Genomic DNA, 530293 nt, shown 5'->3' on the forward strand with positions numbered 1-530293 from the left:
CCCGCATGAATAAGTTTGATTGCCTGCTCAAAATTCTCCATTTTGAAATGTTTGTATGGGATGTGTAGGTTTAACTCTTTCAAATTAAGCACAAGTCTGTATTCACCATTTGGCTTCTTCCTTAAGAATATGGGGGAAATAATTTGATCGTCAGTCCTTTGAGTAACCTGAATGACCTTGAGTTGCAAGAGCTTGCTAATTTCCTTAGAAATGCATTGTTGCTGTTCCTTATTAAATGGGTATTCAACCTCTTTAAAGTAAAGATGTTCTATGTCCTCTACACTGATATTAAGGTGGCAATGCTGAACAATGTCCAAAACAAATGGGTCTTGTGTAAATTTCTGCCACTCAGAAACAAAATAGTGCAGTCTACCTGCTTCAAAGTCCTTACTTGCCTCAATTACTGACGAGCCTTGTGCCCCCGGCCTTTCGCGTTTTTTGGATCCGCGTCCTGCCTCGCCTGTGCAGGTCGTTGATTGCCCCTGTAGCCTGTCCTCGGCAAACCATAAGGCTGGAACCTGGATGAGAAGCTCCTGTTTGGTGCTTTACTCCAAGAACTCCTCGTCCTCCCCCCAGGGAATCGCCAGGCCAAAGAAGACTTCTTGGTGGTAATCTTGTGCTTAAGCTTCTCCGCGTCTTCAATATTCTTGGCCGACTGTGACACGTCATCTCCAAAGAGGAAGCGGGTCATAGGCACCCTGTCTGAGCAAAGGTGCGAGTACTTACGGTTTATCTCCCGTTTCATGACCAGCCGCCTTGCTAGGTTGTTCCTGTGGTTTGCATGGCCCAACAAAGCCAGTGCGCCATTAATCATTCCGACCTCGCGAGCCACCACAGCGTTCCCCTCATCAGTAGCTACCTTGTCAAGCACCAAGAGGGATTTTGTAATAATGGTCGCCGCTCTCAGGATGTCCTTGTTGACTTCTTTTAGGCGACAGTCTGCCTTCCTAGCATCTACTCTGAGGGCTTCAAACACCTGCGTGTTACATTCCACAGGTGCGAGTGCGTGACAGTTGGCCGGCCTCGTCACAATGTCGTCCTCACAGATGTCCTTGTAGTCCTCCTCCCTCATGCCGTTGTCGAACACGTAATTCACCATGTCCGCAACCTGTGTGTCAATATCCTCTGATACCAACTCCTGTGGACCAAAAGATTTGGCCCCCAGCATGAGAGCACTACTGCCTGGGGCAAACACTCTAATCTCACCATCCTCACTGCCTGAATCCATAAACCCTGAGAAAGAGCCAGGAGGAGGAGACAGAGGACGGCACGCATCACGTGATGTACCCGCACCCTCGTTCACCACAGGAGCCACACGAGGGGCAGGCTGCCTGTCCTCCTTTAGCTTGTTCACCTCACCTCGTAGCTCCGAAATGGCCTCCAAAACCATGTTCCAGGGGGCAGGTGGGGACGGGGGCGCAGCTGGCCGAGCACGCCTGTGGGGCCGAAGTGGTTTATGGGCACCTATCAGCTGATACGAGCGCCCGCTACCACCATGACTGTTACCAGGAGCATGTGGCCTCATCTCGTCCTGCGACGATCCCGAGCCCCCTGAGGCAAGGTATGGTTCACCTCGCCTCGACTCCGAACGTGGCCGTGGGGACACCTGTTGAGGGCCCCCAGCTACCCGGGACTGATCAGACATGGCCGGCGGCCGGCGCAGCCTGCCGAGACAACACAACACAAATAAGTCGCCTTGCAGCCCACACAATATTGTAGAAACAGCCACTTGCAAGGCCCTGCCCGCTCCTAACATAGGATGACGGGCAGGAGGCTCTGTACCTGCGTAACAAGCACGTGGCCTATTGGTTGAGTTGAAAACCAGGACGGAGCCCTGCTGACGTCCTTCCGGCGTGGCAACTGTGAAGCAACTGATCTGGCGGCGGCGCGTGAAGCTTTCTCATGTGGAGGATTCCTCCAGCCGAACGGCGATTTGATGAAGTAAAATTACCAGTGAGGGGGCGAGTCTCTCAAACTTGTCGCCCACGATCCAGTGATTGTACCTGGCGAACAGCATCATGAGGGCCAGGACCAGGTTGGCAAACTGCTTCACACGCTCTGAAAGACACAGAAACTGCTCAGCAAGGACCGTAAGCGGGCATCCTCAACACTTCCCCTCACATCAACTCTTTCCAAAGGTCAAGAAAAGGTATCAATTGCATTCTAATGACGTGAGGTAATCCAGCTTTCCAGACAGAGCAACAGATCAAAAATAGACAAACTATGTAGAGGAAGCATTAGTTTGAGAAGGCTATAAGAAAATCCAGCTTTCCAGACAGACAACAGATCAAAAATAGACAAACTATGTAGAGGAAGGATTAGTTTGAGAAGGCTATAAGAAAATCCAGCTTTCCAGACAGACAACAGATCAAAAATAGACAAACTATGTAGAGGAAGCATTAGTTTGAGAAGGCTATAAGAAAATCCAGCTTTCCAGACAGACAACAGATCAAAAATAGACAAACTATGTAGAGGAAGCATTAGTTTGAGAAGGCTATAAGAAAATCCAGCTTTCCAGACAGACAACAGATCAAAAATAGACAAACTATGTAGACATCTTTTCCCAAATTTCAAAATGGCGCACCTTCACCCTGCCTCGGAGTCCCCGCCTGGGGGGGGGGAACACTCTATATACTATGATCAATAGTTTTAAGCCTGTAAAGAATAACCATTGTATAAAATGGAAATAAAGTTTCTGATTCTGATTCCTCTCCCTTCCCTTCCCTTCCGCTCCTTTATCTTTCTCTCCCTTCCTTCCTTTCATTCCTTTCCCTTCCCTTCCTTCCTTGACCTTCCTTCCCTTCCTTGACCTTCCCTTCTCTTCCCTTCCCTTTCTCAACCTTCCCTTCCTTTCCTCTCCCTTCCCTTCCTTTCCTTCCTTTCCTCTCCCTTCCCTTCTGTTCCCTTCCCTCACTCACCTCATCACTGGTTGGTCAAGTTATACACAAGCTCGGAGGAGTGGAAGATGCACTGGTGAGGAGGCTGGAAGACCACGAGGGGCGGCGCCAGGCTCACCATTAGACTGGGGAGGTACACGTGGGTTGCTCTGCGGAGAAAGTGCGCACCAGGTTACCTATTCAATTTGTTTTTCCAGAAGAGAGAGAGAGAGAGAGAGAGAGAGAGAGAGAGAGAGAGAGAGAGAGAGAGAGAGAGAGAGAGAGAGAGAGAGAACTATCACTACAAGCTACAGAAACCCAGAGACAGAGACAGACAGAGACCAAATGAGAAGTAGACATAAAACAGCCATTATCAAGACACCTCTCCACCACAAATTGACCTCTCTCTTGGCCACTCTTTACTTTCGTCTATTATGGCAGCGGTGAGTAGCGGGCCTTTTTTTTCTATGCACTTTTTGTTGCCCTTGAGCCGTCTCCTTTGTTGTAAAAATAAATAAATAAATAAAAGCTACAGAAATCCAGAGAGCCAGACACAGAGAAAATGAGACAGCAAAAGGAAGAAGAAGAAATGAAAAGGGAAAACTAAGACAAGGAGAGGAAGAGAGAAATGAAAAAGGAAAAGAATGAAAGGAAAACGGTGAAAAAATAAGACATAAGAACAGAAAGAGAACAAAAAATGAGAACGGAGGAAAATGAAACAGGGATAAGTAGAGAAAGAGAAGGAAAGCAATACTACCAAAGAGACAGACACAGAGAAAATGAGAAGTAGATAAAACAACCATTAGCACTAAAAGCTACAGAAATCCAGAGAGAGACAGACACAAACAGACAGACAAAGACATAGACAGACACAGAGACACAGACAGACACAGAGACACAGACAGACACAGAGACACAGAAAAACAGAGACAGACAAAGACATAGACAGACACAGAGAAAATAAAAACAGAAAAAAACAACCATCACGAAAAGCTACAGAAATCCAGAGAGAGACAGAGACAGACAAAGACACAGAGAGACAGACAGACAGACAGACAGAGAAAATGAGAAGCAAATAAAACATCCAGAGAGACAGAGACACACAGGGAGAGAAAATGAGAGAAAAACAGAGACAGACAAAGACAAAGAGAGACCCAGACAGAGAGAGAGAAAATGAGAAGCAAATAAAACATCCAGAGACACAGACATAGACAGACCCATCAATTAAAAGCCACAACCAGAGATAGAGACAGAAAGACATGCGAACAAAGAAAAAACAGGGTCGCCAACTCACCAATCAGCTCCAGGGACGAGGAGTTCAGGAGACCGTACTCAAGCCTCATAATGATGTCACCGTCTGGGTCCTGCTTGTCCTTCTGCAAACACCACCAACAGCGAGGTAAAAAGTCGCCGAGTCAAATCCTGCCACACCACACCACACCATACCCAGCCACACCACACCACACCATACCCAGCCACACCACACCACACCACACCACACACCACACCACACCACACCACACCACACCACACACCACACCACACACCACACACCACACCACACACCACACCACACACCACACCACACACCACACCACACACCACACACCACACCACACACACCACATACCCAGCCACCACACCATCCCACACCACACCACACCACACCACACCACACCATACCCAGCCAAACCACACACCACACCACACCACACCATACCCAGCCACACCACACACCACACCACACCATACCCAGCCACACCACACCATACCACACCACACCACACACCACACCACACCACACCATACCCAGCCACACCACACCATACCACACCACACCACACACCACACCACACACCACACACCACACCCAGCCGCACCACACACCATACCACACCCAGCCACACCACACACCACACCATACCCAGCCACACCACAAACCACACCCAGTCACACCACACACCATACACCATACCCAGCCACACCACATTACTCTCCCTTTTCCTTCCTTGGGATTTCCTTCCCTTGCTCTGCCTTCCCTTTCCTTCCCTTCCCGTTCTTGGGCTAGCCTTCCCTTCCCTACTGCAGCCTTCCCTTCCTCTTCCTCCCCTTCCTCTCCCTCCCATCCTCTTCCCTACCTTGGTCACTATAACTACTGTAGGCAGACACACTTCAGAAGTGGATCTTCATGTGCTTGGTTATGTCATCCCTTGTCTTAAAGAGCTTTCCACAAACATCACACTTGAACTCTCTAAGGCCATAGTGCCTGAAGACATGTCGATTGAGTGCCTGCTTCACACTGAACCTCTTCCCGCACTCTTCACACTCATGACTTTTTACACCAGTGTGTGTAAGGGTGTGTGTATCAAGGGTACTCTTCTGGATGAATTTTTTCCCACATTCCTTACATTCATAGTTCTTCACAGCAGTGTGTGTATGGGTGTGTCTATCAAGGTCACTCTTCTGGATGAATTTTTTCCCACATTCCTTACATTCATAGTTCTTCACACCAGTGTGTGTAAGGGTGTGTCTATCAAGGTCACTCTTCTGGATGAATTTTTTCCCACATTCCTTACATTCATAGTTCTTCACACCAGTGTGTGTAAGGGTGTGTGTATCAAGGTTACCCTTGTGGATGAATTGTTTCCCACATTCCTTACATTCATAGTTCTTCACACCAGTGTGTGTAAGGGTGTGATATCTGAGGCCATGCCTTGTGGTTAATTCTTTTCCACACTCCAGACACACAAACTTCCTCTCTCCTTTGTTGCTGGAGTTGCCAGCAGCCAGTTGCTTCATCTGGTGACCACTGACCCTCCTGCCCCCTGCAGCAGTCTGCTCTTGCTTGTCCTGGCCACTCATGCTGCTGTCCAGCCCTGCAGGTGAGGCGGCCCCAATCTTTGCGGAAGCTGAGTGTGTTGTTGTTGTCCTCGTTCTTTCCTTGTTCTCTTTTCCTCCACACACCGGAGGCCTAGGGTCCGTGGTCGTGGTCGAGGGTGGACGTGCCCGTGAGAGCTCTGTAAAAGTGAAGGAATTCTCCAATAGTAATATTGCCAGAAGAATGAATCGTTCGAAGAATAATCCGTCTAGTAAGCAGGCGGGTACAAAAACCAAGGATACTGTTGGATCTGGCAAAACAAGCCTTGCGGCTGGGGGCGGGGATGATCAGCTGACAGGGGCAGACGATAGCGACGCAGATAAACAAACAGACACATGCCCAGTCTGTAAGGTTAAGGTTGGTGAGGAAGACAAGGCTCTAGGCTGTGAACTATGTGAAATGTGGCACCACATAAAGTGTGAGGAGGTCACTGAGGCAGTGTATAATTTCCTGAGCAGCAATCAAGTAAGTAAGATTCACTGGTATTGTACCAAATGCGATATTGTTGCGGGGAAATTGTTCAAACAAGTAACCAACACATCCAAGAGACAGGATAAAGTAGAAAGACGTATGGATGCCCTGGAAACTAAAACCACTGAGGCCTTAGAGGAGATCAAGAGTGATGTCAAGAATCTGAAGGAGGAAATTAGAGATGATATCAGGTCTCAAGTGAACAGTGAGTTCAAATCTAGGATTGATGAAGTCAAGCAGAAAGTTGGGGAGGAAGTCAAGAGTGTGATTAATGAAGCAGTGGAAAGCAAAACAGTTGATATAACAGTCGACACGAGGAACAAAGTGAGTGCAGAGGTGAAGGAAGATTTGGCAAAATCCTACAGGGATGTCTTGAAGACAGAGGCATCAAAGGTTTGCAGTGGGTCTAGTACTGAAGGAGCTACTGCTTTTGGGCTCCTCAATGCTCATAATGGTAAAGAACTGTTGGATAAAACTACCAATCAAGTAAAAAATAGATTAGACAGGAAAAACAACATTGTCTTGTATGGTATCCCAGAGAAGGTGAAAGAGGGCATGAACTTGGCAATTAGGTCTGAAAAAATTGAGCATGACAAGCTAATTTTCATAGAATTATGCAGTGAGATGGGCTTGACATGTTTGGACAGTGATATTGAGGAGATAAGACGAATTGGAAGATACAAGGGAGAAACAGAACAGAGTAGCCTACCAAGGCTCATAGTGGTGACTCTGAGAGGATCCTTGAAAAAAAGGATTACGAGAAACTTGTTCAGGCTGAAAGATGCCATAGGTGAAATATTTAGGAAGGTTGGTGTGTCTCATATGACCATTGAGGAAAGGAAAAGAGAGAAGGAACTCAGAGCAAATGCCGGAAAGAAAAACGCCGAGGAGAAAGATTCGGGAAACTACTATGTAGTAAGAGGAAGTCCCTGGAACCGGCATATACTGAAGGTAAAAAGGTGGAGGAAGGAGATAGAGGAACCACAAGCATAATCCAAAATAAAATATGTACATCTGGGTCAAGTAAAAAAGACTTTCATGTGTTACTTTGTAATGTCGATGTATTAACTAATGATAAGATAGTGGAGCTGGGAGCAAAAGTTGAAGAGTTACAGACACCCCCTCATGTGATAGCGTTACAGGAAGTCAAACCAAAAAATCATCGTTTTGATAGAGACATTGCGGAGTATAATAACTTTGAAGGGTATGAGAGCATTGGAAAAAATCTAGCACTTGAGGATAAGGGAAGAGGACTGTTAGTATATATAAATAAGGATATAGCCTATGACATTATCCAGATGAAAGAGGAAGCTTGCAAGTATATAGCAGTTAAGATCAAATGTAAAAATGAGGAACTATTGTTCACGTCTATTTATAGGAGCCCAAGCAGTGATAATGAAAATAACGAGAAAATACTGAAGTTACTACAAGAAACCAGCGAATACAGTGCAAGGCACAAAATTATTGTTGGAGATTTCAACTTGCCTAATACAGAATGGGGACACTTAACATGCAAATCTGGGGAGGACAGCCTTAGCCTGAGTCTCCTAGAAAAGGTCCGGGATTGTTTTTACACTCAGCACATACAGGAGATCACCAGATTCAGAGGGACCTGTGCTGGGAACATATTAGCTCTGGTATTCACTGATGATGACACAACGTTGAGGGACTTAGAGATAACAAGCCCACTTGGGAAGAGTGACCACGGATGTGTTGGTTGTAAATGTGATATAGAATCACAGGACAGGAAGAGCAAAAGTAAAATTTATCTTTATGAAAAAGCGGATTTTGATCAATTAAAAGGACTGTTATCAATTGATTGGGACGTATACCTTGATACTCACGACATACATGAAATGTGGAGGAGATTTAAGCCGAAGTTACTAGAGGCTGTCAAAGTGTGTATTCCTCAAAGGGAATTCAGAGGTAAAGATACACTCAGGAAGAGGACAAATAAAGGCTTGGAAATAAACAGAAGACTGTGGCCAAAGATCAAGAAGAAAAAACGATATTGGAATAGATTGAGAAGAATGCAGGATGGTGGCATACATGGGTCAAGTGAATATATACAAATGCAAGAGGATTACCGGAGATTAAGTAATCAAGTTACAAAGGAGACTATAAATGCTATTAAGGACACCGAGAAGACCATTGCTCAGAATGTCCAAACAAACCCTAAGATATTCTGGAAGTGCGTACAGTCAAAGACTAAGTCATCAGTGGGCGAATGTGACCTTTATACGAATACTGAAAAAACAGCCAAAACACAAAGCGACGAACAAAAAAGTGAGGGTGCTGGCGAACTTCTATAGTGCTGTTTTTACCGAGGAACCTGATGGGATGACACCCAACGTTGATATTAAGAATGTTCCTCCCTTACCAGTCATAGAATTTACATGTGATGCTATAGAAAGAGTGATCGATAAAATGCAACGTCATAAGTCTCCAGGCCCAGAGGGGTTGCACCCACGGGTGATAAAAGAGGTGAAGGGAATAATTTCCCCGCCACTCAGGAAGATATTCATGTTGTCGCTGCAGAGCAATGAGTTACCTGAAGACTGGAAAATCGCGAACATCACACTGATCTATAAGAAGGGCGACAGAAATGAACCAGGTAATTACAGACCTGTGAGTTTGACCTGTGTCATATGAAAAATAATGGAAACCATAATAACAGAAATTTTTTTAAAGCATTTGAAGAATTATCAACTACTCAGCAGAAAACAATACGGATTCATGACGGGCAGATCAACGGTGCTGCAGCTTATTACCGTGCTAGACAAATGGACGCAGTATCTGGATGAAGGTAGCGCTGTGGATGTTGCATATTGTGATTTTGTTAAAGCATTTGATAAAGTTCCACATTGGAGATTAATTGAGAAAATAAAAAGTTATAACATCAGGGGCAACATTTTAAACTGGATAGCAGCATTCTTGACAGAGAGAAAACACAGAGTTATAGTAAATGGAGAAGAATCAGACTGGCAAATGGTTACTAGTGGAGTGCCCCAAGGCTCAGTGCTTGGACCACTGTTGTTCATTATGTACATAAATGATCTACCAGATGTAGTACTCAACAGCGAATTATTTTTGTACGCTGACGATACAAAGGTCTTCAGACAAACTGGTAAGAGAGAGGACTGTGTTAGACTGCAGGAAGATCTCTACAGGAAGCAACATTGGTCGGAGAAGTGGTTGTTGGAGTTCCACCCTGAAAAGTGCAGTGCTATGAGGCTAGGAACATCAAATGGCTGTTCGTCGACAATTGGGACCTCTTCTTTGGCAACGACGCCCTCTACGCCCGTGATGGGATACACTTGATGATCAAGGGTGTTAAGGCTCTCTCAGACTCCCTTGAGCGAGCACTTGGTACCCTGAGGGATTTTTTAGTATAGGCGAGGGGGGAAGGAGTAATGGGAGCAATGGGAGGAGTAATGGAAGAGGAAATCTAGCTCATAATATAACCAGGCAGCTTAGAAGTAATTATAGGGGAGTAACAGAGGGCGGGCTAAGAATCTTCTATACTAACAGCAGGAGCCTCAGAAACAAGATAGACTTACTAAGGGGTGAAGCTTGTTCAGAAAATTTTGACATAATAGCAATTACTGAGACATGAATAGACACTGCCAATAGAAATTTTAGATCAGAATTTGAAATAACGGGTTATCAGATGTTTCACAAAGACAGAAGGGGCAGAATGGGAGGCAGAGTTGCGCTATATGTTAAAGACTCACTTAAATGTTTAGTTGACAATTCAGTCAAAACTAACATGGATTCAGAATCAGTTCGGGTGGACGTTTACAAAGGGAAAGAAAAACTAACTCTAGGAGGCCACCCAACCTTAACAGGCAGGACACGAGTATATTACTACAGGAGATTGGCAGGGCGAGTAGGAGTAGAAATGTCTGCATAATGGGGGACTTTAATTATAGGAATATAGACTAGGAAGACCTAGTGGGTGACCTGGAAGCCGAGGACTTTCTTGAAGTTATACAAGATAATTTCCTTAAGCAGGTAGTTACTGAGCCTACCAGAGGAGATAACATATTAGACTTAGTCCTAACCAATAATGGGAACTTGCTACGTGAGTTGGAAGTGGGCGGAGAGTTAGGAAATAGTGACCACAGAACGATTCGTTTTAGCTTAGACTGGGCGGTAACCCGCGAACCAAACCCAGTGTTAGTGCCAGATTTCAGAAGAGCAAATTACGAGGGGCTTCGAAGACATCTTGAAGGGGTAAACTGGGATAATTTAGGGATTCATGAGGGCCAGAACTGCGGATTGGAGAGCCAGGAGAACCAGGTAGAAATGTCTTACAATAATTTAGTTAGAGTAATAGTAGAGGGGCAAGGACAGCATATACCACAGCGAATACTTAGAAAAGAAAACATTGACATGATCGAGGTTTATAAATGGATGAAGGGCTTTAATAAGGGAGACATTCAAAAGGTTTTGTTGGTAAAAGAACCGGGTAGGACACGAAGTAATGGGTTTAAACTGGATAAATTCAGATTCAACAGGGACACAGGCAAAAATTGGTTTACAAACAGGGTGCTGGATGAGTGGAATAGGCTTAGCAGTCACGTGGTGAGTGCCAATACAATTGTCACATTCAAAAATAGACTAGATAAATTCATGGACAGCGATATTAGGTGGGGTTAGATACACGGGACCTTAGGGTCAAAGGAGCTGCCTCTACAGAATGGACATCAACTTGCTAGAATCAGTTCAGAGGAGGATGACCAAGATGATTCAGGGGCTGAGGAACCTCCCATATCAAAATAGGCTGAAACATCTAAACTTACATTCACTAGAGAGCTGAAGAGTGTGGGGAGATCTGATAGAAGTATTCAAATGGGTCAAGGGTTACAACAAAGGCGATATAAGTAAAGTACTGAGAATTAGCCAGCAGGATAGAACTCGCAGTAATGGATTTAAATTAGAAAAGTATAGATTTAGGAGATATAGGCAAGCATTGGTTTAGTAATAGGGTGGTGGGGGAATGGAATAGACTCAGCAATCACATAGTCAGTGCAGGGACGATAGCTTGTTTTATGAGTAGACTGGATAGGGTAAAGATTTGTATTAGGTCCGTGCCAGTATCTCATAATCTACTTTAAGAAACCTCAGTATCTCTTCATATATCTTTTCTACAAACCTTCAACAGTCATGGAAACGCTTTGAAAATCCAATTCAAGGACTTTTTTTTTACTCTTGAAAATAGGGGATAATGTTTACGGAAGCGCGTCGCCTCCTGGTGCTGGCCGCGGCGACGCTCCAGCCGCCGCAGCCGTAAAATAGCTCGCAGAGGGTTTAGGGTCGGGGAGCATATTTAAACTACTCCAACCAAACTTTACGACCTACTAACGTAACTAATGTGACTTATTTCAGCGAGGAGGTATTTATCGCAACACCGGCTGCACCGTCGCCAGAGGAGGTGACGCGCTTCCGTAAACATTATCCCCTATTTTCAAGAGAAAAAAAAAGTCCTTGAAATGGATTTTCAAAGCGTTTCCATGACTGTTGAAGGTTTGTAGACAAGATATATGAAGAGATACTGATGTTTCATAAGGTAGGTAATGAGATACTGGCACGGACCTAAAACGAATCTTAACCCTGGATAGCTACATGGACGAGGACGACAGGTGGCAGTGAGGTGTGGGTGCAGTAGGGTGACGGGGTACTGGATGCGTGCCTAGTACCGCCGGTATAACGAGGATCAAGCCTCTACCTGTAACCCCTGTAACTACACCTCACCCATCGTGAGTAGTGGGGGGGATTCTGGAGCTGCCCTGTGTAGGCCACCCGGCCTCTTGCAGTTTCCCTATGTTCTTATGTTCTTATGAGTGGAGGGCGGCCTGTCTTGTGCAGGACAGCTTACCTACTTCTGCTGCATGAGAAGGTTAAGACTTCCCGGCGGCGGTGGTGGAGGTGTTGTCCTGGCAGTGTTGGGGCTGAGGGTGTCGCTGGCCAGCAGGTCCCCAGCGCTGGCCCGTGGGTGTGGAGCCTTCGTCGTCTTCTTCTTCTGGGGTGTTTTAGGGGGCTGGTTGTTGTTGTTGTTGTTTAGGGCCGCGGCGATCTAGTCGCTCACATGAGCCCTGGTGTCGTCCTGTGAGGGCTTCACAGGCGCGTCAGCTGCCCCGTCTTCCTAAGGAAGGCGCAGGTGAGGCGGGCGTCATCAACAGGAACATTGTGGTTCTCAGCAGAAAGATCCTCCTCCCACTCTACCTAGCCCTGGTCCGCCCGATCCTTGATTACGGCGCCCAAGTGTGGTCCCCACACCAGATAGGAGACATTCAGACCCTAGAAAAGGTGCAGAGGAGGGCGACAAAGCTGGTCCCGGAACTGTCCCACCTTCCATATGAAGAAAGGTGCAGCCAACTCGGTATCCAGACACTCAAGGACAGAAGAACGCGGGGGGACATGATAGAGACCTATAAGCTCCTGCACGGCTTTGAAGATGTCCCCTACACCAAATTCTTCCACCTTAACACCAATAACCTCAGGGGACACAGCCTTAAATTAGTGAGACCCGACCACTGGACAACCACCACCAAGGGAAATTGGTTTGCGATTAGAACCATCGACCACTGGAACGCCCTCCCTGAGAGCGTAGTAACAGCCCCCACGATAGCCACTTTTAAAGCACGATATGACAGACACATAAACAGACCCTAACACTGGCTGACTTGACATAGAGGTGGGGATCACTACAAGAAGTTCTCTTCTTATTTCCCCACTACCATTTCATAGGTAAGCATTCATAGGTAAGCGATGGGTGGACGCCTGCCGCCGCCAGCAGCGTGGGCAGGTCAAAGGTGGGCACGTTCAGGGCGCGGAGTTGGTGCCGGAGCAACACTCGCTGGGAGTGGTGGCGCGGGCAGTGCAGCAGCAGGTGCTCAATGGTGTCCTCGACGGTCCTGCACCAGGGGCAGTGAGGGTCGGGGACGAGGCGCAGGCGGTGGAGGTGAGCGCCGAGGCGTGTGTGGCCCAGCCGCCCAGGCGGAGGCGCGTCAAGGCCACGTCTAGGACGCGGGACTTTTTTCTCACCCACGGCTGTGGGGAGGAGTTGGTGCGGTATTGGCCCATGGTTGTGGTGCGGAGGGTGTTGGCGAGCGTGTCATCCCAGGAGGCGCGGCAGGTGCGGGAGATAAGGCATTTGGCCGTGGAGAGTGGTAGTGGGAGCGGCGTGATGTTTACCTCCGCAAGGGCCATCTTGGCGGCGGCGTCTGCTATAGTGTTGCCTCGTATGCCGGAGTGCGAGGGCACCCACTGCAGGGTGACCTCCCACCCCTCGGATGTCAGGAGGAGGAGGGCTCGCTGGATGGTGTGGGCTAGGGCCGTCGATGATGTTGGGTGGCGGGAGCGGAGGAGGTGGAGTGAGGAGAGGGAGTCAGTGTAAATGACAGCCTTGCCCTTGGTATGGGTAGTGTGAAGGTATGCGATGGCCTGGTGCAGGGCGTAGAGCTCAGCCGTCAGGACGTCTGTCTCTGGGGGTAGTCTCCACGTCCTGCAGGTGCTGGTGCTGGGGTCATATATGGCTGAGGCAGTGGAGGGTGGAGATGGGGAGTGGGAGCCATCGGTGAAGATTTTCAAGTGGTGGTGGTAGAGGGACCTGTCCATCTTGAGGAAGTGTGTGGCCACCACGTTGCTGGAGGTTGGTTTGTGTGGGAGGTCGTGGATGTACAGGGACATCGTGTGGGAGATATCTAGCCAGGGTGGGATAGGGGAGTGTGGGCTGATGGGTTGTGGTGGTGGTGGAGTGAGATGGAGTAGTAGGTGGACCAGTAATGCCCTCACAATCAGGGGTTGGTGGGCCGCGGGGAGCCAGACTGGAGCGTGCTGGTCGACTCCTGAGGTGCTGTAGAGCTCTGAGAGTGGGTGGGAAGGTGGCAGGCTCAAGATGCGGTGGTAGTGGTGGCACAGCACTTCTCTTCTGTGGGTGGCGAGCGGGGCGATGCCGCTTTCTGCATGGAGGGAGACAACTGGGGAGGACCTCATGGCCCCCATTGCGATCCTCAGTGCAGCGTTTTGGGTGGTGTCTAGCTTAGCTAGGTTGGAGGGGGCCGCTGCCCCATAGATGCTGCTGCCATATGATAGGCGCGCTCTGATGGTGGTGCAGTAGTATTGAAGGAGCATGTCTCGGCCTGCCCCCCAGCGAACACCTGCAAGCCTCTTCATGATGTCCAGGTGCTTGTTGCAGGAGGTGTGTAGGTATTCAATGTGGCTGGCCCAGGTGAGGCGAGGCCCATCCAGCCGCAGCCCCAGGAGGTTGTGTGTCCTGACATAGGGGACGGGTGTTCCATTTAGGGACACTGTAGGTGGTATTGGCAGTCTTTTGAGGGTGAAACACATAAGGGCGCTTTTGTGTGGACTGATGGTGAGGCCCCAGGTGGTCACCCAGGCTGCGATGGCTGTGGCAGCCTCCTGGAGGTGTTGTTGTGACTCCACCAGTGTCGGTGCCCTGCTTAGGATGGTTATGTCATCTGCAAACATGAGGAGGTGTGAGTGGGGAGGTACCTGGATGTCAGACATGAGTATGTTGAATAGCAAGGGGCTGAGGGCAGAACCCTGTGGCACTCCTCTTCGGATGGGGTGTGGTGATGACTTGGAGGCTCCCACCGCCACCTGGAAGGAGCGGCCAGAGAGGAAGTCTCTAACCCAGGCAAGGGTAGTGCCAGTGATCCCCATGCCGGCCAGCTTGTACACGACTCCCTCGTGTGGCGATGTGTCGAAGGCCCCCTCCAGGTCCACAAAGAGGGCCGACATGACTTGTCGCTGGCGGTAAGTGTCACAGATGTGGAAGTCCATCTGCGCCAAGACATCCAGGGTGCTCCTGTGTGGTCGGAAGCCGCACTGCTCCCTCCTCAGCAGTCGCTTCTCCTCCACCCACCAGGATAAACGGGTCGCCACCAGGCGCTCCAACAGCTTTCCAATGCATGAGAGGAGGGCAATTGGCCTATAAGCTGATGGCAGCGATGGGTCCTTGCCTGGTTTGAGTATGGGAATGATGGTGGACATCTTCCAGCAGGAAGGGAACTCTCCTGTCTGCCAGCTGATGTTGAGGATCTGCAGGAGGTGGTCATGGATGTCGGGGGTGAGGTGAGTGAGGAAGTCATACGGGATGATATCATGGCCTGCAGCTTTCCCCGGCCTTAGGGAGGCCATTGCTTGGGTTGCTTCAGTTGGGGTGAAGAGCTGGATGAGCTCTGGGATGCCCGGGGAGTTGACAGCGTTGACTATGGCGTTGTGGGTGTTCTGGGACGGATGGATGGTGGGTGTGGTGCCTATCCTTGTGTGGTAAAAATTGGCCAGGACTTCCGCCTTCTGCTGGTCATCTAGCTGGGCATGGGTGTTATTGGTGATGGGAGGGGACTGGCGCACCTTCCTGCCTTCCATGGCATGCAGGAAGTCCCATGTCCTTTTGGTGGAAGTGGAGAATGAGAGGGAGGAGCAGTGGGTTCCCCATGCCTTCCTCTTGGCCTGGAGGATGGTCCTCCCACAGATGGCGTCGAGTCGTCGGTATTCCTGGCCTGCCAGAACGGTCGGTGTCTTGCGCCACTGGTTCCAGGCCCGGCGACGGGCTCTTACTGCCTGCTGACATGTGTCGTCCCACCATGCCTTCCCCGGACGGCGGGGGGTGCGGCGGGTAATGAGGTGGAATGCCGCTCGCCCAGCTCCTCCAGTGTTTGGTGTAGGCCACTTGTTGCCTCCCCCAGTGGGCGGGTGGAGAGGTCAGGGGAGCAGTGTAGGGCCTGCTGGAATTTTGGCCACCCAGTCGCTGTTATTTTCCACCGTGGCAGGCATCCCGGGTGAGGCCTGGGGGTGACCTGGGGGAGAGAGGCTAAGATGGGAAGGTGGTCGCTCCCCATGTAAGGGCCCGTGGAAAACTCTAAAGTGTTGAGCGCCGGGTCACCGAGGAACAGGTCCAACACTGATGCTGCCCCTGTGTGGGGGTGGTACCTAGTTGCCAATCCTGGAGGGCTGAGGAGGCTCAGGTGCGGCGAACCCTGGAGGACCCGGAATAAGTTGTTGCCTGGGGTGTGCCTGTGGAGTGGAGGCAGGTTAGGGTCCCAGCAGTGGTGGTGGGCATTAAAGTTCCCCATGACTAGCAATGGGAGTGGGAGGGTAGAAAGGTAGTGTTCTAGCTCTTGATAGGTTGCTGCTCCACCTGGATTGTAGCACACTGCCACTGTGAGCCAGCCCCCATGGAGCCCTATCCTGGCGGCAGCTATCTCCAGGCAACCATCCGGCCACCTAGGAAGCCTGAGCTCTGAGTGTACCAGTTCCTCCCGGAGAGCAAGGAGGACTCCACCGCCTCGTCCCTGCTGGCGATCTTTCCTGATGATGGTGTACCCGGGTAAGGTGAGATGGAGATGGGGGGGGAGCCAGGTCTCACATAACCCAGCTACCGAGGGCAGTGTGTCCTTGAGGAAGATGTGGAGCTCCTGTGATTTCCGAAGGAGAGACCGGGCATTCCAGAGCATGAAGGAAAGAGCCATCACTGGAGGAGGGTAGACATTAACATGGAGACAGTGGGCCACAGGGACTTGAGTATGTCTATGAAAGACAGGCCCTGCTGGAAAAGATGGTAGCCCCTCGTGAGGAGGGTAAATAAACCTGGGATAAAATCGTCCCTGTTGGGAGGGGAGGAGGAGTAGTAGGTAGGTTGAGGCGGATCCTGCAGTGGGTGTACAGGCCTGGGGGGTCTGGCAGAGTGTGAGGGTGGATGGGTTGTATTGTGAGGGGGGCTTGTGATTGCTTGTGGGCTCAGAGTGTGAGCACTGGCGTCTGCCGAAGCCTCAGGCGATGAGTGTGGGGGCTCCGTGTGGTGGTGGGGGGTGGAAGGAGGGTGGTGAACTTCTACTTCGGCGGTGGTGTGGGTGATTCCGGTGTGGTGGCGTGGGGTGACTGTGGGGTGTCGATGTTGGTGCCGTCGTTGGTTGGGGCGCAGTGGGGTGAATGGTGCTGGGTTGTGGATGCTGGGCCAGGGCCCCTCCAGGTGCTCATCCTCCAAAGTCTCCAGGGAGGCATACCTGTTGCCGGTGATGCAGGCGAAGGAGACCCCCTCCTGGACTGGTCTCGCTGGGAGTCGTGGGGGCTGCGTTGTTGGCCTAGGGGTAGGCCGGGGCCAGACCGGCCTAAGGTCCCGGAGTTGGTTGTTGGGCAATGTTGGCCTCATGGAGCGACTTTCCTTCGTCCATCAGTCTGGTGTAGAGCTGCTGGGCCTCTGATGTAAAGGGGCATTTAATGGACCTGGGTCCATGTGGGCCCCCACACTGAAAACAGTGGTAAGGCCGGGAGCAGGTGGAGTCCCCCTGCTTGGAGGGGTGGGGTCCGCTGCACCTAGCACAGCGCACTGGTAGCCGGCAGGTAATGGCGCTGTGTCCGATCTTTAGGCACACCGGACAGCGTAAGAGTGGGAGGAGGAAGGGCCTCGGCCAGAACGTGAGCCCAGAAATGGCGACCCTCTTAGGGATTATCCCTCTCACCTTGAGGCGTAGCCATTTCCCTGTGGTGGTCCTTGGGAGAAGGTGTGGTGGAATCCAGGCGAGTTCCAGACACTCACCTCCATCTAGGGTCTTGAATCCGGCCTGGATTTCTTCCATCGTGGTGTCGTCAGCCAGCGGCCCTACCCTGGCGTAGTTGTATTTGTCATCTTCCTTCTCCGCTCTCCTGCAGGTAACCTCCCATTCTCCCAGGAGGAAGGAGGGCTTGGAGAGATCCGGAACCTTGAGTAGGTTGTGGGCAAAGACGACGATGACGAGGGCCGTACCGTTACCCAGGGCACGGGTTTCCCCTTCCAGGATATACTTCCCCACTGGAGAGGAGGTGAGGGCTTGCGACACCTTCCTGGGGTTGTTGAATACCTGCGCGCCATTCTTGGTCCGCAGGAGGAAGGATGCTCTGGTGTATGACGGCAAGGTTGGTGTAGCGGAAGGAGTAGGGGGCTGCAGGCCCGGCTGGGCCTCCGCCGGTGACTGGGACGTCTTCTGACGTTTGGCCTGCTGGTGGGGGTCCTCGCCAAGAGACGGGTCTGTCATGTTGACGTCCTCTAGGGTCTCGGCCTCGGTGTGGATGAGTTCTAGGGGCGGCCCACCTGACTGGCTGGCCATGGTGGAGGCCGTGTCGCCTCGCACAGCCGTGGAACTGAGCAGCTGGTAGCCGGCAGACAAGGAGAGATATCCAGCACGTCTACCTTGTGCGGCTGTCACGACCGCACTCAGGGGGCTGGTTGGGCAGGGCCAGAAGGGATGCGGCGTGTGCTCTCTTGCTCTTGCTGTACAGGTGACCCGTTGGAGAGTCAGGCCTTCGCATCGACACAACCTGTAAAAATAAAACAAAACAAGCAGTATCCATTACACATCTTCCAATTCCCTATTCCTTGCACACCACATCTTTTCCAGAAAACTCTTCATGGCTTCTATAATTCTATCATTTGCTTCATCACTCAGTCCCAGCAGCAGCAGCATCCATTCCCTCTCTGTTCCTGCAATCCTCCCATTCACATCCCAGCCCATCTCACTCAGTGCCACCCTCATCATCTCCGTCCTTTCTCTCCGGTACCTCCCACACACCAGTATCACATGCACGACAGTTTCATCCACACCCCTGTCACACATCTGACACACTTTGCTGCGGGACTCAGACCACCTGTAATTTCTTGCATTCACATTCATACACTGCGCGCGAGCTTGGAAGAGAAGATCACCACCCAGGCAGCGTTGCCATATACCCAGAAAAGTCTGGATTTCTCCAGAATTTTGTAGCTAATGCCAGAATTAAAGAATTTTGACGAATATATCCAGATTTTTTCACGCTTAGCCAGAAAAAAATCCCTTAAAACTTCTAAATTTCCAGAATTTACTCTTAAGTGATTAACTGATTACGTTCAGTAAATAATCAGATTACCATATACATCATTGAGTTTCAACTACTTCGTGTATTTATACGGACAGTAGCTGGTGAGTTGAAACTTGAAGTCTTGAACAGAAACAGTACCCGTACGCTTCTCGTCAAGACGGCAGTCACCAGTGTCATAGCCTACCACTTTGTGGGTCTGTAGTAGACTCTGTACCCACAAATTTGTGGGTATACATAGCAGGCCCTTTATGGGTGCCTTTGGGGAAAACTGTGAGTAAATTTGTGGGTATTCCATCCAAATGTGTGGATAAAATGTACGATATTGTGGGTGGCATCCAAGACAGAAGTGGCAACACTGGGACATTCACAAGTCACGGCAGTGCCTACCCCATTCAAGTGCTGCGGCAGAGAGTTTTCTCACCCATCAATAGAATGAAGACGAAGACAGGAATCGTCTAAATGCTGCCACAATATCAGGACTGCTTCACACCAGACGCTCGATGATTGAGAGGAACTGCTACGATTTTGAAGTCACCCGTTCAATGACCAGTAAAATGAACCTTAATACGTACAAGTCAAATGATCCAGAAGATATGTGAAGTAAGAAAAAATATACCTTTATAATACTAACTGTACTGTGTATTCCAAATCTCTCTCTCTCTCTCTCTCTCTCTCTCTCTCTCTCTCTCTCTCTCTCTCTCTCTCTCTCTCTCTCTGTGTGTGTGTGTGTGTGTGTGTGTATATATATATATATATATATATATATATATATATATATATATATATATATATATATATATATATATATCAGAATTTCCAGGAAATATCCAGAATTTTTTGCCTTTGTTTCCCAGAAAAGTGGTGTGAGTCATCTGGCAACGCTGCACCCAGGCTTCCATCATACCAGCTGACACACTGCGGGGCTTCCTTTTCCCTGTACCACTCCAAAGTAGTCTTTCGCTCCATCGCATGCTTCCACCTCCTCAGACCGTCACCTTTCACTGCACTGTCTATCTCTCTCTTCCACTTTCTCGCATCCCATTCTAGATCCTCACTATTTCTGTCAGTCACCTTCCATTCAAAGAAACGCCTCCCTTCCTCTCTGCTCACCCACCTGACTCGCATACCACTGTCACCAACCATTCTCATGCAGTTCTTAATCCATTTGCTCTCATGCACACTCCACAAGTAAACCTTCCGTGCCAGCCTCGCGTCATCCATTCGTTCCAGTCTGACTTTGTATCTAAGGGTAGCCTTCCTAAATCTTTCCCTAAGGTGCTCCACCCCATATATCACCCCTCAAAGCTTCCACCGCCGCATACCTTGGTGCATTCAAAGCTAACCTGTCACCTGGCAGCGTTGCCAACTGGAACTTTATAATTCCGCTACACACACGAGCCTCAAACGCGCTACATTGGACCACAAACGATACAACTTGTAAATATATTTCCACATCAGACGAAATAATGTTATCTGCTGGTTACTGTATAGCCAGGTACCCAAGGCAACACGAATCTGGCAGTGCAGTGCATTATACGGGTATAAGGGTACGTAAGGTTGGGGGGGTCGTCATTTCCTGCGTACAATACACACACATGTTTTGGCAGCACAATGCCTTACACGGGTGTGTGTCATAGGTAAGGTTGGGGCGGAATTATGGGCAAGACAGACGGCCCCTGACCACAGGAAGGCCCCATGACGGCAACACACCTGCCCTGACGGCCCCATGCACACGCCTGCCCTGGCAGCCCCACACCTGCCCTGATGGCCCCACACCTGCCCTGACGATCACACCTGCCCTGATGGCCCCACACTTGCCCTGATGGCCCCACACCTGCCCTGACGATCACACACCTGCCCTGATGGCCCCACACTTCCCCTGATGGCCCCACACTTCCCCTGATGTCCCCACACCTGCCCTGACGGCCCCACACCTGCCCTGACGATTGCACACTTGCCCTGACGATCGTATACTTGCCCTGACGATTGTATACTTGCCCTGATGGCCCCACACCTGCCCTGACGATCTCACACCTGCCGTGATGGCCCCACACCTAGCTGCCCTGACGATCGCACACTTGCCCTGATGGCCCAACACCTGCCCTGACAGTCCCACACCTGCCATGACGGCCCCACACCTGCCCTGATGCCCCCACACCTGCGCTGACGATCGCACACCTGCCCCGATGGCCCCACACCTGCCATGACCGCCCAACACGTACCTGCCCTGACAGTCACACACCTGCCATGACGGCCCCACACCTGCCTGGACAGTCCCACACCTGCCATGACGGCCCTACACGGCCACACCTGCCCTCACGATCGCACACTTGCCCTGACGGCCCAACACCTGCCCTGACAGTTCCACACCTGCCGTGACGGCCCAACACCTGCCCTGACAGTCCCACACCTGCCGTGACGGCCCAACACCTGCCCTGACAGTCCCACACCTGCCATGACGGCCCCACACCTGCCCTGACTGTCCCACACCTGCCATGACGGCCCAACACCTGCCCTGACAGTCCCACACCTGCCATGATGGCCCCACACCTGCCCTGACTGTCCCACACCTGCCATGACGGCCCAATACCTGCCCTGACAGTCCCACACCTGCCATGACGGCCCCACACCTGCCATGACAGTCCCACACCTGCCGTGACGGCCCAACACCTGCCCTGGCAGTCCCACACCTGCCGTGACGGCCCAACACCTGGCCTGACAGTCCCACGCCTCCCCTGACAGTCCCACACCTGCCATGATGGCCCAACACCTGCCCTGACAGTCCCACACCTGCCATGATGGCCCCACACCTGCCATGACAGTCCCACACCTGCCATGATCGCTCACCACCTGCCATGATGGCCCAACACCTGCTCTAACAGTCCCACACCAGCAATGATGGCCCCACACCTGCCATGACAATCGCGCGCACCTGCCCTGACAACCTCGATCACACCTGCCCTGACAGTCCCACACCTGCCATGACGGCCCATACCTGCCCTGACGATCCCACACTTGCCCTGACCGACAGCCCCACACCTGCCTTGACAGTCCCACACCTGCCCTGACAGTCCCACACCTGCCTTGACAGCCCCACACCTGCCGTGATGTACGGCCCCACACCTGCCTTGACAACCCCACACCTGCATTGACGTATGGCCCCACATCTGCCCTCACAGTCCCACACCTGCCATGACGGCCCCACACCTGCCGTGACGATCCAACACCTCCCATGATGGGCCCACACCTTGACGACCCCAAACCTGCACTGATGACACAACACCAGCCCTGACACGCCCACACTTGCCTTGATGAGACCACACCTGCCCTGACAGCCCCAAACCTGCTCTGACAATCCCACACCTGCCCTGACATCGTCACACCTGCTTTGAAAGCCCCACACCTGCCCTGACGATCCAACACCTTCCATGATGGCCCCACACCTACCCTGACGACCCCAAACCTGCACTGATGACACCACACCTGCCCTGACAGCCCCACACCTGGCCTGACAATCCCACACCTGCCCTGACATCCTCACACCTGCCCTGAAAGCCCCACACCTGCCATGACAGCCCCACACCTGTCCTGACAATAATCCTTGATGGGCCCACACCTGCCCTGCCAACCCTACACCTGCTCTGATGACCCCACACCTGTACTGATGACCCCACATATCATTGCCCTATTTCGTGACAATCTATCGTCTGGTGCAGTGGTTCCCAATCTGGGGGGCATGCCTCCTTGGGGGGCATGAGCTAGGTAAAGAGAGGGCGCGATTCCATCTGCCAAAAATTGCAGTTTTGCAAGAAATAAACACACACACACACACACGAAGGAGTAACAAATGATGTGGGGCGTGAGGATTTCTTATAAATCAATAGGGGGCATCATGTGAAAAGTTTGGGAGCCACTGGTCTAGTGTCTTTATTTCCTTGGCATTGGCTTATGTGTGTCTATTCAGGGGAAGGGACAGTTAGTTCACGTATTATTTCCCCATTTCGTAACATAATCTATCACCTTGCGTCCATTTCTTTCCCAGTAGTTCTTTGTATTTTTCCAGCAGTTTGTCATTTTCTTTTCTGTTCCTGTCCAAGAGATTTTGCCATAATTCAGAGGAAGGAGGAAGCACGCTGGTCTGTTGTGTTTCATCTCGTAATGTCCTTTTCGTAATTTCCAGCAGCAGCTTCCAATTATGTTTTCACTTTGTGCCACTTTGTATCTTCCAGAGGTTTGCGATTATGCTGTTACTTACTGCCTGGAAATGCTGCCTTCGTTGTGAGGATGGAAGAAGTAGCTACATATTATCCTCTGTATTAGTATAGCTACACACTATTATTCCATGATGTAATCTATTGCAATGTATCTTTTTGTACTTTCCAGCAGCCTGCAATCATGCCTTTCCTTCCTGTATTAATTGTGAGGATGGAAGAAGTAGCTACATATCATCCTCTGTATATACTATATTAGAAGTAGCTACACTATTATCCCATATTGTAATCTATTGCAATGTATCTTTTTGTACTTTCCAGCAGCCTGCAATCATGCCCTTCCTTCCTGTCTTGATCTTCCAACACTCAGTTCTAAGCACACAAGCACATGTTATCTTATTCCACCCCTTTGTTCTTCCTCCCTTCCTCAGTATCTAACCTTTCCTTGTTGGTTTCCATGAATAAGTTTTTTCCTTATTGAGTATGTCTTCCTAATGTAACTGTTGGTCTATGTTTTTTGTGGTGGTGGCTGAGTGGTCAGCGTGCCAGCCTCGCATTCGGTGCGTTGTCCATGATGTGGGTTCGAATCCGCCGCTAACCACCTGGGATTTTTCAGTCACTGCAAAGTGGCCTAAGACTACCCACATGCTGTCCTGAAGACCACCTATCAACCCAGACTCTAAAAGAAGCTCTGCAGCACAAGTGGAATCAAGAATGAGCTCCGGGGGGCAGCATGAGCCAATAATAATAATGGCGCCACTATAAACAATTGCCTGCGCCATGACGGGCTAGGGCCAACCATCAGGCTCATATGGATTAGCCTACCGGCGCTGTAGACCACATGTAAAAAAAAATAAAAAAAAAAAAATAAAATAAAAATGCTATGTATATATATTTCTTAACCCGTCCGCTGCAATTGGCACGGATTTTGCCTTCACTGGTAGCCTGGTAACATAATTATACTCCCAGGCCTTTCTCTGCCTCTGTGGTGGATAGTGGAGTGTTTCCCATGTGGTACTGGTGTGCTGGATATCCCTTCATTGGTAGCTTCTCTGCCTCTGTGGTGGATAGTGGAGTGTTTCCCATGTGGTACTGGTGTGCTGGATATCCCTTCACTGGTAGCCTGGTAACATACACTCCCAGGTCTTTCTCTGCCTCTGTGGTGGATAGTGGAGTGTTTCCCATGTGGTATTGGTGTGCTGGATATCCCTTCACTGGTAGCCTGGTAACATACACTCTCAGGTCTTTCCCTGCCTCTGTGGTGGATAGTGGAGTGTTTCCCATGTGGTATTGGTGTGCTGGATATCCTTCACTGGTAGCCTGGTAACATACACTCCCAGGCCTTTCTCTGCCTCTGTGGTGGATAGTGGAGTGTTTCCCATGTGGTATTGGTGTGCTGGATATCCCTTCACTGGTAGCCTGGTAACATACACTCCCAGGTCTTTCCCTGCCTCTGTGGTGGATAGTGGAGTGTTTCCCATGTGGTATTGGTGTGCTGGATATCCCTTCACTGGTAGCCTGGTAACATACACTCCCAGGCCTTTCTCTGCCTCTGTGGTGGATAGTGGAGTGTTTCCCATGTGGTATTGGTGTGCTGGATATCCCTTCACTGGTAGCCTGGTAACATACACTCCAAGGTCTTTCTCTGCCTTTGTGGTGGATAGTGAAGTGTTTCCCATGTGGTATCGGTGTGCTGGATATCCCTTCACTGGTAGCCTGGTAACATATACTCCCAGGCCTTTCTCTGCCTCTGTGGTGGATAGTTGAGTGTTTCCCATGTGGTATTAGTGTGCTGGATATCCCTTCACTGGTAGCCTGGTAACATACACTCCAAGGTCTTTCTCTGCCTCTGTGGTGGATAGTGGAGTGTTTCCCATGTGGTATTGGTGTGCTGGATATCCCTTCACTGGTACCTTGGTAACATACACTCCCAGGTGTTTATCTGCCTCTGTGGTGGATAGTGGAGTGTTTCCCATGTGGTATTGGTGTGCTGGATATCCCTTCACTGGTAGCCTGGTAACATACACTCCCAGGTCTTTCTCTGCCTCTGTGGTGGATATTGGTGTGTTTCCCATGTGGTATTGGTGTGCTGGATATCCCTTCAGTGGTAGCCTGGTAACATACACTCCCAGGTCTTTCTCTGCCTCTGTGGTGGATAGTGGAGTGTTTCCCATGTGGTATTGGTGTGCTGGATATCCCTTCAGTGGTAGCCTGGTAACATACACTCCCAGGTCTTTCTCTGCCTCTGTGGTGGATAGTGGAGTGTTTCCCATGTGGTATTGGTGTGCTGGATATCCCTTCAGTGGTAGCCTGGTAACATACACTCCCAGGTGTTTCTCTGCCTCTGTGGTGGATAGTGGAGTGTTTCCCATGTGGTATTGGTGTGCTGGATATCCCTTCACTGGTAGCCTGGTAAAATACACTTCCAGGTCTTTCTCTGCCTCTGTGGTGGATATTGGCGTGTTTCCCATGTGGTATTGGTGTGCTGGATATCCCTTCAGTGGTAGTCTGGTAACATACACTCCCAGGTCTTTCCCTGCCTCTGTGGTGGATAGTGGAGTGTTTCCCATATGGTATTGGTGTGCTGGATATCCCTTCAGTGGTAGCCTGGTAACATACACTCCCAGGTCTTTCTCTGCCTCAGTGGTGGATAGTGAAGTGTTTCCCATGTGGTATTGGTGTGCTGGATATCCCTTCACTGGTAGCCTGGTAACATACACTCCCAGGTCTTTCTCTGCCTCTGTGGTGGACAGTGGAGTGTTTCCCATGTGGTATTGGTGTGCTGGATATTCCTTCACTGGTTGCCTGGTAACATACACTCCCAGGTCTTTCTCTGCCTCTGTGGTGGATAGTGGAGTGTTTCCCATGTGGTATTGGTGTGCTGGATATCCCTTCACTGGTAGCCTGGTAACATACACTCCCAGGTCTTTCTCTGCCTCTGTGGTGGATAGTGGAGTGTTACCCATGTGGTATTGGTGTGCTGGATATCCCTTCACTGGTAGCCTGGTAACATACACTCCCAGGTCTTTCTCTGCCTCTGTGGTGGATAGTGGAATGTTTCCCATGTGGTATTGATGTGTTGGATATCCCTTCACTGGTAGCCTGGTAACATACACTCCCAGGTCTTTCTCTGCCTCTGTGGTGGATAGTGGAGTGTTTCCCATGTGGTATTGGTGTGCTGGATATCCCCTCCCAAGGTGCAGGACTTTACATTTTTCATCATTGCATTGTAGCAGCCACTTTTTGTTCCACTCCTATATCTTTTTGATGTCTTCTTGTAGGAAATCCACAGTCAAGAGGTTAAAAATAGGCCTTTCTGACAAACTGTTGCAATTTTTATAACACTCTTACTTCCCTTATAAGATTATATTACGTTGTTTGTCTGTCCACAACACAAGTCCTACAGCAATACTTCCTCTCTGCAACACAAGTCCTACAGCAATACTTCCTCTCCACAACACAAGTCCTACAGCAATACTTCCTCTCCACAACACAAGTCCTACAGCAATACTTCCTCTGTACAACACAAGTCCTACAGCAATACTTCCTCTCTGCAACACAAGTCCTACAGCAATACTTCCTCTCCACTACACAAGTCCTATAGCAATACTTCCTCTCCACAACACAAGTCCTACAGCAATACTTCCTCTCCACAACACAAGGCCTACAGCAATACTTCCTCTCCACAACACAAGTCCTACAGCAATACTTCCTCTCTGCAACACAAGTCCTACAGCAATATTTCCTCTCCACAACACAAGTCCTACAGCAATACTTCCTCTCCACAACACAAGTCCTACAGCAATACTTCCTCTCCACAACACAAGTCCTACAGCAATACTTCCTCTCCACAACACAAGTCCTACAGCAATACTTCCTCTCCACAACACAAGTCCTACAACAATACAAGGATCGTAATGTTACGTCTACGTAAAGACGAGAAATAAGCAAACAGTGAGTGCTGGGCTGACGTAACCTTGCCTCGACGTACAGAGATCAAAGTGTGAATTGAAGTTACTTATACAAACATCTCGTAAGTAAGGTTGACAAATTATATTCCATCAGTTTAAATGACATAATCTTCCCTATACACACAGATCAAGGTAACATATGAAATGAAATGAGGTTACTTATACAAACATCTCGTAGGTAAGGTTGGCGTAACTTATATTTTGCTAGTTTAAATGACATAATCTTCTCTATACGTACAGGTCAAAGTAACATACGACATACGAGTTAATTGAGGTTACTCATACAAACATCTCAAAGGTAAGGTTGGTGTACCTTATATTTTGCTAGTTTAAAGGATGTAATCTTCGCTATACATAGAGATCACAGTAACATACAACATATGAAATGAATTGAGGTTACTTATACAAACATACCAGTGAATTGAGGTTACTTATACAAACATACCAGTGAATTGAGGTTACTTATACAAACATCTCACAGGTTAAGGTTGACATAACTTATATATCGTTAGTTTAAGAGACGTAATCTTGCCTATACGTACAGAGATCATTATAACATATCTCGAGGGTAGGGTTCACGTAACTTGTATTTCATTAGTTTAAGGTTACGTATACTTACAATAACGTTGTAAAGAGGGAAAGAATAAAGGAAAGAAAGAAGGTGTGTTGAAAGGTCATCTTATCGCCTACAAACACCTAGAGACAAACATTGGGGTGAGGGAGGGAGGGAAGGGTAGCGCACACACACACACACACACACACACACACACACACACACACACACACACACACAAATGAAATTAATTCAAATTATAAACACCAACCCACATACCCCAATCAAACACCTCCACACTAAACATCCTTTTTCGACCGTCCATGTTGAGAGAGGAGGAGGAGGAGACGAGAGTAGACGTGGAGCCGCCAGCGATGGAGTTGGCGGCTGTTCCTCCGTCCTTCCCTTCGGCGGCTGCGGCGGGTGACTTCTTGGCTAGGGTAAGGGATGATAGGTTAAGTTAGGAGATGTTAGGTAAGGCTAGGTGAGGTTAAGTTAGGGGAGGTCATGTAGTTTTATCTTTTAGAGTTCAAGGGCAATAAAACAAAAAAGGCATAAAAAACACTAGGTCATGCCCCTGACCAGAGAGAAGGAAAAATGACAACGGAGCATAATTACCAGTGAGGGGGCGAGTCTCTCAAACTTGTCGCCCACCATCCAGTGATTGTACCTGGCGAACAGCATCATGAGGGCCAGGACCAGGTTGGCAAACTGCTTCACACACTCTGAAAGACACAGAAACTGCTCAGCAAGGACTGTAGGCGGGCATCCTCAACACTTCCCCTCACATCAACTCTTTCCAAAGGCCAAGAAAAGGTATCAATTGCATTCTAATGATGTGAAGTAATCCAGCTTTCCAGACAGACAACAGATCAAAAATAGACAAACTATGTAGAGGAAGCATTAGTTTGAGAAGGCTATAAGAAAATCCAGCTTTCCAGACAGACAACAGATCAAAAATAGACAAACTATGTAGAGGAAGCATTAGTTTGAGAAGGCTATAAGAAAATCCAGCTTTCCAGACAGACAACAGATCAAAAATAGACAAACTATGTAGAGGAAGCATTAGTTTGAGAAGGCTACAAGAAAATCCAGCTTTCCAGACAGACAACAGATCAAAAATAGACAAACTATGTAGACATCTTTTCCCAAATTTCAAAATGGCGCACCTTCACCCTGCCTCGGAGTCCCCGCCTGGGGGGGGGGGGGGAACCACTCTATATACTATGATCAATAGTTTTAAGCCTGTAAAGAATAACCATTGAATAAAATGGATATAAAGTTTCTGATTCTGATTCCTCTCCCTTCCCTATCCTTTCCCCTTTCCATCCCTTCCATTCCCTTTCCTTCCTTGACCTTTCCTTCCCTTTCCTTTCCTCTCTCTTCCCTTCCCTTCCTTGACCTTCCCTTCCCTTCCTTGACCTTCCCTTCCCTTCTCTTCCCCTCCCTTTCTCAGCCTTCCCTTCCTTTCCTCTCCCTTCCCTTCCCTCACTCACCTCAGCACTGCTCTTCAGAGGGTTGGTCAAGTTATACACAAGCTCGGAGGAGTGGAAGATGCACTGGTGAGGAGGCTGGAAGACCACGAGGGGCGGCGCCAGGCTCACCATTAGGCTGGGGAGGTACACGTGTTCCCCCTTGTTGCTTGCTGTCACCTCAAGCCGGTTGATCTTGCCTATGATGACCGAACTGTTATTGTTGGAAAGTGAGGTTAAGATAAGATTACAAGTGAAGTTTGAGGACTTGAAAAGAACTTGAAAACTTTGACGCAGCTTAACTAATCGCATCTTAACACACATTCGCATCCCATCCCCCTCAGAGCGAACTGTTATTGCTGGAAAGTGAGGTTAAGACAAGATTACAAGTGAAGTTTGAGGACTTGAAAAGAACTTGAGAACTTTGACGCAGCTTAACTAATCGCATCTTAACACACATTCGCATCCCATCCCCCTCACAGCGAACTGTTATTGCTGGAAAGTGAGGTTAAGACAAGAGTTACAAGTGAAGTTTGAGGACTTGAACAGAGCTTGAGAACTTTGCGCAGCTTAACTGATCACACATTAGCATTCCATCCCCCTCAGAGCGAACTGTTATTGCTGGAAAGTGAGGTTAAGACAAGATTACAAGTGAAGTTTGAGGACTTGAACAGAGCTTGAGAACTTTGACGCAGCTGAACCAATCGCATCTTAACGCACATTCTCCTCCCATCCCCCTCGGACTCACCCATCCAGGAACGCCACCTCGGTCTGCATGTCCACTTTGCACACCTCCTCCTCGCACCCCTTGGCTATGCTCACCACCATCTCCGCGCTGTTGAGAGCGTACGGGTTGAGAGAGAGAGAGAGAGAGAGAGAGAGAGAGAGAGAGAGAGAGAGAGAGAGAGAGAGAGAGAGAGAGAGAGAGAGAGAGAGAGAGAGAGAGAGAGAGAGAGAGAGAGAGACAGACAGACAGACAGACAGACAGAGAGAGAGAGAGAGAGAGAGAGAGAGAGAGAGAGAGAGAGAGAGAGAGAGAGAGAGAGAGAGAGAGAGAGAGAGAGAACTATCACTACAAGCTACAGAAACCCAGAGACAGAGACAGACAGAGACCAAATGAGAAGTAGACATAAAACAGCCATTATCAAGACACCTCTCCACCACAAATTGACCTCTCTCTTGGCCACTCTTTACTTTCGTCTATTATGGCAGCGGTGAGTAGCGGGCCTTTTTTTTCTATGCACTTTTTGTTGCCCTTGAGCCGTCTCCTTTGTTGTAAAAATAAATAAATAAATAAAAGCTACAGAAATCCAGAGAGCCAGACACAGAGAAAATGAGACAGCAAAAGGAAGAAGAAGAAATGAAAAGGGAAAACTAAGACAAGGAGAGGAAGAGAGAAATGAAAAAGGAAAAGAATGAAAGGAAAACGGTGAAAAAATAAGACATAAGAACAGAAAGAGAACAAAAAATGAGAACGGAGGAAAATGAAACAGGGATAAGTAGAGAAAGAGAAGGAAAGCAATACTACCAAAGAGACAGACACAGAGAAAATGAGAAGTAGATAAAACAACCATTAGCACTAAAAGCTACAGAAATCCAGAGAGAGACAGAGACAAACAGAGACAGACAAAGACATAGACAGACACAGAGACACAGACAGACACAGAAAATAAGAGAAGCAGAAAAAAACATTACAATAAGCTACAGAAATCCAGAGACAGAGAAAAACAGAGACAGACAAAGACATAGAGAGACCCAGACAGACAGACAGAGAGACAGAGAGAAAAACAGAGAGAGACAAAGACATAGAGAGACCCAGACAGACAGACTGAGAGAAAATGAGAAGCGAATAAAACATGAGAGAAAAACAGAGACAGACAAAGACATAGAGAGACCCAGACAGACAGACAGAGAGAAAATGAGAAGCAAATAAAACAACCAGAGTGACAGAGAGAGAAAATGAGAGACAGACATAGACAGACCCATCAATTAAAAGCCACAACCAGAGATAGAGACAGAGAGACATGCGAACAAAGAAAAATGGGTCGCCAACTCACCAATCAGCTCCAGGGACGAGGAGTTCAGGAGACCGTACTCAAGCCTCATAATGATGTCACCGTCCGGGTCCTGCTTGTCCTTCTGCAAACACCACCAACAGCGAGGTAAAAAGTCGCCGAGTCAAATCCTGCCACACCACACCACACTATACCCAGCCACACCACACACCACACCACACCATACCCAACCACACCACACACCACACCACACCATACCCAGCCACACCACATCCAGCCACACCACACCCAGCCACATCACACACCATACCCAGCCACACCACACCACACCGTACCCAGCTGCACCACACACCATACCCAGCCACACCATACCATACCCAGCTGCACCACACACCACACCATACCCAGCCGTACCACACACCACACCATACCCAGCCGCACCACACACCACACCACACCATACCATACCCATCCGCACCACACACCACACTATACCATACCCATCCGCATAACACCACACCATACCCAGCCACACCACATTACCCTCCCTCTCCTTCCCTTCCCTTTCTCAGACTAGCTTTCCCTTCCCTTCCCTTTTCCTTCCTTGCTCTGCCTTCCCTTCCCTTTTCCTTCGATTCCCTTCCTTGCCTTTTCTTCCCTTCCCTACTGCAGCCTTGCCTTCCTCTCCCTCCCATCCCCTTCCCTACCCTGGTCACTATAACTACTGTAGGCAGACACACTTCAGAAGTGGATCTTCATGTGCCTGGCAATGTCTCTCTTTGTCTTAAAGAGCTTTCCACAAACATCACACTTGAACTCTCTAAGGCCATAGTGCCTGAAGACGTGTTCATTGAGTGCCTGCTTCACACTGAACCTCTTCCCGCACTCTTCACACTCATGACTTTTTACACCAGTGTGTGTAAGGGTGTGTGTATCAAGGGTACTCTTCAGGCTGAATTTTTTCCCACATTCCTTACATTCATAGTTCTTCACACCAGTGTGTGTAAGGGTGTGTCTATCAAGGGTACTCTTCCGGATGAATTTTTCCCCACATTCCTTACATTCATAGTTCTTCACACCAGTGTGTGTAAGGGTGTGTGTATCAAGGTGACTCTTCTGGATGAATAGTTTCCCACATTCCTTACATTCATAGTTCTTCACACCAGTGTGTGTAAGGGTGTGTGTATCAAGGTGACCCTTCAGGGTGAATAGTTTCCCACATTCCTTACATTCATAGTTCTTCACACCAGTGTGTGTAAGGGTGTGTCTATCAAGGGTACTCTTCTGGATGAATAGTTTCCCACATTCCTTACATTCATAGTTCTTCACACCAGTGTGTGTAAAGGTGTGATATCTGAGGCCTCCCTTGTGGTGAATTCTTTCCACACTCCAGACACACAAACTTCCTCTCTCCTTTGTTGATGGAGTTGCCAGCAGCAAGTTGCTTCATCTGGTGACCACTGACCCTCCTGCCCCTGCAGCAGTCTGCTCCTGCTTGTCCTGGCCACTCATGCTGCTGTCCAGCCCTGCAGATGAGGCGGCCCCAACCTTTGCGGAAGCTGAGTGTGTTGTTGTTGTCCTCGTTCTTTCCTTGTTCTTTTCCTCCACACACCGGAGGCCTAGGGTCCGTGGTCGTGGTCGAGGTGGACGTGCCCGTGAGAGCTCTGTAAAAGTGAAGGAATTCTCCAATAGTAATATTGCCAGAAGAATGAATCGTTCGAAGAATAATCCGTCTAGTAAGCAGGCAGGTACAAAAACCAAGGATACTGTTGGATCTGGCAAAACAAGCCTTGCGGCTGGGGGCGGGATGATCAGCTGACAGGGCAGACGATAGCGACGCAGATAAACAAACAGACACATGCCCAGTCTGTAAGGTTAAGGTTGGTGAGGAAGACAAGGCTCTAGGCTGTGAACTATGTGAAATGTGGCACCACATAAAGTGTGAGGAGGTCACTGAGGCAGTGTATAATTTCCTGAGCAGCAATCAAGTAAGTAAGATTCACTGGTATTGTACCAAATGCGATATTGTTGCGGGGAAATTGTTCAAACAAGTAACCAACACATCCAAGAGACAGGATAAAGTAGAAAGACGTATGGATGCCCTGGAAACTAAAACCACTGAGGCCTTAGAGGAGATCAAGAGTGATGTCAAGAATCTGAAGGAGGAAATTAGAGATGATATCAGGTCTCAAGTGAACAGTGAGTTCAAATCTAGGATTGATGAAGTCAAGCAGAAAGTTGGGGAGGAAGTCAAGAGTGTGATTAATGAAGCAGTGGAAAGCAAAATAGTTGATATAACAGTCGACACGAGGAACAAAGCAAGGCGGATCCAGAAAATCAATTTTGGGGAGCCCGCTGGTAAAATTTCATAAGTTAGCGACAGCCTCAAACAGTGAAGACCAATGGATAGTGATGGCGGTTCTTTGCTTAAAATCCGCAGCTCCCGAGCAATCAACGTATATGTGACAAATGAATTTTCTTGTATCTATATATGAAGTGCAATCAATATTAAGCTGGCAAGCAATAACAAGAAACAATTCAAATTGCACATCCGACCCGTAAAAAGGCAGATCTGAACAGGTAGAAATCATCACCATACGATCACTCGAAGAAAACTAAATGTTTATTTCGCTATGTAAGCAGCAAGGGTGATCATAATACAGGTCATATATAAATTACAAACCTGACCTTTACAAAAAAGAGCTAATATGTGAAATTAGACGCAGCTGAAGATAAAAAGGAATTCTTATAGGGCTTCTTTTACATGGGATTGAGGTAACACATTTGCAAAGATTGGCTGATCTAAAGAAATATATTTACAAATTCCCAAGTATTCAACAAGTGCCTCACCAAGCAAAGAGTAGTCGGGGGCTTTTTTCGCCGAATTTGCTTCTCACTCTCTCGACTGAAATGGGGATATCATGGTGGACACAGAGGAGGGCAAGCCTGTTCAGGCGCTCTTGGCCGACAGTACTCCTCAGATAGGTTTTCAGCCTTTTCAATGCTGAGAAAGACCTCTCGGCCTCCACGTTGGAGACTGGAAGCGTCAACAGAGTTTTCAAGAGAATGGCGAGATTGGGGAACATGCTGATGCTGGCGTGTGCCTGGGCTTCTTTGATAGTTTGGAAGACGGGAACAGATAATCCCCAGCGCTCCGCTTCCACCTTCACGAGTGTCAGGGATTCAATGTCGAGCTCGTAGAGCTTTGCCACTTGAAGCACAACCGCATGCAACATCCGTTTCAGGGCCTTTGAGGAGTTGCTTGAGCTGAAGTGCGACAGGAACTGTGTCATCACCGAACTTGGCTGAGGCCAAGACGTGGTCCACGAACGGAACGTACACCGCCCGGCGGTAGTACTCCTCAGCATTCTTGCACGGAACATTTGATCACTGGGTTTGTCGTCCACAGAGTCGTGGCACAGGGATGGTGTCATGCGATGACCCCACCTCGACCAAAAGCTCTTCCGCTTTCATGAACACGTCGTGAAAATGATTCTCCGCATCTGCTCTGAACTTGGCAAAAATGGTCTCGATGCCACGGCATCGGCTGACACCAGGTCGCCATCTTTTCTCTGAAGTTTGGCTCGGCTCGAGAGTATGTGCCAATATACACTCCACTACAACCAGTCCAACAAGAAAGCAGGAAACATGTATGGCGATGAGAAGGAGCCCAGCGGTGGCGTCAAGTTCCTCCTCAAGAAAAACAGCGATGACAGGCAGAAATTCAACGAAAACCATCATTCTGTCATGCCTCTCAATCCACCTGGTGGGGCACAGGGGAACAAGCTTTTCGCGCTTGGCCGAGGTAAGCTTGACAACCTCTGTGAAGCGGAGAGAGCGCACACTCAAAGAATGAACGAATTTGTACATCTGGGTCAGTGTTGTACACCTGGGTCAGTGTTGTACACCTGGGTCAGTGTTGTACACCTGGGTCAGGTTGTACACCTGGGTCAGTGTTGTACACCTGGGTCAGTGTTGTACACCTGGGTCAGGTTGTACACCTGGGTCAGTGTTGTACACCTGGGTCAGTGTTGTACACCTGGGTCAGTGTTGTACACCTGGGTCAGGTTGTACACCTGGGTCAGTGTTGTACACCTGGGTCAGTGTTGTACACCTGGGTCAGGTTGTACACCTGGGTCAGTGTTGTACACCTGGGTCAGTGTTGTACACCTGGGTCAGTGTTGTACACCTGGGTCAGTGTTGTACACCTGGGTCAGTGTTGTACACCTGGATCAGGTTGTACACCTGGGTCAGTGTTGTACACCTGGGTCAGTGTTGTACACCTGGGTCAGTGTTGTACACCTGGGTCAGTGTTGTACACCTGGGTCAGGTTGTACACCTGGGTCAGGTTGTACACCTGGGTCAGTGTTGTACACCTGGGTCAGTGTTGTACACCTGGGTCAGGTTGTACACCTGGGTCAGGTTGTACACCTGGGTCAGTGTTGTACACCTGGGTCAGTGTTGTACACCTGGGTCAGGTTGTACACCTGGGTCAGTGTTTGAAGAGCGATCTTCACTTCCTTGACGTCACACGCCTTCGTCAGTACAAGATTCTGCCGGTGGCTAAAGCAGTGGATTGGCTTGGCCAGGGTGTACTTCTTCATGAGTACTGCGGCACACCCTTTGAATGTTCCCACCATGGCACTTGCTCCATCGAAACCAAGTCCCCTGCACTTGGCCATGTTCAATCCGAGGTCTTCAACGGTGCACAAAGGAGCCAGGCTAAACCTTTACCGGTGAGGTCATGAGCACGCACAAAGGCAAGGAAGTCTTCCCTTATTTCCTCTTCCAAGTGCTGAATGATGATAGTGGCCTGCACTAAAATTCACTTTCTGCTTGCATGTGAGGAATGAGGTCACAAAGATTTTTTCCTAGGCCTTTAAATCTTACTCTATAATATTCAATATATGATTCCGGAACTTAAATACTGAAAATAAATAAAGAAAATCCTGAGTTCTCCAGAAATGCAACAGAAAGGTACCAGTTTTCGTTTTGACTCTCTCAGAAAGTGGACATTTTAGCAGATGGGGGGTCGTCCGACACCCCCGGCCCCTCTCCCCCCTGGGTACGGCGTACTATGGCTCTGTACGAGTATATAGATTGTTAGATGAGTGCGGGGCCCATAAAAGCACATTGCCCATTGTGCCCTGGCCCTGCAGGAGTGAAAAATTACATCAGACACCGAAAAAATGTAAATCTTGCCTGAGCATCCTGTCCACCTCCGCATAGTAAAGCCCAAGGAACCATAGAGGAGGAATTTTTTAAAGTTTGGAGGACAGCGTCCAGAGCTATCTAGCGGCGGCCGGCTTCGCTCCCCAGCTCTCTAGCTTTTTAGGGGTATCTTAGATATATTTTATGTTTTCTCAATTCATGGGTATTTCAAATATTTTAGTTATCCTAATATTTTTTTTGGGGGGCCCGGGTCATCTGGCTCCCCACCCCCATATCCGTGCCTGCATATGCCTACAGCCGACGACACATTCTGTATTATACAGTAGAGCCCCATTTAGCACGAGAATTAGGTGGATGAACGCGGTCGCGCTAACTGAATTTGCGCTAATTGAATAAAGTAACCAATATGAAAAAAGTTATTTAGTGCAGACGTGGGTCTGACTTTTAGGTTTGATAATTACTCAAAATACGCAGTCATCAGTTATCGAGACAAACTGGTAAAAGAGAGGACTGTGTTAGACTGCAGGAAGATCTCTACAGGATGCAACATTGGTCGGGGAAGTGGTTGTTGGAGTTCCACCCTGAAAAGTGCAGTGCTATGAGGCTAGGAACATCAAATGAAGAAAAGGTCACATGCAACATGAGGGAGGAGCTAAGGGACATCACAGTGGAAGAGGACCTGGGAGTTTGGACTGATTGCGAGCTGAAGTTTAAAGAACACCGTGCAAGGAAAATCAATAAGGCTAACGGATTGGTCGGACTGATCCGACGTACATTTGTGACACTGGATGAGTCAGAACTCAAGTTATTGTTTATTGCCTTAGTTCGACCACACCTAGAGTATGCAAACCAAGCCTGGTCCCCGAGCAAGAAGATGGACATTGAGGCAGTGGAGGCAGTTCAAAGAAGAGCCACCAAATTCGTACCAACCTTGAAGAACTTGTCATATCCAGAACCACTACAGAAATTAGGCCTCCCAACCCTGTCATACAGACGATCAAGAGGTGATATGATAGAATTGTTCAAGATCATGAATGGAGTGTACGACAGTGACATATGCAGCGGCCTCTTCATGGATCAAAATTATCAAGCTACACGGGGACATAGTAAGAAGATATATAAACAACGTGCCAGGTTAGATAATTTTTATAAGAAAATATTCATTCTGTAATAGAGTGGTGGATATCTGGAACGGCCTCCCTGAAGCAGTAGTGAGTGCACCATCAGTTAAAACCTTTGAAAATAGGTTGGATAAGGCATGGAGATCACAGAGACAAAAACTTGAGAACATGGTAGCCATTGATATTGGGCACGGGTCCAGACAACTCGACCACGGAGACCACCCGAACGGAGACACAGAGACCGGAGACACAGGCTTTGTTAGCCTCTTCCGGAATTCTTCTGTGAGTTTCTGTGACCGTCGGGTTCTTGTTGTTGGTGATAGTCAGGTTCGTTATGTTGACAGGTATTTTTGCTCCAAGGATAAGAACAGGACGAGGGTGTGTTTCCCAGGGGCAGGGGTGGGCCATATATCAGACAGGATTGAGGCGTGTATGGCAAGCGAGGGATCGAACCCCATTGTCTTTCTCAGCTGTGGCAGAAACGGTTTCTCGTGTGCCAAGCGAGGACCTTCTCAGGTGTTTTAGAGAATTGTTAGGCAGGATACGTGACGCTGGTGGGTCGCCAGTAGTGTGTGGCGTCCTGCCATGGCGATGGATGGCTGTCCAGGGCGATAGCAGTGAACAGCAGACTTGCTGAGCACTGCGAGCGCAATGGGTGGCTGTTTGTCGACAATTCGGACCTCTTCTTTGGCAACGACGCCCTCTACGCCCGTGACAGGATACACTTGACGTTCAAGGGTGTTGAGGCTCTCTCAGACTCCCTTGAGCGAGCACTTGGAACCCTGAGGGATTTTTTAGTATAGGCGAGGGGGGAAGGAGTAATGGGAGCAATGGGAGGAGTAATGGAAGAGGACATCTAGCTCATAATATAACCAGGCAGCTTAGAAGTAATTATAGGGGAGTAACAGAAGGCGGGCTAAGAATCTTCTATACTAACAGCAGGAGCCTCAGAAACAAGATAGACTTACTAAGGGGTGAAGCTTGTTCAGAAAATTTTGACATAATAGCGATCACTGAGACATGGATAGACACTGCCAATAGAAATTTTAGATCAGAATTTGAAATAACAGGTTATCAGATGTTTCACAAAGACAGAAGGGGCAGAAAGGGGGCGGAGTTGCGCTATATGTTAAAGACTCACTTAAATGTTTAGTTGACAATTCAGTCAAAGCTAACATGGATTCAGAATCAGTTTGGGTGGACGTTTACAAAGGGAAAGAAAAACTAACTCTAGGAGTTATGTACAGGCCACTCAGCCTTAACAGGCAGGACACGAGTATATTTCTACAGGAGATTGGCAGGGCGAGTAGGAGTAGAAATGTCTGCGTAATGGGGGACTTTATTTATAGGAATATAGACTGGGAAGACCTAGTGGGTGACCTGGAAGCCGAGGACTTTCTTGAAGTTATACAAGATAATTTCCTTAAGCAGGTAGTTACTGAGCCTACCAGAGGAGATAACATATTAGACTTAGTCCTAACTAATAATGGGAACTTGCTACGTGAGTTGGAGGTGGGCGGAGAGTTAGGAAATAGTGACCACAGAACGGTTCGTTTTAGCTTAGACTGGGCGGTAACCATAGCTGGGCGTTATCGCGATACTTTATCGCAGATAACAAAATCGGATTATCGACCATCCGCTACTTATTTAAATATATATCGGTATCTTCGTTACTTTTGTAACCAAACTAGCTATAATCGCTACTTTTTTTCAGCCTCTCAGAAAAAAACGTTGTCTCCTCCCTACTGCGCATGCGTGGCCCGGTGTTGTATGAAAAAACTTCGGGGTATGAAATATCTTCGGTGATGAGAGTTCATACTTAGATCATGAAAATTAAAACACTAGGTTATTTTTTTATGCTACTCAAAAATCAATATATCATAGAGAAAAATCATTTAACTTTGCCCCCAAAATGATTATTCACTGCCTCAAATTTGATATTCCAAATTCGTTTGTGACCATGCCATGGTATTGAAGGCACCCGGTGTTGTGTTATTTGGTGTCCCATCGTCAAAAGCTGGCGCTTTTGTTTACAAACACTGGTGGAGATCTCGTGAACTGCGCATGCTCAGACCATTAAGTTTAGACCTGTACAGTCTCACAATGTTTTTTTAACCCATTAAGAGTTGTTGGAAAGCTGAATCAAACATACAGTACCACCATCCTCGCTGTTTCTAGAACGACGTACACTCTGTACATATAAATACAACTCGTACAGAGTGCCGTTCTAGTAACAGCGAGGACGGTGGTAGTGGTACTATATGTCTGATTCAGCCTTCCAGCAACTCTTTATTACGGTTTAAAAGCTTTGTGAGACTGTACAGGTCTACGCTTGCTGGTCTGAGCATGGACCGTTCATGAGAGACCAGTGTTTGTAAACAATTTTTGACGGTGGGGACGCCAAATAACACAACACCGGTTCAGGCATTTCTAGTATTACCGTCCATATGTACGTGTCAACGTGTGGTTTTAAGGTTCTGTAAGTTTCCTAAAATACAGATAACGAAAATTTGAATTCATCAATGTTCTATCTGAAATATCAATATAGTATCGTTTTTGCCTATCGGACTTATCGCTAGCTAGTATCGGAATTGTGGATTTATATCGGGTATCGGTTATCGCCTATATTTGTGTCTCTAGTTAACGAATATCGGTTATCGCCGTTAAGGTTTTTCATTATCAGTTATCGGGAATAAGGTTTTCTGTTATCGTGCCCAGCTATGGCGGTAACCAGCGAACCAAACCCAGTGTTAGTGCCAGATTTCAGAAGAGCAAATTACAAGGGGCTTCGAAGACATCTTGAAAGGGTAAACTGGGATAATTTAGGAATTCATGAGGGCCAGAACTGCAGATTGGAGAGCCAGGAGAACCAGGTAGAAATGTCTTACAATAATTTAGTTAGAGTAATAGTAGAGGGGCAATGACAGCATATACCACAGTGAACACTTAGAAAAGAAAACAATGATCCTAAGTGGATGACTCGTGGACTAAAACACGAGATCCATTTATCGAATATCGGTTATCACCGTTAAGGTTTTTCATTATCAGTTATCGGTTATCGGGAATAAGGTTTTCTGTTATCGTGCCCAGCTATGGTAGTGATGTTAGTAAGTTTGCAGATGATACCAAGATTGGTAGAGTAATTGAGTCGGATCAGGACGCTAGTATTCTCCAGGGTGAACTCAACAGATTGTATGACTGGGTGGATAAATGGCATATGGAGTTCAATGTAGGGAAGTGAAGTATTCTGAGTGTAGGTTGAGCAACCTCACATAACTATTGCTTAAATGACACTCTCAAAAGCAGGTCTGGGTGCGAGAGGGATTTAGGGTCTTAGTGATCTATGATCTCCGTCCAAGGGCACAATGCATTCAAGCTAGAAATCGAGCAAATAGGGTACTGGGATTTATTTCAAGGAGCGAAGGCAACAAAAGCCCCGAAGTCTTCCTCAAACTATATTTAGCATTAGTTAGACCTCATCTTGACTATGCGGTTCAGTTCTGGCCACCTTACTATAGAATGGATATCAAAATGTTAGAATCGGTGCAGAGGAGGATGACTAAGATGATTCAGGGGTTGAGAAACTTGCCATACGAGGGAAGACTCAAACAGTTAAACTTGCATTCTCTAGAAAGGCGAAGGGTGCATGGAGACATGATCGAGGTTTATAAATGGATGAAGGGCTTTAATAAAGGAGACATTCATAAGGTTTTGTTGGTAAGAGAACCGGGTAGGACACGAAGTAATGGGTTTAAACTGGTTAAATTCAGATTCAACAGGGACACAGGCAAAAATTGGTTTACAAACAGGGTGCTGGATGAGTGGAATAGGCTTAGCAGTCACGTGGTGAGTGCCAATACAATTGTCACATTCAAAAATAGACTAGATAAATTCATGGACAGCGATATTAGGTGGGGTTAGATACACGGGACCTTAGGGTCAAAGGAGCTGCCTCTACAGAATGGACATCAACTTGCTAGAATCAGTTCAGAGGAGGATGACCAAGATGATTCAGGGGCTGAGGAACCTCCCATATCAAAATAGGCTGAAACATCTAAACTTACATTCACTAGAGAGCCGAAGAGTGCGGGGAGATCTGATAGAAGTATTCAAATGGGTCAAGGGTTACAACAAAGGCGATATAAGTAAAGTACTTAGAATTAGCCAGCAGGATAGAACTCTCAGTAATGGATTTAAATTAGAAAAGTATAGATTTAGGAGATATAGGCAAGCATTGGTTTAGTAATAGGGTGGTGGGGGAATGGAATAGACTCAGCAATCACATAGTTAGTGCAGGGACGATAGCTTGTTTTATGAGTAGACTGGATAGGGTAAAGATTTGTATTAGGCCCGTGCCAGTATCTCATAATCTACTTTAAGAAACCTCAGTATCTCTTCATATATCTTCTCTACAAACCTTCAACAGTCATGGAAACGCTTTGAAAATCCAATTCAATTACTTTTTTTTTACTCTTGAAAATAGGGGATAATGTTTACGGAAGCGCGTCGCCTCCTGGTGCTGGCCGCGGCGACGCTCCAGCCGCCGCAGCCGTAAAATAGCTCGCAGAGGGTTTAGGGTCGGGGAGCATATTTAAACTACTCCAACCAAACTTTACGACCTACTAACGTAACTAATGTGACTTATTTCAGCGAGGAGGTATTTATCGCAACACCGGCTGCACCGCCGCCAGAGGAGGCGACGCGTTTCCGTAAACATTATCCCCTATTTTCAGGAGTAAAAAAAAAAGTCCTTGAATTGGATTTTCAAAGCGTTTCCATGACTGTTGAATGTTTGTAGAAAAGATATATGAAGAGATACTGATGTTTCATAAGGTAGGTAATGAGATACTGGCACGGACCTAAAACGAATCTTAACCCTGGATAGCTACATGGACGAGGACGACAGGTGGCAGTGAGGTGTGGGTGCAGTAGGGTGACGGGGTACTGGATGCGTGCCTAGTACCGCCGGTATAACGAGGATCAAGCCTCTACCTGTAACCCCTGTAACTACACCTCACCCATCGTGAGTAGTGGGGGGGATTCTGGAGCTGCCCTGTGTAGGCCACCCGGCCTCTTGCAGTTTCCCTATGTTCTTATGTTCTTATGAGTGGAGGGCGGCCTGTCTTGTGCAGGACAGCTTACCTACTTCTGCTGCATGAGAAGGTTAAGACTTCCCGGCGGCGGTGGTGGAGGTGTTGTCCTGGCAGTGTTGGGGCTGAGGGTGTCGCTGGCCAGCAGGTCCCCAGCGCTGGCCCGTGGGTGTGGAGCCTTCGTCGTCTTCTTCTTCTGGGGTGTTTTAGGGGGCTGGTTGGGCAGGGCCAGAAGGGATGCGGCGTGTGCTCTCTTGCTCTTGCTGTACAGGTGACCCGTTGGAGAGTCAGGCCTTCGCATCGACACAACCTGTAAAAATTAAACAAAACAAGCAGTATCCATTACACATCTTCCAATTCCCTATTTCTTGCATACCACACCTTTTCCAGAAAACTCTTCATGGCTTCTATAATTCTATCATTTGCTTCATCACTCAGTCCCAGCAGCAGCAGCATCCATTCCCTCTCTGTTCCTGCAATCCTCCCATTCACATCCCAGCCCATCTCACTCAGTGCCTCACTCAGACCGTCACCTTTCACTGCACTGTCTATCTCTCTCTTCCACTTTCTCGCATCCCATTCTAGATCCTCACTGTTGCTGTCAGTCATTTTCCATTCAAAGAAACGCCTCCCTTCCTCTCTGCTCACCCACCTGACTCGCATACCACTGTCACCAACCATTCTCATGCAGTTCTTAATCCATTTGCTCTCATGCACACTCCACAAGTAAACCTTCCGTGCCAGCCTCGCGTCATCCATTCGTTCCAGTCTGACTTTGTATCTAAGGGTAGCCTTCCTAAATCTTTCCCTAAGGTGCTCCACCCCATATATCACCCCTCAAAGCTTCCACCGCCGCATACCTTGGTGCATTCAAAGCTAACGTGTCACCTGGCAGCGTTGCCAACTGGAACTTTATAATTCCGCTACACACACGAGCCTCAAACACGCTACATTGGACCACAAACGATACAACTTGTAAATATATTTCCACATCAGACGAAATAATGTTATCTGCTGGTTACTGTATAGCCAGGTACCCAAGGCAACACGAATCTGGCAGTGCAGTGCATTATACGGGTATAAGGGTACGTAAGGTTGGGGGGGTCGTCATTTCCTGCGTACAATACACACACATGTTTTGGCAGCACAATGCCTTACACGGGTGTGGGTCATAGGTAAGGTTGGGGCGGAATTATGGGCAAGACAGACGGCCCCTGACCACAGGAAGGCACCATGACGGCAACACACCTGCCCTGACGGCCCCATGCACACGCCTGCCCTGGCAGCCCCACAGCTGCCCTGATGGCCCCACACCTGCCCTGATGGCCCCACACCTGCCCTGACGGCCCCAATCCTGCCCTGATGGCCCCACACCTGCCCTGACGATCACACACCTGCCCTGATGGCCCCACACCTGCCCTGATGGCCCCACACTTCCCCTGATGGCCCCACACCTGCCCTGACAGTCACACACCTGCCATGACCGCCCAACACCTGCCCTGACAGTCACACACCTGCCCTGACGATCACACCTGCCCTGATGGCCTAACACTTGCCCTGATGGCCCCACACCTGCCCTGACGATCACACACCTGCCCTGATGGCCCCACACTTGCCCTGATGGCCCCACACCTGCCCTGATGGCCCCACACCTGCCCTGACGATCTCACCTGCCGTGATGTCCCCACACCTAGCTGCCCTGACGATCGCACACTTGCCCTGACGGCCCAACACCTGCCCTGACAGTCCCACACCTGCCATGACGGCCCCACACTTGCCCTGATGCCCCCACACCTGCCCTGACGATCACACACCTGCCCTGATGGCCCCACACTTCCCCTGATGGCCCCACACCTGCCCTGACGGCCCCACACCTGCCCTGACGATTGCACACTTGCCCTGACGATCGTATACTTGCCCTGACGATTGTATACTTGCCCTGATGGCCCCACACCTGCCCTGACGATCTCACACCTGCCGTGATGTCCCCACACCTAGCTGCCCTGACGATCGCACACCTGCCCCGATGGCCCCACACCTGCCCTGACAGTCACACACCTGCCATGACCGCCCAACACGTACCTGCCCTGACAGTCACACACCTGCCATGACGGCCCCACACCTGCCTGGACAGTCCCACACCTGCCATGACGGCCCTACACGGCCACACCTGCCCTCACGATCGCACACTTGCCCTGACGGCCGAACACCTGCCCTGACAATCCCACACCTGCCGTGACGGCCCAACACCTGCCCTGACAGTCCCACACCTGCCATGACGGCCCCACACCTGCCCTGACTGTCCCACACCTGCCATGATGGCCCAACACCTGCCATGATGGCCCCACACCTGCCCTGACTGTCCCACACCTGCCATGACGGCCCAATACCTGCCCTGACAGTCCCACACCTGCCATGACGGCCCCACACCTGCCATGACAGTCCCACACCTGCCGTGACGGCCCAACACCTGCCCTGACAGTCCCACACCTGCCGTGATGGCCCAACACCTGGCCTGACAGTCCCACGCCTGCCCTGACAGTCCCACACCTGCCATGATGGCCCAACACCTGCCCTGATAGTCCCACACCTGCCATGATGGCCCCACACCTGCCATGACAGTCCCACACCTGCCATGATCGCTCACCACCTGCCATGATGGCCCAACACCTGCTCTAACAGTCCCACACCAGCAATGATGGCCCCACACCTGCCATGACAATCGCGCGCACCTGCCCTGACAACCTCGATCACACCTGCCCTGACAGTCCCACACCTGCCATGACGGCCCATACCTGCCCTGACGATCCCACACTTGCCCTGACCGACAGCCCCACACCTGCCTTGACAGTCCCACACCTGCCCTGACAGTCCCACACCTGCCTTGACAGCCCCACACCTGCCGTGATGTACGGCCCCACACCTGCATTGACGTATGGCCCCACATCTGCCCTCACAGTCCCACACCTGCCATGACGGCCCCACACCTGCCGTGACGATCCAACACCTCCCATGATGGGCCCACACCAACCGTGACAACCCCAAACCTGCACTGACGACACAACACCAGCCCTGACACACCCACACTTGCCTTGACGAGACCACACCTGCCCTGACAGCCCCAAACCTGCTCTGACAATCCCACACCTGCCCTGACATTGTCACACCTGCTTTGAAAGCCCCACACCTGCCCTGACGATCCAACACCTTCCATGATGGCCCCACACCTACCCTGACGACCCCAAACCTGCACTGATGACACCACACCTGCCCTGACAGCCCCACACCTGGCCTGACAAGCCCACACCAGCCCTGACATCCTCACACCTGCCCTGAAAGCCCCACACCTGCCATGACAGCCCCACACCTGTCCTGACAATAATCCTTGATGGGCCCACGCCTGCCCTGCCAACCCTATACCTGCTCTGATGACCCCACACCTGTACTGATGACCCCACATATCATTGCCCTATTTCGTGACAATCTATCGTCTGGTGCAGTGGTTCCCAATCTGGGGGGCATGCCTCCTTGGGGGGCGTGAGCTAGGTAAAGAGAGGGCGTGATTCCATCTGCCAAAAATTGCAGTTTTGCAAGAAATAAACACACACACACACATGAAGGAGTAACAAATGATGGGTGGAGTTAGGATTTCTTATAAATCAATAGGGGGCATCATGTGAAAAGTTTGGGAGCCACTGGTCTAGTGTCTTTATTTCCTTGGCATTGGCTTATGTGTGTCTATTCAGGGGAAGGGACAGTTAGTTCACGTATTATTTCCCCATTTCGTAACATAATCTATCACCTTGCGTCCATTTCTTTCCCAGTAGTTCTTTGTATTTTTCCAGCAGTTTGTCATTTTCTTTTCTGTTCCTGTCCAAGAGATTTTGCCATAATTCAGAGGAAGGAGGAAGCACGCTGGTCTGTTGTGTTTCATCTCGTAATGTCCTTTTCGTAATTTCCAGCAGCAGCTTCCAATTATGTTTTCACTTTGTGTCACTTTGTATCTTCCAGAGGTTTGCGATTATGCTGTTACTTACTGTCTGGAAATGCTGCCTTCGTTGTGAGGATGGAAGAAGTAGCTACATATTATCCTCTGTATTAGTATAGCTACACACTATTATTCCATGATGTAATCTATTGCAATGTATCTTTGTGTACTTTCCAGCAGCCTGCAATCATGCCTTTCCTTCCTGTATTAATTGTGAGGATGGAAGAAGTAGCTACATAATCCTCTGTATATACTATTAGAAGTAACTACACTATTATCCCATATTGTAATCTATTGCAATGTATCTTTTTGTACTTTCCAGCAGCCTGCAATCATGCCCTTCCTTCCTGTATTAATTGTGAGGATGGAAGAAGTAGCTACATATCATCCTCAGTATGTACTATTAGAGGTAGGTACATACTTTCCATACTGTAATCTATCGTAATGTATTGTATTGTATTTTCCAGCAGCCTGCAATCATGCCCTTCCTTCCTGTCTTGATCTTCCAACACTCAGTTCTAAGCACACAAGCACATGTTATCTTATTCCACCCCTTTGTTCTTCCTCCCTTCCTCAGTATCTAACCTTTCCTTGTTGGTTTCCATGAATAAGTTTTTTCCTTATTGAGTATGTCTTCCTAATGTAACTATTGGTCTATGTTTTTTGTTTGTTTGTTCTAGTCCACACACACACACACACACACACACACATGCATACAGACACACACCAGAATTGGTTTGGGAATTCTATTTTCTCATCAGCTTCCTGTCTACCCCTGTCTGCCTGTAGAACCAGAAGGCCCTCTTGGACGGCCCCAGCCCATTAGCGGAACGGGCGAATTTTATTTATAGTGGCTGCCGTGATGTGACTCCTGCTTCATTTACTGCCCTCAGCTGTTTATTTTACCATAGAAAAAAATGTAGGCATACATTCAGGGGAGGCAGTGGCTGAGTGGTTAGCGTGCCAGCCTCGCATTCGGTGCGTTGTCCAGGATGGTTCGAATCCGCCGCTAACCACCTGGGATTTTTCAGTCACCGCCAAGTGGCCTAAGACTACCCACATGCTGTCCTGAAGACCACCTATCAACCCAGACTCTAGAAGAAGCTCTGCAGCACAAGTGGAATCAAGAATGAGCTCCGGGGGGCAGCATGAGCCAATAATAATAATGGCACCACTATAAACAATTGCCTGCGCCATGACGGGCTAGGGCCGACCATCAGGCTCACATGGATTAGCCTACCGGCGCTGTAGGCCACATGTAAGAAAAAAAAAAAAAAAAAAAAAATGTCGTATGTATATATATTTCTTAACCCGTCCGCTGCAATTGGCACGGCTTTTGCCTTCACTGGTAACCTGGTAACATAATTATACTCCCAGGCCTTTCTCTGCCTCTGTGGTTGATAGTGGAGTGTTTCCCATGTGGTACTGGTGTGGTGGATATCCCTTCACTGGTAGCCTGGTAACATACACTCCCAGGCCTTTCTCTGCCTCTGTGGTGGATAGTGGAGTGTTTCCCATGTGGTATTGGTGTGCTGGATATCCCTTCGCTGGTAGCCTGGTAACATACACTCCTAGGCCTTTCTCTGCCTCTATGGTGGATAGTGGAGTGTTTCCTATGTGGTATTGGTGTGCTGGATATCCCTTCACCGGTAGCTTGGTAACATACACTCCTAGGTCTTTCTCTCCCTCTATGGTGGATAGTGGAGTGTTTCCCATGTGGTACTGGTGTGCTGGATATCCCTTCACTGGTAGCCTGGTAACATACACTCCCAGGCCATTCTCTGCCTCTGTGGTGGATAGTGGAGTGTTTCCCATGTGGTATTGGTGTGCTGGATATCCCTTCACTGGTAGCCTGGTACCATAATTATACTCCCAGGCCTTTCTCTGCCTCTGTGGTGGATAGTGGAGTGTTACCCATGTGGTATTGGTGTGCTGGATATCCCTTCACTGGTAGCCTGGTAACATATAATCCCAGGTCTTTCTCTGCCTCTGTGGTGGATAGTGGAGTGTTTCCCATGTGGTATTGGTATGTTGGATATCCATTCACTGGTAGCCTGGTAACATACACTTCCAGGTCTTTCTCTGCCTCTGTGGTGGATAGTCGAGTGTTACCCATGTGGTATTGGTGTGCTGGATATCCATTCACTGGTAGCCTGGTAACATACACTCCCAGGTCTTTCTCTGCCTCTGTGGTGGATAGTGGAGTGTTTCCTATGTGGTATTTGTGTGCTGGATATCCCCTCACTGGTAGCCTAGTAAAATACACTCCCAGGTCTTTATCTGCCTCTGTGGTGGATATTGGCGTGTTTCCCATGTGGTATTGGTGTGCTGGATATCCCTTCACTGGTAGCCTGGTAACATACACTCCCAGGTCTTTCTCTGCCTCTGTGGTGGATATTGGCGTGTTTCCCATGTGGTATTGGTGTGCTGGATATCCCTTCACTGGTAGCCTGGTAACATACACTCCCAGGTCTTTCTCTGCCTCTGTGGTGGATAGTGGAGTGTTACCCATGTGGTATTGGTGTGCTGGATATCCCTTCACTGGTAGCCTGGTAACATACACTCCCAGGTCTTTCTCTGCCTCTGTGGTGGATAGTGGAGTGTTACCAATGTGGTATTGGTGTGCTGGATATCCATTCACTGGTAGCCTGGTAACATACACTCCCAGGTCTTTCTCTGCCTCTGTGGTGGATAGTGGAGTGTTTCTCATGTGGTATTGGTGTGCTGGATATCCCTTCACTGGTAGACTGGTAACATACACTCCCAGGCCTTTCTCTGCCTCTGTGGTGGATAGTGGAGTGTTTCCCATGTGGTATTGGTGTGCTGGATATTCCTTTAGTGGTAGCTTGGTAACATACACTCCCAGGTCTTTCTCTGCCTCTGTGGTGGATATTGGAGTGTTTCCCATGTGGTATTGGTGTGCTAGATATCCCTTCACTGGTAGTCTGGTAGCATACACTCCCAGGTCTTTCTCTGCCTCTGTGGTGGATAGTGGAGTGTTACCCATGTGGTATTGGTGTGCTGGATATCCATTCACTGGTAGCCTGGTAACATACACCCAGGTCTTTCTCTGCCTCTGTGGTGGATATTGGCGTGTTTCCCATGTGGTATTGGTGTGCTGGATATTCTTTCAGTGGTAGCCTGGTAACATACACTCCCAGGTCTTTCTCTGCCTCTGTGGTGGATAGTGGAGTGTTTCCCATGTGGATTTGGTGTGCTGGATATCCCTTCACTGGTAGCCTGGTAACATACACTCCAAGGTCTTTCTCTGCCTCTGTGGTGGATAGTGGAGTGTTTCCCATGTGGATTTGGTGTGCTGGATATCCCTTCACTGGTAGCCTGGTAACATACACACACCGGTCTTTGTCTGCCTCTGTGGTGGATAGTGAAGTGTTTCCCATGTGGTATTGGTGAGCTGGATATCCCTTCACTGGTAGCCTGGTAACATACACTCCCAGGTCTTTCTCTACTTCTGTGGTGGATATTGGAGTGTTTCCCATGTGGTATTGGTGTGCTGGATATCCCTTCACTGGTAGCCTGGTAACATACACTCCCAGGTCTTTCTCTGCCTCTGTGGTGGATAGTGGAGTGTTTCCCATGTAGTATTGGTGAGCTGGATATCCCTTCACAGGTAGCCTGGTAACATATAATCCCAGGTCTTTCTCTGCCTCTGTGGTGGATAGTGGAGTGTTTCCCATGTGGTATTGGTATGTTGGATATCCCTTCACTGGTAGCCTGGTAACATACACTCCCAGGTCTTTCTCTGCCTCTGTGGTGGATATTGGAGTGTTTCCCATGTGGTATTGGTGTGCTGGATATCCCTTCAGTGGCAGCCTGGTAACATACACTCCCAGGTCTTTCTCTGCCTCTGTGGTGGATAGTGGAGTGTTTCCCATGTGGTATTGGTGTGCTGGATATCCCTTCACTGGTAGCCTGGTAACATACACTCCCAGGTCTTTCTCTGCCTCTGTGGTGGATAGTGGAGTGTTTCCCATGTGGTATTGGTGTGCTGGATATCCCTTCAGTGGTAGCCTGGTAACATACACTCCCAGGTCTTTCTCTGCCTCTGTGGTGGATAGTGGAGTGTTTCCCATGTGGTATTGGTGTGCTGGATATCCCTTCAGTGGTAGCCTGGTAACATACACTCCCAGGTCTTTCTCTGCCTCTGTGGATAGTGGAGTGTTCCCATGCTATTGGTGTGCTGGATATCCCTTCACTGGTAGCCTGGTAACATACACTCCAGGTTCTTTCTCTGCCTCTGTGGATGGAGAGTGTTTCCATGGTGGTGTAGTGGTGGCTGGATATCCCTTCACTGGTAGCCTGGTAACATACACTCCCAGGTCTTTCTCTCCCTCTGTGGTGGATAGTGGAGTGTTTCCCATGTGGTATTGGTGTGCTGGATATCCCCTCCCAAGGTTCAGAACTTTACATTTTTCCTCATTGCATTGTAGCAGCCACTTTTTGTTCCACTCCTATATCTTTTTGATGTCTTCTTGTAGGAAATCCACAGTCAAGGGGTTAAAAATAGGCCTTTCTGACAAACTGTTGCAATTTTTATAACACTCTTACTTCCCTTATAAGATTATATTACGTTGTTTGTCTGTCCACAACACAAGTCCTATAGCAATACTTCCTCTCCACAACACAAGTCCTACAGCAATACTTCCTCTCCACAACACAAGTCCTACAGCAATACTTCCTCTCCACAACACAAGTCCTACAGCAATACTTCCTCTCCACAACACAAGTCCTACAGCAATACTTCCTCTCCACAACACAAGTCCTACAGCAATACTTCCTCTCCACAACACAAGTCCTATAGCAATACTTCCTCTCCATAACACAAGTCCTACAGCAATACTTCCTCTCCACAACACAAGTCTTACAGCAATACAAGGATCGTAGTGTTACGTCTACGTAAAGACGAGAAATAAGCAAACAGTGAGTGCTGGGCTGACGTAACCTTGCCTCGACGTACAGAGATCAAAGTGTGAATTGAAGTTACTTAAACAAACATCTCGTAAGTAAGGTTGACAAGTTATATTCCATCAGTTTAAATGATGTAATCTTCCCTATACATACAGATCAAGGCAACATATGAAATGAAATGAGGTTACTTATACAAACATCTCGTAGGTAAGGTTGGCGTAACTTATATTTTGGTAGTTTAAATGACATAATCTTCTCTATACGTACAGGTCAAAGTAACATACGACATACGAGTTAATTGAGGTTACTCATACAAACATCTCAAAGGTAAGGTTGGTGTACCTTATATTTTGCTAGTTTAAAGGATGTAATCTTCACTATACATAGAGATCACAGTAACATACAACATATGAAATGAATTGAGGTTACTTATACAAACATACCAGTGAATTGAGGTTACTTATACAAACATACCAGTGAATTGAGGTGACTTATACAAACATACCAGTGAATTGAAGTTACTTATACAAACATACCAGTGAATTGAAGTTACTTATACAAACATACCAGTGAATTGAGGTTACTTATACAAACACCTCGCAGGTTAAGGTTGACATAACTTATATATCGTTAGTTTAAGAGATGTAATCTTGCCTATACGTACAGAGATCAAAATAAATTATCTCGAGGGTAGGGTTCACGTAACTTGTATTTCGTTAGTTTAAGGTTACGTATACTTACAATAACGTTGTAAAGAGGGAAAGAATAAAGGAAAGAAAGAAGGTGTGTCGAAATGTCATCTTATCGCCTACAAACACCTAGAGACAAACATTGGGGTGAGGGAGGGAGGGAAGGGTAGCACACACACACACACACACACACACACACAAATGAAATTATAAACACCAACCCACATACCCCAATCAAACACCTCCACACTAAACATCCTTTTTCGACCGTCCATGTTGAGAGAGGAGGAGGAGGAGGAGGAGGAGGAGGAGGAGGAGGAGACGAGAGTAGATGTGGAGCCGCCAGCGATGGAGTTGGCGGCTGTTCCTCTGTCCTTCCCTTCGGCGGCTGCGGCGGGTGACTTCTTGGCTAGGGTAAGGGAGGATAGGTTAAGTTAGGAGATGTTAGGTAAGGCTAGGTGAGGTTAAGTTAGGGGAGGTCATGTAGTTTTATCTTTTAGGGTTCAAGGGCAATAAAACAAAAAAGGCATAAAAAACACTAGGTCCTGCCCCTGAACAGAGAGAAGGAAAAATGACAACGGGGCATAATTACCAGTGAGGGGGCGAGTCTCTCAAACTTGTCGCCCACCATCCAGTGATTGTACCTGGCGAACAGCATCATGAGGGCCAGGACCAGGTTGGCAAACTGCTTCACACGCTCTGAAAGACACAGAAACTGCTCAGCAAGGACTGTAGGCGGGCATCCTCAACACTTCCCCTCACATCAACTCTTTCCAAAGGCCAAGAAAAGGTATCAATTGCATTCTAATAACATGAGGTAATCCAGCTTTCCAGACAGACAACAGATCAAAAATAGACAAACTATGTAGAGGAAGCATTAGTTTGAGAAGGCTATAAGAAAATCCAGCTTTCCAGACAGAGCAACAGATCAAAAATAGACAAACTATGTAGACATCTTTTCCCAAATTTCAAAATGGCGCACCTTCACCCTGCCTCGGAGTCCCCGCCTGGGGGGGGGGAACACTCTATATACTATGATCAATAGTTTTAAGCCTGTAAAGAGTAACCATTGTATAAAATGGAAATAAAGTTTCTGATTCTGATTCCTCTCCCTTCCCTTCCCTTCCGCTCCTTTATCTTTCTCTCCCTTCCCTTCCCTTTCATTCCATTCCCTTCCCTTTCCTTCCTTGACCTTCCATTCCCTTCTCCTCTCTTCCCTTTCCTTTCCTCTCTCTTCCCTTCCCTTTCTTTCTCTTCTCTTCTTCTAATCAAAAATAGATTAGATAAATTCATGGACAGCGATATTAGGTGGGGTTAGATACACGGGAGCTTAGGTTCATAGGAGCTGCCTTGTACAGGCCTACCGGCCTCTTGCAGACTCCTACGTTCTTATGTTCTTCCCTTCCTTGACCTTCCCTTCTCTTCCCTTCCCTTCCTTGACCTTCCCTTCCCTTCCTTGACCTTCCCTTCCCTTCCTTGACCTTCCCTTCTCTTCCCTTCCTTAACCTTCCTTCCTTTCCTCTCCTTCCCTTCCTTCCTTTCCTCTCCCTTCCCTTCTGTTCACTTCCCTCACTCACCTCATCACTGGTTGGTCAAGTTATACACAAGCTCGGAGGAGTGGAAGATGCACTGGTGAGGAGGCTGGAAGACCACGAGGGGCGGCGCCAGGCTCACCATTAGACTGGGGAGGTACACGTGGGTTGCTCTGCGGAGAAAGTGCGCACCAGGTTACCTATTCAATTTGTTTTTCCAGAAGAGAGAGAGAGAGAGAGAGAACTATCACTACAAGCTACAGAAACCCAGAGACAGAGACAGACAGAGACCAAATGAGAAGTAGACATAAAACAGCCATTATCAAGACACCTCTCCACCACAAATTGACCTCTCTCTTGGCCACTCTTTACTTTCGTCTATTATGGCAGCGGTGAGTAGCGGGCCTTTTTTTTCTATGCACTTTTTGTTGCCCTTGAGCCGTCTCCTTTGTTGTAAAAATAAATAAATAAATAAAAGCTACAGAAATCCAGAGAGCCAGACACAGAGAAAATGAGACAGCAAAAGGAAGAAGAAGAAATGAAAAGGGAAAACTAAGACAAGGAGAGGAAGAGAGAAATGAAAAGGAAAAGAATGAAAGGAAAACGGTGAAAAATAAGACATAAGAACAGAAAGAGAACAAAAATGAGAACGGAGGAAACTGAAACAGGGATAAGTAGAGAAAGAGAAGGAAAGCAATACTACCAAAGAGACAGACACAGAGAAAATGAGAAGTAGATAAAACAACCATTAGCACTAAAAGCTACAGAAATCCAGAGAGAGACAGAGACAGACAAAGACATAGACAGACACAGAGACACAGAAAAACAGAGACAGACAAAGACATAGACAGACACAGAGAAAATAAAAACAGAAAAAAACAACCATCACGAAAAGCTACAGAAATCCAGAGAGAGACAGACAGACAAAGACACAGAGACAGACAGACAGACAGAGAAAATGAGAAGCAAATAAAACATCCAGAGAGGCAGAGACACACAGGGAGAGAAAATGAGAGAAAAAAAAGAGACAGACAAAGACATACAGACCCAGACAGACAGACAGAGAGAAAATGAGAAGCAAATAAAACAACCAGACACACAGACATAGACAGACCCATCAATAAAAATCCACAACCAGAGATACAAACAGATACATTCGAAAAAAGTAAAAACAGGGACGCACACTCACCAATCAGCTCCAGGGACGAGGAGTTCAGGAGACCGTACTCAAGCCTCATAATGATGTCACCGTCTGGGTCCTGCTTGTCCTTCTGCAAACACCACCAACAGCGAGGTAAAAAGTCGCCGAGTCAAATCCTGCCACACCACACCCAGCCGCACCACACACCACACCACACCATACCCAGCCACACCACACACCACACCAAACCCAGCTGCACCACACACCACACCCAGCCGCACGACACACCACACCATACCCAGCCGCACCACACACCACACCACACCATACCCAGCCGCACCACACACCACACCATACCCAGCCCCAACACACACCACACACCATACCCAGCCACACCATACACCATACCCAGCCACACCACACCACACCCAGCCACACCACATTACTCTCCCTTTTCCTTCCTTGGGATTTCCTTCCCTTCCTCTTCCTCCCCTTCCTCTCCCTCCCATCCCCTTCCCTACCTTGGTCACTATAACTACTGTAGGCAGACACACTTCAGAAGTGGATCTTCATGTGCCTGGCAATGTCTCTCTTTGTCTTAAAGAGCTTTCCACAAACATCACACTTGAACTCTCTAAGGCCATAGTGCCTGAAGACATGTCGATTGAGTGCCTGCTTCACACTGAACCTCTTACCGCACTCTTCACACTCATGACTTTTTACACCAGTGTGTGTTAGGGTGTGTGTATCAAGGTGACTCTTCCGGATGAATTTTTTCCCACATTCCTTACATTCATAGTTCTTCACACCAGTGTGTGTAAGGGTGTGTCTATCAAGGGTACTCTTCAGGATGAATTTTTTCCCACATTCCTTACATTCATAGTTCTTCACACCAGTGTGTGTACGGGTGTGTGTATCAAGGTTACCCTTCAGGATGAATTTTTTCCCACATTCCTTACATTCATAGTTCTTCACACCAGTGTGTGTAAGGGTGTGTCTATCAAGGTTACCCTTCAGGATGAATTTTTTCCCACATTCCTTACATTCAAAGTTCTTCACACCAGTGTGTGTAAGGGTGTGTCTATCAAGGTTACCCTTCAGGGTGAATTTTTTCCCACATTCCTTACATTCATAGTTCTTCACACCAGTGTGTGTAAGGGTGTGTCTATCAAGGTGACTCTTCAGGATGAATTTTTTCCCACATTCCTTACATTCATAGTTCTTCACACCAGTGTGTGTAAGGGTGTGTGTATCAAGGCTACCCTTCCGGTTGAATTTTTTTCCACATTCCTTACATTCATAGTTCTTCACACCAGTGTGTGTAAGGGTGTGATATCTGAGGCCTTGCCTTGTGGTTAATTCTTTTCCACACTCCAGACACACAAACTTCCTCTCTCCTTTGTTGCTGGAGTTGCCAGCAGCAAGTTGCTTCATCTGGTGACCACTGACCCTCCTGCCCCCTGCAGCAGTCTGCTCCTGCTTGTCCTGGCCACTCATGCTGCTGTCCAGCCCTGCAGGTGAGGCGGCCCCAACCTTTGCGGCGGCTGAGTGTGTTGTTGTTGTCCTCGTTCTTTCCTTGTTCTCTTTTCCTCCACACTGTCACACACCCGCGGCCTAGGGTCCGTGGTCGTGGTCGAGGGTGGACGTGCCCGTGAGAGCTCTGTAAAAGTGAAGGAATTCTCCAATAGTAATATTGCCAGAAGAATGAATCGTTCGAAGAATAATCCGTCTAGTAAGAAGGCGGGCACAAAAACCAAGGATACTGTTGGATCTGGCAAAACAAGCCTTGCGGCTGGGGGCGGGGATGATCAGCTGACAGGGGCAGACGATAGCGACGCAGATAAACAAACAGACACATGCCCAGTCTGTAAGGTTAAGGTTGGTGAGGAAGACAAGGCTCTAGGCTGTGAACTATGTGAAATGTGGCACCACATAAAGTGTGAGGAGGTCACTGAGGCAGTGTATAATTTCCTGAGCAGCAATCAAGTAAGTAAGATTCACTGGTATTGTACCAAATGCGATATTGTTGCGGGGAAATTGTTCAAACAAGTAACCAACACATCCAAGAGACAGGATAAAGTAGAAAGACGTATGGATGCCCTGGAAACTAAAACCACTGAGGCCTTAGAGGAGATCAAGAGTGATGTCAAGAATCTGAAGGAGGAAATTAGAGATGATATCAGGTCTCAAGTGAAGGAATGAAGGAAGATTGTTCCAGAGTTTACCAGCGTGAGGGATGAAAGAGTGAAGATGCTGGTTAACTCTTGCATAATGGGTTTGGACAGTATAGGGATGAGCATGAGTAGAAAGTCTTGTGCAGCGGGGCCGCGGGAGGAGGGGAGGCATGCAGTTAGCAAGTTCAGAAGAGCAGTCAGCATGAAAATATCGATAGAAGATAGAAAGAGAGCCAACATGGCGGCGGAATTTGAGAGGTAGAAGACTATCAGTATGAGGAGGAGAGCTGATGAGACGAAGAGCCTTTGATTCCACTCTGTCAAGGAGAAGCTTACCTACTTCTGCTGCATGAGAAGGTTAAGACTTCCCGGCGGCGGTGGTGGAGGTGTTGTCCTGCCAGTGTTGGGGCTGAGGGTGTCGCTGGCCAGCAGGTCCCCAGCGCTGGCCCGTGGGTGTGGAGCCTTCGTCGTCTTCTTCTTCTGGGGTGTTTTAGGGGGCTGGTTGGGCAGGGCCAGAAGGGATGCTGCTCGGGCCTCGGCGTGTGCTGTTGCTTTCACCTGGCAGACAGTTTAGGGGTGGGCAGGTACCGGTACCAGTACCGGTACTAACGGTACCAGCTAAACGGTACGGTACCGGTACCAGATTGCTCGGTACCGGTACCAGATTGTTCGGATTTATTTATTGGATTTACTGATAATTCTTCATGTCCGATTTTTTTTTAGGTTGCAACTAAATATTGTTATTGTTATTAGACTATGATCGAGTACATCCATAATAACTATACATGCTATTTTTTTATCGAAAAAATAAATATTCACTTCATTCAGAGAGAGAGAGAGAGAGAGAGAGAGAGAGAGAGAGAGAGAGAGATCACTACTCAGTGAGTGGATATCTCGGTGATGTGGGTACTTGATCATAGTCTAATAACAATAACAATATTTATTAGCAACCTAAAAAAGAAAACGAATCGGATATGAAGAATTATCCAGTAACCCCAATAAATAAATCAAATGATAAAATAATGGAAACGGGAGCTGTGATGGAAACGGAAAGCATGACAAAATGGTGGGAACTTGGGGGGACGGTCAGCGAGGCAGTGACTCAGCGTTCAGAAGCTGTGCAAAGTGTTTACATATCTCCCTCCCACGGAGTCTCCTGACGGCGACACGGAACCCAAGTAACACGTCCGGCATAACCAGGAGTCGGCATGACGTCACGAACGTGAAGCCAACGCGCTATTGGTCCGCTGTCTCCCCTCCCCCCTTAGACCCAAAACATCAGTCAGCTGATCTTGTGGACGTGCATACAATGCCTCCGTCTGGGCCACACCAGACTCACCGCACACCTGCACCGCCTGCACCTGGCCCCTACCCTCACTGCCCTTGGTGCAGTACAGTCCCCGAGACCATCGAACACCTGCTGCAGTGTCCACGCTTCCACACCGAGTACTGCTGTGAAGCCAACTGGCCTTCCTAGACGTGACCACCTTTGACCTGCCAACGCTGCTGGCCGCCCTCACGGCAGGAAGCTGTGATTCGCCTCACCTGCGCCTTCCTCAAGAAGACGGGGCAGCTGTCACGCCTGTGAAACCCTCATGCACAGGACGTCACCAGGGCTCATAAGATCAACTAGATCATCGCGGCCCTTAACAGCAACATACAATGCCTGCCTGTTCAGCTTATGGCTGTACCAAAAGGGATCGTAGTGGATCTACATCATTTCACAGGTGAGCTGAGAACTGTATAACCAGATACATATGATAAAAATACTGTAGCAGCTTTAAACAAAGATATGTGTCTGTTTGTAGATAGCCAGGCAGCCTTGCAGGAGCTCTTGTCCTCCTCACCTACTGACTGTGATCTCACTGCCTTACTGCCATCCATGCCCTAGAGCAGTGGTTCTCAACCTTTTTGGCCCGCGACCCCCCAGACAATATTGGTAGAGACTCGTGACCCCCGCCTTCCCCCGAAGTGCTTCTGACACACACACACACACACACACACACACACAGTACATGCCTATGCCCCGGATCATAACAACATAATAGCAACAAATAAGATAAAAAAAATATTTAAAATACACATTTATTACTTTTTTGGTTTTACATTAACTGAAATGAGAATAAGGTTTTGGAATATGCGAGCTACAGCTAGACATCATGAAATGTTACTATAGAATCACTATAAAAAGAATAAGATTATGAAATTGCATGTTTAATTTTTCTATATTACATATATATATGAATAAGAAAAATACAATCTTTTGAGACAAAATATGCAAAGCAATACGGTATATTTTATAGAATTAATGTTAAAATCGTACAGCCACTAACAACTTTACTAACTGCTTCAAGAGACAAAAATAAGTATGAAATTATAATAATACTTTTGTTGAAAAAAGCTACTGCAGTTAGTATGAATTATGTCTGTGTTTGTAAACCACAATCAAATAAAATTACTGATAACTTTATACCAAAATTTAAATATTCAGCCTTAAAATAATTACAAAATAATTACAGTATTTCCTTAATCTGCTGATATTACAAATCTGCTGAAACCTAAAATCAGCTGATGATGTATAATTCTCATATGAGACAATACACCCACACAAAAATCTGGTAGACTCAGAGATATTTCATACCTCTTTGGTTTGGAAATTAATATATTGGAAATATTTAAGACATTCTGTCTGAGATAATTATTTTCTGGATTTGAAAGAATTGTATGAATTTCTTGCGAAATAATTACTAACGTGGTGTTACAATTAAAGTACAATATTCATGAAAGTTTAAAGACAATGGTCAATATTTAGGCCCTACTATGGGGCTCCACTAGTAGTGATTAGCTAATAATATCCATATTCCACAGTGAAAAATAGTATTTACACAGGCCTAAGTTTATCATGATAACTAACCCCAGTTAGTGAGATACTTGGGCCTGCTTTTTTGAACACAGTAACTCCATCCTGGGTTTGATGCCAGAGATGGCAACTCGGAGATCATCCTCCACCCAGAGTCGTGATCGGTATTTGTTTTTAATATATGTCAGTGCCGAAAAAGTCTTTTCACATAAATAGGTTGATCCAAAAGGAATTAGTACATCCATTGCAGCCTTGGATAATACTGGATATTCATTTGCAACTGAAATCCAGAACTCATCCAGTGTGGTTGAGCCAAACGATGTCTGTAAGGTGCGATCACTGGACAGCTCCAGCAGTTCATCCTCCATGTCGGATGATAAGTGATCCCCTGTAGCAGTGAATGGTTGTCGTATCCAGTCATATCGTTGTGGGGCTGTCTCCTTTGGGAAGTACTTCTTGAAGTGGGCCACAAGACCTCGGAGGTGAGTCGTGATCATTACCTTCACGTTATCGACACTTAGTTCATTCTCCTCCATAAATTCCTCAAGCTCAGGAAACATTTCAACACTGCCCCCATCAACTCGCACAGCCCATCGTTCCAGTTTCCTTGTGAATGCATCAATTTTGTCAGAAAGAACCAAGATGTTTGTGTTTGGGCCTTGTAGTGATAAATTCAGCAGATTAAGTCTTTCGAATATACAAGACAAATATGCTAGATTTGCTAACCAGTCAGGGTCAGTCAGATGGTCAGCAAGTTGGGACTCAGACTCAATCAGGAACAGGCGCACCTCATCTCGCAGCTCGTACAAGCGGTTGAGAACTTTGCCCCGGGACAGCCACCTGACTTCTGTGTGGAACAACAGTGCTTCATGCTCCGAGCCCATCTCATTGCAGAGTGTGGAGAACAGCCTGGCGTTTATGGGACGTGTTTTGATGTAGTTTACTATTTTAATCGCAGTCTGAAGAACACTACTTAACTCTGGATTGAGTGCTTTGCTCGCAAGAGCTTCCCTGTGAATAATACAATGTGTAAAATTTATGTGAGGTGCCACTTGTAAAACTCTTGCCTTAAGTCCTTTCCTTTACCCAACATTGCCCGGCACCGTCTGTGCACACACCAACACACTGGTCCCAACACAAGCCCTCCTCTCGTATTTTGGTGTCCAGCTTTGTGAATATGTCACTACCTGTGCAGGTTCCGTCCAGTACAGTGCAAAAGCATGTCTTCTTGAAGTTTTCCAGCAAAACTGTATCTGATGAATACCAGTAGTTGTGCAGAATTTGATATGTCTGTCGACTCATCTAGCTGCAGAGCATACTTGCTTTCCTTAACCCTGTCAATCAGCTGACACTTAATGTCATTTGCAATGTCATTAATACGTCGAGTAATAGTGTCGTTAGACAGCGGGACTGTTTCAAGCTCACGGGCTATTTTATCACCATGCATAATCCGACTCATAGTCACTGCGCCAGGCTTCATGAGGGTTTCCCCAATGGTATGTGGCTGTTTGGACTGTGCAATTAGGTATGCTACCTCATATGATGCCATCTGAGCTTTGGTAGAGATTGTGGTTTGCCGAGTTAACACTTGCTTTTGATCCTGCAGCTCTCCCTCCTTTCGGCGGAAAAATTCTATTGGTTTATCAGCATGAGACAGACACACACAGACATTAACACATCGCCGCGTCGCCCAGCTGAGTGTTGTTGACAGTGTGGCGGCGCAGCGCATCATATCACGTCTTCAAACTGCGCTGCGCATTATTATAATATCTATATTTCTAAGCTTTCATTAAGCTTTCATTGACAATAAGTAAGTAAATAAATCAATAAAATAAACAAATAACTGAAATGATATCTAAGTCACGTAACTGAGAAGACAAGGAAGGTTCTAAGCCTGAAATTTAAACATTCAGATTATTATTTGTTTGAAATTTATGAGCAGAATTATTTTGACAGCCTTAAAACAAAAGTCGACCATAATACTATTTTTTTTTTTTTAACATCATCTCGCGACCCCCCAAAAGCATCTCGCGACCCCCCGAGGGGTCGCGACCCCTAGGTTGAGAACCACTGCCCTAGAGGACACTGGTGCTACTATCCACTTCACCTGGGTGCCCTCCCATGTGGGCATCCAGCACAATGAGAAGGCAGATGCCTTGCTAGACGAGCCCTTCAGACACACAGTGGACCCTGGCATTGAATAGGCAACACGCTTAGTTATGTTAAGAGTAGAATTAAACAATCCATCCACAATACCATTGCTGCCCAACTGACACACTGCTGTGACCATGGGCGTCGATTCCTTTAATTAATTAATTAATTAAATTAGGGGAGGGGACAGAAGGGAGGGGCGAGTAGCTAGCCAAACAGCTGAGGATCCGGGGGGCGCTGAGCCCCTCCCCCGGAATATTTTTTAAAAATTTGCTTATTTCCGAGACATTTTGAGGCCACATGCAGTACATTTTATAATTAAGTAATAGCTTTAGTCTGGTGATAAACATGCTCCAAGACCCTTAAAAAAAACATTAAATGTTGACTTCATTATTACACCTTTTTATTTTATCAATATCCTGGTAGGTATTATTATCGCAGAGGTCAGAATAGGATTTGGGGGTTAAAACTAATTTTTTCTGATAGATTTTGATGTGCTGGTTATAAATGTGGCAATTTTTTCTGTTGCAAAAAAAAATAATTTCTTGCCCCCCACCCCCCCATACTTTAGGTTACGTAGGTGGGTTAGGTTAGGATAGGTTAGGTTAGGTTAGGTCACTTTAGGTTATTTTAGGTTATTTTTGGTTAGGTTAGGGGGGTGGGGGCATTTTTTCATCGAAAAAAATTTTTTTTTTGCCTCCCCTCTGTAATATAGGTTAGCTTAGGTTACATTAGGTTAGGTTAAGTTAGGTTAGGTTAGATTAGGTTATTTTAGATTGTTTTAAGTTAGCTGTGGTTAGTTTGGGTTAGGTTAAGAGGGGGGTGGGGGCAAAAAAAAAAAACATGTCCCCCACGTCTCCCCCCCCCCCACAATCGACGCCCATGGCTGTGACGGTGGTAGTACCAGCAGAGTCCACTATGTTAGTGTCTCCCAAAACTGTGACTACATTTATGGGAGACACAGTGAAACTCAGGGTGTGGTAGCAGTGCGCCTTAGACTAGGATATAGGTACTACTGGAAGGTTAGTAACTCTCCTGGTCTCTGTTGCACATGCAGTGTTCCAGGCCAGGGGGCCACACACTGCAACACAACTGTCATGGAGTGCCCTCTCATCAAAAAAAAAAAAAAAAACATGAATGCTTTGATGCCTTGATGTAAGGACTTCAGAAGAGAATTAACAGCGGGTGACTGATTTCTTAATTGACTTCTTTAAGGATTCGGGGTGAAATTTTGTCGGGACCAGGAGTTTTGTTTACGTTAATTTTAGTAACTGCTTGAAGTATGTCACGCTCTGTGATATGTATGTTATTTAGATACGTATCATCGTTATGCCTTGCAGTAAATGGTTTTATATCTCCTAGGTCTTCATCAGTAAATACTGAAGCAAAAAAGTCATTTAGAATGTTTGCCAATTTAGAATGTTCGCCATTTCTGTGTCTTCATTAACAATGTTTCTGTCTGTTGTTGCTAGAGGACCAATAGTGGAACCGAGCACTTTTTTGTTTCTGACATATGAATAGTTTAGTGACCAGTGTATGGTGGTCATGTCCTGTACTGCATCCCTGTGCTGTATTGTGATCGTCGTTCATTAGTGTTTCATGTTATTACCAAAATTGCTTATCCAAGTGGTTGTTTTTGCGTTTATTTCCGTCAGGTTCCCTAGAGATGAAGTGTTGCGGAGGAAGTGGATACTGGCCACACGTAGGCTAAATTTTAATCCCTCTAGATCGGCAGTGCTTTGCTCTAGACATTTTGTGGAAGAAGATTTTGACAGGACCACACCAAATTATGTAATGTTGAAGAAAGGAGTAATACCAACTGTCTTTCAAGGTTTTCCATCTCATTTACAAAAAGGTACGAAGACTAGGAAAGCACCTGCCAAACGTGAGGTACTAGTAGAAACAGTAGTTAGACCTGCTGTTGAAGCTAGAGTGGATGCTACTGTAAACACTGATGCTGCAAATAACTGTAGTAATGATGCCACATCCATGGAGGAGGATGAAAACTCCACAAATTCAAAGGAGATTAGTCATCACACTTCAAAGGATACTGCTGCTACTGTACAGGAAAGTATTTATAATCCCCCTCTGGATACTAAACCTCATAGACTTTCAAAATTACCCATGGTGTCTTCAGTCTCCTGAGAAAGCTAAATTGAAAAGAAAATTAGCATTAAGCCAAACAAACCTTGTATCAGCTAGAAAAAAAATCAAAACTTTACAGCAGTCGAAAAGACGTTTATTAAAAAGAAATGCTAAACTACAAAATATTATCAGTGACCTAAAAGACAAAGATTTGCTTAGTACTAATAGTTTGGATATTTTGGAGGATTGTGCTGGGGGAGTAGGAGACCTTCTACAAAGACAAGTGTCAAAAAAATTGAACAAACCTGTACCAGTATCATATTCACCTGAGCTTAGGAGCTTTGCATTAACTCTACACTTTTATTCACCACATGCATACAACTATGTCAGGAAAACATTTGACACTTGTTTACCACATCCAAGGACAATAGAGAAATGGTACCAGACTATACCAGGAGACCCCGGTTTTACTTCAACAGCCTTTAATGTATTACAGTCTAAATCAGTTGCTGCATCTGCAAATGGCAAACAATTACTTTGTTCCTTGGTGATAGATGAAGTAGCAATACGCCAGCATGTAGAAAGGGATGGAAAAAAATATCATGGGTACATAGATATGTGGACTCAGCTGGACAGTGACACATTACCTATAGCAAATAATGCCCTTACATTTATGTTGGTAGCTGTTAATTATCACTGAAACTCACTGTTGGATACTTCCTTTTAGATGGAATAAATGGAACTGAAAGAAGTAATCTAGTATTAAAGTGCTTAGAGAAGCTTGCTGCTGTGGGTATTGATTTTATTTCTTTGACTTTTGATGGTGCGGATGTAATGTAGCAATGGTAAAGAATCTTGGGTGCAAACTTGACCATAATGACTTGAAAACTTTCTTTCTTCACCCTGTAACTGGTGAGACTATCTATGTGTTCCTGGACCCTTGTCATATGCTGAAGTTAGTGAGAAATACTTTATTGAAAAATGCTGTTTGGTTGACAGTGAAAATAAGTATGTAAAATGAATATATTGATAAACTGCACAGTTTGCAACAACAAGAGGGACTTCATTTAGGTAATAAACTAAAAATAAACACATAGAATGGATGAAACAGAAAATGAATGTAAGTTAGCAGCCCAACTTTTAAGTGAATCTGTGGCTTGTTCTCTTAATTTTGTTTGCATGAAAATTTAAAGAATTTGAAGGTTGTGAGGCAACAATAAAATTCGTTAGATTTTTTAACAGACTTTTTGACATTCTAAACTCAAGGAATCTTAAAGCATGTGAATGGAAATGCCCAATGAATAACAAAAATCATAAGAAGTATGTTGATTTTCTGAAGGAAGCTAAGACCTATATAATGTCACTGAAGCAGCCAAACACTTACACTTGTCTTCTGGAAAGCAACAGGAAAACAGGATTTCTCGGATTTATTGTTTGTATAGATAGCTTAATAGGTTTGTATGACACCATAGTTTCCTCTCAACAGTATGGAATTACTTTTTATTAACATATAAATTTAGTCAAGATCATCTTGAGTTTTTTGCAAATTATGAACTTGGAGGATGTAATAATAACCCAACGGCGAGGCAGTTCAAGTCTGCTTACAAAAAATTACTTGTTCACAATGATGTACAAGATGTACTAGGTGGAAACACTCTGCCACTGCAATCAGTTCCCATTTTAACAGTTTCTAGTAACTGCTCCAGGGATGATAATGTAGATTCAGAACCACCATCTGCTCACTCAATAAATGTATCTATTGCTAGAAGCAAAATACTTGAAGAAAATGCCCAAGATTCTGCTCATTGTGATCATGATGTATATGTACCCCACCCAACACATATGTCATTATGCTCACAGAAAATTGTTGCATATATAGCTGGATTTGTAGTATTTAAACTAAAGCAATGTTTAAAGTGTGAAGCCTGTCTAGACGCATTAGAAAGTACCACTTATAATGATATAAATTCTCTAGTTATGCTGAAGAGTAGAGGAGCTCTGATTTTCCATCAGACGATGTTATTGATGTATGCATGACCTGTGAAAAGGTTTTCAGAATGCATGCAGCATATTTTGTGTCATCAGAGGAAAATCTTTCTAGAGTAACTTATAATGAACTAAAGAGATCTGTTTTAGAAACCTACTTGTACAAGCCTGTATTTGCAACTCTGGTTCATCATATGAAAGACTTTGGGCCACTGGAAAATCACCTGGTATTTTTAATAAAGGCTATTACAGAGAAATACATCCAGGTTAGATGCCATTATGCTGGAAAACATTATACTGATAATCTAATAAAGAGCAAACAGAGTAAAAGTCGTCAAGAATACACAAAACTTATACTGTTCAAAGGAATGTAGAATTTAGATTATACAGTGCTACTCAACTTGGGTGGACGAGACTTAACTGAGAGGTGGGCAGCTGTCTTTGGGGTGTATATATGGGTGGACGAGATCATGTCCACATGTACGTATATATATAAAGGAGAAGTAATAAACTGTATATAACAGGTTGGTATCTCAGGTGAAAGATGCCCTGAAGTTAGATTTTTTTTTTTTTTTTTTGTGTGTGTGTGTGTGTGTGTGTACTCTCACAACCCAGATTACTGCCAAATAAAATAATTATAAATTTGCATGGTACTGCCTGACTTCTTATGAAATTTCATCTCTCTCTGTCTGTCTCTCTTGCAAAAGTCAATTTAAAATATATTCTGTCACTTACAGGCTCTCCGGGCAATCACTTGATGGCGATCTTTGGAAATGTACAGCGTTGCCTTAAGGCAGTCACTTATCAACAGCGACTCACTGATACTAGGAGACTTTAACCTCCCCTATATCGATCAAGGCGACACTGTCGTAAGTACAGGTACAGAGTCCCATAGAATGATCGAATTTCAGAGGAAAAATTATCTAAGCCAAATGGTTTCTCTGAACCAACTTCGACAAAATAACATACTGGGACCTTGTTATAGAAGGGGACCCAAGATAACCTAGTGGGTAATGTCAATGGGTAGGAGAACACCTCGGTTCCCAAGCGATCATAAACTAGTGCTGCTGGACATTAGAGCTCAAACATCGGTGACTGAAAATAAAGTTAAGGTGCCCAATTTCAAAAGAGCCAACTTCAGAAATCCGACGAAAAACCAATAGATATGCAACTATCAGATGACGGTAATGCAGAGGACGCCTGGCTAAACTTCTTTAAAATCACTTACTTCCACTCAGCAGGACACATTTGTACCTTTAAAGTAGAAGCAAATTAACACTCATTGAAAGTCCACCGTGGTTTAATAGCGAAATTAAACACTCAGTCAAGGAGAGAAAATTGTCTTACAGGTTAAAGAAAGACCCTCAAAGACTACCCAAAACATTAGACTTTACAATGATGCATATAAAAGATTAGTGCATCAGGCAAAGCGTAGATATGAAGAAAATATTGCAGCCAACTGTAAAAATAATCCGAAATCCTTCTTCAGTTACATAAACAACAGAAAGGCGATCAGAAGTGAATTGGACCTTAACAACAGCTTACGGTGCACTAGTGACTTCGACAGCCAACACGTTGCAAACCTATTAAATAATTACTTTTCCTCGGTAGTTATTAATAACAGTCCTCCCACCACCACCAACACCAGTACTAATGTAAATCCCTGAGCATGCATTGTCTAACTTGAAATAAAACCCGATGAAGTCCTTAAAGCCCTCAAATCACTTAAACAAATAAAAGTCCTGACCTGATAAAGTATATCCAACTCTGGCTGAAAGAAACAAAGAGCCGGAAATACTCTCCTCCCTCACAACCAGATATCAATATGTCCTTGCGACAAGGCATTGTCCCTTCAGATTGGAAAAAGGCTAACGTGACACCGATTTTTAAGAAAGGAGACAAAAAGCACCAGGTAATTACAGGCCCATTAGTCTAACTTCGGTTGTAGGTAAGCTACTTGAGGGCATAATTAGAGACAAAATTGTGAGTTACCTGAAAGCCACTCATTAATTGGGGACTCACAACATGGTTTCCAAAACAAAAAGATCCTGCTCATCAAATCTATTAACCTTTTATAACGACCCTTCACTGTTTATGACGGTGAATCCAAATCACTGGACGTAGTCTATCTTGATTTCCAGAAAGGCGTTTGATAAAGTCCTGCATCATAAATTACTTTACAAATTAAAGCTAAATAGGTATTGACGGTCAGGTAAACCAATGGATCGTATGAATTGGTTGAGCAACAGACAACAAAGAGTAGGATTGACGGATTTAACTCAGAGTGGGCGCCGGTCACTAGTGGCGTCCCTCAGGGCTCGGTTCTGGCCCAGTGCTTCTTCATTATTTACATCAACGACGTGGGGATGTTACAGACTTAATAACCGCATTAGTAAATTTGCAGACGACATAATACAAAGATTGGTAACCGGTTCTCACTGATCGAAGACAGGCAAAGCCCAAGAAGATTTGCACAAAATTTCAGCTTGGTCGATAGATGGGAGATGCCCTTAACGTAGACAAGTGCCAGGTCCTTCAAGTTGAAACGAGGAATAAGAAGTTTGATTACGAAATGCGCGGCGCGTTAAACTCAAAAAGCGTTCAATGCGCCAAGGACTTGGGGGTCAAAATCACAGGCTAAACCTCAAATTCTCACAGCAATGCATCGATGCAGCAAATAAAGCGTAACAGAATGTTGGCTTCATTAAAAGAAACTTTTATTTAAGAATAAAGATGTAATACTCCTGCTCGGCTACAACAGTTTAGTCAGACCCCACTTCAAAGGAATATGCGGTACAGTTTTGGTCTCCCCACCATGCAAAGGATATTGCTAAATTAGAAGGTGTTCAGCGTCGGGGCAACGAAAATTATCCCTTCCCTTGCGCAACAAACTCCTACGAAGAAAGGCTTTCTTACCCTTAACATGTTCTCTCTCTTTGAGAAACGTCAGCCTCCGAGGAAAACTGATCGAATGTTTTAAAATACTTAATGGTTTCACGAATGTAGACAGATCAACATTGTTTATGATCGATGACACTTTATAAGACGAGGAACAATGTAATGGCGTAAAACTCAGATGTAGACAAGTAAATTCAGACTGCACCAAATTTTCTTTCACCAACGTTGTGAAAGAGAAATGGAATAAGCTCCCATCATCAGTGGTCCAGTAAAACACGATTGACTCCTTCAAAAATAAGCTCGACTGGCTACTTCCTTCAACTTAATATCAACTAGAGTAGAAATGCAACGTTTTGGAGTCTTCTGATAATGTAAAATCACTTGAGTTTATGATGACCACCAAGTCTGGACCATGGGGTCTGTGTGGTCTGATTTTCTATGTAAATCTATGTAAAATGTAAACTCTCTCATAGCTAGCTTGTTACTGTCCCCTATGGTATAAGAGACGTGCCTTCCTTGTCGCCTGTCTATTAATCATGACATTGTAGCTGCCATTGTTAAAGACCACCCAAAGTTTGCTGCAAGGTGGTGATCTGGGTAACTGTTATCAGGCATTTGGTCTTTATTTTCATTCCATTTATTTTTTGTTAACTGAACACAACTTTGTATTTGTGTACAATGGCTTTTTATATTTTTGTACTACATAGTCAGGGCTTGTCTGCAAAAACCAGCCATCCCCCTTTGTTGTACTTACAACAATAAATCTTCAAATAAAATAAAATCTCTCTCTCATGTGATATTATACAAAAATCTACATGTGTTATTGATATGAATAATATATATACTGTAAACTGTAATTCCTAATGGGAGTGAAATTGCTTTGTCTTACTTATATATTTGTGACATGGGTATATAAATCATATGTATATTTTAAAATGTCAGAACCGTGCAAGACTAGTGAGAGAAAATAATCTTGAGGTGAACCACTTTACTAGATCACGACTACAGGTGGACATCAATAAAGGTTGAAGCACTTATCAAGAATATGTGTACCGCCATGTCACTGTACACTTAAAAGGTATCTAATTATTAAATTTTTGTTTTACTATTTGTGCCTTGTCACACAATACACTATAAAAACAATCTACTATCATTTCTCCCGGAAAAGTTTGTTGTATAATACATTATTTCTTTTGGATATTGTGATTATTTGACATAATTACTGTTGATAATAGATCTACATTAAATATATAGGAAAATATTATGTACTTTTCGTAACTCAAACCATCAATTTTTTTTTTATCTGTCTAGTATGCAAAACAAATGTTAATTCCCTTAGCTCAGCCCAGGAGATCATGGATCCATGCAGGAGATAGCAATGTTTTGGGTCTATCTGCCGATCGTAAGCTCCGCCCGCAGACTCGGTAAGCTCCGCCCACTGGCTTCACTCGTCTGTATGGAGACGGCGCGGGAGGGCGACTCCTTTAAATAATACCTCCATGGGCCATGCAGGACCGTCGAGGAGACCATTGGGCACCTCCTGCTGCAGCTGCTGCAGGACCGTCGAGGAGACTATTGGGCACCACCTGGTGCTGCTGCAGGACCGCTGGGAGACGATAACATTGGGCACCTCCTGCTGCTGGTGCTGCAGGACCAGCTTTGAGAGACACGAGGGAGACCATTGGGCACCTCCTGCTGCTGCTGCTGCAGGGACTGTCGGAGGAGACCATTACACCTCCTTGCTGCCAAGTGAGGACCGTCGAGGAGACCATTGGCACCTCCTGTTGCTGCTGCAGGACCGTCGAGGAGACCATTGGGCACCTCCTGCTGCTGCTGCAGGACCGTCGAGGAGACCATTGGGCACCTCCTGCTGCTGCTGCAGGACCGTCGAGGAGACCATTGGGCACCTCCTGCTGCTGCTGCAGGACCGTCGAGGAGACCATTGGGCACTCCTGCTGCTGCTGCAGGACCGTCGAGGAGACTATTGGGCACCTCCTGCTGCTGCAGGACCGTCGAGGAGACCATTGTGCACATCCTGCTGCTGCTGCAGGACCGTCGAGGAGACTATTGGGCACCTCCTGCTGCTGCAGGACTGTCGAGGAGACCATTGGGCACCTCCTGCTGCTGCAGGACCGTCGAGGAGACCATTGGCACCTCCTGCTGCTGCTGCAGGACAGTCGAGGAGACCATTGGGCACTTCCTGCTGCTGCAGGACTGTCGAGGAGACCATTGGCACCTCCTGCTGCTGCTGCGTAGGACCGTCGAGGAGACCATTGGGCACCTGCTGCTGCTGCAGGACCGTCGAGGAGACCATTGAGCACCCTCCTGCTGCTGCTGCAGGACCGCTGAGGAGACCATTCGCACCTGCTGCTGCTGCTGCAGGACTGTCGAGGAGACCATTGCGCACCTCCTGCTGCTGCTGCAGGACCGTCGAGGAGACCATTGAGCACCTCCTGCTGCTGCTGCTGCAGGACCGTCGAGGAGACCAGTGGGCACCTGCTGCTGCTGCTGCTGCAGGACTGTCGAGAGACCATTGAGCACCTGCTGCTGCTGCTGCAGGACCGTCGAGGGAGACCATTGAGCACCTCCTGCTGCTGCTGCTGCAGGACTGTCGAGTAGACCATTGAGCACCTCCTGCTGCTGCTGCTGCAGGACCATTGAGGAGACCATTGAACACCTGCTGCTGCAGGACCGTTGAGGAGACCATTGAGCACCTCCTGCTGCTGCTGCTGCAGGACCGTCGAGGAGATCATTGGGCACCTGCTGCTGCTGCTGCTGCAGGACCGTCGAGGAGACCATTGAGCACCTCCTGCTGCTGCTGCTGCAGGACCATCGAGGAGACTATTGCGCACCTCCTGCTGCTGCTGCTGCAGGACCGTCGAGGAGACCATTGAGCACCTCCTGCTGCTGCTGCTGCAGGACCGTCGAGGAGACCATTGAACACCTCCTGCTGCTGCTGCTGCAGGACCGTCGAGGAGACCATTGAGCACCTCCTGCTGCTGCTGCTGCAGGACTGTCGAGGAGACCATTGAACACCTGCTGCTGCTGCTGATGCAGGACCGTCGAGGAGACCATTGAACACCTGCTGCTGCTGCTGCTGCAGGACTGTCGAGGAGACCATTGAGCACCTCCTGCTGCTGCTGCTGCACTGCCCTGCCTCCACTCCCAGCCACGACACCAACTCCCTCCCTCCCTGGCCATGGCGCCACCTTGACCAGGCGGGCAGGCGTCCACCCCTCACGGCAGGAAGCAGCAGCCACCACCCCACCTGTGCCTTCCGAAGACGGGGCAGCCAGTGAGGCCTCACAGGATGACACCAGGGCTCATGTGAGCGACTACTGGCTGCTGCCCATAACAACAGCAACACCAACAACACTGCCTAACAGCCCCCTAGAACACCCCAGAAGAAGAAGAAGAGGCATGAGTACTCCAGACAAGCAGGAGCAGACTGCTGCAGGGGGCATGAGGTTCAGAGGTAAGCAGATGAAGCAACTTGCTGCTAGCAACCCAGCAACAAAGGAGAGAGGAAGTTTGTGTGTCTGGAGGTGGAAAAGAATTCACCTCAAGGGAAGGCCTAAGATATCACACCTTACACACACTGGTGTGAAGAACTATGAATGTAAGGAATGGGGAAAAATTCATCCAGAAGAGTCACCTTGATACACACACCCTTACACACACTGGTGTGAAGAACTATGAATGTAAGGAATGTGGGAAAAATTCATCCAGAAGAGTACCTTTGATACACCTTACACACACTGGTGTGAAGAACTATGAATGTAAGGAATGTGGGAAAAAATTCATCCTGAAGGGTAACCTTGATAGACACACCCTTACACACACTGGTGTGAAGAACTATGAATGTAAGGAATGTGGGAAAAAATTCAGCCTGAAGGGTAACCTTGATAGACACCCTTACACACTGGTGTGAAGAACTATGAATGTAAGGAATGTGGGAAAAAATTCAGCCTGAAGGGTAACCTTGATAGACACACCCTTACACACACTGGTGTGAAGAACTATGAATGTAAGGAATGTACGAAGAAATTCAGGCATAAGTGTCATCTTGATGAACACACCCTTACACACTCAGGTATGAAGAACTATGAATGTAAGGTATGTGGGAAAAAGTTCAGCCAGAAGGGTACCCTTAATACACACACCCTTACACACACTGGTGTTAAGAACTATGAATGTAAGGAATGTGGGAAAAAATCATCCGGAAGGGTTACTTTGATGAACACACACACTGGTGTAAAGAGTCATGAGGTGAAGAGTGCGGGAAGAGGTTCAGCAGAAGCAGGCACTCAATCAACATGTCTTCAGGCACTATGGCCTTAGAGAGTTCAAGGTGATGTTTGTGAAAGCTCTTAAGACAAAGGCAGACATTGCTACACATGAAGATCCACTCTGAAGTGTGTCTGCCTACAGTAGTGATAGTGACTAGGGTGTTAGCAGCAGCTGAGCCTGATAGGAAAGGGAAGTGAAGGAGAGGTAAAGGATCTTGTAAGACAAGGAAGAAAGAAGGCTTGCCTGTGAAGTGATAAAAGGAGAGGAGCCACAGCAAGAAGAGGAAGGGAAATACTGATGGCTGACTTTCCACAGCTGTGGCAGCTGCACCTGCCTGGAGCCTGGTTGAGTCTCACAGCTACAGTGAATTACTTACTCTCTGTGAGGTGAGGGGCAAGAGAATGTCACCCAACACTAAAATAGCTGGAACATGTATTTATAAACCATTGCTGCAGCAAAGAATCAATGCCTTTCAGTGGTGTGCTTCACCCAAGAGTACCACTGATGCAAGTGATAATTATGACCATGTTCTCACGTTTACTCAATGTAATCCAAAGGCTTGGATTATGTCGCTGTCATGTCATGTCTGGGTAAAGGTTTCATTAATCTCCTCCTCATCTCATTCCTCCACTACTCATCTCATTCTTCCACAACTCATCTCATTCTTTCACTATTCATCTCATTCTACAATTCTGATGCTCATCTCATTCTTCCACTTCTCATCTCATTTCTCCACTACTCATCACATTCTTTCACTTCTCATCTCATTCTTCCACTACTCATTTCACTCTTCCACTACTCGTCTCATTCTTCCACTTCTCATCTCATTCTTTCACTACTCATCTCATTCTTCCAATACTCATCTCATTCTTCCAATACTCATTCTTCCACTATTCATTTTATTCTTTCACTATTCATTTCATTCTTCCACTATTCATCTCATTCTTCCACTATTCATCTCATTATTCAACTATTAATCTAATTCTTCAACTACTCATTTCATTCTTCCACTACTCATCTCATTCTTCTACTTCTCATCTCATTCTTCCACTACTCATTTCATTCTTCCACTACTCATTTCATTCTTCCACTACTCATCTCATTCTTCTACTTCTCATCTCATTCTTCCACTACTCATTTAATTCTTCCACTATTTATTCTTCCACTATTGATTTCATTCTTCCACTACTCATTTCATTCTTCCACTACTCATCTCATTCTTCTACTTCTCATCTCATTCTTCCACTACTCATTTAATTCTTCCATTTTTCATCTCATTCTGTATCTCATTCTCATCTCGTTCTGTATCGTCTCCATCAGTTCTTCTCCCCCGCACAGTTGCTAGCCATATACAGGGGCCTTGTCCACCCTCGTATGGAGTATGCATCTCATGTGTGGGGGGCTCCACTCTAACAGCTCTTCTGGACAGAGTGGAGTCTACCAGCCGTACCATTAACCCTTTCAATATGATGACGCCTACGTAGGCACATGAAGCCCCAGTAGAGATTGATGACGCCCACGTAGGCGCCATATTTCTATTCTGTTTCTTCTTCTATTGAGTTGTCCCGTACTTTGTGTTGGGGATGGGGAGTGACGTCAGCACCCCTTGGTTTCCTCCTCTCTCCACGCACACAGCCAGGGGGTCCACATCCACCCGACGTTAACGCTTCTCTGCCCATCGCTACCATCCCGTCAAGCAAGGTGCCGTTAGAACAGTGCTAGAGCCCCATCGGAGCTATAGGAAATGACTACCCAGCTCTTGAGTTGATCAAGGAGGCGTGTTGACACGGCAACACGGCAAGGGTTAAAAATCATGATACAACCCTAAAGTCTTAAACAAAACTTTAAATCATTTATTTAAAAACTTTGCAGATTCATATTAGATCAAATACATTTTATTATAATTCCTGGATCATTTATTATATTAATGAGAGAAATGCATAATTGATGAATAAACTATTCGAAGGTGCTCAAGAGTATTTACCTATCTTGAACCCTTTCCAGATTCCAACAATTTCTCGAGTCAACACCTTTACTTCGCTTAAGGTGAGGGCAACTATAAGATTATGTTATGAGAAATTGGCTGAAGAGCTTTATAGTCGAGGAGGCTGCCTTCTGGTACGGCTGTAAGGCTCTTTTGTCTCATCAGCTCTCCTCCTCTTACTGATAGTCTTCTGCCTCTTAAATTCCATCGCCATGTTGCCTCTCTTTTATCTTCTATCGATATTTTCACACTGACTGCTCTTCTGAACTTGCTAACTGCATGCCTCCTCCTGCGGTCTCGCCTCACACGACTATCTGATCAAGCTCATCCCTATACTGTCCAAACTCCTTATAGAAGAGTTAACCAGCATCTTCACTCTTTCATCCCTCACGCTGGTAAACGCTGAACAATCTTCCTTCATCTGTATTTCCTCCTGCCTTCGACTTGAACTCTTTCAAGAGGAGTGGTATCTGACACCTCTCCTTCCAAAATTGATTTCTATTTGGCTAATCCTATGTACTTTATTCAGGAGCAGAGAAGCGTTTTTATTTTTTTTTTATTGTTTTTTTTATTTATGCCCTGAACGGTCTCCTCTGCTGTAAAAAAAAAAAAACATTCTTCCACTACTTTTTTTCATTCTTCCACTACTCATCTCATTCTTCAACTACTCATCTCATTCTTCCACTTCTCATCTCTGTTCTTCCACTACCATCTCATTCTTCCACTACTCATCTCATCTTCCACATCTTATCTCATTCTTCCACTACTCATCCCATTCTTCCACTTCTAATCTCATTCTTCCACTCCTCATCTCATTCTTCCACTGCTCATCTCATTCTTCCACTTCTCATCTCATTCTTCCATTCCACTCTTCTCATCTCTTCCACTTCTCATCTCATTCTTCCACTTCTATCTCATTCTTCCACTTCATCCTCATTCTTCCACCACTCATCTCATTCTTCCACCACTCATCTCAATCTTCCACTACTCATCCCATTCTTCCACTTCTAATCTCATTCCTCCACTATCATCTCATTCTTCCACTACTCATCTCATTCTTCCACTACTCATCTCATTATTCCACTTCTCATCTCAATCTTCCACTTCTCATCTCATTCTTCCACTACCCATCTCATTCTTCCACTTCATCTTATTCTTCCACTTCTCATCTCATTCTTCCACCACTCATCTCATTCTTCCACTTCTCATCTCATTCTTCCACTTCTCATCCTCATTTTTTCACTCACTCATCTCATTCTTCCACTACTCATCCTTATCTCTTCTACTCATCTCATTCTTCCACTTCATCCTCATTCTTCCACTTCCCATCCATTCTTCCACCACTCATCCCATTCCTTCCACCTCTCATCCTCATTCTTCCACTTCATCTCATTCTTCCACTACTCATCCCATTCTTCCACTCTCATCTCATTCTTCCACTTCTCATCTCATTCTTCCATTACTCATCTCATTCTTCCACTACTCATCTCATTCTTCCACTACTCATCTCATTCTTCCACTACTCATCTCATTCTTCCACTCCATCTCATTCTTCCACTTCTCATCTCATTCTTCCACCACTCATCCTATTCTTCCACTTCTCATCCCATTCTTCCAATTTCATCCCATCTCCACCACTCATCCCATTCTTCCACCACTCATCTCATTCTTCCACTTCTCATCTTCCACCTTTCATTCCTTCCAGCTACTCTTCTCCATTCTTCCACCTCTCATCTCATTCTTCCAATCTTCTCATCCTTTCATCTCTTCCACCACTCATCCTTATATTCTTCCACTACTCATCCTCATTCTTCCACTTCTCATCTCATTCATTCTTCCACTACTCCATCCTATTCTTCCACTCTCTCATCCCTTTATTCTTCCACTTCATCTCATTTTTTCACATCACCACTCATCTCATTCTTCCACTAATTACTCATCCTTATCTCTTCCACTATTCATCTCATTCTTCCACTACTCATCATTTATTCCTTTTCTTCCTTCCTTCCTTCCTTTCCTTCTTCAGCTCCCTTGCCTCCTTCCTCCCTGTCCTCCTCTTCCATAGGATCTGTAACGTCTGGAAGATCTATGTAAGTCTGCTAATGATGATGATGATAATACATATCACGTTAATATGGCAGGTGGTTTTGCTCTTGACGTCACTTTGGGTCATTGGGGATTTGCATATGCTCTTGTTGCTAGTCACTAATAATGGCTCAAGGACACACTACTACCCTCCATGTAATATATAATAGTAAGTTTAGGCCAAAGTCCCTGTGTCCCAGTCCTCCTTTGTGAATTAATCCTGCTTGTTAATTATACCTTCCTGTGAGTTAATGTGTGCTTGTTAACCTGTATTTGTTACCTGTTGCCTTTCTTTCACTGGTTACATGGTTACTTTGTTCTGTCCTCCCTCTCATTAGTAAGGTAATTCCCTATAGTTGTTGTATTCCTGGGTCCTCTTGCTAATGATATCTTTCAGGCAGTTTTAAGTCTTAAATTTTAATTTTGTCTTTGCATCATTAACCCGTAGAGCGACGGGCCAAATTTGTGGCTTTTACCGTAGGTAGCGAGCTGGGCTCAATAAATTTGTGCCCTAAAATAAATGATACATAATCTGATCACGAATGCTTTGATATGTTATTAAATGGTTTGTGAGAGGGGTGATTTTTTCATTTTCTTGCTTGAGGGGACCATTAAGAAACATGATCCCTCAAGGTTTCCCAGGTTAAGTCATACCCAGTGTTCCATCTTTGAAACTTTTCTCAGATTTTTTTTTCTTTAAAGCAGAGTGTTTTTGGCATACAGGTCTTGTAGCATATTCCATAGATCTGTTGTCTGTCTGAAAGATGGATTTTCTTTTTAGTAGCCTCTCTCAAACTAATGCTTCCTTTCTCTACATAGTTTGTCTTTATTTTTTGATCTGTTGTCTGTCTGGAAAGCTGATTTTCTTATAGCCTTTCTCAAACTAATGCTTCCTGTACATAGTTTGTCTATTTTTTGATCTGTTGTCTGTCTGAAAGATGGATTTTCTTATAGCCTTCTTCTCAAACTAATGCCTTTCCTCTACATAGCTTTGTCTATTTTCAATCTGTTGCTCTGTCTGGAAAGCTGATTATCTCACGTCATTAGAATGCAATTGATATTCCCTTTCTTGGCCTTTGGAAAGAGTTGATGTGAGGGAAGTGTTGAGGATGCCCGCCACAGTCCTTGCTGAGCAGTTTCTGTGTCTTTCAGAGTGCAGTGGGAAGCAGTTTGCCAACCTGGTCCTGGCCTCATGATGCTGTTCGGGCCAGGTACAATCACTGGCTTTGGTGGGCGACAAGTTTGAGATCACCCCTCACTGGTAATATATGCCCTGTTGTCATTTTCCTTCTCTCTCTGTTCAGGAGCAGGACCTAGTGTTTTTTATGCCCTTTTTGTTTATTGTCTTTGAACTCTAAAAAGATAAAACTTCACAACCTCCCTAATCTAACTTAATCTCCTGAATCTTCGTCAACCTTGCCTCAACTTTCACCTTACCCTTAACCTAACTCTAACCTAACCCAACAACTCCCCTAACCTTATCTAAGTTCCCCAACCAAACCCTTTTACCTCTAACCTCCCTATCCCAACCTTAAATAACCTCGCATTTCAACCCAACCTCCCAAACTTAACCTTACTCAACCTAACCACCCCTAACTTAAACTACCTAACCTCCCTAACTTAACCTTAACTGGACCTAACCTCCCCCTTAATTCTAACCTTTTACCTAACCTACCTTTAACTTAATCCTTACCCTCCACCTAACTCTCCCCTAATCTTGAACTCTAATCTTTTACCTCCCTATCCTCCCCTCTCCCCCCCAGGTGTTCTTCATGTTAACTCTGTCGGGCTCATCGCTGAGTGACCAAATCCACCGAAGGAGAAGATGGACAAGGTGGCAGTGGCCAAGAAGTCACCTCACCAACAGGCCGTCAAGGAGCAAGGATCGAGGAACAGCTTAACTCCATCGCCATGGCGGCTCCAATGCCATCTCTCGCCTCCTCCTCCTCAGTTGGCTGCTCCTCCTCCTCAGTTGCCCTCCTCCCCTCACCTCCTCCTGCTCCTCTCAACATGGACGGTCGAAGAAGGACGTTTAGTGTGGAGGTGTTTGATTTGGGTATGTGGTTCAGTGTTTTTATTTAATTATTTATTTATTTATTTATTATTTTTTTTTTTGTGTGTGTGTGTGTGTGTATTTGTTACCCCTGCCCTCCCTCCTCGCCCCCAATATTTGTCTCTTGGCGTTTACAGGCACAGATGACCTTTCCACACACCTTATTCTTTCCCTCTTTACGACTTTATTGTAAGTATATGTAACCTTAAACTAACGAAATATAAGTTACTTGAACCCTACTCTCCTAGAGATGTTACTTGATCTCTTGTACGTATAGCAAGATTACATTCTTAAAGTAACGCTTATATAAGTTACTGGCCAACCTTTAACTCATAGATGTTTGTATAAGTAACTCAATTCACTCAGTATGTTTGTATAAGTAACCTCATTTCATCAGAAGGTTTGTATAAGTAATATCAGCCCCATTTCATATGTCGACAAGTTACTTTTGATCTGTATGTAAAGGGAAGATTACATCATTTAAACTAGCAAAAATAAGTTATGCGTAACCTTACTGAGATATGTAGAAGTAATCAATCAGCTTCGATGTTTATAAGTTCATTTATCTCTGTATGTCAAGGAGAGATTGTCATTCAAACTAATGAATATAACTTGTCAACCTTACCTAATGGGCGCTTGTATAACCACTCTAAAGAAGCGTTAATTTGATTCTGCACGTTGAGGCAAGATTACGCAACCCGGCACTCACTGTTATGCTCATTTCTCGCTCTTATGTAGATGTAACATTTATCCATGTTATACTGAAGTTACTGTGTCACTCCCTAACATTACATATATATGTCACTTATTACTAAGTCTTGTTAACATTACTAACCATTATATTTAAGTTACTGTGTCATCCCTAACATTACGATATTGTCACTTGGGTTTACTTGCCTGTTAACATTACTAACCATTATATTTAAGTTACTGTGTGATCCCTAACATTACGTGAGGTCACTTGGTTACTAAGTCTTGTTAACATTACTAACCATTATATTTAAGCTACTGTGTCATCCCCTAACATTATATTATATGTCACTTTGGTTACTAAGTCTGTTGGATTACCAACCATTATATTTAAGTTATCAGTCATCCCACGACACGATATGTCACTTTGGTTACTAAGTCTTTAACATTAGCTAACCATTATATTTAGTTACTGTGTCATCCCTGTCATTACGTATATGTCGCTTTGGTTAATAAGTCTGTTATTATGTATCCATTATTTGTTACTATGCCATTTGTTACTTATTTATACATGTCAATACTCTTTGGTTACTGCTTTTTTAGCTTAATATATCCATTTAATTCTAAGTTACTATGTCATTTAACATTACGTATACATATCGTGGTGTGGGTACCATGTATCTTGTAACACACGATCCGTGTCGCTTTAATATATCGATATATTTGTAACATTTCGATCCATGCCAATTAAAATTAATATGCCGTTTGTAACATGACAATTCTGACACTTAAATTATTGTTAGTCTATCTGCAACATTACGATCCTCATCATACGAAGTTACTATGTCCTCAGTAACATTATTACGTATCTATGTCACTGCTGAGTTAATGTATCTTTTTTATACAATCATTCTGCCAATCTTCTACAATCCCTATCATGTTGTTACCACGCTGTCTGTAACGCTGGGTCCTCATTACCACGCCACCATATCTCCGTAACATTACAATCCCTATCACACCAGTTACTGTGTCATCTGTAGCAATGCTGCACTCCTGTCCTTCCGGTTGCTAAATCTTTTGTAATGCTTATTTCTGTCACTATTAATTTGCTCTGCTCCTTTAGGAACATCATTGAGACCAGGTTATGCTATTTGTTTGGTCACTTCTGTCCATCGAGAGAAGTTGCTGGTGGAAGCTAGTCAAATGAATGTAATGAATGACTGGCTTAACATAACCTCTGTCTCAAACTAAGAAAACATTTGTAAATGTAGAATGATCACAACATAACCTTGTCTCAAACTAAAGAAAACATGTAATGAATGATCACAATATAACCTTGTCTCAAAACTAAAGAAAACACATGTACGAATGACTGGCTAACATAACCTTGTCTCAACTAAAGAAAAACATGTAATGAATGATCAATAATATAACCTTGTGTCAAACTGAAGAAAACATGTGTAACGAATATCACAATATAACCTTGTCTCAAACTAAAGAAAATATGTAATGTAAATGACTGCTGATAACCCAAAGTTGATTTAAGTCAGATAAATTTCAGCCTATTGAAACAAATACTACATCAATCACGTGTCTTCAGGATGCAACCAATTCTGACTGCTAGAAATACAACTCATTTTGACAATTTATAAGAGCAGAAATTTTTTCATTGATATTGAATTTAACCTTTAATTAGGGCAGTGAGATATATAGATACATAGAATACACTATGTAGCATATAGCAGTTGTAGCTTTTTACACATGCTAATAATTTCTAACAATCACAGACAAAGGAAATCTCCATTACTGCCTATTAAGAGCTTTCACATTTTCAAAACTTAACAACCTCACTCATCCTGCTGAACAGTAACCTATCTCTAACACAAACACTAGAATACATTCATTTAGGTTAGTAATACAGTCTCCTGTTTTTCAATTCCACTCTTTTTTCAGTGCCTACCCTGCAAGTGCTTGGGAATGGGGTAACCTGTTAGTTTAGGTTGATTTCTTCAAATATTCAATCAAATAGTTAGTTTAGGTTTGATTTTCAAATATTCAATCAAATAGTATATGTTAGTTTAGGTTTGATTCTTTTCAAATATTCAATCAAATAGTATGTTAGTTTAGGTTTGACTTTTCTCAAATATTCAATCAAACAGCATAATATGTTAGCTATAATTCAATCTGCCCCAAACATATTAATGTGGTACTAAAACAACTGTTTGATTGCAGCCTGAAGCAGGAAGACAGAAGCTATCGAAGAAGACTCACAGGCCCTCACACGCCTGAAGAACATGGTGCTGCACAAATGACTTGTTATCTGTGGAGAGCTTCACATGGCACCCTCCATCACTTGCCCGGCCATCACTGGAAGAACACATGGTGCCAAGTCACCACTGTTATTCTGGAGAGCTTCTACATGGCACCCTCCATCACTGCCTGCCATCACTGGAAGAAGAACATGATGCTGTCACCACTGTTATCTCTGAGAGCTTCACATGGCACCCCTCCATCACTGCCCGCCGCCATCACTGAAGAACACATGGTGCTGTTCGTCACCACTGTTATCTCTGGAGAGCTTCAGCGGGCGAGGGTGCTTTTGACACACTCCTTAGAAGGCTGGGTGAGCACCAAGTCTCCCCAGGCACCTGCTTCTCACTGACCATCCTGAAAGAAAGGGATGAACAGCTGGGTGGGTTGTGATGCTGACTGCCTGGGCCGGGATTTGGACCAAGGCCTGGCAGATTTGTAGTCAGGATGCTAACCTCTGCTTTTCCATCAAACTGGAAGTTCAGGTTATTATTAACATAATTTGTATTAGCATTTCTAGTGTTATTTATAATATTTCCATTGATACAAGTTAATGTTTACATAATCAGTGTTAGTTTCAAGAAATGGGCACATGAAAAGGCTGTGTAAATTTTAATGAAAAAATATAAATAATATCTTAGTTATTTGATTTCCTGAATTCTATACAACATATGATTTTAATTATATTCTACAATAAAAGCTGTGTTCATTTCTGGGGCTGTGATGCATGAACGCCTCTCCGAGTACAAAGGATCTGCACGGTCTTCAATGTACAGGTCTGCCTCTGGCGGCCAACTCTCTCCTCTCTCCCAGTGAGTCGCTCTGTGAAAGGTGTCTAAGGCTGCCATCGTTGCACTCTGCAATAAAGATGGTGTTCAAACCATGTGTCATCCACTCACCGCCATTACTAGTCCACTGCAGGACAAAGGCCTGTCCAGCATTCTCAGCCTCTACACGTCTGATGTTGATGTCTATAGTATTCCATCCTGTGATCTTTACCTGGTCTTCTGTCTGGCCAAATTCATAATGTGCTGTGGATATAAATAATATTACTAAATGAAAATACACACACACACACACACACACACAAATATTCAAATCAGTTACATATGTATGACTACCTGACATTAGGGGGGAACTGCCCCCATCATCCTACCCTTCAAGTATTGCTTTTTTTTGTGTGTGTGTGTGTGCGCTTAAGTTGGTTAAGATTAATGTAATAAATGTGCTCTGCAAACCGGTTTTCTAAACTGTTTTCACAAGTCTTTCCTAACTTTCAGTTGTCTTGGACTGGCTATAAAGTTTCTAAGTGAAATTTCACATAGAAGTACGGGTGGACGGCTGCCTGCGGCTCTGCAGACACTGAGCCCATCAAATTCTCACTCTAGTTAAACACACAATCCCTATCAGATAAACAGAAAAAAACTAAAATAAAGTAATGCATGTTAATGTAGCAACTCTTTTACTAGTGAGGGAAACAATCGGGAAAAAATCAAATAAAAGGCACACTATTGTTCTTAACATATACCATAAACTGCCAAGTGTTAGGTGTACACATTATATAAGAGAGAGAAAGCAAAAATGTTCCTGAAAGCCAAAATTCATTATGTCGCTGTCTCCTAAAAGCGTGGGTTTGCTGTAACAAATAGGAATTTGATCATAAATTCAGCCGTCGTAAAGCACGGGGACACACGCACACACACACACATATATACACACACACACACACACACACACACACACACACACACACACACACATACAGTTACCTATCTCAATATGCACTACCATTTTTTTCTATTCCTAATTTGAGGGAAAAAATAAATATCTTTGACACCAGGAAATCCAGCACATATTATAAGGCTTTAAGGAAACTATGAGGAACATAACAAGGAGAATTATGACATGGAGGGGCAGTGGCTGAGTGGTTCACCGCGTTCAGGAGGTCCCAGGTTCGCGCCCCACCCACCACCACAAGGTGGGATATTTCAGTCAGCGCCGAGTGGCCACAGACTACCCCCATGCTGCCCTCAAGACCTCCTGCCAACCCAGACTCTGGAGTCTCGCTCTGAATGGGATCACAGGTGAGCTCCGGGGCACAGCAAGCAAGACGGCACCACTATAAACACTTGCCTGCACCATGATGGGCTGGGACCGACCATCAGGACCCATCAAGAAAGCCTACCGGCATAGCTGGGCGTTATCGCGATAAGTTATCGCGATACTTTATCGCTGATAACAAAATCGGATTATCGACCATCCGCTACTTACTTAACCCGGTAGCAGCGGGGATCATGTTTCTTAATGGTCACTCTAAGTGAGAAAAATGAGAAAAAATCATCACTCACGCAAACCATTTCATTATGTATATCAAAGCATTTGTGATCAGTTTATGTATCATCTATTTTGGGGGGGGGTTTATCATGGCACAAATTTGGCCCGTCACTGCTACACAGTTATATATATATCGGTATCTTCGTTACTTTTGTAACCAAACTAGCGATAATCGCTACTTTTTTTTTCCGCCTCTCAGAAAAAAACGTCGTCTCCCTACTGCGCATGCGTGGCCCGGTGTTGTATGAAAAAACTTCGGGGTATGAAATATCTTCGGTGATGAGATTTCATACTTAGATCATGAAAATTAAAACACTAGGGTGTTTTTTCATGCTATTCAAAAATCAATATATCATAGAGAAAAATCATTTAACTTTGCCCACAAAATTATTATTCACTGCCTCAAATTTGATATTCCATATTTGTTTGTGACCATGCCATGATACTGAAGGCACCTGGTGTTGTGTTATTTGGTGTCCCATTGTCAAAAGCTGGCGCTTTTGTTTACAAACACTGGTCTCTCGTGAACTGCGCATGCTCAGACCATTAAGTTTAGACCTGTACAGTCTCACAATGTTTTTTTAACACATTAAGAGTTGCTGGAAAGCTGAATCAAACATACAGTACCACCATCCTCGCTGTTTCAAGAATGACGTACACTCTGTACATATAAATACAACTCGTACACAGTGTAGTTCTAGAAACAGCGAGGATAATGTGGTACTATATGTCTGATTCAGACTTCAACCAACTCTTAATTACTGATTAAAAGCTTTGTGAGACTGTACAAATCGCTGCTGGTCTGAGCATGCACCACGAAGACCAGTGTTTGTAAATAATTTTGACAGTGGAGACGCAAATAACACAACACCGTTCAGGCATTTCTAGTATTACCGTCCATATGTACGTGTCAACGTGTGGTTTTAAGGCTTTGTAAGTTTCCTAAAATACAGATAATGAAAATTTTAATTCATCAATGTTGTTCTATCTGAAATATCAATATAGTATCATTTTCGCCTATCAGACTTATCGCTAGCTAGTATCGGAATTGTGGATTTATATCGGGTATCGGTTATCGCCTATATTTGTGTCTCTAGTTAACGCATATTGGTTATTGCCGTTAAGGTTTTTCATTATCAGTTATCGGTTATCGGGAATAAGGTTTTGTGTTATCGTGCCCAGCTATGCCTACCGGTACCATAGACTAGAAAATAATAATAAAGAAATAAATCGGTCAACACACACACACACTCACCTCAGCAAGTTCCCCTTGCAGCTGGGTTGGGGGAGGCGTGGGTGTGTTCCCAGCACCAGCGGCCGCCCGGTAGGCTGAGGGGAGCTGCATCATCATGAGGGATGGCTGCTGCCTGAGACCTTCATGGGACAGCTGGGAACAAAACCTGCCAAGAGAAGATCAGTTAGCAGACAGCCACCATTCATCTGCCTGTTAGTAATGTGGGTAACACACACACACACACACACACACACACACACGAGGGGGAAAAAAGGGAGAAGGGAAGAAAGGTTTAACCTATTAAATCTCAAGGGTCTTTTCTTTTAGTATTTTTTGGTAGTTTCCATTAAATTACATTCATCTGGTTAAAGAAAGATGCAACATAATGGTCTTAGCTTTTATTTTCCTTTAATAAGCTTGAAATCAGCTGTCCTCAAAAGAGGACACTGGGACAATATCATATCAACTGGGAAAATAAGGAAAGAAAACTATTACTATGTAATATTCTTTTTCATATTGATGCTGAATGTGATTGTTCGGTGATCGCTAGAACTAAAAATTGGACCAACATTTACTTCGTTAACTAGATCAGCTGTCGTTGAAAAGATAAGGTCAAGTTTATTATTTTCCCGAGTCGGTTCTTGAATGTATTGATGCAAATCACTTTCGAGTAAATTTGTGTACAGGTCGAGCCCTGTATGACAGTTCAACGGTTCACCCCATCTTTTCACTGGCAAGTTAAAGTCCCCAACAATTACTGCCTCGCAACTGCTACTTGTTTCTCATAATAATTCACTTAATGCGTGGTCGATATCAAGAGTCTGCCTTGGCGGTCTGTAGATAAGTCCAATTACTATCTTACAAGATTTATTTTTAATTTCAATGAAGACTGTGTCTACATTGGTTATAATATCTGTTTTCACGGATACTGGATGGAGAGAGTTGTGGATATAAAAGATAACGCCTCCACCCTGTCTGTTCTCTCTTTCATGACTAAAGATGGTATAACCCGGTAATCTATATTCCATGAAATCTCTATTTGAAGTGTCTATCCAAGATTCTGTGACTCCGATGATGTGGTGATGATTTGTAGCTGCGAGGACTTCTAAGTCTTCAAATTTGTTACGTAGACTACGAGCGTTTACACAGCAAGCTTTAACGTGATTCGAGTCGGGGGTTTTGTGGGTTGAGTGCTCCCTTACGGTGGAGCTGCTGGTGTTCTCGCCTCCGCGTTTTTTGGCTTTCGAAGAGCCACTTGGTCACAGAGCAGCCTCCCGAAACGGGCTGCTCCAACAGGGTTTAAGTGGATGCCATCAGCAAAGAACAAATCTGAATCGTAGTAAAAACTGTTCCACAAGTTAGCGAACTGGACGTTTTCTTGTGAGCAAAGGGACTGAAGTCTGTTGTTTGTGCTGAAGGCCTTACTGTAAAAGCTAGATTCGGCACTGACCCTCGGGAGGATTCCTGAGATTATGATGTTACTGGCATCCATTTTACGTTTATACTGCTTGCATGCGGCGGTATTTCTCAAGCAGTTCCTCAGAACAGGTTGTATTTACGTCATTTGTCCCCGCGTGAATGACAAAGAGGGTGTTTCGGTCGGCATTTCTCGTGACATAATCACACGCTGCGGTGATGTCGTCCAGTTTGGCACCTGGATAGCAGTAAAGTTTTCTGCAGCCATTTGATGAACGACCACAGAACTCAACCAGCTGGCCATGCACCATGGAGTCCCCAACTAGGCGAGTCTCAAACTCATCCTCCATGGTGTCTGCCAGCACCTGGAACCTATTGAAGGTAGTGGGGTCAGGTTCAACACGCTGTCTTTGTGCGTCCTTGCTCTTCTTCCAGGCGTCCCTCCTCTGCTTGATCTTTTAGACACCCGTCCCATGGCTGACAGCAGGCAAAAGGCAGGATACAGTGGGTAAACAACGTGTGGTGTAGCAGTATCAAGTGTCGGCGAGTGCAAGGCAGGCGGCATCTGTCCCCTTTCAGCTACACAGGCACTGACTTCATTGTGTACAGTGCCCAGCCATCAGCCCACGCTCTCACACTCACCCAGGGTTGCCAGACTTCCCTAGAAATCAATAGATGTATGCTAACTTTGCTGGGTTTCTTATATAAACTTTTTAGTATGACTTTCTACAAATAACAAAACATGTCGAGTGGGTATGGAGGGTGAAACCACTTATAACTATTTTTTTGTCGGCCTGCTACCCGGACGCTCGCCTTAATGCAAACAGATGCCATGTTATGGAAATGGGGAAAAGTAAAAAAAGACAGAGGAAAACACACAGGATGGGAGAAGAAAACTTAAAGGTGGTACATGAAGAAAAAGACTTAGGAGTAACGATGCAAGACACACTATCCCCAGAAAAGCTTATAAACAAGTTATTTGGAGAAACCTACAGGATGATGCAAAATACAAGGGTATCATTCCATTATATGGACAAGGAAATGATGAAGAAAATTATAACAACGCTGAAAAGACCAAAACTTGAATACCTATGCTGCTGTTGTGGTCGCCTCACAAAAAGAAGGATATCAGAAAGTTGGAAAGAATACAGAGAATTGCTACTAAAATGGTCCCAGAACTCTCGAATATGACGTATGAAGACAGATTGAGGGAGATGGACTTGACGACACTGGAACAAAGAAGGGAGAGAGGAGATCTGATCACGCTGTATAAGTTGGTAAATAAGTTTGAATAGGTGGATAGAGATGATCTCTTCTCTATTGTGAGAATGCAGGGGGCTGAGAGGACATGGAAAGAAACTTAATAAAGGAACCTGTTTAAGTGACTTGAAAAAGTATAGTTTTCCACATAGAAGTATTAACACCTGGAACAGCTTGCGGGAAGAAGTGGTGGAGGCGAGCAGTGTCCAGCAAATGAAGGAAAGGCTGGATGAATGTAGATATGGAGACGGGACTATTAGAGCTTAGCTTGGGCCCTGTACACTAGAAATAGGTAAATACAAACGAAAATAAAAACACCAAACCACAAACCCCAATCAAACACCTCCACACTAAACATCCTTCTTCGACCGTCCATGTTGAGAGGAGGAGGAGGAGGAGGCGGAGGCAACTGAGGAGGAGGAGGAAGGCGAGGAGGAGAGGGCGGAGGCAACTGAGGAGGAGGAGACGAGAGTAGACGTGGAGCCGCCAGCGATGGAGTTGGCGGCTGTTCCTCCGTCCTTCCCTTCGGCGGCTGTGGAGGGTGACTTCTTGGCCGCTGCCGCCGCCTTGTCCATCTTCTACTTCCGGTGGATTTGGTACTCAGCGATGAGCCGGCAGGTTAGCATGAAGAACACCTGGGGGAGGGAGGGAGGTTACCGTGGTTAGGTTAAGGTAGGCTAGGGTAGATGATGATAGGTTAATTTAGGAGAGGTTAGGTGAGGTTAAGGGAGGTTATAAAAGGTTAAGGGAGGTCAGGTAAGGTTACGTTAGGGGAGGTCATGTAGTTTTCTCTTTTAGAGTTCAAGGGCAATAAAACAAAAAAAGGCATAAAAAACACTAGGTCCTGCACCTGAACAGAGAGAAGGAAAAATGACATCGGGGCATAATTACCAGTGAGGGGGTGAGTCTCTCAAACTTGTCGCCCACCATCCAGTGATTGTACCTGGCGAACAGCATCATGAGGGCCAGGACCAGGTTGGCAAACTGCTTCACACGCTCTGAAAGACACAGAAACTGCTCAGCAAGGACTGTAGGCGGGCATCCTCAACACTTCCCCTCACATCAACTCTTTCCAAAGGCCAAGAAAAGGTATCAATTGCATTCTAATGACGTGAGGTAATCCAGCTTTCCAGACAGAGCAACAGATCAAAAATAGACAAACTATGTAGAGGAAACATTAGTTTGAGAAGGCTATAAGAAAATCCAGCTTTCCAGACAGACAACAGATCAAAAATAGACAAACTATGTAGAGGAAGCATTAGTTTGAGAAGGCTATAAGAAAATCCAGCTTTCCAGACAGACAACAGATCAAAAATAGACAAACTATGTAGACATCTTTTCCCAAAATTCAAAATGGCGCACCTTCACCCTGCCTCGGAGTCCCCGCCTGGGGGGGGGGGGACCACTCTATATACTATGATCAATAGTTTTAAGCCTGTAAAGAATAACCATTGTATAAAATGGAAATAAAGTTTCTGATTCTGATTCCTCTCCCTTCCATTCCCTTATCTTTTTCTCCCTTCCCTTCCCTTCCCTTCCTTTATCTTTTTCTCCCTTCCCTTCCCTTCCCTTCCTTTATCTTTCTCTCCCTTCCCTTCCCTTTCATTCCATTCCCTTCCGCTCCTTTATCTTTCTCTCCCTTCCCTTCCCTTTCATTCCATTCCCTTCCTTGACCTTCCATTCCCTTCTCCTCTCTTCCCTTTCCTTTCCTCTCTCTTCCCTTCCCTTTCTTTCTCTTCTTCTAATCAAAAATAGATTAGATAAATTCATGGACAGCGATATTAGGTGGGGTTAGATACACGGGAGCTTAGGTTCAAAGGAGCTGCCTTGTACAGGCCTACCGGCCTCTTGCAGACTCCTACGTTCTTATGTTCTTCCCTTCCCTTCTCTTCCATTCCCTTCCTTGACCTTCCCTTCCCTTCCCTTCTCTTCCCTTCCTTAACCTTCCCTTCTCTTCCCTTCCCTTCCTTGACCTTCCCTTCCTTAACCTTCCCTTCTCTTCCCTTCCATTTCTCAACCTTCTCTTCCTTTCCTCTCCCTTCCTTTCTCTTCCCTTCCTTAACCTTCCCTTCTCTTCCCTTCCCTTTCTCAACCTTCTCTTCCTTCCCTTCTCTTCCCTTCCTTAACCTTCCCTTCTCTTCCCTTCCCTTTCTCAACCTTCTCTTCCTTTCCTCTCCCTTCCCTTCTGTTCCCTTCCCTCACTCACCTCATCACTGGTTGGTCAAGTTATACACAAGCTCGGAGGAGTGGAAGATGCACTGGTGAGGAGGCTGGAAGACCACGAGGGGCGGCGCCAGGCTCACCATTAGACTGGGGAGGTACACGTGGGTTGCTCTGCGGAGAAAGTGCGCACCAGGTTACCTATTCAATTTGTTTTTCCAGAAGAGAGAGAGAGAGAGAGAGAGAGAGAGAGAGAACTATCACTACAAGCTACAGAAACCCAGAGACAGAGACAGACAGAGACCAAATGAGAAGTAGACATAAAACAGCCATTATCAAGACACCTCTCCACCACAAATTGACCTCTCTCTTGGCCACTCTTTACTTTCGTCTATTATGGCAGCGGTGAGTAGCGGGCCTTTTTTTCCTATGCACTTTTTGTTGCCCTTGAGCCGTCTCCTTTGTTGTAAAAATAAATAAATAAATAAAAGCTACAGAAATCCAGAGAGCCAGACACACAGAGAAAATGAGACAGCAAAAGGAAGAAGAAGAAATGAAAAGGGAAAACTAAGACAAGGAGAGGAAGAGAGAAATGAAAAAGGAAAAGAATGAAAGGAAAACGGTGAAAAAATAAGACATAAGAACAGAAAGAGAACAAAAAATGAGAACGGAGGAAAATGAAACAGGGATAAGTAGAGAAAGAGAAGGAAAGCAATACTACCAAAGAGACAGACACAGAGAAAATGAGAAGTAGATAAAACAACCATTAGCACTAAAAGCTACAGAAATCCAGAGAGAGACAGACACAAACAGAGACAGACAAAGACAGACACAGAGACACAAACAGAGACAGACACAGAGAAAATGAGAAGTAGATAAAACAACCATTAGCACTAAAAGCTACAGAAATCCAGAGAGAGACAGAGACAGACAGAGACAGACAAAGACATAGACAGACACAGAGACACAGACAGACACAGAGACACAGACAGACACAGAAAAACAGAGACAGACAAAGACATAGACAGACACAGAGAAAATAAAAACAGAAAAAAACAACCATCACGAAAAGCTACAGAAATCCAGAGAGAGACAGAGACAGACAAAGACACAGAGAGACAGACAGAGAAAATGAGAAGCAAATAAAACATCCAGAGAGACAGAGACACACAGGGAGAGAAAATGAGAGAAAAACAGAGACAGACAGAGACAAAGAGAGACCCAGACAGAGAGAGAGAAAATGAGAAGCAAATAAAACATCCAGAGACACAGACATAGACAGACCCATCAATTAAAAGCCACAACCAGAGATAGAGACAGAGAGACATGCGAACAAAGAAAAAACAGGGTCGCCAACTCACCAATCAGCTCCAGGGACGAGGAGTTCAGTAGACCGTACTCAAGCCTCATAATGATGTCACCGTCCGGGTCCTGCTTGTCCTTCTGCAAACACCACCAACAGCGAGGTAAAAAGTCGCTGAGTCAAATCCTGCCACATCACACCACACCCAGCCGCACCACACCACACCATACCCAGCCACACCACACACCACACCACACCATACCCAGCCGCACCACACACCACACCAAACCCAGCTGCACCACACACCACACCCAGCCACACGACACACCACACCACACCATACCCAGCCGCACCACACACCAAACCCAGCCGCACCACACACCACACCACACCACACCATACCCAGCCCCACCACACCACACCACACCCAGCCGCACCACACACCACACCCAGCCTCACCACACACCACACCATACCACACCCAGCCCCACCACACACCACACCATACCCAGCCACACCACACACCACACCATACCCAGCCACACCACACACCATACCCAGTCACACCACACACCATACCCAGCCACACCATACACCATACCCAGCCACACCACACCACACCCAGCCACACCACATTACTCTCCCTTTTCCTTCCTTGGGATTTCCTTCCCTTTCCTTCCCTTCCCGTTCTTGGGCTAGCCTTCCCTTCCCTACTGCAGCCTTCCCTTCCTCTCCCTCCCATCCCCTTCCCTACCTTGGTCACTATAACTACTGTAGGCAGACACACTTCAGAAGTGGATCTTCATGTGCCTGGCAATGTCTCTCTTTGTCTTAAAGAGCTTTCCACAAACATCACACTTGAACTCTCTAAGGCCATAGTGCCTGAAGACATGTCGATTGAGTTCCTGCTTCACACTGAACCTCTTCCCGCACTCTTCACACTCATGACTTTTTACACCAGTGTGTGTAAGGGTGTGTGTATCAAGATGACTCTTCCGGATGAATTTTTTCCCACATTCCTTACATTCATAGTTCTTCACACCAGTGTGTGTAAGGGTGTGTGTATCAAGGTTACCCTTCAGGGTGAATAGTTTCCCACATTCCTTACATTCATAGTTCTTCACACCAGTGTGTGTAAGGGTGTGTCTATCAAGGTTACCCTTCAGGATGAATTTTTTCCCACATTCCTTACATTCATAGTTCTTCACACCAGTGTGTGTAAGGGTGTGTCTATCAAGGGTACCCTTCCGGTTGAATTTTTTTCCACATTCCTTACATTCATAGTTCTTCACACCAGTGTGTGTAAGGGTGTGTATCAAGGTGACTCTTCTGGATGAACTGTTTCCCACATTCCTTACATTCATAGTTCTTCACACCAGTGTGTGTAAGGGTGTGTGTATCAAGGGTACTCTTCTGGATGAATTGTTTCCCACATTCCTTACATTCATAGTTCTTCACACCAGTGTGTGTAAGGGTGTGTATCAAGGTGACTCTTCTGGATGAATTGTTTCCCACATTCCTTACATTCATAGTTCTTCACACCAGTGTGTGTAAGGGTGTGTCTATCAAGGGTACTCTTCTGGATGAATTGTTTCCCACATTCCTTACATTCATAGTTCTTCACACCAGTGTGTGTAAGGGTGTGATATCTGAGGCCATGCCTTGTGGTTAATTCTTTTCCACACTCCAGACACACAAACTTCCTCTCTCCTTTGTTGCTGGAGTTGCCAGCAGCCAGTTGCTTCATCTGGTGACCACTGACCCTCCTGCCTCCTGCAGCAGTCTGCTCCTGCTTGTCCTGGCCACTCATGCTGCTGTCCAGCCCTGCAGATGAGGCGGCCCCAACCTTTGCGGAAGCTGAGTGTGTTGTTGTTGTCCTCGTTCTTTCCTTGTTGTCTTTTCCTCCACACACCAGCGGCCTAGGGTCCGTGGTCGTGGTCGAGGGTGGACGTGCCCGTGAGAGCTCTGTAAAAGTGAAGGAATTCTCCAATAGTAATATTGCCAGAAGAATGAATCGTTCCAAGAATAATCCGTCTAGTAAGCAGGCAGGTACAAAAACCAAGGATACTGTTGGATCTGGCAAAACAAGCCTTGCGGCTGGGGGCGGGGATGATCAGCTGACAGGGGCAGACGATAGCGACGCAGATAAACAAACAGACACATGCCCAGTCTGTAAGGTTAAGGTTGGTGAGGAAGACAAGGCTCTAGGCTGTGAACTATGTGAAATGTGGCACCACATAAAGTGTGAGGAGGTCACTGAGGCAGTGTATAATTTCCTGAGCAGCAATCAAGTAAGTAAGATTCACTGGTATTGTACCAAATGCGATATTGTTGCGGGGAAATTGTTCAAACAAGTAACCAACACATCCAAGAGACAGGATAAAGTAGAAAGACGTATGGATGCCCTGGAAACTAAAACCACTGAGGCCTTAGAGGAGATCAAGAGTGATGTCAAGAATCTGAAGGAGGAAATTAGAGGTGATATCAGGTCTCAAGTGAAGGAATGAAGGAAGATTGTTCCAGAGTTTACCAGCGTGAGGGATGAAAGAGTGAAGATGCTGGTTAACTCTTGCATAATGGGTTTGGACAGTATAGGGATGAGCATGAGTAGAAAGTCTTGTGCAGCGGGGCCGCGGGAGGAGGGGAGGCATGCAGTTAGCAATTTCAGAAGAGCAGTCAGCATGAAAATATCGATAGAAGATAGAAAGAGAGCCAACATGGCGGCGGAATTTGAGAGGTAGAAGACTATCAGTATGAGGAGGAGAGATGATGAAACGAAGAGCCTTTGATTCCACTCTGTCAAGGAGAAGCTTACCTACTTCTGCTGCATGAGAAGGTTAAGACTTCCCGGCGGCGGTGGTGGAGGTGTTGTCCTGGCAGTGTTGGGGCTGAGGGTGTCGCTGGCCAGCAGGTCCCCAGCGCTGGCCCGTGGGTGTGGAGCCTTCGTCGTCTTCTTCTTCTGGGGTGTTTTAGGGGGCTGGTTGGGCAGGGCCAGAAGGGATGCTGCTCGGGCCTCGGCGCGTGTTGTTGTTGTCACCTGGCAGTGTTGCCAACTGGAACTTTCCGCTACACGCACGAGCCTCAAACACGCTACATTGGACCACAAACGATACAAATTGTAAATATATTTCCACATCAGACGAAATAATGTTATCTGCTGGTTACTGTATAGCCAGGTACCCAAGGCATCTTTTCTCGTGAATAATAACTTATTAGATTCTAATCAGTTTGGCTTCCGTACGTAAGGCTCACTCAGTTGATGATCAGCTCCTTCTAACATATTGTTATGCCGGACGTGTTACTTGGGTTCCGTGTCGCCGTCAGGAGACTCCGTGGGAGGGAGATATGTAAACACTTCGCACAGCTTCTGTAGTTTAATATTCTTCCCTAGTAGTAGGGTAGGTTCTGGACGAACCGTAGTTTTTTTTTTTTTATTCATAAAAAATTTTTTTAGTGAATTAACCTAAATTTGAAGTGATCACTATAAAGTACAATCATTGCGCCATATTCTCTCGTAAGCACAGTTTTTTTACCACAATATAAGTTGGTGAAATGAAGCCTTAAAAATAATATCTCGAAGTGTACGGATCGTCCACAGGTATGGACGATCCGTACACGTATGAGGCCTCAAACAAAAAAATTGTAAAAAATAGACAATTAAATAAATTTGTAATTTGCCACCAGATTCCGTTAAAATAGACCCCAATGTTGATTTTAAATGATTTGCAACATAAAAAGATAAATATGTTGAAATAAAGAATGCGATTTAATTTTAATCTTCCTTTATTACACAAAAAGTTGAGAAAAAATATGGTTACATTATCTTCTTTGCCTTAAAAAGCTTACAAGGCTTAAAACAAACAAAAATGCCTACTTGATATTATATGAAAGAAGAGAGTAGGGAAACCTGATGAAACGCTGGAGCCTAGGAGTGGGTGCTGGCACCGGAGGAAAGAGGACACCCTTCACCTGGTCAGGCTTCACCTCACAAGCATACTCATATGCAAGTCGGCGAAATTCCTTGCGAGTCATCCCATAGAACAGTCTTGCCACATGTATGGCATATTTGCACAGCATTTCCTCCTGATTCTTGTTGAAAATCTTGTTAAAATTTTCTTGGGGAATTACAAAGGTGTGCCCATCAGATTTGGCTTTGCTCCTTGTGAAGGCATCCTGCAGAGTCATAACCTTGACACCAAACTCCCGAGCTGCCCTCCGTATGCTGGTGTTGTGCTCAATCCTGTAGTTGAATGCCAGTTCGAGGTTGGTCCGGTCTGTCTCCCGGAGGTTCTTGGGAATGAACTTGCGTGGCATCCTGGCTCAATCTGAAATAAATAACATAAATAAAGGTCACAAGGCATATATCTATACTATACATTATTATATTCAAGTGTGTCCTTCACCATTCTTGAACTGGACACAACAACAAAACAATTACAATGAAAACAATATTTAGATAAGCAACAGAATCTTTAAATTTCATATGAGATACCTTATGCTATCCTAGACTATATTGCTGTAGCCTATCTGTCAATTTTCAAATAAAGTTCAACACACAAACAGCATAAATATCTTTGTTTACATGTGGAGACTCCGTACACTTAAAAGCCAAGCTGTACGAAACATCCACAGGCAGCCATTTAAATGAAAACAAACTTTACCGATACACGTGGTGTACTACATCACTAAAACCTCGTCATATCATCACATATAGTCATATTTAGGTGTACAATACCTAACCTTCACACCAGTGGCGTCACCAGGGAAAAAAATTTGGGGGGGCTTTAGCCCCTAGGTAATGATGGGCGTCGGGCGAGCGCAGCGAGCCCAACCAGCATAGGCTACACACACCAATTACTGACACACACACACACACACACACACACACACACACACACACACAGTACAGACATACAGGCAGACACACACACACACACACACACACACACACACACACACACACACACATAGTACAGACATACAGACATAGGCTACACGCACCTTACTGACACACACACACACACACACACACACACACACACACACACACACATAGTACAGACATACAGACATAGGCTACACGCACCTTACTGACACACACACACACACACACACACACACACACACACACAGTACAGACATACAGACATAGGCTACACGCACCCTACACACACACACACACACACACACACACACACACACACACACAGTACAGACATACAGACATAGGCTACACGCACCTTACTGACACACCCTCCTCCCTCGAATGACATTTGTCCCACGAGAACACAATGAAACTTTCATTGTGTTCTCGTGGGACAAATAATAAGGTTCTTTAAGTGAATAATACACCATGACATAGGGTGGAAATATATCAATAACGATTTAACAAACTCTTTAAGTTTCAATTCACTAGATACACTCACCAGTGACCAGCGAAGCAAAACAAAGGCACTAGCGGAAGGACTAGTCTGTCAATACTGTCTGCCACTGTGGCGGCGTGGCCTGTGTGGGACCGTGGGACGTGTATTGTACTTGTACGCGTCAGCTGGACATCACCTGATCCTCTCTCTCTCTCTCTCTCTCTCATTTTATGCGACTTTTATGTAGTCACTGTAGATTTTTCAAGATTTTAATTTTAACTTTTTTCAAGCTTTCAAGAATAGGGTAAATATTTCAAGATCTTGAAATTTTTTTCAAGCGCTGGTAGCACTGGTGACTGGGTTCCGAATTTCTTTGGGGGGGGCCAAAACATACTCTCAGAGCGTTTGGGGGGGGCCATGGCCCCGTGGCACTGGCCCCCCCCCCCTGGATCCGCCCCTGCCTACAGAATACTGAAAACTTATTCGCTTAACCTAGGATCGAGCTGACAGTGGCATGTCATTGCAAGCCTGCTTGTTTTTTAGCCATATTACAGACAGCGGCAGTTTTTCTCTTGTAGGCCTATTACCTAACGTTAGAAACAAAAAGTTAAATACGTCTTTTACCTTAAAGTTCGAGATGACTGTCCATCTATCCGGGAGACTATCCCCTTCCTGTGATAAACACGTCAACACTGAAGCGAAGCATGGACTCGACTGACGACTGCATGCCATAAAAGAAAACGAGTCTTACTAATAAAAAATGAGAGGTAACTATTTTGTTTATTTAATGCTCTGATGCAGGGATGGTTCAGCAGAGGTACCGATGATTCTATAGAATAATGAATAAAATAGAATATCTGTATAATAGAGCATACAAATATGGAGATCTGTCAGGAAACATATTTCAATATCTAAGTGAAACCAATTTTTTTTAAACCCGAAAATAAGGTTATGCTTTGACATGTAAAGTGGCCCAAGTGGGCTAAAACTAGAGAAATATTAATTTTTGAGGGTAGAAGTATTTTTGGGGGGGCTGAGTCCTTGGTTTGGGGGGGCTTAGCCCCCATAGCCCCCCCCTGGTGACGCCACTGCTTCACACTCCTAGCATATTCATAAGCACCACAAACCATAATTTAGAGGCAAAATATTACATCAGGAATGCGAAAAACCGAAAAACTCACCTCATTCATGCGCTGTTGGTTGCCGCGCTCAAATGGAGGGACGGAGCTGTGACTCCGTTTTCTCTTTCACTCTTTAGACGTTAACTAGCTTAAAATAATATATGTGGTCTTGAGAGCTTTTGTACGGTACATCCATATGTACGGTTCGTCCAGAACCTACCCTACACTTCACTCTGACTCTTCACTTACCACTAGCTTACTATGACTGGGACACTCTCGCCCTCTTCTCCTATATATATCCAGAACAGTACAGTCTAGAATGTTACAGTATATTTTAGATCATACAAGAACATGTAGATGGCCCAACACCTGCCCTGACAGTCCAACACCTGATATGACGGCCCCACACCTGCCATGACAGTCCCACACCTGCCATGACGGCCCAACACCTGCCCTGGCAGTCCCACACCTTCCCTGACAGTCCCACACCTGCCATGACAACCCCACACCTGCCCTGACTGTCCCACACCTGCCATGATGGCCCAACACCTGCCCTGACAGTCCCACACCTGCCATGACGGCCCCACACCTTCCATGACAGTCCCACACCTGCCATGATGGCCCAACACCTGCCCTGACAGTCCCACACCTGCCCTGACAGTCCCACACCTGCCGTGACAGCCCAACACCTGCCCTGACAGTCCCACACCTGCCATGACGGCCCCACACCTGCCATGACAGTCCCACACCTGCCATGATGGCCCAACACCTGCTCTGACAGTCCCACACCAGCCATGATGGCCCAACACCTGCCTTGACAGTCCCACACCTGCCATGACAGCCCCACACCTGCCCTGAGTCCCACACCTGCCATGATGGCCCAGCACCTGTCTTGACAGTCCCACACCTGCTATGACAGCCCCAAACCTGCCCTGACAGTCCCACACCTGCCATGATGGCCCAAAACCTGCCGTGACAGTCCCACACCTGCCATGACGGCCCCACACCTGCCATGACAGTCCCACACCTGCCATGATGGCCAAACACCTGCTCTGACAGTCCCACACCTGCCCTGATGGCCCCACACCTGCCCTGACGATCGCACACCTGCCCTGATGGCCCCACACTTGCCCTGATGCCCTGACGATCACACCTGCCCTGATGGCCCCACTCTTGCTCTGATGCCCCACACCTGCCCTGACGATCACACACTTGCCCTGATGGCCCCACACTTGCTCTGATGCCCCACACCTGCCCTGAAGATCACACCTGCCCTGATGGCCACACACTCGCCCTGATGGCCCCACACCTGCCCTAACGGCCCCACACCTGCCCTGACGATTGCACACCTGCCCTGACTCGTATATTTGCCCTGATGGCCCCACACCTGCCCTGATGGCCCCACACCTGCTCTGATGGCCCCATACCTACCCTGACGTCCCCACACCTGCCCTGACGATCGCACACCTGCCCCGACGATCGCACACCTGCCGTGATGGCCCCACACCTAGCTGCCCTGACGATCGCACACTTGTAGACCCGCAGCCCGGACCATTGAGATGCAACGAACGAGATACCAACTGTAACCCCTACTGGTATTTAGGATTAGACTTGTGAACTGTGAAACTGACCGTCTGCCGAAAATATATGGGTGGCTTACTTAACAAGCACCACTAATTGGTTGTTAGATGTTGGGTCTAGATCCAGTATATGAGATACCAGATGAAACTAATATATAATATATCTGTGGACTCTCCTGATTATAGAATGACCAGTGACAGACATATTGAAGGTGGGTACCCCCTGACAGACACACTGAAAAGGGGGGTTAATTGGATCTAGATCCAACTTAGGAGATACCAAGTAAAATTTACACTACAATAGCACTGCACATCCTAGAGTACTGTGGTGGTAATGACAGACATTTTAGTGGGTGGTTACCCCCTGACAGACGCCCCACAACGAGTGGGGAGGGGGAGACAGGATCTAGATTCAACTTAGGAGATACCAAGTAAAATTTACACTACAATAGCACTGCACATCCTAGAGTACTGTGGTGGTAATGACAGACATTTTAGTGGGTGGTTACCCCCTGACAGACATTTCATTTGATTTATTATACACATAGGCTATACCAGGTTCAGTGACTTCGAACATATTATCTCTGATGTATGTCTCCACCAGGCAAGAAAACTCACAAGATATAATCACTATTAACGAAATATGCCTTACATCCAAGTACTAACTATAGCCCCATGATTGTCTAAAACAAATATCACTAATAAAATTATTTGTACGTTATGTGCGTACTTACAAGTACAGTTGTATTGCCAGAGATTTGAATTGGGAAGAATCATACATCCGTAACATTTAATGAAATTGCTTTTGAAAAAGAAAAGAAAAAAACAAACAAACAAAAACAAAAAACCCAACATATCTTTTTTGAGCATATATCGATACAAGTATTGCTATATACGTTTACTGCAGGTTTAACGTACATGAAGGTATTAATGTCATATGCCTTACCCACTGATATAACTAATAGGACAAATACATTTCCTTAACACTTACTGACCAACTCTGTTTGAAAATAAATACAAATCACTCATGAAAACAGTCTGTTCATATTTACCTGTACGAGTATAATCTCATATTTTAACCATGGTAAAAAATTTATAAAACAAAGTGCCTTAATAAATGTCTGCATTTCAAGTTTGTCTCACTTTAACATAAAAACAGGAAGAATAAACAGTATATAATTATTCATAACAGTATATACCAAATAAATGTCTCCATTTCAGGATTGTTTGTCTCACTTTCACATAAAAATGGGAATAATAAACTGCATTTATTCATAACACTATATACCAACTTAATGGTACATTTCCAATATATTACGAATGAACATATAGGAAAATAAGAAATCCGTAGCATTTAATAAAGAACCCTTTTAGAAAATCAAAACGAACGTTTTACACAAATAAATATGTGCACAATATCATTAAAGGTATGCAACCGGTATGTCCATATATATTTATCACAAAAAATATAGTCATATACTTTTACCTCAGATTAACATATAACAAACAGATTTCATTAACAGTTATTACTGTCCACTGATTTGTAAAATAAAATAAATAAATAAATAAATAAATAAATAAGTGAATAAATACAAATAACGCATTAAAACCAATAATGTTCATGATGTATTTATGCTTCTATTATTACGACATCATAATGATACAAATCTGCAAAAACACATTGCCTTGACAAATATCTGTATTTAATATGTGTCTTCATCACTTGCACTTTCATCATCTGTCCATTGGTCATCACTTTCATCATGATCAATATCATCAGAGCAGGTATCAGTTTCTGCCACATTAGTAGTGTTCTGGATGAGGACCATTGGCACAGAGCTTCCCTCAAACCATTCCGGAATAAAAGCTTTCTCATCTTTCTTCCATCCAAATTGAGTTGGGTCTAATCCGTCACTGGGATTTTGCTTATCAGCTCGGTGCCAAAGAATGCTAAGATACTGAGCACGTTGAATTTTCTTTTTGAGAGTTGCGGTACAAGGTGGCAGGAGTGCACAGTTAATACGCTTCACATTCGCTAGAGGATTTCTTTGGTTAACAGATCCAGTCATTTTATTGAACATGACATACCTGGCTTCAGTAAGGTCACTAAGGTGTGGATGGCCATATAGAGCACATACAAAGGAAGACAAAGTCTCTATGTCTGGATCCTAAGTGGATGAGAGTTCCTGGAAAGCTTTTACAAATTTTCCTGTTTCATCGTTTGCCATGACGTTAAATGGTCTTATTTTTCCTTTCCTGTAAAATGCTGCTGTGACATCTGAGCCAGTGAAGGCGTGGAATGCTGGTAATGCGGCTGATATTCCAGCTCTTTTTAATTCCAGAACATGAAACAGCTCGTTGATGTTGATATATCTGCGATTGTTTCCATATCCGCAGTCCAGCAGAATACTTCGTGTTTCTTGCTCTTCTTCACTCATCTTTCCCAGTAAACCTAACAGAATTACTACAATGTCAGTATCCGAAGCTCTAACAATTATATTCCCATGCACTTTGGATACATGAAGAGCAACCAAAGTATCTGCCTCCTCATGATGACCTTGGAGATTTTCTGGTTGGTCAGTGATCATATACTCTTGTTCACTATTAAAGGAATACTTCAAGCAATAACCACCATGTGACACTACTAGAACCTTACGTCCAATGATTGGACCATAGTGATCCTTACACCATTCCACGAGAAGGAATTTTGCTAGTTCATCTTTGAAATTTCCATTTGTCAAGAGCTGGGAGCCTCTTTGTCGTGGAATTTGTTCTGGTCCGGTGATTGTAAATCTAGTAATATTATCTGCCCCTCTTAATTTCCTTTCATTATCTTTAAGTGACGGGTTGATGTACTTATCAAAGAGAACATGAATTTGGTTTCCTGGAAAAGAGCAGATTTTTATCAAAAGTTCCCTTGCTATTGCTCCATAAGATCCAATTGTCTGCTGCAAGATTGTATGGAATAATAAGCCTCCGTCGATAATGGTTGCTGCCACATTATGGTGACTCGCAGTTGATAATGAGCTGTCTGGATGCTTTTCCACTAATCGTAGTAAGGCTGACTTTTCGGTTTTTAGGGGGGATCCATCGCTGTGTGCCAGTGAAAGGGGAACTTCTGTCACTGGGAATGACAGAATGTGTCTCAGGTCCAAGGTAGTAGTCTGATGAGAAGCAACCTGGATTATACGTGCAAAGTTGCAAACACATCTCTTACTCCTGCAGCTGACTTGAGTGTAGCAACCATCGTATTACTCTTTATTTAACAAACGTTATGTACATAGACATTTTACATCAATTAATCTAATAATGATAAGAACTTACATGCTGCTTTCAGTGCCAGTCTTCCAGCCACCGGTATATCAACGTTCATCTCGTAAACAAAGATCAAGCGAGTACTGTAACTGAAGTCAGTTGCTTGCTTTACAAAATAATAATATAACCGAATTATTATAGACCTACAGATGAATGCTATTTATATGAACTAACCAAATAATAATATTTTTATAGAATAAATACAAAAGATATAGACTGTAAAGAAATTATTTAATAATGTATCACGATAATGTATAATACTGTTCAATAGGCCCTATACTATACGTAGGCTATACAGTAATTATCAGGTCTTGTCCTTCCCTCTCCCCACCTGTTGGGGTGTGTCTGTCAGGGGGTAACCACCCACTAAAATGTCTGTCATTACCACCACAGTACTCTAGGATGTGCGTGCAGTGCTATTGTAGTGTAAATTTTACTTGGTATCTCCTAAGTTGAATCTAGATCCTGTCTCCCCCTCCCCACTCGTTGTGGGGCGTCCGTCAGGGGGTAACCACCCACTAAAATGTCTGTCATTACCACCACAGTACTCTAGGATGTGCAGTGCTATTGTAGTGTAAATTTTACTTGGTATCTCCTAAGTTGGATCTAGATCCAATTAACCCCCCTTTTCAGTGTGTCTGTCAGGGGGTACCCACCTTCAATAGGTCTGTCACTGGTCATTCTATAATCAGGAGAGTCCACAGATATATTATATATTAGTTTCATCTGGTATCTCATATACTGGATCTAGACCCAACATCTAACAACCAATTAGTGGTGCTTGTTAAGTAAGCCACCCATATATTTTCGGCAGACGGTCAGTTTCACAGTTCACAAGTCTAATCCTAAATACCAGTAGGGGTTACAGTTGGTATCTCGTTCGTTGCATCTCAATGGTCCGGGCTGCCGCTCTATTGCCCTGACGGCCCAACACCTGCCCTGACAGTCCCACACCTGCCATGACGACCCCACACTTGCCCTGATGCCCCCACACTTGGCCTGACGATCGCACACCTGCCCTGATGGCCCCACACCTGCCCTGACAGTCCCACACCTGCCATGACGGCTCAACACCTGCCCTGACAGTCCCACACCTGCCATGACGGCTCAACACCTGCCCTGACAGTCCCACACCTGCCATGACGGCTCAACACCTGCCCTGACAGTCCCACACCTGCCATGACGGCTCAACACCTGCCCTGACAGTCACACACCTGCCTTGGCGGCCCAACACCTGCCCTTACAGTCCCACACCTGCCGTGACAGCCCAACACCTGCCCTGACAGTCCCACACCTGCCATGACACCCCAACACCTGCCCTGACAGTCCCACACCTGCCATGATGGCCCAACACCTGCCCTGACAGTCCAACACCTGCCATAACGTCCCCACACCTGCCATGACAGTCCTACACCTGCCATGACGGCCCAACACCTACCCTGACAGTCCCACACCTGCCATAACAGCCCCACACCTGTCGCTGACTGTCCCACACCTGCCATGATGGCCCAACACCTGCCCTGACAGTCCCACACCTGCCATGACGGCCCCACACCTGCCCTGACAGTCCCACACCTGCCATGACAGTCCCACACCTGCCGTGACAGCCCAACAACTGCCCTGACAGTCCCACACCTGCCATGACGGCCCAACACCTGCCATGACAGTCCCACACCTGCCGTGACGGCCCAACACCTGCCCTGACAGTCACACACCTGCCTTGACGGCCCAACACCTGCCCTGACAGTCCCACACCTGCCGTGACAGCCCAACACCTACCCTGACGGTCCCACACCTGCCATGACAGCCCCACACCTGCCCTGACAGTCCCACACCTGCCATGATGGCCCAACACCTGCCCTGACAGTCCAACACCTGCCATGACGGCCCCACACCTGCCATGACAGTCCCACACCTGCCATGACGGCCCAACACCTGCCCTGACAGTCCCACACCTTCCCTGACAGTCCCACACCTGCCATGACAGCCCCACACCTGCCCTGACTGTCCCACACCTGCCATGATGGCCCAACACCTGCCCTGACAGTCCCACACCTGCCATGACGGCCCCACACCTTCCATGACAATCCCACACCTGCCATGATGGCCCAACACCTGCCCTGACAGTCCCACACCTGCCGTGACAGCCCAACACCTGCCCTGACAGTCCCACACCTGCCATGACGGTCCCACACCTGCCATGACAGTCCCACACCTGCCATGATGGCCCAACACCTGCTCTGACAGTCCCACACCAGCCATGATGGCCTATTATAACACCTGCCTTGACAGTCCCACACCTGCCATGACAGCCCCACACCTGCCCTGACAGTCCCACACCTGCCACGATGGCCCAACACCTAACATGACAGTCCACACATGCTATGACAGCCCCACACCTGCCCTGACAGTCCCACACCTGCCATGATGGCCCAACACCTGCCCTGACAGTCCCACACCTGCCATGACACCCCAACACCTGCCTTGACAGTCCCACACCTGCCATGATGGCCCAACACCTGCCCTGACAGTCCAACAACTGCCATATGACGTCCCCACACCTGCCATGACAGTCCCACACCTGCCATGACGGCCCAACACCTACACTGACAGTCCCACACCTGCCATGACAGCCTCACACCTGCCCTGACTGTCCCACACCTGCCATGATGGCCCAACACCTGCCCTGACAGTCCCACACCTGCCATGACGGCCCCACACCTGCCATGACAGTCCCACACCTGCCATGATGGCACAACACCTACCATGACAGTCCCACACCTGCCCTGACAGTCCCACACCTGCCGTGACAGCCCAACACCTGCCCTGACAGTCCCACACCTGCCATGACGGCCCAACATGCACCTGCCATGACAGACCCACACCTGCCGTGACGGCCCAACACCTGCCCTGACAGTCACACACCTGCCTTGACGGCCCAACACCTGCCCTGACAGTCCCACACCTGCCGTGACAGCCCAACACCTACCCTGACGGTCCCACACATGCCATGACAGCCCCACACCTGCCCTGACAGTCCCACACCTGCCATGATGGCCCAACACCTGCCCTGACAGTCCAACACCTGCCATGGCGGCCCCACACCTGCCATGACAGTCCCACACCTGCCATGACGGCCCAACACCTGCCCTGACAGTCCCACACCTTCCCTGACAGTCCCACACCTGCCATGACAGCCCCACACCTGCCCTGACTGTCCCACACCTGCCATGATGGCCCAACACCTGCCCTGACAGTCCCACACCTGCCATGACGGCCCCACACCTTCCATGACAGTCCCACACCTGCCATGATGGCCCAACACCTGCCCTGACAGTCCCACACCTGCCGTGACAGCCCAACACCTGCCCTGACAGTCCCACACCTGCCAAGACGGCCCCACACCTGCCATGAGTCCCACACCTGCCATGATGGCTCAACACCTGCTCTGACAGTCCCACACCAGCCATGATGGCCTAACACCTGCCTTGACAGTCCCACACCTGCCATGACAGCCCCACACCTGCCCTGACAGTCCCACACCTGCCACGATGGCCCAACACCTATCTTGACAGTCCCACACCTGCTATGACAGCCCCACACCTGCCCTGACAGTCCTACACCTGCCATGATGGCCCAACACCTGCCGTGACAGTCCCACACCTGCCATGACGGCCCCACACCTGCCATGACAGTCCCACACCTGCCATGATGGCCAAACACCTGCCCTGACAGTCCCACACCTGCCATGACAGTCCCACACCAGCCATGATGGCCTCACACCCGCCATGACAATAGCGTACCTGCCCTGACATCCTCACACCTGCCCTGACATCCTCACACCTGTCCTGACATCCTCACACCTGCCCTGAGAGCCCCACACCCACCATGACAATAGCATACCTGCCCTGACATCCTCACACCTGCCCTGAGAGCCCCACACCCACCATGACAATAGCATACCTGCCCTGACATCCTCACACCTGCCCTGAGAGCCCCACACCCACCATGACAATAGCATACCTGCCCTGACATCCTCACACCTGCCCTGAGAGCCCCACACCCACCATGACAATCGCGTACCTGCCCTGACATCCTCACACCTGCCCTGACATCCTCACACCTGCCCTGACATCCTCACACCTGCCCTGAGAGCCCCGCACCCGCCATGACAATGTAATGTGTATATTATAATGTACATGTGTATGTATGACTGTACGTGTGGCGACACCCGGTCGGTGTCGCACAACAGGATGTCTAACAACACGTCGTGCTTTTGGCCGTGGGAAGCTGTGATGAACTGACACTAGGATCAGCAAATGATAACTTTCATCAACAGTCATCAACCTGAACCCACACCCTTCCGGACGAACTACAAGCAAATAAAACGGGCGAACAACGCGGAGTCGGAGAAGGGAGAGAAGACGGGTGACGGGCAGGCGAGCGGTGCTCTGCCGCCCCGCGCCCTGCAGGGGTGTGGCTGTCTCTGATTTCGTGCGTCTCGCTCACGTAAACTGTAAACCTTATGTAGTACAACTGTTAATATAGTTAAAATACATTTGGTATTTGTACCAACCAGAGAGAGAGAGAGAGTAAATTAAGTGAACTCAAAGTGAACTTAACGGCTCCGCTCGGCCAACACATAACCCACATCACTTAACTAAAAGGCTATTGTGTTGTCTCACGACTTCTATCAACTGGAGAAAGCAGGCAACGGTACACCGGACCTCACGTGAGATAACAGTTCGCGCCTTAATCAAAAACACAAAAACACAGCTAACAAAAAGGCTAACAAAAATGGTGAACAGCGGTTTACGGACCTCTCCGAAGTGTTCTATCGGTGTTATCTCTAATCTAACATAACATAAAATGCATGGTGGCTGGTGGCCGCCTCGTCGTTAACCACGTTAAAAAAAGTAACGCTCAAAAGTTATTAACTTAAATGATGTGCAGCGTGGTTACGAACTACTCCGAATTGTTATATCTCTCTCTCAAACGTAGCTTCAGTGACAGTGTGTGGGGGCAGTGAACGGTATCGGACACAGCAAGCATACGCTGACATCAGCGCGCGGCTTTTCCTGCCCCAGTGAGTCGAGTCAGCACACAGCCGCACCCGAGAGCACACCCCGCCCCGCCCCGCACCTCCACACAGCCCGCGCGCCCCGCCTCGCACCTCCACACAACCAAGTTTCCTTGGAGGTGTCCAGGCATTTGTTTCTTCCTACGACACAGCTCGTCGTAGGTGCGCACTTATCTTCGCCAGGCAACTCGGACCTTTGAGGGTGACTGGTGGGCGTATATTGTCTGCCCGCCGCCTCTCCCACCACCGCTACCAGACGGGGGACAGCAGACCCTGCCACCCCTGCAGCCCTGCCCTTGCCACCGGCGAGGCGAAGGACGCGAGCGTGCTGAGTAGTGGGGCATCGAGTTGCTGTCTTCAAGGTTTTTAACACATTCTAGCTGACACTACATACGGTTTCAGTAATTACACCACTTGGAACATTATTTCAGGTGAATTACTATTATTATGTTCACGTGTTTAGGCGTGTGGGGGCGTATCTAATCTATTAGATTTTTCAGCTGTTGATTTTTCTGGCGTGTGGATGTTTAATATTTTTCTTGAGTAACATGGTTACGCATTTTATGTATAATCATTCATTTTCTTTTCTCCTTTCTTTTGTGTGTTTTATTGCACAGTGGAGAAGTTATGTCTTGCTAAGCCTCACTCATTATTCTTTTTCCTCTTTTATTATGCATTTTAAAAGCATAGGGGAGGAGTGAGCACATACTTAGCGGTGAATGATTATTACTTTACTTATTTTTGCAGCAATATTTTTTTCTTTTACCATTTTACTCCTCATTTTACTAGTAACTCTTTTTAATGGCAGATAAACCTGACCCGCAGTTACAAGCTCTCACCGAGGAGTATGAGGGGTGGGTAGAGAGAAAGAACAGTGCCGACAAGGATAACGGTATCTGTTCTCATGTAAGGAGTTGTAGCAGTCTTCAAAGGGTGCCTCCTCCTTCTTCTACGCTGCATGAGCAACCAAGAGGTATTTACTTACCTTACTAATCCCACAATGGCTTCTGCCCCTAATCACCCACTAACAGCAACAGCAGTTAGGCCTTTCGCAGGGTAGCAAGGGAGGCAGATTATTCGGCCAGGGACTTCTTGTTTCAAAGTGAGATTGTCATGGACATTTCATTCGTGTCAAATCCGAGAGATAAAATATCTCTCAGCCGCTCGAAGGTCAATCCCGGGAACGGGCGCAGGGCCCTCATAAACAGGAGCGCGTTCACTGAACGGAAGGATTATGATGCGTTTCGGTCACTTTTTCTTGAAACATTTGGGGAAGATGGGCAACACAGCCTCGTAAAGGGTATAAATATTGCTGTGGACACTGTGGAAACCAGGCCTTTTTAATAGGCAAGTGGACGCCTATAAGCTATCTACTGATTTGATCTCGTGTTTTAAACAGGGAAACTAGACAGATGGAGAAACCATTTCTGTAGCTAATGCTAGATTATTACTAGAGTTCCTTGTGTACATGATTGTCCTTAAAGTTCCTCTTCGAAGGAGTGCAGTATTCCTTGACTACAGCCCCACTGGCAACCTACACGGTTTTATCAGCCAACTTTTATGGCATTTAAAATAATTTTGGGTCCTTTTTGAAGCTTCGTTTCCCGTCGACACGTTCGTCGGGGAGGGGGGCCTTCGCGACCCTCTGACCTAAACCTTTTTGGGTGTCACCAGCGGTAATCAAAAATTCCTTGGTGTGTTCTTTTACCCGTGGTTTAGGCAGAAATAGTCAGATAAATTGGTGGTTGGAAATTTGAGCTTTACGATTTTTTTTTTCGCACAGAATGGTGCATAGTGATCGTCTCCAAAGACTAGCGCCGGCTTGAGGTTCAGCCTGACGCTGCTTTGTGTATCTTTCCACCACACGACTATAACCTGCATCCTCGCATCTACTAATTTATGTTTGGTTCCAAAGCTTTTGCCTGCATCTTTTTCATGCGAGAAGGGGAGTGTTTGAGTAATACTTTTCACTCTAACCCACTATTTTCTTTTATTGCTGAGTTGATGCAAGGCAGTCAGTCTTCTTAATTCAATTGGAGCCGTAATAACCGAGGGTGTAAACTAACATAGGGATAGGTACAATTTAACCTTGAACCTCATGTGCTTCTGCTTAAAACAGACTTTTTCTCTGCACTAACAGACTTAACTTGAGCAGATGCTGTCCCTAACTTTTATCGTAACCAGCATGTGAATATCTGTAAGCTTTGAAAGTAAGCAGACAAGTCTTACTTACCCTTACTTGACATACCACTGTAACCCGATACCGTAAATATATTTGGCGTCAAAGATATCAGTAATCCACGTTCGTTACGATCGAGGATAGGTGGAAATTACTCTTTTTCACTTGATGTTTATTAATGCTGGAATTACTTTAATCAATTATGCTGGAATTATATATTTCTGTGAGATTTGTTATAACAGTGACTTCACAACTTAGTGACAGGATTTTCTTTTATAGTACTGTAGACCTGTAAAACGGAGTATTAGGAGTTAGTGGTGCTGACTGCCGATGCTTCTAAGGTTCTCCAGACTTGTCCTTGTTATCACATTGTAATTAATAGGAGACTCTACGGATAACATTACCTCTTTTCACACAACCTTATCTATTGTTGTAAACCCCACCCGTCTCGAAGGCGTGCCGAGGGTAACGACACTGGCAATTAATTGTCACGCAACGGATGAGCGTTTCTCTGCGACAGTTTTGTGACCAGGTGTGACTCGAAGGTTCCGTGTGTAGCAGATCTTCTTCAAGGATTGTTCCTTTTTCTTTTTACTATTCCAAATAGCTCCATTACCATGTATCCTAATGACAGTTTAGTCAATTTAATTTTACTAGGATGTATCATGTAAATAATTTTTCGAGCTATTATTTTGTTTTCTCGGAATAGTACTGAGCTTCCATGTCCACGACTCTAGCCCTGTTTATCTCGCCCTGTATGTACTTTGCCCATTTCTTGTTACTTCCATGATTATTTTTATTATCATTGGCATTTCCCGATGCTGTATCGTTAGGCGGGCTCTGACTTGTATATATATTTTTTTAATGCAATAACAGGACCTCGTTTAATTAGTACACATTGTGCGAATGTAACATGGGTAGGTACACTGCTTTTAAAGGTCGGGTGAGTCGCGAGGTCGCGACTTTTAGAGAACCGAGTGATGTAATGTGTATATTATAATGTACATGTGTATGTATGACTGTACGTGTGGCGACACCCGGTCGGTGTCGCACAACAGGATGTCTAACAACACGTCGTGCTTTTGGCCGTGGGAAGCTGTGATGAACTGACACTAGGATCAGCAAATGATAACTTTCATCAACAGTCATCAACCTGAACCCACACCCTTCCGGACGAACTACAAGCAAATAAAACGGGCGAACAACGCGGAGTCGGAGAAGGGAGAGAAGACGGGTGACGGGCAGGCGAGCGGTGCTCTGCCGCCCCGCGCCCTGCAGGGGTGTGGCTGTCTCTGATTTCGTGCGTCTCGCTCACGTAAGCTGTAAACCTTATGTAGTACAACTGTTAATATAGTTAAAATACATTTGGTATTTGTACCAACCAGAGAGAGAGAGAGAGTAAATTAAGTGAACTCAAAGTGAACTTAACGGCTCCGCTCGGCCAACACATAACCCACATCACTTAACTAAAAGGCTATTGTGTTGTCTCACGACTTCTATCAACTGGAGAAAGCAGGCAACGGTACACCGGACCTCACGTGAGATAACAGTTCGCGCCTTAATCAAAAACACAAAAACACAGCTAACAAAAAGGCTAACAACAATAGCGTACCTGCCCTACATCCTCACACCTGCCCTGACATCCTCACACCTGCCCTGACATCCTCACACCTGCCCTGACATCCTCACACCTGCCCTGAGAGCCCCACACCTGCCATGACAGCCCCACACCTGTCCTGACAATAATCCTTGATGGTCCCATACCTGCCCTACATCCTCACACCTGCCCTGACATCCTCACACCTGCCCTGACATCCTGACACCTGCCCTGACATCCTCACACCTGCCCTGAGAGCCCCACACCTGCCATGACAGCCCCACACCTGTCCTGACAATAATGCTTGATGGTCCCATACCTGCCCTGCCAACCCTACACCTGCTCTGATGACCCCACACCTGTACTGATGACCCCACATATCATTGCCCTATTTCATGACAATCTATCGTCTGGTGCAGTGGTTCCCAATCTGGGGGGCATGCCTCCTTGGGGGGCGTGAGCTAGGTAAAGAGAGGGCGTGATTCCATCTGCCAAAAATTGCAGTTTTGCAAGAAATAAACACACACACACGCGCACACACACACACACACGCACACACACACACACGAAGGAGTAACAAATGATGGGGGGCGTGAGGATTTCTTATAAATCAATAGGGGGCATCATGTGAAAAGTTTGGGAGCCACTGGTCTAGTGTCTTTATTTCCTTGGCATTGGCTTATGTGTGTCTATTCAGGGGAAGGGACAGTTAGTTCACGTATTATTTCCCCATTTCATAACATAATCTATCACCTTGCGTCCATTTCTTTCCCAGTATGGATTAGCCTACCGGCGCTATAGGCCACATGTAAAAAAAAAAAAAAAATAAATAAATAAATCAAAATGCTATATGGATATATATTTCTTAACCCATCCACTGCAATTGGCACGGATTTTGCCTTCATTGGTAGCCTGGCAACATAATTATACTCCCAGGCCTTTCTCTGCCTCTGTGGTGGATAGTGGAGTGTTTCCCATGTGGTATTGGTGTGCTGAATATCCCTTCAGTGGTAGCCTGGTAACATACACTCCAAGGTCTTTCTCTGCCTCTGTGGTGGATAGTGAAGTATTTCTCATGTGGTATCGGTGTGCTGGATATCCCTTCACTGGTAGCCTGGTAACATACACTCCCAGGTCTTTCTCTACTTCTGAGGTGGATATTGGAGTGTTTCCCATGTGGTATTGGTATGCTGGATATCCCTTCACTGGTAGCCTGGTAACATATAATCCCAGGTCTTTCTCTGCTTCTGTGGTGGATAGTGGAGTGTTTCCCATGTGGTATTGGTATGTTGGATATCCCTTCACTGGAAGCCTGGTAACATACACTCCCAGGTCTTTCTCTGCCTCCGTGGTGGATAGTGGAGTGTTACCCATGTGGTATTGGTGTGCTGGATATCCCTTCACTGGTAGCCTGGTAACATACACTCCCAGGTCTTTCTCTGCCTCTGTGGTGGATATTGGCGTGTTTCCCATGTGGTATTGGTGTGCTGGATATCCCTTCAGTGGTAGCCTGGTAACATACACTCCCAGGTCTTTCTCTGCCTCTGTGGTGGATAGTGGAGTGTTTCCCATGTGGTATTGGTGTGCTGGATATCCCTTCACTGGTAGCCTGGTAACATACACTCTCAGGTCTTTCTCTGCCTCTGTGGTGGATAGTGGAGTGTTTCCCATGTGGTATTGGTGTGCTGGATATCCCTTCACTTGTAGCCTGGTAAAATACACTTCCAGGTCTTTCTCTGCCTCTGTGGTGGATATTGGCGTGTTTCCCATGTGGTATTGGTGTGCTGGATATCCCTTCAGTGGTAGTCTGGTAACATACACTCCCAGGTCTTTCCCTGCCTCTGTGGTGGATAGTGGAGTGTTTCCCATGTGGTATTGGTGTGCTGGATATCCCTTCAGTGGTAGCCTGGTAACATACACTCCCAGGTCTTTCTCTGCCTCAGTGGTGGATAGTGTAGTGTTTCCCATGTGGTATTGGTGTGCTGGATATCCCTTCACTGGTAGCCTGGTAACATACACTCCCAGGTCTTTCTCTGCCTCTGTGGTGGGCAGTGGAGTGTTTCCCATGTGGTATTGGTGTGCTGGATATTCCTTCACTGGTTGCCTGGTAACATACACTCCCAGGTCTTTCTCTGCCTCTGTGGTGGATAGTGGAGTGTTTCCCATGTGGTATTGGTGTGCTGGATATCCCTTCACTGGTAGCCTGGTAACATACACTCCCAGGTCTTTGTCTCTGTGGTGGATAGTGGAGTGTTTCCCATGTGGTATTGGTGTGCTGGATATCCCTTCACTGGTAGCCTGGTAACATACACTCCCAGGTCTTTCTCTGCCTCTGTGGTGGATAGTGGAGTGTTTCCCATGTGGTATTGGTGTGCTGGATATCCCTTCAGTGGTAGCCTGGTAACATACACTCCCAGGTCTTTCTCTGCCTCTGTGGTGGATAGTGGAGTGTTTCCCATGTGGTATTGGTGTGCTGGATATCCCTTCAGTGGTAGCCTGGTAAGATACACTCCCAGGTCTTTCTCTGCCTCTGTGGTGGATAGTGGAGTGTTTCCCATGTGGTATTGGTGTGCTGGATATCCCCTTCCAAGGTGCAGGACTTTACATTTTTCATCATTGCATTGTAGCAGCCACTTTTTGTTCCACTCCCATAGCTTTTTGATGTCTTCTTGTAGGAAATCCACAGTCAAGGGGTTAAAAATAGGCCTTTCTGACAAACTGTTGCAATTTTTATAACACTCTTACTTCCCTTATAAGATTATATTACGTTGTTTGTCTGTCCACAACACAAGTCCTACAGCAATACTTCCTCTCTACAACACAAGTCCTACAGCAATACTTCCTCTCTACAACACAAGTCCTACAGCAATACTTCCTCTCTACAACACAAATCCTACAGCAATACTTCCTCTCCACAACACAAGTCCTATAGCAATACTTCCTCTCCACAACACAAGTCCTATAGCAATACTTCCTCTCCACAACACAAGTCCTACAGCAATACTTCCTCTCCACAACACAAGTCCTACAGCAATACTTCCTCTCCACAACACAAGTCCTACAGCAATACTTCCTCTCCACAACACAAGTCCTACAGCAATACTTCCTCTCTACAACACAAGTCCTACAGCAATACTTCCTCTCTGCAACACAAGTCCTACAGCAATAGTTCCTCTCTGCAACACAAGTCCTACAGCAATACTTCCTCTCCACAACACAAGTCCTACAGCAATACTTCCTCTCTACAACACAAGTCCTACAGCAATACTTCCTCTCTGCAACACAAGTCCTACAGCAATACTTCCTCTCCACAACACAAGTCCTATAGCAATACTTCCTCTCCACAACACAAGTCCTATAGCAATACTTCCTCTCCACAACACAAGTCCTACAGCAATACTTCCTCTCCACAACACAAGTCCTATAGCAATACTTCCTCTCCACAACACAAGTCCTATAGCAATACTTCCTCTCCACAACACAAGTCCTATAGCAATACTTCCTCTCCACAACACAAGTCCTACAGCAATACTTCCTCTCCACAACACAAGTCCTATAGCAATACTTCCTCTCCACAACACAAGTCCAACAGCAATACTTCCTCTCCACAACACAAGTCCTACAGCAATACTTCCTCTCCACAACACAAGTCCTACAACAATATAAGGATCGTAATGTTACGTTTACGTAAAGACGAGAAATAAGCAAACAGTGAGTGCTGGGCTGACGTAACCTTGCCTCAACGTACAGAGATCAAAGTGTGAATTGAAGTTACTTATACAATCATCTCGTAAGTAAGGTTGACAAATTATATTCCATCAGTTTAAATGACGTAATCTTCCCTATACATACAGATCAAGGTAACATATGAAATGAAATGAGGTTACTTATACAAACATCTCGTAGGTAAGGTTGGCGTAACTTATATTTTGCTAGTTTAAATGACATAATCTTCTCTATACATACAGGTCAAAGTAACATACGACATACGAGTTAATTGAGGTTACTCATAAAAACATCTCAAAGGTAAGGTTGGTGTACCTTATATTTTGCTAGTTTAAAGGATGTAATCTTCGCTATACATAGAGATCACAGTAACATACAACATATGAAATGAATTGAGGTTACTTATACAAACATACCAGTGAATTGAGGTTACTTATACAAACATACCAGTGAATTGAAGTTACTTATACAAACACCTCGCAGGTTAAGGTTGACATAACTTATATATCGTTAGTTTAAGAGACGTAATCTTGCCTATACGTACAGAGATCAAAATAACATATCTCGAGGGTAGGGTTCACGTAACTTGTATTTCATTAGTTTAAGGTTACGTATACTTACAATAACGTTGTAAAGAGGGAAAGAATAAAGGAAAGAAAGAAGGTGTGTTGAAAGGTCATCTTATCGCCTAAAAACACCTAGAGACAAACATTGGGGCGAGGGAGGGAGGGAAGGGTAGCACACACACACACACACACACACACACACACACACACACACACACACAAATGAAAATAAAAACACTGAACCACAAACCCCAATCAAACATCTCCACACTAAACATCCTCCTTCGACCGTCCATGTTGAGAAAAGGAGGAGGAGGGCGAGGAGGAGGAGGAGGAGGAGGAGGAGGAGGAGGGCGAGGAGGAGGAGGAGGAGACGAGAGTAGATGTGGAGCCGCCAGCGATGGAGTTGGCGGCTGTTCCTCCGTCCTTCCCTTCGGCGACTGCGGCGGGTGACTTCTTGGCCGCTGCCGCCGCCTTGTCCATCTTCTCCTTCCGGTGGATTTGGTACTCAGTGATGAGCCGGCAGGATAGCATGAAGAACACCTGGGGGGGAGGGAGGAGAGGGGAGGTTAAGGTAGGCTAGGGAAGGGGAGGATAGGTTAAATTAGGAGAGGTTAGGTAAGGCTAGGTGAGGTTAAGGGAGGTTATAAAAGGTTAATGGAGGTCAGGAAAGGTTAGGTTTGGGTTTTAAGGGAGGTTAGGTAAGGTTAGGTTAGGGGAGGTCATGTAGTTTTATCTTTTAGAGTTCAAGGGCAATAAAACAAAAAAAGGCATAAAAAACACTAGGTCCTGCCCCTGAACAGAGAGAAGGAAAAATGACAACGGGGCATAATTACCAGTGAGGGGGCGAGTCTCTCAAACTTGTCGCCCACCATCCAGTGATTGTACCTGGCGAACAGCATCATGAGGGCCAGGACCAGGTTGGCAAACTGCTTCACACGCTCTGAAAGACACAGAAACTGCTCAGCAAGGACTGTGGGCGGGCATCCTCAACACTTCCCCTCACATCAACTCTTTCCAAAGGCCAAGAAAAGGTATCAATTGCATTCTAATGATGTGAGGTAATCCAGCTTTCCAGACAGACAACAGATCAAAAATAGACAAACTATGTAGAGGAAGCATTAGTTTGAGAAGGCTATAAGAAAATCCAGCTTTCCAGACAGACAACAGATCAAAAATAGACAAACTATGTAGAGGAAGCATTAGTTTGAGAAGGCTATAAGAAAATCCAGCTTTCCAGACACACAACAGATCAAAAATAGACAAACTATGTAGAGGAAGCATTAGTTTGAGAAGGCTATAAGAAAATCCAGCTTTCCAGACAGAGCAACAGATCAAAAATAGACAAACTATGTAGACATCTTTTCCAAAATTTCAAAATGGCGCACCTTCACCCTGCCTCAGGTCCCCGCCTGGGAGAGGGACCACTCTATATACTATGATCAATAGTTTTAAGCCTGTAAAGAATAACCATTGTATAAAATGGATATAAGGTTTCTGATTCTGATTCCTCTCCCTTCCCTTCCCTATCCTTTCCCTTTCCTTCCCTTCGGTTCCCTTTCCTTCCTTGACCTTCCCTTCCCTTTCCTTTCCTCTCTCTTCCCTTCCCTTCCTTGACCTTTCCTTCCCTTCCCTTCCCTTCCTTGACCTTCCCTTCCCTTCCCTTCCCTTCCCTTCTCTTCCCCTCCCTTTCTCAGCCTTCCCTTCCTTTCCTCTCCCTTCCCTTCCCTCACTCACCTCAGCACTGCTCTTCAGAGGGTTGGTCAAGTTATACACAAGCTCGGAGGTGGAAGATGCACTGGTGAGGAGGCTGGAAGACCACGAGGGCAGCGCCAGGCTCACCATTAGGCTGGGGAGGTACGTGTTCCCCCTTGTTGTTTGCTGTCACCTCAAGCCGGTTGATCTTGCCTATGATGACCGAACTGTTATTGCTGGAAAGTGAGGTTATGATAAGATTACAAGTGAAGTTTGAGGACTTGAAAAGAACTTGATAACTTTGAAGCAGCAACTTATCGCATCTTAACACACATTCGCATCCCATCCCCTCAGAGCGAACTGTTATTGCTGGAAAGTGAGGTTAAGACAAGAGTTACAAGTGAAGTTTGAGGAATTGAACAGAGCTTGAGAACTTTGCGCAACAACTGATCATACATTAGCATTCCATCCCCTCAGAGCGAACTGTTATTCCTGGAAAGTGAGGTTAAGACAAGATTACAAGTGAAGTTTGAGGATGGAAGACTTGAACAGAGCTTGAGAACTTTGACACAGCTGAACCAATCGCATCTTAACGCACATTCTCCTCCCATCCCCCTCGGACTCACCCATCCAGGAACGCCACCTCGGTCTGCATGTCCACTTTGCACACCTCCTCCTCGCACCCCTTGGCTATGGTCACCACCGTCTCCGCGCTGTTGAGAGCGTACGGGTCAGTGATGGGTTGCTCTGCGGAGAAAGTGCACCAGGTTACCTATTCAATTTGTTTTTCCAGAAGAGAGAGAGAGAGAGAGAACTATCACTACAAGCTACAGAAACCCAGAGACAGAGACAGACAGAGACCAAATGAGAAGTAGACATAAAACAGCCATTATCAAGACACCTCTCCACCACAAATTGACCTCTCTCTTGGCCACTCTTTACTTTCGTCTATTATGGCAGCGGTGAGTAGCGGGCCTTTTTTTTCTATGCACTTTTTGTTGCCCTTGAGCCGTCTCCTTTGTTGTAAAAATAAATAAATAAATAAAAGCTACAGAAATCCAGAGAGCCAGACACAGAGAAAATGAGACAGCAAAAGGAAGAAGAAATGAAAAGGGAAAACTAAGACAAGGAGAGGAAGAGAGAAATGAAAAAGGAAAAGAATGAAAGGAAAACGGTGAAAAAATAAGACATAAGAACAGAAAGAGAACAAAAAATGAGAACGGAGGAAAATGAAACAGGGATAAGTAGAAAGAGAAGGAAAGCAATACTACCAAAGAGACAGACACAGAGAAAATGAGAAGTAGATAAAACAACCATTAGCACTAAAAGCTACAGAAATCCAGAGAGAGACAGAGACAGACAAAGACAGACACAGAGACACAAACAGAGACAGACAAAGACATAGACAGACACAGAGAAAATGAGAAGTAGATAAAACAACCATTAGCACTAAAAGCTACAGAAATCCAGAGAGACAGAGACAGACAAAGAAAGACACAGAGACACAAACAGAGACAGACACAGAGAAAATAAAAACAGAAAAAAACAACCATCACGAAAAGCTACAGAAATCCAGAGAGAGACAGAGACAGACAAAGACAGACACAGAGACACAAACAGAAACATAGACAGACACAGAGAAAATAAAAACAAAAAAAACAACCATTACAAAAAGCTACAGAAATCCAGAGAGAGACAGACACAAACAGAGACAGACAAAGACATAGACAGACACAGAGACACAGACAGACACAGAAAATAAGAGAAGCAGAAAAAAAACATTACAATAAGCTACAGAAATCCAGAGAGACAGAGAAAAACAGAGACAGACAAAGACATAGAGAGACCCAGACAGACAGACAGAGAGAAAAAAATGAGAAGCAAATAAAACATGAGAGAAAAACAGAGACAGACAAAGACATAGAGAGACCCAGACAGACAGACAGAGAGAAATTGAGAAGCAAATAAAACAACCAGAGAGACAGAGAGAGAAAATGAGAGACAGACATAGACAGACCCATCAATTAAAAGCCACAACCAGAGATAGAGACAGAGAGACATGCGAACAAAGAAAAATGGGTCGCCAACTCACCAATCAGCTCCAGGGACGAGGAGTTCAGGAGACCGTACTCAAGCCTCATAATGATGTCACCGTCCGGGTCCTGCTTGTCCTTCTGCAAACACCACCAACAGCGAGGTAAAAAAAGTCGCCGAGTCAAATCCTGCCACACCACACCACACCACACCATACCCAGCCATACCCAACCACACCACACACCATACCCAGCCACACCACACACCATACCCAGCCACACCACACACCATACCCAGCCACACCGCACCACACACCACACCCAGCTGCACCACACACCACACCACACCATACCCAGCCACACCACACACCACACCACACCCCCACACACCACCACCCACACCACACCACACCACCCAGCCTCACCACACACCACACCACACCATACCACACACAGACCCACCACACACCACACCATACCCAGCCACACCACACACCACACCCAGTCACACCACACACCATACACCATACCCAGCCACACCACACCACACCCAGCCACACCACATTACTCTCCCTTTCCTTCCCTTTTCCTTCCTTGGGATTTCCTTCCCTTGCTCTGCCTTCCCTTTCCTTCCCTTCCCGTTCTTGGGCTAGCCCCCCATCCCCTACTGCAGCCTTCCCTTCTTCCTCCTCCCCTTCCTCTCCCTCCCATCCCCTTCCCTACCTTGGTCACTATAACTACTGTAGGCAGACACACTTCAGAAGTGGATCTTCATGTGCTTGGCAATGTCCTCTCTTGTCTTAAAGAGCTTTCCACAAACATCACACTTGAACTCTCTAAGGCCATAGTGCCTGAAGACATGTCGATTGAGTGCCTGCTTCACACTGAACCTCTTCCCGCACTCTTCACACTCATGACTTTTTACACCAGTGTGTGTAAGGGTGTGTCTATCAAGGGTACTCTTCTGGATGAATTTTTTCCCACATTCCTTACATTCATAGTTCTTCACACCAGTGTGTGTAAGGGTGTGTCTATCAAGGTGACTCTTACAGATGAATTGTTTCCCACATTCCTTACATTCATAGTTCTTCACACCAGTGTGTGTAAGGGTGTGTGTATCAAGGTGACTTTTCAGGGTGAATTTTTTCCCACATTCCTTACATTCATAGTTCTTCACACCAGTGTGTGTAAGGGTGTGTCTATCAAGGTGACTCTTACAGATGAATTGTTTCCACATTCCTTACATTCATAGTTCTTCACACCAGTGTGTGTAAGGGTGTGTCTATCAAGGGTACTCTTCTGGATGAATAGTTTCCCACATTCCTTACATTCATAGTTCTTCACACCAGTGTGTGTAAGGGTGTGATATCTGAGGCCATGCCTTGTGGTTAATTCTTTTCCACACTCCAGACACACAAACTTCCTCTCTCCTTTGTTGCTGGAGTTGCCAGCAGCAAGTTGCTTCATCTGGTGACCACTGACCCTCCTGCCCCCTGCAGCAGTCTGCTCCTGCTTGTCCTGGCCACTCATGCTGCTGTCCAGCCCTGCAGATGAGGCGGCCCCAACCTTTGCGGCGGCTGAGTGTGTTGTTGTTGTCCTCGTTCTTTCCTTGTTCTCTTTTCCTCCACACACCGGCGGCCTAGGGTCCGTAGTCGTGGTCGAGGGTGGACGTGCCCGTGACAGCTCTGTAAAAGTGAAGGAATTCTCCAATAGTAATATTGCCAGAAGAATGAATCGTTCGAAGAATAATCCGTCTAGTAAGCAGGCAGGTACAAAAACCAAGGATACTGTTGGATCTGGCAAAACAAGCCTTGCGGCTGGGGGCGGGGATGATCAGCTGACAGGGGCAGACGATAGCGACGCAGATAAACAAACAGACACATGCCCAGTCTGTAAGGTTAAGGTTGGTGAGGAAGACAAGGCTCTAGGCTGTGAACTATGTGAAATGTGGCACCACATAAAGTGTGAGGAGGTCACTGAGGCAGTGTATAATTTCCTGAGCAGCAATCAAGTAAGTAAGATTCACTGGAATTGTACCAAATGCGATATTGTTGCGGGGAAATTGTTCAAACAAGTAACCAACACATCCAAGAGACAGGATAAAGTAGAAAGACGTATGGATGCCCTGGAAACTAAAACCACTGAGGCCTTAGAGGAGATCAAGAGTGATGTCAAGAATCTGAAGGAGGAAATTAGAGATGATATCAGGTCTCAAGTGAACAGTGAGTTCAAATCTAGGATTGATGAAGTCAAGCAGAAAGTTGGGGAGGAAGTCAAGAGTGTGATTAATGAAGCAGTGGAAAGCAAAATAGTTGATATAACAGTTGACACGAAGAACAAAGCAGGGCGGATCCAGAAAATCAATTTGGGAGCCCGCTGGTAAAATTTCATAAGTTAGCGACAGCCTCAAACAGTGAAGACCAATGGATAGTGATGGCGGTTCTTTGCTTAAAATCCGCAGCTCCCAAGCGATCAACGTATATGTGACAAATTAATTTTTCTTGTATCTATTTATGAAGTGCAATCAATATTAAGCTGGCAAGCAATAACAAGAAACAATTCAAATTGCACATCCGACCCGTAAGAAGGCAGATCTGAACAGGTAGAAATCATCACCATACGATCACTCGAAGAAAACTAAATGTTTAGTTCGATATGTAAGCAGCAAGGGTGATCATAATACAGGTCATATATAAATTACAAACCTGACCTTTACAAAAAAGAGCTATGATGTGAAATTAGACGCAGCTGAAGATAAAAAGGAATTCTTATAGGGCTTCTTTTACATGGGATTGAGGTAACACATTTGCAAAGATTGGCTGATCTAAAGAAATATATTTACCAATTCCCAAGTAGTCAACAAGTGCATCACCAAGCAACGAGTAGTCGGCGGCTTTTTTCGCCGAATTTGCTTATCAATCTCTCGACTGAAATGGGGATATCGTGGTGGACACAGAGGAGGGCAAGTCCGTTCAGACGCTCTTGGCCGACGGTACTCCTCAGATGCTGGTGCTGGCGTGTGCCTCGGCTTCTTTGATCGTTTGGAAGACCGGAACAGATAATCCCCAGCGCTCCGCTTCTGCCTTCACGAGTGTCAGGGATTCAATGTCGAGCTCGTAGAGCTTCGCCACTTCAAGCACAACCGGTGAGGTCATGAGCACGCACAAAGGCAAGGAAGTCTTCCCTTATTTCCTCTTCCAAGTGCCGAATGATGATAGTGGCCTGCACTAAAATTCACTTTCTGCTTGCATGTGAGGAATGTGGTCACAAAGATTTTTTCCAAGGCCTTTAAATCTTACTCTATAATATTCAATATATGATTCCGGAACTTAAATACTGAAAATAAATAAAGAAAATCCTGAGTTCCCCAGAAATGCAACAGAAAGGTACCAGTTTTCATTTTGACTCTTTCAGAAAGTGGACATTTTAGCAGATGGGGGGGGTGGGTCGTCCAACACCCCCAGCACCCCCCCCCCTAGGAACGGCGTACTACGGCCCTGTACGAGTATATAGATTGTTAGATGAGTGCGGGGCCATAAGAGCGCGGTGCCCTGGGCACATGCCCGTTGTGCCCTGGCCCTGCAGGAGTGAAAAATTACATCAGACACCGAAAAAATTTAAATCTTGCCTGAGCATCCTGTCCACCTCCACATAGTAAAGCCCAAGGAACCATAGAGGAGGAATTTTTTTAAAGTTTGGAGGACAGCGTCCAGAGCTATCTAGCGGCGGCCGGCTTCGCTCCCCAGCTCTCTAGCTTCTTAGGGGTATCTTAAATATATTTTATGTTTTCTCAATTCATGGGTATTTCAAATATTTTAGTTATCCTAATATTTTTTTGGGGGGGCCCGGGTCATCTGGCTCCCCACCCCCATATCCGTGCCTGCATATGCCTACAGCCGACGACACATTCTGTATTATACAGTAGAGCCCCATTTAGCGCGAGAATTAGGTGGATGAACGCGGTCGCGCTAACTGAATTCGCGCTAATTGAATAAAGTAACCAATATGAAAAAAGTTATTTGGTGCACACGTGGGTCTGACTTTTGGGTTTGATAATTACTCAAAATACGCAGTCATCAGTTATCGAGCCGTGATGGTGACTCTTGCGGCCCAAGGTGTTGGCGGCGGCAGCAAGTGGGTGTGACAAGAGTTCGGCCCCAGCAAAGGTTCGGCGGGCAGGGTGTGGGCGTGTGTGGGCGTCGTGCCCGGCCAGGCCGACATCACACTCGTTATTATCGAGCGTGTTACGGTGACGGTGGCCACTCAGTCAATAGTGACGCCTTGCCTCATCTGCCCCGCCATGGCAGGTAATAGTGACGCCCCGCGGGGCCGACGCGGCGACGCCCCGAGGATGGCGGCAGAGGCGGCGGCGTGGTCGGGCCACGGAGTGTGACAGTAGCTGCTGCAGTGCCACACGGGCGGCGATCTGTGCACCGCCCCCAGCAGGAGGCGGCAGGTGATGCGGGCAGCCTCCGAGGGGGACCAGGTGGGGTAGGACGACGTTAGGGAGCATGAGAGACTGGGACCGTGTGGGAAATGGTGGCGGGGGGCTGTGTTGTGGTGTGAGGCAGGCCACCCAGGCCACCGCGCATCATGGCGGCTTGGCGCAATTTTCAAAATTCAGTCGTGGTAGCTGTTCGCGCTAACTGAGGCTTTCGCGCTAATTAATTTTTTTCTTGGTAGATGGTGGCTCGCGGTAATTGATCTCGCGGTAAGTAGGGCTCTACTGTAGTTGCAGCACATTATAAGCGAGTCAGTTATGTACCGAAGATCCGCATACACTTGAGATTTTCTGGGGGGGGGGGGGGGGCGATTTTTTTTTTTGGGGGAACAAGCTTGTCGCGCTTGGCTGAGGTAACCTTGACAACCTCGGAGCGCATATTCGGAGAATGAACGAAGTTGTACACCTGGGTCAGGTTGTACACCTCGGTCAGGTTGTACACCTGGGTCAGGTTGTACACCTGGGTCAGGTTGTACACCTGGGTCAGGTTGTACACCTCGGTCAGGTTGTACACCTGGGTCAGGTTGTACACCTGGGTCAGGTTGTACACCTCGGTCAGGTTGTACACCTGGGTCAGGTTGTACACCTGGGTCAGGTTGTACACCTGGGTCAGGTTGTACACCTCGGTCAGGTTGTACACCTCGCTCAGGTTGTACACCTGGGTCAGTGTTATACACCTGGGTCAGTGTTGTACACCTCGGTCAGTGTTTGAAGAGCGATCTTCACTTCCTTGACGTCACACGCCTTCGTCAGTACAAGATTCTGCCGGTGGCTAAAGCAGTGGATTGGCTTGGCCAGGGTGTACTTCTTCATGAGTACTGCGGCACACCCTTTGAATGTTCCCACCATGGCACTTGCTCCATCGAAACCAAGTCCCCTGCACTTGGCCATGTATTAGTATCTGGATGAAGGTAACGCTGTGGATGTTGCATATTGTGATTTTGCTAAAGCATTTCATAAAAAGTTATAACATCAGGGGCAACATTTTAAACTGGATAGCAGCATTCTTGACAGAGAGAAAACACAGAGTTATAGTAAATGGAGAAGAATCAGACTGGCAAATGGTTACTAGTGGACTGCCCCAAGGCTCAGTGCTTGGACCACTGTTGTTCATTATGTACATAAATGATCTACCAGATGTAGTACTCAACAGCGAATTATTTTTGTACGCTGACGATACAAAGGTCTTCAGACAAACTGGTAAGAGAGAGGACTGTGTTAGCCTGCAGGAAGATCTCTACAGGATGCAACATTGGTCGGGGAAGTGGTTGTTGGAGTTCCACCCTGAAAAGTGCAGTGCTATGAGGCTAGGAACATCAAATGAAGAAAAGATCACATGCAACATGAGGGAGGAGCTAAGGGACATCACAGTGGAAGAGGACCTGGGAGTTTGGACTGATTGCGAGCTGAAGTTTAAAGAACACCGTGCAAGGAAAATCAATAAGGCTAACGGATTGGTCGGACTGATCCGACGTACATTTGTGACACTGGATGAATCAGAACTCAAGTTATTGTTTATTGCCTTAGTTCGACCACACCTAGAGTATGCAAACCAAGCCTGGTCCCCGAGCAAGAAGATGGACATTGAGGCAGTGGAGGCAGTTCAAAGAAGAGCCACCAAATTGGTACCAACCTTGAAGAACTTGTCATATCCAGAACCACTACAGAAATTAGGCCTCCCAACCCTGTCATACAGACGATCAAGAGGTGATATGATAGAATTGTTCAAGATCATGAATGGAGTGTACGACAGTGACATATGCAGCACCTCTTCATGGATCAAAATTATCAAGCTACACGGGGACATAGTAAGAAGATATATAAACAACGTGCCAGGTTAGATATAAGAAAATATTCATTCTGTAATAGAGTGGTGGATATCTGGAACGGCCTCCCTGAAGCAATAGTGAGTGCACCATCAGTTAAAACCTTTGAAAATAGGTTGGATAAGGCATGGAGATCACAGAGACAAAAACTTGACCACATGGTAACCATTGATATTGGGCACGGGTCCAGACAACTCGACCACGGAGACCAACCGAACGGAAACACAGAGACCGGAGACACAGGCTTTGTTAGCCTCTTCCGGAATTCTTCTGTGAGTTTCTGTGACCGTCGGGTTTTTGTTGTTGGTGATAGTCAGGTTCGTTATGTTGACAAGTATTTTTGCTCCAAGGATAAGAACAGGACGAGGGTGTGTTTCCCAGGGGCAGGGGTGGGCCATATATCAGACAGGATTGAGGCGTGTATGGCAAGCGAGGGATCGAACCCCATTGTCTTTCTCAGCTGTGGTGGAAACAGTTTCTCGTGTGCCAAGCGAGGACCTTCTCAGGCGTTTTAGAGAATTGTTAGGCAGGATACGTGACGCTGGTGGGTCGCCAGTAGTGTGTGGCGTCCTGCCAAGGAGGGGCGTTGGCAATGGATGGCTGTCCAGGGTGATAGCAGTGAACAGCAGACTTGCTGAGCACTGCGAGGGCAATGGGTGGCTGTTCGTCGACAATTGGGACCTCTTCTTTGGCAACGACGCCCTCTACGCCCGTGACGGGATACACTTGACGTTCAAGGGTGTTGAGGCTCTCTCAGACTCCCTTGAACGAGCACTTGGTACCCTGAGGGATTTTTTAGTATAGGTGAGGGGGGAAGGAGTAATGGGAGCAATGGGAGGAGTAATGGAAGAGGACATCTAGCTCATAATATAACCAGGCAGCTTAGAAGTAATTATAGGGGAGTAACAGAGGGCGGGCTGAGAATCTTCTATACTAACACCAGGAGCCTCAGAAACAAGATAGACTTACTAAGGGGTGAAGCTTGTTCAGAAAATTTTGACATAATAGCGATCACTGAGACATGGATAGACACTGCCAATAGAAATTTTAGATCAGAATTTGAAATAACAGGTTATCAGATGTTTCACAAAGACAGAAGGGGCAGAAAGGGGGGCGGAGTTGCGCTATATGTTAAAGACTCGCTTAAATGTTTAGTTGACAATTCAGTCAAAACTAACATGGATTCAGAATCAGTTTCGGTGGACGTTTACAAAGGGAAAGAAAAACTAACTCTAGGAGGCCACCCAGCCTTAACAGGCAGGACACGAGTATATTACTACAGGAGATTGGCAGGGCGAGTAGGAGTAGAAATGTCTGCGTAATGAGGGACTATAATTATAGGAATATAGACTGGGAAGACCTAGTGGGTGAACTGGAAGCCGAGGACTTTCTTGAAGTTATACAAGATAATTTCCTTAAGCAGGTAGTTACTGAGCCTACCAGAGGAGATAACATATTAGACTTAGTCCTAACCAAACTGGGATAATTTAGGGATTCATGAGGGCCAGAACTGTGGATTGGAGAGCAAGGAGAACCAGGTAGAAATGTCTTACAATAATTTAGTTAGAGTAATAGTAGAGGGGCAAGGACAACATATACCACAGCGAACACTTAGAAAAGAAAACAATGATCCTAAGTGGATGACTCGTGGACTAAAACACGAGATTGGGTTAAAGAAGGGAATTTATCAGAAAATAAAGAATGGGGAAACACATCTCAGGGGCCGGTACGTCGAACTATCTAGATTGGTTAAGAAAAACACTAGGATAGCAAAAAGGAACTATGAGATCAAAGTAGCAAATGAGGCGAAAAGTAATCCTAAGGCTTCTTTCAGATGAATAGAACAAAAACACGGGAGAAAATTGGACCGCTGAAAACAAACACAGGGGAGCTAGTAGAAAATTACGAAAATATGAGCACATTGTTGAACGACTACTTCCTTTCAGTATTCACACAGGAGGATCGAACGACTATACCGGAAAGGGTTCAGGTGTACGAGGGCGGGGATGGCGATAAGTTGAGGGATATAATCATTACCAGGCAAGTAGTTCAGGATGAAATAGATAAGCTTAAGAAGAACAAGTCGCCAAGTCCTAACGGGATATTTCCGAGGGTATTAAAGGAATTAGGTGATGTACTCAGTGACCCACTAACCGACATCTTTAGCCCCTTCGCGCCGGATGTCCAAAAAGCCCGCCTGGCTGATATACGGCGTGCTCGGCCGGCGCGCGGGAAACCTGAGCCGGCATGTATCTGCTTGTCGCCTCCGTATATTATGCTGCTGAAAGCCCTCATTACATGTATCCCGTATTTGCAAAGCAGCATACACGACGAATCAACATATACCTGCTATGCATAATATAAATTGCGTCAACGTGAAATAAAGAAAGGGGAGAAAGGGGCAAGGGGGAAAGAAATAGAGAAAGAAGATGATTGTGTAGAGGAGGAAGAATGTCGAGAAATTATCAGCGAGAGAGAGAGAGAGAGGTGGGCGAGACGTGATGGTGTCGGCGCCACCGTTGCCAGATTATCATACTCGTAGCCTCGTATTTACCGGTTTCTGACCCATAACTATTGCCAAAACACACCAATAATTAACCATTCTAATGATAACTGTATATGAAGGCAATTATTGGGGTCGAGGAGGCAGATTTTTGGGTCGGAAATTGGCAGAGAGGAGGCCGAGAACGACAATCTGGCAACGTTGATCAACGCCTCGGTGTCTGAGAGAGAGAAAGAGAGAGAGAGAGAGCCAATGAGACTTCCTAATTTTAGAAACAAGGCGGGAAGAAGGCGGTGCATACTGTAGCTCATTTTTTGTGATTGGTGGGAACAAGGATGGTGGAAGGAGCAATAGGATTTCAAGGACAGCATACGGCGTCTTTACTTAGTAACCAACACAAAGTACGGGACAACTCAATAGAAGAAGAAACAGAATAGAAATATGACGCCTACGTAGGCGTCATCGTATATGCTGCTGGGGCTTCATGACGCCTACGTAGGCGTCATCGTATTGAAGGGGTTAAGATGTCGGTAAATACTGGCTGTGCCGAGCCTATGGAAAGTAGCTAATGTGACGCCGATTTTCAAAAAGGGGGACAGGTCAGTTGCTTCAAACTATCGCCCAATTAGCTTAACATCGGTTATAGGCAAGATGCTGGAGTCCATAATAGCCAGGAACATTCGGGAGCATTTAGAGAAACGTAGCTTAATTCACGACTCGCAGCATGGGTTCACAAAAGGTAGGTCATGCCTCACCAATCTCTTGTCCTTCTACAATAAAGTATTTGAGGCAGTTGACAGAGATGAAAATTATGATGTAATCTATCTTGATTTTAGTAAAGTGTTTGACAAAGTTCCTCACCAATGACTTGCTTAAATTACAGGCTCACGGAGTAGAGGGTAAAGTTTTGAACTGGGTCAAGGCGTGGCTTAGCAATAGGAAGCAAAGAGTGCAAATCAATGGTAAAAGATCTGACTGGGGATGTGTTATGAGTGGGGTCCCACAAGGTTTGGTATTAGGTCCACTTTTGTTTATTATTTATATCAATGACTTAGATACAGGAATTAGTAATGATCATAGGTGGGCGTTATCGCGATAAGTTATCTCGATACTTTATCACTGATAACAAAGTCGGGTTATCGGCCATCCGCTACTTATTTAAATATATATCGGTATCTTCGTTACTTTTGTAAGCAAACTAGCAATAATCGCTACTTTTTTCCGCCTCAGAAAAAAAAAACGTTGTCTCCCTACTGTGCATGCGTGGCCCGGTGTTGTATGAAAAAACTTCGGAACATGAAATATCTTCGGTGAAGAGATTTCAGACTTAGATCATGAAAATTAAAACACTAGGTTATTTTTTATGTTACTCAAAAAAGGAATATATTAAAGAGAAAAATCATTTAATTTTGCCCCAAAAATGATTATTCACTGCCTCAAATTTGATATTCCATATTCGTTTGTGAGCATGCCATGGTATTGAAGGCACCCGGTGTTGTGTTATTTGGTGTCCCATCGTCAAAAGCTGGCGCTTTTGTTTACAAACACTGGTCTCTCGTGAACTGCGCATGCTCCGACCAGTAAGTGTAGACCTGTACAGTCTCACAAAGCTTTTTAACACATTAAGAGTTGCTGGAAAGCTGAATTAAACATAGATCACCACCATCCTCGCTGTTTCTAGAACGACACTCTGTACATATAAATACAACTCGTACAGATCGAGTGTCGTTCTAGAAACAGCGAGATAATAATAATACTGTATGTCTGATTCAGCCTTCCAGCAACTCTTAATCTGATTTAAAGCTTTGTGAGACTGTACAAATCTACATTGCTGGTCTGAGCATGCGCAGTTCACGAGCGACCAGTGTTTGTACCTAAAACGCCAGCTTTGACGGTGAGAACATAAATAACACTTCAACGTTCTAGTATTACCGTCCATATGTACGTGTCAACATGTGGTTTTCAGGTTTTGTAAGTTTTCTAAAATACGGATAATGTATGACTGGGTGAATAAATGGCAGATGGAGTTCAATGTAGGGAAGTGCAGTATTCTGAGTGTAGGTAGGAAGAACCCCTCACATAACTATTGCTTAAATGACACTCTCAAAAGCAGGTCTGGGTGCGAGAGGGATTTAGGGGTCTTAGTGAGCTCTGATCTCCGTCCAAGGGCACAATGCATTCAAGCTAGAAATCGAGCAAATAGGGTACTGGGATTTATTTCAAGGAGCGTAAGCAACAAAAGCCCCGAAGTCTTCCTCAAACTATATTTAGCATTAGTTAGACCTCATCTTGACTATGCGGTTCAGTTCTGGTCACCTTACTATAGAATGGATATCAAAATGTTAGAATCGGTGCAGAGGAGGATGACTAAGATGATTCAGGGGTTGAGAAACTTGCCATACAAGGGAAGACTCAAACAGTTAAACTTGCATTCTCTAGAAAGGCGAAGGGTGCATGGAGACATGATCGAGGTTTATAAATGGATGAAGGGCTTTAATAAAGGAGACATTCATAAGGTTTTGTTGGTAAGAGAACCGGGTAGGACACGAAGTAATGGGTTTAAACTGGATAAATTCAGATTCAACAGGGACACAGGCAAAAATTGGTTTACAAACAGGGTGCTGGATGAGTGGAATAGGCTTAGCAGTCACGTGGTGAGTGCCAATACAATTGTCACATTCAAAAATAGACTAGATAAATTCATGAACAGCGATATTAGGTGGGGTTAGATACACGGGACCTTAGGGTCAAAGGAGCTGCCTCTACAGAATGGACATCAACTTGCTAGACTCAGTTCAGAGGAGGATGACCAAGATGATTCAGGGGCTGAGGAACCTCCCATATCAAAATAGGCTGAAACATCTAAACTTACATTCACTAGAGAGCCGAAGAGTGCGGGGAGATCTGATAGAAGTATTCAAATGGGTCAAGGGTTACAACAAAGGCGATATAAGTAAAGTACTGAGAATTACCCAGCAGGATAGAACTCGCAGTAATGGATTTAAATTAGAAAAGTATAGATTTAGGAGATATAGGCAAGCATTGGTTTAGTAATAGGGTGGTGGGGGAATGGAATAGACTCAGCAACCACATAGTTAGTGCAGGGACGATAGCTTGTTTTAAGAGTAGACTGGATAGGGTAAAGATTCGTATTAGGTCCGTGCCAGTATCTCATAATCTACTTTAAGAATCCTCAGTATCTCTTCATATATCTTTTCTACAAACCTTCAACAGTCATGGAAATGCTTTGAAAATCCAATTCAAGGACTTTTTTTTTACTCTTGAAAATAGGGGATAATGTTTACGGAAGCGCGTCGCCTCCTGGTGCTGGCCGCGGCGACGCTCCAGCCGCCGCAGCCGTAAAATAGCTCGCAGAGGGTTTAGGGTCAGGGAGCATATTTAAACTACTCCAACCAAACTTTACGACCTACTAACGGGGGGGCTGCGCCCCCCTCGACCCCCCCCACATGTATATGTGACTTATTTCAGCGAGGAGGTATTTATCGCAACACCGGCTGCACCGTCGCCAGAGGAGGCGACGCGCTTCCGTAAACATTATCCCCTATTTTCAAGAGAAAAAAAAAGTCCTTGAATTGGATTTTCAAGGCGTTTCCATGACTGTTGAATGTTTGTAGAAAAGATATATGAAGAGATACTGATGTTTCATAAGGTAGGTAATGAGATACTGGCACGGACCTAAAACGAATCTTAACCTTGTTTTAAGAGTAGACTGGATAGCTACATGGACGAGGACGACAGGTGGCAGTGAGGTGTGGGTGCAGTAGGGTGACGGGGTACTGGATGCGTGCCTAGTACCGCCGGTATAACGAGGATCAAGCCTCTACCTGTAACCCCTGTAACTACACCTCACCCATCGTGAGTAGTGGGGGGGATTCTGGAGCTGCCCTGTGTAGGCCACCCGGCCTCTTGCAGTTTCCCTATGTTCTTATGTTCTTATGAGTGGAGGGCGGCCTGTCTTGTGCAGGACAGCTTACCTACTTCTGCTGCATGAGAAGGTTAAGACTTCCCGGCGGCGGTGGTGGAGGTGTTGTCCTGGCAGTGTTGGGGCTGAGGGTGTCGCTGGCCAGCAGGTCCCCAGCGCTGGCCCGTGGGTGTGGAGCCTTCGTCGTCTTCTTCTTCTGGGGTGTTTTAGGGGGCTGGTTGGGCAGGGCCAGAAGGGATGCGGCGTGTGCTCTCTTGCTCTTGCTCTTGCTGTACAGGTGACCCGTTGGAGAGTCAGGCCTTCGCATCGACACAACCTGTAAAAATAAAACAACACAAGCAGTATCCATTACAAATCTTCCAATTCCCTATTCCTTGCACACCACATCTTTTCCAGAAAACTCTTCATGGCTTCTATAATTCCATCATTTGCTTCATCACTCAGTCCCAGCAGCAGCATCCATTCCCTCTCTGTTCCTGCAATCCTCCCATTCACATCCCAGCCCATCTCACTCAGTGCCACCCTCATCATCTCCGTCCTTTCTCTCCGGTACCTCCGACACACCAGTATCACATGCACGACAGTTTCATCCACACCCCTGTCACACATCTGACACACTTTGCTGCGGGACTCAGACCACCTGTAGTTTCTTGCATTCACATTCATACACTGCGCTCGAGCTTGGAAGAGAAGATCACCACCCAGGCTTCCATCATACCAGCTGACACACTGCGGGGCTTCCTTTTCACTGTACCACTCCAAAGTAGTCTTTCGCTCCATCGCATGCTTCCACCTCCTCAGACCGTCACCTTTCACTGCACTGTCTATCTCTCTCTTCCACTTTCTCGCATCCCATTCTAGATCCTCACTGTTGCTGTCAGTCATTTTCCATTCAAAGAAACGCCTCCCTTCCTCTCTGCTCACCCACCTGACTCGCATACCACTGTCACCAACCATTCTCATGCAGTTCTTAATCCATTTGCTCTCATGCACACTCCACAAGTAAACCTTCCGTGCCAGCCTCGCGTCATCCATTCATTCAGTCTGACTTTGTATCTAAGGGTAGCCTTCCTAAATCTTTCCCTAAAGGTGCTCCACCCATATATCACCCTCAAAGCTTCCACCGCCGCATACCTTGGTGCATTCAAAGCTAACCTGTCACCTGGCAGCGTTGCCATCTGGAACTTTATAATTCCGCTACACACACGAGCCTCAAACACGCTACATTGGACCACAAACGATACAACTTGTAAATATATTTCCACATCAGACGAAATAATGTTATCTGCTGGTTACTGTATAGCCAGGTACCCAAGGCAACACGAATCTGGCAGTGCAGTGCATTATACGGGTATAAGGGTACGTAAGGTTGGGGGGGTCGTCATTTCCTGCGTACAATACACACACATGTTTTGGCAGCACAATGCCTTACACGGGTGTGTGTCATAGGTAAGGTTGGGGCGGAATTATGGGCAAGACAGACGGCCCCTGACGGTCTGACCACAGGAAGGCACCATGACGGCAACACGCCTGCCCTGACGGCCCCATGCACACGCCTGCCCTGGCAGCCCCACACCTGCCCTGATGGGCCCACACCTGCCCTGATGGCCCCAATCCTGCCCTGATGGCCCCACACCTGCCCTGATGGCCCCACACCTGCTCTGATGGCCCTACACCTGCCCTGATGGCCCCACACCTGCCCTGACGGCCCCAATCCTGCCCTGATGGCCCCACCTGCCCTGATGGCCCAACACCTGCCCTGAAGGACCCACACCTGCCCTGACGGCCCCAAACCTGCCCTGTTGGGCCCACGCCTGCCCTGATGGCCCCACACCTGCCCTGACGATCACACCTGCCCTGATGGCCCCACACTTGCCCTGATGGCCCCACACCTGCCCTGACGATCACACACCTGCCCTGATGGCCCCACACTTCCCCTGATGGCCCCACACTTCCCCTGATGGCCCCACACCTGCCCTGACGGCCCCAATCCTGCCCTGATGGCCCCACACCTGCCCTGACGATCTCACACCTGCCGTGATGGCCCCACACCTAGCTGCCCTGACGATCGCACACTTGCCCTGACGGCCCAACACCTGCCCTGACAGTCCCACACCTGCCATGACGGCCCCACACCTGCCCTGATGCCCCCACACCTGCGCTGACGAGCCCACACCTGCCCCGTTGGCCCCTCACCTGCCATGACCGCCCAACACGTACCTGCCTTGACAGTCACACACCTGCCATGACGGTCCCACACCTGCCTGGACAGTCCCACACCTGCCATGACGGCCCTACACGGCCACACCTGCCCTCACGATCGCACACTTGCCCTGACGGCCCAACACCTGCCCTGACAGTTCCACACCTGCCGTGACGGCCCAACACCTGCCCTGACAGTCCCACACCTGCCGTGACGGCCCAACACCTGCCCTGACAGTCCCACACCTGCCGTGACAGCCCCACACCTGTCCTGACAATAATCCTTGATGGGCCCACACCTGCCCTGCCAACCCTACACCTGCTCTGATGACCCCACACCTGCACTGATGACCCCACATATTATTGCCCTATTTCGTGACAATCTATCGTCTGGTGCAGTGGTTCCCAATCTGGGGGGCATGCCTCCTTGGGGGGCGTGAGCTAGGTAAAGAGAGGGCGTGATTCCATCTGCCAAAAATTGCAGTTTTGCAAGAAATAAACACACACACACACACACACACACACACACACACACACACACACACACACACACACACATGAAGGAGTAACAAATGATGTGGGGCGTGAGGATTTCTTATAAATCAATAGGGGGCATCATGTGAAAAGTTTGGGAGCCACTGGTCTAGTGTCTTTTTATTTCCTTGGCATTTGCTTATGTCTGTCTATTCAGGGGAAGGGACAGTTAGTTCATGCATTATTTCCCCATTTCGTAACATAATCTATCACCTTGCGTCCATTTCTTTCCCAGTAGTTCTTTTTATTTTTCCAGCAGTTTGTCATTTTCTTTTCTGTTCCTGTCCAAGAGATTTTGCCATAATTCAGAGGAAGGAGGAAGCACGCTGGTCTGTTGTGTTTCATCTCGTAATGTCCTTTTCGTAATTTCCAGCAGCAGCTTCCAATTATGTTTTCACTTTGTGTCACTTTGTATCTTCCAGAGGTTTGCGATTATGCTGTTACTTACTGTCTGGAAATGCTGCCTTCGTTGTGAGGATGGAAGAAGTAGCTACATATTATCCTCTGTATTAGTATAGCTACACACTATTATTCCATGATGTAATCTATTGCAATGTATCTTTTTGTACTTTCCAGCAGCCTGCAATCATGCCTTTCCTTCCTGTATTAATTGTGAGGATGGAAGAAGTAGCTACATATCATCCTCAGTATATACTATTAGAAGTAGCTACACTATTATCCCATATTGTAATCTATTGCAATGTATCTTTTTGTACTTTCCAGCAGCCTGCAATCATGCCCTTCCTTCCTGTATTAATTGTGAGGATGGAAGAAGTAGCTACATATCATCCTCAGTATGTACTATTAGAGGTAGGTACATACTTTCCATACTGTAATCTATCGTAATGTATTGTATTGTATTTTCCAGCAGCCTCCAATCATGCCCTTCCTTCCTGTCTTGATCTTCCAACACTCAGTTCTAAGCACACAAGCACATGTTATCTTATTCAACCCCTTTGATCTTCCACCCTTCCTCAGTATCTAACCTTTCCTTGTTGGTTTCCATGAATAAGTTTTTTCCTTATTGAGTATGTCTTCCTAATGTAACTATTGGTCTATGTTTTTTGTTTGTTTGTTCTACTCCACACACACACACACACACACACACACACATGCATAAAGACACACACCAGAATTGGTTTGGGAATTCTATTTTCTCATCAGCTTCCTGTCTACCCCTGTCTGCCTGTAGCACCAGTAGGCCCTCTTGGACGGCCCCAGCCCATTAGCGGAACAGGCGAATTTTATTTATAGTGGCTGCCGTGATGTGACTCCTGCTTCATTTACTGCCCTCAGCAGTTTCCTTTACCATAAAAAAAAATGTAGGCATGCATTCAGGGGAGGCAGTGGCTGAGTGGTTAGCGTGCCGGCCTCGAATTCGGTGCGTTGTTCATGATGTGGGTTCGAATCCGCCGCTAACCACCTTGGATTTTTCAATCACCGCCGAGTGGCCTAAGACTACCCACATGCTGTCCTGAAGACCACCTATCAACCCGGACTCTAGAAGAAGCTCTGCAGCACAAGTGGATTCAAGAATGAGCTCCGGGGGGCAGCATGAGCCAATAATAATAATGGCGCCACCATAAACAATTGCCTTCGCCATGACGGGCTAGGGCCGACCATCAGGCTCATATGGATTAGCCTACCGGCGCTGTAGGCCACATGTAAAAAAAAAAAAAAAAAAAAAAAAAATCTAACTCTTCAAAATGCTATTTGTATATATATTTCTTAACTCGTCCGCTGCAATTGGCACGTATTTTGCCCTCACTGGTAGCCTGGTAACATAATTATACTCCCAGGCCTTTCTCTGCCTCTGTGGTGGATAGTGGAGTGTTTCCCATGTGGTATTGGTGTGCTGGATATCCTTTCACTGGTAGCCTGGTAACATACACTCCCAGGCCTTTCTCTGCCTCTGTGGTGGATAGTGGAGTGTTTCCCATGTGGTATTGGTGTGCTGGATATCCCTTCACTGGTAGCCTGGTAACATACACTCCCAGGCCTTTCTCTGCCTGTGGTGGATAGTGGAGTGTTTCCCATGTGGTACTGGTGTGCTGGATATCCCTTCACTGGTAGCCTGGTAACATACAATCCCAGGTCTTTCTCTGCCTCTGTGGTGGATAGTGGAGTGTTTCCCATGTGGTATTGGTGTGCTGGATATCCCTTCACTGGTAGCCTGGTAACATAAACTCCCAGGTCTTTCTCTGCCTCTGTGGTGGATAGTGGAGTGTTTCCCATGTGGTATTGGTGTGCTGGATATCCCTTCACTGGTAGCCTGGTAATATACACTCCTAGGTCTTTCTCTGCCTCTGTGATGGATAGTGGAGTGTTTCCCATTTGGTATTGGTGTGCTGGATATCCCTTCACTGGGAGCCTGGTAACATAAACTCCCAGGTCTTTCTCTGCCTCTGTGGTGGATAGTGGAATGTTTCGCATGTGGTATTGGTGTGCTGGATATCCCTTCACTGATAGCCTGGTAACATACACTCCCAGGCCTTTCTCTGCCTCTGTGGTGGATAGTGGAGTGTTTCGCATGTGGTATTGGTGTGCTGGATATCCCTTCACTGGTAGCCTGGTAACATACACTCCCAGGTCTTTCTCTGCCTCTGTGGTGGATAGTGGAGTGTTCCCATGTGGTATTGGTGTGCTGGATATCCCTTCACTGGTAGCCTGGTAACATACACTCCCAGGACTTTCTCTGCCTCTGTGGTGGATAGTGGAGTGTTTCCCATGTTGTATTGGTGTGCTGGATATCCTTTCACTGGTAGCCTGGTAACATACACTCTCAGGTCTTTCTCTGCCTCTGTGGCGGATATTGGCGTGTTTCCCATGTGGTATTGGTGTGCTGGATATCCCTTCACTGGTAACCTGGTAACATACACTCCCAGGTCTTTCTCTGCCTCTGTGGTGGATAGTGGAGTGTTTCCCATGTGGTATTGGTGTGCTGGATATCCCCTCCCAAGGTGCAGAACTTTACATTTTTCATCATTGCATTGTAGCAGCCACTATTTATTCCACTCCTACAGCTTGGTGATGTCTTCTTGTAGGAAATCCACGGTCAAGGGGTTAAAAATAGGCCTTTCTGACAAACTGTTGCAATTTTTATAATACTCTTACTTCCGTTATAAGATTATATTATGTTGTTTGTCTGTCCACAACACAAGTCCTACAGCAATACTTCCTCTCCACAACACAAGTCCTATAGCAATACTTCCTCTCCACAACACAAGTCCTACAGCAATACTTCCTCTCCACAACACAAGTCCTATAGCAATACTTCCTCTCCACAACACAAGTCCTACAGCAATACTTCCTCTCCACAACACAAGGCCTACAGCAATACTTCCTCTCCACAACACAAGTCCTACAGCAATACTTCCTCTCCACAACACAAGTCCTATAGCAATACTTCCTCTCCACAACACAAGTCCTACAGCAATACTTCCTCTCCACAACACAAATCCTACAGCAATACAAGGATCGTAATGTTACGTCTACGTAAAGACGAGAAATAAGCAAACAGTGAGTGCTGGGCTGACGTAACCTTGCCTCGACGTACAGAGATCAAAGTGTGAATTGAAGTTACTTATACAATCATCTCATAGGTAAGGTTGACAAATTATATTCCATCAGTTTAAATGACGTAATCTTCCCTATACATACAGATCAAGGTAACATATGAAATGAGGTTACTTATACAAACATCTCGTAGGTAAGGTTGGCGTAACTTATATTTTGCTAGTTTAAATGACATAATCTTCTCTATACGTACAGGTCAAAGTAACATACGACATACGAGTTAATTGAGGTTACTCATAAAAACATCTCAAAGGTAAGGTTGGTGTACCTTATATTTTGCTAGTTTAAAGGATTTAATCTTCGCTATACATAGAGATCACCAGGGACGTGCACAGGTAGGTTGCCCAGGTTGTCTGAGCAACTGCCGTTTTGCCCTTCTCGGCTGATGTTGCCCTTCTGAAAAATAGTGTTACGAATGTGTGTATTTTTTCCTAATATTATTTCCTCCAGGGACGTTATTATAGTCCCCGTTTTCTATTTTTACCCTCCCTCCCCTAGTGCTGTTGCAAAAGTAACCAATGATATTTCCACTTCCAACAAAACATTATTACACTGAAATTACCTATTTAAATATAAGTATTCATCAATCTAAAATTATTTTAACTATTTTCTCACATTTGAAAACTTACAATATTAGCTATCTAGCTAGTTAATTCATTCCCGCCAAAACGTACTTGAAGCGTCCCTCGCGGCGTCACAGTCACTTCCCCCGCGACCGTCGCGACGCCTTCACACGTCCCCTCGCAGGTAAAACTCCCCCATATTCACCGTATTTTGTATAGTTAATAACCTTCGATAACATGTGCTGCTATAACAACTAGTGAGTTAAGGATCCCTAGAAGGCTGTGATAACTATGAATCCCATATTATACAGTTGACCGGGTGAAGTGAGCCTCACTTCACCTCTAAATCTGCTACATTAGATGATGAAGCTCAGACCTTGGAGGAGTACTACAGGGGAAGACTGTACTACACGTTTTTGGACAGACTGAGACAAGAACTTGAAAAACGATTCTATGGAGAAGGGAAGACTCGAGAAATAGTGATGTCATTGCAGAGACTCACTGATCCAGAAAAGTGGGTGGATGTCAGTGGCAGCCAAGGCGAAGACACAGCACGCACACTTTGTGCCTTCTATGGGCTTCAGGGTGAAGAGGCCAATCTGCAAACTGAACTCAGGGTCTTTCATGCAGCTTACAAGTGTCAGAAGACAGTGACAGCCATGCTGGAAGTGTTCAAGGAAAACAACGCAGACATCATTTTCCCCACCCTATTCAAGCTGACCAAAATCTATGCCACTCTGCCAGTCTCCACAGCAACAGTGGAAAGGTCCTTCTCGAAGCTTAAGCTAGTTAAAACCAGGCTCAGAAATCAGTGTGGTCAAGAGCGGCTGTCTGACCTCCTCCTCCTGGCCATAGAGAAGGACATAGAAATAAACAAACACGAGGTCCTGAAGATTTTTGTTGACATGACTCCCAATAGACGCCTCCTCTTTTGAACGTTTGCACTGTCAGCATATCCCTTATGTAAATATGTATATGGAAGTAAGCAAGTTTATTTTTTTCAATTTACCTAGAAATAGTGAGCTCAAGTGCTGAATTTTTGTTTTTGCTTATTTGTAATATTCTAATAAAGACAGTGTGCATAAAGTGCAAAGCCTGTTAGGGTGTTTTGTTGTTGTTGTTGTTGCAGTTTGTGTGTGTGTGTGGGGGGGGGGGGGGGTTTGCCCTTTTTTCAGGTTTGAGCAACTGCCCTCTAAAATTCCTGTGCACGTCCCTGGAGATCACAGTAACATACGACATATGAAATGAATTGAGGTTACTTATACAAACATACCAGTGAATTGAGGTTACTTATACAAATATCTCAAAGGTAAGGTTGGCGTAACTTATATTTTGCTAGTTTAAAGGATATAATCTTCCCTATACATACAGAGATCACTGTAACATACAACATATGAAATGAATTGAGGTTACTTAAACAAACATACCAGTGAATTGAGGTTACTTATACAAATATCTCAAAGGTAAGGTTGGCGTAACTTATATTTTGCTAGTTTAAAGGATGTAATCTTCCCCATACATACAGAGATCACTGTAACATACAACATATGAAATGAATTGAGGTTACTTATACAAACATACCAGTGAATTGAGGTTACTTATACAAACATACCAGTGAATTGAGGTTACTTATACAAACATACCAGTGAATTGAGGTTACTTATACAAACATACCAGTGAATTGAGGTTACTTATACAAACATACCAGTGAATTGAGGTTACTTATACAAACATCTCGCAGGTTAAGGTTGACATAACTTATATATCGTTAGTTTAAGAGACGTAATCTTGCCTATACGTACAGAGATCAAAATAACATATCTCGAGGGTAGGGTTCACGTAACTTGTATTTCATTAGTTTAAGGTTACGTATACTTACAATAACGTTGTAAAGAGGGAAAGAATAAAGGAAAGAAAGAAGGTGTGTTGAAAGGTCATCTTATCGCCTACAAACACCTAGAGAGACAAACATTGGGGTGAGGGAGGGAGGGAAGGGTAGCACACACACACACACACACACACACACACACACACACACACAAATGAAATTATAAACACCAACCCACATACCCCAATCAAACACCACCACACTAAACATACATTTTCGACCCTGCATGTGGTGAGAGGAGGAGGAGGAGGAGGAGGAGACGAGAGTAGACGTGGAGCCGCCAGCGATGGAGTTGGCGGCTGTTCCTCCGTCCTTCCCTTCGGCGGCTGCGGCGGGTGACTTCTTGGCTAGGGTAAGGGAGGATAGGTTAAGTTAGGAGACATTAGGTAAGGCTAGGTGAGGTTAAGTTAGGGGAGGTCATGTAGTTTTATCTTTTAGGGTTCAAGGGCAATAAAACAAAAAAGGCATAAAAAACACTAGGTCCTGCCCCTGAACAGAGAGAAGGAAAAATGACAACGGGGCATAATTACCAGTGAGGGGGCGAGTCTCTCAAACTTGTCGCCCACCATCCAGTGATTGTACCTGGTGAACAGCATCATGAGGGCCAGGACCAGGTTGGCAAACTGCTTCACACGCTCTGAAAGACACAGAAAGTGCTCAGCAAGGACTGTAGGCGGGCATCCTCAACACTTCCCCTCACATCAACTCTTTCCAAAGGCCAAGAAAAGGTATCAATTGCATTCTAATGATGTGAGGTAATCCAGCTTTCCAGACAGAGCAACAGATCAAAAATAGACAAACTATGTAGAGGAAGCATTAGTTTGAGAAGGCTATAAGAAAATCCAGCTTTCCAGACAGAGCAACAGATCAAAAATAGACAAACTATGTAGAGGAAGCATTAGTTTGAGAAGGCTATAAGAAAATCCAGCTTTCCAGACAGAGCAACAGATCAAAAATAGACAAACTATGTAGAGGAAGCATTAGTTTGAGAAGGCTATAAGAAAATCCAGCTTTCCAGACAGACAACAGATCAAAAATAGACAAACTATGTAGAGGAAGCATTAGTTTGAGAAGGCTATAAGAAAATCCAGCTTTCCAGACAGACAACAGATCAAAAATAGACAAACTATGTAGACATCTTTTCCCAAATTTCAAAATGGCGCACATTCACCCTGCCTCGGAGTCCCCGCCTGGGGGGGGGGGAACCACTCTATATACTATGATCAATAGTTTTAAGCCTGTAAAGAATAACCATTGTATAAAATGGAAATAAAGTTTCTGATTCTGATTCCTCTCCCTTCCCTATCCTTTCCCCTTTCCATTCCCTTTCCTTCCTTGACCTTTCCTTCCCTTTCCTTTCCTATCTCTTCCCTTCCCTTCCTTGACCTTTCCTTCCCTTCCCTTCCCTTCCTTGACCTTCCCTTCCCTTCTCTTCCCCTCCCTTTCTCAGCCTTCCCTTCCTTTCCTCTCCCTTCCCTTCCCTCACTCACCTCAGCACTGCTCTTCAGAGGGTTGGTCAAGTTATACACAAACTCGGAGGAGTGGAAGATGCACTGGTGAGGAGGCTGGAAGACCACGAGGGGCGGCGCCAGGCTCACCATTAGGCTGGGGAGGTACACGTGTTCCCCCTTGTTGTTTGCTGTCACCTCAAGCCGGTTGATCTTGCCTATGATGACCGAACTGTTATTGTTGGAAAGTGAGGTTAAGATAAGATTACAAGTGAAGTTTGAGGACTTGAAAAGAACTTGAAAACTTTGACGCGGCTTAACTAATCGCATCTTAACACACATTCGCATCCCATCCCCCTCAGAGCGAACTGTTATTGCTGGAAAGTGAGGTTAAGACAAGAGTTACAAGTGAAGTTTGAGGACTTGAACAGAGCTTGAGAACTTTGACGCAGCTTAACTGATCACACATTAGCATTCCATCCCCCTCAGAGCAAACTGTTATTGCTGGAAAGTGAGGTTAAGACATGATTACAAGTGAAGTTTGAGGACTTGAACAGAGCTTGAGAACTTTGACGCAGCTTAACTGATCACACATTCGCATCCCATCCCCCTCAGAGCGAACTGTTATTGCTGGAAAGTGAGGTTAAGACAAGATTACAAGTGAAGTTTGAGGACTTGAACAGAGCTTGAGAACTTTGACGCAGCTGAACCAATCGCATCTTAACGCACATTCTCCTCCCATCCCCCTCGGACTCACCCATCCAGGAACGCCACCTCGGTCTGCATGTCCACTTTGCACACCTCCTCCTCGCACCCCTTGGCTATGCTCACCACCGTCTCCGCGCTGTTGAGAGCGTACAGGTTGAGAGAGAGAGAGAGAGAGAGAGAGAGAGAGAGAGAGAGAGAGAGAGAGAGAGAGAGAGAGAGAGAGAGAGAGAACTATCACTACAAGCTACAGAAACCCAGAGACAGAGACCAAATGAGAAGTAGACATAAAACAGCCATTATCAAGACACCTCTCCACCACAAATTGACCTCTCTCTTGGCCACTCTTTACTTTCGTCTATTATGGCAGCGGTGAGTAGCGGGCCTTTTTTTTCTATGCACTTTTTGTTGCCCTTGAGCCGCCTCCTTTGTTGTAAAAATAAATAAATAAATAAAAGCTACAGAAATCCAGAGAGCCAGACACACAGAGAAAATGAGACAGCAGAAGGAAGAAGAAGAAATGAAAAGGGAAAACTAAGACAAGGAGAGGAAGAGAGAAATGAAAAAGGAAAAGAATGAAAGGAAAACGGTGAAAAAATAAGACATAAGAACAGAAAGAGAACAAAAAATGAGAACGGAGGAAAATGAAACAGGGATAAGTAGAGAAAGAGAAGGAAAGCAATACTACCAAAGAGACAGACACAGAGAAAATGAGAAGTAGATAAAACAACCATTAGCACTAAAAGCTACAGAAATCCAGAGAGAGACAGAGACAAACAGAGACAGACAAAGACATAGACAGACACAGAGACACAGACAGACACAGAAAATATGAGAAGCAGAAAAAAACATTACAATAAGCTACAGAAATCCAGAGACAGAGAAAAACAGAGACAGACAAAGACATAGAGAGACCCAGACAGACAGACAGAGAGAAAAACAGAGAGACAAAGACATAGAGACCCAGACATACAGACAGAGAGAAAATGAGAAGCGAATAAAACATGAGAGAAAAACAGAGACAGACAAAGACATAGAGAGACCCAGACAGACAGACAGAGAGAAAATGAGAAGCAAATAAAACAACCAGAGTGACAGAGAAAATGAGAGACAGACATAGACAGACCCATCAATTAAAAGCCACAACCAGAGATAGAGACAGAGAGACATGCGAACAAAGAAAAATGGGTCGCCAACTCACCAATCAGCTCCAGGGACGAGGAGTTCAGGAGACCGTACTCAAGCCTCATAATGATGTCACCGTCCGGGTCCTGCTTGTCCTTCTGCAAACACCACCAACAGCGAGGTAAAAAGTCGCCGAGTCAAATCCTGCCACACCACACCACACCATACCCAGCCACACCACACACCACACCATACCCAACCACACCACACACCACACCACACCATACCCAGCCACACCACATCCAGCCACACCACACCCAGCCACATCACACACCATACCCAGCCACACCACACCACACCGTACCCAGCTGCACCACACACCATACCCAGCCACACCATACCATACCCAGCTGCACACACACCACACCATACCCAGCCACACCATACCATACCCAGCTGCACCACACACCACACCACACCATACCATACCCATCTGCACCACACACCACACTATACCATACCCATCCGCATAACACCACACCATACCCAGCCACACCACATTACCCTCCCTCTCCTTCCCTTCCCTTTTCCTTCCTTGCTCTGCCTTCCCTTCCCTTTTCCTTCCTTGCTCTGCCTTCCCTTCCCTTTTCCTTCGATTCCCTTCCTTGCCTTTTCTTCCCTTCCCTACTGCAGCCTTGCCTTCCTCTCTTCCCTTCCTCTCCCTCCCATCCCCTTCCCTACCCTGGTCACTATAACTACTGTAGGCAGACACACTTCAGAAGTGGATCTTCATGTGCCTGGCAATGTCTCTCTTTGTCTTAAAGAGCTTTCCACAAACATCACACTTGAACTCTCTAAGGCCATAGTGCCTGAAGACGTGTTCATTGAGTGCCTGCTTCACACTGAACCTCTTCCCGCACTCTTCACACTCATGACTTTTTACACCAGTGTGTGTAAGGGTGTGTGTATCAAGGGTACTCTTCAGGTTGAATTTTTTCCCACATTCCTTACATTCATAGTTCTTCACACCAGTGTGTGTAAGGGTGTGTGTATCAAGGTGACTCTTCAGGATGAATTTTTCCCCACATTCCTTACATTCATAGTTCTTCACACCAGTGTGTGTAAGGGTGTGTCTATCAAGGTGACTCTTCTGGATGAATAGTTTCCCACATTCCTTACATTCATAGTTCTTCACACCAGTGTGTGTAAGGGTGTGTGTATCAAGGTGACCCTTCAGGGTGAATAGTTTCCCACATTCCTTACATTCATAGTTCTTCACACCAGTGTGTGTAAGGGTGTGTCTATCAAGGGTACTCTTCTGGATGAATAGTTTCCCACATTCCTTACATTCATAGTTCTTCACACCAGTGTGTGTAAAGGTGTGATATCTGAGGCCTCCCCTTGTGGTGAATTCTTTTCCACACTCCAGACACACAAACTTCCTCTCTCCTTTGTTGATGGAGTTGCCAGCAGCAAGTTGCTTCATCTGGTGACCACTGACCCTCCTGCCCCCTGCAGCAGTCTGCTCCTGCTTGTCCTGGCCACTCATGCTGCTGTCCAGCCCTGCAGATGAGGCGGCCCCAACCTTTGCGGAAGCTGAGTGTGTTGTTGTTGTCCTCGTTCTTTCCTTGTTGTCTTTTCCTCCACACACCGGCGGCCTAGGGTCCGTGGTCGTGGTCGAGGGTGGACGTGCCCGTGAGAGCTCTGTAAAAGTGAAGGAATTCTCCAATAGTAATATTGCCAGATGAATGAATCGTTCGAAGAATAATCCGTCTAGTAAGCAGGTGGGCACAAAAACCAAGGATACTGTTGGATCTGGCAAAACAAGCCTTGCGGCTGGGGGCGGGGATGATCAGCTGACAGGGGCAGACGATAGCGACGCAGATAAACAAACAGACACATGCCCAGTCTGTAAGGTTAAGGTTGGTGAGGAAGACAAGGCTCTAGGCTGTGAACTATGTGAAATGTGGCACCACATAAAGTGTGAGGAGGTCACTGAGGCAGTGTATAATTTCCTGAGCAGCAATCAAGTAAGTAAGATTCACTGGTATTGTACCAAATGCGATATTGTTGCGGGTAAATTGTTCAAACAAGTAACCAACACATCCAAGAGACAGGATAAAGTAGAAAGACGTATGGATGCCCTGGAAACTAAAACCACTGAGGCCTTAGAGGAGATCAAGAGTGATGTCAAGAATCTGAAGGAGGAAATTAGAGATGATATCAGGTCTCAAGTGAACAGTGAGTTCAAATCTAGGATTGATGAAGTCAAGCAGAAAGTTGGGGAGGAAGTCAAGAGTGTGATTAATGAAGCAGTGGAAAGCAAAACAGTTGATATAACAGTCGACACGAGGAACAAAGCAGGGCGGATCCAGAAAATCAATTTGGGAGCCCGCTGGTAATATTTCATAAGTTAGCGACAGCCTCAAACAGTGAAGACCAATGGATAGTGATGGCGGTTCTTTGCTTAAAATCCGCAGCTCCCGAGCAATCAACGTATATGTGACAAATGAAATTTTCTTGTATCTATATATGAAGTGCAATCAATATTAAGCTGGCAAGCAATAACATGAAACAATTCAAATTGCACATCCGACCCGTAAAAAGGCAGATCTGAACAGGTAGAAATCATCACCATACGATCACTCGAAGAAAACTAAATGTTTATTTCGCTATGTAAGCAGCAAGGGTGATCATAATACAGGTCATATATAAATTACAAACCTGACCTTTACAAAAAAGAGCTAATATGTGAAATTAGACGCAGCTGAAGATAAAAAGGAATTCTTATAGGGCTTCTTTTACATGGGATTGAGGTAACACATTTGCAAAGATTGGCTGATCTAAAGAAATATATTTACAAATTCCCAAGTATTCAACAAGTGCCTCACCAAGCAAAGAGTAGTCGGGGGCTTTTTTCGCCGAATTTGCTTCTCACTCTCTCGACTGAAATGTGGATATCATGGTGGACACAGAGGAGGGCAAGCCTGTTCAGGCGCTCTTGGCCGACAGTACTCCTCAGATAGGTTTTCAGCCTTTTCAATGCTGAGAAAGACCTCTCGGCCTCCACGTTGGAGACTGGAAGCGTCAACAGAGTTTTCAAGAGAATGGCGAGATTGGGGAACATGCTGATGCTGGCGTGTGCCTGGGGTTCTTTGATAGTTTGGAAGACCGGAACAGATAATCCCCAGCGCTCCGCTTCCACCTTCACGAGTGTCAGGGATTCAATGTCGAGCTCGTAGAGCTTTGCCACTTGAAGCACAACCGCATGCAACATCCGTTTCAGGGCCTTTGAGGAGTTGCTTGAGCTGAAGTGCGACAGGAACTGTGTCATCACCGAACTTGGCTGAGGCCAAGACGTGGTCCACGAACGGAACGTACACCGCCCGGTGGTAGTACTCCTCAGCATTCTCGCACGGAACATTTGATCACTGGGTTTGTCGTCCACAGAGTCGTGGCACAGGGATGGTGTCATGCGATGACCCCACCTCGACCAAAAGCTCTTCCGCTTTCATGAACACGTCGTGAAAATGATTCTCCGCATCTGCTCTGAACTTGGCAAAAATGGTCTCGATGCCACGGCATCGGCTGACACCAGGTCGCCATCTTTTCTCTGAAGTTTGGCTCGGCTCGAGAGTATGTGCCAATATACACTCCACTACAACCAGTCCAACAAGAAAGCAGGAAACATGTATGGCGATGAGAAGGAGCCCAGCGGTGGCGTCAAGTTCCTCCTCAAGAAAAACAGCGATGACAGGCAGAAATTCAACGAAAACCATCATTCTGTCATGCCTCTCAATCCACCTGGTGGGGCACAGGGGAACAAGCTTTTCGCGCTTGGCCGAGGTAAGCTTGACAACCTCTGTGAAGCGGATAGAGCGCACACTCAAAGAATGAACGAATTTGTACATCTGGGTCAGTGTTGTACACCTGGGTCAGTGTTGTACACCTGGGTCAGGTTGTACACCTGGGTCAGTGTTGTACATCTGGGTCAGTGTTGTACACCTGGGTCAGTGTTGTACACCTGGGTCAAGTTGTACACCTGGGTCAGTGTTGTACACCTGGGTCAGTGTTGTACACCTGGGTCAGTGTTGTACACCTGGGTCAGGTTGTACACCTGGGTCAGTGTTGTACACCTGGGTCAGGTTGTACACCTGGGTCAGTGTTGTACACCTGGGTCAGGTTGTACACCTGGGTCAGTGTTGTACACCTGGGTCAGTGTTGTACACCTGGGTCAGGTTGTACACCTGGGTCAGGTTGTACACCTGGGTCAGTGTTGTACACCTGGGTCAGTGTTGTACACCTGGGTCAGTGTTGTACACCTGGGTCAGTGTTGTACACCTGGGTCAGGTTGTACACCTGGGTCAGTGTTGTACACCTGGGTCAGTGTTGTACACCTGGATCAGGTTGTACACCTGGGTCAGTGTTGTACACCTGGGTCAGGTTGTACACCTGGGTCAGTGTTGTACACCTGGGTCAGTGTTGTACACCTGGGTCAGGTTGTACACCTGGGTCAGTGTTTGAAGAGCGATCTTCACTTCCTTGACGTCACACGCCTTCGTCAGTACAAGATTCTGTCGGTGGCTAAAGCAGTGGATTGGCTTGGCCAGGGTGTACTTCTTCATGAGTACTGCGGCACACCCTTTGAATGTTCCCACCATGGCACTTGCTCCATCGAAACCAAGTCCCCTGCACTTGGCCATGTTCAATCCGAGGTCTTCAACGGTGCACAAAAGGAGCCAGGCTAAACCTTTACCGGTGAGGTCATGAGCACGCACAAAGGCAAGGAAGTCTTCCCTTATTTCCTCTTCCAAGTGCCGAATGATGATAGTGGCCTGCACTAAAATTCACTTTCTGCTTGCATGTGAGGAATGAGGTCACAAAGATTTTTTCCTAGGCCTTTAAATCTTTCTCTATAATATTCAATATATGATTCCGGAACTTAAATACTGAAAATAAATAAAGAAAATCCTGAGTTCTCCAGAAATGCAACAGAAAGGTACCAGTTTTCGTTTTGACTCTCTCAGAAAGTGGACATTTTAGCAGATGGGGGGGGGTGTCGTCCAACACCCCCAGCCCCTCCCCCCCCTTGGAACGGCGTACTACGGCCCTGTACGAGTATGTAGATTGTTAGATGAGTGCGGGGCCATAAAAGCACATTGCCCATTGTGCCCTGGCCCTGCAGGAGTGAAAAATTACATCAGACACCGAAAAATGTAAATCTTGCCTGAGCATCCTGTCCACCTCCGCATAGTAAAGCCCAAGGAACCATAGAGGAGGAATTTTTTAAGTTTGGAGGACAGCGTCCAGAGCTATCTAGCGGCGGCCGGCTTCGCCCCAGCTCTCTAGCTTTTAGGGTATCTTAGATATATTTTATGTTTTCTCAATTCATGGATATTTCAAATATTTTAGTTATCCTAATATTTTTTGGGGGCCGGGTCATCTGGCTCCCCACCCCATATCCGTGCCTGCATATGCCTACAGCCGACGACACATTCTGTATTATACAGTAGAGCCCCATTTAGCGCGAGAATTAGGTGGATGAACGCGGTCGCGCTAACTGAATTTGCGCTAATTGAATAAAGTAACCAATATGAAAAAAGTTATTTGGTGCAGACGTGGGTCTGACTTTTGGGTTTGATAATTACTCAAAATACGCAGTCATCAGTTATCGAGACAAACTGGTAAAAGAGAGGACTGTGTTAGACTGCAGGAAGATCTCTACAGGATGCAACATTGGTCGGGGAAGTGGTTGTTGGAGTTCCACCCTGAAAAGTGCAGTGCTATGAGGCTAGGAACATCAAATGAAGAAAAGGTCACATGCAACATGAGGGAGGAGCTAAGGGACATCACAGTGGAAGAGGACCTGGGAGTTTGGACTGATTGCAAGCTGAAGTTTAAAGAACACCGTGCAAGGAAAATCAATAAGGCTAAAGGATTGGTCGGACTGATCCGACGTACATTTGTGACACTGGATGAGTCAGAACTCAAGTTATTGTTTATTGCCTTAGTTCGACCACACCTAGAGTATGCAAACCAAGCCTGGTCCCCGAGCAAGAAGATGGACATTGAGGCAGTGGAGGCAGTTCAAAGAAGAGCCACCAAATTCGTACCAACCTTGAAGAACTTGTCATATCCAGAACAACTACAGAAATTAGGCCTCCCAACCCTGTCATACAGACGATCAAGAGGTGATATGATAGAATTGTTCAAGATCATGAATGGAGTGTACGACAGTGACATATGCAGCGGCCTCTTCATGGATCAAAATTATCAAGCTACACATGGACATAGTAAGAAGATATATAAACAACGTGCCAGGTTAGATATAAGAAAATATTCATTCTGTAATAGAGTGGTGGATATCTGGAACGGCCTCCCTGAAGCAGTAGTGAGTGCACCATCAGTTAAAACCTTTGAAAATAGGTTGGATAAGGCATGGAGATCACAGAGACAAAAACTTGAGCACATGGTAGCCATTGATATTGGGCACGGGTCCAGACAACTCGACCACGGAGACCACCCGAACGGAGACACAGAGACCGGAGACACAGGCTTTGTTAGCCTCTTCCGGAATTCTCCTGTGAGTTTCTGTGACCGTCGGGTTCTTGTTGTTGGTGATAGTCAGGTTCGTTATGTTGACAGGTATTTTTGCTCCAAGGATAAGAACAGGACGAGGGTGTGTTTCCCAGGGGCAGGGGTGGGCCATATATCAGACAGGACTGAGGCGTGTATGGCAAGCGAGGGATCGAACCCCATTGTCTTTCTCAGCTATGGCAGAAACGGTTTCTCGTGTGCCAAGCGAGGACCTTCTCAGGTGTTTTAGAGAATTGTTAGGCAGGATACGTGACGCTGGTGGGTCGCCAGTAGTGTGTGGCGTCCTGCCATGGCGATGGATGGCTGTCCAGGGCGATAGCAGTGAACAGCAGACTTGCTGAGCACTGCGAGCGCAATGGGTGGCTGTTCGTCGACAATTGGGACCTCTTTTTTGGCAACGACGCCCTCTACGCCCGTGACAGGATACACTTGACGTTCAAGGGTGTTGAGGCTCTCTCAGACTCCTTGAGCGAGCACTTGGAACCCTGAGGGATTTTTAGTATAGGCGAGGGGAAGGAGTAATGGGAGCAATGGGAGGAGTAATGGAAGAGGACATCTAGCTCATAATATAACCAGGCAGCTTAGAAGTAATTATAGGGGAGTAACAGAAGGCAGGCTAAGAATCTTCTATACTAACAGCAGGAGCCTCAGAAACAAGATAGACTTACTAAGGGGTGAAGCTTGTTCAGAAAATTTTGACATAATAGCGATCACTGAGACATGGATAGACACTGCCAATAGAAATTTTAGATCAGAATTTGAAATAACAGGTTATCAGATGTTTCACAAAGACAGAAGGGGCAGAAAGGGGGCGGAGTTGCGCTATATGTTAAAGACTCACTTAAATGTTTAGTTGACAATTCAGTCAAAGCTAACATGGATTCAGAATCAGTTTGGGTGGACGTTTACAAAGGGAAAGAAAAACTAACTCTAGGAGTTATGTACAGGCCACTCAGCCTTAACAGGCAGGACACGAGTATATTTCTACAGGAGATTGGCAGGGCGAGTAGGAGTAGAAATGTCTGCGTAATGGGGGACTTTATTTATAGGAATATAGACTGGGAAGACCTAGTGGGTGACCTGGAAGCCGAGGACTTTCTTGAAGTTATACAAGATAATTTCCTTAAGCAGGTAGTTACTGAGCCTACCAGAGGAGATAACATATTAGACTTAGTCCTAACTAATAATGGGAACTTGCTACGTGAGTTGGAGGTGGGCGGAGAGTTAGGAAATAGTGACCACAGAACGGTTCGTTTTAGCTTAGACTGGGCGGTAACCATAGCTGGGCGTTATCGCGATACTTTATCGCAGATAACAAAATCGGATTATCGACCATCCGCTACTTATTTAAATATATATCGGTATCTTCGTTACTTTTGTAACCAAACTAGCTATAATCGCTACTTTTTTTCAGCCTCTCAGAAAAAAACGTTGTCTCCTCCCTACTGCGCATGCGTGGCCCGGTGTTGTATGAAAAAACTTCGGGGTATGAAATATCTTCGGTGATGAGAGTTCATACTTAGATCATGAAAATTAAAACACTAGGTTATTTTTTTATGCTACTCAAAAATCAATATATCATAGAAAAATCATTTAACTTTGCCCCGAAATGATTATTCACTGCCTCAAATTTGATATTCCAAATTCGTTTGTGACCATGCCATGGTATTGAAGGCACCCGGTGTTGTGTTATTTGGTGTCCCATCGTCAAAAGCTGGCGCTTTTGTTTACAAACACTGGTGGAGATCTCGTGAACTGCGCATGCTCAGACCATTAAGTTTAAACCTGTACAGTCTCACAATGTTTTTTTAACCCATTAAGAGTTGCTGGAAAGCTGAATCAAACATACAGTACCACCATCCTCGCTGTTTCTAGAATGACGTACACTCTGTACATATAAATACAACTCGTACAGAGTGCCGTTCTAGTAAAAGCGAGGACGGTGGTAGTGGTACTATATGTCTGATTCAGCCTTCCAGCAACTCTTTATTACGGTTTAAAAGCTTTGTGAGACTGTACAGGTCTACGCTTGCTGGTCTGAGCATGGACCGTTCATGAGAGACCAGTGTTTGTAAACAATTTTTGACGGTGGGGACGCCAAATAACACAACACCGGTTCAGGCATTTCTAGTATATTACCGTCCATATGTACGTGTCAACGTGTGGTTTTAAGGTTCTGTAAGTTTCCTAAAATACAGATAACGAAAATTTGAATTCATCAATGTTCTATCTGAAATATCAATATAGTATCGTTTTTGCCTATCGGACTTATCGCTAGCTAGTATCGGAATTGTGGATTTATATCGGTTATCGCCTATATTTGTGTCTCTAGTTAACAAATATCGGTTATCGCCGTTAAGGTTTTTCATTATCAGTTATCGGGAATAAGGTTTTCTGTTATCATGCCCAGCTATGGCGGTAACCAGCGAACCAAACCCAGTGTTAGTGCCAGATTTCAGAAGAGCAAATTACAAGGGGCTTCGAAGACATCTTGAAAGGGTAAACTGGGATAATTTAGGAATTCATGAGGGCCAGAACTGCAGATTGGAGAGCCAGGAGAACCAGATAGAAATGTCTTACAATAATTTAGTTAGAGTAATAGTAGAGGGGCAATGACAGCATATACCACAGTGAACACTTAGAAAAGAAAACAATGATCTTAAGTGGATGACTCGTGGACTAAAACACGAGATCCATTTATCGAATATCGGTTATCACCGTTAAGGTGATAACCGATCGGTTATCGGGAATAAGGTTTTCTGTTATCGTGCCCAGCTATGGTAGTGATGTTAGTAAATTTGCAGATGATACCAAGATTGGTAGAGTAATTGAGTCGGATCAGGACGCTAGTATTCTCCAGGGTGAACTCAACAGATTGTATGACTGGGTGGATAAATGGCAGATGGAGTTCAATGTAGGGAAGTGCAGTATTCTGAGTGTAGGTTGGAGCAACCCCTCACATAACTATTGCTTAAATGACACTCTCAAAAGCAGGTCTGGGTGCGAGAGGGATTTAGGGGTCTTAGTGAGCTCTGATCTCCGTCCAAGGGCACAATGCATTCAAGCTAGAAATCGAGCAAATAGGGTACTGGGATTTATTTCAAGGAGCGAAGGCAATAAAAGCCCCGAAGTCTTCCTCAAACTATATTTAGCATTAGTTAGACCTCATCTTGACTATGCGGTTCAGTTCTGGTCACCTTACTATAGAATGGATATCAAAATGTTAGAATCGGTGCAGAGGAGGATGACTAAGATGATTCAGGGGTTGAGAAACTTGCCATACGAGGGAAGACTCAAACAGTTAAACTTGCATTCTCTAGAAAGGCGAAGGGTGCATGGAGACATGATCGAGGTTTATAAATGGATGAAGGGCTTTAATAAAGGAGACATTCATAAGGTTTTGTTGGTAAGAGAACCGGGTAGGACACGAAGTAATGGGTTTAAACTGGATAAATTCAGATTCAACAGGGACACAGGCAAAAATTGGTTTACAAACAGGGTGCTGGATGAGTGGAATAGGCTTAGCAGTCACGTGGTGAGTGCCAATACAATTGTCACATTCAAAAATAGAATAGATAAATTCATGGACAGCGATATTAGGTGGGGTTAGATACACGGGACCTTAGGGTCGAAGGAGCTGCCTCTACAGAATGGACATCAACTTGCTAGAATCAGTTCAGAGGAGGATGACCAAGATGATTCAGGGGCTGAGGAGCCTCCCATATCAAAATAGGCTGAAACATCTAAACTTACATTCACTAGAGAGCCGAAGAGTGCGGGGAGATCTGATAGAAGTATTCAAATGGGTCAAGGGTTACAACAAAGGCGATATAAGTAAAGTACTGAGAATTAGCCAGCAGGATAGAACTCGCAGTAATGGATTTAAATTAGAAAAGTATAGATTTAGGAGATATAGGCAAGCATTGGTTTAGTAATAGGGTGGTGGGGGAATGGAATAGACTCAGCAACCACATAGTTAGTGCAGGGACGATAGCTTGTTTTAAGAGTAGACTGGATAGGGTAAAGATTTGTATTAGGTCCGTGCCAGTATCTCATAATCTACTTTAAAAAACCTCAGTATCTCTTCATATATCTTTTCTACAAACCTTCAACAGTCATGGAAACGCTTTGAAAATCCAATTCAAGGACTTTTTTTTTACTCCTGAAAATAGGGGATAATGTTTACGGAAGCGCGTCGCCTCCTGGTGCTGGCCGCGGCGACGCTCCAGCCGCCGCAGCCGTAAAATAGCTCGCAGAGGGTTTAGGGTCGGGGAGCATATTTAAACTACTCCAACCAAACTTTACGACCTACTAACGTAACTAATGTGACTTATTTCAGCGAGGAGGTATTTATCGCAACACCGGCTGCACCGTCGCCAGAGGAGGCGACGCGCTTCCGTAAACATTATCCCCTATTTTCAGGAGTAAAAAAGTCCTGAATTGGATTTTCTTTTCGTTTTCATGACTGTTGAATGTTTGTAGAAAAATATATGAAGAGATACTGAGGTTTCATAAGGTAGGTAATGAGATACTGGCACGGACCTAAAACGAATCTTAACCCCTGATAGCTACATGGACGAGGACGACAGGTGACAGTGAGGTGTGGCAGTGCAGTGGGTGACGGGGTACTGGATGCGTGCCTAGTACCGCCGGTATAACGAGGATCAAGCCTCCTGTAACCTGTAACTACACCTCACCCATCGTGAGTAGTGGGGGATTCTGGAGCTGCCCTGTGTAGCCACCCGGCCTCTTGCAGTTTCCCTATGTTCTTATGTTCTTATGAGTGGAGGGCGGCCTGTCTTGTGCAGGACAGCTACCTACTTCTGCTGCATGAGAAGGTTAAGACTTCCCGGCGCGGTGGTGGAGGTGTTGTCCTGGCAGTGTTGGGGCTGAGGGTGTCGCTGGCCAGCAGGTCCCCAGCGCTGGCCCGTGGGTGTGGAGCCTTCGTCGTCTTCTTCTTCTGGGGGTGTTTAGGGGCTGGTTGGGCAGGGCCAGAAGGGATGCGGCGTGTGCTCTTGCTCTGTTTGCTGTACAGGTGACAGAGAGGAAGGAGGCGTTTTTGAATGGAAGGTGACTGACAGAAATAGTGAGGGCCTAGAATGGAATGTGAGAAAGTGAGAGAGAGATAGACAGTGAAAGTGACAGTGAAAGGTGGGAGGTGGTGATGGAGCGAAAGACTACTTTGGAGTGGTACAGGAAAAGGAAGCCCTGCAGTGTGTCAGCTGGTATGATGGAAGCCTGGGTGGTGATCTTCTTCCAAGCTCGAGCAGTGTGAATGTGAATGCAAGAAACTACAGGTGGTCTGAGTCCCGCAGCAAAGTGTGTCAGATGACAGGGATGAAACTGTCGTGTGTGGATACTGGTGTGCATGTGGAGGTCCGGAGAGAAAGGACTGAGATGATGGCAAGGACAGAGAGGAATGGGCTGGGCCTGACTCTCCAACGGGTAAGAAGAGAGAGGAGAGTCAGGCCTTCTCGACACAACCTGTAAAATTAAACAAAACAAGCAGTATCCATTACACATCTTCCACCCGCTATTTCTTGCATACCACACTTCCAGAAAACTCTTCATCTATCACTCAGTCCCAGCAGCAGCAGCATCCATTCCTCTCTGTTCCTGCAATCCTCCCATTCACATCCCAGCCCATCTCACTCAGTGCCTCACTCAGACCGTCACCTTTCACTGCACTGTCTATCTCTCTCTTCCACTTTCTCGCATCCCATTCTAGATCCTCACTGTTGCTGTCAGTCATTTTCCATTCAAAGAAACGCCTCCCTTCCTCTCTGCTCACCCACCTGACTCGCATACCACTGTCACCAACCATTCTCATGCAGTTCTTAATCCATTTGCTCTCATGCACACTCCACAAGTAAACCTTCCGTGCCAGCCTCGCGTCATCCATTCGTTCCAGTCTGACTTTGTATCTAAGGGTAGCCTTCCTAAATCTTTCCCTAAGGTGCTCCACCCCATATATCACCCCTCAAAGCTTCCACCGCCGCATACCTTGGTGCATTCAAAGCTAACGTGTCACCTGGCAGCGTTGCCATCTGGAACTTTATAATTCCGCTACACACACGAGCCTCAAACACGCTACATTGGACCACAAACGAATCGTTTGTGGTCCAATGTATCGTTTGAAACGATACAACTTGTAAATATATTTCCACATCAGACGAAATAATGTTATCTGCTGGTTACTGTATAGCCAGGTACCCAAGGCAACACGAATCTGGCAGTGCAGTGCATTATACGGGTATAAGGGTACGTAAGGTTGGGGGGGTCGTCATTTCCTGCGTACAATACACACACGTTTTGGCAGCACAATGCCTTACACGGGTGTGTGTCATAGGTAAGGTTGGGGCGGAATTATGGGCAAGACAGACGGCCCCTGACCACAGGAAGGCACCATGACGGCAACACACCTGCCCTGACGGCCCCATGCACACGCCTGCCCTGGCAGCCCCACACCTGCCCTGATGGCCCCACACCTGCCCTGATGGCCCCACACCTGCCCTGACGGCCCCAATCCTGCCCTGATGGCCCCACACCTGCCCTGACGATCACACACCTGCCCTGATGGCCCCACACTTGCCCTGATGGCCCCACACCTGCCCTGATGGCCCCACACTTCCCCTGATGGCCCCACACCTGCCCTGACAGTCACACACCTGCCATGACCGCCCAACACCTGCCCTGACAGTCACACACCTGCCCTGACGATCACACCTGCCCTGATGGCCTAACACTTGCCCTGATGGCCCCACACCTGCCCTGACGATCACACACCTGCCCTGATGGCCCCACACTTCCCCTGATGGCCCCACACCTGCCCTGACGGCCCCACACCTGCCCTGACGATTGCACACTTGCCCTGACGATCGTATACTTGCCCTGACGATTGTATACTTGCCCTGATGGCCCCACACCTAGCTGCCCTGACGATCGCACACTTGCCCTGACGGCCCAACACCTGCCCTGACAGTCCCACACCTGCCATGACGGCCCCACACTTGCCATGATTGCCCCACACCTGCCCTGACGATCACACACCTGCCCTGATGGCCCCACACTTCCCCTGATGGCCCCACACCTGCCCTGACGGCCCCACACCTGCCCTGACGATTGCACACTTGCCCTGACGATCGTATACTTGCCCTGACGATTGTATACTTGCCCTGATGGCCCCACACCTGCCCTGACGATCTCACACCTGCCGTGATGTCCCCACACCTAGCTGCCCTGACGATCGCACACCTGCCCTGATGGCCCCACACCTGCCCTGACAGTCACACACCTGCCATGACCGCCCAACACGTACCTGCCCTGACAGTCACACACCTGCCATGACGGCCCCACACCTGCCTGGACAGTCCCACACCTGCCATGACGGCCCAACACGTCCCCAGCTGCCCTGACGATCGCACACTTGCCCTGACGGCCCAACACCTGCCCTGACAGTCCCACACCTGCCGTGACGGCCCAACACCTGCCCTGACAGTCCCACACCTGCCATGACGGCCCCACACCTGCCCTGACTGTCCCACACCTGCCATGATGGCCCAACACCTGCCATGATGGCCCCACACCTGCCCTGACTGTCCCACACCTGCCATGACGGCCCAATACCTGCCCTGACAGTCCCACACCTGCCATGACGGCCCCACACCTGCCATGACAGTCCCACACCTGCCGTGACGGCCCAACACCTGCCCTGACAGTCCCACACCTGCCGTGATGGCCCAACACCTGGCCTGACAGTCCCACGCCTGCCCTGACAGTCCCACACCTGCCATGATGGCCCAACACCTGCACTGACAGTCCCACACTTGCCATGATGGCGCCACACCTGCCATGACAGTCCCACACCTGCCATGATCGCTCACCACCTGCCATGATGGCCCAACACCTGCTCTAACAGTCCCACACCAGCAATGATGGCCCCACACCTGCCATGACAATCGCGCGCACCTGCCCTGACAACCTCGATCACACCTGCCCTGACAGTCCCACACCTGCCATGACGGCCCATACCTGCCCTGACGATCCCACACTTGCCCTGACCGACAGCCCCACACCTGCCTTGACAGTCCCACACCTGCCCTGACAGTCCCACACCTGCCTTGACAGCCCCACACCTGCCGTGATGTACGGCCCCACACCTGCATTGACGTATGGCCCCACATCTGCCCTCACAGTCCCACACCTGCCATGACGGCCCCACACCTGCCGTGACGATCCAACACCTCCCATGATGGGCCCACACCTACCGTGACAACCCCAAACCTGCACTGACGACACAACACCAGCCCTGACACACCCACACTTGCCTTGACGAGACCACACCTGCCCTGACAGCCCCAAACCTGCTCTGACAATCCCACACCTGCCCTGACATTGTCACACCTGCTTTGAAAGCCCCACACCTGCCCTGACGATCCAACACCTTCCATGATGGCCCCACACCTACCCTGACGACCCTAAACCTGCACTGATGACACCACACCTGCCCTGACAGCCCCACACCTGGCCTGACAAGCCCACACCAGCCCTGACATCCTCACACCTGCCCTGAAAGCCCCACACCTGCCATGACAGCCCCACACCTGTCCTGACAATAATCCTTGATGGGCCCACGCCTGCCCTGCCAACCCTATACCTGCTCTGATGACCCCACACCTGTACTGATGACCCCACATATCATTGCCCTATTTCGTGACAATCTATCGTCTGGTGCAGTGGTTCCCAATCTGGGGGGCATGCCTCCTTGGGGGGCGTGAGCTAGGTAAAGAGAGGGCGTGATTCCATCTGCCAAAAATTGCAGTTTTGCAAGAAATAAACACACACACACATGAAGGAGTAACAAATGATGTGGGGTGTGAGGATTTCTTATAAATCAATAGGGGGCATCATGTGAAAAGTTTGGGAGCCACTGGTCTAGTGTCTTTATTTCCTTGGCATTGGCTTATGTGTGTCTATTCAGGGGAAGGGACAGTTAGTTCACGTATTATTTCCCATTTCATAACATAATCTATCACCTTGCGTCCATTTCTTTCCCAGTAGTTCTTTGTATTTTTCCAGCAGTTTGTCATTTTCTTTTCTGTTCCTGTCCAAGAGATTTTGCCATAATTCAGAGGAAGGAGGAAGCACGCTGGTCTGTTGTGTTTCATCTCGTAATGTCCTTTTCGTAATTTCCAGCAGCAGCTTCCAATTATGTTTTCACTTTGTGTCACTTTGTATCTTCCAGAGGTTTGCGATTATGCTGTTACTTACTGTCTGGAAATGCTGCCTTCGTTGTGAGGATGGAAGAAGTAGCTACATATTATCCTCTGTATTAGTATAGCTACACACTATTATTCCATGATGTAATCTATTGCAATGTATCTTTTTGTACTTTCCAGCAGCCTGCAATCATGCCTTTCCTTCCTGTATTAATTGTGAGGATGGAAGAAGTAGCTACATATCATCCTCTGTATATACTAATAGAAGTAACTACACTATTATCCCATATTGTAATCTATTGCAATGTATCTTTTTGTACTTTCCAGCAGCCTGCAATCATGCCCTTCCTTCCTGTATTAATTGTGAGGATGGAAGAAGTAGCTACATATCATCCTCAGTATGTACTATTAGAGGTAGGTACATACTTTCCATACTGTAATCTATCGTAATGTATTGTATTGTATTTTCCAGCAGCCTGCAATCATGCCCTTCCTTCCTGTCTTGATCTTCCAACACTCAGTTCTAAGCACACAAGCACATGTTATCTTATTCCACCCCTTTGTTCTTCCTCCCTTCCTCAGTATCTAACCTTTCCTTGTTGGTTTCCATGAATAAGTTTTTTCCTTATTGAGTATGTCTTCCTAATGTAACTATTGGTCTATGTTTTTTGTTTGTTTGTTCTAGTCCACACACACACACACACACACACACACACACACACACACACACATGCATACAGACACACACCAGAATTGGTTTGGGAATTTTATTTTCTCATCAGCTTCCTGTCTACCCCTGTCTGCCTGTAGAACCAGAAGGCCCTCTTGGACGGCCCCAGCCCATTAGCGGAACGGGCGAATTTTATTTATAGTGGCTGCCATGATGTGACTCCTGCTTCATTTACTGCCCTCAGCTGTTTATTTTACCATAGAAAAAAGTGTAGGCATACATTCAGGGGAGGCAGTGGCTGAGTGGTTAGCGTGCCAGCCTCGCATTCGGTGCGTTGTCCATGATGGTTCGAATCCGCCGCTAACCACCTGGGATTTTTCAGTCACCGCCAAGTGGCCTAAGACTACCCACATGCTGTCCTGAAGACCACCTATCAACCCAGACTCTAGAAGAAGCTCTGCAGCACAAGTGGAATCAAGAATGAGCTCCGGGGGGGCAGCATGAGCCAATAATAATAATGGCACCACTATAAACAATTGCCTGCGCCATGAGGGGCCGACCATCAGGCTCACATGGATTAGCCTACCACGGCGCTGTAGGAAAAAATAAACAAACTTCAAAATGTCGTATGTATACATACATATTTCTTTCTTCTTAACCCGTCGCTGCAATTGCCTTCACTGGTAACCTGGTAACATAATTATACTCCCAGGCCTTTCTCTGCCTCTGTGGTTGATAGTGGAGTGTTTCCCATGTGGTACTGGCATGGTGGATATCCCTTCACTGGTAGCCTGGTAACATACACCCAGGCCTTTCTCGGCCTCTGTGGTGGATAGTGGAGTGTTTCCCATGTGGTATTGGTGTGCTGGATATCCCTTCGCTGGTAGCCTGGTAACATACACTCCTAGGCCTTTCTCTGCCTCTATGGTGGATAGTGGAGTGTTTCCTATGTGGTATTGGTGTGCTGGATATCCCTTCACCGGTAGCTTGGTAACATACACTCCTAGGTCTTTCTCTCCCTCTATGGTGGATAGTGGAGTGTTTCCCATGTGGTAATGGTGTGATGGATATCCATTCACTGGTAGCCTGGTAACATACACTCCAGGCCATTCTCTGCCTCTGTGGTGGATAGTGGAGTGTTTCCCATGTGGTATTGGTGTGCTGGATATCCCTTCACTGGTAGCCTGGTACCATAATTATACTCCCAGGCCTTTCTCTGCCTCTGTGGTGGATAGTGGAGTGTTACCCATGTGGTATTGGTGTGCTGGATATCCCTTCACTGGTAGCCTGGTAACATATAATCCCAGGTCTTTCTCTGCCTCTGTGGTGGATAGTGGAGTGTTTCCCATGTGGTATTGGTATGTTGGATATCCATTCACTGGTAGCCTGGTAACATACACTTCCAGGTCTTTCTCTGCCTCTGTGGTGGATAGTCGAGTGTTACCCATGTGGTATTGGTGTGCTGGATATCCATTCACTGGTAGCCTGGTAACATACACTCCCAGGTCTTTCTCTGCCTCTGTGGTGGATAGTGGAGTGTTTCCAATGTGGTATTGGTGTGCTGGATATCCATTCACTGGTAGCCTGGTAACATACACTCCCAGGTCTTTATCTGCCTCTGTGGTGGATAGTGGAGTGTTTCCCATGTGGTATTGGTGTGCTGGATATCCATTCACTGGTAGCCTGGTAACATACACTCCCAGGTCTTTCTCTGCCTCTGTGGTGGATAGTGGAGTGTTACCCATGTGGTATTGGTGTGCTGGATATCCAGTCACTGGTAGCCTGGTAACATACACTCCCAGGTCTTTCTCTGCCTCTGTGGTGGATAGTGGAGTGTTTCCCATGTGGTATTGGTGTGCTGGATATCCCTTCACTGGTAGCCTGGTAACATACACTCCCAGGTCTTTCTCTGCCTCTGTGGTGGATAGTGGAGTGTTACCAATGTGGTATTGGTGTGCTGGATATCCATTCACTGGTAGCCTGGTAACATACACTCCCAGGTCTTTCTCTGCCTCTGTGGTGGATAGTGGAGTGTTTCTCATGTGGTATTGGTGTGCTGGATATCCCTTCACTGGTAGCCTGGTAACATACACTCCCAGGCCTTTCTCTGCCTCTGTGGTGGATAGTGGAGTGTTTCCCATGTGGTATTGGTGTGCTGGATATTCCTTTAGTGGTAGCTTGGTAACATACACTCCCAGGTCTTTCTCTGCCTCTGTGGTGGATATTGGAGTGTTTCCCATGTGGTATTGGTGTGCTAGATATCCCTTCACTGGTAGTCTGGTAGCATACACTCCCAGGTCTTTCTCTGCCTCTGTGGTGGATAGTGGAGTGTTACCCATGTGGTATTGGTGTGCTGGATATCCATTCACTGGTAGCCTGGTAACATACACTCCCAGGTCTTTCTCTGCCTCTGTGGTGGATATTGGCGTGTTTCCCATGTGGTATTGGTGTGCTGGATATTCTTTCAGTGGTAGCCTGGTAACATACACTCCCAGGTCTTTCTCTGCCTCTGTGGTGGATAGTGGAGTGTTTCCCATGTGGATTTGGTGTGCTGGATATCCCTTCACTGGTAGCCTGGTAACATACACTCCAAGGTCTTTCTCTGCCTCTGTGGTGGATAGTGGAGTGTTTCCCATGTGGATTTGGTGTGCTGGATATCCCTTCACTGGTAGCCTGGTAACATACACTCCACGGTCTTTTTCTGCCTCTGTGGTGGATAGTGAAGTGTTTCCCATGTGGTATTGGTGAGCTGGATATCCCTTCACTGGTAGCCTGGTAACATACACTCCCAGGTCTTTCTCTACTTCTGTGGTGGATATTGGAGTGTTTCCCATGTGGTATTGGTGTGCTGGATATCCCTTCACTGGTAGCCTGGTAACATACACTCCCAGGTCTTTCTCTGCCTCTGTGGTGGATAGTGGAGTGTTTCCCATGTAGTATTGGTGAGCTGGATATCCCTTCACAGGTAGCCTGGTAACATATAATCCCAGGTCTTTCTCTGCCTCTGTGGTGGATAGTGGAGTGTTTCCCATGTGGTATTGGTATGTTGGATATCCTTTCACTGGTAGCCTGGTAACACACACTCCCAGGTCTTTCTCTGCCTCTGTGGTGGATATTGGAGTGTTTCCCATGTGGTATTGGTGTGCTGGATATCCCTTCAGTGGCAGCCTGGTAACATACACTCCCAGGTCTTTCTCTGCCTCTGTGGTGGATAGTAGAGCGTTTCCCATGTGGTATTGGTGTGCTGGATATCCCTTCACTGGTAGCCTGGCAACATACACTCCCAGGTCTTTCTCTGCCTCTGTGGTGGATATTGGTGTGTTTCCCATGTGGTATTGGTGTGTTGGATATCCCTTCACAGGTAGCCTGGTAACATACAATCCCAGGTCTTTCTCTGCCTCTGTGGTGGATAGTGGAGTGTTTCTCATGTGGTATTGGTGTGCTGGATATCCCTTCAGTGTTAGCCTGGTAACATACACTCCCAGGTCTTTCTCTGCCTCTGTGGTGGATAGTGGAGTGTTTCCCATGCGGTATTGGTGTGCTGGATATCCCTTCACTGGTAGCCTGGTAACATACACTCCCAGGTCTTTCTCTGCCTCTGTGGTGGATAGTGGAGTGTTTCCCATGTGGTATTGGTGTGCTGGATATCCCTTCACTGGTAGCCTGGTAACATACACTCCCAGGTCTTTCTCTCCCTCTGTGGTGGATAGTGGAGTGTTTCCCATGTGGTATTGGTGTGCTGGATATCCCCTCCCAAGGTTCAGAACTTTACATTTTTCCTCATTGCATTGTAGCAGCCACTTTTTGTTCCACTCCTATATCTTTTTGATGTCTTCTTGTAGGAAATCCACAGTCAAGGGGTTAAAAATAGGCCTTTCTGACAAACTGTTGCAATTTTTATAACACTCTTACTTCCCTTATAAGATTATATTACGTTGTTTGTCTGTCCACAACACAAGTCCTATAGCAATACTTCCTCTCCACAACACAAGTCCTACAGCAATACTTCCTCTCCACAACACAAGTCCTACAGCAATACTTCCTCTCCACAACACAAGTCCTACAGCAATACTTCCTCTCCACAACACAAGTCCTACAGCAATACTTCCTCTCCACAACACAAGTCCTACAGCAATACTTCCTCTCCACAACACAAGTCCTACAGCAATACTTCCTCTCCACAACACAAGTCCTACAGCAATACTTCCTCTATACAACACAAGTCCTACAGCAATACTTCCTCCCCACAACACAAGTCCTATAGCAATATTCCTCTCCACAACACAAGTCCTACAGCAATACTTCTTCTCCACAACACAAGTCCTACAACAATACAAGGATCGTAATGTTACGTCTACGTAAAGACGAGAAATAAGCAAACAGTGAGTGCTGGGCTGACGTAACCTTGCCTCGACGTACAGAGATCAAAGTGTGAATTGAAGTTACTTAAACAAACATCTCGTAAGTAAGGTTGACAAATTATATTCCATCAGTTTAAATGACATAATCTTCCCTATACATACAGATCAAGGTAACATATGAAATGAGGTTACTTATACAAACATCTCGTAGGTAAAGTTGGCGTAACTTATATTGTGGTAGTTTAAATGACATAATCTTCTGTATACATACAGGTCAAAGTAACATACGACATACGAGTTAATTGAGGTTACTTATACAAACATACCAGTGAATTGAGGTTACTTATACAAACATACCAGTGAATTGAGGTTACTTATACAAACATACCAGTGAATTGAGGTTACTTATACAAACATACCAGTGAATTGAGGTTACTTATACAAACATACCAGTGAATTGAGGTTACTTATACAAACATACCAGTGAATTGAGGTTACTTATACAAACATACCAGTGAATTGAGGTTACTTAAACAAACATACCAGTGAATTGAGGTTACTTATACAAACATACCAGTGAATTGAGGTTACTTAAACAAACATACCAGTGAATTGAGGTTACTTATACAAACATACCAGTGAATTTAAGTTACTTATACAAACATGCCAGTGAATTGAGGTTACTTATACAAACACCTCGCAGGTTAAGGTTGACATAACTTATATATCGTTAGTTTAAGAGACGTAATCTTGCCTATACGTACAGAGATCAAAATAACATATCTCGAGGGTAGGGTTCACGTAACTTGTATTTCATTAGTTTAAGGTTACGTATACTTACAATAACGTTGTAAAGAGGGAAAGAATAAAGGAAAGAAAGAAGGTGTGTTGAAAGGTCATCTTATCGCCTACAAACACCTAGAGCCAAACATTGGGGCGAGGGAGGGAGGGAAGGGTAGCACACACACACACACACACACACACACACACACACACACACACACACACACACACACACACAAATGAAATTATAAACACCAACCCACATACCCCAATCAAACACCTCCACACTAAACATCCTTTTTCGACCGTCCATGTTGAGAGAGGAGGAGGAGGCGGAGGAGGAGGAGACGAGAGTAGACGTGGAGCCGCCAGCGATGGAGTTGGCGGCTGTTCCTCCGTCCTTCCCTTCGGCGGCTGCGGCGGGTGACTTCTTGGCTAGGGTAAGGGAGGATAGGTTAAGTTAGGAGACATTAGGTAAGGCTAGGTGAGGTTAAGTTAGGGGAGGTCATGTAGTTTTATCTTTTAGGGTTCAAGGGCAATAAAACAAAAAAGGCATAAAAAACACTAGGTCCTGCCCCTGACCAGAGAGAAGGAAAAATGACAACGGGGCATAATTACCAGTGAGGGGGCGAGTCTCTCAAACTTGTCGCCCACCATCCAGTGATTGTACCTGGCGAACAGCATCATGAGAGCCAGGACCAGGTTGGCAAACTGCTTCACACACTCTGAAAGACACAGAAACTGCTCAGCAAGGACTGTATGCGGGCATCCTCAACACTTCCCCTCACATCAACTCTTTCCAAAGGCCAAGAAAAGGTATCAATTGCATTCTAATGACATGAGGTAATCCAGCTTTCCAGACAGAGCAACAGATCAAAAATAGACAAACTATGTAGAGGAAGCATTAGTTTGAGAAGGCTATAAGAAAATCCAGCTTTCCAGACAGACAACAGATCAAAAATAGACAAACTATGTAGAGGAAGCATTAGTTTGAGAAGGCTATAAGAAAATCCAGCTTTCCAGACAGACAACAGATCAAAAATAGACAAACTATGTAGACATCTTTTCCAAAATTTCAAAATGGCGCACCTTCACCCTGCCTCGGAGTCCCCGCCTGGGGGGGGGGGGACCACTCTATATACTATGATCAATAGTTTTAAGCCTGTAAAGAATAACCATTGTATAAAATGGAAATAAAGTTTCTGATTCTGATTCCTCTCCCTTCCCTTCCCTATCCTTTCCTTTCCCTTTCCATCCCTTCCGTTCCCTTCCTTGACCTTCCGTTCCCTTCTCCTCTCTTCAATTTCCTTTCCTCTCTCTTCCCTTTCTTTCCCTTCCCTTTCCTTCCTTGACCTTCCCTTCTGTTCCTTGACCTTCCCTTCTCTTCCCTTCCCTTCCTTGACCTTCCCTTCTCTTCCCTTCCCTTCCTTGACCTTCCCTTCTCTTCCCTTCCCTTTCTCAGCCTTCCCTTCCTTTCCTCTCCCTTCCCTTCCGTTCCCTTCCCTCACTCACCTCAGCACTGCTCTTCAGAGGGTTGGTCAAGTTATACACAAGCTCGGAGGAGTGGAAGATGCACTGGTGAGGAGGCTGGAAGACCACGAGGGGCGGCGCCAGGCTCACCATTAGGCTGGGGAGGTACACGTGTTCCCCCTTGTTGCTTGCTGTCACCTCAAGCCGGTTGATCTTGCCTATGATGACCGAACTGTTATTGCTGGAAAGTGAGGTTAAGATAAGATTACAAGTGAAGTTTGAGGACTTGAACAGAGCTTGAGAACTTTGACACAGCTTAACTGATCGCATCTTAACACACATTCGCATCCCATCCCCCTCGGACCAAACTGTTATTCCTGGAAAGTGAGGTTAAGACAAGAGAAAGTTTGAGGATGGAAGACTTGAACAGAGCTTCAGAACTTTGACGCAGCTTAACTGATGGCATCTTAACACACATTAGCATTCCATCCCCCTCAGACTGAACTGTTATTGCTGGAAAGTGAGGTTAAGACAAGATTACAAGTGAAGTTTGAGGATGGAAGACTTGAACAGAGCTTGAGAACTTTGACACAGCTGAACCAATCGCATCTTAACACACATTCTCCTCCCATCCCCCTCGGACTCACCCATCCAGGAACGCCACCTCGGTCTGCATGTCCACTTTGCACACCTCCTCCTTGCACCCCTTGGCTATGCTCACCACCATCTCCGCGCTGTTGAGAGCGTACGGGTTGAGAGAGAGAGAGAGAGAGAGAGAGAGAGAGAGAGAGAGAGAGAGAACTATCACTACAAGCTACAGAAACCCAGAGACAGAGACAGACAGAGACCAAATGAGAAGTAGACATAAAACAGCCATTATCAAGACACCTCTCCACCACAAATTGACCTCTCTCTTGGCCACTCTTTACTTTCGTCTATTATGGCAGCGGTGAGTAGCGGGCCTTTTTTTTCTATGCACTTTTTGTTGCCCTTGAGCCGTCTCCTTTGTTGTAAAAATAAATAAAAGCTACAGAAATCCAGACAGAGACAGACAAAGACACAGAGAGACAGACACACAGACAGAGAGAGAAAATGAGAAGCAAATAAAACATCAAGAGAGACAGAGACACACAGGGAGGGAAAATGAGAGAAAAACAGAGACAAAGACATAGAGAGACCCAGACAGAGAGAGAGAAATGAGAAGCAAATTAATAAAACAACCACACACACATAAATAGACTTAGACATATATTAAAAGCCACAACCCGAGATTTAGACAGAGAGAATTGCGAATATAGAAAAAACAGGGTAGCCTTCTCTCCAATCAGCTCCAGGGACGAGGAGTTCAGGAGACCGTACTCAAGCCTCATAATGATGTCACCGTCCGGGTCCTGCTTGTCCTTCTGCAAACACCACCAACAGCGAGGTAAAAAAAGTCCCCGAGTCAAATCCTACCACACCACACCACACCACACCACACATCACACCACCCCCAACCCAGCCACACCACACCATACCCCGCCGCACCACACACCACACAACACCATACCCCGCCCCACCCCACCACACCAAACCCAGCTGCACCACACACCAAACCCAGCCGCACGACACACCACACCACACCATACCCAGCCACACCACACACCACACCATACCCAGCCGCACCACACACCACACCACACCAATCCACACCACACACCACACTACACCACACCACACCATACCCAGCCCCACCACACCACACCACACACCACACCACACCACACCATACCCAGCCCCACCACACCACACCACACCCAGCCGCACCACACACCACACCACACCATACCCAGCCCCACCACACCACACCACACCCAGCCGCACCACACACCACACCCAGCCTCACCACACCATACCACACCCAGCCCCACCACACACCACACCATACCCAGCCGCACCACACACCACACCATACCCAGCCACACCACAAACCACACCCAGTCACACCACACACCATACACCATACCCAGCCACACCACACCACACCCAGCCACACCACATTACTCTCCCTTTTCCTTCCTTGGGATTTCCTTCCCTTGCTCTGCCTTCCCTTTCCTTCCCTTCCCGTTCTTGGGCTAGCCTTCCCTTCCCTACTGCAGCCTTGCCTTCCTCTCTCTTCCCTTCCTCTCCCTCCCATCCCCTTCCCTACCTTGGTCACTATAACTACTGTAGGCAGACACACTTCAGAAGTGGATCTTCATGTGCCTGGCAATGTCTCTCTTTGTCTTAAAGAGCTTTCCACAAACATCACACTTGAACTCTCTAAGGCCATAGTGCCTGAAGACGTGTTCATTGAGTGTCTGCTTCACACTGAACCTCTTCCCACACTCTTCACACTCATGACTTTTTACACCAGTGTGTGTAAGGGTGTGTGTATCAAGGTGACTCTTCAGGATGAATAGTTTCCCACATTCCTTACATTCATAGTTCTTCACACCAGTGTGTGTAAGGGTGTGTCTATCAAGGGTACTCTTCGGATGAATTTTTCCCACATTCCTTACATTCATAGTTCTTCACACCAGTGTGTGTAAGGTGTGTGTATCAAGGTGACCCTTCAGGGTGAATAGTTTCCCACATTCCTTACATTCATAGTTCTTCACACCAGTGTGTGTAAGTGTGTCTATCAAGGTGACCCTTCAGGGTGAATAGTTTCCACATTCCTTACATTCATAGTTCTTCACACCAGTGTGTGTAAGTGTGTGTATCAAGGGTACTGTTCTGGATGACTAGTTTCCCACATTCCTTACATTCTTACTTCTTCACACCAGTTTGTTTAAAGGGGTGTTATCTGTGGCCTCCGCTTGTGTTTAAGTCTTTGCCACACTCCAGACACAAACTTCCTCTCTCCTTTGTTGCTGGAGTTGCCAGCAGCAAGTTGCTTCATCTGGTGACCACTGACCCTCCTGCCCCTGCAGCAGTCTGCTCCTGCTTGTCCTGGCCACTCATGCTGCTGTCCAGCCCTGCAGATGAGGCGGCCCCAACCTTTGCAGCGGCTGAGTGTGTTGCTGTTGTCCTCGTTCTTTCCTTGTTCTCTTTTCCTCCACACCGGCAGCCTAGGGTCAGTGGTCGTGGTCGAGGGTGGACGTGCCCGTGAGAGCTCTGTAAAAGTGAAGGAATTCTCCAATAGTAATATTGCCAGAAGAATGAATCGTTCCAAGAATAATCCGTCTAGTAAGCAGGCGGGCACAAAACCAAGGATACTGTTGGATCTGGCAAAACAAGCCTTGCTGCTGGGGCGGGATGATCAGCTGACAGGGGCAGACGATAGCGACGCAGATAAACAAACAGACACATGCCCAGTCTGTAAGGTTAAGGTTGGTGAGGAAGACAAGGCTCTAGGCTGTGAACTATGTGAAATGTGGCACCACATAAAGTGTGAGGAGGTCACTGAGGCAGTGTATAATTTCCTGAGCAGCAATCAAGTAAGTAAGATTCACTGGTATTGTACCAAATGCGATATTGTTGCGGGGAAATTGTTCAAACAAGTAACCAACACATCCAAGAGACAGGATAAAGTAGAAAGACGTATGGATGCCCTGGAAACTAAAACCACTGAGGCATTAGAGGAGATCAAGAGTGATGTCAAGAATCTGAAGGAGGAAATTAGAGATGATATCAGGTCTCAAGTGAACAGTGAGTTCAAATCTAGGATTGATGAAGTCAAGCAGAAAGTTGGGGAGGAAGTCAAGAGTGTGATTAATGAAGCAGTGGAAAGCAAAACAGTTGATATAACAGTCGACACGAGGAACAAAGCAGGGCGGATCCAGAAAATCAATTTTGGGGAGCCGCTGGTAAAATTTCATAAGTTAGCGACAGCCTCAAACAGTGAAGATCAATGGATAGTGATGGCGGTTCTTTGCTTAAAATCCGCAGCTCGAGCAATCAACGTATATGTGACAAATGAATTTTTCTTGTATCTATTTATGAAGTGCAATCAATATTAAGCTGGCAAGCAATAACAAGAAACAATTCAAATTGCACATCCGACCCGTAAAAAGGCAGATCTGAACAGGTAGAAATCATCACCATACGATCACTCGAAGAAAACTAAATGTTTATTTCGCTATGTAAGCAGCAAGGGTGATCATAATACAGGTCATATATAAATTACAAACCTGACCTTTACAAAAAAGAGCTATTATGTGAAATTAGACGCAGCTGAAGATAAAAGGAATTCTTATAGGGCTTCTTTTACATGGGATTGAGGTAACACATTTGCAAAGATTGGCTGAAGTGCGACAGGCACTGTGTCGTCACCGAACCGACTCATCAACTCAGCCAAGATGTGGTCCACGAACGGAATGTACACCGCCCGGCGGTAGTACTCCTCAGCATTCTCGCACGGAACATTTGATCGCTGGGTCTGTCGTCCACAGAGTCGTGGCACAGGGATGGTGTCATGCGATGACCCCACCTCGACCAAAAGTTCTTCCGCTTTCGTGAACACGTCGTGAAAATGATTCTCCGCATCTGCTCTGAACTTGGCAAAAATGGTCTTGATGCCACGGCATCGGCTGACACCAGGTCGCCATCTTTCCTCTGAAGTTTGGCTCGGCTCGAGTATGTGCCAATATACACTCCACTACAACCAGTCCAACGAGAAAGCAGGAAACACGTATGGCGATGAGAAGGAGCCCAGCAGTGGCGTCAAGTTCCTCCTCGAGAAAAACAGCGATGACAGGCAGAAATTCAACGAAAACCATCATTCTGTCATGCCTCTCAATCCACCTGGTGGGGCACAGGGAACAAGCGTTTGGCGCTTGGCGAGGTAACCTTGACAACCTCTGTGAAGCGGAGAGACCGCATATTTGAAGGATGAACGAAGTTGTACACCTGGGTCAGTGTTGTACACCTGGGTCAGTGTTGTACACCTGGGTCAGGTTGTACACCTGGGTCAGTGTTGTACACCTGGGTCAGTGTTGTACACCTGGGTCAGTGTTGTACACCTGGGTCAGGTTGTACACCTGGGTCAGTGTTGTACACCTGGGTCAGTGTTGTACACCTGGGTCAGGTTGTACACCTGGGTCAGTGTTGTACACCTGGGTCAGTGTTGTACACCTGGGTCAGTGTTGTACACCTGGGTCAGGTTGTACACCTGGGTCAGTGTTGTACACCTGGGTCAGGTTGTACACCTGGGTCAGTGTTGTACACCTGGGTCAGGTTGTACACCTGGGTCAGTGTTGTACACCTAGGTCAGGTTGTACACCTGGGTCAGGTTGTACACCTAGGTCAGTGTTGTACACCTGGGTCAGTGTTGTACACCTGGGTCAGTGTTGTACACCTGGGTCAGTGTTGTACACCTGGGTCAGTGTTGTACACCTGGGTCAGGTTGTACACCTGGGTCAGTGTTGTACACCTGGGTCAGTGTTGTACACCTGGGTCAGGTTGTACACCTGGGTCAGTGTTGTACACCTGGGTCAGTGTTGTACACCTGGGTCAGTGTTATACACCTGGGTCAGTGTTGTACACCTGGGTCAGGTTGTACACCTGGGTCAGTGTTTGAAGAGCGATCTTCACTTCCTTGACGTCACACGCCTTCGTCAGTACAAGATTCTGTCAAGCAGTGGATTGGCTTGGCCAGGGTGTACTTCTTCATGAGTACTGCGGCACACCCTTTGAATGTTCCCACCATGGCACTTGCTCCATCGAAACCAAGTCCCCTGCACTTGGCCATGTTCAATCCGAGGTCTTCAACGGTGCGCAAAAGGAGCCAGGCTAAACCTTTACCGGTGAGGTCATGAGCACGCACAAAGGCAAGGAAGTCTTCCCTTATTTCCTCTTCCAAGTGCCGAATGATGATAGTGGCCTGCACTAAAATTCACTTTCTGCTTGCATGTGAGGAATGAGGTCACAAAGATTTTTTCCTAGGCCTTTAAATCTTACTCTATAATATTCAATATATGATTCCGGAACTTAAATACTGAAAATAAATAAAGAAAATCCTGAGTTCTCCAGAAATGCAACAGAAAGGTACCAGTTTTCGTTTTGACTCTCCCAGAAAGTGGACATTTTAGCAGATGGGGGGGGGGGGGCATCCAACACTCCCAGCCCCTCCCCCCCCCTAGGTACGGCGTACTACGGCCCTGTACTAGTATATAGATTGTTAGATGAGTGCGGGGCCATAAGAGCGCGGTGCCCATTGTGCCCTGGCCCTGCAGGAGTGAAAAATTACATCAGACACCGAAAAAATTTAAATCTTGCCTGAGCATCCCGTCCACCTCCGCATAGTAAAGCCCAAGGAACCACAGAGGAGGAATTTTTTAAAGTTTGGAGGACAGCGTCCAGAGCTATCTAGCGGCGGCCGGCTTCGCTCCCCACCTCTCTAGCTTCTTAGTGGTATCTTAAATATATTTTGTTTTCTCAATTCATGGGTATTTCAAATATTTTAGTTATCCTAATATTTTTTTTGGGGGGGCCCGGGTCATCTGGCTCCCCACCCCCATATCCGTGCCTGCATATGCCTACAGCCGACGACACATTCTGTATTATACAGTAGAGCCCCATTTAGCGCGAGAATTAGGTGGATGAACGCGGTCGCGCTAACTGAATTCGCACTAATTGAATAAAGTAACCAATATGAAAAAAGTTATTTGGTGCAGACGTGGGTCTGACTTTTGGGTTTGATAATTACTCAAAATACGCAGTCATCAGTTATCGAGACAAACTGGTAAGAGAGAGGACTGTGTTAGACTGCAGGAAGATCTCTACAGGATGCAACATTGGTCGGGGAAGTGGTTGTTGGAGTTCCACCCTGAAAAGTGCAGTGCTTTGAGGCTAGGAACATCAAATGAAGAAAAGGTCACATGCAACATGAGGGAGGAGCTAAGGGACTACTTAGATCATCAAAATTAAAACACTAGGTTATTTTTTATGTTACTCAAAAAAGGAATATATTAAAGAGAAAAATCATTTAACTTTGCCCCCAGAATGATTATTCACTGCCTCAAATTTGATATTCCATATTCGTTTGTGAGCATGCCATGGTATTGAAGGCACCCGGTGTTGTGTTATTTGGTGTCCCATCGTCAAAAGCTGGCGCTTTTGTTTACAAACACTGGTCTCTCGTGAACTGCGCATGCTCCGACCAGTAAGTGTAGACCTGTACAGTCTCACAAAGCTTTTTAACACATTAAGAGTTGCTGGAAAGCTGAATTAAACATAGATCACCACCATCCTCGCTGTTTCTAGAACGACACTCTGTACATATAAATACAACTCGTACAGATCGAGTGTCGTTCTAGAAACAGCGAGGATGGTGGTAGCGGTACTGTATGTCTGATTCAGCCTTCCAGCAACTCTTAATTACGGTTTAAAGCTTTGTGAGACTGTACAGGTCTACGCTTGCTGGTCTGAGCATGCGCAGTTCACGAGCGACCAGTGTTTGTAAACAAAAGCGCCAGCTTTTGACGGTGGGGACGCCAAATAACACAACACCAGTTCGTTCTAGTATTACCGTCCATATGTACGTGTCAACATGTGGTTTTCAGGTTTTGTAAGTTTTCTAAAATACGGATCATGAAAATTTGAATTCATCTATGTTTTTTATTTGAAATATCAATATAGTATCGTTTTCGCCTATCGGACTTATCACAAGCTAGTATCGGAATTGTGGATTTATATCGGGTATCGGTTATCTCCTATATTTGTGTCTCCATTTAACGAATATCGGTTATCACCGTTAAGGTTTTTCATTATCAGTTATCGGTTATAAGGTTTTCTGTTATCGTGCCCAGCTATGGTAGTGATGTTAGTAAATTTGCAGATGATACCAAGATTGGTAGAGTAATTGAGTCGGATCAGGACGCTAGTATTCTCCAGGGTGAACTCAACAGATTGTATGACTGGGTGGATAAATGGCAGATGGAGTTCAATGTAGGGAAGTGCAGTATTCTGACTGTAGGTAGGAACAACCCCTCACATAACTATTGCTTAAATGACACTCTCAAAAGCAGGTCTGGGTGCGAGAGGATTTAGGGTCTTAGTGAGCTCTGATCTCCGTCCAAGGGCACAATGCATTCAATCTAGATATAGAGCATATAGGGTACTGGGATTTATTTCAAGGAGCGTAAGCAACAAAAGCCCAGTCTTCCTCAAACTATATTTAGCATTAGTTAGACCTCATCTTGACTATGCGGTTCAGTTCTGGTCACCTTACTATAGAATGGATATCAAAATGTTAGAATCGGTGCAGAGGAGGATGACTAAGATGATTCAGGGGTTGAGAAACTTGCCATACAAGGGAAGACTCAAACAGTTAAACTTGCATTCTCTAGAAAGGCGAAGGGTGCATGGAGACATGATCGAGGTTTATAAATGGATGAAGGGCTTTAATAAAGGAGACATTCATAAGGTTTTGTTGGTAAGAGAACCGGGTAGGACACGAAGTAATGGGTTTAAACTGGATAAATTCAGATTCAACAGGGACACAGGCAAAAATTGGTTTACAAACAGGGTGCTGGATGAGTGGAATAGGCTTAGCAGTCACGTGGTGAGTGCCAATACAATTGTCACATTCAAAAATAGACTAGATAAATTCATGGACAGCGATATTAGGTGGGGTTAGATACACGGGACCTTAGGGTCAAAGGAGCTGCCTCTACAGAATGGACATCAACTTGCTAGACTCAGTTCAGAGGAGGATGACCAAGATGATTCAGGGGCTGAGGAACCTCCCATATCAAAATAGGCTGAAACATCTAAACTTACATTCACTAGAGAGCCGAAGAGTGCGGGGAGATCTGATAGAAGTATTCAAATGGGTCAAGGGTTACAACAAAGGCGATATAAGTAAAGTACTGAGAATTAGCCAGCAGGATAGAACTCGCAGTAATGGATTTAAATTAGAAAAGTATAGATTTAGGAAATATAGGCAAGCATTGGTTTAGTAATAGGGTGGTGGGGGAATAGAATAGACTCAGCAATCACATAGTTAGTGCAGGGACGATAGCTTGTTTTAAGAGTAGACTGGATAGGGTAAAGATTCGTATTAGGTCCGTGCCAGTATCTCATAATCTACTTTAAGAAACCTCAGTATCTCTTCATATATCTTTTCTACAAACCTTCAACAGTCATGGAAACGCTTTGAAAATCCAATTTAAGGACTTTTTTTTTACTCTTGAAAATAGGGGATAATGTTTACGGAAGCGCGTCGCCTCCTGGTGCTGGCCGCGAGGCTCCAGCCGCCGCAGCCATAAAATAGCTCGCAGAGGGTTTAGGGTCGGGGAGCATATTTAAACTACTCCAACCAAACGGTAAATCTTGAGAATCACCACTCCACCCCCTCCACCACCCCAGCCCCCCCAATCCCCCAAGACAAGCCTGGGGAACTATGGGGAACCGGGGTATTGGGGGGGGGGAGCCCATATCACTGAAAAATGGCCTTCCAAAATTTCCCTAGAAAAATCCCTAAATCAGGAAAAATTCCCTAGTCTCGAAAGTAAGGAAAATCCCTACCGTATACTGTATACTCACATGCGTGGGCTAATCGCTAACCAATCATACCATCGCTAACCACCCCAAAACAGCCCTGAGCCATGACTCAAGGTCATCCAGGACTCGGGCTGAACAGGCCCAGGCTATACCCGGCCCTCAGCACAGCAGCCGTTGGGCTGCGTGTTCTAAAAAAATAAAATAACCACGCGTGGTGGACCTGGTCTCACATGCATGGGCTAGTCGCTAACCAAGCATACCATCGCTAACCAAGCGTACCATCGCTAACCAAGCGTACCATCGCTAACCAAGCGTACCATCGCTAACCAAGCGCACCGTTGCTAACCAAGCGTACCGTCGCTAACCAAACGTTTGTAGAAAAAAAATATATGAAGACCTAGTGATGCTTCATACGGCAGGTAATGAATGCGAGCTATTTTGCGGCGGCGGCGTTAGCTCGATTAATCCCTTTAGGGAGCTGTGGTTTTGGTGGTCGTTAGCTCGATTAATCCCTGTAGGGAACAGTGGTTTTGGTGGTGGACGGCCAAATCACTGAAAAATGGGCTTTCAAAATGTCCCTACAAAATCCCCAAAATCGGGAAAAATCCCTAGTCTCTACAGAAAGGAAATTCCCTAACGTATACTCTTTTAATCTATTCCTATATAGCTTAGCAGACGCCTCAGAGTGTATGTTGACGAGTGTAGGGAGTGCAATTGTATGGTCAGCGTGGTTGAACCCCCTACCACCCCAATCGTAGTCGAGCAACTCTTGGGAAATGTCATGTTTCATAATTACATATGGTACAATACTGATGGTTAACCCGTCCACTTCTTGTAAGTTGATGCTAGATAATTTTTACCGAGTAGTTTAAGGTACAAAATAAAACAGATTTGTGACAGCTGTCATCCAGATCGAACTGACGCTCCTGCTGTTAATTGACGCGGGAGTGACTTACCGACTGCTACGTATGACCCTGGCCTCCATTTTACTCAACCTCCACTAAAAGTATCTCGCATTGAACAATATCCGTTTGTTTTCTGACACGTGCTTGTCACACCATGTGACACATGACACGCCCGTGTCTTTGTTGGACCCGGTACTGGGATAGTAATCGATCCTTTTGTCAACCTACATGCACACCAATAAAGAGGTTAAATACTCAGTTAACACTTACCGAAAGGTAAAGTAGACGGATATTTTCAGGGAGTGAGTGTCGGGGCTTCCATCCATTATGGCGGCTTGAAAACAACTGACTTCAGGAACCCACCGTTAGGTGCCGCCGCTGATACCCTCGCTTAGTAATATTTTACGAATGGATTAGAAAATACAAATAGCTGCGGCATTAGTTGCTTTAATATAGAAAAAAAAATAACGTAAAACTCTTAAAAGACCGTTTTTTTGTCCGAAATTGTTATAATCCATGCGCATTTTGGATATTACTGACTTAGGAACTAGTTTGTAGGGTGCACTGCAAGGCAGGTATGAGGCTCAGTCTGTGTATAGAGGCGGTTGTGAAACAATAACAATGGACTTAGAAAATCCAAGCCACCTAACTCTATAATTAAAGAGGCTTGCCCCCCTGGCCCCTCCCCAAGGTAAAACGTATACGAAAATGCATTATAATGATAATTCTTTCACGTGCTAAATTACTACGAATATTGGTTTGTAGTGGTTATTCTTAAGTTTTGCCGAAAATATATATGAAGAGATACTGATGTTTCATAAAGTAGGTAATGAGATACTGGCACGGACCTAAAACGAATCTTAACCCTGGATAGCTACATGGACGAGGACGACAGGTGGCAGTGAGGTGTGGGTGCAGTAGGGTGACGGGGTACTGGATGCGTGCCTAGTACCGCCGGTATAACGAGGATCAAGCCTCTACCTGTAACCCCTGTAACTACACCTCACCCATCGTGAGTAGTGGGGGATTCTGGAGCTGCCCTGTGTAGGCCACCCGGCCTCTTGCAGTTTCCTATGTTCTTATGTTCTAGTGGAGGGCGGCCTGTCTTGTGCAGGACAGCTTACCTACTTCTGCTGCATGAGAAGGTTAAGACTTCCCGGCGGCGGTGGTGGAGGTGTTGTCCTGGCAGTGTTGGGGCTGAGGGTGTCGCTGGCCAGCAGGTCCCCAGCGCTGGCCCGTGGGTGTGGAGCCTTCGTCGTCTTCTTCTTCTGGGGTGTTTTAGGGGGCTGGTTGGGCAGGGCCAGAAGGGATGCTGCTCGGGCCTCGGCGCGTGCTGTTGTTGTCACCTGGCAGTGTTGCCAACTGGAACTTTCCGCTACACGCACGAGCCTCAAACACGCTACATTGGACCACAAACGATACAACTTGTAAATATATTTCCACATCAGACGAAATAATGTTATCTGCTGGTTACTGTATAGCCAGGTACCCAAGGCAACACGAATCTGGCAGTGCAGTGCATTATACGGGTATAAGGGTACGTAAGGTTGGGGGGGTCGTCATTTCCTGCGTACAATACACACACATGTTTTGGCAGCACAATGCCTTACACGGGTGTGTGTCATAGGTAAGGTTGGGGCGGAATTATGGGCAAGACAGACGGCCCCTGACCACAGGAAGGCACCATGACGGCAACACACCTGCCCTGACGGCCCCATGCACACGCCTGCCCTGGCAGCCCCACACCTGCCCTGACAGTCCCACACCTGCCATGACGGCCCCACACCTGCCCTGATGCCCCCACACCTGCGCTGACGATCGCACACCTGCCCCGATGGCCCCACACCTGCCCTGACAGTCGCACACCTGCCATGACCGCCCAACACGTACCTGCCCTGACAGTCACACACCTGCCATGACGGCCCCACACCTGCCTGGACAGTCCCACACCTGCCATGACGGCCCTACACGGCCACACCTGCCCTCACGATCGCACACTTGCCCTGACGGCCCAACACCTGCCCTGACAGTTCCACACCTGCCGTGACGGCCCAACACCTGCCCTGACAGTCCCACACCTGCCATGACGGCCCCACACCTGCCCTGACTGTCCCACACCTGCCATGACGGCCCAACACCTGCCCTGACAGTCCCACACCTGCCATGATGCCCCCACACCCGCCCTGACTGTCCCACACCTGCCATGACGGCCCAATACCTGCCCTGACAGTCCCACACCTGCCATGACGGCCCCACACCTGCCATGGCAGTCCCACACCTGCCGTGACGGCCCAACACCTGCCCTGACAGTCCCACACCTGCCGTGACGGCCCAACACCTGCCCTGACAGTCCCACGCCTGCCCTGACAGTCCCACACCTGCCATGATGGCCCAACACCTGCCCTGACAGTCCCACACCTGCCATGATGGCCCCACACCTGCCATGACAGTCCCACACCTGCCATGATCGCTCACCACCTGCCATGATGGCCCAACACCTGCTCTAACAGTCCCACACCAGCAATGATGGCCCCACACCTGCTCTAACAGTCCCACACCAGCAATGATGGCCCCACACCTGCCATGACAATCGCGCGCACCTGCCCTGACAACCTCGATCACACCTGCCCTGACAGTCCCACACCTGCCATGACGATCCCACACTTGCCCTGATCGACAGCCCCACACCTGCCTTGACAGTCCCACACCTGCCCTGACAGTCCCACACCTGCCTTGACAGCCCCACACCTGCCGTGATGTACGGACCCACACCTGCCTTGACAACCCACACCTGCATTGACGTATGGCCCCACATATCTGCCCTCACAGAGCAAGTATTGAAGCTGGCCAGCGCGTCCGGCACCCAGACCAGGATATAGTAAGTTTGGAACTGGAGTCACAGGCCTGAAGGGGCCTCTTCCAGAAGTCATCTGTGAGTATCTATGAGTATGACGGCCCCACACCTGCCGTGACGATCCAACACCTCCCATGATGGGCCCACACCTACCGTGACGACCCCAAACCTGCACTGATGACACAACACCAGCCCTGACACACCCACACTTGCCTTGACGAGACCACACCTGCCCTGACAGCCCCAAACCTGCTCTGACAATCCCACACCTGCCCTGAAATCCTCACACCTGCTTTGAAAGCCCCACACCTGCCCTGACGATCCAACACCTTCCATGATGGCCCCACACCTACCCTGACGACCCCAAACCTGCACTGATGACACCACACCTGCCCTGACAGCCCCACACCTGGCCTGACAATCCCACACCTGCCCTGACATCCTCACACCTGCCCTGAAAATCCCACACCTGCCATGACAGCCCCACACCTGTCCTGACACTAATCCTTGATGGGCCCACACCCGCCCTGCCAACCCTACACCTGCTCTGATGACCCCACACCTGTACTGATGACCCACATATCATTGCCCTATTTCATGACAATCTATCGTCTGGTGCAGTGGTTCCCAATCTGGGGGGCATGCCTCCTTGGGGGGCGTGAGCTAGGTAAAGAGAGGGCGTGATTCCATCTGCCAAAAATTGCAGTTTTGCAAGAAATAAACACACACACACACACACACACACGAAGGAGTAACAAATGATGTGGGGCGTGAGGATTTCTTATAAATCAATAGGGGGCATCATGTGAAAAGTTTGGGAGCCACTGGTCTAGTGTCTTTATTTTTTTGGCATTAGCTTATGTGTCTCTATTCAGGGGAAGGGACAGTTAGTTCATGTATTATTTTCCCATTTCATAACATAATCTATCACCTTGCATCCATTTCTTTCCCAGTAGTTCTTTGTATTTTTCCAACAGTTTGTCATTTTCTTTTCAGTTCCTGTCCAAGAGATTTTGCCATAATTCAGAGGAAGGAGGAAGCACGCTGGTCTGTTGTGTTTCATCTCATAATGTCCTTTTCGTAATTTCCAGCAGCAGCTTCCAATTATGTTTTCACTTTGTGCCACTTTGTATCTTCCAGAGGTTTGCGATTATGCTGTTACTTACTGTCTGGAAATGCTGCCTTCGTTGTGAGGATGGAAGAAGTAGCTACATATTATCCTCTGTATTAGTATAGCTACACACTATTATTCCATATTGTAATCTATTGCAATGTATCTTTTTGTACTTTCCAGCAGCCTGCAATCATGCCCTTCCTTCCTGTATTAATTGTGAGGATGGAAGAAGTAGCTACATATCATCCTCAGTATGTACTATTAGAGGCAGGTACATACTTTCCATACTGTAATCTATCGTAATGTATTGTATTGTATTTTCCAGCAGCCTGCAATCATGCCCTTCCTTCCTGTCTTGATCTTCCAACACTCAGTTCTAAGCACACAAGCACATGTTATCTTATTCCACCCCTTTGTTCTTCCTCCCTTCCTCAGTATCTAACCTTTCCTTGTTGGTTTCCATGAATAAGTTTTTTTCCTTTTTGAGTATGTCTTCCTAATGTAACTATTGGTCTATGTTTTTGTTTGTTTGTTCTAGTCCACACACACACACACACACACACACACACACACACACATGCATACAGACACACACCAGAATTGGTTTGGGAATTCTATTTTCTCATCAGCTTCCTGTCTATCCCCTGTCTGCCTGTAGAACCAGTAGGCCCTCTTGGACGGCCCCAGCCCATTAGCGGAACGGGCGAACTTTATTTATAGTGGCTGCCGTGATGTGACTCCTGCTTCATTTACTGCCCTCAGCTGTTTCCTTTACCATAAAAAAAAATGTAGGCATACATTCAGGGGAGGCAGTGGCTGAGTGGTTAGCGTGCCAGCCTCGCATTCGGTGCGTTGTCCATGATGGTTCGAATCCGCCGCTAACCACATGGGATTTTTCAGTCACCGCCGAGTGGCCTAAGACTACCCACTTGCTGTCCTGAAGACCACCTATCAACCCAGACGGTAGAAGAAACTCTGCAGCACAAGTGGAATCAAGAATGAGCTCCAGGGGGCAGCATGAGCCAATAATAATAATGGCACCACTATAAACAATTGCCTGCGCCATGACGGGCTAGGGCCAACCATCAGGCTCATATGGATTAGCCTACCGGCGCTGTAGGCCATATGTAAAAAAATAAAAAAATAAAAAATAAAATAAAAATTTGATTTTGCCTTCACTGGTAGCCTGGTAACATAATTATACTCCCAGGCCTTTCTCTGCCTCTGTGGTGGATAGTGGAGTGTTTCCCATATGGTACTGGTGTGCTGGATATCCCTTCACTGGTAGCCTGGTAACATACACTCCCAGGCCTTTCTCTGCCTCTGTGGTGGATAGTGGAGTGTTTCCCATGTGGTACTGGTGTGCTGGATATCCCTTCACTGGTAGCCTGGTAACATACACTCCTAGGACTTTCTCTGCCTCTATGGTGGATAGTGGAGTGTTTCCCATGTGGTATTGGTGTGCTGGATATCCCTTCACCAATAGCCTGGTAACATACACTCCAAGGCCTTTCTCTGCCTGTATGGTGGATAGTGGAGTGTTTCCCATGTGGTATTGGTGTGCTGTATATCCCTTCACTGGTAGCCTGGTAACATAATTATACTCCCAGGCCTTTCTCTGCCTCTGTGGTAGATAGTGGAGTGTTTCCTATGTAGTATTGGTATGTTGGGTATCCCTTCACTGGTAGCCTGGTAACATACACTCCCAGGTCTTTCTCTGCCTCTGTGGTGGATAGTCGAGTGTTACCCATGTGGTATTGGTGTGCTGGATATCCCTTCACTGGTAGCCTGGTAACATACACTCCCAGGTCTTTCTCTGCCTCTGTGGTGGATAGTGGAGTGTTTCCTATGTGGTATTTGTGTGCTGGAGATCCCTTCACTGGTAGCCTGGTAACATACACTCCCAGGTCTTTATCTGCCTCTGTGGTGGATATTGGCATGTTTCCCATGTGGTATTGGTGTGCTAGATATTCCTTTAGTGGTAGCTTGGTAACATACTCTCCCAGGTCTTTCTCTGCCTCTGTGGTGGATATTGGAGTGTTTCCCATGTGGTATTGGTGTGCTGGATATCCCTTCACTGGTAGCCTGGTAACATACACTCCAAGGTCTTTCTCTGCCTCTGTGGTGGATAGTGAAGTGTGTCCCATGTGGTATCAGTGTGCTGGATATCCCTTCACTGGTAGCCTGGTAACATACACTCCCAGGTCTTTCTCTACTTCTGTGGTGGATATTGGAGTGTTTCCCATGTGGTATTGGTGTGCTGGATATCCCTTCACTGGTAGCCTGGTAACATATAATCCCAGGTCTTTCTCTGCCTCTGTGGTGGATAGTGGAGTGTTTCCTATGTGGTGTTGGTATGTTGGATATCCCTTCACTGGTAGCCTGGTAACATACACTCGCAGGTCTTTCTCTGCCTCTGTGGTGGATATTGGAGTGTTTCCCATGTGGTATTGGTGTGCTGGATATCCCTTCACTGGTAGCCTCATAACACACACTCCCAGGTCTTTCTCTGCCTCTGTGGTGGATATTGGCGTGTTTCCCATGTGGTATTGGTGTGCTGGATATCCCTTCACTGGTAGCCTGGTAACACACACTCCCAGGTCTTTCTCTGCCTCTGTGGTGGATATTGGCGTGTTTCCCATGTGGTATTGGTGTGCTGGATATCCCTTCACTGGTAGCCTGGTAACATACACTCCAAGGTCTTTCTTTGCCTCTGTGGTGGATAGTGAAGTGTTTCCCATGTGGTATCGGTGTGCTGGATATCCCTTCACTGGTAGCCTGGTAACATACACTCCCAGGTCTTTCTCTGCCTCTGTGGTGGAAAGTGGAGTGTTTCCCATGTGGTACTGGTGTGCTGGATATCCCTTCACTGGTAGCCTGGTAACATAATTATACTCCCAGTCCTTTCTCTGCCTCTGTGGTGGATTGTGGAGTGTTTCCCATGTGGTATTAGTGTGCTGGATATCCCTTCACTGGTAGCCTGGTAACATAATCCCAGGTCTTTCTCTGCCTCTGTGGTGGATAGTGGAGTGTTACCCATGTGGTATTGGTGTGCTGGATATCCATTCACTGGTAGCCTGGTAACATACACTCCCAGGTCTTTCTCTGCCTCTGTGGTGGATAGTGGCGTGTTTCCCATATGGTATTGGTGTGCTGGATATTCCTTCAGTGGTAGCCTGGTAACATACACTCCCATGTCTTTCTCTGCCTCTGTGGTGGATAGTGGAGTGTTTCCCATGTGGTATTGGTGTGCTGGATATCCCTTCACTGGTAGCCTGGTAACATACACTCCAAGGTCTTTCTCTGCCTCTGTGGTGGATAGTGAAGTGTGTCCCATGTGGTATCAGTGTGCTGGATATCCCTTCACTGGTAGCCTGGTAACATACACTCCCAGGTCTTTCTCTACTTCTGTGGTGGATATTGGAGTGTTTCCCATGTGGTATTGGTGTGCTGGATATCCCTTCACTGGTAGCCTGGTAACATATAATCCCAGGTCTTTCTCTGCCTCTGTGGTGGATAGTGGAGTGTTTCCCATGTGGTATTGGTATGTTGGATATCCCTTCACTGGTAGCCTGGTAGCTTACACTCCCAGGTCTTTCTCTGCCTCTGTGGTGGATAGTGGAGTGTTTCCCATGTGGTATTGGTGTGCTGGATATCCCTTCATTGGTAGCCTGGTAACATACACTCCCAGGTCTTTCTCTGCCTCTGTGGTGGATAGTGGTGCGTTTCCCATGTGGTATTGGTATGCTGGATATCCCTTCACTGGTAGCCTAGCAACATACACTCCCAGGTCTTTCTCTGCCTCTGTGGTGGATATTGGTGTGTTTCCCATGTGGTATTGGTGTGCTGGATATCCCTTCAGTGGTAGCCTGGTAACATACACTCCCAGGTCTTTCTCTGCCTCTGTGGTGGATAGTGGAGTGTTTCCCATGTGGTATTGGTGTGCTGAATATCCCTTCACTGGTAGCCTGGTAACATACACTCCCAGGTCTTTCTCTGCCTCTGTGGTGGATAGTGGAGTGTTTCCCATGTGGTATTGGTGTGCTGGATATCCCTTCACTGGTAGCCTGGTAACATACACTCCCAGGTCTTTCTCTCCCTCTGTGGTGGATAGTGGAGTGGTTCCCATGTGGTATTGGTGTGCTGGATATCCCTTCAGTGGTAGCCTGGTAACATACACTCCCAGGTCTTTCTCTGCCTCTGTGGTGGATAGTGGAGTGTTTCCCATGTGGTATTGGTGTGCTGGATATCCCTTCACTGGTAGCCTGGTAACATACACTCCCAGGTCTTTCTCTGCCTCTGTGGTGGATAGTGGAGTGTTTCCCATGTGGTATTGGTGTGCTGGATATCCCCTCCCAAGGTGCAGAACTTTACATTTTTTCCTCATTGCATTGTAGCAGCCACTTTTTGTTCCACTCCTAAAGCTTGGTGATGTCTTCTTGTAGGAAATCCACAGTCAAGGGGTTAAAAATAGGCCTTTCTGACAAACTGTTGCAATTTTTATAACACTCTTACTTCCCTTATAAGATTATATTACGTTGTTTGTCTGTCCACAACACAAGTCCTACAGCAATACTTCCTCTCCACAACACAAGTCCTACAGCAATACTTCCTCTCCACAACACAAGTCCTACAGCAATACTTCCTCTCCACAACACAAGTCCTACAGCAATACTTCCTCTCCACAACACAAGTCCTACAGCAATACTTCCACAACACAAGTCCAGCAGCAATGCTTCCTCTCCACAACACAAGTCCTGCAGCACGACGTCCTCTCCACAACACAAGTCCTATAGCAATACTTCCTCCACAACACAAGTCCTACAGCAATACTTCCTCTCCACAACACAAGTCCTGCAGCAATACTTCCTCTCCATAACACAAGTCCTACAGCAATACTTCCTCTCCACAACACAAGTCCTACAGCAATACTTCCTCTCCACAACACAAGTCCTACAGCAATACTTCCTCTCCACAACACAAGTCCTACAGCAATACTTCCTCTCCACAACACAAGTCCTACAACAATACAAGGATCGTAATGTTACGTCTACGTAAAGACGAGAAATAAGCAAACAGTGAGTGCTGGGCTGACGTAACCTTGCCTCGACGTACAGAGATCAAAGTGTGAATTGAAGTTACTTATACAAACATCTCTTAAGTAAGGTTGACAAGTTATATTCCATCAGTTTAAATGACATAATCTTCCCTATACATACAGATCAAGGTAACATATGAAATGAAATGAGGTTACTTATACAAACATCTCGTAGGTAAGGTTGGCGTAACTTATATTGTGGTAGTTTAAATGACATAATCTTCTGTATACGTACAGGTCAAAGTAACATACGACATACGAGTTAATTGAGGTTACGTATACAAACATCTCGTAGGTAAGGTTGGCGTAACTTATATTGTGGTAGTTTAAAGGATGTAATCTTCACTATACATAGAGATCACAGTAACATACGACATATGAAATGAATTGAGGTTACTTATACAAACATACCAGTGAATTGAGGTTACTTATACAAATATCTCAAAGGTAAGGTTGGCGTAACTTATATTTTGCTAGTTTAAAGGATGTAATCTTCCCTATACATACAGAGATCACTGTAACATACAACATATGAAATGAATTGAGGTTACTTAAACAAACATACCAGTGAATTGAGGTTACTTATACAAACATACCAGTGAATTGAGGTTACTTATACAAACATACCAGTGAATTGAGGTTACTTATACAAACATACCAGTGAATTGAGGTTACTTATACAAACATCTCGCAGGTTAAGGTTGACATAACTTATATATCGTTAGTTTAAGAGACGTAATCTTGCCTATACGTACAGAGATCAAAATAACATATCTCGAGGGTAGGGTTCACGTAACTTGTATTTCATTAGTTTAAGGTTACGTATACTTACAATAACGTTGTAAAGAGGGAAAGAATAAAGGAAAGAAAGGTGTGTTGAAAGGTCATCTTATCGCCTACAAACACCTAGAGACAAACATTGGGGTGAGGGAGGGAGGGAAGGGTAGCACACACACACACACACACACACACACACACACACACACACACACACACACACACACAAATGAAATTATAAACACCAACCCACATACCCCAATCAAACACCTCCACACTAAACATCCTTTTTCGACCGTCCATGTTGAGAGAGGAGGAGGAGGCGGAGGAGGAGGAGGAGACGAGAGTAGACGTGGAGCCGCCAGCAATGGAGTTGGCGGCTGTTCCTTCGTCCTTCCCTTCGGCGGCTGCGGCGGGTGACTTCTTGGCCGCTGCCGCCGCCTTGTCCATCTTCTCCTTCCGGTGGATTTGGTACTCAGCGATGAGCCGGCAGGTTAGCATGAAGAACACCTGGGGGGAGGGAGGGGAGGTTAAGGTAGGCTAGGGAAGGGGAGGATAGGTTAAATTAGGAGAGGTTAGGTAAGGCTAGGTGAGGTTAAGGGAGGTTATAAAAGGTTAATGGAGGTCAGGTAAGGTTAGGTTAAGTTAGGGGAGGTCATGTAGTTTTATCTTTTAGAGTTCAAGGGCAATAAAACAAAAAAGGCATAAAAAACACTAGGTCCTGCCCCTGAACAGAGAGAAGGAAAAATGACAACGGGGCATAATTACCAGTGAGGGGGCGAGTCTCTCAAACTTGTCGCCCACCATCCAGTGATTGTACCTGGCGAACAGCATCATGAGGGCCAGGACCAGGTTGGCAAACTGCTTCACACGCTCTGAAAGACACAGAAACTGCTCAGCAAGGACTGTAGGCGGGCATCCTCAACACTTCCCCTCACATCAACTCTTTCCAAAGGCCAAGAAAAGGTATCAATTGCATTCTAATGACGTGAGGTAATCCAGCTTTCCAGACAGAGCAACAGATCAAAAATAGACAAACTATGTAGAGGAAGCATTAGTTTGAGAAGGCTATAAGAAAATCCAGCTTTCCAGACACACAACAGATCAAAAATAGACAAACTATGTAGAGGAAGCATTAGTTTGAGAAGGCTATAAGAAAATCCAGCTTTCCAGACAGAGCAACAGATCAAAAATAGACAAACTATGTAGACATCTTTTCCCAAATTTCAAAATGGCGCACCTTCACCCTGCCTCGGAGTCCCCGCCTGGGGGGGGACCACTCTATATACTATGATCAATAGTTTTAAGCCTGTAAAGAATAACCATTGTATAAAATGGAAATAAAGTTTCTGATTCTGATTCCTCTCCCTTCCCTTCCCTTCCGCTCCTTTATCTTTCTCTCCCTTCCCTTCCCTTTCATTCCATTCCCTTCCCTTCCCTTCCTTGACCTTCCCTTCCCTTCCTTGACCTTCCCTTCCCTTCCTTGACCTTCCCTTCTCTTCCCTTCCCTTTCTCAACCTTCCCTTCCTTTCCTCTCCCTTCCCTTCTGTTCCCTTCCCTCACTCACCTCATCACTGGTTGGTCAAGTTATACACAAGCTCGGAGGAGTGGAAGATGCACTGGTGAGGAGGCTGGAAGACCACGAGGGGCGGCGCCAGGCTCACCATTAGACTGGGGAGGTACACGTGGGTTGCTCTGCGGAGAAAGTGCGCACCAGGTTACCTATTCAATTTGTTTTTCCAGAAGAGAGAGAGAGAGAGAGAGAGAACTATCACTACAAGCTACAGAAACCCAGAGACAGAGACAGACAGAGACCAAATGAGAAGTAGACATAAAACAGCCATTATCAAGACACCTCTCCACCACAAATTGACCTCTCTCTTGGCCACTCTTTACCTTCGTCTATTATGGCAGCGGTGAGTAGCAGGCCTTTTTTTTCTATGCACTTTTTGTTGCCCTTGAGCCATCTCCTTTGTTGTAAAAATAAATAAATAAATAAAAGCTACAGAAATCCAGAGAGCCAGACACAGAGAAAATGAGACAGCAAAAGGAAGAAGAAGAAATGAAAAGGGAAAACTAAGACAAGGAGAGGAAGAGAGAAATGAAAAAGGAAAAGAATGAAAGGAAAACGGTGAAAAAATAAGACATAAGAACAGAAAGAGAACAAAAAATGAGAACGGAGGAAAATGAAACAGGGATAAGTAGAGAAAGAGAAGGAAAGCAATACTACCAAAGAGACAGACACAGAGAAAATGAGAAGTAGATAAAACAACCATTAGCACTAAAAGCTACAGAAATCCAGAGAGAGACAGAGACAGACAAAGACAGACACAGAGACACAAACAGAGACAGACAAAGACATAGACAGACACAGAGAAAATAAAAACAGAAAAAAACAACCATCACGAAAAGCTACAGAAATCCAGAGAGAGACAGACAGACAAAGACACAGAGAGACAGACAGACAGACAGAGAAAATGAGAAGCAAATAAAACATCCAGAGAGACAGAGACACACAGGGAGAGAAAATGAGAGAAAAACAGAGACAGACAAAGACAAAGAGAGACCCAGACAGAGAGAGAGAAAATGAGAAGCAAATAAAACATCCAGAGACACAGACATAGACAGACCCATCAATTAAAAGCCACAACCAGAGATAGAGACAGAGAGACATGCGAACAAAGAAAAAACAGGGTCGCCAACTCACCAATCAGCTCCAGGGACGAGGAGTTCAGGAGACCGTACTCAAGCCTCATAATGATGTCACCGTCTGGGTCCTGCTTGTCCTTCTGCAAACACCACCAACAGCGAGGTAAAAAAAGTCGCCGAGTCAAATCCTGCCACACCACACCACACCACACACCACACCACACCATACCCAGCCACACCACACCATACCCAGCCGCACCACACACCACACCACACCATACCCAGCCACACCACACCACACACCACACCACACCAAACCCAGCCACCCCACACCACACCACACCATACCCAGCCACACCACACACCACACCAAACCCAGCGCCACCACACACCACACCCACCCACACCACACCCCACACCACACCACACCATACCCAGCCACACCACACACCACACCATACCCAGCCCCACCACACCCCACACCACACACACCACACCACACCATACCCACCACACCACACCACACCACACCACACCCAGCCGCACCACACACCACACCACACCATACCACACCCAGCCACACCACACCATACCCAGCCGCACCACACACCACACCATACCCAGCCACACCACAAACCACACCCAGTCACACCACACACCATACACCATACCCAGCCACACCACACCACACCCAGCCACACCACATTACTCTTCCTTTTCCTTCCTTGGGCTTGCCGTCCCTTGCTCTGCCTTCCCTTCCCTTCCCTTCCCGTTCTTGGGCTAGCCTCCCCTTCCCTACTGAAGACTTGCCTTCCGCTTCCACCTCTTCCTCCCCTTCCTCTCCCTCCCATCCCCTTCCCTACCTTGGTCACTATAACTACTGTAGGCAGACACACTTCAGAAGTGGATCTTCATGTGCTTGGCAATGTCATCCCTTGTCTTAAAGAGCTTTCCACAAACATCACACTTGAACTCTCTAAGGCCATAGTGCCTGAAGACATGTCGATTGAGTGCCTGCTTCACACTGAACCTCTTCCCGCACTCTTCACACTCATGACTTTTTACACCAGTGTGTGTAAGGGTGTGTGTATCAAGGTGACTCTTCCGGATGAATTTTTTCCCACATTCCTTACATTCATAGTTCTTCACACCAGTGTGTGTAAGGGTGTGTGTATCAAGGTGACTCTTCAGGATGAATTTTTTCCCACATTCCTTACATTCATAGTTCTTCACACCAGTGTGTGTAAGGGTGTGTCTATCAAGGTGACTCTTCAGGATGAATTTTTTCCCACATTCCTTACATTCATAGTTCTTCACACCAGTGTGTGTAAGGGTGTGTCTATCAAGGTGACTCTTCTGGATGAATTGTTTCCCACATTCCTTACATTCATAGTTCTTCACACCAGTGTGTGTAAGGGTGTGATATCTGAGGCCATGCCATGTGGTTAATTCTTTTCCACACTCCAGACACACAAACTTCCTCTCTCCTTTGTTGCTGGAGTTGCCAGCAGCCAGTTGCTTCATCTGGTGACCACTGACCCTCCTGCCCCCTGCAGCAGTCTGCTCCTGCTTGTCCTGGCCACTCATGCTGCTGTCCAGCCCTGCAGGTGAGGCGGCCCCAACCTTTGCGGAAGCTGAGTGTGTTGTTGTTGTCCTCGTTCTTTCCTTGTTCTCTTTTCCTCCACACACCGGCAGCCTAGGGTCCGTGGTCGTGGTCGAGGGTGGACGTGCCCGTGAGAGCTCTGTAAAAGTGAAGGAATTCTCCAATAGTAATATTGCCAGAAGAATGAATCGTTCGAAGAATAATCCGTCTAGTAAGCAGGCGGGCACAAAAACCAAGGATACTGTTGGATCTGGCAAAACAAGCCTTGCGGCTGGGGGTGGGGATGATCAGCTGACAGGGGCAGACGATAGCGACGCAGATAAACAAACAGACACATGCCCAGTCTGTAAGGTTAAGGTTGGTGAGGAAGACAAGGCTCTAGGCTGTGAACTATGTGAAATGTGGCACCACATAAAGTGTGAGGAGGTCACTGAGGCAGTGTATAATTTCCTGAGCAGCAATCAAGTAAGTAAGATTCACTGGTATTGTACCAAATGCGATATTGTTGCGGGGAAATTGTTCAAACAAGTAACCAACACATCCAAGAGACAGGATAAAGTAGAAAGACGTATGGATGCCCTGGAAACTAAAACCACTGAGGCCTTAGAGGAGATCAAGAGTGATGTCAAGAATCTGAAGGAGGAAATTAGAGATGATATCAGGTCTCAAGTGAACAGTGAGTTCAAATCTAGGATTGATGAAGTCAAGCAGAAAGTTGGGGAGGAAGTCAAGAGTGTGATTAATGAAGCAGTGGAAAGCAAAACAGTTGATATAACAGTTGACACGAGGAACAAAGCAGGGCGGATCCAGAAAATCAATTTTGGGGAGCCTGCTGGTAAAATTTCATAAGTTAGCGACAGCCTCAAACAGTGAAGACCAATGGATAGTGATGGCGGTTCTTTGCTTAAAATCCACAGCTCCCGAGCAATCAACGTATATGTGACAAATGAATTTTTCTTGTATCTATATATGAAGTGCAATCAATATTAAGCTGGCTAGCAATAACAAGAAACAATTCAAATTGCACATCCGACCCGTAAAAAGGCAGATCTGAACAGGTAGAAATCATCACCATACGATCACTCGAAGAAAACTAAATGTTTATTTCGATATGTAAGCAGCAAGGGTGATCATAATACAGGTCATATATAAATTACAAACCTGACCTTTACAAAAAAAAGAGTTAATATGTGAAATTAGACGCAGCTGAAGATAAAAAGGAATTCTTATAGGGCTTCTTTTACATGGGATTGAGGTAACACATTTGCAAAGATTGGCTGATCTAAAGAAATATATTTACAAATTCCCAAGTATTCAACAAGTGCCTCACCAAGCAAAGAGTAGTCGGCGGTTTTTTTCACCGAATTTGCTTATCAATCTCTCGACTGAAATGGGGATATCGTGGTGGACACAGAGGAGGGCAAGCCTGTTCAGGCGCTCTTGGCCGACGGTACTCCTCAGATGCTGGTGCTGGCGTGTGCCTGGGCTTCTTTGATCGTTTGGAAGACCGGAACAGATAATGCCCAGCGCTCCACTTCTACTTTCACGAGTGTCAGGGATTCAATGTCGAGTTCGTAGAGCTTCGCCACTTGAAGCACAACCGCATGCAACATCCGTTTCTGGGCCTTTGAGGAGTTGCTTGAGCTGAAGTGCGACAGGCACTGTGTCGTCACCGAACCGACTCTTCAACTCAGCCAAGATGTGGTCCACGAACGGAATGTACACCGCCCGGCGGTAGTACTCCTCAGCATTCTCGCACGGAACATTTGATCGCTGGGTCTGTCGTCCACAGAGTCGTGGCACAGGGATGGTGTCATGCGATGACCCCACCTCGACCAAAAGCTCTTCCGCTTTCGTGAACACGTCGTGAAAATGATTCTCCGCATCTGCTCTGAACTTGGCAAAAATGGTCTCGATGCCACGGCATCGGCTGACACCAGGTCGCCATCTTTCCTCTGAAGTTTGGCTCGGCTCGAGAGTATGTGCCAATATACACTCCACTACAACCAGTCCAACGAGAAAGCAGGAAACACGTATGGCGATGAGAAGGAGCCCAGCGGTGGCGTCAAGTTCCTCCTCGAGAAAAACAGCGATGACAGGCAGAAATTCAACGAAAACCATCATTCTGTCATGCCTCTCAATCCACCTGGTGGGGCACAGGGAACAAGCGTTTCGCACTTGGCCGAGGTAACCTTGACAACCTCTGTGAAGCGGAGAGCGCACATTCAAAGAATGAACGAAGCTGTACACATGGGTCATGTTGTACACCTGGGTCAGGTTGAACACCTGGGTCAGTGTTGGTCAAGTTGTACACCTGGGTCAGTGTTTGAAGAGCGATCTTCACTTCCTTGACGTCACACGCCTTTGTCAGTACAAGATTCTGTCAGTGGCTAAAGCAGTGGATAGGCTTGGCCAGGGTGTACTTCTTCATGAGTACTGCGGCACACCCTTTGAATGTTCCCACCATGGCACTTACTCCATCGAAACCAAGTCCCCTGCACTTGGCCATGCTCAATCCGAGGTCTTCAACGGTGCGCAAAAGGAGCCAGGCTAAACCTTTACCGGTGAGGTCATGGGCACGCACAAAGGCAAGGAAGTCTTCCCTTATTTCCTCTTCCAAGTGCCGAATGATGATAGTGGCCTGCACTAAAATTCACTTTCTGCTTGCATGTGAGGAATGAGGTCACACAGATTTTTTCCTAGGCCTTTAAATCTTGCTCTATAATATTCAATATATGATTCCGGAACTTAAATACTGAAAATAAATAAAGAAAATCCTGAGTTCTCCAGAAATGCAACAGAAAGGTACCAGTTTTCGTTTTGACTTTCAGAAAAGTGGACATTTTAGCAGATGGGGGGGGGGGGGTCATCCAACACCCCCAGCCCCTCCCCCCCCTAGGAACGGCGTACTACGGCCCTGTACGAGTATGTAGATTGTTAGATGAGTGCGGGGCCATAAGAGCGCGGTGCCCATTGTGCCCTGGCCCTGCAGGAGTGAAAAATTACATCAGACACCGACAAAAATTAAATCTTGCCTGAGCATCCTGTCCACCTCCGCATAGTAAAGCCCAAGGAACCATAGAGGAGGAATTTTTTAAAGTTTGGAGGACAGCGTCCAGAGCTATCTAGCGGCGGCCGGCTTCGCTCCCCAGCTCTAGCTTTCTAGGGGTATCTTAAATATATTTTATGTTTTCTCAATTCATGGGTATTTCAAATATTTTAGTTATCCTAATATTTTTTTTGGGGGGGCCCGGGTCATCTGGCTCCCCACCCCCATATCCGTGCCTGCATATGCCTACACATTCTGTATTATACAGTAGAGCCCCATTTAGCGCAAGAATTAGGTGGATGAACGCGGTCGCGCTAACTGATTCGCGCTAATTGAATAAAGTAACCAATATGAAAAAAGTTATTTGGTGCACACGTGGGTCTGACTTTTGGGTTTGATAATTACTCAAAATAATCAGTCATCAGTTATCGAGCCGTGATGGTGACTCTTGCGGCCCAAGGTGTTGGCGGCGGCAGCAAGTGGGTGTGACAAGAGTTCGGCCCCAGCAAAGGTTCGGCGGGCAGGGTGTGGGCGTGTGTGGGCGTCGTGCCCGGCCAGGCCGACATCACACTCGTTATTATCGAGCGTGTTACGGTGACGGTGGCCACTCAGTCAATAGTGACGCTTTGCCTCATCTGCCTCGCCATGGCAGGTAATAGTAACGCCCCGCGGGGCCGACGCGGCGACGCCCCGAGGATGGCGGCAGAAGCGGCGGCGTGGTCGGGAGTCGGGACACGGAGTGTGACAGTAGCTGCTGCGGCGCCACACGGGCGGCGATCTGTGCACCGCCCCCAGCAGGAGGCGGCAGGTGAAGCGGGCAGCCTCCGAGGGGGGCCAGGGGGGGTAGGACGACGTTAGGGAGCATGAGAGACTGGGACCGTGTGGGAAGTGGTGGCGGGGGGCTGTGTTGTGGTGTGAGGCAGGCCACCCAGGCCACCGCGCATCATGGCGGCTTGGCGCAATTTTCAAAATTCAGTCGTGGTAGCTGTTCGCGCTAACTGAGGCTTTCGCGCTAATTAATTTTTTTCTTGGTAGATGGTGGCTCGCGGTAATTGATCCCGCGCTAAGTAGGGCTCTACTGTAGTTGCAGCACATTATAAGCGACTCAGTTATGTACCGAAGATCCGCATACACTTGAGATTTTCTGGGGGGGGGCGAATTTTTTTTTTGGGGGGGAACAAGCTTTTCGCGCTTGGCCGAGATAACCTTGACAACCTCGGACCGCATATTCGGAGAATGAACGAAGTTGTACACCTGGGTCAGGTTGTACACCTGAGTCAGGTTGTACACCTCGGTCAGGTTGTACACCTCGGTCAGGTTGTACACCTCGGTCAGTGTTTCAAGAGCGATCTTCACTTCCTTGACGTCACACGCCTTCATCAGTACAAGATTCTGCCGGTGGCTAAAGCAGTGGATTGGCTTGGCCAGGGTGTACTTCTTCATGAGTACTTCGGCACACCCTTTGAATGTTCCCACCATGGCACTTGCTCCATCGAAACCAAGTCCCCTGCACTTGGCCATGTATTAGTATCTGGATGAAGGTAACGCTGTGGATGTTGCATATTGTGATTTTGCTAAAGCATTTGATAAAGTTCCACATTGGAGATCAATTGAGAAAATAAAAAGTTATAACATCAGGGGCAACATTTTAAACTGGATAGCAGCGTTCTTGACAGAGAAAACACAGAGTTATAGTAAATGGAGAAGAATCAGACTGGCAAATGGTTACTAGTGGAGTGCCCCAAGGCTCAGTGCTTGGACCACTGTTGTTCATTATGTACATAAATGATCTACCAGATGTAGTACTCAACAGCGAATTATTTTTGTACGCTGATGATACAAAGGTTTTCAGACAAACTGGTAAGAGAGAGGACTGTGTTAGACTGCAGGAAGATCTCTACAGGATGCAACATTGGTCGGGGAAGTGGTTGTTGGAGTTCCACCCTGAAAAGTGCAGTGCTATGAGGCTAGGAACATCAAATGAAGAAAAGGTCACATGCAACATGAGGGAGGAGCTAAGGGACATCACAGTGGAAAAGGACCTGGGAGTTTGGACTGATTGCGAGCTGAAGTTTAAAGAACACCGTGCAAGGAAAATCAATAAGGCTAACGGATTGCTCGGACTGATCCGACGTACATTTGTGACACTGGATGAGTCAGAACTCAAGTTATTGTTTATTGCCTTAGTTCGACCACACCTAGAGTATGCAAACCAAGCCTGGTCCCCGAGCAAGAAGATGGACATTGAGGCAGTGGAGGCAGTTCAAGAAGAGCCACCAAATTGGTACCAACCTTGAAGAACTTGTCATATCCAGAACGACTACAGAAATTAGGCCTCCCAACCCTGTCATACAGACGATCAAGAGGTGATATGATAGAATTGTTCAAGATCATGAATGGAGTGTACGACAGTGACATATGCAGCGGCCTCTTCATGGATCAAAATTATCAAGCTACACGGGGACATAGTAAGAAGATATATAAACAATGTGCCAGGTTAGATATAAGAAAATATTCATTCTGTAATAGACTGGTGGATATCTGGAACGGCCTCCCTGAAGCAGTAGTGAGTGCACCATCAGTTAAAGCCTTTGAAAATAGGTTGGATAAGGCATGGAGATCACAGAGACAAAAACTTGACCACATGGTAGCCATTGATATTGGGCACGGGTCCAGACAACTCGACCACGGAGACCACCCGAACGGAAACACAGAGACCGGAGACACAGGCTTTGTTAGCCTCTTCCGGAATTCTTCTGTGAGTTTCTGTGACCGTCGGGTTCTTGTTGTTGGTGATAGTCAGGTTCGTTATGTTGACAGGTATTTTTGCTCCAAGGATAAGAACAGGACGAGGGTGTGTTTCCCAGGGGCAGGGGTGGGCCATATATCAGACAGGATTGAGGCGTGTATGGCAAGCGAGGGATCGAACCCCATTGTCTTTCTCAGCTGTGGCGGAAACAGTTTCTCGTGTGCCAAGCGAGGACCTTCTCAGGCGTTTTAGAGAATTGTTAGGCAGGATACGTGACGCTGGTGGGTCGCCAGTAGTGTGTGGCGTCCTGCCAAGGAGGGGCGTTGGCGATGGATGGCTGTCCAGGGCGATAGCAGTGAACAGCAGACTTGCTGAGCACTGCGAGCGAAATGGGTGGCTGTTCGTCGACAACTGGGACCTCTTCTTTGGCAACGACGCCCTCTACGCCCGTGACGGGATACACTTGACGTTCAAGGGTGTTGAGGCTCTCTCAGACTCCCTTGAGCGAGCACTTGGTACCCTGAGGGATTTTTTAGTATAGGTGAGGGGGGAAGGAGTAATGGGAGCAATGGGAGGAGTAATGGAAGAGGACATCTAGCTCATAATATAACCAGGCAGCTTAGAAGTAATTATAGGGGAGTAACAGAGGGCGGGCTAAGAATCTTCTATACTAACAGCAGGAGCCTCAGAAACAAGATAGACTTACTAAGGGGTGAAGCTTGTTCAGAAAATTTTGACATAATAGCGATCACTGAGACATGAATAGACACTGCCAATAGAAATTTTAGATCAGAATTTGAAATAACAGGTTATCAGATGTTTCACAAAGACAGAAGGGGCAGAAAGGGGGGCGGAGTTGCGCTATATGTTAAAGACTCACTTAAATGTTTAGTTGACATTCAGTCAAAACTAACATGGATTCATAATCAGTTTGGGTGGACGTTTACAAAGGGAAAGAAAAACTAACTCTAGGAGGCCACCCAGCCTTAACAGGCAGGACACGAGTATATTACTACAGGAGACTGGCAGGGCGAGTAGGAGTAGAAATGTCTGCATAATGGGGGACTTTAATTATAGGAATATAGACTGGGAAGACCTAGTGGGTGAACTGGAAGCCGAGGACTTTCTTGAAGTTATACAAGATAATTTCCTTAAGCAGGTAGTTACTGAGCCTACCAGAGGAGATAACATATTAGACTTAGTCCTAACCAATAATGGGAACTTGCTACGTGAGTTGGAGTTGGGCGGAGAGTTAGGAAATAGTGACCACAGAACGATTCGTTTTAGCTTAGACTGGGCGGTAACCCGCGAACCAAACCCAGTGTTAGTGCCAGATTTCAGAAGAGCAAATTACGAGGGGCTTCGAAGACATCTTGAAAGGGTAAACTGGGATAATTTAGGGATTCATGAGGGCCAGAACTGCAGATTGGAGAGCCAGGAGAACCAGGTAGAAATGTCTTACAATAATTTAGTTAGAGTAATAGTAGAGGGGCAAGGACAGCATATACCACAGCGAACACTTAGAAAAGAAAACAATGATCCTAAGTGGATGACTCGTGGACTAAAACACGAGATTGGGTTAAAGAAGGGAATTTATCAGAAAATAAAGAATGGTGAAACACATCTCAGGGGCCGGTACGTCGAACTATCTAGATTGGTTAAGAAAAACACCAGGATAGCAAAAAGGAACTATGAGATCAAAATAGCAAATGAGGCGAAAAGTAATCCTAAAGGCTTCTTTCAGATGAATAGAACAAAAACACGGAAGAAAATTGGACCGCTGAAAACAAACACAGGGGAGCTAGTAGAAAATTACGAAAATATGAGCACATTGTTGGACGACTACTTCCTTTCAGTATTCACACAGGAGGATCGAACGACTATACCGGAAAGGGTTCAGGTGTACGAGGGCGGGGATGGCGATAAGTTGAGGGATATAATCATTACCAGGCAAGTAGTTCAGGATGAAATAGATAAGCTTAAGAAGAACAAGTCGCCAGGTCCTAACGGGATATTTCCGAGGGTATTAAAGGAATTAGGTTATGTACTCAGTGACCCACTAACCGACATCTTTAACCCCTTCGCGCCGGATGTTCAAAAAGCCCGCCTGGCTGATATACGGCGTGCTCGGCCGGCGCGCGGGAAACCTGAGCCGGCATGTATCTGCTTGTCGCCTCCGTATATTATGCTGCTGAAAGCCCTCATTACATGTATCCCGTATTTGCAAAGCGGCATACACGACGAGTCAACATATACCTGCTATGCATAATATAAATTGCGTCAACGTGAAATAAAGAAAGGGGAGAAACGGGGAAGGTGGAAAGAAATAGAGAAAGAAGATGATTGTGTAAATGAGGAAGAATGTCGAGAAATTATCAGCGAGAGAGAGAGAGAGAGAGAGAAGTGGGCGAGACGTGATGGTGTCGGCGCCACCGTTGCCAGATTATCATACTCGTAGCCTCGTATTTACCGGTTTCTGACCCATAACTATTGCCAAAACACACCAATCATTAACCATTCTAATGATAACTGTATATGAAGGCAATTATTGGGGTCGAGGAGGCAGATTTTTGGGTCGGAAATTGGCAGACAGGAGGCCGAGTACGACAATCTGGCAACGTTGGTCGGCGCCTCGGTGTCTGAGAGAGAGAGAGAGAGAATGAGACTTCCTAATTTTAGAAACAAGGCGGGAAGAAGGCGGTGCATACTGTAGCTCATTTTTTGTGATTGGTGGGAACAAGGATGGTGGGAGGAGCAATAGGATTTCAAGGACAGCATACGGCGTCTTTACTTAGTAACCAACACAAAGTACGGGACAACTCAATAGAAGAAGAAACAGAATAGAAATATGACGCCTACGTAGGCGTCATCGTATATGCTACTGGGGCTTCACGGCTTCATGACGCCTACGTAGGCGTCATCGTGAAGGGGTTAAGATGTCGGTAAATACTGGCTATGTGCCGAGCCTATGGAAAGTAGCTAATGTGACGCCGATTTTCAAAAAGGGGGACAGGTCAGTTGCTTCAAACTATCGCCCAATTAGCTTAACATCGGTTATAGGCAAGATGCTGGAGTCCATAATAGCCAGGAACATTCGGGAGCATTTAGAGAAACGTAGCTTAATTCACGACTCGCAGCATAGGTTCACAAAAGGTAGGTCATGCCTCACCAATCTCTTGTCCTTCTACAATAAAGTATTTGAGGCAGTTGACAGAGATGAAAATTATGATGTAATCTATCTTGATTTTAGCAAAGCGTTTGACAAAGTTCCTCACCAACGACTGTTGCTTAAATTACAGGCTCACGGAGTAGAGGGTAAAGTTTTGAACTGGGTCAAGGCGTGGCTTAGCAATAGGAAGCAAAGAGCGCAAATCAATGGTAAAAGATCTGACTGGAGATGTGTTACGAGTGGGGTCCCACAAGGTTCGGTATTAGGTCCACTTTTGTTTATTATTCATATCAATGACTTAGATACAGGAATTAGTAGTGATGTTGGTAAATTTACAGATGATACCAAGATCGGTAGAGTAATTGAGTCGGATCAGGACGCTAGTATTCTCCAGGGTGAACTCAACAGATTGTATGACTGGGCGGATAAATGGCAGATGGAGTTCAATGTAGGGAAGTGCAGTATTCTGAGTGTAGGTAGGAACAACCCCTCACATAACTATTGCTTGAATGACACTCTCATAAGCAGGTCTGGGTGCGAGAGGGATTTAGGGGTCTTAGTGAGCTCTGATCTCCGTCCAAGGGCACAATGCATTCAAGCTAGAAATCGAGCTAATAGGGTACTGGGATTTATTTCAAGGAGCGTAAGCAACAGAAGCCCAGAAGTCTTCCTCAAACTATATTTAGCATTAGTTAGACCTCATCTTGACTATGCGGTTCAGTTCTGGTCACCTTACTATAGAATGGATATCAAAATGTTAGAATCGGTGCAGAGGAGGATGACTAAGATGATTCAGGCGTTAAGAAACTTGCCATACCAGGAAAGACTCAAACAGTTAAACTTGCATTCTCTAGAAAGGCGAAGGGTGCATGGAGACATGATCGAGGTTTATAAATGGATGAAGGGCTTTAATAAGGGAGACATTCATAAGGTTTTGTTGGTAAGAGAATCGGATAGGACACGAAGTAATGGGTTTGAACTGGATAAATTCAGATTCAACAGGGACACAGGCAAAAATTGGTTTACAAACAGGGTGCTGGATGAGTGGAATAGGCTTAGCAGTCACGTGGTGAGTGCCAATACAATTGTCACATTCAAAAATAGACTAGATAAATTCATGGACAGCGATATTAGGTGGGGTTAGATACACGGGAGCTTAGGGTCAAAGGAGCTGCCTCTACAGAATGGACGTCAACTTGCTAGAATCAGTTCAGAGGAGGATGACCAAGATGATTCAGGGGCTGAGGAGCCTCCCATATCAAAATAGGCTGAAACATCTAAACTTACATTCACTAGAGAGACGAAGAGTGCGGGGAGATCTGATAGAAGTATTCAAATGGGTCAAGGGTTACAACAAAGGCGATATAAGTAAAGTACTGAGAATTAGCCAGCAGGATAGAACTCGCAGTAAAGGATTTAAATTAGAAAAGTATAGATTTAGGAGATATAGGCAAGCATTGGTTTAGTAATAGGGTGGTGGGGGAATGGAATAGACTCGGCAATCACATAGTTTGTGCAGGGACGATAGCTTGTTTTAAGAGTCGACTGGATAGCTACATGGACGAGGACGACAGGTGGCAGTGAGGTGTGGGTGCAGTCGGGTGACGGGGTACTGGATGCGTGCCTAGTACTGCCGGTGTTGTGCGAAATAACTTGACCGACAAATAATTAGTAACATCGGTATCTGCTCATGCGCGGCTAGAACTCGTGAGTATTTCGCACGTAGACGTGCGAAATACTTATCAACCTGCGAAATTATTATAAATAGCTCAGTTCGTGCTCACACTGTTCTCTTTAGGTTTATAAAGCAACAACAAGTGTGTAGGGTAATAATAAAGTTTGTGAGATATAAATAAAAGCCTCCTCAAGCAAGATACATCATAATGAGCCTCTAAATTATGATCGTCAATGCACTGATAGGTATTTTTTCTTATGTGGCTTCCTGACCTGCCATTGCAGGCCACACATTCATCACAAGATAGCTTTAGGTGATCATGGAATCAGAAAGTTTGTTCATACAATCTTCAGTATTATAATAATTAATCAACTCGTGCGTATTTCGCACGTATAGGACCTGCGAAATTATTATAGCTCAGCTCGTGCTCACAGTCATGCAGTGATAGATATCCTTCTTCTTGTGGCTTCCTGACCTGCCATTACAGGCCACATGCATCACAAGATAGCTGTGACGTACCTGAGTTTGTTCCTACAGTCTTCAGTAATTTAATAACATAATTTTATTATAGGACTTGCGAAATTATTATAGCTCAGCTCGTGCTCGCAGTCATGCACTGGAAGATATTCTTCCTCTTGTGGCTTCGTGACCTGCCATTACAGGCCACATGCATCACAAGATAGCTTTATGTGATCATGGAATCTGAGTTTGTTCATACAATCTTCAGTAATGCAATTAATTGAGCATTTTCACACCATCCCTTGCGACTTTATTTCAAGTTTCCCCCTTTAGCAATGACGTGATACTCTTCCAATCACCTGCTGAAGGACATTGTCAGCATACCAATTCTTTTTATGACTTACCTTTTGCCATAATTTTTTCAGTCCTGTCACCACCACCATTAACCCTGTCTTTACATAGTATGTGTTATGGATCACTGTTCATTCTCTCCATACCTCCCATTTTCTTTGCATCCTTGCCATAACTTCTGACTCATTTCGTGTCTGTATTTTCACTTGACTGAATCAGCTTAGTTTTAACCCTTACTTTTTATTAATTGTTCATACAGATTAGTTGGTTTCTTCATGATGCAGCTTGCTTTTCCTGTTTAGCTTAGCTTTATTTCCTGTTAACTGTCTACTGTAAGAATTGTTAATGTTCATCATTATGAGGTAATTAAGAGAAGCAAGGGTGGGATAAACTATCCTAGTATGTAAAGGAAAATGAGACAAAAAAGTGAAGGTGAAAGTGACATTATGTTTATTGAGGGTGTTTAACAAGGGTATAGGAAATTCCTGATTAAAAGAAAAAAAATCTGAGAAGCAAAGTTAAGAGGAACAGGTTGAGTTGAGCACATATGCTAAGTGCATATTGTGTCATTACTGCAACCCTAGAGACAATGGAGGAGACACAGGGCAAGTGTGCCAGAACTTACCTTCCTCAGGTATCAACCACTCCACAAAGAAAAGTTGGAAAGCTGGGAAGGCTGGTGATGACTGCCTCAGGGCTGGGACCAAGCCTAAAGGCTGGATTCTTAGCTACAAGTTTTTTTCTATGCACAAAGAAGGTTCCAATGGGGAATGTGAGTACATTCATATATTTGAATATGACAGCTGAAAAATACAAGCAAATGAGGAAAGAGTGTGTGGCATTTATGGGCCTGGAAGATCAGGAGGTCCTAGATGTAGGAAACTGCATATAATCTAACATAAATAAATGAAAAAAAGCATCAGATCAGAAAATTAGCATATTGATGTTTTTTTTTTTTTTTAAATATAACATCTGTATCATTATATGCAATGTACAACAATGTCCTGAGTTCCAGGCCAATAAATGACACACACACACACACACACTTTCCTCATTAACTTGTATTTTGCAGGTGGTATCCTTAAATTTCTGAATGTAAACATATTCCAGCAGCACTTATGTGGTGTAAGGATGAACCATATAGCCAAGGATCTATGCCTTGAGTTCATTTTCTAGAACACAGTAAAGAAAAAAAAACAAGATCAGGTAAAAAAGTTGTTCCAATGTAGGTCATGATTATTATGCCTCTATGCTAGAGACGACCTGTAAAGTGCTGGGCACACATATAGGGCTTAACTCGGTAGCTGCAGGGACCATGTTTCTTAAAGGCGCCTTTAAGCAAAAAAAAAGAAAAATTGAGAAATAATCATCACTCGCGCAAACCATTTCATAATATGTATCAACGCATTTGTGATCAGTTTATGCAGCATCTATTTTGGGGGGTTTATATCATGGAAAAAATTTGTCCCATCACTGGTATACAGTAAAACCACAAATTTGGCCCATCACTGCTACAGTTTTTTTATCTTTTTTTTTACAGCATAAAAAAATAAAAATAATGAAAAAAAAAAAGCCCACTACTCACTGCTCCTAAAAAGAGTACAGTGGAGTGGCCAAAAGAGAGGTCAATTTCGGGATAAGAGGGGTCCTGATATCCTCCTCTTGAAAGAGTTCTAGTCGTAGGCAGGAGGGAATACAGATGAAGGACGATTGTTCCAGAGTTTACCAGCGTGAGGGATGAAAGAGTGAAGATGCTGATTTAACTCTTGCATAAGGAGTTTGGACAGTATAGGAATGAGCTTGAGTAGAAAGTCGTGTGTGGCGAGGCCACAGGAGGGGGGGAGGCATGCAGTTTGCAAGTTCAGGAAAGCAGTCAGCATGAAAATATCGATAGAAGATAGAGAGACAGCATGGTTACGGAATTAAAGAGGTAGAAGATTATCAGTAAGAGGAGGAGAGCAGATGAGATGAAGAGCCTTAGACTCCACTCTGTCCAGAAGAGCTGTATGAGTGAGATGCAAGTGAGATGCATACTCCATACGAGGGCAGACAAGGCCCCTGTATACGATAGCAACTGTGCGGGGAAGAAGAACTGGCGGAGACGATACAGAACGCCCAACCTCGAGGAGGCTGATTTAGTGAGAGAGGAGATGTGAAGTTTCCAGTTAAGATTTTGAGTTAAGGATAGACCGAGGATATTTAGTGTTGAAGAAGGTGACAGCTGAGTGTTGTCGAAGAACAGGGGATAAGTGTTTGGAAGATTGTGTCGAGTTGATAGGTGGAGAAATTGAGTTTTTGAGGCATTGAAGGACACAAGGTTCCTCTTACCCCAATATGGAATTGATAGCAAGGTCATCAGTGTATGAGTGGATAGGACAGCTTGTTATGAAAAGATCATTGATGAATAACAGGAAGATAGTGGGTGATAGGACAGAGCCCTGTGGAACACCACTGTTGATAGGTTTAGGGGAAGAACAGTGACTGTCTACCACTGCAGAGAAAGAACGGCCGTAAATGAAACTGGAGATAAAGGAACAGAGAGAAGGACAGCATCCAAGAGAGGGCAGTTTAGAAAGCAAAGACTTGTGGGGGGCATGCTGAATGCTGATTGGTCATTAATCTAGGTAAAATATAAGGTTTGGAGCATATGCTATGAATGTAGAATGTATTATTGCTCATATTTGTCAAGCCAGCCAGTGAGTGTGCTGGGTACAACACTGCTGCCCCAAGACACAGGCTCACAGAGACATCAGAACTACCACACTTGTCTTAGGATGCTGTATTTTTTTATTGATTTTACTTCAGCTAAATACAGAAAGATCTGAACTATTTTCAGCTAACAAAAACCCAGTTAACTAACAGATAGTAACCTTCTGAAAGAGTAAACTATCACCACAAAATATCCATTTATTGTTACTACACTGCTACCAGCATAACCTATAACTCATAATGTCCGTCGGTATTATATTGGCTTTGGTTTGTAAGGTGATAGATACATTCAGTTGATAAAAGCCTGTCATGATGTGCCTCTAAAGTTTGCTTGTCCAGGCATAGATAAGTACTAGTAACAACCTCTTATACATAATAGTTTCTCCTTATTTTTATCACTATTCTGTATACCTCTCTTCTAGCATATGCTACAAAAAAGGAAAATCATTTCAGTAGCAGGCACAAAAAAATACAAGCTAACAAAGTAATATACAAATAATGTACTGTAGTGCGGCAACTGTGCCTGATGAACGAGCCTCCCATAACCCACTTATCCAGTGGGGTACCACTTTTGCCAACTCGGTAGGGAGTGGCTCTCTTGTCACGCTGGTTGCGGGTTCAATCCCAGCCCAGGCAGCCTGCGAATACCCTCTCCTGGTCTTGATTAATTTCTCGTGTGTTGTTTGATACAAGCAGAGGTTGTGCAGGAAAATAGAGGAAATATAAAATACGCTCTCGGGGTATGACAGTACAAACCTGTGTATGCACTCACAGCCCTTCACAGGGATCACTTATTACTCTTATTTGTTGAGGTCTTCAGCTTCAGTACTGACCAACAAATGCCTTGTAAACATGATAAGATACAGTGACTAATAATTCAGTCACCCAACAATGTAAGCTCCATATCAGACCCAATGTGGAGGGCCATCCAAGAACCTTGGCTTTCACTTTTCCTTTATTTTTCCAAATACCAAGAGGCATAATTGCTATTATGACATTTACTATATATAGAGGCAACAATTGAGAGGCCTTCTACTATCAATATACACCTTAAAGTAATAGTAAAAACTTATAACTAGTGCAATATAGTGGTAAGAAATAACACATCTGTATGATCCAGAATAGTTGTGAAATTGCTTTTTTTCCTCTTATCTCACTCAATTTCCTTGTTCATGAATACTGGCGTTCCCTTTCCCTTTATTCACCCTAATTTTCAGCCTTTCTTTTATCATAGAAACAGCCTATAACACCTCAAAAGCCTGTGAAATAGGCCAGTGAAACGAACTTGTGACCGAGCCTCTTCTTTATCTCTTTCTCTTAATATCCAGCATCAGAGTAATCCCATAACACATTAACAATAACTTGATACTCTCTGTTGATATGAAAACCTACAGATGATAATATTCTAGCTAAAATCCATTAACTAAAGCTGTGAAACAAATTACTTACCTTCTGGTTTCGACTTATTTCGCAGATCTGTTGTTGTCAGGCCGCGCATGCGCAGATACCGATGTTACTAATTATTTGTCGGTCAACTTATTTCGCACAACACCGGTATAACGAGGATCAAGCCTCTACCTGTAACCCCTGTAACTACACCTCACCCATCGTGAGTAGTGGGGGGGATTCTGGAGCTGCCCTGTGTAGGCCACCCGGCCTCTTGCAGTTTCCCTATGTTCTTATGTTCTTATGAGTGGAGGGCGGCCTGTCTTGTGCAGGACAGCTTACCTACTTCTGCTGCATGAGAAGGTTAAGACTTCCCGGCGGCGGTGGTGGAGGTGTTGTCCTGGCAGTGTTGGGGCTGAGGGTGTCGCTGGCCAGCAGGTCCCCAGCGCTGGCCCGTGGGTGTGGAGCCTTCGTCGTCTTCTTCTGGGGTGTTTTAGGGGGCTGGTTGGGCAGGGCCAGAAGGGATGCTGCTCGGGCCTCGGCGCGTGCTGTTGTTGTCACCTGGCAGTGTTGCCAACTGGAACTTTCCGCTACACGCACGAGCCTCAAACACGCTACATTGGACCACAAACGATACAAATTGTAAATATATTTCCACATCAGACGAAATAATGTTATCTGCTGGTTACTGTATAGCCAGGTACCCAAGGCATCTTTTCTCGTGAATAATAACTTATTAGATTCTAATCAGTTTGGCTTCCGTACGTAAGGCTCACTCAGTTGATGATCAGCTCCTAACATATGATGACGCCACCTGCTGGCTTGATCAGGGGCATATGGTCGACCTTATACTATTTGACTTTAGTAAATCATAACATTATGATCAGTAAGCTCTCCCACATCGGTATAGGGGATCCCTTACTCTCTTGGATACACGGATTTCTGAACGGTAGAGTATTGAGGTTGTGGTTGGGGGTTCTGAGAGTGATTCTACGCATGTAACTAGTGGAGTTCCCCAAGGGTCTGTCCTTGGACCAACCCTTTTTCTCATTTATATTAACTTTGTGGCTCACGGTCTGACCTGTAAATACAAAATTTTCGCTGATGATCTGAAAATATACCAAAAGATAAATAAGACTAACCTTCTCTTACATTGTTAGATCTTGCTTCTGTGCAGAGAGATGTAGACCTACTGGTGTCACGTGCGGAATCGTGGGGCTCAGGCTCAACTCGGACAAGACCCGTGTTCTTAGGTTCTGCCGAGGATCTGCTCCAAATCTTGGCCCGTACTCCGGCTACTATATTAGAGGAAATCATTTACAGTTTGTGCAGTCTGCATCAGATTTAGGGGTTCAAGTTGATACTTCATTGAAGTTTCATCTCCACATACGCTCTCTTGCAAATAAAGCTGCAGGAATTTCGTCGAATTTACTTAAGAGCACAGTTAACCGTGAGCCTGAGTTTATGAAATCTCTTCTCACCTCTCATATCGATCCGTCCTGTGCAGGAATTTTGTTCAGTTGTATGGCACAGGGTATGTAGGTGATACTGACATGCTTGAGAGGGTCCAGCGACGATGGACCAAGGAGATTGTTGGACTTTCGCATCTTGACTATGCCTCCCGACTGGATGCCTTGGGTCTCTTCTCTGTGCATGGCAGAATGCTTAGAGCTGACATAGTCAAGGTCTGGAAGATTCTCAATGGCCTCTCTCCTGTGCAATCCTCTGAGTTATTTTCCCTCCAGACATCATCTAGGACCCGTTGAAATTCACACAGATTATTTCTACCCCACAGCAACACAGAAATACGTAGGCGATACTTCTCAGTCCGAGTGATTGCTTTGTGGAATAGCCTGCCAGACACAGTTATCCTGTCAACATCCTTAACTGTATTTAACAGAAAACTAGCAGAGTACCTTGGTCAAAGGCTATACGAATTTTAACCCCTACGTACTGTTGTGCTGGAAGCTTCCCCCGGCGTCCATGGGCCTCTAGAAGGCTCCGGGAGGAGCGAGCAGGGGGGCGGGGAGCAAGGCGAGCCGTCCGCGCCAGGCGCGGCCAGACGCCAGGCGGGAAGTGTTGCCAACTCGCATATATTTTTGCTACATGTTCTTGTATGATCTAAAATATACTGTAACATTCTAGACTTTACTGTTCTGGATATATATAGGAGAAGAGGGCGAGAGAGTCCCAGTCCGAGTCATAGTAAGCTAGTGGCCAGTGAAGAGTCAAGAGTGAAGTGTACTACTAAGGAAGAATATTAAACTACAGAAGTTGTGCAGTGTTTACATATCTCCCTTCCACGGAGTCTTGCGACGGCGACACGGAACCCAAGTAATACGTCCGGCATAACAATAGTTTCAGTGTTAAGAGTAATTACACAAATATGTATTCTGCTGGTGTGTAGGCACTTGTGGGGTTCCCTTCTCGTGGAACCCGTCTAGGTAAGATGTCTAGCTAGGTAAGGCAACACGAATCTGGCAGTGCAGTGTATAAGGGTAAGGCTGGGGGGTTGTCATCTCCTACGTACAATACACACACTTGTTTTGGCAGCACAATGCATTACACTCTCTGGACACATGCACTCTACCATCCATATGGAAGAGGTCCTTGATTGTGCCAATCTTTAAGAAGGGGATTAGACATGATCCTTTAAATTATAGACCAGTATCGCTGTCATCAGTCTGTGTGAAATCTCATGAGCGTATATTATGTAAATTTATTTTTGATTATGCCACAAGTAATAACATTTTGTGTAATGAGCAGTTTGGTTTTCGTCCAGGCAGATCCACAGAGGACCAGCTGCTGCGGACATACAATGATGTTACTTGTGCCATGGACCAGGGTAAAAATGTTGATCTCATTCTTTTTGGCTTTTCTAAGGCCTTCGACACTGTATGTCATGACATTTTGTTGGATAAGCTTAGGAAATTGGCTATTACAGGCAAGCTTTTGGGCTGGATAACGGAGTTTTTAAAATCTCGGGTTATGAATGTTGTAGTCGATCGTCAGTTGAGTCGTCCTTACGATGTGGTCAGTGGAGTGCCCCAGGGTTCAGTTCTTGGTCCACTTCTATTTCTTCTATATATTAACTTTCTTACTCATGACATTAGTTCCCATACAAAAATTTTTGCTGATGACCTTAAATTGTATATTTCAATTGAGACTAACTGTGTGCATACTGCTCACCAAAACATGGCTTCTTGTCAAAGAGATATTGATAATCTTTACAAAGTTGCATTGTCTTGGGGTTTATCCATGAACATTAATAAATGTGTAGTTGTCAAATTCCAGAGGCGGACCGTGGACTTGTCGGGTTTACCGGCCTCTGGTATGTATTATCTAAATGGCATTCCTATTCCAGTTAAAGATTCTGCAATGGACCTTGGGGTTAATGTCGATTTTTCCTTGAAATTTCACCAGCACGTACGTCGTCCAGAAAGCAGGTGGCATGGCTCAAAATCTACTTCAATCTACAGTTAACCGCGATGCTACCTTTCTTGTCCCTGTTTATGTGACGCACATTCGGCCTTTACTTGAATATTGTTCAGCTGTGTGGAATCTGGGATATATTACTGATCTCAACTCACTTGAGTCAGTGCAGAGACGTTGGACCAGGAACATTAGAGGTATGAAGCATCTAAGTTATTCCCAGAGACTGAAGGCTTTGGACTTGTACTGTCCATGGTCGGCTGCTACGACATGACATGGTGAAGTATTGGCAAATATTTCACGGTTTCTGTGCTATTGCCCCCGAGGATATGTTTGTCAGTCCACCTCTAGGCACCACAAGAGTCCATCAATATAAGGTTGCACACATAAGAACTGAATTAGAGATCCGCAAGAGGTTCTTCAACGTCAGAGGTATTTCGCTGTGGAACTCTCTTCTCCAGCATGTTGTTGTTGTTGTTGTTGTTGTTTTTGGGCCGCGGCGATCTAGTCGCTCACATGAGCCCTGGTGTCGTCCTGTGAGGGCTTCACAGGCGCGTCAGCTGCCCCGTCTTCCTAAAGAAGGCGCAGGCGAGGCGGATGACAGCTTCCTGCCGTGATGGGTGGACGCCTGCCGCCGCCAGCAGCGTGGGCAGGTCAAAGGTGGGCACGTCCAGGGCGCGGAGTTGGTGTCGGAGCAACACTCGCTGGGAGTGGTGGCGCGGGCAGTGCAGCAGGAGGTGCCCAATGGTGTCCTCGACGGTCCTGCACCAAGGGCAGTGAGGGTCGGGGACGAGGCGCAGGCGGTGGAGGTGAGCGCCGAGGCGTGTGTGGCCCAGGCGGAGGCGCGTCAAGGCCACGTCTAGAACGCGGGACGTTTTCCTCACCCACGGGCCGGCTGTGGGGAGGAGTTGGTGCGGTATTGGCCCATGGAGGTGATGCGGAGGGTGTTGGCGAGCTTGTCGTCCCAGGAGGCGCGGCAGGTGCGGGAGATAAGGCGTTTGGCCGTGGAGAGCGGGAGGGGGACCAGCATGTTGTTTCAGCTAATTCACTATCGGCATTCAAAGCATCCCTTGCTGCTCATCTCGGTGACAGACTTTTTACATGTTAGTTTGTTCATTTACATATTATTAATTGATTATTTACTTTGCTGCACATGATGCACAATTCCTGCTCTGTCTATAGCACATGTATTTGTATGTACGGAGGTTACTGAACTAGTCGGGCTGGCGCATCAGCAGAGTGCGGCTTCATTTTTGGGCCCTGTGTCTACCGGGTTCTGGGAAGCCCACCAGGTGAGAGAACACGGGTGTGTGTCATAGGTAAGATTGGGGTTGAATTATGGGCAAGACAGACGGCCCCTGACCACTGGAAGGCCCCCATGACGGCAACACACCTGCCCTGACGGCCCCATGCACACGACTGCCCTGGCAGCCCCACACCTGCCCTGACGGCCCCAATCCTGCCCTGATGGCCCCACACCTGCCCTGATGGCCCCACACCTGCCCTGATGGCCCCACACCTGCCCTGATGGTCCCACACCTGCCCTGACGATCGCACACCTCCCCTGATGGCCCCATACTTGCCCTGATGGCCCCACACCTGCCCTGACGATCACACACCTGCCCTGATGGCCCCACACTTGCTCTGATGCCCCACACCTGCCCTGATGGCCCCACACCTGCCCTAACGGCCCCACACCTGCCCTGACGATCGCACACATGCCCTGACGATTGCACACCTGCCCTGACGATCGTATATTTGCCCTGATGGCCCCACACCTGCCCTGATGGCCCCACACCTGCTCTGATGGCCCCATACCTGCCCTGACGGCCCCATACCTGCCCTGACGATCGCACACCTACCCTAACGATCGCACACTTACCCTGACGATCGTATACTTGCCCTGATGGCCCCACACCTGCCCTGACGATCGCACACCTGCCCTAACGATCGCACACTTACCCTGACGATCGTATACTTGCCCTGACGGCCCAGCACATGCCCTGACAGTCGGCCCACACCTGCCATGACGGCCCCACACTTGCCCTGATGCCCCCACACTTGCCCTGACGGTCGCACACCTGCCCTGATGGCCCCACACCTGCCATGACAGTCCCACACCTGCCATAACGGCTCAACACCTGCCCTGACAGTCCCACACCTGCCATGACCGCCCCGCACCTGCCCGGACAGTCCCACACCTGCCATGACGGCCCTACGGGCAACACCTGCCCTGACAGTCCCACGCCTGCCGTGACGGCCCAACACCTGCCCTGACAGTCCCACACCTGGCGTGACGGCCCCACACCTGACCTGACAGTCCCACACCTGCCGTGACGGCCCAACACCTGCCCTGACAGTCCCACACCTGCCGTGATGGCCCCACACCTGACCTGACAGTCCCACACCTGCCGTGACGGCCCAACACCTGCCCTGACAGTCCCACACCTGCCGTGACGGCCCAACACCTGCCCTGACAGTCCCACACCTGCCATGACAGCCCCACACCTGCCCTGACAGTCCCACACCTACCATGATGGCCCAACACCTGCCTTGACAGTCCCACACCTGTTATGACAGCCCCACACCTGCCATGACAGTCCTACACCTGCCATGATGGCCCAACACCTGCTCTGACAGTCCCACACCCGCCATGACAATAGCGTACCTGCCCTGAGAGCCCCACACCTGTCCTGACAATAATCCTTGATGGTCCCATACCTGCCCTGCCAACCCTACACCTGCTCTGATGACCCCACACCTGCACTGATGACCCCACATATTATTGCCCTATTTCGTGACAATCTATCGTCTGGTGCAGTGGTTCCCAATCTGGGGGGCATGCCTCCTTGGGGGGCGTGAGCTAGGTAAAGAGAGGGCGTGATTCCATCTGCCAAAAATTGCAGTTTTGCAAGAAATAAACACACACACACACACACACACACACATGAAGGAGTAACAAATGATGTGGGGCGTGAGGATTTCTTATAAATCAATAGGGGGCATCATGTAAAAAGTTTGGGAGCCACTGGTCTAGTGTCTTTATTTCCTTGGCATTGGCTTATGTGTCTCTATTCAGGGGAAGGGACAGTTAGTTCACGTATTATTTCCCCATTTCGTAACATAATCTATCACCTTGCGTCCATTTCTTTCCCAGTAGTTCTTTGTATTTTTCCAGCAGTTTGTCATTTTCTTTTCAGTTCCTGTCCAAGAGATTTTGCCATAATTCAGAGGAAGGAGGAAGCACGCTGGTCTGTTGTGTTTCATCTCGTAATGTCCTTTTCGTAATTTCCAGCAGCAGCTTCCAATTATGTTTTCACTTTGTGTCACTTTGTATCTTCCAGAGGTTTGCGATTATGCTGTTACTTACTGTCTGGAAATGCTGCCTTCGTTGTGAGGATGGAAGAAGTAGCTACATATTATCCTCTGTATTAGTATAGCTACACACTATTATTCCATGATGTAATCTATTGCAATGTATCTTTGTGTACTTTCCAGCAGCCTGCAATCATGCCTTTCCTTCCTGTATTAATTGTGAGGATGGAAGAAGTAGCTACATATCATCCTCTGTATATACTATTAGAAGTAGCTACACTATTATCCCATATTGTAATCTATTGCAATGTATCTTTTTGTACTTTCCAGCAGCCTGCAATCATGCCCTTCCTTCCTGTATTAATTGTGAGGATGGAAGAAGTAGCTACATATCATCCTCAGTATGTACTATTAGAGGCAGGTACATACTTTCCATACTGTAATCTATCGTAATGTATTGTATTGTATTTTCCAGCAGCCTGCAATCATGCCCTTCCTTCCTGTCTTGATCTTCCAACACTCAGTTCTAAGCACACAAGCACATGTTATCTTATTCCACCCCTTTGTTCTTCCTCCCTTCCTCAGTATCTAACCTTTCCTTGTTGGTTTCCATGAATAAGTTTTTTCCTTATTGAGTATGTCTTCCTAATGTAACTATTGGTCTATGTTTTTTGTTTGTTTGTTCTAGTCCACACACACACACACACACACACACACACACACACATGCATACAGACACACCAGAATTGGTTTGGGAATTCTATTTTCTCATCAGCTTCCTGTCTACCCCTGTCTGCCTGTAGCACCAGTAGGCCCTCTTGGACGGCCCCAGCCCATTAGCGGAACAGGCGAATTTTATTTATAGTGGCTGCCGTGATGTGACTCCTGCTTCATTTACTGCCCTCAGCTGTTTATTTTACCATAAAAAAAATGTAGGCATACATTCAGGGGAGGCAGTGGCTGAGTGGTTAGCGTGCCAGCCTCGCATTCGGTGCGTTGTCCATGATGGTTCGAATCCGCCGCTAACCACCTGGGATTTTTCAGTCACCGCCAAGTGCCTTAAGACTACCCACATGCTGTCCTGAAGACCACCTATCAACCCAGACTCTAGAAGAAGCTCTGCAGCACAAGTGGAATCAAGAATGAGCTCCGGGGGGCAGCATGAGCCAATAATAATAATGGCACCACTATAAACAATTGCCTGTGCCATGACGGGCTAGGGCCGACCATCAGGCTCACATGGAATAGCCTACCGGCGCTGTAGGCCACATGTAAGAAAAAAAAAAAAAAAACTTCAAAATGTCGTATGTATATATATTTCTTAACCCGTCCGCTGCAATTGGCACGGCTTTTGCCTTCACTGGTAACCTGGTAACATAATTATACTCCCAGGCCTTTCTCTGCCTCTGTGGTTGATAGTGGAGTGTTTTCCATGTGGTACTGGTGTGGTGGATATCCCTTCACTGGTAGCCTGGTAACATAATTATACTCCCAGGCCTTTCTCTGCCTCTGTGGTGGATAGTGGAGTGTTTCCCATGTGGTATTGGTGTGCTGGATATCCCTTCGCTGGTAGCCTGGTAACATACACTCCTAGGCCTTTCTCTGCCTCTATGGTGGATAGTGGAGTGTTTCCTATGTGGTATTGGTGTGCTGGATATCCCTTCACCGGTAGCTTGGTAACATACACTCCTAGGTCTTTCTCTCCCTCTATGGTGGATAGTGGAGTGTTTCCCATGTGGTACTGGTGTGCTGGATATCCCTTCACTGGTAGCCTGGTAACATACACTCCCAGGCCATTCTCTGCCTCTGTGGTGGATAGTGGAGTGTTTCCCATGTGGTATTGGTGTGCTGGATATCCCTTCAATGGTAGCCTGGTACCATAATTATACTCCCAGGCCTTTCTCTGCCTCTGTGGTGGATAGTGGAGTGTTACCCATGTGGTATTGGTGTGCTGGATATCCCTTCACTGGTAGCCTGGTAACATATAATCCCAGGTCTTTCTCTGCCTCTGTGGTGGATAGTGGAGTGTTTCCTATGTGGTATTTGTGTGCTGGATATCCCTTCACTGGTAGCCTGGTAACATACACTCCCAGGTCTTTATCTGCCTCTGTGGTGGATATTGGCGTGTTTCCCATGTGGTATTGGTGTGCTGGATATCCCTTCACTGGTAGCCTGGTAACATACACTCCCAGGTCTTTCTCTGCCTCTGTGGTGGATAGTGGAGTGTTACCCATGTGGTATTGGTGTGCTGGATATCCAGTCACTGGTAGCCTGGTATCATACACTCCCAGGTCTTTCTCTGCCTCTGTGGTGGATAGTGGAGTGTTACCCATGTGGTATTGGTGTGCTGGATATCCCTTCACTGGTAGCCTGGTAACATACACTCCCAGGTCTTTCTCTGCCTCTGTGGTGGATAGTGGAGTGTTACCCATGTGGTATTGGTGTGCTGGATATCCAGTCACTGGTAGCCTGGTATCATACACTCCCAGGTCTTTCTCTGCCTCTGTGGTGGATAGTGGAGTGTTACCAATGTGGTATTGGTGTGCTGGATATCCATTCACTGGTAGCCTGGTAACATACACTCCCAGGTCTTTCTCTGCCTCTGTGGTGGATAGTGGAGTGTTTCTCATGTGGTATTGGTGTGCTGGATATCCCTTCACTGGTAGCCTGGTAACATACACTCCCAGGTCTTTCTCTGCCTCTGTGGTGGATAGTGGAGTGTTTCCCATGTGGTATTGGTGTGCTGGATATCCCTTCACTGGTAGCCTGGTAACATACACTCCCAGGTCTTTCTCTGCCTCTGTGGTGGATATTGGAGTGTTTCCCATGTGGTATTGGTGTGCTGGATATCCCTTCACTGGTAGCCTGGTAACATACACTCCCAGGTCTTTCTCTGCCTCTGTGGTGGATAGTGGAGTGTTTCCCATGTGGTATTGGTGTGCTGGATATCCATTCACTGGTAGCCTGGTAACATACACTCCCAGGTCTTTCTCTGCCTCTGTGGTGGATATTGGAGTGTTTCCCATGTGGTATTGGTGTGCTGGATATTCTTTCAGTGGTAGCCTGGTAACATACACTCCCAGGTCTTTCTCTGCCTCTGTGGTGGATAGTGGAGTGTTTCCCATGTGGATTTGGTGTGCTGGATATCCCTTCACTGGTAGCCTGGTAACATACACTCCCAGGTCTTTCTCTGCCTCTGTGGTGGATAGTGGAGTGTTTCCCATGTGGATTTGGTGTGCTGGATATCCCTTCACTGGTAGCCTGGTAACATACACTCCCAGGTCTTTTTCTGCCTCTGTGGTGGATAGTGAAGTGTTTCCCATGTGGTATTGGTGAGCTGGATATCCCTTCACTGGTAGCCTGGTAACATACACTCCCAGGTCTTTCTCTGCTTCTGTGGTGGATAGTGGAGTGTTTCCCATGTGGTATTGGTGTGCTGGATATCCCTTCACTGGTAGCCTGGTGTGGTGGATAGTGAAGTGTGTCCCATGTGGTATTGGTGAGCTGGATATCCTTCACTGGTAGCCTGGTAACATACACTCCCAGGTCTTTCTCTACTTCTGTGGTGGATATTGGAGTGTTTCCCATGTGGTATTGGTGTGCTGGATATCCCTTCACTGGTAGCCTGGTAACATACACTCCCAGGTCTTTCTCTGCCTCTGTGGTGGATAGTGGAGTGTTTCCCATGTAGTATTGGTGAGCTGGATATCCCTTCACAGGTAGCCTGGTAACATATAATCCCAGGTCTTTCTCTGCCTCTGTGGTGGATAGTGGAGTGTTTCCATGTGGTATTGGTATGTTGGATATCCCTTCACTGGTAGCCTGGTAACATACACTCCCAGGTCTTTCTCTGCCTCTGTGGTGGATATTGGAGTGTTTCCCATGTGGTATTGGTGTGCTGGATATCCCTTCAGTGGCAGCCTGGTAACATACACTCCCAGGTCTTTCTCTGCCTCTGTGGTGGATAGTGGAGCGTTTCCCATGTGGTATTGGTGTGCTGGATATCCCTTCACTGGTAGCCTGGCAACATACACTCCCAGGTCTTTCTCTGCCTCTGTGGTGGATATTGGTGTGTTTCCCATGTGGTATTGGTGTGTTGGATATCCCTTCAGTGGTAGCCTGGTAACATACACTCCCAGGTCTTTCTCTGCCTCTGTGGTGGATAGTGGAGTGTTTCTCATGTGGTATTGGTGTGCTGGATATCCCTTCAGTGGTAGCCTGGTAACATACACTCCCAGGTCTTTTCTCTGCCTCTGTGGTGGATAGTGGAGTGTTTCCCATGCGGTATTGGTGTGCTGGATATCCCTTCACTGGTAGCCTGGTAACATACACTCCCAGGTCTTTCTCTGCCTCTGTGGTGGATAGTGGAGTGTTTCCCATGTGGTATTGGTGTGCTGGATATCCCTTCACTGGTAGCCTGGTAACATACACTCCCAGGTCTTTCTCTCCCTCTGTGGTGGATAGTGGAGTGTTTCCCATGTGGTATTGGTGTGCTGGATATCCCCTCCCAAGGTTCAGAACTTTACATTTTTCCTCATTGCATTGTAGCAGCCACTTTTTGTTCCACTCCTATATCTTTTTGATGTCTTCTTGTAGGAAATCCACAGTCAAGGGGTTAAAAATAGGCCTTTCTGACAAACTGTTGCAATTTTTATAACACTCTTACTTCCCTTATAAGATTATATTACGTTGTTTGTCTGTCCACAACACAAGTCCTATAGCAATACTTCCTCTCCACAACACAAGTCCTACAGCAATACTTCCTCTCCACAACACAAGTCCTACAGCAATACTTCCTCTCCACAACACAAGTCCTACAGCAATACTTCCTCTCCACAACACAAGTCCTACAGCAATACTTCCTCTCCACAACACAAGTCCTACAGCAATACTTCCTCTCCACAACACAAGTCCTACAGCAATACTTCCTCTCCACAACACAAGTCCTACAGCAATACTTCCTCTATACAACACAAGCCCTACCGCATTACTTCCTGCCCCAAACACAAGTCCTATCGCATTATTCCTCTCCACAACACAAGTCCTACAGCAATACTTCTTCTCCACAACACAAGTCCTACAACAATACAAGGATCGTAATGTTACGTCTACGTAAAGACGAGAAATAAGCAAACAGTGAGTGCTGGGCTGACGTAACCTTGCCTCGACGTACAGAGATCAAAGTGTGAATTGAAGTTACTTATACAAACATCTCGTAAGTAAGGTTGACAAATTATATTCCATCAGTTTAAATGACATAATCTTCCCTATACATACAGATCAAGGTAACATATGAAATGAAATGAGGTTACTTATACAAACATCTCGTAGGTAAGGTTGGCGTAACTTATATTTTGCTAGTTTAAATGACATAATCTTCTCTATACGTACAGGTCAAAGTAACATACGACATACGAGTTAATTGAGGTTACTCATAAAAACATCTCAAAGGTAAGGTTGGTGTACCTTATATTTTGCTAGTTTGAAGGATGTAATCTTCCCTATACATAGAGATCACAGTAACATACAACATATGAAATGAATTGAGGTTACTTATACAAACATCTCAAAGGTAAGGTTGGTGAACCTTATATTTTGCTAGTTTAAAGGATGTAATCTTCACTATACATAGAGATCACAGTAACATACGACATATGAAATGAATTGAGGTTACTTATACAAACATCTCAAAGGTAAGGTTGGTGTACCTTATATTTTGCTAGTTTAAAGGATGTAATCTTCACTATACATAGAGATCACAGTAACATACAACATATGAAATGAATTGAGGTTACTTATACAAACATACAAGTGAATTGAGGTTACTTATACAAACATACCAGTGAATTGAGGTTACTTATACAAACATACCAGTGAATTGAGGTTACTTATACAAACATACCAGTGAATTGAGGTTACTTATACAAACATGCCAGTGAATTGAGGTTACTTATACAAACATACCAGTGAATTGAGGTTACTTATACAAACATACCAGTGAATTGAGGTTACTTATACAAACATACCAGTGAATTGAGGTTACTTATACAAACATACCAGTGAATTGAGGTTACTTATACAAACATACCAGTGAATTGAGGTTACTTATACAAACATGCCAGTGAATTGAGGTTACTTATACAAACACCTCGCAGGTTAAGGTTGACATAACTTATATATCGTTAGTTTAAGAGACGTAATCTTGCCTATACGTACAGAGATCAAAATAACATATCTCGAGGGTAGGGTTCACGTAACTTGTATTTCATTAGTTTAAGGTTACGTATACTTACAATAACGTTGTAAAGAGGGAAAGAATAAAGGAAAGAAAGAAGGTGTGTTGAAAGGTCATCTTATCGCCTACAAACACCTAGAGACAAACATTGGGGTGAGGGAGGGAGGGAAGGGTAGCACACACACACACACACACACACACACACACACACACACACACACACAAATGAAATTATAAACACCAACCCACATACCCCAATCAAACACCTCCACACTAAACATCCTTTTTCGACCGTCCATGTTGAGAGAGGAGGAGGAGGCGGAGGAGGAGGAGACGAGAGTAGACGTGGAGCCGCCAGCGATGGAGTTGGCAGCTGTTCCTCCGTCCTTCCCTTCGGCGGCAAGGGTGACTTCTTGGCTAGGGTAAGGGAGGATAGGTTAAGTTAGGAGACATTAGGTAAGGCTAGGTGAGGTTAAGTTAGGGGAGGTCATGTAGTTTTATCTTTTAGGGTTCAAGGGCAATAAAACAAAAAAGGCATAAAAAACACTAGGTCCTGCCCCTGACCAGAGAGAAGGAAAAATGACAACGGGGCATAATTACCAGTGAGGGGGCGAGTCTCTCAAACTTGTCGCCCACCATCCAGTGATTGTACCTGGCGAACAGCATCATGAGGGCCAGGACCAGGTTGGCAAACTGCTTCACACGCTCTGAAAGACACAGAAACTGCTCAGCAAGGACTGTAGGCGGGCATCCTCAACACTTCCCCTCACATCAACTCTTTCCAAAGGCCAAGAAAAGGTATCAATTGCATTCTAATGACATGAGGTAATCCAGCTTTCCAGACAGACAACAGATTGAAAATAGACAAACTATGTAGAGGAAGCATTAGTTTGAGAAGGCTATAAGAAAATCCAGCAACAGATCAAAAATAGACAAACTATGTAGAGGAAGCATTAGTTTGAGAAGGCTATAAGAAAATCCAGCTTTCCAGACAGACAACAGATCAAAAATAGACAAACTATGTAGAGGAAGCATTAGTTTGAGAAGGCTATAAGAAAATCCAGCTTTCCAGACAGACAACAGATCAAAAATAGACAAACTATGTAGACATCTTTTCCAAAATTTCAAAATGGCGCACCTTCACCCTGCCTCGGAGTCCCCGCCTGGGGGGGGGACCACTCTATATACTATGATCAATAGTTTTAAGCCTGTAAAGAATAACCATTGTATAAAATGGAAATAAAGTTTCTGATTCTGATTCCTCTCCCTTCCCTTCCCTATCCTTTCCTTTCCCTTTCCATCCCTTCCGTTCCCTTCCTTGACCTTCCGTTCCCTTCTCTCTTCAATTTCCTTTCCTCTCTCTTCCCTTTCCTTCCTTGACCTTCCCTTCTGTTCCTTGACCTTCCCTTCTCTTCCCTTCCCTTCCTTGACCTTCCCTTCTCTTCCCTTCCCTTTCTCAGCCTTCCCTTCCTTTCCTCTCCCTTCCCTTCCGTTCCCTTCCCTCACTCACCTCAGCACTGCTCTTCAGAGGGTTGGTCAAGTTATACACAAGCTCGGAGGAGTGGAAGATGCACTGGTGAGGAGGCTGGAAGACCACGAGGGGCGGCGCCAGGCTCACCATTAGGCTGGGGAGGTACACGTGTTCCCCCTTGTTGCTTGCTGTCACCTCAAGCCGGTTGATCTTGCCTATGATGACCGAACTGTTATTGCTGGAAAGTGAGGTTAAGACAAGATTACAAGTGAAGTTTGAGGATGGAAGACTTGAACAGAGCTTGAGAACTTTGACACAGCTGAACCAATCGCATCTTAACACACATTCTCCTCCCATCCCCCTCGGACTCACCCATCCAGGAACGCCACCTCGGTCTGCATGTCCACTTTGCACACCTCCTCCTCGCACCCCTTGGCTATGCTCACCACCGTCTCCGCGCTGTTGAGAGCGTACAGGTTGAGAGAGAGAGAGAGAGAGAGAGAGAGAGAGAGAGAGAGAGAGAGAGAACTATCACTACAAGCTACAGAAACCCAGAGACAGAGACAGACAGAGACCAAATGAGAAGTAGACATAAAACAGCCATTATCAAGACACCTCTCCACCACAAATTGACCTCTCTCTTGGCCACTCTTTACTTTCGTCTATTATGGCAGCGGTGAGTAGCGGGCCTTTTTTTTCTATGCACTTTTTGTTGCCCTTGAGCCGTCTCCTTTGTTGTAAAAATAAATAAAAGCTACAGAAATCCAGAGAGAGACAGAGACAGACAAAGACACAGAGAGACAGACACACAGACAGAGAGAGAAAATGAGAAGCAAATAAAACATCAAGAGAGACAGACACACAGGGAGAGAAAATGAGAGAAAAACAGAGACAAAGACATAGAGAGACCCAGACAGAGAGAGAGAAAATGAGAAGCAAATAAAACATCCAGAGACACAGACATAGACAGACCCATCAATTAAAAGCCACAACCAGAGATAGAGACAGAGAGACATGCGAACAAAGAAAAAACAGGGTCACCAACTCACCAATCAGCTCCAGGGACGAGGAGTTCAGGAGACCGTACTCAAGCCTCATAATGATGTCACCGTCCGGGTCCTGCTTGTCCTTCTGCAAACACCACCAACAGCGAGGTAAAAAAAGTCGCCGAGTCAAATCCTACCACACCACACCACACCACATCCAGCCACACCACACACCACACCACACCATACCCAGCCACACCACCATACCCAGCCGCACCACACACCACACCACACCATACCCAGCCACACCACACACCACACCAAACCCAGCTGCACCACACACCAAACCCAGCCGCACCACACACCACACCACACCACACACCACATACCCAGCCGCACCACACACCACACCATACCCAGCCCCACCACACCACACCACAACCCACACCCAACCCAGCCACACACCACACCACACCATACCCAGCCACACCACACCACACCACACACCACACCATACCCAGCCGCACCACACCAAACCCAGCCGCACCACACACCACACCACACCAAACCCAGCCCCACCACACAACACCACACCCACCCCCACAACACACCATACCCAGCCGCACCACACACCACACCACACCACACCACACCATACCCAGCCGCACCACACACCACACCATACCCAGCCACACCACAAACCACACCCAGTCACACCACACACCATACACCATACCCAGCCACACCACACCACACCCAGCCACACCACATTACTCTCCCTTTTCCTTCCTTGGGATTTCCTTCCCTTGCTCTGCCTTCCCTTTCCTTCCCTTCCCGTTCTTGGGCTAGCCTTCCCTTCCTCTTCCTCCCCTTCCTCTCCCTCCCATCCTCTTCCCTACCTTGGTCACTATAACTACTGTAGGCAGACACACTTCAGAAGTGGATCTTCATGTGCCTGGCAATGTCTCTCTTTGTCTTAAAGAGCTTTCCACAAACATCACACTTGAACTCTCTAAGGCCATAGTGCCTGAAGACATGTCGATTGAGTGCCTGCTTCACACTGAACCTCTTCCCGCACTCTTCACACTCATGACTTTTACACCAGTGTGTGTAAGGGTGTGTGTATCAAGGTGACTCTTCAGGATGAATTTTTTTCCCACATTCCTTACATTCATAGTTCTTCACACCAGTGTGTGTAAGGGTGTGTCTATCAAGGGTACTCTTCTGGATGAATTGTTTCCCACATTCCTTACATTCATAGTTCTTCACACCAGTGTGTGTAAGGGTGTGTCTATCAAGGGTACTCTTCCGGATGAATTTTTTCCCACATTCCTTACATTCATAGTTCTTCACACCAGTGTGTGTAAGGGTGTGTGTATCAAGGTGACTCTTCAGGATGAATTTTTTCCCACATTCCTTACATTCATAGTTCTTCACACCAGTGTGTGTAAGGGTGTGTCTATCAAGGTGACTCTTCAGGATGAATTTTTTCCCACATTCCTTACATTCATAGTTCTTCACACCAGTGTGTGTAAGGGTGTGTCTATCAAGGTGACTCTTCTGGATGAATTGTTTCCCACATTCCTTACATTCATAGTTCTTCACACCAGTGTGTGTAAGGGTGTGATATCTGAGGCCATGCCTTGTGGTTAATTCTTTTCCACACTCCAGACACACAAACTTCCTCTCTCCTTTGTTGCTGGAGTTGCCAGCAGCCAGTTGCTTCATCTGGTGACCACTGACCCTCCTGCCCCCTGCAGCAGTCTGCTCCTGCTTGTCCTGGCCACTCATGCTGCTGTCCAGCCCTGCAGGTGAGGCGGCCCCAACCTTTTGCGGAAGCTGAGTGTGTTGTTGTTGTCCTCGTTCTTTCCTTGTTCTCTTTTCCTCCACACCGGCAGCCTAGGGTCCGTGGTCGTGGTCGAGGTGGACGTGCCCGTGAGAGCTCTGTAAAAGTGAAGGAATTCTCCAATAGTAATATTGCCAGAAGAATGAATCGTTCGAAGAATAATCCGTCTAGTAAGAAGGCGGGCACAAAAACCAAGGATACTGTTGGATCTGGCAAAACAAGCCTTGCGGCTGGGGCGGGATGATCAGCTGACAGGGGCAGACGATAGCGACGCAGATAAACAAACAGACACATGCCCAGTCTGTAAGGTTAAGGTTGGTGAGGAAGACAAGGCTCTAGGCTGTGAACTATGTGAAATGTGGCACCACATAAAGTGTGAGGAGGTCACTGAGGCAGTGTATAATTTCCTGAGCAGCAATCAAGTAAGTAAGATTCACTGGTATTGTACCAAATGCGATATTGTTGCGGGGAAATTGTTCAAACAAGTAACCAACACATCCAAGAGACAGGATAAAGTAGAAAGACGTATGGATGCCCTGGAAACTAAAACCACTGAGGCCTTAGAGGAGATCAAGAGTGATGTCAAGAGTCTGAAGGAGGAAATTAGAGATGATATCAGGTCTCAAGTGAACAGTGAGTTCAAATCTAGGATTGATGAAGTCAAGCAGAAAGTTGGGGAGGAAGTCAAGAGTGTGATTAATGAAGCAGTGGAAAGCAAAACAGTTGATATAACAGTCGACACGAGGAACAAAGCAGGGCGGATCCAGAAAATCAATTTTGGGGAGCCCGCTGGTAAAATTTCATAAGTTAGCGACAGCCTCAAACAGTGAAGACCAATGGATAGTGATGGCGGTTCTTTGCTTAAAATCCGCAGCTCCCGAGCAATCAACGTATATGTGACAAATGAATTTTTCTTGTATCTATATATGAAGTGCAATCAATATTAAGCTGGCAAGCAATAACAAGAAACAATTCAAATTGCACATCCGACCCGTAACAAGGCAGATCTGAACAGGTAGAAATCATCACCATACGATCACTCGAAGAAAACTAAATGTTTATTTCGATATGTAAGCAGCAAGGGTGATCATAATACAGGTCATATATAAATTACAAACCTGACCTTTACAAAAAGAGCTAATATGTGAAATTAGACGCAGCTGAAGATAAAAGGAATTCTTATAGGGCTTCTTTTACATGGGATTGAGGTAACACATTTGCAAAGATTGGCTGATCTAAAGAAATATATTTACAAATTCCCAAGTATTCAACAAGTGCCTCACCAAGCAAAGAGTAGTCGGCGGTTTTTTCGCGAATTTGCTTATCAATCTCTCGACTGAAATGGGGATATCATGGTGGACACAGAGGAGGGCAAGCCTGTTCAGGCGCTCTTGGCCGACGGTACTCCTCAGATGCTGGTGCTGGCGTGTGCCTGGGCTTCTTTGATCGTTTGGAAGACCGGAACAGATAATGCCCAGCGCTCCACTTCTACCTTCACGAGTGTCAGGGATTCAATGTCGAGCTCGTAGAGCTTTGCCACTTGAAGCACAACCGCATGCAACATCCGTTTCAGGGCCTTTGAGGAGTTGCTTGAGCTGAAGTGCGACAGGCACTGTGTCGTCACCGAACCGACTCTTCAACTCAGCCAAGATGTGGTCCACGAACGGAATGTACACCGCCCGGCGGTAGTACTCCTCAGCATTCTCGCACGGAACATTTGATCGCTGGGTCTGTCGTCCACAGAGTCGTGGCACAGGGATGGTGTCATGCGATGACCCCACCTCGACCAAAAGCTCTTCCGCTTTCGTGAACACGTCGTGAAAATGATTCTCCGCATCTGCTCTGAACTTGGCAAAAATGGTCTTGATGCCACGGCATCGGCTGACACCAGGTCGCCATCTTTCCTCTGATGTTTGGCTTGGCTCGAGAGTATGTGCCAATATACACTCCACTACAACCAGTCCAACGAGAAAGCAGGAAACATGTATGGCGATGAGAAGGAGCCCAGCGGTGGCGTCAAGTTCCTCCTCGAGAAAAACAGCGATGACAGGCAGAAATTCAACGAAAACCATCATTCTGTCATGCCTCTCAATCCACCTGGTGGGGCACAGGGGAACAAGCTTTTCGCACTTGGCCGAGGTAAGCTTGACAACCTCTGTGAAGCGGAGAGAGCGCATATTTGAAGAATGAACGAAGTTGTACACCTGGGTCAGTGTTTGAAGAGCGATCTTCACTTCCTGGACGTCACACGCCTTCGTCAGTACAAGATTCTGTCGGTGGCTAAAGCAGTGGATTGGCTTGGCCAGGGTGTACTTCTTCATGAGTACTGCGGCACACCCTTTGAATGTTCCCACCATGGCACTTGCTCCATCGAAACCAAGTCCCCTGCACTTGGCCATGTTCAATCCGAGGTCTTCAACGGTGCACAAAAGGAGCCAGGCTAAACCTTTACCGGTGAGGTCATGAGCACGCACAAAGGCAAGGAAGTCTTCCCTTATTTCCTCTTCCAAGTGCCGAATGATGATAGTGGCCTGCACTAAAATTCACTTTCTGCTTGCATGTGAGGAATGAGGTCACAAAGATTTTTTCCTAGGCCTTTAAATCTTGCTCTATAATATTCAATATATGATTCCGGAACTTAAATACTGAAAATAAATAAAGAAAATCCTGAGTTCTCCAGAAATGCAACAGAAAGGTACCAGTTTTCGTTTTGACTTTCAGAAAGTGGACATTTTAGCAGATGGGGGGGGAGGTCATCCAACACCCCCAGCCCCTCCCCCCCCTAGGAACGGCGTACTACGGCCCTGTACGAGTATGTAGATTGTTAGATGAGTGCGGGCCATAAGAGCGCCGCCCATTGTGCCCTGGCCCTGCAGGAGAGTGAAAAATTACATCAGACACCGACAAAATTTAAATCTTGCCTGCGCATCCCGTCCACCTCCGCATAGTAAAGCCCAAGGAACCATAGAGGAGGAATTTTTTAAAGTTTGGAGGACAGCGTCCAGAGCTATCTAGCGGCGGCCGGCTTCGCTCCCCAGCTCTCTAGCTTTTTAGGGGTATCTTAAATATATTTTATGTTTTCTCAATTCATGGGTATTTCAAATATTTCAGTTTTCCTAATATTTTATGGGGGACGGCCCGGGTCATCTGGCTCCCCATTCCCGTATCCGCGCCTGCATATGCCTACAGCCGACGACACATTCCGTATTATACAGTAGAGCCCCATTTAGCACGAGAATTAGGTGGATGAACGCGGTCGCGCTAACTGAATTCGCGCTAATTGAATAAAGTAACCAATATGAAAAAAGTTATTTGGTGCACACGTGGGTCTGACTTTTGGGTTTGATAATTACTCAAAATACGCAGTCATCAGTTATCGAGCCGTGATGGTGACTCTTGCGGCCCAAGGTGTTGGCGGCGGCAGCAAGTGGGTGTGACAAGAGTTCGGCCCCAGCAAAGGTTCGGCGGGCAGGGTGTGGGCGTGTGCGGGCGTCGTGCCCGGCCAGGCCGACATCAAACTCGTTATTATCGAGCGTGTTACGGTGACGGTGGCCACTCAGTCAATAGTGACGCCTTGCCTCATCTGCCCCGCCATGGCAGGTAATAGTAACGCCCCGCGGGGCCGATGCGGCGACGCCCCGAGGATGGCGGCAGAGGCGGCGGCGTGGTCGGGACACGGAGTGTGACAGTAGCTGCTGCGGCGCCACACGGGCGGCGATCTGCACCGCCCCAGCAGGAGGCGGCAGGTGAAGCGGCAGCCTCCGAGGGGGCCAGGGGGTAGGACGACGTTAGGGAGCATGAGAGACTGGGACCGTGGGTAGTGGTGGCGGGTGGCTGTTTTGTGGTGTGAGGCAGGCCACCCAGGCCACCGCGCATCATGGCGGCTTGGCGCAATTTTCAAAATTCAGTCGTGGTAGCTGTTCGCGCTAACTGAGGCTTTCGCGCTAATTAATTTTTTTCTTGATAGATGGTGGCTCGCGCTAATTGCGGTTCGCGCTAATTGATCTCGCGCTAAGTGGGGCTCTACTGTAGTTGCAGCACATTATAAGTGAGTCAGTTATGTACCGACTATCCACATACACTCAAGATTTTCTGATTTTTGCCCCCCCAGGAACAAATTTAGTGCAGAGGTGAAGGAAGATTTGGCAAAATCCTACAGGGATGTCTTGAAGACAGAGGCATCAAAGGTTTGCAGTGGGTCTAGTACTGAAGGAGCTACTGCTTTTGGGCTCCTCAATGCTCATAATGGTAAAGAACTGTTGGATAAAACTACCAATCAAGTACAAAATAGATTAGACAGGAAAAACAACATTGTCTTGTATGGTATCCCAGAGAAGGTGAAAGAGGGCATGAACTTGGCAATTAGGTCTGAAAAATTGAGCATGACAAGCTAATTTTCATAGAATTATGCAGTGAGATGGGCTTGACATGTTTGGACAGTGATATTGAGGAGATAAGACGAATTGGAAGATACAAGGGAGAAACAGAACAGAGTAGCCTACCAAGGCTCATAGTGGTGACTCTGAGAGGATCCTTGAAAGAAAGGATTATGAGATGCCAAAGGTGAAATATTTAGGAAGGTTGGTGTGTCTCATGATATGACCATTGAGGAAAGGAAAAGAGAGAAGGAACTCAGAGCAAATGCCGGAAAGAAAAACGTCGAGGAGAAAGATTCGAAACTACTATGTAGTTTTGGTCAGTGTTTTTGATAGTGTCTGTAATAGGAGAAAGCTGAAAGTAAATGTCAACAGAAGTAAAGTGACGGTTTGTGAGCGAAGTAGAAGTGAGGTTGTAGATTTTGTATGCCCATATAGAGTGGGAATTGAATGTGAAAAGAATGCAAAATAATTCTGAATGGTGAAGAAATGGAGGAGGTCAATGAGTTTACGTACCTTGGATCAGTTATGCGTAAGCATGGTGGTATGGAGGAGAGATAAGAGAAAGGGCATTGCAAGGAAGAAGGGTGGTAGGGTCTTTGGGATGAATCATGAATGGCAGAAGTGTGAGCATGGAAGTAAAGGGGATTTGAGAAATACAATAATAGTACCAACCTCACATATGCAAGTGAAACATGGGCCTGGAATGAAAGTCAGAGGTCTAGAGTGCAGGCAGTGGAAATGAGTTATTTGAGGAGTGCTTGTGGTGTGAGTAGAATGGATGGAATGAGTAATGAAAGTGTGTACGAGCATTTTGGAATGTGTCACAGGGGTGAAGGGAAGAAGTGTGGAGTGGTGGAAGAAGTGAAGCGACAGACCTTAAAGTGGTTTGGCCACATGGAGTGAATGGAGGAGAGTAAGATGACCAGAAGGGTGTATGTGAGTGAGATAGAGGAGGGAATGCTAGAGGACGACCTCCAGTGAAATGGAGGATAGGGTGCCAGAGGACGTTGGGGAGCGGGGGGAAAGATCTTTGAGAAACTTTGAGCAAGCAAGGAGGGAGTGTCTGGATAGAGAAAGTTGGAAGCTCTTCTGCCGTGGCCATCCCTTGGTGGGAGCTCCTAGGAGCAGGCGTCAATGAAATGATGAACGATGATGAAGAGGAAGTCCCTGGAACCGGCATATACTGAAGGTAAAAAGGTGGAGGAAGGAGATAGAGGAACCACAAGCATAATCCAAAATAAAATATGTACATCTGGGTCAAGTAAAAAAAGACTTTCATGTGTTACTTTGTAATGTCAATGTATTAACTAATGATAAGATAGTGGAGCTGGGAGCAAAAGTTGAAGAGTTACAGACACCCCCTCATGTGATAGCGTTACAGGAAGTCAAACCAAAAAATCATCGTTTTGATAGAGACATTGCGGAGTATAATAACTTTGAAGGGTATGAGAGCATTGGAAAAAATCTAGCACTTGAGGATAAGGGAAGAGGACTGTTAGTATATATAAATAAGGATATAGCCTATGACATTATCCAGATGAAAGAGGAAGCTTGCAAGTATATAGCAGTTAAGATCAAATGTAAAAATGAGGAACTATTGTTCACGTCTATTTATAGGAGCCCAAGCAGTGATAATGAAAATAACGAGAAAATACTGAAGTTACTACAAGAAACCAGCGAATACAGTGCAAGGCACAAAATTATTGTTGGAGATTTCAACTTGCCTAATACAGAATGGGGACACTTAACATGCAAATCTGGGGAGGACAGCCTTAGCCTGAGTCTCCTAGAAAAGGTCCGGGATTGTTTTTACACTCAGCACATACAGGAGATCACCAGATTCAGAGGGACCTGTGCTGGGAAACATATTAGCTCTGGTATTCACTGATGATGACACAACGTTGAGGGACTTAGAGATAACAAGCCCACTTGGGAAGAGTGACCACGGATGTGTTGGTTGTAAATGTGATATAGAATCACAGGACAGGAAGTGCAAAAGTAAAATTTATCTTTATGAAAAAGCGGATTTTGATCAATTAAAAGGACTGTTATCAATTGATTGGGACGTATACCTTGATACTCACGACATACATGAAATGTGGAGGAGATTTAAGCCGAAGTTACTAGAGGCTGTCAAAGTGTGTATTCCTCAAAGGGAATTCAGAGGTAAAGATACACTCAGGAAGAGGACAAATAAAGGCTTGGAAATATACAGAAGACTGTGGCCAAAGATCAAGAAGAAAAACGATATTGGAATAGATTGAGAAGAATGCAGGATGGTGGCATACATGGGTCAAGTGAATATATACAAATGCAAGAGGATTACCGGAGATTAAGTAATCAAGTTACAAAGGAGACTATAAATGCTATTAAGGACACCGAGAAGACCATTGCTCAGAATGTCCAAACAAACCCTAAGATATTCTGGAAGTACGTACAGTCAAAGACTAAGTCATCAGTGGGGGAATGTGACCTTTATACGAATACTGAAAAAACAGCCAAAACACAAAGCGACGAACAAAAAAGTGAGGGTGCTGGCGAACTTCTATAGTACTGTTTTTACCGAGGAACCTGATGGGATGACACCCAACGTTGATATTAAGAATGTTCCTCCCTTACCAATCATAGAATTTACATGTGATGCTATAGAAAGAGTGATCGATAAAATGCAACGTCATAAGTCTCCAGGCCCAGAGGGGTTGCACCCACGGTGATAAAAGAGGTGAAGGAATAATTTCCCGCCACTCAGGAAGATATTCATGTTGTCGCTGCAGAGCAATGAGTTACCTGAAGACTGGAAAATCGCGAACATCACACCGATCTATAAGAAGGGCGACAGAAATGAACCAGGTAATTACAGACCTGTGAGTTTGACCTGTGTCATATGAAAAATAATCGAAACCATAATAAGAGAAAAAAATTTGAGCGTTTGAAGAATTATCAACTACTCAGCAGAAAACAATACGGATTCATGACGGGCAGATCAACGGTGCTGCAGCTTATTACCGTGCTAGACAAATGGACGCAGTATCTGGATGAAGGTAGCGCTGTGGATGTTGCATATTGCCATTTTGCTAAAGCATTTGATAAAGTTCCACATTGGAGATTAATTGAGAAAATAAAAAGTTATAACATCAGGGGCAACATTTTAAACTGGATAGCAGCATTCTTGACAGAGAGAAAACACAGAGTTATAGTAAATGGAGAAGAATCAGACTGGCAAATGGTTACTAGTGGAGTGCCCCAAGGCTCAGTGCTTGGACCACTGTTGTTCATTATGTACATAAATGATCTACCAGATGTAGTACTCAACAGCGAATTATTTTTGTACGCTGCCGATACAAAGGTCTTCAGACAAACTGGTAAGAGAGAGGACTGTGTTAGACTGCAGGAAGATCTCTACAGGATGCAACATTGGTCGGGGAAGTGGTTGTTGGAGTTCCACCCTGAAAAGTGCAGTGCTATGAGGCTAGGAACATCAAATGAAGAAAAGGTCACATGCAACATGAGGGAGGAGCTAAGGGACATCACAGTGGAAGAGGACCTGGGAGTTTGGACTGATTGCGAGCTGAAGTTTAAAGAACACCGTGCAAGGAAAATCAATAAGGCTAACGGATTGGTCGGACTGATCCGACGTACATTTGTGACACTGGATGAGTCAGAACTCAAGTTATTGTTTATTGCCTTAGTTCGACCACACCTAGAGTATGCAAACCAAGCCTGGTCCCCGAGCAAGAAGATGGACATTGAGGCAGTGGAGGCAGTTCAAAGAAGAGCCACCAAATTGGTACCAACCTTGAAGAACTTGTCATATCCAGAACCACTACAGAAATTAGGCCTCCCAACCCTGTCATACAGACGATCAAGAGGTGATATGATAGAATTGTTCAAGATCATGAATGGAGTGTACGACAGTGACATATGCAGCGGCCTCTTCATGGATCAAAATTATCAAGCTACACGGGGACATAGTAAGAAGATATATAAACAACGTGCCAGGTTAGATATAAGAAAATATTCATTCTGTAATAGAGTGGTGGATATCTGGAACGGCCTCCCTGAAGCAGTAGTGAGTGCACCATCAGTTAAAACCTTTGAAAATAGGTTGAATAAAGCATGGAGATCACAGAGACAACTTGAGCACATGGTAGCCATTGATATTGGGCACGGGTCCAGACAACTCGACCACGGAGACCACCCGAACGGAGACACAGAGACCGGAGACACAGGCTTTGTTAGCCTCTTCCGGAATTCTTCTGTGAGTTTCTGTGACCGTCGGGTTCTTGTTGTTGGTGATAGTCAGGTTCGTTATGTTGACAGGTATTTTTGCTCCAAGGATAAGAACAGGACGAGGGTGTGTTTCACAGGGGCAGGGGTGGGCCATATATCAGACAGGACTGAGGCGTGTATGGCAAGCGAGGGATCGAACCCCATTGTCTTTCTCAGCTGTGGCGGAAACGGTTTCTCGTGTGCCAAGCGAGGACCTTCTCAGGAGTTTTAGAGAATTGTTAGGCAGGATACGTGACGCTGGTGGGACGCCAGTGTGTGGCGTCCTGCCAAGGAGGGGCGTTGGCGATGGATGGCTGTCCAGGGCGATAGCAGTGAACAGCAGACTTGCTGAGCACTGCGAGCGCAATGGGTGGCTGTTCGTCGACAATTGGGACCTCTTCTTTGGCAACGACGCCCTCTACGCCCGTGACGGGATACACTTGACGTTCAAGGGTGTTGAGGCTCTCTCAGACTCCCTTGAGCAAGCACTTGGTACCCTGAGGGATTTTTTAGTATAGGCGAGGGGGGAAGGAGTAATGTGAGCAATGGGAGGAGTAGTTGAAGAGGACATCTAGCTCATAATATAACCAGGCAGCTTAGAAGTAATTATAGGGGAGTAACAGAGGGCGGGCTAAGAATCTTCTATACTAACAGCAGGAGCCTCAGAAACAAGATAGACTTACTAAGGGGTGAAGCTTGTTCAGAAATTTTGACATAATAGTGATCACTGAGACATGGATAGACACTGCCAATAGAAATTTTAGATCAGAATTTGAAATAACGGGTTATCAGATGTTTCACAAAGACAGAAGGGGCAGAAAGGGGGGCGGAGTTGCGCTATATGTTAAAGACTCACTTAAATGTTTAGTTGACAATTCAGTCAAAACTAACATGGATTCAGAATCAGTTTGGGTGGACGTTTACAAAGGGAAAGAAAAACTAACTCTAGGAAGCCACCCAGCCTTAACAGGCAGGACATGAGTATATTACTACAGGAGATTGGCAGGGCGAGTAAGAGTAGAAATGTCTGCGTAATGGGGGACTTTAATTATAGGAATATAGACTGGGAAGACCTAGTGGGTGACCTGGAAGGCGAGGACTTTCTTGAAGTTATACAAGATAATTTCCTTAAGCAGGTAGTTACTGAGCCTACCAGAGGAGATAACATATTAGACTTAGTCCTAACCAATAATGGGAACTTGCTACGTGAGTTGGAGTTGAGCGAAGAGTTAGGAAATAGTGACCACAGAACAATTCGTTTTAGCTTAGACTGGGCGGTAACCGGCGAACCAAACCCAGTGTTAGTGCCAGATTTCAGAAGAGCAAATTACGAGGGGCTTCGAAGACATCTTGAAGGGGTAAACTGGGATAATTTAGGGATTCATGAGGGCCACAACGCGGATCGGAGAGCCAGGAGAACCAGGTAGAAATGTCTTACAATAATTTAGTTAGAGTAATAGTAGAGGGGCAAGGACAGCATATACCACAGCGAACACTTAGAAAAGAAAACAATGATCCTAAGTGGATGACTCGTGGACTAAAACACGAGATTGGGTTAAAGAAGGGAATTTATCAGAAAATAAAGAATGGTGAAACACATCTCAGGGGCCGGTACGTCGAACTATCTAGATTAGTTAAGAAAAACACCAGGATAGCAAAAAGGAACTATGAGATCAAAGTAGCAAATGAGGCGAAAAGTAATCCTAAGGGCTTCTTTCAGATGTATAGAACAAAAACATGGGAGAAAATTGGACCGCTGAAAACAAACACAGGGGAGCTAGTAGAAAATTAAGAAAATATGAGCACATTGTTGAACGACTACTTCCTTTCAGTATTCATACAGGAGGATCGAACGACTATACCGGAAAGGGTTCAGGTGTACGAGGGCGGGGATGGCGATAAGTTGAGGGATATAATCATTACCAGGCAAGTAGTTCAGGATGAGATAGATAAGCTTAAGAAGAACAAGTCGCCAGGTCCTAACGGGATATTTCCGAGGGTATTAAAGGAATTAGATGATGTACTCAGTGACCCACTAACCGACATCTTTAAGATGTCGGTAAATACTGCCTATGTGCCGAGCCTATGGAAAGTAGCTAATGTGACGCCGATTTTCAAAAAGGGGGACAAGTCAATTGCTTCAAACTATCACCCAATTAGCTTAACATCGGTTATAGGCAAGATGCTGAAGTCCATGATAGCCAGGAACATTCGGGAGCATTTAGAGAAACGTAGCTTAATTCACGACTCGCAGCATGGGTTCACAAAAGGTAGGTCATGCCTCACCAATCTCTTGTCCTTCTACAATAAAGTATTTGAGGCAGTTGACAGAGATGAAAATTATGATGTAATCTATCTTGATTTTAGTAAAGCGTTTGACAAAGTTCCTCACCAACGACTGTTGCTTAAATTACAGGCTCACGGAGTAGAGGGTAAAGTTTTGAACTGGGTCAAGGCGTGGCTTAGCAAGAGGAAGCAAAGAGTGCAAATCAATGGTAAAAGATCTGACTGGGGATGTGTTACGAGTGGGGTCCCACAAGGTTCGGTATTAGGTCCACTTTTGTTTATTATTTATATCAATGACTTAGATACAGGAATTAGTAGTGATGTTAGTAAATTTGCAGATGATACCAAGATCAGTAGAGTAATTGAGTCAGATCAGGACGCTAGTATTCTCCAGGGTGAACTCAACAGATTGTATGACTGGGCGGATAAATGGCAGATGGAGTTCAATGTAGGGAAGTGCAGTATTCTGAGTGTAGGTAGGAACAACCCCTCACATAACTATTGCTTAAATGACACTCTCATAAGCAGGTCTGTGTGCGAGAGGGATTTCGGGTCTTAGTGAGCACTGATCTCCGTCCAAGGGCACAATGCATTCAAGCTAGAAATCGAGCAAATACGGTACTGCGATTTATTTCAAGGAGCGTAAGCAACAGAAGCGCCGAAGTCTTCCTCAAACTATATTTAGCATTAGTTAGACCTCATCTTGACTATGCGGTTCAGTTCTGGCCACCTTACTATAGAATGGATATCAAAATGTTAGAATCGGTGCAGAGGAGGATGACTAAGATGATTCAGGGGTTGAGAAACTTGCCATACGAGGAAAGACTCAAACAGTTAAACTTGCATTCTCTAGAAAGGCGAAGGGTGCATGGAGACATGATCGAGGTTTATAAATGGATGAAGGGCTTTAATAAGGGAGACATTCAAAAGGTTTTGTTGGTAAAAAACCGGTAGGACACGAAGTAATGGGTTTAAACTGGATAAATTCAGATTCAACAGGGACACAGGCAAAAATTGGTTTACAAACAGGGTGCTGGATGAGTGGAATAGGCTTAGCAGTCACGTGGTGAGTGCCAATACAATTGTCAGATTCAAAAATAGACTAGATAAATTCATGGACAGCGATATTAGGTGGGGTTAGATACACGGGAGCTTAGGGTCAAAGGAGCTGCCTCTACAGAATGGACATCAACTTGCTAGAATCAGTTCAGAGGAGGATGACCAAGATGATTCAGGGGCTGAGGAACCTCCCATATCAAAATAGGCTGAAACATCTAAACTTACATTCACTAGAGAGCCGAAGAGTGCAGGGAGATCTGATAGAAGTATTCAAATGGGTCGAGGGTTACAACGGCAAAACTTAAGAATAACCACTCCAAACCAATATTCGTAGTAATTTAGCACGTGAAAGAATTAGTATTATAATGCATTTTTGTATACGTTTTACCTTGGGGAGGGGCCAGGGGGGCAAGCCTCTTTAATTATAGAGTTAGGTGGCTTGGATTTTCTAAGTCCATTGTTATTGTTTCACAACCGCCTCTATACACAGACTGAGCCTCATACCTGCCTTGCAGTGCACCCTACAAACTAGTTCCTAAGTCAGTAATATCCAAAATGCGCATGGATTATAACGATTTCGGACAAAAAAACGGTCTTTTAAGAGTTTTAAGTTATTTTTTTCTCTATATTAAAGCAACTAATGCCGCAGCAATTTGTATTTTCTAATGAATTCGTAAAATGTTACTACGTGAGGGTATCAGCGGCGGCACCTAACGGTGGGTTCCTGAAGTCAGTTGTTTTCAAGCCGCCATAATGGATGGAAGCCCCGACACTCACTCCTGAAAATATCCGTCTACTTTACCTTTCAGTAAGTGTTAACTGAGTATTTAACCTCTTTATTGGTGTGCATGTAGGTTGACAAAAGGACCGATTACTATCCCAGTACCGGGTCCAACAAAGACACGGGCGTGTCAAGTGTAACATATGGTGTGACAAGCACGTGTCAGAAAACAAACGGATATTGTTCAATGCGCGATACTTATAGTGGAATTTGAGTAAAATGGAGGCCAGGGTCATACGTAGCAGTCGGTAGGTCACTCCCGCGTCAGTTAACATCAGGAGCGTCAGTTCGATCTGGATGACAGCTGTCACAAATCTGTTTTATTTTGTACCTTAAACTACTCGGTAAAAATTATCTAGCATCAACTTACAAGAAGTGGACGGGTTAACCGTCAGTATTGTACCATATGTAATTATGAAACATGACATTTCCCAAGAGTTGCTCGACTACGATTGGGGTGGTGGGGTGGGGGTTCAACTACGCTGACCATCCAATTACACGCCTTACACTCGTCAACAGACCCGCTGCAGCGGCTACTACGTTATATAGGAATAGATTACAAGAGTATACGTCAGGGAATTTCCTTTCTTTAGAGACTAGGGATTTTTCCTGATTTTGGGGATTTTTGTAGGGACATTTTGAAAGCCCATTTTTCAGTGATTTGGCCGTCCACCACCAAAACCACTGTTCCCTACAGGGATTAATCGAGCTAACGACCACCAAAACCACAGCTCCCTAAAGGGATTAATCGAGCTAACGCCGCCGCCGCAAAATAGCTCGCATTCATTACCTACCGTATGAAGCATCACTAGGTCTTCATATATTTTTTTTCTACAAACGTTTGGTTAGCGACGGTACGCTTGGTTAGCAACGGTACGCTTGGTTAGCGTTGGTACGCTTGGTTAGCGATGGTACGCTTGGTTAGCGATGGTACGCTTGGTTAGCGACTAGCCCACGCATGTGAGACCAGGTCCACCACGCGTGGTTATTTTTTTTTTAGAACACGTAGCCCAACGCTGCCGTGCTGAGGGCCGGGTATAGCCCGGGCCTGTTCAGCCCGAGTCCCGGATGACCTTGAGTCATGGCTCAGGGCTGTTTTGGGGTGGTTAGCCATGGTATGCTTGGTTAGCGATTAGCCCACGCATGTGAGTATACGGTAGGGATTTTCCCTACTTTCGAGACTAGGGAATTTTTCCTGATTTAGGGATTTTTCTAGGGAAATTTTGGAAGGCCATTTTTCAGTGATATGGGCCCAATACCCCGGTTCCCCACATTTCCCCAGGCTTGTCTTGGGGGATTGGGGGGGCTGGGGTGGTGGAGGGGGTGGAGTGGTGATTCTTAAGATTTACCCAGCAATCACATAGTTAGTGCAGGGACGATAGCTTGTTTTAAGAGTAGACTGGATAGCTACATGGACGAGGACGACAGGTGGCAGTGAGGTGTGGGTGCAGTAGGGTGACGGGGTACTGGATGCGTGCCTAGTACCGCCGGTATAACGAGGATCAAGCCTCTACCTGTAACCCCTGTAACTACACCTCACCCATCGTGAGTAGTGGGGGGGATTCTGGAGCTGCCCTGTGTAGGCCACCCGGCCTCTTGCAGTTTCCCTATGTTCTTATGTTCTTATGAGTGGAGGGCGGCCTGTCTTGTGCAGGACAGCTTACCTACTTCTGCTGCATGAGAAGGTTAAGACTTCCCGGCGGCGGTGGTGGAGGTGTTGTCCTGGCAGTGTTGGGGCTGAGGGTGTCGCTGGCCAGCAGGTCCCCAGCGCTGGCCCGTGGGTGTGGAGCCTTCGTCGTCTTCTTCTTCTGGGGTGTTTTAGGGGGCTGGTTGGGCAGGGCCAGAAGGGATGCTGCTCGGGCCTCGGCGCGTGCTGTTGTTGTCACCTGGCAGTGTTGCCAACTGGAACTTTCCGCTACACGCACGAGCCTCAAACACGCTACATTGGACCACAAACGATACAAATTGTAAATATATTTCCACATCAGACGAAATAATGTTATCTGCTGGTTACTGTATAGCCAGGTACCCAAGGCATCTTTTCTCGTGAATAATAACTTATTAGATTCTAATCAGTTTGGCTTCCGTACGTAAGGCTCACTCAGTTGATGATCAGCTCCTTCTAACATATTGTTATGCCGGACGTGTTACTTGGGTTCCGTGTCGCCGTCAGGAGACTCCGTGGGAGGGAGATATGTAAACACTTTGCACAGCTTCTGTAGTTTAATATTCTTCCCTAGTAGTACACTTCACTCGGACTCTTCACTTACCACTAGCTTACTATGACTGGGACTCTCTCGCCCTCTTCTCCTATATATATCCAGAACAGTACAGTCTAGAATGTTACAGTATATTTTAGATCATACAAGAACATGTAGCAAAAATATGTGCGAGTTGGCAACACTTCCCGCCTGGCGCCTGGCTCGCCTTGCTCCCCACCCCCTTGCTCGTTTCTCCGGGAGCCTTCTAGAGGCCTATGGTCGCCGGGGGAAGCTTCCAGCGCAACACTATCCCCCCCTCTTAATTGTGATCGTCCCGATCACACACTTAACTATATACAAACGTAAGAGAATTAATCAAAAACATAATAATCGTCGTATCGCTGTGGACGCCTGCGTTGTCTCTGTCTTCTGCTCGGTGCCTCCTGCGCGTCTGTCTCCTGGTGCGCCTCGTCGTCGTCCGCTTCTTGGGGTGTCCCTGGAACATCTGCCGAAGCCGGGAGGTTATCTCCCTCGGCTGAAAGGTCCAGAAGGCTTAGGTCGTCGTCGACCTCCTCTCGGTCCTGGACGTCCCTTGCGTTTTCGTCGGCTGCTGGGTGTCTGTAGTTGTTCCAGGTGTAGTTTCCCGGACCGTGGTACCTCCATAGGCGGTTGACGTGGACAACTTTCGGCTTGGTCTTTTCCGTTCTCCGGAATCGGTAAGTCACGTCGGAGAGGCGTTCTAGCACAGTGTAAGGGCCTTCCCAGGGGCTCTGTAACTTCGGAGACTGTCCTTTCTTCCTCTGCGGGTTGTAAAGCCAGACTTGGTCTCCTTCCTTGAAGTTAACGTGGCTTGCCCTCATATTGTAATCGCGCTACATGGCCTCCCGGAGAACTTCAAGGCACCTCGGACTTGATGGTGCACCTCTTCCAGCCGTTCCTCTAGTTGACGGGCAAAACTGGAGGCGTCCCTTGAAGGTTTTCCAGGAGGCCTTCCTGTCAGTAGGTCCACCGGCAATCGCAGCTCACGTCCAAACATCAGCTTTGCCGGTGAATACCCCGTAGTCTCGTGGGCGGCAGACCTGTAGGCCATGAGGAGCGCAGGCAGCTTCTGATCCCGTGAAGACTGATCATTGTTGCATTGCTTGGCCAACTCCTGGCCCAACGTCCAATTAAACCTCTCCACCATTCCATCTGACTGTGGGTGCAGAGGGGTGGTCCGGGTCTTCTTGATACCCAGAAGCTTGCAGCACTCAGCAAGGACTGTTGACTCAAAATTCCTTCCCTGGTCGGAATGGAGCTCGTTAGGCACACCGAAACGACAGAAGAACTCCTCCACCAAAACCTTGGCGATGGTAGTGGCTTCCTGGTCAGGGATGGCGTAGGCTTCCGGCCACTTGGTGAAGTAATCCATTGTAACGCAGATGTACCTATTTCCGTTCGTCGTCAGAGGCAAGGCTCCTGCTATATCCACTGCCACCCGTTCCATGGGGGCTCCAACCTGGTAGAGTTGCAATGGGGCACGGTGACGCTTCTTGGGGCCCTTCTTTGCACAGCACACCTCACACGCGTGACACCATTCTTCCACGTCCTTCCTCATGCCAACACAATAGAACCTTTGGCGCAGGCGACTCAGTATCTTCTTTACCCCAAGGTGTCCGCTGGTGATGCTGTCGTGCATTTCTTTCAAGACGCCTTCCCGGGACTTCACAGGTAGCACCGTGGACCAGTAGTGGTCAAGACCATCATGAGAGACCCAGCGTCGCTGCAACACCCCGTCGTCTATTCGAAGAGTGTCCCACTGAGTCCAGTAATTCTTGGTGGTAGGGCTTTCTCTCGAGATGACTTCCCACCCAGGTCGCGTTGACGACTGACTCAGCCACTCCATAATTGGTCTCAGATCTCGGTCCTCCCGCTGCAGTTTTCCCAAGTCTTCCCATGGCACCTCCGCTGTCTGTTCCACTGTAGTGCGGCGGCACATATTCTGGACGCTTTCCGTCTGGAGGCAATGTTGACACTCAGGTTGGCAGGGGCGCCGGCTCAAGCTGTCCGCGTTACCGTGTGTTAGCCCAGATCGGTGCACAATAGTGTAGTGATGCTGCTCTAGTTTACCTATCCAGCGAGCAAGCTGGCCCTCAGGGTTTTTCAGTGACTTCAACCACCGCAATGCAGCGTGATCCGTGCGGATGGTGAAAGTTGCACCGTACAGGTAAGCATGGAAAGTCAAGGCTCTTGACTACTGCCAGGAGTTCTTTCCGGGTCACGCAATAGTTTTTCTCGGCTGGGGTGAGCTTCTTGCTGAAGTAGGCCACAACCCGTTCCATGTCGGCACATGCCTGAGATAGCACTCCACCAATCCCCTCATCACTGGCATCACAATCCAGTATAAAAGGCTTAGAGGGGTCTGGGTAGGTGAGTACGGGCGAGCTGATGAGGGCCTCCTTGAGCTTCTCAAAGGCAACCTGAGTTTCCGCTGTCCACTCAAACTTGCGCCCCTTCTTCGTCAGGAGGTGCAGTTGTGCAGCAATCGTAGCGAAGCCTTTCACAAACCTGCGGTAGTATGAGCACAACCCGAGGAAGCTCCGCAGCTCCTTCACGTTGGTGGGTGTCGGCCAGTCCCTTACCGCAGCCACCTTCTCAGGATCAGTGCGTACTCCAGCCTCGCTCAGGATGTGTCTCAAGTATTGGACCTCCTTTTGGAACAGACAGCATTTCTTCGGGCTGAGCTTATGGTGTGCAGCTCTAAACCGGGCGAAAACCTCTGATAGCCTTTCCATCTCCTGCTCGAAGGTCTGGCCAAAGACAATCACGTCGTCGAGGTAGATGAGTGCCGTCTTCCAGTGAAGTCCCTCCAGCACCCTCTCCATCAGCCGCTCAAACGTGGCCGGCGCGTTGCACAGGCCAAAGGGCATGACCTTAAACTGCCACAGGCCTTGACCGTAGGAGAAGGCTGTTTTCTTTGTCCTGTTCCGCCATTTTGACTTGGTGATACCCAGACTTCATATCCAGTGTTGAAAACCACTTGAGCCCACCAAGGCGTCGAGCGTGTCGTCGATCCGTAGGAGTGGGTATGAATCCTTGATGGTGAGATCGTTGAAGGCTCGGTAGTCCACGCAGCACCTGAGGAACCGTCCTTTTCCTGACGAGCACTACAGCACACGCCCACGGGCTGCTGGACCGCTCTATTAACCCCTGTTGCCGGAGATCATCCATTACCTCATCCATCTCCTTGCGACGGGCTGGTGGCATCCTTCGAGGAGCTTGCTTCACTGGGCGGTGGCTACCTGTGTCGATGTGGTGCTCTACCAGGTCCGTACACCCCAAGTCCAGGTGTCCTGTGGAAAACACATCTGCATTCCTCACGAGAAGCTCCCTGAGCTGTTCCACTTGGGGCTCCTCTAGACACTTGGAGCTCCTGTCAAACAGGTCGCGCAGGTAGTCGGGCAGCTCCTCCTGGGGCTTCGTCAGGGTTCTCCTGCAGACACAGGTTCTCGGTTCCTGGTCGATCTCTTGGCACAACCCCACCATGGTCCCTTGTTCTATTTTCTTTGGACTGAAGGAGACATTGGCCACGACGACAGGCACTTCCGCTGCAGCAGGGTCTACCAGAGTACTGCCTACAATCACCCCGTTTTCTACCGGACATCGACTTCCACTCTCTACCACACACAGGCTAGCCGGGGGGGCACCCGTAATTTGACAGGGTAACAGCATCTCCGACCTCGCAGGGATAATGGTGGTGCGCTTGACCGTCACTGGCAGGTCTTCCTTGTTCACAGTCGTCAGTGGCACCCTCCTTCCTCCTATAGTCAGCTGCTTAGCGCGAAAGTCCAGCTCGCACCTGTGGGAGACAAGATAATCCATACCTAGGATACAGGGGTCGTCCATGTTAGCCACGTACACAGAGAGGGACTCTTCCTTTCCTCCGAGCTCCAACTTCACGTCCACTGGGCCTCTGAGCTCTGCATAGTGTCCAGTGACTCCGCACAGTCGATGCGACGTCTTAGGAAGCCGACGATGACTCACCACGTCAGACCGCACCAATGTGCGTTCCGAGCCAGTGTCGACGACCACAGGCCACAACACTCCGTCAACCTTGCCCTCCACTTGGCAGCTCGTCATGGTGGTTCTCCTGCACATTGATATCTTCGGGGCATGTACAGGACAGACTGGTTATTGCCCCCGTGAACCAGTCCTTCTTAGTTTCCCGAGTGGTGGTCCCTCGTTGGGGGCACATTTTTCCGACACTCATTCTTCTAGTGCCCCTTTTCTCCACAGGTCCAGCACTTGGGTCCTTCTCTGGGCTTCTTCTTAGCGCCACCTTCATATTCCTTCTTCCTCTTATAGCATTCGTTCTCCTTGTGCCCAACCTTCTCGCAGTACCAGCACGTTCCTTGAACCTGTCTGTGTCGCTGACAGCGCCCTTTCGTGCCCTAAAGCCAGAAGTCGAGTCGTCCCTGAAGCTTGACAAGCTAGACCTAACAAAGGACTCAAACTCCATGGCACGTGCCAGAGCTTCCTGCATTGATGTTGGCTTAGCTTGGTTCACTTGTATCTTCAGCTGAGGGCTGTCCAGGGCATCGATGAATTGATCACGCAGCAAAACCGTCAGCAGGTCAGGGGTGGCACCTGGGCCTTGTGCGCCATGCTCTCAGGGTCCTGAGCGAGTTCCTGAAGAGACTCGCCGCCTCCTGTTGCGGGTTCTGAACCTAACCCTGAAGAGCTCGTTCTGGTGCTTGGTCCCATATCGTTGCTCCAGCGCCTGTGCCAGCCCGCTGTAGCTGCCCTTTGTCGCATTGTCGAGCTGAGCAAGGACCTCCAGCGCCGCCCCTTTCAGGCTAGTGGCCAGCTGTACCGCGCACTCTTGGTCATCCCATCCGTTCCGAGCTGCCAACAGCTCAAACTGAGCGCGGTAAGCCTCCCAGGAGACCTTCCCATCAAACTCCTGAGGCTTCTTTCTAACAGGCGAACCCAGCAGATTCATGGGGCTGGCGGAACTTCTTGCGGGGATAAACTCAGGCGAAACAGGGCTCAAACTACCCCGGACTTGCGTAGGAGAAGCATCTTGGGTACAACTAGCCCCTGCAGGCACTGGCCGTCCGTTTCCAGCCAAGCAGTCTTCAAGGGCCTTCACTCTGTCACTTACTTATATTTCTTTGTGTGTCGTCTCCCGTACCACCTCCATCTCTTGTTGAAGATTTGTGTGTTCTTTCTCCACTTCTATCAGGCGTTGTCCCAAGTTCGTGGTCACATCAGTCATTTCTCTTCGCACTGACTCACTTCCATCTTGTACTGCTTTTAGCTGTAGCTGTAATCCTGTGAAGTGTTCTTTGAGTTCTTGGAGTGTTCCTTCTTGTTGTTGCTGTGCTCTTTCTTGTTGTTCTTTGAGTTCTTGGAGTGTTCCTTCTTGTTGTTCTTTGAGTTCTTGGAGTGTTCTTTCTTGTTGTTGCTGTGCTCTTTCTTGTTGTTCTTGGTGTGCTTTTTCTTGTTGTTCTTTGAGTTCTTGGAGTGTTCTTTCTTGTTGTTGCTGTGCTCTTTCTTGTTTCTCCCCCTGTAGTCTCAAGGCTTCCAAAAGTTCAGTCAACATGTCGTCCCTCTGGGCAGCTTGGGAACGAGTCTCCATGGCGAAAAAACAAATGGCTACACTCCTGACACCAGTGTTATGCCGGACGTATTACTTGGGTTCCGTGTCGCCGTCAGGAGACTCCGTGGGAGGGAGATATGTAAACACTTTGCACAGCTTCTGTAGTTTAATATTCTTCCCTAGTAGTACACTTCACTCGGACTCTTCACTTACCACTAGCTTACTATGACTGGGACTCTCTCGCCCTCTTCTCCTATATATATCCAGAACAGTACAGTCTAGAATGTTACAGTATATTTTAGATCATACAAGAACATGTAGCAAAAATATATGCGAGTTGGCAACACTTCCCGCCTGGCGCCTGGCTCGCCTTGCTCCCCACCCCCTTGCTCGTGTCTCCGGGAGCCTTCTAGAGGCCTATGGTCGCCGGGGGAAGCTTCCAGCACAACAATATAATAATCTCCATGGCCCCATTCAGTGTCTGTCATCTTTTCAGATTCAGTTATTACTAGTTATGAATTGTGAAATGGTGCCAATAGCTATAGGACCAGAACACTATATGGAAAGATTCCAATTTAATGATATGTAAGAGATAATTATCTTTAGGTACTGCAGTGCATTAGAAAAACTGCATGAAAATTGACTTTAAAAGAATCAAAACCATAATTTTCATATTACTCCATGGCCCCCAAGAAAGTATCCCGGGGCCATGGCCCCCAGGCTGGGAACCATTGATCTGGACCATCCATCAACCTTTTAGATGGCATACCAAAGTAGATTCATGACACGTAGATCGCAATATAAAGTGTAGATCGCATACCAAAGTAGATTCATGACACGTAGATAACAAGCCAAAGTAGCACCTTTAGAGGCTCATTATGATGTATCTTGCTTGAGGAGGCTTTTATTTATATCTCACAAACTTTATTATTACCCTACACACTTATTGTTGCTTTATAAACCTAAAGAGAACAGTGTGAGTACGAACTGGGCTATTTATAATAATTTCGCAGGTTGATAAGTATTTCGCACGTCTACGTGCGAAATACTCACGAGTTCTAGCCGCGCATGAGCAGATACCGATGTTACTAATTATTTGTCGGTCAAGTTATTTCGCACGACACCGGCATAACAATAGTTTCAGTGTTAAGAGTAATTACACAAATATGTATTCTGCTGGCGTGTAGGCACTTGTGGGGTTCCCTTCTCGTGGAACCCGTCTACTAGGTAAGATGTCTAGGTAGGTAAGGCAACACGAATCTGGCAGTGCAGTGTATAAGGGTAAGGTTGGGGGTTGTCATCTCCTACGTACATTACACACACTTGTTTTGGCAGCACAATGCATTACACGGGTGTGTGTCATAGGTAAGGTTGGGGTTGAATTATGGGCAAGACAGACGGCCCCTGACCACAGGAAGGCCCCATGCACACGACTGCCCTGGCAGCCCCACACCTTCCCTGACAGCCCCAATCCTGCCCTGATGGCCCCACACCTGCCCTGATGGCCCCACACCTGCCCTGACGATCGCACACCTGCCCTGATGGCCCCACACTTGCCCTGATGCCCTGACGATCACACCTGCCCTGATGGCCCACACTTGCTCTGATGCCCCACACCTGCCCTGACGATCACACACCTGCCCTGATGGCCCCACACTTGCTCTGATGCCCCACACCTGCCCAGACGCTCACACCTGCCCTGATGGCCCCACACTTGCTCTGATGGCCCACACCTGCCCTGACGGCCACACACCTGCCCTGACGATCACACCTGCCCTGACGAGCCCACCCCTGCCCTGACTCTCAAATCTGCCCTGATGGCCCCACACCTGCCCTGATGGCCCCACACCTGCTCTGATGGCCCCATACCTGCCCTGACGTCCCCACACCTGCCCTGACGATCGCACACTTGCCCTGACGATCGCACACCTGCTGCCCTGACGATCCCACACCTAGCTGCCCTGATGGCCCCACACCTGCCCTGACGGCCCAGCACCTGCCCTGACAGTCCCACACCTGCCATGACGGCTCAACACCTGCCCTGACAGTCCCACACCTGCCATGACGGCTCAACACCTGCCCTGACAGTCCCACACCTGCCATGACGGCTCAACACCTGCCCAGACAGTTCCACACCTGCCATGACGGCCCTACGGGCAACACCTGCCCTGACAGTCCCACACCTGCCGTGACGGCCCAACACCTGCCCTGACAGTCCCACACCTGCCGTGACGGCCCAACACCTGCCCTGACAGTCACACACCTGCCTTAACGGCCCAACACCTGCCCTGACAGTCCCACACCTGCCGTGACAGCCCAACACCTGCCCTGACAGTCCCACACCTGCCATGACACCCCCACACCTGCCCTGACAGTCCCACACCTGCCATGATGGCCCAACACCTGCCCTGACAGTCCAACACCTGCCATGACGGCCCCACACCTGCCATGACAGTCCCACACCTGCCATGACGGCCCAACACCTGCCCTGACAGCCCCACACCTGCCCTGACTGTCCCACACCTGCCATGATGGCCCAACACCTGCCCTGACAGTCCCACACCTGCCATGACGGCCCCACAAATGCCCTGGCAGTCCCACACCTGCCATGATGGCACAACACCTGCCATGACAGTCCCACACCTGCCCTGACAGTCCCACACCTGCCGTGACAGTCCAACACCTGCCCTGACAGTCCCACACCTGCCATGACGGCCCAACACCTGCCATGACAATCCCACACCTGCCGTGACGGCCCAACACCTGCCCTGACAGTCCCACACCTGCCTTGACGGCCCAACACCTGCCCTGACGGTCCCACACCTGCCGTGACAGCCCAACACCTCCGCTGACAGTCCCACACCTGGACAGTCCCACACCTGCCATGACAGCCCCACACCTGCCCTGACAGTCCCACACCTGCCCTGATGGCCCAACACCTGCCCTGACAGTCCAACACCTGATATGACGGCCCCACACCTGCCATGACAGTCCCACACCTGCCATGACGGCCCAACACCTGCCCTGACAGTCCCACACCTTTCCTGACAGTCCCACACCTGCCATGACAACCCCACACCTGCCCTGACTGTCCCACACCTGCCATGATGGCCCAACACCTGCCCTGACAGTCCCACACCTGCCATGACGGCCCAACACCTTCCATGACAGTCCCACACCTGCCATGATGGCCCAACACCTGCCCTGACAGTCCCACACCTGCCCTGACAGTCCCACACCTGCCGTGACAGCCCAACACCTGCCCTGACAGTCCCACACCTGCCATGACGGCCACACACCTGCCATGACAGTCCCACACCTGCCATGATGGCCCAACACCTGCTCTGACAGTCCCACACCAGCCATGATGGCCAAACACCTGCCCTGACAGTCCCACACCTGCCATGACAGCCCAACACCTGCCCTGAGTCCCACACCTGCCATGATGGCCCAGCACCTGTCTTGACAGTCCCACACCTGCTATGACAGCCCCACACCTGCCCTGACAGTCCCACACCTGCCATGATGGCCCAACACCTGCCCTGACAGTCCCACACCTGCCATGACGGCCCCACACCTGCCATGACAGTCCCACACCTGCCATGATGGCCCAACACCTGCTCTTACAGTCCCACACCAGCAATGATGGCCCCACACCCACCATGACAATACACCTGCCCTGACATCCTCACACCTGCCCTGACATCCTGACACCACACCTGCCCTGACATCCCACCTGCCCTGACATCCCACACCTGCCCTGACATCCTCACACCTGCCCTGACAGCCACACACCTGCCATGACATCCACACACCTGCCCTGACAGTCCCACACCTGCCGTGACAGCCCAACACCTGCCCTGACAGTCCCACACCTGCCATGACAGCCCCACACCTGCCCTGACATCCTCACACCTGCCCTGACATCCTGACACCTGCCCTGACATCCTCACACCTGCCCTGAGAGCCCCACACCCACCATGACAATAGCGTACCTGCCCTGACATCCTCACACCTGCCCTGACATCCTGACACCTGCCCTGACATCCTCACACCTGCCCTGACATCCTCACACCTGCCCTGAGAGCCCCACACCCGCCATGACAATAGCGTACCTGCCCTGACATCCTCACACCTGCCCTGACATCCTGACACCTGCCCTGACATCCTCACACCTGCCCTGAGAGCCCCACACCTGCCATGACAGCCCCACACCTGTCCTGACAATAATCCTTGATGGTCCCATACCTGCCCTGCCAACCCCACATATCATTGCCCTATTTCATGACAATCTATCGTCTGGTGCAGTGGTTCCCAATCTGGGGGGCATGCCTCCTTGGGGGGCGTGAGCTAGGTAAAGAGAGGGCGTGATTCCATCTGCCAAAAATTGCAGTTTTGCAAGAAATAAACACACACGCACACGCACACACACACACACACACACACACATGAAGGAGTAACAAATGATGTGGGGCGTGAGGATTTCTTATAAATCAATAGGGGGCATCATGTGAAAAGTTTGGGAGCCACTGGTCTAGTGTCTTTATTTCCTTGGCATTGGCTTATGTGTGTCTATTCAGGGGAAGGGACAGTTAGTTCACGTATTATTTCCCCATTTCGTAACATAATCTATCACCTTGCGTCCATTTCTTTCCCAGTAGTTCTTTGTATTTTTCCAGCAGTTTATCATTTTCTTTTCTGTTCCTGTCCAAGAGATTTTGCCATAATTCAGAGGAAGGAGGAAGCACGCTGGTCTGTTGTGTTTCATCTCGTAATGTCCTTTTCGTAATTTCGAGCAGCAGCTTCCAATTATGTTTTCACTTTGTGTCACTTTGTATCTTCCAGAGGTTTGCGATTATGCTGTTACTTACTGTCTGGAAATGCTGCCTTCGTTGTGTGGATGGAAGAAGTAGCTACATATTATCCTCTGTATTAGTATAGCTACACACTATTATTCCATGATGTAATCTATTGCAATGTATCTTTTTGTACTTTCCAGCAGCCTGCAATCATGCCTTTCCTTCCTGTATTAATTGTGAGGATGGAAGAAGTAGCTACATATCATCCTCTGTATATACTATTAGAAGTAGCTACACTATTATCCCATATTGTAATCTATTGCAATGTATCTTTTTGTACTTTCCAGCAGCCTGCAATCATGCCCTTCCTTCCTGTATTAATTGTGAGGATGGAAGAAGTAGCTACATATCATCCTCAGTATGTACTATTAGAGGCAGGTACATACTTTCCATACTGTAATCTATCGTAATGTATTGTATTGTATTTTCCAGCAGCCTGCAATCATGCCCTTCCTTCCTGTCTTGATCTTCCAACACTCAGTTCTAAGCACACAAGCACATGTTATCTTATTCCACCCCTTTGTTCTTCCTCCCTTCCTCAGTATCTAACCTTTCCTTGTTGGTTTCCATGAATAAGTTTTTTTCCTTTTTGAGTATGTCTTCCTAATGTAACTATTGGTCTATGTTTTTTGTTTGTTTGTTCTAGTCCACACACACACACACACACACACACACACACACACACACATGCATACAGACACACACCAGAATTGGTTTGGGAATTCTATTTTCTCATCAGCTTCCTGTCTATCCCCTGTCTGCCTGTAGCACCAGTAGGCCCTCTTGGACGGCCCCAGCCCATTAGCGGAACAGGCGAATTTTATTTATAGTGGCTGCCGTGATGTGACTCCTGCTTCATTTACTGCCCTCAGCTGTTTCCTTTACCATAAAAAAATGCAGGCATGCATTCAGGGGAGGCGGTGGCTGAGTGGTTAGCGTGCCGGCCTCGCATTCGGTGCGTTGTCCATGATGGTTCGAATCCGCCGCTAACCACCTGGGATTTTTCAGTCACCGCCGAGTGGCCTAAGACTACCCACATGCTGTCCTGAAGACCACCTATCAACCCAGACTCTAGAAGAAGCTCTGCAGCACAAGTGGAATCAAGAATGAGCTCCGGGGGGCAGCATGAGCCAATAATTGATGAAGTACATGAGACTTACCGCAGGTCAGTTGAAATATGCTTCAATTTTGGGAAGCAAATCACTACTGCTAGAAGGGAGCTTTCACATGAGATACGCTTTGCTGCCTCACACCACCAGACTTTAAAGAGTACGATCACCCACATGAAAAGTAAGTTACCATGTCCCGTCACTGAAAGTGCTTCAACCATATGACACTGCAAAGTGTAGGGCGGGAGTGGAGGGCATGTGAAAGCTCCCTTCTAGCAGAAGTGATTTGCTTCCCAAAATTCGAAGCACATTTCAACTGACCTGCGGTAAGTCTCATGTACTTCATCAATTTTACGTCAGCAAATCACTATTCTGCTAGAGGGCGCTTCCCCATGAGATTTTGAAGCCATGTGGGTGTCGTGCTTTGACAGGTAGAAGGTACAGTTAGTTGGGAATGAGGGAAAAAATACAACCAAGACCCAAACTCCAATACATTAAATAGTCTACAAATCATGTACTTTGCCACGAGAATGATGACACCTCCATCTCAACCAAGGCTCAGATTCTACTGCAGAACAGCTTCTTGAAAAACGTCGCGTTCCGGAACAATTTCCTTATCGTAATACTTGGCAAAAGTGGCCTCCTTAGACCAGCCAGCCTTCTCCATGATGTGGGTGATTGGCACAGCCATGGCCTTGGCTTTTGACGCTGCAGCAGGACGAACACTGCCAGCCGAGTACTTTTCAGTGTCTACTCCCGACAAACGAAGCACTTCTCTGAGCCATCTTGCAATTGTGTCTTTCGTCACGGGTTTGTGTGGCTTGATGAAGCTGATAAGCAAGGTTCCCGTTTCCTTATCCAGGCCACTTAATTGTTCAGTTCTTGTAATGTACATTTTCAATGTTTCACACACACACAACCTACAGTCCTTAGCATATGCTTTAAAGGTCACAGCCCGCACATTGAATTTTGGCCTACATTGTTTAATATTTCCCCCCAGCCAGACACAAATATAATCCTGTCTAATGCGGATGTCTCCCAACAGTAACAAATGTAATGTTTGCACTCTGGCAGCTTGTGTGAGGGCCATAAGCATTGCAAGTTTTAGTGTCAGTTCCTTAAGGGAAAGAGAGCCCAATGGTTTCATAGTTCGTAGTTGATGGAGCACCAGCTGGACGTCCCAAGTCTCCGCATATCTAGGTGTTGAAGGCCTTAGGTTGAAAACTCCTCTTAAGAACCTGCTGACAAGAGGGTGATTGCCTGCTCTGTAACCATCGACAACTATCCCCAGCGAAGATAGGGCTCCCCGCGCCGTGTTAACAGAGTCATAGCCCACACCTCTGTGGAAAGTGTCAGACAGAAAGTTTACAATATCAGTTACAGTGGGAGTAAGGGGATTGATGTGCCATCTATTACAAGACTGGAGCCACCTGTTGATATGTGGCCGGTACTGCTTCGCGGTTGAACCTTTCCAGGAGGCCATGAGAATGTCTGTACCTGCCGCAGAAATGCCTCGGTCTCGTAGCTGTTGCCTGACAAGAGACATGCCATTAGCCTGGTATGTTTCAGGATGGGGTGCTCCTCCCCTGTGGATGGCTGACGCAGTGTGTTCATCCCTCTCGGTATGAGGCGCGGTTCCTGAACGAGCATCCTGAGCAGAGTCCCCATCCACCGTTGGGATGGCCACACTGGCGCAATCAACCATCCCCTTGCTGCCTCTGCTCATATTTTGTGGAGGCATCTAGCAATCAGAGCAAAGGGAGGAAAGGCATAGATGAGTTCAAATTGAGACCAACATATTGAAAAAGCATCAAAGTGTTCTGCCTCTGGATCAGGTTTCCATGAGCAAAAACGAGGCACTTGTTTATTTAGTCTGGAAGCAAAGAGATCAATATTTGGGACTCCAAAGATCTGACAAAGGTCTCTAAAAAGATCCTCATTCAATTTCCACTCATGCCTGTCATTGAATGTCCGAGACGCAGCATCAGCCACCAGATTAGCTCTACCAGGCACATGGGAGCATGTAATCCAGACATCATTCAATGCACACCAGTTTCAAATGTCAAGGCAGATGTCATTACACATTGCAGATTTCGTGCCACCCATCTCATTCACATAGTGAACTGCTGTAGTGTTATCACAAAACACCCTAACATGTTTTCCTTGAAGCTGATGTGCAAATGACTTTAGTGTCAGTAATATGGCTTGGAGTTCCTTCACATTGATGTGGAAAACTGCTTCCGTTAAGGACCATCTCCCATTGATTTGTTGATCATTTAAAGAACCACCCCAACCTAAATTTGAGGCATCAGTAAAAAGATCTATTTCAGTACCTCTCCGAAAAATCCTTCTGTATTCCACTGCAACGTTACATAACCACCACTGCAGATCCCTCTTCATATCCTGTGTGATGATCATCCATTTGTCAAAATTTCCGTTAACCTTCTTTAATGCCGAAACCTTTGCGGATTCCAACCTCCGATAGTGCAGTTTCCCCATTTCAACTGCTGGAATGGCTGCAACTAACTGCCCAATTACTTTGGCCACATCCCTGATTTTTGTTTTATCACAATCAAGTAAGTCCTTGCAACTCTGAGCGATTTTCTGTTTCCTCCGTTCAGGCATTGTCACAGTCATCGTCTCTGAATCAATGACGTTCCCCAAATACTCCAAACGTCTAGAAGGCACCAAGACAGATTTCTCAGCATTGATACAGAAACCCATCTTACTAAGAAGTTCTACCGTGGCACGTACACTCTCATGACATCCCTCGAAAGAGCTGTGTGAAATAAGTGTGTCATCAATGAAACTCGTGATAATATGACCCATTTCTCTCAGTTTAGCAAAAATTGGTTTCATTAATTTGGTGAAAAGGCGAGGACCTTCTGCAACGCCATTGGGAAGACAGGTGAACTGATAGATTTTTCCTTGCCATTTAAAGCACAGAAACCTTTGCTGCTCTTCCGCTATAGTGACAGAATAGTATGCGTGTCTAAGATCGACAGAGGCCATATAAGCATCTTTATTAATAAGCCAAATCGCTTGCTCAAAGTTTTCCATCTTGAAGTGTTTGTAAGGAATGTGCTGATTAAGTTTCTCCAGATTAAGGATCAATCTAAACCCTCCATCCTTCTTCTTACGCAAGAAAATGGGGGAAAGGATTTGCCCTTCCTGTCTGTGGGTTTCCTTAATCACCTTGAGCTCTAGCAGTTTCACAATTTCCTGACAAATAATTGACTGTTCTTCTTCACTAAAAACATACTCAATATCCTCAGCAAACAAGGGACCAATGTCAGCTACAGAAATGTCAAGATGGCAATGGGCAACAATGTCCAGAATAATAGCGTCACTTGTTATTGTATGCCACTCATTTACAAAGTATTGAAGTCTGCCAGCTTCAAATGTATGGCCCACCTGATTTATTGCCGGGGATTGCTGCGTCCCCGGCCTCGCGAGTTTTTTGCCTCCGAGCCCTGCCGTGAGTAGGGCTGCCGGTGATCACTCCGGTGTCCATATGTCCGCTGTCCATAAGGGTGGAACCTGGATGCCAATCCTTTGTAGGGAACTTTCCGAAGGAGCCTCTGACCTTCCCCGCACCAAATTTCCAAGTGGGTAGCGGTTTCTTCATAATGATCTTGTTCTTCAGCTTCTCAGAGTCCTCAATGTTCTTGGCAGATTGGGACACGTCATCACCAAACAAAAAACTAGTCATAGGCACCTTGTCGGAGCACAGGTGAGAGGACCTCTGATTAATCTCGCGCTTGATGACAAAGCGACGGGCCAGATTGTTCCTATGGTTGGCATAACCAAGCAATGCCAGAGCACCATTCAGCATGCCTACTTCATGGGCCACATCTGGACGGCCATCCTGGGCAATCCTATCCAGCACTGTGAGGGACTTAGTCAGAATAGTGGCAGCTTTGATGATGTCCTTGCTTACCTCTTTCATGCGAAAATCCCCCTTTTTGGCATCTGCCTTCAGCGCATCCAAAACTTGCGAGTTACAAACTACAGGAGCCAAAGCGTGACAGTTACCGGGCCTCCTGGCAGAGTCATCATCCAAAATCTCCTTGTACTCCTCGTCTCGCAAGCCGTTGTCGAACACATGGTTCACCATGTCTGCGACCTGCTTGTCAATGTCAACAGAAACATCGTCCACAGGTCCGTAAGTCTTGGCGCACTGCAGGAGGACACTACCTGGCACAATGTCATCTTGAGAGTCATCGTCATCACTAGACACACGATGGTCAGGCGACTTAAACCCAGAAAACCCCGCGGCCGAACCAGAACAAGGCACCTCCACGGGCGTGTTTACACTGTCAAGGGTGGCGGCGACATCAGCGCCCCCGCCAGTAGCCCCGCTGCTCTCCTTCAACTTCTCCACATCGCCCCGCAAGGCAAGCAAAGTGTCCATCAGCAGCTTCCAATCCGGAGCATTAGCTTCCTCCCGTGAGGTGGAAGGCAGAGAGAGAGGTTAGGTGGAGGGGCAGATTCGCCTCCACTGCCAGTCACGTGATCCCGGGCATGCTGTCGGCTCTTTCGAGAACAATCCCGGTGGGAAGAGCCGCTCCTGGACGCAGATGAGCCTCCCATATGCGAGGATTCTTTCCTCACATCCTTGCTACGGCCAGGGGTTACCTCCGTGCCCGACAGCCGAGTACCGTGGGCACCGCTCGGGACATCAGACATGGCGGCGTGAGGTGGAGTCCTCGAGGCAGCTCACCAGCAGGCAGGGAGTCGTAAACTCCACATGTGCACCCGGATGGGCACTCACCAGTCCTCGCGGCAGCTCACCAGCAGGCAGGGAGTCGTAAACTCCACGTGTGCACCCGGATGGGCACTCACCAGTCCTCGAGGCAGCTCACCAGCAGACAGGGAGTCGTAAACTCCACGTGTGCACCCGGATGGGCACTCACCAGTCCTCGCGGCAGCTCACCAGCAGACAGGGAGTCGTAAACTCCACGTGTGCACCCGGATGGGCACTCACCAGTCCTCGAGGCAGCTCACCAGCAGGCAGGGAGTCGTAAACTCCACGTGTGCACCAGGATGGGCACTCACCCGCCCCTACACGGGTAACGGGTGGTGTTGCAGCCAGCTCCTAAATGGATAACAGGCTGTGGCGAAGCCTTGCCGCTCCAAAAAGGATAACCTTACCTTACGGAACCTTACGGAAATACTGGACGCAGGCCTACTAGGCCTCTATATCCAGATCCTCTGTGTCGTCACTGTTTAAACTTATACTACGGTGGTGGGCACTGGTGGTTATTAATTTCTCCTCCCAATTGTACTTGATTGGTTGATCCGCCCAAAACTTGTCCAATCGCTTTTCAAAGGATGCTATGCTCACTGCCTCTATGACATCATTAGGAAGACTATTCCAGGCGTCCACAACTCTGGAGCTGAAAAACATTTGCCTCTTCTGAGTCCTAGATCTAGTCTTACTAAGTTTCAAGTTGTTTCCTCGTGTTGGTCCTGTGTGCCTCTCCAAATGTATGGTTACCTCCTCATCATATTTTCCATTGAGGATTTTATATACCTCAATCATATCCCCCCTTGCTCGTCTGTATGCCATTGTTGGTATATCTAGCTGTTTCAGACGATCTGCATATGAAAGATTTTTCATCCCTGGTACCAACTTAGAGGCTCTCCTCAAAACATTTTCAACTGTGCAGATGTCCTTCTTGTAGGGAGGCCAAACAGGTTGTGCATATTCCAGATGAGGTCTTACCATGGACTTGAAGAGACATCTAAAAGTAGTAACATCCAGAGTAGCAAATGTACGTCGTATTAGCCCCATTACCTGATTGGCTCTGTTGACTTTTTCGGACATGTGACCTTCAAATGACAAAAGTTCGTCAGTAGTAATTCCCAGGTCTTTCTCTCTCGCAACCTTCTTAACCTCTTGTCTATCTGGCCCTTCCCCTCCGAGATAGTATGATGTGTCCCTTGTAGCTCGATGCCTGCTGTGTATTTTGAGGTGTATGCACTTCTCCGGATGAAAAGGCAGCAGATTATCTTCCGACCACTTCATGAGGTGTTCTAGGTCTTCCTGCAGTAAGCACTGGTCCTGTAGTGATGCGATCCTCCTGTACACTTTTGTGTCATCCGCAAATAGATAAAGACTTGATTTAACGGTCGTTGGCAGGTCATTAATATATAGGGCAAAAAGGACTGGTCCCAGCACACAGCCTTGTGGAACTCCACTTACTACTTTACTCCATTTAGAATATACTCCCTTTAAGTGAACTCTCTGCTTTCTCTCTTTTAGAAAACCTGATATCCATTGGTATATGCTGCCTGTTATCCCATAGTTTGCTAACTTCTTCAAGAGACGTTGATGAGGCACTTTATCAAAGGCCTTCTGGAAGTCCATATAAATTGCGTCCACCTCACCTCCTTCATCTAAAATTTTTGTCCACTCATCCATCACATGAAGCATTTGTAGAACCATGGATCGTCCTGGGATAAAACCAAACTGTTTGTATGATAGTAACTTTTGCTCCATCAAATGTTTCATTACTTTCTCACAATTGCCTCCATAATCTTACACACCACACAAGTCAGGCTTACTGGTCGATAGTTACTTGGCTCAGTCTTGTCACCTTTCTTAAATATTGCGCTAACATTGGCAGTCTTCCAGTCACTTGGTAATTTACTTTCATGCAGTGACGAGTTAAAAATATCCAATATTACATCTTCCAGCTCATCTTTCAACTCGGTCAGGATTCTTGAGTGGATACAATCGGGACCCGGGGACTTGTCAGTTTTGAGTTTCTGTAGTTGTTTTCTCACCTCATCTATGTGAATTGTGCTGTCAGGTATTTGTCTGATCATTGTTGTGTCCATAAGCTGTAGGTCCTGATTGTCTCCTATGTCAGGCTCCACAGTATAAACTTTATCAAAGAATTCGAGAGCACTCGTGCCTTGTCAATATCTGATCTGGCATACTGTGTTTCCCCGCTTACCTCTTCCCTCAATTCTCCTATTCCCGTCTTCGTTTTTAATTTATCTTTGACATATCTCCAAAATTTCTTAGGATTTGATTTTACTTCCCTGGTGATTCTTTGCTCCTTGATCCTCTGTGATCTTTTAACTAGTTTCTTTACTTTATTCCTTTGGCGAGCAAAAATTTGGTATTTATCCGTTTCCCGTGTCTCCAAATATCTTTGCCAACATCTGTGTTTTTTCCTTATAGCTTCTTGAGTTTCACGGTCTAGAGGGGTATGTCTTTCCTTTCTGTCATTGTCCTCTTTAAACATTTTCACTGGTACAAACTTACTTTCCAGATTTTTAAGCTTGTCTCTGAATAAGCACCATTTCTCTTCAGTTCCTCTCAAAGATAGAATTGAGTTCTTCCAGTCTTGAGTTATTTCCTCTTTCATACCATTGTAATCACCCTTGTCATATAAGAAGATTTTTCGGAGTGTGGTGCTATTAGTTGTGTAGGCATTGTACTGAAATTCTAGGATGCTATGGTCACTTTTTCCTAGCGGGGAAGATACCTTCATGTCTTCTACCATTCCTTCCTCATTGGAAAGGACAAGATCCAATAGTTTTGGACAATCACTCCCTCTCGCTCTTGTAGGTCCTGTAACATGTTGGAACAAATATGTGTCTCTGAGGGTTTCCACGAATCTGAATTCCTCACTATGTTCCTCACCAGTTGTTGTCCAGTTGTCCCAATTTATTTTAGGATAGTTAAAATCCCTGTAATAAGAGTATGAGTTGCCTTATACCCGAGACATTTCTTAAAGTTCGTTTAAATTACCGTTGTTTAATTGGTCACTAATAGGACTTCTGTAGACACATCCTATGAGAAGCACATCTTCTTTTTCAAGCTGTAACTCAACCCATAGTGACTCCCGAAAGTTTGTCCGAAATATCACTTCTCTTGCTGTCATACCCGTTTTAATATAAATTATAATCCCTCTTCCATCATTGCAAGATAAGTTAGTGAATATATTGTACCCTCTTATTTTAAGTTCTGCCTCTGTTACAATATATCTAAAGTTCTTAGGCTTTACTTCATTAATCATTATAAAATCTGGTGTATGCACTTCTTGTCCAACCCTCACCCGTAGTTCTTCCATTTTATTTGTCAATATATCCGCATTAGTGTACCAACATGAGAATTGTTTTCCCCTATTTAACTTCAGTATACCCCTATTTTCCTTTAAGTTTCTATTACCTTTAGCTCTGACAATCGCCTTAATTTCCTTATTTTTTTCACTACCATTTTCTCTGGTGGACCTCTCACTCTGAATATAAAATTTCCTGACTCATCTTCTGATTCCATTTTCTTAGCTTCATCCACGAGCTCTTTGAATCTATTCCTCTGGGTCCATGTAAGATCGTGTTTCAGGTATATGCCCTTGTACTCATCCTTAGCTGAAAGCTTTCTTGTATTCTGGAACACTTCATTTTTGGCTACCAAGGTATCACACTCCACCAGAAGAGGTCTAGGTCTCTCAGCATTTTCATCTAATTTGCCCATCCTAAACATTCTCTTTGGACCAATGCTTCTCATATCTAATTCCATTGTGTCCTGGAACAACGTCACTATGAATCGATGGTCATCATCCCATCTTTTTGATCCTTCCTTCTCCTTACTCTCCGGAGCACCATATATTACAATGTTGTTCCTCCTGGCTTCCTCATCCTTAAGTTCTCTGATTTTTTTATCTTGGTTTGCTTTAACCTCTTCCCTCAACTTTTTCTCCTTTTCCTCCATTTTTTTCTGAAACTGTTGCATTTCTTCATTCATTATATCCCGAAGTGATGGTCCTTGTTCATTTGTCCCAGATTCGTTGTCCCTAGTTTTTTTGTCAAGACACTTGTTTAAGTTGTCTTCCACTATTACCACCTTAGTCTCGAGATTGCCTAGCCTACCCTCCAGGTTACCACAGTCCTTAGTGTTTATTTCCACTTTCTCTACCAAAGTTAGTGCTTGAGCCTCTACAGTACCCAGTCTGGTCTCCATAGTTTTCAGTGTATTCCGTTGCTCATTAACATAATCTACGTCTCCAAACTTACTTTCAAGCACAGTCTGCCGATCAATCACCTCCTTGTTTCTTTTACTTAACTCTTTAAGAGCTTTGTGGAGTTTGGCCCCACCTCTTTTACAATTAATACAGTACCAGGTTACCTGTTGATTCGATTTCATCATGTAGTTGTACATCTCCATGGGATGAAGGCCGCCAACTCTTGACTCGGGGTAGATGAACAGCGGGAGCAGCACGTCTGGTCAGCGTGAAAACAACTCAGCAACTGGTGGTGTGAGGCACCAAAGCGTATCTCATGGGGAAGCGCCCTCTAGCAGAAGAGTGATTTGCTGACGTAAAATAATAATGGCACCACTATAAACAATTCCCTGCGCCATGACGGGCTAGGGCCGACCATCAGGCTCATATGGATTAGCCTGGCGGCGCTGTAGGCCACATGTAAAAAAAATAAAAAAAACAAAAAAAAACTTCAAAATGTTGTATGTATATATATTTCTTAACCCGTCCGCTGCAATTGGCACAGATTTTGCCTTCACTGGTAGCCTGATAACATAATTATACTCCCAGGCCTTTCTCTGCCTCTGTGGTGGATAGTGGAGTGTTTCCCATGTGGTATTGGTGTGCTGGATATCCCTTCACTGGTAGCCTGGTAACATATAATCCCAGGTCTTTTTCTGCCTCTGTGGTGGATAGTGGAGTGTTTCCCATGTGGTATTGGTATGTTGGATATCCATTCACTGGTAGCCTGGTAACATACACTCCCAGGTCTTTCTCTGCCTCTGTGGTGGATAGTGGAGTGTTTCTCATGTGGTATTGGTGTGCTGGATATCCCTTCACTGGTAGCCTGGTAACATACACTCCTAAGGCTTTCTCTGCCTCTGTGGTGGATAGTGGAGTGTTTCCTATGTGGTATTGGTGTGCTGGATATCCATTCACTGGTAGCCTGGTAACATACACTCCCAGGTCTTTCTCTGCCTCTGTGGTGGATAGTGGAGTGTTTCCTATGTGGTATTGGTGTGCTGGATATCCCTTCACTGGTAGCCTGGTAACATACACTCCCAGGTCTTTATCTGCCTCTGTGGTGGATATTGGCGTGTTTCCCATGTGGTATTGGTGTGCTGGATATCCCTTCACTGGTAGCCTGGTAACATACACTCCCAGGTCTTTCTCTGCCTCTGTGGTGGATAGTGGAGTGTTACCCATGTGGTATTGGTGTGCTGGATATCCATTCACTGGTAGCCTGGTAACATACACTCCCAGGTCATTCTCTGCCTCTGTGGTGGATATTGGTGTGTTTCCCATGTGGTATTGGTGTGCTGGATATTCCTTCAGTGGTAGTTTGGTAACATACACTCCCAGGTCTTTCTCTGCCTCTGTGGTGGATATTGGAGTGTTTCCCATGTGGTATTGGTGTGCTGGATATCCCTTCACTGGTAGCCTGGTAACATACACTTCAAGGTCTTTCTCTGCCTCTGTGGTGGATAGTGAACTGTGTCCCATGTGGTATCAGTGTGCTGGATATCCCTTCACTGGTAGCCTGGTAACATACACTCCCAGGTCTTTCTCTACTTCTGTGGTGGATATTGGAGTGTTTCCCATGTGGTATTGGTGTGCTGGATATCCCTTCGCTGGTAGCCTGGTAACATATAATCCCAGGTCTTTCTCTGCCTCTGTTGTGGATAGTGGAGTGTTTCCCATGTGGTATTGGTGTGCTGGATATCCCTTCACTGGTAGCCTGGTAACATACACTCCTAGGCCTTTCTCTGCCTCTATGGTGGATATTGGCGTGTTTCCCATGTGGTATTGGTGTGCTGGATATCCCTTCACTGGTAGCCTAGTAACATACACTCCAAGGTCTTTCTTTGCCTCTGTGGTGGATAGTGAAGTGTTTCCCATGTGGTATCGGTGTGCTGGATATCCCTTCACTGGTAGCCTGGTAACATAATTATACTCCCAGGCCTTTCTCTGCCTCTGTGATGGATAGTGAACTGTGTCCCATGTGGTATCAGTGTGCTGGATATCCCTTCACTGGTAGCCTGGTAACATACACTCCCAGGTCTTTCTCTACTTCTGTGGTGGATATTGGAGTGTTTCCCATGTGGTATTGGTGTGCTGGATATCCCTTCACTGGTAGCCTGGTAACATATAATCCCAGGTCTTTCTCTGCCTCTGTGGTGGATAGTGGAGTGTTTCCCATGTGGTATTGGTGTGCTGGATATCCCTTCACTGGTAGCCTGGTAACATACACTCCTAGGCCTTTCTCTGCCTCTATGGTGGATAGTGGAGTGTTTCCCATGTGGTATTGGTGTGCTGGATATCCCTTCACTGGTAGCCTGGTAACATACCCTCCAAGGTCTTTCTCTGCCTCTGTGGTGGATAGTGAACTGTGTCCCATGTGGTATCAGTGTGCTGGATATCCCTTCACTGGTAACCTGGTAACATACACTCCCAGGTCTTTCTCTACTTCTGTGGTGGATATTGGAGTGTTTCCCATGTGGTATTGGTGTGCTGGATATCCCTTCACTGGTAGCCTGGTAACATATAATCCCAGGTCTTTCTCTGCCTCTGTGGTGGATAGTGGAGTGTTTCCCATGTGGTATTGGTGTGCTGGATATCCCTTCACTGGTAGCCTGGTAACATACACTCCTAGGCCTTTCTCTGCCTCTATGGTGGATAGTGGAGTGTTTCCCATGTGGTATTGGTGTGCTGGATATCCCTTCACCGGTAGCCTGGTGACATACACTCCCAGGTCTTTCTCTGCCTCTGTGGTGGAAAGTGGAGTGTTTCCCATGTGGTACTAGTGTGCTGGATATCCCTTCACTGGTAGCCTGGTATCATAATTATACTCCCAGGCCTTTCTCTGCCTCTGTGGTGGATAGTGGAGTGTTACCCATGTGGTATTGGTGTGCTGGATATCCCTTCACTGGTAGCCTGGTGATATATAATCCCAGGTCTTTTTCTGCCTCTGTGGTGGATAGTGGAGTGTTTCCCATGTGGTATTGGTATGTTGGATATCCATTCACTGGTAGCCTGGTAACATACACTCCCAGGTCTTTTTCTGCCTCTGTGGTGGATAGTCGAGTGTTACCCATGTGGTATTGGTGTGCTGGATATCCCTTCACTGTTAGCCTGGTAAAATACACTCCAAGGTCTTTCTCTGCCTCTGTGGTGGATAGTGGAGTGTTTCCTATGTGGTATTGGTGTGCTGGATATCCTTTCACTGGTAGCCTGGTAACATACACTCCCAGGTCTTTATCTGCCTCTGTGGTAGATATTGGCGTGTTTCCCATGTGGTATTGGTGTGCTGGATATCCCTTCACTGGTAGCCTGGTAACATACACTCCCAGGTCTTTCTCTGCCTCTGTGGTGGATAGTGGAGTGTTACCCATGTGGTATTGGTGTGCTGGATATCCATTCACTGGTAGCCTGGTAACATACACTCCCAGGTCTTTCTCTGCCTCTGTGGTGGATATTGGCGTGTTTCCCATGTTGTATTGGTGTGCTGGATATTCCTTCAGTGGTAGCTTGGTAACATACACTCCCAGGTCTTTCTCTGCCTCTGTGGTGGATAGTGGAGTGTTTCCCATGTGGTATTGGTGTGCTGGATATCCCTTCACTGGTAGCCTGGTAACATACACTCTAAGGTCTTTCTCTGCCTCTGTGGTGGATAGTGAAGTGTGTCCCATGTGGTATCAGTGTGCTGGATATCCCTTCACTGGTAGCCTGGTAAAATACACTCCCAGGTCTTTCTCTACTTCTGTGGTGGATATTGGAGTGTTTCGCATGTGGTATTGGTGTGCTGGATATCCCTTCACTGGTAGCCTGGTAACATATAATCCCAGGTCTTTCTCTGCCTCTGTGGTGGATAGTGGAGTGTTTCCTATGTGGTATTGGTATGTTGGATATCCCTTTACTGGTAGCCTGGTAACATACACTCCCAGGTCTTTCTCTGCCTCTGTGGTGGATAGTGGAGTGTTTCCCATGTGGTATTGGTGTGCTGGATATCCCTTCACTGGTAGCCTGGTAACATACACTCCCAGGTCTTTCTCTGCCTCTGTGGTGGATATTGGCATGTTTCCCATGTGGTATTGGTGTGCTGGATATCCCTTCACTGGTAGCCTGGTAACATACACTCCAAGGTCTTTCTTTGCCTCTGTGGTGGATAGTGAAGTGTTTCCCATGTGGTATCGGTGTGCTGGATATCTCTTCACTGGTAGCCTGGTAACATACACTCCCAGGTCTTTCTCTGCCTCTGTGGTGGAAAGTGGAGTGTTTCCCATGTGGCACTGGTGTGCTGGATATCCCTTCACCTGTAGCCTGGTAACATAATTATACTCCCAGGCCTTTGCCTCTGTGGTGGATAGTGGAGTGTTTCCCATGAGGTATTGGTGTGCTGGATATCCCTTCACTGGTAGCCTGGTGACATATAATCCCAGGTCTTTCTCTGCCTCTGTGGTGGATAATGGAGTGTTTCCCATGTGGTATTGGTATGTTGGATATCCCTTCACTGGTAGCCTGGTAACATATACTCCCAGGTCTTTCTCCGCCTCTGTGGTGGATAGTCGAGTGTTACCCATGTGGTATTGGTGTGCTGGATATCCCTTCACTGGTAGCCTGGTAACATACACTCCCAGGTCTTTATCTGCCTCTGTGGTGGATATTGGCGTGTTTCCCATGTGGTCTTGGTGTGCTGGATATCCCTTCACTGGTAGCCTGGTAACATACATTCCCAGGTCTTTCTCTGCCTCTGTGGTGGATAGTGGAGTGTTTCCCATGTGGTATTGGTGTGCTGGATATCCCTTCACTGGTAGCCTAGTAACATACACTCCAAGGTCTTTCTCTGCCTCTGTGGTGGATAGTGAAGTGTGTCCCATGTGGTATCAGTGTGCTGGATATCCCTTCAATGGTAGCCTGGTTACATACACTCCCAGGTCTTTCTCTACTTTTGTGGTGGATATTGGAGTGTTTCCCATGTGGTATTGGTGTGCTGGATATCTCTTCACTGGTAGCCTGGTGACATATAATCCCAGGTCTTTCTCTGCCTCTGTGGTGGATAATGGAGTGTTTCCCATGTGGTATTGGTATGTTGGATATCCCTTCACTGGTAGCCTGGTAACATACACTCCCAGGTCTTTATCTGCCTCTGTGTTGGATAGTAGAGTGTTTCCCATGTGGTACTGGTGTGCTGGATATCCCTTCAGTGGTAGCCTGGTAACATACACTCCCAGGTCTTTCTCTGCCTCTGTGGTGGATAGTGGAGCGTTTCCCATGTGGTATTGGTGTGCTGGATATCCCTTCACTGGTAGCCTGGCAACATACACTCCCAGGTCTTTCTCTGCCTCTGTGGTGGATAGTGGAGTGTTTCCCATGTGGTATTGGTGTGCTGGATATCCCCTCCCAAGGATCAGGACTTTACATTTTTCCTCATTGCATTGTAGCAGCCACTTTTTGTTCCACTCCTAAAGCTTGGTGATGTCTTCTTGTAGGAAATCCACAGTCAAGGGGTTAAAAATAGGCCTTTCTGATAAACTGTTGCAATTTTTATAACACTCTTACTTCCCTTATAAGATTATATTATGTTGTTTGTCCACAACACAAGTCCTATAGCAATACTTCCTCTCCACAACACAAGTCCTACAGCAATACTTCCTCTCCACAACACAAGTCCTATAGCAATACTTCCTCTCCACAACACAAGTCCTACAGCAATACTTCCTCTCCACAACACAAGTCCTACAGCAATACTTCCTCTCCACAACACAAGTCCTGCAGCAATACTTCCTCTCCACAGCACAAGTCCTACAGCAATACTTCCTCTCCATAACACAAGTCCTACAGCAATACTTCCTCTCCACAACACAAGTCCTACAGCAATACTTCCTCTCCACAACACAAGTCCTACAGCAATACTTCCTCTCCACAACACAAGTCCTACAGCAATACTTCCTCTCCACAACACAAGTCCTGCAGCAATACTTCCTCTCCATAACACAAGTCCTACAGCAATACTTCCTCTCCACAACACAAGTCCTATAGCAATACTTCCTCTCCACAACACAAGTCCTACAGCAATACTTCCTCTCCACAACACAAGTCCTACATCAATACTTCCTCTCCACAACACAAGTCCTATAGCAATACTTCCTCTCCACAACACAAGTCCTACAGCAATACTTCCTCTCCACAACACAAGTCCTACAGCAATACTTCCTCTCCACAACACAAGTCCTACAGCAATACTTCCTCTCCACAACACAAGTCCTACAGCAATACTTCCTCTCCACAACACAAGTCCTACAACAATACAAGGATCGTAATGTTACGTCTACGTAAAGAAGAGAAATAAGCAAACAGTGAGTGCTGGGCTGACGTAACCTTGCCTCGACGTACAGAGATCAAAGTGTGAATTGAAGTTACTTATACAAACATCTCGTAAGTAAGGTTGACAAATTATATTCCATCAGTTTAAATGACATAATCTTCCCTATACACACAGATCAAGGTAACATATGAAATGAAATGAGGTTATTTATACAAACATCTCGTAGGTAAGGTTGGCGTAACTTATATTTTGCTAGTTTAAATGACATAATCTTCTCTATACGTACAGGTCAAAGTAACATACGACATACGAGTTAATTGAGGTTACTCATACAAACATCTCAAAGGTAAGGTTGGTGTACCTTATATTTTGCTAGTTTAAAGGATGTAATCTTCACTATACATAGAGATCACAGTAACATACGACATATGAAATGAATTGAGGTTACTTATACAAACATACCAGTGAATTGAGGTGACTTATACAAATATCTCAAAGGTAAGGTTGGCGTAACTTATATTTTGCTAGTTTAAAGGATGTAATCTTCCCTATACATACAGAGATCACAGTAACATATGACAAATAAAATGAATTGTGGTTACTTATAAAAACATACCAGTGAATTGAGGTTACTTATACAAACATACCAGTGAATTGAGGTTACTTATACAAACATCTCACAGGTTAAGGTTGACATAACTTATATATCGTTAGTTTAAGAGACGTAATCTTGCCTATACGTACAGAGATCAAAATAACATATCTCGAGGGTAGGGTTCACGTAACTTGTATTTCATTAGTTTAAGGTTACGTATACTTACAATAACGTTGTAAAGAGGGAAAGAATAAAGGAAAGAAAGAAGGTGTGTTGAAAGGTCATCTTATCACCTACAAACACCTAGAGACAAACATTGGGGTGAGGGAGGGAGGGAAGGGTAGCACACACACACACACACACACACACACACACACACACACACACACACACACACACACACACAAATGAAATTATAAACACCAACCCACATACCCCAATCAAACACCTCCACACTAAACATCCTTTTTCGACCGTCCATGTTGAGAGAGGAGGAGGAGGAGACGAGAGTAGACGTGGAGCCGCCAGCGATGGAGTTGGCGGCTGTTCCTCCGTCCTTCCCTTCGGCGGCTGCGGCGGGTGACTTCTTGGCTAGGGTAAGGGAGGATAGGTTAAGTTAGGAGATGTTAGGTAAGGCTAGGTGAGGTTAAGTTAGGGGAGGTCATGTAGTTTTATCTTTTAGGGTTCAAGGGCAATAAAGCAAAAAAGGCATAAAAAACACTAGGTCATGCCCCTGACCAGAGAGAAGGAAAAATGACAACGGGGCATAATTACCAGTGAGGGGGCGAGTCTCTCAAACTTGTCGCCCACCATCCAGTGATTGTACCTGGCGAACAGCATCATGAGGGCCAGGACCAGGTTGGCAAACTGCTTCACACGCTCTGAAAGACACAGAAACTGCTCAGCAAGGACTGTAGGCGGGCATCCTCAACACTTCCCCTCACATCAACTCTTTCCAAAGGCCAAGAAAAGGTATCAATTGCATTCTAATGATGTGAAGTAATCCAGCTTTCCAGACAGACAACAGATCAAAAATAGACAAACTATGTAGAGGAAGCATTAGTTTGAGGAAGGCTGAAAATCCAGCTTTCAGACAGAGCAACAGATCAAAAATAGACAAACTATGTAGAGGAAGCATTAGTTTGAGAAGGCTATAAGAAATCCAGCTTTCAGACAGACAACAGATCAAAAATAGACAAACTATGTAGAGGAAGCATTAGTTTGAGAAGGCTATAAGAAAATACAGCTTTCCAGACAGAAAACATATCCAAAATAGACAAACTATGTAGAGGAAGCATTTGATTGAGAAGGATATAAGAAAATCCAGCTTTCCAGACAGACAACAGATCAAAAATAGACAAACTATGTAGACATCTTTTCCCAAATTTCAAAATGGCGCACCTTCACCCTGCCTCAGAGTCCCCGCCTTGGGGGGGGACCACTCTATATACTATGATCAATAGTTTTAAGCCTGTAAAGAATAACCATTGTATAAAATGGAAATAAAGTTTCTGATTCTGATTCCTCTCCTTCCCTATCCTTTCCCTTTCCATCCCTTCCATTCCTTTCCTTCCTTGACCTTTCCTTCCCTTTCCTTCCTCTCTTCCTTCCTTCCTTGACCTTTCCTTCCCTTCCTTCCTTCCTTGACCTTCCCTTCCTTCTCTTCTTCCCTCCTTTCTCAGCCTTCCTTCCTTTCCTCTCCTTCCTTCCTCACTCACCTCAGCACTGCTCTTCAGAGGGTTGGTCAAGTTATACACAAGCTCGGAGGAGTGGAAGATGCACTGGTGAGGAGGCTGGAAGACCACGAGGGGCGGCGCCAGGCTCACCATTAGGCTGGGGAGGTACACGTGTTCCCCCTTGTTGCTTGCTGTCACCTCAAGCTGGTTGATCTTGCCTATGATGACCGAACTGTTATTGTTGGAAAGTGAGGTTAAGATAAGATTACAAGTGAAGTTTGAGGACTTGAAAAGAACTTGAAAACTTTGACGCAGCTTAACTAATTGCATCTTAACACACATTCGCATCCCATCCCCCTCAGAGTGAACTGTTATTGCTGGAAAGTGAGGTTAAGACAAGATTACAAGTGAAGTTTGAGGACTTGAAAAGAACTTGAGAACTTTGACGCAGCTTAACTAATCGCATCTTAACACACATTCGCATCCCATCCCCCTCACAGCGAACTGTTATTGCTGGAAAGTGAGGTTAAGACAAGAGTTACAAGTGAAGTTTGAGGACTTGAACAGAGCTTGAGAACTTTGCGCAGCTTAACTGATCACACATTAGCATTCCATCCCCCTCAGAGCGAACTGTTATTGCTGGAAAGTGAGGTTAAGACAAGATTACAAGTGAAGTTTGAGGACTTGAACAGAGCTTGAGAACTTTGACGCAGCTGAACCAATCGCATCTTAACGCACATTCTCCTCCCATCCCCCTCGGACTCACCCATCCAGGAACGCAACCTCGGTCTGCATGTCCACTTTGCACACCTCCTCCTCGCACCCCTTGGCTATGCTCACCACCGTCTCCACGCTGTTGAGAGCGTACGGGTTGAGAGAGAGAGAGAGAGAGAGAGAGAGAGAGAGAGAGAGAGAGAGAGAGAGAGAGAGAGAGAGAGAGAGAACTATCACTACAAGCTACAGAAACCCAGAGACAGAGACAGACAGAGACCAAATGAGAAGTAGACATAAAACAGCCATTATCAAGACACCTCTCCACCACAAATTGACCTCTCTCTTGGCCACTCTTTACTTTCGTCTATTATGGCAGCGGTGAGTAGCGGCCTTTTTTCTATGCACTTTTTGTTGCCCTTGAGCCGTCTCCTTTGTTGTAAAAATAAATAAATAAATAAAAGCTACAGAAATCCAGAGAGCCAGACACAGAGAAAATGAGACAGCAGAAGGAAGAAGAAAAAATGAAAAGGGAAAACTAAGACAAGGAGAGGAAGAGAGAAATGAAAAAGGAAAAGAATGAAAGGAAAACGGTGAAAAAATAAGACATAAGAACAGAAAGAGAACAAAAAATGAGAACGGAGGAAAATGAAACAGGGATAAGTAGAGAAAGAGAAGGAAAGCAATACTACCAAAGAGACAGACACAGAGAAAATGAGAAGTAGATAAAACAACCATTAGCACTAAAAGCTACAGAAATCCAGAGAGAGACAGACACAAACAGAGACAGACAAAGACATAGACAGACACAGAGACACAGACAGACACAGAAAATAAGAGAAGCAGAAAAAAACATTACAATAAGCTACAGAAATCCAGAGACAGAGAAAAACAGAGACAGACAAAGACATAGAGAGACCCAGACAGACAGACAGAGAGAAAATGAGAGAAAAACAGAGACAAAGACATAGAGAGACCCAGACAGACAGACTGAGAGAAAATGAGAAGCGAATAAAACATGAGAGAAAAACAGAGACAGACAAAGACATAGAGAGACCCAGACAGACAGACAGACAGAGAGAAAATGAGAAGCAAATAAAACAACCAGAGAGACAGAGAGAGAAAATGAGAGACAGACATAGACAGACCCATCAATTAAAACCCACAACCAGAGATAGAGACAGAGAGACATGCGAACAAAGAAAAAACAGGGTCGCCAACTCACCAATCAGCTCCAGGGACGAGGAGTTCAGGAGACCGTACTCAAGCCTCATAATGATGTCACCGTCCGGGTCCTGCTTGTCCTGCAAACACCACCAACAGCGAGGTAAAAAAAGTCCCCGAGTCAAATCCTGCCACACCACACCACACCATACCCAGCCACACCACACACCACACCACACCATACCCAGCCACACCACACACCACACCACACCAAACCCAGCTGCACCACACACCACACCCAGCCGCACGACACACCACACCACACCATACCCAGCCACACCACACACCACACCACACCATACCCAGCCGCACCAAACCCAGCTGCACCACACACCACACCCAGCCGCACGACACACCACACCACACCATACCCAGCCGCACCACACACCACACCACACCAAACCCAGCCGCACACCACACCACACCATACCCAGCCACACCACACACCACACCACACCATACCCAGCCGCACCACACACCACACCACACCATACCCAGCCGCACCAAACCCAGCTGCACCACACACCACACCCAGCCGCACCACACACCACACCACACCCTACCCCCCCCCTCCACACACCACACCACACCATACCCAGCCACACCACACCACACCACACCACACCATACCCAGCCCCACCACACCACACCACACCCAGCCGCACCACACACCACACCACACCACACCATACCCAGCCCCACCACACCACACCACACCCAGCCACACCACACACCACACCCAGCCTCACCACACACCACACCACACCATACCACACCCAGCCCCACCACACACCACACCATACCCAGCCACACCATACCCAGCCACACCACAAACCACACCCAGTCACACCACACACCATACACCATACCCAGCCACACCACACCACACCCAACCACACCACATTAGTCTCCCTTTTCCTTCCTTGGGATTTCCTTCCCTTGCTCTGCCTTCCCTTTCCTTCCCTTCCCGTTCTTGGGCTAGCCTTCCCTTCCCTACTGCAGCCTTCCCTTCCTCTTCCTCCCATCCCCTTCCCTACCTTGGTCACTATAACTACTGTAGGCAGACACACTTCAGAAGTGGATCTTCATGTGCCTGGCAATGTCTCTCTTTGTCTTAAAGAGCTTTCCACAAACATCACACTTGAACTCTCTAAGGCCATAGTGCCTGAAGACATGTCGATTGAGTGCCTGCTTCACACTGAACCTCTTCCCGCACTCTTCACACTCATGACTTTTTACACCAGTGTGTGTAAGGGTGTGTGTATCAAGGTGACTCTTCCGGATGAATTTTTTCCCACATTCCTTACATTCATAGTTCTTCACACCAGTGTGTGTAAGGGTGTGTGTATCAAGGTTACCCTTCAGGGTGAATTTTTTCCCACATTCCTTACATTCATAGTTCTTCACACCAGTGTGTGTAAGGGTGTGTCTATCAAGGGTACTCTTCCGGATGAGTTTTTTCCCACATTCCTTACATTCATAGTTCTTCACACCAGTGTGTGTATGGGTGTGTCTATCAAGGTCACTCTTCCGGATGAATTTTTTCCCACATTCCTTACATTCATAGTTCTTCACACCAGTGTGTGTATGGGTGTGTCTATCAAGGTCACTCTTCAGGATGAATTTTTTCCCACATTCCTTACATTCATAGTTCTTCACACCAGTGTGTGTAAGGGTGTGATATCTGAGGCCATGCCTTGTGGTTAATTCTTTTCCACACTCAAGACACACAAACTTCCTCTCTCCTTTGTTGCTGGAGTTGCCAGCAGCCAGTTGCTTCATCTGGTGACCACTGACCCTCCTGCCCCCTGCAGCAGTCTGCTCCTGCTTGTCCTGGCCACTCATGCTGCTGTCCAGCCCTGCAGGTGAGGTGGCCCCAACCTTTGCGGAAGCTGAGTGTGTTGTTGTTGTCCTCGTTCTTTCCTTGTTCTCTTTTCCTCCACACACCGGCGGCCTAGGGTCCGTGGTCGTGGTCGAGGGTGGACGTGCCCGTGAGAGCTCTGTAAAAGTGAAGGAATTCTCCAATAGTAATATTGCCAGATGAATGAATCGTTCGAAGAATAATCCGTCTAGTAAGAAGGCGGGCAGAAAAACCAAGGATACTGTTGGATCTGGCAAAACAAGCCCTGCGACTGGGGGCGGGGATGATCAGCTGACAGGGGCAGACGATAGCGACGCAGATAAACAAACAGACACATGCCCAGTCTGTAAGGTTAAGGTTGGTGAGGAAGACAAGGCTCTAGGCTGTGAACTATGTGAAATGTGGCACCACATAAAGTGTGAGGAGGTCACTGAGGCAGTGTATAATTTCCTGAGCAGCAATCAAGTAAGTAAGATTCACTGGTATTGTACCAAATGCGATATTGTTGCGGGGAAATTGTTCAAACAAGTAACCAACACATCCAAGAGACAGGATAAAGTAGAAAGACGTATGGATGCCCTGGAAACTAAAACCACTGAGGCCTTAGAGGAGATCAAGAGTGATGTCAAGAGTCTGAAGGAGGAAATTAGAGATGATATCAGGTCTCAAGTGAACAGTGAGTTCAAATCTAGGATTGATGAAGTCAAGCAGAAAGTTGGGGAGGAAGTCAAGAGTGTGATTAATGAAGCAGTGGAAAGCAAAATAGTTGATATAACAGTCGACACGAGGAACAAAGCAGGGCGGATCCAGAAAATCAATTTTGGGGAGCCCGCTGGTAAAATTTCATAAGTTAGCGACAGCCTCAAACAGTGAAGACCAATGGATAGTGATGGCGGTTCCTTGCTTGAAATCCGCAGCTCCCGAGCAATCAACGTATATGTGACAAATGAATTTTTCTTGTATCTATATATGAAGTGCAATCAATATTAAGCTGGCAAGCAATAACAAGAAACAATTCAAATTGCACATCCGACCCGTAAAAAGGCAGATCTGAACAGGGAGAAATCATCACCATACGATCACTCGAAGAAAACTAAATGTTTATTTCGATATGTAAGCAGCAAGGGTGATCATAATACAGGTCATATATAAATTACAAACCTGACCTTTACAAAAAACAGAGTTAATATGTGAAATTAGACGCAGCTGAAGATAAAAAGGAATTCTTATAGGGCTTCTTTTACATGGGATTGAGGTAACACATTTGCAAAGATTGGCTGATCTAAAGAAATATATTTACAAATTCCCAAGTATTCAACAAGTGCCTCACCAAGCAAAGAGTAGTCGGCGGTTTTTTTCGCCGAATTTGCTTATCAATCTCTCGACTGAAATGGGGATATCGTGGTGGACACAGAGGAGGGCAAGCCTGTTCAGGCGCTCTTGGCCGACGGTACTCCTCAGATGCTGGTGCTGGCGTGTGCCTGGGCTTCTTTGATCGTTTGGAAGACCAGAACAGATAATGCCCAGCGCTCCACTTCTACCTTCACGAGTGTCAGGGATTCAATGTCGAGTTCGTAGAGCTTCGCCACTTGAAGCACAACCGCATGCAACATCCGTTTCTGGGCCTTTGAGGAGTTGCTTGAGCTGAAGTGCGACAGGCACTGTGTCGTCACCGAACCGACTCTTCAACTCAGCCAAGATGTGGTCCATGAATGGAATGTACACCGCCCGGCGGTAGTACTCCTCAGCATTCTCGCACGGAACATTTGATCGCTGGGTCTGTCGTCCACAGAGTCGTGGCACAGGGATGGTGTCATGCGATGACCCCACCTCGACCAAAAGCTCTTCCGCTTTCGTGAACACGTCGTGAAAATGATTCTCCGCATCTGCTCTGAACTTGGCAAAAATGGTCTCGATGCCACGGCATCGGCTGACACCAGGTGGCCATCTTTCCTCTGAAGTTTGGCTCGGCTCGAGAGTATGTGCCAATATACACTCCACTACAACCAGTCCAACGAGAAAGCAGGAAACACGTATGGCGATGAGAAGGAGCCCAGCGGTGGCGTCAAGTTCCTCCTCGAGAAAAACAGCGATGACAGGCAGAAATTCAACGAAAACCATCATTCTGTCATGCCTCTCAATCCACCTGGTGGGGCACAGGGGAACAAGCGTTTCGCACTTGGCCGAGGTAAGCTTGACAACCTCTGTGAAGCGGAGAGCGCATATTTGAAGAATGAACGAAGTTGTACACCTGGGTCAGTGTTTGAAGAGCGATCTTCACTTCCTGGACGTCACACGCCTTCGTCAGTACAAGATTCTGTCGGTGGCTAAAGCAGTGGATTGGCTTGGCCAGGGTGTACTTCTTCATGAGTACTGCGGCACACCCTTTGAATGTTCCCACCATGGCACTTGCTCCATCGAAACCAAGTCCCCTGCACTTGGCCATGTTCAATCCGAGGTCTTCAACGGTGCGCAAAAGGAGCCAGGCTAAACCTTTACCGGTGAGGTCATGAGCACGCACAAAGGCAAGGAAGTCTTCCCTTATTTCCTCTTCCAAGTGCCGAATGATGATAGTGGCCTGCACTAAAATTCACTTTCTGCTTGCATGTGAGGAATGAGGTCACAAAGATTTTTTCCTAGGCCTTTAAATCTTGCTCTATAATATTCAATATATGATTACGGAACTTAAATACTGAAAATAAATAAAGAAAATCCTGAGTTCTCCAGAAATGCAACAGAAAGGTACCAGTTTTCGTTTTGACTTTCAGAAAGTGGACATTTTAGCAGATGGGGGGGGAGGTCATCCAACACCCCCAGCCCCTCCCCCCCCTAGGAACGGCGTACTACGGCCCTGTACGAGTATGTAGATTGTTAGATGAGTGCGGGGCCATAAGAGCGCGGTGCCCTGGCCCTGCAGGAGTGAAAAATTACATCAGACACCGAAAAAATTTAAATCTTGCCTGAGCATCCCGTCCACCTCCGCATAGTAAAGCCCAAGGAACCATAGAGGAGGAATTTTTTAAAGTTTGGAGGACAGCGTCCAGAGCTATCTAGCGGCGGCCGGCTTCGCTCCCCAGCTCTCTAGCTTTTTAGGGGTATCTTAAATATATTTTATGTTTTCTCAATTCATGGGTATTTCAAATATTTTAGTTATCCTAATATTTTTTTGGGGGGGCCCGGGTCATCTGGCTCCCCACCCCCATATCCGTGCCTGCATATGCCTACAGCCGACGACACATTCTGTATTATACAGTAGAGCCCCATTTAGCGCAAGAATTAGGTGGATGAACGCGGTCGCGCTAACTGAATTCGCGCTAATTGAATAAAGTAACCAATATGAAAAAAGTTATTTGGTGCAGACGTGGGTCTGACTTTTGGGTTTGATAATTACTCAAAATACGCAGTCATCAGTTATCGAGCCGTGATGGTGACTCTTGCGGCCCAAGGTGTTGGCGGCGGCAGCAAGTGGGTGTGACAAGAGTTCGGCCCCAGCAAAGGTTCGGCGGGCAGGGTGTGGGCGTGTGTGGGCGTCGTGCCCGGCCAGGCCGACATCAAACTCGTTATTATCGAGCGTGTTACGGTGACGGTGGCCACTCAGTCAATAGTGACGCCTTGCCTCATCTGCCCCGCCATGGCAGGTAATAGTAACGCCCCGCGGGGCCGATGCGGCGACGCCCCGAGGATGGCGGCAGAGGCGGCGGCGTGGTCGGGACACGGAGTGTGACAGTAGCTGCTGCGGCGCCACACGGGCGGCGATCTGTGCACCGCCCCCAGCAGGAGGCGGCAGGTGAAGCGGGCAGCCTCCGAGGGGGGCCAGGGGGGGTAGGACGACGTTAGGGAGCATGAGAGACTGGGACCGTGTGGGAAGTGGTGGCGGGGGGCTGTGTTGTGGTGTGAGGCAGGCCACCCAGGCCACCGTGCATCATGGCAGCTTGGCGCAATTTTCAAAATTCAGTCGTGGTAGCTGTTCGCGCTAACTGAGGCTTTCGCGCTAATTAATTTTTTTCTTGATAGATGGTGGCTCGCGCTAATTGCGGTTCGCGCTAATTGATCTCGCGCTAAGTGGGGCTCTACTGTAGTTGCAGCACATTATAAGTGAGTCAGTTATGTACCGACTATCCACATACACTCAAGATTTTCTGAGGGGGAATTTTTGCCCCCCTGGAACAAAGTGAGTGCAGAGGTGAAGGAAGATTTGGCAAAATCCTACAGGGATGTCTTGAAGACAGAGGCATCAAAGGTTTGCAGTGGGTCTAGTACTGAAGGAGCTACTGCTTTTGGGCTCCTCAATGCTCATAATGGTAAAGAACTGTTGGATAAAACTACCAATCAAGTACAAAATAGATTAGACAGGAAAAACAACATTGTCTTGTATGGTATCCTAGAGAAGGTGAAAGAGGGCATGAACTTGGCAATTAGGTCTGAAAAAATTGAGCATGACAAGCTAATTTTCATAGAATTATGCAGTGAGATGGGCTTAACATGTTTGGACAGTGATATTGAGGAGATAAGACGAATTGGAAGATACAAGGGAGAAACAGAACAGAGTAGCCTACCAAGGCTCATAGTGGTGACTCTGAGAGGATCCTTGAAAGAAAGGATTATGAGATGCCAAAGGTGAAATATTTAGGATGGTTGGTGTGTCTCATGATATGACCATTGAGGAAAGGAAAAGAGAGAAGGAACTCAGAGCAAATGCCGGAAAGAAAAACGTCGAGGAGAAAGATTCGGGAAACTACTATGTAGTTTTGGTCAGTGTTTTTGATAGTGTCTGTAATAGGAGAAAGCTGAAAGTAAATGTCAACAGAAGTAAAGTGACGGTTTGTGAGCGAAGTAGAAGTGAGGTTGTAGATTTTGTATGCCCATATAGAGTGGGAATTGAATGTGAAAAAGAATGCAAAATAATTCTGAATGGTGAAGAAATGGAGGAGGTCAATGAGTTTACGTACCTTGGATCAGTTATGCGTAAGCATGGTGGTATGGAGGGAGAGATAAGAGAAAGGGCATTGCAAGGAAGAAGGGTGGTAGGGTCTTTGGGATGAATCATGAATGGCAGAAGTGTGAGCATGGAAGTAAAGGGGGATTTGAGAAATACAATAATAGTACCAACCCTCACATATGCAAGTGAAACATGGGCCTGGAATGAAAGTCAGAGGTCTAGAGTGCAGGCAGTGGAAATGAGTTATTTGAGGAGTGCTTGTGTGAGTAGAATGGATGGAATGAGTAATGAAAGTGTGTACGAGCATTTTGGAATGTGTCACAGGGGTGAAGGGAAGAAGTGTGGAGTGGTGGAAGAAGTGAAGCGACAGGCCTTAAAGTGGTTTGGCCACATGGAGTGAATGGAGGAGAGTAAGATGACCAGAAGGGTGTATGTGAGTGAGATAGAGGAGGGAATGTTAGAGGAATACCTCCAGTGAAATGGAGGGATAGGGTGCAAGAGTACATTAGGGAGAGGGGGGAAAGATCTTTGAGAAACTTTGAGCAAGCAAGGAGGGAGTGTCTGGATAGAGAAAGTTGGAAGCTCTTCTGCCGTGGCCATCCCCTGGTGGGAGCTCCTAGGAGCAGGCGTCGATGAAATGATGAACGATGATGAAGAGGAAGTCCCTGGAACCGGCATATACTGAAGGTAAAAAGGTGGAGGAAGGAGATAGAGGAACCACAAGCATAATCCAAAATAAAATATGTACATCTGGGTCAAGTAAAAAAGACTTTCATGTGTTACTTTGTAATGTCGATGTATTAACTAATGATAAGATAGTGGAGCTGGGAGCAAAAGTTGAAGAGTTACAGACACCCCCTCATGTGATAGCGTTACAGGAAGTCAAACCAAAAAATCATCGTTTTGATAGAGACATTGCGGAGTATAATAACTTTGAAGGGTATGAGAGCATTGGAAAAAATCTAGCACTTGAGGATAAGGGAAGAGGACTGTTAGTATATATAAATAAGGATATAGCCTATGACATTATCCAGATGAAAGAGGAAGCTTGCAAGTATATAGCAGTTAAGATCAAATGTAAAAATGAGGAACTATTGTTCACGTCTATTTATAGGAGCCCAAGCAGTGATAATGAAAATAACGAGAAAATACTGAAGTTACTACAAGAAACCAGCGAATACAGTGCAAGGCACAAAATTATTGTTGGAGATTTCAACTTGCCTAATACAGAATGGGGACACTTAACATGCAAATCTGGGGAGGACAGCCTTAGCCTGAGTCTCCTAGAAAAGGTCCGGGATTGTTTTTACACTCAGCACATACAGGAGATCACCAGATTCAGAGGGACCTGTGCTGGGAACATATTAGCTCTGGTATTCACTGATGATGACACAACGTTGAGGGACTTAGAGATAACAAGCCCACTTGGGAAGAGTGACCACGGATGTGTTGGTTGTAAATGTGATATAGAATCACAGGACAGGAAGTGCAAAAGTAAAATTTATCTTTATGAAAAAGCGGATTTTGATCAATTAAAAGGACTGTTATCAATTGATTGGGCCGTATACCTTGATACTCACGACATACATGAAATGTGGAGGAGATTTAAGCCGAAGTTACTAGAGGCTGTCAAAGTGTGTATTCCTCAAAGGGAATTCAGAGGTAAAGATACACTCAGGAAGAGGACAAATAAAGGCTTGGAAATATACAGAAGACTGTGGCCAAAGATCAAGAAGAAAAAACGATATTGGAATAGATTGAGAAGAATGCAGGATGGTGGCATACATGGGTCAAGTGAATATATACAAATGCAAGAGGATTACCGGAGATTAAGTAATCAAGTTACAAAGGAGACTATAAATGCTATTAAGGACACCGAGAAGACCATTGCTCAGAATGTCCAAACAAACCCTAAGATATTCTGGAAGTACGTACAGTCAAAGACTAAGTCATCAGTGGGCGAATGTGACCTTTATACGAATACTGAAAAAACAGCCAAAACACAAAGCGACGAACAAAAAAGTGAGGGTGCTGGCGAACTTCTATAGTACTGTTTTACCGAGGAACCTGATGGGATGACACCCAACGTTGATATTAAGAATGTTCCTCCCTTACCAATCATAGAATTTACATGTGATGCTATAGAAAGAGTGATCGATAAAATGCAACGTCATAAGTCTCCAGGCCCAGAGGGGTTGCACCCACGGGTGATAAAAGAGGTGAAGGGAATAATTTCCCCGCCACTCAGGAAGATATTCATGTTGTCGCTGCAGAGCAATGAGTTACCTGAAGACTGGAAAATCGCGAACATCACACCGATCTATAAGAAGGGCGACAGAAATGAACCAGGTAATTACAGACCTGTGAGTTTGACCTGTGTCATATGAAAAATAATCGAAACCATAATAAGAGAAAAAAATTTGAGCGTTTGAAGAATTATCAACTACTCAGCAGAAAACAATACGGATTCATGACGGGCAGATCAACGGTGCTGCAGCTTATTACCGTGCTAGACAAATGGACGCAGTATCTGGATGAAGGTAGCGCTGTGGATGTTGCATATTGCCATTTTGCTAAAGCATTTGATAAAGTTCCACATTGGAGATTAATTGAGAAAATAAAAAGTTATAACATCAGGGGCAACATTTTAAACTGGATAGCAGCATTCTTGACAGAGAGAAAACACAGAGTTATAGTAAATGGAGAAGAATCAGACTGGCAAATGGTTACTAGTGGAGTGCCCCAAGGCTCAGTGCTTGGACCACTGTTGTTCATTATGTACATAAATGATCTACCAGATGTAGTACTCAACAGTGAATTATTTTTGTACGCTGCCGATACAAAGGTCTTCAGACAAACTGGTAAGAGAGAGGACTGTGTTAGACTGCAGGAAGATCTCTACAGGATGCAACATTGGTCGGGGAAGTGGTTGTTGGAGTTCCACCCTGAAAAGTGCAGTGCTATGAGGCTAGGAACATCAAATGAAGAAAAGGTCACATGCAACATGAGGGAGGAGCTAAGGGACATCACAGTGGAAGAGGACCTGGGAGTTTGGACTGATTGCGAGCTGAAGTTTAAAGAACACCGTGCAAGGAAAATCAATAAGGCTAACGGATTGGTCGGACTGATCCGACGTACATTTGTGACACTGGATGAGTCAGAACTCAAGTTATTGTTTATTGCCTTAGTTCGACCACACCTAGAGTATGCAAACCAAGCCTGGTCCCCGAGCAAGAAGATGGACATTGAGGCAGTGGAGGCAGTTCAAAGAAGAGCCACCAAATTGGTACCAACCTTGAAGAACTTGTCATATCCAGAACCACTACAGAAATTAGGCCTCCCAACCCTGTCATACAGACGATCAAGAGGTGATATGATAGAATTGTTCAAGATCATGAATGGAGTGTACGACAGTGACATATGCAGCGGCCTCTTCATGGATCAAAATTATCAAGCTACACGGGGACATAGTAAGAAAATATATAAACAACGTGCCAGGTTAGATATAAGAAAATATTCATTCTGTAATAGAGTGGTGGATATCTGGAACGGCCTCCCTGAAGCAGTAGTGAGTGCACCATCAGTTAAAACCTTTGAAAATAGGTTGAATAAAGCATGGAGATCACAGAGACAAAAACTTGAGCACATGGTAGCCATTGATATTGGGCACGGGTCCAGACAACTCGACCACGGAGACCACCCGAACGGAGACACAGAGACCGGAGACACAGGCTTTGTTAGCCTCTTCCGGAATTCTTCTGTGAGTTTCTGTGACCGTCGGGTTCTTGTTGTTGGTGATAGTCAGGTTCGTTATGTTGACAGGTATTTTTGCTCCAAGGATAAGAACAGGACGAGGGTGTGTTTCACAGGGGCAGGGGTGGGCCATATATCAGACAGGACTGAGGCGTGTATGGCAAGCGAGGGATCGAACCCCATTGTCTTTCTCAGCTGTGGCGGAAACGGTTTCTCGTGTGCCAAGCGAGGACCTTCTCAGGAGTTTTAGAGAATTGTTAGGCAGGATACGTGACGCTGGTGGGACGCCAGTGTGTGGCGTCCTGCCAAGGAGGGGCGTTGGCGATGGATGGCTGTCCAGGGCGATAGCAGTGAACAGCAGACTTGCTGAGCACTGCGAGCGCAATGGGTGGCTGTTCGTCGACAATTGGGACCTCTTCTTTGGCAACGACGCCCTCTACGCCCGTGACGGGATACACTTGACGTTCAAGGGTGTTGAGGCTCTCTCAGACTCCCTTGAGCAAGCACTTGGTACCCTGAGGGATTTTTTAGTATAGGCGAGGGGGGAAGGAGTAATGGGAGCAATGGGAGGAGTAGTGGAAGAGGACATCTAGCTCATAATATAACCAGGCAGCTTAGAAGTAATTATAGGGGAGTAACAGAGGGCGGGCTAAGAATCTTCTATACTAACAGCAGGAGCCTCAGAAACAAGATAGACTTACTAAGGGGTGAAGCTTGTTCAGAAATTTTGACATAATAGTGATCACTGAGACATGGATAGACACTGCCAATAGAAATTTTAGATCAGAATTTGAAATAACGGGTTATCAGATGTTTCACAAAGACAGAAGGGGCAGAAAGGGGGGCGGAGTTGCGCTATATTCAGGGTAGGCGGTGGCCGAACTGGTAGCGTACTGGGCTCACATTCACCGCGTGATGGACGACGCGGGTTCGAATCCCCACGCTACCACTCGGATTTTTCAGTCACCGCCGAGTGGCTTAAAACTACCCACATGCTGTCCTGAAGACCACCCATCAACCCGGACTCTAGAGGAAGCCGTCCAAGCGAATCAAGAACGAGTTCCGGGGGGCAGCATGAGCCAATGCAAGATGGCGCCACTATAAACACTCGCCTGCGCCAGAACGGGCTGGGCCGACCATCAGGCCCCACCTGGAAGAAGCCTTGGGCCGACCATCAGGCCCCACCAGGAAGATGCCTACCGGCGCAACAGGCAACGACGTAAAAAAAAAAAAAAAAAAAAAAAAAAAAAAAATATGTTAAAGACTCACTTAAATGTTTAGTTGACAATTCAGTCAAAACTAACATGGATTCAGAATCAGTTTGGGTGGACGTTTACAAAGGGAAAGAAAAACTAACTCTAGGAAGCCACCCAGCCTTAACAGGCAGGACATGAGTATATTACTACAGGAGATTGGCAGGGCGAGTAAGAGTAGAAATGTCTGCGTAATGGGGGACTTTAATTATAGGAATATAGACTGGGAAGACCTAGTGGGTGACCTGGAAGGCGAGGACTTTCTTGAAGTTATACAAGATAATTTCCTTAAGCAGGTAGTTACTGAGCCTACCAGAGGAGATAACATATTAGACTTAGTCCTAACCAATAATGGGAACTTGCTACGTGAGTTGGAGTTGGGCGAAGAGTTAGGAAATAGTGACCACAGAACAATTCGTTTTAGCTTAGACTGGGCGGTAACCGGCGAACCAAACCCAGTGTTAGTGCCAGATTTCAGAAGAGCAAATTACGAGGGGCTTCGAAGACATCTTGAAGGGGTAAACTGGGATAATTTAGGGATTCATGAGGGCCACAACGCGGATCGGAGAGCCAGGAGAACCAGGTAGAAATGTCTTACAATAATTTAGTTAGAGTAATAGTAGAGGGGCAAGGACAGCATATACCACAGCGAACACTTAGAAAAGAAAACAATGATCCTAAGTGGATGACTCGTGGACTAAAACACGAGATTGGGTTAAAGAAGGGAATTTATCAGAAAATAAAGAATGGTGAAACACATCTCAGGGGCCGGTACGTCGAACTATCTAGATTAGTTAAGAAAAACACCAGGATAGCAAAAAGGAACTATGAGATCAAAGTAGCAAATGAGGCGAAAAGTAATCCTAAGGGCTTCTTTCAGATGTATAGAACAAAAACATGGGAGAAAATTGGACCGCTGAAAACAAACACAGGGGAGCTAGTAGAAAATTAAGAAAATATGAGCACATTGTTGAACGACTACTTCCTTTCAGTATTCATACAGGAGGATCGAACGACTATACCGGAAAGGGTTCAGGTGTACGAGGGCGGGGATGGCGATAAGTTGAGGGATATAATCATTACCAGGCAAGTAGTTCAGGATGAGATAGATAAGCTTAAGAAGAACAAGTCGCCAGGTCCTAACGGGATATTTCCGAGGGTATTAAAGGAATTAGATGATGTACTCAGTGACCCACTAACCGACATCTTTAAGATGTCAGTAAATACTGCCTATGTGCCGAGCCTATGGAAAGTAGCTAATGTGACGCCGATTTTCAAAAAGGGGGACAAGTCAATTGCTTCAAACTATCACCCAATTAGCTTAACATCGGTTATAGGCAAGATGCTGAAGTCCATGATAGCCAGGAACATTCGGGAGCATTTAGAGAAACGTAGCTTAATTCACGACTCGCAGCATGGGTTCACAAAAGGTAGGTCATGCCTCACCAATCTCTTGTCCTTCTACAATAAAGTATTTGAGGCAGTTGACAGAGATGAAAATTATGATGTAATCTATCTTGATTTTAGTAAAGCGTTTGACAAAGTTCCTCACCAACGACTGTTGCTTAAATTACAGGCTCACGGAGTAGAGGGTCAAGTTTTGAACTGGGTCAAGGCGTGGCTTAGCAAGAGGAAGCAAAGAGTGCAAATCAATGGTAAAAGATCTGACTGGGGATGTGTTACGAGTGGGGTCCCACAAGGTTCGGTATTAGGTCCACTTTTGTTTATTATTTATATCAATGACTTAGATACAGGAATTAGTAGTGATGTTAGTAAATTTGCAGATGATACCAAGATCAGTAGAGTAATTGAGTCAGATCAGGACGCTAGTATTCTCCAGGGTGAACTCAACAGATTGTATGACTGGGCGGATAAATGGCAGATGGAGTTCAATGTAGGGAAGAGCAGTATTCTGAGTGTAGGTAGGAACAACCCCTCACATAACTATTGCTTAAATGACACTCTCATAAGCAGGTCTGGGTGCGAGAGGGATTTAGGGGTCTTAGTGAGCTCTGATCTCCGTCCAAGGGCACAATGCATTCAAGCTAGAAATCGAGCAAATAGGGTACTGGGATTTATTTCAAGGAGCGTAAGCAACAGAAGCCCCGAAGTCTTCCTCAAACTATATTTAGCATTAGTTAGACCTCATCTTGACAATGCGATTCAGTTCTGGCCACCTTACTATAGAATGGATATCAAAATGTTAGAATCGGTGCAGAGGAGGATGACTAAGATGATTCAGGGGTTGAGAAACTTGCCATACGAGGAAAGACTCAAACAGTTAAACTTGCATTCTCTAGAAAGGCGAAGGGTGCATGGAGACATGATCGAGGTTTATAAATGGATGAAGGGCTTTAATAAGGGAGACATTCAAAAGGTTTTGTTGGTAAAAAAAACCGGGTAGGACACGAAGTAATGGGTTTAAACTGGATAAATTCAGATTCAACAGGGACACAGGCAAAAATTGGTTTACAAACAGGGTGCTGGATGAGTGGAATAGGCTTAGCAGTCACGTGGTGAGTGCCAATACAATTGTCAGATTCAAAAATAGACTAGATAAATTCATGGACAGCGATATTAGGTGGGGTTAGATACACGGGAGCTTAGGGTCAAAGGAGCTGCCTCTACAGAATGGACATCAACTTGCTAGAATCAGTTCAGAGGAGGATGACCAAGATGATTCAGGGGCTGAGGAACCTCCCATATCAAAATAGGCTGAAACATCTAAACTTACATTCACTAGAGAGCCGAAGAGTGCAGGGAGATCTGATAGAAGTATTCAAATGGGTCGAGGGTTACAACGGCAAAACTTAAGAATAACCACTCCAAACCAATATTCGTAGTAATTTAGCACGTGAAAGAATTAGTATTATAATGCATTTTTGTATACGTTTTACCTTGGGGAGGGGCCAGGGGGGCAAGCCTCTTTAATTATAGAGTTAGGTGGCTTGGATTTTCTAAGTCCATTGTTATTGTTTCACAACAAGCGCCTCTATACACAGACTGAGCCTCATACCTGCCTTGCAGTGCACCCTACAAACTAGTTCCTAAGTCAGTAATATCCAAAATGCGCATGGATTATAACGATTTCGGACAAAAAAACGGTCTTTTAAGAGTTTTAAGTTATTTTTTTCTCTATATTAAAGCAACTAATGCCGCAGCAATTTGTATTTTCTAATGAATTCGTAAAATGTTACTACGTGAGGGTATCAGCGGCGGCACCTAACGGTGGGTTCCTGAAGTCAGTTGTTTTCAAGCCGCCATAATGGATGGAAGCCCCGACACTCACTCCTGAAAATATCCGTCTACTTTACCTTTCAGTAAGTGTTAACTGAGTATTTAACCTCTTTATTGGTGTGCATGTAGGTTGACAAAAGGACCGATTACTATCCCAGTACCGGGTCCAACAAAGACACGGGCGTGTCAAGTGTAACATATGGTGTGACAAGCACGTGTCAGAAAACAAACGGATATTGTTCAATGCACGATAATTATAGTGGAGTTTGAGTAAAATGGAGGCCAGGGTCATACGTAGCACTCCCGCGTCAGTTAACATCAGTAGCGTCAGCTCGATCTGGATGACAGCTGTCACAAATCTGTTTTATTTTGTACCTTAAACTACTCGGTAAAAATTATCTAGCATCAACTTACAAGAAGTGGACGGGTTAACCGTCAGTATTGTACCATATGTAATTATGAAACATGACATTTCCCAAGAGTTGCTCGACTACGATTGGGGTGGTGGGGTGGGGGTTCAACTACGCTGACCATCCAATTACACGCCTTACACTCGTCAACAGACCCGCTGCAGCGGCTACTACGTTATATAGGAATAGATTACAAGAGTATACGTCAGGGAATTTCCTTTCTTTAGAGACTAGGGATTTTTCCTGATTTTGGGGATTTTTGTAGGGACATTTTGAAAGCCCATTTTTCAGTGATTTGGCCGTCCACCACCAAAACCACTGTTCCCTACAGGGATTAATCGAGCTAACGACCACCAAAACCACAGCTCCCTAAAGGGATTAATCGAGCTAACGCCGCCGCCGCAAAATAGCTCGCATTCATTACCTGCCGTATGAAGCATCACTAGGTCTTCATATATTTTTTTTCTACAAACGTTTGGTTAGCGACGGTACGCTTGGTTAGCAACGGTACGCTTGGTTAGCGTTGGTACGCTTGGTTAGCGATGGTACGCTTGGTTAGCGATGGTACGCTTGGTTAGCGATGGTACGCTTGGTTAGCGACTAGCCCACGCATGTGAGACCAGGTCCACCACGCGTGGTTATTTTTTTTTTAGAACACGTAGCCCAACGCTGCCGTGCTGAGGGCCGGGTATAGCCCGGGCCTGTTCAGCCCGAGTCCCGGATGACCTTGAGTCATGGCTCAGGGCTGTTTTGGGGTGGTTAGCCATGGTATGCTTGGTTAGCGATTAGCCCACGCATGTGAGTATACGGTAGGGATTTTCCCTACTTTCGAGACTAGGGAATTTTTCCTGATTTAGGGATTTTTCTAGGGAAATTTTGGAAGGCCATTTTTCAGTGATATGGGCTCCCCCCCCCCAATACCCCGGTTCCCCACAGTTCCCCAGGCTTGTCTTGGGGGATTGGGGGGGCTGGGGTGGTGGAGGGGGTGGAGTGGTGATTCTTAAGATTTACCCAGCAATCACATAGTTAGTGCAGGGACGATAGCTTGTTTTAAGAGTAGACTGTGAGGTGTGGGTGCAGTAGGGTGACGGGGTACTGGATGCGTGCCTAGTACCGCCGGTATAACGAGGATCAAGCCTCTACCTGTAACCCCTGTAACTACACCTCACCCATCGTGAGTAGTGGGGGGGATTCTGGAGCTGCCCTGTGTAGGCCACCCGGCCTCTTGCAGTTTCCCTATGTTCTTATGTTCTTATGAGTGGAGGGCGGCCTGTCTTGTGCAGGACAGCTTACCTACTTCTGCTGCATGAGAAGGTTAAGACTTCCCGGCGGCGGTGGTGGAGGTGTTGTCCTGGCAGTGTTGGGGCTGAGGGTGTCGCTGGCCAGCAGGTCCCCAGCGCTGGCCCGTGGGTGTGGAGCCTTCGTCGTCTTCTTCTTCTGGGGTGTTTTAGGGGGCTGGTTGGGCAGGGCCAGAAGGGATGCTGCTCGGGCCTTGGCGCGTGCTGTTATTGTCACCTGGCAGTGTTGCCAACTGGAACTTTCCGCTACACGCACGACCCTCAAACACGCTACATTGGACCACAAACGATACAAATTGTAAATGTATTTCCACATCAGACGAAATAATGTTATCTGCTGGTTACTGTATAGCCAGGTACCCAAGGCATCTTTTCTCGTGAATAATAACTTATTAGATTCTAATCAGTTTGGCTTCCGTACGTAAGGCTCACTCAGTTGTTGATCAGCTCCTTCTAACATATTGTTATGCCGGACGTGTTACTTGGGTTCCGTGTCGCCGTCAGGAGACTCCGTGGGAGGGAGATATGTAAACACTTTGCACAGCTTCTGTAGTTTAATATTCTTCCCTAGTAGTACACTTCACTCGGACTCTTCACTTACCACTAGCTTACTATGACTGGGACTCTCTCGCCCTCTTCTCCTATATATATCCAGAACAGTACAGTCTAGAATGTTACAGTATATTTTAGATCATACAAGAACATGTAGCAAAAATATGTGCGAGTTGGCAACACTTCCCGCCCGGCGCCTGGCTCGCCTTGCTCCCCACCCCCTTGCTCGTGTCTCCGGGAGCCTTCTAGAGGCCTATGGTCGCCGGGGGAAGCTTCCAGCACAACACTATCCCCCCCTCTTAATTGTGATCGTCCCGATCACACACTTAACTATATACAAACGTAAGAGAATTAATCAAAAACATAATAATCGTCGTATCGCTGTGGACGCCTGCGTTGTCTCTGTCTTCTGCTCGGTGCCTCCTGCGCGTCTGTCTCCTGGTGCGCCTCGTCGTCGTCCGCTTCTTGGGGTGTCCCTGGAACATCTGCCGAAGCCGGGAGGTTATCTCCCTCGGCTGAAAGGTCCAGAAGGCTTAGGTCGTCGTCGACCTCCTCTCGGTCCTGGACGTCCCTTGCGTTTTCGTCGGCTGCTGGGTGTCTGTAGTTGTTCCAGGTGTAGTTTCCCGGACCGTGGTACCTCCATAGGCGGTTGACGTGGACAACTTTCGGCTTGGTCTTTTCCGTTCTCCGGAATCGGTAAGTCACGTCGGAGAGGCGTTCTAGCACAGTGTAAGGGCCTTCCCAGGGGCTCTGTAACTTCGGAGACTGTCCTTTCTTCCTCTGCGGGTTGTAAAGCCAGACTTGGTCTCCTTCCTTGAAGTTAACGTGGCTTGCCCTCATATTGTAACCGCGCTTCATGGCCTCCCCGGAGAACTTCAAGGCACCTCGGACTTGATGGTGCACCTCTTCCAGCCGTTCCTCTAGTTGACGGGCAAAACTGGAGGCGTCCCTTGGAAGGTTTTCTCCAGGAGGCCTTCCTGTCAGTAGGTCCACCGGCAATCGCAGCTCACGTCCAAACATCAGCTTTGCCGGTGAATACCCCGTAGTCTCGTGGGCGGCAGACCTGTAGGCCATGAGGAGCGCAGGCAGCTTCTGATCCCGTGAAGACTGATCATTGTTGCATTGCTTGGCCAACTCCTGGCCCAACGTCCAATTAAACCTCTCCACCATTCCATCTGACTGTGGGTGCAGAGGGGTGGTCCGGGTCTTCTTGATACCCAGAAGCTTGCAGCACTCAGCAAGGACTGTTGACTCAAAATTCCTTCCCTGGTCGGAATGGAGCTCGTTAGCCACACCGAAACGACAGAAGAACTCCTCCACCAAAACCTTGGCGATGGTAGTGGCTTCCTGGTCAGGGATGGCGTAGGCTTCCGGCCACTTGGTGAAGTAATCCATTGTAACGCAGATGTACCTATTTCCGTTCGTCGTCAGAGGCAAGGCTCCTGCTATATCCACTGCCACCCGTTGCATGGGGCTCCAACCTGGTAGAGTTGCAATGGGGCACGGTGACGCTTCTTGGGGCCCTTCTTTGCACAGCACACCTCACACGCGTGACACCATTCTTCCACGTCCTTCCTCATGCCAACACAATAGAACCTTTGGCGCAGGCGACTCAGTATCTTCTTTACCCCAAGGTGTCCGCTGGTGATGCTGTCGTGCATTTCTTTCAAGACGCCTTCCCGGGACTTCACAGGTAGCACCGTGGACCAGTAGTGGTCAAGACCATCATGAGAGACCCAGCGTCGCTGCAACACCCCGTCGTCTATTCGAAGAGTGTCCCACTGAGTCCAGTAATTCTTGGTGGTAGGGCTTTCTCTCGAGATGACTTCCCACCCAGGTCGCGTTGACGACTGACTCAGCCACTCCATAATTGGTCTCAGATCTCGGTCCTCCCGCTGCAGTTTTCCCAAGTCTTCCCATGGCACCTCCGCTGTCTGTTCCACTGTAGTGCGGCGGCACATATTCTGGACGCTTTCCGTCTGGAGGCAATGTTGACACTCAGGTTGGCAGGGGCGCCGGCTCAAGCTGTCCGCGTTACCGTGTGTTAGCCCAGATCGGTGCACAATAGTGTAGTGATGCTGCTCTAGTTTACCTATCCAGCGAGCAAGCTGGCCCTCAGGGTTTTTCAGTGACTTCAACCACCGCAATGCAGCGTGATCCGTGCGGATGGTGAAAGTTGCACCGTACAGGTAAGCATGGAAAGTCAAGGCTCTTGACTACTGCCAGGAGTTCTTTCCGGGTCACGCAATAGTTTTTCTCGGCTGGGGTGAGCTTCTTGCTGAAGTAGGCCACAACCCGTTCCATGTCGGCACATGCCTGAGATAGCACTCCACCAATCCCCTCATCACTGGCATCACAATCCAGTATAAAAGGCTTAGAGGGGTCTGGGTAGGTGAGTACGGGCGAGCTGATGAGGGCCTCCTTGAGCTTCTCAAAGGCAACCTGAGTTTCCGCTGTCCACTCAAACTTGCGCCCCTTCTTCGTCAGGAGGTGCAGTTGTGCAGCAATCGTAGCGAAGCCTTTCACAAACCTGCGGTAGTATGAGCACAACCCGAGGAAGCTCCGCAGCTCCTTCACGTTGGTGGGTGTCGGCCAGTCCCTTACCGCAGCCACCTTCTCAGGATCAGTGCGTACTCCAGCCTCGCTCAGGATGTGTCTCAAGTATTGGACCTCCTTTTGGAACAGACAGCATTTCTTCGGGCTGAACTTATGGTGTGCAGCTCTAAACCGGGCGAAAACCTCTGATAGCTTTTCCATCTCCTGCTCGAAGGTCTGGCCAAAGACAATCACGTCGTCGAGGTAGATGAGTGCCGTCTTCCAGTGAAGTCCCTCCAGCACCCTCTCCATCAGCCGCTCAAACGTGGCCGGCGCGTTGCACAGGCCAAAGGGCATGACCTTAAACTGCCACAGGCCTTGACCGTAGGAGAAGGCTGTTTTCTCTTTGTCCTGTTCCGCCATTTTGACTTGGTGATACCCAGACTTCATATCCAGTGTTGAAAACCACTTGGAGCCCACCAAGGCGTCGAGCGTGTCGTCGATCCGTGGGAGTGGGTATGAATCCTTGATGGTGAGATCGTTGAAGGCTCGGTAGTCCACGCAGCACCTGAGGGAACCGTCCTTTTTCCTGCCGAGCACTACAGCACACGCCCACGGGCTGCTGGACCGCTCTATTAACCCTTGTTGCCGGAGATCATCCATTACCTCATCCATCTCCTTGCGACGGGCTGGTGGCATCCTTCGAGGAGCTTGCTTCACTGGGCGGTGGCTACCTGTGTCGATGTGGTGCTCTACCAGGTCCGTACACCCCAAGTCCAGGTGTCCTGTGGAAAACACATCTGCATTCCTCACGAGAAGCTCCCTGAGCTGTTCCACTTGGGGCTCCTCTAGACACTTGGAGCTCCTGTCAAACAGGTCGCGCAGGTAGTCGGGCAGCTCCTCCTGGGGCTTCGTCAGGGTTCTCCTGCAGACACAGGTTCTCGGTTCCTGGTCGATCTCTTGGCACAACCCCACCATGGTCCCTTGTTCTATTTTCTTTGGACTGAAGGAGACATTGGCCACGACGACAGGCACTTCCGCTGCAGCAGGGTCTACCAGAGTACTGCCTACAATCACCCCGTCTTCTACCGGACATCGACTTCCACTCTCTACCACACACAGGCTAGCCGGGGGGGCACCCGTAATTTGACAGGGTAACAGCATCTCCGACCTCGCAGGGATAATGGTGGTGCGCTTGACCGTCACTGGCAGGTCTTCCTTGTTCACAGTCGTCAGTGGCACCCTCCTTCCTCCTACAGTCAGCTGCTTAGCGCGAAAGTCCAGCTCGCACCTGTGGGAGACAAGATAATCCATACCTAGGATACAGGGGTCGTCCATGTTAGCCACGTACACAGAGAGGGACTCTTCCTTTCCTCCGAGCTCAAACTTCACGTCCACTGGGCCTCTGAGCTCTGCATAGTGTCCAGTGACTCCGCACAGTCGATGCGACGTCTTAGGAAGCCGACGATGACTCACCACGTCAGACCGCACCAATGTGCGTTCCGAGCCAGTGTCGACGACCACAGGCCACAACACTCCGTCAACCTTGCCCTCCACTTGGCAGCTCGTCATGGTGGTTCTCCTGCACATTGATATCTTCGGGGCATGTACAGGACAGACTGGTTATTGCCCCCGTGAACCAGTCCTTCTTAGTTTCCCGAGTGGTGGTCCCTCGTTGGGGGCACATTTTTCCGACACTCATTCTTCTAGTGCCCCTTTTCTCCACAGGTCCAGCACTTGGGTCCTTCTCTGGGCTTCTTCTTAGCGCCACCTTCATATTCCTTCTTCCTCTTATAGCATTCGTTCTCCTTGTGCCCAACCTTCTCGCAGTACCAGCACGTTCCTTGGAACCTGTCTGTGTCGCTGACAGCGCCCTTTCGTGCCCTAAAGCCAGAAGTCGAGTCGTCCCTGAAGCTTGACAAGCTAGACCTAACAAAGGACTCAAACTCCATGGCACGTGCCAGAGCTTCCTGCATTGATGTTGGCTTAGCTTGGTTCACTTGTATCTTCAGCTGAGGGCTGTCCAGGGCATCGATGAATTGATCACGCAGCAAAACCGTCAGCAGGTCAGGGGTGGCACCTGGGTATGCCTTGTGCGCCATGCTCTCAAGGTCCTGAGCGAGTTCCTGAAGAGACTCGCCGCGCCTCCTGTTGCGGGTTCTGAACCTAACCCTGAAGAGCTCGTTCTGGTGCTTGGTCCCATATCGTTGCTCCAGCGCCTGTGCCAGCCCGCTGTAGCTGCCCTTTGTCGCATTGTCGAGCTGAGCAAGGACCTCCAGCGCCGCCCCTTTCAGGCTAGTGGCCAGCTGTACCGCGCACTCTTGGTCATCCCATCCGTTCCGAGCTGCCAACAGCTCAAACTGAGCGCGGTAAGCCTCCCAGGAGACCTTCCCATCAAACTCCTGAGGCTTCTTTCTAACAGGCGAACCCAGCAGATTCATGGGGCTGGCGGAACTTCTTGCGGGGATAAACTCAGGCGAAACAGGGCTCAAACTACCCCGGACTTGCGTAGGAGAAGCATCTTGGGTACAACTAGCCCCTGCAGGCACTGGCTGTCCGTTTCCAGCCAAGCAGTCTTCAAGGGCCTTCACTCTGTCACTTACTTCTAATATTTCTTTGTGTGTCGTCTCCCGTACCACCTCCATCTCTTGTTGAAGATTTGTGTGTTCTTTCTCCACTTCTATCAGGCGTTGTCCCAAGTTCGTGGTCACATCAGTCATTTCTCTTCGCACTGACTCACTTCCATCTTGTACTGCTTTTAGCTGTAGCTGTAATCCTGTGAAGCGATCTTCTAGCTGTTCTTTGAGTTCTTGGAGTGTTCCTTCTTGTTGTTGCTGTGCTCTTTCTTGTTGTTCTTTGAGTTCTTGGAGTGTTCCTTCTTGTTGTTCTTTGAGTTCTTGGAGTGTTCTTTCTTGTTGTTGCTGTGCTCTTTCTTGTTGTTCTTGGTGTGCTTTTTCTTGTTGTTCTTTGAGTTCTTGGAGTGTTCTTTCTTGTTGTTGCTGTGCTCTTTCTTGTTTCTCCCCCTGTAGTCTCAAGGCTTCCAAAAGTTCAGTCAACATGTCGTCCCTCTGGGCAGCTTGGGAACGAGTCTCCATGGCGAAAAAACAAATGGCTACACTCCTGACACCAGTGTTATGCCGGACGTATTACTTGGGTTCCGTGTCGCCGTCAGGAGACTCCGTGGGAGGGAGATATGTAAACACTTCGCACAGCTTCTGTAGTTTAATATTCTTCCCTAGTAGTACACTTCACTCGGACTCTTCACTTACCACTAGCTTACTATGACTGGGACTCTCTCGCCCTCTTCTCCTATATATATCCAGAACAGTACAGTCTAGAATGTTACAGTATATTTTAGATCATACAAGAACATGTAGCAAAAATATATGCGAGTTGGCAACACTTCCCGCCTGGCGCCTGGCCGCGCCCCGCGGGGCGCGGACGGCTCGCCTTGCTCCCCACCCCCTTGCTCGTGTCTCCGGGAGCCTTCTAGAGGCCTATGGTCGCCGGGGGAAGCTTCCAGCACAACAATATAATAATCTCCATGGCCCCATTCAGTGTCTGTCATCTTTTCAGATTCAGTTATTACTAGTTATGAATTGTGTAATGGTGCCAATAGCTATAGAGGACCAGAACACTATATGGAAAGATTCCAATTTAATGATATGTAAGAGATAATTATCTTTAGGTACTGCAGTGCATTAGAAAAACTGCATGAAAATTGACTTTAAAAGAATCAAAACCATAATTTTCATATTACTCCATGGCCCCCAAGAAAGTATCCCGGGGCCATGGCCCCCAGGCTGGGAACCATTGATCTGGACCATCCATCAACCTTTTAGATGGCATACCAAAGTAGATTCATGACACGTAGATCGCAATATAAAGTGTAGATCGCATACCAAAGTAGATTCATGACACGTAGATAACAAGCCAAAGTAGCACCTTTAGAGGCTCATTATGATGTATCTTGCTTGAGGAGGCTTTTATTTATATCTCACAAACTTTATTATTACCCTACACACTTATTGTTGCTTTATAAACCTAAAGAGAACAGTGTGAGTACGAACTGGGCTATTTATAATAATTTCGCAGGTTGATAAGTATTTCGCACGTCTACGTGCGAAATACTCACGAGTTCTCGCCGCGCATGAGCAGATACCGATGTTACTAATTATTTGTCGGTCAAGTTATTTCGCACGACACCGGCATAACAATAGTTTCAGTGTTAAGAGTAATTACACAAATATGTATTCTGCTGGCGTGTAGGCACTTGTGGGGTTCCCTTCTCGTGGAACCCGTCTAGGTAAGATGTCTAGGTAGGTAAGGCAACACGAATCTGGCAGTGCAGTGTATAAGGGTAAGGCTGGGGGTTGTCATCTCCTACGTACAATACACACACTTGTTTTGGCAGCACAATGCATTACACGGGTGTGTGTCATAGGTAAAGTTGGGGTTGAATTATGGGCAAGACAGACGGACCCTGACCACAGGAAGGCCCCCATGACGGCAACACACCTGCCCTGACGGCCCCATGCACACGACTGCCCTGGCAGCCCCACACCTTCCCTGACAGCCCCAATCCTGCCCTGATGGCCCCACACCTGCCCTGATGGCCCCACACCTGCCCTGACGATCGCACACCTGCCCTGATGGCCCCACACTTGCCCTGATGCCCTGACGATCACACCTGCCCTGATGGCCCCACACTTGCTCTGATGCCCCACACCTGCCCTGACGATCACACACCTGCCCTGATGGCCCCACACTTGCTCTGATGCCCCACACCTGCCCTGACGATCACACCTGCCCTGATGGCCCCACACTCGCCCTGATGGCCCCACACCTGCCCTAACGGCCCCACACCTGCCCTGACGATCGCACACCTGCCCTGACGATTGCACACCTGCCCTGACGATCGTATATTTGCCCTGATGGCCCCACACCTGCCCTGATGGCCTCACACCTGCTCTGATGGCCCCATACCTGCCCTGACGTCCCCACACCTGCCCTGACGATCGCACACCTGCCCCGACGATCGCACACCTGCCGTGATGGCCCCACACCTAGCTGCCCTGACGATCGCACACTTGCTCTGACGGCCCAGCACCTGCCCTGACAGTCCCACACCTGCCATGACGGCTCAACACCTGCCCTGACAGTCCCACACCTGCCATGACGGCTCAACACCTGCCATGACAGTCCCACACCTGCCCTGACAGTCCCACACCTGCCATGACGGCTCAACACCTGCCCAGACAGTTCCACACCTGCCATGACGGCCCTACGGGCAACACCTGCCCTGACAGTCCCACACCTGCCGTGACGGCCCAACACCTGCCCTGACAGTCCCACACCTGCCGTGACGGCCCAACACCTGCCCTGACAGTCCCACACCTGCCTTGACGGCCTAACACCTGCCCTGACAGTCCCACACCTGCCGTGACAGCCCAACACCTGCCCTGACAGTCCCACACCTGCCATGACAGCCCCACACCTGCCCTGACAGTCCCACACCTGCCATGATGGCCCAACACCTGCCCTGACAGTCCAACACCTGCCATGACGGCCCCACACCTGCCATGACAGTCCCACACCTGCCATGACGGCCCAACACCTGCCCTGACAGTCCCACACCTGCCCTGACAGGCCCACACCTGCCATGAAAGCCCCACACCAGCACTGACTGTCCCACCCCTGCCATGATCGCCGAACACCTGACCTGACAGTCCCAAACCTGACATGAGGGCCCCACACCTGCCCATGACAGTCCCACACCTGCCATGATGGCCCAACACCTGCCCTGACAGTCCCACACCTGCCCTGACAGTCCCACACCTGCCGTGACAGCCCAACACCTGCCCTGACAGTCCCACACCTGCCATGACGGCCCCACACCTGCCATGACAGTCCCACACCTGCCATGATGGCCCAACACCTGCCCTGACAGTCCCACACCTGCCATGATGGCCCAACACCTGCCCTGACAGTCCCACACCTGCCATGACAGCCCAACACCTGCCCTGACAGTCCCACACCTGCCATGATGGCCCAACACCTGCCCTGACAGTCCCACACCTGCCATGACAGCCCCACACCTGCCCTGACAGTCCCACACCTGCCATGATGGCCCAACACCTGCCGTGACAGTCCCACACCTGCCATGACGGCCCCACACCTGCCATGACAGTCCCACACCTGCCATGATGGCCCAACACCTGCCCTGACAGTCCCACACCTGCCATGACGGCCCCACACCTGCCATGACAGTACCACACCTGCCATGATATCCCAACACCTGCCCTGATGGCCCAACACCTGCCCTGACAGTCCCACACCTGCCCTGACATCACACCTGCCCTGACATCCCACACCTGCCCTGACATCCCACACCTGCCCTGACATCCCACACCTGCCCTGACATCCCACACCTGCCCTGACATCCCACACCTGCCCTGACATCCCACACCTGCCCTGACATCCCACACCTGCCCATGACATCCTGACACCTGCCCTGACATCCCACACCTGCCCTGACATCCCCACACCTGCCCTGACACCCACACCTGCCCTGACAGTCCCACACCTGCCCTGACAGCCCCACACCTGCCCTGACAGTCCCACACCTGCCATGATGGCCCAACACTTGCCGTGACAGTCCCACACCTGCCCTGACATCCTGACACCTGCCCTGACATCCTCACACCTGCCCTGACATCCTGACATCTGCCCTGACATCCTCACACCTGCCCTGACATCCTGACACCTGCCCTGACATCCTCACACCTGCCCTGACATCCTGACACCTGCCCTGACATCCTGACACCTGCCCTGACATCCTGACATCTGCCCTGACATCCTCACACCTGCCCTGACATCCTGACATCTGCCCTGACATCCTCACACCTGCCCTGACATCCTCACACCACCCCTGACATGATCACACCTGCCCTGACATCCTGACACCTGCCCTGACATCCCCACACCTGCCGTGACATCCTCACACCTGCAGTTTTGCAAGAAATCCTCACACCTGCCCTGACACACACACACACACACACACACACACACACACACACACACACATGAAGGAGTAACAAATGATGTGGGGCGTGAGGATTTCTTATAAATCAATAGGGGGCATCATGTGAAAAGTTTGGGAGCCACTGGTCTAGTGTCTTTATTTCCTTGGCATTTGCTTATGTGTCTCTATTCAGGGGAAGGGACAGTTAGTTCACGTATTATTTCCCCATTTCGTAACATAATCTATCACCTTGCGTCCATTTCTTTCCCAGTAGTTCTTTGTATTTTTCCAGCAGTTTGTCATTTTCTTTTCTGTTCCTGTCCAAGAGATTTTGCCATAATTCAGAGGAAGGAGGAAGCACGCTGGTCTGTTGTGTTTCATCTCGTAATGTCCTTTTCGTAATTTCCAGCAGCAGCTTCCAATTATGTTTTCACTTTGTGTCACTTTGTATCTTCCAGAGGTTTGCGATTATGCTGTTACTTACTGTCTGGAAATGCTGCCTTCGTTGTGTGGATGGAAGAAGTAGCTACATATTATCCTCTGTATTAGTATAGCTACACACTATTATTCCATGATGTAATCTATTGCAATGTATCTTTTTGTACTTTCCAGCAGCCTGCAATCATGCCTTTCCTTCCTGTATTAATTGTGAGGATGGAAGAAGTAGCTACATATCATCCTCTGTATATACTATTAGAAGTAGCTACACTATTATCCCATATTGTAATCTATTGCAATGTATCTTTTTGTACTTTCCAGCAGCCTGCAATCATGCCTTTCCTTCCTGTATTAATTGTGAGGATGGAAGAAGTAGCTACATATCATCCTCAGTATGTACTATTAGAGGCAGGTACATACTTTCCATACTGTAATCTATCGTAATGTATTGTATTGTATTTTCCAGCAGCCTGCAATCATGCCCTTCCTTCCTGTCTTGATCTTCCAACACTCAGTTCTAAGCACACAAGCACATGTTATCTTATTCCACCCCTTTGTTCTTCCTCCCTTCCTCAGTATCTAACCTTTCCTTGTTGGTTTCCATGAATAAGTTTTTTCCTTTTTGAGTATGTCTTCCTAATGTAACTATTGGTCTATGTTTTTGTTTGTTTGTTCTAGTCCACACACACACACACACACACACACACACACACACACACATGCATACAGACACACACCAGAATTGGTTTGGGAATTCTATTTTCTCATCAGCTTCCTGTCTATCCCCTGTCTGCCTGTAGCACCAGTAGGCCCTCTTGGACGGCCCCAGCCCATTAGCGGAACAGGCGAATTTTATTTATAATGGCTGCCGTGATGTGACTCCTGCTTCATTTACTGCCCTCAGCTGTTTCCTTTACCATAAAAAAAAATGAAGGCATGCATTCAGGGGAGGCGGTGGCTGAGTGGTTAGCGTGCCGGCCTCGCATTCGGTGCGTTGTCCATGATGTGGGTTCGAATCCGCCGCTAACCACCTGGGATTTTTCAGTCACCGCCGAGTGGCCTAAGACTACCCACATGCTGTCCTGAAGACCACCTATCAACCCGGACTCTAGAAGAAGCTCTGCAGCACAAGTGGAATCAAGAATGAGCTCCGGGGGGCAGCATGAGCCAATAATAATAATGGCGCCACTATAAACAATTGCCTGCGCCATGACGGGCTAGGGCCGACCATCAGGCTCATATGGATTAGCCTACCGGCGCTGTAGGCCACATGTAAAAAAAAAAAAAAAAAAAATCTAACTCTTCAAAATGCTATATGGATATATATTTCTTAACCCGTCCGCTGCAATTGGCACGGATTTTGCCTTCACTGGTAGCCTGGTAAAATAATTATACTCCCAGGCCTTCCTCTGCCTCTGTGGTGGATAGTGGAGTGTTTTCCATGTGGTATTGGTGTGCTGGATATCCCCTCACTGGTAGCCTGGAAACATACACTCCCAGGTCTTTCTCTGCCTCTTTGGTGGATAGTGGAGTGTTTCCCATGTTTGGTGTGCTGGATATCCCTTCACTGGTAGCCTGGAAACATACACTCCCAGGTCTTTCTCTGCCTCTGTGGTGGATAGTGGAATGTTTCCCATGTGGTATTGGTGTGCTGGATGTCCCTTCACTAGTAGCCTGGTAACATACACTCCCAGGTCTTTCTCTGCCTCTGTGGTGGATAGTGGAGTGTTTCCCATGTGGTATTGGTGTGCTGGATATCCCTTCACTGGTAGCCTGGTAAAATAATTATACTCCCAGGCCTTTCTCTGCCTCTATGGTAGATAGTGGAGTTTTTCCCATGTGGTATTGGTGTGCTGGATATCCCTTCACTGGTAGCTTGGTAACATACACTCCCAGGTCTTTCTCTGCCTCTGTGGTGGATAGTGGAGTGTTTCCCATGTGGATATCCCTTCACTGGTAGCTTGGTAACATACACTCCCAGGTCTTTCTCTGCCTCTGTGGTGGATAGTGGAGTGTTTCTTATGTGGATATCTCTTCACCGGTAGCATATAATCTCAGGCCTTCCTCTGTCTCTTTGGTGGATAGTTGAGTGTTTCCCATGTGGTATTAGTGTGCTGGATATCCCTTTACTGGTAGCCTGGTAACATACACTCCAAGGTCTTTCTCTGCCTCTGTGGTGGGTAGTGGAGTGTTTCCCATGTGGTATTGGTGTGCTGGATATCCCTTCACTGGTAGCCTGGTAACATACACTCCCAGGTCTTTCTCTGCCTCTGTGGTGGATAGTGGAGTGTTTCCCACGTGGTACTGGTGTGCTGGATATCCCTTCACTGGTAGCCTGGTAACATACACTCCCAGGCCTTTCTCTGCCTCTGTGGTGGATATTGGAGTGTTTCCCATGTGGTATTGGTGTGCTGGATATCCCTTCACTGGTAGCCTGGTAGCATACACTCCCAGGTCTTTCTCTGCCTCTGTGGTGGATATTGGAGTGTTTCCCATGTGGTATTGGTGTGCTGGATATCCCTTCACTGGTAGCCTGGTAACATACACTCCCAGGTCTTTCTCTGCCTCTGTGGTGGATAGTGGAGTGTTTCCCATGTGGTATTGGAGTGCTGGATATCCCTTCACTGGTAGCCTGGTAACATACACTCCCAGGTCTTTCTCTGCCTCTGTGGTGGATAGTGGAGTGTTTCCCATGTGGTATTGGTGTGCTGGATATCCCTTCACTGGTAGCCTGGTAACATACACTCCAAGGTCTTTTTCTGCCTCTGTGGTGGATAGTGGAGTGTTTGCCATGTGGTATTGGTGTGCTGGATATCCCTTCACTGGTAGCCTGGTAACATACACTCCCAGGTCTTTCTCTGCCTCTGTGGTGGATAGTGGAGTGTTTCCCATGTGGTATTGGTGTGCTGGATATCCCTTCACTGGTAGCCTGGTAACATACACTCCCAGGTCTTTCTCTGCCTCTGTGGTGGATAGTGGAGTGTTTCCCATGTGGTATTGGTGTGCTGGATATCCCCTCCCAAGGTGCAGGACTTAACATTTTTCATCATTGCATTGTAGCAGCCACTTTTTGTTCCACTCCCATAGCTTTTTGATGTCTTCTTGTAGGAAATCCACAGTCAAGGGGTTAAAAATAGTCCTTTCTGACAAACTGTTGCAATTTTTATAACACTCTTACTTCCCTTATCAGATTACATTACGTCGTTTGTCTGGCGGAGAACAGTTTTGATTCTTCGCGGAGACAAACAAAGGAAAACAATTCAAAGTGTTTTTATTCCTCTTAATAATGAACAAATACTTGACTTCTGGGCTGCCAACGGAGTAATGGATTGTTTTATCTTTAGGGCGAACAAAGAAATTAGCGCCTGAATGTTCAAACGCTGTATTAGCCTTCGTCAAGAACAATGTGGCTGACTTGTCTTTGCTGGTTCGTCAATGTGTTGACTTCACTCTGAAAATCCATCTCAAAATTAGAAGCAAAGTCACACCAGCCACAGAGCTTGATACTACTACCATGCTTGAAAAACCCGGCGTACATGACTAAACGATATATGTACGTACCTCCTTGAGACGACAAGTAATATATGGAGCCGAAAAGAACCTCCCCATAACTGACTCTATGTAACCGTCTATCCCAAGCCTGTGCTATCATTGGGGGTCGGAAGAATTTAAAATATATTGTCATTATGAACCAAGAGATGTTGAACTGCCTAAATCGTGTCCTCTTTAAGCCCCAAATACACTGCCGTATTTTGGCACATGAATGTGTGCAAATATGCAAGTCATCCTGTGTCATGGACAAGTTCGGCATCTTTCTTGCCTGTTCTTGGCCGTTCGGGGACATGTCTGCGTCCACCACGTTACTTTTGACAGTTGGTCACGACCGCCACAAAAGTTTCATGTTGCATGAAAAATTCGTGGCCGTTTGCCGAATGTGCACGAATGCAAAATAGACGCCGAATTATCGCCGACATGTCGCACGCAATTCGGCGTCCGAAAAGAACCTCCCCGTAACCGACTCTACGTAACTGTTTATCCCGAGCCTGTGTTGTCGTTCCGAGTCGGAAGAACTTAAAATATATTGTCATTACGAACTCTCTCTTTCATAACACAAGTCCTACAGCAATACTTCCTCTCCTCTGTAACACAAGTTCTACGGTAATTCACTTTCTCCTTCGTAACAAAAGTCCTACAGTAATACTCTCTTTTGTAACAAGTCCTACTGCAATACTTCCTCTCCACAACACAAGTCCTACTGCAATACTTCCTCTCCACAACACAAGTCCTACAGCAATACTTCCTCTCCACAACACAAGTCCTACAGCAATACTTCCTCTCCACAACACAAGTCCTACAGCAATACTTCCTCTCCACAACACAAGTCCTACAGCAATACTTCCTCTCCACAACACAAGTCCTACAGCAATACTTCCTCTCCACAACACAAGTCCTACAGCAATACTTCCTCTCTGCAACACAAGTCCTACAGCAATACTTCCTCTCCACAACACAAGTCCTACAGCAATACTTCCTCTCCCCAACACAAGTCCTACAGCAATACTTCCTCTCCACAACACAAGTCCTACAGCAATACTTCCTCTCCACAACACAAGTCCTACAGCAATACTTCCTCTCCACAACACAAGTCCTACAGCAATACTTCCTCTCCACAACACAAGTCCTACAGCAATACTTCCTCTCCACAACACAAGTCCTACAGCAATACTTCCTCTCCAACACACTAGTCCTACAGCAATACTTCCTCCATAACACAAGTCCTACAATACTTCCTCTCCACAACACAAGTCCTACAGCAATACTTCCTCTCCACAACACAAGTCCTACAGCAATACTTCCTCTCCACAACACAAGTCCTACAGCAATACTTCCTCTCCACAACACAAGTCCTACAGCAATACTTCCTCTCCACAACACAAGTCCTACAGCAATACTTCCTCTCCATAACACAGAAGTCCTGCAGCAATACTTTCTCTCCGCAACACAAGTCCTACAGCAATACTTCCTCTCCGCAACACAAGTCCTACAGCAATACTTCCTCTCCGCAACACAAATCCTGCCGTCCCTGAATCGTAGAGCAAAGAGGGTCATGCCGCCTCGCCCCCTAGCACGGCAGCGAGGCGAGCACCGAGCGAGCACTTAATGTCGAACACAGCGAGTATACGTAAAGTCTTACTCTCCTAGTAATACAGATAAACAAATACACGCAATATGTTTGTACGTATGTATGTACACAGACATGCATGACAACCCTAAACGACTCCGGGGAAATGAAAACTGCCGTAACGATGCCTATGTACATGTGACGTAACGAAGGGGCAGCTGACGTAACCTTGTTCTGTCTTGATGCAAAGAAAGTAGAAACCCAAACTACCCACGTAACTTGATAAATAATAATAATATGTTCAAAAAATTACGTAACGAATGACTGGTTAACGTAACCTTGTCTCAAACTGAAGAAAAATATATGTAATGAATGACTGGCTAACGTAACCTTGTCTCTAACTAAAGAAAAACGTATGTAGTGGATGACTGGCTAACGTAACCTTGTCTCTAACTAAAGAAAAATATATGTAATGAATGACTGGCTAACATAACCTTGTCTCAAACTAAAGAAAAATATATGTAATGAATGACTGGCTAACATAACCTTGTCTCAAACTAAAGAAAAATATATGTAATGAATGACTGGCTAACGTAACCTTGTGTTGATTTAAAGAAAAACATATGTAGTGGATGACTGGCAAACGTAACCTTGTTACGAACTAAAGAAAAATATATTTAATGAATGACTGGCTAACGTAACTTTGTGTTGATGTACAGAAGAAGTGACAAAACAAATGACAATAGTGACAGAAATAAATGTTACAAAAGATTTAGCAAGCGAAGGGACAGGAGTACGCATTGCTACAGATGACACAGTAACCCAAAGATATGGTGACGTAAGTGATGAGGACCGAGCGTTACAAACAGCGTAGTGACTTGAGGATGATAGGGATTGTAGAAAGATTTTAGAAAAAAAGATACAGTAACTCAACAGTGACATAGATACGTAATGTTACTGAGGACATGGTAACTTATGTATGTTAAGAATCGCAAAGTTGAAGTTGAACTTACAGTTACTTAAGTGTCAAGATTCATCATGTTACAAATGGCATAGTAACTTAAGTGACAGGGATCAGAGTGTAACAAATATATACGTAACTTAAGTGCAAGGGATTGTACTAAGACAAAATACATAGTAACCGCAGCAATATGTATACGTAATGTTACAGATGGTGCATAACTCAAATAAAATAGATACGTAATGTTAAGACTCAGAAACCGAAGTGACATATACGTAATGTTACAGATAGCATAGTAACTTAAATTAAATGGATACGTTTTGTTTAAAAAGATTTAGTAACTGAAGTGACTTGCATACGTAATATTACAGACAGCATAGAGTAACTTAAATAAAATAGATACGTAATGTTAAAAAGACTTAGGAACCGAAATGACATATATACATATTATTACAGATGGCATAGCAACTGCAGAATAACAAGGATCGTAACGTTACGTCTACGTAAAGACGAGAAATAACCAAATGGTGAGTGCTGGGCTGACGTGACCTTGCCTCGACGTACAGAGATCAAAGAGTGAATTGAGGTTACTTATACAAACATCTCGTAGGTAAGGTTGACAAATTATATTCCATCAGTTTAAATTACATAATCTTCCCTATACATACAGATCAAGGTAACATATGGGTAGGCGGTGGCCAAACTGGTAGCGTACTGGGCCCACATTCACCGCGTGATGGACGACGCGGGTTCGAATCCCCACGCTACCACTCGGATTTTTCAGTCATCGCCGAGTGGCTTAAAACTACCCACATGCTGTCCTGAAGACCACCCATCAACCCGGACTCTAGAGGAAGCCGTCCAAGCGAATCAAGAACAAGTTCCGCGGGGCAGCATGAGCCAATGCAAGATGGCGCCACTATAAACACTCGCCTGCGCCAGAACGGGCTGGACCGACCATCAGGCCCCACCAGGAAGATGCCTACCGGCGCAACAGGCAACGACGTAAAAAAAAAAAATAAATAAATAAAATAAAATAAAATGAAATGAGGTTACTTATAGAAACGTCTCGTAGGTAAGGTTGACAAATTATATTCCATCAGTTTAAATGACATAATCTTCCCTATACACACAGATCAAGGTAACATGTGAAATGAAATGAGGTTACTTATACAAACATCTCGTAGGTAAGGTTGGCGTAACTTACCGTATTTTTCGGCTTACAAGACGCACTTTTTTTCCTAAAAAATACCATGAAAAATACTTGTGCGTCTTCCAAGACGAATGTTGTATTGTGGCAGCAACGTCCAGGCTCAAGTGAGCTTGGACGGTCACCGTATTGGCTCGACCGATAGGGACGTGGATTTGTATGCTGTCATTACATTACGAGGTTAACTTAAGTAACTATTTAATTCAGCCTTTTGTATGATATAACCTCAGTACTTACTTGTTACAAGTATTTCCAATACCATAAACCTTCCTGGAGCCAAGCCACAAGCCCAAACGTCTGTTGTTTATTGTGTGGCTGGTAGCGGCGGGAGCCATTCCGCTCTTGATCTTGAAGGTACAGGTGGCTTATTTCCATAGACCAGCAAGCCTTTGGATCGGCTGCGTTTGGATCTGCTGTGTTGATGTGTTGTCTCCTATGCTCCAACAATACGATAGTTTTAAGAAAAGGTTACATAAATTCATGGATATGGTGAGGCTGTTCTTGTGTGAGAATGACCATTTTTTTTTCTCAAAATTTCTCTCCAATATTAGGGTGCGTCTTGTAAGCCGTAAAATACGGTATATTTTGCTAGTTTAAATGACATAATCTTCTCTATACGTACAGATCAAAGTAACTTACGACATACCAGTGAATTGAGGTTACTTATACAAACATCTTGCAGGTTAAGGTTGACATAACTTATATATCGTTAGTTTAAGAGACGTAATCTTGCCTATACGTACAGAGATCAAAATAACATATCTCGAGGGTAGGGTTCACGTAACTTGTATTTCGTTAGTTTAAGGTTACGTATACTTACAATAACGTCGTAAAGAGGGAAAGAATAAAGGAAAGAAAGAAGGTGTGTTGAAAGGTCATCTTATCACCTACAAACACCTAGAGACAAACATTGGGGCGAGGGAGGGAGGGAAGGGTAGCACACACACACACACACACACACACACACACACACACACACACAAACGAAAATAAAAACACTGAACCACATACCCCAATCAAACACCTCCACACTAAACATCTTTCTTCGACCGTCCATGTTGAGAGGAGGAGGAGGAGGGCGAGGAGGAGGAGGAGGAGGAGACGAGAGTAGATGTGGAGCCGCCAGCGATGGAGTTGGCGGCTGTTCCTCCGTCCTTCAATTCGGCGGCTGCGGCGGGGGACTTCTTGGCTGCTGCCGCCGCCTTGTCCATCTTCTCCTCTCAGTGGATTTGGTACTCAGCGATGAGCCGGCAGGTTAGCATGAAGAACACCTGGGGGGGGAGGGGAGGGGAGGTTAGGTTAAGGTAGGCTAGGGAAGGGGAGGATAGGTTGTTAGGAGAGGTTAGGTAAGGTTAGGTGAGGTTAAGGGAGGTTATAAAAGGTTAATGGAGGTCAGGAAAGGTTAGGTTTGGGTTTTAAGGGAGGTCAGGTAAGGTTAGGTTAGGGGAGATTAAGTTAGGTTAGGGGAGGTCATGTAGTTTTATCTTTTAGAGTTCAAGGGCAATAAAACAAAAAAGGCATAAAAAAACACTAGGTCCTGCCCCTGAACAGAGAGAAGGAAAAATGACAACGGGGCATAATTACCAGTGAGGGGGCGAGTCTCTCAAACTTGTCGCCCACCATCCAGTGATTGTACCTGGCGAACAGCATCATGAGGGCCAGGACCAGGTTGGCAAACTGCTTCACACGCTCTGAAAGACACAGAAACTGCTCAGCAAGGACTGTAGGCGGGCATCCTCAACACTTCCCCTCACATCAACTCTTTCCAAAGGCCAAGAAAAGGTATCAATTGCATTCTAATGACGTGAGGTAATCCAGCTTTCCAGACAGACAACAGATCAAAAATAGACAAACTATGTAGAGGAAGCATTAGTTTGAGAAGGCTATAAGAAAATCCAGCTTTCCAGACAGACAACAGATTAAAAAAAATCAAACTATGTAGAGGAAGCATTAGTTTGAGAAGGCTATAAGAAAATCCATCTTTCCAGACAGAGCAACAGATCAAAAATAGACAATAGAGGAGGCTGGAAGACCACGAGGGGCGGCGCCAGGCTCACCATTAGGCTGGGGAGGTACACGTGTTCCCCCTTGTTGCTTCATCTGGTGACCACTGACCCTCCTGCCCCCTGCAGCAGTCTGCTCCTGCTTGTCCTGGCCACTCATGCTGCTGTCCAGCCCTGCAGGTGAGGCGGCCCCAACCTTTGCGGCGGCTGAGTGTGTTGTTGTTGTCCTCGTTCTTTCCTTGTTCTCTTTTCCTCCACACACCGGCGGCCTAGGGTCCGTGGTCGTGGTCGAGGGTGGACGTGCCCGTGAGAGCTCTGTAAAAGTGAAGGAATTCTCCAATAGTAATATTGCCAGAAGAATGAATCGTTCGAAGAATAATCCGTCTAGTAAGCAGGCGGCCACAAAAACCAAGGATACTGTTGGATCTGGCAAAACAAGCCTTGCGGCTGGGGGCGGGGATGATCAGCTGACAGGGGCAGACGATAGCGACGCAGATAAACAAACAGACACATGCCCAGTCTGTAAGGTTAAGGTTGGTGAGGAAGACAAGGCTCTAGGCTGTGAACTATGTGAAATGTGGCACCACATAAAGTGTGAGGAGGTCACTGAGGCAGTGTATAATTTCCTGAGCAGCAATCAAGTAAGTAAGATTCACTGGTATTGTACCAAATGCGATATTGTTGCGGGGAAATTGTTCAAACAAGTAACCAACACATCCAAGAGACAGGATAAAGTAGAAAGACGTATGGATGCCCTGGAAACTAAAACCACTGAGGCCTTAGAGGAGATCAAGAGTGATGTCAAGAATCTGAAGGAGGAAATTAGAGATGATATCAGGTCTCAAGTGAACAGTGAGTTCAAATCTAGGATTGATGAAGTCAAGCAGAAAGTTGGGGAGGAAGTCAAGAGTGTGATTAATGAAGCAGTGGAAAGCAAAACAGTTGATATAACAGTCGACACGAGGAACAAAGTGAGTGCAGAGGTGAAGGAAGATTTGGCAAAATCCTACAGGGATGTCTTGAAGACAGAGGCATCAAAGGTTTGCAGTGGGTCTAGTACTGAAGAAGCTACTGCTTTTGGGCTCCTCAATGCTCATAATGGTAAAGAACTGTTGGATAAAACTACCAATCAAGTACAAAATAGATTAGACAGGAAAAACAACATTGTCTTGTATGGTATCCCAGAGAAGGTGAAAGAGGGCATGAACTTGGCAATTAGGTCTGAAAAAATTGAGCATGACAAGCTAATTTTCATAGAATTATGCAGTGAGATGGGCTTGACATGTTTGGACAGTGATATTGAGGAGATAAGACGAATTGGAAGATACAAGGGAGAAACAGAACAGAGTAGCCTACCAAGGCTCATAGTGGTGACTCTGAGAGGATCCTTGAAAGAAAGGATTACGAGAAACTTGTTCAGGCTGAAAGATGCCAAAGGTGAAATATTTAGGACGGTTGGTGTGTCTCATGATATGACCATTGAGGAAAGGAAAAGAGAGAAGGAACTCAGAGCAAATGCCGGAAAGAAAAACGTCGAGGAGAAAGATTCGGGAAACTACTATGTAGTAAGAGGAAGTCCCTGGAACCGGCATATACTAAAGGTAAAAAGGTGGAGGAAGGAGATAGAGGAACCACAAGCATAATCCAAAATAAAATATGTACATCTGGGTCAAGTAAAAAAAGACTTTCATGTGTTACTTTGTAATGTCAATGTATTAACTAATGATAAGATAGTGGAGCTGGGAGCAAAAGTTGAAGAGTTACAGACACCCCCTCATGTGATAGCGTTACAGGAAGTCAAACCAAAAAATCATCGTTTTGATAGAGACATTGCGGAGTATAATAACTTTGAAGGGTATGAGAGCATTGGAAAAAATCTAGCACTTGAGGATAAGGGAAGAGGACTGTTAGTATATATAAATAAGGATATAGCCTATGAAATTATCCAGATGAAAGAGGAAGCTTGCAAGTATATAGCAGTTAAGATCAAATGTAAAAATGAGGAACTATTGTTCACGTCTATTTATAGGAGCCCAAGCAGTGATAATGAAAATAACGAGAAAATACTGAAGTTACTACAAGAAACCAGCGAATACAGTGCAAGGCACAAAATTATTGTTGGAGATTTCAACTTGCCTAATACAGAATGGGGACACTTAACATGCAAATCTGGGGAGGACAGCCTTAGCCTGAGTCTCCTAGAAAAGGTCCGGGATTGTTTTTACACTCAGCACATACAGGAGATCACCAGATTCAGAGGGACCAGCAGAACGATCAGAGTAAGAGTTATCTCGAGCCGGAGACAAAGGCTTTGTTAGCCTCTTCCGGAATTCTTCTGAGAGCTTCTGTGAGTGGTGGGCGGCCTGTCTTGTGCAGGTCAGCATTTTTTTTTTTTTTTTACAGCTACGGAGACAGTTCAAGGGCGTAATGAAAAAAATAAAAAAAGGCCCGCTACTTACTGCTCCAGAACAGAGGTTAAAGGAGTGTTCAAAATCAGAGGTCAATTTCGGGAGGAGAGGTGTCCTGATACCCTCCTCTTGAAAGAGTTCAAGTCATAGGCAGGAGGAAATACAGATGAAGGAAGATTGTTCCAGAGTTTACCAGCGTGAGGGATGAAAGAGTGAAGATGCTGGTTAACGAAAAAATAAATATTCACTTCATTCAGAGAGAGAGAGAGAGAGAGAGAGAGAGAGAGAGAGAGAGAGAGATCACCACTCAGTGAGTGGATATCTCGGTGATATGGGTACTCGAGCGTAGTCTAATAACAATAACAATATTTATTAGCAACCTAAAAAAGAAAACGAATCGGACATGAAAAATTATCCAGTAACTCCAATAAATAAATTAAATGATAAAATAATGGAAACGGGAGCTGTGATGGAAACGGAAAGCATGACAAAATGGTGGGAACTTGGGGGGACGGTCAGCGAGGCAGTGACTCAGCGTGTACACACAGGGCCCATACCACATGGAGGCGGGCGAGCGCCGAGCGTCACTAAGATCCAGACGGTACCGGTACTAGCGGCAATGCGCAGTGCCGAGTGATCATGACGCTTCCCGGCACCCAAGTGATCATGAGGCTTCGCGGTACCAGGTACCGGTACCGGGTACCGCGAGGAATCGATTCCTCGCGGTAACCGGTACCGGTACCTGGGCCCGGATAAACAAAGGCTTAGTGCGTAGTTTTGGGCCCTTAGTTCGTAGTTTTGAGAACATCGAGATTCCCAAAGCTCGCGCGACAATAAATACCAACTAATCGATTACGTCACTGGTTAGCGCGCGGATCTACAAACGTTTACCGCGCTCTGTGTGACCCTAAATTTGTTGTTAAATAACTACTGCCTCGAAGCTGACGGTAACGCTAACAATATTATCAGGTCCCGAATTCACGTATAAATGCTTATAAATCTCGTTTTTCAACTTGAAATATAACTTTGCGAGTAGAGGAGGCCCATTTCTTCATAAAATGATGAGATATGCACCCTTTGAGAGGTATATGACAAGTGTGGGCGGTATGGCAACACCCGGCCGGGGGATTGCCAGACCTCGATCCCTCCTCTGCCTGCCGTGGAGGATGGCTTGGCGACGAGGAAAAGTTGCCGAACTTTATGTAATTTCTGATTTACTAGGGAGAATTTTGCGTTTTCCTTCTATATGTAGATACAGAAAGCATTAATTTATCCATACATGTCAACAGAACTACCTTACAGTAATAATAGTGTAACGGTCCGAATGTGAATGAATGAGAGAATGTGAGTAAGTCGGTGACAGAGTGAGTAAGTATGAGCGAGTGGGAGCGTGAATGAGTGAATGAGTGAATGAGTGAAAGAGTGAATGGGTAGCTGAGGAATGTAAGTGCGTAAAAGGTTATGAGAAGATAACACGGCGAGCGAATGAGCGGATATATGAACGAGTTACTGAAATCCCTCATCTCGAAGCCTCGAACCCCTCTAAGAAACCAATAACTAGTTAGTTAAGTAGGGTTTGATTGTAATGCCGAGAGGGAGTCACGTGAAGAAGGGGGAGGAGCTTAGCGAGGAGGAGAGGCGAGAAGGCGAGGGCAAGGAGACCCACGAGTCAGTGAGGAGGAAGGACCAGAAGCTGGGTAGACTTGAGGCGAGCACCACGGCAGCAAGGCAGAAGCTGGGTAGACCGGAGACGAGCACCACGGCAGCAAGCCAGAAGCTTGGAGAACGTACACACCACCCACGGCCTACTGTGTGAGGCGGGCTAGCAGGAGACGAGCAGCAGCCCTAGCAAGGAAAGGCAGCGAGTTGAGTAAGAGCGGTGTCCCCCGCTCCACTCAGCCCCCCGAAAGACCACCCACGGCCTGCGGGGTGAGACGGACTACAGGATGGGAACTTGTATGGCGGGGTAACCTGCCCTCGACTGTCCTGGGGCTCCAATACCACTGCCCCAAGCTGCTCCCTACATCAAAGGGCGCCCGCCTCCACACCACCCGAGCCGCTCCATCTCTACATCAAGCGGCGCCCGTCTGTCCATCACCAGGATCGCCCATTCCCATCGTGGACGTCCTCTGCCGAGCCAGACACTCACGCAGCTCCTCCTCCTCCGCATCCATCAACTACAGAGCTAAGCATTCTGTGTATTCCCCAAATCTCCCCTTGTGCCGGTAGTTAGCTAGTTTAGAGGCCTACAGCCTGTCGGTCATTCATTTTTGTTCATATTTTTTATTAGCACTCCGCTAACCTTTAAAGTAAACCAAATACATATTTATATCTAACCTTACCGAGTGTTATCATTTGGAGCCTGTTTTGCTGCTCATTGGAAATTACTGAACCATACACACATCCCCTCCATAGTACATAATCACCATCCAATTTCTTAATGCTGTCTCAAAAAGTGGTTCCCACGGAAATCCTCCCACCCTCCATAATTAACCACACAAGTAACGCCCTTCTGGTCACAAACTTCGGAACGAGTGTTCACTTGTCCTGAGGCCTTAACATCCGGGACCAGCGCTCGACAACTACCACGCTACCACATACCATTCACTACCCTAGTGGTTGTCATATAATCAAGGGATGTAGTTTTTATTCATTTTATTTATTTATTAAATTTATTATTTTTTTTTTTTCTCTATTTTCCACGCTACATTTCATTTATTTAATTTAATATAATCTCCATTTTCCACGCTACATATGGTGGCTTTTGCGGTGGGATTTCCCTGTGAACCATTCCCCCCCCCCCCTTGTTAAAGCGGAAGTTAGGAGTGAAGTGGCTAGGTCAGTACAAGGTTAAAGAAATAATTAGGGATGGGGAGTGCCTATACATTAGAAAGTGTCTTTAACGGAACTAAGATACAACAAGCGGCAGATAAAGTAACACCATATGGAGGACAAGAACAAATCCTCATAGAACAGGAGGAAGTAATAGTGCCACCGGTGGACAGTAGCGATGAAGATGAAGTCGAACAACGTCCAACCAGAGAGAGAAGTCCTCCATGAAGGCTAAGTGAAGAAGTTTAGGTTGGCTCCTGGAACAGATCTGTGCGGTGCAGGATAGTTGGTAATAGACCCTCCTTTTGTTGCAGTGCAATACGGCACTGGTAAATCTCTCCCGTATCCGGGGGTGGCGAAGCCCGATGAAACGTGGAGACCCAGAAGAGCATCGTCAACCCCACCAGTAATCTCTGGGACGACCTGGGCTCCCCGCGGAAGGTGTGGGAGTGGCTAGGAAGGCCATACCACGCCACCCCGGATGCCAGGGGAGGTGGGGGAGGAACCAACCTGACACCCCGCCAGGATGCCGGGTCCTGATGAGACCCCAGGGCACTCGTGCCCATACCAGTGGATAGCCATGATATTTTTTTTGTTGTTGTTGTTGTTGGCCGCTGTTAAAGACTATTCTGTTGTAAGTTCTTGACTTAATCAAGGAATGGAATGTTTTGCATTTAGAAGTTTTACTGGTTTTTATCTAATGTTTTATATGATATAACAACGTTTTATATGGAGTGAGTAGTAATATGATTGTTTTTTAGACATGTTACCCATGGGTTAGAGACTTTGAGAAAGGGATTTCAGTCTCAGGAAGGAGGGAGCCGTGTAACGGTCCGAATGTGAATGAATGAGAGAATGTGAGTAAGTCGGTGACAGAGTGAGTAAGTATGAGCGAGTGGGAGCGTGAATGAGTGAATGAGGGAAAGAGTGAATGGGTAGCTGAGGAATGTAAGTGCGTAAAAGGTTATGAGAAGATAACACGGCGAGCGAATGAGCGGATATATGAACGAGTTACTGAAATCCCTCATCTCGAAGCCTCGAACCCCTCTAAGAAACCAATAACTAGTTAGTTAAGTAGGGTTTGATTGTAATGCCGAGAGGGAGTCACGTGAAGAAGGGGGAGGAGCTTAGCGAGGAGGAGAGGCGAGAAGGCGAGGGCAAGGAGACCCACGAGTCAGTGAGGAGGAAGGACCAGAAGCTGGGTAGACTTGAGGCGAGCACCACGGCAGCAAGGCAGAAGCTGGGTAGACCGGAGACGAGCACCACGGCAGCAAGCCAGAAGCTTGGAGAACGTACACACCACCCACGGCCTACTGTGTGAGGCGGGCTAGCAGGAGACGAGCAGCAGCCCTAGCAAGGAAAGGCAGCGAGTTGAGTAAGAGCGGTGTCCACCTCTCCACTCAGCCCCCCCCGAAAGACCACCCACGGCCTGCGGGGTGAGACGGACTACAGGATGGGAACTTGTATGGCGGGGTAACCTGCCCCTCGACTGTCCTGGGGGCTCCAATACCACTGCCCCCAAGCTGCTCCCTACATCAAAGGGCGCCCGCCTCTCCACACCACCCGAGCCGCTCCATCTCTACATCAAGCGGCGCCCGTCTGTCCATCACCAGGATCGCCCATTCCCATCGTGGACGTCCTCTGCCGAGCCAGACACTCACGCAGCTCCTCCTCCTCCGCATCCATCAACTACAGAGCTAAGCATTCTGTGTATTCCCCAAATCTCCCATTGTGCCGGTAGTTAGCTAGTTTAGAGGCCTACAGCCTGTCGGTCATTCATTTTTGTTCATATTTTTTATTAGCACTCCGCTAACCTTTAAAGTAAACCAAATACATATTTATATCTAACCTTACCGAGTGTTATCATTTGGAGCCTGTTTTGCTGCTCATTGGAAATTACTGAACCATACACACATCCCCTCCATAGTACATAATCACCATCCAATTTCTTAATGCTGTCTCAAAAAGTGGTTCCCACGGAAATCCTCCCACCCTCCATAATTAACCACACAAGTAACGCCCTTCTGGTCACAAACTTCGGAACGAGTGTTCACTTGTCCTGAGGCCTTAACATCCGGGACCAGCGCTCGACAACTACCACGCTACCACATACCATTCACTACCCTAGTGGTTGTCATATAATCAAGGGATGTAGCTTCATTTTATGTATTTAATTTATTATATCATTATTTTTTCTCAATTTTCCACGCTACAATAGCCAGGCGGGAAGTGTTGCCAACTCGCACATATTCTTGCTACATGTTCTTGTATGATCTAAAATATACTGTAACATTCTAGACTGTACTGTTCTGGATATATATAGGAGAAGAGGGCGAGAGGAGACAGTCCCAGTCATAGTAAGCTAGTGGTAAGTGAAGAGTCAGAGTGAAGTGTACTACCAAGGAAGAATATTAAACTACAGAAGCTGTGCAAAGTGTTTCCATATCTCCCTCCCACGGAGTCTCCTGACGGCGACACGGAACCCAAGTAACACGTCCGGCATAACAATATATTTCGTCCGATGCGGAAATGTACTTTACAAAAAAACTATTGCAACGGTTTTGGGTCCAATTTAGCGCGTTTGAGGAGCAGTTGGCAACACTGCCGGGACAACAACGGTGTGTGAAGGACGTGTGTGTGAGCGGCTCGGAGTTTTTGTGAGGATTTTCCGTCTGTGCAGTATTTTGGTGAGCACTTTACCTAAGAGTTAAGAAGAGATGGGCAAGGACGACTGTGGTGTGTGTGGGAAGGATGTGAATGACAATGGATTGTGTTGTGAAAGGTGTGAGGAGTGGTCCCACCTGACCTGCGTTAACATCAAGACCGCCTCACGGATCCTAGAGCATAGCCTGATCGTGTTCCTGTGCACGGTGTGCCTCGACACAAGCAGGACGGAATGGAAACGGAAGAAAGAGGACAAGGAGGTGCAGACAGAGGCCAACGTGGTGGAGAAGGCTGCCCAAACAAGCAGCGTGCAAGCCGCCCCAGCGAGTGAGCCTGCTGCCCCCAAGATCACCGTGGAGTCCAGGGAAGTGGAGGTGCAGGTCGAGGATGTTGGGGGAGGTAGGGATGGGTGTGGAAGGTGTGAGAAGCAGAAGGACAGGCCACAGGTGAGGAAGGCGATAAAGAGTATGCCCCCCATTCGTGTCGTTGGGGACAGCATGATGAAGAATGTTAAGAGTCAGTTGGGGTGTAAGGCCGAGGGAGTGGTGGAGAGCTTGAGTGGTGCCAGGATTGGAGAAGTGAGGAGGAGGGTTGAGGAGAAGGCAGGAGAGTTTAAGGAAGGCAGCCTCCTGATCATTCAGGGTGGTGGGAATGATTTGGAGAATGTTGGCACGGAAGACACGGTAAGAGAGGTGGTAGAAGCAGTGAAGGCAGTAGAGGGTAAGAATGTGAGAGTGGCAGTGGTTGGGGTTATGAGGCGCCCCAGAGAAGGGGAGAGGTATGAGAGGGTGAGGCAGAGGACGAACATTAGACTCCAAGAGGCACTGCTACAGCTGAAGGTGGAGTGGCTGAGGGGTAAGAAAGGGAATGTTAGCTTTGTAGATTTGGATGGTGTGCTACGGGAAGGGCTGGACTTCACCGTAGATGGGGTCCACCTGAACCAGTCAGGACACGAGAGGATGGGCAGGAGGCTGAGGGAGTGGAGGAATGCTAGGTCCGTCCAGTGTGTGAATGCTTGAGGCGCTAGAGAGCAAGGAAGAGAAACCACCAACCAGGCAGTGAAGCGTATGAACTGTATGAACATTGGGTGTATAAATGTGAGAGGATGGGGCACAGGTAAGCTGGATGACATGAGTAAAGAGCTGGATGAGTGGAAGTTTGATCTAGTTGGTGTGACTGAGACTCAGTTAAGAGATGACGTGCGTGTGGATGGGGAAGTGTTTGCTATGATTGGGAAAGGCAGAAAGAAGCAGAATACACGGGGAGGAGGCGTAGCCCTACTCCACAGGAAAAGTAAGGGTTTCAGAGTAGAAGAAGTAAATGTAGGGACGAGTGCAGACAGTGAATATGTGCTTGCAGTGAAAGTGGAGTGTGTCAATGCCAAGGGTAAGTCTGAAAGGTTGATAGTGATTGTGGTGTACATGACGGTGGAAGGTGAGAGAGCCGTGAGGGAGAACAGAGGGAAGTATGGCGTGGTGAGGAAAGTTATGAGGGAGTATGCCGGAGAGAAAGTTATGGTCATGGGAGATATGAATGCACATGTGGGTGTGCTTGGGGAGAGAATGAACCGGAATGGGGAAATGCTGGATGAGTTTGTGGATGAAATGAATCTGGAAAACTTGAATGTGACGATGGCTGAGGGACGTGTGACGTGGAGTGCGAGGGATCAGGAGTCTGCTATTGATTATGTGTTAGTGAATGGGAGAATGCGTGAGTGTGTGTCTCGTATGTGGATAGATGAGGACGGAATGATTGATGTGGTGTCTGATCACAATATGCTGGTGGTGGAATGTGACCTGTATGCTAGGAATGAAGGTGAAGTGAAGAGAGAAAGAAAGAAATGGAGGTTGAGGGATGTTAGATGGGAAGATTTCCAGGTAGACCTGAGGGAATTAGACTGGATAAATGGAAGTGTGCATGACGTGGATGGAGCCAATAGTGAGTTTGTAGGAAATGTAAGGAGAGCCGCAACTCGACGGATTGGGTATGTGAGTACGAATGGAAGGAAGAGAAAGTACAAGCCATGGTGGAATGGGGAGATCAGGGATGCTAGGAAGGAGCGAAAGAGGCTGAATAAGGTTTGTAGGAGACTGAGGAAAGAGAGACAGGAAAACATTGAGGCAGAGAATGAATATCAGAATACATGGTCAGAGTATGTAAGGCAACAGAGGGTCACTAAATGGAAGATTAGGGAGGCCAAGGTCAGGTGTGAGAGGAGTGTGATTGAGGCTCTGAAAGAAAAAGGCCTAGAAGGTGGGCATGAATGGTATAAATTCTTGAGGGGTGAGAGTGTGACTGATAGTGAAACCGTGGAGTGCCTAAAAGTAAATGGTGAGGATATCAGGAACACAGATAGAATGAAAGAGTGTATAAAAGGTTTCTGGGAAGAGATTGGAGGGGTGGGTGAAGTTTTTGAGGTGAGAGGGATGTGTAACGCTTGAGAGGAAGGATGCGGATGAGCTGAATGAGAGAATTTGCAGAGAGGAAGTCGAGGTATGTTTGAAGAAGCAGAAGAATTGCAAGGCAGCAGGGCTGGATGAGATCCCGTATGAATTGTATAAGAATGGAGGTGAGGTGGTGATAGACAGGATGACTGAGCTATTCAACTGTGTATGGGAGAATGAGAGAGTGCCTCGGGAATGGAACGAATGCAGAGTGACTCTGATACACAAGGGAGGACATAAGAGTAAGAAAGAGCTGAAGAATTATAGGCCGATAGCCCTGGCGAATACGGTGGGAAAGATTTTCTGTGCTGTGTTGAATGAAAGGCTGTGTAAGTGGATTGAAAGAGAGAGAGTGCTGGGTGAGGAGCAGAATGGTTTTCGCACAGACAGGAGAGCAGAGGACAATATGTATGTGGTAAATGAGATGATAGAGAGGAAAAGGAAGAATGGAAGTCCGTTGTATCTTGGGTTTCTTGATATTGAGAAAGCGTATGATAGAGTGAACAGGGAGGTGATGTGCAAGGTACTGGAGAAAGTAGGTTTGAGTGATAAGATAGTGCGAATCATTAGGAGCATGTATGTGGATACAAGAGCCAGGTATAGGTTAGGAGCATTAGAGACAGAGTGGGTGAGGAGTGAAAGAGGTGTTAGGCAGGGCTGCATCCTGTCTCCAACTCTCTTCAGTCTGTACACTGAGGAGTTGGCAGCCAGGATGAGGAGAAAGAATGCAGGAGTAAAAGTGGGAGAAGACAGGGTAAGTGTGCTTCTATATGCAGATGATGTGGTAGTCATGAGTGAGTCAGCGGAGGAACTGCAGGAACTATTAGATGTGGTAAATGAGTATGGGAGAGATTTTGGAGTGAAATATAGTAGTGAGAAAAGTCAGATAATGGTTGTGAATGGGGCAGAAGATGAGAGAAATAGGACCTGGAGGCTAGGAGACACAGAGCTAGGGCAAACAGATGCATATAAGTACCTGGGTGTATGGATGAGTCCGAGAGGATGTGAAAGGACAAAGAATGAGAAGATTAGCCTAGTTAATCAATGGGTGGGCCGTCTGGGAAGTGCGGCAAGAATGAGAGCATGTAAGTATGATGTACTGAGAGAGGTGTGGAAGAGTGTAGCAGTGCCGAGTGTGATGTATGGGATGGAGGTGATTACATGGAGTGAGTTGGAAATGGATAAATTGGAAGTAGGGCAAAATAGGATCGGTAGGTTAGCTTTGAATGCACCAAGATATGCAGCGGTGGAAGCATTGAGGGGTGATATGGGGTGGAGTACCTTTAGGGAAAGATTTAGGAAGGCTACCCTTAGATACAAAGTCAGACTGGAATGAATGGATGACGCGAGGCTGGCACGGAAGGTCTACTTGTGGAGTGTGCATGAGAGCAAATGGATTAAAAACTGCATGAGAATGGTTGGTGACAGTGGTATGCGAGTCAGGTGGGTGAGCAGAGAGGAAGGGAGGCGTTTCTTTGAATGGAAGGTGACTGACAGAAATAGTGAGGGTCTAGAATGGAATGTGAGAAAGTGGAAGAAAGAGATAGACAGTGCAGTGAAAGGTGACGGTCTGAGGAGGTGGAAGCATGTGATGGAGCGAAAGACTACTTTGGAGTGGTACAGGGAAAAGGAAGCCCCGCAGTGTGTCAGCTGGTATGATGGAAGCCTGGGTGGTGATCTTCTCTTCCAAGCTCGAGCGCAGTGTATGAATGTGAATGCAAGAAACTACAGGTGGTCTGAGTCCCGCAGCAAAGTGTGTCAGATGTGTGACAGGGGTGTGGATGAAACTGTCGTGCATGTGATACTGGTGTGTGGGAGGTACCGGAGAGAAAGGACGGAGATGATGAGGGTGGCAATGAGTGAGATGGGCTGGGATGTGAATGGGAGGATTGCAAGGACAGAGAGGGAATGGATGCTGCTGCTGCTGGGACTGAGTGATGAAGCAAATGATAGAATTATAGAAGCCATGAAGAGTTTTCTGGAAAAGATGTGGTGTGCAAGAAATAGGGAATTGGAAGATTTGTAATGGATACTGCTTGTGTTGTTTTTATTTTTACAGGGCGTGCCGATACGAAGGCCTGACTCTCCAACGGGTCACCTGTACAGCAAGAGCAAGAGCAAGAACACCGTGCACCGCCTTGCCTGGAAGGTCCCCGACCCTCACTGCCCCTGCTGCTGCTGCTGCTGCTGCAGGACTGTCGAGGAGACCATTGGGCACCTCCTGCTGCTGCTGCTGCTGCAGGACCGTCGAGGAGACCATTGGGCACCTCCTGCTGCTGCTGCTGCTGCAGGACCGTCGAGGAGACCATTGAGCACCTCCTGCTGCTGCTGCAGGACCGTCGAGGAGACCATTAAGCACCTCCTGCTGCTGCTGCTGCAGGACCGTCGAGGAGACCATTGAGCACCTCCTGCTGCTGCTGCAGGACCGTCGAGGAGACCATTAAGCACCTCCTGCTGCTGCTGCTGCAGGACCGTCGAGGAGACCATTGAGCACCTCCTGCTGCTGCTGCTGCAGGACCGTCGAGGAGACCATTGAGCACTTCCTGCTGCTGCTGCTGCAGGACCGTCGAGGAGACCATTGAGCACCTGCTGCTGCTGCTGCTGCAGGACCGTCGAGGAGACCATTGAGCACTTCCTGCTGCTGCTGCTGCAGGACCGTCGAGGAGACCATTGAGCACCTGCTGCTGCTGCTGCAGGACCGTCGAGGAGACCATTGAGCACCTCCTGCTGCTGCTGCTGCTGCAGGACCGTCGAGGAGACCATTGAGCACCTGCTGCTGCTGCTGCAGGACCGTTGAGGAGACCATTGAGCACCTCCTGCTGCTGCTGCTGCTGCAGGACCGTCGAGGAGACCATTGAGCACCTCCTGCTGCTGCTGCTGCTGCTGCAGGACCGTCGAGGAGACCATTGAGCACCTCCTGCTGCTGCTGCAGGACCGTCGAGGAGACCATTGAGCACCTCCTGCTGCTGCTGCTGCTGCAGGACTGTCGAGGAGACCATTGAACACCTCCTGCTGCTGCTGCTGCAGGACCATCGAGGAGACCATTGAGCACCTCCTGCTGCTGCTGCTGCAGGACCGTCGAGGAGACCATTGAGCACCTCCTGCTGCTGCTGCTGCTGCAGGACCGTCGAGGAGACCATTGAGCACCTCCTGCTGCTGCTGCTGCAGGACCGTCGAGGAGACCATTGAACACCTGCTGCTGCTGCTGCAGGACCATTGAGGAGACCATTGAGCACCTCCTGCTGCTGCTGCTGCTGCTGCAGGACCGTCGAGGAGACCATTGAGCACCTCCTGCTGCTGCTGCTGCAGGACCGTCGAGGAGACCATTGAACACCTGCTGCTGCTGCTGCTGCAGGACCGTCGAGGAGACCATTGAGCACCTCCTGCTGCTGCTGCTGCACTGCCCCGCCTCCACTCCCAGCCACGACACCAACTCCCTCCCTCCCTGGACGTGGCGGCCACCTTGGACCAGGCGGCGGCAGGCGTCCACCCCTCACGGCAGGAAGCAGCAGCCACCCGCCCCACCTGTGCCTTCCTCAGGAAGACGGGGCAGCCAGTGAGGCCCTCACAGAATGACACCAGGGCTCATGTGAGCGACTACTGGCCGCTGCCCATAACAACAACAACAACAACAACACTGCCTAACAGCCCCCTAGAACACCCCTGAAGAAGAAGAAGAGGCATGAGTACTCCAGACAAGCAGGAGCAGACTGCTGCAAGGGGCAGGAGGGTTAGAGGTAAGCAGATGAAGCAACTTGCTGCTAGCAACTCCAGCAACAAAGGAGAGAGGAAGTTTGTGTGTCTGGAGTGTGGAAAAGAATTCACCTCAAGGGAAGGCCTAAGATATCACACCCTTACACACACTGGTGTGAAGAACTATGAATGTAAGGAATGTGGGAAAAAATTCATCCAGAAGAGTCACCTTGATACACACACCCTTACACTGGTGTGAAGAACTATGAATGTATGGAATGTGGGAAAAAATTCATCCAGAAGAGTACCCTTGATACACACACCCTTACACACACTGGTGTGAAGAACTATGAATGTAAGGAATGTGGGAAAAAATTCAGCCTGAAGGGTAACCTTGATAGACACACCCTTACACACACTGGTGTGCAGAACTATGAATGTAAGGAATGTACGAAGAAATTCAGGCATAAGTGTCATCTTGATGAACACACCCTTACACACTCAGGTATGAAGAACTATGAATGTAAGGTATGTGGGAAAAAGTTCAGCCAGAAGGGTACCCTTAATACACACACCCTTACACACACTGGTGTTAAGAACTATGAATGTAAGGAATGTGGGAAAAAAATCATCCGGAAGGGTTACCTTGATGAACACACACACTGGTGTAAAGAGTCATGAGTGTGAAGAGTGCGGGAAGAGGTTCAGCAGGAAGCAGGCACTCAATCAACATGTCTTCAGGCACTATGGCCTTAGAGAGTTCAAGTGTGATGTTTGTGGAAAGCTCTTTAAGACAAAGGCAGACATTGCCAAGCACATGAAGATCCAATTCTGAAGTGTGTCTGGCTACAGTACTTATAGTGACCAGGGTGTTAGCAGCAGCTGAGCCTGATAGGGAAAGGGAAGTGAAGGAGAGGTAAAAGTGATCTTGTAAGACAAGGAAGAAAGAAGGCTTGCCTGTGAAGTGATAAAAGGAGAGGAGCCACAGCAAGAAGAGGAAGGGAAATACTGATGGCTGACTTTCCACAGCTGTGGCAGCTGCACCTGGGCCTGGAGCCTGGTTGAGTCTCACAGCTACAGTGAATTACTTACTCCTCTGTGAGGTGAGGGGCAAGAGAATGTCACCTAACACTAAAATAGCTGGAACATGTATTTATAAACCATTGCTGCAGCAAAAGAATCAATGCCTTTCAGTGGTGTGCTTCACCCAAGAGTACCACTGATGCAAGTGATAATTATGACCATGTTCTCACGTTTACTCAATGTAATCCAAAGGCTTGGATTATGTCGCTGTCATGTCATGTCTGGGTAAAGGTTTCATTAATCTCCTCCTCATCTCATTCCTCCACTACTCATCTCATTCTTCCACCTCTCATCTCATTCTTTCACTATTCATCTCATTCTCCACTTCTGAGGCTCATCTCATTCTTCCACTTCTCATCTCATTTCTCCACTACTCATCACATTCTTTCACTTCTCATCTCATTCTTCCACTACTCATCTCATTCTTCCACTACTCATCTCATTCTTCCATTTCTCATCTCATTCTTCCATTTCTCATCTCATTCTTCCACTACTCATCTCATTCTTCCAATACTCATTCTTCCACTATTCATTTCATTCTTCCACTATTCATTTCATTCTTCCACTATTCATCTCATTCTTCCACTAGTCATCTCATTCTTCCACTTTTCATCTCATTCTTCCACTACTCATCTCTTTCTTCTACTTCTCATCTCATTCTTCCACTACTCATTTCATTCTTCCACTACTCATCTCATTCTTCCATTTCTCATCTCATTCTTCCATTTCTCATCTCATTCTTCCATTTCTCATCTCATTCTTCCATTTCTCATCTCATTCTTCCACTTCTCATCTCATTTCTCCACTACTCATCACATTCTTTCACTTCTCATCTCATTCTTCCACTACTCATCTCATTCTTCCATTTCTCATCTCATTCTTCCATTTCTCATCTCATTCTTCCACTACTCATCTCATTCTTCCAATACTCATTCTTCCACTATTCATTTCATTCTTCCACTATTCATTTCATTCTTCCACTATTCATCTCATTCTTCCACTAGTCATCTCATTCTTCCACTTTTCATCTCATTCTTCCACTACTCATCTCATTCTTCTACTTCTCATCTCATTCTTCCACTACTCATTTCATTCTTCCACTACTCATCTCATTCTTCCATTTCTCATCTCATTCTTCCATTTCTCATCTCATTCTTCCATTTCTCATCTCATTCTTCCACTACTCATCTCATTCTTCCATTTCTCATCTCATTCTTCCACTTCTCATCTCATTTCTCCACTACTCATCACATTCTTTCACTTCTCATCTCATTCTTCCACTACTCATCTCATTCTTCCACTACTCATCTCATTCTTCCATTTCTCATCTCATTCTTCCATTTCTCATCTCATTCTTCCACTACTCATCTCATTCTTCCAATACTCATTCTTCCACTATTCATTTCATTCTTCCACTATTCATTTCATTCTTCCACTATTCATCTCATTCTTCCACTAGTCATCTCATTCTTCCACTTTTCATCTCATTCTTCCACTACTCATCTCATTCTTCTACTTCTCATCTCATTCTTCCACTACTCATTTCATTCTTCCACTACTCATCTCATTCTTCCATTTCTCATCTCATTCTTCCATTTCTCATCTCATTCTTCCATTTCTCATCTCATTCTTCCACTACTCATCTCATTCTTCCATTTCTCATCTCATTCTTCCATTTCTCATCTCATTCTTCCATTTCTCATCTCATTCTTCCATTTCTCATCTCATTCTTCCATTTCTCATCTCATTCTTCCACTACTCATCTCATTCTTCCATTTCTCATCTCATTCTTCCACTTCTCATCTCATTTCTCCACTACTCATCACATTCTTTCACTTCTCATCTCATTCTTCCACTACTCATCTCATTCTTCCACTACTCATCTCATTCTTCCATTTCTCATCTCATTCTTCCATTTCTCATCTCATTCTTCCACTACTCATCTCATTCTTCCAATACTCATTCTTCCACTATTCATTTCATTCTTCCACTATTCATTTCATTCTTCCACTATTCATCTCATTCTTCCACTAGTCATCTCATTCTTCCACTTTTCATCTCATTCTTCCACTACTCATCTCATTCTTCTACTTCTCATCTCATTCTTCCACTACTCATTTCATTCTTCCACTACTCATCTCATTCTTCCATTTCTCATCTCATTCTTCCATTTCTCATCTCATTCTTCCATTTCTCATCTCATTCTTCCACTACTCATCTCATTCTTCCATTTCTCATCTCATTCTTCCATTTCTCATCTCATTCTTCCATTTCTCATCTCATTCTTCCACTACTCATCTCATTCTTCCACTACTCATTTCATTCTTCCACTACTCATTTCATTCTTCCACTACTCATTTCATTCTTCCACTACTCATTTCATTCTTCCACTACTCATCTCATTCTTCCACTACTCATCTCATTCTTCCATTTCTCATCTCATTCTTCCACTACTCATCTCATTCTTCCAATACTCATCTCATTCTTCCAATACTCATTCTTCCACTATTCATTTCATTCTTCCACTATTCATTTCATTCTTCCACTATTCATCTCATTCTTCCACTAGTCATCTCGTTCTTCCACTTTTCATCTCATTCTTCCACTACTCATCTCATTCTTCTACTTCTCAGCTCTTTCTTCCACTACTCATTTCATTCTTCCACTATTTATTCTTCCACTGTTAATTTCATTCTTCCACTACTTATTTTATTCTTCCACTATTCATCTCATTCTTCCACTACTCATCTCATTTTTCCTTTACTCATCTCATTCTTCCATTTCTCATCTCATTCTGTATCTCATTCTCATCTCGTTCTGTATCGTCTCCATCAGTTCTTCTCCCCCGCACAGTTGCTAGCCATATACAGGGGCCTTGTCCACCCTCGTATGGAGTATGCATCTCATGTGTGGGGGGCTCGACTCTAACAGCTCTTCTGGACAGAATAGAGTCTACCAGCTGTACCATTAACCTTTTCAATATGATGACGCCTACGTAGGCGTCATGAAGCCCCAGTGGCATATACGATGACGCCTACGTAGGCGTCATATTTCTATTCTGTTTCTTCTTCTATTGAGTTGTCTCGTACTTTGTGTTGGGGATGGGGAGTGACGTCAGCACCCCTTGGTTTCCTCCTCTCTCCACGCACACAGCCAGGGGGTCCACATCCACCCGACATTATCGCTTCTCTGCCCCTTGCTACCATCCCGTCAAGCAGTTAGAAAAGTGCTCGAGCCCCATCGGAGCTATAGGAAATGACTACCTAGCTCCTTGAGTTGACCAAGGAGGCGTGTTGACACGGCAACTCGGCAAGGGTTAAAAATCATGATACAATCCTAAAGTCTTAAACAAAACTTTAAATCATTTATTTAAAAAAACTTTTGCAGATTCATTTTAGAACAAATACATTTTATTATAATTCCTGGATCATTTATCACTATATTAATGAGAGAAATGCAGAATTGACGCATAAAATATGCGAAGGGGTTCACGAGGATGTACCTATCTCGACCCCTTGCCAGATTCCAACAATTTCGCCCGTCAACACCTTTCCTTCTCTTACGGTGAGGGCCCCTCGAAGATTATGGTATGAGAAATTGGCTGAAGAGCTTCTATAGTCGAGGAGGCTGCCTTCTGGTACGGCCGTAAGGCTCTTTGTCTCATCAGCTCTCCTCCTCTTACTGATAGTCTTCTGCCTCTTAAATTCCATCGCCATGTTGCCTCTCTTTTTATCTTCTATCGATATTTTCACACTGACTGCTCTTCTGAACTTGCTAACTGCATGCCTCCCCCCCTCCCGCGGCCTCGCCTCACACGACTATCTGATCAGTCTCATCCCTATACTGTCCAAACCCCTTATGCAAGAGTTAACCAGCATCTTCACTCTTTCATCCCTCACGCTGGTAAACTCTGGAACAATCTTCCTTCATCTGTATTTCCTCCTGCCTTCGACTTGAACTCTTTCAAGAGGAAGGTATCTGGACACCTCTCCTCCCAAAATTGATTTCTCTATTTGGCTAATCCTATGTACTTTATTCAGGAGCAGTGAGAAGCGTTTTTTTTTTTTTTTTTTTTTTTCCTTTTTTTTCCTCATTGTTTTCTTTTTTTTTATGCCCTGAACGGTCTCCTCTGCTGTAAAAAAAAAAAAAACATTCTTCCACTACTTTTTTTCATTCTTCCACTGCTCATCTCATTCTTCCACTACTTACCTATTTCATTCATCCACCTATGATCTCATTCTTCCATTACTCATCTCATTTTTCCACTACTCATCTCATTCTTCCACATCTCATCTCATTCTTCCACTACTAAACTCATTCTTCCACTTCTCATCTCATTCTTCCACTTCTCATCTCATTCTTCCACTGCTCATCTCATTCTTCCACTTCTCATCTCATTCTTCCACTACTCATCTCATTCTTCCACTTCTCATCTCATTCTTCCACTTCTCATCTCATTCTTCCACTTCTCATCTCATTCTTCCACTTCTCATCTCATTCTTCCACTTCTCATCTCATTCTTCCACTTCTCATCTCATTCTTCCACTACTCATCTCATTCTTCCACTACTCATCTCATTCTTCCACTACTCATCTCATTCTTCCACTTCTAATCTCATTCTTCCACTTCTCATCTCATTCTTCCACTGCTCATCTCATTCTTCCACTTCTCATCTCATTCTTCCACTACTCATCTCATTCTTCCACTTCTCATCTCATTCTTCCACTACTCATCTCATTCTTCCACTTCTCATCTCATTCTTCCACTACTCATCTCATTCTTCCACTACCTATCTCATTCTTCCACTTCTCATCTCATTCTTCCACTTCTCATCTCATTCCTCCACTACTCATCTCATTCTTCCACTTCTCATCTCATTCTTCTACTACTCATCTCATTCTTCCACTTCTCATCTCATTCTTCCACTTCTCATCTCATTCTTCCACTACTCATCTCATTCTTCCACTTCTCATCTCATTCTTCCACTTCTCATCTCATTCTTCTACTACTCATCTCATTCTTCCACTTCTCATCTCATTCTTCCACTTCTCATCTCATTTTTTCACTACTCATCTCATTCTTCCACTACTCATCTCATTCTTCCACTTCTTATCTCATTCTTCCACTACTCATCTCATTCTTCCACTTCTCATCTCATTCTTCCACTACTCATCTCATTCTTCCACTACTCATCTCATTCTTCCACTTCTCATCTCATTCTTCCACTTCTCATCTCATTCTTCCACTTTTCATCTCATTCTTCCACTTTTCATCTCATTCTTCTACTACTCATCTCATTCTTCCACTTCTCATCTCATTCTTCCACTTCTCATCTCATTCTTCCACTACTCATCTCATTCTTCCACTTCTCATCTCATTCTTCCACTTCTCATCTCATTTTTCTACTACTCATCTCATTCTTCCACTTCTCATCTTATTCTTCCACTTCTCATCTCATTTTTTCACTACTCATCTCATTCTTCTACTACTCATCTCATTCTTCCACTATTCATCTCATTCTTCCACTTCTCATCTCATTCTTCCACTACTCATCTCATTCTTCCACTATTCATCTCATTCTTCCACTACTCATCATTTATTCCTTTTCTTCCTTCCTTCCTTCCTTTCCTTCTTCAGCTCCCTCGCCTCCTTCCCTCCCTGTCCTCCTTCCATAGGATCTGCACGGTCTGAAGATCTATGTAAATCTGCTAATGATGATGATGATAATAATATCACGTTAATATGGCAGGTGGTTTTTGTTTCCTTGACGTCACTTTGGGTCATTGGGGACGCATATGCCTTGTTGCTAGTCACTAATAATGGCTCAAGGACACACTACTACCCTCCATGTAATATATAATAGTAAGCCGAGGCCAAGTCCCTGTGTCCGAGTCCCCTCCTTTGTGAACAATCCTGCTTGTTAATTATACCTTCCAGTGAGTTACCTGTGTGCTTGTTAACTTATATTTGTCACCTGTTGCCTTTCTTTTCACTGGTTGATGGTTACTTTGTTTTCCCTGTCCCTCCCTCATTAGTAATTCCCTATAGTTAAGTTGTATTCCTGTCCCTTGCTAATGATATCTTGCAGTTTTAAGTCTTACCTAATTTTGTCTTTGCATCATTAACCCGGTAGCAGCGACGGGCCAAATTTGTGGCTTTACCGTGTAGCAGCGACTGGCCAAATTTGTGGCTTTACCGTGTAGCAGCGACGGGCCAAATTTGTGGCTTTACCGTGTAGCAGCGACTGGCCAAATTTGTGCCAAGATATAAACCCCCTAAAATAGATGATACATAATCTGATCACGAATGCTTTGATATATGTTATTAAATGGTTTGTGAGAGGGGTGATTTTTTTCTCATTTTTCTTGCTTGGAGGGACCATTAAGAAACATGATCCCTGCTGCTTCCAGGTTAAGTCATACTCAGTGTTCCATCTTTTGAAACTTTTCAGATTTTTTCTTTAAAGCAGAGTGTTTTTGGCATACAGGTCTTGTAGCATATTCCATAGATCTGTTGTCTGTCTGGAAAGATGGATTTTCTTATAGCCTTCTCAAACTAATGCTTCCTCTACATAGTTTGTCTATTTTTGATCTGTTGCTCTGTCTGGAAAGCTGGATTACCTCACGTCATTAGAATGCAATTGATACCTTTTCTTGGCCTTTGGAAAGAGTTGATGTGAGGGGAAGTGTTGAGGATGCCCGCCTACAGTCCTTGCTGAGCAGTTTCTGTGTCTTTCAGAGCGTGTGAAGCAATTTGCCAACCTGGTCCTGGCCCTCATGATGCTGTTCGCCAGGTACAATCACTGGATGGTGGGCGACAAGTTTGAGAGACTCGCCCCCTCACTGGTAATTATGCCCCGATGTCATTTTTCCTTCTCTCTGTTCAAGGGCAGGACCTAGTGTTTTTTTATGCCTTTTTTGTTTTATTGCCCTTGAACCCTAAAAGATAAAACTTCATAGTCTCCCCTAATCTAACTTAATCTCCCCTAACCTAACCTTGCCTAACCTCCCTTAACCTTACCTTACTTTACCTTACCTTACCTAACCTAACCTAACCTCCCTTAACCTAACCTAACCTCCCCTAACCTTATCTAACTTCCCCTAACCAAACCTTACCTAACCTCCCCTAACCTAACCTTAACTAACCTCGTCTAACCTAACCTCCCCAAACTTATCCTTACCTAACCTAACCACCCCTAACTTAACCTTACCTAACCTCCCCTAACTTAACCTTAACTGACCTAACCTCCCCTAATTTAACCTTACCTAACCTACCTTAACTTAACCTTACCTTACCTTACCAAACCTCCCCTAACTCAACCTAATCTCACCTCCCCTATCCTCCCCTCCCCTCCCCCCCAGGTGTTCTTCATGCTAACCTGACGGCTCATCGCTGAGTACCAAATCCACCGGAAGGAGAAGATGGACAAGGCGGTGGCAGTGGCCAAGAAGTCACCCGCCACAGCCGCCGAAGGGAAGGACGGAGGAACAGCCGCCAACTCCATCGCTGGCGGCTCCACGTCTACTCTCGTCTCCTCCTCCTCAGTTGCCTCCGCCTCCTCCTCCTTGCCCTCCTCCCCCTCGCCCTCCTCCTGCTCCTCTCAACATGGACGGTCGAAGAAGGATGTTTAGTGTGGAGGTGTTTGATTTGGGTATGTGGTTCAGTGTTTTTATTTAATTATTTATTTATTATTTTTTTTGTGTGTGTGTGTGTGTGCGTGTGTATTTGTTACCCTGCCCTCCCTCCCTCGCCCCAATATTTGTCTCTCTTGGTGTTTGTAGGCAATAAGATGACCTTTTCCACACACCTTTATTCTTTCCCTCTTTACGACTTTATTGTAAGTATATGTAACCTTAAACTAACGAAATATAAGTTACTTGAACCCTACTCTCGAGATGTTACTTCGATCTCTGTACGTATAGGCAAGATTACATCTCTTAAAGTAACGCTATATAAGTTACGTCAACCTTAACCTGCGAGATGTTTGTATAAGTAACCTCAATTCACTGGTATGTTTGTATAAGTAACCTCAATTCACTGGTATGTTTGTATAAGTAACCTCATTTCACTGGTATGTTTGTATAAGTAACATCAATTCATTTCATATGTCGTATGTTACTTTGATCTGTATGTAAAGGGAAGATTACATCATTTAAACTAGCAAAATATAAGTTATGCCAACCTTACCTTTGAGATGTTTGTATAAGTAACTTCAATTCAGTCGTATGTCGTATGTTCATTTGATCTCTGTATGTCAAGGAGAGATTACGTCATTTAAACTAATGGAATATAACTTGTCAACCTTACCTACGAAGTGCTTGTATAAGTAACTGCAATTTGTATGTCGTGTGTTAATTTGATCTCTGTACGTTGAGGCAAGATTACGGCAACCCGGCACTCACTGTTATGCTCATTTTTCGTCTTTATGTAGATGTAACATTACGATCCATGTTATACTGAAGTTACTGTGTCATCCCTAACATTACGTATATGTCACTTTGGTTACTAAGTCTTGTTAACATTACTAACCATTATATTTAAGTTACTGTGTCATCCCTAACATTACGTATATGTCACTTTGGTTACTAAGTCTTGTTAACATTACTAACCATTATATTTAAGTTACTGTGTCATCCCTAACATTACGTATATGTCGCTTTGGTTACTAAGTCTTGTTAACATTACGCATTCATTCACTTTGGTTACTAAGTCTTGTTAACATTACGCATTCATTCACTTTGGTTACTAAGTTTTGTTAACATTACGCATTCATATTCACTTTGGTTACTAAGTCTTGTTAACATTACGCATTCATTCACTGCGGTTACTAAGTCTTGTTAACATTACGTATCCATTTCATTTGTTACTATGCCATTTGTAACATTACGTATACATGTCACTTTGGTTACTAAGCTTTTTTAGCGTAATATATCCATTTAATTTAAGTTACTATGTCATTTAACATTACGTATACATATCGGTGTGGGTACCATGTATCTTGTAACATTACGATCCGTGCCACTTAATATACGTATATATTTTGTAACATTCTGATCCATGCCACTAAAATTAATATGCCATTTGTAACATGATGAATTCTGACACTTAAATTATTGTTAGTTCATCTGCAACATTACGATCCTCATCATACGTAAGTTACCATGTCCTCAGTAACATTACGTATCTATGTCACTGCTGAGTTACTGTATCTTTTTTTATACAATCATTCCACAATCTTTCTACAATCCCTGTCATGCTTAAGTCACTACGCTGTCTGTAACGCTCGGTCCTCGTCACTTACGTCACCATATCTTCCGTAACATTACAATCCCTATCACACTTGGGTTACTGTGTCATCTGTAGCAATGCGTACTCCTGTCCCTTCGGTTGCTAAATCTTTTGTAATGTTTATTTCTGTCACTATTAACTTGCTCTGCCCTTTGTAACACTGAGACCAGGTTATGTTAGTCATTTGTTTTGTCTTTTTCTGTATGTTGAGACAAGGTTATGGAAGCTAGTCATTTGTTACGTCTATTCTTCTTTAGTTCAAGACAAGGTTACGTTGACTAGCGTCCGTTACGTCACGCCTTTACATTGAGACAAGGTTACGTTAGTGTCATTTGTTTTATTCTTTTTTACATCGACACAAGGTTATGTCAGCCAGTCATTCATTACACATGTTTTTCTTTAGTTTGAGACAAGGTTATGTTAGCCAGTCATTCATTACACATGTTTTTCTTTAGTTTGAGACAAGGTTATGTTAGCCAGTCATTCATTACACATGTTTTTCTTTAGTTTGAGACAAGGTTATGTTAGCCAGTCATTCATTACATATTGTTTTTCTTTTGCACAACACTACATTCTTATGATATTGTATCACTATAAGAACACAATTAGTCTCAAAATAGTAATTATGAACGGGAAACAAAAAGGAAATGTGGCATAACAATTGTTTCCTTTTGTACAACACTACATTCTTATGATAGTGTATGACTAGGCTATAAGAACACAATTTGTCTGGCTAGTAATTCTGAACAGGAAACATAAATGTGGCATAACACGTGACCTACAGGATCGGCAGGAAGGTGTCTGTGTGGCTGGAGTGAGACCACGGGCGGGTGGGGGAGTCACTCTTGGACGAGACGCATTGCTTTCATCTTTGGATGATGAACACCGACATCTTGCCATCTTCGTTCTGCCACCACGTGGTGGATATAAACACCTAGAGGTGGAAGGAGGCGGAGAAGATAGTTGAGTAGGTGATGGACCAGAGCATATGTTTGAGGAGTAGTCAGCTGCTGCTGTGTCTGCTGGATAACATTCAGATCCACACTTTCTTGAAAAACATAATCTTCATCTTTATCACTATCATCTATTGTAGATTCACTGTCAGTATCACCCTCCTCTTCATTGAAATGAGGCTGAGTTTGCTCATCAGAGAGAGCGTCGAGTCGACATCTACGTGCCATAAGCATGCTCTGAACCAATAAAACTGCGCTAAAAGTCATCACTTGAGAAAAGATGCCTGACACTTCAATAAACGTAATTATAAACCACTAGAGGCATTTCATTCACGTGGAAAAAAAATAATAATAAAACGTCATATGACGTGGTTGACCAGAGGGAGTAACAACATTAACACGTCAGGTGACGTGGTTGACCACGAACGGGTTAATTAGGGCAAAGGGAAAGATATATAGATACATAGAATATTACTATGTAGTATATAGCAGTTGTAGCTTTTACACATGCTAATAATTTAACCATCACAGACAAAATAGTAACCATGCATTACTGCTTCATTGATTAAGAGCCATTTTCATACTTAACAACCCTACCTCATCCTGTTGAACAGTAAACCTATCTCTAACACAAACACTAGAATAATACATTCATTTAGGTTAGTAATACAGTTCTGTTTTTCAATCTACCTTTTTCAGTGCCTACCCTGCAAGCTTGGGAATGGGGTAACCTGGTTAGTTTAGGTTTGATTCTTTCAAATATTCAATCAAACAGTGTGTTAGTTTAGGTTTGATTCTTTCAAATATTCAATCAAACAGTATGTTAGTTTAGGTTTGATTCTTTCAAATATTCAATCAAACAGTATGTTAGTTTAGGTTTGATTCTTTCAAATATTCAATCAAACAGTATGTTAGTTTAGGTTTGATTCTTTCAAATATTCAATCAAACAGTATGTTAGTTTAGGTTTGATTCTTTCAAATATTCAATCAAACAGTATACTATGTTAGCTATAATTCAATCTGCCCCAAACATATTAATGTGGTACTAAACAACTGTTTGATTGCAGCCTGAAGCAGGAAGACAGAAGCTTAATGAAGAAGACTGGTGAGGGCCCCCGCCATCACTGAAGAACATGGTGCTGTCACCACTGTTATCTGTGGAGAGCTTCAGATTGCTACGTCCTTCGCTGCCTGCCATCACTGAAGAACATGGTGCTGTCACCACTGTTATCTGTGGAGAGCTTCACATGGCACCCTCCATCACTGCCCAACATCACTGAAGAACATGATGCTGTCACCACTGTTATCTCTGGAGAGCTTCACATGGCACCTCCATCACTGCCCAACATCACTGAAGAACATGATGCTGTCCATCACTGCCCAACATCACTGAAGAACATGGTGCTGTCACCACTGTTATCTGTGGAGAGCTTCACATGGCACCCTCCATCACTGCCTGCCATCACTGAAGAACATGGTGCTGTCACCACTGTTATCTGTGGAGAGCTTCACATGGCACCCTCCATCACTGCCGTCCATCACTGAAGAACATGATGCTGTCACCACTGTTATCTGTGGAGAGCTTCACATGGCACCCTCCATCACTGCCCAACATCACTGAAGAACATGATGCTGTCACCACTGTTATCTGTGGAGAGCTTCACATGGCACCCTCCATCACTGCCCAACATCACTGAAGAACATGATGCTGTCACCACTGTTATCTGTGGAGAGCTTCACATGGCACCCTCCATCACTGCCCAACATCACTGAAGAACATGGTGCTGTCACCACTGTTATCTGTGGAGAGCTTCACATGGCACCCTCCATCACTGCCCAACATCACTGAAGAACATGGTGCTGTCACCACTGTTATCTCTGGAGAGCTTCACATGGCACCCTCCATCACTGCCCAACATCACTGAAGAACATGGTGCTGTCACCACTGTTATCTCTGGAGAGCTTCACATGGCACCTTCCATCACTGCCCAACATCACTGAAGAACATGATGCTGTCACCACTGTTATCTCTGGAGACCTTCACATGGCACCCTCCATCACTGCCCAACATCACTGAAGAACATGATGCTGTCACCACTGTTATCTGTGGAGAGCTTCACATGGCACCCTCCATCACTGCCCACCATCACTGAAGAACATGATGCTGTCACCACTGTTATCTCTGGAGAGCTTCACATAGCACCCTCCATCACTGCCTGCCATCACTGAAGAACATGATGCTGTCACCACTGTTATCTCTGGAGAGCTTCACATGGCACCCTCCATCACTGAAGAACATGGTGCTGTCTGTCACCACTATTATCTCTGGAGAGCTTCACATGGGCGAGGGTGTTTTTGACACACTCCTTAGAAGGTGAGCACCAAGTCTCCCCAGGTACCCGTTTACCGACCATCCTGAAAGAAAGGATGAACAGCTGGGTGGGTTGCATGCTGACTGCCTGGGCCGGGATTTGGACCAAGGCCTGCAGATTTGTAGTCAGGGATGCTAACCTCTGCTTTTCCATCAAACTGGTGTTCAGGTTATTATTAACATAATTTGTATTAGCATTTAGTGTTATTTATAATATTTCCATTGATACAAGTTAATGTTTACATAATCAGTGTTGGTTTCAAGAAATGGGCACATGAAAAGGCTGTGTAAATTTTAATGAAAAAATATATAAGTAATATCTTAGTTATTTTGATTTCCTGAATTCTATACAACATAAGATTTTAATTATATTCTACAATAAAAGCTGTGTTCATTTCTGGGGCTGTGATGCATGAACGCCTCTCCGGAGTACAAAGGGATCCCCACGGGTCTTCAATGTACAGGTCTGCCTCCTGGCGGCCACCTCTCTCCTCTCTCCCAGTGAGTCGCTCTGTGAAGGTGTCTAAAGGCTGCCATCGTTGCACTCTGCAATAAAGATGGTGTTCAAACCTTGTGTCACCCACTCACCGCCATTACTAGTCCACTGCAGGACAAAGGCCTGTCCAGCATTCTCAGCCTCTACACGTCTGATGTTGATGTCTATAGTATTCCATCCTGCATGATCTTTACCTGGTCTTCTGTCTGGCCAAATTCATAATGTGCTGTGGATATAAATAATATTACTAAGTGAAAACACACACACACACACACACACAAATATTGAAATCATTTACATATGTATGACTACCTGACATTAGGGGGGAACTGCCCCCATCATCCTACCCTCCAAGATTGCTATTTTATTTTTTTGTGTGTGCTAAAGTTGGTTAAGATTAATGTAATTAATGTGCTCTGCAAACCAGTTTTCTAAACTGTTTTCACAAGTCTTTTCCTAACTTTCAGTTGTCTTGGAATGGATATAAAGTTTCCAAGTAAAATTTCATCTAGAAGTATGGGAGGACGGCTGCCTGCGGCTCTGCAGACACTGAGCCCATCACATTCTCACTCTTGTTAAACACATCAAACCCTATCAGATAAACAGTAAAACCTAAAATAAAGCAATGCATGTTGATGTAGCAACTCTTACTAGTGAGGGAAGTTATTGGGAAAAAAATAAAATAAAAGGCACACTATTGTTCTTAACAGATACCATAAACTGCCAAGTGTTAGGTGTACACATTATATAAGAGAGAGAGAGAGAGAGAGAGAGAGAGAGAAAGAAAGCAAAAATGTTCCTGAAAGCCAAAATTCATTATGTCGCTGTCTCCTAAAAGCGTGGGTTTGCTGTAACAAATAGGAATTTGATCATAAATTCAGCCGTCGTAAAGCACGGGGACACACGCACACACACACACATATATACACACACACACACACACACACACACACACACATACAGTTACCTATCTCAATATGCACTACCATTTTTTTCTATTCCTAATTTGAGGGAAAAAATAAATATCTTTGACACCAGGAAATCCAGCACATATTATAAGGCTTTAAGGAAACTATGAGGAACATAACAAGGAGAATTATGACATGGAGGGGCAGTGGCTGAGTGGTTCACCGCGTTCAGGAGGTCCCAGGTTCGCGCCCCACCCACCACCACAAGGTGGGATATTTCAGTCAGCGCCGAGTGGCCACAGACTACCCCCATGCTGCCCTCAAGACCTCCTGCCAACCCAGACTCTGGAGTCTCGCTCTGAATGGGATCACAGGTGAGCTCCGGGGCACAGCAAGCAAGACGGCACCACTATAAACACTTGCCTGCACCATGATGGGCTGGGACCGACCATCAGGACCCATCAAGAAAGCCTACCGGCATAGCTGGGCGTTATCGCGATAAGTTATCGCGATACTTTATCGCTGATAACAAAATCGGATTATCGACCATCCGCTACTTACTTAACCCGGTAGCAGCGGGGATCATGTTTCTTAATGGTCACTCTAAGTGAGAAAAATGAGAAAAAATCATCACTCACGCAAACCATTTCATTATGTATATCAAAGCATTTGTGATCAGTTTATGTATCATCTATTTTGGGGGGGGGTTATATCATGGCACAAATTTGGCCCGTCACTGCTATACGGTAAAGCCACAGATTTAGCCTGTCGCTGCTACACGGTAAAGCCACAAATTTGGCCCGTCACTGCTACACAGTTATATATATATCGGTATCTTCGTTACTTTTGTAACCAAACTAGCGATAATCGCTACTTTTTTTTTCCGCCTCTCAGAAAAAAACGTCGTCTCCCTACTGCGCATGCGTGGCCCGGTGTTGTATGAAAAAACTTCGGGGTATGAAATATCTTCGGTGATGAGATTTCATACTTAGATCATGAAAATTAAAACACTAGGGTGTTTTTTCATGCTATTCAAAAATCAATATAACATAGAGAAAAATCATTTAACTTTGCCCACAAAATTATTATTCACTGCCTCAAATTTGATATTCCATATTTGTTTGTGACCATGCCATGATACTGAAGGCACCCGGTGTTGTGTTATTTGGTGTCCCATTGTCAAAAGCTGGCGCTTTTGTTTACAAACACTGGTCTCTCGTGAACTGCGCATGCTCAGACCATTAAGTGTAGACCTGTACAGTCTCACAATGTTTTTTTAACACATTAAGAGTTGCTGGAAAGCTGAATCAAACATACAGTACCACCATCCTCGCTGTTTCAAGAATGACGTACACTCTGTACATATAAATACAACTCGTACACAGTGTCGTTCTAGAAACAGCGAGGATGGTGGTAGTGGTACTATATGTCTGATTCAGCCTTCCAGCAACTCTTAATTACGGTTTAAAAGCTTTGTGAGACTGTACAGGTCTACGCTTGCTGGTCTGAGCATGCACCATTCACGAGAGACCAGTGTTTGTAAATAATTTTTGACAGTGGAGACGCCAAATAACACAACACCGGTTCAGGCATTTCTAGTATTACCGTCCATATGTACGTGTCAACGTGTGGTTTTAAGGCTTTGTAAGTTTCCTAAAATACAGATAATGAAAATTTTAATTCATCAATGTTGTTCTATCTGAAATATCAATATAGTATCATTTTCGCCTATCAGACTTATCGCTAGCTAGTATCGGAATTGTGGATTTATATCGGGTATCGGTTATCGGTTATCGCCTATATTTGTGTCTCTAGTTAACGCATATTGGTTATTGCCGTTAAGGTTTTTCATTATCAGTTATCGGTTATCGGGAATAAGGTTTTGTGTTATCGTGCCCAGCTATGCCTACCGGTACCATAGACTAGAAAATAATAATAAAGAAATAAATCGGTCAACACACACACACTCACCTCAGCAAGTTCCCCTTGCAGCTGGGTTGGGGGAGGCGTGGGTGTGTTCCCAGCACCAGCGGCCGCCCGGTAGGCTGAGGGGAGCTGCATCATCATGAGGGATGGCTGCTGCCTGAGACCTTCATGGGACAGCTGGGAACAAAACCTGCCAAGAGAAGATCAGTTAGCAGACAGCCACCATTCATCTGCCTGTTAGTAATGTGGGTAACACACACACACACACACACACGAGGGGGAAAAAAGGGAGAAGGGAAGAAAGGTTTAACCTATTAAATCTCAAGGGTCTTTTCTTTTAGTATTTTTTGGTAGTTTCCATTAAATTACATTCATCTGGTTAAAGAAAGATGCAACATAATGGTCTTAGCTTTTATTTTCCTTTAATAAGCTTGAAATCAGCTGTCCTCAAAAGAGGACACTGGGACAATATCATATCAACTGGGAAAATAAGGAAAGAAAACTATTACTATGTAATATTCTTTTTCATATTGATGCTGAATGTGATTGTTCGGTGATCGCTAGAACTAAAAATTGGACCAACATTTACTTCGTTAACTAGATCAGCTGTCGTTGAAAAGATAAGGTCAAGTTTATTATTTTCCCGAGTCGGTTCTTGAATGTATTGATGCAAATCACTTTCTAGTAAATTTGTGTACAGGTCGAGCCCTGTATGACAGTTCAACGGTTCACCCCATCTTTTCACTGGCAAGTTAAAGTCCCCAACAATTACTGCCTCGCAACTGCTACTTGTTTCTCATAATAATTCACTTAATGCGTGGTCGATATCAAGAGTCTGCCTTGGCGGTCTGTAGATAAGTCCAATTACTATCTTACAAGATTTATTTTTAATTTCAATGAAGACTGTGTCTACATTGGTTATAATATCTGTTTTCACGGATACTGGATGGAGAGAGTTGTGGATATAAAAGATAACGCCTCCACCCTGTCTGTTCTCTCTTTCATGACTAAAGATGGTATAACCCGGTAATCTATATTCCGCAATGAAATCTCTATTTGAAGTGTCTATCCAAGATTCTGTGACTCCGATGATGTGGTGATGATTTGTAGCTGCGAGGACTTCTAAGTCTTCAAATTTGTTACGTAGACTACGAGCGTTTACACAGCAAGCTTTAACGTGATTCGAGTCTGGGGTTTTTTGGGTTGAGTGCTCCCTTACGGTGGAGCTGCTGGTGTTCTCGCCTCCGCGTTTTTTGGCTTTCGAAGAGCCACTTGGTCACAGAGCAGCCTCCCGAAACGGGCTGCTCCAACAGGGTTTAAGTGGATGCCATCAGCAAAGAACAAATCTGAATCGTAGTAAAAACTGTTCCACAAGTTAGCGAACTGGACGTTTTCTTGTGAGCAAAGGGACTGAAGTCTGTTGTTTGTGCTGAAGGCCTTACTGTAAAAGCTAGATTCGGCACTGACCCTCGGGAGGATTCCTGAGATTATGATGTTACTGGCATCCATTTTACGTTTATACTGCTTGATCATGCGGCGGTATTTCTCAAGCAGTTCCTCAGAACGGGTTGTCTATACGTCATTTGTCCCCGCGTGAATGACAAAGAGGGTGTTTCGGTCGGCATTTCTCGTGACATAATCACACGCTGCGGTGATGTCGTCCAGTTTGGCACCTGGATAGCAGTAAAGTTTTCTGCAGCCATTTGATGAACGACCACAGAACTCAACCAGCTGGCCATGCACCATGGAGTCCCCAACTAGGCGAGTCTCAAACTCATCCTCCATGGTGTCTGCCAGCACCTGGAACCTATTGAAGGTAGTGGGGTCAGGTTCAACACGCTGTCTTTGTGCGTCCTTGCTCTTCTTCCAGGCGTCCCTCCTCTGCTTGATCTTTTAGACACCCGTCCCATGGCTGACAGCAGGCAAAAGGCAGGATACAGTGGGTAAACAACGTGTGGTGTAGCAGTATCAAGTGTCGGCGAGTGCAAGGCAGGCGGCATCTGTCCCCTTTCAGCTACACAGGCACTGACTTCATTGTGTACAGTGCCCAGCCATCAGCCCACGCTCTCACACTCACCCAGGGTTGCCAGACTTCCCTAGAAATCAATAGATGTATGCTAACTTTGCTGGGTTTCTTATATAAACTTTTTAGTATGACTTTCTACAAATAACAAAACATGTCGAGTGGGTATGGAGGGTGAAACCACTTATAACTATTTTTTTGTCGGCCTGCTACCCGGACGCTCGCCTTAATGCAAACAGATGCCATGTTATGGAAATGGGGAAAAGTAAAAAAAGACAGAGGAAAACACACAGGATGGGAGAAGAAAACTTAAAGGTGGTACATGAAGAAAAAGACTTAGGAGTAACGATGCAAGACACACTATCCCCAGAAAAGCTTATAAACAAGTTATTTGGAGAAACCTACAGGATGATGCAAAATACAAGGGTATCATTCCATTATATGGACAAGGAAATGATGAAGAAAATTATAACAACGCTGAAAAGACCAAAACTTGAATACCTATGCTGCTGTTGTGTGGTCGCCTCACAAAAAGAAGGATATCAGAAAGTTGGAAAGAATACAGAGAATTGCTACTAAAATGGTCCCAGAACTCTCGAATATGACGTATGAAGACAGATTGAGGGAGATGGACTTGACGACACTGGAACAAAGAAGGGAGAGAGGAGATCTGATCACGCTGTATAAGTTGGTAAATAAGTTTGAATAGGTGGATAGAGATGATCTCTTCTCTATTGTGAGAATGCAGGGGGCTGAGAGGACATGGAAAGAAACTTAATAAAGGAACCTGTTTAAGTGACTTGAAAAAGTATAGTTTTCCACATAGAAGTATTAACACCTGGAACAGCTTGCGGGAAGAAGTGGTGGAGGCGAGCAGTGTCCAGCAAATGAAGGAAAGGCTGGATGAATGTAGATATGGAGACGGGACTATTAGAGCTTAGCTTGGGCCCTGTACACTAGAAATAGGTAAATACAAACGAAAATAAAAACACCAAACCACAAACCCCAATCAAACACCTCCACACTAAGCATCCTTCTTCGACCGTCCATGTTGAGAGGAGGAGGAGGAGGAGGCGGAGGCAACTGGGGAGGAGGAGGAGGGCGAGGAGGAGAGGGCGGAGGCAACTGAGGAGGAGGAGACGAGAGTAGACGTGGAGCCACCAGCGATGGAGTTGGCGGCTGTTCCTCCGTCCTTCCCTTCGGCGGCTGTGGAGGGTGACTTCTTGGCCGCTGCCGCCGCCTTGTCCATCTTCTACTTCCGGTGGATTTGGTACTCAGCGATGAGCCGGCAGGTTAGCATGAAGAACACCTGGGGGGGAGGGGAGGGGAGGTTACAGGGGTTAGGTTAAGGTAGGCTAGGGTAGAGGAGGATAGGTTAATTTAGGAGAGGTTAGGTGAGGTTAAGGGAGGTTATAAAAGGTTAAGGGAGGTCAGGTAAGGTTACGTTAGGGGAGGTCATGTAGTTTTCTCTTTTAGAGTTCAAGGGCAATAAAACAAAAAAAGGCATAAAAAACACTAGGTCCTGCACCTGAACAGAGAGAAGGAAAAATGACATCGGGGCATAATTACCAGTGAGGGGGTGAGTCTCTCAAACTTGTCGCCCACCATCCAGTGATTGTACCTGGCGAACAGCATCATGAGGGCCAGGACCAGGTTGGCAAACTGCTTCACACGCTCTGAAAGACACAGAAACTGCTCAGCAAGGACTGTAGGCGGGCATCCTCAACACTTCCCCTCACATCAACTCTTTCCAAAGGCCAAGAAAAGGTATCAATTGCATTCTAATGACGTGAGGTAATCCAGCTTTCCAGACAGAGCAACAGATCAAAAATAGACAAACTATGTAGAGGAAACATTAGTTTGAGAAGGCTATAAGAAAATCCAGCTTTCCAGACAGACAACAGATCAAAAATAGACAAACTATGTAGAGGAAGCATTAGTTTGAGAAGGCTATAAGAAAATCCAGCTTTCCAGACAGACAACAGATCAAAAATAGACAAACTATGTAGACATCTTTTCCCAAAATTCAAAATGGCGCACCTTCACCCTGCCTCGGAGTCTCCGCCTGGGGGGACCACTATACTATGATCAATAGTTTTAAGCCTGTAAAGAATAACCATTGTATAAAATGGAAATAAAGTTTCTGATTCTGATTCCTCTCCCTTCCATTCCCTTATCTTTTTCTCCCTTCCCTTCCCTTCCCTTCCTTTATCTTTTTCTCCCTTCCCTTCCCTTCCCTTCCTTTATCTTTCTCTCCCTTCCCTTCCCTTTCATTCCATTCCCTTCCGCTCCTTTATCTTTCTCTCCCTTCCCTTCCCTTTCATTCCATTCCCTTCCTTGACCTTCCATTCCCTTCTCCTCTCTTCCCTTTCCTTTCCTCTCTCTTCCCTTCCCTTTCTTTCTAGTCTAATAATCAAAAATAGATTAGATAAATTCATGGACAGCGATATTAGGTGGGGTTAGATACACGGGAGCTTAGGTTCAAAGGAGCTTCCTTGTACAGGCCTACCGGCCTCTTGCAGACTCCTACGTTCTTATGTTCTTCCCTTCCCTTCTCTTCCATTCCCTTCCTTGACCTTCCCTTCCCTTCCCTTCTCTTCCCTTCCTTAACCTTCCCTTCTCTTCCCTTCCCTTCCTTGACCTTCCCTTCCTTAACCTTCCCTTCTCTTCCCTTCCATTTCTCAACCTTCTCTTCCTTTCCTCTCCCTTCCTTTCTCTTCCCTTCCTTAACCTTCCCTTCTCTTCCCTTCCCTTTCTCAACCTTCTCTTCCTTCCCTTCTCTTCCCTTCCTTAACCTTCCCTTCTCTTCCCTTCCCTTTCTCAACCTTCTCTTCCTTTCCTCTCCCTTCCCTTCTGTTCCCTTCCCTCACTCACCTCATCACTGGTTGGTCAAGTTATACACAAGCTCGGAGGAGTGGAAGATGCACTGGTGAGGAGGCTGGAAGACCACGAGGGGCGGCGCCAGGCTCACCATTAGACTGGGGAGGTACACGTGGGTTGCTCTGCGGAGAAAGTGCGCACCAGGTTACCTATTCAATTTGTTTTTCCAGAAGAGAGAGAGAGAGAGAGAGAGAGAGAACTATCACTACAAGCTACAGAAACCCAGAGACAGAGACAGACAGAGACCAAATGAGAAGTAGACATAAAACAGCCATTATCAAGACACCTCTCCACCACAAATTGACCTCTCTCTTGGCCACTCTTTACTTTCGTCTATTATGGCAGCGGTGAGTAGCGGGCCTTTTTTTCCTATGCACTTTTTGTTGCCCTTGAGCCGTCTCCTTTGTTGTAAAAATAAATAAATAAATAAAAGCTACAGAAATCCAGAGAGCCAGACACACAGAGAAAATGAGACAGCAAAAGGAAGAAGAAGAAATGAAAAGGGAAAACTAAGACAAGGAGAGGAAGAGAGAAATGAAAAAGGAAAAGAATGAAAGGAAAACGGTGAAAAAATAAGACATAAGAACAGAAAGAGAACAAAAAATGAGAACGGAGGAAAATGAAACAGGGATAAGTAGAGAAAGAGAAGGAAAGCAATACTACCAAAGAGACAGACACAGAGAAAATGAGAAGTAGATAAAACAACCATTAGCACTAAAAGCTACAGAAATCCAGAGAGAGACAGACACAAACAGAGACAGACAAAGACAGACACAGAGACACAAACAGAGACAGACACAGAGAAAATGAGAAGTAGATAAAACAACCATTAGCACTAAAAGCTACAGAAATCCAGAGAGAGACAGAGACAGACAAAGACACAGACAGACACAGAGACACAGACAGACACAGAGACACAGACAGACACAGAAAAACAGAGACAGACAAAGACATAGACAGACACAGAGAAAATAAAAACAGAAAAAAACAACCATCACGAAAAGCTACAGAAATCCAGAGAGAGACAGAGACAGACAAAGACACAGAGAGACAGACAGAGAAAATGAGAAGCAAATAAAACATCCAGAGAGACAGAGACACACAGGGAGAGAAAATGAGAGAAAAACAGAGACAGACAAAGACAAAGAGAGACCCAGACAGAGAGAGAGAAAATGAGAAGCAAATAAAACATCCAGAGACACAGACATAGACAGACCCATCAATTAAAAGCCACAACCAGAGATAGAGACAGAGAGACATGCGAACAAAGAAAAAACAGGGTCGCCAACTCACCAATCAGCTCCAGGGACGAGGAGTTCAGTAGACCGTACTCAAGCCTCATAATGATGTCACCGTCCGGGTCCTGCTTGTCCTTCTGCAAACACCACCAACAGCGAGGTAAAAAGTCGCTGAGTCAAATCCTGCCACATCACACCACACCCAGCCGCACCACACCACACCATACCCAGCCACACCACACACCACACCACACCATACCCAGCCGCACCACACACCACACCAAACCCAGCTGCACCACACACCACACCCAGCCACACGACACACCACACCACACCATACCCAGCCGCACCACACACCAAACCCAGCCGCACCACACACCACACCACACCACACCATACCCAGCCCCACCACACCACACCACACCCAGCCGCACCACACACCACACCCAGCCTCACCACACACCACACCATACCACACCCAGCCCCACCACACACCACACCATACCCAGCCACACCACACACCACACCATACCCAGCCACACCACACACCATACCCAGTCACACCACACACCATACCCAGCCACACCATACACCATACCCAGCCACACCACACCACACCCAGCCACACCACATTACTCTCCCTTTTCCTTCCTTGGGATTTCCTTCCCTTCCCGTTCTTGGGCTAGCCTTCCCTTCCCTACTGCAGCCTTCCCTTCCTCTCCCTCCCATCCCCTTCCCTACCTTGGTCACTATAACTACTGTAGGCAGACACACTTCAGAAGTGGATCTTCATGTGCCTGGCAATGTCTCTCTTTGTCTTAAAGAGCTTTCCACAAACATCACACTTGAACTCTCTAAGGCCATAGTGCCTGAAGACATGTCGATTGAGTTCCTGCTTCACACTGAACCTCTTCCCGCACTCTTCACACTCATGACTTTTTACACCAGTGTGTGTAAGGGTGTGTGTATCAAGATGACTCTTCCGGATGAATTTTTTCCCACATTCCTTACATTCATAGTTCTTCACACCAGTGTGTGTAAGGGTGTGTATCAAGGTTACCCTTCAGGGTGAATAGTTTCCCACATTCCTTACATTCATAGTTCTTCACACCAGTGTGTGTAAGGGTGTGTCTATCAAGGTTACCCTTCAGGATGAATTTTTTCCCACATTCCTTACATTCATAGTTCTTCACACCAGTGTGTGTAAGGGTGTGTCTATCAAGGGTACCCTTCCGGTTGAATTTTTTTCCACATTCCTTACATTCATAGTTCTTCACACCAGTGTGTGTAAGGGTGTGTGTATCAAGGTGACTCTTCTGGATGAACTGTTTCCCACATTCCTTACATTCATAGTTCTTCACACCAGTGTGTGTAAGGGTGTGTGTATCAAGGGTACTCTTCTGGATGAATTGTTTCCCACATTCCTTACATTCATAGTTCTTCACACCAGTGTGTGTAAGGGTGTGTATCAAGGTGACTCTTCTGGATGAATTGTTTCCCACATTCCTTACATTCATAGTTCTTCACACCAGTGTGTGTAAGGGTGTGTCTATCAAGGGTACTCTTCTGGATGAATTGTTTCCCACATTCCTTACATTCATAGTTCTTCACACCAGTGTGTGTAAGGGTGTGATATCTGAGGCCATGCCTTGTGGTTAATTCTTTTCCACACTCCAGACACACAAACTTCCTCTCTCCTTTGTTGCTGGAGTTGCCAGCAGCCAGTTGCTTCATCTGGTGACCACTGACCCTCCTGCCTCCTGCAGCAGTCTGCTCCTGCTTGTCCTGGCCACTCATGCTGCTGTCCAGCCCTGCAGATGAGGCGGCCCCAACCTTTGCGGAAGCTGAGTGTGTTGTTGTTGTCCTCGTTCTTTCCTTGTTGTCTTTTCCTCCACACACCGGCGGCCTAGGGTCCGTGGTCGTGGTCGAGGTGGACGCCCGTGAGAGCTCTGTAAAGTGAAGGAATTCTCCAATAGTAATATTGCCAGAAGAATGAATCGTTCCAAGAATAATCCGTCTAGTAAGCAGGCAGGTACAAAAACCAAGGATACTGTTGGATCTGGCAAAACAAGCCTTGCGGCTGGGGGCGGGGATGATCAGCTGACAGGGGCAGACGATAGCGACGCAGATAAACAAACAGACACATGCCCAGTCTGTAAGGTTAAGGTTGGTGAGGAAGACAAGGCTCTAGGCTGTGAACTACCGTACAACGGGGTAATTTGGGACATTCGGGGTAATTTGGGACAAATTATGTAATTTAATTACCGAGTTAATATGATGTTCTAAACTCCTTAAAACCTTTACTTTAGGACCTGTAGAGGTAGGATACAAAATTCCCAAAATTTTTTCTTTAATAAAAATTTTGACAAAATTTAAATGTCCTTCCACAGGCTGCCCTTTAAATCAGGACCTTTAATCCCACCCTCTGCATGAAGGAAACACTTCAGTTCTTTTACACTACTTCTAATATAGCTGCACACCTGAAACTTTGAGGCCAGAATCCTTGTCCTATGAGGTAAGTTTGCAGATAATGTTTTATGGATCTGAGCCAATAATTTTTGCTAGAAATACCGCACATTAGACACGGGGTAATTTGGGACGGGATTACGTAAAAGCGTTTTTCTTAGATTTTTAGTATATTTTGAATGTGAACTCTACAGTAACACAACTTTTATGCTTAATCCAATGTTATATGATTCCTACAGCCATAGAACTTTCATTCCAGGCCAAGATGCCTAGGCATTACACACCAGTACCAGGAGCCAACCGCAAGAGGTACTCCACTGAAGCCCGTGATGCAGCTTGTGAGGCCTACCAAATGGGAATGTCACTAAGAGAAGCTGCCAAAAAGTATGGAGTACCTAAGTCAACAATCCTGAACATCTTAAAAGGACACACTCGCAATCCAGGCTCAATAGGCAGACCTACAGCTTTGTCTCCCAGCGAGGAATTAGTCATTGCTCAGAACCTGGCTACACTGGCCGACTCTGGGTATGCATTTGACATAGATGAACTCTGTCTGTTTGTTCAGAGCTATGTGGATAAGACAGGAAGGGCTGTTCCCCAATTCAAAGATGGGAAACCAGGCAGAGACTGGGTCTGTGGCTTTTTGAAAAGACATTCAAACTTGTTGAGAAACAGAATGTGTCAAAATGTGAGTCGGAAAAGAGCAAGTGTTTCAGCAGACACTGTAAAGACCTTCTTTGATAATCTCAAGGTATCAGTTGCTGGTGTGCCACCTAAGAATATCATCAACTTTGATGAAACCAATCTTGCAGATGACCCTAAAGGAAAGAAAATGTTATTTCGGAAAGGCTGTAAACATCCAATAAGGGTCATGAACACGTCCAAATCGAGCATATCTCTCATGTTTGCATGCACTGCAAGTGGTTTTCTCCTACCACCTTATGTTGTCTATAAAGCACAACATCTAATGGACACATGGGTTCATGGTGGACCCTTTGGAACATGCTACAACAGAACTGCTTCTGGATGGTTTGATAGCTTTTGCTTCAATGATTGGTTGAAACGAATCATCATTCCGTACATGAACACTCTACCGGAAGATGAATACAAGGTCATTATAGGTGACAATCTTGCTTCTCATATGTCACTGGAAGCAATACAATTGTGTGCACAGCACAAGATCCGGTATATCTTCCTCCCACCAAACAGCACAGGACTACTGCAGCCCCTTGATGTTGGGGTATATGGACCACTGAAGAGGAAATGGTACAAAGTTCTCACAGAGTGGAAGCTGTACCTAGGGAAGAAGTTTACCACCCTTCCCAAGCAACATTTCCCTCACTTGCTGCACAAGTTACTAGACGAACTGGGAGATGCGACAGATCTTATAAAAAGTGCATTCAGAGGAGCTGGAATTCTTCCAATTGATGAAGAAAAGATCATAAGAAAAATATCCCATGAAGAACCTTCACTCATTGAGACAAGAGAACATGTTTCTGAACTAGTGTTGGAAAGACTTAAAGCATTAAGAGAAACAGACAAGCCAGTGCAAAGAAGAGGAAAAAGGTTAAACGTAGAGCCAGGAAAAAGTGTGGTCCCAGATGAACAAATTGCAAGCACCAGTGGAGTGAATCCACCTAAGACAAAAAAACGGAGGATAAAAGCATCATCATCATCATCATCTTCATTCTCTTCAAGTGATGAAGATGATGTTGATGATCCCGCTATCGTCAAAGCTGAAGAGAGGTCCCAGTCACCAGACTCTGACAACACTGCCGGTACCAGTATTCCTGAAGCTTCAATAGTGCCAGTGACACCAGAGATTGAGCTAAAAACACTAGAAGAGACTGAAATACCAGTAGAAGATGCATTGTCATTTAGTGAGGGAGACTTTGTTGTAGTTCGCTTTGGTAGTCTGAGCTCAAAAAATCCACCCTATTTTGTTTGTAAAATTATCCAGTTTGATGAAGAAAAGAAACAGTTCACAGGTGATTACTTGAGAAAAACTCAGCAACACAAGGTAGTTCAAGGCTTTGTAGCCTTCAAGTATCCAGAAAACAAAGATATATATGAAGCCCATTCTGATGACATTGTGCTTAAATTAGAGAAACCAGTGATTAACAAAGGCATTCATTCATTTAAAAACTGCTTTGGCAAACTGCTGATGCGTTAATTTGTGTTTGGTGTGTGTGTGTGTGTGTGTGTGTGTGTGTGTGTGTGTGGTATGTATTTTTCTCTAAACATGTGATATATATTAATTTGGTCTGTGAAAAGATGATTTGTATTATGTTTTTTCCGTTATACAGGTACCCGTCCCGAATTACCCCAAAGTAAGGGGTAATTCGGGACAGGCATTAAAAAATTGAAAAAAAATATAGAAAATATTCCTTTCATTTTGAAAAGTTTTGCCAGGTTAGCTAGCCCTATAATCTGTAATCCAAAGGAATAAAATGTTTATTTTCACATAATTTGTTCATTCATTTTCTCAAAATTACCAAAAAAATGTCCCAAATAACCCCGTTGTACGGTATGTGAAATGTGGCACCACATAAAGTGTGAGGAGGTCACTGAGGCAGTGTATAATTTCCTGAGCAGCAATCAAGTAAGTAAGATTCACTGGTATTGTACCAAATGCGATATTGTTGCGGGGAAATTGTTCAAACAAGTAACCAACACATCCAAGAGACAGGATAAAGTAGAAAGACGTATGGATGCCCTGGAAACTAAAACCACTGAGGCCTTAGAGGAGATCAAGAGTGATGTCAAGAGTCTGAAGGAGGAAATTAGAGATGATATCAGGTCTCAAGTGAACAGTGAGTTCAAATCTAGGATTGATGAAGTCAAGCAGAAAGTTTGGGAGGTAGTCAAGAGTGATTAATGAAGCAGTGGAAAGCAAAACAGTTGATATAACAGTTGACACGAGGAACAAAGCAAGGCGGATCCAGAAAATCAATTTTGGGGAGCCCGCTGGTAAAATTTCATAAGTTAGCGACAGCCTCAAACAGTGAAGACCAATGGATAGTGATGGCGGTTCTTTGCTTAAAATCCGCAGCTCCCGAGCAATCAACGTATATGTGACAAATGAATTTTTCTTGTATCTATATATGAAGTGCAATCAATATTAAGCTGGCAAGCAATAACAAGAAATAATTCAAACTGCACATCCGACCTGTAAAAAGGCATATCTGAACAGGGAGAAATCATCACCATACGATCACTCGAAGAAAACTAAATGTTTATTTCGCTATGTAAGCAGCAAGGGTGATCATAATACAGGTCATATATAAATTACAAACCTGACCTTTACAAAAAAGAGCTATTATGTGAAATTAGACGCAGCTGAAGATAAAAAGGAATTCTTATAGGGCTTCTTTTACATGGGATTGAGGTAACACATTTGCAAAGATTGGCTGATCTAAAGAAATATATTTACAAATTCCCAAGTATTCAACAAGTGCCTCACCAAGCAAAGAGTAGTCGGCGGTTTTTTTCGCCGAATTTGCTTATCAATCTCTCGACTGAAATGGGGATATCATGGTGGACACAGAGGAGGGCAAGCCCGTTCAGGCGCTCTTGGCCGACGGTACTCCTCAGATGCTGGTGCTGGCGTGTGCCTGAAGCTTCTTTGATCGTTTGGAAGACCGGAACAGATAATCCCAGCGCTCTGCTTCTGCTTTCACGAGTGTCAGGACAATGTCGAGTTCGTAGAGCTTCGCCACTTGAAGCACAACCGCACGCAACATCCGTTTCTGGGCCTTTGAGGAGTTGCTTGAGCTGAAGTGCGACAGGCACTGTGTCGTCACCGAACCGACTCTTCAACTCAGCCAAGATGTGGTCCTCTAGCGGAATGTACACCGCCCGGCAGTACTCTCAGCATTCTCGCACGGAACATTTGATCGCTGGGTCTGTCGTCCACAGAGTCGGTGGCACAGGATGGTGTCATGCGATGACCCCACCTCGACCAAAAGCTCTTCCGCTTTCGTGAACACATCGTGAAAAGGATTCTCCGCATCTGCTCTGAACTTGGCAAAAATGGTCTCGATGCCACGGCATCGGCTGACACCAGGTCGCCATCTTTCCTCTGAAGTTTGGCTCGGCTCGAGAGTATGTGCCAATATACACTCCACTACAACCAGTCCAACAAGAAAGCAGGAAACACGTGTAAGCGATGAGAAGGAGCCCAGCGGTGGCGTCAAGTTCCTCCTTGAGAAAAACAGCGATGACAGGCAGAAATTCAACGAAAACCATCATTCTGTCATGCCTCTCAATCCACCTGGTGGGGCACAGGGGAACAAGCTTTTCGCGCTTGGCCGAGGTAACCTTGACAACCTCTGTGAAGCGGAGAGAGCGCATATTTGAAGGATGAACGAAGTTGTACACCTGGGTCAGTGTTGTACACCTGGGTCAGTGTTGTACACCTGGTCAGTGTTGTACACCTGGGTCAGTGTTGTGCACCTGGGTCAGTGTTGTACACCTGGGTCAGGTTGTACACCTGGGTCAGGTTGTACACCTGGGTCAGGTTGTACACCTGGGTCAGTGTTGTACACCTGGGTCAGGTTGTACACCTGGGTCAGTGTTGTACACCTGGGTCAGGTTGTACACCTGGGTCAGGTTGTACACCTGGGTCAGTGTTGTACACCTGGGTCAGTGTTGTACACCTGGGTCAGTGTTGTACACCTGGGTCAGTGTTGTACACCTGGGTCAGGATGTACACCTGGGTCAGTGTTGTACACCTGGGTCAGGTTGTACACCTGGGTCAGTGTTGTACACCTGGGTCAGTGTTGTACACCTGGGTCAGTGTTGTACGCCTGGGTCAGTGTTGTACACCTGGGTCAGGTTGTACACCTGGGTCAGTGTTGTACACCTGGGTCAGTGTTGTACATCTGAGTCAGGTTGTACACCTGGGTCAGTGTTGTACACCTGGGTCAGTGTTGTACACCTGGGTCAGTGTTGTACACCTGGGTCAGGTTGTACACCTGGGTCAGTGTTGTACACCTGGGTCAGTGTTGTACACCTGGGTCAGTGTTGTACACCTGGGTCAGGTTGTACACCTGGGTCAGTGGAACAGGATAAACAAGAAACAGGTAGGTATCTGTGGACACTACTGTTACTATCAATTGCCAGCCTATGGCAAAATTTGAACCTATGCTATCAAAAACATAAGACCCATATGCTGATCACTCGACTAATCGTAACGGTACTACACCCATAGAAACATAATAAAGAGTTTAAATATATCATTCAAAATGTCAACCTTTTTACATACCTTTTTTTTAAGATATGAAGCCTACTGGTGTAACAGTTAAATATTGAACTCAATTTGTATGCAGAGATGTGAAGTATGTTATTAAGCTGTAATATTTCCAACACATAAGTTGTGATTAAAACAACATGGAATAGTAACTAAAGAGGATAAATTATCACTGAGAACAAGAGGTTCCTTACTATATTGTGGTGAGCTTGATGGCCGAGTCGAGTTTCCTCCAACCCCATCAAGTTCACACCTGTTGAGAGGCAATTTTTTAATCAAAGTGAAAAATGGATGCAAAAGGTCACTAAAACTAATTATTATACTTGGTGTCACAAATTTGGACAAATAATTTAGGGAAGGACTTGGCGTCACTGATGAGGTAAATGATCTTGTGCACTCATTGGGCTATAATATATACATTGTTATAATGTGTATTATTGTCTTGTTACTATATATTACCTACTGATAATGGAAATACATGTCAGGATTAATCATCAAATACAAGGAAAAAAGAATCATGTATGGAAATTGTGAACTTTTAAGTTCATGTAACAAACAAAGTTTATTATACACAAAAAGGTTGGATACTTCTGATGTAAAAGATTTTTGGATATAACATCACCCCTTTCCTCCATATTGGTTCTTTAAAGCAAGGGTTGACTACAGCTCATTATTAATTGCGGCAGGTTACACAACACTTATTTTAGTGCAAACCACCTGGAAATCAATGATCATTATAAGGAATACTTCTCATGAGTAGCTACTAAAACTTGACAACCTAGAGGGATGCACCATCAGACTGTAAAGGAGAGATATATTATAAGACATAGCTACATTGGTGGATCCAAAGGGGGGCCCAGGCCCCCCCAATGTTCCTGAGTGATACAGGAAAACTAGCTCAAAAGCGCGCTGCGGCTAAAACAATGCTTTGGCACAAAGTCCAGGCCGTTATACCCATTGATTTAGGTCACTCCACCAGTTTTTCAAGACCAGGACTGCCGAGAATGGCTAATCGGTAATGCTAATGCTCCTTCCACCCGCAAAAAGTCTGACGTCCTCCCAAAAACTCATTTCCTGGATCTGCACCCAAGGACATACCGTAACATGGTTCAATGATCATGGACAAAAAAAAATGTTAAGACAATCAATATCCAATCATTTCAGGATACATAAATCAGCATCCATATGAAGGAATTCTACAACTTAAAAGTGATGTTGAGCAGGGCATGTGTTAAGTGACTTGCACAGTCTATTTTGTGAAGTCATAATTAGATTAATAACACAACAATCAACAAACACTAGATGAAGTATTCATACCAAAATCAGTACATGGAGCTGGTGCACTGCAATGGGAAGCACATTCCTGCAGCTCACCAAGAGGGTTGAATGATGCCATGTACTTCAGGGGGGGTGGCTAAATGTCTTCACCCTTGGCCTCTTTCTTGGCCTCTGCCCCTTCAGCTGCCACATTCTCTTGGATGATATCGGACGTGTTCGGATCTGTTGGGATGTGGTTGTGTTAGATGTGGAATAACATACGACAGTGGAACATGGAAGGAAAGAGTATGTCCACACGGTAAAATACAGAGATGAGGATTGCACTGCATTAGTTGAGTGATTACAAGATGTAAATTGAAATTCTTTGGATACTGAAAGGATGTACGGGGACAACTGGGTGAGAAGGGAGAGATGCAGATTTTATGTTATATAGCTAGTTACACCAATGAAGACTTAGGGCATACACATTGAGAAAGACCACAATTTTGGCTGCTAGATGGAAAAGCACTAGATGTCAAAGTGCCAGGACATTGAAGGAAGTAATAATAAGAAAAGCAATAATAATTAATGAGTGTAAATATATTTCTGATATTTTTGTTTATCTTAATACTAGTATTGGAATTTTCAAACACTAAGAATATAATAAATAAATAGATAAATTAATTAAAATAAATACATTAATTGTACTAATACTACCACTAACAATATTAACAGCACTGCATCTAATAGACTGAGCAATAAACTGAGTCTGATATGTAACCATAATTAAACTGTCTCTGTCTGAGTGTGAAGCTTGCTCCATGCACCGTGATAGGAATGGCATAGATGCATGCAGGTTGCTGAGATGCTTACAGTCACCAGCCACTTGTAGATATGTCACCAAAATGTGTTGGAAGCATTGGCGGCCAACTTCCATTTATTTAATTATTATTTTCTTTAAACAAAGGAGACAGCTCAAGGGCAACAAAGCGTACTAGAAAAAAAAGCCCCACTACTCACCACTCCCAAACAGACAAAAGTAGAGTCTTGATACACTCTTCTTGAAGGTCAAATTATAGGCAGGAGGAAATGCGGACAATGGAAGGCTGTTCCAGTTTATCAGTGTAAGGGATGAAAGAGTGGAGATGCTGGTTAACTTTTGCATAAGATGTTTGGCAAGATAGAACATGCAGTAATTGACTTAAATTAGAAAAGTATAGATTTAGGAGGGAACTAAATGGGCAGGCATTGGTTTAATAATAGGGTGGTGGGGGAATGGAATAGATTCCGCAATCACATAGTGAGTGCAGGGACGATAGCTTGTTTTATGAGTAGACTGGATAGCTACATGGACGAGGCTGACAGGTGGTAATGGGGAGGAATCTGGAGCTGCCGTGTGTAGGCCATTCGGCCTCTTGCCGCGGGAGGAGCGGAGGCATGCAGTTAGCAAATTCAGAACAGTTGTCAGCCAGAACACTAATCCTACCACAAGAAGAAGGATATCTATCACTGCATGACTGTGAGCACGAGCTGAGGTATAATAATTTCGCAGGTCCTATACGTGCGAAATACGCACGAGTTGATTAATTATTATAATACTGAAGATTGTATGAACAAACTTTGATTCCGTGATTACCTAAATCTATCTTGTGATGAATGTGTGGCCTGCAATGGCAGGTCAGGAAGCCACATAAGAAAAAATGCCTATCAGTGCATTGACGATCATAATTTAGAGGCGGTGCTACTTTGGCTTGTTATCTACAAGGAAAAAATATCTACACCGTACTTTGGCTTGTTATCTACAAGGAAAAGTATCTACACCGTACTTTGGCTTGTTATCTACAAGGAAAAGTATCTACACCGTACTTTGGCTTGTTATCTACAAGGAAAAGTATCTACACCATACAAATTTTATTTTGAAATGATATCTACATAAAACATATATATATATATATATATATATATATATATATATATATATATATATATATATATATATATATATATATATATATATATATATATATATATATATATATATATATATATATATATATATATATATAAAACAGAGAAAATTTAATTAAAATAATTTTAAAATTCTATTAATAACATTCTAGCGATAAACAGCACATACATCAGCTAAAAATGCTAAATATAAGTCAGAGCTTCTTTTCTCATCATCCGCCAACATAAGTTGTCTAGGTGCAATTAAAATATTCTTTGACTGCAGCCTCTAATTTTTTCAATATACGAATCTTAGCATCAAGCCAGGATATTTCAATTCCTTGTGTATGTGCTCCGGTGTTAAGATCGACGTAATAGTCCTGATGATTTACGGAAAAATGACGAAAATTGATTTGGTTTAAATTAGAGTAAGCTGGCCAGTCGTCGGAATGGATTGTTGAGCCTTCAGCGACTTCTCTCTGAATAATTGGTTGAAGTGTTTTCCTTGTTCGGACCGGAGCTTCGACACTTTAACCAGACATTCTCTCAAACCACGACAAGTGTTTTCCTCGTTCTTGTACATTGTTGAGCCGGGACTCAACTACCTCTCTACCATCTCTATTACCCTCTAGAGTCAATCAAGACCATCTAGACCAGTGGTTCTAACCTTTTCTATTCTGTATGGCTGACCAATATATAGAATAATCTCCATGGCCCCATTCAGTGTCTGTCATCTTTTCAGATTCAGTTATTACTAGTTATGAATTGTGTAATGGTGCCAATAGCTATAGGACCAGAACACTATATGGAAAGATTCCAATTTAATGATATGTAAGAGATAATTATCTTTAGGTACTGCAGTGCATTAGAAAAACTGCATGAAAATTGACTTTAAAAGAATCAAAACCATAATTTTCATATTACTCCATGGCCCCCAAGAAAGTATCCCGGGGCCATGGCCCCCAGGCTGGGAACCATTGATCTGGACCATCCATCAACCTTTTAGATGGCATACCAAAGTAGATTCATGACACGTAGATCGCAATATAAAGTGTAGATCATACCAAAGTAGATTCATGACACGTAGATAACAAGCCAAAGTAGCACCTTTAGAGGCTCATTATGATGTATCTTGCTTGAGGAGGCTTTTATTTATATCTCACAAACTTTATTATTACCCTACACACTTATTGTTGCTTTATAAACCTAAAGAGAACAGTGTGAGCACGAACTGGGCTATTTATAATAATTTCGCAGGTTGATAAGTATTTCGCACGTCTACGTGCGAAATACTCACGAGTTCTCGCCGCGCATGAGCAGATACCGATGTTACTAATTATTTGTCGGTCAAGTTATTTCGCACGACACCGGCATAACAATAGTTTCAGTGTTATGAGTAATTACACAAATATGTATTCTGCTGACGTGTAGGCACTTGTGGGGTTCCCTTCTCGTGGAACCCGTCTAGGTAAGATGTCTAGGTAGGTAAGGCAACACGAATCTGGCAGTGCAGTGTATAAGGGTAAGGTTGGGGGTTGTCATCTCCTACGTACAATACACACACATGTTTTGGCAGCACAATGCATTACACGGGTGTGTGTCATAGGTAAGGTTGGGGTTGAATTATGGGCAAGACAGACGGACCCTGACCACAGGAAGGCCCCATGCACACGACTGCCCTAACAGCCTCACACCTGCCCTGACGGCCCTAATCCTGCCCTGATGGCCCCACACCTGCCCTGATGGCCCCACACCTGCCCTGACAGCCCCAATCCTGCCCTGATGGCCCCACACTTGCCCTGATGGCCCCACACCTGCCTGACGCTCGCACTCCTGCCCTGATGGCCCCACACTTGCCCTGATGCCCTGACGATCACACACCTGCCCTGATGGCCCCACACTTGCTCTGATGCCCCACACCTGCCCTGACGATCACACACCTGCCCTGATGGCCCCACACTTGCTCTGATGCCCCACACCTGCCCTGACGATCACACCTGCCCTTATGGCCCCACACTCGCCCTGATGGCCCCACACCTGCCCTAACGGTCCCACACCTGCCCTGACGATCGCACACCTGCCCTGACGATTGCACACCTGCCCTGACGATCGTATATTTGCCCTGATGGCCCCACACCTGCCCTGATGGCCCCACACCTGCTCTGATGGCCCCATACCTGCCCTGACGTCCCCACACCTGCCCTGACGATCGCACACCTGCCCCGACGATCGCACACCTGCCCTGATCGCCCCACACCTCCCAGCCCTGACGATCGCACACTTGCCCTGACGGCCCAGCACCTGCCCTGACAGTCCCACACCTGCCATGACGGCCCCACACATGCCCTGAAAGACCCACACCTGCCCTGACGATCGCACACCTGCCCTGATGGCCCCACACCTGCCCTGACTGTCCCACACCTGCCATGATGGCTCAACACCTGCCCTGACAGTCCCACACCTGCCATGACGGCTCAACACTTGCCCTGACAGTCCCACACCTGCCATGACGGCCCAACACCTCCCCTGACAGTTCCACACCTGCCGCGATCGGCCCTACGGGCAACACCTGCCCTGACAGTCCCACACCTGCCGTGACGGCCCAACACCTGCCCTGACAGTCCCACACCTGCCGTGACGGCCCAACACCTGCCCTGACAGTCCCACACCTGCCGTGACGGCCCAACGCCTGCCCTGACAGTCACACACCTGCCGTGACGGCCCAACACCTGCCCTGACAGTCCCACACCTGCCGTGACAGCCCAACACCTGCCCTGACAGCCCCACACCTGCCATGACACCCCCACACCTGCCCTGACAGTCCCACACCTGCCATGATGGCCCAACACCTGCCCTGACAGTCCAACACCTGCCATGACGGCCCCACGCCTGCCATGACATTCCCACACCTGCCATGACGGCCCAACACCTGCCCTGACAGTCCCACACCTGCCATGACAGCCCCACACCTGCCCTGAATGTCCCACATCTGCCATGATGGCCCAACACCTGCCCTGACAGTCCCACACCTGCCATGATGGCCCCACACCTGCCCTGACAGTCCCACACCTGCCATGATGGCACAACACCTGCCATGACAGTCCCACACCTGCCCTGACAGTCCCACACCTGCCGTGACAGCCCAACACCTCCACTGACAGTCCCACACCTGCCATGATGGCCCAACACCTGCCATGACAGTCCCACACCTACCGTGACGGCCCAACACCTGCGCTGACAGTCACACACCTGCCTTGACGGCCCAACACCTGCCCTGACAGTCCCACACCTGCCGTGACAGCCCAACACCTACCCTGACAGTCCCACACCTCCCATGACAGCCCCACACCTGCCCTGACAGTCCCACACCTGCCATGATGGCCCAACACCTGCCCTGACAGTCCAACACCTGCCATGACGGCCCCACACCTGCCATGACAGTCCCACACCTGCCATGACGGCCCAACACCTGCCCTGACAGTCCCACACCTTCCCTGACAGTCCCACACCTGCCATGACAGCCCAACATCTGCCCTGACTGTCCCACACCTGCCATGATGGCCCAACACCTGCCCTGACAGTCCCACACCTGCCATGACGGCCCCACACCTTCCATGACAGTCCCACACCTACCATGATGGCCCAACACCTGCCCTGACAGTCCCACACCTGCCCTGACAGCCCAACACCTGCCCTGACAGTCCCACACCTGCCATGACGGCCACACACCTGCCATGACAGTCCCACACCTGCCATGATGGCCCAACACCTGCTCTGACAGTCCCACACCAGCCATGATGGCCCAACACCTGCCTTGACAGTCCCACACCTGCCATGATGGCCCAACACCTGCCTTGACAGTCCCACACCAGCCATGATGGCCCAACACCTGCCTTGACAGTCCCACACCTGCCATGATGGCCCAACACCTGTCTTGACAGTCCCACACCTGCCATGACAGCCCCACACCTGCCCTGACAGTCCCACACCTGCCATGATGGCCCAACACCTGCCTTGACAGTCCCACACCTGCCATGACAGCCCCACACCTGCCCTGACAGTCCCACACCTGCCATGATGGCCCAACACCTGTCTTGACAGTCCCACACCTGCTATGACAGCCCCACACCTGCACTGACAGTCCCACACCTGCCATGATGGCCCAACACCTGCCGTGACAGTCCCACACCTGCCATGATGGCCCCACACCTGCCATGACAGTCCCACACCTGCCATGATGGCCAAACACCTGCTCTGACAGTCCCACACCAGCCATAATGGCCTCACACCCGCCATGACAATAGCGTACCTGCCCTGACATCCTCACACCTGCCCTGACATCCTGACACCTGCCCTGACATCCTGACACCTGCCCTGACATCCTGACACCTGCCCTGACATCCTGACACCTGCCCTGACATCCTCACACCTGCCCTGAGAGCCCCACACCTGCCATGACAGCCCCACACCTGTCCTGACAATAATCCTTGATGGTCCCATACCTGCCCTGCCAACCCTACACCTGCTCTGATGACCCCACACCTGTACTGATGACCCCACATATCATTGCCCCATTTCGTGACAATCTATCGTCTGGTGCAGTGGTTCCCAATCTGGGGGGCATGCCTCCTTGGGGGGTGCGTGAGCTAGGTAAAGAGAGGGCGTGATTCCATCTGCCAAAAATTGCAGTTTTGCAAGAAATAAACACACACAGACACACACACACACACACACATGAAGGAGTAACAAATGATGGGGGGCGTGAGGATTTCTTATAAATCAATAGGGGGCATCATGTGAAAAGTTTGGGAGCCACTGGTCTAGTGTCTTTATTTCCTTGGCATTGGCTTATATGTGTCTATTCAGGGGAAGGGACAGTTAGTTCACGTATTATTTCCCCATTTCGTAACATAATCTATCACCTTGCGTCCATTTCTTTCCCAGTAGTTCTTTGTATTTTTCCAGCAGTTTGTCATTTTCTTTTCAGTTCCTGTCCAAGAGATTTTGCCATAATTCAGAGGAAGGAGGAAGCACGCTGGTCTGTTGTGTTTCATCTCGTAATGTCCTTTTCGTAATTTCCAGCAGCAGCTTCCAATTATGTTTTCACTTTGTGTCACTTTGTATCTTCCAGAGGTTTGCGATTATGCTGTTACTTACTGTCTGGAAATGCTGCCTTCGTTGTGAGGATGGAAGAAGTAGCTACATATTATCCTCTGTATTAGTATAGCTACACACTATTATTCCATGATGTAATCTATTGCAATGTATCTTTTTGTACTTTCCAGCAGCCTGCAATCATGCCTTTCCTTCCTGTATTAATTGTGAGGATGGAAGAAGTAGCTACATATCATCCTCTGTATATACTATTAGAAGTAGCTACACTATTATCCCATATTGTAATCTATTGCAATGTATCTTTTTGTACTTTCCAGCAGCCTGCAATCATGCCCTTCCTTCCTGTCTTGATCTTCCAACACTCAGTTCTAAGCACACAAGCACATGTTATCTTATTCCACCCCTTTGTTCTTCCTCCCTTCCTCAGTATCTAACCTTTCCTTGTTGGTTTCCATGAATAAGTTTTTTCCTTTTTGAGTATGTCTTCCTAATGTAACTATTGGTCTATGTTTTTGTTTGTTTGTTCTAGTCCACACACACACACACACACACACACACACATGCATACAGACACACACCAGAATTGGTTTGGGAATTCTATTTTCTCATCAGCTTCCTGTCTATCCCCTGTCTGCCTGTAGCACCAGTAGGCCCTCTTGGATGGCCCCAGCCCATTAGCGGAACAGGCGAATTTTATTTATAGTGGCTGCCGTGATGTGACTCCTGCTTCATTTCCTGCCCTCAGCTATTTATTTTACCATAAAAAAAAATGTAGGCATACATTCAGGGGAGGCAGTGGCTGAGTGGTTAGCGTGCCAGCCTCGCATTCGGTGCGTTGTCCATGATGGTTCGAATCCGCCGCTAACCACCTGGGATTTTTCAGTCACCGCCGAGTGGCCTAAGACTACCCACATGCTGTCCTGAAGACCACCTATCAACCCGGACTCTAGAAGAAGCTCTGCAGCACAAGTGGAATCAAGAATGAGCTCCAAAGGTGCATGAGCCAATAATAATAATGGCACCACTATAAACAATTCCCTGCGCCATGACGGGCTAGGGCCGACCATCAGGCTCATATGGATTAGCCTACCGGCGCTGTAGGCCACATGTAAAAAAAAAAAAAAAAAAAAAAAATGTTGTATGTATATATATTTCTTAATCCGTCCGCTTCAATTGGCACAGATTTTGCCTTCACTGGTAGCCTGGTAACATAATTATACTCCCAGGCCTTTCTCTGCCTCTGTGGTGGATAGTGGAGTGTTTCCATATGGTACTGGTGTGCTGATATCCTTCACTGGTAGCCTGGTAACATACACTCCCAGGCCTTTCTCTGCCTCTGTGGTGGATAGTGGAGTGTTTCCCATGTGGTACTGGTGTGCTGATATCCCTTCACTGGTAGCCTGGTAACATACACTCCTAGGACTTCTCTCTGCCTCTGTGGTGGATAGTGGAGTGTTTCCCATGTGGTATTGGTGTGCTGGATATCCCTTCACTGGTAGCCTGGTAACATACACTCCTATGACTTTCTCTGCCTCTTTGGTGGATATTGGAGTGTTTCCCATGTGGTATTGGTGCGCTGGATATCCCTTCACTGGTAGCCTGGTTACATACACCTCAGGCCTTTCTCTCTGCCTCTGTGGTGGATAGTGGAGTGTTTCCCATGTGGTATTGGTGTGCTGGATATCCTTCACTGGTAGCCTGGTAATAATTATACTCCCAGGCCTTTCTCTGCCTCTGTGGTGGATAGTGGAGTGTTTCCCATGTAGTATTGGTATGTTGGGTAGCCTGGTAACATACACTCCCAGGTCTTTCTCTGCCTCTGTGGTGGATAGTGAGTGTTACCCATGTGGTATTGGTGTGCTGGATATTCTTCACTGGTAGCCTGGTAACATACACCCCAGGTCTTTCTCTGCCTCTGTGGTGGATAGTGGAGTGTTTTCTATGTGGTATTTGTGTGCTGGATATCCCTTCACTGGTAGCCTGGTAACATACACCCAGGTCTTTATCTGTCTCTGTGGTGGATATTATGTGTTTCCCATGTGGTATTGGTGTGCTGGATATTCCTTTAGTGGTAGCTTGGCAACATACTCTCCCAGGTCTTTCTCTACCTCTGTGGTGGATATTGGAGTGTTTCCCATGTGGTATTGGTGTGCTGGGTATCCCTTCACTGGTAGCCTGGTAACATACACTCCAGGTCTTTCTCTGCCTCTGTGGTGGATAGTGGTGTGTCCCATGTGGTATCAGTGTGCTGGATATCCCTTCACTGGTAGCCTGGTAACATACACTCCCAGGTCTTTCTCTCTGTGGTGGATATTGGAGTGTTTCCCATGTGGTATTGGTGTGCTGGATATCCTTCACTGGTAGCCTGGTGACATATAATCCAGGTCTTTCTCTGCCTCTGTGGTGGATATTGGAGTGTTTCCTATGTGGTATTGGTTTGTTGGTTATCCCTTCACTGGTAGCCTGGTAACATACACTCCAGGTCTTTCTCTGTCTCTGTGGTGGATAGTCGAGTGTTTCCCATGTGGTATTGGTTAGCTGGATATCCCTTAACTGGTAGACTTGTAACATACACTCCCAGGTCTTTATCTGCATCTGTGGTGGATATTGGCGTGTTTCCATGTGGTATTTGTGTGCTGGATATCCCTTCACTGGTAGCCTGGTAACATACACTCCAAGGTCTTTCTTTGCCTCTGTGGCGGATAGTGAAGTGTTTCCCATGTGGTATCGGTGTGCTGATATCCCTTCACTGGTAGCCTGGTAACATACACTCCCATCTTTCTCTGCCTCTGTGGTGGAACGTGGAGTGTTTCCAATGTGGTACTGGTGTGCTGGATATCCCTTCACTGGTAGCCTGGTAACATAATTATACTCCCAGGCCTTTCTCTGCCTCTGTGGTGGATAGTGGAGTGTTACCCATGTGGTATTGGTGTGGATATCCATTCACTGGTAGCCTGGTAACATACACTCCCAGGTCTTTCTCTGCCTCTGTGGTGGATATTGGTGTGTTTCCCATGTGGTATTGGTGTGCTGGATATCCCTTCAGTGGTAGCCTGGTAACATACACTCCCAGGTCTTTCTCTGCCTCTGTGGTGGATAGTGGAGTGTTTCCCATGTGGTATTGGTGTGCTGGATATCCCTTCAGTGGTAGCCTGGTAACATACACTCCCAGGTCTTTCTCTGCCTCTGTGGTGGATAGTGGAGTGTTTCCCATGTGGTATTGGTGGATATCCCTTCACTGGTAGCCTCGCAACATACACTCCCAGGTCTTTCTCTCCCTCTGTGGTGGATAGTGGAGTGTTTCCCATGTGGTATTGGTGTGCTGGATATCCCCTCCCAAGGTGCAGAACTTTACATTTTTCATCATTGCATTGTAGCAGCCACTTTTTGTTCCACTCCTAAAGCTTGGTGATGTCTTCTTGTAGGAAATCCACAGTCAAGGGGTTAAAAATAGGCCTTTCTGACAAACTGTTGCAATTTTTATAACACTCTTACTTCCCTTATCAGATTATATTATGTTGTTTGTCTGTCCACAACACAAGTCCTGCAGCAATACTTCTCTCCACAACACAAGTCCTACAGCAATACTTCCTCTCCACAACACAAGTCCTATAGCAATACTTCCTCTCCACAACACAAGTCCTATAGCAATACTTCCTCTCCATAACACAAGTCCTACAGCAATACTTAATCTCCACAACACAAGTCCTACAGCAATACAAGGATCGTAATGTTACGTCTACGTAAAGACGAGAAATAAGCAAACAGTGAGTGCTGGGCTGACGTAACCTTGCCTCGACGTACAGAGATCAAAGTGTGAATTGAAGTTACTTATACAAACATCTCGTAAGTAAGGTTGAGAAGTTATATTCCATCAGTTTAAATGATGTAATCTTCCCTATACATACAGATCAAGGCAACATATGAAATGAAATGAGGTTACTTATACAAACATCTCGCAGGTTAAGGTTGACATAACTTATATATCGTTAGTTTAAGAGACGTAATCTTGCCTATACGTACAGAGATCAAAATAACATATCTCGAGGGTAAGATTCACGTAACTTGTATTTCGTTAGTTTAAGTTTACGTATACTTACAATAACGTTGTAAAGAGGGAAAGAATAAAGGAAAGAAAGAAGGTGTGTTGAAAGGTCATCTTATCGCCTACAAACACCTAGAGACAAACTTTGGGGTGAGGGAGGGAGGAAGGTACACACACACACACACACACACACACACACACACACACACACACACACACACAAATGAAATTATAAACACCAACCCACATACCCCAATCAAACACCTCCACACTAAACATCCTTTTTCGACCGTCCATGTTGAGAGAGGAGGAGGAGGAGGAGGAGGAGACGAGAGTAGACGTGGAGCCGCCAGCGATGGAGTTGGCGGCTGTTCCTCTGTCCTTCCCTTCGGCGGCTGCGGCGGGTGACTTCTTGGCTAGGGTAAGGGAGGATAGGTTAAGTTAGGAGATGTTAGGTAAGGCTAGGTGAGGTTAAGTTAGGGGAGGTCATGTAGTTTTATCTTTTAGAGTTCAAGGGCAATAAAACAAAAAAGGCATAAAAAACACTAGGTCCTGCCCCTGAACAGAGAGAAGGAAAAATGACAACGGGGCATAATTACCAGTGAGGGGGCGAGTCTCTCAAACTTGTCGGCCACCATCCAGTGATTGTACCTGGCGAACAGCATCATGAGGGCCAGGACCAGGTTGGCAAACTGCTTCACACGCTCTGAAAGACACAGAAACTGCTCAGCAAGGACTGTAGGCGGGCATCCTCAACACTTCCCCTCACATCAACTCTTTCCAAAGGCCAAGAAAAGGTATCAATTGCATTCTAATGACATGAGGTAATCCAGCTTTCCAGACAGACAACAGATCAAAAATAGACAAACTATGTAGAGGAAGCATTAGTTTGAGAAGGCTATAAGAAAATCCAGCTTTCCAGACAGACAACAGATCAAAAATAGACAAACTATGTAGAGGAAGCATTAGTTTGAGAAGGCTATAAGAAAATCCAGCTTTCCAGACAGACAACAGATCAAAAATAGACAAACTATGTAGAGGAAGCATTAGTTTGAGAAGGCTATAAGAAAATCCAGCTTTCCAGACAGAGCAACAGATCAAAAATAGACAAACTATGTAGAGGAAGCATTAGTTTGAGAAGGCTATAAGAAAATCCAGCTTTCCAGACAGACAACAGATCAAAAATAGACAAACTATGTAGACATCTTTTCCCAAATTTCAAAATGGCACACCTTCACCCTGCCTCGGAGTCCCCGCCTGGGGGGGGGGAACACTCTATATACTATGATCAATAGTTTTAAGCCTGTAAAGAATAACCATTGTATAAAATGGAAATAAAGTTTCTGATTCTGATTCCTCTCCCTTCCCTTCCCTTCCGCTCCTTTATCTTTCTCTCCCTTCCCTTCCCTTTCATTCCATTCCCTTCCCTTCCCTTCCTTGACCTTCCCTTCCCTTCCTTGACCTTCCCTTCCCTTCCTTGACCTTCCCTTCTCTTCCTTGACCTTCCCTTCTTCTCTTCCTTCCCTTTCTCAACCTTCCTTCCTTTCCTCCTTCCTTCCTTTCCTTCCTTTCCTCTCCTTCCCTTCTGTTCCTTCCTCACTCACCTCATCACTGGTTGGTCAAGTTACACAAGCTCGGAGGAGTGGAAGATGCTCTGGTGAGGAGGCTGGAAGACCACGAGGCGGCGCCAGGCTCACCATTAGACTGGGGAGGTACACGGGTTGCTCTGCGGAGAAAGTGAACACCAGGTTACCTATTCAATTTGTTTTTCCAGAAGAGAGAGAGAGAGAGAGAGAGAGAGAGAGAGAGAGAGAGAGAGAGAGAGAGAGAGAGAGAGAGAGAGAGAGAGAGAGAGAGAGAGAGAGAGAGAGAGAGAGAGAGAGAGAGAGAGAGAGAGAGAGAGAGAGAGAACTATCACTACAAGCTACAGAAACCCAGAGACAGAGACAGACAGAGACCAAATGAGAAGTAGACATAAAACAGCCATTATCAAGACACCTCTCCACCACAAATTGACCTCTCTTTGACACTCTTTACTTTCGTCTATTATGGCAGCGGTGAGTAGCGGGCCTTTTTTTTCTATGCACTTTTTGTTGCCCTTGAGCCGTCTCCTTTGTTGTAAAAATAAATAAATAAATAAAAGCTACAGAAATCCAGAGAGCCAGACACAGAGAAAATGAGACAGCAAAAGGAAGAAGAAGAATACACATAAAATAATGTAAATTCGTATCAAAATAAATGAACAAAATACCAATAAAAGAATGTGTATGTATAAATATAAATATACAAAATACACATAAAATAACGTAAATTTATATAAAACTATATACAAAATACACAGAAGTAATTAAATTTGTATGAAAATAGATATACAAAATAAAGGTAAATACGTATCAAATTCAATAAACAAAATACAGATAAAAGAACGTATATTTGGAGAAAAATATATATACAAAATACACATAAAATAACGAAAATTTGTATGAAAATATACAAAAATAAACAAAAATTATTTCAATTTGTATGAAAATAGATATTCAAAATACACTTATAATTAGTTAAATTTGTCTTTAAATACATGTACAAAATACACATAAAATAATGTAAATTTGTATGAAATGAAAACAAATACACATAAAATAACGTACATTTGTATAAAATATATATAAAAAATACACATAGAATAATGTAAAATCGTATCAAAATAAATACACAGAATATCATTAAAATAACGTAAATTTGTATGAAAATAAAGGTGCAAAATACCCATAAAATTAAGCATATTTTTATAAAAATATATATTCAAAAATACACATTCAATAATTAAATTTGTATTAAAAGTAATATACAAAATGCACATACAATAAGGTAATTTTTTTTTAAATATGCAAAATACACATAAAACTGTAAATTTGTTTCAAAATATATATACGAATACACATAAAATAACGTAGATTTCTATAGAAATATATATACAAAATGCACTTGAGATGCTGTAAATACGTATAAATATATATCATAGACTTCACAATCTCTTGACGGGAAACGGGGCGCGGGGCCGATTCGCAGATGGCCGATTTTCAAAAATTTAAAATTTAAATATTTTCAAACCCAAAGCAGCTAGCGACCTGAAACTAAAACAGGCACCTCCCTTAGGCATATATGAGTCTCCATGAGCAGCGGTATCAAAAAATTCAAAGTCGTTCCCTAATAAAATCCCGATTAATTGTTTTTTATATAAGTATAACAAAACTTAAAAAGGCTATAAAATCCTCAGATCTTACGCTAGATGCACAAACATCACCAAATGCAGAGATAATCACTTATATTTTCAGAATCAATAGCAATATTTAGCATATCTTATAAGTTTTTGCCCGAAATAGCTACTTATTTTTTTTTTTTATTTAGTGCAATTTTTTACGTAAGTTTTTAACATCTAATAAATCACTTAATTTTCACATTAGAAACTTAATACTTGAGGAAAGCATGCAGAAACATCTTAATTTTACTCAACAAAAGCAAAATATTCATTTTTCTATATACAATCACAACTTATTTTGGTTGAATTCCGATGTCACTATTGCCGCAGCACGTCTTGCCGGCTATCTGGCCCTCGTCCCTGAACAATCACTTTAGCCTTTTGGCCTGTGACATGGGCCCCGGTCAGTTTCCTGGACTTGTACACGTCCCTGTTCCTCGCCGTCTCCTTCCTGCCCTCCTCGATACTGCTCCTCTTCCTGCCGGTCGGCTGCTTCAAGGCCTTGTTCTTCCTCGCTTCTGAGGTCACGTCCTTGGAGAAATTAGCACCGAAACAGTTGAAGAGGACCTGCTGATGTGCGGCAAGATGGTGTTGGCCAGGTTGTGCCCCTCCTGGCACCTGTACCCCTGCAAGGTCGGGTCTGAGGCCGCCAGGAACTCCAGGAGGTGCCTGAACCCGTCCCTGTGGCGCGAGAGGAACCTCAACCTGCGCTCCTTCTTGTCCTCCCTGCATCAGGGAGTCCCACAACGACCTCCCGAAGGACGCCATGTGGGCCATTGGGAGAGATGGCCGCTTCAGGACCGCCCGGCCCGTCTCCAGCTCTCCCCTGTCGACCAGCTCGACCAGGGCGTCGAACATCACACATCGAGCTCCACGGTAATCTTCATCTCCTCCTGCTGGGCAAGCTCCTGCTTGCAGCACTCGGCCACAGAGGAGTTGGCCTGGACCTTCCTGGCCAGGTAGCCGGCGTAGTTGCCGACCGCGGCGAGGAGCAACTCGTCCGTCGGCGGGTCCGGCTGGTCGTCGGCCAGCTCCCTGGCAAGCTGGGCCAAGATCACCTCGTCGTCCTCCTTCTCCTCTGCCTTGGCCCGGTCCAGGTCGGCCTGCACGTCCCCGGGGAAGAACCCGACGAGCTTCAGCAAATGCAGGCGCTGGGCCAACCTGTTGCTCACCATGAAGTTCTGCACGCTCGTCCAGTAGTTGGCGCCGCACATGGTGCGGCGCTTGCCGAAAGAGTGCTCAGTCGGGTCAGAGTTGGCCTTCCCCATGCACATACTCGACCCCGTAGGACGTAGTGAACAGCCCCTCACTACCACACTGCACCGAACACACCCCTGCACTGCACAACACTGAGTCACTGCACTGATGGCGTAGTACGGCTCCTCCACAGTTTACTCCACGGGGTCGCGGCGTCCTCATATCTTGTGTCTCCTCCGTCACTTCCACTCGATCCACTGCCTTCTGTGTCTTCTTGTATCGTCCTCTGGATCCTTGCAGTTGTGGGGAAGGGTACAGAGACGATGAATAACTGTAGGTCCTTTACTTGGAGAGTAAACAGAGGCAGGACAGCGATAATCCTTTACAGAGGGGAAGTGCCCAGCTGACTGCGTGCCTAAGGCGAGTTAGGCGACGCGGGAACTGAGCTGAGTTGCCATGTAGACACTAACTAAACGTACATTTCTTGTTTCCTAATACGTAAAACTGTGGACTTCACTATCCTACAGTTATCATTCATTTTGCGTAAAGATTTCAACCTAAAGTTACGCAAATTTGCCATTTTTTACACAACGTTTTCAAAGTGCACGCATGGTGCTATTTTATATAAGTTACCTTGAATCCTCGACCAAATCACTCTAGAGACACTCCTGCCTGCTTGTATGCACTAAAACTTGAAGATTTCGTCCTGTTTCCACTTAAATTCGGAGTAAGAACGCAGAGTGTGTTTGAGTTGTCGCAGTGAAAGTCGCCATAACAATCGGCCCCTTACGCGAAGCCAGCGCGCCAAGACTGAAGAGATTTCCCGTCAACTAGTTGTGAAGTCTATGTATATATATACAAAATATACATTAAATAATGTAAATTTCGTGTCAAAATAAATAAATAAAATATCAATAAAAGGATGTGTATTTGTATGAAAATACATATACAAAATACACTTAAAATAACGTAAATTTGAGTAAAACTATGTAAATTTGTATGAAAATATATAAACAAATACACATAAAATAACGTAAATTTGGATAAAATATATATACATAATATACATTCAATAATGTAAATATGTATAAAAATATATATACAAAATACACATAGAATAATGTTAAATCGTATCAAAATAAATAAACAGAATATCAATTAAATAATGTAAATTTGTATGAAAATATAGATACAAAATACCCATATAATAACCCATATTTGCATAAAATATATATACAAAAATAAACATAGAATAATCAAATTTGTATTAAAATTAATATACAAAATGCACATACAATAAGGTAAATTTGTATTGAAAAAATATGCAAAATACACATAAAACAATGTAAGTTTGTATCAAAATATATATACGAATACTCATAAAATAACGTAGATTTCTATAGAAATATATATACAAAATACACATGAAATGAAGTAAATACGTTTAAAAATATATATACAAAATACACATTAAATAATGCAAATTCGTGTCAAAATAAATAAACAAAATATCATGAAAAGAATGTGTATTTGTATGAAAATAGATTTACAAAATACAAATAAAATAACCTAAATTTGTATAAAACTATATACAAAAATACACAAAAATAATTTAAATTTGTATGAAAATAAATATACAAAAAACACATGAAATTAGGTAATTTTGTTTTGAAATACATATACCAAATACACATAAAATAATGTAAATTTGAATGAAAATATAGATACAAAACACAAATAGAATAATGTAAAATCTTATCAAAATAAATTCACAAAATATTAATAAAATAATGTAAATTTGTATGAAAATTAAGATGCAAAATACCCATAAAATAACGCATTTTTTTTATAAAAATATATATACGAAAACATATAAAATATCTGATTTTGTATTAAAATAAGTATACAAAATGCACATACAATAAGGTAATTTGTATTGAAATAGATACGCAAAATACATATAAAACAATGTAAATTTGTTTCAAAATATATAAAGGAATACACCTAAAATAACGTAGATTTCTTTAAAAATATATATACAAAATACACATATAATTAAGTAAATACGTATAAAAAAATGTATACAAAATACATATAAAATAATGTAAACTCGTATCAAAATAAATAAACAAAATACTAATAAAAGAATGTGTGTTTGTATAAATATAAATATACAAAATACACATAAAATAACGTAAATTTATATAAAACTATATACAAAAATATTTGTAAGTAATTAAATTTGTATTAAAATAGATATACAAAATACACATAAAATAAGCTAAATTTGAATTGAAATATATATACAAAATACATAAAATAATGTAAATTTTTATCAAAATACTTATAAAAATACACATAATAACGTAAATTTGTAAAAAAATATATAAACAAAATACACATTAAATAATGTAAATACGCATAAAAAAAATGTACAAAATACACAATCATGTAATTCGTATCAAAATAAATAGACAAAATAGCAATAAAATAATGTAAATTTCTATGAGAAAACATATACAAAATACACATAAATAATGCAAATGTCAATAAAAATGTATATAATATAATATATTTTTATACATATTTAAAATATTTAATGTATATTTTGAATATATATATATTTTATCCAAATTTACGTTATTTTATGTGTATTTGTATATATATTTTTATACAAATTTACATTATTTTATGTGAGTTTTGTATATGTATTTCAATATAAATATGCCTAACTTTATGTGTATTTTGTATATCTATTTTCAAACAAATTTAAATTATTTTTGTGTATTTTTTTATATATTTTTATACAAATTTTAGTTATTTGATTTGTTTTTTGTACATATATTTTCCTACAAATATACATTCTTTTATTGGAATTTTGTGTATTTATTTTGTTACGAGCTTACATTATTTTATGTGTATTTTGTATATATATTTTTCTACGTATTTAAATTATTTTATGTGTATTTTATATATACATTTTCATAAAAATTTACGTTATTTTATTGTGTGCATTCGTATATAATTTGATACAAATTTTATACAAATTCATGTTATTTTATGTGTATTTGTATATATATTTTCATACAAATATATATTATTTTATGTGTATTTTTACATATATTTTTTTTTACAAATTTACCTTATTTTATGTTTATTTTGTATATTTATTTCATTCAATTTTAAATTATTTAATGTGTTTATTTGTATTTGTATTTAGGTTATTTTATTTGTGTTTTCTATATATATTTTCATCCAAAATTACATTATTTTTTTGTTACTTTCTTAATTTAACTCGATACGAATTTTGATTATTTCATAGGTATTTTGTATACATATTTTTATACTCATTTACATTATCTAATGTGTGTTTTGTATATATATATTTTTTTATGCAAATTAATTTTATATGCATTTTTGTACATATATTTTTATATTATTTTAAGTGTATTTTGTATATGTTTTCTCATACAAATTGACATTATTTAATTAGTTTTTTGTTCATTTATTTTGATACGAATGACATGATTATTTGTGTATTTTGTACATATTTTTTTTATACGTATTTACATTACTTAATGTGTATTTTGTTTATGTATTTTTATACAAATTTACGTTATTATATGTGTATTTCTTAAAAATATTTTGAAACAAATTTACTTTATTTTATGTATTTTGTATATATATTTCAATTCAAATTTAGCTTATTTTGTGTGTATTTTGTATATCTATTTTCATACAAATTTAATTACTTCTGTGTATTTTTGTATATAGTTTTATACAAATTTACGTTATTTTATGTGCATTTTGTATATTTATATTTATAGAAATACACATTCTTTTATTGGTATTTTTTTATTTATATTTATACGAATTTACATTATTTTATGTTCATTTTGTGTACTTTTTCTATTCGTATTTACTTAATTTTATGTGTATTTAGTATATATATTTTTATAGAAAACTACGTTATATTATGTGTATTCGTATATATATTTTGAAACAAATTTACATTGTTTTATATGTATTTTGCATATCTATTTCAATACAAATTTACCTTATTGTATGTGCATTTTGTATATTTATTTTAATACAAATTCAAATATTTCATGTGTATTTTGGTATATATAATTAAAAAAAATGCGTTATTTTATAGGTATTTTGCATATTAGTTTTCATACAAATTTACATTATTTTATTAATATTCTCTGTATATATTTTGATACGATTTTATATTATACTATTTGTGTTTTGAATATATTTTTTTATACATATTTTCATTATTTAATGTGTGTTTTTTATATATATTTTATACAAATTTTCGTTTTTTTAAGTGTATTTGTTTATATAATTTCATTCAAATTTACATTATTTTAAATGTATTTTGTATATGTATTTCAATACAAATTTACCTAATTTTATGTGTATTTTGTATATTTATTTTCATACAAATTTAAATTATTTTTGTGTTTTTTGGTATATAGTTTTATACAAATTTAGGTTATTTTATGTGTATTTTCTATATCTAGTTTCATACAAATACCCATTCTTTTATTAATATTTTGTTTATTTATTTTGACGCGAGTTTACATTATTTAAAGGCTTCCTACAAATGAATAGACCATTTATTATTATCATTATTATTTTATTGCTATTTTGTTTATTTATTTTGATACGAATTACATGATTATATGTATATTTTGTGCATGTTTTTTATACGTGTTTACATTATTTAATGTGTATTTTGTTTATATATTTTTAAAGAAATTAACGTTATTAAATGTGTTTTTGTGTAAATATTTTGATACAAATTTACATTATTTTATGTATTTTGTATATACATTTCAATTCAAATTTAGCTTATTTTATTTTTATTTTGTATATATATTTTCATACAAATTTAATTACTTCTGTGTATTTTTGTATATAGTTTAATACAAATTTACGTTATTTTATGTGTATTTTGTATATTTATATTTATACAAATACACATTCTTTTTTTGGTATTTTGTTTATTTATTTTGATACGAATTTACATTATTTTATGTGTATTTTGTATACATTTGTTTATACGTATTTTCTTCTTTTTATGTGTATTTTGTATATATTTTTATAGAAATCTACTTTATTATGTGTGTATTCGTATACATATTTTTAAACAAATTTACATTGTTTTATATGTATTTTGCATATCTATTTCAATACAAATTTACCTTATTGTATGTGCATTTTGTATATTTATTTTAATACAAATTCAAATATTTTATGAGTATTTTGGTATATATATTTTTATAAAAAAAATGCGTTTCTTTATGGTTATTTTGCTCTTAATTTACATACAAATTTACATTATTTTATTAAGATTCTGTGTATTTATTTTGATACTATTTTGCATTATTCTATTTGTGTTTTGTATATACATTTTTTTATACATATTTACATAGTTTAATGTGTATTTTTTTATATATATTTTATACAAATTTACGTAATTTTAGTTTAATTTTTTTCATTCAAATCTAAATATTATTTTGTGTGTATTTTGTATATGTATTTCAATACAAATCTACCTAATTTTATGTATATTTTGTACATGTATTTAAATACAAATTTATTTAATTATATGTGTATTTTGTATATCTATTTTCATACAAATTGAAATTAATTTTGTGTATTTTTGTATATATTTTTATACAAATTTTCGTAATTTTATGTGTATTTTGTATATTTATTTTCCTACATATATACGTTCTTTTATCGTAATTTTGTTTATTTATTTTTATACGAATTTACATTATTTTAGGTGTATTTGATATGTATATTTTTATACTTATTTATATAATTTTATTTGTGTTTTGAATATATATTTTCATAGAAATTTACTCTATTTTATGGGTATTCGTATATATATTTTGATACAAATTTACATTATTTATGTGTATTTTGCATATCTATTTCAATTCAAATTTACCATATTGTATGTGTATTTTGTATATTGATTTTAATACAAATTTAATTATTTATGTGTATTTTTGTAAAAATATGCGTTATTATTTGGGTATTTTGCATCTTTATTTTCATACAAATTTACATTATTTTATTGATATTCTGTTTATTTATTTTGATACTATTTTACATTATTCTATGTGTATTTTGTATATATATTTTTATACACATTTACATTATTTAATGTATATTTTGTATATATATTTTATATAAATTTACGCTAGTTTTTGTGTATTTGTTTATATATTTTCACACAAATTTACAATATTTTTTGTGTAACTTGTATATGTATTTCAATACAAATTTGCCTAATTTTATGTGTATTTTGCATATCTATTTTCAAACAAATTTAAATTATTTTTATGTATTTTTTATATATTTTTATACAAATTTTAGTTATTTTATTTGTATTTTGTATTTATATTTTCCTACAAATATACATTCTTTTAGTGGAATTTTGTTCATTTATTTTCATAAGAATTTACATTATTTTATGTGTATTTTGTATATATATTTTTCTACGTATTTACATTATTTTATGTGTATTTTTTATATATATTTTCATAAAAATTTACGTTAATTTATTGTGTGTATTCGTATATGTTTTGATACAAATTTACATTATTTTATGTTTAATTTTCATATCTATTTCAATATAAATTTACCTTATTCTATGTGTATTTTGTATATTAATTTTAATAAAAATTTAATTATTTTATGTGTACTATGTATACATTTTCTTATACGTATTTACTTCATTTAATGTGTATTTTGTATATATATTTTTATAGTAATCTACGTTATTTTATGTGTATTCGTATATATATTTTGAAGCAAATTTACATTGTTTTATATGTATTTAGCATATCTATTTCAATATAAATCTACCTTATTGTATGTGCATTTTGTATATTTATTGTAATACAAATTTAAATATTTTATTATTTTGGTATATATATTTTTATAAAAAGAGTTTTATATAAATTTAAAATATTTTATGTGTATTTTGTATATCTATTTTCATACAAATACACATTTTTTTATTGATATTTTGTTTATTTATTTTGACGCGAGTTCACATTATTTAATGTGTATTGTGTATATATATTTTTATACGTATTTACGTCATTTCATGTGTATTTTGTATATATATTTCTATAGAAATATATGTTATTTTATGTGTATTCTTATATATATTTTGAAACAAATATACATTGTTTTATGTGCATTTTGCATATTTTTTCAATATAAATTTACCTTATTGTACGTGCATTTTGTATATTAATTTTAATACAAATTTAATTATTCTATGTGTATATGTATTTTCATAAAAAAATGGTTTATTTTATGGGTATTTTGCATCTTTATTTTCATACAAATTTACATTATTTTATTGATATTCTGTGTATTTATTTTGATACGATTTTACATTATTCTATGTATATTTTATATATGTTTCATACAAATGAACGTTATTTTATGTGAATTTGTTTTTATTTCATACAAATTTACATTATTTTATGTGTATTTTGTACATATATTTAAATACAAATTTAACTAATTATATGTGTATTATGTATATCTATTTTCATACAAATTGAAATTAATTTTGTGTATTTTAGTATATATTTTTATTCAAATTTTCGTAATTTTATGTGTATTTTGTATATTTATTTTCCTACAAATATACGTTCTTTTATCGGAATTTTGTTTATTTATTTTGATACGAATTTTCATTATCTTAGGTGTATTTGATATATATATTTTTATACTTATTTACATAATTTTATATGTATTTTGAATATATATTTTCATAGAAATTTACTCTATTTTATGTGTATTCGTATATATATTTTGATACAAATTTACATTATTTATGTGTATTTCGCATATCTATTTCAATACAAATTTTCTTTATTATGCGTTATTATATGGGTATTTTGCATCTTTATTTTCATACAAATTTACATTATTTTATTGATTGTCCGTTTATTTATTTTGATACGATTTTACGTTATTCTGTGTATTTTGAATATATATTTTTAGACATATTTACATTATTTAATGTATATTTTGTACATATATTTTATGGAAATCTACGTTATCTTATGTGTATTTGTTTATATATTTTCATACAAATTTACATTATTTTATGTGTATTTTGTATATGTATTTCAATAAAAATTTGCCTAATTTCATTTGTATTTTGCATATCTATTTTCAAACAAATTTAAATTATTTTTGTGTATTTTTGTATTATTTTTATACAATTTTTTTTTATTTTATTTGTATTTCGTATATATATTTTCCTACACATATACATTCTTTTAGAAGAAATTTTGTTTATTTATTTTGATACGAATTTACATTATTTTATGTGTATTTGTATATATATTTTTCTATGTATTTACATTATTTTATGTGTATTTTGTATATATATTTTTATAAAAATTTACGTAATTTTATTGTGTGTATTCGTATATATTTTAATAAAATTTTTCATTATTTTATGTGTTTTTTGCATATCTATTTCAATAAAAATCTACCTTATTGTATGTGTATTTTGTATATTTATTTTAATACAAATTTAATTATTTTATGTGTACTTTTGTATATATATTTTTTTAAATATGAGATATTTTATGGCTATTTTGCATCTTTAATTTTATAAATTTTTACATTACGTACATATCTTTTATACGTTTTTACATTATTTAATGTGTATTTTGTTTATATATTTTTATACATATTTACGTTATTATATGTGTATTTGAATATATATTTTGATACAAATTTACATTATTTTATGTATTTTCTATATTTATTTCAATTCAAATTTAGCTTATTTTATGTGTCTTTTGTATATCTATTTTCATTCAAATTTAATTATTTTTGTTTATTTTTGTATATAGTTTTATAGAATTTTACGTTAATTTATGTGTTTTTTGTATATTTATATTTATACAAGTAAACATTCTTTTATTGGCATTTAGTTTTTTTTTTTTTTTATACGAATTTACATTATTTTATGTGTATTTTGTATACATTTTCTTATACGTATTTACTTCATTTTATGTGTATTTTGTATATATATTTTGTAGAAATCTACGTTATTTTATGTGTATTCGTATGTATATTTTGAAACAAATTTACATTGTTTTATATGTATTTTGCATATCTATTTCCATACAAATTTACCTTATTGTATGTGCATTTTGTATATTTATTGTAATACAAATTTAAATATTTTATGTGCATTTTGGTATATATATTTTCGTAAAAAATGCGTTGTTTTATGGATATTTTGCATCTTTATTTCATTCAAATTTACATTATTTTATTAATATTCTGTGTATTTATTTTGATACTATTTTACATTATTCTATTTGTGTTTTGTATATATTTTTTTATACATATTTACATTATTTAATGTGTATTTTCTATATATATTTCATACAAATTTTCGTTATTTTAAGTGTATTTGTTTATATATTTTTAATTCAAATTTATATTATTTTATGTGTATTTTGTATATGTATTTCAATAGAAAGTTACCTAATTTCATGTGTATTTTGTATATATATTTTATACAAATTTAAATTATTTTTTGTGTATATTTGTATAGAGTTTTATTCAAATTTACAATATTTTATGTGTATTTTGTATATCTATTTTCATACAAATACACATTCTTTTATTGATATTTTGTTTATTTATTATGATGCGAATTTACATTATTTAATGTGTATTGTGTATATATATTTTTATACGTATTTACGTCATTTCATGTGTATTTTGTATATATATTTCTATAGAAATAAACGTTATTTTATGTGTATTCGTATATATATTTTGAAACAAATATACATTGTTTTATGTGCATTTTGCATATTTTTTCAATACGAATTTACCTTATTGTTCGTGCATTTTGTATATTAATTTTAATACAAATTTAGCTATTTTATGTTTATTTTTGTATATGTATTTTTATAAAAATATGCTTTATTTTATGGGTATTTTGCATCTTTATTTTCATACAAAATTACATTATTTTATTGATATTCTGTGTATTTATTTTGATACGATTTTACATTATTCTATGTATATTTTGTATATCTATTTTATACCAATGTACGTTATTTTATGTGAATTTGTTTTCATTTCATACAAATTTACATTATTTTATGTGAATTTTGTACATGTATTTAAATACAAATTTAACTAATTATATGTGTATTTTGTATATCTATTTCCATACAAATTGAAATTAATTTTGTGTATTTTTGTATATATTTTTATTCAAATTTTCGTAATTTTATGTGTATTTTGTATATCTATTTTCCTACAAATATACGTTCTTTTATCGGAATTTTATTTATTTATTTTGATACGATTTTTCATTTTTTTTTAGGTGTATTTGATATATATATTTTTATACTTATTTACATAATTTTATATGTATTTTGAATATATATTTTCATAGAAATTTACTCTATATGTATATGTATAGAAAATACACATGAAATAATCTAAATTCGTATCGAAATAAATGAACAAAATACCGATAAAATAATGTAATTTTGAATGAAAATATATATAGAAAATGCACATAAAATAACGTAAATACAAATAAATATATACACATAAATGATTTGAATTTGAATGAAAATAGATATAAAAATAAACTTAAAATAAATCAAATTTATAATGAAATATATATACAAAGTACACATAAAATAATGTAGATTTGTTTCAAAATATATATACGGATACACATAAAATAACGTAGATTTCTAAAGAAATATATATACAAAATACACATGAAATGTTGTTAATACATATAAAAATATATATACAAAATACACATTAAATAATGTAAATTCGTGTCAAAATAAATAATTAAAATATCAATAAAAGAATGTGTATTTGTATGAAAATACATATACAAAATACACATAAAATAACGTAAATTTGTATAAAACTATATATAAAAATACACAAACATAAGTTAAATTTGTATGAAAATAAATATGTAAAATACACATAAAATTAGGTAAATTTGTAAAGAAATACATATACAAAATACACATAAAATAATGTAAATTTGAATGAAAATATATAAACAAATACACTTAAATTAACATAAATTTGTATAAAATATATATAAAAAATACTCATTAAATAATGTCAATATGTATAAAAAATATATATACAAAACACAAATAGAGTAATGTAAAATCGTATTAAAATAAATACACAGAATGTAAATAAAATAATGTAAATTTGTATGAAAATAAAGATGCAAAATACCCTTAAAATAACGCATTTTTTATAAATATACAAAATACACATGAAAGGATGTAAATACGTATAAAAATATATTTTCAAAATACACATTAAATAATGTAAATTCGCGTCAAAATAAATAAACAAAATGTCAATAAAAGAATGTGTATTTGTATGAAAATAAATAAACAAAATACACATAAGATAATATAAATTTGTATAAAACTATATACAAAAATACACAAAAATAATTTAAATTTGTATGAAAATAAATATACAAAATACACATAAAATTAGGTAAATTTGTATTGAAATACATACACAAAATACACATAAAATACTGTAAATTTGAATGAAAATACATAAACAAATACATTTAAAATAACTTAAATTTGTATAAAAAAATATATACAAAACACAAATAGAATAATGTAAAATCGTATCAAAATAAATACACAGAATATTAGTAAAATAATGTAAATTTGTATGAAAATAAAGAAGCAAAATACCCATAAAATAACGCATTTTTTTTAAATATATATACAAAAATACACATAAAAAAATTATTTGTATTAAAATAAATATAAAAAATACACATATAATAAGGTAAATCTGTATTGAAAAAGATATGCAAAATACATATAAAACAATGTAAATTTGTTTCAAAATATATATACGAATACACATAAAATAACGTAGATTTGTATAAAAATATATATACAAAATACATGTAAAATGAAGTAAATACGTATAAAAAAAATGTCTACAAAATACATATAAAATAATGTAAATTCGTATCAAAATAAATAAACAAAATATCAATAAAAGAATGTGTATTTGTATAAATATAAATATACAAAATACACATAAAATAACGTAAATTTGTATAAAACTATATACAAAAATACACAGAAGTAATTAAATTCATATGAAAATAGATATACAAAATACAGATAAAATAAGCTAAATTTGAATTGAAATGGATATACAAAATACATAAAATAATGTAAATTTGTATCAAAATATTTATAAAAATACATATAATAACGTAAATTTGTTTAAAAATATATAAACAAAATACACATTAAGTAATGTAAATACGTATAAAAAATATGTACAAAATACACAAATAATCATGTAATTCGTATCAAACTAAATAAACAAAATAGCAATAAAATAATGTAAATATGTATGAGAAAACACATACAAATACATATAAAATAACGCTAATTTCTATAAAAATATATATCCAAAAATGAACGTAAAATAAATTATGTTTGGATAAAAATATATATACAAAACACACATTAAATAATGTAAATGCGTACATAAAATAACCTAAATTTGTATAAAACTATATACAAAAATACACAAAAATCATTTAAATTTGTACGAAAAGAAATATACAAAATACACATAAAATTAGGTTAATTTCTATTGAAATACATACACAAAATACACAAAATAATGTAAATTTGAAAGAAAATATATAAACAAATACACATATAATGTAAATTTGTATGAAATATATCTACAAAATACACATTAAATAATGTAAACATGTATAAAAAAAATATATACAAAACACAAATAGAATAATGTAAAATCGTATCAAAATATATACACAGAATATTAATAAAATAATGTGAATTTGTATGAAAATTAAGATGCAAAATACCTATAAAATAACGCATTTTTTATAAAATTATTGATACCAAAATACACATAAAATATTTCAATTTGTATCAAAATAAATATACAAAATGCTCATACAATAAGGTAAATTTGTATTGAAATAGATATGCAAAATACATATAAAATAATGTAAATTTGCTTCAAAATATATATGCGAATACAAATAAAATAACGTAGATTTCTATAAAAATACATATACAAAATACACATAAAATTAAGTAAATACGTATAAAAAAATGTATACAAAATACACATAAAGTAATGTAAATTCGTATAAATATAAATATACAATATAGCAATAAAAGAAAGTGTATTTGTATAAATATAAATATACAAAATGCACATAAAATAACGTAAATTTATATAAAACTATATACATAAAATAACGCAAATTTCTATAAAAATATATATAGAAAAATGAGCATAAAATAAATTTGCATAAAAATATATATACAAAACACACATTAGATAATGTAAATGAGTATAAAAATATGTATACAAAATACCTATGAAATAATCTAAATTCGTATCGAATTAAATTAAGAAAATACCAATATAATAATGTAATTTTGGATGAAAATATATATACAAAATACACATAAAATAACCTAAATACAAATACAAATATACACATAAAATAATTTAAAATTAAATGAAATAAATATACAAAATAAACATAAAATAAGGTAAATTTGTAATGAAATATATGAAAAAATACACATAAAATAAAATAAATTTGTATGAAAATATATATACAAATACACATTAAATAACATGAATTTGTATAAAATTTGTATCAAAATATATACGAATACACACAATAAAATAACGTAATTTTTTTATGAAAATGTATATACAAAATACACATAAAATAATGTAAATTTGTATAAAAATATATAAACAAATACACATAAAATAATGTAAATTTGTATAAAATATATATACAAAATAAACCTTAAATAATGTAAATATGTATAAAAAATATAAACAAAATACACATAGAATAATGTTAAATCGTATCAAAATAAATAAAGAGAATATCAATAAAATAATGTAAATTTGTATGAAAATAAAGCTGCAAAATATCCATATAATATATAATACATATAAATACATATAAAATAATTAAATTTGTATTAAAATAAATATTCAAAATGCACGTACAATAAAGAAAATTTGTATTGAAATAGATATGCAAAATACACATCAATAATGTAAATTTCTATCAAAATATATATACGAATACTCATAAATTAGAGTAAATTTCTATGAAAATATACATACAAAATAGATATACAAAATACACATATAACTAGTTAAATTTGTATTTAAATACATGTACAAAAAAAAACATAAAATAATGTAGATTTGTATGAAATGAAAACAAATACATTTTATATAAAATATATATACAAAATACACATCGAATAATGTAAAATCATACCAAATAAATACACAGAATATCAATAAAATAATGTAAATTTGTATGAAAATAAAGATGCAAAATACCCATAAAATAAAGCATATTTTTATAAAAATACATACACAAAAATATACATAGATTAATCAAATTTGTATTAAAATTAATTTACAAAATGCACATACAATAATGTAAATTTGTATTGAAAAAATATGCAAAATACACATAAAACAATGTAAATTTGTTTCAAAATATATATACGAATACACATAAAATAACGTAGATTTCTATAGAAATATATATACAAAATACACTTGGAATAATGTAAATACGTATAAAAATATATATACAAAATACACATTAAATAATGTTAATTCGTGTCAAAATAAATAAAATAAAATATCATGTAAAGAATGTGTATTTGTATGAAAATAGATATACAAAATACACATAAAATAACCTAAATTTGTATAAAACTATATACAAAAATAAACAAAAATAATTTAAACTTGTATGAAAATATATATACAAAAAAAAATTAGGTAAATTTGTAGACTTAAAATAACGTAAATTTGTATCAAATATATATACAAAAAACACATTAAATAATGTAAATATGTATAAAAAAATATATACAAAACACAAATAAAATAATGTAAAATCGTATCAAAATAAATACAGAAAATATTAATAAAATAATGTAAATTTGTATGAAAATTAAGATTCAAAATACCCATGTTATATGTATTCCTATATATATTTTGAAACAAATTTACATTGTTTATATGTATTTTGCAGATCTCTTTTTGTGTATTCTGTATTTATTTTTGTAATACATAAAATAATGTAAAATCGTATCAAAATAAGTACTCAGAATATCAATAAAATAATTTAAATTTTTATGAAAACAAAGAAGCAAAATACCCATAAGATAGAGCATATTTTTTTTAAAAAATACATATACAAAAATACACATAGAATAATTAAATTTGTATTAAAATTAATATACAAAATGCACACATACAATAAGGTAAATTTGTATTGAAAAAAAACGCAAAATACAAATAAAACATTGTAAATTTGTTTCAAAATATATATACGAATACACATAAAATAACGTAGATTTCTATAGAAATATATACACAAAATACACATGAAATTATGTAAATACGTATAAAAATATATATATAAAATACATATTAGTAATGTATATTCGTGTCAAAATAAATAAACAAAATATCATGAAAAGAATGTGTATTTGTATGAAAATAAATAATAGATAATAAATCTGTATGAAATATATATGCAAGATATACATTAAATAATGTAAATATGTATAAAAAAAATATATACAAAAAACAAATAGAATAATGTAAGATCGTATCAAAATAAATACACCGAATATTAATAAAATAATGTAAATTTGTATGAAAATAAAGATGCAAAATTCCAATCAAATAGCGCATTTCTTATAAAAATATATATACCAAAATACACATAAAATATTTAAATTTGTATTGAAATAAATATACAAAATGCACATACAATAAGGTAAACTTCTATTGAAAGAGATATGCAAAAATACATATAAAACAAAGTAAATTTGTATCAAAATATATATACGAATACGCATAAAATAACGTAGATTTCTGTAAAAATATATATACAAAATACACATAAAATTAGGTAAATACGTATAAAAAATGTAAACAAAATACACATAAAATAATATAAATTCGAAACAAAATAAAGAAACAAACTACCAATAAAAGAATGTGTATTTGTATAAATATAAATGTACAAAATACACATACAAAATAAAACATAAAATAAGGTAAATTTGTAATGAAATATATGTTTAAATACACACTATATATATGTATATTTATATATATATATATATATATATATATATATATATATATATATATATATATATATATATATATATATATATATATATATATATATATATATATATATATATATATATATATATATATATATATATATATATATATATATATAAATACACATAAAATACCATGAATTTGTATAAAATTATATATTCAAAATAAATATTAAATAATGTAAAAGCGTATAAAAATATATATAAAAAGTACATATAAAATAATGTAAATTCGTATGAATATAAATCAACAAAATACCAATAAAATAATATATATTTGAATGAAAATAGATTTACAAAATACACATAACATAACTAAAATTTGTATTGAAATATATACAAAAATACATTAAAATAATTTGAGTTTGTATGAGAATAGATATTCAAAATACACATAATACTAGATAAATTTCTTTTGAAATATATATACAAAATACCCATAAAATATTGTAAATTTGTGTCAGAATATATAAACAAATACACATAAAATAACGTAAGTTTGTTTGAAAAATATATACAAAATACACATAGAATAATGTCAAATCGTATCAAAATGAATGTGCAAAATATCAATAAAATAATGTAAATTTGTATGAAAATAAAGATGCAAAATACCCATAAAATAAAGCATATCTTTATAAAAATACATATACAAAAATACACATAGAATAATTAAATTTGTATTAAAATTAATATACAAAATGCATATACAATAAGGTAAATTTGTATTGAAAAAATATGCAAAATACACATAAAAGTGTAAATTTGTTTAAAAATCTATATACGAATACACATAATATAACGTAGATTTCTATAGAAATATATATACATAATACACATGAAATGGTGTAAATACGTATAAAAATATATATACAAAATACACATTAAATAATTTAAATTCTCGTCAAAATAAATAAACAAAATATCAATAAAAGAATGAGTATTTGTATGAAAATAGATATACAAAATACTCATAAAATAACCTAAGTTTGTATAAAACTATATACAAAAATACACAAAAATAATTTAAATTTGTATGAAAATAAATATACAAAATACACATAAAATTATTTTGTATATCTATTTTATACAAATGTACGTTATTTTATGTGAATTTGTTTTCATTTCATACAAATTTACATTATTTTATGTGTATTTTGTTCATGTATTTAAAAACAAATTTAACTAATTACATATTTTTATAAAAATACATATACAAAAATACACATAGATTAATCAAATTTGTATTAAAATTAATATACAAAATGAACATACAATAAGGTAAATTTGTATTGAAAAAATATGCAAAATACACATAAAACAATGTAAATTTTTTTCAAAATATATATTCGAATACACATAAAATAACGCAGATTTCTATAGAAATATATATACAAAATACACTTGAAATAATGTAAATACGTATAAAAATATATATACAAAATACACATTAAATAAAGTAAATTCGTGTCAAAATAAATAAACAAAATATCATGAAAAGAATGTGTATTTGAATGAAAATAGATATTCCAAATACACATAAAATAACCTAAATTTGTATAAAACTATATACAAAAATACACAAAAATAATTTAAACATGTATGAAAATAAATATACAAAAAACATATAAAAATAGGTAAATTTGTATTGAAATACATATACAAAATACACATAAAAAAAATGTAAATTTGAATGAAAATATATATACATATAGACTTAAAATAACGTAAATTTGTATCAAATATATATATATATATATATACAAAAAAAAACATTAAATAACGTAAATATGTATAAAAAAATATATACAAAACACAAATAAAATAATGTAAAAACGTATCAAAATAAATACAGAAAATATTAATAAAATAATGTAAATTTGTATGAAAATTAAGATGCAAAATACCCATAAAATAACGCATTTTTTTATAAAAATATATATACGAAAAAACATAAATGTATTAAAATAAATAGATATACAAAATACACATAAAATAAGCTAAATTTGAATTGAAATATATATACAAAATACATAAAATAATGTAAATTTGTATCAAAATACCTATACAAATACACATATAATAACGTAAATTTGTATAAAAATATATAAACAAAATACACATTAAATAATGTAAATACGTATAAAAAAAATGTAAAAAATACACAAATAATCATGTAACTCGTATCAAAATAAATAGACAAAATACCAATAAAATAATGTAAATTTCTATGAGAAAACATATACAAAATACACATAAATAACGCAAATATCAATAAAAATATATATAATATAATATATTTTTATACATATTTAAAATATTTAATGTATATTTTGTATATATATATTTTATCCAAATTTACGTGATTTTATACAAATTTACATTATTTTATGTGAGTTTTGTATATATATTTCAATACAAATTTGCCTAACTTTATATGTATTTTTCATATCTATTTTCAAACAAATTTAAATTATTTTTGTGTATTTTTGTATATATTTTTGTAGTTCCTACAAATATACATTCTTTTATTGGAATTTTGTGTATTTAATTTTTTACGAATTTACATTATTTTATGTGTATTTTGTATATATATTTTTCTACGTATTTAAACTATTTTATGTGTATTTTATATATACATTTTCATAAAAATTTACGTTATTTTATTGTGTGAATTCGTATATATTTTGAAACATTTTATACAAATTCATGTTATTTTATGTGTATTTGTATATATATTTTCATACAATTTTATATTATTTTATGTGGTTTCTTACATATATTTTATTAGAAATTTACCTTATTTTATGTTTATTTTGTATATTTATTTCATTCAATTTTAAATTATTTAATGTGTATATTTGTATTTGTATTTAGGTTATTTTATGTGTGTTTTCTATACACATTTTCATCCAAAATTACATTATTTTATTGTTATTTTCTTAATTTAACTCGATACGAATTTAGATTATTTCATAGGTATTTTGTATACATATTTTTATACTCATTTACATTATCTAATGTGTGTTTTGTATATATTTTTTTATGCAAACTAATTTTATGTGCATTTTTGTACATATATTTTTATAGAAACTGAAAACGTTACTTTATGTGTATTTTGTATATGTTTTCTCATACAAATTTACATTATTTAATTAGTTTTTTGTTTATTTATTTTGATACGAATGACTTGATTATTGGTGTATTTTGTAAATATTTTTTATACGTATTTACATTACTTAATGTGTATTTTGTTTATATATTTTTTTTTACAAATTTACGTTATTATATGTGTATTTGTTAAAAATATTTTGAAACGAGTTTACTTTATTTTATGTATTTTGTATATATATTTCAATTCAAATTTAGCTTATTTTGTGTGTATTTTGTATATCTATTTTCATGCAAATTTAATTACTTCTGTGTATTTTTTTTTTGTAGTTTTATACAAATTTACGTTATTTTATGTGCATTTTATATTTATATTTATACAATACACATTCTCTTATTGGTATTTTGTTTATTTATATTTTTACAATTTACATTATTTAATGTGTATTTTGTATATTTTTGATTCGTATTTACTTAATTTTATTTATATTTTGTATATATATATATATATATATATATATATATATATATATATATATATATATATATATATATATATATATATATATATATATATATATATATATATATATATATATATATATATATATATATATATATATATATATATATATATATATATATATATATATATATATATATATATATATTTATAGAAATCTACGTTATTTTATGTGTATTAGTATATATATTTTGAAACAAATTTACGATGTTTTATATGTTTTTTACATATCTATTTCAATACAAATTTACCTTATTGTATGTGCATTTTGTATATTAATTTGAATACAAATTCAAATATTTTATGTGTATTTTGGTATATATAATTTTATAAAAAAATGCGTTATTTTATAGGTATTTTGCATCTTAGTTTTCATACAAATGTACATTATTTTATTAATATTCTGTGTATATAATTTGATACGATTTATATTATATTATTTGTGTTTTGTATATATTTTTTTATACATATTTTCATTATTTAATGTGTATTTCTTATATATATTTTATACAAATTAACGTCATTTTAAATGTATTTGTTTATATAATTTCATTCAAATTTACATTATTTTAAGTGTATTTTGTATATGTATTTCTATACAAATTTACTAAAATTTTATGTGTATTTTGTATATTTATTTTCATTCAAATTTAAATTATTTTTGTGTTTTTTTGTATATACATATAGAGTAAATTTCTATGAAAATATATATTCAAAATACACATGAAATTATGTAAATAAGTATAAAAATATATATATCAAATACACCTAAAAAAAATGAAAATTCGTATCAAAATAAATAAACAAAATTCCGATAAAAGAACGTGTATTTGTAGGAAAATAAATATACAAAATACACATAAAATTACGAAAATTTGAATAAAAATATATACAAAAAAACAAAAAAATAAATTTCAATTTGTATGTAAATAGATATACAAAATACACATATAATTATTTAAATTTGTATTTAAATACATGTACAAAATACACATAAAATAATGTAAATTTGTATGAAATGAAAACAAATTCACATAAAATAACGTACATTTGTATAAAATAGATATACAAAATATACATAGAATAATGTAAAATCGTATCAAAATAAATACACAAAATATCATTAAAATAATGTAATTTTGTATGAAAATAAAGATGCAAAATACCCATAAAATAAAGCATATTTTTTTAAAAATATATATACAAGAATACACATTGGGTAGGCGGTGGCGTAGGTGGTAGCGTACTGGGCTCACATTCACCGCGTGATGGACGACGCGGGCTCGAATCCCCACGCTACCACTCGGATTTTTCAGTCACCGCCGAGTGGCTTAAAACTACCCACATGCTGTCCTGAAGACCACCCATCAACCCGGACTCTAGAGGAAGCCGTCCAAGCGAATCAAGAACGAGTTCCGGGGGGCAGCATGAGCCAATGCAAGATGGTGCCACTATAAACACTCGCCTGCGCCAGAACGGGCTGGGCCGACCATCAGGCCCCACCTGGAAGAAGCCTTGGGCCGACCATCAGGCCCCACCGGGAAGATGTCTACCGGCGCAACAGGCAGCGACGTAAAAAAAAAAAAAAAAAAAAAACATAGAATAATTAAATTTGTATTAAAGTTAATATACAAAATGCACGTACAATGAGGGAAATTTGTATTGAAAGAGATATGCAAAAATATGACGTAAATACGTATATAAATATATATACACAATACACATTAAATAATGTAAATTCGCATCAAAATAAATAAACAAAATATCAATAAAAGAATGTGTATTTGTATGAAAATAGATATACAAAATACACATAAAATATTGTAAATTTGTATAAAACTCTATTAAAAAAATACACAAAAATAATTAAAATTTGTATAAAAATATATATACAAAATACATATAAAACTAGTTAAATTTCTATTGAAATACATATACAAAATACACATAAAATAATGTAAATTTGAATGAAAATATATAAACAAATACACTTAAAATAACGTAAATTTGTATAAAATATATATAGAAAATACACATTAAATAATGTAAATATGTATAAAAAAATATATACAAAACACAAATAGAATAATGTAAAATAATATCAAAATAAATACACAGAATATTAATAAAATAATGTAAATTTGTATGAAAATAAAGATGCAAAATACCCATAAAACAACGCATTTTTTATGAAAATATATATACCAAAATACACATAAAATATTTAAATTTGTATTAAAATATATATACAAAATGCACGTACAATAAGGTAGATTTGTATTGAAAAAATATACAAAATGCACATAAAACAATGAATATTTTTTCAAAATATATATACGAATACACATAAAATAACGTATATTTCTATAGAAATATATATACAAAATACACATGAAAAGACGTAAATACGTATAAAAAAATATATATACACAATACATATTAAATAATGTAAACTCGCATCAAAATAAATAAACAAAATATCAATAAAAGAATGTGTATTTGTATGAAAATAGATATACAAAATACACATAAAATATTGTAAATTTGTATAAGACTCTATTCAAAAAATACACAAAAATTATTTAAATTTGTATAAAAATATATAAACAAAATACACATAAAACTAGTTAAATTTCTTTTGAAATACATATACAAAACACACATAAAATAATGTAAATTTGAATGAAAATATATAAGCAAATACACTTAAAATAATGTAAATTTGTATGAAATATATATAGAAAATACACATTAAATAATGTATATATGTATAAAAAAAATATATACAAAACACAAATAGAATAATGTAAAATAGTATCAAAATAAATACACAGAATAATAATAAAATAATGTAAATTTCTATGAAAATAAAGATGCAAAATACCCATAAAACAACGCATTTTTTATGAAAATATATATACCAAAATACACATAAAATATTTAAATTTGTATTACAATAAATATACAAAATGCACATACAATAACGTAAATTTGTTTTAAAATATATATACGAATACACATAAAATAACGTAGATTTCTATAAAAAATATATATACAAAATACACATAAAATGATGAAAATACGTATAAGAAAATGTATACAAAATACACATAAAATAATATAAATTCGTATCAAAATAAATAAACTAAATGCCAATAAAAGAATGTTTACTTGTATAAATATAAATATACTAAATACACATAAAATAACGTAAAATTGTATAAAACTATATACAAAAAAAAAAAAGATAATTAAATTTGTATGAAAATAGATATACAAAAGACATAAAATAAGCTAAATTTGAATTGAAATAAATATAGAAAATACATAAAATAATGTAAATTTGTATCAAAATATATATTCAAATACACATATAATAACGTAAATTTGTATAAAAATATATAAACAAAATACACATTAAATAATGTAAATACGTATAAAAGATATGTACGTAATGTAAAAATTTATAAAATTAAAGATGCAAAATACCCATAAAATAACTCATATATAAAAAAAAATATATACAAAAATACACATAAAATAATTGAATTTGTATTAAAATAAATATACAAAATACACATACAATAATTTTTATTGAAATAGATATTAAAAAAACACATAAAATAATGAAATTTTTTATCAAAATATATACGAATACACACAATAAAATTACGTAAATTTTTATGAAAATATATATACAAAATACACATAAAATAATGTAAATACATAGAAAATATATATACAAAATACACATAAAATAATGTAAATTCGTATCAAAATAAATAAACAAAATTTTCTCTAAAAGAATGTATATTTGTAGGAAAATATATATACAAAATACAAATAAAATAACAAAAATTTGTATAAAAATATATACAAAAATACACAAAAATAATTTAAATTTGTTTGAAAATAGATATGCAAAATACACATGAAATTAGGCAAATTTTTATGAAATACATATACAAAATGCACATAAAATAATGTAAATTTGTATGAAAATATATAAACAAATACACATAAGATAACGTAAATTTCCATAAAATATATGTACAAAATATACATTAAATAATGTAAATATGTCTAAAAATATATATACAAAATACACACAATAACGTAAAATCGTATCAAAATAAATAAACAGACTATCAATAAAAAAATGTAAATTTGTATGAAAATAAAGATGCAAAATACCCATATAATAACGCATATTTGTTTAAAAATATATATACAAAAAAACACATAAAATAATTAAATTTGTATCAAAATAAATATACAAAAGGCAAATAAAATAAAGGAAATTTGTATTGAAATAGATATGCGAAATACACATAAATAATGTAAATTTGTATCAAAATATATATACGAATACACATAAAATAGAGTAAATTTCTATGAAAATATATACTCAAAATACATATAAAATTATGTAAATAAGTATAAAAATGTATATATCACATACACCTAAAATAATGAAAATTCGTATCAAAATAAATAAACAAAATTCCGATAAAAGAACGTATATTTGTAGGAAAATAAATATACAAAAGACACATAAAATTACGAAAATTTGAATAAAAATATATACTAAAATACACAAAATTAATTTCGATTTGTATGAAAATAGATATACATAATACACATATAATTAGTTAAATTTGCATTTAAATACATGTACAAAATACACATGAAATAATGTAAATTTGAATGAGATGAAAACAAACTCACATAAAATAACGTTCATTTGTATGAAATATATATACAAAATATACATAGAATAATGTAAAATCGTATCAAAATAAATACACAGAATATCAATAAAATAATGTAAATTTGTATGAAAATAAAGATGCAAAATACTCATAAAATAAAGCATTTTTTTATGAAAATAAATATACAAAAATACACATAGAATAATTAAATTTGTATTATTTGATATGTACTTTGTATATATATTTTTATACGCATTTACATTATTTCACATTTATTTTGAATATATAATTTTATACAAATTCATGATATTTTATGTGTATTTGTATATATATTTTCATATAAATTTACATTATTTTATGTGTATTTTGTACATATATTTCATTACAAATTTACCTTATTTAATGTTTATTTTGTATGTGTATTTTGTACCTTTATATTTATACAAATACTCATTCTTTTATTGGTATTTTGTTTATTTATTTTGATTCGAATTTACATTATTTTATGTGTATTTTGTTTACATTTTTTTATACGTATTTACTTAATTTTATGTATTTTCTATATATATTTTTATAGAAATCTACGTTATTTTATGTGTATTCGCATATATATTTTGAAACAAATTTACATTGTTTTATATGTATTTTTGCCTATCTCTTTCAATAGAAGTTTACCTTATTGTATGTGTATTTTGTATATTTATTTCAATACAAATTTAAATATTTTATGTGTATTTTGGTATATATATTTTTATAAGAAATGCGCTATTTGATGGGAATTTTGCATCTTTATTTTCATTCAAATTTACATTATTTTATTAATATTCGGTGTATTTATTTTGATACGATTTTACATTATTCTATTTGTTTTTTGTATATATTTTTTTTATACATATTTACATTATTTAATGTGTATCTTGCATATATATTTCATTCAAATTTATTATCTATTATTTATTTTCATACAAATACACATTCTTTTCATGATATTTTGTTTATTTATTTTGGCATGAATTTACATTACTTAATATGTATTCTGTATCTATATTTTTATACGTATTTACATAATTTCATGTGTATTTTATATATATATTTCTATAGAAATCTACGTTATTTTATGTGTATTCGTATATATATTTTGAAACAAATTTACATTGTTTTATATGTATTTTTGAATATCTCTTTCAATACAAATTTACATTACTGTATATGCATTTTGTATATTTATTTCAATACAAATTTAAATATTTTGTGTGTATTTTGGTATATATATTTTTAGAAAAAATGCGCTATTTTATGGGAATTTTGCATCTTTCTTTTCATACAAATTTACATTATTTTGCTGATATTCTCTGTATTTATTTTCATACGATTTTACATTATTCTATTTCTTTTTGTATATATTTTTTTTATACACATTTACATTATTTAATGTGTATCTTGCATATGTATTTTATACAAATTTACGTTATTTAAGTGTATTTGTTTATATATTTTCATTCAAATTTATATTATTTTATGTGTATTTTGTATATGTATTTCAATACAAATTTACCTAATTTTATGTGTATTTTGTATATTTCTTTTCATACAAATTTTAATTATTTTTGTGTATTTTTGTATATAGTTTTATACAAATTTAGGTTATTTTATGTACGCATTTACATTATTTAATGTGTGTTTTGTATTTATTTTAATGCAAATTTAATTTATTTTATGTGCATTTTTGTAAGTTTGTATTGAAATAGTTATGCAAAATACATATAAAACAATGTAAATTTGTTTCAAAATATATATACGAATACACATAAAATAACGTAGATTTCTATAAAAATATATACAAAATACACATAAAATGAAATAAACACGTATAAAAATATGAATACAAAATACACATAAAATAATGTAAAATCGTATCAAAATAAATAAACAAAATACCAACAAAAAGAATGTGTATTTGTATAAATATAAATATACAAAATACACATAAAATATCGTAATTTTGTATGAAACTATATACAAAAATACACAGAAGTAATTAAATTAAATAAATGTTAAATAATGTAAATGAGTATAAAAATATATATACAAAGTACATATAAAATAATACAAACTTAATTATTCTATGTGTATTTTTGTATATGTATTTTCATAAAAAAATGCTTTATTTTATGAGTATTTTGCATCTTTATTTTCACACAAATTTATTTTATTTTATTGATATTCTGTGTATTTATTTTGCTACGATTTTACATTATTCTGTGTATATTTTGTATATATATTTCATACAAATGAACGTTATTTTATGTGAATTTGTTTTCATTTCATACAAATTTACATTATTTCATGTGTATTTTGTACATGTTTTTAATTGCAAATTTAACTAATTATATGTGTATTATGTATATCTATTTTCATTCAAATGGAAATGAATTTTGTGTATTTTAGTATATATTTTTATTTAAATTTTCGTAATTTTATGTGTATTTTGTATATTTATTTTCCTACAAATATACGTTCTTTTATCGGAATTTTGTTTATTTTTTGTATACGAATTTTCATTATTTTAGCTGTATGTGATATATATATTTTTATACTTATTTATATAATTTTATATGTATTTTGAATATATATTTTCATAGAAATTTACTTTATTTTATGTGTATTCGAATATATATTTTGATACAAATTTACATTATTTATGTGTATTTCGCATATCTATTTCAATACAAATTTTCTTTATTGTATGTGCCTTTTGTATATTTATTTTGATACAAATTTAATTATTTTATGTGTATTTTTGTATATATATTTTTAAACAAATATGCGTTATTATATGGGTATTTTGCATCTTTATTTTCATACAAATTTACATTATTTTATTGATAGTCTGTTTATTTATTTTGATACGATTTTACGTTATTCTGTGTATTTTGTATATATATTTTTAGACATATTTACATTATTTAATGTATATTTTGTACATATATTTTATGGAAATCTACGTTATCTTATGTGTATTTGTTTATATATTTTCATACAAATTTACATTATTTTATGTGTATTTTGTATATGTATTTAAAAAAAAATTGCCTAATTTCATGTGTATTTTGCATATCTATTTTCAAACAAATTTAAATTATTTTTGTGTATTTTTGTATATATTTTTATACAAATTTTTGTTATTTTATTTGTATTTTGTATATATTTTCCTACAAATATACATTCTTTTAGAGGAAATTTTGTTTATTTATTTTGATACGAATTTATATTATTTTATGTGTATTTTGTATATATATTTTTCTATGTTTTTACATTATTTTGTGTATTTTGTATATATATTTTCATAAAAATTTACGTAATTTTATTGTGTGTATTCGTATATATTTTGATAAAAAATTTCATTATATTATGTGTTTTTTGCATATCTATTTCAATAAAAATCTACCTTATTGTATGTGTATTTTGTATATTTATTTTAACACAAATTCAATTATTTAATATGTATTTTTGTATATATTTTTTTTTTATATATGAGTTATTTTATGGGTATTTTGCATCTTTAATTTTATAAATTTTTACATTACGTACATATCTTTTATACGTATTTACATTATTTAATGGGTGTTTTGTTTATATATTTTTATACAAATTTACGTTATTACATGTGTATTTGAATATATATTTTGATACAAATTTACATTATTTTATGTATTTTCTATATTTATTTCAATTCAAATTTAGCTTATTTTATGTCTTTTGTATATCTATTTTCATACAAATTTAATTATTTTTGTTTATTTTTGTATATAGTTTTATACAATTTTACGTTATTTTATGTGTTTTTTGTATATTTATATTTATACAAGTAAACATTCTTTTATTGGCATTTAGCTTATTTATTTTGATACGAATTTACATTATTTTATGTGTATTTTGTATATATTTTCTTATTCGTATTTACTTCATTTTATGTGTATTTTGTATATATATTTTTATAGAAATCTACGTTATTTTATGTGTATTCGTATATATATTTTGAAACAAATTTACATTGTTTTATGTGTATTTTGCATATCTATTTCAATACAAATTTACCTTATTGTATGTACATTTTGTATATTTATTGTAATACAAATTTAAATATTTTATGTGTATTTTGGTATATATATTTTCATAAAAAATGCGGTGTTTTATGCGTATTTTCCATCTTTATTTCCATACAAATTTACATTATTTTATTAATATTCTGTGTATTTATTTTGATACTATTTTACATTATTCTATTTGTGTTTTGTATATATTTTTTTTATACATATTTACATTATTTAATGTGTATTTTTTATATGTATTTCATACAAATTTACGTTATTTTAAGTGTATTTGGTTATATATTTTCATTCAAATTTACATTATCTTATGTGTATTTTGTATATGTATTTCAATATAAATTTAACTAGTTTTATGTGTATTTTGTATATTTATTTTTATACAAATTTAAATTATTTTTGTGTATTTTTTGAATAGAGTTTTATACAAATTTACAATATTTTATGTGTATTTTGTATATATATTTTCATACAAATACACATTCTTTTATTGATATTTTGTTTATATATTTTGATGCGAATTTACATTATTTAATGTGTATTGTGTATATATATTTTTATACGTATTTACGTCATTTCATGTGTATTTTGTATATATATTTCTATAGAAATATACGCTATTTTATGTGGATTCGTATATATATTTTGAAACAAATATACATTGTTTTATGTGCATTTTGTATATTTTTTCAATACAAATTTACCTTATTGTACGTGCATTTTGTATATTAATTTTAATACAAATTTAATTATTCTATGTGTATTCTTGTATATGTATTTAAAAAAAAAATTGGCTTTATTTTATGGATATTTTGCATCTTTATTTTCATACAAAATTACATTTTTATTGATATTCTGTGTATTTATTTTGATACGATTTTACATTATTCTATGTATATTTTGTATATCTATTTTATACAAATGTACGTTATTTTATGTGAATTTGTTTTCATTTCATACAAATTTACACTATTTTATGTGTATTTTGTACATGTATTTAAATACAAATTTAACTAATTATATGTGTATTTTGTATATCTATTTTCATACAAATTGAAATTTATTTTTAATTTTTATATTTAATGTATATTTTGTATATATATATTTTATCCAAATTTACGTGATTTTATATGTATTTGTTTATATATTTTCATACAAATTTACATTATTTTATGTGAGTTTTGTATATGTATTTCAATACAAATTTGCCTAACTTTATGTGTATTTTGCATAACTATTTTCAAACAAATTTAAATTATTTTTGTGTATTTTTGTATATATTTTTATACAAATTTTATTAATTTTATTTGTTTTTTGTATATATATTTTCCTACAAATATACATTCTTTTATTGGAATTTTGTGTATTTAATTTTTTACGAATTTACATTATTTTATGTGTATTTTGTATATATATTTTTCTACGTATTTAAACTATTTTATGTGCATTTTGCATATACATTTTCATAAAAAAATTACGTTATTTTATTGTGAGTATAAGTATATATTTTGATCCAAATTTTATACAAATTCATGTTATTTAATATGTATTTGTATATATATTTTCATACAAATTTATATTATTTTATGTGTATTTTTTCATATATTTCATTACAAATTTACCTTATTTCATGTTTATTTTGTATATTTATTTCATTCAATTTTAAATTATTTTATGTGTATATTTGTATTTGTATTTAGGTTATTTTAACTGTATTTTGTATATATATTTTCATCCAAAATTACATTATTATATTGGTATTTTCTTAATTTAATTCGATACGAATTTAGATTATTTCATAGGTATTTTGTATACATATTTCTATACTCATTTACATTATCTAATGTGTGTTTTGTATAAATATTTTTATGCAAATTTATTTTATGTTCATTTTTGTACATATATTTTTATAGAAATTTGCGTTATTTTATGTATATAGTTTTATATAAATTTACGTTATTTTATGTGCATTTTGTATATTTATATTTATACAAATACACATTCTTTTATTGCTATATTGTTTATTTATATATATACAAATTTACATTATTTTATGTGTATTTTGTATACATTTTTTTATACGTATTTACTTAATTTTATGTGTATTTTGTATATGTATTTTTATAGAAATCTACGTTATTTTATGTGTATTCGCATATATATTTTGAAACAAATTTATATAATTTTATATGTATTTTGCATATCTATTTCAATACAAATCTACCTCATTGTATGTGCATTTTGTATATTTATTTTGATACAAATTCAAATATTTTATGTGTATTTTGGTATCAATAATTTTATAAAAAATGCGTTATTTTATAGGTATTTTGCATCTTAATTTTTATACAAATTTACATTATTTTATTAATATTCTGTGTATATATTTTGATACGATTTTACATTATTCTATTTGTGTTTTGTATATATTTTTTATACATATTTACATTATTTAATGTGTATTTTGTATATATATATATATATATATATATATATATATATATATATATATATATATATATATATATATATATATATATATATATATATATATATATATATATATATATATATATATATATATATATATATATATATATATATATATATATATATATATCATACAAATTTACGTTATTATATGTGTATTTGTTTATATATTTTCTTTTAAATTTACATTATTTTATGTGTATTTTGTATATGTATTTCAATAGAAATTAACCTAATTTTATGTGTATTTTGTATATTTCTTTTCATACAAATTTGAATTATTTTTGTGTATTTTTGTATAGAGTTTTATACAAATTTAGGTTATTTTATGTACGCATTTACATTATTTAATGTGTGTTTTGTATATATATTTTTAATTTATTTAATTTAATTTATTTTACGTTCATTTTTGGACATATATTTTTATAGAAATTAGCGTTATTTTATATGTATTTGTATATGTTTTCTCATACAAATTTACATTATTGTATTGCTATTTTGTTTATTTAGTTTGATACGAATTACATGATTATATATGTATTTTGTACATATTTTTTATACGTATTTACATTACTTAATGTGTATTTTGTTTATATATTTTTAAACAAATTTACGTTATTATATGTATTTTTATAAATATTTTGATACAAATTTACATTATTTTATGTATTTTGTATATACATTTCAATTCAAATTTAGCTTATTTTATCTGTATTTTGTATATCTATTTTCATACGAATTTAATTACTTCTGTGTATTTTTGTATATAGTTTTATACAAATTTACGTTATTTTATGTGTATTTTGTATATTTATATTTATACAAATACACATTCTTTTATTGGTATATTGTTTATTTATTTTGATACGAATTTACATTATTTTATGTGTATTTTGTATACATTTTTTTATACGTATTTACTTCATTTGACGTGTATTTTGTATATATATTTTTATACAAATCTACGTTATTTTATGTGTATTTGTACATATATTTTGAAACAAATTTACATTGTTTTATATGTATTTTGCATATCTATTTCAATACAGATTTACCTTATTGTATGTGTATTTTGTATATTTATTTTAATACAAATAAATTTTTTATGTGTATTTTTGTATATATATTAAAAAAAATGCGTTATTTTATGTGTATTTTGCTTCTTTATTTTCATACAAATTTACATTATTTTATTAATATTCTGTGTATTTATTTTGATACGATTTTATATTATTCTATTTGTGTTTTGTATATTTTTTTTATACAAATTTACGTTATTTTAAGTGTATTTGTTTATGTATTTTCATTCAAATTTACAGTATTTTATGTGCATTTTGTATATGTATTTCAATACAAATTTACCTAATTTTATGTGTATTTTGTATATTTATTTTCATACAAACTTAAATTATTTTTGTGTATTTTTGTATATAGTTTTATACAAATTTATGTTTTCTTATGTGTATTTTGTATATTTATTTTCATACAAATACACATTCTTTTATTGATATTTTGTTTATTTATTTTGACGCGATTTTACATTATTTAATGTGTATTTTGTATATATATTTTTATACGTATTTACATCCTTTCAAGTGTATTTTGTATATTTATAAAAAATGCGTTATTTTATGGGTATTTTGCATTTTTATTTTCATACAAATTTACATTATTTTATTTATATTTTGTGTATTTATTTTAAAACGATTTTACATTATTCAATTTGTGTTTTGTATATATATTTTTTTATACATATTTACATTATTTAATGAGTATTTTTTATATATATTTTATACAAATTCATGTTAATTTAAGTGTATTTGTTTATGTATTTTCATTCAAATTTACATTATTTTATGTGTATTTTGTATATGTATTTCCTTTCAAATTTACCTAATTTTATGTGTATTTTGCATATTTATTTTCATACAAATTTAACTAATGTTTGTGTATTTTTATATATAGTTTTATACAAATTTACGTTATTTTATGTGTATTTTGTATATGTATTTTCATACAAATACACATTCTTTTATTGATATTTTAATTATTTATTTTGACACGAATTTACATTATTTAATGTGTATTTTGTATATATATTTTTATACGTATTTACAACATTTCATGTGTATTTTGTATATATATTTCTATAGAAATCTACGTTATTTTATGCGTATTCGTATATATATTTTGAAACAAATCTACATTATTTTATGTGTATTTTGTATATATATTTCATTATAAATTTGCCTTATTTTAAGTTTATTTTTATATCTATTTTCATTCAAATTCAAATCATTTTATGTGTATATATTTATTTGTATTTACGTTATTTTATGTGTATTTTCTATATATATTTACATTCAAAATTAAATTATTTTATTGGTATTTTGTTCATTTATTTCGATACGAATTTAGATTATTTCATGTGTATTTTCTATATATATACATGTAATGTAAATACGTATAAAAAATATGTACAAAATACACATATAATCATGTAATTCGCATCAAAATAAATAAACAAAATAGCAATAAAATAATGTAGATTTGTTTGAGAAAACATATACAAATACATATAAAATAACGCAAATTTCAATAAAAATATATGTACAAAAATGCACATAAAATAAAGAAAATTTGCATCAAAATATATATACAAAACACACATTAAATAATGTAAATGCGTATAAAAAAATATATAACAAATACATTTGAAATAATCGAAATTCGTATCGAATTAAATTAATAAAATACCAATAAAATAATGTAGTTTTGGATGAAAATATATATAGAAAATACACATAAAATAACCTAAATACAAATACAAATATACACATAAAACAATTTAAAATTGCATAAAATGAATATATTAAACAAACATAAAATAAGGTAAATTTGTAATGAAATATATGTAAAAGTACACTTAAAATAATCTAAATTTTTATGAAAATATATATCCAAAATACACATAAAATAATGTAAATACGTAGAAACATATGAATACAAAATACACATAAAGTAATGGAATTCGTATCAAAATAAATAAACAATATTGCAATAATAGAATGTATATTTGTAGGAAAATATATATACAAAATACAAATAAAATAACTAAAATTTGTATAAAAATATATACAAAAATACGCAAAAATAATTTAAATTTGTTTCAAAATAGATATGCAAAATACACATAAAATTAGGCAAATTTGTGTTGAAATACATATACAAAACACACATAAAATAATGTAAATTTGTATGAAAATATATAAACAAATACACATAAAATAACGTAAAATTTGGATAAAATATATATACAAAATATACATTAAATGATGTATATAAATTATGTATAAAAATATATATATAAAATACAAATAGAACAATGTTAAATCGTATCAAATTAAATAAACAGAATATCAATAAAATAATGTAAATTTGTAAGAAAATAAAGATGCAAAATACTCATATAATAACACATATTTATATAAAAAATATATATAGAAAAATACATATAAAATAATTAAATTTGTATTATAATAAATATACAAAATGCACATACAATAAAGTAAATTTGTATTGAAATAGATATGCAAAATACACATCAATAATGTAAATTTGTATCAAAATATATATACGAATATTCATAAAATAGAGTAAATTTCTATGAAAATATACAAACAAAATACATATAAAATGATGTAAATAAGTATAAAAAATATATATACTAAATATACCTCAAATAATGTAAATTAGTATCAAAATAAATAAACAAAATTTCGATAAAAGAACGTATATTTGTAGGAAAATAAATATACAAAATACACATAAAATAAAGAAAATTTATATAAAAATATATACAAAAATACACAAAAATAATTTCAATTTGTATGAAAATAGATATACAAAATACAAATATAATTAGTTAAATTTGTATTTAAATACATGTACAAAATACACATAAAATAATGTAAATTTGTATGAAATGAAAAAAATACACATAAAGTAACGTACATTTGTATAATATACATGTACAAAATACACATAGAATAATGTAAAATCCTATCAAAATAAATACACAGAATATCAATAGAATAATGTAAATTTGTATGAAAATAAAGATGCAAAATACCCGTAAAATAAAGCATATTTTTATAAAAAATACATATACAAAAAAACACGTAGAATAATTAAATTTCTATTAAAACTAATATTCAAAATGTATATACAATAAGGTAAATTTGTATTGAAAAAATATGCAAAATACACATAAAACAGTGTAAATTTATTTTAAAATCTATATACGAATATACATAAATCAACGTAGATTTCTATAGAAATATATATACAAAATACACATGAAACGATGTAAATACGTATAAAAATGTATATATAAAATACACATTAAATAATGTAAATTCGCGTAAAAATAAATAAACTAAATATCAATAAAAGAATGTCTATTTGTGTGAAAATAGATATACAAAATACGCATAAAATAACGAAAATTGGTATAAAACTATATACAAAAATACACAAAAATAAATATACAAAATACACATAAAATTAGGAAAATTTGTATTGAAATACATTTACAAAATACACATCAAATAATGTAAATTTGAATAAAAATATATAAACAAATACACTTAAATTAGCGTAGATTTGTATAAAATACATATACAAAATACACATTAAATAATGTAAATATGTATACAAAAATATATACAAAATACAAATAGAATAATGTAAAATCGTATCAAAATAAATACACAGAATATTAATAAAATAATGTAAATTTGTATGAAAATTAAGATGAAAAATACCCCAAAATTAGCGCATTTTTTATAAAAATATATATATACCAAAACACACATAAAATATTTGAATATTTTTTAAAATAAATATACGAAATGCAAACACAATAAGGTAAATTTGTATTGAAATAGATAGGCAAAATACATATAAAACAATGTAAATTTGTTTCAAAATATATATACGAATACACATAAAATAACGCAGATTTCTATAAAGATATATATACAAAATACTCATAAAATGAAGTAAATACGTATAAAAAAATGTGTACAAAATACACACAAAAAATAATGTAAACTCGTATCAAAATAAATACACAAAATACTAATAAAAGAATGTGTATTTGTATAAATATAAATATACAAAATACACATAAAATAACGTAAATTGATATAAAAGTATATACAAAAATACACAAAAGTAATTAAATTTGTATGAAAATAGATATACAAAATACTCATAATAACTCATATTTAAAAAATATATATACAAAAATACACATAAAATAATTAAATTTGTATTAAAATAAATATACAAAATACACTTACTATAAAGTAAATTTGTATTGAAATAGATATGCAAAATACACATAAAATAATGTAAATTTGTATCAAAATAGATACGAATACACACAATAAAATAACATAAATTTTTATGAAAATATATATACAAAATACTCATAAAATGAAGTAAATACGTATAAAAAAATGTGTACAAAATACACATAAAATAATGTAAACTCGTATCAAAATAAATACACAAAATACTAATAAAAGAATGTGTATTTGTATAAATATAAATATACAAAATACACATAAAATAACGTAAATTGATATAAAAGAATATACAAAAATACACAAAAGTAATTAAATTTGTATGAAAATAGATATACAAAATACTCATAATAACTCATATTTAAAAAATATATATACAAAAATACACATAAAATAATTAAATTTGTATTAAAATAAATATACAAAATACACTTACTATAAAGTAAATTTGTATTGAAATAGATATGCAAAATACACATAAAATAATGTAAATTTGCATCAAAATAGATACGAATACACACAATAAAATAACGTAAATTTTTATGAAAATATATATAAAAAAACACACATAAAATAATGTAAATACGTAGAAAAATATATATGCAAAATATATATAAAATAATGTAAATTCGTATCAAAATAAATAAACAAAATTCCAATAAAAGAATGTATACTTTTAGGAATATATATATATATATATATATATATATATATATATATATATATATATATATATATATATATATATATATATATATATATATATATATATATATATATATATATATATATATATATATATATATATATATATATTTGTATAATATATATATATATACAAAATAAATAAAACAAAATTAAATTTGTTTGAAAATAGATATGCAAAATACATATAAAATTAGGCAAACTTGTATTGAAATACATATACAAAATACACATACAATGATGTAAATTTGTATGAAAATATATATAAAAAAATAGACATGAAATAACGTAAAATTCCATAATATATATATACAAAATATACATAAAATAATGAAAATATGTATAAAAATATATATAGAAAATACACAGAATAATGTAAAATCGTATCAAAATAAATAAACAGTATCAATAAAATAATGTAAATTTGTATGAAAATAAAGATGGAAAATACCCATATAATAACGCATATATATGCATAAAAATATATTTACAAAAATACACATGAAATAATTAAATTTGTATGGAAATAAATATACAAAATGCACCTACAATAAAGTAAATCTGTATTGAAATAGATATGCAAAATACACATCAATAATGTAAATTGTATCAAAATATATATACGAATACACATAAAATAGAGTAAATTTCTATGAAATTATACATACAAAATACATATAAAATGATGTAAATAGTATAAAAATAAATATTCCAAATACACCTAAGATAATGTATATTCGTATCATAATAAATAAACAAAATTCCGATTAAAGAACGTATATTTGTAGGAAAATAAATATACAAAATACACATAAAATAAGGAAAATTTGTATAAAAATATATACAAAAAAAAAAGAAATAATTTCAATTTTTATGAAAATTGATATACAAAATACATATATAATTAGTTAAATTTGTCTTTAAATACATGTACAAAATACACATAAAATAATGAAAATTTGTATGAAATGAAAACAAATACACATAAAATAACGTACATTTGTATTAAATATATATACAAAATACAAATATAATAATGTAAAATCGTATCAAAATAAATACACAAAATATCAATAAAATAATGTAAATTTGCATGAAATTAAAGATGCAAAATACCCATAAAATAAAGCATATTTTTTATAAAAATACATATACATAAATACACATTCAATAATTAAATTTGAAGTAAAATTAATATACAAAATGCACATACAATAAGGTAAATTTTTATTAAAAAAATATGCTAAATACACATAAAACAATGTAAATTTGTTTCAAAATATATATACGAATACACATAAAATAACGCAGATTTCTATAGAAATATATATACAAAATACACTTGAGATGCTGTAAATACGTATAAAAATATATATACAAAATAGACATTAAATAATGTAAACTCGTGTCAAAATAAATAGACAAAATATTAATAAAAGAATGTGTATTTGTATGAAAATAGATATACAAAATACACATAAAATAACGTAAATTTGTTTAAAACTATATACAAAATACAAATAGAATAATGTAAAATCGTATCAAAATAAATATACAAAATATCAGTAAAATAATGTAAATTTGTTTGGAAATAAAGATGCAAAATACCCATAAAATAAAGCATATTTTTATAAAATTACATATACAAAAATACACATAGAATAATTAAATTTGTATTAAAATTAATATACAAAATGCACATACAATAAGGTAAATTTGTATTGAAAGAATATGCAAAATACACATAAAACAATGTATATTTGTTTCAAAATATATATACGAATACACATAAAATAACGTAGATTTCTATAGAAAAATATATACAAAAAATAGATGAAATGACGTAAATACGTATGAAAATATATATACACAATACACATTAAATAATGTAAATTCGTGTCAAAATAAATAAACAAAATATCAATAAAAGAATGTGTATTTGTATGAAAATAGATATACAAAATACACATTAAATATTGTAAATTTGTATAAAACTCTACAAAAATACACAAAAAATAATTTAAATTTGTATGAAAATTAATATACAAAATACACATAAAATTAGGTAAATTTGTATTGAAATACATATAAAAATATACATAAAATAATGTAAATTTGAATGAAAATATATCAACAAATACACTTAAAATAACGTAAATTTGTATGAAATATATATATATATATATATATATATATATATATATATATATATATATATCTATATATAAATATATATATATATATATATATATATATATATATATATATATATATATATATATATATATATATATATATATATATATATATATATAAAATACACATTAAATAATGTAAATATGTATAAAAAAATATATATACAAAAGACAAATAGAATAATGTAAATTAGAATCAAAATAAATACACAGAATATTAATAAAATAATGTAAATGTGTATGAAAATACAGATGCAAAATACCCATAAAACAACGAATTTTTTATGAAAATATATATACCAAAATACACATAAAATATTTAAATTTGTATTACAATAAATATACAAAATGCACATACAATAACGTAAATTTGTATTGAAATAGATATGCAAAATACATATAAAACAATGTAAATTTATTTCAATATGTAAATACGAATACACAAAAAATAACGTAGATTTCTATAAAAATATATATACAAAATACAGATAAAATGAAGTACATACGTATAAAAAAATGTATAAAAAATACACATAAAATAATGTAAATTCGTATCAAAATAAATAAACAAAATGCCAATAAAAGAATGTGTACTTGTATAAATATAAATATACAAAATACACATAAAATGACGTAAAATTGTATAAAACTATATACAAAAATAAACAAAAATAATTAAATTTGTATGAAAATAGCTATACAAAAGACAAATAAAATAAGCTAAACTAGAATTGAAATATATATAGAAAATACATAAAATAATGTAAATTTGTATCAAAATATATATTCAAATACACATATAATAACGTAAATTTGAATAAAAATATATAAACAAAATACACATTAAATAATGTAAATACGTATAAAATATATGTACTAAGGTAAAAATTTATAAAAATAAAGATGCAAAATACCCATAAAATAACTCATATTTAAAAAATATATATACAAAAATACACATAAAATAATTAAATTTGTATTAAGATAAATATACAAAATACACATATAATAAGGTAGATTTTTATTGAAATAGATATGCAAAAAACACATAATAATGTAAATTTTTATCAAAATATATACGAATACACACAATAAACTAACGTAAATTTTTATGAAAATATATATACAAGATACACATAAAATAATGTAAATACATTGAAAAATATATATATACAAAATACACATCAAATAATGTAAATTCGTATCAAAATAAATGAACAAAATTCCACTAAAAGAATGTATATTTGTAGGAATATATATATATATATATATATATATATATATATATATATATATATATATATATATATATATATATATATATATATATATATATATATATATATATATATATATATATATATATATATATATAAAATACAAATAAAATAACAGAAATTTGAATAAAAATATATACAAAAATACAAAAAAATTATTTAAACTGGTTTGAAAATAGATATGCAAAATATATATGAAATTAGGCAAATTTTTATTGAAATACATATACAAAATACACATAAAATAATGTAAATTTGTATGAAAATATATAAACAAATACACATAAGATAACGTGAATTTCCATAAAATATATATACAAAATATACATTAAATAATTTAAATATGTCTAAAAAAATATATACAAAATACACAGAATAACGTAAAATCGTATCAAAATAAATAAACAAAATATCAATAAAATATTGTAAATTTGTATGAAAATATAGGTGCAAAATTCCCATATAATAACGCAAATTTGTTTAAAAATAAATATACAAAAATACACATAAAATAGTTAAATTTGTATTAAAATATATATACAAAATGCACATATAATAAAGAAAATTTGTATTGAAATAGATATGCAAAATACACATAAATAATGTAAATTTATATCAAAATATATATACGAATACACATAAAATAGAGTAAAATTCTATGAAAATATATATTCAAAATACATATAAAATTATGTATATAAATATAAAAAAAAATATATACATATATATATATATATATATATATATATATATATATATATATATATATATATATATATATATATATATATATATATATATATATATATATATATATAGATATATATATATATATATATATATATATATATATATATATATATATATCAAATACACCTAAAATAACGGAAATTCGTATAAAAAAAAATTCAGATAAAAGAACGTATATTTGTAGGAAAATAAATATACAAAATACTCATAAAACTACGAAAATTTGAAAAAAATATATACAAAAATATACAAAATTATTTTCAATTTGTATAAAAATAGATATACAAAATACACATATAATTAGTTAAATTTGTATTTAAATACATGTACAAAATACACATAAAATAATGTAAATTTGGATGAAATGAAAAAAAAATCACATAAAATAATGTACATTTGTATGAAATATATATACAGAATATACATAGAATAATGTAAAATCGTATCAAAATAAATACACAGAATATCAATATAATAATGTAATTTTGTATGAAAATAAAGATGCAAAATACCCATAAAATAAAGCATATTTTTATAAAAATACATATACAAAAATACACATAGAATAATTAAATTTGTATTAAAATTAATATACAAAATACACTTACAATAAGGTAAATTTGTATTAAAAAAATATGCAAAATGCACATAAAACAATGTATATTTGTTTCAAAATACATATACGAATACACATAAAATAACATATAACTATAGAAATATATATACAAAATACACATGAAATGACGTAAATACGTATGAAAATATATATACACAAAACACATTAAATAATGTAAATTCGCATCAAAATAAATAAAAAAAAATCAATAAAAGAATGTGTATTTGTATGAAAATAGATATACAAAATACACATAAAATATTGTAAATTTATATAAAACTCTATTCAAAATACACAAAAAATAATTTAAATTTGTATAAAAATATATATATACAAAATACACATAAAATTAGGTAAATTTCTATTGAAATACATATACAAAATACACATAAAATAATGTAAATTTGAATGAAAATATATAAACAAATACACTTAAAATAACGTAAATTTGTATGAAATATATATAGAAAATACACATTAAATATTTATTTTATGTATTTGTATTTGTAAATACGTAGAAATACGTAGAAAAATACGTAGAAAAATATATATACAAAAAACACATAAAATAATGTAAACTCGTATCAAAATAAATAAACAAAATTATAATAAAAGAATGTATATTTGTAGGAAAATATATATACAAAATACAAATAAAATAACTAAAATTTGTATAAAAATAAATACAAAAATACACAAAAATTATTTAAATTTTTTTGAAAATAGATATGCAAAATACACATGAAGTTAGACAAATTTGTATTGAAATAAATATACAAAATACACATAAAATAATGTAAATTTGTATGAAAATATATAGACAAATACACATAAAACAACGTAAATTTGGATAAAATATATATACAAAATATACATTAAATAATGTAAATATGTATAAAAATATATATACAAAATACACATAGAATAATGTTAAATCGTATCAAAATAATAAACAGAATATCAATAAAATAATTTAAATTTGCATGAAAATAAAGATGCAAAATACCCATATAATAACGCGTAAATGCATAAAAATATATATACAAAAATACACATGAAATAGTTAAACTTGTATTTAAATAAATATTCAAAATGAATATACAGTAAAGTAAATTTGTATTGAAATACATATGCAAAATACACATCAATAATGTAAATGTATCAAAATATATATACGAATACTCATAAAATAGAGTAAATTTCTATGAAAATATACATACAAAATACATATAAAATGATGTAAATAGTATAAAAATATATATACGAAATACACCTAAAATAATGTAAATTCGTATCAAAATAAACAAACAAAATTCCGATAAAAGAACGTATATTTGTAGGAAAATAAATATACAAAATACACATAAAATAACGAAAATTTGTATAAAAATATATACAAAAAATGAACAAATTTTTTTTCAATTTTAATGAAAATTGATATACAAAATACACATATAATTAGTTAAATTTGTCTTTAAATACATGTAGAAAAAACATAAAATAATGAAAATTTGTATGAAATGAAAACAAATACACATAAACTAACGTACATTTGTATTAAATATATATACAAAATACACATAGAATAATGGAAAATCATATCAAAAGTAAATACAGAGAATATTAATAAAATAATGTAAATTTGTATGAAATTAAAGATGCAAAATACCCATAAAATAACGTATTTTTTATAAAAATATATATACAAAAATACACATAAAATATCAAAATTTGTATTAAAATAAATATAAAAAATGCACATACAATAAGGTAAATTTGTATTGAAATAGATATGCAAAATACATATAAAACAATGTAAATTTGTTTCAAAATATATATACGAATACACATAAAATAACGTAGATTTCTATAAAAATATATATACAAAATACACATAAAATGAAGGAAATACATATAAAAAAATGTACACAAAATACACTTAAAATAATGTAAATTCGTATCAAAATAAATCAACAAAATACCAATAAATAAATGTGTATTTGTTTAAATACAAATATGCAAAATACACATAAAATAACGTAAATTTATATAAAACTATATACAAAAATACACAAAAGTAATAAAATTTGTATGAAAATAGATGTACAACATACACATAAAATAAGCTAAATTTGAATTGAAATATATATACAAAATACATAAAATAATGTAAATTTGTATCAAAATATTTATACAAATACACATATAATAACTTAAATTTGTCTAAAAATATCTAAACAAAATACACATTAAATAATGTAAATACGTATAAAAAAATATGTACAAAATACACATATAATCATGTAATTCGTATCAAAATACATAAGCAAAATACAAATAAATTAAAGTAAATTTGTATGAGAAAACATCTACAAAATACACATAAAATAACTCAAATTTCTATAAAAATATATGTACAAAAATGCACATAAAATAAAGTAAATTTGAATAAAAATATATATACAAAAAACACATTAAATAATGTAAATGCGTATAAAAATATGTATACAAAATACCTATGAAATAATCTAAACTCGTATCGAATTAAGTTAACAAAATGTCAATAAAATAAAGCAATTTTGGATGAAATTGTATAGGGAAAATACACATAAAATAATAATGTAAATTTGTATCAAAATACACACAATTTGTATGAAAATACACACAATAAAATAACGTAAATTTTGATGAAAATATATAAACAAAATACACATAAAATAATGTAAATACGTAGAAAAATATATAAACAAAATACACATAAAATAATGTAAATTCGTATCAAAATAAATAAACAAAATTACACTAAAAGAATGTATATATGTAGGAAAATATATACAAAATACAAATAAAATAACTAAAATTTGTATAAAAATATATACAAAAATACACAAAAATAATTTAAATTTGTTTGAAAATAGATATGCAAAATATTCATAAAATTACGGAAATTTGTATTAAAATACATATACAAAATACACATAAAATAATGTAAATTTGTATGAAAATATATAAAGAAATACACATAAAATAAAGTAAATTTCCATAAAATATATATACATAATATACATTAAATAATGTAAATATGAATGAAGTATATATACAAAGTACACATAGTATATTGTAAAATCGTATCAAAATAAATAAACAGAGTATCAATAAAATAATGTAAATTTGTATATGAAAATAAAGATGCAAAATAACGATAAAATAAAGCATATTTTAATAAAAATACATATACAAAAATACACTTTCAATAATTAAATTTGAATTAAAATTAATATACAAAATGCGCATACAATAAGGTAAATTTGTATTGAAAAAATATGCAAAATACAAATAAAACTGTAAATTTGTTTCAAATATATATAAGAATCACACATAAAATAACGTAGATTTCTATAGAAATATATGTACAAAATACACATGAAATGATGTAAATACGTATAAAAATATATATACAAAATACACATTAAATAATGTAAATTCGCCTTAAAATAAATAAACAAAATATCAATAAAAGAATGTGTATTTGTATGAAAACAGATATACAAAATACATATAAAATAACCTAAATTTGTATAATTCTATATACATAAATACAGAAAAATAACTTAAATATGTATGAAAATAAATATACAACTTACACATAAAATTAGGTAAATTTGTATTTAAATACATATACAAAATACACTTAAAATAATGTAAATTTCAATGAAAATATATAAACAAATACACTTAAAATGATGTTAATTTGTATAAACTATATAGACAAAATATACATTAAATAATGTAAATATGTATAAAAAATATATACAAAACACAAATAGAATAATGTAAAATCGTTTAAAAATTAATACACAGAATATTAATAAAATAATGTAAATTTGTATGAAAATTAAGATGCAAAATACCTATAAAATAACGCATTATTTTATAAAAATATATATAACAAAATACACATAAAATATTTGAATTTGTATTAAAATAAATATACAAAATGCACATACAATAAGGTAAATTTGTATTGAAATAGATATGTAAAATACATATAAAACAATGTAAATTTGTTTCAAAATATATATACGAATTTCTATAAAAATATATATACAAAATTCACATAAAATTAAGTAAATACGTATAAAAAAATGTAAACAAAATACACATAAAATAATGTAAATTCGAATCAAAATAAATAAACAAAATACCAATAAAAGAATGTGTATTTGTATAAATATAAATGAACAAAATACACATACAAAATAAACATAAAATAAGATAAGTTTGTAATGAAATATATGTACAAAATACACAAAATAATGTAAATATATATGAAAATATATATACAAATACACATAAAATACCATGAATTTGTATAAAAATATATTTTCAAAATAAATATTAAATAATGTATAAAAATATATATACAAAGTACATATAAAATAATGTAAATTCGTATCAAAATAAATCAACAAAATACCAATAAAATAATATATATTTGAATGAAAAGAAATTTATAAAATACACATAACATAACTAAAATTTGTATTAAAATATATACAAAAATACATAGAAATAATTTGAATTTGTATGAAAATAAATATACAAGATACGCGTAATACTAGTTAAATTTCTTTTGAAATATATATACAAAATACCCATAAAATATTGTAAATTTGTGTCAAAATATATAAACAAAAACACATAAAATAATGTAAATTTGTATGAAAATAATATACAAAATACACATAGAATAAAGTCAAATCGTATCAAAATGAATTAGCAAAATATCAATAAAATAATGTAAATTTGTATGAAAATAAAGATGCAAAATACCCATGAAATAAAGCATATTTTTATAAAAATACATATACACAATTAAGGAATGTAAATTCGTGTCAAAATAAATAAACAAAATATCAATACAAGAATGTGTATTTAAATGAAAATAGATATACAAAATACACATGAAATAACATAAATTTGTATAAAACTATATACAAAAATACACTAAAATAATTAAAATTTGTATGAAAATAAATATACAAAATACACATAAAATTAGGTAAATTTGTATTTAAATACATATACAAAATACACTTAAGATAATGTAAATTTGAATGAAAATATATAAACAAATACACTTAAAATAACGTAAAATTGTATAAAACATAAATACAAAATACACATTAAATAATGTAAATATATATAAAAAAAATATATACAAAACACAAATTGAATAATGTAAAATCGTATCAAGATAAATACACAAAATGTTAATAAAATAATGTAAATTTGTATGAAAATTAAGATGCAATATACCCATAAATACGCATTTTTTATAAAAAATTTACATACCAAAATACACATAAAATAATTGAATTTGTATGAAAATAAATTTACAAAATGCACATACAATAAGGTAAATCTGTATTTAAATAGATATGCAAAATACATATAAACAATGTAAATTTCTTTTTGAATATATTTTTTTATACACATTTACATTATTTAATGTGTATCTTGCATATATATTTTATACAAATTTACGTTATTTTAAGCTTATTTGTTTATATATTTTCATTCAAATTTACATTATTTGATGTGTATTTTGTATATGTATTTCAATACAAATTTACCTAATTTTGTGTATTTTGTATATTTCTTTTCATACAAATTTAAATTATTTTTGTGCATTTTTGTACATATATTTTTATAGAAATTTGCGTTATTTGTATGTTTTCTCATAGAAATTTACATTATTTTATTGCTATTTTGTTTATTTATTTTGATACGAATTACATGTTTATATGTGTATTTTGTACATATTTTTTATACGTATTTACATTACTTAATGTGTATTTTGTTTATATATTTTTAAACAAATCTACGTTATTATGCATTTGTATAAATATTTTGATACAAATTTACATTATTTTATGTATTTTGTATGTACATTTCAATTCAAATTTAGCTTATTTTAGCTGTATTTTGTATATCTATTTTCATACAAATTTAATTACTTCTGTGTATTTTTGTATATAGTTTTATACAAATTTACGATATTTTATGTGTATTTTGTATATATATATTTATACAAATACACATTCTTTTATTGATATTTTGTTTATTTATTTTGATACGATTTTACATTATTTTATGTGTATTTTGTATTCATTTTCTTATACGTATTTACTTCATTTTATGAGTATTTTGTATATATTTTTATAGAAATCTACGTTCTTTTATCGGAATTTTGTTTGTTTATTTTGATACGAATTTACATTATTTTAGGTGTATTTCGTATATATATTTTTATACTATTTACATCATTTTATATGTATTTTGTGTGTATATTTTCATAGAAATTTACTCTATTTTATGAGTATTCGTATATATATTTTGATACATTTACATTATTGATGTGTATTTTGCATATGTATTTCAATACAAATTTACTTTACTGTATATTCATTTTGTATATTTATTTAAATACAAGTTTAACTATTTCATGTGTATTTTTGTATATATATTTTTATGCATATATGCGTTATTATATGGTTTTTTGCATCTTTATTTTCATACAAATTTAAATTATTTTATTGATATTCTGTTAATTATTTTGATGCGATTTAACATTATTCTATGTGTATTTTGTATATATATTTTTATACATATTTACATTATTTAATGTATATTTTGTATATATATTTTATCCAAATTTACGTAGTTTTATGTGTATTTGTCTATATATTTTCATACAAATTTACATTATTTTATGTGTATTTTGTATATTTATTTCAATACAAATTTGACTAACTTCATGTGTATTTTGCATATCTATTTTCAAAAAAATTTAAATAATTTTTGTGTATTTTTGTATTTATTTTTATACAAATTTTAGTTATTTTATTTGTATTTTGTATATATATTTTCCTACAAATATACATTCTTTTATTATAATTTTGTTTGTTTATTTTGATACGAGTTTACATTATTTTATGTGTATTTTGTATATATATTTTTCTACGTATTTTTCTACGTATTTCTACGTATTTACAAATACAAATACATAAAATAAATATTTAATGTGTATTTTCTATATATATTTCATACAAATTTACGTTATTTTAAGTGTATTTGTTTATATATTTTCATTCAAATTTACATTATTTTATGTGTATTTTGTTTATATATTTTTATACAAATTTAAATTATTTTTTGTGTATTTTTGTATAGAGTTCTATACAAATTTACAATATTTTATGTGTATTTTGTATATCTATTTTCATACAAATACACATTCTTTTATTGATTTTTATTTATTTATTTTGATGCGAATTTACATTATTTAATGTGTTTTGTGTATATATATTTCACGTCATTTCATGTGTATTTTGTATATATATTTCTAAAGTTATATGTTATTTTATATGTATTCGTATATGTATTTTGAAACAAATATACATTGTTTTATGTGCATTTTGCATATTTTTTTAATACAAATTTACCTTATTGTAAGTGCATTTTGTATATTAATTTTAATACAAATTTAATTATTCTATGTGTATTTTTGTATATGTATTTTTATAAAAATATGCTTTATTTTATGGGTATTTTGCATCTTTAATTTCATACAAAATTACATTATTATATTGATATTCTGTGTATTTATTTTGATACGATTTTACATTATTCTATGTATATTCTGTATATATATTTCATACAAATGTACATTATTTTATGTGAATTTTTTTTCATTTCATCCAAATTTACATTATTTTATGTGTATTTTGTACATGTATTTAAATACAAATTTAACTAATTATATGTGTATTTTGTATATCTATTTTTATACAAATTGAAAATAATTTTGTATATTTTTGTATATATTTTTATTCAAATTTTCGTAATTTTATGAGTATTTTGTATATTTATTTTCCTACAAATATACGTTCTTTTATCGGAATTTTTTTAATTTTTTTATACGAATTTCCGTTATTTTAGGTGTATTTGATATATAAATATATTTTTATACTTATATACATAATTTTATATGTATTTTGAATATATATTTTCATAGAAATTTACTCTATTTTATGTGTATTCGTATATATATTTTGATATAAATTTACATTATTTATGTGTATTTTGCATATCTATTTCAATACAAATTTTCTTTATTGTATGTGCATTTTGTATATATATTTTAATACAAATTTAACTATTTTATGTGTATTTTTGTATATTTATTTTTAAACAAATTTGCGTTATTATATGGGAGTTTTGCATCTATATTTTCATACAAATTTACAATATTTTATTGATATTTTGTTTATTTATTTTGATACGATTTTACGTTATTCTGTGTATTTTGTATATATTTTTTTAGACATATTTAAATTATTTAATGTATATTTTGTATATATATTTTATGGAAATTCACGTTATCTTATGTGTATTTGTTTATATATTTTCATACTAATTTACATTATTTTATGTGTATTTTGTATAAGTATTTCAAATTTTTTTTGCCTAATTTCATATATATTTTGCATATCTATTTTCAAACCAATTTAAATAATTTTTTTGTATTTTTGTATATATTTTTATTCAAATTTCTGTTATTTTATTTGTATTTTGTATATATATTTTCCTACAAATATACATTCTTTAAGTGGATTTTTGTTCATTTATTTTGATACGAATTTACATTATTTTATGTGTATTTTGTATATATATATTTTTCAATGTATTTCCATTATTTTATGTGTATCTTGTATATATATTTTCATAAAAATTTACGTTATTTTATTGTGTGTATTCGTATATATTTTGATAAAAATTTACATTATTATATGTGTTTTTTTGCATATCTATTTCAATAAAAATCTACCTTATTATATGTGTATTTTGTATATTTATTTTAATACAAATTTAATTATTTTATGTGTTTTTTTGTATATATATTTTTTAAATATGAGTTATTTTATGGGTATTTTGCATCTTTATTTTTATAAATTTTTACCTTACGTACATATATTTTATACGTATTTACATTATTTAATGTGTATTTTGTTTATATATTTTTATTCAAATTTACGTTATTATATGTGTATTTGAATATATATTTTGATACAAATTTACATTATTTTCTGTATTTTCTATATATATTTCAATTCTAATTTAGCTTATTTTATTTGTCTTTTGTATATCTATTTTCATACAAATTTAATTATCTTTGTTTATTTTTGTATATAGTTTTATACAATTTTACGTCATTTTATGTGTATTTTGTATATATATATTTATACAAGTACACATTCTTTTATTGGCATTTTGTTTATTTATTTTGATACGAATTTACATTATTTTATGTGTATTTTTTATACATTTTTTTTATACGTATGTACTTCATTTTATGTGTATTTTGTAATATATTTTTATAGAAATCTACGTTATTTTTTGTGTATTCGTATATACATATTGAAAGAAATTTACATTGTTTTATATGTATTTTGCATATCTATTTCAATACAAATTTACGTTATTGTATGTGCATTTTGTATATTTATTGTAATACAAATTTAAATATTTTATGTGTATTTTGGTATATATATTTTCATAAAAAATGCGTTGTTTTATGGGTATTTTGCATCTTTATTTTCATACACATTTACATTATTTTATTAATATTCTGTGTATTTATTTTGATACTAATTTACATTATTCTATTTGTCTTTTGTATATATTTTTTTATACATATTTACATTATTTAATGTGTATTTTATATATATATATATATATATCTATATATATATATATATATATATATATATATATATATATATATATATATATATATATATATATATATATATATATATATATATTTCATACAAATTTACGTTATTTTAAGTGTATTTGTTGATATATTTTCATTCAAATTTACATTATTTTATGTGTATTTTTATATGTATTTCAATACAAATTTACCTAATTTTATGTGTATTTTGTATATTAATTTTCATACAAATTTAAATTATTTTTTGTGTATTTTTGTATAGAGTTTTATACAAATTTACAATATTTAATGTGTATTTTGTATATCTATTTTCATACAAATACACATTCTTTTATTGATATTTTGTTAATTTATTTTGACACGAATTTACATTATTTAATGTGTATTGTGTATATATATTTTTACACGTATTTACGTCATTTCATCTATTTTTTGTATATATATTTCTATAGAAATCTACGTTATTTTATGTGTATTCGTATATATATTTTGAAACAAAAATACATTGTTTTATGTGTATTTTGCATATTCTTTCAATACAAATTTACCTTATTGTATGTGCATTTTGTATATTAATTTTAATACAAATTTAATTATTCTATGTGTTTTTTTGTATATGTATTTTTATAAAAAATATGCTTTATTTTATGGGTATTTTGCATCTTTAATTTCTTACAAATTTACATTATTTTATTAATATTTTGTGTATTTATTTTGATACGATTTTACATTATTCTATTTGTATTTTGTATATATATTTAATACAAATGTATGTTATTTTATGTGTACTTGTTTTCATTTCATACAAATTTTCATTATTTTATGTGTATTTTGTACATATATTTAAAGACAAATTTAACTAATTATATGTGTATTTTGTATATCAATTTTCATAAAAATTGAAATTATTTTTTTTTTGTATATATCTTTATACAAATTTTCCTTATTTTATGTGTATTTTGTATTTTTATTTTCCTACAAATATACGTTCTTTAATCGGAATTTTGTTTATTTATTATGATACGAATATACATTATCTTAGGTGTATTTGGAATATTTATTTTTATACTATTTACATCATTTTATATGTATTTTGTACGTATAATTTCATAGAAATTTACTCTATTTTATGTGTATTCGTATATATATTTTGATACAATTTACATTATTGATGTGTATTTTGCATATCTATTTCAATACAGATTTACTTTATTGTAGGTGCATTTTGTATATTTATTTCCATACAAATTTAACTATTTCATGTGTATTTTTGTAAATATATTTTTATGCATATATGCGTTATTATATGAGTATTTTCCATCTTTATTTTCATACAAATTTACATTATTTTATTGATACTGTTTATTTATTTTGATACGATTTTACATTATTCTGTGTATTTTCTATATATATTTTTATACATATTTTCATTATTTTATGTATATTTTGTATATATATTTTATGGAATTTTACGTTATTTGATGTGTATTTTTTTATATATATTTTCATACAAATCTACATCATTTTATGTGTATTTTGTATATGTATTTCAATACAAGTTTGCCTAATTTTATATGTATTTTGGATATCTATTTTCAAACAAATTTAATTTTGTTTTGTTTATTTTTGTATATATTATTATACAAATTTTTGTTATTTTATTTGTATTTTATATATATATATATATATATAGATATATATATATATATATATATATATATATATATATATATATATATATATATAGATATATATATACATATATATATATATATATATATATATATATATATATATATATATATATATATATATATATATATATATATATATATATATATATATATATATATATATATATTCCTAAAAGTATTCATTCTTTTATTGGAATTTTGTTTATTTATTTTGATACGAATTTACATTATTTTATATGTATTTTGCATATATATTTTTCTATGTATTTACATTATTTTATGTGTATTTTGTATATATATTTTCATAAAAATTTACGTTATTTTATTGTGTGTATTCGTATCTATTTTGATACAAATTTACATTATTTTATGTGTATTTTGCATATCTATTTCAATACAAATTTACTTTATAGTAAGTGTATTTTGTATATTTATTTTAAAACAAATTTAATTATTTTATGTGTATTTTTCTATATATATTTTTTAAATATGAGTTATTATGAGTATTTTGTATATCTATTTTCATACAAATTTAATTACTTTTGTGTTTTTTTGTATATACTTTTATATCAATTTACGTTATTTTATGTGTATTTTGTATATTTATATTTATACAAATACACATTCTTTTATTAGTATTTTATGTATTTATTTTGATACGAGTTTACATTATTTTATGTGTATTTTGTACACATTTTTTTATACGTATTTACTTCATTTTATGAGTATTTTGTATATATATCTTTATAGAAATCTGCGTTATTTTATGTGTATTCGTATATATATTTTGAAACAAATTTACATTGTTTTATATGTATTTTGCATATCTATTTCAATACAAATTTACCTTATTGTGTTTGCATTTCGTATATTTATTTTTAAAAACATTCAAATATTTTATATGTGTTTTGGTATATATATATTTTTATAAAAAATGCGCTAATTTTGGGGTATTTTGCATCTTAATTTTCATACAAATTTACATTATTTTATTAATATTCTGTGTATTTATTTTGATACGATTTTACATTATTCTATTTGTATTTTGTATATAATTTTGTATACATATTTACATTATTTAATGTGTATTTTGTATATGTATTTTATAAAAATCTACGCTAATTTAAGTGTATTTGTTTATATATTTTTATTCAAATTTACATTATTTGATGTGTATTTTGTAAATGTATTTCAATACAAATTTTCCTAATTTTATGTGTATTTTGTATATTTATTTTTGTGTATTTTTGTATATAGTTTTATACCAATTTTCGTTATTTTATGTGTATTTTGTATATCTATTTTCACACAAATAGACATTCTTTTATTGATATTTAGTTTATTTATTTTTACGCGAATTTACATTATTTAATGTGTATTTTATATATACATTTTTATACGTATTTACATCGTTTCATGTGTATTTTGTATATATATTTCTATAGAAATCTACGTTGATTTATGTGTATTCGTATATAGATTTTAAAATAGATTTACACTGTTGTTGTGTATTTTGCATATTTTTTCAATACAAATTTACCTTATTGTATATACATTTTGTATATTAGTTTTAATAGAAATTTAATTATTCTACGTGTTTTTTTGTATATGTATTTTTTATAAAAATATGCTTTATTTTACGGGTATTTTGCATCTTTATTTTCATACAAATTTACATTATTTTATTGATATTCTGTGTATTTATTTTGATAGGATTTTACATTATTCTATGTGTATTTTGTATATGTATTTTATACAAATGTACGTTACTTTATGTGTATTTTTTTTCATTTCATACAAATTTACATTATTTGATGTGTATTTTGTACATGTATTTAAATACAAATTTAACTAATTATATTTGTATTTTGTATATCTATTGTCATACAAATTGAAATTATTTTTGTGTATTTTTTTATATATTTTTATATAAATTTTCTTTATTTTATGTGTATTTTGTATATTTATTTTCCTACAAATATACGTTCTTTTATCGAAATTTTGTTTATTTATTTTGATACTAATTTACATTATTTGAGGTATATTTAGTATATATATTTTTATACTTATTTACATCATTTTATATGTATTTTGTTTGTATATTTTCATAGAAATTTACTTTTTTTATGAATATTCATATATATATTTTGATACAAATTTACATTATTGATGTGTATTTTGCATATCTATTTCAATACAAATTTACTTTATTGTATGTGCATTTTGTATATTTATTATAATACAAATTTTATTATTTTACATGTATTTTTCTATATATATTTTTTATATAAATATGTGTTATTATATGAGTATTTTGCATCTTTATTTTCTTACAAATTTACATTATTTTATTGATATTCTGTTTATTTATTTTGATACGATTTAACATTATTCTATTTGCATTTTGTATATATATTTTTATACATATATACATCTTTTAATGTATATTTTGTATATACATTTTATCCAAATTTTCGTTATTTTATGTGTATTTGTTTATATATTTTCATACAAACTTACATTATTTTATGTGTGTTTTGTATATGTATTTCAACACAAATTTGCCTAATTTTATGTGTATTTTGCATATCTATTTTCAAACAAATTTAAATTATTTTTGCGTATTTTTGTATATATTTTTATACAAATTTTAGTTATTTTATTTGTATTTTGTATATATATGTTCCTACAAATATACATTCTATTATTGCAATATTGTTTATTTATTTTGATACGAATTCCATTACTTTATGTGTATTTTGTATACATATGTTTCTACGTATTTACATTATTTTATGTGTATTTTGGATATATATTTTCATAAAAATTTACGTTATTTTATTGTGTGCTTTCGTATATATTTTGATATAGATTTTATACAAATTCATGTTATTTTATGTGTATTTGAATATATATTTTCATACAAATTTAGATTATTTTATGTGTACTTTTACATATATTTCATTACAAATTTACCTTATTTTATGTTTGTTTAATATATTCATTTTATGCAATTTTAAATTGTTTTATGTGTATATTTGTATTTGTATTTAGGGTATTTTATGTGTATTTTCTATATATATTTTCATCCAAAACTACATTATTTTATTGGTATTTTATTAATTTAATTCGATACGAATTTCGATTATTTCAAATGTATTTTTTATATATTTTTTTATACGCATTTACATTATTTAATGTGTGTTTTGTATATATATTTTGATGCAAATTTACTTTATTTGATGTGCATTTTTGTACATATATTTTTAAAGAAATTAGCGTTATTTTATGTGTATTTTGTATATGTTTTCTCATACAAATTTACATTATATTATTGGTATTTTGTTTATTTATTTTGATACGAATTACATGATTATATGTGTATTTTGTACATATTTTTTTATACGTATTTACATTATTTAATGTGTATTTTGTTTATGTGTTTTTATACAAATTTACGTTATTATATGTGTATTTGTATAAATATTTTGATATAAATTTACATTATTTGATATATATATATATATATATATATATATATATATATATATATATATATATATATATATATATATATATATATATATATATATATATATATATATATATATATATATATATTTCAATTCATATTTATTTTATTTTATGTGTATTTTTATATCTATTTTCATACAAATTTAACTACTTCTGTGTATTTTTGTATATAGTTTTATATAAATTTACGTTATTTTATGTGTATTTTGTATATTTATTTTCATACAAATACACATTTTTTATTGGTTTTTTGTTTATTTATTTTGATACGAATTTACATTATTTTATGTGTATTTTGTATATATTTTTGTATAGAAATCTTCGTTATTTTATATGTATACGTATATATATTTTGAAACAAATGTTACATTGTTTTATATGTATTTTCCATATCTATTTCAATATAAATTTACCTTATTGCATGTGCATTTTGTATATTTATTTTAATACAAATTTAAATTTTTTATATGTATTTTGGTATATATATCTTTATAAAAAAATGGGTTATTTTATGGGTATTTTGCTCCTTTATTTTCATACAAATTTACATTATTTTATTAATATTCTGTGTATTTATTTTGATACGATTTTACATTATTCTATTTGTGTTTTGTATATATTTTTTTTTATACATATTTACATTACTTAATATGTATTTTGTATATATATTTTATACAAATTTACGTTATTTTAAGTGTATTTGTTTATGTATTTTCATTCAAATTTACATTATTTTATGTGTATTTTGTAAATGTATTTCAATACAAATTTGCCTAATTTTATGTGTATTTTGTATATATATGTACAAACAAATTTAAATTATTTTTGTGTATTTTTGTATATAGTTTTATACAAATTTACGTTATTTTATGTGTATTTTGTATATCTATTTTCATACAAATACACATTCTTTTATTGATATTTTGTTTATTTATTTTGACACGAATTTACATTATTTAATGTGTATTTTTATATATATTTTTATACGTATTTACAGCATCTCAAGTGTATTTTATATATATATTTCTATATAAATCTGCGTATTCTTATGTGTATTCGTATATATATTTTGAAACAAATTTACATTGTTTTATGGGTATTTAGCATATATTTTCAATAAAAAATTACCTTATTGTATGTGCATTTTGAATATTAATTTTACTACAAATTTAATTATTGAATGTGTATTTATGTATATGTATTTTTATAAAAATATCCTTTATTTTAAGGGTATTTTGCATCTTTAATTTCATACAAATTTACATTATTTTATTGATATTTTGTGTATTTATTTTGATACGATTTTACATTATTCTATTTGTATTTTGTATATATATTTAATACAAATGTACGTTATTTTATGTGTATTTGTTTTCATTTCATACAAATTTTCATTATTTTATGTGTATTTTGTACATGTATTTAAAGACAAATTTAACTAATTATATTTGTATTTTGTATATCAATTATCATAAAAATTGAAATTATTTTTGTTTTTTTTGTATATATTTTTATACAAATTTTCGTTATTTTATGTTTATTTTGTATATTTATTTTCCTACAAATATACGTTCTTTTATCGGAATTTTGTTTGTTTATTTTGATACGAATTTACATTATTATAGGTGTATTTGGTATATATATTTTTATACTATTTACATCATTTTATATGTATTTTGTATGTATATTTTCATAGAAATTTACTCTATTTTATGTGTTTTCGTATATATATTTTGATACAAATTTACATTATTGATGTGTATTCTGCATATGTATTTCAATACAAATTTACTTTATTGTATATGCAATTTGTATATTTATTACAATACAAATTTAATTATTTCATGTGTATTTTTGTATATATATTTTTATGCATATATGTGTTATTATATGGGTATTTTGCATAATTATTTTCATACAAATTTAAAATATTTTATTGATATTTTGTTTTTTATTTTGATACGATTTAACATTATTCTATGTGTATTTTGTAAATATATATTTATACATATTTACATTATTTAATGTATATTTTGTATATATATTTTATCCAAATTTACGTTATTTTATGTGTAAATTTTTTATATATTTTCATACATATTTACATTATTTTATGTGTATTTTGTATATGTATTTCAATGCAAATTTGCCTAACTTTATGTGTATTTTGCATATCTATTTTCAAACAAATTTAAATAATTTTTGTGTATTTTTGTATTTATTTTTATTCAAATTTTAGTTATTTTATTTGCATTTTGTATATATATTTTTCTACAAATTTACATTCTTTTATTATATTTTTGTTTATTTATTTTGATACGAGTTTACATTATTTTACGTGTGTTTTGTATATATATTTTTCTACGTATTTACATTATTTTATGTGTATTTTGTATATATATTTTAATAAAAACTTCGTATATCATATCTATTTTCAAACAAATTTAAATTATTTTTGCGTATTTTTGTATATATTTTTATACAAATTTTAGTTATTTTATTTGTATTTTGTATATATATTTTCCTACAAATATACATTCTATTATTGCAATATTGTTTATTTATTTTGATACGAATTCCATTACTTTATGTGTATTTTGTATACATATGTTTCTACGTATTTACATTATTTTATGTGTATTTTGGATATATATTTTCATAAAAATTTACGTTATTTTATTGTGTGCTTTCGTATTTATTTTGATACAAATTTTATACAAATTTATGATATTTTATGTGTATTTGTATATATATTTTCATACAAATTTATATTATTTTATGTGTATTTTTACATATTTTTCATTACAAATTTACCTTATTTTATGATTATTTTGCATATTTATTTCATTCAATTTTAAATTATTTTATGTGTATATTTGTATTTGTATTTACGTAATTTTATGTGTATTTTCTATATATATTTTCATCCAAAATTACATTATTTTATTGGTATTTTCTTTATTTGACTCGATACGAATTTAGATTTTTCATAGGTATTTTGTATACATATGTTTATACTCATTTAAATTATGTAATGTGTGTTTTGTATATATTTTTTAATGCAAGTTTATTTTATGTGTATTTTTGTACATATATTTTTATAGAAATTTATTTATTATATGTGTATTTTGTATATGTTTTCTCATAAAAATTTACATTATTTTATTGGTATTTTGTTTATTTATTTTCATACGAATTACATGATTATATGTGTATTTTGTACAGTTTTCTTATACGTAATTACATTATTTATTGCGTATTTTGTTTATATATTTTTAAACAAATTTACGTAATTATATGTGTATTTGTAAAAATATTTTGATACAAATTTACTTTATTTTATGTATTTTGTACATATATTTCAATTCAAATTAAGCTTATTTTGCGTGTATTTTGTATATCTATTTTCATACAAATTTAATTACTTCTGTGTATCTTTGTATATTGTTTTATATAAATTTACCTTATTTTATGTGCATTTTGTATATTTATATTTATACAAGTACACATTCTTTTATTGGTATTTTGTTTATTTATATTTATATGAATTTACGTTATTTTGTGTGTATTTTGTATACATTTTTTATAAGTATTTACTTAATATTATGTGTATTTTGTATATGTATTTTTATAGAAATCTACGTTATTTTATGTGTATTCGTATATATATTTTGAGACAAATTTACACTATTTTATATGTATTTTGCATATCTATTTCAATACAAATTTACCTTATTGTATGTGCATTTTGTATATTTATTTTAATACAAATTCAAATATATTATGTGTATTTTGGTATCTATAATTTCATAAAAAATGCGTTATTTGATAGGTATTTTGCATCTTAATTTTCTTACAAATTTACATTATTTTATTAATATTCTGTGTATATATTTTGATACGATTTTACATTATTCTATTTGTGTTTTGTATATATTTTTTTATACATATTTACATTATTTAATGTGTATTTTGAATATGTATTTCATACATATTTACGTTATTTTATGTGTATTTGTTTATATATTTTCATTCAAATTTACGTTATTTCATGTGTATTTTGTATATGTATTTCAATACAAATTTACCTAATTTTATGTGTATTTTGTATATTTCTTTTCATACAAATTTAAGTTATGTTTGTGTATTTTTTTATGTATTTTTATACAAATTTAGGTTATTTTATGTATGTATTTACATTATTTAATGTGTGTTTTGTATATATTTTTTTATGCAAATTTACTTTATTTTACGTGCATTTTTTTACATATATTTTAAAAAAAATTGCGATATTTTATATGTATTTGTATATGTTTTCTCATACAAATTTACATTATTTTATTGCTATTATGTTTATTTAGTTTGATACGAATTACATGATTATATGTGTTTTTTGTAAATATTTTTTATACGTATTTACATAACTTAATGTGTATTTTGTTTATATATTTTTAAACAAATATACGTTATTATATGTAATTTTATGAATATTTTGATACAAATTTACATTATTTTATGTATTTTGTATATACATTTCAATTCAAATTTAGCTTATTTTATCTGTATTTTGTATAAATATTTTCATGCGAATTTAATTACTTCTGTTTATTTTTGTATATATTTTTATACAAATTTTATTTATTTCTTTGTATTTTGTATATATATATTCCTCTATATATACATTCTATTATTGCAATTTTGTTTATTTATTTTGATACGAATTTCCATTACTTTATGTGTATTTTGTATATATACGTTTCTACGTATTGACATTATTTTATGTGAATTTTGGATATATATTTTCATAAAAATTTACGTTATTTCATTGTGTGCTTTCGTATATATTTTGATACAAATTTTATACAAATTCATGTTATTTTATGTGTATTTGAATATATATTTTCATACAAATAAAATAATGTAAAATCGTATCAAAAATAAATACACAGAATATAAATAAAATAATGTAAATTTGTATGAAAATAAAGATGCAAACTAGCCATAAAATAACGCATTTTTTATAAAAATATATAAACCAAAATACACTTATAATATTAAAATTTGTATTAAAATAAATATAAAATATGCAGATACAATAAGGTAGATTTTTATTGAAATAGATATGCAAAATACATATAAAACAATGTAAATTTGTTTCAAAATATATATAAGAATACACATAAAATAACGTAGATTTCTATAAAAATAAATACAAAATACACATAAAACGAAATAAATACGTATAAAAAAAATGAATACAAAATACACATAAAATAATGTAAAATCGTATCAAAATAAATAAACAAAATACCAATAAAAGAATGTGTATTTGTATAAATATAAATATACAAAATACACATAAAATATCGTAAATTTGTATAAAACTATATATAAAAATACACAGAAGTAATTAAATTTGTATGAAAATAGATATACAAAATACAGCTAAAGTAAGCTAAATCTGAAATGAAATGTACATACAAAATACATAAAATAATGTAAATTTGTATCAAAATAGTTATACAAATACATATAATAACGTAGATTTGTTTAAAAATATATAAACAAAATACACATTAAGTAATGTAAATACGTATAAAAAATATGTACAAAATACACATATAATCATGTAATTCGTATCAAAATAAACAAAATAGCAATAAAATAATGTAAATTTGTATGAGAAAACATATTCAAATAACGCAAATTTCTATAAAAATATATGTACAAAAATGCACATAAAATAAAGTAAATTTGCATAAAAATATATATACACAACACACACTAATTAATGTAAATGCGTACATAAAATAACCTAAATTTGTATAAAACTATATACAAAAATACACAAAAATAATTTAAATTTGTATGAAAAGAAATATACATAATACACATAAAATCAGGTAAATTTGTATTGAAATACATATACAAAATAAACATCAAATAATGTAAATTTGAATGAAAATATATAAACAAATGCACTTAAAATAACGTAAATTTGTATAAAATATATATGCAAGATACACATTAAATAATGTAAATGTGTATAAAAAAAATATATACAAAAAACAGATAGAATAATGTAAAATCGTATCAAAAATAAATACACAGAATATCAATAAAATAATGTAAATTTGTATGAAAATAAAGATGCAAAATTCCCAAAAAATATCGCATTTTTTATAAAAATAGATATACCAAAATACACATAAAATATTTAAATTTGTATTGAAATAAATATACAAAATGCATATACAGTAAGGTAAATTTGTATTGAAAGAGATATTCAAAAATACACGTAAAACAATGTAAATTTGTTTCAAAATATATATACGAATACACATAAAATAAAGTAGATTTCTATAGAAATATATATACAAAATACATATGAAATTATGTAAATACGTATAAAAATATATATACAAAATACATATTAAATAATGTAAACTCGTGTCAAAATAAATAAACAAAAGAGTGTGTATTTGTATGAAAATAGATAATAGATAATAAATTTGTATAAAATATATATGCATGTATAAAAAAAGTATACACAAAAAGCAAATAGAATAATGTAAAATCGTATCAAAATAAATACACCGAATATTAATAAAATAATGTAAATTTGTATGAAAATAAAGATGCAAAATTCCAATAAAATAGTGCATTTCTTATAAAAATATATATACCAAAATAAACATAAAATATTTAAATTTGTATTGAAATAAATATACAAAATGCACATACAATAAGGTAAATTTGTATTGAAACAGATTTGCAAAAATACATATAAAACAATGTAAGTTTGTTTCAAAATATATATACGAATACAAATAAAATAACGTAGATTTCTATAAAAATATATATTCAAAATACACATAAAATTAAGTAAATACGTATAAAAAAAATGTATACAAAATACACATAAAATAATGTAAATTCGAATTAAAATAAATAAACAAAATACCAATAAAAGAATGTGTATTTGGATAAATATAAATATACAAAATACACATACAAAATAAACATAAAATAGGGTAGATTTGTAATAAAATATATGTACAAAATACACATAAAATAATGTAAATTTATATGAAAATATATATACAAATACACATAAAATACCATGAATTTGTATAAAAATATATATTCAAAATAAATATTAAATAATGTAAATGCGTATTAAAATATATATACAAAGTATATATAAAATAATGTAAGTTCGTATCAATATAAATCAACAAAACACCAATAAAATAATATATATTTGAATGAAAATAAATTTACAAAATACATATAACATAACTAAAATTTATATTAAAATATATACAAAAATACATAGAAATAATTTGAGTTTATATGAAAATAGATATACAAAATACATATAAAACTAGGTAAATTTCTTTTGAAATGTATATACAAAATACCCATAAAATATTGTAAATATGTGTCATAATATATAAACAGATACACATAAAATAACGTAAATTTGTATGAAAAATATATACAAAATACACATAGAATAATGTCAATTCGTAGCGAATATCAATAAAATAATGTAAATTTGTATGAAAATAAAGATGCAAAATACCCATAAAATAAAGCATATGTTTATAAAAATACTGATACAAAAATACACATCGAATAATTAAATTTGTATTATAATTAATATACAAAATGCGTGTATAATAAGGTAAATTTGTATTATTTTATTGGTATTTGATTTATTTATTTTGATACGAATTACATGATTATATGTGTATTTTGTACATATTTTTTTATAGGTATTTACATTATTTAATGTGTATTTTGTTTATATATTTTCATACAAATATACGTTATTATGTGTATTTGTATAAATATTATGATACAAATTTACTTTATTTCATGCATTTTGTATATATATTTCAATTCAAATTTAGCTTTTTTGTGTGTATTTTGTATATACATACAAATTTAATTACTTTTGTGTATTTTTGTATATAGTTTTATACAAATTTACGTTATTTATATTTATACAAATACACCTTCTTTTATTAGTATTTTGTTTTTTTTATTTTGATATGAATTTACATTATTTATATGTATTTTGTATACATTTTTTTATACGTGTTTACTTCCTTTTATGTGTATTTTGTATATATTTTTTATAGAAAACTGTTTTTTTTATGTGTATTCGTATATATATTTTGAAACAAATTTATATTGTTTTATATGTATTTTGCATATCTCTTTCAATACAAATTTATCGTATTGTATGTGCATTTTGTATATTTATTTTAATACAAATTCAAATATTTTATGAGTGTTTAGTATATATATTTTTATAAAAACATGCATTATTTTATGGGTATTTTGCATCTTAATTTTCATACAAATTTACATTATTTTATTAATATTCTGTGTGTTTATTTTGATACGATTTTACATTATTCTATTTGTGTTTTGTATATATTTTTTTTATACATATTTACATTATTTAATGTGTATTTTGTATATATATTTTATACAAATTTACGTTATTTTAAGTGTATTTGTTTATATATTTTCATTCAAATTTACATTATTTCATGTGTATTTTGTATATGTATTTCAATACAAATTTACCTAATTTTATGTGTATTTTGTATATTTCTTTTCATACAAATTTAAATTATTTTAGTGTATTTTTGTATATAGTTTTATACAAATTTAGGTTATTTTATGTACGCATTTACATTATTTAATGTGTGTTTTGTATATATATTTTTATGCAAATTTACTTTATTTTATGTGCATTTTTGCACATATTTTTATAGAAATTTGCGTTATTTTATATGTATTTGTATATGTTTTCTTATACAAATTTACCTTATTTTATTGCTATTTTGTTTATTTATTTGATACGAATTACATAATTAATATACAAAATGCGTGTATAATAAGGTAAATTTGTATTGAAAAAATATGCAACATACACGTTTACTCATACAAATTTATATTATTTTATTGGTATTTTATTTATTTATTTTGATACGAATTACATGATTATATGTGTATTTTGTACATATTTTTTTATAGGTATTTACATTATTTAATGTGTATTTTGTTTATATATTTTCATACAAATTTACGTTATTATATGTGTATTTGTATAAATATTATGATACAAATTTACTTTATTTCATGCATTTTGTATATATATTTCAATTCAAATTTAGCTTTTTTTGTGTGTATTTTGTATATACATACAAATTTAATTACTTTTGTGTATTTTTGTATATAGTTTTATACAAATTTACGTTATTTATATTTATACAAATACACCTTCTTTTATTAGTATTTTGTTTTTTTTATTTTGATATGAATTTACATTATTTATATGTATTTTGTATACATTTTTTTATACGTGTTTACTTCCTTTTATGTGTATTTTGTATATATATATTTATAGAAAACTGTTTTTTTTTATGTGTATTCGTATATATATTTTGAAACAAATTTATATTGTTTTATATGTATTTTGCATATCTCTTTCAATACAAATTTATCGTATTGTATGTGCATTTTGTATATTTATTTTAATACAAATTCAAATATTTTATGAGTGTTTAGTATATATATTTTTATAAAAAAATGCATTATTTTATGGGTATTTTGCATCTTAATTTTCATACAAATTTACATTATTTTATTAATATTCTGTGTGTTTATTTTGATACGATTTTACATTATTCTATTTGTGTTTTGTATATATTTTTTTATACATATTTACATTATTTAATGTGTATTTTGTATATATATTTTATACAAATTTACGTTATTTTAAGTGTATTTGTTTATATATTTTCATTCAAATTTACATTATTTCATGTGTATTTTGTATATGTATTTCAATACAAATTTACCTAATTTTATGTGTATTTTGTATATTTCTTTTCATACAAATTTAAATTATTTTAGTGTATTTTTGTATATAGTTTTATACAAATTTAGGTTATTTTATGTACGCATTTACATTATTTAATGATTGTTTTGTATATATATTTTTATGCAAATTTTCTTTATTTTATGTGCATTTTTGTACATATATTTTTATTGAAATTTGCGTTATTTTATATGTATTTGTATATGTTTTCTCAAACAAATCTACATTATTTTATTGCTATTTTGTTTATTTATTTTGATACGAATTACATGATTATATGTGTATTTTGTACATATTTTTTATACGTATTTACATTACTTAATGTGTATTTTGTTTATATATTTTTAAACAAATTTACGTTATTATATGTATTTGTATAAATATTTTGATACAAATTTACATTATTTTATGTATTTTGTATATACATTTCAATTCAAATTTTGCTCATTTTATCTGTATTTTGTATATCTATTTTCATACGAATTTAATTACTTCTGTATATTTTTTTATATAGTTTTATACAAATTAACGTTATTTTATGTGTATTTTGTATGTTTATATTTATACAAATACACATTCTTTTATTGGTATTTTGTTTATTTATTTTGATACGAATTTACATTATTTTATGTGTATTTTTTATGCTTTTTCTTAAACGTATTTACTTCATTTTATGTGTATTTTGTATATGTATTTTTATAGAAACCACGTTATTTTATGTGTATTCGTATAAATATTTTGAAACAAATTTACATTGTTTTTTATGTACTTTGCATTTATTTTGATACGATTTTACATTATTCTATGCGTATTTTGTATATATTTTATTTTACATATTCACATTATTTAATGTGCATTTTCTATATATATTTTATACAAACATACGTTACTTTATGTCTATTTGTTTATATATTTTCATACAAATTTACATTATTTTATGTGTATTTTGTATATGTATTTCAATACAAATTTACCTAATTTTATGTGGATTTTGTATATCTATTTTCATACAAATTGAAATTATTTTTGTCTTTTTGTATGTATTTTAATACAAATTTTAGGTTTTTTATATATTATTTTGTATATTTATGTTCCTACATATATACATTCTTTTATTGAAATCTATTTTATTGAATTTCATACGAATTTACCTTATTTTAGGTGTATTTTGTATATATATTTTTATACGTATTTACATCATTTTATGTGTATTTTTTATATATATTTTCAAAGAAATTTACGCTATTTTATGTTTTCGTACATATATTTTAATACAAATTTACATTATTTGATGTGTATTTTGCTTATCTATTTCAATACAAATTTACCTTATTGTATGTGCATTTTATATATTTATTTTAATAAAAATTTAAATTTTTATGTGTATTTTTGTATATATATTTTTATACAAATATGCGTTATTTCATGGGTATTTTGCATATTTATTTTCATAGAAATTTACATTATTTTATTGACATTCTGTTCATTTATTTTGATACGATTTTACCTTATTCTATGTGTATTTTGTATATATTTTTTTATACATTTTTCCTTAATTTAATGTGTATTTTGTATATATATTTTATACAAATTTACGTTACGTTACGTTACGTTACGTTACGTGTATTTCTTGATATATGTTGATATAAATTTACAATATCTTATGGGTATTTTGTATATATATTTCAAAAGAAATTTACCTAGTTTTATGTGTATTTTGTATATCTATTTTCATACAAATTCAAATTATTTCTGGGTATTTTTTATATATTTTAATACAAATTTTGTAAATTTATTTTCATTCAAATATATATAATTTTATTGGTATTTTGTTGATTTATTTGGATAAGAATTTACATTATTTTATATGTACTTTGTATATATATGTTTATACATTATTTACTGTTTATTTTGAATATATATATTTTTATACTAATTCATGTTATTTTATGTTATTTGTATATATATTTTCATACAAATTTATATTATTTTATGTGTATTTTGTACATATATTTCATTACAAATTTACCTTATTTTATGTTTATTTTAATATTTATTTCATTCAATTTTAAATTACATTATGTGTATATTTGTATTTAGGTTATTTTATGTGCATTTTCTATATATATTTTCATCCAAAATTCCACTATTTTTTTGGTATTTTGTTAATTTAATTCGATACGAATTTAGATTATTTCATTGGTATTTTTTATTCATATTTTTATTCGCATGTACATTATTTAATGTCTGTTTTGTATATATTTTTATGCAAATTTACTTTATTTTATGTGCATTTTTGTACATATATTTTTATTAAAATTTCCGTTATTTTATGTGTATTTTGTATATGTTTTCTCATACAAATTTACATTATTTTAATGGTATTTTATTTATTTATTTTGATACGAATTACATTATTGTATGTGTATTTTGTACAAATTTTTTATACGTATTTACATTATTTAATGAGTATTTTGCTTATATATTTTATTACAAATCCACTTTATTAAATGTGTATTTTAATAAATATTTTGATACAAATTTACTTTATCTTTTGTACTTTGTATATATATTTCAATTCAAATTTAGCTTATTTTATGTGTATTTTTTATATCAATTTTCATACAAATTTAATTACTTCTGTGTATTTTTGTGTATAGTTTTATACAAATTTACGTTATTTAATGTGTATTTTGTATATTTATATTTATACAAATACACATTCTTGTATTGGTATTTTGTTTATTTATTTTGATACGAATTTACATTATTTTATGTGTATTTTGTATACATTTTTTAATACGTATTTACTTAATTTTATGTATATTTTGTATATATATTTTTTATAGAAATCTACCTTATTTTATGTGTATTCGTATATATATTTTGAAACAAATTTTCATTGTTTATATGTATTTTGCATATCTATTTAAATACAGATTTACCTTATTGTATGTGCATTTTTTATATTTATTTTAATACAAACTCAATTATTTTATGTGTATTTTGGTATATATATTTTTATAAAAAATGCATCATTTCATAGGTATTTTGCATTCTAATTTTCATACAAATTTACTTTATTTTATTAACATTCTGTGTATTTATTTTGATACGATTTTACATTATTCTTTTTTTGTGTTTTGTATATATTTTTTTATGTACATTTACATTATTTAATGTGTATTTTGCATATATATTTTATACAAATTTACATTATTTTAAGTGTATTTGTTTATATATTTTTATTCAAATTTACATTATTTTAAGTGTATTTTGTATATGTATTTAAATACAAATTTACCTAATTTTATGTGGATTTTGGGTATTTATTTTCAAACAAATTCAAACTATTTTTGTGTATTATTGTATATAGTTTTATACAAATTTAGGTTATTTCATGTGTATTTTGTATATTTATTTTCATACAAATACACATTCTTTTATTGATATTTTGTTTATTTATTTTGACGCGAATTTACATTATTTAATGTGTATTTTGTATATATATTTTTATACGTATTTACATCATTTCATGTGTATTTTGTATATAAATTTCTATAGAAATCTACGTTATTTTATGTGTATTCGTATATATATATTTTGAAATAAATTTACACTCTTTTATGTGTATTTTGCATTTTTTTCAATACAAATTTCTTTTATTGTATGTGCATTTTAAATATTAATTTTAAAACAAATTTATTTATTCTATGTGTACTTTTGTATATGTATTTTTATTAAAATGTGCTTTAATTTATGGGTATTTTGCATCTTTATTTTCATACAAATTTACATTATTTTATTGATATTCTGTGTGTTTATTTTAATTCGATTTAACATTATTCTATGTGTATTCTGTATTTTGTATACATTTTTTTATACGTATTTACTTCATTACATGTGTATTTTGTATATATATTTTCATAGAAATCTACGTTATTTTATGTGTATTCGTATATATATTTTGAAACAAATTTACATTGTTTTATATGTATTTTGCATATCTTTTTCAATACAAATTTAATTTAGTGTATGTGTATTTTGTATATTTATTTTAATACAAATTTATATTTTCTATGTGTATTTTGGTATATCTATTCTTTTTTTAAATGCGTTATTTTATCGGTATTTTTCTTCTTTATTTTCATACAAAGTTACATTATTTTATTAATATTCTGTGTATTTATTTTGATACGATTTTACATTACTCTATTTGTGTTTTGCATATATTATCTTATACATATTTACATTATTTAATTTGTAATTTATATATATATTTTATACAAATTTACGTTATTTTAAGTGTATTTGTTTATGTATTTTCATTCAAATTTACATTATTATATGTGTATTTTGTATACGTATTTCAACACAAATATACCTAATTTTATGTGTATTTTGTATATTTATTTTCATACAAGTTTAAATTATTTTTGTGAAATTTTGTATATATTTTTATACAAATTTAGTTTATTTTATGTGTATTTTGCATATCTACTTTCATACAAATACACATTCTTTTATCAATATTTTGTTTATTTATTTTGACGCGAATTTACATTATTTAATGTGTATTATATATATATATATATTTTTATACGTATTTACATCATTTCATGTGTATTTTGTATATATATTTTTATAGAAATCTACGTTTTTTTATGTGTGTTCGTATATATATTTTGAAACAAATTTACACTGTTTTAAGTGAATTTTGCATATTTTTTCAATACAAATTTACCTTATTGTATGTGTATTTTGTATATTAATTTTAATACAAATTTAATTATTCTATATGTATTTTTGTATATGTATTTTTATAAAAATATACTTTATTTTATGGGTATTTTGCATCTTTATTTTCATACAAATTTACTTTATTTTATTGATACTCTGTGTATTTATTTTGAAACGATTTTACATTATTCTATGTGTATTTTGTATATATATTTTATACAAATGTATGTTATTTTATGTGTATTTGTTTTCATTTCATACAAATTTACATTATTTTGTGTATTTTGTACATGTATTTAAATACAAATTTAACTAATTATATGTGTATTTTGTATATCTATTTCCATACAAATTGAAATTATTTTTGTGTTTTTTTTTTGTATATATTTCTATACAAATTTTCGCTATTTTATGTGTATTTTGTATATTTATTTTTATTACAAATATTCTTTCTTTTATCGGAATTTTGTTTATTTATTTTGATACGAGTTTCCATTATTTTAGAGGTATTTGGTAAATATATTTTTATATATATTTACATCATTTTATATGTATTTTGTATGCATATTTTCATAGAAATTTACTCTATTTTATGTGTATTCGTATATATCTTTTGATACAAATTTACATTATTTATGTGTATTTTGCATATCAATTTTAATACAAATTTACTTTATTGTATGTGCATTTTGTATATTTATTTTAATACAAATTAAATTATTTGATGTGTATTTTTTTATATATATTTTTATGCAAATATGCGTTATTATATGGGTATTTTGCATCTTTATTTTCATACAAATTTACATTATTTTATTGATATTCTGTTTATTTATTTTGATACGATTTAACATAATTCTATGTGTATTTTGTATATAATTATTTATACATATTTACATTATTTAATGTTTATTTTGTATATATATTTTATTCAAATTTACGTTGTTTTATGTGTATTTGTTAATATATTTTCATACAAATTTACATTATTTTATGTGTATTTTGTATATGTATTTTAATACAAATTTGCCTAATTTTATGTGTATTTTGCATATCTATTTTCATTTGTATTATGTGTATTTGTAGATGCAAAATACCCATAAAATAACGCATTTTTTATAAAAATATATATAACAAAATACACATAAAATATTGGAATTTGTATTAAAATAAATATACAAAATGTACATACAATAAGGTAGATTTGTATTAAAATAGATATGCAAAATACATATAAAACAATGTAAATTTGTTTCAAAATATATATAAGAATACACATAAAATAACGCAGATTTCTATAAAAATATATGTACAAAATACACATAAAATTAAGTAAATACGTATAAAAAAATGTAAACAAAATACATATAAAATAATGTAAATTCGAATCAAAATAAATAAACAAAATACCAATAAAAGAATGTGTATTTATATAAATATAAATGTACAAAATACACATACAAAATAAACATAAAATAAGGTAAATTTGTAGTGAAATATATGTACAAAATACACATAAAATAATGTAAATTTATATGAAAATATATATACAAATACACATAAAATATCATGAATTTTTATATAAATATATATTAAAAATAAATATCAAATAATGTAAATGCGTATAAAAAAAAAAAAAAAAATAAAAATATATATATATATATATATATATATATATATATATATATATATATATATATATATATATATATATATATATATATATATATATATATATATATATATATATATATATATATATATATATATATATATAAAGTACATATAAAATAATGTAAATTTTTATCAATATAAATCAACAAAATACCAATAAAATAATATATATTTGAATGAAAATAAATTTACAAAATACACATAACTAAAATTTGTATTGAAATATATACAAAAATACATAAAAATAATTTGAGTTTGTATGAAAATAGATATACAAAATACACATAAAACAAGACAAATTCATTTTGATACATATATACAAAATACTCATAAATTATTGTAAATTTGTGTCAAAATATATAAGCAGATACACATAAAAAAAACGTAAATTTGTATGAAAAATATATACAAAATACACATAGAATAATGTCAAATCGTATCAAATTGAATGAGCAGAATATCAATAAAATAATGTAAATTTGTATGAAAATAAAGACGCAAAATACCCATAAAATAATGCATATTTTTATAAAAATACATATACAAAAATACACATAGAATAATTAAATTTGTATTAAAATTAATATACAAAATGCATATACAATAAGGTAAATTTGTATTGAAAAAATATACAAAATACACATAAAAGTGTAAATTTGTTTCAAAATATATATAAGAATTCACATAAAATAACGCAGATTTCTATAAAAATATATGTACAAAATACACATAAAATTAAGTAAATACGTATAAAAAAATGTAAACAAAATACATATAAAATAATGTAAATTCGAATCAAAATAAATAAACAAAATACCAATAAAAGAATGTGTATTTATATAAATATAAATGTACAAAATACACATACAAAATAAACATAAAATAAGGTAAATTTGTAGTGAAATATATGTACAAAATACACATAAAATAATGTAAATTTATATGAAAATATATATACAAATACACATAAAATATCATGAATTTTTATATAAATATATATTAAAAATAAATATCAAATAATGTAAATGCGTATAAATATATATATATATATATATATATATATATATATATATATATATATATATATATATATATATATATATATATATATATATATATATATATATAGATATATATATATATATATATATATATATATATATATATATATATATATATATATATATATATATAAAGTACATATAAAATAATGTAAATTCGTATCAATATAAATCAACAAAATACCAATAAAATAATATATATTTGAATGAAAATAAATTTACAAAATACACATAACTAAAATTTGTATTGAAATATATACAAAAATACATAAAAATAATTTGAGTTTGTATGAAAATAGATATACAAAATACACATAAAACAAGACAAATTCCTTTTGAAATATATATACAAAATACTCATAAATTATTGTAAATTTGTGTCAAAATATATAAGCAGATACACATAAAAAAACGTAAATTTGTATGAAAAATATATACAAAATACACATAGAATAATGTCAAATCGTATCAAATTGAATGAGCAGAATATCAATAAAATAATGTAAATTTGTATGAAAATAAAGACGCAAAATACCCATAAAATAATGCATATTTTTTTAAAAATACATATACAAAAATACACATAGAATAATTAAATTTGTATTAAAATTAATATACAAAATGCATATACAATAAGGTAAATTTGTATTGAAAAAATATACAAAATACACATAAAAGTGTAAATTTGTTTAAAAATCTATATACGAATACACATAAAATAACGCAGATTTCTATATATATAGATATATATATATATATATATATATATATATATATATATATATATATATATATATATATATATATATATATATATATATCTATATATATATATATATATATATATATATATATATATATATATATATATATATATATATATATATATACAAAATATACATGAAAAGATGTAAATACGTATAAAAATATATATACAAAATAAACATTAAATAATGTAAATTCGCGTCAAAATTAATAAACAAAATATCAATAAAAGAATGTGTATTTGTATGAAAATAGATATACAAAATACACATAAAATAACCTAAATATGAATGAAACTATATACAAAAATACACAAAAATAATTTAAATTTGTATGAAAATAAATATACAAAATACACATAAAATTAGGTAAATTTGTATTGAAATACATATACAAAATACACATAAAATAATGGAAATTTGAATGAAAATATATAAACATATACACTTAAAATAACGTAAATTTGTATCAAATATATATACAAAATACACATTAAATAATGTAAATATGTATAAAAAAAATATATACAAAACACAAATACAATAATGTAAAATCGTATCAAAAATAAATACACAGAATATTAATAAAATAACGTAAATTTGAATGAAAATAAAGATGCAAAATATCCATAAAATAACGCAATTTTTATAAAAATATATATGCCAAAATACACATAATATATTAAAATTTTATTAAAATAAATATACAAAATGCACATACAATAAGGTAAATTTGTTTTGATATAGATATGCAAAATACATATAAAACAATGTAAATTTGTTTCAAAATATATATACGAATACACATAAAATAACGTAGATTTCTATAAAAATAAATACAAAATTCACATAAAATGAAGTAAATACGTATAAAAAAAATAATACAAAATACACATAAAATAATGTAAAATCGTATCAAAATAAATAAACAAAATACCATTAAAAGAATGTGTATTTGTATAAATATAAATATTCAAAATACACATAAAATATCGTAAATTTGTATAAAACTATATACAAAAATACACAGAAGTAATTAAATTTGTATGAAAATAGATATACAAAATACTACTAAAATAAGCTAAATTTGAATTGAAATGTACATTCAAAATACATAAAATAATGTAAATTTGTATCAAAATATTTATACAAATACATACAATAACGTAGATTTGTTTAAAAATATATAAACAAAATACACATTAAGTAATGTAAATACGTATAAAAAATACGTTCAAAATACACATATAATCATGTAGTTCGTATCAAAATAAATAAACAAAACAGAAATAAAATAATGTAAATTTGTATGAGAAAACATATACAAATAACGCAATTTTCTGTAAAAATATATGTACAAAATTGCACATAAAATATAGTAAATTTGCATAAAAATATATATACAAAACACACATTAAATAATGTAAATGCGTACATAAAATAACCTAAATTTGTATAAAACTATATACAAAAATACAAAAAAATAATTTAAATTTGTATGAAAAGAAATATTCAAAATACACATAAAATTAAGTAAATTTGTATTGAAATTCATATACAAAATACACATCAAATAATGAAAATTTAAATGAAAATATATAAACAAATACACTTAAAATAACGTAAATTTGTATAAAATATATATGCAGGATACACATTAAATAATGTAAATGTGTATAAAAAAATATATACAAAAAACAAATAGAATAATGTAAAATCGTATCAAAATAAATACACAGAATATCAATGAAATAATGTAAATTTGTATGAAAATATAGATCCAAAATTCCAAAAAAATATCGCATTTTTTATAAAAATATATATACCAAAATACACATAAAATATCTAAATTTGTATTAAAATAAATATACAAAATGCATATACAGTAAGGTAAATTTGTATTGAAAGAGATATTCAAAAATACATATAAAACAATGTAAATTTGTTTCAAAATATATATACGAATACACATAAAATAAAGTAGATTTCTATAGAAATATATATACAAAATACATATGAAATTATGTAAATACGTATAAAAATATAAATACAAAATACATATTAAATAATGTAAATTCGAATCAAAATAAATAAACAAAATATCTTGAAAAGAATGTGTATTTGTATGAAAATAGATAATAGATAATAAATTTGTATAAAATATATATGCAAGATTCACATTAAATAATGTAAATATGTATAAAAAAGTACATACCAAAAACTAATAGAATAATATAAAATCGTATCAAAATAAATACTCCGAATATTAATAAAATAATGTAAATTTGTACGAAAATAAAGATGCAAAATTCCCATAAAATAGCTCATTTCTTATAAAAATATATATACCAAAATACACATAAAATATTTAAATTTGTATTGAAATATATACAAAATGCACATACAATAAGGTAAATTTGTATTGAAAGAGATTTGCAAAAATACGTATAAACCAATGTAAATTTGTTTCAAAATATATATTCGAATACTAATAAAATAACGTAGATTTCTATAAAAATATATAGACACAATACACTTAAAATTAAGTAAATACGTATAAAAAAATGTATACAAAATACACATAAAATAATGTAAATTCGAATTAAAATAAATAAACAAAATACAAATAAAAGAATGTGTATTTGGATAATTTATATAAAACTATATGCAAAAATACACAAAAGTAATTAAATTTGTGTGAAAATAGATATACAATATACATGTGTGTTTTGTATATTTATTTTCATACAAATTGAAATGATTTTTGTTTATTTTTTTATATATTTTCATACAAATTTTCGTTATTTAATGTGTATTTTGTATATTTATTTTTTCTACATATATACGTTCTTTTATCTGAATTTTGTTTATTGAATTTGAAACGAATTTACCTTATTTTTTATATCTATTTTCAAACAAATTAAGATACTTCTATGTATTTTTGTATATAGTTTTATATAAATTTAAGTTATTTTATGTGTATTTTGTATATTTATATTTATACAAATACACATTCTTTGATTGGTATTTTGTATATTTATTTTGATACGAATTTACATTATTTTATGTGTATTTTGTATTCATTTTTTTTATACGTATTTACTTCATTTTATGTGTATTTTGTATATATATTTTTATAGAAATCTACGTTATTTTATGTGTATTCGTATATATATTTTGAAACAAATTTACATTGTTTTATATGTATTTTGCATATCTATTTCAATACAAATTTGCCTTATTGTATGTGTTTTTTGTATATTTATTTTAATACAAATTTAATTTTTTGATGTGTATTTTGGTATATATATTTTTATAAATAAAAAAATGCGTTATTTTATGGGTATTTTTATAAACATTTTGATACAAATCTACATTGTTTTATGTATTTTGTATATACATTTCAATTCAAATTTAGCTTATTTTATCTGTATTTTGTATATCTATTTTCATACGAATTTAATTACTTCTGTGTTTTTTTGTATATAGTTTTATACAAATTTACGTTATTTTATGTGTATTTTGTATATTTATATTTATACAAATACACATTCTTTTATTTGTTTTTTGTTTATTTATTTTGATACGAATTTACATTATTTTATGTGTATTTTTTATACATTTTCTTATACGTATTTACTTCATTTTATGTGTATTTTGTATATATATTTTTATACAAATCTACGTTATTTTATGTGTATTCGTATATATATTTTGAAAAAAATTTACATTGCTTTATATGTATTTTGCATATCTATTTCAATTCAGATTTACCTTATTGTATGTGTATTTTGTATATTTATTTTAATACAAATTAATTTTTTCATGTGTATTTTAGTATATATATTTTTATAAAAAATGCGTTACTTAATGGGTATTTTGCATCTTTATTTTCATACAAATTTACATTGTTTTATTAATATTCTGTGTATTTATTTTGATACGATTTTACATTATTCTATTTGCGTTTTGTATATATATTTTTTAAACATATATACATTAATTAATGTGTATTTTTTATATTTTAAAACAAATTTACGTTATTTTATGCGCATCTGTTAAAATATTTTGATACAAATTTTCATTATTTTATGTATTTTGTATATATATTTCAATACAAATTTAGTTTATTTTATGTATATTTTGTATATCTATTTTCATTTGTATCAAAATAAATAAACAAAATAGCAATAAAATAATGTAAATTTGTATGAGAAAACATAAACAAAATACCAGTAAAAGAATGTGTATTTGTAAAAATATAAATATACAAAATACACATAAAATAACGCAAATTTCTAAAAAAATATATGTACAAAAATGCACATAAAATAAAGTAAATTTGCAAATTTGTATTGAAATAGATATGCAAAATACATATAAGACAGTGTAAATTTGTTTCAAAATATATATACGAATACACATAAAATAACGTAGATTTCTATAAAAATATATGCAAAATACACATAAAATGAAGTAAAAACGTATAAAAAAATGAATACAAAAAATACATAAAAATCGTATCAAAATAAATAAACAAAATACCAGTAAAAGAATGTGTATTTGTAAAAATATAAATATACAAAATACACATAAAATATCGTAAATTTGTAAAAAACTATATACAAAAATACACAGAAGTAAATAAATTTGTATGAAAATATATATACAAAATACAGCTAAAATAAGCTAAATTTGAATTTAAATGTACATACAAAATACATAAAATAATGTAAATCTGTATCAAAATATTTATACAAATACATATAATAATGTAGATTTGTTTAAAAATATATAAACAAAATACACATTAAGTAATGTAAATACGTATAAAAAATATGTAAAAAATACACATATAATCATGTAATTCGTATCAAAATAAATAAACAAAATAGCAATAAAATAATGGAAATTTGTATGAGAAAACATATACAAATAACGGAAATTTCCATAAAAATATATGTACAAAAATGCACATAAAATAAAGTAAATTTGCAAAAAAATACATATACAAAACACACACTAAATAATATAAATGCGTACATAAAATAACCTAAATTTGTATAAAACTATATACAAAAATACACAAAAATAATTTTAATTTGTTTGAAAAGAAATATACAAAATACACATAAAATTTGGTAAATTTGTATTGAAATACATATACAAAATACACATCAAAAATGTAAATTTGAATGAAAATATATAAACAAATACACTGAAAATAGCGGAAATTTGTATAAAATATATATGCAAGATACACATTAAATAATGTAAATGTGTATAAAAAATATATATACAAAAAACAAATAGAATAATGTAAAATCGTATAAAAATAAATACACAGAATATCAATAAAATAATGTAAATTTGTATGAAAATAAAGATACAAAATTCCCAAAAATTATCGCATTTTTTATAAAAATATATTTACCAAAATACACATAAAATATTTAAATTTGTATTGAAATAAATATACAAAATGCATATACAGTAAGGTAAATTTGTATTGAAAGAGATATTCAAAAAAACATATAAAACAATGTAAATTTGTTTCAAAATATATATACGAATACACATAAAATAAAGTAGATTTCTATAGAAATATATATACAAAATACATCTGAAATTATGTAAATACGTGTAAAAATATATATACAAAATACATATCAAATAATGTAAATTCGTGTCAAAATAAATAAACAAAATATCATGAAAAGAATGTGTATTTGTATGAAAATAGATAATAGATAATAAATTTGTATAAAATATATATGCAAGATACACATTAAATAATGTAAATGTGTATAAAAAATTATATATAAAAAAAAAAAACAAATAGAATAATACAAAATCGTATCAAAATAAATTCACAGAATATCAAGAAAATAATGTAAATTTGTATGAAAATAAAGATGCAAAATTCCTATAAGATAGCGCATTTTTAAAAAATATATATATACCAAAATACAAATAAAATATTTAAATTTGCATTGAAATAAATTTACAAAATGCACATACAATAAGGTAAATTTGTAATGAAAGAGATATGCAAAAATACATATAAACCAATGTAAATTTGTTTCAAAATATATATACGAATACACATAAAATAACGTAGATTTCTATAAAAATATATATACAAAATACACATAAAATTAAGTAAATACGTATAAAAAATGTATACAAAATACACATAAAATAATGTAATTTCAATTAAAATAAATATAAATTTGAATGAAAATATAAAAAAATACACAAAAAATAACGTAAATTTGTATAAAAATGTATATACAAAAATATACATCAAATAATGTAAATATGTATAGAAAATATATACAAAAAACACATAGAAAAATGTAAATCGTATCAAAATAAATCAACAGATTATCAATTAAATAATGTAAATTTGTGTGAAAATAAAGATGCAAAATTCCCCAAAATTTTCGCATTTTTTATAAAAATATATATACCAAAATACACATAAAATATTTAAATTTGTATTGAAATAAATATACAAAATGCATATACAGTAAGGTAAATTTGTATTAAAAGAGATATTCAAAAATACATATAAAACAATGTAAATTTGTTTCAAAATATATACACGAATACACATAAAATAAAGTAGATTTCTATAGAAATATATATACAAAATACATATGAAATTATGTAAATACGTATAAAAATATATATACAAAATACATATCAAATAATGTAAATTCGTGTCAAAATAAATAAACAAAATATCATGAAAAGAATGTGTATTTGTATAAAAATAGATAATAGATAATAAATTTGTATAAAATATATATGCAAGATACTCATTAAATAATGTAAATATGTATAAAAAAGTATATACAAAAAACAAATAGAATAATGTAAATTCGTATCAAAATAAATACACCGAATATTAATAAAATAATGTAAATTTGGGTGAAAATAAAGATGCAAAATTCCCATAAAATAGCGCATTTCTTATAAAAATATACATACCAAAATACACATAAAATATTTAAATTTGTATTGAAATAAATATACAAAATGCACATATAATAAGGTAAATTTGTATTGAAAGAGATATGCAAAAACACATATAAAACAATGTAAATTTGTTTCAAAATAAATATACGAATACAAATAAAAAAACGTAGATTTCTATAAAATATATATACAAAATACACATAAAATTAAGTAAATACGTATAAAAAAGTATACAAAATACACATAAAATAATGTAAATTCGATTTAAAATAAATAAACAAAATACCAATAAAAGAATGTGTATTTGGATAAATATAAATATACAAAATACATATACAAAATAAACATAAAATAAGGTAGATTTGTAATAAAATATATGTACAAAATACACATAAAATAATGTAAATTTATATGAAAATATATATACAAATACACATAAAATACCATGAATTTGTATAAAAATATATATTCAAAATAAATATTAAATAATGTACAAGCGTATAAAAATATATATACAAAGTACATATAAAATAATGTAAATTCGTATCAATATAAATCAACAAAACACCAATAAAATAATATATATTTGAATGAAAATAAATTTACAAAATACACATAACATAACTAAAATTTGTATTAAAATATATACAAAAATACATAGAAATAATTTGAGTTTGTATGAAAATAGATATACAAAATCTGATAATGTGATTTTATATTATTTTTATAAAATCTGAATTTTGTTTATAGAATTTGAAACGAATTTACCTTATTTTGTATATCTATTTTCATACAAATTAAAATACTTCTGTGTATTTTTGTATATAGTTTTATATAAATTTACGTTATTTTATGTGTATTTTGTATATTTATATTTATACAAATAAACATTCTTTAATTGGTATTTTGTATATTTATTTTGATGCGAATTTACATTATTTTATGTGTATTTTGTATACATTTTTTTATACGTATTTACTTCATTTTACGTGTATTTTGTATATATATTTTTAACAAATTTACTTTGTTTTATATGTATTTTGCATATCTATTTCAATACAAATTTACCTTATTGTATGTGTTTTTTAAATATTTATTTTAATACAAATTTAATTTTTTTTATGTGTATTTTGGTATATATGGAGAGGTAAATTTGTATTGAAAGAGATATTCAAAAATACATATAAAACAATGTAAATTTGTTTCAAAATATATATACGAATACACATAAAATAACGTAGATTTCTATAAAAATATATACAAAATACACATAAAATGAAGTAAATACGTATAAAAAAATGAATACAAAATGCACATAAAAATCGTATCAAAATAAATAAACAAAATACCAGTAAAAGAATGTGTATTTGTATAAATATAAATATACAAAATACACATAAAATATCGTAAATTTGTATAAAACTATATACAAAAATACACAGAAGTAATTAAATTTGTATGAAAATATATATACAAAATACAGCTAAAATAAGCTAAATTTGAATTGAAATATACATACAAAATACATAAAATAATGTAAATCTGTATCAAAATATTTATACAAATACATATAATAACGTAGATTTGTTTAAAAATATATAAACAAAATACACATTAAGTAATGTAAATACGTATAAAAAATATGTACAAAATAAATATATAATCATGTAACTCGTATCAAAATAAATAAACAAAATAGCAATAAAATAATGTAAATTTGTATGAGAAAACATATACAAATAACGCAAATTTCTATAAAAATATATGTACAAAAATGCACATAAAATAAAGTAAATTTGCATAAAAATATATATACAAAACACACACTAAATAATGTAAATGCGTACATAAAATAACCTAAATTTGTATAAAACTATATACAAAAATACACAAAAATAATTTAAATTCGTTTGAAAAGAAATATACAAAATACACATAAAATTAGGTAAATTTGAATGAAAATATATAAACAAATACACTTAAAATAACGTAAATTTGTATGAAATATATATGGAAGATACACATTAAATAATGTAAATGTGTATAAAAAATATATATACAAAAAACAAATAGAATAATGTAAAATCGTATCAAAATAAATACACAGAATATCAATAAAATAATGTAAATTTGTATGAAAATAAAGATGCAAAATTTCCAAAAATTATCGCATTTTTTATAAAAATATATTTACCAAAATACACATAAAATATTTAAATTTGTATTGAAATAAATATACAAAATGCATATACAGTAAGGTAAATTTGTATTGAAAGAGATATTCAAAAATACATATAAAACAATGTAAATCTGTTTCAAAATATATATACGAATACACATAAAATAAAGTAGATTTCTATAGAAATATATATACAAAATACATATGAAATTATGTAAATACGTATAAAAATATATATACAAAATACATATCAAATAATGTAAATTCGTGTCAAAATAAATAAACAAAATATCATGAAAAGAATGTGTATTTGTATGAAAATAGATAATAGATAATAAATTTGTATAAAATATATATGCAAGATTCACATTACATAATGTAAATATGTATAAAAAAGTATATACAAAAAACAAATAGAATAATATAACATCGTATCAAAATAAATACACCGAATATTAAAAAAAATAATGTAAATTTGTATGGAAATAAAGATGCAAAATTCCCATAAAATAGCGCATTTCTTATAAAAATATATATACCAAAATACACATAAAATATTTAAATTTGCATTGAAATAAATATACAAAATGCACATACAATAAGGTAAATTTGTATTGAAAGAGATATGCAAAAATACATATAAAACAATGTAAATTTGTTTCAAAATATATATACGAATACAAATAAAATAACGTAGATTTCTATGAAAATATATTTACAAAAAACACAAAATTAAGTAAATACGTATAAAAATATGTATACAAAATACACATAAAATAATGTAAATTCGAATTAAAATAAATAAACAAAATACCATTAAAGAATGTGTATTTGGAAAAATATAAATATACAAAATACACATACAAAATAAACATAAAATAAGGTAGATTTGTAATAAAATATATGTACAAAAGACACATAAAATAATGTAAATATATTTGAAAATATATATACAAATACACATAAAATACCATGAATTTGTATAAAAATATATATTCAAAATAAATATTAAATAATGTAAAAGCGTATAAATATATATATACAAAGTACATATAAAATAGTGTAAATTCGTATCAATATAAATCAACAAAACACCAATAAAATAATATATATTTGAATGAAAATAAATTTACAAAATACAAATAACATAACTAAAATTTGTATTAAAATATATACAAAAATACATAGAAATAATTTGAGTTTGTATGAAAATAGATATACAAAATACACATAAAACTAGGTAAATTTCTTTTGAAATGTATATACAAAATACCCATAAAATATTGTAAATTTGTGTCAAAATATATAAACAAATACACATAAAATAACGTAAATTTGTATGAAAAATATATACAAAATACACATAGAATAAAGTCAATTCGTATCAAAATGAATGAGCAGAATATCAATAAAATAATGTAAATTTGAATGAAAATAAAGATGCAAAATACCCAAAAAATAAAGCATATGTTTATAAAAATACAGATACAAAAATACACATCGAATAATTAAATTTGTATTAAAATTAATATACAAAATGCGTATATAATAAGGTAAATTTGTATACAAAATACACATACAAAATAAACATAAAATAAGGAAGATTTATAACAAAATATATGTACAAAATACACATAAAATAATGTAAATTTATTTGAAAATATATATACAAATACACATAAAATACCATGAATTTGTATAAAAATATATATTCAAAATAAATATTAAATAATGTAAAAGCGTATAAATATATATATATATATATATATATATATATATATATATATATATATATATATATATATATATATATATATATATATATATATATATATATATATATATATATATATATATATATATATATATATATATATATATATATATATATATATACAAAGTACATATAAAATAATGTAAATTCGTATCAATTTAAATCAACAAAACACCAATAAAATAATATATATTTGAATGAAAATAAATTTACAAAATACACATAACATAACTAAAATTTGTATTAAAATATATAAAAAAATACATAAAAATACTTTGAGTTTGTATGAAAATAGATTTACAAAATACACATAAAACTAGGTAAATTTCTTTTGAAATGTATATACAAAATACCCATAAAATATTGTAAATTTGTGTTAAAATATATAAACAAATACACATAAAACAACGTAAATTTGTATGAAAAATATATACAAAATACACATATATTAATGTCAATTCGTATCAAAATGAATGAGCAGAATATCAATAAAATAATATAAATTTGTATGAAAATAAAGATGCAAAATACCCAAAAAATAAAGCATATGTTTATAAAAATACAGATACAAAAATACACATCGAATAATTAAATTTGTATTAAAATTAATATACAAAATGCGTATATAATAAGGTAAATTTGTATTGAAAAAATATGCAACATACACGTTTACTCATACAAATTTATATTATTTATTAGTATTTTGTTTATTTATTTTGATACGAATTACATCATTATATGTGTATTTTGTACATATTTTTTTATACGTATTTACATTATTTAATGTGTATTTTGTTAATATATTTTCATACAAATTTACGTTATTATATGTGTATTTGTATAAATATTTTGATACAAATTTACTTTATTTCATGTATTTTGTATATATATTTCAATTCAAATTTAGCTTATTTTGTGTGTATTTTGTATATATTTTCATACAAAGTTAATTACTTCTGTGTATTTTTGAATATAGTTTTATATAAATTTACGTTATTTTATGCGTATTTTGTATATTTATATTTATACAAATACACATTCTTTTATTGGTATTTTGTTTATTTATTTTGATACGAATTTACATTATTTTATGTGTATTTTGTATACATTTTTTTATACGTATTTACTTCATTTTATGTGTATTTTGTATATATATATTTATAGAAATCTACGTTATTTTATGTGTATTCGTATATATATTTTGAAACAAATTTACTTTGTTTTATATGTATTTTGCATATCTATTTCATTACAAATTTACCTTATTGTATGTGTTTTTTGTATATTTATTTTAATACAAATTAAATTTTTTGATGTGTATTTTGGTATATATATTTTTATAAATAAAAAAAATGCGTTATTTCATGGGTATTTTGCTTCTTTATTTTCATACAAATTTACATTATTTTATTAATATTCTGTGTATTTATTTTGATACGATTTTACATTATTCTATTTGTGTTTTGTACATATTTTTTTTATACAAATTTACGTTATTTTAAGTGTATTTGATAATGTATGTTCATTCAAATTTACATTATTTTATGTGTATTTTGTGTATGTATTTCAATACAAATTTACCTAATTTTATGTGTATTTTGTATATTTATTTTCATACAAATTTAAAATATTTTTGTGTATTTTTGTATATAGTTTGATACAAATTTAGGTTATTTTATGTGTATTTTGTATATCTATTTTCATACAAATACACATTCTTTTATTGATATTTTGTTTATTTATTTTGACGCGAATTTTATGTGAATTTGTTTTCATTTCATACAAATTTACATTATTTTATGTGTATTTTGTAAATGTATTTAAATACAAATTTAACTTATTATATGTGTATTTTGTATATCTATTTTCATACAAATTGAAATTTATTATTTTGTTTTTTTGTATATATTTTTATTCAAATTTTCGTAATCTTATAAAAATATATATACCAAAATACACATAAAATATTTAAATTTGCATTGAAATAAATATACAAAATGCACATACAATAAGGTAAATTTGTATTGAAAGAGATGCAAAAATACTTATAAAACAATGTAAATTTGTTTCAAAATATATATACGAATACAAATAAAAAAACGTAGATTTCTATAAAAATATATATACAAAATACTCATAAAATTAAGTAAATACGTATAAAAAAAATGTATACAAAATACACATAAAATAATGTAAATTCGATTTAAAATAAATAAACAAAATACCAATAAAAGAATGTGTATTTGGATAAATATAAATATACAAAATACATATACAAAATAAAAATAAAATAAGGTAGATTTGTAATAAAATATATGTAGAAAATACACATAAAATAATGTAAATTTATATGAAAATATATATACAAATACACATAAAATACCATGATTTCTATAAAAATAATTCAAAATAAATATTAAATAATGTAAAAGCGTATAAAAATATATATACAAAGTAAATATAAAATAATGTAAATTCGTATCAATATAAATCAACAGCACACCAATAAAATAATATATATATATATATATATATATATATATATATATATATATATATATATATATATATATATATATATATATATATATATATATATATATATATATATATATATATATATATATATATATATATATATATATATGAATGAAAATAAATTTACAAAATACACATAACATAACTAAAATTTGTATTAAAATATATACAAAAATACATAGAAATAATTTGAGTTTGTATGAAAATAGATATACAAAATACACATAAAACTAGGTAAATTTCTTTTGAAATGTATATACAAAATACCCATAAAATATTGTAAATTTGTGTCAAAATATATAAACAAATACACATAAAATAACGTAAATTTGTATGAAAAATATATACAAAATACACATAGAATAATGTCAATTCGTATCAAAATGAATGAGCAGAATATCAATAAAATAATGTAAATTTGTATGAAAATAAAGATGCATAATACCCCCCCCAAAAATGCATATGTTTATAAAAATACAGATACAAAAATACACATCAAATAATTAAATTTGTATTAAAATTAATATACAAAATGCGTATATAATAAGGTAAATTTGTATTGAAAAAATATGCAACATACACGTTTACTCATACAAATTTATATTATTTTATTGGTATTTTGTTTATTTATTTTGATACGAATTACATGATTATATGTGTATTTTGTACACATTTTTTTATACGTATTTACATTATTTAATGTGTATTTTGTTTATATATTTTCATACAAATTTACGTTATTATATGTGTATTTGTATAAATATTTTGATACAAATTGACTTTATTTCATGTATTTTGTATATATATTTCAATTCAAATTTAGCTTATTTTGTGTGTATTTTGTATATATTTTCATACAAATTTAATTACATCTGTGTATTTATGTATATAGTTTTATATAAATTTACGTTATTTTATGTGTATTTTGTATATTTATATTTATACAAATACACATTCTTTTATTGGTATTTTGTTTATTTATTTTGATACGAATTTACATTATTTTATGTGTATTTTGTATACATTTTTTTATACGCATTTACTTCATTTTATGTGTATTTTGTATAATATTTATAGAAATCTACGTTATTTTATGTGTATTCGTATACATATTTTGAAACAAATTTACATTGCTTTATATGTATTTTGCGTATCTATTTCAATACAAATTTACCTTATTGTATGTGTTTTTTATATATTTATTTTAATACAAATCTAATTTTTTTATGTGTATTTTGGTATATATATTTTTATAAATAAAAAAATGCGTTATTTTATGGGTATTTTGCCTCTTTATTTTCATACAAATTTACATTATTTTATTAATATTCTGTGTATTTATTTTGATACGATTTTACATTATTCTATTTGTGTTTTGTATATATTTTTTTATACAAATTTACGTTAAGTGTAATTGTTTATGTATTTTCATTCAAATATACATTATTTTGTGTATTTTGTATATGTATTTCCATACAAATTTACCTAATTTTATGTGTATTTTGTATATTTATTTTCTTACAATTTTAAAATATTTTTGTGTATTTTTGTATATAGTTTGATACAAATTTAGGTTATTTTATGTGTATCTATTAAATATCTATTAAATATATATACAAAATACATATGAAATTATGTAAATACGTATAAAAATATATATACAAAATACATATCAAATAATGTAAATTCGTGTCAAAATAAATAAACAAAATATCATGAAAAGAATGTGTATTTGTATGAAAATAGATAATAGATAATAAATTTGTATAAAATATATATGCAAGATACACATTAAATAATGTAAATATGTATAAAAAAGTATATACAAAAAACAAATAGAATAATGTAAAATCGTATCAAAATAAATACACCGAATATTAATAAAATAATGTAAATTTGTATGAAAATAAAGATGCAAAATTCCCATAAAATAGCGCATTTCTTATAAAAATATATATACCAAAATACACATAAAATTTTTAAATTTGTATTGAAATAAATATACAAAATGCATATTCAATAAGGTAAATTTGTATTGAAAGAGATATGCAAAAATACATATAAAACAATGTAAATTTGTTTCAAAATACATATACGAATACAAATAAAAAAACGTAGATTTCTATAAAAAATATATATACAAAATACACATAAAATTAAGTAAAAACGTATAAAAAAATGTATTCAAAATACACATAAAATAATGTAAATTCGAATTAAAATAAATAAACAAAATACCAATAAAAGAATGTGTATTTGGATAAATATAAATATACAAAATACACATACAAAATAAACAAAATAAGGAAGATTTGTAATAAAATATATGTACAAAATACACATACAATAATGTAAATTTATATGAAAATATATATACAAATACACATAAAATACCATGAATTTGTATAAAAATATATATTCAAAATAAATATTAAATAATGTAAGAGCGTATAAAAATATATATACAAAGTACATATAAAATGAAAATTAAGATGCAAAATACCTATAAAATAACGCATTTTTTTATAAAATTAGTGATACCAAAATACACATAAAATATTTGAACTTGTATTAAAATAAATATACAAAATGCACATACAATAAGGTAAATTTGTATTGAAATAGATATGGAAAATACATATAAAATAATGTAATTTTTTTTCAAAATATATATACGAATACACATAAAATAACGTAGATTTCTATAAAAATACATATACAAAATACACATAAAATTAAGTAAATACGTATAAAAAAATGTATACAAAATACATATAAAATAATGTAAATTCGTATAAATGTAAATAAACAATATACCAATAAAAGAATGTGTATTTGTATAAATATAAATATACAAAATGCACATAAAATTACGTAAATTTATATAAAACTATATACATAAAATAACGCAAATTTCTATAAAAATATATGTACAAAAATGAACATTAGATAAATTTGCATAAAAATATATATACAAAACACACATTAGATAATGTAAATGAGTATAAAAATATGTATACAAAATACCTATGAAATAATCTAAATTCGTATGGAATTAAATTAAGAAATACCTATAAAATAATGTAATTTTGGATGAAAATATATATACAAAATACACATAAAATAACCGAAATACAAATACAAATATACACATAAAATAATTTAAAATTGAATGAAATAAATATACAAAATAAACATAAAATAAGGTAAATTTGTAATGAAATATATGAAAAAATACACATAAAATAATATAAATTTGTATGAAAATATATATACAAATACACATTAAATAACATGAATTTGTATAAAATTTGTATCAAAATATATACTTATTCACACAATAAAATAACGTAATTTTTTTTATGAAAATGTATATACAAATTACACATAAAATAATTTAAATACGTAGAAAAATATATATACAAAAAACACATAAAATAATGTAAATTTGTATGAAAATATATAAACAAATACACATAAAATAATGTAAATTTGGATAAAATATACATACAAAATGAACATTAAATAATGTAAATATGTATAAAAAATATATATACAAAATACACATAGAATAATGTTAAATCGTATCAAAATAAATAAAGAGAATATCAATAAAATAATGTAAATTTGTATGAAAATAAAGATGCAAAATATCCATATAATAACGCATATTTGCATAAAAATATATATACAAAAATACATAAAAAATAATTAAATTTGTATTAAAATAAATATACAAAATGTACGTACAATAAAGTAAATTTGTATTGAAATGGATATGCAAAATACACATCAATAATGTAAATTTGTATCAAAATATATATAGGAATACTCATAAAATAGAGTAAATTTCTATGAAAATATACATACAAAATAGATATACAAAATACACATATAACTAGTTAAATTTGTATTTAAATACATGTACAAAAAACACATAAAATAATGTAGATTTGTATGAAATGAAAACAAATACATTTTATATAAAATATATATACAAAATATACATAGAATAATGTAAAATCATATCAAAATAAATACACAGAATATCAATAAAATAATGTAAATTTTTATGAAAATAAAGATGTAAAATACCATAAAATAACCTAAATACAAATACAAATATATACATAAAATAATTTAAAATTGAATGAAATAGATATACAAATTAAACATAAAATAAGGTAAAGTTGTAATGAAATATATGTAAAAATACACATAAAATAATATAAATTTGTATGAAAATATATATACAAATACACATTAAATAACAAGAATTTCTATAAAATTTGAAATTTGTATCAAAATATATACGAATACACATAATAAAATAACGTAAATTTTTATGAAAATGTATATACAAAATACACATAAAATAATTTAAATACGTAGAAAAATATATATACAAAATACACATAAAATAATGTAAATTTGTATGAAAATATATAAACAAATACACATTAAATAATGTAAATATGTATAAAAAATATATATACAAAATACACATACAATAATGTTAAATCGTATCAAAATAAATAAACAGAATATCAATAAAATAATGTAAATTTGTATGAAAATAAAGATGCAAAATATCCATATAATAACGCATATTTGCATAAAAATATATATACAAAAATACATATAAAATAATTAAATTTGTATTAAAATAAATATACAAAATGCACGTACAATAAAGTAAATTTGTATCGAAATAGATATGCAAAATACACATCAATAATGTAAATTTGTATTAAAATGTATATACGAATACTCATAAAATAGAGTAAATCTCTATGAAAATATACATAAATAATAGATATACAAAATACATATATAACTAGTTAAATTTGTATTTAAATACATGTACAAAAAACACATAAAATAATGTAAATTTGTATGAAATGAAAACAAATACACATAAAATAACGTATATTTTATATAAAATATATATACAAAATACACATAGAATAATGTAAAATCATATCGAAATAAATACACAGAATATCAATAAAATAATGTAAATTTGTATGAAAATAAAGATGCAAAATACCCATAAAATAAAGCATATTTTTATAAAAATACATATATAAAAATAAACATAGAATAATCAAATTTGTATTAAAATTAATATACAAAATGCACATACAATAAGGTAAAATTGTATTGAAAAAATATGCAAAATACACATAAGACAAGGTAAATTTGTTTCAAAATATATAAATGAATACACATAAAATAACGTAGATTTCTATAGAAATATATATACAAAATACACATGAAATGATGTAAATACGTATAAAAATATATATTCAAAATACACATTAAATATTCTAAATTCGTGTCAAAATAAATAAACAAAATATCATGAAAAGAATGTGTATTTGTATGAAAATAGATATACAAAATACAAATAAAATAACCTAAATTTGTATAAAACTATATACAAAAATACACAAAAATAATTTAAAATTGTGTGAAAATAAATATACAAAAAACACATAAAATTAGGTAATTTTGCTTTGAAATACATATACAAAATACACATAAAATAATGTAAATGTGAATAAAAATATATAAACATATACACTTAAAATAACGTAAATTTGTATCAAATATATATACAAATACACATTAAATAATGTAAATATTTATAAAAAAAAATAGATACAAAACACAAATAGAATAATGTAAAATCGTATCAAAATAAATACACAAAATATTAATAAAATAATGTAAATTTGTATGAAAATTAAGATGCAAAATACCCATAAAATAAAGCATTTTTTATAAAAATATATATACGAAAACACAAAAAATATCTGATTTTGTATTAAAATAAGTATACAAAATGCACATACAATAAGGTAAATTTGTATTGAAATAGATACGCAAAATACATATAAAACAATGTAAATTTGTTTCAAAATATATATTGGAATACACATAAAATAACGTAGATTTCTATAAAAATATATATACAAAATACACATATAATTAAGTAAATACGTATAAAAAAATGTATACAAAATACACATAAAATAATGTAAACTCGTATCAAAATAAATAAACAAAATACTAATAAAAGAATGTGTGTTTGTATAAATATAAATATACAAAATACACATAAAATAACGTAAATTTATATAAAACTATATACAAAAATACATATAAGTAAATAAATTTGTATTAAAATAGATATAGAAAATACATATAAAATAATCTAAATTTGAATTGAAATATATATACAAAATACATAAAATAATGTAAATTTGTATCAAAATATTTATAAAAATACACATATAATAACGTAAATTTGTATAAAAATATATAAACAAAATACACATTAAATAATGTAAATACGTATAAAAAAATATGTTCAAAATACACAAATAATCATGTAATTCGTATCAAAATAAATAGACAAAATACCAATAAAATAATGTAAATTTGTATGAGAAAACATATACAAAATACACATAAATAACGGAAATTTCAATGAAAATATATATAATATAATATATTTTTATACATATTTAAAATATTTAAGGTATATATATATATTTTATCCAAATTTACGTTATTTTATGTGTATTTGTCTATATATTTTCATACAAATTTACATTATTTTATGTGAGTTTTGTATATGTATTTCAATACAAATTTGACTAACTTTATGTGTATTTTGCATATCTATTTTCAAACAAATTTAAATTATTTTAGTGTATTTTTGTATATATTTTTATACAAATTTTAGTAATTTTATTTGTATTTTGTATATATATTTTCCTACAAATATACATTCTTTTATTGGAATTTTGTGTATTTAATTTTTTACGAATTTACATTATTTTATGTGTATTTTGTATTTATATTTTTCTACGTATTTAAATTATTTTATGTTTATTTTATATATACATTTTCATAAAAATTTACGTTATTTTATTGTGTGCATTCGTATATAATTTGATACAAATTTTATACAAATTCATGTTATTTTATGTGTATTTCTATATATATTTTCATACAAATTTAAATTATTTTATGTGTATTTTTACATATGTTTCATTACAAATTTACCTTAGTTTATGTTTATTTTGTATATTTATTTTATTTAATTTTAAATTATTTAATGTGTATATTTGTATTTGTATTTAGGTTATTTTTGTGTGTTTTCTATATATATTTTCATCCAAAATTACATTATTTTATTGGTATTTTCTTAATTTAACTCGATACGAATTTAGATTATTTCATAGGTATTTTGTATACATATTTTTATACTCATTTACATTATCTAATGTGTGTTTTGTATATATTTTTTTATGCAAATTAATTTCATGTGCATTTTTGTACATATATTTCTATAGAAATTTGCTTTATTGTATGTGTATTTTGTATCGTTTTCTCATACAAATTTACATTATTTTATTGTTTTTTTGTTTATTTATTTTGATACGAATTACATGATTATATGTGTATTTTGTACATATTTTTTTATACGTATTTAAACTACTTAATGTGTATTTTGTTTATATATTTTTATACAAACTTACGTTATTATATGTGTATTTATTAAAAATATTTCGATACAAATTTACTTTATTTTATGCATTTTGTATATATATTTCAATTCAAATTTAGCTTATTTTGTGTGTATTTTTTATACCTATTTTCATACAAATTTAATTACTTCTGTGTATTTTTGTATATAGTTTTATATAAATTTACGTTATTTTATGTGCATTTTGTATATTTATATTTATACAAAACCACATTCTTTTATTGGTATTTTGTTTATTTATATTTATACGAATTTACATTATTTTATGTGTATTTTGTATAAATATATTATACGTATTTACTTAATTTTATGTGTATTTATATATATGTATATATATATATATATATATATATATATATATATATATATATATATATATATATATATATATATATATATATATATATATATATATATATATATATATATATATATATATATATATATATATATATATATATATATATATATATATATATATATATATATATATATATATATATATATATATATATATATATATATATATATATATATATATATATATATATATATTTTGAAAAATTTTTAAATTGTTTTATATATATATATATATATATATATATATATATATATATATATATATATATATATATATATATATATATATATATATATATATATATATATATATATATATATATATATTTTCCATATCTATTTCAATACAAACTTACCTTATTGTATTATTTATTTTGATATAAATTCAAATATTTTATGTGTATTTTGGTATATATAATTTTATAAAAAATGCGTTATTTTATAGGTATTTTGCATCTTTATTTTCATACAAATTTACATTATTTTATTAATATTCTGTGTATATATTTTGATACGATTTTATATTATTCTATTTGTGTTTTGTATATATTTTTTTTATACATATTTACATTATTTAATGTGTATTTTTTATATATATTTTATACATATTTACGTTATTTTAAATGTATTTGTTTATATATTTTCATTCAAATTTACATTATTTTAAGTGTATTTTGTATATGTATTTCAATACAAATTTACCTAATTTTATGTGTATTTTGTATATTTATTTTCATAAAAATTTAAATTATTTTTGTGTATTTTTGTATATAGTTTTATACAAATTTTGGGTTATTTTATGTGTATTTTCTATATCTATTTTCATACAAATACACACTCTTTTATTGATATTTTGTTTATTTATTTTGACGCGAGTTTACATTATTTAATGTGTATTTTGTATATATATTTTTATACGTATTTATATCTTTTCATGTGTATTTTGTGTGTGTATATATATATATATATATATATATATATATATATATATATATATATATATATATATATATATATATATATATATATATATATATATATATATATATATATATATATATATATATATATATATATATATATATTTCTATAGAAATCTACGTTATTTTATATGTATTCGTATATATATTTTTAAACAAATTTACTCTGTTTTATGTGTATTTTGCATATTTTTTCAATACAAATTTACCTTGTTGTATGTGCATTTTTTATGTTAATTTTAATACAAATTTAATTATTTTATGAGTATTTTGCATCTTTATTTTCATACAAATTTACATTTTTTTATTGATATTCTGTATTTATTTTAATTCGATTTTATATTATTCTATGTGTATTTTGTATATATATTTTATACAAATATACGTTACTTTATGTGTATTTGTTTTCATTTCATACAAATTTTCATTATTTTATGTGTATTTTGTACATGTATTTGAAAGTGTATTTTGTATATTTATTTTCCTACAAATATACGTTCTTTTATCGGAATTTTCTCAATTTATTTTGATACGAATTTACATTATTTGACGTATGTTTGGTATATATATATTTTTATACTTATTTACATCATTTTATATGTATTTTGTATGTATATTTTCATGGAAATTTACTCTATTTTATGAGTATCCGTATATATATTTTGATACAAATTTACTTTATTAATGTATATTTTGCATATCTATTTCAGTACAAATTTACTGTATTGTATGTGCATTTTGTATATTTATTTTCATAAAAAAATAATTATTTTATATGTATTTTTGCATATATATTTTTATACAAATATGCGTTATTATATGGGTATTTTGTATCTTTATTCTCATACAAATTTACATTATTTTAATGATATTCTGTTTATGTATTTTGATACGATTTTACTTTATTCTATGTGTATTTTGTATATATATTTTTATACATATTTAAATTATTTAATGTATATTTTGTATATATATTTTATCTAAAATTACGTTATTTTATGTGTATTTGTTTATATATTTTCATACAAATTTATATTATTTTATGTGGGTTTTGTATATGTATTTCAATACAAATTGCCTAATTTTATGTGTATTTTCCATATCTATTTTCAAACAAATTTAAATTATTTTTGTGTATTTTTGTATATATTTTTATGCAAATTTTAGTTATTTCATTTGTATTTTGTATATATATTTTCCTACAAATATACATTCTTTTATTGGAATTTTGTTTATTTATTTTGATACGAATTTACATTATTTTATGTGTATTTTGTATATATATTTTTCTACGTATTTACATTATTTTATGTGTATTTTGTATATATATTGTCATAAAAATTTACCTTATTTTATTGTGTGTATTCGTATATAATTTGTTATAAATTTTATACAAATTCATGTTATTTTATGTGTATTTGTATATATATATATATATATATATATATATATATATATATATATATATATATATATATATATATATATATATATATATATATATATATATATATATATATATATATATATATATATATATATATATATATATATATATATATATATATATATATATATTACATTACTTTATGATTATTTTGAATATTTATTTAACTCAATTTTAAATTATTTAATGTGTATATTTGTATTTGTATTTAGGTTATTTTATGTGTATTTTTATATATATTTTCCTCAAAAATTATAATATTTTATTGGTATTTTGTTAATTTAATTCGATACGAATTTAGATTATTTCATAGGTATTTTGTATACATATTTTTATACGCATTTACATTATTTAATGTGTGTTTTGTATATTTATTTTTATGCAAATTTAATTTAATTTATGTGCATTTTTGTACATATATTTTTTTTTTTAATTTGCGTTATTTTATGTGTATTTTGTATATGTTTTCTCATATAAATTTACATTATTTTATTGGTATTTTGTTTATTTATTTTGATACGAATTACATTATTATTTTTATATTTTGAACATATTTTTTTATACGTATTTACATTATTTAATGTGTATTTTGTTTATATATTTCTATACAAATTTACGTTATTATATGTGTATTTGTATAATTATTTTGATACAAATTTACATTATTTTATGTATGTTGTATATATATTTCAACTCAAATTTAGCTTATTTTATGTGTGTTTTGTATATCTATTTTCATACAAATTTAATTATTTCTGTGGATTTTTGTATATAGTTTTATTTAAATTTACGTTATTTTATGTGTATTTTGTATATTTATATTTATACAAATTCACATTCTTTTATTAGTATTTTGTTTATTTATTTTGATACGAGTTTATATTATTTTATGTGTATTTTTTATACATTTTTTTATATGTATTTACTTCATTTTATGTGTATTTTGTATATATAGTCTTATAGAAATCTACGTTACTTTATGAAATATACATAAAATAACCTAAATTTGTAATACATGTACAAAATACACATAAAATAATGTAAATTTGTAAGAAATTAAAACAAATACACATAAAATAACGTACATTTGTATAAAATATATATAAAAAATACACATAGAATAATGTAAAATCGTATCAAAATAAATCCACAGAATATCAATAAAATAACGTAAATTTGTATGAAAATAAAGGTGCAAAATACCCATAAAATTAAAGATTTTTTAATAAAAATATATATACAAAAATACACATTCAATAATTAAATTTGTATTAAAATTGATATACAAAATGCACATACAATAAGGTAAATTTTTAATATGCAAAATAAACATAAAACAATGTAAGTTTGTTTCAAAATATATATACGAATACACATAAAATAACGTAGATTTCTATAGAAATATAAATACAAAATGCACTTGAGATGCTGTAAATACGTATAAAAATATGTATACAAAATAGACATTAAATAATGTAAATTCGTGTCAAAATAAATAAACAAAATATCAATAAAAGAATGTGTATTTGTATGAAAATACATATACAAAATACACATAAAATAACGTAAATTTGTATAAAACTATGTAAATTTGTATGAAAATATATAAACAAATACACAAAATAACGTAAATTTGGAAAAAAATATATATACAAAATATAAATTAAATAATGTAAATATGTATAAAGATATATATACAAAATACACATATAATAATGTTAAATCGTATCAAAATAAATAAACAGAATATCAATTAAATAATGTAAATTTGTATGAAAATAAAGATGCAAAATACCCATATAATAACGCATATTTGCATAAAAATATATTTACAAAAATACACATGAAATAATTAAATTTGTATTGAAATAAATATACAATAAAGTAAATTTGTATTGAAATAGATGTGTAAATCAATAATGTAAATTTGTATCAAAATATATATACGAATACACATAAAATAGAGTAAATTTCTATGAAAATATACATACAAAATACACATAAACTTATGTAAAAAGTAAAAAATATATATACCAAATACACCTATCAAAATAAATAAACAAAATTCCGATGAAAGAACGTATATTTGTAGGAAAATAAATGTACAAAATATACATAAAATAACGAAAATTTGTATAAAAAAATTATACAAAAAAAAACACAAAAATAATTTCAATTTGTATGAAAATAGATATACAAAATACACATATAATTAGTTAAATTTGTCTTTAAATACATGTACAAAATACATATAAAATAATGTAAATTTTTATGAAATGAAAACATATAAACATAAAATAACGTACATTTGTATAAAATATATATACAAAATACACATAGAATAATGTAAAATCGTTTAAAAAAATAAACAGAATATCAATATAATAATGTAAATTTGTATGAAAATAAAGATGCAAAATACATATAAAATAAAGCATATTTTTATAAAAATACATATACAAAAATACACATAGAATAATTAAATTTGTAATAAAATTAATATACAAAATGCATATACAATAAGGTAAATTTGTATTGAAAAAATATGCAAAATACACATAAAACAGTGTAAATTTGTTTCAAAATCTATATACGAATACACATAAATCAACGTAGATTTCTATAGAAATATATAAACAAAATACACATGAAATGATGTAAATACGTATAAAAATATATATACAAAATTCACATTTCATAATGTAAATTCGCGACAAAATAAATAAAAAAATATATCAATAAAAGAATGTGTATTTATATGAAAATAGATTTACAAAATACACATAAAATAACATAAATTTGTATAAAACTACATACAAAAATACACAAAATTAATTTAAATTTGTATGAAAATATATATACAAAATACACATAAAATTAGGTAAATTTATATTGAAATACATTTACAAAATACACATAAAATAATGTAAATTTTAATGAAAATATATAAAGAAATTCACTTAAAATAACGTAAATTTGTATAAAATATATATACAAAAGACTTATTAAATAATGTAAATATGTATACAAAAATATATACAAAACACAAAGAGAATAATTTAAAATCGTATTAAAATAAATACACAGAATATTAATAAAATAATGTAAATTTGTATGAAAATTAAGATGAAAAATACCCATAAAATAGCGCATTTTTTATAAAAATATATATACCAAAACACACATAAAATATTTGAATTTGTATTAAAATAAATATACGAAATCCACACACAATAAGGTAAATTTCTATTGAAATAGATATGCAAAATACATATAAAACAATGTAAATTTGTTTCAAAATATATATACGAATACACATAAAATAACGTAGATTTCTATAAAAATATAAATACAAAATACATATAAAATGAAGTAAATACGTATGAAAAAATGTATACAAAATACAGATAAAATAATGTAAACTCGTATCAAAATAAATAAATAAAATACTAATAAAAGAATGTGTATTTGTATAAATATAAGTATAAAAAATACACATAAAATAACGTAAATTTATATAAAACTATATACATAAATACACAAAAGCAATTAAGTTTGTATGGAAATAGATATACAAAATACACATAAAATAAGCTAAATTTGAATTGAAATATATATACAAAATACATAAAATAATGTAAATTTGTATCAAAATATTTATAGAATTACACATATAATAACGTAAATTTGTATAAAATTATATAAACAAAATACACATTAAATAATGTAAATACGTAAAAAAAAATATGTACAAAATACTCATATAATCATGTAATTCGTATCAAAATAAATAAACAAAATACCAATAAAATAATGTAAATTTGTATGAGAAAACATATACAAAATACATATAAAATAACGCAAATTTCTATAAAAAATATATGTACAAAAGTGCACATAAAATAAACTAAATTTGCGTAAAAATATATATACAAAACACACATTAGATAATGTAAATTAGTATAAAAATATGTACACAAAATACCTAAGAAAAAATCTAATTGTTTTATATGTATTTTGCATTTCTTTTTCAATATAAATTTACCTTATTGTATGTGCATTTTGTATATTTATTTTAATACAAATTTAAATTTTTTATGTGTATTTTGGTATATATATTTAAAAAAATGCGTTATTTTATGGGTATTTTGAGACTTTAGTTTCATACAAATTTACATTATTTTATTAAAATTCTGTGTATTTATTTTGATACGATTTTATATTATTCTATTTTGGTTTAGTATATATTTTTTTATACATATTTACATTATTTAATGTGTATTTTGTATATATATTTTATAAAAATTTACGTTATTTTAAGTGTATTTGTTTATGTATTTTCATTCAAATTTACATTATTTGATGTGTATTTTGTATATGTATTTCAATACAACTTTTCCTAATTTAATGTGTATTTTGTATATTTATTTTCAAACAAATCTAAATTATTTTTATGTATTTTTGTATATAGTTTTATACAAATTTACGTTATTTTTTGTGTATTTTGTATATCTATTTTCATACAAATACACATTCTTTTACTGATATTTTGTTTATTTATTTTGACACGAATTTACATTATCTAATGTCTATTTTGTATATATATTTTTATACGTATTTACAGCATCTCAAGTGTATTTTGTATATATATTTCTATGGAAATCTAGGTTATTTTATGTGTATTCGTATATATATTTTGAAACAAATTTACATTGTTTTATGTGTATTTTGCATATTTTTTTAATAAAAATTTACCTTATTGTATGTGCATTTTGTATATTAATTTTAATACAAATTTAATTATTGAATGTATATGAATTTTTTAAAAAATATGCTTTATTTTATGGAAATTTATATTATTTTATGTGTATTTTTACATAGTTTTTATTACAAATTTATCTTATTTTATGATTATTTTGTATATTTATTTCATTCAATCTTAAATTATTTTATGTGTATATTTGTATTTGTATTTAGGTAATTTTATGTGTATTTTCTATATATATTTTCATCCAAAATTACATTATTTTATAGGTATTTTCTTAATTTAATTCGATACGAATTAAGATTTTTTCATAGGTATTTTGTATACATATTATTATACTCATTTACATTATCTAATGTGTGTTTTGTGTATATATTTTTTATGTAAATTTACTTTATTTTATGTGCATTTTTTTACATATATTTTTATTGAAATTTGCGTTATTTTATGAGTATTTTGTTTATGTTTTCTCATACAAATTTACATTATTTTATTAGTATTTTATTCATTTATTTTGATACGAATTACATGATTATATGTGTATTTTGTACATATTTTTTTATTCGTATGTACATTATTTAATGTGTATTTTGTTTATATATTTTTATACAAATTTAGGTTATTATATGTGTATTTGTATAAATATTTTGATACAAATTTACATTGTTTTATGTATTTTGTATATATATTTCAATTCAAATTTAGCTTATTTTATGTGTATTTTGTATATCTATTTTCACACAAATTTAATTACTTTTGTGTATTTTTGCATATAGATTTATATAAATTTACGTTATTTTATTTGTATTTTGTATATTTATATTTATACAATACACATTCTTTTATTAGCATTTTGTTTACTTATTTTGATACGAGTTTACATTATTTTGTTTATTTTGTATACCTTTTTTTATACGTATTTACTTCATTTTATGTGTATTTTGTATATTTATTTTCATAGAAATCTACGTTATTTTATGTGTATTCGTATATATATTTTGAAAAAAATTTACATTGTTTTATATGTATTTTGCATATCTATTTCCATACAAATTTACCTTATTGTTTGTGCATTTTGTATATTTATTTTAATACAAATTCAAATATTTTATGTGTGTCTTGGTATATATATTTAAAAAAAAAGCGTTATTTTATGGGTATTTTGCATCTTAATTTTCATACGAATTTACATTATTTTATTAATATTCTGTGTAATTATTTTTATACGATTTTATATTATTCTATTTGTGTTTTGTATATATTTTTTAATACATATTTTCATTATTTAATATGTATTTTGTATATATATTTTATACAAATTTACGTTATTTTAAGTGTATTTGTTTGTATATTTTCATTCAATTTTACATTATTTTATGTGTATTTTGTAAATGTATTTCAAAACAAATTTACCTAACTTTATGTGTATTTTGTATATTTATTTTCATACAAATTAAAATTATTTTTGTGTATTTTTGTATATAGTTTTATACAAATTTAGGTGATTTTATGTGTATATTGTACATCTTTTTTCATACAAATACACATTCTTTTATTGATATTTTGTTTATTTATTTTGACGCGAATTTACATTATTTAATGTATATTTTATATATATGTTTTTATACGTGTTTACATCATTTGATTTGTATTTTGTATATATATTTCTATAGAAATCTACGTTCATTTATGAGTATTCGTATATAGATTTTGAAAGAAATTTACACTGTTTTATGTTTTTTTGCTTTTTTTTTTCAATACAAATTTACCTTATTGTATATGCATTTTGTATACTAATTTTAATACAAATTTGATTATGCTATGTGTATTTTTTATATGTATTTTTATAAAAAAATATGCTTTATTTTAAGGGTATTTTGCATCTTTATTTTCATACAAATTTTCATTATTTTATTTATATTCAGTTTATATATTTTTTTAAACAATTTTACATTATTCTATGTGTATTTTGTATATCTATTTTTATACATATTTACATTATTTAATATATATTTTGTATATATATTTAATGCAATTGTACGTTATTTTATATGTATTTGTTTATATATTTTATATATTTTATATTACATTATTTAATGTGTATTTTGTATATGTATTTCAATTAAAATTTGCCTAATTTTATGTGTAGTTTGCATATCTATTTTCAAACAAATTTATATTATTTATGTGTATTTTTGTATATATTTTTATACAAATTTAAGCTATTTTATTTGTATTTTGTATATATATTTTCCTACAAATATACATTCTTTTATTGGAATTTTGTTTATTCATTTTGATACGAATTTACATTATTTTATGTGTATTTTAAATATGTATTTTTCTACGTATTTACATTATTTTATGTGTATTTTGTATATATATTTTCATAAAAATTTACGTTATTTTATTTTGTGTATTCGTATATGTTTTGACACAAATTTGTATTATTTTATGTGTATTTAGCATATCTATTTCAATAAAAATTTATCCTATTATATGTGTATTTTGTATATTTATTTTAATACAAATTTAATTATTTGATGTGTATTTTTGTATATATATTTTTTTTTAAATGATTAATTTTATGGGTATTTTACATCTTTGTTATCATTTATACGTTACTTTATTGATATTCTGTACATTTATATTGATACAATTTTAAATTATTCTAGGTGTATTTTGTATATATTTTCCTTACATATTTACATTATTTTATGTGTATTTTGTATATATATTTTTCTACGTATTTACATTATTTTGTGTATTTTGTATATATATTTTCATAAAAAATTACGTTATTTTATTGTGTGTATTCGTATATATTTTCATAAAAATTTTATACAAATTCATGTTATTTTATGTGTATTTGTATATATATTTTCATACAAATTTATATTATTTTATGTGTATTTTTACATATATTTCATTACAAATTTACCTTATTTTATGTTTATTTTTTATATTTATTTAATTTAATTTTAAATTATTTTATGTGTATATTTGTATTTGTATTTAGGTTATTTTATATGTTTTTTCTATATATGTTTTCATCCAAAATTACATTATTTTATAGGTATTTTCTTAATTTAATTCCATACGAATTTAGATTATTTCATAGGTATTTTGTATACATATTTTTTTACTCATTTACATTATCTAATGTGTGTTTTGTATATATATTTTTATGCATATTTACTTTATTTTATGTGCATTTTTGTACATATATTTTTATAGAAATTTGCGTTATTTTATGTGTATTTTGTATATGTTTTCTCACACAAATTTACATTATTTTATTGGTATTTTGGTTATTTATTTTGATACGAATTACATGATTATATGTGTATTTTGTACATATTTTTTTATACGTATTTACATTATTTAATGTGTATTTTGTTCATATTTTTTTTTAAATTACGTTATTATATGTGTATTTGTACAAATATTTTGATACAAATTTACATTATTTTATGTATTTTGTATATATATTTCAATTCAAATTTAGCTTACATTTTTATAAAATATATATACAAAATACACATGGAATAATGTAAAATTGTATCAAAATAAATACACAGAATGTCAATAAAATAATGTAAATTTGTATGAAAATAAAGATGCAAAATACCCATAGAATAAAGCATATTTTTTATAAATATACATATACAAAAATACACATAAAATAGTTAAATTTGTATTAAAATTAATATACAAAATGAACAAACAATATGGTAAATTTGTATTGAAATAGATATGCAAAACACACATAAAACAAGGTAAATTTATTTCAAAATATATATACGAATACACATAAAAAAACGTAATTTTCTATAAAAATATATATAAAAATACATACAAAAATACACAAAAATAATTTAAATTTGTATGAAAATAAATATACAAAATACACATAAAATTAGGTAAATTTGTATTGAAATACATATACAAAATACACATAAAATAATGTAAATTTGAATGAAAATATATAAACAAATACACTTTAAATAACGTAAATTTGTATAAAATATATATACAAAATACACATTAAATAATGCAAATATGAATGAAAAAAATATATACAAAACACAAATAGAATAGGGAAAAATCGTATCAAAATAAATACACAGAATATTAATAAAATAATGTAAAATTGTATAAAAAAATAAAGATGCATAATACCCATAAAATAACGCATTTTTTAGAAAATGTATATGTACCACAATACACATAAAATATTTAAATTTGTATTAAAATAAATATACAAAATGCACATTCATTAAGGTAAATTTGTGTTGAAATAGATATGCAAAATACATATAAAGCTATGTAAATTTGTTTAAAAATATATATACGAATACACAAAATAACGTAGATTTCTATAAAAATATATATACAAAATACACATAAAATTAAGTTAATACGTATAAAAAAAATATATACAAAATACACATCTAAATTTGTATGAAAATATTTATACAAATACACATAAAATAACATGAATTTGTATAAAATTTGTATCAAAATATATACGAATACACACAAGAAAATAACGTAAATTTTTATGAAAATGTATATACAAAATACACATAAAATAATTTAAATACGTAGAAAAGTATATATACAAAACACACATAAAATAATGTAAATTTGTATCAAAATAAATAGACAAAATTCCAATGAAAGAGTTTATATTTGTAGGAAAATATATATACTAAATACAAATAAAATAACTAAAATTTGTATAAAAATATATAAAAAATACACAAAAATAAGTTAAATTAGTTTGAAAATAGATATGCAAAATACACATAAAATAATGTAAATTTGTATGAAAATATATAAAGAAATACACATAAAATAACGTAAATTTGGATAAAATATATATACAAAATAAACATTAAATAATGTAAATATGTATAAAAAAATATATATATACAAAATACACATAGAATAATATTAACTCGTATAAAAATAAATAAACAGAATATCAATAAAATAATGTAAATGTAATAAAAATAAATATTAAAAAATACACATGAAATAATTAAATTTGTTTTAAAATAAATATAGAAAATGCACATACAATAAAGTAAATTTATATTAAAATAGATATGCAAAATACACATAAATAATGTAAATTTTTATCAAAAGATATATACGAATACACATAAAATAGAGTAAATTTCTATGAAAATATGCATACAAAATTCATATATAATGATGTAAATATGTATAAAAATATATATATACCAAATACCCCTAAAATAATGTAAATTCGTATCAAAATAAATAAACAAAATTCCGATTAAAGAACGTATATTTTTTGGAAAATAAATATACAAAATACACATAAAATAGCAAAAATTTGTATAAAAATATATACACACACAAAAAAAAACACAAAAATAATTTCAATTTCTATGAAAATAGATATACAAAATACACATATTATTAGTTAAATTTGTATTCAAATACATGAACAAAATACACATAAAATAATGTAAATTTGTATGAAATGAAAACAATTACACATAAAATAAAGTACATTTGTATAAAATATATATACAAAATGCACATGGAATAATGTAAAATCGTATCAAAACAAATACAAAGAGTATCAATAAAATAATGTAAATTTGTATGAAAATAAAAATGCAAAATACTCATAAAATAAAGCATATTTTTATAAAATTACATATACAAAAATACACATAGAATAATTAAATTTGTATTAAAATTTATATACAAAATGCACATACAATAAGGATAATTTGTATTGAGAAAATATGGAAAATACACATAAAACAGTGTAAATTTGTTTCAAAATATATATACAAACACACATAAAATAACGTAGATTTCTATAGAAATATATATACAAAATACACATAAAATGATGTAAATACGTATAAAAATATATATACAAAATACACATTAAATAATGTAAATTCGCGTCAAAATAAGTAAACAAAATATCGATAAAAGAATGTGTATTTGTATGAAAATAGATATACAAAATACACATAAAATAACCTAAATTTGTATAAAAATATATACAAAAATACACAAAAATAATTTAAACTTGTATGAAAATAAATATACAAAATACATATAAAATTAGGTATATTTGTGTTGAAATACGTATATAAAATACACATAAAATAATGTAAATTTGAATGAAAATACATAAACAAATACACTTAAAATAACGTAAATTTGTAAAAAATATATATGCAAAATACAAACTAAATAATGTAAATATGTATAAAAAAAATATATAGAAAACACAAATAGAATATTGTAAAATCGTATCAAAATAAATACTCAGAATATTAATAAAATAATGTTAATTTGTATGAAAATAAAGAAGAAAAATACCCATAAAATAACACATTTTCTTATAAAAATATATATACCAAAATACACATAAAAAAATTAAATTTGTATTAAAATAATTATACAAAATACACATACACTAATTTATATTTGCATTAAAATAGATATGCAAAATACATATAAAACAATGTAAATTTGTTTCAAAATATATATACGAATACCCAAAATAACGTAGATTTCTATGAAAATATATATACAAAATACACATAAAATGAAGTAAATACGTATAAAAAAAATGTATACAAAATACACGTAAAATAATGTAAATTCGTATCAAAATAAATAAACAAAATACCAATAAAAGAATGTGTATTTGTATAAATATAAATATAAAAAATACGCATAAAATAACGCAAATTTATATCATATTTTTATATGTATTATATATATTTATATTTATACAAATACACATTCTTTTATTGGTATTATGTTTATTTATTTTGATACGAATTTACATTATTTTATGTGTATTTTGTATACATTTTTTTTATACGTATTTACTTCATTTTATGTGTATTTTGTATATATATTTTTATAGAAATCTACGTTATTTTATGTGTATTCGTATATATATTTTGAAACAAATTTACATTGTCTTATATGTATTTTGCATATCTATTTCAATACAAATTTACCTTATTGTATGTGTTTTTTATATATTTATTTTAGTACAATTTTTTTTATGTGTATTTTGGTATATATATTTTTATAAATAAAAAAAATGCGTTATTTTATGGGTATTTTGCCTCTTTATTTTCATACAAATTTACATTATTTTATTAATATTCTGTGTATTTATTTTAATACGATTTTACATTATTCTATTTGTGTTTTGTATATATTTTTTATACAAATTTACGTTATTTTAAGTGTATTTGTTTATGTATTTTCATTCAAATTTACATTATTTTATGTGTATTTTGTATATGTATTTAAATACAAATTTACCTAATTTTATGTGTATTTTGTATATTTATTTTCATACAAATTTAAATTATTTATATGTATTTTTGTATATAGTTTTATTCAAATTTAGGTTATCTTATGTGAATTTTGTATATTTATTTTCATACAAATACATATTCTTTTATTGATATTTTGTTTATTTATTTTGACGCGAGTTTTTATTATATAATGTGTATTTTGTATATATATTTTTATACGTATTTACATCATTTCATGTGTATTTTGTATATATATTCCTATAGAAATCTACGTTATTTTATGTGTATTCGTTTATATATTTTGAAACAAATTTACAGTTTTATGTGTATTTTGCATTTTTTTCAATACAAATTTACCTTATAGTATGTGCATTTCGTATATTAATTTTAATACAAATTTAATTATTCTATGTGTATTTTTGTATACGTATTTTTTAAAAAAATATGCTTTATTTTATCGGTATTTTGCATCTTTATTTTCATACAAATTTAAATTATTTTATTGATATTCTGTGTACTTATTTTGATACGATTTTACCTTATTCTATGTGTATTTTGTATATATATTTTATACAAATATACCTTATTTTATGTGTATTTGTTTTCATTTCATACAAATTTACATTATTTTATGTGTATTTTGTACATGTATTTAAATACAAATTTAACTAATTATATGTGTATTTTGTATATCAATTTTCATACAAAATGATATTATTTTGTGTTTTTTTTTTGTATATATTTTTATACAAATTTTCGTTATTTTATCTTTATTTTCATACAAATTTAAATTATTTTATTGATATTCTGTGTACTTATTTTGATACGATTTTACCTTATTCTATGTGTATTTTGTATATATATTTTATACAAATATACCTTATTTTATGTGTATTTGTTTTCATTTCATACAAATTTACATTATTTTATGTGTATTTTGTACATGTATTTAAATACAAATTTAACTAATTATATGTGTATATTGTATATCAATTTTCATACAAAATGATATTATTTTTGTGTTTTTTTTTTGTATATATTTTTATACAAATTTTCGTTATTTTATGTGTATTTTGTATATTTATTTTCCTACAAATATACGTTTTTTATCGGAATTTTGTTTATTTATTTTAATACGAATTTACATTATTTAGGTGTATTTGATATATATATTTTTATACTTATTTACATCATTTTATATGTATTGTGTATGTATATTTTCATAGAAATTTACTCTATTTTATGTGTATTCGTATATATATTTTGATACAAATTTACATTATTTATGTGTATTTTGCATCTCTATTTCAATACAAATTTACTTTATTGTATGTGCATTTTGTATATTTATTTTAATTCAAATTAAATTATTTTATGTGTATTTTTGTATATATATTTTTATGCAAATATGCGTTATAATATGGGTATTTTGCATCTTTATTTTCATAGAAATTTACATTATTTTATTGATATTCTGTTTATTTATTTTGATACGATTTAACATTATTCTATGTGTATTTTGTATATATATATTTTTTTATACATATTTACATTATTTAATGTTTATTTTGTATATATATTTTATCCAAATTTACGTTATTTTATGTGTATTTGTTTATATATTTTCATAAAAATTTACATTAATTTATGTGAATTTTTTATATGTATTTCAATACAAATTTGCGTAATTTTATGTGTATTTTGCATATATATTTTCAAACAAATTTAAATTATTCTTATGTATTTTTGTATATATTTTTATACAAATTCTACTTATTTTATTTGTATTTTGTATATATATTTTCCTACATATATACATTCTTTTATTGGAATTTTGTTTATTTATTTTGATACGAATTTACATTATTTTATGTGTATTTTGTATATATATTTTTCTATGTATTTAAATTACTTTATGTGTATTTTGTATATACATTTTCATAAAAATTTACGTTATTTTATTGTGTGTATTCGTATATATTTTGAAACAAATTTTATACAAATTCATATTTTTTTATGTGTATTTGTATATATATTTTCGTACAAATTTATATGTGTATTTTGTATACATTTTTTTATACTTATTTACTTCATTTTCTGTATATTTTGTATATATATTTTTATAGAAATCTACGTTATTTTGTGTATTCGTATATATATTTTGAAACAAATTTACATTGTTTTATATGTATTTTGCATATCTATTTCAATACAAATTTACCTTTATGAATATATATATATATATATATATATATATATATATATATATATATATATATATATATATATATATATATATATATATATATATATATATATATATATATATATATATATATATATATATATATATATATATATATATATATATATATATATATATATATATATATATATATATATATATATATATATATATATATATATATATATATATATATATATATATATATATATATATATATATATATATATATATATATATATATATATATATATATATATATATATATATATATATTTTTTCATACATATTTGCATTATTCAATGTGTATTTTGTATATATATTTTATACATATTTTCGTTATTTAAATTTTTTTATATATATTTTTATTCAAATTTTCATTATTTTATGTGTATTTTGTATATGAATTTCAATACAAATTTACCTAATTTTATGTGTATTTTGTATGTTTATTTTCATACAAATTTAAATTATTTTTGTGTATTTTTGTATATATTTTTTATATATATTTTTATATAGAAATTTACGTTTTTTTTGTGTGTATTCATATATATATTTTGAAATAAATTTACATTGTTTTATGTGTGTTTTGCATATCTATTTCAATACAAATTTACTATATTGTACGTGCTTTTTGTATATTTATTTTAATACAAAGTTAATTATTTGATGTGAGTTTTTTATACATATTTTTATAAAAATATGCTTTTTTATGGGTATTTTGCTTCTTTATTTTCATACAAATTTACTTTATTTTATTGATATTCTGTGTATTTATTTTGATACGATTTTACATTATTCTATGTGTATTTTGTATGTATTTTTTTTACATATTTACATGCACATGGTACAAAAATGCACATAAAATAAAGTAAATTTGCATAAAAATATATATATACAAAACACACATTAAATAATGTAAATGCGTATAAAAATATGTATACAAAATACCTATGAAATAATCTATATTCTTATCGAATTAAATTAACAAAATACCAATAAAATAATGTAATTTTTTGGATGAAAATATATATAGAAAATACACATAAAATACCCTAAATACAAATACAAATATACACATAAAATAATTTAATATTAAATGAAATAAATATACAAAATAAACATAAAATAAGGTAAATTTGTAATGAAATATATGTACAAAATACACATAAAATAATGTAAATTTATATGAATATATATATACAAATGCGTATAAAATACCATGAATTTGTATAAAAATATATATTCAAAATGAATATCAAATAATGTAAATGCGTATAAAAATATATATACAAAGTACATAAAAAATAATGTAAATTCGTATCAAAATAAATAAACAAAATACCAATAAAATAATGTAAATGTGTATGAGAAAACATATACAAAATACACATAAATATCGCAAATTTCAATAAAAATATAAATAAAATAATATATTTTCATACATGTTTAAAATGTTTTATACAATTTTAGGTTATTTTATGTGTATTTTGTATATCTATTTTCATACAAATACACATTCTTTTATTGATATTTTGTTTATTTATTTTGACGCGAATTTACATTATTTAATGTGTATTTTGTATTTAAATTTTTATACGTATTTACATCATTTCATGTGTATTTTGTATGTATATTTCTATAGAAATCTACGTTATTTTATGTGTATTCTTATGTAGATTTTGAAACAAATTTACACTTTTATGTGTATTTTGCATATTTTTTCAATACAAATTTACTTTATTGTATATGCATTTTGTATATTAATTTTAATACAAATTTAATTATTCTATGTGAATTTTTGTATATGTATTTATATAAAAATATGCTTTATTTCATGGGTATTTTGCATCTTTATTTTCATACAAATTTACATTATTTTATTGATAATCTGCTCATTTATATCGATACGATTTGACATTATTCTATTTGTATTTTGTATATTATTTTCATACAAATTTTCGTTATTTTATGTGTATTTGTTTATATATTTTGACAAAAATTTACAATATTTTATGGGTATTTTGTATATATATTTCAAAAGAAATTTAACTAGTTTTATGCGTATTTTGTATATCTATTTTCATACAAAATCAAATTATTTCTATGTATTTTTGTATATATTTTAATACAAATTTTAGTTATGTTATGTGTATTTTGTAAATATTTTCACTCAAATATATATTATTTTATTGGTGTTTTGTTGATTTATATTGATACGAGTTTACATTATTTTATATGTACTTTGTATATATATTTTTTATACGCATTTACATTATTTAATATTTATTTTGAATATATATTTTTATACAAATTCATGGTATTTTATGTGTATTTGTATATATTTTCATATAAATTTACATTATTTTATATGTATTTTGTACATTTATATCATTACAAATTTACCTTATTTTATGTATATTTTGTATGTGTATTTTGTATATTTATATTTATACAAATACACATTCTTTTATTGGTATTTTGTTTATTTATTTTGATTCGAATTTACATTATTTTATGTGTATTTTGTATACTTTTTTTATACGTATTTACTTAATTTTATGTGTATTATGTATATATATTTTTATAGAAATCTACGTTATCATATGTGTATTCGTATATATATTTTGAACAAATTTACATTGTTTTATATGTATTTTTGCATATCTCTTTCAATACAAGTTTACCTTATTGTATGTGCATTATGTATATTTATTTCAATACAAATTTAAATATTATATGTGTATTCCTACAAATATAAGTTCTTTTATCGGAATTTTTTTATTTATTTTGATACGAATTTTCATTTTTTTTAGGTGTATTTGATATATATATTTTTATACTTATTTACATATTTTTATATGTATTTTGAATATATATTTTCATAGAAATTCACTCTATATGTATATGTATAGAAAATACACATGAAATAATCTAAATTCGTATCGAAAAAAATGAACAAAATACACAGATTAGATAATGTAAATGAGTATAAAAATATGTATACAAAATACCTATGAAATAATTTAAATTCGTATCGAATTAAATTAAGAAAATACCAATAAAATAATGTAATTTTGGATGAAAATATATATAGAAAATACACATAAAATAACTTAAATACAAATACAAATATACACATAAAATAATTTAAGATTAATTGAGATAAATATACAAAATAAACATAAAATAAGGTAAATTTGTAATGAAATATATGTAAAAATACACATAAAATAATATAAATTTGTATGAAAATATATATACAAATACACATTAAATAACAAGAATTTGTATAAAATTTGTATCAAAATATATACGAATACACACAATAAAATAACGTAAATTTTTATGAAAATGTATATTCAAAATACACATAAAATAATTTAAATACGTAGAAAAATATATATACAAAATACACATAAAATAATGTAAATTTGTATGAAAATATATAAACAAATACACATTAAATAATGTAAATATGTATAAAAAAAATATATACAAAATACACATAGAATAAAGTTAAATCGTATCAAAATAAATAAACAGAATATCAATAAAATAATGTAAATTTGTATGAAAATAAAAATGCAAAATACCCATATAATAACACATATTTGCATAAAAATATATATACAAAAATACATATAAAATAATTAAATTTGTATTAAAATAAATATACAAAATGCACGTACAATAAAGTAAATTTGTATTGAAATAGATATGCAAAATACACATCAATAATGTAAGTTTGTATGAAAATATATATACGAATACTCATAAAATAGAGTAAATTTCTATGAAAATATACATAAAAAAATAGATATACAAAATACACATATAACTAGTTAAATTTCTATTTCAATACATGTACAAAAAACACATAAAATAATGTAAATTTGTATGAAATGAAAACAAATACACATAAAATAACGTAAATTTTATATAAAATATATATACAAAATACACATAGAATAATGTAAAATCATATCAAAATAAATACACAGAATATCAATAAAATAATGTAAATTTGTATGAAAATAAAAATGCAAAATACCCATAAAATAAAGCATATTTTTATAAAAATACATATACGAAAATAAACATAGAATAATCAAATTTGTATTAAAATTAATATACAAAATACACATACAATAAGGTAAATTTGTATTGAAAAAATATGCAAAATACACAAAACAATGTAAATTTGTTTCAAAATATATATACGAATACACATAAAATAACGTAGATTTCTATAGAAATATATATACAAAATACACATGAAATGATGTAAATACGTATAAAAATATATATACAAAATACACATTAAATAATGTAAATTCGTGTCAAAATAGATAAACAAAATATCATGAAAAGAATGTGTATTTGTATGAAAATAGATATACAAAATACAAATAAAATAACCTAAATTTGTATAAAACTATATATAAAAATACACAAAAATAATTTAAACTTGTATGAAAATAAATATACAAAAAACAGATGAAATTAGGTAATTTTGTTTTGAAATACATATCGAAATACACATAAAATAATGTAAATTTGAAGGAAAATATATAAACATATACACTTAAAAATAACGTTAATTTGTATCTGATATATATACAAATAAACATTAAATAATGTAAATATGTATTAAAAAAATAGATACAAAACACAAATAGAATAATGTAAAATCGTATCAAAATAAATACACAAAATATTAATAAAATAATGTAAATTTGTATGAAAATTAAGATGCAAAATACCCATATAAATATAAATATTAAATATTATAAAAATATATATACGAAAACACATAAAATATCTGATTTTGTATTAAAATAAGTATACAAAATGCACATACAATAAGGTAAATTTGTATTGAAATAGATACGCAAAATACATATAAAACAATGTAAATTTGTCTCAAAATATATAAAGGAATACACATAAAATAACGTAGATTTCTATAAAAATATATATACAAAATACACATATAATTAAGTAAATACGTATAAAAAAATATATACAAAATAAACATAAAATAATGTAAACTCGTATCAAAATAAATAAACAAAATACTAATAAAAGAATGTGTGTTTGTATAAATATAAATATACAAAATACACATAAAATAACGTAAATTTATATAAAACTATATACAAAAAAACATAAAAGTAATTAAATTTGTATTAAAATAGATATACAAAATACACATAAAATAAACTAAATTTGAATTGAAATATATATACAAAATACATAAAATAATGTAAATTTGTTTCAAAATACTTATAAAAATACATATATAATAATGTAAATTTGTATAAAAATATATAAACAAAATACACATCAAATGCACATACAATAAGGTAAATTTGTATTGAAAAAATACGCAAAATACACATAAAACAGTGTAAATTTCTTCCAAAATATTTATACGAATACACATAAAATAACTTTGATTTCTATAGGAATATATATTTATATACAAAATACACATGAAATGATGTAAATACGTTTAAAAATATATATACAAAATACACATTAAATAATGAAAATTCGCCTCAAAATAAATAAACAAAATATCAATAAAAGAATGTGTATTTGTATGAAAATAAATATACAAAATACACATAAAATAACCTAAATTTGTATCAAACTATATACAAAAATACACAAAAATATTTTAAATTTGTATGAAAAAAATATACAAAATACACATAAAATTAGGTAAATTTTTATTGAAATACATATACAAAATACACATAAAATAATATAAATTTGAATGAAAATACTTAAACAAATACACTTAAAATAACGTAAATTTGTATAAAAAAATATATACAAAACATAAATAGAATAATGTAAAATCGTATCAAAATAAATACACAGAATATTAATAAAATAATGTAAATTTGTATGAAAATAAAGAGGCAAAATACCCATAAAATAACGCTTTTTTTTTATTTATAAAAATATATATACCAAAACACACATAAAAAAATTAAATTAGTATTAAAATAAATATATAAAAAAAACACATACAATAAGGTAAATTTGTATTGAAATAGATATGCAAAATACATATAAAACAATGTAAATTTGTTTCAAAATATATATACGAATACACATAAAATAACGTAGATTTCTATAAAAATATATATACAAAATACACATAAAATGAAGTAAATACGTATAAAAAAATGTATACAAAATACACATAAAATAATGTAAATTCGTATCAAAATAAATGAACAAAATACCAATAAAAGAATGTGTATATGTATAAATATAAATATACAAAATACACATAAAATAACGTAAATTTATATAAAACTATATACAAAAATACACAGAAGTAATTAAATTTGTATGAAAATAGATATACAAAATAAGGTAAATACGTATCAAATTCAATAAACAAAATACAGATAAAAGAACGTATATTTGGAGAAAAATATATATACAAAATACACATAAAATAACGAAAATTTGTATGAAAATATACAAAAATAAACAAAAATAATTTCAATTTGTATGAAAATAGATATTCAAAATACACTTATAATTAGTTAAATTTGTCTTTAAATACATGTACAAAATACACATAAAATAATGTAAATTTGTATGAAATGAAAACAAATACACATAAAATAACGTACATTTGTATAAAATATATATAAAAAATACACATAGAATAATGTAAAATCGTATCAAAATAAATACACAGAATATCAATAAAATAACGTAAATTTGTATGAAAATAAAGGTGCAAAATACCATTAAATTAAGCATATTTTTATAAATATATATATTCAAAAATACAGATTCAATAATGAAATTTGTATTAAAAGTAATATACAAAATGCACATACAATAAGGTAATTTTTTTTTAAATATGCAAAATACACATAAAACAATGTAAATTTGTTTCAAAATATATATACGAATACACATAAAATAACGTAGATTTCTATAGAAATATATATACAAAATGCACTTGAGATGCTGTAAATACGTATAAAAATATATATACAAAATATACATTAAATAATGTAAATTTCGTGTCAAAATAAATAAATAAAATATCAATAAAAGGATGTGTATTTGTATGAAAATACATATACAAAATACACATAAAATAACGTAAATTTGAGTAAAACTATGTAAATTTGTATGAAAATATATAAACAAATACACATAAAATAACGTAAATTTGGATAAAATATATATACAAAATATACATTCAATAATGTAAATATGTATAAAAATATATATACAAAATACACATAGAATAATGTTAAATCGGATCAAAATAATTAAACAGAATATCAATTAAATAATGTAAATTTGTATGAAAATATAGATACAAAATACCCATATAATAACCCATATTTGCATAAAAATATATATACAAAAATAAACATAGAATAATCAAATTTGTATTAAAATTAATATACAAAATGCACATACAATAAGGTAAATTTGTATTAAAAAAATATGCAAAATACACATAAAACAATGTAAGTTTGTATCAAAATATATATACGAATACTCATAAAATAACGTAGATTTCTAAAGAAATATATATACAAAATACGCATGAAATGAAGTAAATACGTTTAAAAATATATATACAAAATACACTTTAAATAATGCAAATTCGTGTCAAAATAAATAAACAAAATATCATGAAAAGAATGTGTATTTGTATGAAAATAGATTTACAAAATACAAATAAAATAACCTAAATTTGTATAAAACTATATACAAAAATACACAAAAATAATTTAAATTTGTATGAAAATAAATATACAAAAAACACATGAAATTAGGTAATTTTGTTTTGAAATACATTTTATCCAAATTTACGTTATTTTATATGTATTTGTTTATATATTTTAATACAAATTTACATTATTTTATGTGAGTTTTGTATATGTATTTCAATACAAATTTGCCTAACTTTATGTATATTTTGCATATCTATTTTCAAACAAATTTAAATTATTTTTGTGTATTTTTGTATATATTTTTATACAAATTATAGTTATTGTATTTGTTTTTTTGTATATATATTTTCCTACAAATATACATTCTTTTATTGGAATTTTGTGTATTTAATTTTTTACGAATTTACATTATTTTATGTGTATTTTGTAATTATATTTTTCTACGTGTTTAAATCATTTTATGTGTATTTTATATATACATTTTCATAAAAATTTACGCTATTTTATTATGTGTATATATTTTGAAACAAATTTTATACAAATTCATGTTATTTTATGTGTATTTGTATATATATTTTCATACAAATTTAAATTATTTTATGTGTATTCTTACATATATTTTATTACAAATTTACCTTATTTTATGTTTATTTTGTATATTTATTTCATTTAATATAATCAAATTTAAATTTATTGTATATGCATTTTGTATATTAATTTTAATACAAATTTAATTATTCTATGTGTATTTTTCTATATGTATTTTTATAAAAATATACTTTATTTTATGGGTATTTTGCATCTTTATTTTCATACAAATTTCCGTTATTTTATTGGTATTCTGCTCATTCATTTTGATACGATTTGACATTATTCTATGTGTATTTTGTATATATTTTTCACACAAATTTAAGTTATTTTATGTGTATTTCTTTATATATTTTGACACAAATTTACAATATTTTCTGGGTATTTTGTATATATATTTCAAAAGAAATTTACCTAGTTTTATATGTATTTTGAATATCTATTTTCATACAAACTCAAATTATTTTTATGTATTTTTGTATATATTTCAATACAAATTTTAGTTAGGTTATGTGTATTTTGTAAATCTATTTTCATTCAAATATATTATTTTATTGGTATTTTGTTCATTTATAATGATACGAATTTACATTATTTTATATGTACTTTACATATATTTTTTTATACGGATTTACATTATTTAATATTTATTTTGAATATATAATTTTATACAAATTCATGGTATTTTATGTGTATTTGTATATATATTTTCATATAAATTTACATTATTTTATGTGTATTTTGTTCATATATTTCATAACAAATTTACCTTATTTTATGTTTATTTTGTATGTGTATTTTGTACATTTATATTTATACAAATACACATTTTTTTATTGGTATTTTGTTTATTTATTTTGTTTCGAATTTACATTATTTTATGTGTATTTTGTTTATATTTTTTTATACGTATTTACTTAATTTTATGTGTATTTTGTATATATATTTTTATAGAAATCTACGTTATTTGATTTGTATTCGTACATATATTTTGAAACAAATTTACATTGTTTTATATGTACAATAAGGTAAATTTGTATTGAAATAGATATGCAAAATACATATAAAGCAATGTAAATTTGTTTCAAAATATGTATACGAATACACATAAAATAACGTAGATTTCTATAAAAAATATATATACAAAATACACATAAAATGAGGTAAATACGTATAAAAAAATGTATGCAAAATACACATAGAATAATGTAAATTCGTATCAAAATAAATAAACAAAATACAAATAAAAGAATGTGTATTTGTATAAATATATATATACAAAATACACATAAGATAACGTAAATTTATATAAAACTATATACAAAAATACACAGAAGTTATTAAATTTTTATGAAAATATATACAAAATACACACGAAATAAGCTAAATTTGAATTGAAATATATATACAAAATACATGAAATAAAGTAAACTTGTATCAAAATATTTATACAAATACACATATAATAACGTAAATTTGTATGAAAATATATAAACAAAATACACATTAAATAATGTAAATACGTATAAAAAAATGTGTACAAAATACACATATGATCATGTAATTCGTATCAAAATAAATAAACAAAATACCAATAAAATAATATAAATTTGTATGAGTAAACGTGTTTAAATATAAATGAACAAAATACACATACAAAATAAACATAAAATAAGGTAAATTTGTAATGAAATATATGTACAAAAATACACATAAAATAATGTAAATTTATATGAAAATATATATACAAATACACATAAAATCCCATGAATTTGTATAAAATTATACATTCAAAATAAATATTAAATAATGTAAATGCGTATAAAAAATATATATAAAAAGTACATATAAAATAATGTAAATTCGTATTAATATAAATCAACAAAATACCAATAAAATAATATATATTTGAATGAAAATAGATATACAAAATACACATAACAACAAAAATACATATAAATAATTTGAGTTTGTATGAAAATAGATATTCAAAATACACATAAAACTAGGTAAATTTCTTTTGAAATAAATATACAAAATACCCATAAAATATTGTAAATTTGTGTCGAAATATATAAATAAATACACATAAAATAACGTAAATTTGTATGAAAAATATATACAAAATACACATAGAATAATGTCAAATCGTATCAAAATGAATGAGCAGAATATCAATAAAATTACGTAAATTTGTATGAAAATAAAGATGCAAAATACCCGTAAAATAAAGCATCTTTTTATAAAAATACATATACAAAAATTTACATTATTTGATATGTATTTTGTATATATATTTTTATACGTTTTTACATAATTTCATATGTATTTTGTATATATATTTCTAAAGAAATCTACTTTATTTTATGTGTATTCGTATATATATTTTGAAACAAATTTACATTGTTTTATATGTATTTTTGAATATCTCTTTTAATACAAATTTACCTTACTGTATATGCATTTTGTATATTTATTTCAATACAAATTTAAATATTTGATGTGAATTTTGGTATATATATTTTTATAAAAAATGCGATAATTTTTGGGAATTTTGCATCTTTATTTTCATACAAATTTACATTATTTTATTGATATTCTGTGTATTTATTTTGATACGATTTTACACTATTCTATTTGTTTTTCGTATATATATTTTTTTTACACATTCACATTATTCAATGTGTATCTTGCATATATATTTTATACAAATTTACGTTATTTTAAGTGTATTTGTTTTTATATTTTCATTCAAATTTACATTTATTTTACTTCGAAATTACATTATTTTATGTGTATTTTGTATACATTTTTTTATACGTATTTACTTAATTTTTTGTGTATTTTGTATACATATTTTTATAGAAATCTACGTTTTTTTATTTGTATTCGTATATATATTTTGAAACAAATTTACATTGTTTTATATGTATTTTTGCATATCTCTTTCAATACAAATTTACCTTATTGTATGTGCATTTTGTATATTTATTTCAATGCAAATTTAAATATTTTATGTGTATTTTGGTATATATATTTTTATAAGAAATGTGCTATTTTATGGGAATTTTGCATCTTTATTTTCATACAAATTTACATTATTTTATTAATATTCGGTGTATTTATTTTGATACGATGTTACATTATTCCATTTGTTTTTTGTATATACTTTTTTTTATACATATTTACATTATTTAATGTGTATCTTGCATATATATTTTATACAAATTTATTATCTATTATCTATTTTCATACAAATACACATTCTTTTCATAATATTTTGTTTATTTATTTTGACACGAATTTACATTATTTGATATGTATTTTGTATATATATTTTTATACGTATTTACATAATTTCATATGTATTTTGTATATATATTTCTATAGAAATCTACTTTATTTTATGTGTATTCGTATATATATTTTGAAACAAATTTACATTGTTTTAGATGTATTTTATTAAAAATGCGATAATTTTTGGGAATTTTGTATCTTTATTTTCATACAAATTTACATTATTTTATTGATATTCTGTGTATTTATTTTGATACGATTTTACATTATTGTATTTGTTTTTTGTATATATATTTTTTATACATATTTACATTATATAATGTGTATCTTGCATATATATTTTATACAAATTTACGTTATTTTAAGTGTATTTGTTTATATATTTTCATTCAAATTTACATTATTTGATGTGTATTTTGTATATGTATTTCAATACAAATTTACCTAATTTTATGTGTATTTTGTATATTTCTTCTCAAACAAATTTAAATTATTTTTGTGTATTTTTGTATATAGTTTTATACAAATTTAGGTTATTTGATGTACGCATTTACATTATTTAGTGTGTGTTTTGTATATATATTTTTTTGCAAATTTACTTTATTTTATGTGCATTTTTGTACATATATTTTTATAGAAATTTGCGTTATTTGTATATGTTTTCTCATAAAAATTTACATTATTTTATTGCTATTTTGTTTATTTATTTTGATATGAATTACATGATTATATGTGTATTTTGTACATATTTTTTATACGTATTTACATTACTTAATGTGTATTTTGTTTATATATTTTTAAACAAATCTAGGTTATTATATGTATTTGTATAAAAATTTTGATACAGATTTACATTATTTTATGTATTTTGTATGTACATTTCAATTCAAATTTAGCTTATTTTAGCTGTATTTTGTATATATATTTTCATACAAATTTATTTAATTCTGTGTATTTTTGTATATATTTTTTTACAAATTTACGATATTTTATGTGTATTTTGGTATATATATTTTTATAAAAAATGTGCTACTTGATGGGAATTTTGAATCTTTATTTTCATACAAGTTTTCATTATTTTATTAATATTCGGTGTATTTATTTTGATACGATTTCACATTATTCTATTTGTTTTTTGTATATATTTTTTTTATACATATTTACATTATTTAATGTGTATCTTGCATCTTTTATCGTAATTTTGTTTATTTATTTTTATACGAATTTACATTATTTTAGGTGTATTTGATATGTATATTTTTATATATCATTTTATTTGTGTTTTGAATATATATTTTCATAGAAATTTACTCTATTTTATGGGTATTCGTATATATATTTTGATACAAATTTACATTATTTATGTTTATTTTGCATATCTATTTCAATACAAATTTACCATATTGTATGTGTATTTTGTATATTTATTTTAATACAAATTTAATTATTTTATGTGTATTTTTGTAAAAATATTCGTTATTATTTGGGTATTTTGCATCTTTATTTTCATACAAATTTACATTATTTTATTGATATTCTGTTTATTTATTTTGATACGATTTTACATTATTCTATGTGTATTTTGTATATATATTTTTATACACATTTACATTATTTAATGTATATTTTGTATATATATTTTATATAAATTTACGCTATTTTATGTGTATTTGTTTATATATTTTCATACAAATTTACAATATTTTATGTGTAATTTGTATATGTATTTCAATACAGATTTGCCTAATTTTATGTGTATTTTGCATATCTATTTTCAAACAAATTTAAATTATTTTTGTGTATTTTTTATATATTTTTATACAAATTTTAGTTATTTTATTTGTATTTTGCATTTATATTTTTCTACAAATATTTATTCTTTTAGTGGAATTTTGTTCATTTATTTCATAAGAATTTACATAATTTTATGTGTATTTTGTATATATATTTTTTTACGTATTTACATTATTTTATGTGTATTCGTATATGATTTGATACAAATTTGATTTATTTTATGTTTATTTTGCATATCTATTTCAATATAGATTTACCTTATTGTATGTGTATTTTGAATATTTATTTTAATACAAATTAAATTATTTTATGTGTACTTTGTATACATTATCTTATACGTATTTACTTCATTTATTGTGTATTTTGTATATATAATTTTAAAGTAATCTACGTTATTTTATGTGTATTGGTATATATATTTTGAAGCAAATTTACATTGTTTTATATGTATTTAGCATATCTATTTCAATATAAATCTACCTTATTGTATGTGTATTTTGTATATTTATTGTAATACAAATTTAATTTTTTTATTATTTTGGTATATATATTTTTATAAAAATAATTTTATTTAAATTTAAAAGATTTTATGTGTATTTTGTATATCTATTTTCATACAAATACACATTTTTTTATTGATATTTTGTTTATTTATTTTGAAGCGAATTCACATTATTTAATGTGTATTGTGTATATATATTTTTATACGTATTTACGTCATTTCATGTGTATTTTGTATATATATTTCTATATAAATATATGTTATTTTATGTGTATTCGTATATATATTTTGAAACTAATATACATTGTTTTATGTGCATTTTGCATATTTTTTCAATATAAATTTACCTTATTGTACGTGCATTTTGTATATTAATTTTAATACAAATTTAATTATTCTATGTGTATTTTTGTATATGTATTTTCATAAAAAAATGCTTTATTTTATGGGTATTTTGCATCTTTATTTTCATACAAATTTACATTATTTTATTGATATTCTGTGTATTTATTTTGATACGATTTTACATTATTCTATGTATATTTTGTATATATATTTCATACAAATGAACGTTATTTTATGTGAATTTGTTTTCATTTCATACAAATTTACATTATTTTTTGTGTATTTTGTACATGTATTTGAATACAAATTTAACTAATTATATGTGTATTATGTATATCTATTTTCATACAAATTGAAATTAGTTTTGTGGATTTTAGTATATATTTTTATTCAAATTTTCGTAATTTTATGTGAATTTTGTATATTTATTTTCCTACAAATATACGTTCTTTTATCGGAATTTTGTTTATTTATTTTGATACGAGTTTTCATTATTTTAGGTGTATATGATATATATATTTTTATACTTATTTACATAATTTTATATGTATTTTGAATATATATTTTCATAGAAATTTACTCTATTTCATGTGTATTCGTATATATATTTTGATACAAATTTACATTATTTATGTGTATTTCGCATATCTATTTCAATACAAATTTTCTTTATTGTATGTGCCTTTTGTATATTTATTTTGATGCAAATTTAATTATTTTATGTGTATTTATGTATATATATTTTTAAACAAATATGCGTTATTATATGGGTATTTTGCATCTTTATTTTCATATAAATTTACATTATTTTATTGATTGTCTGTTTATTTATTTTGATACGATTTTACGTTATTCTGTGTATTTTGTATATATATTTTTAGACATATTTACAATATTTAATGTATATTTTGTACATATATTTTATGGAAATTTACGTTATCTTATGTGTATTTGTTTATATATTTTCATACATATTTACATTATTTTATGTGTATTTTGTATATGTATTTCAAAAAAAATTTGCCTAATTTCATTTGTATTTTGCATATCTATTTTCAAACAAATTTAAAATATTTTCTGTATTTTTGTATTATTTTTATACAATTTTTTTTATTTGTATTTTGTATATATATTTTCCTACACATATACATTTTTTTAGAGGAAATTTTGTTTATCTATTTTGATATGAATTTACATTATTTTATGTGTATTTTGTATATATATTTTTCTATGTATTTACATTATTTTATTTGTATTTTGTATATATATTTTCATAAAAATTTATGTAATTTTATTGTGCGTATTCGTATATATTTTGATAAAAATTTTCAATATTTTATGTGTTTTTTGCATATCTATTTCAATTAAAATCTACCTTATTGTATGTGTATTTTGTATATTTATTTTAATACAAATTTAATTATTTTATTTGTATTTTTGTATATATATTTTTTTTAAATATGAGATATTTTATGGGTATTTTACATCTTTAATTTTATAAATTTTTACATTACGTACATATCTTTTATACGTATTTACATTATTTAATGTGTATTTTGTTTAAATATTTTTATACAAATTTACGTTATTATATGTGTATTTGAATATATATTTTGATACAAATTTACATTATTTTATGTATTTTCTATATATATTTCAATTCAAATTTAGCTTATTTTATGTGTCTTTTGTATATCTATTTTCATAAAAATTTAATTATTTTTGTTTATTTTTGTATATAGTTTTCTACAATTTTACGTTATTTTATGTGTATTTTGTATATTTATATTTATACAAGTAAACATTCTTTTATTGGCATTTAGTTATTTATTTTGATACGAATTTACATTATTTTATGTGTATTTTGTATACATTTTCTTATACGTATTTACTTAATTATATGTGTATTTTGTATATATATTTTATAGAAATCTACGTTATTTTAAGTGTATTCGTATGTATATTTTGAAACAAATTTACATTGTTTTATATGTATTTTGCATATTTATTTCAATACAAATTTACGTTATTGTACGTGCATTTTGTATTTTTATTGTAATACAAATTTAAATATTTTATGTGTATTTTGGTATACATATTTTCATAAAAAATGCGTTGTTTTATGGGTATTTTGCATCTTTATTTTCATACAAATTTATATTATTTTATTAATATTCTGTGTATTTATTTTGATACTATTTACATTATTCTATTTGTGTTTTGTATATATTTTTTTATACATATTTACATTATTTGATGTGTATTTTCTTTACATATTTCAAACAAATTTTCGTTATTTTAAATGTATTTGTTTATATATTTTTATTTGTGTATTTTGTATATGTATTTCAATAGAAATTTACCTAATTTCATGTGTATTTTGTAAATATATTTTATACAAATTTTAAAAAAATTTTGTGTACTTTTGTATAGAGTTTTATACAAATTTACAATATTTTTTGTGTATTTTGTATATCTATTTTCATACAAATACACATTCTTTTATTGATATTTTGTTTATTTATTTTGATGCGAATTTATATCATTTAATGTGTATTGTGTATATATATTTTTATACGTATTTACGTCATTTCATGTGTATTTTGTATATATATTTCTATAGAAATATACGTTATTTTATGTGTATTCGTATATATATTTTGAAACAAATATACATTGTTTTATGTGCATTTTGCATATTTTTTCAATACAAATTTACCTTATTGTACGTGCATTTTGTATATTAATTTTATGTATTTTTTGTATTCATTTTTTTATACGTATTTACTTCATTTTATGTGTATTTTGTATATATTTTTATAGAAATCTACGTTATTTTATGTGTATTCGTATATATATTTTGAAACAAATTTACATTGTTTTATATGTATTTTGCATATCTATTTCAATACAAATTTACCTTATAGTATGTGCATTTTTTATATTTATTTTAATACAAATTTTAATATTTTATGTGTATTTTGGTATATATATTTTTATAAAAAACGCGTTATTTTATGGCTATTTTGCATCTTTATTTTCATATAAATTTACATTATTTTATTAATATTCTGTGTATTTATTGTTGATACGATTTTACATTATTCTATTTGTGTTTTGTATATATTTTTTTATACATATTTACATTATTTAATTAGTATTTTGTATATATATTTGATACAAATTTACGTTATTTTAAGTGTATATGTTTATATTTTTTCATTCAAATCTCCATTATTTTATGTGTATTTTGTATATTTATTTTCATACATATTTAAATTATTTTTGTGTATTTTTGTATATAGTTTTATACAAACTTAGGTTATTTTATGTGTATTTTGTATATCAATTTTCATAGAAATACACATTCTTTTATTGATATTTTGTTTATTTATTTTGACGAGAATTTAAATTATTTAATGTGTATTTTGTATATATATTTTTATACGTATTTACATCATTTCATTTGTATTTTGTATATATATTTCTATAGAAATCTACGTTATATTATGTGTATTTGTATATAGATTTTTAAACAAATTTACACTTTTATGTGTATTTTGCTTATTTTTTCAATACAAATTTACCTTATTGTATATGCATTTTGTATATTAATTTTAATACAAGTTTAATTATTCTATGTGTATTTTTGTATATGTATTTATATAAAAATATGCTTTATTTTATGGGTATTTTGCTTCTTTATTTTCATACAAATTTTCGTTATTTTATTGATATTCTGCTCATTCATTTTGATACGATTTGACATTATTCTATGTGTATTTTGTATATATTTTTCATACAAATTTACGTTATTTTATGTGTATTTGTTTATATATTTTGACACAAATTTACAATATTTTATGGGTATTTTGTATATATATTTCAAAAGAAATTTACCCAGTTTTATGTGGATTTTGAATATCTATTTTCATACAAACTCAAATTATTTTTATGTATTTTTATATTTATTTCAATACAAATTTTAGTTATGTTATGTGTATTTTGTAAATCTATTTTCATTCAAATATATATTATTTTATTGGTATTTGAATTGAAATATATATACAAAATACATAAAATAATGTAAATTTGTATCAAAATACTTATACAAATACACATATAATAACGTAAATTTCCATAAAAATATATAAACAAAATACACATTAAATAATGTAAATACGTATAACAAAATGTACAAAATACACAAATAATCATGTAATTCGTATCAAAATAAATAGACAGAATACCAATAAAATAATGTAAATTTCTATGACAAAACATATACAAAATACATAAATAACGCAAATATCAATAAAATATATATAATATAATATATTTTTATACATATTTAAAATATTTAATGTATATTTTGTATATATATATTTTATCCAAATTTACGTGATTTTATATGTATTTGTTTATATATTTTCATACAAATTTGTATTATTTTATGTGAGTTTTGTATATGTATTTCAATACAAATTTGCCTAACTTTATGAGTATTTTGCATATCTATTTTCAAACAAATTTAAATTATTTTTGTGTATTTTTGTATATATTTTTATACAAATTTTAGTTATTTTTTTTTGTATATATATTTTCCTACAAATATAAATTCTTTTATTGGAATTTTGTGTATTTAATTTTTTACGAATTTACATTATTTTATATGTATTTTGTATATATATTTTTCTACGTATTTAAACTATTTTATGTGTATTTTATATATACATTTTCATATAAATTTACGTTATTTTATTGTGTGTATTCGTATATATTTTGAAACATTTTATACAAATTCATGTTATTTTATGTGTATTTGTATATATATTTTCATACAAATTTATATTATTTTATGTGTATTCTTACATATATTTTATTACAAATTTACCTTATTTTATGTTTATTTTGTATATTTATTACATTCAATTTTAAATTATTTAATGTGTATATTTGTATTTGTATTTAGGTTATTTTATGTGTGTTTTCTATATATATTTTCATCCAAGATTACATTATTTTATTGTTATTTTCTTAATTTAACTCGATACGAATTTAGATTATTTCATAGGTATTTTGTATACATATTTTTATACTCATTTACATTATCTAATGTGTGTTTTGTATATATTTTTTATGCAAACTTATTTTATGTGCATTTTTGTACATATATTTTTATAGAAACTTAAAACGTTATTTTATGTGTATTTTGTATATGTTTTCTCATACAAATTTACATTATTTAATTAGTTTTTTGTTTATTTATTTTGATACGAATGACTTGATTATTGATGTATTTTGTAAATATATTTTTTATACGTATTTACATTACTTAATGTGTATTTTGTTTATATATATTTTTTTACAAATTTACGTTATTATATGTGTATTTGTTAAAAATATTTTTAAACGAATTTACTTTATTTTATGTATTTTGTATATATATTTCAATTCAAATTTAGCTTATTTTGTGTGTATTTTGAATATCTATTTTCATGCAAATTTAATTACATCTGTGTATTTTTGTATATAGTTTTATACAAATTTACGTTATTTTATGTGCATTTTGTATATTTATATTTATACAAATACATATTCTCTTATTGGTATTTTGTTTATTTATATTTATATGAATTTACATTATTTTATGTGTATTTTGTATACATTTTTGACTCGTATTTACTTAATTTTATTTGTATTTTGAATATATATATTTATAGAAATCTACGTTATTTTATGTGTATTCCTATATATATTTTGAAACAAATTTACATTGTTTTATATGTTTTTTGCATATCTATTTCGATACAAATTTACCTTATTGTATATGGATTTTGTATATTTATTTTAATACAAATTCAAATATTTTATGTGTATTTTGGTATATATAATTTTATAAAAAATGCGTTATTTTATAGGTATTTTGCATCTTAGTTTTCATACAAATGTACATTATTTTATTAATATTCTGTGTATATATTTTGATACGATTTTATATTATACTATTTGTGTTTTGTATATATTTTTTTATACATATTTTCATTATTTAATGTGTATTTTTTACATATATTTTATACAAATTAACGTCATTTTAAGTGTATTTGTTTATATAATTTCATTCAAATTTACATTATTTTAAGTGTATTTTGTATATGTATTTCAATACAAATTTACCTAATTTTATGTGTATTTTGTATATTTATTTTCATACAAATTTAAATTATTTTTGTATTTTTTTGTATATACATATAGGGTAAATTTCTATGAAAATATATATTCAAAATACATATAAAATTATATAAATAGGCATAAAAATATATATATCAAATACACCTAAAAAAATGAAAATTCGTATCAAAATAAATAAACAAAATTCCGTTAAAAGAACGTATATTTGTAGGAAAATAAATATACAAAATACACATAAAATTACGAAAATTTGAATAAAAATATATACAAAAAAACAAAAAAATAGATATCAATTTGTATGAAAATAGATATACAAAATACACATATAATTAGTTAAATTTGTATTTAAATACATGTACAAAATACACATAAAATAATGTAAATTTGTTTGAAATGAAAACAAATTCACGTAAAATAACGTACATTTGTATAAAATAGATATACAAAATATAGATAGAATAATGTAAAATCGTATCAAAATAAATACACAGAATATCAATAAAATAATGTAATTTTGTATGAAAATAAAGATGCAAAATACCCATAAAATAAAGCATATTTTTTTAAAAATACACATACAAGAATACACATAGAATAATTAAATTTGTATTAAAATTAATATACAAAATGCACGTACAATAAGGGAAATTTGTATTGAAAAAATATACAAAATGCACATAAAACAATGTATATTTGTTTCAAAATATATATACGAATACACATAAAATAACGTATATTTCTATAGAAATATATATACAAAATACACATGAAATGACGTAAATACGTATAAAAATATATATACACAATACACATTAAATAATGTAAATTCGCATCAAAATAAATAAACAAAATATCAATAAAAGAATGTGTATTTGTATGAAAATAGTTATACAAAATACACATAAAATATTGTAAATTTGTATAAAACTCTATTAAAAAAATACACAAAAATAATTTAAATTTGTATAAAAATATATATACAAAATACACATAAAACTAGTTAAATTTCTATTGAAATACATATACAAAATACACATAAAATAATGTAAATTTGAATGAAAATATATAAACAAATACACTTAAAATAACGTAAATTTGTATGAAATATATATAGAAAATACACATTAAATAATGTAAATATGTATAAAAAAATATATACAAAACACAAATAGAATAATGTAAAATAGCATCAAAATAAATACACAGAATATTAATAAAATAATGTAAATTTGTATGAAAATAAAGATGCAAAATATCCATAAAGCAACGCATTTTTTATGAAAATATATATACCAAAATACACATAAAATATTTAAATTTGTATTACAATAAATATACAAAATTTACATACAATAAGGTAAATTTGTATTGAAATAGATATGCAAAATACACATAAAACAATGTAAATTTGTTTCAAAATATATATACGAATACACATAAAATAACGTAGATTTCTATAAAAATATATATACAAAATACACATAAAATGAAGTAAATACGTATAAGAAAATGTATACAAAATACACATAAAATAATGTAAATTCGTAACAAAATAAATAAACTAAATGCCAATAAAGGAATGTTTACTTGTATAAATATATATATATATATATATATATATATATATATATATATATATATATATATATATATATATATATATATATATATATATATATATATATATATATATATATATATATATATATATATATATATATATATATATATATATATATATATATATATATATATACAAAATACACATAAAATAACGTAAAATTGTATAAAACTATACACAAAAATATACAAAAATAATTAAATTTGTATGAAAATAGATATACAAAAGACATAAAATAAGCTAAATTTGAATTGAAATAATTATAGAAAATACATAAAATAATGTAAATTTGTATCAAAATATATATTCAAATACACATATATTAAAATTAATATACAAAATGCGTATATAATAAGGTAAATTTGTATTGAAAAAATATGCAACATACACGTTTACTCATACAAATTTATATTATTTTATTGGTATTTTGTTTATTTATTTTGATACGAATTACATGATTATATGTGTATTTTGTACATATTTTTTTTATACGTATTTACAATATTTAATGTGTATTTTGTTTATATATTTTCATACAAATTTACGTTATTATATGTGTATTTGTATAAATATTTTGATACAAATTTACTTTATTTCATGTATTTTGTATATATATTTCAATTCAAATTTAGCTTATTTTGTGTGTATTTTGTATATATATTCATACAAATTTAATTACTTCTGTGTATTTTTGTATATAGTTTTATATAAATTTACGTTATTTTATGTGTATTTTATATATTTATATTTATACAAATACACATTCTTTTATTGATATTTTGTTTATTTATTTTGATACGAATTTACATTATTTTATGTGTAGTTTGTATACATTTTTTATATGTATTTACTTCATTTTTATGTGTATTTTGTATATATATTTTTATAGAAATCTACGTTATTATATGTGAATTCATATATATATTTTGAAACAAATTTACATTGTTTTATATGTATTTTGCATATCTATTTCAATACAAATTTACCTTATTGTATGTGTTTTTTGTATATTAATTTTAATACAAATTTAATTTTTTGATGTGTATTTTGGTATATATATTTTTATAAATAAAAAAATGCGTTATTTTATGGGTATTTTGCTTCTTTATTTTCATACAAATTTACATTATTTTATTAATATTCTGTGTATTTATTTTGATACGATTTTACATTATTCTATTTGTATTTTGTACATATTTTTTTATACAAATTTACGTTATTTTAAGTGTATTTGTTTATGTATTTTCATTCAAATTTACTTTATTTTATGTGTATTTTGAATATGTATTTCAATACAAATTTACCTAATTTTATTTGTATTTTGTATATTTATCTTCATACAAATTTAAATTATTTTTGTGTATTTTTGTATATAGTTTTACACAAATTTATGTTATCTTATGTGTATTTTGTATATTTATTTTCATACAAATACACATTCTTTTATTGACATTTTGTTTATTTATTTTGACGCGAATTTACATTATCTAATGTGTATTTTGTATATATATTTGTATACGTATTTACATCCTTTCATGTGTATTTTGTATATTTATAAAAAATGCGTTATTTTATGGGTATTTTGCATCTTTATTTTCATACAAATTTACATTATTTTATTTACATTCTGTGTATATATTTTAATACGATTTTACATTATTCTATTTGTGTATTGTATATATATTGTTTATACATATTTACATTATTTAATGAGTATTTTTTTATATATATTTTATACAAATTTATGTTAATTTAAGTGTATTTGCTTATATATTTTCATTCAAATTTACATTATTTTATGTGTATTTTGTATATGTATTTCTTTACAAATTTACCTAATTTTATGTGTATTTTGTATATTTATTTTCATACAAATTTAACTTATTTTTTGTGCATTTTTATATATAGTTTTATACAAATTTACGTTATTTTATGTGTATTTTGTATATGTATTTTCATACAAATACACATTCTTTTATTGATATTTTAATTATTTATTTTGACACGAATTTACATTATTTAGTGTGTATTTTGTATATATATTTTTATACGTATTTACAACATTTCATGTGTATTTTGTATATATATTTCTATAGAAATCTACGTTATTTTATGTGTACTCGTATATATATTTTGAAAGAAATCTACATTATTTTATGTGTATTTTGTATATATATTTCATTATAAATTTGCATTATTTTAAGTTTTTTTTTATATCTATTTTCATTCAAATTCAAATCATTTTATGTGTATATATTTATTTGTATTTACGTTATTTTATGTGTATTTTCTATATATATTTTCATTCAAAATTACATTATTTTATCGGTATTTTGTTCATTTTTTTCGATACGAATTTAGATTATTTCATGTGTATTTTCTATACATATACATATAGAGTAAATTTCTATGAAAATATATATTCAAATACATATAAAATTATGTAAATAAGTATAAAAATATATATATCAAATACACCTAAAATAATGAAAACTCGTATCAAAATAAATAAACAAAATTCCGATAAAAGAACGTATATTTGTAGGAAAATAAATATACAAAATACATATAAAATTACGAAAATTTGAATAAAAATATATACAAAAATGCACAAAATTAATTTCAATTTGTATGAAAATAGATATACATAATACACATATGATTAGTTAAATTTGTATTTAAATACATGTACAAAATACAGATAAAATAATGTAAATTTGTATGAAATGAAAACAAATTCACATAAAATAGCGTTCATTTGTATGAAATATATATACAAAATATACATAGAATAATGTAAAATCGTATCAAAATAAATACACAGAATATCAATAAAATAATGTAAATTTGTATGAAAATAAAGATGCAAAATACCCATAAAATAAAGCATTTTTTTATGAAAATACATATACAAAAATACACATAGAATAATTAAATTTGTATTAAAATTAATATACAAAATGCACGTACAATAAGGTAAATTTATATTGAAAAAATATCCAAAATGCACATAAAACAATGTATTTGTTTCAAAATATATATACGAATACACATAAAATAACATATTTCTATAGAAATATATATACAAAATACACATGAAATGACGTAAATACGTATAAAAATATATATACACAATACACATTAAATAATGTGAATTCGCGTCAAAATAAATAAACAAAATATCAATAGAAAATGTGTATTTGTATGAAAATAGATATACAAAATACACATAAAATATTTTAAATTTATATAAAACTCTTTTTATAAAAATATATATACCAAAATAATAAAATTTTTAAATTTGTATTACAATAAATATACAAAATGCACATATAATAAAGTAGATTTATATTGAAATAGATATGCTAAATACATATAAAACAATGTAAATTTGCTTCAAAATATATATACCAATACACATAAAATAACGTAGATTACTATAAAAATATATATACAAAATACACATTAAATGAAGTAAATACGTATAAGAAAATGTATACAAAGTACACATAAAATAATTAAATTTGTATTAAAATAAATATACAAAATACACATACAAAAAGGTAAATCTATATTGAAATAGATATGCAAAATAAATATAAAATAATGTAAATTTGTATCAAATCATATACGAATACACACAATAAAATAACGTAAATTTTTATGTAAATATATATAAAAAATACACATAAAATAATGTAAATACGTAGAAAAATATATATACAAAATACACATAAAATTATGTAAATTCTTATGAAAATAAATGAACAAAATTCCACTAAAAGAATGTTTATTTGTTGGAAAATATAAATACAAAATACAAATAAAATAGCTAAAATTTGTATAAAAATATATAAAAAATACATAAAAATAATTTAAATTTGTTTGAAAATAGATATGCAAAATACACATAAAATTAGGCAAATCTGTATTGAAATACATATACAAATTACACATAAAATATTGTAAATTTGTATGAAAATATATAAACAAATACATATAAAATAGCGTAAATTTATATAAAATATATATACAAAATATACATTCAATAATGTAAATGTGTATAAAAATATATATACAAAATACACATAGAATAATGTAAAATCGTATCAAAATAAATAAATAGAATATCAATAAAATAATGTAAATTTGTATGAAAATAAAGATGCAAAATACCCAAATAATAACGCATATTTTTACAAAAATACACATAAAATAATTAAATTTGTATTAAAATAAATATACAAAATACACATACAATATGGTAAATTTTTATTGAAATAGATATGCAAAATAAACATAAATAATGTAAATTTGTATCAAAATATATATACGAATACCCATAAAATAGAGTAAATTTCTATGAAAATATATATTCAAAACACAAATAAAATGATATAAATAAGTATAAAAATATACATATCAAATACACCTAAAATAATGTAAATTCGTATAAAAATAAATAAACAAAATTACGATAAAAGATGCAAGATACACATTAAATAATGTAAATATGTATAAAAAAATATATACAAAAAACAAATAGAATAATGTGAAATCGTATCAAAATAAATACACCGAATATTAATAAAATAATGTAAATTTGTATGAAAATAAAGATGCAAAATATTTAATATTGCAATATATAAATTTTTATTGACATAAATATACAAAATGCACATACAATAAGGTAAATTTGTATTGAAAGATATATGCAAAAATACATATAATGTAAATTTTTTTCAAAATATATATACGAATACACATAAAATAACGTAGATTTCTATAAAAATATATATACAAAATACACATAAAATTAAGTAAATACGTATAAAAATAGATATACAAAATACACATAGAATAATGTAAAATTGTTTAAAAAAAACAGAATATAAATAAAATAATGTAAATTTGTATGAAAATAAAAAAGCAAAATACCCATAAAATAAAGCATATTTTTATAAAAATACATATACAAAAATACACATAGCATAATTAAATTTGTATTAAAATTAATATACAAAATGCATATACAATAAGGTAAATTTGTATTGAAAAAATATGCAAAATACACATAAAACAGTGTAAATTTATTTCAAAATCTATATACGAATACTCATAAATCAACGTAGATTTCTATAGAAATATATATACAAAATACACATCAAATGATGTAAACACGTATAAATATATATATATATATATATATATATATATATATATATATATATATATATATATATATATATATATATATATATATATATATATATATATATATATATATATATATGTATATATATATATATATATATATATATATATATATATATACATATCTATATATATATATATATATATATATATATATATATATATATATATATATATATATATAAGTATATATATATATATATATATATATATATATATATGTGTATTTGTATGAAAATAGATATACAATATACACATAAAATCACCTAAATTTGTATAAAACTATATACAAAAATACACAAAAATTTTTTTAATTCGTATGAAAATAAATATACAAAATACACATAAAATTTGGTTGATTTGTATTGAAATACATTTAAAAAATACACATAAAATAATGTAAATTTGAATGAAAATATATAAACAAATACACTTAAAATACCGTAAATTTGTATAAAATATATATAAAAAATACACATTAAATAATGTAAATATGTATAAAAGAATATATACAAAACACAAATAGAATAATATAAAATCGTATCAAAATAAATACACAGAATATTATTAAAATAATGTAAATTTGTATGAAAATTAAGATGCAAAATACCCATAAAATAACGCATTTTTTATAAAAATATTTATACGAAGAACCACATAAAATATTTGAATTTGTATTAAAATAAATATACAAAATGCACATACAATAAGGTAAATTTGTATCGAAATAGATATGCAAAATACATATAAAACCATGTAAATTTTTTAAAAAATATATATACGAATACACATAAAATAACGTAGATTACTTTGAAAATAAATATACAAAGTACACATAAAATGAAGTAAATACGTATAAAAAAAGGTATACAAAATACACATAAAATAATGTAAACTCGTATCAAAATAAATAAACAAAATACTTATAAAAGAATGTGTATTGTATATATATATAAATTTACAAAATACAAATAAAATAACGTAAATTTATATAAAACTATATGCAAAAATACACAAAAGTAATTAAATTTGTGTGAAAATAGATATACAAAATACATGTGTGTTTTGTATATTTATTTTCATACAAATTGAAATGATTTTTGTTTATTTTTTTATATATTTTCATACAAATTTTCGTTATTTAATGTGTATATTGTATATTTATTTTTTCTACATAATACGTTCTTTTATCTGAATTTTGTTTATTGAATTTGAAACGAATTTACCTTATTTTTTATATCTATTTTCAAACAAATTAAGATACTTCTATGTATTTTTGTATATAGTTTTATATAAATTTAAGTTATTTTATGTGTATTTTGTATATTTATATTTATACAAATACACATCCTTTGATTGGTATTTTGTATATTTATTTTGATACGAATTTACATTATTTTATGTGTATTTTGTATTCATTTTTTTTATACGTATTTACTTCATTTTATGTGTATTTTGTATATATATTTTTATAGAAATCTACGTTATTTTATGTGAATTCGTATATATATTTTGAAACAAATTTACATTGTTTTATATGTATTTTGCATATCTATTTCAATACAAATTTGCCTTATTGTATGTGTTTTTTGTATATTTATTTTAATACAAATTTAATTTTTTGATGTGTATTTTGGTATATATATTTTTATAAATAAAAAAATGCGTTATTTTATGGGTATTTTTTATAAATATTTTGATACAAATCTACATTGTTTTATGTATTTTGTATATACATTTCAATTCAAATTTAGCTTATTTTATCTGTATTTTGTATATCTATTTTCATACGAATTTAATTACTTCTGTGTTTTTTTGTATATAGTTTTATACAAATTTACGTTATTTTATGTGTATTTTGTATATTTATATTTATACAAATACACATTCTTTTATTTGTTTTTTGTTTATTTATTTTGATACGAATTTACATTATTTTATGTGTATTTTGTATACATTTTTTTATACGTATTTACTTCATTTTATGTGTATTTTGTATATATATTTTTATACAAATCTACGTTATTTTATGTGTATTCGTAAAATATTTTGAAAAAAATTTACATTGCTTTATATGTATTTTGCATATCTATTTCAATTCAGATTTACCTTATTGTATGTGTATTTTGTATATTTATTTTTATACAAATTAATTTTTTCATGTGTATTTTAGTATATATATTTTTATAAAAAATGCGTTACTTAATGGGTATTTTGCATCTTTATTTTCATACAAATTTACATTGTTTTATTAATATTCTGTGTATTTATTTTGATACGATTTTACATTATTCTATTTGTGTTTTGTATATATTTTTTTAAACATATATACATTAATTAATGTGTATTTTTTATATTTTAAAACAAATTTACGTTATTTTATGCGCATCTGGTAAAATATTTTGATACAAATTTTCATTATTTTATGTATTTTGTATATATATTTGAATACAAATTTAGTTTATATTATGTGTATTTTGTATATCTATTTTCATTTGTATCAAAATAAATAAACAAAATAGCAATAAAATAATGTAAATTTGTATGAGAAAACATATACAAATACACATAAAATAACGCAAATTTCTAAAAAAATATATGTACAAAAATGCACATAAAATAAAGTAAATTTGCAAATTTGTATTGAAATAGATATGCAAAATACATATAAGACAGTGTAAATTTGTTTCAAAATATATATACGAATACACATAAAATAACGTAGATTTCTATAAAAATATATGCAAAATACACATAAAATGAAGTAAAAACGTATAAAAAAATGAATACAAAAAATACATAAAAATCGTATCAAAATAAATAAACAAAATACCAGTAAAAGAATGTGTATTTGTAAAAATATAAATATACAAAATACACATAAAATATCGTAAATTTGTAAAAAAATATATACAAAAATACACAGAAGTAAATAAATTTGTATGAAAATATATATACAAAATACAGCTAAAATAAGCTAAATTTGAATTTAATTGTACATACAAAATACATAAAATAATGTAAATCTGTATCAAAATATTTATACAAATACATATAATAACGTAGATTTGTTTAAAAATATATAAAGAAAATACACATTAAGTAATGTAAATACGTATAAAAAATATGTAAAAAATACACATATAATCATGTAATTCGTATCAAAATAAATAAACAAAATAGCAATAAAATAATGGAAATTTGTATGAGAAAACATATACAAATAACGGAAATTTCTATAAAAATATATGTACAAAAATGCACATAAAATAAAGTAAATTTGCAAAAAAATACATATACAAAACACACACTAAATAATATAAATGCGTACATAAAATAACCTAAATTTGTATAAAACTATATACAAAAATACACAAAAATAATTTTAATTTGTTTGAAAAGAAATATACAAAATACACATAAAATTAGGTAAATTTGTATTGAAATACATATACAAAATACACATCAAATAATGTAAATTTGAATGAAAATATATAAACAAATACACTGAAAATAGCGGAAATTTGTATAAAATATATATGCAAGATACACATTAAATAATGTAAATGTGTATAAAAAATATATATACAAAAAACAAATAGAATAATGTAAAATCGTATAAAAATAAATACACAGAATATCAATAAAATAATGTAAATTTGTATGAAAATTATCGCATTTTTTATAAAAATATATTTACCAAAATACACATAAAATATTTAAATTTGTATTGAAATAAATATACAAAATGCATATACAGTAAGGTAAATTTGTATTGAAAGAGATATTCAAAAATACATATAAAACAATGTAAATTTGTTTCAAAATATATATACGAATACACATAAAATAAAGTAGATTTCTATAGAAATATATATACAAAATACATCTGAAATTATGTAAATACGTGTAAAAATATATATACAAAATACATATCAAATAATGTAAATTCGTGTCAAAATAAATAAACAAAATATCATGAAAAGAATGTGTATTTGTATGAAAATAGATAATAGATAATAAATTTGTATAAAATATATGTGCAAGATACACATTAAATAATGTAAATATGTATAAAAAAAGTATATACAAAAAACAAATAGAATAATGTAACATCGTATCAAAATAAATACACCGAATATAAATAAAATAATGTAAATTTGTATGAAAATAAAGATGCAAAATTCCTATAAAATAGCGCATTTCTTTTAAAAATATATATACCAATATACACATAAAATATTTAAATATACATTGAAATAAATATACAAAATGCACATACAATAAGGTAAATTTGTATTGAAAGAGATATGCAAAAATACATATAAAACAATGTAAATTTGTTTCAAAATATATATACGAATACAAATAAAAAAAAGTAGATTTCTATAAAAATATATATACAAAATACACATAAAATTAAGTAAATACGTATAAAAATGTATACAAAATACACATAAAATAATGTAATTTCGAATTAAAATAAATGTAAATTTGAATGAAAATAAAAAAAACAAATACACTTAAAATAACGTAAATTTGTATAAAATATATTTGCAAGATACACATTAAATAATGTAAATGTGTATAGAAAAATATATACAAAAAACAAATAGAATAATGTAAAATCGTATCAAAATAAATACACAGAATATCAATAAAATAATGTAAATTTGTATGAAAATAAAGATGCAAAATTCCCAAAAATTATCGCATTTTTTTATAAAAATATATATACCAAAATACACATAAAATATTTAAATTTGTATTGAAATAAATATACAAAATGCATATACAGTAAGGTAAATTTGTATTAAAAGAGATATTCAAAAATACATATAAAACAATGTAAATTTGTTTCAAAATATATATACGAATACACATAAAATAAAGTAGATTTCTATAGAAATATATATACAAAATACATATGAAATTATGTAAATACGTATAAAAATATATATACAAAATACATATCAAATAATGTAAATTCGTGTCAAAATAAATAAACAAAATATCATGAAAAGAATATGTATTTGTATAAAAATAGATAATAGATAATAAATTTGTATAAAATATATATGCAAGATACTCATTAAATAATGTAAATATGTATAAAAAAGTATATACAAAAAACAAATAGAATAATGTAAATTCGTATCAAAATAAATACACCGAATATTAATAAAATAATGTAAATTTGTATGAAAATAAAGATGCAAAATTCCCATAAAATAGCGCATTTCTTATAAAAATATACATACCAAAATACACATAAAATATTTAAATTTGTATTGAAATAAATATACAAAATGCACATATAATAAGGTAAATTTGTATTGAAAGAGATATGCAAAAATACATATAAAACAATGTAAATTTGTTTCAAAATAAATATACGAATACAAATAAAAAAACGTAGATTTCTATAAAATATATATACAAAATACACATAAAATTAAGTAAATACGTATAAAAAAGTATACAAAATACACATAAAATAATGTAAATTCGATTTAAAATAAATAAACAAAATACCAATAAAAGAATGTGTATTTGGATAAATATAAATATACAAAATACATATACAAAATAAACATAAAATAAGGTAGATTTGTAATAAAATATATGTACAAAAGACATAAAATTATGTAAATTTATATGAAAATATATATACAAATACACATAAAATACCATGAATTTGTATAAAATATATATTCAAAATAAATATTAAATAATGTAAAGCGTATAAATATATATACAAAGTACATATAAAATAATGTAAATTCGTATCAATATAAATCAACAAAACACCAATAAAATAATATATATTTGAATGAAAATAAATTTACAAAATACACATAACATAACTAAAATTTGTATTAAAATATATACAACAATACATAGAAATAAATTGAGTTTGTATGAAAAGAGATATACAACATCTGATATTCTGATTTTATATTATTTTTATAAATCTGAATTTTGTTTATAAATTTGAAACAATTTACCTTATTTTGTATATCTATTTTCATACAAATTAAAATACTTATTTTTGTATATAGTTTATATAAATTTACGTTATTTTATGTGTATTTTGTATATTTATATATATACAAATACACATTCTTTTATTGGTATTTTGTATATTTATTTTGATACGAATTTACATTATTTTATTATATATTTTGTAGAAATCTACGTTATTTTATGTGTATTCGGTATATATTTACAAATTTACATTGTTTTATATTTTATATCTATTTCAATACAAATTAACTTTATATATATTTTAATTCAAATTTAATTTTTTTATGTGTGTTTGTATATATTTTATAAATAAAAAAATGTTATTTTATTAATATTCTGTATTTATTTTGACGATTTACATTATTTGTATATATTTTTTATACAAATTTACGTTATTTTAAGTGTATTGTTTATGTCTTTCATTCAAATTTACATTATTTTTATGTATTTTGTATATATTCAATACAAATTTACCTAATTTTATATGTATTTTGTATTTATTTTTCATAGAAATTTAAAATATTTTTGTGTTGATATACTTTGATACAAATTTAGGATTTATTTTATGTATTATGTATATCTATTTTCAAATACATATTCTTTTATTGATATTTTGTTTATTTATAGCTTATTTAATTTTTATTTTGTATATATATTTTATACGTATTTACATCATTTCATATTTTGTATATATTCTATAGAAATCAACGTTAATTTATGTGTATTCGTATATATTTTGAAACAAATTTACACTGTTTTATGTATATTTTGCGTTTTTTCAATACAAACTTACCTTATTGTGCATTTTGTATAATTTAATACAAATTTAATTATTCTATGTATTTTTATATATGTATTTTTTAAAAATATGCTTTATTTTATGGGTATTTTGCATCTTTATTTTCATACAAATTTTAATTATTTTATTGATATTCTATGTATATTTTGATACGATTTTGATATTCTAAAAATAAATACGGAATACACAAAAATAGATATGCAAAATACATATAAACAATGTAAATTTGTCTCAAAATATATATACGAATACACATGAAATAAGTTAGATTTCTATAAAAATATATATACAAAATCACATAAAATTAAGTAAATACGTATAAAAAATGTATATAAAATACACATAAAATAATGTAAATTAGTATCAAAATAAATAAACAAAATACCAATAAAAGAATGTGTATTTGTATAAATATATATATACAAAATACACATTAAATAATATAAATTTGTTTAAAACTATACAAAATACACATGAAATGATATAAATACGTATAAAAATATATATACAAAATACACATTAAAGAATGTAAATTCGCGTCAAAATAAATAAACAAAATATCAATAAAAAAAATGTGTATTTGTATGAAAATAGATATACAAAATACACATAAAATAACCTAAATTTGTATCAAACTATATACAAAAATACACAAAAATATTTTAAATTTGTATGGAAATAAATATACAAGATACACATAAAATTAATTAAATTTGTATTGAAATACATACACAAAATACACATAAAATAATGTAAATTTGAATGAAAATACATCAACAAATACACTTAAAATAACGTAAATTTGTATAAAAAAATATGTACAAAACACAAATAGAATAATGTAAAATCGTATCAAAATAAATACACAGAATATTAATAAAATAATGTAAATTTGTATGAAAATAAAGAAGCAAAATTCCCATAAAACAACGCATTTTTTATGAAAATATATATACCAAAATACACATAAAATATTTAAATTTGTATTACAATAAATATACAAAATGCACATACAATAAGGTAAATTTGTATTGAAATAGATATACAAAATACACATAAAACAATGTAAATTTGTTTCAAAATATATATACGAATACACATAAAATAACGTAGATTTCTATAAAAATATATATACAATATTTGTGTTTTGTATATATTTTTTTATACATATTTACATTATTTAATGTGTATTTTCTATATATATTTCATACAAATTTACGTTATTTTAAGTGTATTTGTTTATATATTTTCATTAAAATTTACATTATTTTATTTGTATTTTGTATATGTATTTAAATAATAATTTAACTAGTTTTATGTGTATTTTGTATATATATTTTTATACAAATTTAAATTATTTTTGTGTATTTTTTTAATAGAGTTTTATACAAATTTACAATATTTTTTGTGTATTTTGTATATCTATTTTCATTCAAATACACATTCTTTTATTGATATTTTGTTTATATATTTTGATGCGAATTTACATTATTTAATGTGTATTGTATATATATTTTTATACGTCCATTTCATTTTGTATATATATTTCTATAGAAATATACGTTATTTTATGTGTATTTCAGATATATATTTTGAAACAAATATACATTGTTTTATGTGCATTTTGTATATTTTTTCAATACAAATTTACCTTATTGTACGTGCATTTTGTATATTAATTTTAATACAAATTTAATTATTCTATGTGTATTCTTGTATGCTTTATTTTATGGGTATTTTGCATCTTTATTTTCATACAAAATTACATTATTTTATTGATACTCTGTTTATTTATTTTGATACGATTTACATTATTCTATGTATATTTTGTATATCTATTTTATACAAATGTACGTTATTTTATGTGAAGTTGTTTTCATTTCATACAAATTTACATTATTTTATGTGTATTTTGTACATGTATTTAAATACAAATTTAACTAATTATATGTGTATTTTGTATATCTATTTTCATACAAATTGAAATTAATTTTTTTGTTTTTTTGTATTAATTTTTATTCAAATTTTCGTAATTTTATGTGTATTTTGTATATTTATTTTCCTACAAATATACGTTCTTGTATCGAAATTTTGTTAATTTATTTTGATACGAATTCATTTTTTTAGGTGTATTTGATATATATATATATATTTTTATACTTATTTATATAATTTTATATGTATTTTGAATATATATTTTCATACAAAATTTACTCTATATGTATATACAAAAAAACACAAAAATAATTTAAATTTGTATGAAAATAAATATACAAAATACACATAAAATTAGGTAAATTTGTATTGAAATACATATACAAAATACACTTAAAATAATGTAAATTTGAATGAAATTATATAAACAAATACACTTAAAATGACGTTTAATTTGTATAAAATATATATAAAAATACACATTAAATAATGATAATATGTATAAAAAAATATATACAAAACACAAATAGTATAATATAAAATCGAATCAAAATATATACACAGAATATTAATAAAATAATGTACATTTGTATGAAAACTAAGATGCAAAATACCTATAAAATAACGCATTTTTTATAAAATTATATATACCAAAATACACATAAAATATTTGAATTTGTATTAAAATAAATATACAAAATGCACATACAATAAGGTAAATTTGTATTGAAATAGATATGCAAAAAACATATAAAACAATGTAAATTTGTTTCAAAATATATATACGAATACACATAAAATAACTATTCTATAAATAAATATATATATATATATATATATATATATATATATATATATATATATATATATATATATATATATATATATATATATATATATATATATATATATATATATATATATATACAAAATACAAATAAAATTAAGTAAATACGAATCAAAAATGTATACAAAATGCACATAAAATAATGTAAATTCGTATAAATATAAATAAACAAAATACCAATAAGAGAATATGTATTTGTATAAGTATATATATACAAAATGCACATAAAATAACGTAAATTTGTATAAAACTATATAAAAAAATACACAGAAGTAATTAAATTTGTATGAAAATAGATATACAAAATACACACAAAATAAGCTAAATTTGAATTGAAATATATATACAAAATACATAAAATAAAGTAAATTCGTTTCAAAATATTTTTAACAAATACACATATAATAACGTAAATTTGTAAAAAATATATATAAACAAAATACACATTAAGTAATATAAATACGTATAAAAAAATATTTACAAAATACACAAATAATCAAGTCATTCGTATCAAAATAAATAAACAAAAAACTAATTAAATAATGTAAATTTGTATGAGGAAACATATACAAAATACACATAAAATAACGTTTTAAGTTTCTATAAAAATATATGTACAAAAATGCACATAAAATTAGTTTGCATAAAAAATATATATACAAAACACACATTAGATAATGTAAATGAGTATAAAAATATGTATACAAAATACCTATGAAACAATCTAAATTCGTATCGAGTTAAATTAAGAAAATATCAATAAAATAATGTAATTTTGGATGAAAATATATATAGAAAACACACATAAAATAACCTAAATACAAATACAAATATACACATTAAATAATTTAAAATTGAATGAAATAAATATACAAAATAAACATAAAATATGGTAATTTTGTAATAAAATATATTTATATTTATACAAATAAACATTCTTTAATTGGTATTTTGTATATTTATTTTGATGCGAATTTACATTATTTTATGTGTATTTTGTATACATTTTTTTATACGTATTTACTTCATTTTACGTGTATTTTGTATATATATTTTAATAGAAATCTAAGTTGTTTTATGTGTGTTCGTATATATATTTTTAACAAATTTACTTTGTTTTATATGTATTTTGCATATCTATTTCAATACAAATTTACCTTATTGTATGTGTTTTTTAAATATTTATTTTAATACAAATTTAATTTTTTTATGTGTATTTTGGTATATATGGAGAGGTAAATTTGAATTGAAAGAGATATTCAAAAATACATATAAAACAATGTAAATTTGTTTCAAAATATATATACGAATACACATAAAATAACGTAGATTTCTATAAAAATATATACAAAATACACATAAAATGAATTAAATACGTATAAAAAAATGAATACAAAATGCACATAAAAATCGTATAAAAATAAATAAACAAAATACCAGTAAAAGAATGTGTATTTGTATAAATATAAATATACAAAATACACATAAAATATCGTAAATTTGAATAAAACTATATACAAAAATACACAGAAGTAATTAAATTTGTATGAAAATATATATACAAAATACAGCTAAAATAAGCTAAATTTGAATTGAAATGTACATACAAAATACATAAAATAATGTAAATCTGTATCAACATATTTATACAAATACATATAATAACGTAGATTTGTTTAAAAATATATAAACAAAATACACATTAAGTAATGTAAATACGTATAAAAAATATGTACAAAATAAATATATAATCATGTCACTCGTATCAAAATAAATAAACAAAATAGCAATAAAATAATGTAAATTTGTATGAGAAAACATATACAAATAACGCAAATTTCTATAAAAATATATGTACAAAAATGCACGTAAAATAAAGTAAATTTGCATAAAAATATATATACAAAACACACACTAAATAATGTAAATGCGTACATAAAATAACCTAAATTTGTATAAAACTATATACAAAAATACACAAAAATAATTTAAATTCGTTTGAAAAGAAATATACAAAATACACATAAAATTAGGTAAATTTATATTGAAATACATATACAAAATACACATCAAATAATGTAAATTTGAATGAAAATCTATAAACAAATACACTTAAAATAACGTAAATTTGTATGAAATATATATGCAAGATACACATTAAATAATGTAAATGTGTATAAAAAATATATATACAGAAAACAAATAGAATAATGTAAAATCGTATCAAAATAAATACACAGAATATCAATAAAATAATGTAAATTTGTATGAAAATAAAGATGCAAAATTCCCCAAAATTATCGCATTTTTTATAAAAATATATTTACCAAAATACACATAAAATATTCAAATTTGTATTGAAATAAATATACAAAATGCATATACAGTAAGGTAAATTTGTATTGAAAGAGACATTCAAAAATACATATAAAACAATGTAAATCTTTTTCAAAATATATATACGAATACACATAAAATAAAGTAGATTTCTATAGAAATACATATACAAAATACATATGAAATTATGTAAATACGTATAAAAATATATATACAAAATACATATCAAATAATGTAAATTCGTGTCAAAATAAATAAACAAAATATCATGAAAAGAATGCGTATTTGTATGAAAATAGATAATAGATAATAAATTTGTATAAAATATATATGCAAGATACACATTAAATAATGTAAATATGTATAAAAAAGTATATACAAAAAACAAATAGAATAATGTAACATCGTATCAAAATAAATACACCGAATATTAATAAAATAATGTAAATTTGTATGAAAATAAAGATGCAAAATTCCCATAAAATAGCGCATTTCTTATAAAATATATATACCAAAATACACATAAAATATTTAAATTTGCATTGAAATAAATATACAAAATGCACATACAATAAGGTAAATTTGTATATAAAGAGATATGCAAAAATACATATAAAACAATGTAAATTTGTTTCAAAATATATAAACAAATACAAATAAAAAAAACGTAGATTTCTATAAAAATATATATACAAAATACACATAAAATTAAGTAAATACGTATAAAAAAATGTATACAAAATACACATAAAATAATGTAAATTCGAATTAAAATAAATAAACAAAATACCATTAAAGAATGTGTATTTGGAAAAATATAAATATACAAAATACACATACAAAATAAACATAAAATAAGTTAGATTTGTAATAAAATATATGTACAAAAGACACAAAATAATGTAAATATATTTGAAAATATATATACAAATACACATAAAATACCATGAATTTGTATAAAAATATATATTCAAAATAAATATTAAATAATGTAAAAGCGTATAAATATATATATACAAAGTACATATAAAATAGTGTAAATTCGTATCAATATAAATCAACAAAACACCAATAAAATAATATATATTTGAATGAAAATAAATTTACAAAATACAAATAACATAACTAAAATTTGTATTAAAATATATACAAAAATACATAGAAATAATTTGAGTTTGTATGAAAATAGATATACAAAATACACATAAAACTAGGTAAATTTCTTTTGAAATGTATATACAAAATACCCATAAAATATTGTAAATTTGTGTCAAAATATATAAACAAATACACATAAAATAACGTAAATTTGTATGAAAAATATATACAAAATACACATAGAATAAAGTCAATTCGTATCAAAATGAATGAGCAGAATATCAATAAAATAATGTAAATTTGAATGAAAATAAAGATGTAAAATACCCAAAAAATAAAGCATATGTTTATAAAAATACAGATACAAAAATACACATCGAATAATTAAATTTGTATTAAAATTAATATACAAAATGCGTATATAATAAGGTAAATTTGTATACAAAATACACATACAAAATAAACATAAAATAAGGAAGATTTATAACAAAATATATGTACAAAATACACATAAAATAATGTAAATTTATTTGAAAATATATAAACAAATACACATAAAATACCATGAATTTGTATAAAAATATATATTCAAAATAAATATTAAATAATGTAAAAGCGTATAAATAAATAAATAAATAAATAAATAAATATATATATATATATATATATATATATATATATATATATATATATATATATATATATATATATATATATATATATATATATATATATATATATATATATATATATAAATATATATATATATATATATATATATATATATATATATATATATATACAAAGTACATATAAAATAATGTAAATTCGTATCAATTTAAATCAACAAAACACCAATAAAATAATATATATTTGAATGAAAATAAATTTACAAAATACACATAACATAACTAAAATTTGTTTTAAAATATATACAAAAATACATAGAAATAATTTGAGTTTGTATGAAAATAGATTTACAAAATACACATAAGACTAGGTAAATTTCTTTTGAAATGTATATACAAAATACCCATAAAATATTGTAAATTTGTGTTAAAATATATAAACAAATACACATAAAACAACGTAAATTTGTATGAAAAATATATACAAAATACACATATATTAATGTCAATTCGTATCAAAATGAATGAGCAGAATATCAATAAAATAATATAAATTTGTATGAAAATAAAGATGCAAAATACCCAAAAAATAAAGCATATGTTTATAAAAATACAGATACAAAAATACACATCGAATAATTAAATTTGTATTAAAGTTAATATACAAAATGCGTATATAATAAGGTAAATTTGTATTGAAAAAATATGCAGCATACACGTTTACTCATACAAATTTATATTATTTATTAGTATTTTGTTTATTTATTTTGATACGAATTACATCATTATATGTGTATTTTGTACATATTTTTTTTATACGTATTTATATTATTTAATGTGTATTTTGTTAATATATTTTCATACAAATTTACGTTATTATATGTGTATTTGTATAAATATTTTGATACAAATTTACTTTATTTCATGTATTTTGTATATATATTTCAATTCAAATTTAGCTTATTTTGTGTGTATTTTGTATATATTTTCATACAAAGTTAATTACTTCTGTGTATTTTTGAATATAGTTTTATATAAATTTACGTTATTTTATGCGTATTTTGTATATTTATATTTATACAAATACACATTCTTTTATTGGTATTTTGTTTATTTATTTTGATACGAATTTACATTATTTTATGTGTATTATATACATTTTATACGTATTTACTTCATTTTATGTGTATTTTGTATATATATATTTATAGAAATCTACGTTATTTTATGTGTATTCGTATATATATTTAGAAACAAATTTACTTTGTTTTATATGTATTTTGCATATCTATTTCATTACAAATTTACCTTATTGTATGTGTTTTTTGTATATTTATTTTAATACAAATAAAAAATTTTGATGTGTATTTTGGTATATATATTTTTATAAATAAAAAAAATGCGTTATTTCATGGGTATTTTGCTTCTTTATTTTCATACAAATTTACATTATTTTATTAATATTCTGTGTATTTATTTTGATACGATTTTACATTATTCTATTTGTGTTTTGTACATATTTTTTTTATACAAATTTACGTTATTTTAAGTGTATTTGATAATGTATGTTCATTCAAATTTACATTATTTTATGTGTATTTTGTGTATGTATTTCAATACAAATTTACCTAATTTTATGTGTATTTTGTATATTTATTTTAATACAAATTTAAAATATTTTTGTGTATTTTTGTATATAGTTTGATACAAATTTAGGTTATTTTTGTGTATTTTTTATATCTATTTCATACAAATACACATTCTTTTATTGATATTTTGTTGATTTATTTTGACATAATTTTATGTGAATTTGTTTTCATTTCATACAAATTTACATTATTTTATGTGTATTTTGTAAATGTATTTAAATACAAATTTAACTTATTATATGTGTATTTTGTATATCTATTTTCATACAAATTGAAATTTATTATTTTGTTTTTTTGTATATATTTTTATTCAAATTTTCGTAATCTTATAAAAATATATATACCAAAATACACATAAAATATTTAAATTTGCATTGAAATAAATATACAAAATGCACATACAATAAGGTAAATTTGTATTGAAAGAGATGCAAAAATACTTATAAAACAATGTAAATTTGTTTCAAAATATATATACGAATACAAATAAAAAAACGTAGATTTCTATAAAAATATATATACAAAATACTCATAAAATTAAGTAAATACGTATAAAAAAAATGTATACAAAATACACATAAAATAATGTAAATTCGATTTAAAATAAATAAACAAAATACCAATAAAAGAATGTGTATTTGGATAAATATAAATATACAAAATACATATACAAAATAAAAATAAAATAAGGTAGATTTGTAATAAAATATATGTAGAAAATACACATAAAATAATGTAAATTTATATGAAAATATATATACAAATACACATAAAATACCATGAATTTCTATAAAAATATATATTCAAAATAAATATTAAATAATGTAAAAGCGTATAAAAATATATATACAAAGTACATATAAAATAATGTAAATTCGTATCAATATAAATCAACAACACACCAATAAAATAATATATATATATATATATATATATATATATATATATCTATATCTATATATATATATATATATATATATATATATATATATATATATATATATATATATATATATATATATATATATATATATATATATATATATATATATATATATATATATATATATATATTTATAACTAAAATTTGTATTAAAATATATACAAAAATACATAGAAATAATTTGAGTTTGTATGAAAATAGATATACAAAATACACATAAAACTAGGTAAATTTCTTTTGAAATGTATATACAAAATACCCATAAAATATTGTAAATTTGTGTCAAAATATATAAACAAATACACATAAAATAACGTAAATTTGTATGAAAAATATATACAAAATACACATAGAATAATGTCAATTCGTATCAAAATGAATGAGCAGAATATCAATAAAATAATGTAAATTTGTATGAAAATAAAGATGCATAATACCCCCCCAAAAAATGCATATGTTTATAAAAATACAGATACAAAAATACACATCAAATAATTAAATTTGTATTAAAATTAATATACAAAATGCGTATATAATAAGGTAAATTTGTATTGAAAAAATATGCAACATACACGTTTACTCATACAAATTTATATTATTTTATTGGTATTTTGTTTATTTATTTTGATACGAATTACATGATTATATGTGTATTTTGTACACATTTTTTTATACGTATTTACATTATTTAATGTGTATTTTGTTTATATATTTTCATACAAATTTACGTTATTATATGTGTATTTGTATAAATATTTTGATACAAATTGACTTTATTTCATGTATTTTGTATATATATTTCAATTCAAATTTAGCTTATTTTGTGTGTATTTTGTATATATTTTCATACAAATTTAATTACATCTGTGTATTTATGTATATAGTTTTATATATACAAATACACATAAAATACCATGAATTTCTATAAAAATATATATTCAAAATAAATATTAAATAATGTAAAAGCGTATAAAAATATATATACAAAGTACATATAAAATAATGTAAATTCGTATCAATATAAATCAACAACACACCAATAAAACTATATATATAGATATATATATATATATATATATATATATATATATATATATATATATATATATATATATATATATATATATATATATATATATATATATATATATATATATATATATATATATATATATATATATATATATATATATATATATATATATATATATATATATATATGAATAAATAAATTTACAAAATACATAATATAACTAAAATTTGTATTAAAATATATACAAAATACATAGAAATAATTTGAGTTTGTATGAAAATAGATATACAAAATACACATAAAACTAGGTAAATTTCTTTTGAAATGTTTATACAAAATACCCATAAAATATTGTAAATTTGTGTCAAAATATATAAACAAATACACATAAAATAACGTAAATTTGTATGAAAATATATACAAAATACACATAGAATAATGTCAATTCGTATCAAAATGAATGAGCAGCATATCAATAAAATAATGTAAATTTGTGTAAATAAAGATGCATAATACCCCCAAAAATGCATATGTTTATAAAATACAGATACAAAATACACATCAAATAATTAAATTTGTATTAAAATTAATATACAAAATGCGTATATAATAAGGTAAATTTGTATTGGAAAAATATGCAACATACACGTTTACTCATACAAATTTATATTATTTTATTGGTATTTTGTTTATTTATTTTGATACGAATTACGATTATATGTGTATTTTGTACACATTTTATACGTATTTACATTATTTAATGTGTATTTTGTTTATATATTTTCATACAAATTTACGTTATTATATGTGTATTTGTATAAATATTTTGATACAAATTGACTTTTCATGTATTTTGTATATATATTTCAATTCAAATTTAGCTTATTTTGTGTGTATTTTGTATATATTTTACAAATTTAATTACATCTGTGTATTTATGTATATAGTTTATATAAATTTACGTTATTTTATGTGTATTTTATATATTTATATATACAAATACACATTCTTTATTGGTATTTTGTTTATTTATTTTGATACAATTTACATTATTTTATGTGTATTTGTATACATTTTTATACGCATTTACTTCATTTTATGTGTTTTTTGTATATATATATTTATAGAAATCTACGTTATTTATTTTTTATTCGTTTACTTATTTTGAAACAAATTTAAATTGCTTTATATGTATTTTGCGTATCTATTTCAATACAAATTTACCTTATTGTATGTGTTTTTTATATATTTATTTTAATACAAATCTATTTTTTTTATGTGTTTTTTGGTATATATATTTTTATAAATAAAAAAATGCGTTATTTTATGGGTATTTTGCCTCTTTATTTTCATATAAATTTACATTATTTTATTAATATTCTGTGTATTTATTTTGGTACGATTTTACATTATTCTATTTGTGTTTTGTATATATATTTTTTATACAAATTTACGTTAAGTGTAATTGTTTATGTATTTTCATTCAAATATACATTATTTTGTGTATTTTGTATATGTATTTCCATACAAATTTACCTAATTTTATGTGTATTTTGTATATTTATTTTCTTACAATTTTAAAATATTTTTGTGTATTTTTGTATATAGTTTGACAAATTTAGGTTATTTTATGTGTATCTATTAAATATCTATTAAATATATATACAGAATACATATGAAATTATGTAAATACGCATAAAAACTTTTTTATACAAAATACATATCAAATAATGTAAATTCGTGTCAAAATAAATAAACAAAATATCATGAAAAGAATGTGTATTTGTATGAAAATAGATAATAGATAATAAATTTGTATAAAATATATATGCAAGATACACATTAAATAATGTAAATATGTATAAAAAAAGTATATACAAAAAAAAAATAGAATTATGTAAAATCGTATCAAAATAAATACACCGAATATTAATAAAATAATGTAAATTTGTATGAAAATAAAGATGCAAAATTCCCATAAAATAGCGCATTTCTTATAAAAAAATATATACCAAAATACACATAAAATTTTTAAATTTGTATTGAAATAAATATACAAAATGCATATTCAATAAGGTAA

General features: G+C 37.3%; 8 protein-coding genes across 57 annotated transcripts; 4 read left to right on the forward strand and 4 right to left on the reverse strand.

The window, feature by feature from the left end:
* Positions 1-24604: 24604 nt before the first annotated feature.
* LOC126984850 (uncharacterized) lies at positions 24605-167152 on the forward strand. Its single transcript, XM_050839053.1, has 8 exons — positions 24605-25333; positions 25532-26026; positions 26126-26224; positions 26423-27342; positions 51712-52097; positions 141558-141588; positions 166655-166747; positions 166779-167152. The coding sequence occupies exons 1-4, from the start codon at positions 25176-25178 to the stop codon at positions 26640-26642; spliced, it is 972 nt and encodes a 323-aa protein (XP_050695010.1). The 5' UTR covers positions 24605-25175; the 3' UTR covers positions 26643-27342; positions 51712-52097; positions 141558-141588; positions 166655-166747; positions 166779-167152.
* LOC126984846 (uncharacterized) lies at positions 27838-290509 on the reverse strand. 47 transcript variants are annotated; one of them, XR_007737944.1, is made up of 14 exons: positions 288515-290509; positions 272806-273768; positions 223932-224013; positions 223255-223341; positions 222922-223120; positions 222012-222118; positions 179912-180186; positions 121746-122186; positions 120561-120642; positions 90990-91117; positions 89675-89781; positions 89114-89418; positions 86129-86273; positions 83370-83396 (listed from the first exon to the last, which is right to left on the reverse strand). XR_007737944.1 is itself a non-coding variant. In XM_050839051.1 (6 exons), the coding sequence occupies exons 4-6, from the start codon at positions 223281-223283 to the stop codon at positions 222110-222112; spliced, it is 237 nt and encodes a 78-aa protein (XP_050695008.1). In that variant the 5' UTR covers positions 223284-223341; positions 223932-224013; positions 272806-273768; positions 288515-288734; the 3' UTR covers positions 222006-222109. The 47 variants fall into 47 exon arrangements, 1 of the variants encoding a protein (XP_050695008.1); XR_007737945.1 differs by lacking the exon at positions 83370-83396 and adding an exon at positions 83529-83570; XR_007737948.1 differs by lacking the exons at positions 83370-83396; positions 86129-86273; positions 89114-89418 and adding exons at positions 27838-27967; positions 52430-52709.
* On the reverse strand, positions 28100-56545 carry LOC126984852 (uncharacterized). Of its 4 annotated transcripts, none has more exons than XM_050839055.1 (5): positions 56423-56545; positions 31354-31435; positions 29321-29496; positions 28443-28549; positions 28100-28259 (listed from the first exon to the last, which is right to left on the reverse strand). In XM_050839055.1, the coding sequence occupies exons 1-4, from the start codon at positions 56468-56470 to the stop codon at positions 28541-28543; spliced, it is 315 nt and encodes a 104-aa protein (XP_050695012.1). In that variant the 5' UTR covers positions 56471-56545; the 3' UTR covers positions 28100-28259; positions 28443-28540. The 4 variants fall into 4 exon arrangements, with proteins under 4 accessions (XP_050695012.1, XP_050695015.1, XP_050695014.1 ...); XM_050839058.1 differs by lacking the exon at positions 56423-56545 and adding an exon at positions 32625-32645 and having other exon boundaries at positions 28101-28259; XM_050839057.1 differs by lacking the exon at positions 56423-56545 and adding an exon at positions 32373-32393 and having other exon boundaries at positions 28101-28259.
* LOC126984849 (uncharacterized) lies at positions 31392-32538 on the forward strand. Its single transcript, XM_050839052.1, has 3 exons — positions 31392-31488; positions 31541-32418; positions 32503-32538. The coding sequence occupies exons 1-3, from the start codon at positions 31404-31406 to the stop codon at positions 32521-32523; spliced, it is 984 nt and encodes a 327-aa protein (XP_050695009.1). The 5' UTR covers positions 31392-31403; the 3' UTR covers positions 32524-32538.
* Positions 100498-221228, forward strand: LOC126984354 (putative protein TPRXL). The gene is made up of 9 exons (XM_050837966.1): positions 100498-100522; positions 115239-116635; positions 141589-141866; positions 166349-166778; positions 188005-188124; positions 188462-188523; positions 220484-220603; positions 220846-220966; positions 220998-221228. Exons 1-2 carry the CDS (start codon positions 100498-100500, stop codon positions 116183-116185), a joined length of 972 nt encoding a protein of 323 aa, XP_050693923.1. The 3' UTR covers positions 116186-116635; positions 141589-141866; positions 166349-166778; positions 188005-188124; positions 188462-188523; positions 220484-220603; positions 220846-220966; positions 220998-221228.
* Positions 118174-345774, reverse strand: LOC126984355 (uncharacterized). Its single transcript, XM_050837967.1, has 9 exons — positions 345627-345774; positions 344328-344455; positions 268932-269038; positions 240153-240427; positions 192819-193021; positions 145392-145473; positions 119095-119215; positions 118548-118704; positions 118174-118185 (listed from the first exon to the last, which is right to left on the reverse strand). Exons 5-9 carry the CDS (start codon positions 192864-192866, stop codon positions 118174-118176), a joined length of 420 nt encoding a protein of 139 aa, XP_050693924.1. The 5' UTR covers positions 192867-193021; positions 240153-240427; positions 268932-269038; positions 344328-344455; positions 345627-345774.
* LOC126984845 (uncharacterized) lies at positions 184768-187504 on the forward strand. The gene is made up of 2 exons (XM_050839047.1): positions 184768-185355; positions 186645-187504. The coding sequence occupies exons 1-2, from the start codon at positions 184802-184804 to the stop codon at positions 187150-187152; spliced, it is 1062 nt and encodes a 353-aa protein (XP_050695004.1). The 5' UTR covers positions 184768-184801; the 3' UTR covers positions 187153-187504.
* Positions 252786-253721, reverse strand: LOC126984851 (uncharacterized). The gene has a single exon (XM_050839054.1). The coding sequence runs from the start codon at positions 253719-253721 to the stop codon at positions 252804-252806; it is 918 nt and encodes a 305-aa protein (XP_050695011.1). The 3' UTR covers positions 252786-252803.
* Positions 345775-530293: the final 184519 nt, after the last annotated feature.

The sequence above is a fragment of the Eriocheir sinensis genome, chromosome 57 (assembly GCF_024679095.1).
Source record: "Eriocheir sinensis breed Jianghai 21 chromosome 57, ASM2467909v1, whole genome shotgun sequence".
In the NCBI taxonomy this organism is placed as follows: domain Eukaryota; kingdom Metazoa; phylum Arthropoda; class Malacostraca; order Decapoda; family Varunidae; genus Eriocheir; species Eriocheir sinensis.

Excerpts from the sequence above, each read along its gene's own strand:
- LOC126984851 (XM_050839054.1), bottom strand. The coding sequence starts at position 253,721 with ATGGCCTCCTGGAAAGGTTCAACCGCGAAGCAGTACCGGCCACATATC.
- LOC126984354 (XM_050837966.1), top strand. The coding sequence starts at position 100,498 with ATGACCAGTGACAGACATATTGAAG. Across the intron at positions 100,523-115,238 it reads CAGTGACAGACATATTGAAG|ATTATATTACGTTGTTTGTC; the intron begins GTGGGTACCCCC and ends TTCCCTTATAAG.
- LOC126984850 (XM_050839053.1), top strand. The coding sequence starts at position 25,176 with ATGTGGTATTGGTGTGCTGGATATCCCTTCACTGGTACCTTGGTAACA. Across the intron at positions 25,334-25,531 it reads CTGGTAACATACACTCCCAG|GTCTTTCTCTGCCTCTGTGG; the intron begins GTCTTTCTCTGC and ends ATACACTCCCAG. Across the intron at positions 26,027-26,125 it reads CTGGTAACATACACTCCCAG|GTCTTTCTCTGCCTCTGTGG; the intron begins GTCTTTCTCTGC and ends ATACACTCCCAG.
- LOC126984845 (XM_050839047.1), top strand. The coding sequence starts at position 184,802 with ATGTGGTATTGGTGTGCTGGATATCCCTTCACTGGTAGCCTGGTAACA. Across the intron at positions 185,356-186,644 it reads CTGGTAACACACACTCCCAG|GTCTTTCTCTGCCTCTGTGG; the intron begins GTCTTTCTCTGC and ends ATACACTCCCAG.
- LOC126984852 (XM_050839055.1), bottom strand. The coding sequence starts at position 56,470 with ATGAGTGGCCAGGACAAGCAGGAGCAGACTGCTGCAGGGGGCAGGAGG. Across the intron at positions 31,436-56,422 it reads CTGCTGCAGGGGGCAGGAGG|AAGGACAAGCAGGACCCGGA; the intron begins GTCAGTGGTCAC and ends TGGTGTTTGCAG. Across the intron at positions 29,497-31,353 it reads CTCGTCCCTGGAGCTGATTG|GCAAGATCAACCGGCTTGAG; the intron begins GTGAGTTGGCGA and ends CGGTCATCATAG.
- LOC126984849 (XM_050839052.1), top strand. The coding sequence starts at position 31,404 with ATGATGTCACCGTCCGGGTCCTGCTTGTCCTTCTGCAAACACCACCAA. Across the intron at positions 31,489-31,540 it reads GCCGAGTCAAATCCTGCCAC|ACCACACCACACACCACACC; the intron begins ACCACACCACAC and ends ACACCATACCCA. Across the intron at positions 32,419-32,502 it reads GTAAGGGTGTGTGTATCAAG|GTGACCCTTCAGGGTGAATA; the intron begins GTGACTCTTCTG and ends GTGTGTATCAAG.
- LOC126984846 (XM_050839051.1), bottom strand. The coding sequence starts at position 223,283 with ATGCAGACCGAGGTGGCGTTCCTGGATGG. Across the intron at positions 223,121-223,254 it reads GAGGTGGCGTTCCTGGATGG|CAATAACAGTTCGGTCATCA; the intron begins GTGAGTCCGAGG and ends CTCACTTTCCAG.
- LOC126984355 (XM_050837967.1), bottom strand. The coding sequence starts at position 192,866 with ATGAGTGGCCAGGACAAGCAGGAGCAGACTGCTGCAGGGGGCAGGAGG. Across the intron at positions 145,474-192,818 it reads CTGCTGCAGGGGGCAGGAGG|AAGGACAAGCAGGACCCGGA; the intron begins GTCAGTGGTCAC and ends TGGTGTTTGCAG. Across the intron at positions 119,216-145,391 it reads CTCGTCCCTGGAGCTGATTG|AGCAACCCATCACTGACCCG; the intron begins GTGAGTTGGCGA and ends CTTTCTCCGCAG.